The sequence below is a fragment of the Colius striatus genome, chromosome 9 (genome assembly GCF_028858725.1).
Source record: "Colius striatus isolate bColStr4 chromosome 9, bColStr4.1.hap1, whole genome shotgun sequence".
In the NCBI taxonomy this organism is placed as follows: Eukaryota; Metazoa; Chordata; class Aves; order Coliiformes; family Coliidae; genus Colius; species Colius striatus.
The window spans coordinates 32,153,963-32,730,678 of record NC_084767.1 but is presented as its reverse complement, the minus strand read 5'-3'; the positions used below and the strand labels follow the sequence as shown (position 1 = coordinate 32,730,678).

The following is a 576,716-nucleotide window of genomic DNA, read 5'->3' as shown; positions in this document are numbered from 1 at the left end:
GTTTATCAGCATGCCTGATGCTTTTGGTGAAGGAAATACCCATGATTTTTTTGCCACATATAATTTAGTTAAGCATAGCCTAATTTACTGCTTTTTTGCTTTGTTGTGTTTTGGTTTTGTTGATCTCCACGTGTAGACATTCCTTTGGTATGCCAGCTCCTCTGAGGGAATTAGTCAATAGTTATTTTTATTCTGTCCTTACCATCTACTAAGCTGGAATCTACACTGGCATTGCTCAATAAAGTGTTAAAATTTAACAGTAGCTCTTTTTTTTTCTTCATTTGTGTAAACTGAAAGAGAGGCTAAGATTGAAATTCTCCAATGATTTCAATTTCCGAAGGAAAGCAGAACAAAAATATATGAGAAAGTGATGTAGTGGTAGGACTCAATTTATTAAAAATTGGTTTAGCAAACTTACACAAATAGGTTACTTTGTAACATAATCTATATACTCAAAATGGTGTTTTCAAAATAGTGATTGTTAACAGCTTTAAAAACCTACTAGATGTGGCAAAATGAAGCACTTATCTGAAGTGGGTTAGAGATTCAGACAGTGCTGTATATTGTATGACTTTCTTTTCTCATTTTAGTCTCTTGAATGGGACAGTGTCTCATCACTATTTTATAGTGAGCTCAGCTTTGAGTCAAATCATCTATTTATTCTAGGCCTCCTTAGAGCTGTTAGGTTTTTTAATAGGGCATCTACTAGTGCAAAAATTCATTTGGGACCTTTTCCTGGCCCATTTCTGTAGTTGAGACCGGAAGTAAATGCTTATGATGTGTGAAAATACTTGCTCAAGACCATTCCAGTGTCTGAAGGAAGCTCTGATCCAAACTTCTATCCGAGCTGGGCTGAAATACAAGGGTCACTTGTAAGGCTTTTAGGAGCTGACCCTTAAAGTTAGCAGTGTTAGATTTTGGGTGCAAGCTGCCCTAAAATAATGTGAATATTACTCTGACACACACAAACTGTGATCTTTTTTTTCTCACATCCTAGTACAGGATCATGACTCTCTTGGGGTAAGACTACCTAACATGTAGCTTGTAATGGAAATTCTCATCCTCCTCTTACCACCTCTTAGATGATTCGTCACCTCCTTCCTCCACCCAAGATGTTTCAAAGTATTGAAGCTAATATTTTGAGGCAAACAGATCTGCAAGTAAATGCCACTACATTGCAGCATATCCTTCCTTTTATACCAGCCAGGCCATGATGACAGGAAGCAATGTTAAAACCTTCTGAAGAAATTACAAATCCTTGCTGTAGCACATCTAATTCTGTTTTGGGTCTGAAATGGCTGCCTGTGAAAAGTGATTCTGAAGAAGCAGTGGCAAAACATTTAGAAATGACAGTATCTTTCCTGTTGCTGTTTTCCAGTGTGATGAAGTGATGGAGCTGCTGCTGAACCTGGGTTTGAACGTGGGCATGTTTTGTTTATCTTGGATGTTTTCTTCTTGCAGCTGAAGCTTATTGAACAACTGAACTTCTGGAGACTCATATTTTCCTGGGGACTTGTTGCATGAATTCTTACCTGACATTAACATGTTGCTCTTTTGTGCATTTTTCTGCCTTTTCACAAAAGATTTCTGTTGTCCTACAACTCCTCCCTCTCTTATCACCTCAAAATCAACAGGAAGTTATCCTGTTTTTTAACAAGAAATTTTATTGTACTTTTAGTTTATTTAAAAGGCAATAAGTAAAACAGCTGTGTAACAAGGATCTGTATCAGTGATTTTATCTTTCTTTTGGAATTATATCCTAGCTAGTTGTTCCCGCACAAAACTCTGTAAACATAGATTTGTCCCTCACTTTTTCAAGTAATTTTGTACAGAAAGTAATAGCTTGGGGTTTTTTTAAAGAAAACAGATGAATAAATGAAGACACTTTGTGATACCCAGGGAGCCCTCATCATGACTTACACCGTTATTGTACCAGCTGACATTCAAATCCAAAACACTACAGGAGCTTCTCCCAGCAGGACATACTCCTTGCTCCCTGGAAAGGAGCCTGCTGTGGTGAAGGGCAGGCAGGGTAGTTACAGTGGTGGTAGCCCTTGCTCAGTTCTTGCCTTTAGAAGTGCCTTTATCCTCATGCTGGGTCCCTCTGGTTGCCTCAGGGGAAGATGGTGTAAACATATGTGGCAGCACTATTCCTCCACCAGGAGATTAGTTTAGGTGATTAGCTTGGATCCGGGCTGGTCTGTGTCCAAATCCAATGCCTCTTTTTGTCCCCTGTAGCCACAATCACATGCATGTGGTATGTCTGAAATCGCTTGCCTGTGCAATGGGAAATATTTTTCCTTTTCAGCTTTTTATGTGAAGAAAGCCTTGGTTCTTTCATTTGCTGTTTGGAAGTGTTGCTTGAAATAACCCTGGGTTGCACTGGCAGTGCTGTCTGCAGGTCCCACTGCTAATGATTGTCTCTGCTTTTACTCCTCCTGGGACAGTGCCCCATCCTTGCTTCTCTGTTTCCCTGCCTGCAAAAAGGACAAAGTGCACCCAGACCTTTGGTGTATACAAGGGCTGTATGGAATAGCAGTGCTACGATGTGATCTCCCCTTCTCCCCATCCGTTGTTTACGCTGAACCTTAGATAAGATGAGTATCTTTTGTTTTTCCTGTAGATAATAATAACAGCCTGTCTGCCAATTCATGATTAAGTTCTTTTTTCAGGAAGACGTGGGAAGAAAAATATGAATGTGGGTTTTGTAAAGTATGTATTACAGAAAAGGTTTGAGGGCAGGGAAACAGCAGGCCGCACTCTGGATGGGAACACAGAAGAGCTCAACTGAGCACTAGTCCCCTTGGAGAACCTCTCTGCCTCAGCTGCGTCAACCATGGCTTGCTCGCTGATTAGCCAGCAAGGTCTCCTCAATGTCAGTGCTTTCCCTTAATGAAAATACTGTCTTGCTGCTGCTCAGTGGCAAAAAGTAGTTGTCACAGAGCTGTGATCAACAGAAGTATAGGAGTTACTACACTAGTTGCTGTATGGGTTGGTGGGTTTCCATGACTCTTCTGGTCAATCTTTGTCCTCCTGTCACTTTTCAAAGAGTGATTCCTCGCTTATACCTGTTCAGATTTTTGTGCCTCTGTCGATATGGGGAAGCAATCTACTTCTGTTCTGATAGTGGTAGTAGCCTGTATTTAATTCCAAGTCTGAAAGTGGGAAGCTCCATTGATAACTTCTTGGCGAAAGCTCACGGGGCAAATTCTTTTTTTTTTTTTTTTGACACTGTGTTTATGGGAGTGTTCACATGTTAGTCTGTTGTTCTGGATATTCTTGGATATCTGTAGGAATGCAGATGGATGGATTCACAGATCATCACCTGAAAGGAATTTGAAATCCTTATACTTGTGTCTTAATTGTTGTGTAAGCTGGGATAGAGCCCTCTTGCCTTTTTCCTGCTGTATGCTGAAACATGGCTGCTGTAAAGTAATTGGGAGACATGTGCGGAGTTGAAAGTCCCCAGAGGAGAGAGTGGTAATTCTGCCGTTGTAGGGGAACTCATAGTTTGTTCTCTTTATGTTGTTCTTTTGTTTCACCTGTAGTGAATTCATTCACTAGCTTTAGGTAAATCGATCTGTAAATCTGACTTCATCAGCAAAGAATTCATAATTGGACTCTGTGCTGTTTTAAACAATACCTATCTGCAATATGTCTTTATTGTTTTAGGACTTCCCTATAATTTAGACTTCTGAGGCAGTGAGCATCCATTCTACCCCAATCTAACTGTGTCCATGATGTTTGGAAACAAGACTACAATTTTCTGGGGCCTCCTTTATCTCTTCTTGTTCCATCTGATGGAGATTTTTTTTTTTAATATTTGTATATAATGTGGCTGTCTTAATCACATGAAATGTGCTGACATTTAGCTGTAACCCACAGTTACTCATATGATTTATTCCCTCCTTGTCTTCAGAGTTTAGTCTCACTTTAAGTGGGACTTATTTGGATGGCAGCCTTTCACACTGCAACTCACAGAATCACAGAATGGTAGGGATTTGAAGGGTCCTTTAGAGATTATCTAGTCCAACCCTGTGCTAAAGCAGGTTCACCTAGAATAGGTCACACAGGAACATGTCCAGGTGGGTTTTGAATACCTCCAGAGAAGGAGACTCCACACCCTCCCTGGGCAGCCTGTGCCAGAACTCCCCCGCCCTCACAATAAAGAAGCTTTTTTTTGTGTTTAAATGGAACTTTTTGTGTTCCAACTTCTTTCCATTACCCTTTGTCCTGTCACTAGATACAACAGAAAAAAGTGATAACCCAACCTCCTGACATCCGCCATTTAGATATTTGTAAATACTAGTGAGATTCCCCCCTGCAATCTCCTCTTAGCCAGACTAAAAAGCCACAGTTCCTGCAGCCTTTTTTGATAAGGAAAATGTTCCAGTCCCCTGATCATCTTGGTTCCCTGCTTTGGACTCTCTCCAGAAGTTCTCTGTCTCTCTTGAGCTGGGGAGCCCAGAACTAGACAGAACTCCAGGGTAAAGTAGAGGGGAAGGAGAACCTCCCTCGACCTGCTGGACACACTCTTCTTGACGCATCTCAGGATGCCATTGGTCATGAGGGCACATTGCTGGCTCATGATTAGTTTGCTGTCCACCAGAACTTTCAGGTCTCTCTCTGCAGAGCTGCTCTCCAGCAGGTCAGTCCCCAGTCTCTATTGGTTCATGGGGTTGTTCGCCCAAGATGCAGGACTCCCCTCCAGAACATAGATTGCTAGGTCTTGTGCTTACCCATCAAAGCAGGGCTTTGAAGCAAGAGGGATGAATTGCCTCTTAGTCCTACATTCTGTCTTTTAGTATGGTTATATTCATTTAGCTTGTGGTTTTGGCTGCTTTCTGTGATTCTTGCTAGCAAAAACCTCCAAGATGTCATCTTTTGCAGTTCACCGTGCTGCTCTGGAGGAAGTGCGGCTCTGGAGGAAGTGCTGATCTGGGCTAGTGCATGTGTTGTCGTTAACTTGCCAATAATGTGCCAGGGAGAAACTAGGCCGGCACAGTGTGACACAGCACAAATTGTTCATAACAGCAACTGTAATTTACAGCTGTCTGTAGAAAATTCCTGCTGTAAATCAAAGCATTAATGTAAAAATCAAAGCATTAATGTTGTTGTCTTCTGAAAGAGTTACCTACATGAGTGGAAGGATGCTGATGACATTGCACTGAAAATTAAATTACTGATGATTTTGAGGTATAGTTTAAAAACCAGAATATATTTTTTCACAGAGGATTCATGAAACAGGACATGTGCCAGACTTATAAGCTGAGGTTTACCTTGCTATTTCTCCAGATACTGCATCTATCTGGAAGAGGTTGTTTCATATTCTCTCAAGACTCAATTATCTCAAGACAATTAAGCCTCTTTTGTGCCCTTATACTTTCTATTCTGGGTACATTTATTAATATTTTTGCACTCTGAGAATCTTTGTGAGTATTTTGCAAGGCACCAAGCGTGCAAGGCAGTAGAAACTGCTTGTTATCTGTACGACTTGTAAATGTATTTATCCTTCTGATCTGTACAGTTGAAGCCATTGTATTGCTGGGCCTATTGCTCAGCGGCACTTTTACATAGGGATGGAGTTTTCCAGACTCTGTAGAAGTTTCTGTTCAGGTCCTGATCCTACAAACAAGCATGTGCTAGTTATGCTGTTTATATTGAATGAAAGGTTATCTGGTGCATAGGATACTATAGTTAGCTGTATCAGACATCTGTCTTCAGTAATACACCATCCACTGTTCTCATTTTGTTCTAATGTCATATGAGACATTGTGATTCTGTGTTTGAAAGGCAGGATTGAAATAAAAAATCCCCTCTTAGGACCTTTCTTTTGGATAGACATAAGGAAAAGCTGTGGGAGACCTCATTGTTTTAACATTTAGATACCTAGTAGTTGACTGTGTCTTTAAGAAAAAAAAAAAAAAACCAACAGAACCAACCAGTATTTGTATCTGCTGTCTATCTGAAATTGTGTTTATCCTATAGTGTTTATTAAACCTGAGTTAAGTTTCCTCCTCTCATTCTATGGCTGCAGGAGCTTTACCAGTAATGCCGTATAATAACTGGTAGTCTAAGGCAATGTGGGCCATGTGCCAGATTCCTGTTCCTGCTCTGTGGGCTGCACAGGAGACTTGATGCCTGGCAGTGCCACGCTGCCCCTACCCACGCTGCCCCTACCCACACTACCCTGGAGCTGAGCTCTGGCTATGGCTGTCCCCGCTGCAGGAGCCCAAGCTGCCATGAAGAGAGACAGCCTTGCCTCTGAGTGCTCTTTTGTTGAAAAATAATAATTCTAAAGCCTTAATTATTCTCTGTCTCCCTCCTGTCCATTACTCTGAAGGGTTCTTGAAATAGAGTAATGAGCATCATACTGTCATGTGGAAATCTTGTGCTATTTTAAAAAAGATCTCTATGTCTGTTACCTTTTAATTTGTGTGATAACTGAGGATTATTTACTCCTTTTAGTCCTGGGATATTTTTGTCAGGACTCTCTTGGCCAAGGTGAGTGCTGTGAGTCACGCAGCTGTCAACATTGACTTTTCATCTAGTCATCCTCAAATACTTCCAGCCTGAAGCCCAGGGAACTGATGGACTTATTGTTGTGATGCTTTCAGAGACAGGATTTGCTCTTGGTTCAGGTGTGAAATCTTGCTTGGCTTAGATGTTTGTAAATGTAATTTTCAGAGAAACTTCTGTATCTGATATTTATGTCTTTGGCAAGTTTGCAAAAAGCTGTTGCAGTCTGAGCTGCCCACAGCATATGCAAATAGTAGAAAGGTGCTTGGTAAGTATGTTCAACTTTTTTAACAACACAGAGATACATGTATTGATGTAGTTTGTTTCTGTTGGGCATCTTTTGGTACCTTTCCATACTGCTGTGTTTCTGGGCACAGCCTCTTTGTCTCAGTTGAGTTTTCTGCCAGTTATCCCATGGATTCTCTTCCAGCTCTGAAAAGCATCCAGATGAAACACTGAAGACTTGAGGATCTGGTGAATATGGATGTTGTTCTTGCCTCAACAGTAAATCATGATCTGGACTGTGAAGCTTTTGAGGAGGAATGCCATGTTCCTGGAAAAGTGAAGATTTTTTTAGTAGGTTCATCCTACTCTCTTGGTGTTATTAGATCCTCTGTCTGGGCAGGGACTTCATGTATGGAATCATAGAATCATAGAATGGTAGGGGTTGGAAGGGACCTTTAGAGATCATCTAGTCCAATACCCCTGCAGAAGCAGGTTCACCTAGATCAGGTGGCATAGGAACATGACTTTTCCAGGGATGGAGGTGAGACTGACCAGCCTGTAGTTTCCTGGGTTGTTCTTCTTGCCCTTTTTGAAGACTGGCGTGACATTGGCCTTTCTCCAGTCCTCAGACACCTCTCCTGGCCTCCATGATTGTTAAAAAATGATGGAGAGAGGCTTAACAATCACATCAGCCAGCTCCCTCAGCACTCTTGGATGCATCCCATCAGGACCCATTGACTTATGAGCCTTAAGCTTGGCCAACAAGTCTTTAACCTCTTCCTCTTCCACCCAGGGCAAGTCCTCTGCTGTCCTGGCCATCCTGTTATCCTTGCTGGACTGGGCTTCCCGAGGGCTGGCCTTGGCCGTAAAGACTGAAGCAAAGAAGACATTCAGTACTTCGGCCTTCTCTGCATCCTCGGTCACCAGGGCACCCTCAGTGTATAGCAGCGGGCCTACATTCCCCCTAATCTTCCTTCTGCTGCTGATGTACTTGAAAAATGCCTTATTACTGTCCTTAACTTCCCTGACTGAATTTAATTCTAGAAAGGCTCTAGCCTTCCTAGTTGCACCTCTGCGTGCCCTGGCAATGTTCCTGTACTCTTCCCAAGAAGCCAGCCCCTGTTTCCACCTCTCATAGATGGCTGCTTTCTGCCTGAGTTGTCCCAGCAGATCTTTGTTCATCCATGGAGGCCTCCTAATTCCTTTTCCTCCTTTCTTGTGCATTGGGACACACTGATCCTGGGTTTGGAGGCCCAGCTCTCATGGGCACTTCTGTCTTCTAGAACAATATCCCATGAGATCCGTCCAAGTAGATCTTTAAAGAATGGCTTGCATGTATCCACATCTGTATATATCCACATCTGAATTACAATATTTATGTAATTTATGTAATATTTATGTAGTACTAGAAATTTCTGGTAGTATGTTTATGTTAACACAAGGCATGGGGGGATTTTCTGATTTCACAGAATCACTGAATCTTAAGGGTTGGAAGGCACCTTGAAAGTGCCAACCCCCTGCCAGAGCAGGACCACCTAGAGTAGGTCACACAGGAACTCATCCAGGTGAGTTTTGAATGTCCCCAGAGAAGGAGACTCAACAACCCATATGGGCAGCCCCTTCCAGTGCTCTGTCACTCTCACACTGAAGAAATTTTTTCTTGTAATTCTTTGGAACCTCTTGTGTTCCAGCTTATACCCGTTGCCCCTTCTTTTATCATTGGACGTCAGTGAGAACAGCCTGGCTCCATCCTCCTGACACCCACCCTTTATGTATTTGTAAACATTAATGAAGTTACCCCTCTGTCTCCAAGCTGAAGAGCCCCAGCTCCCTCAGCCTTTCATCATAAGGGAGATGCTCCATTCCATCATCTTTATAGCCTTGTGCTGAACTCTCTCCAGCAGCTCTTCTGTCACCAGGACACCCACCTCATGTAACAGTAGCCCTGTATTGCCTCTAGCATTACTTTTATCTGCAATGTATTTGAAAAAGCCCTTCTTGTTGTCCTTGACCTGCCTTGCAGGATACAACTCCAATGAAGCTTTCCTAATTGCCTCCCTACATCCTTTGACAACAGTCTTATCCCAAGTGGCCATCCCTTCCTTCCATGACCTGTAGACTCTCTTCTTCCACTTGAGTTTGCTCAACAGTTCCCTGTTTAACCTAGTGGGTCTCCTGGCTCCCTTTATTGATTTCTTACCTACTGGGATGCTCTGACCCTGAGTCTGGAAAAAGTGATCTTTAAATAGAGACCAACTATGTTGGGCCCCTTTATCCTCCAATATGCTGTCCCACAAGATATCCCTTAGTAATTGTTTGAAAAGTCCAAAGTTAGCCCTACTAAAGTCCAGGGTTGTGATTTTTAGGGTTTTTAAAGCCCCCCTTGAAGAGACAAGAGTCATACCAGTTGTATCAAATCATACCAGATTTAGTGCTATTGTGTTTTAGCTTGTTCAATGAACTGCATAGACTAAAATGAAAGGTAAAAAGCCACTATAAACATTTAAAATTCTTCAAAGCCTTCTAGTCTTCATTGGATGGTTTTAGTTATGCAGTCATATCAGAAAAACTAAATATGGGATATTATTTTCCTCCTTCCTCAGCTGGATGGTTCATACATAACACATTATTGTCTTAAATATCTTACAGCATTTTATTGCTCAGCAGAACATATGCTTAGAGTGTTTGTATGGGATAAGCAAATAAGAATCACCTTTCTTGTAGAGAAAAACGTTTCTTGTTCTAGTGCTCTGTTCTGTGCTGATTTATTTAGTTATTTCCAATTGAAAGAGTCTGGTTAAATTCAGTTACCACCTAAGACAACTGCACCAGAGCGTAGCAGTAATTGTGATTTCTTGAAAATGAGATTAGCGCTTGGGACCAATGCTAGCTATGTGGTCTTGGGCTGTAAAGTCACCTAAGCATAAGGTACTTGCATCTAGGCATGATTTGCACTGATGGTAGGCATGCAGAAACAGGGCTGTGGTTGTTTCTCATATTCCGCATTTTGCCTTTCTATGGAATTAAGCTCTGTTTTGGGTTGAATTTCTTTCTTTTTAGGAATATGAGTGCTGATCCAGATCACTGAGTAACCTTCATATGACACGCTTGTGTGTCATGGATATGAGCTGGATGAAAGCTGGTCTTCTGAAAGGGATACAATGCATTCAGTATCGTATTACACCTCTCTTGTGCCTTCACAGTTACTTAGGGAAAACAAATTTCCACCACTTACAAAAACACATTTTATTTGTTGTAGTGACTTTGTTTTTTTTTGTTTTTTTTGTCCAGACTCTACGCCTCTGTGAAGGAGAAGACATAAGCTGCTACTCAGGGCTGCTTGTAGCCTTTCATGCATTATATGCTGGGTTTTTTCCCTTTGGGGTTAAACTGTGAAACCTGTTGAAGCTAAAGTTCAGCAGATTGGGGCTTTTATTTTTGTGATATGAAAAACAGTGTTGTATCATTTGAAGGTTCTGCTGCTGTTCTTTCAGGATGCTTTCTTTTTTTTTGTATGTCTCTCCCCCAGCATCTTTCCCTTGGACTTTTTTAAAGATCTCAAGAAAAGTTAAGGGAGTTGCTGAAATTGAAGAAAAAACAATAATAACGGCAAAAGAGATGTTTGGGCCCTCAGTTCAGGGAGCTGCTGGAAAGAGTTCAATGCAGGGCCACAGAGAAGATAATGGAATGCAGCATGTCCCTTATGATGAAAGGCTGAGGGAGCTAGAACTCTTCAGCTTGGAAGATGAGACAGAGGGGTGACCTCATTAATGTTTACAAATATAAATAAATAAGTAATTTCTGAAGGTCTTATTTAGAATCCACATATTGTAATTGTGTTATATTACAGTTGCTTGGTCTTTGCAAAGGGAAAAAAAAAATCATCTGCATTTGAAATTCAAGCAGCACTGGTGCAGAAGAGTTGGTTATGGCACAGTTTGGCTTTCCTAGTCAGATTTCAAAAACAAAACAAACAAAACTCATCAAAGCATTATACTTTATAAACAAGATTGCTGAAGAGAAATTAGCCTGTGTCTCTCATAAATTCAGATGTTGGAGCTAGGAGGCAAACAGTGCATGGTTACATGAGAGGGAATAGGGCTGAACTAGGGCTTGGTTTGGAAGACCGCATTTGTCTGCCCTTCCCACATGTGTGTTCAGACTTCTTGGCACTCACTGTCACTGAATCAGGAACTGTGGTTCAACTTTCCTGTAGGACTAATTATAGTTCTTTAAAGAGATTAATCACCCCTCTTTTCCTACAAAGGGGCTTTATCAGTGAATCCTATGTCAGAAAGAGACTGCAGGTCAGGATTGCTTTCGGGGATCAGCAGTGGTGGTGCAAAGGTGCTTGCATCCAGAGTCTCGTGTTGGGGAGATATCTTTGTGTCCAAGCTATGTATGTGATGCAGTGCTTCTAGAATTAGAGTGAGCCTGGAAACATGGAAACACTACTGAATCCAGTGTATTTAAATATCTCTGTGAGATGTAGTTACAAAAAACAACCTATGGTTAAACATTTTTAGAACTTAACTTTAAAAAACATATATTTCTTGCTTTCTGCGTTATACTTCCCACAAAGTGCTTTTTGTCATATATATCTATAGCACAATAAAATTACCTACTGCTTTCCTTCCTTCCTTCCTTCCTTACGTGTGCTGTGGGCCTGAGAAATGCTGGTTATTTCTCTGATGTGATGCTGTCTGATTATGTGACGAGTTCTGTCCTCTGTGAGTATTGGGTAGCTGATAGTCATGGTAATTGGTACCTAAGTGATAGAACCTCTGAAGTATTGGTGTTGGGGATGCAGACCTTCTTGCTTTGATTTCTGAACCAGTCCCATGGAGAGAAGGGGGGGAAGGATAATTTCTCTCTAGCAGTAGATTAATTGCTGTGTCATCTGTGTGACCGAGGGCATTGGTGGGATTTTTAGTGTGACACAAGACATCAGTGTGCTGGAAAATAAACAATCATTAACTTGATTCCTTTCCTTGGACTGATTCATGGCTAACAACTGGCCACTTAGAAAGGAAGACAAGTCCCTGGGCCACTCAGCTCTCCCTCTGGGTTTTCAAAGCACAGGCCATTGTGGGAATGAGCAGTGGTGTCTAAGGAGTCCAGCTCAGGGTAATAGAAATAAAACGTTACTTTGGCAGTGGGAACTATGCGTGCAAAAAGATTCTCTAAAGCGATTCACCTTTACATTTACTTAGTGCCTGGATCATCTCTCCTGACTTTTCATTAGCCATGATTAACACAGCTGGATGCTCAAGTCCCACGAGTTCCTCTGATGTAACAGTGGAGGATGAGAGGCCTGAGCAACTCGGTGCGGTGTCCCTCATCAGCTCCACTGTGTCTACAGTGCCCGAGCTGTGAAACTCCCTTATGTTGGGCTCTGCCTCATTGATGTAAACCTGCTTTTCAGTCACCTGACGTGGTTTCACTCTGGAAATCTTTGTGCCAAGTTGGTGTCTGAGGATGGCCTTTAAGGAGGAATGTTTAAAGTATGTATGTATGCATCTTTGTTTTTGTAACCAGATTCAGAGCTAAGTGGCATTTTTCATAGCCTTGATTTAATTTTGTTGCACCTACCTTGTCTGGGGCTAACTCCTTACTTCTATAGGAAAAAGCAGACAGCTGTCAGTGAGAATGACCAGTCGTGACAGAGAGTAAGCATGAGCAAGGATTTTGAAATTGGGCTATATGAGTGGTGGGTATGTGGATGTGACCTCAGTGCTGTGGTGCTATACAGACTTATGAATGCCTGGTTCTCTGCTCACATAAGGCGTTTTTTGGGTGGAGCAGGATGAAGACGAGAGCACAACCCTTTTTCCTAGCTTCTTGTAATTCCATTTGTTCTGATGCCTGAGAGTCCATTTACAGATCTTACCACCAGTTATGAAATTTAATAACGCTGTCACTCAACAGAAAATACTGGAGAAATATTTTCAATACTTTGCAGATGTTGAAAGCATAAAACCTGAAAAAACTAGAAAGGCAAATTAGTCCTGTAACAATTTTAGCCGAGTTTCTCTGTGCTTGTTTCTTAGTCTGTGAAGCTGGGATCCACCCTTATGAAGTGCTTTGAGATTGTGGGGTAAAAAAATGTTGCTGTTTCCTACTGCAAAGTGTAGTGGCAGTGAGCCCCACTTTGGAAAAGGGAAATGTAGCAGTTCAAGTAGCTTCTGCTGAGATGTTGAAGTAGAAAAAAGGAGATTGTCAGTACGCAGCAAGTGTTCAAAACAGCCCACTAGTGCTGGCTACAACATCTGTGAATGACAGTCCCAGGGACAAAACCAGTCATCAGTTATTTTTGATGCTAGCATCATGTGTTTAGAGCACTTGGAAATTTGGCAGTGTTTTTTTGCCATGTTCAGTTCTGACAGTCTCCTGCAACCTGTCATGGAACTTTGTGAGCAAGCTAGAGCTTGCTTTGTTTAGTTTGGTGGCAATGGCACACACATTTACTGGCATTAATATGACTTTTGACACTTTTCAAAATGCTCATGGAAGTAAGTAATCTGTATCTGTGACTTGCTGAGCTAAGCCCTGGGGATGGACAGCTCGGGGGCAAGTACTTCCCGACTCCTTTGCTCAGCTGCTGTAGCAAACACTGAATGTACAATGTGGTCTGTCTGAGACACCTGCAATGGCCTTAGCAGAACAAAATGGCAAAAGTATTTGTCCATTTCTTCTGATTTATTGTTTTTATTTTAGTTGTCAATGTCACCATAGTGGAGGTTTGTGAATCAGAGTCATGGAATGGTAGGGGTTGGAAGGGGCCTTTAGAGATCATCTAGTCCAGCCCCTGCTAAAGCGAGTCTACCTAGATCAGGTCACACAGGAACCTGTCCAGGCAGGTTTTGAAAACCCAGAGGAGGAGACTCCACGCCCTCCCTGGGCAGCCTGTGTCAGGGCTCCCTCACCCTCACAGTGAAATAGTTTTTCCTTATATTTAAATGCACTATTTCATTTACTGGTCAATCAGTTTTAGGTAACACAATTCTGATTTTCTATAAACCAGGAAAGTTTATCTCCTTTTAGGCTTCAGGAACCTCCAGTGTGTTCAGTGTGGGTTTTATTCCCCTCTCATCAGTCAAATAGACTCGTCATTTGTTCATTTATCTAGAACTTCGTAATCACTCTTTGCACATATGATCGTGTTTGAGCAGCAATATCTGCAAGAAACGATTAGGAGAAATGAAAGTGAGAAGTGATTTTCTGACCATGAGAATAGAATTTCTTACTATCTTCTTGTAATAATAGCACAAATCAGAGACTCTAAACTGTGGGCAGAGATGTGCAAAGACATCACCATCATTGGGCAAGCTTCAGGCATTTCTTGAAGACTAATTCAGGGTGTAATTCTTGTCTTTAGTGCAGTACATGGTGGTTTGAACTGAAGTGATCATTCTGGGTGCAGGATATGTAGCTTTTGTAATTCTGTACTGGATAGCTCTAAAGGTTTGCTCTTGTTTGAAAGCTTTGTGATCTTTGACATACATTTCTTAATCACCTTTTCATTACAGTGTTTCTAAATTTCCAGTTGAGGTTTGTGGGGACAGTGCTGTGAATTTTACTCATGCTAGGAAAAGTGCACCACCTTCATGACAGGTCGTGTAACTTTTTTTTTAAGCTGAGGTGTGTGACAGTTCTTCATAAAAGCATGAAAGCTGAGTCATGTTTGATGATAATGACCAGAGAGTATCTTGCTGTCTGCCCTGAGTCACAGCACACTAGTGCTGGTGGCATGTGTAGCGCTAATAATTAATGGAGATGCATTCTGTAAGCAAGATAGGTCTGAGTTTGGTCTGTAAACGTGGTGAACTTTCCTTAGACTCTGCATGTCAGGACTTAGTTTTCAGTGGTAGCCCTACAGCTGGCTATTCTACTTTTGTCCTTTTTTAAAAAATGAACATAATTCTTCATATGTAATTAAAAACACCCTAACCGGTTGCAGTGGGCAGGTAGTCTGCCTGTTACGTCACTGGTTACTTTTGTGTTATCATATACAAAGGAGAAATCTTTTTCAAGTGATACGGCTCTGCAAACATGGAGTCCATATGTCTGAGATTTGTAGTTGGGAGGGAAGACACAGGTGGTGATCATCATCTGAGAACTTGTATGTTTGAGTATCCACAAGCTCCCATGTTTGTAGCAAATGAGGGAGAAGACAGTATTTACTGCTCTTTGCTTTCCAATATTTATCACAGATTTGTCTTTAGCAATCGTGATTCTTCCTTACAAAGTCATAGCTCCCCAGGCCACCTCCTTTCCTGTGCCATCTTAGCCTTCAGGAAGCTTAGCAGAAAGGATCAATTTGATGTATCATTGTCAGGAGAGAAAGATAAAGGAGCTGAAGTTCATCAATAAGAAAGACATAGCAGGTTGCAAACATGGAATGACAGGATTTGCACAGTAAAGGATATGTTGGCTTGGGATTGAAGGTAACTCCACATAACCAGCCTGAGTTGATTGTGGCTGGAGGCTACCTAGTGACATCCAGCTGTGATCTACTTCCCTCCTTATCTCGTTAAACACTTCTTAGGAAACTTGGAGTACATTGCTGCCAACTTTTACTCTCTCAATACAGCAAACTGAATGAAAGCTGTAGTCAGATAGCCTTCCAGTGAAAAAACACAAAAAGACTGGCATGTTATCAGTTGTTACTTCCTACAAGAGCAAGCTGTGTTGTGTGGTACTTCCATTATGTGAAACACAATGGGCTGGTGGGGTCAGGTGAAGCCATTTAAAAATGTGATTTGTGTTTTTCCTCTCAGAAGATTGCCTATGTATTTCCTGAGGCTTTTCTTAGAATCTATGTCAGTGCAGTAAGTTAGCTAGTGGCAGCTCTGTCTCAGAGAGGACAAATTTAGCATGGTGACACTGTAATATTTTTGTAAAATGACCCAGATTAGAAATGTCGTGTTCTTGGTTTGCAGAAATCAGTTCAAATATTTAATATGACTCAAAGCTGATTTTCTTTTCTTTTTTATTTCCCACTTGTAAAGACAGAAATAAAATTGAAGTGAGAAATAAAATATCTCTAGGACTCAAAGAGTTTCAGGGAACAACACAACTGGAGTTAAAATACATCAGAAATGTGCAGTCTGCCCTGTAGTCTACATACTGCTATGGCATGGAAAGGGATGAGAGATTTCCTGCAGGAGGGCAGGGTGCTGTGGGTGGCTTGTCCTCACTAAGAAGACTTTGCTACTTTCCCTCCCATCTCTCTGGTTACTGCCTCAAGATTCTGACTGTGTCTAAACACCCTGAAATGATCTGTAGAGCATTTCACTGAGATGGAGAAGGATACCTCTGCCTTTTTTTGCTAACTTCACCATATTCCCATTGCTTAAAGCTCTCTGCCAAGCATTGTACATTGGACTGAATTCCCCTTAGTTTCAGTAGTTTCAGAGACTTTGCAGATTGTATAGAGAAACTGTTGTCTGATTCATCTTACCCCAGAAAAGAAAGGGATCTGGAGCTTAAGTGAAGTGGCCTGCAAGCAGAAGAATCCTCTACTTTCCTGTGCAAAAGTCTCAGTGAAAGCAGTTCAGCAGATTTTGAGGAACAGGCTGCTTCCTTTTTTCTTTCTCTTAAAAGTCATTTAAACTCCTTACCATCATGGTGAATTAAGATGATGAGATAGCACAACCTTTCCTACCCCTCTGAAACCTTTCTTATCCCTCCAAAAGGTTGTGCAGCTTCTTATGTTGAGGGTGAGGTTTTTATAAGCACCAAGCATTGCTCTCAGTCTCTTGGTGTAGTTTGAAAGCGTTTCCATCAGCTAAAAGGAAAACAATATTAGGTGGCCCTTAAATGCATTTTGTTTGTCCTGTCCTGAAAATCTAAGGTCTGTGACACAGCAAGGCTGTACTTTCATGCATACTCTTCTGAAATGTTAGGCAGCCATTGAGTGGTGAGGTACGTAAGGTAAAGAAGACATTAGAGAGGGACACAAACAGGTCTTGAATTATGATCACTATAGAAAGCAGCTGAGAGCTTCACAAGGGTTGAGAGGAGCCTGTGAGAGACAGGGAGTTTTGCTTTATTTAGCAGATCATAGCCTCAGAGTGGCCTGAGAATGGACGAGACAAAAAAAAAAAAGCAGAACTGTGCTTTACCAAAACAATTTTGTGAAAATGAATTGAGCAAGTGAAGAAGTGAGCCTGGACCTAGCTTAGATCTCACTGGCTTCTGATGCTTTACATCTCCCATAGCATGATCCCCGCAAGGCATCTCCTTTTCAAAGGAAAAACTATTGGTGGGACAGATCCGTTCCTTGTGTTCTTCCTCAACCAACCTCTTCTCTGATAGGCAGAAAGACTTGAAGAGCACCTTGTTAAAAGGAAATGTTCAAATACCACGGGCATCCCCAGTGATGTGACCAGAGTGGATGGCCAAACAATTCACAAAATAATGGTCAAGTCAGACTGGATTGGGAAATTTGGTGTGTTTTGGTTTTATCATTTAGCTCTGTTGCTGTAATTCAGCTTTCCTGATCTCATTGGGCAGTTGTCAACAGCTCTTTTGCTGTTGTCATCAGAGTGGAGTTGAGAATAATGCTCTGCTTAACAGCACAGACTAGACTAACTGTAAAGCACATTGCTACTGCCTTGACAACAAGCAGTTACGTGTGTTAGCTGATTAAGTGGAGTGAGTTGCTTTTTGCTTTGTGGTAAGGTCCAGTGTTTACAAGACTAAGTTTGACAAGACTAATGCAGGAATATTTACAAATGAACTGGAGGAGAGATCATGATCTGTAGTCTTTAGAGACTCAAGATATGGATTTGTTAGCATTTTTAAATAAAACCTATTTTAAAAATCCCCTAATTTTATTTTTCAAACTTTATTTCTTTCTGCAAGCTTTCCTTTTGGCATCAGACTCATAATATATGACAAGATACAACAGTAAGTGGAAATGTTCACAAAAAAGAAATGAGGGGCTGAAATGTTAAGCTATGCAACTTTCATCTGACTTTCACTTTTAATATGTCCTCTAGCAAAGGAAAAAAAGGGATTTGGATGAAAAATGGCACCTGCAGTTTGCGGTTTAGAAAGGATTTTGTAGAAATGAAATTTTCCTCCCTTTCTGGCTTGTCTGAACACTTTGCATTGCAGAGGCATCTGAGTTTGCACTTTCTGTGTTCCCTATTGTTTGCTTGATTCTTTGCCCTCCTCTGTGTCAAGGAGGCTTTTATGAGATTGTTTGAAAATGACTGGGGCTTGTCATGACCTTACCAGGATGGTCACTCTGACTGAGCACCCCACACCAAGCCTTTGTGTTCAGAAAAGAAAGCTCTGGGCAGTGATTGTCCCAGGCTGGAGGGTATCAGTGTGCCTAGATGTGATATGGACAGAGAGACTGTCTCTAAAGTAGCTGGGCTGTGTATGACTGCAAACCTTACCACTTGCATGGCAGGAACTGGAAGTGATAGTGAAGAAAGAGCTGCTTGTACAAAACGAAGTTAGCTGTGCTGGGAGCTGGGGTGCTGAGCTGCTTTCTTGCCCCTCTTCTCAGGGCTAGAGGTTTCATCAAGAGCTTGTGACCCTGGCTGGAAGCTCCATGAAAAGTAGGACGAAGATTTGTATCCTACTTCTTCAACTGATGAGAATGCTTCAACTTCTGGCTCGTGTGCTCATTCAAGATTTTTTTTTTCTCACATATGGAAATGTATTTAATGTATAAGGTTGTGTGTCATTAAAGGAAGGGTCACACTGGCTCTCTTAACTGCAATAGTCTCAGAGACATCTTACAGGCTTTCCAGAGGGTATCCAGACCAAGGTGTTCGTGACTCGTGATGGTAAGTTGTTGGGAGAGAGAGTGTAATAGCTCATTACAGCTCTCAGGCTCATCTTTCAGTTTTATTTGGATCTGTACAAAGTCATTTTGAAGCTGCTGGATTTGTTACAGTCAGATGCATTATGCTTGGATGAACTGAACTTGTTTCTGAAGTGAAGCCAATTTTAAAACCTTTTCAAATTTCCATTTCATTTCGTTGACCTGTCTACCTGACATTGCATTCACCAGCAAAGCTTGATTTTCTTTTTTTTTTTCCCCTCCTATCTTTTCACTGTCAGCTTCAGTAGTTTGTTTGACAATGAGTGCAAGGATATTAGGAGGATATGTTGAATCAAGCTAACTTTGCTAATCTGTTGCAGATTCAAAATAGAGGTAAAACATCTGTTTTGATTGTTGAGCAGAGCTCTGTGCTAACTGTAGCATGCCTAATACAAAGAAAGAGATTAAATGCTGTATGGACCAAGCTGCATGTTCACACGTAGTTACGCTGCTATTAATGGAACTATCACTGTCATCAGCCTTGGTAGTTAAACACTTTTAAATCTGAATTTCATACTAGCTTGGCAGAAGACAAATGCCAGTGACTGAAATCTACAAAGCATTTTACTCTGAGAACAATGACTGACCATTGTGCTCTTGACTGCTCACCACTGTGAGACATGTGACTCTCCAAGAGAAAACGGGCAACATAAGCATTAGTGTTTAGTGTCTTTCAGAGTATATTTAATGCTGGCTATGTATGGAAAAAATAAGTTGGGAGATTTTCTGAGTTTTTCTGGATCTGGCAGGAGCTGTTCAAATGGCACTTGTTCACCACAGGAATGAGCTGTGTCACAGTGTTTTGGAGACAGGTGATGGTGAGGCTTTTGTGTGATGTCCAACACAAAAGGAAGTTACTTGAACCTGAGCAGGATCTACCTGTAATGGAAAGCTCAATGTTTCAGATTTGATGCAAATCACTAAAACAATCTTGTTCTTTCCTTATGTCACTTCCTTGACCCCAAAGGTTTGCTATTTTTGCTGTTGCCTGGGGCTTGGTTTAGACACCTGTGACAGCAGGAACTTCAAATGTCGCAGATCTCTGTGAAGAGAAAGATAAGATTCAGGAACATGTTAAATTGTGACTGCAAAATATATCTGTCCTTAACAGAAACTCAGCATGTGAATTAATGTGAAGATAACCATAGCTCTAATTATCTTGTGATGAGTGAAATAAACAGGATCTGAAAGGTCTGCTGTGGTCAGGCAACACATTAGTATGTTTCTGCCCAAAGGCACTAGTCTCCCCTTAAGCTTTTGGAAAGACAAATACTGCTTTCTGTAGAAATTTCTGTATCACCATGTGCTACATTATTTAAGTAATTGCCTCTTTTATGGTCTAATACCAAGCTGAAATGCTAGAAAATGCAAGTTCTTCACTTTTTACTGGAAGTGCAGTCTGCAGTAGTGTAGCCTTTTTCCTTTAAGCTTTGTATTTATTTAAGTGTGGTGTGAATTTTATTTGGGCTCTTTTGTTTTCATGTGTTCAATGTCTTGCCTACTGAAGCCTGCAGAAAAGATCTTCAGCTTTCACTGATCATCAGACTAGATCTGTTTTTGAAATTATGGTGTTCTGCAGTTCACTGTAACTCAGCTGAATTGATAACCAATGTCCTGGTTTGCATTGCCTTTAATGGAGCAGACATGCATCCTCCTTGCATGCAGCCATTCAAGCTCTGTATGTCTTTGATGTGGAAAATGGATGATTTCTTTCAGTAGCAACGTTTTAGGTATTGCAAATTGCTCTTATGTTTCCCCGTGTAGGCTTCTTCTGTGTAGACTGAATAGCTCTGATCTGCTTAGATTTTCCTTGTATGTCATGTTTTAGAGCTCTGTTTTGATCTTCAAGTCAAGTGGTGCCTCAAACCAATTGTCTCACTCCAGTCGCAGCATAAGCAATGCTGAGCAGTGTGGAAGGACTGCTGTGTGTTTTGCAAGCAGTGTTCCTATTTAAGATCTCATCCTCTTTCATAGCATTGTTTGGTTATGTTTGGTTAGTAAACTGCAGTTCAAATTCTTTCTATACAAAAGTGCCATGTAATAATTACAGATTTCACGCTAACAGGCATGCTGTGTTCTCCTCCATACTGAACAGTGTCGTCATCCTCCTCCAGCCCAGTTGTTTGTATAATTTGCCAAGGTGATTGTAAATTCTGATCCTGCACTCCAATGTCCTTGTAGTTGAGAAGTATCTGCAAATTTATTGGGGTACTCTCTTGTTTCTTAGCTGCCTTCTTTGTGTGTACATTAATATAAAATAGATCCCATTAACCAGCAGAAGTCCTAATCTTACTAAGATCTTACAGGATGAATTGCCACTTTATAGTTCTCTAAATCAGGATTAATCTTCTAAAACTGAAAGGATTTTTATTAAACTATATTATGAATATCAATGCATGCTTTGTATATTAGATATAGCACTGAATTATACCACAGATAGAGATTCACTGGACTATTGTTATGTACCATCGAGTCTCCAGGACACCAGATAAGGGCAAGTCTCTCTGTTGCTGCACTGAAGGAGGAATATGAAAAGGTTGCTTAAACCAGCTGCAGTGTCTGTAGAGGTCCTTGCTCACTATTACCTCAGCGAGGAGAAGAATAATAAGTCACAGTTTCATAACTGATAAACTGAAGGAAGATTAACTTGCAACATTTCTGTTTCTTTCCTTTTACATTTTTTTTTACATTATTTTCTGCTTTTTTGCCATTGCTGATGGTAGAGTTGGGTGAAGGCAGAATGCCAGTGGTCTCCAGAGGATATGATGCCACTAAGCAGAGGAGATGTGTCAGTTTAGATGGATAGCTGTAGCCAGCATAAACCTGTTAGGTCTCCAGGACATTCCCCTTGTGCACAGAATTGATTTTACTCATATTTTCTTTTTTTCCCTTGTGGAATTCAGCAGCTAGGCAATTAGTAAAAAACGTAAAAATTGCTGATGTTTTTGAAGACAAATGAGCGGAGATGAAGCTTTCAGTAGTAGGGTTGATGTCTTTCAAGTGAGCTTCTCCTCTAACTGCATTATTCTTAAGAATCTCGCAAGAAACAGACCTATCACCAGGGTTTGCTATTGCTCTGCCATGCTGCTGGTGGTTTTATTTCTCTTGAGGCTCATAACCTAATGCTACTTGGCCACCTCTGACCTGTGCTTCAGGTGGGGAGAAAGTGCAGGGCTCTTCTGAAAGCAAGTGGTGTAACGTGGCACAGTGCCTCTCACTTGGGGCTTCACCGAAAGTGAATTCCCAGATGGAATTTAGGCTCCCAGAGATTGTACTCTCTGCTATACTCTTGTTCAGAAACACTACCTTGGCTCCACACCTTCTTTCATGTTCCTGCCTAGATTATAGATGGATTATAAGGGAGGGGCTCTGGGAGTCAAAATATCAATGTGACAGGAAAGATTGAAATGGATTAATAGTGAAGCACTTGCTGCTGGGAATGTATGAGAAGAGTTGGATCTTTTTTTGATAGTGTCATTACAATCCTAAGACTATTATTTAATGATGTCATTGATATATCTGTTGTGAGATATTACACAACACACTTCATATAAAGACATAACTTTAAGGAACTGTAAATAGACAAATTCAAAAGGACAAGAAAAATTCAGGGTACCATTAAATTGATTATACTCAGCCTTTGTAGATATTCCAACAAATCTTATTATGCTATCTCTGACAGACCTGTCTCTACTAAAATGGGTAATAAATGCTGGTGAATATAACAAATGTTAAGTACTATGTTTATTTTCGTCTCGTTTAAAAAATGCTTTCTTATTTTAACTGGTCTGTAGCATGCTGAGTCTTTATCTCTCTTTGATTAATGTAGCTTTGAGATAGTATTTATTAACTAATTTCCTGATATAATCTGTAAGCACTTAAAAAACTTACCCCCTTCCAACTCAAATGCCAAAACCAAAACAAAATCCCATGGCTTAAATCAAGACCAGTAGACAGTAATGACAATGAAGGAAAAGACATTTTTATGTCTTTTCGTATGTTTAGCTCTTCCTTTTTAGAAGTGATCTAAATTTAACACACTGTGAATTATTTTGGTGCCTTTAACTGATAAGTTTAACAAAACGTAGGCCACTCACAGCATGTTTGGTATGTAGAGGAATTTGAGTATTCCAGGAACAGCAGGATGTAACCTTTGCTTCACCTGGAAACATAAGCAATTCTTGGGACAGCTGATAGGCTTCATAATGAAAAATGGGAGGCAGCCAAAATCTGGAGCCAAGTGAATAGCCAGAAATAGATCTGCCGAGAGGCTTGTTTTGCACCATCCGGAAGGGCATATCAGAAATTGGGTGAACAGAAATACTAGGCTTGGCCCAGCACTGCACAATTAGAGTTAATTCTGGCTATTTTCCCTTTTAAGTGTCATGAAAGCCTGACTAAATAAATGTAGCATTAAAGTTTCATCTGTCTTTAAATGTTGAAATGTTTTTCCTCAGTTTTAGTTTTGTGTAGTTTTCTTTCTCTCAGTTGCTGGAAATGCCAGCGTGTATTTGCAATTAAAGGTGTTCAGTGTACATCGCCAAAGTACTTCCCAGCAGCATGGAAATGGACAGTAGAGAGAGAGGTAAAAGTTAAATCTCTTGGAAAAGGCAAGTAGACGAGGTGAAAGGGATGGGCACAGGGAAAGGAGGTGCAGGGGGAGGCAAGGGTGTGAATCAGGTTTATTCTTGTTACTTCACAGGCTTATGAGAAAGTGAACTGGAGTATGTTTTGGTTTGCACATCACTTACTAAACGGTTGAGTGTTATTATGCTTAATTATAGAATCAGATCTATTGTCTTCTTGGTCTGGGCAAAGCGGCAGAGTTTTGCAGGTGAGGGTATAAGTGAAAGCTATCAGGGTCCTGCTGAATGGGAGCAGAGAGTCAGAAGTCTGTGGAAGCCCAGCCTGGATTACCAGTCCCAAACCTAGTTTGCTGTTACAAGGGCCTAACTACCATGGAGAGGAAATAGCTTAAAAGCTATTTCAGGATGTGTTGTGATGGCCCTGCTCCCTTTTCAGGGTTGAGATGTGCTTTCAGGTTGTCCTCCAAACACAATGTATGCAATGTTCAAAGCAAGAGCCCTAACAGAAGGTATTTTTCATCTAGTCCTTGGGCAGTCTTGTTCAAAGCCTCTTTACTACTACTTCAACATTTTGTCTGTGATGGTACTTTTTTTTCCCTTCCCCTTTTTTCCCTTCCCCTTCCCCTTTTTTTCCCTTCATTACAATAACTGTGATGAAGGAGACCTTGTAGTTTTGCAAAATATACTTGTTTACTTAAAGCTAATTCTTTGGGTTTTTTTTCCCTTCCTCAAGATGCAGAAAGATTTTTTTGTTAGGCCTGAATTTCCTGAATTAGGCCTCTAAGTCTGATCAGTACTGGATACCAGGCACTTGGCCGAATTTAGCTAGAGGTATGGGAGTACTCCCAGGACACAGGCCCTTCCCTGGTCTGCCTCAAGGCTTTGCAGCCTGCACAAGCTGCCTGGCTGCCCAGCAGAGATGGGAGTTGCTCTTTTTCTGTAACTGTCTGGTAGCTTATAATTAATTGTCACCCACCTAGCAATGTATACCAGTGATTAAACTCAGGTTTTATTAATGTTACCTACAATGGTAATACCTGATGATCATGTTAGAATCATCATACTCCAACTATTTCTGCACCAACTACTTCTGGAAATAAATCTTGATTTGTGAAGCCGCTATGGGAAAGTCTAGTGCATGCCTAAGTGGGAACTACCCATGATAACATACCATGAATTATTCAGACATTTGTGAACAATTACTGAAATTCTGGAAGCACTTATGCATTGCTGAGCGTCAATCTAGTTGTTGAAGAGATGCAGAAAGCACTGAATACAGAATTTGCATTGTTTGTAACACGCTGAATGTCTTTCCAGACATACTTGCCTGATGCCGTTGGTGCCTGTCCCTAAGGTTTAGATCATACTGGTAGCCATAGGCATGCACTGGGGTGCTTTTGCATTTGGTCAGACTATTTCTTTGCATTTTTATGAAGTTGTCATTCACTATTTGAACCCATAGATTGGAGGCAATAGCTCTTGGGCACTAAGGCAGTGGGCAGATTCAGGAGATCTTGGGGTGTCCACACAAAAGCAGAGAACCTCCTTTAGCTCATCTTTTAAAAAAAAATTAGATACAAAGTTTCTCTTGGTGCTAAATATATAGTAAACATAGTTACAGTTTATGTATACATTTTTTCCTCATCTCAGGAGAGAGTAGCAGCAAATGAAGCAGTGATCCATTCTCCACTGCTTCTGAAGTATATTCCCTGTGTACCTTGCTCCATTGACACTAAAGTCCTTTTTATGGTCTGAAGGATGAACAGAGCCTGAGATTTTGGAGTTAAATAGAAAGAGACAATTGAAAATGATGTGGAGAGAAATGGAGAGTCATTACAGAAAAACTAACAATTCTTTCAATGAAACTTAAATGCCCAGCACATCACTCTAAGCAACTTGGAGCAGAGCATGACAGCAAGTTACAAAGCCATTGGCCTGGGAAGAGTGTCTGAGCACAGTTCTTTTATGTCCTTTAAACAGTAGGTTGAAGATAACATGAATCTCTTGATGTTTTTAAGTGCCGTCTACCCAGAGTTTTTCTTTCAAGAGTGTTGATTTGTGTTTTGTTGAATACCTCTGTGTGTCGTAAGTTTATTGGTCCTTGCGCATGGAAACACAGTGGAACAAATTGGAATAAGTAGCGATGTATAGGCATAGACACTGTCCTTTCTGCAGTGGATTATATGCAGTCCTTATAAATAATTGGTCTAGTCTGCAAAAAATGGAAGGTCATAAGGAAATAGAATAAAATTAATTGAAGAAATTAATTCCTGCCGTGTTTGAAATACTGCAGTGTACAGGGTATTTACTCATCTGCTCAGTATAAATGTCCTAGGTAAGTATCTTTGCTCACTGAACAATGCCATGGTGCTTCCAGAGGACCAGTACAGCCTATTTACAGATATGATTCTCTGCACTAGCCTCTCAGTAGATTGGATAAGTATTCCTTAGGAGTCATTCAGTAAAAATCTGTAATTACTCTGAAATATGCCTTAGCAACCATCCAAGGACATTCTTCTCCAAATACCAGCTCTGTGAAAGTACTTTGCTGTCAGAAACTACTATATAGAAATTCCGATCACAGAAACACAATTTTTGGAATAACAAGTTGAGCGTAAACTTCTCTTTGTGTTTACCCAGCAATTAATTCTTAAAACACCGTGAAAGACTAACCCCTGATGCAAGTGAAATAGACTGCAAGCCTTGTTAAAAAATGATTGGTGTTGAATAATTTCCATATGTGGAACTGTGTCAATATTAAGCACTGGGGAAATGCACTCAAAGAATTGAGAGAAATCCAGTTAATGACATTCATTCTTACGGACTTATAAGTTAAAACAACATTCACATATTCATGTGTTGTATATTCAGAGGGAGAAAGTCCTCAATTAAAATTAGGAAGAGAAGTAGTCTGTGTTATGACCAGTGGAAGGAAATACACGTATGTGTTGTGACATTGCAGACAGCCTTTTAATCTTGATTAATGTGAGTACCTGCAGGAAAAAAAGGAGGTATTTGTCTAAACACTGACAAAATCAATGCCACTTTTAAATGATTGTCCTGCTACATTGTCTTTGTTTGTTAAGGAGAAATGAGTACATGGATATATCCAGGTGTTTAGTCCAGCAACTTCATGTAATGCAATTAGAACAAGTAAAGGATCAATATATAACTTCGTTTCACTCTCAAGACTAAATGATAGTGTGTTATATCTAATTGGCGTGGAAATGGATCATCTTTTCCTCACCTGCTTCCAGCTCCTATCAAATGAAAAACTGGCTTAAATAAGTCCATGTTAATGACTAGGAATATCTAAACTAAAGACAAAATATTGAATAGATGTCACAGTTAATCAGTGAAAATACTAACTGGTTTGCTAGAAGCTTCAGCCCGTCACTTTGAACATAGTAATTAAAATGATACTTGAAGTGGTACACTTAAATACTTCATCTCATATGTGATTCAGAGACCTCTTGGCAATAGTCTCAGTGTTCCTCTGCTGTCAGATCTCTGGAGGAGATTTCCCAATGCCACATTTCTTCTGCTGGTGTAGCTTGTTGGCTCCATGAACACCAGTTGAGCCACAGAACATTCTTCCATATGGATTTAAGCTTTCTGTTGCTGAGATAATCGTTACGTCTTCAGTTGAACATGCGAATTTCACCTGATGTATTGAAGTCTAGCTTGTGATTGCCCTCTATGCAGTAAAGGTAGGGATATGTTCCAACATTGGAAGAAGCCTGCAGAGAAAGTTTTATTTTTACCACAATGCTTGTTACAGCACAAGATAAAGAACATTCTAATAAAACTTGTTGATGAGCTTCATACTTACAATAATAACTCTGTAGAAGAAGTAGCGTGAAAAGGTTTTTGTTAGCTGCTGGTATATATTTTCAGGAAAAAGTGAACATTCCCAACTGAAACTCTCTTTAACAATTTGGAAGCTCTAGGGAGCTGATGAAACGGTTGTTCATCATTCCAAAGCCAGCATCCTTGGTTAATTCCAATAATAGTTCTACATAACTAACTCTGTACTTTCTTTTTGTTTTTGGTTTTTTCCTACTTCATTTTGAGTGTTTAATAGCTTCTGAATTTGAAGAGTTTTTGAGCAAAATATTTCTGTTCATGAAATTACCTGTTAATGATGTTGTTACAGATTTTAGAAACGATTTAAAAAAATATATGGTATCTTCCTTTGGTAAGTGTTTGATGACACTTTAAGCAAGTATTATTATCTACACCAGGAATTATATTTATTTTTTACAAAGTTATTTGAAGTTGCACATCCATGCATGAATGTGATTATCATTGAAGATCAAGAAAGTAATCTGTTTAGGTCATTAGACATCCATCATCAACGTGTATGTAACAGCACAAGCTCCATTTCGTCACTGTCAGCTGCTGAATGGAGCAATACTTTTTCCATTGTACTGATGAATGCAAATGTACATTCTCTGCTCTGACCTCAAATTGCAGTTAAAATGCTGCAACACACTTCTGACATATTTTTCGTGAACAAGTCATTATAACAGTGCATCTTACACAGTTAATGTGTCTTAATATACACTAAAAAATCCTTAACAATGAATTATCACTTCAAAACTAATATCTTTAAAAATTAAGTAAAATCATTAAATGCTAAATTAGAAATATGGCAAATTGGAGAAGGCTGCACGGCAGTGACTCAAGGTGGTTATTAACCTGTGCTTGTTTTATCTGTTTTTTCCAGTGTACAGGCTTTGATCATTCTCTATTATCTGTCTCTTGGTGCTACAATGGTAGACTCTATTGTACTTTATCAAAAGTAAATCTGATGGAAAAAAGGGCGGAAGACCGAGGCTTTTGCAAATGGGTACATGGCAGTGTCTCCTGTCAGCAAAGGTTATATATATCTTCAGTGTGAGACTCACAACCTGCTTCAGAGGCATAATCAATACTGGGGTTTGATACAAGGAGCTGAAAGTAAATATGACTGCAGTATACTGGATAAAAATTGAGACAAGGATCTTGTATGTGTTACAGGTCTAAACAGTACAATCTTATTCTCCATCTGATTTCCATGTTAAGTAGCTGATGTTAATCAAAAAGGTCAAGCATTTCCTGTAAAACCAGATGTCTGATTCAGATTTCTGGGAGAAGGAAGAAGGATCAAACTGTCTTATTAGAGACTTTCCTTTTTTTTTTTTTAATATAATGGTGTGCAGTACTTCCTGCAACAGCACTTGAACTTTTTGAAAAAAAAATCTAATAGATTTGAAGCTTATTTTTCTCATATCAATGATGTGAAGTCTTAGCTTACATGTCGTCAGAGCCTGGCTGATACCTTCTGTTGGTTGCTGAGTGTACCAGCAAGTGGGTTCAGAGACTCATCTGAGGCACTTTTGGACATTTGTTGCTTGGCCATTGAGTTGTGTTGCCATTCAGCTTGAAACTGAGTTCTCTGCTTTCCTGTTTGTTGTTCAAATATTATGATAAATGTAGAAGAAATAGAAATATTCTGATGTGAGCATTCTAATTTTGTAAGCGTTCACTGTTTCCTCATAGCTTTTAGGTTTGCACTAAGTCGAGGAAATGCTGTTTTTTATTAGCATGCTAGTGGGCATAAGATCAGATAATTGCTGTAAACAATTTTTTTGGTAGAGAAAAATGCAAAAATGAGACCGTCTTGCTCTTAGCAAAATTCTGATTTGTTAGAGTTTGGCAGATGAGGGGAAATAGATCAGACTCTGAGATGTGGTGTTTGCATCTTTCAGTGGGACATAGTGGCCGTTCTGACATGGGTGGGAAGGAAGTATGGTAAATTGTTCAAGTGAAGTGTAATTTTTTTTTCCTTATTTTTCAAACAGCCACTGCAGTATGTAAGACTGCAGATAGTTGTGATACAAGATGCTGCTTTAGTCCTTTTATCGTCAGAGGATTGGCAAGAATAGAATTCCAGCATGAGTGTTTCTCAAGGACAAAAGGGATTAATGTATCTTAAAATAGACTCCATCAGCTTAGAAATGTATTTTCCACATTTTAATATGATGAATTCTGCAGTGAAAAGATTGGGCATCTGGTATTTCCTCTTTTCTTCCATCTTGTTTGTGAATTTTGAGAGAACCTTTTTACAAGATAGACCTCCTTGGAGGTCTTCAAGACCTACCTGGATGTATTCCTGTGCGACCCAATCTAGGTGGGCCTGCTTCTGCAGGGGGTTGGGCTAGATCATCTCTAAAGGTCCGTTCCAACCCCCATTCTGTGATTCTGTGTGATTCTGTAAATTCTTCAGAGTCTTAAGAGCTGTTGCTGTTTTATGTGCTTCAGTAGCCATGCATGCTTCCGTTTTGCAGAGTTGTTTTAGTTTCTGATGATTGCATGGCACCACAAAATCTTTTTATCTGGTAGGAACATGAGGGAACTTGGAGCTGGGCAGTGAGCTTGTGAGAGCACACACTCCCTTTAGGAGGGATGACAGGGAAGTAGGGCCACCACACATTTCATCTACGTGCTTCATGGGGTAGGTACCTTTGTAGTTTGTCCCCTTCTTTTTCGGAGGCTCTGGCAGCAAGATTTTTGTTCTTTTAATTCTGTAAATTGTGTTCTGCCAGCTTGGTTAGTAAGCTGGATGTTTGCTGCTGGGAGTCCAGAGCAAACCCAGACAGAGGACTGAAATTGCCAGCTCTGGACATGTGACAGAGCAGCTGAATATATGCAACACACCTTCCCACTGACAGACAGTGACACCAGCATTGCCAGAGGAATGAGCGTGGCATATTGTTTTTCCTGTATGCCTGATTATTTATTTATGCATTCCCATTCATAATAGCATAATAACAGATTTGAAACAATAAGATAATTGTTTTGCTTCTTGGGTGGTTAAAATTAACCATACTCGTTGTGTGTTTATGCAGTAAAAAGAGACAAGATTTTTAGTAATTACCCAGAAATTCATTATCTGCATAATGTTCTGTTTCTAAATGTGTGTTGCACATCTGGTGTAATTAGTTTTCCCCTTACATGCCAAGGAGAACATCTGGGCTAATTGTGTGTTGTTGACAAAAGTTGCCATTCTAATGGGAGTCTCTGTGCACACACACGCTCATGATACATACCAACATATTCATGATTTCAATTTATTTTCAAGCAAACTGATAGTTCTTACAGATGAGATATGCTTGGCGATTTGTTACTGGGGTCAGACAACTTCTATGGGCTGCATTAATAAATGTTAGTAGGAATCATACGCTCTTCTTTTAAACAGAATATGAACAAACCTGTAATGCTGCTTCTATTTTACTTTTCCAGCCACCACTGGTCCAAGCGATTTTCAGTGGCGATCCAGAAGAAATACGAATGTTGATCTACAAAACTGAGGATGTCAACGCCTTGGTATGTGACTTGGCATGTTATATGCCTGTGATCTGCATGCACCGTTCTTATAAACTATTGCAATGAACAGTTAATCATGTCCTTAGTAATTAACATGTAGCAGAATGGAAGTTATTTGGAAGTTGGAGATACAGAGTTTCAGTGGAATCCTAATTAGTAGTCTGAAATATAAATATCTCCAGCAGGTGACTTTAAGTTTTGTATGTGTATGGTAATTACTCCAAATGTGCAGGTCAGTCAGGGACAGTTTTCTCTATTACTGAGAAAATGAATGAAAACAGCTGAAAGCTGCATATTTTTACTCTCAGTAGAGTTTCCTTTTGTGAAGAGTCTTTGCAGATCAGGAGCTGTTATTCAACATTTGACTGTACTTGAAATAAAGCCTCACTAAAGGTCTCGGCAGTGAGAGTACTAAAGCAGTAACTTGGCTGTCATTTGCCCACAAAGGAATCACTGTTCTGCAGATTAGCTTATTCTAGCCAGAGCAATGCTAAGCAGTTGTAAACAAGTAGTATTTGAGTGTTTTGGCAGTGAAAAAATAAAGTTTTTTAAAAAATCTTCATTTGAACTTGGTCTTTTTTGCAGAAGTTTTATGTCCTTTTTTCCTCTCTTTGATTTTAACAAATCTGTACTGTTAGAAATGAACCCTGCCAGTTCTACAATCTGCAGCTGAGGAAAGTGATGAGAATATAAAACAGAAGCAGAATGGCGATTTCCAGGTGTTTCCTGGGCTTTTTGAATCAACCTTCTTTTTTTCCATGTCTTTCTCTGATGTAAAGCCATCAGATTGTTCATAGCTACCTCTAGCAGTTTGTCTGGTGTAGCCTTAGCACTGCAGCTTTTGTAGGCAGTGGAGTCTAACCATCTGGTCAGAGCTGCAGAAAGGAACTAGAGAAGTGATCCTCCAGATTCAGTTAACTGGGACTCCACTCCCTTTGCTGTCCAGTGGAAGTTTCCTTGCTGCTATTTTAAATGAACAGTCTGATGAAAGAAGACCTTGATATTAGGCTTTCCTTGTGATTTTCAGTACCTGGTTGTTTCGTTGAAATAAGTTCCTAAAAATGCGTGCTTAAAGCATCATCTCCCTTGAATTTCCTCCTTATTTGTTTTCCCTGACAGGCTTAAAAAAACAAAGAAAAGGCATAAAACCAACCAACACCCTCTCCGCCCCCAGCAAACAACCTAGATGAACACAATCCTAAAATTTCCTCTGTATCTCATGTAATTTTTTTTCAAAATAGCATTTCCTGTACAAGATTTTTGTAGGGTTCTCAAGTGTTTTTGTATTCTTTGGCTGCAAGTGTGGTAGTGATGGTCACTAGGGAGATGCTCTCAACTGTCAGGTGTGATATTAAATGAATAATTAAATGAAGAATCATTTTGGTTGGAAAAGACCTTTAACATCATCGAGTCCAACCAGTAACCTCACACTGCCAAGCCCATCACAAAATATGTTTCTCAACACCTCATCTATGTGTTTTTAAGTATCTGCAGGGATGGTGACTCCACCACCTCCCTGGGCAGCTCCTTCCAATGCTTCTTAACTCTCTCTGTGGAAAAGTTCTTCCTGATCTCCAATCTAAACTTCCCCTGCTGCAACTTGAGCCCATTTTCTCCTGTCCTATTATTCATTACTGGAGAGAACAAACAGATTGATCTCCACCTCGCTACATCCCTCTTTGAGGTAATGAGTGATCATGTCTCCTTTCAGCCTTCTCCGGGCTAAATAATCCCAGCTCCCTCAGCTGCTCCTAATCAGACTTGTGCCCCAAACTCTTCACCAGCTTTGTCACCTGCCTCTGGACATGCTTCAGCACCTCAGTGTCCTTCTTGTAGTGAGGAGTCCAACACTAAACACAGTATTTGAGGTGCAGCTTCACCAGCACTGAATACAGGGAGACAATCACTTCTCTGGTCCTGCTGGTCACTGTTTCTGATCCAGGTCAGGATACCATTGGCCTTCTTGGCCACCTGGGCACTCTGCTGGCCCCTGTTCAGCTAAATGTCGACCAGCACCCTCAGGCCCCTTTCTGCTGGACAGCTTTCCAGCCACTTTTCCCCAAGCCTGTAGTGTTGCATGGGGTTGTTGTGGCCCAAGTGCAGGACCTGGCACTGGGCCTTGTTAAACCTCATACAATTGGCCTCAGCCCATTGCTTCAGCCTGTCCAGGTCCCTCCGAAGGGCCTTCTCGCCCTCAAGCACACCTATGCATCCTCCCAACTTGATGTCATCAGCAAACTTAGTGGCGGTGCACCTTATCCCCTCATCCAGATCATTGATAAAGATGTTAAGCAGAACAGGCCCCAACACCAAGCCCTTGAGGAGCACCACTTCCCCACCACTCTCTTGGACTTGCCATCCAGCCAGTTTTCCACCCAATACAGAATAGGTTCATCTAAGCCATGGGCAGCCAGTTTCTCCAGGAGGATGCTGTGGGAGACTGTGCCAAAGTCCAGGTAGGCCACATCTGCATCCTTTCCCTCATCCACTAAGTGGGTCCTTGTCATGGTTTGACATGACAGCCATTTCTGGTAATGGGGAAGGGGCTGTAAAGGTGGCTCCTGTAAGAAGTTGCTCGAAACTCTCCCCAGCTCTGAGCCAGACCCACTTCTGGGGCTGAGCCAACTAGGCACCTTCACGATCACTTTTTAAGAAAGAAGCTGGAAGAGGAGGGTTCTTCATTCTTCTGCCCCTTCTTCTTTTCCAGCTGGTGGTGGTGCAAGGAGTTGGGAGAGAGAGACAAGGGACTATGCAGACTCCAAGGTCAGTGAGGGAAGAGAGGAGGAGGTGTGCTAGTGCAGAGACTCCCCTGCATCTTGCAGAGAGGACTGGTGAAACAGTGATTTGTTTGCACGGGGCAATGACTCACTTCATTAAAGACCCCGTGCTTGGGGCAGTGACTATGGCCAGAGGAGGCCGTGTCCCATGGGAAGGACCCCATATTCACAGAAGCTGTAACTGTGGAGAAGAAGCCACGCCAAAGAAGTTTGTTAAAATTATGCCCAGAAGAGGACATATCCCAAGGGAGGGACCCTGTATCTGCAGAAGCTGCAACTGTTGGGAAGAACCCACACCAGAGAAGTTCGTTAACGACTGTCCGTATGAGGGTCCCTTTATCGGCAGAAGCTGTAGCTGCTGGGAAGAATCCACATCAGAGAAGTTCATTAAGGACTGTGTCCTGGGGGAGGGACCCTGTGTCAGAGCAGGGGGATAATGCCAGGAGTTGTCCTCATCTGAGAAGAGAGAAGCAGCAGAGCCCATCTATGAAGGACTGAACACATCCCCCATTCCCTGCCCCCCATAGCTGTTGAAGGAGGAGGAGGTAGAGATATCAGGAGCAGTGAGCTGGGCCTGGGAAGAAAGGAGGGATGGGAGAGGGAGATCTTAAAAGTACTGGTTGTAATTTTCTCATCATCCTACCCCCTTTTTGCTTCTCTTCTGTTTCTTGTAGGTAGTAGAATAAACTTTCCTACTTTCCTCTCTAAGTTGAGTACTGGATTCTGTTTTGCCCAGGACCGTAATTGACAGTGAGCCCTCCCTGCCCTTGTCTCAATCCACAACAACCTTGCTTATCTTTTTTCCTCCCATTTCACTGGGTCTCTGCCATCCCAAAGAGGGTGGGGGTAGATGGGGGACACCAAGCAAGAGACATATCATGGTGCTTCATTGCTGACTGGGCAAAACCACAACAGTCCCCTTGTCATAGAAGGAGATCAGGTTAGTCAGGCAGGACCTGCCTTTCACAAAAAAAGCCATGCTGACTGGACCTGAGCCCTTGGTTGTCCTGTATGTGTCTCACAGTGACATGCAGGATGATTTGTTCTAGAACCTTCCCCAGGCACCAAGATCAGGCTGACAGGCTTGTAGTTCCCAGGATTTTCCTTCCGGCCCTCTTTCAGACAAGTATCACATTTGCCACCCTCCAGCCCACTGGCACCTCTCCAGTAAGCCAGGGTTGCTGGCAGGTGGTGGAAAGTGGCTTGACAAGCACTTCTGCCAGCTCTCTCAGCACCCTCAGGTAGATCTCTTCCGGCTCTGTGGACTTGCATGAGTCAAGATGGAACAGCAGGTCACACTCCATTTCCCCTTGGACTAAGGGGACTTTGTTCTGTCCTCTGCCCCTGTCTTCCAGCTCAGGAAGACGGGCACTTAGAGAACACCTAGTTTTACTGTTGAAAACTGAGGCAAAGAAGGCATTAAGTACCTCAGCCTTTTTCCTCATCCTTGGTCACTAAGCTTCCTTCTGCATCTATTAAAAGGTGAAGATTTCCTTTAGCTCTCCTTTTGTTGCTGATAGATTTATAGAAACTTTTCTTACTGTCTTTTACAGCAGTGGCCAGCTTAAGTCTAATTGTGCCTTGGCCCTTCTAATTTTCTCCCTACATGACCTCACAACATCCTTGTAGTACTCTTGAGCTGCTTGGCCTTTCTTCCAAAGATCATAAATTCTCTTTTTCCTCCTGAGCTCCACAGAAGCTCCCTATTCAGCCAGGACAGTCTTCTGCCCCACTGGCTCATCTTCTTGCACATGGGGACAGCTTGATCCTACATCTTTTAAGATTTTCTTCTTGAAGAATATCCAGTCTTCCTGAACTCCTTTGCCCTTAAGGACTGCCTGCCAAGGGGCACTGGCAAACAACCTCCTAAACAGGTCAAAGTCTGGAAATCTAAAATAACAGTTCTACTGACCTCCCTTCTTGCTCCTCTGAAGATCACGAGCTCAGTCATCTCACATCGCTATGCCCAAGGCAGCCTCCAGCCATCACATCCCCCACAAGACCTTCGCTGTTTACAAACACCAGGTCCAGCAAGTTCCATCATTGGCTCTCTCACCAGCTGTGTGAAGAAGTGATCTTCCACATACTCCAGGAAACTCCTGAACTGTCTCCTCTCTGCTGTGCTGTATTCCCAGCAGACATCCAATAGGTTGAAGTCCCCCTTGAGAACAAGGGCCAGTGATCCTGAGAGTTTTCCCAACTGCCTAAAGAACATCTCATCTACCTCCTCATCCTGATTGGGCAATCTGTAGCAGACTCCTACCATGACATCCCCCTTGTTGTCCTTCCCACTGATTCTTACCCATAAACACTCAACCCTATCCTCCCCATTACTGACCTCTAAACAGTCAAGGTACTCCCTAACATAGAGGGCTACCCCTCCACCTCTCCTGCCCTGCCTGACCCTTCTGAAGAGTCTGTAGCCATCCAGTGTAATACTCCAGTCATGTGACTCATCCTTGCTGTAGTAGTGGTGATGTCACGCTTCCCTTGGTGCACAGTGGCTTCCAGCTCTTCCTATTTTTTGCCCACACTGTGTGCGTTGGTGTAGATGCACTTCAGATGGGTTACTGATCCAGGGAAGAAGTCCTGACCCTCACGTGACCATTTTCAAGGGTTTCTGTGGCCCCCAGCACATTAACACTTGTCTCCCTGCTTCCACAAAGATCTCCATCTCCTGCCTCCACTGAAGTGGCAGACCCAAGGGTGTTGGCAGCAGACCATCCCTCAGACACCAGCATGCTACACCCTCTGTCAAGCCTGGTTTTACCCCTTTCCCCCTTCAAATCTAGACCCACTAACTCTTGGCCCAGTATCCTTTTTCCTCTTTGTGACAGGTATAGCCTATCTCTTTGAAGTAGCCCTGGTGCCCTGTAAACTGCCCCATGATAAAAACCCCAAAATTTTGTCAGTAGCACCAGTCTTGGCGCAGGTATTAATGTTTTTTCCAGGTACCTCATCTTTCCCCATAACCAAAGGGATAGAGAAGAACACTACTTGTGCTCTTGATCTCTTTACCAGCCATCCCAAGTCCCCGAAATCTCCCTTGATAGCTTTTAAACTTCTGGTCACTACTTTATTGCTGTCCACATGAAAAATCAATAATGGATGATAGGTAATAATCCAATGGCTGTACTGGAGTTGGGAGTTTTCTCCTCACATCTTTTATCTGCACTCCAGGGAGGCAGCAGAGTTCCCTAAGAAGGTGGTTGAGTCTGCATATTGGCCTTTCTGTTTCCTTCAGAAGGGAGTCTCCTATGACGATTACTCATCTTTTTTTCTGCTTTATAGTTTTGATGTTGGGCACTGGCTCTCTGAATGTTGTTAACTCCTCCAGTCAGGGTGAACCCTCATCCTGATCACTGTTTCAACTCTATTTGCAGAGCCATATACCTGTTCTGTGAGGATAAGGACACCTGAGAAGGTGGAGTAGTTGCAGAAGATGCTCATTTGCTGTGCAGGCAGCAGCCTGTTGCCATGTCCCTTGAGTTGCTAGATTCATCTGGGCAAGGAGAGGAATGAGAATCCTCCTGTTAGGTTAGGTGTTGTATCACCCTGTTTGACCTGCTGCAGGAAGGGTAGGGTATGATCCCAGAAGTCTATCTCTCACTCATGTTCCCTGATGCTCCTCATGATAAGTACTATAGTCCTTAACAGAAAAAAGTAATTGAACACAATTTAAGATGCTAAAAGCCTGCTAAATGTAATGATGCTAAAATGTAAGAATGCTTTGTCTGAACAGCTGTTTTAAAAGGAATGAAACCCAAAGCTATGCTTTGTAATAATGAGAAAAATAGTGGTCAACACAAATTCTGTTCTGGATAGTGATTAGTGATTGCAGACAAGTGTCAAATACTTAAAATGTCGCCAAAGAAAGATCAGAAAATAGCATTTTTCCTCCCTGGGCTGTGAGCTGACTGTTTGCACCACATGCTTACATTTCTATTTTAAGAATGTTTTAATTACTTCCATGTTAGTGTTTCTCTAGTGCTTTGTTGTCATGTGAGAGGAAATTCTGACACTTTTTGGCAGCAATATGTACTTTGTTGATCGTTTTCATTAGCTGTGTTAATATTGGAATAATTGAAATATAGATAGGATAGGGAAGGAAAATAAAACTCAGTTTTTGCAGCAAGCTTTCCGGATTTCTGAAGTTCTAAAAATTGGGATTTTTTTGAATCTGCAGCAAGAGGGGTATTTGGAGGACAAAAGGAAAAAGCACATGGAGAATCTATGCAAAATTAGGGCTGTCTATGCATACTTACTATATGAAAATTAATCTCAGAGGAAAGAGTTTAAAGAAATGAGAAGTTCAGAATGTTACACTTTTTTTTATCTGGTAAAATAATTAGTATTTTTCCAAGCTGGGAAACCTATGCTGCTGTAATTGTCACTTTTTGCAACAAAGTGGAAGCTGAAACTATTTAGCTTAGAAGTGTGATATTAGTTTGTTCTGCCACTGTAATGGTCACTTTGGCCTCTCCAGTCCCTAGCTATGCTTTGGGAGAAGATGATGCTACTTTTGCACCTTGAGGACCTGGATAGAGTTATAGTTGTCTGGCAGTCAGCAATTCCCTACCACTGAGTACTGAACACACACTATCAGCAGGGGAAAAGTGGTCTGTCTGTGGGCAGTTTCACAAGACACTTGAGATGTTGGGATGGACCATACAGACCTACAGATTCATTTCAAGTAGACATCTTCTACACTTGTCTTTTGATACATTTAGAGATATCTGGGTGATCATGGTAAGTGAGTGTAGATGAGGAACTTGGGGGTGATTTTTTACTTTCTGAAGAGTGAGGAAGGACTCCCAAAATCTAGGGATTATTCTGGATCCAGTGGGATCTAATACATGCAGCTGAGCAGCACCCTACATATGCAGAGTCCAGTTCTTATGTGCTATGTTGTGATTTTCTAATCACTAAACCAAAAACTTTCCTATAAAATTTCTGGTTTGGTCTCAGTCTTCCATTTTAGCTTCCCTTTAAAAATTCCAGGGTCAAACAAAAAAGGCAAAAAAAAAATTTAGAAAAAAACCTTCTCCCCAATTGGATGAGAAGTTTGCAAGCCAAACCAGACATTTCTTTCCCTGTTTTTACTCTTTATCCTCTAATGCGACTTTTTTGTTGTTGTTTTCTTGGATAAAGCCCTGAAAAACAAAAGAGATGCAAAACTTTGATTTCCCCAGAATATCTTCTATTGCATTTGTATTTTTATAAAAGTAAAGAGTATACATATATTTCTCCCATGCCACCCTCCCGACAGTGGTACTGTTGAAGGCAACATCTGCCTTCCCAAAACTTAATTCCTTCTACTGGAGCATGGTTGCTCCATAGTGATCTTTGATGTACGACTCTTTTGATCTACGACTCTTTGCTCAATACTTTTCCAGATGAAGAAGCTCCTTCTTACTGCTCAGCGCTGCCAAGAGCTGCTTGGGCAAATGGTCCCCCACTCACACTAAAACAACATAGGTTAGGAGGAGGTAATAATTTAGAGGAATTTGTCTTATTTTAGTGAAAAGAGATCTGCAGAGCCATCAAATCTAGGTAGGCTGTAGTTATTCCTACGGGTTCAAGCCATGTCAAAGGGCTCTATATGTTTGGGGTAGGTAATGTGAAAAACTGCTTGTCATTCAGTTTGATTTGGGACTAAGAGAGACTGTAATATGTATTTCAGTAATCTTGGGAACCAGACCCTTGTCTCTGCATTCTTCCAAGGAATGATGATTTCCTTTTTGGGACTATGGAGACACACAGGAGAATAAAGCTGTCCTGGAAGTAAACATGCCTTTTCTAGATGTAGTTCTACTATGCTGAAACGTCTTCTGGAGGATTTATTCAAGAGCTTTGGAAGCCTTCTGCTTTGACAGAATATGACAGTTTGGTGCTGGCTAAATTTCAAGTGGTCATTTAGTGGTTTGATATGCTGTTGATTTAAGTGGGAAGTGCTGGAGAATATTTTTTTTTCCATAAGAAGGAAATTCTGAGCAATTGTCAGGAGTGTGAGGAAACTGAATACTAAAATGGATGTTTGTGATGCAACGCAACCAGCATGACTTCAGAAGAAATAATTTTTTCTTTCATAAAATAAGTATAATTCTTTGTATTTTATTAAGAAGATGTTTGAACTGTGAAGAAGATTCTGCTGGAGTTTTCTGAGTGTACTAAAGTATTGGGAGTTGCTTTGTAGAGCGTGCTAATATACCAATGGGTACTAAGGTTTTTTTAATACATAATGTGTGTGTGTGTGTATCTCTATATATCTGTCCGTGCTAGTGACTCATGTTATTGTTGCCCTCATAATGTTTGAGACAGTTAAGGTTATAAAGGCCATTAAGAGCTCATGACAGGGTTTGGCTGTAGCTGCTTCACATTCTCCAAAGGCAGCAATGTCAGCCTGAAATACCATGCTTTTCCCATCAATTTATGAGTGATGTATGCTCCCATGTCATCAACCTCCCAAAAAGCAATATTGCATTTATAAAAATGGAGTTATTTAGTTCTAGCTTTTGAGCCTTATGTTGGAAACTCACTGCTATAAAGATGAAAAATATTTCCATTAATTTGGGATAATAATTTCTATCAATCTAAGATTAGTATTTTTTTTTTAATGTAGTTGTATCATGAAATCTATTGTCAGCCTCATAGAAGGAAAATGTTAGATGGGGTGGGAGAGAGAAGATACTTTTTCTCATCTCTAGAAGATGAGTGCATTTGCCTCTTCTGCCTCAAGCGTACTTGACAAGTAAGGACTCAGTCCAGAGAGATCTTTGTTTCTGAAGGCAAACTGAAGACTGAGGGGATGAGAGATGCTGGAACCAGGATCTACAGTTTGAGATGGTAACTTCTGTGACTGGTAGTAGCGAAAGAAAGAACTCATGAGTTCTAATGAGTTATACAGGTTGACTTTCACCTCCCAGCTAGTGCTCACAGTTAAGCATTTAAATTTCCTTTGTGAATTACAGGCTCTGATAAAAGAACCTGTGAGAGAAAGGAAATCCTTGAAGCAGCAGAGATTTTCTTTGCACAGCATCAGCTTTTGGCTCTGAGTGGTTGTAAATAGCCCAAGAAGTAGCTGTTTATTTGCTTTTAGCCTCTTAAATAGTTCTTAACCAGTTCTTCATATTTAATTTTCCTGAAGTCAAGTTGTGTCTGAACATTTAAGTTATTTAATGGTACCAGCTACTTTGTGCTATAATGAGTAAGAATGTTTTTCTGGGTTTGGTTTGTTTAGACTTGTATTAATGAAAGTTGTAGCCATTCATGTGCCTCTAATACAGTTTAGTTTATTCTGTCCCTCAGGCAGATCCCTGCTCACTTGGAGGTGGTGAGAATCCAAACACTTCTTACTAGGCAAACTCAATTAAATTGATTTCTCTGCCACTTCCTTCTGTGCTGAGGTGTTCCTGTTTGGCTGCACAGGCAGTATGGTGACAAAAAGAGGATACAGGCATTTATTTTCTGTAGCAGTTTCACTTATATTTTAGTAGTAAATAACTGCCCAAGACATCTTCTGATCTGAACAGCTGCGGTTGATAAAAAAGTTCAAATTCATTTTGAGATGTAGGCTGTGTTGAGGAGAAGCTTTTGCCCTGTTTCTTAACGTTGCCCTTTTTCTGAGTATGTTACATAAGCTGATGTGATTCATCCAAGCCACCATGCTCCTAATCTTCACGTGCTCTGGGGCACTGATCCAATAAAGCACTTAAGGACTGGCCTTAACTTTAAGCCTGTGAAGAGCCTTATCAGTGTCACTGTGATCACTTGAACAGTTTAAGTGTGTGTTGAGTGTTTTTCTTCATGAGGCCTTCTGTCCTCAATGGCCTGTTTATAAATAATTAATAAGCTCAATCAAAAAAAGTACAAATAATGTTAAAATATACCATCATCTTTTTTGTGAAGTAATGTAAATCACTAACGCTATTTTTGAGAGAGAATGTTTCTCTCATTTCAGCATTATTCTCTAGTCATTGTTTAGCTTGTATTACTGTTTCTTACTGATTTTTCGTTCCTCTCAGAACTACACTTGAAGCAGGTCTGATCATTTGTCTTAGTGCTATTTATAATCCTGTTCTAATTTCTTCCCCCTGCCTCCTCTCCTTGCCTTGATGATATATGTTCACATTTGGGATATTGCCAGATCTTTCTGTGTTTATTGTCTTCAGTCTTTAGGTCAGTATTGATTTACTTATTTGTACCCCTTTTACTATGATTGTGCCACAGTGACATCTGTAGCTGAGTGTCCATAGCTTAAGATTCCGTGATTCTGTGGTTCTGTGAGTAGTCTTCAGGCCAGATGCAAAGCCATTGGGCTATTTAAATGTTCCTGAAGTGATATATGGCTTTGAGGAGGACTCGAGTGTAGTTGGACAGACATGCAGATGTCTCAGTTCCTCTATTTCTGTGTCAGCCTTGTGCGGAGTGTAAACAGGAACTTGAAGATGTTCCTTCATAGAGTTGCTCAACTGCACGCTCAGTTGCAGGCGTTGTGTGTGGACTTTTCCCTGCTAAAGTCCTGAAAATGCTGCCTGTAGGGCTCTTTCATGTGTTATTAATTTTCTATACCACACATTGCCTTTTGTCATCTGCTTGTTCATGAGGGTGAACTCTGATTTATGCTTGGTTGTGATAAATGGAGAAAGTTTAGATTGTTTACCTCTTGGAGTAATTAAGCTTTAATTCAGTTGAGTGACTAAACCCTTCTGTGTCTGAAGACTTGATTCTTACTTATTTTGGTAGGATTGTGCATTGATTTTAAAAAGTGAAAACTGAGAATATTTACAGAGTTATTCCTGTTACAGAAAGATAAAAGTTCTAGTTTTGTTTCATGTCTTTTCTTCCCTCAACTATCAATTTTCCATCAGATTTAAAATTTAGGGTAAAATATTGCTTATAATCAATAGAGCACTGAATAGCCTTTGTTCCTTGATACAGAAAATTGCTAAGTTTTGTGTCATTAGCATTCAACTTCAAACTACTTAGTTCTGTTGCCAAACTTGGCTGTGTTGCAAGAAGCTACCACAACATTTATCACTGACAGGTACAATAGCTATTACAATTACTATTCTGTGCTAAAGAGATTCATGCATTCAAATGAACAAGTTAAAAAAGCAAATAAACCTGACTATTTTTGTACAAATGTTTAATCAATCTTAGTATATTTTTTTGACCTGGATAGCCTTCAGGTAGGTAATACAAAGAAATATTTAAGAAAGGTCTCATAAGCACTCATATAGCCTGTAAAAGCTAACTTGTGGTGGATTATAGCGTAGGAACAGAGCATATGAGAGAATCCAGTTTATGATTTCAGTTCTTGAGCACACACTGGGGAACAGAAACTGCTTAATATGGCTTTAATTTGCCTAGTATGTAAGGAGGTGAAGTTCTGTAAAATATCTTTCCCTCTGAGCTGGGACAACCAAGGTGTCATGCAATCTGTCTTCTGAATTTTATATGTGCATACCCAGTATGTAAGCTCAAAATCCACTGCAGCAGAACTTGAGGAGTACATAGAGTATATATGATTGGAAAAAACATTCAAATATAAAAATTAAATACGGCTTATTCTCATGACGAATGGCTCTGTGTCTTGCAGTGCTGGAAATCATTTTTCGGCATTCACATGACAAATGGTTCTGCACTGATTTGTCCACATTTATAGCATACTTTGAATATAGTCCAAAATAGCTTGTGGTTGATGACCTCTTGGGTATGTTAGAAGTGGCACTTTACTTGACAGGCTCAGAGATATGTTTCAGGGAGAGTGTAAAATACCAGTAGGGGTTTTGTGTTGTTGTCATTTGCAGTAAGTGTTGAATGTGTTACTACCTTACAGTATTTAGCACTGGTAGATTGTAATTTGATGTTTGATTGATAAGTCTCTTAGAACTTTTCTTGTATTAGAGGTTAAGGAACCAAAATGAAATACGTTTAGGACTGGAAACAGAGGTCAAATAGCATCATTAGCAATGTTAGTGGTTCCAATGATTTTTATTGCCCATATGACAATGTTTAGCTTCTTTTAAAGGCCTGTTTTGGGGGATCATCTGAATAAAGCAGTAAAAGAAAATATATTTTTTTGTAAACACTGTATTTTAACTCCTTGAAGTCAGGAAAGAAAATCTTGAAAATATTACTTCTGAAGGCTGAAAATTAAATAGACAGAAGTAGTTCAGAAGTTGTATGATGATTATTAGTAATTTTTCTAAGCTTAAAAGCACACATCTGACTGGTAATATTTTCTTTGTGTTTAAAGATTGATCAAGGTGTACAGGCTCATTTTGGGCTCCTGTAGACAACCAGGGTAAATGATATGCAAGAATCTACAAATTGAGAAGACTGTGTCTTACCTTTTGTGTGGTCCCAAACCATTCTCCAGAGATATCCATCTGAAGGATCTGGTGTTACATGATTGATGGAAACCATATCACAAAATCTAATGTCCAGAAACATCTGAATTATGTCGCTGCAATACTTAAAGTGGAAAGTGTTTCCAAAAGAGACCTAAGGATGATGTCTTTCCTCATATTTTATTTGATCTAATCTTCCTGTAAACAGGATATCAGAGTAAAGACACTGTCTCTGCAAGGTCCGGTGGAACCAAGTGATAAAAAAATTGAGGGTGATTAGGAAGAAGTGTGTTGGTCACATCTTGAATTTTGTTCTTTCACTGGTTGAGATTGCATTTCTCATTATAAACAGAAATACACATAGAAAAATAAATACTGTATACAAATCCATTGCTCTTTAACACTTGTAGTTATTAACCATTTTTTATAACCGCACAATCTATGGTTTTGTAGGATGCTGAGAAAAGAACTCCTCTTCATGTTGCATCATTCCTGGGGGATGCAGATATCATTGAGCTTCTCATTTTGTCAGGTAAGGTAGTGTCCCTCACTGTTATGAATGAGTTGATTTTAAAGCTACAGGGAATATCCAGCCAAATATATACAAATGAGCTTTGGGCAGTGCCTGTTTCTGAGTTTTATATAGCTGGTTGCAGTTATTGCAAGGTTAGAAAATATATTTCAATTTGGGGATACAATTATAAAACATGCACTGTGACTGAGCAGAATTAATAAACAAAGCAAACTATTCTGTGGATTTTTAAAAACTTCTGAAGCACTCAAACTGACAATATTTATGGATTCAGAAACTTGCTGAAGTACGTATTTGAAATGTGGGCTCATGTCCTGCGATACAAGCCAAAAATTCCTGTTAAGCTAAAATTGTTATGGAATAGTAGCAAAAAAATTGAATGAGTTTAGATGCATTGTAAGTGGCATTTACATTAGAAATGTGTTTCTAAGAGTCATGAAGTTGATTTGGAGAATAGAAACTATGCAGTAAGATGTATCTAAACAAAAAATAAAACCAAATATATCCAAACTGTTGTAGTGACAAAAAACATGATCAAAATGTCAGAACAAAGCATAAAGCAGACATCTCACAAGAAGAACACATAATTAAAGACAAACTCTGGGATGTGCTTGGAGATTGCAAAGCCAGACTTTTGCTAAGCTGGAGAACTGTAAGGGTAAAGTTTATGTGGGTTTAAGAATGTGGAATTGAAAGGAACCTTATGGAACAAGTGTCTATATGATTTGTTTCATGAATTATTAAATTATTTCTTCAAATGAATTGCATGGGGTTTTTTAGAAAGTTATTTCAGGCTTTTGTTTGTGAGAAACTTTCTAATTTCCGGCCTTGAATTCCAGAATAATTCAGTGGAAGGGTTAACAAGTGGGAGGGATTTTTAGAAGTCACCTGATCCAGCCCCCTGCTTAGAGAATCAGCCAATTTAAAAGTTAGATCAGGCTGCTAATGGACCCCCAGCCTAACCACACGTGGAGAGGGCAGAAAACAAGAATGCAGTTTACTGTAGCTATGTATTTCCTCTGTACATTTTAAGGGGCTTTTTGAGTTGCCTAATTGCTTAATGAGGGTAACTAGTTGGACATAACATCATACATCGGATCTTTCTGCTCTTACTCTGATGCCATCAAAATGATTTAAATGAACATTCCTCTGCTGACAGTTTATGATTGGGTGAGTTTTCAATACGCTAAATGCAAACATGATTTTCTTCAGTGGGAGGCAGGAGTTAATGGACTTCATCTGTGCATGTGTTCTTGGAGTGTGTGTTTTAAGTCACATACATTTGTTCCATTGTGGTGTGAGAGAACTGCAGAAGCAACATCTTTTTTCAGGTTTTACAAGTGACAGCACAGGCAATATCTACATAAAGAGAAAGGTGAAGCTTTTCTGCCCATTTCTCCCCTGAATTCCAAAAATATCAAAAAATATATTGGTGAACATTTTTGTTTTCTTTCACATTCCTAATGATGGAAGGAAGACTTTGTAGTGTTCTTCTGGGACAATTAGTTCCAGCACCTCACTGCCAAAATGTCTTCCTCAGGCTATAGGGTTTGGCCAGTCAACACTATAAAATACAGGTGTCTGAGTCTACAGAGAAGGCCGAAGTACTGAATGCCTTCTTTGCTTCGGTCTTTACAGCCAAGGCTGCCCCTCAGGAAGCCCAGTCTGGCAAGGATAACAGGATGGCCAGGACAGCAGTGGTCTTGCCCTGGGTGGAAGAGGAAGAGGTTAAAGACATATTGGCCAAGCTTAATACTCATAAGTCAATGGGGCCTGATGGAATGCATCCTAGAGTGCTGAAAGAGCTGGCTGATGTAATTGCTAAGCCTCTCTCCATCATTTTTGAACAATCATGGAGGACAGGCGAGGTGCCTGAGGACTGGAGAAAGGCCAGTGTCACGCCAGTCTTCAAAAAGGGCAAGAAGAACGACCCAGGAAACTACAGGCCGGTCAATCTCACCTCCATCCCTGGAAAAGTGATGGAATAACTCATCCTGAATGTTATCACTGAACATATGAAGGATAAGATGTTTATCGGCGGAGTCAACATGGCTTCACCAAGGGGAAATCCTGTTTGACCAACCTGATAGCCTTCTATGGAAGGCTATGCATAACCAGCTGGCTGGATGAGGGGAGTGCAGCGGATGTCATCTACCTTGACTTCAGCAAGGCTTTTGACACTGTCTCCCACAACATCCTCATCAGAAAGCTCAAGCAGTGTGGCTTGGATGAGTGGACAGTGAGGTGGATTGAGAGCTGGCTGAATGACAGAGCCCAGAGGGTGGTGATCAATGGCACAAAATCGAGTTGGAGGCCTGTGGCCAGTGGAGTTCCACAGGGATCAGTTCTGGGGCCAGTCTTGTTTAACATCTTCATCAACGACCTGGATGAGGGGACAGAGTGTACCCTCAGCAAGTTCACTGATGACCCCAAACTGGGAGGACTGGCTGATTCCCCAGAAGGCTGTGGTGCCATTCAGTGGGATCTCAACTGGCTTGAGAGTTGGGCAGAGAGGAAACTCATGAGGTTCAACAAGGACAAGTGCAGAGTCCTGCATCTGGGAAGGAACAACCCCACAAACCAGTACAGCCTGGGGGTTGAACTGCTGAAGAGCAGCTCTGCAGATGGAGACCTAGGAGTCCCAGTTGATAATAAACTAAACATGAGCCAGAAGGCCAAGAAGGCCAATGGCATCCTGGGATGCATCCAGAAGAGTGTGACCAGCAGGTCAAGGGAGGTTCTCCCTCTCCACTCTGCCTTAGTGAGGCCTCATCTGGAGTCCTGTGTCCAAATCTGGGCTCCTCATCTCAAGAGGGACAGGGAAGTGCTGGGGAGAGTCTAGCGCAGGGCCACCGAGATGATCAGGGGACTGGAACATCTTCCTTATGAGGAAAGGTTGCGGGAACTGGGGCTGTTTAGTCTGCAGAAGAGGAGATTGAGGGGCGATCTTATTAACATTTATAAATATCTAAAGGGTGTCAGGAGGTTGGGACATCCCTTTTTTCTATAGTAGCTAGTAACAGGACAAGGGGTAATGGGATGAAGCTGGAACACAAAAAGTTCCACTTAAATATAAAAAAACCCTATTTCACTGTGAGGGTGATGGAGCAGTGGCACAGGCTGCCCAGAGGGGTTGTGGAGTCTCCTTCCTTGGAGGTCTTCAAGACCCACCTGGATATGTTCCTATGCGACCTGATCTAGGTGAACCTGCTTCTGCAGGGGGGTTGGACTAGATGATCTCTAAAGGTCCCTTCCAGCCCTACCATTCTGTGATTCTATGATTCCGTGCTTATGTGTTGGATTTTTTTATATATCAAGAAACCTCAAACGCCAAAATAAAACCTTTGTGTGACAAATCTATAATGTGGATTTTTAAAAATTAGACTTTGTGTGAGTGGGACTGAGCTGGGGTTCGGTATGCAGGAACTGTGTTGAACTTTATCAACTAACTCAGCATGATTCAAAATGATTCTTGTGTTGCATATTCTACCTACTCATTATCCTTTAATCTCTGAAGTATCATTACTCATGATGAGCATCAGTATTTATAACCAAGATCAGGTTTGGAGGTTAGTGAGATTTGGCAGAGCAGATTTATGAGTTGTTATAAACACATCTTTGTTATTGTGATTTCTCTGTGAACAGCAGCAGCATCTTGCCTTTGCTTCACCTGTTCATTCAGTGATCTGTGTTAGTAAAAGTGTATCCTCTGTTGACCATCCCTAATTTAAGAAGATTTAGACTGAAGAATCTAGATTTATTAGAGACCTGTGGTTTTGGCAGATATGCTGGGTGGAAAATTGTACTTCGGTTAGGATAGAGATGTTAACTTTATTCCTGAAAGCCAGCATTGGGTTGTTTATTTCAGATCTCAAAAGAACAGAGGCAATTTTAGATTTATTTCTTGTTTTGGCAGACAAATTGGAGAGTGAAAGATGACAAAGATTGCAGAACAGCCATATTAGAGTGGTTTACAGAAATTTCCTTTCTGATGATTATATTTGTAATGTTATATGTTATATGTCTGCATCAGGCTCAAAGAACAAATCCAACAGCCAAGTCTTTTCTTCAGGCACATGGATATGAGGCTTCCCAAGGGCAGAGTGCAGAAGATGAGGCTGAGAAAAGGCTTGTCTCTGAACCATTTGGTTTTGGGGGTTTTTACCCACCTGGATGAGTTCCCGTGTGATCTGCTCTAGGTGGCCCTGCTCTGGCAGAGGGGTTGGGCTAGATGATCTTTCAAGGTCCCTTCCAACCCTTAAGATTATGTGATTCTGTGATATATTTCATGGGGTGGACAGTCGTGGCTACCAGAAAAGATGTTAAGGGAAAGCAGCTTATCTTTTCAAGGAAGATTGTACTACAAAGGACACTATATGCATCAATTTGAGTGTATTATCAGCCTTTTTTGTCCTTATAAATACATTAATTCATTCATGTATTTATACATGAGTATTGTAGGAAGTACACTGAAACATAGTTAAGGTAGTTGGTCAAGAATGAAGAGAAGGGACACGGGGTAACTGGGTGATTTTGAGAAAGTGTTATCAGATGGACTTGAAAACTAAGCTTCTGATTTTTGGACAGAACTCATTTTAGGTGCCTTATTATGTTGTAGAGCACTTAATGTTTAGAGTTGGATTTCTGTGTTACTCAGTGCTTTCAAAGAGCTGTCCCGTATGCTCTTACAGGATTGACACTCAAGTTCGTGAAGTGTAGATGACACCTTTGAAAATATGAGCATTGCTCCTCAGGTACCTCTGCTGGGGAGCAATGGCAGATATTGTCTGTCTCTGAAGGAGTGCATCAGTGTTGGTGAAGTTTTTTCATTGTCATTAACTGTTTCCTGGAAGGAACTACTGGGAACCTAAATGCTGAATTTTGATGAATGAAATGGGCAGTACAGAGGGAAATAGTTTGAAAAGTCTCTTCAAAAAATGTGCACCTCAGTAAATGGACAACTGTGGCTCCTGTAACAGGCAAGAGCTGAATTTAACAACAGAATCTTTTAACAACAGAAATCACATTCAGCTGATGCATTGAATTAGATATGTAAAAGCAATTTCACTTTGTTACACAAAGAGTCCCAAAGCACAAAGAAGTAAAGGGATGTCGAAAACAGCTGAGGAAGAAAAGGCTGATAGCATGCTGTGTATTACTTTATTTATACTGATATTATTTTGCTTTTATTATTTTCTTTAGCTGTTTTCTTGGCAACTCTTTAAATTTCTCAAAGAGTAAATGAAAGGCAAGAGTAACTACTGATGTAGACACTTTACTTGGTTTTCTAATCATATTCATGGACACCAATATGCCTTGATACTCCACACATAAACCTTTCTGATTTGCAACTATCTGTAGGAGTTAGTAAATGGATAGAAATAAACCAGAAGAAACTTTAGTTAAGAACATGAGGCAAAAAACCCCAGTAAGATACAAAATAAATTTCTAAACCCCAAAAGAGGTATTTGGTGGAAATCAGTAGAAATTCATCTAGGCAATTTGCCACCACCAAGAAACCTATCAGATCAAATCAGTGCAAGGTAAGGTACCTTGGAGTCCTGTCTGTCAGCTCATAGATGGGAGAAGTTTGTTGCCTTGGATCTCTATAGAGCCCCAGGCAGTGTAGGCAAAGGTCCAGATATTAATGTGTATTAGCTATAATGACCTTCTCGTGGAGACAAGAATTTAACAGCTTCTTTGCTTAGACAGGTCCATTAGAAAACTCTTTGAAATTATTTTCTTTTCTAAAGAGTGTTTTTCCAGAGGACAGGTTGTATCACCAGATACCAGGTTTGAGGTGAGTTTGGAGGATTGCCTCTAGTCATTGAAATAGATATAAAAGTAGCTTTCTTTTTCTTGCAGACAAAAAATTATGTCCCAACTTGTGGAAATAGGAAAGAACTTGTTCCTTCTCTGATTATCTAGCACAATTCCCTGTATCCAGTGTGATTCAGAGGCAAGCATCTTAATGACCCTGAGAAATAGCTCCCAGAAAGTACTTCTGATTCAGAGTGTGATTTTTTAATTACAGATTTCTGTATGCACTGAGGTCAGGGTGCAAAATGAAGCTTAAAAATCCCTTTGTTCCTGAAGTTCAGAGGTTTGTGCATGCTATGTGCATGATGCTTGTGCTTCTCTACATTTTTTCTGAGTGTACTAGTACTGCTACTTGCAGACCTGAGAGATACAACATTTTCAGGTTAAGCCCTTTTGAAAATGAGTTTCTCTAGTCCTCCTCACTAGATTTCTTTTCTGGTTTATCACATCAATGAATTATTTCTTTCAAGCAACTGTTTTATCACACAAATATACAGGATCCTTTTTTTTTTTTCCCCCTGCAGTCAGCCAGCATCACTGTACTTGCTCAGTATTCTCCCTTTATTCTGGCAAGCCACTCCAAACCACTTAGGCAGCTCTCTTTGTTGGAGTGCACAGTAACACTGAACCACATGGAAGGCAAAAGGGTAGTTTCTTTCATCCATCTTATTTTCATGTTTGCTGAAAAACATCCACATTATTTAGGTAGTATGTGTCCAGTTTCCTTCTCAACCAGAGCATTTCCTTGTTTCTCGATCCCAGGAAGATTTGCGGTGCAGGAAAGCAGTTACATCTTTTAGTGCTCTGCCCCATGGAGCTGAAAACAAGAGATAGTTCAGGCTTGTTCCCTTCCTTGTGTTTTCAGACATCAGTAGTTCCCTGAGCAAAGGGTTACTTTTTTCCCCTAATTGTGCCACTTGATCTAAAAAAAATGCATAGACATACAGGTACATACATAGATATATGATCCCCTAAACCAAATCTTGCTTCTTTTGGTTCCTGTAAAAAAAGATAATTCTGACAATAGTCAGACCTATCCCCTTCCTTTCCTTTCAAATCAGGTTTCAGCTCCTGTCTATCACGGATCTGGAAATGCATTTCCAACGTGAACAGAGTGCCAGGAGAGCCATGGAGAACATTGAGAGTACTGCATACGGCTCGTGTTACTAGGAAACAGTTGGGCAAGGCTTTCAGTGTCGCACCCAAGGCATGGATGTAACCTCTACTATTTACTTGCAGGCGCTCGTGTTAATGCCAAGGACAATATGTGGCTGACTCCTCTCCATCGAGCAGTTGCTTCAAGAAGTGAAGTGAGTAAGATTTTATTACCCTGCTTTTGCATGCAAACTACATGCTGGGGGAAACGGCAAACTACTCAGAACCACAGTAGGTAGCTAACATCATGACACAAGCAGGGAAAGCATTTTCTGTGTGCAGGACCTATAGCATTGCAGCTGGAGGCCAGCTTTTACAAGTTAGTTATAGATGGTTTTGAGACTTCATGTGGCTGATTTTCCCCTTGCTGAATGCCTTATGTTACCATAGCAAGTCATATTGAGCAATCATCAGCTGGAGTGGGTGACGAGGGCTGAAGTGGGATAGAGTCCACAGTGGTCTACAGTGGCCACATCATCTTCAAGTCATAAAATAAAAAGGAAAAAATCCATATGGATGTGTGTGGTCTGTGCATGTGCCAGAAGTGAGTGAATGTGGTTGTGATCCAACGCGTATTACCACATAGTTTGTTTTATTTAATTGCATTTCAAGGCATCCATTAGGTTTTCTGTTAATGCATTTGATTCACACGTAAAGGAAGGTTAGTCCAATTTTCTTCTGCTTGACAACTAGAAATTTTCTGACATTGTGTTGTACTACTACTGTTGTTATCTCAAAAAGGAACAGCAATAACTACCAGGAATGCAGCTCAGGCATGACCGTGTTTTCAACTGCACCATTATTCTTGGCTTTCCATTTTGGACCTCCCTATATACTTTTATACTCCTAATACTTACAGTGAGCCCAACTGCAGACCAAATTGACTGCTGGGGATGAGGGGAGGGGTTGTAAAAGAGACAGAGAGTGGCTGTCTTCCAGAGATTGATGGACTTAAATCACCTCTGTAGTAGTCCCAGTGCTTGCCAAGCCTGGAGGCAGGAATTCTGGGCTTGCTTCTGAACTCGGACATTGTTTGGCTGCTGGCTGGGCTTTCCAGTTGCTGGCATCCACTGAAGCCCTCTGAAAGGAGTATCTGATAGAGTATGAATGCTGTAATGAGGCAAAATGCAAAAAGCCATGTTGGAAAACAAAGGTCAGGCTTAAGCCTTAAAACACAGCCACAATCTTTCTGATGAGGGAATTGCAGTGAGCTTGGTTTATTTTTATGGATATGTCAGAGTACATGATTGTTATTGTCAGTGACAGTCCTAACAGAAAATTTATGTCTTTCTGTGACTTTGTGTCTCATCTTTAAGTCTTTGTCAGCTGAAGGCCAATGGCACAGTGAGAAACTATCTTCCATTGTGCCAGCAGCTCTGGTACCTCAGAGTACCCAGGTGCAATAGTGAGGCAGCAGCAGAGGGCACCAGCCTTTGGTACCTTTTAGTGATCGGCTATGTATTTTATAAATACACTTATCTTTCTTCTCCTGCTTTTTTTTTTCTTTGTTATTGATACGATTATTGTTAGTTTTGGTAATAATTTTGAAACAAGATTCATCATTTTGAGGCTTTTTCAGTGCTGCTTTTACTTTATTGCACAACAATGTGCACCTTTGATGTAATAGGAGGAAACTGTTAGTGATAGTAGTAGACAGCAGTAGTAGACAGCAGTAGATAGCATTGCTCACATTGATAGTAGGAGATGAATTCATGATCCAGAAGTTGTGAGGTAGGACTTGGTGGAGGTTTTGAAGTTCCTGTGAACACATTTGCTTTTAGAATGATCACCTATGAGTTTTATTACCAATCTTTTACTATGAAGCTGTCATGGTTTAGCAAGGAGCTGTTTTTGCTTGGTAACAGGGGGAGCAGGTTGCGGTGAAGACCTGGTAAAGAGTTTTTGGACTCTCCCCCGGCTCCTGGGTTCAGACCCACCTCTGGCCCGACTGGGCCAATCTAGTGCCCCTGTGATCACTATTTAGGGATGGGAATTTGAAGTGCTTGGCAGGAGGTGTAAGAGTGATACAAGATGTACGTGACCACGTGGACCCTTCAGCCAGAGAAGGAGGAAGGAAGGAGGAGCTCCAGACCAGAAACCCCTCTGCAAGCCATGGTGAGAACGCAGGCTGTACCCCTGCAACCTATAGAGGGCAATGGCAGGACTGAGAGCCACCAGCAGCTCCGTGTCCAAATGGGCGAGAGACTGTGTGAGGAGGCGGCCATGGCCCAGGCCGTGTTGGAGAGCCTGCGTGCTGCAGAGCAGACCCACACCAGAGGCAGAGAGGAGCTGCAGCCTTTGGGATAAATGCGCGTCGGAGCAGCCCGTGCAGGGCTGCCGTGTGTGTGAGTTACCCCGCGGAGGTGCAGGGAGGACTGATGCGGAGCCCACCTGCCCTGAGGAGAGACAAACAGCAGAAGCTATCAGGAATAGATTGACTGAAACCCCCACTCCCTGCTCCCCTGGACTGTTCAAGGGAGGAGGAGGAGGTAAAAACACCAGGATCAGGACTCTGAGCCTGGGAAGAGGGGAAGAGTGGGGAGAAGGTGGTCTTAAAGGACGGGTCAGACTCTTCATTGTTGTACCACTCTGTGTTGTTTTATGTTGGTTATGTTTTGGGGTTTTATGGTTATGCTTTAGTTGGTATTGCATGAAATTATTTTTTGTTTTCTTCCCCAAGCCCAGTACCCTGGTCTGTTTTGTCCTGGACCTTAAGCAGCAATTAAGCTCTCCCTGCCCTTTGGCAATCTTCAGGTCTTTGGTACTTGAGGCTAATCCTGATCTTCTGTTCCCTGATGGGCCTAAACAGAAGCTTTCACAGGATTCGGAAGCTGTCTCCTTGCACCTTTTTACAGAATGATTAAAAACATGAACAGATTTTTACTTAAGTCTTCATGATTTTTCAAGTGGTCTTTAGAGATTTAAGTGTTAATTTACAAATCAACAACCCCCAGATATGTCTGTGCAGGATTGTTGATGGATGTATCAGCTTTCAGCTTTATATGGCTTGAAAAAGTAAAGAGATTTCATGCTGATAACTTGAAATAGCTAGAAACAGTGAATACAAAGGCTTATACCAGAGCTGCAGACTGTAGAAATTGTGTTAATAGAAAGGGATAGCTCATGCTCTCGATAGCAATAAAATTAAAACTTCTCTATAAGGATTTTCACAAATCTCATAGAGCAGCAGAGTAGCAGATGTAAAAAAGAAAGGTGCAAATTTTTTTTTAAAAAAGTCTAAATATTTTTTAGCTTAGACTTTTCAGTCCTTACTATTTACTTCTAAAAATCCTCCTTTAAGTTTTTCTTTCCTTCATTAAGAGTCAAAGTGCATGCATTTTCCTGCTGACTGAATTGTCCCAACTGGGTAGGTCTCCAGTGAATTACATTTAAATGACTTTTAAAATAGTAGGCATGTAATTTAAAAAACAAAATCCTGTTGAGACATCAACAGTGATATATCATTATTGATGCTGTAAGAGATTCAGTGTCACTAACTGAACAAGTCTGTTAGAGGAGAGTTTGTGAGATGGCTGTTGGAAAGGAAATTGCTGAGATCGGTTGAGGACAAAGTAGTGAAACTCATAATAGATGTACTGTTGATACAGACTGCAGTCACGCTCCTGGGCCATTTTAGATACAAAAGTGCTATTTAAACATACTGTACTTGTTTGTTATTCAGAAACAAAATTTTGGCTGGGCTTACCAGAAAACTTTTCATTTTATGGAAAAAGAATTAGGTACTATGTAGGACTAGGTACTCTACCACTTATCAGCTGTGCATTGTAAGTAGCAGAGAAGACTAACTGAATGCTACTGTGTCCCAGTGGCTTCTTCATATTTTGTCTGTTTGTGGGGGAAAAAAGGAAAAAGAAGCAAAATGTGATATTGAGAGAGACTTTTTCTTTTTTCATCTGACATGCTTAATGGCAGACACATGAGTAGAAGCAGGAAAGAACTAATTGTGAATTCTCCAGTGACAGTTTCTCAAAAGAGAATGATACATTTTCTCACTGGGAAATATTCACTTTAACCAACCAATCTTAAAAGATTTTATTTGGCATCAGACTAACAGAATGGATCTTGCAGTGAAGACCCTTGGCCTATGCTTGGCCCTTAGGGAGGGAAGGAATGCTAATGCTGACTTGGGGACATCAGCATCAACCTTTGCCTGTGATTCTCATGTTTTTGCAAAGCTGAAATTTTATTTTCACATATTCTGTTTTATTTTCTCTTTTTTCCTGTTTATAAAAAAACCCCTTACAGCAATTTGCTATGATTTTACTGTCCAAAACGATGTGCTTTTCACTTTGTAAATATTTTCTGTTACAGTGAGCTCATATAAGTACATTAATATCTTCCATGAGAGCACAGTTACAATGACCAGAGGTACTCCAGGATAATAACCAAACAAGTTGGGCTCTCTGCATAAACAGCTTTGTATGTCTTAAAATCAAACTGGAAAACTTTGATTGTTAGGACATTGATCTAAGTGATAGCAGAGGTGGTACATACTCCAGCAGTAGCCTGGGAGGTTGTTTTGATAGACGTTATTTGCTTTCTCTCCTCCTGGCCATGTCTGATGTATACAAGTAACATGCATAGGTAATGTAATTAAGCTGTCAAGAAGATGGGCCTTGTATTTATTTGAACTGGTTATGGATGTAACTGTTGCCATTGCAGGAAGCAGTGCAAGTATTGATTAAGCACTCGGCTGATGTCAATGCTCGGGACAAGAACTGGCAGACACCGTTGCACGTGGCGGCTGCGAACAAGGCAGTGAAGTGTGCAGAAGTCATCATCCCCATGCTGAGCAGCGTCAATGTCTCTGACCGAGGCGGACGGACAGCGTTGCACCACGCAGCTCTGAATGGCCACATCGAGGTGGGTTAGGAGCATAATTGATCATGGGTTGGTTCGTTGATTTTCTCAAACAGCTGACCTGTGGTGTCTAGGTCTAGACTGAGCCCCATATCCTTGACCTCCATGATTCCTGTCATTCATCTGCTTTCCAAACTGTGTGACATGTATCCTACCTGCAGAAACAAGACTGTGACTGCAGAGCTACCATGGAAGCACATGCATGTGCATAACTTGGAGACCTGGCTGTGCCACTTCTGTAAATACAGCCCCTATGTTAAGGGCTTTGCTAGTGTCTTTAGATCTGTGTGCAAGGAGTCTTGTTTACCTGTTCCACACCTAAATTTCTAGATATGGAATATAAACATTAGACTGGAACAGCAAGTTTCAGTCAATAAAAGCTGATTAGTTGTACTGTAATTAAAAGAAACAAGAGGAATGTTCCTGTAAAACGATGAGGATGGTTGGCCTTTAAAATACCACACTGTAGGAGAGAGATAGTAATGTTTAACCATCATAATCTAAAGCTCCTGAGCTTTTGGATACAGTACATCAGAAATGTTAAAGGAATATATGCTGTTATTAGCTGATCTCTATGTCCAAGCAGTTTACGAGAAGAAGACAGTTATCCAGCTCATAATTTATTATTTTAGACTGTTTGATGAAAAACACAGCTGTGGAATGTGTTTTCCATTCAGTTGCTTTCCTTTTTCCCCTGATTTTTTTTTATGCTTAATGTTGGATGATTGGCAATGGGGAAAGCAGCTTTTCACCTCCTAGTCATGCTGTCTAAAAGGCCAGCGTCGTATGCGAAGCAGCCTGGTGCTTATCTACACCACCATGGGCACATGGGAACTTACTGAAAATCACTGTGGTGTGGCAAGAAATAGACTCTCCTCATCGAAAGATCAAGCAGATTCTAGGATTTATAACATCCTGGTCTAGAGGAATCTTGTCCTATTCCACAAGAAGACCCCGTAAATTGTTCTTAACAATAAAAACTAAGAGCAATGTTTCTCTTCCAGGCCAGTTTCTCTCCCAGGTCGTTTGCAAAGCTGAATTTGAGGTACACCAGAATAGCCAGTGTCCTGTGTGCTATCAGCTCCGTCTATGGACACCAAACTTATTACATTTGGCTGTCACTAGTCCGTGTCATTAATGCACACACCTTTGAACAGTATTTGTGTAATTCACAAATTTAGTGTTAAAAAGGATTTGTGATCCCAATTTTATTGCTAGAATGATTTCTTATAAACTGTTGAGTGTGTAATCTACAGGGTCGGTTTACTTGCCGTTCTTCTTCTAGATGGTGAACTTGCTCTTAGCCAAGGGGGCAAACATAAATGCTTTTGACAAAAAGGACAGAAGAGCTCTTCACTGGGCAGCGTACATGGGTAAGGCTTGGACTGTTGTTCCTTCTTTTTACTTTCCTATTTGCAAACCAACAATATGTTTTAAAATGGACAAGAGCGGACCTGAACATGGAAAGTGAGTGTTGTATTTACCCTGATGAGGAACGGTACAGCTGATCTAAATACATACAGTCCATTTACGGTTTTGCAGCTGATGAGCACTTGGCTGGGATTTCCTTTTTAACACAGTTAATTGTGGGCTTTTTAGTGTTGCTTTTTTTCATTTTGCTATTTATCCTGACTATGATTCCAGCCTGAAGTATATTTGATCTTGAAAAAATACGGATTACATTTGTTTCAATTTTTGCTAAAATATACTTTTTATAAAATGCAGATAAATAGTCTTTCCTTCTGTTATGAGTAAATCACCATATTTTATTCCACAGTCGACAAGACCAACCAATTTGTCTATTCAAAACATCATAGTGTTACTCAATACTGCTTAATTAAATCAATTGACTTTATAAATCATTTCAAGTAAAAAGAAATTTTCTTATAGTGGGGCACTAAAATTTAAAAATACTAGAACAATATTGCCTATGATAGTGGTTACACTTGTTTAAGAACTTTTGTTGGTCAAGCAGTATATTCCTCATCATAAATTGTGAGGTGGTGTATGCCTTTGGCCAGGAACTCTTTCATCTGACCTGTCAATATCCTGATTTTAATCCTGGCACTTTGGAAAATGAGATAATAGGAGATTTCAAACTGAGAAAAGCATATTGTATGGTGTTCCTGATACATACAGAGACATGAAAAGACTCTTGCCAATGAATGTGATTTGGTTTTTGAGCTAGGGAGCTTTGAACTTCACTCTGTAGAGATGAAAGGCTTTTATGTTCTGCAGTCCAATTCCACTTCTCTTTGGCTCTTAATTATTTTCCAAAATTCATGATGTACTTTTCAAAATCTTTAGATAACATTTAAAGCCTAAATTAGCAATGAGATTTGGGAATCTGCAGTGTAATTTGAACAAAATTTAGATGAGACCTAAGCATCTTATCATATAAATCCTCACATAGTTTCTTGAATGTGTAAGTATCTTTGGGCACTTTAGACTTTGTTCATAAAGTTTCCTAGGTCCTGCACATGACCAGAGCTGCCTCTGTCATGAAAGTGCTGTATAACTCAGATGATACACAACTTTATGTGGTGTTTGACATAATAAATTTTTAATTCTAAGAAAGATAGATCTGCTTCAATGTGAAGCAATGAGAAGTGTTCCTCAGTTAGCTTTGATTTAATTTTGGTGGTTAGGGCACTATCTGGAAGCTAGGCCAGATGGTCCGAGGCTTTTAGGGAGAGGAGAAAACTGAGGATACAGATGGGTTATAAGTTGCATTTTAAGATGCTCAGCTCTTCCCCTGTATTCTGTAGGGAGATCCTAATTCAGAGGTAGGCATTCCAGTCCTGGTGACAGATGTCCTATCGATCTGGCAATCAGCTCTCAATCTGTGTGACCGCTGAGGCTACTGCAATTATTTTAGTTTACAGACTAAATATATGTGTATAGACTTACGTGTTCAGATTCATTTTTAGACCTATATTCATGATTCTTTTCATAGTTTGGTGTTAATGATACAGTTCTGGAGAGTAAAAAACTTGATCCAGAGATCAGTGACTTCAGTAGAAAATCTTGTGTTTGTATTGGTAGGCTTTAGATCAAATTCTTTGCTCACTTGAAATTTAGTTTTCTTCGCCCTTGGTGGTGCTGGGAGAGAGGATACCTTCATTTAATCATTTATTAAAGTTATTTGACATAGCTAACAAACTGGAAAACTAATTCAGTAAAGAGATATTTTGTACATGATGTAAAGGTGAATGCATGGATATCTTCACAAGGCCTGGAGCTAGGATTAAGAATGGTAATGAAAATGCTTTTGTTTTTCCCCTTGTAAAACTGTGGGAACATTGTGAAACAGCAATGAAAGGGTCAATGCCTTAGCAAGAAAGTAGTACTTTGATGGAAGTGATGCTGGAGGACAGTATATGCATTGATTACTATCTTTCATCTTTTGAAGGTCACCTGGAAGTTGTTGCCTTACTGATTAATCATGGTGCAGAAGTGACTTGTAAAGACAAGAAGGGTTACACCCCACTTCATGCAGCTGCATCCAATGGGCAGATTAACATTGTGAAACACCTCCTTAACCTGGGGGTAGAGGTGTGTGGTAATGTGCTCTTTGTGGCTTCCATGTTTCTCTGTACTTGGAGATATTATTTCCTTCTTTCTTATGGATACTACTGCAGACGTTGGCAAAGCTTCTAAGTGAAATAATTCCCGTTTTCTGTACCAACTCATACTTCATGTGGTTTAGTGGTTCAAGAGCCAAGAAACATTCTGGAATTAAAAATGTCCGATATGGAGAATAAATTTGAGGCAACCTTCCTGAAGAAATCAGGAAATATATGCTGTTCCTGCAGAGAAATACAGAATAGTGAAATTTCCTTCAGCTCAGCATTCCTTTTTGAGATGATGTGTAGTTGTTCTTAACATATACACTGCATGTGTTATTAAACAACAGTTCAGACTCTTTAATTTTAGGGACCTGTATTTCCTCTGTAGCTGACAAAAGGATGGAAAATAACCTTTTTTTTTGAGGGCACAGACTTCTCTTGGTGTAATATTGTCAATTCAGTGGTTCAAAGCAGCAGTGAGATGACCAGAGGAGCCTGCACTGGTTAAATAGATGTCAGATAAACCCATTGCATTTTCAGCTGACTTGACCTTCCAAAAACATGTCAGAAGTCTGTGTTCATAGGCTGTTTACTGTGAAGTTGAAGGAGAATAGGTGTTTCCTGCTATTAGCAGTACTATGATAGTAACTACCTTTAACTTCCATATTCTCCACCACTGGGGGGATATAATCTTTGAGATGCCTATGTTTTGTGGAAGTTTATTCACATCATCCCCAAGTCTTTTGTACCATCTGTCTTGTCTTGTTTTACAGAACAGCAGTTGAATACTAAGCGATCATCAAGAGGAAACATAATCTTAATTACATGTCTGTAGTACTGACCTACTGAAAGTGGTTTCTTAATGAAGTGTAAATGGTTGTGCAATTTCACTTTCCCTTCACTGAGCCACCTTCACTCCCTTCCCAAATGAAATCTGTTCTATTCACTAAAATTCAATAGTTGGTGGTTTACTTTTTCTCTCTCTTTTTTTTTTTTTTTTTTGTAAAAATTGTGAGCTTTTTATTTATCCTACTTTTCCACCTAAAAGTAAAAGCTTTCCAACTCGTTAGGACTTTTCTCATTGTCATTGCATAGTTCTGCTATCAGCTTTAAGTTTTATACTGGCTTTTAGAAATTGCCAGTAGGATAAAAAGTTAATAATGGTAAAGCAATTCCAATTTAACTTCTCTGGGAGTGTATTTTTGTCATTGAAATTTGCTGGTGAGAAATATACCCTATGACAGTTCAAGCATCCAGCTATTTCCGTTTGCAGTATGTGATGCAGTGTGTAAAGTGGTAAACTAATGTCTGTAATTTTAATTGTGTCTCCTTGTCTCATTTTAGATTGATGAGATGAACATCTATGGAAATACTGCACTTCACATTGCCTGTTACAATGGTCAGGATTCTGTTGTTAATGAGCTGATTGACTATGGTGCTAATGTAAATCAGCCTAATAATAATGGATTCACTCCCTTGCATTTTGCTGCTGCCTCCACTCATGGAGCACTGTGTCTTGAATTACTAGTGAATAACGGGGCAGATGTTAACATCCAGGTAAAACTTGCATTGCAGCTCTTTAGTGCTAGTTTATTTTATTTTGCATACCTCAGGATACTGGAAACTGTGGTAATGAGTACATCATGGCTTTAAATTCTTGATGGAGGTAGAGCGATGCTGAGAATGTTGGTCATTAAACTGTTTGAGGTTGCTTGCTAGCAAAGGAGCTGTCAATGCCTTGGTAAATATGGCAACAGCTTTAAACTCTAAGCCAGACACTCTTCTGAAGGCATGAACCACTACTAAAATATAGTTCCAGGAACTCTGTCAGAATGTTACCTCAGGAAGTGGTGGTCAGTCAAGGAACTATTCCTTTCTGGTGTTTTCCTTCCCCTTACAATGTGGATTGAATTGATTCTAAAAAGTTCCTTTTGATTTTCCCAAGAAAAAAGAACTGGAGATTGTTTGCTTACCTATTTTAGAGCCTGAGTTTAGACAACCTGATTCTCTTTAGGATAATTGAATACTTGAATTGAAATAATAACCACATGGTTACTTAAAAATAATATTCAAGAATAACATGTCACATATCTGTAGGTTTCTAGCAGGTATTGAGTACAGCCAGGCTGTAAGGACAGGCTCCACTCTAGCCTGTTTCCTGCTCATTCCTGAGGAACCGTTTTAGTTTCACACTTACATCTTCTACATTTACCATCGTATATAGATTCAGTCCTACAGACCTTTGAAGCCAGTGGAGGTTTTATCTGAAGAAAAGCTCTAGGATATTGAGCTGAGAGACTTCAAATTATTACCACTGTTTTCCATGCTAGATGGTTGGTCTTATGTCTTGTTTTTGTTAGAGTAAGGATGGGAAGAGCCCACTGCATATGACAGCTGTCCATGGGAGGTTCACACGGTCGCAGACCCTCATTCAAAATGGTGAGTTTCTGTTCCTGTTTAATGACTCTTCAAAAGATTAGGCATTTCCAAGGTTGTGATGTTTAGTTATTCTGACCCAGAGTGCTAGAGGACTGCTCTGAGTTTTTCTTATCTCTCCATCAACTTCTGGCTTTGAGCTGCACTTACAACTCTCATTCCAGTGTGTTATCACAAGCACAGATTTTGATTGTTAAAAAGTCCCATTCCACCGATTGATGGTGATCCAATTGATCTGTTGTGATTCTTAACCCGAAAGCAAGTGTTCAATGCTGGGTTTTTTTTGTGTGTGTTGATTTTTTTTTGAGGTTTTATTTTGTGGTTTTGTTTTGTTTTTTGACTTTTTCTGTTGCAATAAAATCTTTCTCAGATTATTTAAAAACCGAGAAAAAGTTTATAATTGTCCTCCTTTGGGAGTCCTAGTGTTCTTAGAGCTCAGACCATTATCTCTACCTTCCACTCAGCTGCTGTACTTCTCTTAAATCCTTTAGCTCCACCCCTTGCCACTGTCTTCATTAAATATTGAATAAATACTGAGGAGATTGGACCAGCACTTCCTTGTTTGTTCTGGCATAGCCAGGTTTCCTGATTAACAGTCATTTATCAGTCATTTATCTCCTTCGTCCAAGAATATTGTTAGAGATCTGGCAGAGGCCTGTGTCTGATTGACAGAGGCTGTTACTGATTGTTTACTTACGTTTCCTGGCTTTGGCAGCTATACTAGACAGGATGGTCTGGGGTTTGTTGGTTGGTTGGTTGAGGTTTTTTTTTTGTTTGTTTTCCAAAATCCCAAACTTCGAACTTAAGACATTGAAGATGGCCAAAGACTTACACTGTAAATGCAATTACACATTTACACAGATCATATTTTAAATGGACGTCTTCAGTACATCATGCGTCTTTCAGGTCTTCGTGCAAATTACTGTTAAATCTCTCTTTGGATAAATAAAATAGAACTAATAACAGGAGTTTGTTCAAATTGGCAGAAACTGCTGTAATCGGTTTTTGGTTGTTTAGTCAAATACATGGTCTCACTGTTCTACTGAAGCAGTTTGGTTGTTCCTTGGTGATTCACAGAGAAGGCACACAACACACTCATCACTTGCAGTGTGTTCCTGCTGGCATTTTGAATGAACTCTGTTTAACATTGTTGTCTGCCAGGTAAGGTTGAATGGCAGTGCCTTTATGAATAATGGCATCGTTTCAGCAGTTTATTATGTTAGTTTAATTCAAGGCATCCATTTGTATCTTTAGATGAGCAGAAAGTTTGAATTATGTACTTAACTGTTGTATGCCAACTGCTTCACCTATTTCTCACCATTTTTCTCCACCAATGCAGTTGAAGAGGGAGGTGCAAATGCTTCTTCCAGACCACATTCAGTACCAGTGACTGACAGCTGACAGTTTGCTGTGTGCTGGTTCTTGGTCTCTGAAATGAGTGTCTCTGTGGCTGAACTCGCTATGCTGCATTCACTAGAAAGAAATAAAAGTTGTAGTCACTGGTTCATACTTAGTCTTTCAGTGTTAAAACTGATTAAATTCTTTTTTTGCAGGAGGGGAAATTGACTGTGTTGATAAGGATGGTAACACTCCTCTGCATGTGGCTGCAAGATACGGACATGAGCTTTTGATTAACACCCTCATAACCAGTGGAGCTGATACTGCCAAGTAGGTGGCTGAAATGAAGCTGTTTGTAATGATCAAGTGTTATTTCTGATGCCTGGAACACAGTTAAGTCCTCAGATTCTGAAGTTTGAAGATATAGATGAATAAGTGTATTTGTATTTTACTTCATTGAGTGACATGAGGCTGAAATATGAACACTTGGGAAGTGTGGAGGGGAAGGAAGTTCCTGTTGTGACTTGCTACGCAGTTATAAGTAGTACGAATACTCTTTTTTCTTAAAGCATTGATGTGGCACAATGGTATATAATGTACATAAAGTACATACATGTACATAAAGTGCATTTTCATCACCATTATTCCATAAAGTCTAGAGCATTGAATTTGTATAAGAAATATAATTGAAAAAAATTCAGATACCTTCCAATGGAATTGTGTGCATATTCCTTATTATTGTACAGGAACATGTCCAGGTGGGTTTTGAGTCTCCTCTGGAGGTTTTCCATACTCGCCTGGACACGTTTCTGTGTGCGACCTGATCTAGGTGGACCTGCTTTAGCAGGGAGGTTGGACTAGATGATCTTTACAGTTCCCTTCCAACCCCTACCATTCTGTGATTCTGTAGTTCTGTGATCTAAATTAACCTAGTATTTAGTGGCCTGACATAAATAGCAATTGTTTTTCTATCTTATGTCTTTTGATAACATAGGGTAATCAACAGAAATGCAGTATTGCAAAGCAGATGTTACTATTTCTGATTTCAGTGTAACTATAGCCTGTCTTGATGTTGCATGATTCCTGATATTCAGGTGGCTGAAATAATAGGACTGATTTTATCTGATTTCTGGGTTCGCCAGTCTTATTTGAAGGACAAGGAGTTGAAATTAGACACATTTCTAAATTTCATTAGTGCTTTCTGCTTCCATTCAGGTTTTTGTTTTGTTCTTTTTCTTGCACAAGTGTCAAGACTGCACCCACAGCATTTGTCAATTTAAGGGTACTTTAGTATTGGTTAGTTGTGTTCAGATTCTTATGGTCTGTTAAATAAAATAGCAAACCTGAAGGTAAACAAAGGAGTATAAGATCAGAGTAATACAATGCCATGAGGAATATCTGTACCAGATGTTAAATAGCAGCATCTGATTTCATGAATGTAGGTTTTTGGTGATAACCTCCACATGTCTTGGTTATCAAATATGACTGTCACCATGCAGACCTAGAAGGTGGAACACATCTTCTGTTAGCATGGATGGTGAAATTCCACAGACTTCAGCTAATGTTCCTGGATTTTATTAACATAGCCAGCACGAAGATCTTGGCATTGAAAGATATGTGCATTTTTCCTAGCTCTTTCTCCAGGACAGTCTCAGACTGTCTCTTATCTTGAGGTTTAAAGGGAAAGTAAGATACAGTGAGATAGCCCACTACAGTGAGATTACTCATTGGAATCAGCGTAATCCAATTACAAATTTCTATTTCACATGTGGGTGTGAACTTTTTCCAGCAGCAGAAGGAAATGCAATAAGAAGCTGAATTGGAAACAGCACTCAGATTCAAATGATGCTACTGTCAGTGCTGAACAAGGAACATTGATGTGATGGGAATGAGCTTTCATGTGTGCTGCATGTAAATAATTCTATCTGAGCTCCCTGAGCTGGCTTTGAAAATAAAATTCTGCAGTGTTGTTAGCAACAGCTGCAGGGAGCTCAGTCAGTCTTCCAGGCAACTGCATTTAAAAAGGAAAATATCTAAGGGATGGGAGGAACAAGATGAGCAGCGCTATGGAAGCGTGGCACTGGTTAGCATTGATGCAGATAGTGTATTTTGATCGAAATTGGCCAAAACATGTGCTAAGGGCAAATCTTGACTTACAAGAAGGAAAATACTGCTTTAGATAACTAGGCAGAGGAGGAGACAAAGGGAAATGGGTATAGAAGTAAGCACAGCAATACAGAGTGTCCAATGTTAGCTTAAATAAATGAATCCACAGCTAAAATATGCCACCTGTTTATAAGATCCAACAGCTCGGTGAAGCTTGAGTGTTTTGTTCAAAGAATAGGCTGTCAGATCATCTTTTAATAGGTTTGCTCAAAGATGCAGATACTAGCGAAATTAAAATCTGTACAGCACCACAATTCACTCCTTAGTGTAGTGAAGCAGCAAGGAGGACACATTTAATGTGAAGACAGGAAGGATGGGATTGTGGATTCTGTAAAGAGTTAAGTTTTTTAAAAACAAACTAAATTAGTTGAATACATATATGTATAAAATGTTAGAGCAAGATAGCTTTAATAAATATCTACATTCACTTTTGTCTAGGGTTGTATAAGTAATTATGATTTGTGATGAGTCCTGCAGAAAGACAAGTTCCTTCATCTTTGGGTCCATATCTGAAATTCTGTTCCATGAAGTGATCATACTCTCCTATCCACCAATTGTCTTGAAGAAAGAAAGAGCAGATAGGAATCCATCTGATGTTATTGAAGAGTTTGTCATTTTTCAAAAATATATCTGCTGAAGCAGACAGTAGATAATAACCTTGTTGAGATACTTGGTTTCAGAGGTTCCATGTTAATAAGCACTTGGAGGATTGCCAGTAGGATAATATTTCTAGAATACCAAGATGCTTTTCACAAAGCAATGCTAAATGACAGAAGCCAACATGTCCAAACTCAGAAGTCTTAGAAGACAATAAACAGTGGCATGCTTTAGGGGTTGAACTGGGTTGATTTGCTGATATTAATAAAAAGTTGCTGAGTGCTCAGCTTGTTTAAAAACTATATTGTTGCTTGATACAGATTTAGCCTAATGATAGGTACCTACCCTTTTTTTTTTTCACCCAGAGTGGCTGTTTCGAGAAGTTTATAGTGTAATTGAAAAGAACAACCTTTGTTAAAGGGGGGAAATAGTGAAAGGGAGTGTGAAGAGAGTAGCTGGAGAGAACAGGAAAATTGGATGTGGGCAGAAAACTGTAGATGTTGTGGCAACCTAAAAGAAAGTGTGGAGAAGAGTTGTCAACTACCCCAGCTCCCGGGGAGGGAGAGAGGCAAGAAGGGGAAGCTGTGAAAACCTGCATGAGAGTTAACTACAGGAAAAATGGATTTCAGAAATAATATTGAGAAGATTTAGACATTTACTTTTACCTCATGCTGGCAGCTGCAATATGTGTAGCTGATGCAGAACTTTGTGCATCCCACACCGAGAAATTACTCCAGGCAATATCTGCTTTTCTTGTTTCCTCCCTTACCTTGGCTTTCACCTTGAATTTTTAGAAACCTTCTTGCCACATTCTGTTCAAAGAATAATGCCAAGATTTTACTGTACCAGAATGTTTTTAACTGCTGAGAAGGCTGATAAGGAAATAGAGAAAAAAATAACATGGCAGGAAGAATCTTCCTCAAAAAGGATAAAAAATGCTGCCTTTGTGAAAGGAACTCTTGATGTGTTTTGTCTGGATGCAACCTGCAACATGACGCTGTGTAATAAGGCTGTTGTGCCTTTTAGGTGTGGGATCCACAACATGTTCCCTTTACACTTAGCAGCACTGAATGCTCACTCAGACTGCTGCAGGAAATTGTTGTCATCGGGTAAGTAAATCCTGCAGTGTCTGTGGAACTTCAGTAATGCGTGTCTCTACTGCTTGCAGCCCCTTGTTCAATGGAAAGACTTCCTGTGCTGTTGTGTTTGGCTGTGTGGTGTAGTATAGAGGAGCGTGCGAGACTTTCCTAACAGCATGCTGGTACTTTCTCATATCCTATATTGTTCATGCCCAAAACTCTTTTCTCCTGGCAGGTTCAGACAGTTTGGATTAGGAGAAGGGAGGAAATTTAGGACCATTTTCCAAACTATAGGAATGTGAGATACTGTTTTGGTTTGGGGTTTTTTCTCACCAAATTAATAATTTAGGAAATAATCTCCTTGATGCCTGAACTGGTGCAGGTATTTACATCTTGCTGCTGCTGATGTATTTTAGATAAAGCTAAAGTGTGTTTCTAAATCCAGACAGAGTTAGGCAGCCCAAAGCTCTGTGGGCATGAGAGGGGAAATGAATTAAAGTGTAGTGTCGATACAAAAGTCTCAGGATCCTCACTAGAGCCCAAAGCAGAAGCAGTTTTCTGGAACAACTGTTTCAGAGGAAGCAGTAATCAGGCACCAAATCTCAAATTCTGTTTTTGCAGGAAAGAGTTCCTATGACTTAAAAAAGTCACAAGGCAGATCATATGCTTTTTCTAGAAAGTTGCTTCATTACTTAACATGTAAAATCTCCTACAACTATTTTTTCCCCTGAACTTGACTCCTGTACGGTATTAAAAAAGTGTGAAAAATGGCAATTACACACCCCATTACATTAAACCTTGGGGCACTTTGGCCTTGACTGCTAGATCTGGAAGGAAGAGAAAAAGCTCTGGGTGACCAGAGTTAATGCTACCAGGTTTATATCATTGGCTTTGTGCATCTTAATGAATATCCCTGCGTGCTCCTGGAAGCTGCTTTCCAACCTGAAAACCACATGTGATAAAAATGGCCCCATCTCGTGTTCAGGCTGACTCAGTGTTTTTTCCTTATTTTTTCATGTTTTCTGTCTTTGTGTCCTGCTGTCTTCTTGATAAGTATCTGCCTCATAAATGCCTGTCACATGGTTTTAAATAGGGTTGTGGTGCAGATGCGGAAATAGATGCTCGTCAGCTTTGCAGCTCTTTTTATAGAGCTGCCAAACTGGAGCAGCTGCTCGTCATTCCAGTGACAACCTCTTTCTGACTGTAGTTGCTTGTGTTCTGTTTTTTTCCAACTAACTGATTTTTCTGTCTCTGCAATGTTTCTTGTGGTTTAACTAGGACAAAAGTATAGCATAGTGTCCTTGTTTAGTAATGAGCACGTGCTGTCTGCAGGCTTTGAAATAGACACCCCTGATAGTTTCGGAAGAACGTGCCTCCACGCCGCTGCTGCAGGAGGGTGAGTAGCCGTGACTGTAGCTGTTGTAAGTTATTTTGTGGCTTCATTGCAGATTTGGTGCCAGCCACCTTGACTGTGCCATCCAGAGAGGAATTTCTTGTAGTAAAGAGAAGCAGTGGACTGATGTCAAATTTGGGTCGTTGGAGGCTGTCTTTTGGCACTGCCCTCCTGCAGGGATTGCTGGCAAAGTAAAAGAGATTATCTGATTCCCTCTACTGCAGAGCTGGGCTGTGGTTTGAAGCATGGGTTTCAGGCACAGGGTAAAACTTTATTTTCACTTCCCCTTTGAAATCTGCTTTGGGTTTGGGCGGAAGTACTGCATACTCATGCAGGTCTACAGGAAATCATCAGTTGCTAGGGCAAAGAAAGTAAAGATGTGAATGTGTAGCTGCTGAGATGCTCCTGGCAGGAGAGTTATTCCTGGTGTCCATGTTTGGACTGTGTGTTTCTCTGAAAATGCAACTACACAACAATGCAACCCTGGAGTCCAAATGCAGTTCATCTCCTCTTTTCTCATTTTACCAGTGCAATTTTAAAAGTTTCTAGAAGAACAAAAAACCAAAAACCCAAACCAACAACAACAACAAAACAATCTCAAACCAGATAAACAACCTCCACATTAGAAAGTCAAAAGACCGTCATTCTCTCATTTCTGTTAAGTGCTGGGAAGCCAGATATAGAAACAAATAAAAATTGAAATACATCAATTGAAGTTGTAAATGTAGCATCCAGTTTAAATATTTCCAAGTAATTGTCAGTGGAGTGCTGTGGAGTTAGCCTAGCAAACGGACAAAACATTTGGCAGGCATTGAGTTTTGACTCTTCTGTTGAGTACTTTGTGGCTCAGAGAACAGCTGAAATGGAGCTTTGGCTAGAACCCAACTTGGGTTCTCTGTGGTTATATCAAGCACAAATGGTCATCCACAGCAAATACTTGGCAGTCTTTCTGGAAGTATTTTCTTCTGGGTGGACTACAACATATATCACAAAGTTTTTGTCATCAGAAAAACTAATAAAATCGATCCAAATACTGTTTTTGTTCTTATTATGATATTACTCTTCTTGATACTTTTCTCACATTAGTAGAGGAGATATGACTGTTGCTTGGATGGATATTATGATGGAACACTTCAGGTGCTACTTTTTTGATAAGGCTGCATCCCAAAAGAATAGTAAAACCAACCTGGAAATCCGTAAAAGAGGGAGAGCCTTCATAAGAAACAGAAAAATCTCATGAAAATAAACCATTGTTTTTCCAGGGGTTTCCTGCAATTCTCATCACTAACAAGTGTTTTTAGTATGTTGTGATGTGTGTTCTGTAGCTATTTTATGCAATAGCAATATAGAGTAGGGATGAACAGAAGCCAACATATTGCATCTAGTCTGTCTTGTTTACCTGGAGCCAGAGCTATGTGAAAGGCATTTGGGTTTTTCCTGACATAGGCCTGTTACTCCCATTATGCTGATGGGAGTTACACAGGTGCTAGGAAGAGAACATAATTCAAAGGCCTGGTCATCTGATTGTAAACACAAGTGATTTATTGCCTCTGTAAATGATAAGGAGTTTTGGAAAGTGCTGTGTTTGTGTATGTCATTTTCTGTCTTGGAGTCATACATTTATTCACTCAGATTACAAAAGATGTGAGAATTCAGTTGTTTCATTTTCTATTTAAAATCACTTGCCTTTAAACAAGCTGAAGAAGCAGCCATGACGTGGTGAATCTTTCAGCAGATAGAAAGCAATGGAGTTCAACTCATGCCTTAAATGCATGTAAATGCAATATTGATATGACTATCATTTTAAATGACTATGCCTTTTATTCAGTGGAGCACTTAGAGATGGGCTTAAATCTATCAACAGTGAACAAATCATATCAGAATAAACCTAAAAGTAACTCTTGTGATTAAATCTCCCTAAGTAAACAGAATTTGAGCAAAGTAGGTACTGTTGAATGCTTTGCTGAATGGGGGTGGATTTCATTAAATGTCACCTCTTCATTATTAGACTGACATTTTATAAGCTAGCAACAACTTTATTTTGAAGTTCTCTTATAAAATACCAGTTCAGTGTGGGAGGCAATCAAGCATAGCTCTGATTGAAAATCTCCAAACACACTGAATTCAGATCACATTTATTGTGCTCTCTTGGGATTTTTTTTTTCTTCTGCACAGAGAAATTTGATATTTTCTAAAAAAAAAAAAAAAAAGAAATAGTTTTTTAAAGTTTTGTTTTCTGTTTGATTAAATTTCATGTTGTAGTTGGCTGTACCCTGGTTTTGCACAGCAAATAACAAAAAATAGTTACAATAACTTTATTCTTTTTGGGGGCAGGTGGCAACTGAGATATAATCTTCTGTTTTGTTCATGTTTTATTTTCTCCGCTTCTCTTTCCAGTAATGTTGAATGTATAAAACTCTTGCAAAGCAGTGGAGCAGATTTTAATAAGAAGGACAAGTGTGGGAGGTAGGTAAATTACGAAGCTCATTTAAAAAAAAAAAAAGGAAAATAAAAGGAAAAAAAATAATTGAGCAGCCAAGGAAGAAAGACTACGTCAGTCTAGAAATCATATATTCTATGAAAAATGACAGCAAAATAAAGTAGGAGTTTGGCCTTCCCTGCAGAACTCTTCCTGCTGCAATTATATGCCAGATAGACAGGTGCAGACTTCATTAAATACATAAAAGCCATCCCACTCCCTTGACTTTTCTATTTAAAAAATAACACAGGCTGGAGATTTTTTTCCTTTATTACCTCTCTTATTGTCTCAGTTCTTGTGCTTGTGTGCCCAAGACAAAACCTGGGTAATGATGGGAGGATTGCTGCCATTTGACATGTTTCCTAGAGGATTTTTTTGCCCACGTGAAGTGTTGCTAGGAGTGTTGCTATACCAGCAACTATAGGACACTGTGAGGGACACCGTCCTTTGCTCTGCCTCCCAACTGGAAGAAGGTAGCATGTATGCAGAGCAACAGCAGAGGCTGTCGTTGGGAACAGGTTGTTTGCAAGTCACAAATTGATGATCTGTATCCTATTAGGCTTCACAGGAGTGACAAAACTTCCTATTAACATGATATTTTACATTTAGATTTCCATAACTTTGCCTTTCATCACAGGAGCATAAGGTGATGATACTGACTGCTGGAAATGTGTAGGAATGCACAAACTAAGATTTCTTGTTATCCTCAGTGGTGCATATTGGAATATGAAGTAACAAATTGACGCTTATGTTCCAGGTCACCTTTGCACTATGCAGCTGCAAATTGTCATTTCCATTGTATTGAGACACTGGTAACAACAGGAGCCAATATTAACGAAGTGGATGACTGGGGACGCACCCCTTTGCACTATGCAGCTGCTTCTGACATGGACCGAAGGTAAGAAAGACTCTCTGTATTCCTAATTTAAATTGTTTTGCTAAATCAGTGTCATACTATTATCTTTGTGATGCTATGCCATTTGAGCCAAAAAAGAAGAGATCTCTCAAGCAGAGGAATTTCTCCACACTGAGAGGGATAACTCCACACTGAGTTGCTCTGACTGCAAAATCCTAGATGATGTGATATCCCAGCTCTACGGTTTGCCTTTGATATGATGCAGAGTTTTTCAGCCACCCTGACCTACTGAACTATTTTCACAACATTTTGTCTTCTGTTTTCCACTGTGTGTCTTCCTCACAGAAATAAGTTCCGAGATTTTTTTACATCTGCTTTGCAAGTCCGTCAGAATGGATGTAGCAAGAGGCAGCAGGAGAGATTTTCCTAGATTGGCTGAAGCAAGGACTGACATCTGACTATTCTGACAGACATTCTGGAAGAGATGGGATAGCTATACCATCAGTCTGTCTCAGCTGTCAAAGCTGATAAAATTGATGATAAAAACCTGTCCAAACAGGTTCCTTTTTTTGAGAGTTTAAAAGGAGTGAGACCTAAGGAATACCTTTTGGCTGAATGCAGTGCTGTTCTTGTGAGAAAGAGTAAAAAATAGCTGCAAACTTAGAAATCCTGTGATTAGTGACTGCAATTTCTAATTCAGAGTTGTGTATTTTGGTAATTGCTTCCGTGTAACATACCGTATAAAACAGTCTCAATTATCCTGTTAGTTCTTTTGTAAAACTCTTAGTGACCTGTATTTGTTTTAGACCATCCAATGTCTCTCTATCTTATTCCTCCAGACACTGGGGAACTGTTTTCTTGGTTTCTTGCATAGTGGGATCTCGTAAAAATACATCTGGATTATTCTCAGCAGAATACCACCTGAAAGCCATGGCAAGAAAGCTTTGGCTTAACTTTATAGTAGAGGTTACCAGAGCTTTGGTAGCTTCTTCATCATTTGCTGTGATAATACTAATATAAAAATGTCTTCCCTGTCACCCTCAAACCTGAACAGTGCTGGGAAGAAGGCAGAAAGATATTCAAGGGTCTGCCTGCATTACTGTCAGAGTAGGTTTGTAGGAAGGCTTTCACCACTGGCTGTTTCTCATTCTGTCTTGCTAGGGTGAGTGAGGTGTTACTCGGAGTGTAGAGAATGGTGATTTGGTGTGTGTTTTTCTTTTTTTGGCTCCTTGTAGGTGAAGTTCCTGCACTTGAGCAAACTCTTGGTTAACTTCACGATGTATCTACTTCCACTACTAATTAGAAAAACCCCCAAACAAACTAAGTGTAGTCACGTTAGCAGGAATATGTGGCCTTTATTTGCCCTTATAGTCCAGAACTAAATTGATTCTCATGTGATGATGATGTCTTCTCATTAAATTTTCCAGTTTGAGATGTTCTGGGGGAAGCCTTGTTACATAGACAAAAATGCTATTTGCAGTCCATGATTTTATAGGCCAGCATTTTTTTTTTTCCTGCTGAATGGCAAAAAATTGCCAAGATCAGGCCATCTCAGTCCAAAAAATATTCATCATTATTTAACTAGATGTTGGCAGTTAATGAGCAGGGAAGAAGTCCTGCTGCAGTGAGGTTGCACTACGGTTTCAGCTGCTCTGGTAACTTGTTGCTTGTGTTCTTCAGAAAGCACCCTTTCCACAATGGAAATGACAACAGCATTTTCATTAAATAGATGATTGCAATTTCTGAGTATGTACTATTTCTCCAGGTGATCATTTATTCTGTTCAGGGAATGTTCTGCTGGGTTCTTACTGATTTGTAGTAAATTGAAAGCAAATGCAGGTAGGACTTCAGTGTAGCACATGTGTACTGTCTTTAAGTTTGCAATGTTAATATTCAGGGGAGTTATTTTGTTAATAATTAAAACTTAAGTCATTGGATATCAGATAGACCCTGGGTTTGTAGAGCAACCCATTATTACTAATACTCACAGAAAGAATGTAAAGTCTTGATATTACAAATGCGAAATTGCATACTGAAGAAAGAATGTACTGATCTGCATTGTGCAGAATCCAGTCTGGAACTTGAATGTTATTTTGGAGTTGAAATTAGGAAACTTTCCTTCTACAGACCTTTCAATCTGCTAATCCACGATGACAGCAGTTTGAAAATGTATTCTGCATTAGCCTTGGTGGCCAAGAAAGGTCATAATCACAAGCTCATGATTGTAAGATCACGAATCTTAGTCTTATGTCTGACATCTATCCATCTGGAGAGCAAAGGTGCCTGAAATTATCCGAGTGTGCAGCAATAAGAAGACATGCCAAGCTCTTTGAAGAATTTAAAGAACCTGACCAGGAGGCCCAAATGGTGTTGACAAGATACTTCACAGAAAGTGAGCAGAGTCAGCAATCTGGCTAATGCAGATTAAAGATAATCACTGATACTAAATCAGTCTAAAATTTCTCAACATCCTAAATGGTAGAGAAGTGTTAGCATGTTACTGTTGGAAGAAGCAAGCTGTGGTAATCCCAAGTTCCTCTCTGCAAACAAAACAACATTACTGTGGGGGAAACAGAAGGATTCTTGAAAGTGATGATCAAACTATTTCTGATATAAACCAGATTTTGTTTTTTTTCTTTTGGCATTGAATTGCAGGACAGTAAATGACCATGTTGTCATTGTCGCCATAGCTTGCAAAACTGATTAGCTACAGACTCTTACAGTACCCTCATTTAACTTGTAGAATTCTTATTATTCATTGGAGGAGGTCAGCTCCTTGAAGAGGAGACTGGGGATGGGTGGCAGATTGCATCAAAATCACTGGTGTGATATTTTGAAAATAAGTTGCATTTTTCTGTCCTCTGTGCTAAGAAGAAAGAATATCTTAGGTAACTCCCATGAAAATGCTGAAGAACTTGAAGGAGCCAGTGAGATGAAGGAAAAAGAAGCTGCACTGTAAGTTTGATGTCAGTATAGCAGTTAGACCTCATTTCTGGACAACTGCTTAGGGCTGCTGTTTTACATTCTACTTTTGCTAATTCATTGCTCTGCTAAACACAGTGCTTGGTTTTGATGAGGGCTAACCTAAAGAAAATAGCTTTGGGCTCTTCCCTGTGCACATATCCCCTAATATTTCTGTTTCTGTGCTTGTTACTGTTTATTAATTGAAAATGTGCTGCTTCAGTAATGCTTCTTTAGTATCATGCACTGTCTTATTTTATGCTTTACACTTCATATATATGTTGCAAAAAGAAGTAGCCAGTGGCTTCCTCAGTGTATTTACTTGGATTGAAATTTTCATCTAACTGCGAAGTGATTTTTTTGTTTTAAAAATCTCCTTTTTCATGTATCAGCCGTATGTTCATTACAAATTACATGCTATGGAAGAAAGTACTAGTAACGAAATGATAAGAAAAAGTGGCAGGAGCTATAAAGCATATGATTTAAAAAATACCACTAAGCCAACAATGAAGAAAATATATTTATGTACATTCCTACTGGAAATTAACTCAGTTAAGTCTTCATTTTTCATCTTTCCATTAGTGCATGTTTGGAGGTCAATAGTTTGATCTAAGAATTTTTACGTGACTAGTAGCAGTTCTAGGATGTTTACATCATGGTACAGAGTTGCATAGTTTTCTTTCAGGCTTTGTAACAGGAAATAGTAACAAAAACCAGTGAATGTGAGGAGCTACTAGTAAAAAGAAAACCAATTGGAGGTGCTGCTAGAAATCCAGAATTAACTGATGTTTTCAGTGTCACTCCTAGTTGCAGTGAGGGACGAGTCTGTTAAATATTGTGAGCTTACATTTACACGAGTGAATTTTCCACAGGTGTCTAGAGTTCCTTCTACAGAACGATGCCAATCCATCCATCCAAGACAAAGAGGGGTACAACACTGTCCATTACGCTGCTGCGTATGGGCACCGACAGTGCTTGGAACTGGTGAGTGCTCAGACAGTTTTGGAAGTCTCTTATCTGCTAATATGTGTGTGTATATGCTAGCATTATGAAATGCCCTGACCATTACTATCTGTGTTCTTTGGATATTCAGAAATCTGTGAAAACATGCAATGTGGTGCAGTAAACTCAATATGCAACCAGATGTATTAAAAACACGTTTATCTTCATAATCCAGTGCTTATTCAACAAGCTGGTATTTAAATATTGTCTTTGAGTAGAGTATATGTATGCTTAAATTATTTTTAACTGTGATCAAAATATTCCCACTCCATATGTGTGTGCCAGTACTGAGCCACAGTAGCCAGTGCATGGTGGTGCCTATGCCTTATTTAGCTGACACATTATCTGACTTGCAAACTGAGAGAGGAAATAGCTTTTGTCAGCTGCATACCTGCAGTGCCTTTTTGCCTCTGGTGAAATAATAGCAGTATTGATAAAGTTACCATCATCAAGTTTAACTTTGTATGCAATGTAACTGTTTTGTTGTTGTTGCTGTTGTTTTTTAATATCCTGTATCTGAATTATTAGAAATTACATCTCATAAGAAGCCAAAAATTTTATCCCAAAGTTGGATTTGAGAGGAATATAGTATGGATCTATATGAGTTTGTGACTTGTAAAAATAAGTGTCATAAAGATGGGTATTAACTGAACTACTTGATACACAGAGTGATCCAAAATTACAGTTACACATAAATAGACTTTTAATTACTTAAAAAACCCTGTAAAACTCCAATTAGAAAATTGTATAGATATTCATGCTTTAGTAATAATACTGTGCCCTGTTCAGTGTTTTATGTTGTTTGGTTCTTTCTTTCTTTGTTGAAGAGTCAAAGTACTTAATTATTGACTTGGAGCTCTGTACAGCACATGCTGCTTTCACACCATGTTTACCAGCGCTGTCAGTTCCTACTACCACAGGGGAAATACTGCAGCTGCCCTTATGTCAGGGTCACAACAGCTTGGAAACCTTGACCTGTAATTACTCCAGAGTAGCCCTGGGTCAGAGTTTCAGGTGGGATGTTAAGCTTTTTTAGCTCCCACCAGCAAGTATGTATACTTAGGACACTTGAAATATCCCTGCTTCTTTGTTGCTTATGGTAGCAAGTTTGGCTGTTCCTTCTTTTAGAACCTTTTCCTATACCTGATCTTTTGTAACTCTGCTCATAGGGATGGAGAGGTCCTCTGCTGAGCCTGCCACTCATTTGGAACAAAACCAAGTATTCTTGGTATTTGAAGGGCGTATAGATATAGAGTAGCTTCCTCTTTGCTGTGTACAAGCCTACACTTGTGTGGACACAGCAATGTCTATTGCAACTTTACTCGTGTCTTATCACCAGATTGTTGCATGACTGGCACAAGCAGAGATCTCTGTAATGGCATCTTCACTGGGGAATTCTCTTTCAGCCTTTGCATCATCATCCCTGTGCACCACTGGCGTGAGGCAGGCATGGAGCAAGGTCTTATTTTACTGTTTTATTTCTTGGGTAAATAATTTTGGTTTACTATTGATAGCTCACAGAAGACAATATCTAGGAGTTACCGTCCCTAGAACAAGACTGGTCTGTATGGGCATAAAATTGTTAGAGGAAAGAGTACATATGAAATATTAAGCTTTCATTCTGATCAAAACTAAGGCATAATGCAATTTTATGGGCAGTAGTTACTAGTATTACTCTGCATGCACAATAATGAAAGTCATTTTTTTTTTTATAACAGGTGTCTAAAATAGCTTATTTCTAAATAAATGGTCAAAAAAAGAAGTCTGAAGAAAATGGATTTTCTTTTGCTGAGGGATATGATCTGTGCTTTAAGCACCATAGTTTCTCAGTATTGTAAAAGATTTACAGGTTTTAGTACAGTTTAGGAAAGACTGTGCTATCTGTGAAAACACATTTTCATTTTTTGACTTCAATTTTTACTGTGAGTTCCATACCTTGTCCAGAAATTAGCTAGATTCTTTTGTGGGGTGGGGAGGGGTATTAGGAGAAATAAGGATTAAGAGTGAAAAAGTCATATCCTTTGACCCAAACAAATAAAATTTCTGTTTATGTCTTCAACCACAGAACTCAATGACAGAAGTTTTTTTTTCCTAGAGGACCTTTAGATTGTTTAGGATATTAGTGACATAGTTACCCTGCAGTGAATGACGCGATGTGGCTAAAAAGAGAGGAGTGGAAGCAGGTCCTTCTTTCTCCACCTGTAACCATTTATAAAGGCTGAATGGTGGGGGTGTGTGCTCGCAAGCAACTGAAACTCCCATCTGCTTTCCTACTTCTAAAAATAATCTTATGTTTGTTTAGATGGAGACTGACTTTTTTGGTGTTTGGTAGTCAGGGATATCAGATATCACAATCTCTAGCTGGTATTTTAGAGGTGATTGCGTCACCAAAGTACTTCGAAAAAAGAAAATGCAGTGCATTTTTTCATTGAAATGCTCTCATATCACAAAATCCTTATTGGTGTGAAAAGAGTGAAATTTAAATTGTAATTCTATCTTTAAATTGTATCTATCTGGTGGAGAGCCAGTCAACCACTTTGTGCTGGTAAAAATAGGTTTCTGTGCAGTGTTAGGGCAAACAGAATTAAAAGCCTGTCTCCTATAGTGAAACCTCTTCTCTGACTATAAGAATTTATGGTTATTTTTTATTTTAATCTGATTTTCTCTTTATTTCATCCGAAAATGAAATTCCCTCTTTTGATAATTCATTTGAGGATGTGAAAAGAGCGTAGTTTAACCAAAAATTGTCCAAAAGAAAAGACAACTTGCAATCTGCCTGCCTGCCTGCAGCAAGGTGATATTCACAGCTGTGTGTGTCAGGGAAAAAGGGCAGAGGGAGATTTCCTGCTAGCAGGAGGCCATTTTGGCCATGGCATGAATGGATAGGCTGAGTTTAAAGAGAAAGAAAATGGTTTTTATTAGACCGTCAGTTAACTCTGGAATATAGTTAAGCTGTGCCTTTGAACACTTGTTTCCTTAACCTGTGGAGAAATTGAAATCACAGACCCCATAGGTTTTGATGTGGCTGCTACCAGTTATTAACAAGAATTTGTGCATTCATCATCTCAGAGCAGGACGCTGGTAATTAGCTTACTGTGAGTGAATCACAACTACGATTACTATAGGGTTAAAAAAGCCTTTTGCCACACGGAGATCTGTTGGGATGCCTGTCTATCTGCAGCCCCTAGGCCTGCTCCTGAGCCACATCTCTCTCTTCAGGGGATACATTCTGGGCTTTCTCCTTTGTAAATATCTATCCATTACCATGACCAACACCCTCTTTCATAAAGACAGCATCTTGTCTGAAAACAGCAGTGATAACGTTTTGTGGGGTTAAGGACTTGGTACCCACGTCTATGGGAGCTTTTCCCACATAAAAGTGCAATTTTTAGTGGAGAAGCACAAAGTTAACTGGAGTGGTTCTAAAAACTGAGGAACTTAGTGCTTGAAAATAGCTTTAGTAAACTTGTCTACCACTCATAGAACCCTCAAATCACGGTAGATTGATTTAGTTACTTAAGTTTTAACGTCAGCATTGGTGCCGTATGTACCCACTGGTTGAATGATCGATAGGGGCCTATATATGCTAAATATGCCAATATAAGCTAGTTTATAAGAGTGCATTCTGGCTTAGACTTTTATGTTTTGAAAACTAGATATTTTTTTATTTAAAAAAAATGTTTTCTAGGAAGCTAATGCTGCTTGTGAACTCAATGACTGCAGGAATTTACTATTTGCTCTGGCACCCTGCTGTCACGTTGGCTGCTAGGTTAGGACTATTCCCTAGCATCTCTGAGGTTTATTTTCCGACATATTTTGTCTTTTTTTTAGTTAAGATTTTTGTTTTCTTGGATGGAGAAACAAGGCATTTACGTCTGCTGTCTTCTGACAGAGACTAGTAAGGCCATTGCAGAACTGTAGGAGACTTTTTGCCTTCTGTTTGTAAAGAGGTCGTGGATTTCCACTGTTGCATAAAAGTACTTGTCTGTGTGTCTGGGTGTGTGGTGTTTAAATATAAGTGTGTGAAGAATATCTGACTGCCTCAAATCTTCTGAATCCAATGCAAAGGGCAATTAATCGTGCCATATGCCATTGCATCAGACCATATAGCTCAGAAGGAGCTATGGGTGCTGAGATTTTAGTGGTGTGATTTGGCTTATTTACACAAGACAAGATACTTGCCTACATGAGCATGCTTTCAGAGAAGGATTATCACTGGCTTGTTGGTATTTGTAGTCTTTCAAAACAGTCTCACTTTATGAGACAGTCTCCCACAGTGTGTGTATTTTTTGTCTGTGTATCTGTATTTTGTCAATTGAGTAAATTGATCATAAACATTCTCATTATTGTCCTCTTCCCCTATCTCACTTATGAAGTAATGCAACTGGTGTCTACTCACAATGGCTCTCTAACTGTAGACGATAGTCTCATTGCTTCAGGAATATTTCATCTGTAGGTGGGGAGTGTAGAGATGAATGCACACAGGATCAGGTCTTGGTTTTTTATTCTGTTCATGCACTACTTGCAATGCAGTTTATTCTACAGGAAAACCAAAACAGAACAAAAAAACCAAAACCCAGGAAACACTTGCAATTTACCATTATACGTGAATACTTATGTCTTTAATTATTCTAATTGACGTTTTTAATCAGATTGGAAGCAAAACTCCATTGGATATAGTGAGTAAATGACAAGTGACTGCATGCTGTGTATTTTCATTTTTTTTGTTGAAACTTATTCATATTTTGCTAATCTTTGTATTTGCTCTGATAAAACCTGAGGAGGAAGAATCACAACTCTTTCACTAGCATGCCATGTACAACAAGCAACTGCATGTATACTGCTTTCATTTCTGTTGGATTTCCTTCTTGCTGTTGCTTACAGGCTCAAGCTTTGCTAGCAAGTTTGTTGCTTTTCCTCAGTCAGTCACAGGAGCTGTGAGTCAAGTGCACGTACCTGATTAGCATGGCACTTTGCTGGATGTTAAAGTAATTTGGCATTTGGTAGTGTGAAATGGAACCAACACTGTTTGGTTTTGGAAGTTTGTGGCCAATTTTAAAGTGATTCTGAGAAAAAATGTAAATTACATGTCTTCAAGTGAGTCTGAATTTAAGAAGCACTTGTGTGTGTTTTGCAGTAGAGGCACAAATGAGAGGAGGTTGGTAAAAATACCATTGAAATTTACATTTTAAAAACTGATTGTCACTCTATTCCACCAGCACTTAAATTTTCTAACTAAGGAGGAAAATTTCTAAGCATAGTAACTTCTTTAAAGAAAAGCTTTCCTTTTACAAAAGTGCAAAACTTTACTGATTCAAGAGGATCTTTAAACCAAAGTACAAGGCTTTACAGAACCTCTAAGGTAGAATTTCTGGCCAGAAAGAAACATGATATACATGATTCAAGTGTGGAAGTTCCAGGTCAAATCTCTGTTCTGACTCACAAAGAAACTGGATTTCTACACCCCAGGAAGTGACAACCATGTTATGCTGGCTGGTGCTGGGTATGATCTCTCGCTCTCGTTTGGAGCTGTCCTGCTTCATATAAATACTCATTAAGAATCTACTGTATAACTCACCGAGTATGGCACTCACATGGCTTAATATGAAATGATTTTGCATGAAGTGGAAGAGTTTCAACAGAAGATTAGTATCTCATGTGACAACAGCTGGTGGCCTGGGGGTCTGTTTGAGTTTTAATATTTAAATATATTTAAAAACTTGAACATTATTCTCTTGCTTGCCAGGTAAGTGTCATGCTTTTGTAATGGTGACTGTTCTGGTAGGGTATTGTATATTTAAAGTTTGTACTGGAAGAGTCACATGGAACTATGAATATTTCTTCAGACTCAGTCCACCTAAGCTCTTGAAAAACTTCTTTTTGCATGTTATTTTAACTTCACCCATAGTCAACGAACATTAGTGAAATGAATGTAAATGCCTGTTTGCCTGATTTTAGGAGAACATATCAGACACTCTGTTAAGGATGTGCATTGGTTTTAACCTGATCACATGAAAATAATTTAATAATTTGTATTTGTGAATACAGATTACTTGTCACCCCTGAGGATATGTTTGTATCATTTCACCTTTGAATTATTCAACCAGGAATAACTCTGAGATTTAAAAATCTGCTTCCCTGGTATGAAGTAGTACAGAGGTTAATTCTATTACTCTATCTGAAACAACTGATGAGAGTCTTAAATCCATACCTGCTGGAAAAGCCTTTATTTAAAAGAAGCTGCTGCTGCCATGGTTTCCATCAGTAGACACAGTTGTCTATTGGAATTTATCAGGAAAGATGAGATTCAAAGTGACATCCTAGCTGACATTTTTATTCAGTTCTGAAAGGTACTAATTGCCACTTCTGAATGACCTTGTAAATGATAAGCTACATTGCTACATAATTATTACAGAACAACAATATTCAACTATTTCTTTTGTCTTAATTGTCTTTTGATCAGCTCTTCAAGTATGTGAAAATTTCTGGATGCAGTTTGCGTAGTAACCTTTCAGAGTAAAGGCCATTTATAGGTGATACATATGTAATCTAATATTTTGCCATTTTACATTTAGCATGAATAGCACCTGACTGAGGATGTTCATTAGTAGTGCTGGAAGTATGCATGTTGGAATGCAGAAGTTCTCTTAATCCCAAAAACGCTAGGACTCTCAAAGAAAAGTCCTTTTAACTTCAGTGGTAGTTACATCAAACCTTTGACATAACTACCAGTAGTGCACTGAAATGACTGTGCCTAGAGGCATGAGTAATGGGTATCCTTACCTTTCGAAAGGTTACAACCTAACTAAAGAGTGTCCACCAATTTCACTTCACAGAATCACAGAGTGGTAGGAGGTGGAAGGGACTTCTAGAGATCATCTAATCTAACGTATTGCTAAAGCAGGTCCACCTAGATCAGGTCACACAGGAACGTGTCCAGGTGGTTTTGAAAACCTCCAAGGAAGGAGACTCTACAACCCCTCTGGGCAGCCTGTGCCAGGGCTCCCTCACCCTCACAGGAAAGAAGATTTTCCTCATATTCAAGTAGAACTTCCTGTGTTGAAGAATCTCTGTACAATTCTGACACCGATGTAAAATCTGCAATGTATGTAGAAATGTAATCAACTAAGAGACATTATTTCAATGGCTCAAGAAATCAGAAACAAGATATATTGGGACATTCTTCAGTTAGCCATCAGCAATCATAAACTGTTAGCAATTCATGCTGCTTTGTCTGTCTTCAGTGAAATGCATTGCCCGGCAGGCAGGTATGTATTGCAGCACAGCAGACACACTTGGATTGCTCTGCAGGGTCTGTGGATTTAAGCTTTCATGGCTGTCAGGGCAAATGGTTTTGAGTGATAAGTTCACCTTTTTAAAAACAGGTGCAACTGTGGGTAGCTTCTTACAAGTGTACTTTAATATGGAAGCATTATGGAGCTAAAACCCCCCAAGGACACACTGTTTTCCCTCTTCTCATAACAAGTAATTTACTATAAGTGTATTCCTAGAACCACAGAAACACTGGAGAAACTGGAGAATTGCTTGGTAACTTGGACCTGGTACTTTTTGTCTCTGTGCATTGTGTTTATCCCTCAGGTGTTTTAGTTTTACTTGTTATAATCCAGTACTTGACAGAGCATACCAAAAACTTAATAGTGCTATGTTTTTTATCTTCCTCTTTTTGCTCTTCTTTGTGATTTCTCTTCATGGACTGTATGGCTGTGTATCTGAGAGCTACCACATTTACCATGCAATTCTTGTTTACGCTTGACTTTATGGTGGAGACGTTTAGCCTTATGATTAATAAACTCATTAAACCTAGTCTGCATCGGCCTAAGCTGCTTTACCTTTAAGCCATGGTGATGCCTTTTGTGAGGGCCTCTCCAATACTACAGTTTGTTCCTTTAGAGCCTTAATTTTGTCAGTTTTCACTGTGGGTTTTTTCATCTATTTGAAAGGCAGTTATCTGCTTTGTTCCAGAAGACTTTTGGAGCCTTCTGACAGGTTAAGGGAAGTATTTCTAGTTAAGATTTTTGATCCTGGGATTTCAATAGCTGATTAATGTAATTAAAAGTGACTGAATTAGTCTGCTGTGCTGGCCTTACAGACTGAGAATAAAGGGCAGTATTAGACAGACAGAGGAACTGGCTTGGTGCTTGGGTTTGGTGGGACTGTTTAGTTTGTTTACTCACTACAGAAAATTTCTTCATTCTAAATACATTCTCAGAATGTATCCAGAGCAGGTTTCTGCTTCATCCGGTTTATAGCTATCTTATATAAGAGAAAAAAGAGGATTTTAAACTGGAGGTGGCTCCACATGGTAGAGACCAAATGTGTTTCCTAACTCTGCCCTAAGCCTACTAAAAAACTGATGTGGGACTTCATTCTTTTTTTTTTTTTTCCTTTAGCTGCATGGAAGTGTGAAAATTCATATTACCTGCTAATACACACACCCACTTGCTTATGAATTGTATTTTGCATCAATACACATTTCTTTCCCAGTCCTGACATTTTACAAAGCAAAAATATACATATAAAATTAATTACTGCTTGATTTTCTAGCTTTTCCACAGGGTTTAGATTAGTGGCCTTATGTAATAAGAGATTTGTGATACCTTATGCCTTTTAATGTTAGCCTGTATTCCAGATAATTTTTTTAATAAATTTATTCTTGATATAGGTCTATTAAAGACTAATTTGTTACACCAAAAGTACAGGCATACCTCAGAGTTTAGAATATGTCATCATCTTGCAAGCCTACCATAAGCTTTCACTCATCTGTTTGGAGAATCTTCGATGTTGTCATACCCTAGAATAATTCCTTACTCTATCAAAAAAACCAAACCAACCAAAACAAACCAAAAAAACCTCAAAAGTGTGCAAAATTGACTTGTAACCTTAGAAAAATTACAAGTCAGTTGTAGTTACCTGTCACGCTTTTCCTTCCTTTTTATGGTTTCCTATTTCTAATTTGGTGTAAAATACTAATTTCTAGTCACAAACATATTTGGAGATTAACTCTTTGAGTAGTTATTAAGTAAAAGGCCCTGCGTATGAGCAATGCTACTCAACAAATGTCGAATTGGCAATATTGTTGTCAATACTGTGTATGATTTTCTTCACAGCCTTAATTGGATAAGTTGTCAATATTGATGTGCTATTGTGGACTGGTGTTAATCTGTCCTTGTAGATAGACAGAAATGCTCTGGGTTTTAAACCTTAAAATGCTTTGGGATCCCTTGAAATGAGTAGGATCACATAAAAGTACAATGCATGTTGCTAGATCTTTGTTAAGTGTTCCAATTATGTGTTGCTTTTCATTATAGGGGCAAGTTCTACTTTGATAAATTATAAAAATCACTGTGAATAACTCACAGCTCAGTTGTGATTATTCCTAGTGCTAATCATGTGTCAGAATTATCCAAAATGCTGTATTAGGCATGGCTTGCATATGCATTAGCCATGTATTCATGAAACTGCCCTTTTCTTTGCCCAAAACATATCTTTGCTGATTTATAACTTATCTTTTCTCATACAAAAATGGTTTAAGATTGTCTTTTTTTTTTTTTTCCTTTTCAGCTTCTGGAAAAAACAAACAATATGTTTGAGGAATCTGATTCTGCAGCTACAAAAAGTCCTTTGCACTTAGCTGTAAGTATGAGAAGTGTAAAGTGTTTGATCACTGTCTCCTAGAATCATTTTTTAATCTCTGTATTTGAAGCAAGTTTAATCATAGACTTCTTTTGAAAAAGCTGGGAAGGGATATAGATGTAACAAGAGCAGGTTCTGGGCTGGAATGGTTAATAAAGTTTTTGGCAGTTGAAGCTTTCAGTTCCTATTGACTCAAGTAAAAAGATGACACAGACACTGAAGTGAAATTAAATGCAAAGTTGCAACTTTTGTTTATAACTAGTTTATAAATTTTAGGCCAGAGCTTGAGCCTATGGCTTTGATCGCAAAATGATCTCTGAGAACTCTGGTGTTCTCCTGGAGATGTGTGGAGCGCAAAAAAACTGCACAGCAAGGTGTGGGAAAGCATGCTTAAACCCCAGCAGTGCCCTGGAGCCTGCCGCAGAAACTGTGCTATCAAAAAGTGATCCAACACATGTGGCCTCATAGATCACAATAGCATAAAAGCAGAGTCATAGCAGGTTTATCCAGGGCCATGTCTATCATACTTTGAATATCTCCAGGCCTGGAGAGTTCTTAGCCTCCAGGCAATCTATTCCAATGTCTGATCACCATCACAGTAAAAATATTTCTGGGTTTTTTGCATTAAATGGAACTTCATCGGATTGAATTTTAGCCCATTGCCTCTTGTCTTGCTACTGGGCACCCTTGAGAAGAGTCTGGCTCTGTCTTCTTTGCTCACTCATCAGGTGTTTATACACATTGGTAAGACAGTGCCTCTTTTTGAGGCTGAACAGTCACAGCTCTCTCAGCCTCTCCTCATAAGTCTTTCACAGACTGGCTCTTCATTGAATGTCCAGCCTCACTATGAAGCTGCCCTCCTCTTGAAAGGAAAGTAACTTACTTACTCAAAAATAGGATCAAGTTTGAGTTCTGAGTGATCATCTCTCTGTTTTCCGGTTAGCCAGTTGGGTTAAAAGACTGAACTCTTTTTCCTATCTCTTTTCTTCTGCAATTTGAAGACTGTGGGGAGAGGGTCACTCACAAGCCCACAGAGGAGTTACAACCTGCACCATCACCAGCGTGAATTCCTCTGCTGGGAAGGAACTTGTCCTGCAGCTGGCTAGACAGCAAACTTATTTCCTCTCTATTCTCTCTTGGGCAGAATCCTTGCAAGGACACTGACAGTGGCTGGTGGTTTAGCCCTGGCTGGGTGCCAGGTGCTCACCAAGTCGTTCTATCACTCCCCCTCCTAAACTGGACAAGGGAGAGAGAAACACAATGAAAGGTTTGTGGGTCAAGATAAGGACAGGGAGATCACTCAGCAACTAGTGTCACAGGCAAAACAGACTCAACTTGGGGATAAATAGTTTGATTTATTAATGAACGATCAAAACAGAGCAGGGAAAATGAGAAAAAACAAATCTTAAAACAGCTCCTCCTACTCCTCCTCATTCCCAGGACTCTCCCTCCTCTGCCCACAGCAGCACAGGGGATGGGGGTTGTGGTCAGTTCATTACAGATGGACTTTGCCGCTGCTTCTTCTCAGAGGGAGATGTCCTCATACTTGCCACTGCTACACTGTGGAGTCCTTCCCGTGGGAGACAGTCCTCCATGAACTTCTCTAATGTGGATCCTTCCCAATGACTACAGTTCTTCCTGAACTGCTCCAGCATGGGGCCTCCCATGGGGGCAGCTCCTCACACCCTGCCCCAACGTGGGTCATCCACAGGGAGAACAGTCCTGCAGGTACCGACTGCTCCAGCCTCAGTCTCTCACAGGATCACAAGTCCTGACAGCAAACCTGCTCTGGTATGGGCTCCTCTCTCCCCACAGTCTCCCAGATCCTGCCAGGAATTTGCTTCAGGGTGAGCTTCACACAGTCACAGCCTCCTTCAGGCATCCAGCTGATCCGGCATGGCATGGGGTCCTCCACAGGGTGTGAGTGCTCCCCTGTGGCCTCCATGGCCTGCAGGGGCAGGGCCTGCCTCACTGCGCCACAGGTCACAGAGGAGTCAAGGCCTAAGCACCCTCCTTCTCCACTGATCTTGGTGTCTATGAGATGTTTTCACATTCTCACTCCCTTCTGCTGCTGCCATTTAGCAGCTGTTCAGCAGCTTCTTTCCCTTCTCCAGTATGTTAGTCACAGAGACATTACCTCAGTCACTAATTGGCCAGGTCTTGGTCATCTGTGGGTCCATCTCAGAATTGACTGACACTGGCCCTATCAGCTACAGGGGAAGCTTCTAGCAGATCTGTTTGAAGAAGCCAACCTTGTAGCCCCTTGCTACCAAAACCTGGCCACAGAAAACACTACAATCTGTTGCTGGTTAACAGCAATTCATTCATCTGACACACCCCAAAACCACAAATAAATTCAAATTCTTACATAAACCATCATTATTTCATATTTCACTTGCAGCTCTCCAGGAGTGTTTCAAACCATGTTGGGGTGCCTGTGGCTATCTTTCCCCACGTCTAGCAGTATCCACATGAATCTCTGCACCTGTGGATCCAGAAAGCCAGCAACCTACATGACAACATGAAGTCCTGTTAAGTGGCTGATATGGTGCAGTGGCCAAAGCCTCTGCTCACAGAAATTTGACCCTAGAACAGAAAGAGGATTTAGAAGCAAGGGTTGGACTAGTGGCCAACAAAACACTGACCTGCCATTCCTGAGATTCTGGTCACGTTTGACTGCACAAGGAAAACCAACAGGAAGAAAAAAAATCCCTTTATTATCCTGTCAGGGTAGGGGTACACAGTCTGCAGAGAACCTTCAAGATAGATACCTCATATTGTGTCAAAGATCAGGTTGGTGCTTGTTGTTTTCTAGGTAAAATTGTCATGAAGAAAATACAACAACTGTGTTGGAGTGTTTTCTGATTTATGGGTTCCTTGTGCCCTAATATCCCTTTCCTTTTATTTTTCTGCCATTGCATTTCAGCTTTCCTTAAGTAGGTTTCTTGGTCTAACAGGAAAACAATGGTTCCCTGCACTGTCCTGTTTTGAACTTTTGACAATGGTCACTAGGAGTAAGCTATTGCTACCACTACTTAACCTTGAAATTCATTGTCTCTTTGGTTCCTTCATGTTTGCATTTCACTTCTGTTGTCCTTAATTGTGTCAACTCTGGTAATACTAACTCTGTGTTCTTATATAAATAAAAACAATGGTTTCTGTGAGAGACAGTAAGGAGAGGAGGGCAATCCCTACAAAGCTGAATTAAATGTTTCCAGTTTTTGTGGCTGTCTACTGGCTTTTTGCAATGTCACCTGTGTTTGTACTGTTGGCCCAAATGTGGCTGTAGGTCTGGGAATGCTCTACTCATCCACTGAAGTTCTACCAAATGATCCTACTGACAGTAATATTCCATCAAACATCAGCTATAAACAGCAGATCAAATTTGTTGTTAGTTGCACAAAAATCTGTTTTGAGAATGGCTTTCATGTAGTTGGAGACCAACAGATGTGTTGAATTTGGCACCCAGTTAGGTGATAATCCACTAACCTTTGACCAGCATCACTCCAGTAATCTATCTTTTGAAGCAAACATTTCCCTGAAAGATACTATAGAGTGGGAAGAATGAGTTGTTGAGTCATCTGTGCGCAACTGGCAAAATATTGCCTGAAATTCCTCACCTTGGGTTGGATTAGAAGGTTAGATTAAATTTAACAATCATAATTTCTGTCTCTAAACACTACAAAAATTTTCGTTTCTTGGCTGCAGTGTAATTTGGGACAATCCTTACAAGTTGAAGATAGAGTCATAAGGAATCAAGAAAACTCTGTGAATTCTGTTGTCTTTAGGAGGCTGTAACAATGATGGATTTTATTCACCCTTTACATTACATGTTTCACATTTATAGGCCTATAATGGTCATCATCAAGCCTTGGAGGTACTTCTCCAGTCTCTGGTAGATCTGGATATTAAGGATGAGAAGGGACGCACTGCTTTGGACTTGGCTGCATTTAAAGGACATGCAGAGTGTGTGGAAGCTCTCATCAGCCAGGGCGCTTCTGTCACTGTAAAAGACAATGTCACCAAAAGGACCCCCCTCCATGCTTCAGGTGAGTGTGTGCAGATGTTACACTTGTGCTATAAACATTGCAATATACAAGCACCACCTTTACTTACATACTATCCCTGTGTACATTTCTTCTAAATGGAAGGAGATTTTGTCAGGTACCAAGGACTGCTGCTTGTTTGCTTAGGTCCTAGAGTTAACCCTTTATCTTTCATTTCCTTGGCCTTTTATCCTCTGTCCCTGTGGTTCAGTCCTGCCTCACGTAGAACCCCATGTATTTCCAGACCACTACTGCTCTACTGTTACCTGCTTGTCCTAACTTTACCTTACCTCTGTATAACCACATACTCTTTTAAGATGTGTCATGTTTCCCCTATACCTTTTCTTAATGGTTCCTTGGCCAAAAAATCAGGGAAAGAGAACACTTGCCTCACTGCTCCACCTATGGAAGAAAGGTTGAAAATACATGTAGGCCCTAGCTGGTAATTAAATTGGCATGGTGTTCAAAACTTGTAACTTTTTGCAGAGGCAACACTACAGAACCCCCTTTTATACATTATCCTCCTCCTGAGCTAGTTTGTGAACTTGCTCTTGCTGAGAGTTTGCATAATTAATTGGAAAATGTAGGATTTGCCATTTATTAAGAGGTTATTATTTAATATGTATTTGTCAGATAAATAGGCAGAGGTTGACAGAGGTGCCAAAGGGAACATTGCTCCTGGCTGTTCATCGAGGGGCTCAGTGCAGCACAGCACGGACCTCTATTGGGAAGCGAAATGAATACCTTGTGGGATAATAGTCTCCTTAGGGCCAGACCCAATTGTCTGTTTATCTCTTGTTCCCCCTTAGATTAAAATGAATATATATCTTCTCATACCAGTTTATTCTCTGTGTGTGATCATGTAAATGCAACCTAGAAATGTTTAGGTCAGACTATGATAAATTTTGTTTGAAGACACATGGAATCAAACTTCACAGCATACTAAAAATGCTTTCTGCCTTCTTAAATTTTTCATCAGAACTAAGTACGTTGCTCCCTACAATAAATAATTGATATAGACATGTGCTGCTAGAGTTTACATATCAGAAGTTCTTCCTTGTGTTTCTTTGGAACCTCTTGTGTTCCAGTTTATACTTATTGACCCTTGTCCTACCATTGAGAAGAGCCTGTCTCCATCCTTCTGACATCCACCCTTTACATATTTGTAAACGTTAATGAGAACACCCCTCAGTTATGTGGAGTTCTGTGGAATTCAGCTCTGGAGTAAAGCTTCTATCTGCAACTATTACAAAAAGCAGCTTGCAATCTGATGGTTTTTATTATGCTGTTTTGTTACAATACGTTTTTGTCTATGAGTGTTTTAGCAAAGAATGATGCCACCTGCTGGAAACTCTGCGTGGTGCCACTGCAGTAGTCACCGGGTTTTATTTGCAGTGCAAGTGTAGAAGATAAATTGGCATTTTGAGAAATCAATGAGAACTCTTGCTGAATTAATCCCTTGAGTACCAGTGCGCATTTGCTCACATAAAAGTGAATACTTGCACGTGCAAAAGCCTGCATGGGAAACAAAGGAGAATGCATCTGCACCCATCCCCATAAATGTGTTTACCCTCATTCCTTTTAGTTGTACAAGCACAATCGCTGAACACAGCAGTTGAGGAGACCTGAAGTGGATTACAGGACAGCATTGTTCAGTAAAGGGACTTGTACCTTTATTACAGAAATCACTTAATGAAGTATTTCTTTTTTAATAGGCCCCCCCCCAAAAAAAAAAAACCAAACAAACAACAACCCAGACTTCCTCTGACCTTGTAATATGGAGAATTTGCTTAGCCTAGATGATATGTTCCCTGTATAATTTTATTATTACCAGCCTTTCCTCTGGGTAGCTTGGGGAATCCATTGCAAATGTTCCCCTGGTGTACCTCTGTTGACAAAACTTACATTCCCTGCAGAGTCTGTAATGCTTAGCAATTGCTGGGTCAGCTCCTAAGAGTTTCTAGTCTAAAACTTATTTACCAAAATCCTTTTCAGATGTTGGTGTGAGCAAGTTACGATTTCTCTTCCTCCTGCTGGGAGAAAGAACAGATCTTTTTTTTTTTTAACCCGTAAGCCAACGACTCATCAGCTCTGCAGAATTGTTTGCACATTATATACCACATCACTTAGTGGTAAATAACTAAAAATGTCTTTCATTTTTCTAGGTAGTGCAACCAGGATTATTTTTGGATGAGTGATTTAAATGTGATGATGTGCACCCCTTTCTCTGCCAGGGTGATGTCCAAGGGTTTTGCCTCAGCCCACAGGGTGTAGACAGTGTGAATGCATGACTTGCTGTAATAAGAACACAATCTCTATCTACTAAGTACAGGAAGTATTGTTTTTCAAAGAAGAAAATAGTGCTCTCTTCATCCCATGAAAAGCTGAAGCCTTTAAGCCAGCTGACACACAGCCTTGTCTGCTGCTGGGTCCGAAGGATTTTGAAATGTTGTCTGGTTTAGTAGAAAAATTCAGTAGAGAAAACTATGTCTTACGGAGGTCAGAGCAGAAGCAGCTCACCATTTCATCAGCACAAGTTGAATGAAAATTGGGAGAATATAAGCTTCTTATACTGTGAAATATTTCCCTTGTGTATAAGGAAATTTCTTATTCATAAGCATCCCAATAGAAAAATATCTGAAATTAAACATATTTTAATTAAACATACTTTTTTTCTTCATAGTCATTAATGGCCATACACCTTGTTTACGGTTGTTGCTAGAAGTTGCAGACAACCCTAACGTGACAGATGCCAAAGGACAGTAAGTTTTCTCTGGGATGGTTTTTTTTCAGCTCTGTGATTCAAATAGCATCTTGGATTTCTCACCAAAAAAACCCCAAAACCAAACCCAAAGTATTTATTTGAAATGCTGTATTTCCTGTACTTCTCCCTGTAGAAGTACATATTCAATTGATCTAAGCCATTTGGAATGGTTTGTTCATTAATCTTTAGTCTTCATACTTTAAACAATTTTTCATAGATGCTGAGGGCCAGATTCAGTCAAAACTAACATCCTTAGATGTTTCTATCAAGAGTCTTATTTCTAAAACGTTGCTATTTCAAGATTTACTTGGGTAAATCTTTACTTAGACTGGTGCAATGGGACAGAATGTTTATTTGAAGTGACACATGCATCTGAGATGTTCTTACAAAAAATATAATTCTCATTAAATGACAGTTCTAGATGGAGAAAAAAGTATATTTTTAAACTGAAAATGTGAACAGTTAAAAAAAAATTAATTGAAATGCCTGAAATATATTTGTCTGTACTTAGAATTTTATATGGTATTAGTCTGGTCTGAAAAATAGAAGAATAGATCTTTCATAAAAAAAAGAAGATATGTTAGTCTAAATTTTGTCTTAGTTTCCTCATGTCCCTTCATCCTCTTTAAGCAATTGCACAGTATTTTCACAAGAAATGCTTTGGGTCGTTGTCCACTCAGTAACTAGCAGGGACATTCATTCACAACACTTGGATATTTTAAAGCTCATGTGTTGCTGCAGGTGACAATTTTGAATGATGTGGTCTGTAAACTGCTTGCAAATTAGTTTGTTTCTATTTCAGTCATGGTAGTTGGTTGTTAAACATCTTAATAATTTCATACTAATGGTCTTCACATGGGTGTTATGAGTGTGGTGAAAGAAACAGAGTTATGCCTCATTTCTGTATTCCTGTAAGTTAGCAGTGGCTAGTATGTCGTTTTTATAGCTGTGACTGGTGTGTTTTTGTTTTTCCTAGAACTCCACTGATGCTTGCAGTGGCATATGGGCATATTGATGCTGTTTCTTTGTTACTTGAAAAAGAAGCATCTGTAGATGCAGCTGATCTCCTGGGATGCACAGCTTTACATCGAGGGGTGACTTAAATTTTATGATTGTTAATTATTTGTTTTACCATGACTACAACTCACTTATAAATACAAGGATATTGAATGTAGGAAATACTGTAAATGATTGGAAACATGACAAAGCACAGTCAGTGAAGTAAAAAGCAGGGCAGACCTGCTCTCAGCAATGCTCTGCTTTTGACTTTGTTTCATATTTACTGTAATTAATTATCTAAAATAATGATTAGACCATTTTTCCTTGGCTCTAGGCATTTTACAATGACCATTATTATTCTTATAACTGTGCACCTTATGAATTCTGAAAAGAATTTGTTTAAAAGAAGTGCCCGGTACTTATTTTCGTTTTTCATGGGGATGTTTTAAATAATTCTGTTTTCTAGAGACAGTTAAACTTGAGGCAGATCTCATCTTTTCTAGGAGTCAGAACCCAATGTGAAGTTGATGCAAGAGATGATATTTATACAGTGACAACTGTAGTGAGCATTTCATCTTAGGAGTGGAGCAGAAGTCTGTAATAGAAGCTACAGCATACAAATTCTGTTCTGTATTGATAGCAATACATGAATACACCTAAGATACCAAAGATGACCTATGTATGATGCAGAGGTCACTGATAGTAGCTGGCCAGCTGTTAAAGCAGATCTTCATATTTCTGATTATATTTTTGATCCTTTTTTTTAGCCCACTTCTTTTGCATTTATACGTAGTTTTGAGAAGCCAGACTCAAGTTCTATGAACTTCACCCTTTGTTCATCTGTTTCCTTATTTTTAAACTCATATTTGCTTTTGTGCCTCACTAGTAGAGTTTTTCCCACAGACTAGGAATCAATGCCTTTGAAAGACAGCACCAAATCCATTTCAGTGTATTAGTTATCACAGTTACACATGGGAGCAAAGGAGCTTTCATCTCTGGCTTCTGAATCCCATCCAGGTTGTTTCATGTTCACAGGCATCAACCATATTCTGTATTTCCTGAGCAAGAATCTGTATTATGTCAAGCTCTTTACCCATTTCTTTGTTATCAGATTATGACTGGTCACGAGGAGTGTGTTCAGATGCTGTTAGAGAAAGAAGTATCTATTTTATGCAAAGACACCAGAGGCAGAACACCTCTGCACTTTGCAGCAGCTCGGGGCCACGCCACTTGGCTGAGTGAATTACTGCAGATAGCACTTTCAGAGGAAGACTGCAGTTTCAAAGATAATCAAGGTTATACACCGCTGCACTGGGCTTGTTACAATGGTAAGTTTCTCCCTGTGAACTTTTAGCAAGATCAAATGTGGCCTCAGTTTTAGGGAAACACGATAACAAAGCAGCCTAACACTTTGAAAGCAAATTATCTCCTCTCCTTACTCTCTGTAGTTAGCATTTGCTATGTTCACTCTTTAGTTCAGAAGCCAGGGAAATTCCAGCAGTGACTCAGGGAAATTCCTCCCAGTGACTCTGCAACTCATTTGCTCCTAGCCATAGGAGACCAGGGTGAATTTCTGGTTTTACTGACATCAGTAAATCTCATTGATTTCTGTGGTGCCAGAAATGCTCCTTTGAGATGTCACCTTCTTAGTTATTGATGCAAGAGACCATGTAAATAGATGTCGATATTCTGAACTGTCTTGTTGCTTAATATAAGGATAAAGCTTCCAAATACCATCACTTAAGACCATCTTCAGAGATGTGTAAGGCAACATACATCATGTAAAAAGGAGACTTTATTTTTTTTTCAGTAAGTGCTAATATTAGCCTGGATCTATCTTGCTGCTACCATTTAAAAAAAAAGAAAGGTAAATGTGTTTATAATTCTGTCACACTATAAAATGTCTGATCTCCTATAGGTCATGAAAACTGCATTGAGGTACTATTGGAACAAAAATTTTTCCGCACCTTCTCTGGTAATACCTTCTCTCCATTGCACTGTGCTGTGTAAGTAGAATTTTATTGTAATTATTTGCAGAAGCATAAAATTGTGCTTGTGCTTCCACTGCAAGTGGCTGAATAATGGGCATTTTTACATAAATTTCATACATTTAGGCAATTCGATGAAATTCTGACTTGTAATCAAATAGCTGCATTTCTGCTCCCTTTCTGGTTCTTTTTCCCTTACTTACAGCTACAGACCTATGGTCTTCACACAGGCTGGAACTTCATAGCTCTTCCATTCTTAGGCCATGACCTGGGCTATAGTGTCTTGGTATGAGGTTCCTTTGAAAGTTAAGAAATTTGTCAAAATCAAGATTATTCGCTTTTAGTAATAGGAGGAAAGCATTAATGAAGAAAAGTTTTGAAACAACCACCTGTGTCATGCCAGAATGGTGTTCTGTGTAGGCCATATTTTTTCCAAGAGATTCTCAGATGATTGTTTTCCAGTCTGATTTCCTTCATGGTCTTTTTTCCTTCTGAGATAATCTCTATCTTGAAGGTTTGGTACTTCTTAACCAGGTCCTAGCCAAAGGGATTAATCAATTATAGAGGCAGACTGCATATCCAAAGTTCTCAGATTACTTACGAAAGGTGGTGCCTATTACAAGTTACTCTTCTTCCATGCATGTATTTTTATACATATTCCTAAATCAAGGAAAATAGAATGTTTTCATATGGGAAGGACTCTGATAGAGTAAACCCATAACATTTCATAACATAATTGCAAATGCATTTTTTTTAAATGGAATATTAGTTTGTAGGACCTAACATGTTTATTAAAACACATAAGCCATCAGTAATGAATTAAGCACTGAAAAACCAAGTGCAAATCTTATTAATTTCTGTCAACAATTCGAATGACGGTATTCTGTGTTCTATATGAAGGATGAATATCTCCCAGAAGTAATGATAGGAGTTACTGTTGTGTAGACTTCCCTTCTACAGTCCACATCACTGGAAAGTGGAAAAGTAATTTGTCATGTATCTGACTTCAAAATTATAAACCCTGCAATATATAAGACAAATAAAAGCACATATGAAACACTGTTTTTACTCTACTTAAAATAAAACTGTTTGTGGCTGAAACACAGGCTGAAATCTGAATTTCTAGTCATGAATTGGATAAATATTTTTCAATATCTATGTTCTTTTAAATGAGTATGTAATTTTCAAACCCATTAAAAATGTGTGCATTTTAAAAATGCATGCAAATTTAAAATGAAAACAGCTGTTAATCCAGCATGGATGTGTGTTAGTTATGCTATATGTTCAATACTGTTACTAAACACTGTTGATTTTCATTATGAAATGAGACAAATTAACAATAACCAGAAGGAGTGTTAATTGAGTACATATATCAAGGAGAAGTATTGAACGTGTGAGTTGGAAGAGATGTGGTCTTCAGTAGCTAAAACATTAGAATAAAGCTTTCTATACATAGGTATCTATGACTGAGTGCTTTCCAGATCCAGGTGTGTTTGACATTTAGACTAAAGGATTTTAAGGTATTAAGGTTTGAATCCTAGGTTTGTGCAGCACTTTCAGTTACCATTGTGCATACTGAATTGCAGGATCACCTTCGCTTTAGAGACTGAAACTCCTAGTAGCAGATACAGTTTGGTCAAATGGAGAGATGATGAATAATCATAAATGTGACTGAAAGTATTGTGGCAAAGGTGTATGTTAGGATACCTTCTTAATAACCAGTAAGAAATATTAATGGGAAATGAAGTTAATTAATACTGGGAAATGGGATTTTTTTTTTTATTTACCTTTTAAAAAATATCTTGTCTTTGGCAGAATCAATGATCATGAAAACTGTGCATCACTGCTCATCGGAGCCATCGATGCCAGCATTGTCAATTGCAAAGATGACAAAGGAAGGTAATAGTTTCTTTAAAAAATTGCATTTCATCTTAATGAATCCATCTAGTATTTTTCATCATCATTTCTGAACCTCTGGAACTAATCCTTATCTGATATGGTTCAGCTAAAACCTGTCATGCTGACTATTTCAGACAGTTTATATAGCAGTTTATACTGCAGCAAACGTAAATGGTGGCTCATTTGAAGCGTGAATACTATGAAGTATTCAGTATCATAGTACATATGAAAAGAAGTACAAAAGAAATCGTTATTTTGTTTGTTTAGAAGAGCTATGACTCTAGGCTGTTCCCTAAACATGTTTAAACATGTTTATCTTTGCTAAATGGAGTGATACTACATACACATAGAAAAATATTTCATTAAAATCTTTAATGTTTTGTTAGCATTCTCAAGCTACACAACTCAAAACATCTGTGCAGCAAAATAATACTGTTACAGCATGAGATATGCATTCAGCTAAATACTTAATTTGTCATGTTGACAATCTCCTCACTATGTGCATATATATTTAATTAAAATTGCTGAAATTCTACAAACATAATACTCATTGTTTAATTAAAGCAAATTCAAGACCTTCAGTAACAGTGATTACTTACTCCTATAAGGCCAAGACCACCTCACCCTTACTGGTAAAAAAAAAACCTGAAGGAACACTATGAGCTGAGTAGAGTACCAACTATCTTTCATCTCTGAGTCGCATTTCAGAACCCAAAATGCCATAGGGAGACAGCGAAGGAATTCTAGTGGAAACAGCTAACTCTCAAGGTGGATTGAATTCCTTCTGCCTTTTAGAGTAATGCTGTTATTTAGCTTTTTGCTGCAGCATCTCTCACTGTAACTTAAAATAATGGATCTGTTCTTTTCTGATAGTTCTCCCCACCTTAGCCTTGTTAAAAAAAAATAAAATCAGATGTATAAGAACAATGGATTGTACTGCTTCTCATATTACACAGTATGCTCTGTTAAAAGAAATATGCTGCTAATCTGAAATTCTCCACAGTGTCATACCCACCTTCCACTTGCCTTTTTAAAAAGTTTATGTTGCACCAGGACAGAGACTGTAAAAACTACTTACTTCAGATGCTGCTACTGTATTGCTTCCCTGGGGACAACTCAAAGTCTCAAAGGAAAAAAAAAATAATTAGAATTGTCTTGCATTCTCAAGTCCTTGGGAAGGTAAGTAAACAGGAATACTGTCACTTTTTAGCAACAGCTATGACCGTGTTCTTTTCCCTACAGAACACCGCTTCACGCGGCAGCCTTTGCAGATCACATGGAGTGCCTCCGGCTCCTCCTGAGCCACAGCGCACAAGTGAATGCTGTGGATCATGCAGGGAAAACACCTCTCATGATGGCAGCTCAAAACGGTCATGTAGGTGCTGTAGGTTAGTATGTCCTTGCCTCTGTTTGTCTTGAAAGGTGAATGCTCCTGCCAATACTAGTCCCAATAAGTAATTTTTTTTCATGCGAAAAGTAAGTAAGGAAAACAAACTAAGTGGATGTCTGTAAGAAGCTACCTTTACATCTGTAAAAAATGCCTTTTTCTTCTCAGTCATCGTTCCTCAGCAGTCTTTGTGTAAAATAAACTTGAATCTTACTTCCTTTTATGAGCACACTGTACAGAGCATGAGGCAAGCAGTAATTCTATTCTCCTGTTTGCTTCTTTCATTTTATGAAGCAGTAAAAGTCCATGTGTGACAAAGATTGTGTAACCTTTTTTTCCACTCTATTAAAGGAAGTCCTGTCTTGAAATGGCAGCCACCAGCAGCTGCCTTTCTCAGCCTAGACATACTATAGACATACAGATTAGGGTCATGTTGGCTTAGCAGTATTCCTTTTTCTCTAGCTTCAACAGCACAGACTGCACCCTAGTTTCTTTATATCCATTTAGTCCTCTGAGAGCAGGATCTGCAGTTGTTCTCAGTAGAAGGTGATTTGGGCAGAGCTTGCTGATCTGCAAATGGAGATGCTCATAAATTAAGATGAATATATATTTGATAGTTTGGGGCACAGGGAATGAGCTATTAGCTCTGCTTTTGCTTGCTGATTAATGGCACGAGATTAGTCTCATTTATTATTTTCACTTCATGTTCATAAAGCTTACATCACATAAAGGCTTCATTGATTAGCATGTATGCATACATTTATTGAAAAATAGTGATTTTTTTTCCCTCTTTTTACATGTTCGTCCACCCATTGACTTTGTTCCTTGATTTCTATTCTATACCTCAGACTTTTTGGTGAACATTGCCAAGGCTGACCTGACATTAAAAGATAAGGAGTTGAATACACCTTTGCACTTGGCTAGCAGTAAAGTAAGCTCAAGATCTCGTGTTTCTGTTCTTGTTACAGTCTGTCTGTATGTGTTTATGTTCCTAAGTTTTTTTCTGCAATGGAAATTAGGTGGTCAAACTTGTAGTAAGGAAAGGAACATTGTTCCAAGTCTCCAGTCAATTGTTTCAAGTCTCATTGTTCTATTTTTCCAAGTTTGTTTCAAAATTTTGTAATGGATGCCTCTTACAACAGCTGAAGTGTAAGGAGGTGACACCAAAAGAAGTAATGCAAAACCTTTTAAGATTTTACCAAATAATCTTACTGTAAATAGCTTAACATAGATTCAGTGGCAAAGGGAAAAAAAAATCATTTTTCCTACTCTCCAATTTCTGTTGAGGAACCCAAAATTTTTCCTTAACAGTCACGGTAAAACCCAAGAGTTTGGTTAGATTGGTGGTGTCTTTTTCCACCCTTTCTTCCACTTAATTCGAATTTCCACTGCTGTTTGTACAAGAAAAAATGTCCATGGTGTTCTCTGGCCTTGGCCTTTTCTTTTGTTCCTGTCCACAGATTGGATTCCAGTGGGTAGTGTTACTTCATTTTCTGCAGACACATGAGCCTCGCTGACCTCTAAGGTCCTTCAGGCAGCTGTTCACTTGCCAGGGCTATAGGCTCGCCACCTGTGGCTTGCTGTGTCAGAAATAAGGCCCAGATCTGTATTATTTCCAAAATTTCATTGTCAGAGCTGAGGGATTTTGTAGTAGCTTATACAGAAAAGATCCAGAAAGGATGCTATTCGTTTCTGAGATTAACCCATGTCTTTCAATGTTACTATGTAGTTCTAATAAATAATCCATTGAATGTTCCTCAAGAGAAACAGCAGTTTTCTCTGAAAGCTGCAGAGTTGAATTCATGCATGATGAAGGGAGAGTTGAAAGGCAGATGACGGTCTACATTTCTAAATGTGCTAAGCATCCTAGCAGTGGCAGTTTGAAAATTGTATTTTAAGGCTCCTACAGTTCACCTACTACACTCTGTGATAAACTAAGTAGTGGGTTTTTTGTATTTCTGCTTTTCTACATAACACTTCTTTTGCCTCAGTTTCGAACTGTTCAGCAAATTAATACAGTTTGGTTTTTTTTCCCCAACTACAGGGTCACGAAAAATGTGCCTTGTTAATTCTTGACAAGATACAAGAGCAGAGCCTTATTAACGCAAAAAATAATGCGTTGCAGACGTAAGTATAGGCTGATCCTCTCAAGTTCAGCTGATTTACCAGAAGATTCGAATTTAGCATTTCAAATTCACATCTCAGATCTTTATAGAACAGAAAACTTAATTTCTGATTTTTTGAGTGCTTGCCCTTGAAAAGACCAAATTTGTATTGTATTTTCACTTTTAATTTTGATTCCTTTGATGCCAATTCTATACATGGTGTGGTATAAAAAATCTGTTAGGTCATTTATCATAGATTCATAGAATTTTAGAACAGTAGGGGTTGGAAGGGACCTTTAGAGAGCATGTAGTCCAACCTCCCTGCTCAAGCAGGTCCACCTAGATCAGGTCGCATAGGAACATGCCCAGGCGTCTCTGGAAGACCTCCAAGGAAGGAGACTCCACACTCTCCCTGGGCTGCATATGCCAGGGCTCCGTCACCCTCACAGTGAAACAGTTTTTGTATGTTTAAATGGAACTTTTTGTGTTCCAGCTTAAGCTTTTACTCTTTGTCCTGTCACTAGATACAATAGAAAAAAGGAATGTCCCAACCTCCTGGTATCCACTTATTAATGAGATCCCTCTGCAATCACATCTAGATTAAACAGCCCCAGGTCCTGCAGCCTTTCCTCATAAGGAGGATGCTGCAGTCCCCTGATCATCTTGGTGGCCCTGCAGTGGACTCTCTCCAGAAGTTCCCTGTACCTCTTGAGCTGGGGAGCCCAGAACTGGACACAGGACTCCAGATGAGGTCTCAGCAGGGCAGAGTAGAGGGGAAGAAGAACCTCCCTTGACCTGCTGGCCATCCCAGGATGCCATTGGCCTTCATAGCCACACAGACACATTGCTGGCTCATGTATAGTTTACTGTCAGCCAAGACTCTGAGGTCCCTCTCAACAGTGCTACTCTCCAGCAGGTTAATCCTCAGCCATCACTGGTGCATGGGGTTGTTCCTTTCCAGATGCAGGACTCTGCACTTGTCCTTGTTGAACCTCATGAGGTTCCTCTCTGCCCAACTCTCAAGACGGTTGAGATTCCGCTGAATGGCACCACAGCCTTCTGGGGAATCAGCCAGTCCTCCCAGTTTGGTGTCATCAGTGAACTTGCTGAGGGTACGCTCTGTCCCCTCATCCAGGTCGTTGATGAAGATGTTGAACAAGACTGGCCCCAGAACTGATCCCTGTGGAACTCCACTGGCCACAGGCTTCCAACTCGATTCTGTGCCATTGATCACCACCTTCTGGGTTCTGTCATTCAGCCAGTTCTCAGTCCACCTCACCATCCACTCATCCAAGCCACACTGCTTGAGCTTTCTGATTAGGATGTTATGGGAAACAGTGTCAAAAGCCTTGCTGAAGTCAAGGTAGATGACATCCGCTGCTCTCCCCTCATCTAGCCAGCCGGTTATGCCTTCGTAGAAGGCTATCAGGTTGGCCAAACAGATTTCCCCTTGGTGAATCCATGTTGACTCCCACTGATAACCATCTTTTCCTTCATATGTTTAGTGACAACATTCAGGATGAGTTGTTCCATCACCTTTCCAGGGATGGAGGTGAGGCTGACCGGCCTGTAGTTTCCTGGGTTGTCCTTTGTGCCCTTTTTGAAGACTGGAGTGACACTGGCCTTTCTCCAGTCCTCAGGCACCTCACCTCTCCTCCATGAATGTTCAAAAATGATGGAGAGAGGCTTAACAATCACATCAGCCGGCTCTCTCAGCACTCTAGGATGCACCCCATCAGGCCCTATTGACTTATGAGCCTTAAGCTTGGCCAACAAGTCTTTAACCTCTTCCTCTTCCACCCAGGGCAAGACCTCTGCTGTCCTGGTCATCCTGTTATCCTTGCTGGACTGGGCTTCCTGAGGGGCAGCGTTGGCTGTAAAGACCGAAGCAAAGAAGACATTAAGTAGTTGAGCCTTCTCTGCATCCTCGGTCACCAGGGCACTCTCTGTGTTCAGAAGCGGGCCCACATTCCCTCTAATCTTCCTTTTGCTGCTGATGTACCTGAAAAACGCCTTATTACTTTCCTTAACTTTCCTGGCCAGGTTTAATTCTAGAAGGGATTTAGTCTTCCTGGTTGCACCCCTGCAAGCTCTGGCAAAGTTCCTATACTCTTCTAAGAAATCAGGCCTTGTTTCCACCTCTCATAGATGGCTGCTTTTTCCCTTAGTTGTCCCAGCAGATCCTTGCTCATCCATGGAGGCCTCCTGCCTCCTTTTCTTGCTTTCCTACATGTGGGGACACACTAGTCCTGGGCTTGAAGGAAGTGGTGCTTGAAGATTGACCAGCTCTCTTGGGCACTTCTACCCTCTGGGATCTTATCCCATGAGATCCGTCCAAACAGGTCTTTGAAGAGGCCAAAGTCAGCTCACCTGAAATCCAGAGTCACGGTCCTGCTTTGTGTCCTGCCTCTTCCACATAGGATCTTGAAGTCTATCATCTCATGATCGCTGCAACCAAAGTTGCTTCCCACCTTCACATCCCCAACCAGACCCTCCTTATTTGTCAGCACAGGTCCAGCAGCACACCCCTCCTCATTGGTTCCTCAGTCACCTGTGACAGGAAATTGTCATCAACAATCTGTAGGAACCTCCTGGACTGTGTGTGCTTGGCTGTGTGGCTATCCCAGCAAATATCAGGGTGGCTGAAGTCCCCCATGAGGACCAGGGATTGTGACTGTGAGACAACTCAGCTGTTTGTAGGTCTCATCCACTTCCTCCTCCTGATGAGGTGGCCTGTAGCAAATTCCTACAACAATATCACCCTTCCCATTAATTTTCACCCAAAGGACTCAACCTATCCCTCAACCCCACCCAGGCAGAGCTCAATACACATTAATTGCTCCCTCACATAGAGAGCAACTCCACCTCCTCACCTTGTCAGCCTGTCCTTCCTAAACAATCCATAGCCCTCTATAGCTGTGCTCCAGTCATGTAAGCTGTCCCACCATGTCTCTGTGACTGCAGTGAAGTCATAGCCCCGCATCTGTACTCACATCTTCAGTTCCTCCTGTTTATTCCCCAGGGTACATGCATCGGAGTAGAGGCAACAGAGGGGCTTACTCAAACACACAGGTTTCCCTGGACGGATGCACGTGGTTCCTCCCTGGTTTGGCTCTCCCTCAGAGTGGCCAATCTTCTGCATCACAATGTGGTGTGCAGATGAGGGGCAGGTTTCCTGCCCTGCCCTGTTTCCCTGATAGACGGGATGGCTTGTTCTATGTTACTTCTCCCCTCACCTTCCAAGTCCTTCAGTTTAAAGCCCTCTTTGTCAAGATGGCTAGCCTATTCCCAAATATTCCACTGCCCTTATGGGAAAGATGAATTCCATGCTGTCCTATCAAGTTATAGTCCCCAAAGAAGGATCCATTGTCATAAAATCCAAAACCTTCCTGCCAGCATCAACCTAGTAGCTAGGAGTTAACTTGCCTGATTTTTGCATGAGTGACTTCCCCTTTAACTCTGGTGGACAGGATGGAAGAGAAAATAACCTGTGCCCCCCCTACCCTTCACTTACTCCCCCAAGGTTTTAAAATCCTTTTTGATTCTGCAGCTATCATGTCTCTTTCCATCATTCATCTCCACATGGAAGAGGAGTAGGGGATAGTGGCCTGTGTCCCTGATGAGCCATGGCACTTTCTCAGCCAAATCACAGACCTTGGCTTCCAGCAGGCAGCACACCTCTCGCAATTCCTTATCCAATTCACAGATTGAAGACTATATACAAATGTCTATTAATCATGTGAATCTAGCATTTCTTAGCTTTTTGAGCTTCACCTTAAATCTAAATAATGTGTTTAGACTTATGGTGGTATTATGAGCAGCTCCATTCATACTATACATTATCAGCAGAGTTAGAACCATCTGTATTCTTACTCCAGCTGCAACTGTTATGGGGGAATCCCACAGTAGAAGATTCAACCATGAGTTGTTCAAGTGGCAGATCATCTCTTGCTTGCAGAAGAATTCATTCAATCTTAACCCACTTTTTCCCCTACCAATACAAAATTGTTTTTCCTGTCCCACTAGCTGCCCAGCAAACCAGTTGTTATATTTAATTTCTAGCTGCTGTGCAGTAACAGAGGTTAGCAATCGAGAGTTCTGGGATAAAAAGGCAATACCATTATTTTGAATGGACAGAATGAAGGATGGAACAAAGGCATGACTTCGGTATTAGATTTATTTTCCTTTTAAATGTCGATTGTGTGCTGCAAACAGTGGAAAAGTGAGAGCTTTCTGGAAAAAGCTTTTAGACTGGAAAGTATTAAGCAATCTTTGTGTATGTAAAGGTAATTATATCTGTCTTGCACATACGCTTCACATGTGCATATGTTTCCACAAGCTTCACATGGAAAATGACAATTAGTTTCATATAATTGTAGTATGTATTAGTATAATTTAGTGTCTATAATATAATTGTAATGCTCCAAAGAAGGAAATTGCTCTCCTTCAGTATGCTTTAAGGATCACCTAACTTTTAAAAAAAAGTCTTTTTGAAACTGAATTTGAATTCAGTTGTTATGTTTTTGTAGGCCTCTCCACATTGCTGCACGAAATGGCTTAAAGATGGTGGTTGAAGAGTTGCTAGCCAAAGGGGCATGTGTCCTAGCAGTAGATGAAAATGGTAAGTAAATGATACATTTTTACACTCTTCAGTAGGACCAAACAGGTAATTTTACAACAGATGCAAAGCAATAGACTTAAAAGCTGATGATAGACATCACTGATGCTTTTACCCTTCCAAGAACAGACAATGAGCTGTGTGAGTACCTATTAAAAAAGAAAAAAAATCTTTTTTTTTTTTAAATAAAAAAATGTATTCTAAACATCACAGCCGTCCCTTTTACTGTTCATTTTGCATGTACTGTCAACAGCTAGTCTTTTTAAATGCTTGAGTGCAGTGGTAACTTGAATTTCCTAAACATGCAAGTGGCACCGGATAATTCTGACGCCTTGCAGAAGGATTAAGGATTATGCATTCAATCAGCGCATGTTTGAATGGGTAGGAAGAGAACCATCCGCATATGTTTGATTGTGTCCTAGCTCATTCTGAGATCAAAGTTTGTGCTCAACAATTGTCTGACCTAATCTAAGATGGAAGTAAATTACTGCTACCTAGTAAAATACATGACGAGTTAAGAAATCTGATAATTCTGTTTCAGATCTCAATGAAGTCCTTTCCTAAATATTAAAAAGCCCATAGACAGCTGTGTTTCTCTAACTAGTGTTTTCAAAAATGTCTTCTTGAAATAAGCTGGTCTTTCTTACAATACTGACTTCTTGGCCTTAATGTAACAATTAGGTACCTTCATCTTCCTAGATCTGTAAAGTAGTAATAATACCCATAGCAAGACATTTGAGATCTAGAGAGGAAAAGAACTGAGTGGTATTTGTTATTAACCAAATGGTACCTAGATATATTTGCATGAATGAGTTCTACTGAAGTCATCTGGACTAATCTTACTTCAGAGATAGGAGATGGAAAAATGAATGACACTAGCTTCTAATTGCAGTTTTTATCATTAAAAATGTACATACAGATCCAACTAATTTGCATCTATGTAATGAATCAAAATTAAGTTTAATTTTTCCAGGAACAACTGCATATGCAGTTTAAGTACAATCTTAGTGCAAGTACAACTCTAAAGAATATTCATACTTGCAACTCAGTGGAAGAAGAAATTCTACTGAGGGTATGCATTCACAGCAGTAGGTGCTTAAATGCGGGTAGTTAGCTGCAGAACTGTACTCACGTTTGTCTACCAAACTCATCTCGGCTTACTTGGCAAAGCAGGACATCAGTGGTGCTCATTGCCTCAGATTACTACTGCTGGAGCACTTAAGATTTAGCCATTTGCAAAAGAATTGGTAAAGGAGAATTTGTTGGAAAGTGCTGGAGTACTACTGACATCTGTATAATATTAACTTAGTATTTAAAGTATGTGCCATGCTTTCTGAACACAGTCATTATTCTTCTAACATAATGTAAATTTGGGTAACTAGACATCCGCGTCGTCATGCCTGCTCTACATGTATCACATGCACCAGCATGATTCTTCTATTATTTAATTCCTAAATAAACTGCTTTCAGACCTGAGTAGATACCAACTGATTAGTCTTTAAAATCATCTGCTTATTACTTCAAAATATTTTTAAACTAATATCTTTTATGTTCTAATGAAAGCCCTTGTTCTCAGAATGAGACTTGTTCATACACACAGAAGCTGAAGCCAGTTTCTGTCCCTGTTGCTGTACTCCCCGCGTTCTGTATTCATTACACCGTCTGTGCTGTAGAACTGTGTTTAGCAAGTGCTTTTGATTCATATTGTGAAGTCTGTTTGCTGCCTGATTTTAAAAAAAAAATAGCGCTTTTTGTGGTCACAGTGATTTAAATGCTCCACAAAGCCTGTATTTTCCCAGCATGTCTAATTTACATAACATACCCCTGTTGCCTGGCATGTCTATAACTGAACATACATCTCCCGCTTCTGACGTCCTCTAGAGATGTATTTGAGGAACGCTCAGTGCCATTCTCAGTACCCTTCGTACTAACCATTGCCTTGTCTGCATTTGTGCCCAGGTCATACGCCAGCCCTGGCTTGTGCTCCTAACAAAGACGTGGCTGACTGCCTGGCACTCATTTTGGCTACCATGATGCCTTTTTCTCCTTCCAGTTCAATGACGGCTTTCAACTTCGTTTGTGTTAAAAAAGGCAATTTGGGCAGGACACATCTCTGCGATGGCTCCAGTATGGGTAGCATTAACTCTTACAATAAGCCCTTGAGTAATAACATAGGAACAGAGGATGGGTACAATGAAAATGATTCGGATTCGGAAACATTTTGACTTTGTGGTATTCAGAACCTCTTTTTTGTTATTATTTCATTTCAGAGTTAGTTTTGTCTTTTTAAACAGCTCAAAACCCATGGCTATATTCTTAACTATTATTCTTGACAATTAGGTATCAAAAGACTTGTAGTGTTGATGAGACTCAAGCCTTTAAATAAGTAAGTTAGAAGGATTTACTGGAACATATTCCCATTCATATTCTGCGGCTTTTCAGCTTCCTGATGTTTTCTTTAGGCTCTAAGTGCCCCTGTGGAAAGTCTCTACCTCTCATTTTAAGTAGAAAAAAAGAAAATGGCGTTTTTTCTTTTTGACAGTACAAATAAACAGGGAACTGTTCTTGTATGTTTTAGCTGTACCTTTAGTACACAAACATATTTCCAGTGTAGCCTTCATAGATTCAAGCATCACCTCTGTCTTATGTTTGTGTGTTTCCTGCTTCCAGGGGGTCTGTTAATTAGATAAACTGTTTTTACACAAACCAAAGGTGAAGTTGTAAATCTTAAAACTGCCTGTATTACTTTTTTACAGAGAATGAAACCTTTACATTCTGCATGTATTAAGCACTTAAACATACAGAAGGCACTTTTTACAGTTCTTAGTTGCAGCAAGCAATTAGAAAAATACAGTTACGAACTCTTCAGGCCAAATTCTACTTGTCTCACTATATTTTCCTGTGGAGAAAATGCCGTGAAACCATTTGTGTGAAACAAAAATCACCTGGCCCTTATTTTTTTTCCATTCAGCACAACCATGTTTGGTTTATTTGCACTACAGAATTAAGGTCATTAGATGTTTCTGTCACCTGAGCCATTAACCATAAATCTAATACCAGGAAAAAAAAAAGGAGGAAAAAAATCAGGTGTAGACAAAGGCATATTTAAAAGTTTATGAGTTGCCAGCCAACTCAAGTGGATTATTTCCTTTTCTTTGCTTAAATAACTTATTTTTACTGTAAACAGTATCAAATTTTAAAATACTTTTGCCAGAGTTTGGACTAACAGAGCAAAGGTAAAGCTACAAAAGCACAACACCAAAAGTTGAAATACCAAACACCAGACAACACAGCAGTATATGGTGCAGGGAATCAGAGATAGATGCTAAGAAAAGCCTACTGTCACCAGCTTTTAAAACAATGTCAACTTTGTGAATATGTTTACTCCTTCTGCCAAAGTTTCCAGGTCAAATGGACCACGACCCTCATCTGCAACAGATGTATAAAAGGAATAATGAGACTTTGTAAACAAAACCAAACAAAATAAAAAAGCTATGATGAACTAACCAGCAGTACCAAGAGGACCAAAATGCTTCAGTAATAAAATGGAAGACTTTATTACTTTTATTTTTTCTTCAAATGTGAGTGACATAATGAAGAAGTTTTTTAAAACCATAAAAATGGAAACTTTTGAGGTAATGAGTAGTCTTCAGTGAATTTTATATTTTATGACGCAGGTTTCACGTTGACATTTGTAAGTGATGATGTATTGACCACAGGTTGCTTTTTTTTCCTATATGTTCCTATACTTTTGTAAATGTGTTTACGTGTATTTGAAATGAAACAAATGCCCAGGAAAAATAACTGTGTCTTGTTCTCCTAGTTAGCATTTGTGCATAAAGTTTGGCATGATGCAAAATGAAATGTGAATCTAGGCAATACTGATGGCCTGAGTAGAAAAAGGAAGGGCTGATGCACTTTGGGAGACTGCTCATCTTCCTGTGTGGAATGCAAAGAGTAAGTCCACTGGCTTTTCTGGTAAAATGCAGAAAGCAAAACATCTGCCCTAATTCAAAAGCATAAGAAAGGAATCCAGTCTCACCTCATGAGCAGGTGGGAGAAGACTGTACAGCTACAGTAAAGAGGAGGAAAGGCAGTATAGCACAGAATCAACGTGTTAAAGCTTCTATGAGTCATGCTCAGGCTGTCGGCAGGCCCACATCTGTGCTGGGAGGGTAAGACGAGCTTCCTCGGTGCACGCTTTTGGCAGGGCAAATGAAAAGGATTTTTTGGTTTAGTTTCATTGTTAGCTATGTTCCACTGAATTGTTAAAAATCTATTGGCAGATTCAAGTTCTTTAATTAGGAAAAATATTTATATACTAAGCTTATTTTTCTGTGCTAAAATGAAATATTGTTTCCTTGAACAAATTTCCAGAGTTTCCAAAAAATATCACAAGGGATACCATCTCTAAAGGTGAACATTTCTTTTCCCTCAACTCTGTATTTTCTACAGTAGAATGACAGAGCACCTGAAACTCTGGTTTTCTCCTCAGAAATAGCACAGATTAACATTTTTAAGAATTATTTTTCTCAATGCTTTTGCTTTTAAAAGTTGCAGTATAGCAATAACCAGCTTACTTTAAGCACTGAAAATGAGAGGAGAGGTCAGTTGTTAGTTTTCAGTGGTGTCTGTTCAGAAATAAAAATCTCAAATTTTGCTTTTTTTTGAAATGTGGAATGATGACATGGAAAATAAACAAGCAAATGGGAAATGGCTGCCTCCTGTCTAACAGCAGGATCAGCCTTTTAATCTTAGTTTAACCAGAGATGTAGGTAGGCTTTTTGGCTGGATTAGTGCTAAGTCTCATCCTGAAATACGAGAAGTTACACTATCCTACATGAAGTTGCTTCATTAGGAGAAAACCAGTGCTCTTTACAAAGAGGATGTTATATTATTTTAAGCAGCTGTTTAAGAAAAAAAAAAAGAGCAGTATTTTTACTTTCTTCTATACAGAGTTACTGAAAATATTTCTGTCTATTTGCAATACCTCACAACTCTGGTAATTTTGTAGTGCAACAATTGCTGCCTCTTAGCAATGTAGACAATGTAGAAACATAGGTGGTTACTGAATTTATGTGGGTCCTTCTAGAAGCCAAATGGAAACTTTACCAATTAAACTTTTCTGTTAAACTAGCAACAATGTTAAGTATGTAGTATTCCAAAAATCACAGAAATGTATGACTTGTTAGCATCTTAAGGGCATTCTGAAAGTCATGTTTGGAGTATGTTGTATGTGGGAAGAAAACTGTCATGAGCAGAACACTTGGAAGTACTCAGTATTGGCCCATCCCACATCTCACATGACTTAACAGAATCCCTTTATTTTTGGTATGCTAGTGCATTGTTCTGTAATACAATTCATGACATGTAGAAATAAATTTGTAATTTAAGGCAGGTATTTAAGCATGGGAATAATTTTACTCTTGTAAATAATCACTTTGCCTTTCTGTGGACTTTTAACAAGAGCAGAGTTAATCATATGTAATTGTTGCACTTAACCCTGGATACTGCAGTTCACAGTACGTGGACAACTTGTGTGTCTGCACCAAGCGCAGGGGGTTTGGGGAGGGGTGGCTGTCTGCCTAGGTGTGTCAGCAGGATCAGTTCCTCCTGTATTTTAACCACAGCTGCAGGTGGAATCCACAGCAGGGTGGGCTCCTAAATCTGTGTCATAAAAACTGAGTTCCAGCCTCCGGACTGCCTGAAATTGCTGTGAAATAGCTCAGGGGATTTCTGTTTATCGCTACTAAAAGGGCACCATAATGTGTTTGGTACTTTTAAGCAGGAAACAACTGCCAGATTATTGAATTAGAACAAACACAAGAAATTAATTGTTTATCCATTGTACTGTTGAGAAGCTCGGTTGTGTATCTTGAGGATGATTTAAAAAAAAAAAATTGTGATTTTTATTCTTAGTCATGTAAGAAATATTAGAGTGCCTTTTTATATTTGTGTATTATGGAAACAGTTTGTGAAACTCATCTTTTTGTTTTCATTTGAGTGTTACAAAAGCAATACATTACCAGTAAATTTTCATTTCAGACCTTCTTTGAATGTAGAAAGTGGGGTTTTTTTCATGTGTTCTACCTGCATTGAAATGAAAATGAATATGCTAAATTTCTGTAGGAATAACGTATAATTTTTGCAGTGCTGAAAATGCTTTCTTATTACACAAAAAGTAAACCTTAGGTCAGTGTTATAGGAAAGGGCGTTTTAAACTAGTGACAATCTGAGTGTGTGTATAAAATGTAATTTTATGCGTTTCTTATGCAGTGATCTACATATTAAAGCAAATATCTTATGTTTTGCAGGTTTTGTCTTATATTTTATGCTTTAGCACGTGCAATATATCTTTACAAACCATGGTGATACAAATCTGGTTCCAGTGTTATATTTTGCATAACATTTGTAATAAACAATATATTGTTTGATGGTCTCAGTAGGGTTTTGTCGATATTGTTTGCTTTTGTAAATTGAAATTCAAGGATTTTGGTAAATGTATGAAATGAGGAAAAAGACTTAATGCCGTGAATGACTTGGAATTCAACCTGAGTCTTCTCAAGCACAGTTTAGTAACTTTTTGCTGTATTAATATAATGAAGAACCCTAACTGTAAACTACTATTGCAATGCATTCAGATGGTTATTTTTGCAAATAAAAATGGTACAAGTACTGTTGGAAAACTGTGAGTAATTTGTTTCTTTTGAAGGAGGGGCAAAGGCTTATGGATTTAACAGTGAAGATCAAGAGGCAACTTGTATTTTAACTTTGTACTTCCCTCATGTGTAACTATTCTTTGTCTTAGTAAGGTGGTGTCAGTTCTGCTTCCTCAATAGATTGGGGAAATAAGCTCCAAAACACAACAGTGACTTTTTTTTTGGCCAGTTATTAAACATTTTCCTGTTACATTTGCACTGATAACCAACACCAGCCACCATGGGTGTGTTGTGCATCACGGTGGGGCAGCAGCCTCACAAACTAAAATCCACTGGACGGTGTCCAAGTTGTTAAAAGTTAAAGCAAGCAAATAAACTCCACAAAACCCCCAACTCTTTCCCTCCCATCCCAAACGCAACCCAGAATCAAAACACCCCCAACCATCATTAACAACATATTTTACGTGTTGAGCACTTGAATCTTACAGATGTTTTGACTAAACCGCACGCAGGAACCTGCAAAGCACCCAACCTGTGGGGGTTGCAAGTTTATGTTAGGGAAGGGGATGGGCAAGGCGGCCCGTCCTCCTGCGGCGCGGCCCCGCCGACTGCCGGGTGACACTCTAGCCCGGCTCCCCTCGGTACTGCGCCCCGCACCCGACACCCGGGGGACACGGTGGGAGTCCACACACGCCGATGCTCTGGCGCCGCCTGAGTTCTGCCACCTGCTGAGTGGGGCGGCAAGCCGCTAAGCAGGCGCAGCGCGGCAGCAGCGCGATGACTTGACCTCCCTATCATGGCGGACATGCCTTCTCCGCGCAAGCGACGGCCGGGGGAAGCCCATAGGTAAGGTTCCTGAGCCATAGGTAAGGTTCCATAATGGCTCTCACGCCCGCGACACGGCGCACGGGCCCTTCTCCGCCTGGCGAAGCGGCGGCCAGCCAAGCGCCGGACCTCCCCAAGATGGCGGCCGGCCTCCCGCTGCCGGCAGCGGCCAGGTTGTGGCGCCCGCCCGCCCCGCCTCTCGGGCGGCGGCGCTCCCCGCCCCGCCGTGTTGTGCTTGTGTGCGCGGAGAGCAGAGGTCGCGGGGGAATGAGGGCTCTGCTGCGCTTCTCGGCGTGGCGGGGCGTGATGGGGCGGGCAGGCCGCGGGCTGCCTGCTTTGGCAGCCCTCTTCTATGCGGCTCTGGCAGCCCTGGTACTGCTGGGAGTGCGGGACGTTCTGTTCCTCTACGAGGAGAACCGGTGCAGCATGACCTACATGTACGAGTACCCCGAGTACCTGGTGAGTGCGGGCAGCGGGAGGCACTGAGGGAGCGCGTAACAGGTGGGAGCCCGCCGGTCGCGGGGCGCGCCGCTGGGCGGGGTGCGGCGGCGGCGGCCCTTGGGGCGGCGGCGGCCGCAGCGCCGCGGCCGAGAGCTTGAGGCGCAGCCCACGCGGGGCTACCCTCCCCAGGCTGCCCTCCCGCGGCTCACCTCTGCTTACCTGATACCGGGAAAGGAAGACAGCCCTGAGTGCGCTTAGCCGCGGAGCACCACAGCACAGGCGGCTCCTGACTGCTCCCGCAAGTTATGGCTTAGCCAGCTTACTGGGGTGGCCTCTGCAGAAAGGAGGCAAAAATAGTTTTGACCTCTTTGAGGAGTCAGTGTATGGGGCAAAAGGCTTTTGCGGTGCCTTTTAAGAGGCTGCATCATGTATCAGTACACCTTGGATAGCTAGAGAAAGGGAAAAGCCATCCACCTGTAAAAGTAACGAGGTGTTTTGCATTGACACCTGTACAAAAGAAAATTTTAAAAGTTCCGATTTTCTAATCTATAAATGTAGTCGTTTGTAGTCCTGGTAACACCTATCAAAAGTCCCCCCAAGCTTTTGCAAAGGAAGAGGCTGAGCCTGGTCCTCTGATAGCACTGTTAGTGCTTAGGAGGTGAGGTCTTGTACTTCTTGGTCTCTTTTGTGACTTTACAGAGTGTGAGGCAACTAACCTGTCAAAAAAGTGAGTAATTGAATTTCGAACACAAGTGTATTTCTCAAGCTAGTGAACAGTAGTACCAAGTCTCAGTGAGCACTTTGCAGGTGGCACATCCCACAGTGTATGGGAGAACTTGGAAATCTATCTGAAGTCCTTTGCTTTGCTAACAAAGCCCTTTGGAAACCTATTGGAAAACATTGGATCTGTGTGAGAGAGACAACTGCTGAGGGAGCTGTTGTTTTCTGGACATGGTATTATGCCTTAATAGTGGGAGGATGTACATATGGGAGTATACGTAGGCTTTGCTACTAATACTGCATGCAATTTTTAGAAAACAATGCTCTTTTTAATAGTAGTTCTTAATACAGGATTTGCTGTCCTATTAAAAGCCTCTCAAAGTTAAATTTGATGGCTCTTCATTTCATTTAGCAATATCTAGGATGTATCTAGATTCATATAGCAATATCTAGGATATAATTTATATTGGAAAAAAGGAGAAATGTTCTCAATAATATTCTGTTCTGAAGTAGATTGCAAACTGTCTTGTGTAGTAAAGATCTTAAGGCAAAACGTTAGTACCTAAATTGATAATGAAGCAGAGGAAGTTAATTTTTTTATCTATTAACTTTAATTTGCTGACCTTGAAATAGTTGTGTTAGCTTACAAAAGAGAAACAGTGTGATGTTTTTGATGGTTGCCTGAAATTCTCATCTACCATCACACATCTTTTGAATTTACTCATTCTGTCAGGGCTTAAATTCTAAGCATCTTCAGGTAAATGTGCTGGTGAGAGATTCAGGGCTTAAGGGTAAGTAGTAGTTTCATGAACGAGATGCCAGTCACAGCTAGCTGTATTGCCTCTCTGAGTTTCTATTCGCTAAATAATCACTTTTACTGTGTAGAAAACAGTACTTTTGTAGGGGGAAAAAATATAAATTTCTCTGAGTTTGCTGAGGTTTTGTACTTTGCAAATATCTCCTTGTCATGGGACAGCTTACTTGTTTAATTTTTAATGTGTTGTAATGCTGGTGTGGGTTGGAAACCAGAAGGTAGGAATTTCAAGTGAAATGTACCTGTCCTGCCTTCTGGATTGAGTATTACGTTACAAAACAAATAACTATCTGAGCAATTAAACGTAAGGGGTTTAGTTTCTTTTGTGTCTGCCAGTGTGGGCTAGCTTAAAGTCAAGATAATAGTAATGGAATCGCTTTTCTGCTTACCCATCTTTTTTTTACATGGTTGTAGAACTGCAGAATTTAACATAACTGTGTCCTGTTCATGTTAACAAGCTAAGCTTGGTAAGAGATTTGGAAGTTCGTAATGAAGACTTTTTCATATAAGCCCACCTACCTTCTTTGAGAACTACTGTGAAAAATTAAGTCTATGTTGACTTTAACCAATGTCTTGGGAATTCAAAATTGAAATTCACTACCGTGGAACACAGGTGTCTGTTTCCCTTTGGAGTTACACATTGCCATTTTGTCATAATATTTGAACACTGTGATTTACTGAAAACACCTGATATTTTGGTAGTACAATTTTCATAGATAGTGTAAGTTTTTTGCTTTTGACGTTGACCCAAAGAAGGGCAGCTCGTCAATTTTATGTTCTGTAAGACCTTCCGAAAAGATGGGAAGATACTATGGAGGAGCAGTTGATTTGATCTATCAGGAACGCATACCAACAAATCTTGATGCCGTTCCTAGTTTAGTAATGGAAACTGGTAGATTTTTTTTTCCCCAGAATTTTGAAAGCCTTTGAAAAAGGAGCAGTATAAAGGAATGAGAAAGGGACAGTTGGTTAGTGAAGTTGGAAAGGTGAAATAATGGACAAAAGGGAAAGTACATTGAAATAGTGATCTGAAGACATGAGCCTTGAACAAAGCTTAATCTTTTTTGTTCACAGTGAAGAAATTATATGTGCTCTTTCTCTAATATGTGTAATTTAAAAATAATATATTATAAAATACAATATATCTGTATGTCATAAGGAGAGGTTGCAAATAAGCAATATGGCAAACAATTTCCTTCTCCCTCAGCTTTCAACAGAGGAAGGAAAAGAGTGTGTGTGTGGTCAGGGAATTAAAGCTAAATCGCCTTTACTGTAGAAGCAGTTGAGATAAACAACTGAAATATCAGAAATAGAAATGCATCTATTTCGATAAAGTAATTGAGAGGCTTTAGTGAGGATTTTTAATGCAAAACTGAGTTTAGTTTTGACCTTAGTCTTTAAAATAAAGTGATTCCTTAAAATATAAATCACACCTTAATAAACGTATATTTTTTAATTACCTTTTTTATCTATGAATTGTCATAAGTAATCAAATGCTAGGACAAGTGTATTAACATTTGTAGAAATTTTTAAAATCCCTATCTTGGAAACTCAAGATTATAAACCAACTTCCATAAAGGAATTAATTAAATGCTTTCTTGCCCTCTGCTTATTTGTTTCAAAGCAGTGTCATATGGCTCTAAGAGTCGTAAATTACTGGTCTAAGACTTAATCACCACCTAGCCCTCAGATCAGAGAGATTTAGTTATTTTCTCTGGGAATCAGTAATCCTCTGAATACATTGTGATAGATTAGGTAGTTGATTGTTTGTTTCTTTGTTTTATTGGAAGAAATAAGACCTTCTTTAAGATGACAACTGTATAAATTGACTCTGCAGTTCTTACAAAACCAAGTGACATTGAGGTGGTTACTACTATTGTTTAAATTCCCATTGCAGGTTACACCTCTGTAAAAATCATCTAGGACAATTCATGCTGCATCTGTAATTTAGTCTGATGTAATTAGTTGTCGTCCAGCAGTGAACTTTGTAACTCTGTGCTGGACATGTGGCATTGGCATCTGATGCTGAGTGACCTTGGATTGTAAAGGATTCCAGAACCCTTCAGATGCATTATAGTTTCTATCACTCGTGTGCCTCAGTTCCTGGCTCAATTTTCCAGGTCTTGGTAGAAGTGATTGGGTTTTGACATGTCTTGTTTGTTTGTTTGTTTTCCTGGTTGCAGTATGAGGCTAGATTTCATAGAAACATAGACTCATAGAATGGTAAGGGTTTGTAGGGACCTCTAGAGATCACCTAGTCTAATCCCCCTGCAGAAATAGGTCAACCGAGATCAGGTCACACAGGAATGCGTCCTGGAGAGTTTTGAAAACTACCAGAGACAGAGACTCCACACCCTCCCTGGGCAGCGTGTGCCAGGGCTCCCTCACCCTTAACAGTAAAAAAGTTTTTTTCTGATGTTTAAGTGGAAATTTTATGTTCCAGCTTATGTCTGGTAACCCTTGTTCTGTCACTGGAGACAACAGAAAAGTACTTTTTAAGTACTTCTAAATGTTAATGAGATCCCCCATCAGTCTCCTCTTCTCTAGACTAAACAGCCCCAGTTCCCACAGCCTTTACTCATAGAGACGTTCCAGTTCCCTGATCATCTTGGTGGCCCTGTGCTAGACTCTCTCCAGAAGTTCCCTGTCCCTCTTGAGCTGAGGAGCCCAGAACTGGACACAGGACTCCAGATGAGGCCTCACCAGGGCAGAGTAGAAGGAGAGGAGAACCTCCCTCAACCTACTGGCCACACTCTTCTTGATGCATCCCAGAATGCCATTGGCCTTTTTGGCCACAAGGGCACATTGCTGACTCATGTTTAGTTTATTATCAATCAGGACTCCCAGGTCTCTCTCTGCAGAGCTGATCTCCAGCAGATCATTCCCAAGCCTGTACTCATGCATGGAGTTGTTCCTCTCCAGGTGCAGGCCTCTGCACTTGTCCTTGTTGAACCTCATGAGGTTCCTCTCTGCCCAACTCTCAAGCCAGTTGAGATGCAGCTGAATAGCAGTACAGCCTTCTGGGGAATCAGCCAGTCCTCCCAGTTTGTTGTCATCAGTGAACTTGCTGAGAGTACACTCTGTCCCCTCATCCAGGTCATTGATGAAGATGTTGAACAAGACTGGCCCCAGAACCAGTCCCTGTGGAACTCCACTGGCCACAGGCCTCCAACTCGATCCTGTGCCATTGATCACCACCTTCTGGGTTCTGTCATTCAGCCAGTTCTCGATGAACCTCCAACCCACAGTGCCTGAGCTTTCTGATGAGGATGTTATGGGAGACAGTGTCAAAAGCTTTGCTGAAGTAAAGGCAGATGATATCTGCTGCTCTCCCCTCATCTAGCCAGCCAGTTATACCCTCATAGAAGGCTATCAGGTTCTTGGCTTATGCAACTTCAAAAGATGCATACGTGCATTTATTTGCAGTTTGTTTCAAAGTCAGTTAATAGGGGTTTCAAGTAACTGGAGCCACTCGTTATACACACTAATACTTAAACAAAATACTCGATGCTTTGTTTTTTACTGTTGTCTTTAAAGCAAAACTCAGGTTTTTATTCTATATTCTTTATACTGTAAAAAAACCAATACATAAAAGCCAGATCATCTAAATGGCTGGAAAGCCACTGTATTTTCTTGTTTGCAACAGTATAAGCAAGATATTTGGTTTATTTTGCAACAGAAAATAAAATTACCCAGAAAAACAGCCAGACGATACCCAGTGTATGAGCTCTATCTCTATGGGGAAGGGAACTACGCTGAAGAAAACAAAAATCTCCTATTGACAGGAATTCCAGTTCTCTTTCTTCCTGGGAATGCTGGCAGTTACAAACAAGGTAAGCATTAGCTATGTTACAAAGAGCTCTCATTTATGCACTAGTTATCGACAAGGAGTTTTTTGTTTGAAATAACATTGAGTCATAATGATTGATCGTATTATGATATGGATACCCTTGCTAGTCTGTGTTTAGTTTCAAGCAGTCAAAATACATTATGTTTGTTTGAAATCAATTGAACAGTTGAGCTGTAATATTTTTCTGGAGTGAGACTTTGTCTTTTGAAAGCCAGAAACAGTACAGTTTAGCTTTGCTATGGCAGCACCACACCCTTGATGTAATTTGATTGAGAACATCTAGTTGGTTTTGATTTGAGCAAGGTTAATGCAGTTATGCCAAATGAAACAAGACCTGAATTTGATTAGAAGAAACTGAAGAAGCTACTGTCTGTGATGTGAAGTAATTGCACTCTATAGAAATAGGCAGCATCTTTTCTTGTAGCTTTATTATTTCCTATTTCTTTATGTAGTGGTGTTTTTTCCGTAGCATCACCTTTATACTTTACATGTAGCCTGCTTTTCTTTTCCAGGTTATTCCCTTAAATTCCAGGCTCCAAATGAAAAGAGTTAATAATGTTAAAGCATTTTTATTTTTCATTATGGGTATTGAAGTTAGTAGTTTGATGACATATTGTATTTGTTTATTTAAGTATCCTGTATTCCATTCTGACTGGGTTAGTCAGACCGTTATTTTTGTTCTCTAAAATGTGCTTTGAAACGTTAGTAACGTTCTTAATAATGTTAACAAAATTGACATGTATTATATGGGGAAAACAACCACAGTCTAAACCCTGTTGTCTTACTGTGGTATTTTTTCTTTATATCTGCACCAAACTTGATGATTAAATTATGTGATTTCAGAGAACCTTTGCAAAGTTATTTTCTTTGAGAACATACTCACTTAGTTTATAACAAGTAAAATATTTTACCAACTCGTACTTTCAGAAAACCCATACAGAAGCCTGTAGGCACAATAGCATCCAAAGCAAATTACAAACTTAATGATTATGAGAGATGCCATATGGACTTTTGTAATTGTGTATAGAGTATTGCAAATCTGTGTTTTTACAGACTACATTAATTCACAGGAGTACATCATTATGCAGGAAATAAAATAGTACTTTCAATACATGTTAGGAAATAAAAGGACGTATCCCAAAAAAACCCCTTTAAACTGCGTGAGTAGAAGTGCTACATGCTGTGGATATCATGTGCAACCTAGAATCAATAAACTTTTAAATATTTATTCTTTGAGAAATTGATTTAGGGAGATAGGCAATAAGTCATATATGCAGTTTTCAAAGTCTTTGTTAAAATAAACTATTTTTCCTTATTTCGTGGCTCACAATAGGTTTCGGTTTACTATGGAATTTATGAAAAATCATATTTTGTTCAGAATTTATTGTGAGAACACACTTTCATTCTGGCTGAGCAGAAAAGCTGTTGCTATCATTATTTTCATACTTGTTTAAAATATATTCATATTTGCTGAGCAATGAAGACAGAGGTGCTAATGCTGCCTTTGCTGTGCTTACTATTTTTTGTAGAATCATTTAGGTTGGAAAGGACCTTTAGGGTGATCAAGCCCAACCACTAACCTCACACTGCCAAGCCTACCACTAGACCACGTCCCTCAGTACCTCATCTTCATGTCTTTGAAATGCTTCTAGGGATGGTGACTTGACCACTTCCCTGAGGAGCCTGTTCCAATTCTTGACCCTTTCAGTGAAACTGTCTTTCCAAATATCCAATCTAATCCTCTCCTGGTACAACTTGAGGTCATTTCCTCTTGTTCTGTCGCTTATTTGGTAGGAGAGACTGACACCTGTCTCACTACAACCTCTTTGATGCTTCACAGGCACTTCTGAAACATTTTAGTTCATCATCTTCCATGTACACTAAATTGAACCTTTTAAAATGTGTGCAATTCAGACTTCGAGTAAAAGGTCCAGACTAAATGTTGAGGATGAACCTGAGATTGAGATCCTGATTTCTGTTTAGGAATCTGTCATATGCTTCCCTGTGATCTTTAGCAGTATCCTTGTTCCTTTTACCATGACCTTCAAGATAGAAAGTTGTGATAAGACACTTGATGTTTTAAATACTTTGTAGGTCTTCTCAAGTAATCTTAAAGATGTTCTTACTGCTTATTAGCTTTAAATAGAATTAGTGAAATGATTGACTGCAAATTAGCTTTGTAATTTCCATCACTCTGATAATAGCTGTTTGGGTATTGGAACATGTATGTTATAAGCATTACTTTCTCATTTCATGAGCTTTTCTGAAGTCTGATATATTCATTTCTATAGCAAATGTTTCTGAGAAGGAAAATTCTGCAGGCTGTAGATGTCTGAAACTGTTCCACTCTAAAACCTTGCTTCTGTGTGCTGGGTTTGGGCAGACTTTTCTGGCAATCATTTGTTATTTTATATATTTGCTTTTGGGACTTTCTCTTCTATGTTATTCTTTCCCTACAATGCGTTTTTATTTGCAGCCATTAATGTTCTGGACTCATGTATCTCCATGGAAACTCGGGAACAATTCTGCACACAGAACGATGTATTAAATAGCAGCCCTGGTTAGACAGAGAAGGCAGCTCAGGAACAAGACCTTGTAAACAGAATGTTTTCTCCCTCAAGGTTTTAGGTGGAAAAGTGACTTTTAAGGTGTGGTTTTCTAGTCTCCCATACAGATCTCATTGGTGTTTTGGAATGTTGTTCTAGAGTTCATAGAAACAGAATCATAGAATGGTAGGGATTGGAAGGAACCTTTAGAGATCATCTAGTCCAACCCCAAGTCCACCTAGATCAGATCACACAGGAACACATCCAGGCAGATTTTTAACACCTCTGGAGAAGGAGACTCCACACCCTCCCTGGGCTGCCTGTGCCAGAGCTCCCTCACCCTCACAGTAAAGTAATTTTCCTTATGTTTAAATGGAACTTTTTGTATTCCAACTTCTTTCCATTACTTTGTGTCCTGTTGCTAGATAGCGTAGACAAATGGGATGTCTCAACCTTGTGTCACCTACCATTTAGATATTTCTAAATATTAATGAGATCCCCCTCAGTCTCCTCTTCTCTAGACTACACTGCCCCAGTTCCTGCAACCTTTCCTGATAAGGAAGATGCTTCAGTCCTCTGATCATCTTGGTGGCCCTGTGCTGGACTACCTCCAGAAGTTCCCTGTCTGTCTTGAGCTGGGAAGCCCAGAGCTGGACATAGGACTCCAGATAAGGCCTCACTAGGGCAGAGGAGAGGGGGAGCAGAACCTCCCTTGAGTTGATGGTCTTCTGAGGAATTTTAGGAAAGCCTTGCATCAGCAATGCCTCTGGAGTTGAAGTCAAGAATGGTTGTTTTGCCTTCTTGCCCTGGTGGCAGTAAAAAGGTGCAAATCTGACGAGAAAAGCAGCCCTCAGGTAGAAGAACAAAATCCTTGATCTTGTACACATTTGTTTTAGACGTAAAATACCTCTGTAGTCAGCGGTAAGATGGATTGCATGATTAACTGCCATAGGCATACCATGCAGCTCTTTAATTCATCCCAAACTTTCCTTTCATCTAATCAGGTTTGTTGTTTTCCACATTCTTGTATAAGCTCTTCTTGCAACGTGTTTACTTTTTTTTTTATCAGATTGATTCTTATAAAAAGAGGAGATAATTATTTCTTTTCTCATTTAACAATTTGGTTGCGGTAGCAAATGGCTGGTGCTTTTGCTCTAATTATTTACATCTTGAAATCTGTGTAAAACAAGTATGATTGCATATTAGGAAGAAGACTATTTACTTTTGGTTGTCCTTTTCATCCTTTTTTCGCTTATAAATGTCTTAAGATGAAGAATGGATTTAAGATATCTATTAGGAAACAAATATTTATATATTCATGTGTTTGCCTACTAATGATGATGCTAAGCAGTGACTATTAGCCTGTTTTAATTTGTCATTTCTTTTCCTAGTACGTTCTCTTGGCTCCATTGCACTTAGAAAAGCAGAAGATGTTGACTTCAAGTATCATTTTAATTTCTTCAGTGTCAACTTTAACGAGGAGTTGGTCGCATTGTATGGTGGTAGTCTGCAAAGACAGACCAAGTTTGTTCATGAATGCATAAAAGCAATTCTGAAGTTGTACAAGGTAAGTAGTGACATATGCTGAATAATGTACATGTATTTGGGAATGGAAATCTGGGGTGCCTTTTCTGCTTCAAAACCAAAGAATAATGAATAAGGGAGGGAGACTTTATAATGTGTGGAGATAATAGAATGTGATAACTCTGCGGTAGAGAACTGCTGCTCCTTCCTTAATAGATTTTTTTTTTAACACTTGTGACAATCCCAGAGCTTTGGTTAGGTTCTGTATTGTGTTTTTTGTAGTAGAGACGTAAATTTTTTCTAGAGGGTTAAAATGTTAATATAGCATCACCTTGCACCTAGTTTTCTATTGGAAATGTCTCTGATATCCCCTGTCCTTAAGAGTCTCAGAAATTAAAAAAAGCTTAGCTTTCTTGTGCTTATACAGACTATGTAAGATTTCCTGTTGAACTGGAAACCTCACATTAAACACATTTTTTGAGATAGCAGCTAAATTTATATTCATTTTGTAAACTTGACAAGTTGATACTATTTAATATTATTCTTGAGAGGAGACATGAGTTAATTCTGGGGGAAAACTCTGCTACTGATGACCGTAGTTCAATGTCAAATCTGATGTGTTTACTCTTTGCTTAAGGATCAAGAATTTCCACCAACTAGTGTTGCAATAGTAGGTCATTCCATGGGTGGTCTTATTGCAAGAGCGTTGCTGACTCTGAAGAATTTTAAGCCTGAACTTATAAACCTCCTCATTACCCAAGCCACACCTCATGTTGCACCTGTAATGCCTTTAGACAAATATCTCACTGGTAAGTATTGCAGGTTATCCAATTACATCATCTTCCTTATGAGGAGAAGTGGGCACTAGGGCTGTTCAGTCTAGAGAAGAGGAGACTGAGGGAGGATCTCAATATTTACAAGTATCTGGATCTCAGGAGGTTGGGACATCCCTTTTTTCTATTGTATCTAGCAACAGGACAAGGGATAATGGGATGAAGCTGGAACACAAAAACTTCCATTTAAACATAGGGAAAAACTATTTTACTGTGAGAGTGAGGGAGCCCTGGCACAGGCAGCCCAGGGAGGGTGTGGAGTCTCCTTCCTTGAAGGTCTTCAAAACCCACCCGGACGTGTTCCTGTGTCACCTGATCTAGGTGGACCTGCAGGGGGGTTGGACTAGATGATCTCTAGAGGTCCCTTCCAACCCCTACCATTCTGTGATTCTATGATCAATTCTTTTTTTATTGATCCCCTCAAGCATTAATAGGTGGGATTCTTACAAATCAGCAGAATGTACTGTTTTGTTTACTGCAGTTAATCCATTCCTTTGTTATTCAGGTGGTTGATTGAAAGCAGTAGGATATTAAGAGAAAGTGTCACACAAAATACTTTATGTGGATTTGAGCTTCTGTGCCGGCCTGGAGCTCTTACTAATTTGAAATTTTAGTGAGTTGCAGAGAATGTTACTGAATTTGTAAGCTCTGCAAAGTGTGACCTCTTTTCTTTCTTTTTCTTTTTTTAAAACTTGACCTCTGTAATGGCTTTCTTTCTAAAATTAATTGCCTAAGTGTCGTTATTTCTATAGAAGTTGTTGAATTTCATGTTGATCATGCCCAAAGCTTGGAGATGTGAGAATAACAAACACAGATATAATTCTATTTTATATAATATATTTACACAAATATAGGTCATGTTTTCTGCTCACCTAAATAACTATGGCATAAAAAATATAATCATTATGCATGTACTGTACACTTTGTGAAAAGCTAGATTTGATAAATTACACTGGTTAAATATGTGCTGGGTGCTAATTGTGCTGCTATATGCAGACATTGAGGGAATTAGTGAAGGACAAGGAACCAAGATTTATTTTCATTATTCTCTGTGGCACCCGAGAGGAATGGATTATCTTTAGCTGCTAAATTTGATTTATTGTTCTTAATTCTTCCTCCTACAATTGATTGCAATACAGTGCTTCTTCCTTGCTGACTGTTTTTGGACTGTGACTGTCCTTCAAATAAATCTATGGTTAGGAAGTTTTTAACAGTATATGTGCTCAGCTGATACAGAAAATGTAAGTATGTCTGTCTTGTCCCAACTACTGCCTTCTTGGGGTTAAAACAATTTTCTTTCCTTATGTGAATTACAGGTAATAATCAGAGTTTGAATGCCTCTAAGAGGACTTACAGAAACTTGTACTAAAATGTTTCTATGGCTTTTTTTTATATCTTACAGAGAAATTGAGATTGATTTTAATATATTTTATAGATTTTTATACAGCTGTAAACAATCATTGGATTCTAAAGGCCCAAGATTTAAGAAATTTAACTACCTTTTCTGTGGCGGGAGGATTCAGAGATTACCAAGTTCGTTCAGGACTGGCTTTTCTACCAAGATTGAGTCAACATGACAGTGCCTTATCTGTTGTGGTAAAAAAGCAAACTACTTTTTTTTTTGCATGGAGTTGTGTTAGCTTTTTACGTAATGCATGTATCAGTATCTAATCGGAATATCTATGTGCAGCATAGCATAACTACATATGAAATTACTACATGTCAAAATACAAAGTAGATACTATACAGTTATAATCTTAAATAGTTGGTGCAGTGTAAATGAGTGCCCACTGGAAGAGTATGGGTTGGGGTTGATTTGAGTCATCTATCACTTGTAGCTGTTTCTTCTCATCACCTTCTTGCACATTTTCAGTTCCAGAACTCGGGTTTTATTTTCCTGCATTTTTGCATCCGCTGTATGTGTAGAGACTGACAGATGTGCAGTATGGAAGTAAACTACTTGTTTGATTATAAAAAGAGAGCTCTAGCTTGGAGTTTTCTTCTTATATTTACTATTTTTTTCAAAGAAATTAGGAATAGAAAGAATGTACTGGATCATCAGGTCCAGTTTTCTTTTTTTGCAGGGATCTTTCTTCTTCCAAATTAATCAATAGACATCGTAAAGTAGTTAGGTTCGGGTTCCCATTCCCCCACCATCAACCTGTTCCTTACATGGAAGAAGATGATAAATGCTCCCCAGTAGGGAGAAGAATAGTGATTTCCATTTACTACACAAACCAGTTTTTAAATGCATTTGCCCTGACATTGGCTTGAAACATTACCTGAAATAGTTGTCATTCCCTTGGTGTTTACCTCCCTGTCTGTTGTACAGAAAGCAATCTATAAGTAGTCTCAGCTCTCATTCCACTAGGCTAAGATTAACTCTGCATTCCCTTTGGCCTAGTAACTATTCTCTGCATCTGCTGTACTTTCTTTTGAGCGTTGGTGACCAGAATTTTGCATGAGATCTCATCTGTAGTAGCACTAGCTCGCTCTTGTGTGTTTTCAGTTTGTGGATTTTGGGGTCGTTATTTTGTTCTCAGGGTTGTTTTGTTATTTGTTTTGTTTGTTTACATTCCAACTGTAATGTAGTAGTTCATAGATTACTTGAATCAATTTGTACAGCGAAGTGGTGAGCTCCATTTATGGGAGGTGGTTTTGATATTATTAGTGCATGAAAAGCAATGCATGCAGTACATTTCTACAAAGGAACAACCTCAAACTGCCCAGTTCTTTCTGCGTGGTGTTCTGATGCTTCTTTTTCTTCAGGAAGTTCTTCATTGGCATACTTATATTCTTGTGTGCCAAGATCACTTACTAAAAGAGTAGAATAAGTCATAAAAGCAAGATTTGAAGTAATTTTTTGTAAGCGTCCTCCACACCATTATTATTATTTGCCCTTTAACCATTAGTCTCTGCTATAGATAACTTGGTCATTTTATTTTACAAGTCCTGCTTACAGGGACTGTTTACAGGGACTGAAGAATGCATTGTGTTGTCACCCAGTCCCTGCAACTCTTAACGCAAACATTGTTTCTTTTTAGTAATTGCAAATATGTTTAAGGAAGGGAAAGACTTGCTTAGAATTTTAACATGTTGGATACTAACAAAATCTTTATTTTTCTCCTTCCCCAAACAGAGCTCCGCTGTGCCTAGAGCTTGGGCCTCAACAGACCATCTCTCCATAGTGTGGTAAGCTAATGGAACAAAGATTAATTGACTGACTGTACATCCCTCTGTTCTCTACTGTTATCATATTATACAGTAATTTATCTTCAGCATAATATTACGATGCTGTCTCTTCTGACTGCTTTTATTCCGCTGGATATTTCCTTTCTAGATTTAATTTTTATTATTCTGTCTTCTAGGTGCAAAGAATTGGTCCTGGCTATCATTAGAGCTCTTTTTGATCTCATAGATGAGAACACAAGACAGGTTTGTATGTTTGATCTCCTGTATATTTCCCCATTGCGCTTTCTTCTTCCATCAGGAAGATGCTCAATCAGGACAAATATCCCCCTATTATGCAGGAATCTCCTTTTAGATTATTGTAAGTCATGCTAAGAAAATTGTTGCTGTTTTGTACCAGTCCCTGAAAAATCCTGTGGCTTTATAACATTTGACTCACGATTCAGAAATAACTGGATGCTATCTCAGTTGTTATTATTGGCTGCTTGTTGCTTTGTCACTGGGGTGTGGACTGAATTTTTTGTCCGTAATGCAGCAGGTTTAGTTGACCTTGCACTGGGATAAACAAATTTTGCTAGCTGTGTGGTTTTGAATGTGTTATGTTTTTGAGTCACTTTCTCTGATTGATATGCGAAGAGTGAAAAATTGTGATAGTTTAACTCAGACTTAATACTTTGAAACATCCCCATGGTGGCATCACAATGGCCAGTACATACTTGTAGTGCATTTTTGCAAATAGCACTTAAGAAATTCAGTGCAACCAGATTTGTGTACCTCCCACTACTGTTAGCTATTGCTTTTCTAAATAGGTATCCCACATCTTTTTAAAACCCATCAGAGAAATCTCCCACTGTACTTTGTTCTCTTTCTGAAATGCTAAGTAGCAATAAATATGAACTGAAGTTAAGGTCCAAGAGTTTGAAAATATGTAGGAGCAGAGCCCTGGACAAAGAAAAGGAAGACTTCCAGGTGTCCTTTTTAAGACTGTTTGGAATAGACTTCTGTTGTGGTTTGGCCCAGCTAGCACAGCAGCACCACGACAGTCTCTCCCTTGGTGCCCCCATTCACCCCCACCCTCGTTAGGATGGTGGAGGCCCCAGCAAAATGGGAGTAAAAAGATAAGTGAGATTGTTGTGGATTGAGACAAGGGCAGGGAGGGCTCGCTGCCAATTACAGTTCTGGGCAAAACAGACTTCGGTACTCAGAGAGGAAAGTAGGAAAGTTTATTCTACAAGAAACAGAACAGAATAAAAGCAAAAAGGGGGTAGGATGATGAGAAAATTACAACCAGCACTTTAAGATCTCCCTCCCCCATCCCTCCTTTCTTCCTGGTCCCAGCTCGCTGCTCCTGATATCTCTACCTCCTTCCACCTCAACGGCTCGGGGGGGCAGGGAATGGGGAATGTGGTCAGTCTCTCACAGATGGACTCCACCGCTTCTCTCTGCTCAGATGAAGATGACTCCTGGCATTCTTCCCCTGCTTCAACACGGGGTTCCTCCCCTGGGACACAGTCCTTAACGAACTTCTCTGGTGTGGCTTGTTCCCAACAGCTGTGGCTTCTGCTGATACAGGGTCCCTCACACAGGACGCAGCTTTTGGTGAATGTCTCTGGCATGGATTCTTTGCCACGGTTGCAGTTTCTGCAGTTACAGGGTCCCTCTCTCGGGACAAGGCCTCTTCTGGGCATAAGTTTAAAGGGTCCCTTCCTTCGGGACATGGCCTCTTCCGGCCATAGTTTTAAAGAAGAAAATTGGTGCCCCTGGCTTGGGGTAGGCAGTGAAGTGGTTGGGTCCTCCCCCATAGGACATGGCCTCCTCCAGCCATAGTCACTGTCCCTGGCTCGGGGCCTTTAATGAAGTGAATTGCAGTCCCTGGTGTGTGGCCGGCTTTAGCAACATGAGTCTCTGCCCCTGATACAGAGCCTTTAAAGAAATGAAAATAAATCTCAGCTTCACCAGTTCTCTCCACAGAATGCAGGGGAGTCTCTGCTCCAGCACGTTTCCTCCTCTCTTTCATCACTGACCTTGGAGTCCAAATGGTTGTTTCTCTCACTGTTCCTACTCCTTGCACCACCACCAGCCAGAAGAAGAAGAGGCAGAAGAAGCCTCTTCTGGCTTCTTCTTAAAAAGTGATCGTGGAGATGTCTAACTAGCTCAGCCCCAGAAGTGGGTCTGGCTCAGAGCTGGGGAGAGTTGTGAACAACTTCTTACAGGAGCCATCTTTACAGCCCCTTACCAAAAAAGGGTGTCATGTAAAACCATGACAACTTCTCTATTTTTTTTAGATATACTTATTTTAACATGTGATTTAGAGAGACAAAAAGAGGGTACAGTTGTTCTGGAGCTGACTGGCAGTATGCTGGAAGGAACAACTTTTCGGAAAACAGTTGTAATGGCCACAGTTTTGAAAAGCTGAATGAGCAAGAATAAGTCCTGGAAATCTGATTTGGAAAAAAGCCCCTACCAAAACAAAACAAAACATCTCCCAAAAACCCCAACTCGACTCAAAAGCAAATCTCAGCATAGCTCTGCAGCTATTTGGAAGTTTGAAACATAAAGACAAGATGTAGCAAACTGGATTTGTGAACTCAGACTAGTAAATATGAACATGAGAATTTTTCCCAAATGCTGTCATAAGTGTATTGTCTCAAGAAGAATGCATGCATGTTGACCGAGGAAGTGTAATACAATGTTTTCCTCTTGTAGACAAGGATATAAACCCAAAAGTTTTAGCTATGCTTTATAACATGTAGACTTTCTGTGTCACAGCAGTTGACTGTTGATGGCACTTTGACTATTCTAAATTCAACAGTCTGAACAAATAATGTACCATATCTTCTAACACCATATGTACCATATCTTCTTCCTGCCTCTCATCACCAAAACTGTATTACAAGCTACGATCGTGGGATGGTTGTAAATCATACGAGTTGATAAAATAAAGTTTGAGAATGTGCTCTTTTTTAGATAACCAAGGATCCAAATAAGAGAATGTCTGTATTGAATCACCACTTTGTAAGACACCCTGCAAAGATATTTGAGGAAAATCCTGAAGCTTTTACAGAACTCACAGGTATGCAGCAATTTTATTTTGAACAGGTTTCAGTGATACATCTTGTTTAATAGTTGTTTTTCTCGCTAATAAACTTCTGGAATACATTTTGTCCTTCTTCAGACATTGCTAAAATTATGTATGGGTTATCTGTCTATCAGCTTTCATGTGGTTTCAGCCCTAAATAGATTAAGAGGGTTAGTAGCAGAAATCTCTCATTTTTACGTGGCTTAGATTCAGGGGCATGAGCTGGAGTAGTATTCACACCGAGGTGTCCAGTAGACAATCTCAGAAACTGGGAAGAGCTGGATGTCAAAAATACAGTCTAATCTACATTTACATCCCATGCTTGCAAGGATAGTGTGGGTGTTGTAGAGCCCTTGTGTTAGTTTTGGGCTACTTGTGGAAATCTGAATATTCATAACCTGCTTCATCAGTGACTTCCTTTTTTTAATGACATGGCAGGATAAAGTGGACTGCACACAGGGTAAAATGGACTGCACACTAATGATTTCCTTGTAACTACTAAGAATGCATAGTTAAAGGTGAGAGATTTTGACTGCATGGAGTCTTGGGAACTAAACAGAACTTTTGCAGTGAACAGCTGTATTTCTGGCTTTGCTGAAGTGGGCTGAGCCGCTTTATGAAAACCCATTTTATTTCAAGAGTTTTCATAATGTAAGCCGTTGCAGAAGCACTGAGGTAGCTTGAACTTTGATGTCCAGTTTTGATCACCCTTGTATAAGAAGGTTTTTAGGCATTAAGAGATGCCCAAGTGGGTATGTAGCAGAGGCCTACCAAAATGTTTAGCTACTGGGACTCAGGGCATAGGGGAGTGAGGCTGAGTGAACTGGGATTTTTCACCCTGGAGAGGGTGCTAAGGGGGATCCTATTGCTGTCAGTTGAAGACAATGAAAGATTGGAGAGAAGGCGAAACTAGAGCTTTTCTCAGAAGTGCACAGTAGTAACACAATAGGCAGTAGGGTCCAGTTGCACCAGAAGAATTTCTGGTTAGATATTAGGAAAAAATTATTCAAGAGAGTGGTCCAAGACTGGAACAGGTGCTCAGAGAGGTTGTGGAATTGATTGATTGATTGTTTGCCTTTTTTCAGGGTCAGTTTTTAGCAATAAGGAGGAATATGTTTAACTTGGATTTTGTGTTTGCGTCTCACTATTTCTGGTCATCTCTTGACATTTAAGCTAAATTTCTGTGATGAACTTGTTACTACTCATGGTGATCTTGTTACAGTTACATAGAAAATAATAGCCTTCTTCCATGACAATTTACATTGTTTGTATCTCTGATCCCTTCATTATTCTGTCTTATTTTTCTCCAGACCTATCTTTGCTGCTACTGTTTTCCTGTACAGGTTATTCAGTTCATTATTGTCTTGCTTCTACACAAGTTTCAGGATTAGTTTTCCTAAATGGCTGACTGGAACAAAGATTGGGGCTCTTTCTAATGTTGACTCATTAGTAAGTCACCCTGTAATTACAACAATATCATTGTTTCAATATCATTTATTTCAAGACCTGTAGGGTTTTTACTTCACAGTTAATATGTACTAATTGGATCATAGGGTTTTGTCATTTCCTGTGTAACTGATGGTAACTTGCATGTAGTTATAAGGGTTGTTTAAAGGTTGTAAAGTTTACAGCTGTTTACAGGTAAGACCTTGGTAATGAGTAAAAGATAATACCTTGGAGGTTAGGAGAATAGTTCCTGCAGTGTGACATATAAAACATATTTATTTTTAGGAACTTTCATGTGGATTACAGTCAAAGCATCAAAATGGACTTATTCAGTTCACAATGTAAGTAACATTTGTTTCCTTCTTGTGTTTTTATGTTTCATTTTTTTAAACTAATGAGCTTTTTTTGTTTGTTTTAAGGATTCTGATGGAAAATATTTCACATTTCCTCTTTTAAGCCACAGAAAATCATACAGTCATGTTCACTGTGAAAAAAGCATGTTGGTAAGAAAATGCTTCTTTAATGTCTGGAGATTGTTTATAAAAGCTGTATTATTTTAATTTAAATTTGCTGCAGTTTTTAGATAGCTTAATGAACACTTGTGGAAATTACTGACACTCATTTAGATTGACGGCCTGTTACGTTGTGTTAAATATACTTCCTGTTTCAGCACGTTGCATGTAGTGTTCAAGGTATGAAACCTATGCCGCCTGAACCTCAGCTGTCTTATTTTTGGCCCTCTTATGGTTAGCTTCAGATTACTTTTTCCTTCAGTTTAATGGAGATGTGTATTGATGATTTTGAATGGAGAAGTTATTTTTAGTGCTGCCAGGATTCAGCCATACTTCCAATTTGGGAAAGCTGTTCATAGGTTTGTTTTCCCATAATAATGTTTAAGTGAGTCTGAAAGGTTACAGAGGTCTTCCACCAAGCAGTGGAAGTAAATGGAAGCCTGATGAGAAAACAGCACCTTCTCAGTTGTCTCCTCTATCGAGTTGGAGAGGTGATAATGTGCATTTCTTATTATTTTAGCTAAAATGTGGTTTAGATATTTTTTTAAAATATTTTTTAAAGGAATGAATGTAATTTCTTGGCAAACTGGAGATGGATAAATATGCTTTTCAGAATTATGTAGTTTACATAAGTAGCAAGGAAATGGATATATTTTTCTGTTCTATCCTGCTTGTCCCTGTGTCCTGAGTTCTGTGATACTTAGATCATGGTGTTACTGCTTCAGAACACTGAAATTCTCGAGATGGGGAGCAGTAGAATATTGAAAATGTAAAATATTCCTCGACTACTTGGCATAGTACCTTGGAATATTTCTTTTAGTTAGAAAATATTAAACTCTTAATAAAATTGAGTTTATGTAAGGGAAATGGTGAAGGTTTCTTTTTTTAACTTATTTGGTTTTTGAAAATGTATTGATTCATAACTAGAAAAGGTGGCATGGAAGTTATCTAAAATGGTTCCTAGAAGCCCACACCTTTCACTCATCTTTCCATCTGTGTAATTTTAGTTTCAAGATTATGATATCACATTTTTAACAGATGATACTGCTTGCTGTTAAGACAGAAGTCTGACGTCATTGTGAAATGAATAAAAAAAATGTTGGTGGATATCTTTCATTATAAATAATTGAGGAGATCTGAGACAGTTTTTGTCATCATCTGTGCTTTTACACTTTGGCATTTGACATCGTTGTGAGAGTTGGTCACTATAGCGATAGCTGCTACTGCTGACATGCTTAACAGAAAAGGTTGTTCCTCTTTTTAGTAAGTCAATTGCATGACAGTTCTGCTATCAGGGAATTTTTAGAACATTTGGTGACATCTAGTGTTCCAAAAGAGTTGGCATAAAGAAAGATTGGAGAAAATTATCAGCATTAACTCCTGCATTGTTTGGAGGAAAGAATTGCTGTTTCTAATGGATTTTTCAATACATGCACATGTAGGTAATGTACTATTTTTGTGGCATTGATATTACAGGACACAAGTAGCTGGATTTATGGCTGTGTGAACAGTAGTTCATCAATGTGGTGAGTGTAAATTGACTTGCGGAAACAGACTCTATAACTCAAAAGTTATAAAGCAGGGATGTTTATTCGGCGCCGGGCACACGGGGATCGCTCCACCTCAAACGTGCGCACCCGACTCGGCAACTCGCTTGACTTGTGTTTGTTACAAAATCATATGATGACATTATCCGCCTAGACAAAGACACAACCTGTCCCCGGTTTCGCATGTAAATTAGGTCTTTTCTTCCTTTCATTTGCGTGGTGTCTCCCGGTGATGGCCGGTGATGGTCTTTGGGGCCTTGGGAGATGAAGGCTGATAAGTCCTGAGGCTTTCTCACCCCTGATCTTCACGTATCACTTGGCCCCTCACCGAACTGCTTTCTACCTTCAAGGAAGTTGGAGGATCCCAGAGGTATTGTGTAGGGGGATAAGCACAACCTTTTTACAACTTGTAAGTAAATTTTGTCCCATCTGGAAAATAAGCTTTATACTATTGCAGTCAATTAGTATAAGGTTTATTAATACATGTCACTCTAAAGCTCCACATCAAAATGATTCCTTTTCTTTATTCAAATGGATCTTGTGAGGCTACATTTGAATTTAAAGCATATAAAGTGTCCTCCTCTTCAGGAAGGATGAGATTGGGAAGAAAAGTAAAATTCTTACTGTGAATAATTCATGCTTTCTGCATCACCAACAAAAAAGGAAATAATAGTTTTTCTCAAAATTACTGCATGAATGCAGAATAAAATAGGTGAAGTTCTTTTTAAGTTATGTTTTTGACATTCATAGCAGTAAAAAGTTGCTCCTGATGCTCTCTTGTGGATACTATATGGTGTAGTGGATTCCTAAATAGTGTATTGTAGCATCTCTTTAGAATCCAATATCAGAAGACATCAGCTGTCACTGAAAGCTACCAGAAGAGTGGACTGAATCATGTCTTTTATTTTGTTCTTATTCCAAAATTGCTATTGTCACATGAAAAATATTTGGAAATGTGGATGATTATCTAAATCATGTCATTACAAAATGGATTTAAAACAGTCTTAACTTATGTTTGCAAAGTAAGCTCAAACTCAGTTCAGTCTACAATTCAAATTAGGGAGAACTTTCAGGTGGAACTGAGTATTTATCTGTTATCTGTTATCTATTTATCTGGTTTAGGCCCATCAGGGAACAAAAGACTAGATTCGCCTCAAGTACCAAAGACCTGAGAATTGCCAAAGAGCAAGGAGGGCTTAATTGCCACTTATGGTCCAGGACAAAACAGACCAGGCTACTGGGCTTGGGGAAGAAAACAGAAAATAACTAAAACACAACCATAAACCCCCAAAAGATAACCAAAATAAAACAACACAGAATGGTACAACGATGAAGAATACAACTAGCCCTTTAAGACCACCTTCCCCCCACCCCTCCGCTCTTCCCAGACTCAGAGCCCTGTTCCTGGTGTCTTTACCTCCTCCCCGTTTGAACGGCTCAGGGGGGCAGGGAATGGGAATTTCAGTCAGTCTATTCCTAATGGCTTCTGCTGGGCAGATGGGCTCCGCACCGATCCTCCCTGCACCTCTGCAGGGTAGCTCACACACACAGCAGCCCTGCATGGGCTGCTCTGATATCTCTTCATCCCAAAGGCTGCAGCTCCTCTCTGCCTCTCATGTGGGTCTGCTCTGCAGCCTGCAGGCTCTCCAGCACGGCCTGCGCCATGGCCGCGTCTTCACACAATCTCTCGCCCGTCCAAGTGCACTCACACAGAGCTGCTTGTGGCTCTCAGTCCTGCCATTGCCCTGCATGGGTTGCAGGGGAACAGCCGGCATTCTTACCATGGGTTGCAGAGGGGTCCTTCCTCCTTGTCTGACTGTGGGGTCTACGTGATCACCTGCATCTTGTACCACTCTTACACCTCCTCTCAAGCACTTCAAATTCCTCTTCCTAAATAGTGATTGCAGAGGTGCCAGGTTGGCCCACCTGGGTCAGAGGTGGGTCTGAACCCAAGAGCTGGGCAAGAGTCCAAAAATTCTTTACCGGGTCTTCACTGCAACCCGCTCCCCCTGTTAGCAAGCAAAAGCGGCTCCTTGCTAAACCATGACATTATCTGTGCTGAGATGCGTAGCCACAGTCTTGCCTCCAGCTCATAGCCAGATGTCATTAATTACTTTTCCCTGATGCAAAGAGAAATTGACTGTTACTCCTTTGTTATAACCTTTTATCAGCATCAAGTGCTGGTTAGCCTAATTCAGGACTGCTGTTTAAACCTTTATCTAATAGTAGTGGTTTTGCTGTGGACTGTTGCTTCAGGTCATGTATTGCTATTTAGAGAAACGGAAATATCCTGGTATTCTAAAAGTCATAACTTAAAAGGACAATGTGTTGCACTTCAGTGTGTTACTATAAGTAGATGCCATTTTAGAACTTCTGCAGCAGCTAACAAAATTTTTGCTTGGTATGGTCATGTTTAGATGTTCCCATGGGGAAGTCGACACTTTTGATGTTTAAAGAATTGTAATAAAACTGCGTTAATTCAATGCCAGTGCTGTTTTAGCTCATTAAGAGTTTTATTGTGTATCTGAAGTTGTGTGGCTAATAACTGCTGAATGTTTTCTATATGACAAAGCTACAGCTTTGCTTAACTTGCTTTTGCAAAAGCAAGATTTGCAGTATCGGAGATTCTAATAATTCGATAAATTAGATAAATTACCATGGCAGCTAACTGCAGGAGACCTAAACTTGTTATCAGTTTTAAGTCATGTGAATCCATGTACAGAGAGATAAAAGCTGGTATGTTAATCCACTGTCCTATATAGTGCCTGTGTAATGAATATGTTCATCCTTTAATGTGCATGAATTTTTACAGCCCAGAAGCTACCGATTTATCCTGGAGAGCTGAGTTACTTCCAACCACCAAGGTAAGTATTGTACACAACTTGTAGGAGGGAGAGGTGCTTCGTGGGGTCGTTGCATGTTATGGGAGAAGAATCTGTTCTATTTACAGCATTGGAACATGCAGTTGTCTTCCAGAGGAAGGGGTACAAGAGGTGGATGTGTGGAAACTGGCACGGGGCAAGCTGAGGCATTTTTTCAGTAAGGGCTTTTCTTTCTTTTTTTCTTTAAGGTTGTAATACTGAAACTTCAGGACTATCCTTCTTTGTCTCACATTGTCATTCAGGTCCCACCCACAGCTGGCAATAAGGTAAACATTTTCATTTGATAAAATACCAAACTCAAGGCGTAAGTAGTACTTGAAACACAGAAAGCAACAGTTCTCAAACCCGTTATAACAGTTCTTGTTGGAGATTCTACTGTTGTTCTTCCTTGTTTTCCTTAATATTCTGATTGTGTTCCTGAATGTTTATTTCTTTGAACAGTTAGTTCTTTTATCCAGGGTAGCAGAGAATGCCATACATAGCTGAAGGTATCATGTACAGATTCTGGGGAATGTGATACACATACCTCTGCAAGCTCTGAGACCACAAATGATGTGGTAGACTGAGTTGTGCAGAATTTGATAGCTCTGAATCTTGCAGATGAGTCAGAGATCTTTGCATCAAAGCCTCTTGGGATCCCAGTAAGACTAACACTTGCAGTGAATCTAAGCAGACTTTATGAATTACCCAGCCTGGGTCTCGCAGACCTTTCTAGTTAGTCCTGAAAATGGCAGCCGATCTGACCTTCCCTTCTGCAACACAATAATAGAGTCTGTACACCTGTGGTATAATAATCCGTGATCCAAGAAACTATTCACAGCTGAAGTAAAGATAATGTTCATTGATAAGTATATCTTCAGATAGCTATGACAGAGACATCTTGCAGTTAAATTCAACGTGAATATTAAATATTCGACGTTCTGGATAAGCAAAAGTAGAAGAGAAACCATTTGTGAAATGTGCTGCTAAGTAGCAGTCCAGTGTTTAATCTTGGAAACTGCTTTTCAAAAGTAAACAAATACCAAGTTTACAATGGGATGGAAAATAGTTTTGAAACAAACTAAACGCTTATTAGAGATACCTGAGAAGTAAAGATGTGAACTGGATTCTAGTAATTCTCTGCTGTTTGGAAAGCCTTTTGAAGGCTGTTGCAAATGGATGACAGCTAGACTAACCCAAAGGTCATGCTTAAGCTACCCCAACTTGTACTGCTGCCGTCAGTGGAGTGTGAAGAGGTGTTTTTTTGGTATTTGTGCCCTGGCTTCTGCCTGAGCCTGTAAATAGAATTTATCAAGTGCAAAGGCTTTGTAGTCTTGTGCTCAGTTTAGATCTGTATTTAATATCGTTAATTGCAGTATACTTTGGACTGTGAATTTTTCCGAGAGGAGTCCAGAACAGTACAGCTTCCTGTAACACATCTCTTTTCATTTGGTAAGTACAGCATATTACTTTTGGAAAACTAATAATAATAATGTTTGGGTAATACATTTTCCTAAAAATTCCAGTGGTCAGGAGGGGTTTGAGGGTTTGTTTTATTGAAGTTGATACTGCTTTTGTTAGAGAAGAAATAAGAAATAAGAAGAAATAGATAAGAAATGTGAGGGGTCTGACTAACAGATATGGAAACATGTAAGTCTCCTGGAGAAAAATAAGCTGCAGATGTGGTGAGTGTTCAAGTAACTTTATTTAATATGTGAAAATAAAATATCCTTTACAGGGCTTTCTTCAAGCAAAATTCTATTAAATTCAACTGGGTTACTTTACAATGTACAGCTCCAGCACTTTAACCAAGTAAGACTACTATTTAAATTTTTAAACTAATGTAACCACTGTTTGGAGGATGTGATTTTTTTTTCCCCCTTTTTGTTTTTAATACATTCTAGATATATCAAGCTTTCAAAATTTATATAGAGAGCCACTGCCAGTCACTTGAAGGTAAATATAAGTCTTCTAAAGTATAAATTTATAAAACAAAGCTTGTTGAAAATTTTCAAGGCTGAAGCTGGTGGAAATAAAAGTCTTTTCATGCAATGGGGTTTAGATGGTACTGTTATCTGCTCAAATGTCTCTGCTAACATCTCTCACCTTTCACTTTTTAAGGGTAGCTCAAAGAAATGTGAAATTAGTGCTCACATGTTTGCTTTTCTTACTTCTAGCAAAGGGAAGTAGAACTTTAAGCAGAATTCTGCACTACACTGGAAGTGTTTCTCAAGAATAGCACATTTGTCTAGGTTTATATTTGCTAATTATGGGACTCAAGATTGGATGTGGAGCTATGTCAGCTTAAACAGAATGAGATGCTAAAGGATTTGGTTTAAAAAAAGAAGAAAAAGAAGTGATGGATTTGTTATCTTGAAGCTAAAGCTTTGTATTGAAAACTGACAGTTTCCTTTTAACTATTCTGCCTTCAGTCAGTGATATATCGCTGTTGTGTTCTGTAACAGCATGAGTGTTTAAAAATGTCATTTTTCTTCACTGCTAATTGCACTGATCTGCACTGCCATGGCTATTGCAAAGTAACTGCAAGCCCAGTATGTTTTGTAAATGCCACCTTGCTTTACTTGTGTTTTAGTTCTGGAGACGGGTGTCAGATCTTGTTCCTAATTAATTTTCATTTTTTAATTCTATTCCATTTCAGAAAGGAAACCTAGTGTTTACAGACTTCATATACCCTGGTCACATGAAGACTCAATAATTGCAGCAAAGTAAGGACTTTTAACAATTGCAACTTCTCGATATGTTTTTGAAGAATTTTAGCATTCTGTTGCAGAAATATGAGACAACATCTTCAGTTTTGAGTGTTGGGCTTCTGCATCTTTTCCTCATTTACCCTTTTGTCCTTGTTCACAAAGTTGACTTCCCACATACACATGTCTGCTAATTGTTTAATTGTTCTCACTAATTTTCTTGAAAAGAAAGTCAGATTTGCTGGTCTGAAATTCTCAGCATAATTTTTGACCCCTTCATGAGTGGGGGAAATAGTGGCTGCTCTGGATGCTGGTGTCTTCCAGTAACGCAGGGTTTGGATCATGCAGCAGCCCTAAGTTGCTTCAGCAGCACAGTCCTGGCAAAATCAAAACACAGCTTGAAATACATGTCACTCGTGATTCATGATTGAACTACCTGACTTTATTTTAGATGACTGGAAAACTGTTTCTTGTTTATTTTAGAGGTCTTACGGATACCTCCCTATTTCTCCCTTCCCCTGTATTTTCTAACAACATGGTACTTGCAGGAAGATTAATTATATTCTCAAGAATCTCTCCTTCCCATTCTTGTCACTCAGCATATTTACGTATTTTGTGAGACACTGTGTATGCTAAGCTCAACTTGTCTTTTTCATTAGTACCATGTCCCTTATTCAGAGGACAGTCAATTGAGAATGTGGTATAGTTCTTTGTGGTAGGAAAAAAAAAGTTAATTTTACCATTTTGCTCATAGCCTGTGGGACACTTGGTGTACTAGATCTGCTTTATGGACACCTGTCGAAGACTGAGGTGTGCTTGGCTTTTTTTGCTTATAAGGACAACATTTACCAATTAAATTGCTGTTTCAGAGTTCCATCTTTTACTGAGATTTCTGCAAAACTGCATATTGCTCAGCCTCAAAATGACAGCAGGGTTCCAGAGTTAAATATTTACTCTTCTTCAGACTGTCAATATGAAGTGAGTAATACAATTGTATTTTATAGCTAGTTTGCATTGCTGTGTAATTTTTGCGTAATTCACGCTTTTAAAACTTGGCTAATTAATCAAAAGAAATACTAAGCAAATCTGAAGGTGAGCTGTTTGGCCTTTTTTGTAAATGTAGTGCATGTTACTTGTAACAGCTGGAGTAATACTGAAAGTTGGGCTCTCATTTCTAAGAAAAACTTGAAAGCATTTTTTTAAAAAGCATGTTTTTAGAAAGCTGTTGTACACTTATGGGATTGCTGCTAATAATTAAGTTGGCTTCTTAAAAATAAGAATATTTTGTATTTATATTTACCATTATATAAAATAATAAATTATTTGGGTTTTTTTTTAAAGGTAATTCTGAAGACGTCACTTGTACAGATTCTTGGGCAAGTAAGAAAACCTTGTGGTACTAGGTTGGTTTTTATGTCAGTAGCAGCTATAGAAATTTTCCCATCCTCCCTCTCTACTATGACACATCAAATTCCTTCTTGATACCAAGAAGAATGCTATTCAATGGCCACTTAAAACCTTGTCACTTGGGAAGGCATCCCATCCAGGTAAATGTCAGGCTTTGCTTATCAGAGGAGCAGAAAAACACTCCAGCTCTAAACAGCTAATGTAGAATGTTGAGCATTTGACTTTGTGGTTAGGCAAATATCTGTAAAGGAATGACACTGTAGGCCACTTTCATTTTCTTGCCCAAAGAGTCAGTAGTTTTAAAATTTTAAAATACTTTGGGCATCAACTAAAAGTTAGGAAAAAAGTCCAAGTAGATCCATATGCTCCTTTTCAACAATTTTTCTTTGGTTATCAATGAAGAATAGATTTTGACACTGGTGTCAGTAAGACACCAGCTATCTGCAGTTATCACCAGCTATCTGACCAGCTATCTGCAGTTTTCTGTTTCTAAAAAGTAAGTAATTTAAAAGCATCTAAGTGTGGTATTGCTACATTACTGGCAACTAATGTATGCCTATATATCAAGGATTTTTTGTTATCAATTCAGGAGAATTTCTGTGCCATTTTTATATTAATCATGACTTGGGACAGTGGAAGCTGCTCAAAACACACATGAAATTACTTCCAAGTGTACTTTACCTTAAAGCATATATGCAGGTTTTGCTTGGAAAAAGGCCTTTTAATTTTTTAATTTATTTTACTGAAATACCATTAATGTGCTACCATTTCCTTTTAATATTTCTATGGATTGGGACAAAAAAAATCCTTTATAATTTGGTCATTTGTTGAAAAATGTTTCATTAGCCATTTATGAGAGATCAGAGTATTTTCCATATCTAACATTAATTGCTAATCATGGTTATCAAAGCATATGCATAAGCATCCAAATGAGAACTGTTTGAATATCTAATCATATTATCATGATGGCTTCATGACAATATTTTTAGGCATGTTTATTAAAAAGATATTTCTGTATGTGGAAGTTTTCTTTATACTCTCTTTCAGATGATACGATTCCATGCTAGCGCTCTTCCTGTCTATGTTGTTTCAAATATTCTTCTTACGTATGGAGGACAATTGAGCACATTGATATCAAAAGGTAGCTTTCTAGAAATTTTTTTTCCCTGTCACAAGTGTTTTTAGAAATACTACTTAACTAATATACTCTTGAACGACAAGCTAGCTGTTGTATTTTTAAGCTAAGTATCACTGAACTTGTGCAAGTACTGACAGTACTCTTTGGTTTTGATTTTTCCTTGTTGGTAGTTCTCCAAGGTTGTGTTGTTGCAGAGTATTTCCTTATTTTGTTCTGCAGTTGCTTCTTTGTGAATGATTGTACAATACTTTAGAATTAATAGAATTCTAACTAAAAATACATGCAAAAGTTTAAACTATATTGTTAGTATGTGCAAAACACTTGAGTGAAGGTGAGATTTAGAGACTTTTAGACCTTTCTTCAGACAAAATGCATTTTTATCTAAATTTGGATGGTGCTCATAACAAAGTCCATAATCTCTCTGGAAGCTCTTGTGACATTACCCAAATATGAGTGATCCAGGGAGTAAGGGTCTTGCTTAAAAAGTATGCTGACTTTGCTGTTATAAGACGTCGTTATCTTATTTTTAAGTAAAATTTCAAGCGTTTGTCTGTAGTTGGTTTTTGTTGTGGATCTTCTTTATTGAAGTTCATGACAAAATACTAACTAAAGTTGCTTTCTGGTTTTGATTCTAGGACAGTGTTCTGACTTTTCCCTTGAACTACTTAGGACAGCTAAACCTTACAAAGTTGAACCTCTTATAAGCATTGTTGTGTTTCTGCAGGGGTGAGTTTGTATAACTTATTTATTTAAAGCAATTTCCAAGCTGGAAGTTTGAGTACAACTATTGTCGGGGGGAATATTATTTTATCTGTGGTCATTGTGAACACCTGACTTAATTTTGTTTGAAAGTCTGTAGTCGGAGGAATAGTTGATAAATATCTTACTATGATGGCAACTGGAAGTGATAAATAATACTGCTTTCATGTTTTTGGCAGGTTTAACTGGTTTAGAGAGATATGGGAATCACTGTCACTACCAGAAGTGGATGCTGCTGTACTGAGTAGTCAGGATACGTGGTTCCCCCTTGTGTCCCTGATTTTGTTTCTTTTTGGGACAGGCATTGCCTACTGGAGTGGAGTAATTTTCTCTACATCTCTGAGACTCTTCTCTTCATTATGGTCAACTCTGATTAGGTAAAATAACATCATTTAATATTTATATATAAATATATATATACACAATTATGCTGTTTTAGATGTCTGTGACTGTGTCGGGTTTTTTTTTGTTCGCTTCAGTACTAATGAAGTATGAGTATTGCCTTAGATTCCTTATTCCACACCTCCAAAAGGCAACATAAATGTCTGTCTTGTTTCCTTTGCCAGCTGTAACAAAGTTTTTTCAGTTTGCTTTTGAGGAAAGCTTGTTGGGGAAAATAAAGCAACTGAACTCTTCCCGTTTCAGTAGCTCAATAAATGTATGTATTTAGAAAAGAGACTATAAGCATTGCAATCCATTCCTCATTGTTCTTATTGGATAAACTGTGTTAAAGAATGTAAACATGTTTATAAAAGAATTCTTGGGCATTAATTATACCCTACATGACTGACTAATTTTATAGATCTAAGAACACTGGAACATTTTTGCTTGTAGAGATGAAAATTCAAATATGAAAGAGTTTAAAAAAAAGGAAGATAAAATATTTTGAAAGAATAAATTAGTTAATTGGATAACATATTTAGCTGTTTTAATTGTTTTACTCTTCTCACACTGATAACAGACCTCAGCTGCATTTGAGCCAACTCTCTGTCTTGAGAAAGTTGATTGGAATGCTCTTTACTCCGAAAATGTTTGCTAAATGAGCACTTTATTTTTTCACCACCAGTGAATTCTACCAAATAATAAATGTTATGTCAGCTGTTTCTTCTCAGCCATCTTGTTTATAAATTACAGTGGATTCTCAGAAACTTCAGTACTAGTCTTGTGATGATGTGATAGACTCCTCCAAGTTCTGAAGCTACTCATACTAAATTCTTAAGGATTTTATCTCCATTCACACTTTTCTTTAAAGCTTTTTATTTTGTGTAAGCTCTGAGAATGTCTTGGGCAGAGGCAGGAAAATAAGGTTTTGTGTGCCAGCCTGTAAGTCAGCTGGTTCATTTTGAAGTTCTAGTACCTCTCACGGTCCTGCATTTCTTGGGGGTGAAAAAAAATAATCAGTAAATATTTCTAAAGTAGATAGTATGCACTGGACTTTTGCTCAGTGTTCTGGAATGGTCTGATAATGGCCCTCAGCAAAGAAAATTGTCAGTAACTGACTGTGGAGTTCTTTGTTCTTGTCAGCTATCCTTCTTTTTGTGCTTACTCCCCATTCTCCTTGTTGTCACAACTCAGCTCACCTTTGTCATGTCAGATTTACACTTGTCTCTTAGTTGCATCAACTGAAATCCAGAAAATTAAAATAAGCTTTTCTGTCTGGTCCAGGAAGAATATTTGACCCAGAATTAATCTCTTGGAGACTTATTGCTGTATGATGCTGTACTACCATTGAACACTCCAATGCAGTAACATTTGTAGTAGGACTCACTGTCATGATGCAACTGTGCAGTAATAGTAGTAAGATACTCATTCTCTTGGGCTGAACAGAACAACTTGGTAACTGATCCAGCTTTACAGTTAGCATTCTCTAATGCTTTATGTTCACCAATGTATCCTTTATGTTACCCAGATAAAGTAAAAATAATATACTAGTTACATTCTGGAAGGTGTAAGTTTGTTTTGCTAGTTCATTTGATAAGCATTTTTTTGCAAAGCATCTTATGTATCAGTTGGTATATATGTTAAAAAATTTCTAACTTCATTTTTCCAGTGTTTAATCAATATTTAGGAGCAATTTATTCTTTTTGGTCATTTACAAAACATAATTATTCTTCTGTTTTTATAGCTTTTATTTTACTAAAAGAGTGTAACAGCAATTTTGTCTTTTTTTAGGCCTACTGTACTTGAAAGAGATAGCAAGTTGATTACACCCAGAAGGCTCTGCGGGGTGTTGTCCCTTGCTTTGGTTAGCTGGACCACTTGCGGTGCATTTGCTGTATTCCTCATTTATCTTCAGTACTTGTTTAAGGTACTGAAAGGCTACAGATTTGTAATGTATAACTGAGTTAAAATTTTTGGAGGCTTTGAATTAATCCCGTGTTAAAAGCAAAACTACAGATTACCACTTTTCATATGTAAGAGAAATGTTATTATTTGCCTACTTGAAGTAGGTCTTTTTTGAACTTACGAGACTCCCACGATCATTTAATCTTTAGAATTCTTGTGTTCTTTTGATAATGCATTTTCCAAAGCAATGTCCAGTCCCACATGGCCACTGCAGTAACACATATAATTGTGTTACAAAATCAGAGACTAATAACTCCTTGAAGAAAAACTTTAGCAAAGGGAGGACTTGGAATTTTCTGTTGAATACTTTTTTTTATCTTTAAAGACTTTTCTTGAATCTGTATGGAGTAAAAGGAAGAAAGATGACTATACTGTAGAACTAGGATAGTCTTCATCTGTGTCTAACCTTATCTCTTTGCTAGTGTCACTCAGTTTCCATGGTCTTCCTTTCATCAGAGCATCTAACTTACCTGATTCACCCCATGGTTACAGAGCTGCTGAAGCAGCTACTATACTTAGCTACTAGGGAAGCATTGGAGCATGACTCTGGGAGTAGGGGCACAAAGCAAAACAGCTTACAGGTGGTCTGAAGTAGGTAGGTGGCAGCTGAAAGCACAGCCTGAGAGACAAGTCTGTCTCTCCATGTGACATAAGGTTACACTGTGAAGGATGTACCCATGCTGACATTACTCTCCCTTCTGCAGTAAGTCTCTGACACAGCAGTTTTCCTATGTGACCTGTTAATGGGTTTCTGCAGAAAGTGAAGTAAAAGTGAATTAAAAGGGGGGAAGTGAGGAATGCACAGATTTTCCATTCTATGTTCTCTGTCAAGCACATTAGAAGGAGAGGAAGCGGAGCAATGTAAGTTTTCTCCCTGAGCTTGGAAATTCTTCTTTAAGAGAGTACTTTGGCTGCTGCTGCTGATAAAGACTGAGGGAGTTCTTGCATGGCAGCTCCATTGGGACTCTAGAAACATTGAGCTATGTCAAACATAATTAGCACTTTTTTTTTCTATGTCTACTACAGCTTTTCTGTGAAGAAACATTGCTTAAATAAAGCTGAACTGTCTGTCTTACAGGTTATAAAACTACATGTGAATGTAAGAGCAGAACAAAACATGATTAATGGGGTAAGTCTGTCTCCTGTTTCTGTTCAAAACTGTGATAAAAAAAATGTTTGGCAAACCCGTGCATTGTGAATTGTTATTGTCTTGCTGCCTTGATAGTATTAAGTTGTGCTGTGATGACTGCATGGCTGTGGTTTGCTTACGTGGGTGCATGATGTGAGAGAAAAGCCAGGACATGAGTAGCATGTTCCATCACATTCTAACTGTTGCATTCACAGCTCAAGATCACCGCAGTGTGAAGTTGACTAAAGTTCATTTAAGAATAAAACATAGTCTCTGAATAGATATAGAACAATATTTTTGGTCTTAATGTTGGTATTATGTATGCCTTATCTAAAGAAAGAATTTAATTTCTAGATAATAGTCTATACTTCAGGCAAATATTTTTTTTCCAGATAAGTAGTTTGTGGCATTTAGGGGTTTTTTTTAATCGGGATATGACAAATATGATTTATTAGATGGATATGGACTGCAGTAAATTGGGAGCTGTTTAAAAAGCAGTGAAGAGGCAGCGGGCTTCATGTATTGAAAACTGTTTTTTCAGTGACTTCAAAGTATAGGATCCAAGATGTAAGCATGTGTGTGGATACAAGTATGTAATAACTACTTGTTCTTTTTTGAAAGCATAGTTAAAAAAGTAGTCTGCCTGGAAAAGTTATTGACAGTTTTCTTTGGATTTCTTTGAGTGGTTTTTGTTTAGTTAAATCCTCTCCTCTTCTTTCATCTCTGCATAATTTTCTTTTCTTTCATTTGTGGTTTGATGTTTTTTCTGTCATTGGAAGTTAGCATCTGTCAACTCCTAGTTTAGTTTTGTTATTTATTGCACAGCTGATATTTTACTCCCAGGTGTGTTTCTTCCTGTATCCTTTTCCATGAATGATCATCTGTGATTTTCACCCGCATGCTTTATTACTCCTTTTATTCTGTTCTTCCTCCTACCAGGAACTCCATTTCCTATCACTGCATTGGTGTCAGGGCATCTCCACTCTCCGTTCTTTTCTTCCAAAGACATATAAACTATTAGAGTAAGAGAAATTTCTGGCTAAATCTAGATGCTTTAATTTTACATTATTAAATGTTGCTCTTGATGGCTTTTTGAGGATAAATTGCAAATTTTCTTCTTTAAATCAGAGCTGGTATGATAGTGTTGTGGCAGCTTTTCCCTCCTCCCCCAACATGAGTCCTTACAAGCCTGTTTTTATGACTTGTGCCTTTTATTTTCAGAATTCAGACTGCTCTCGGAATTCCAGTATACATGCAGTCAAAAACCAGACTTTGATGGACAGTACCTCAAAAGCTACACAATCTCTTTCCAACAGTTCAACAATTGCTGAAGCCATTAATAGTCTTAAGATCCATGTTACAATTCTCTATTTGTTTACATGGATTGTGCTGCTCAACTTGCCATCTTTTATTTATTGGTTAAAAAATCTCAGGTAACTTTTTTAATTGCTCATGTAGAAGAGAACAATATGACCCTTTGAAGACAGTAAGATTTGTAAATGTTTGACTCTACATTATTATCTACCTTATAGTATCAAAGACTTCTGCTAATGATAATTGTTTTTTCTATGAAATCTGGTTTATAAGTAGATGTTAAGTAAATTAGTGATATGCTGACGGAAGTAATGATTCAGAAAGGATTTAAAGTCAGGCTGTGATGCCATATACATTTCATAGGGTTTTTGTTAGCAGCACATGCTCGTTCTCAAATTGGATTTTATTTGGTGGCTTATTTTAGAAGTAACATGCTTTTAAAACCATTTTTTGCAGGTACAATGTTAGACTTGATCCTGATCCATGTAGATCGACAGCTATTGTCCTTGTATGCATTTTAGAAGTTCTCATGAATTCAAGCACTTCTGAAGTGAAATCAAGGTACTGTACCAAATCCACTTGTTTTTTTCTTTTGTTGTTTCCTGCTTATTTCTCACTACTTCCATTTGTGTGGTAAAACTTAATTTATGCTGCACAAACATGTAATTTTTCAGCCTACCTCAATAATCATAAGCTTGTATGGTTAAATCCTAAAGACTGGGTAAAATGCATGCAAATTCAACTAAGTGTAGATAATCACTGGTATTTACCTCATGGACTTAGATGAAGTATTTGCTATCTAAGCAATCTGTTGTGTAAGGATTTCTTTAACAGTGACACGGCTCACAGTCCAGAATCCTTACAAATGTTACAGAATCTTAATATATTCAGCAATTACGGTCAAAAAGTTACGAGGAGGAATGAATTCTGAATCATTAAAGTTCTTATAACTTGCCTTTATGGGCATACTTGTTGAAATGTAATGTGCTTTCTGCCATATTAAAAAGTTTAGGGTACTTGGTTTTGCTGATGGGTAGAGCATTTCTTGTTCAGATATAAAATTAGTACCTCATGAAAGAAAGAATATTAACCAATGTAGTTTTGTCTTTTTGAACAGTGTCTGTTAACTCAAATGGTCTAAAACATTAAATCTTTATTTGTTACAGAGAACTTATTTCTAAATTAAAATATTTTAAAATTACGTTTTATTAGCCTTTGGGGATAATTGGTCTTGCCTGTGCATCAGCTGTTATTGCCCATTACACCCGTTTGTTCCATTTTAAAAGTGAACACATTCTTGAAATATATAAATTATTTTTCAAAGAAAGTGAATTATAATAATTGTGTACCTTCTGCACAGATGGCTAAAAAATGGCTTCTTTTTTTGTTTATATTGTTACAGTAAACTCTTGAAGATCGCAGCCAAAGCTCCACTCCCCTTGTCTGTTGCAATGCTGGCCTTTGGACGAATGCATTTATACAAAGTACCACACTTTGTAACGTTTTGTTTCCTTCTACACGCCCTGTGTTGTATTGTGTAACATTCATCCTACATCGGAATAACAGTGCAGCCCAGGAACTTAACGCTGGAGATGGGGCAAATTTCACCAAAGAAATGCCTAGATTAGTATCATCAGTAGTTTACACTACGTGGGAAAGAGGACAGAACTGTGACTACTTTATCAAAAGTTGGTGGTTCTGTTCATGTTGCTTAGAAAGTTTTTCACGGTGGTTTTTTTCCTGACTCTGAAAATTGAGTTAACTGTGTGTGTGTGCAAGCACATAAATCATATTAATGTAAAATCTCAATACTCTGTCTGCCTTGTAGACACTTTGATATTTCACTGTACTCCTTTGTTGAAACAGACTTTTTTTTACTCACTATGCCAACAGTGCATATGTTTTGAACTCGCATCTCTTGCAGGTCTAAATTATGTTGGTTAAAAGTCAACACATTTCAAGAACACTGTGACTATACCAAAAACTACACAGCCAAGAATACTTTTAATAATTTTATGCCATGCTTAAAAGCTGCCACAATTGTGTCCAGAAGAACTAGAATGTACTGCTTATATAGAACTGTTATTTCTATCAAATCATCTGTTCAGTCGGTGCAAGTTGAACATTTGTGAGATTATTGGAAATCTTACACATTTTACTTTTTGTGAGAGTGAGAAAACAACAATAATCTGTGTAGCTTTCTTTTCAGAAAGGATACCAGCAGATTCCAAAATAATTTGCTTTAATGTTTTAAAACATTGCCAATTTTCTCTGGAATTTTGTCGATTCTCTGATCACTCTTTGGACCTTGTCCACAGGTAGAAGGTAGCAAACACTGAGGTATGGTGTGAGTTTACAGTGCAGTAGACAAGGCAGGTTTTTTTCCTATTGCAAATGGAGAATCAGCTGTCTCATAATAAATGTCCATACGTGTAATTAATATGGAATAGTTACAGCACTAAATTAATGCCTTGCCATACAATGCTGACTTCCTCACATGGACAAACTCTTAGCAATAGTGTGAAATACTGACCATGATTATTAGCTCTGTATAAACTATTATCTTAGTGCCTAGATGCTACAGTGACTGCCATTTATAATAAAGCCTAAAAATAGCTATGTGTAAGGAGTTCTGTCCCCCGAGTATGTTTTGCCAACAGAAGAAATCCCAGTAGCCATTAGATTAAAATTATGTATTGATCTTGTGTAGAGAGGAACCTACAATTTGCTTCTGTGTTAACTATCTCTGCTCTGTCCAAGATACCCATTATCTTCATATGGAAATACTAAACCAGCTCAGTCCATAAATAAGAAATCTGCTACTCGTGCTCAATCAATTACATTCTTGATGTAGTAGTACAGCCAGCCTGACCCATTAATTTGATCTTATCTCATTAATCTTGCCTAAAGTGCCTCAGTTAGTCCTAGCATGTTGTGAGGGTCAATTCATTTGTGCTGACAGGAAAAACTTAATTCACACAGTGACTTTCCTAAAGGATGAATGTGAAACAGGCACCTGTTTTGTCTGCTTGTATTCAAGGCAGCAGGTCAAGCTATCAGTAAGTCATTAAAACTGCTTTAACTGAGCAGGATTATTGTAGATAACCAAACCACTGTCACTGTTATCAGTAATCTATGTGCTAGTATTCTAGTCTTAACCTTTTTTAAAAGAAAGTTAGATTATGCATAGTGTTTGTAAATCAGAAAAGTTATTTGAATAGATTTTATCTTGATAGTTTCTAACTGAACGTGTGCTACAGTATATGTATATAAGGTCATTTGTATGTCTAAATATACCTGTAGCTAAATCCACCAGTTGATTTAACCTAAAAATTGCTGTACAGGCATAGAAGAGTAGAGAAGCTTTTCTGCTTTCAAGTAACTGTGGCAGAACTGTATTGGGGTTTGTAAAAGGCTGTCTTTGAAATATGTAGGATCTGATTTCTGTAGAAGATAATTTTCCATGATCTTTGTGGTCCTTTTGGCTAGCTACTGTATTTTACTTCTGATTTTGTCTTGTTATCTTGGGCTCTTGATGTACAAACCTATTTGTTGGAGCTGTTAGTGGAATGAAATGATAATCAGGAGAGAAAACAGTCTTTGTATATAGTAGCTTTGATAGCTTCCAAAATCTGCCACAATATGAAACTTACGAGTTCTAGCAGCATAGAATAACACCAATTTTTAAATTATATCTTTAAAGCTTGGAACTTGTGTTGATAGTTGTTATCACTGTTCATGAAATGGGTTACAGAATCTTGCATTGATTCCTACTTGATTTACAAGATGGAGGTAGGAATAGATATAATCCCGAGTCTGAGATCTCAGATGACAGAATTTATCACATCTTCCTCACTGCTGCTTTTTTTTCAGACATGATTTACCATCCCTGTGGGAAGGAGGGAGAGTGTTACTGCTACTTTGCATTTATATGCATTCTGTGTCCCTTGCTAGATGAAAACTGTCCTCAGAGATGTGCATCTGGATTTTGCAGTGACTGGGAATTGCCTAACTTCAGCTGTTTGAGTGGTAAAGTGTCTAATCCCAACTAGGTTTTCTATACAATTGGTGGAAGTGAATAGGGTTTGAAAAAAGTCCAGAGAACAATTTATTCCATTCTAAGAGAGGATGAATGATCCTACTTGCCATTCTGAAAAGGACAAGATTTTATAACATTCTAAAATTGTTTTCCTGGTAAAATGCAATTATATTGTTTCTTGTTACTTTTGGAGAAGAGACTTCTGTAATGTGAATTTTCTCGTTCTGACACTAATCATAATTATAATTTCAGCAGCAAACCCACCCTAAAGATTTCTAATTGTATATATGAGGAGGTGTAAATATTACTGAAATATCCCTCTCTGTGAATAGGTTGCATTTATAAAACAGCTTTTGGCAAATATATTGTGACCATAGTACCTTTGACTAAATTAAAATTCCATCTTATTCTTCATATTTTAGATGATCTACTCTGTGTGAGACAAGATCAAGACACAAATGAGCTTGTAATAGATTAGACCTCTGCTCTAGAAGGGAGGATTTCTATTAACATGCAGACCTATAGTAACATACATACCTATATTCTGTTGTTCTCTCCTTTCTCAGAACTTGAGGTATTAATTTTGCAAAACTACTGTTGTTCGTCCATGTAGATATTCAACACGTTTAGATGGAGATTATGCCACGTAGTCAAGCATTTAGGTTGAGCAGCTAGAGTACCAAATGTCACTAATTTGAGGTACAGCATGTATGTATAGCAAAGTCTTTCTTGGTGACCTGGTTTAGCAAGGAGCAGGTTTTGCTTGGTACTAGGAGGAGAGAGCTGCAGTGAGGACCCAGTAACGAGTTTTTGGACTCTCCCCTGGTTCCTGGCCCAATCTGACGCCTCTGCCATCACTATTTAGGGACGGGAATTTAAAGAGCTGGTAGGAGGTGTAAGAGTGATACAAGATGGAGGTGACCATGCAGACCAGAGGAGGAAGAAAGGAGCAGCAAACCACAGACCCCTTTGCAAGCCATGGTGAGAACACAGGCTGTACCCCTGCAACCCAGGGAGGGCCATGGCAAGACTGAAAGCCACCAGCAGCTCTGTGTGAGTGTGAGGGACTGTGTGAGGAGGCAGCCATGGCGCAGGCCGTGCTGGAGAGCCTGCGTGCTGCAGAGCAGACCCACACCAGAGGCAGAAAGGAGCTGCAGCCTTTGGGATAAATGCACGTCGGAGCAGCCCGTGCAGGGCTGCCGTGTGCCCGTGGGTGTGTGTGTGGGTGTGGGTGGTACCCCACGAACTTGCAGGGAGGACTGGCGCAGAGCCCACCTGCCCTGAGGAAAAAAGGGCAGAAGCCATCAGGAATAGACTGACTGAAACCCCCACTCCCTGCCCCCTGGGCCGTTCAGGAGGGAGGACATAAAAACACCAGGATCAGGACTCTGAGCCTGGGAAGAGGGGAGGAGTGGGAAGAAGATCGTCTTAAAGGGCTGGTCGAACTCTTCATTGTTATACCACTCTGTGTTGTTTTATTTTGGTTATGTTTGGGGGTTTTATGGTTATGCTTTAGTTGGTGTTGCATTAAATTATTTTCTGTTTTCTTCCCCAAGCCCAGTAGCCTGGTCTGTTTTGTCCTGAACCTTAAGCGGAAATTAAGCTCTCCCTGCCCTTTGGCAATCTTCAGGTCTTTGGTACTTGAGGCTAATTATGGTCTTTTGTTCCCTGATGGGCCTAAACCATGAGGCTTGAACAGCAGTTCTTAGGGAAATCTCCTGAATTACTCTTGAAGTCTGTAATATTTTCTGGTTTATATGATCAAGTGTGTTCCTCAGTCTTATCATGCTGCAATCACAGTAGCTTCACCCATAACTAACAGTTCATAAAAGGTCTACCTTTGTCTGGTAAGTAAAAACCATTGCCTTTTAACTAGACATACCAAATGTACCTTGAAACCGAAGGAATGAATGTTGTCCTAAGGTGGTATTTGGTCCAAAGTTGGCTGTGATATGTTTCAGCATCCTGTTACAAGGAGGACTGGTTTTTGGGTTTTCGTTGAGGGCTTTTGTTTTTGTTTTGTTTTTTAAAAAAAGAAAAAAGCTATAACTGCAAGTTAAGTTAATATTATTTCTAATATTTAGAGTTCTTCTCGGCTTTTGGTTTTGAGTGAGCTAATACATGTAGCAATTAGCAGATTAGTACTTTGGAATTAAGTTTTAAAATAAAGGAATAAGAAACAAACCTCCTAAACATTTTAGTAGTAATACAGCACAAAAGACACAGAGCCTGCCTATATGTTTAGGTGATCTTTTCAACTGTAACCTAACTGGGCTTTCTTTAATGCCAGTGTTTAAAATAATGAGATGTATTGATACTTTAAAAACTTAGAAGGCATTGTTGCATACATCAGTGTGTGTTATGAAGTCTAATTTTTCACGAGTTTGCCAATAACAAGGTTATAAACTTGTTACTTGACTTTGTTCTGAAATCTGATACATTTGCTTTCAGGCTTTCACAAGATAAAGTCAATTATCTGCCTGTGAATAAATGTTAAACATTTGAGAAACTGATCAAGTTTATTCCAAACCAGTTTAGACAGTGGGTTTATTTTTTAACGCAGTGTTTACCTCTTTGTTTTATTTATACTGAGACACCCAGCCATTTACAGACCTTCAATACTTCAATACTTCAATTACTGAAAATGGTTTTGGAAGCGGTTATAATGTCTGTACAATAATCGTGCTGCTGTTTTAAGTCACTAAGCCACTAGAAATTTGTCAGCTGTAAAACAGGCGAAGTTCTTACTGCTTATTTTCCATTCGGTGATGAATGTTAGTCACTTAATTTGCAGTTTTTGACTTCTTATATCTCTTGTTTGTTTTCCCCAGGAGATAATCAAGGTAGCTTTTATGAGCACTAGGCACTGTACTTGTAAAGGTTTTAAAACTTTCATCACCTTTTCTTGGGGAAGCCATACTTTTGTCATCAAAGCTATGTGCTGGTCTTGTATAGCCCTGGAAGTGTGTGCCAATGAATGACAACTGAAAACAGATTCATTTTTATGTTGAAGTAAAACAGTTTTTCTAACTTTTTTTGGAGACAGAACTTTTAAGTTATTATTCATAATAGCATCCTTAAAATCCCTAAAAGTTTCTTTTTAAGCCTTTTACTAATACATCTACTGATGTATATTTGAATTTATGGTACCATGTATTTCAAGCTTTTAATCAGCTCATTTATCTTAAAGCTGAAATAAAATCTATAAAATTAACAGTACTGCTGTTAGAAAGAAATTTTAGGCATTTAAGGAGAAAATTCTATAGCTTTTATTGAAGCAGACCTGCCCAACACCTGAGTTTTTCAGGTGTCTAAGCATGTAACTGCCTCAAATATGTGCTTATTGCCTTATAGCATGAACATCTAAGTTTTTACCTCAATTTCAATTAAGACTTCGGGTCTCATTCTTAAATGCAGACAGATTTTACTACTCATTCTGTCATCTTGTAAGCTTGGGTGGTCTTGCTACAGTTATTGGCAGTTTGTGGTCTAGATTCTGTAGGAATCCGTGTGGTATCAGAGCTAATTTTGTGTTTCTAGAAGTCAGGAACGACAAACGGAAACTTGCCCTTTTGCAGCTGGCAATTGCAGTGGCTTCTCCCGCAGATAGCTGTTGGTGGCCGTGCTGCTGCCATACTAAATGGCCCTGCGGAGATACACAGCACCTGGCCTGGTTCTGCTCAACCGTGGCACGTTTGTTGAAATACCAGCAAAGACATTTCTTCCCTCCAACTTAAATAACTTCAGGGTATATACATTAAGAATCAAACGTGCGGATATGTTGATGTTTAGTTTTGTAAAATGCCGAGTGGACTATTTTGGGATCAATTCAGGCTTCGGTATTTTTCTCTTACACACTTTGAGTGTAAAAACGGTACTTGAGATTGCAGCACCCAACAACTGAAATATTTTACAGAAGTCTGTAAGTACTACAAATGACATATATGAGAGTGCCAGACAAAAACTGAAATGTGGAATTTCTCACTCTGACTTTAAACTTACTGCTTTCTAGAGCAAGAAAGATACTGTGCCTTAAACCAGTAAACGAATGCACTCTAACTGCAGCCTGTGGACTCCTGTAGCCTTATATTTGAATGTTGAAGTTGACCACAAATATTTGTGTGGATCATACTGAAACTTGATTTTGGGAAAATGCTTTGAATAAATTCTTTTTACTTCCTTTTTGCTAGGCTTACAGAAACGAAGATTTATTATAAGTACAGTGCATTTGTGGCCTGGAACCACACCAATCAAAGTCAGAAAGCTTAGGCTGACTTAATTTCTCAAGCCTTTCTTTTGTGACAAAAAATTAAAAATAAGGAATGATATCTAGTCTCAGATATCTGTTTCAGTTTCAAAGTCTATGTGTCAAATTCCTTAAAAAAAAAAAGTTGATTAGTTTATTTGAAATAAAAGAAGTCTTCTAATTGTAGTTGAAGCAAAATACTGTATTTTAACCATGGAGTATCAATACCTACACCAGCATGGGAAGAAAACTAGACAGGGAATCGAGTTGGTTGGTTGTGTTAAAGCTCCAGAAGTTTTGAATGATGAATGTTACTTTCTAAGAAAAGTATTTGTCTATAGAACCATGACAGGTTTTGTGGGGAGAAAAAAGAAATGTTTATACATTCTGTTGTTCTCAATTAATTAAAGAAAACTGTAGTCAAAATCTTAAAGTCTCAGTTTGATACAGTAAAAGGAGGTATATGTGTATCTTCTAACACGCTGAGCTAAGGAAAAGACAGCACTGGCTTTCCTTACGTCTCTACTGGATTCCTTGTAAGTTTTGAAGAACCTCCCCCCAAATTCTAAGTTCCTTCTCAGTACTATGTCACACAATCTTGAATAAAGATGTCATTTCAAAGCTTATCATTGGGCTGTGAATATTTAGATATGCATACTAAATGACTGCATGTCAACTGATCACTGTAATTGCTTGAAGCAATACAAATCTAAGTTATAAACCTTATTTTACTGAGAACTAACTTGAACCTGGCTGCCACAATGCTACTGATGCTGCGGCACAACAGATAACATGGAGTTTTTGTGTCTTCCCTGCCACTTCCTTCTGGATCTTAGTTTAGGACTTGTAAAGCTTATTCCAGTCACCTAGCTTTCTCTTCTTTCTTTTATGATGATGATGTTTCTGTAAAGCAAGCCACTGTTGATTTCCTAGCCTTGGGAATGTTCTAGTATTAAAATAATTTGAGAGTGCAGAACTACTTTTAGGGCCTTTGTGTATAATGATTAGTCTAGAAAAACTGCGTAACCTAGGCCTAGTGACTTAATCACCTACTTACCTTTTAATTGTTTTTCCAAGCAAAAAGACAGAATAATGTTGACCAAACTTTATTTTGGGTAATTGGAGGGGTGGGAGGGGACTGTAGTTTGCTGGACTTTAAGAGAGCTTAAAAGTTTGAAGAACCCATTTGTAATGTTAGGAAAAAGCAATCACTTCACAAGTAACTCATGGTTCTAACTCTGTTTTCAGTTCTCACAGAGCTAGTGTAAATCTGGTGATGTAGGTGGAGCTAACTCTTAGGGGTTACAGGTTTCTAGAGATGTGACAGGATCCTATCTATAAAAGCTTGAATAATGCTGTAATAAAGTATTATTCATATTAAATTGTTTCTAACTGAATTCTCGGATACAGATTACGCAATGCATGCTAAGCTTTGGCAAAGTCCTTGTCTTGTGAGATGCTGAGAAGACCTTGGAGAACAGGTATTTCCAGCTAATGTTGCTGAAAGCTGAAATCTCAGAATCTTTAAAAACTGTGCTTTTTTTTGTTGAAGCTGAGGACAACTTGAGTGGGAGCTACTTTGGGATGTTTGTATTTGGTTTAATGTTTTTTCTGACTGCAGTGTATACTTCATATGTTTTTATTTGTCGTTTTTTAACCTAAATGTGCATGACTTAGAGCATACTGTATAACATATGCTCTGCTAAATAAACACTTCTTTGTATTTTTGTATGGTGTTCTAACATGGTTGCATTAGTACAAATGGTTGTAACTCACATAAAGTGCCATTTACCAGTCATACTCTGTACAGTGTTGTGGATGTCACCTGTAGTTCTGTTGTACAAACATGCTAATCAGTGTCATGGTGAATGTTTGCCTTTAGTCTCCACTCAGGTACTCACTCACGTGGAGCAGTGCTTTGAATTGGTGCTTTTCCTTTCAACTTGTAATACTTGGGCTTCTAAGCAGAAAATAAAACCAGTGATGTGTGGAATAAAAACAGCATTGTGGTTAGAGCAGTACTTCACATAAAGGACCCTTTTTCACATCTCAAGAAGAGTACAATAAAGATTACATCTTGATGAAACTTGTCTCAATATCTTAACCCACATGCCTGAGGCTGTTTTACCTGCCTTGCACTCCTGGATGGAAAATGCAATAAAATAGATAGTATTTGTTGAGTAATTCAGATTATATAGGTCATTAGATGCATAGAATTTGTCCTCAGCTAAACTAATTTGTTTAAAATTTGCTTTTAGCTCTAGAACGAGATTTTTGTCTTTTTGAAGTAACATATATGAAAGTAAACAAGCATGATGGATATTATTTACTGTGCTCTAAAGGTTATATAATTAGTATAACCACTTTCCAAAGATCCCATTTACTGAAGATGTGTGACTATATACATTATTTGGCAAGAGAAACTATTGCGTAACTTTGGCTGCATTAAAAAGGCAACACTAGCTCCTGTTCTCAAAGGAGGATGCAATTTTGTCCAATCAGTGTACCTATACTAATTGTGTGTTAATATGAGTATGTTCACCTATGTTGTCAAATATAACTCCATTTCACTGAGGAGCTATAATGAAATTATCTTAAAAAACCAAAAAAACCTCACCACCCACCAAACTAGCAAAACACTAAAAATGCCACACAAAATTGACAACTCACTCCAAACAGACTTTTAGCTCAGTTTCTCAAACACTTTTAGATCAGGAAGAAACAAGTTTGTAAGGATTTTTTTTTTTTTAAGACAACTCATAGAAAATATATGTGAATTGAATCTCTTGTATATCTGCGAACATCGTCAGTCAACCAAACTGCCTCAGGCCACAGAATCACAGAATGGTAGGGGTTGGAACGGATTACTAGAGTTCATCTAGTCCAACCCCCCTGCTGAAGCAGGCCCACCTAGATCAGGTCACACAGGAATGCAGCCAGGCAGGTTTTGAAACCTTTGGAGAAGGAGACTACAACCTCCCTGGGCAGCCTGTGCCAGGGCTCCCTCATCCTCACAGTATATTTCAATGAGACTTTTTGTGTTCCAGCTCCATCCCATTGCCCATTGTCCTGTCATTAAATACAATAGAATAAAGTGATGCCCCAACCTCCTGACATCCACAATTCAGATATTTGTAAATATACCCCCTCAGTCTCTGCCCCCCCAGTCTCCTCCAGACTAAACAGCACCAGTTCCTGCAGCCTTTCCTCATAAGGAAGATGCTTCAGTCCTCTGCTCATCTTGGTGGCCCTGTGCTGGACTCTCTCCAGAAGTTCCCTGTCCCTCTTGAGCTGAGGAGCCCAGAACTGGACACAGGACTCCAGATGAGGCCTCACTAGGGCAGAGAAGAGGGGGAGCAGAACTTCCCTCGACCTGGTCGTCCCACTCTTCTTGATGCATCACGGAATGTCATTGGCCTTCTTGGCCCCAAGGGCACATAACTGACATGTATAGTTTACTGTCCACCAGGGACTTCCAGGACCTTCTCAGCAGAGCTGCTCTCCAGCAGGTCAGTCCCCAGCCGCTACTGGTGCATGAGGTTGTTCCTCATGAGGTGCAGGACTCTGCACTTGTCCTTGTTGAACCTCATGAGGTTCTTCATTGCCCAATGAATGGCAGCACAGTTTCTAGTCAGAAATAAATATCTAAAACTAGAGTAGATAATGGCCAAAATCTTTAGTTTGAACATGTCTGTTTAGTGATATATTTTATGTTCTACTAACTAAAATAACATCTAAATAGTGGAGAAAAGGTTTTAATGAAAATATAAGCAAAAAATTTGAGCAGCTTTGAGATGAAGAATGGTATCAAATAAGACTGAGGTAAATAGGCATAGTCCTCTTTGCAATCTTAGTTTCTAGACTGACAGGAGGATATTGACTGGTGATAGAGTAGGAAAGCAATGCTTCCATTAAAATGGTATTAAATAGATAAATAAAATGTGGTTTTGGCCCTTGAAACAGACCTTACTTTTCTTTCTCCAATGTCAAGTAAATGATCCATATTTCATCTTGCTTGAAAACCATACAACCAGCTGTAATTATCTGTTAGTCACCATTCTAGAGATATGGCTAATTACTTTTAATTAAAAGTAATATTTTGATACCACTCTGCTATCTCTGGGAAGCATTTTAAACTTACTACATGCTTACCACTAATTTTCTGCAGTACATCTTAGGGAGAAGGAATTTGCACTGCACCATTCGATAGCAACAGGTCTTAAAGAGTATTAAGGATGAATTTCTCAAGAGTCAGTCTGTCATGGATGGAAATGGAATCATTACTGTATTTTTGAATTCCTGCTAACGTCATTGACACCCACCTACAGTCCACTAGAAATATAAGTGCAGAGATCAATTTGTTCACAGATTACAAGGAGGCTAACCAAGAAGGGGCAAGCCAGAGCTAAATTCACTGGTAAGATTTATTTTAAAGAACGGGAAAAGGGGAATGATTTCCTATTTTTCTTTCCCTTGAATCAAGTTGTGACCAGATCTAGGTGAACCTGCTTCCGCAGGGGAGTTGGACTAGATGATCTCTAAATGTCCCTTCCAACCCCTACCATTCTATGATTCTATGAAATGAGTCTCTAGTATATTATACCATGCTGTATTGCACTTATTAATATATGTAGTAGTTTCATGAAATTTTAGAAATTTATCTGTCTGAGTAGTTTCATGAAATTTTAGAAATTTAGCTGTCTGGATCTCAATCTATAATTTTTCATGCTCTGTGGAGCACACATAGATCTGATGCTGTAACTCATCATCTGGCTTTATGTAATAACAAATGGAAATTTACAATTGTAAATATTTTGTGTTAAGTGTCATACTATAGTCCCTCTGAAAAAGAATCCAGTGTCTAGAAGTAGCTTTGGTATGGAAAACACTTCTTTAGAATAATTTGTTCTTCCTAGTACTAATGTACTAGGAAAACAGGTAAAAACTTGCTAGCATGCTGATGTAATCTGCAGTAGGCAGGTTTTCTGTGCCATGAAGAAATGATTCGCAGCACTCCACTGGATTGTCATGCTTTCTCTATTTGTTGCCAGTGACAGCTCTGTAGGACTTAAAGAGCCTGGTTCATTGTCCTTCATACAGAGAATCCGTTGATCTCTTCAACATGTGGAAAGTAGTGCTCCTGGGTCTATACGTGGTATTGGCTGTGCGAGGATTGGCAAAGGGTGCTCCTTTCCAACCAGAAGAAAAATGGAAGCCTCTAGATAACCCTAGAAACAGAGATCTGGTAAGGAAATGCTACAAGAAAGATAGCCTAAGTTTTGTGGGAGGTTTCTGTTTTTCATGAGTATTTTTATCCTCTAAATGTAAAGGTAAGAGGAGCTCTTTAAATGTAGTGTTAGTAACCATGCACTTCTAATAGTCAATAACCACAACTGGATGATCATTCTTCAGTCAAGATGTACCCTTTAACTGAAGAGGCATTCTTAGTGTGGGTAGTTCATAAGACTTCCTTATATCTCCATCCAGAAGCTTTAGTTTTCAAAAATGTATTTTGATTATACAGCCACTCATTTTATGAAACAGAATATGAACGGTTATTATGTTTCTCTCAAATGTGTACTCTGATGATTGTGTATTGTTTCATTTTCTGAAAGTACAAATTAGTTTGCATTTGACACACTGTTGGGAATAGTGGCTAAAGATCTGAAACTTAATTACATCAAAAATATAATTAAGAGAACATTTGCAAGACCATATAAGGAATTTGTGAAGGAAAAAAACCCCCAGATTCCCATGATTTTTTCCTCACTGTTTAAAGAAGCCCTAATTTCTACTTTTAAGTGATCTAAGGGGCTGGTTCAAATCAATTGCCTACTTTTGCTAACCCTTAGAGAACATTTTTCTTAGGGAAATATGTAAATGAACTGTACTGTTTGCTCTCAGCAAGAGATTTGCTGTGCCCATTTTATAAGAGATACAGTTTGAATCTTCCATGGTTCTGTGGGGAGCACAGATGATCAGTAGATAGTTGGGTGGTCTTTCAACACCACATAAGGTGTACAAGCCATGGACCAAGTGGCCATGTCTGACTTACATTGCCTGTATTGTACCAGTTTATGATCGAAATAGAGGATTTCATCCCACATAGGAGCAAATAGTACATGTGCTTTGTGTCAGCAGAAATAGTTAATCTCCGTTGGGCATGCTCTATTTTCACATATGCAATATGTTCAGTTTTTCAGAACGCTCCAGGCTTATTTTTCGGGCAGGGGTCTTGATCTGAGAAAGCTCCCAGCTACTTTCACTATGAACAACGATGGACCAAGGCCTGTGATGTTCTATTCAGACCCAATTGCTTCTGCATTTGCAGATTATGAAGAAAGGAAAAATTCTTTTCCAAATGTTTTCAAAGGCTGAAAGATTCTGCTGACCAAGGTAAAAGAGGATCCCTTTTCCTCTAACGTTGTTCCATATAACCAAGAGAAAGATTTGGATTCAAGGGGTTCCTGCTTCAGTCTGAAGTACAAAAACAGGTTTTTTTTCAGAAGAAATTAAAAATATAGTACCAGAACTCTTTTCTGAACTTGGTTTAAAATTGAGATGTAGAATTATGAGGTATTTACTACAACAAAATGACGCAAGGTGCTTGTGCAGACCTATATAGACCACGCTTTTTTTTTCCCCCCTTTCATCGTTTTCTCCCCTTTTTCATGTGTAGAGGAATTTTGAAAAGGTACAGATAACAGAGAATGCAGGTGCTCAGAAGGGGTATTTCTGACAATGTTACCAGGTGTTGGTTTAAACCATAGCCTGGCTGCATACAAATATTCCTGTATTGTCTCACATACTTTTTTTCTCCTCTGTTTTTCAGACCTTAACTTTTGAACTTTATGCGAAGTGGTAACCTTCACAGCAAAATATCACTGCTTTGACTTTTTAACTCTTGTCCTGACAATTTTAAAAGTTCCTCTTTAACAGTTTCAACCTGTGGAATCTGTTGTCATGCTGCAATTAGCATATTTACTAATTGTCTATTGACAAATGTGTTATGTTTGGCTACTCCAATTTGCCTAGCAGAATTCTGTTTTGTTTAAATGTGAATGAATGAGTTCAACATGCTTTTAACTACTGCTAAATGTCTTTGTTCGAAATTGGTAAATAAATTTTACCTTTTCAATTTATTAGAACTGGATATCATAAAGTGTTTGGCAGCATTTTTTCAGATGCTCTTTTACCAGAAATCTTCTAGTTTCTCGTGAGACAGAAGCAAATAGAAGTACCCACCTCGACAGCCTCCAGCCCTGGGGGCCTGATGGCTGCTTGTACCTTTCCCCTCCTCCCGGGCCCGTGTCTGACCGTGCCCCAGTCAATAAGTCGAGTGCACGATAACTGTAGGCGTAGATGAAGTTAAGAAATCCTTCTTGTGTAAAAATAACACCCCTTTCGGGGGTAAAACCCGATAATCTTAACACCTCCGGTGAGATCGGCCCCTCCGAGGCACGGCCGCGGTTCCCCGCAGCCCGTCGGCCTCAGAAGCGCCTCCAGACCGAGCCCCCTCAGGCTCAGCCCCACAAGCTGCCCGGTCCGAAGGGGCCCCAGTCCCCGCACCCCAAGGCAGCGGGACAGGGCTGTGCGGGGCGGAACTCGTGCGTGAGGGCGCGCTACGGAACGGGCGCCATAACGAAAGGGACCAGCATCCTGTCCCGGATAAGGTTCCCTGCTCCGGCTGCGGCGGCTTCCGCTGTCGTTACCGGTGCGATGTCGGGCTTCAGCCCCGAGCTGATCGAGTACTTGGAGGGGAAAATCTCCTTCGAGGAGTTTGAGCGGCGGCGAGAGGAGCGCAAGACCCGCGAGAAGGTGAGTGTACCCCTTAGGACCCCTCAGCACGTCCCGCTCCCGCCGTGAGGGTACCCGGCCGGGCACCGGCCGCTTCAGGAGCGGCGCAGCTTGCTCGCCCTTGTGTGGGGCTTATGTCAAGTGCTGCTGTGCTCAGCTGTTGACTGTGTCTATATAGGTGTTAATTTTTCTACAAAAATAATTTATAAGAGGTACTGGTAGAGCAAGTTGTGGAGGGGAGCGTAAGCCTTTCAGAAGTGCAAAACGCAGCGTTTCGGTTCGTGCCAGTGTGGCTCGTGTCCTGGATATGGCAAAAACTAGTGACAGGTGCCTTCGGGCCATAAGTAATTTCTTCTTTGGACAGGAGCAATGAGCAGAAGCAGGTCTCGATAGAAAATGGTCCAGCATATACCGCTACGACTCCCCCACCATCTACTGTGTGATAGTGGTCTAAAGAAGAGGTCCAGTTTGGCTCCCTTTAGTAGTCGTAGCTTCTTGGTAGCATTAAAAACAGGGGGACACAACTTTGTGTCTGAAAGTATGCAGGTGTAGGTATTATGAGAAATCCTGTATGTCTGACTGGAGTGCTGTAGTTCAAGTTAACTTTGCCCTCTTTATGTCAACATGCATCTCAATTTCTGTGTTTTCTGGTCTTTGGAGGGGAAATTCAGTAGAACTTGTCTGTCATGGAAGAACAAGTGATATTCTAGGGCAGCCTCATTGCTGGATTAACAAGTGCCATTTTTATATTTCATTTTGTGTTTTAAAATGCAGGCTTCTAAAATCGTTTGTCTCCCATTTGTAACTTTTTTAAAAAAGAGTCAACCATGTCTTCTTACCTCACTGTGATGCCAAATAAGCAACAGATCAATCTCTTCAAGCAAAAGTAATGCAAACAGTCACCATCTGAGTCACCCCCCATAGATAAATGTCTAAAAAGCAAGTAATGCTGGGGTTTGTTCATTTAGAAATATAGCACTTAGTCCACCTGTTTCAGTAGCAGAGCAAAAGCTGGAAACCCATGGCCTAAAACTCGTGTGTTTTTTTTTTTTTCTTATACTTAAGAAAAAGCTATTTGTAAATGCTAATTGTAAAAGAAGAGATAGGAATGAGTCATGTTATAAAGCTGATAACTAATACTGTTGGTGTGTGTAGGATGGCAAAAGCGCGTCTGCTGAGGAAAGCACCGAAGATGTAGAGGCTCCATCGTCATCCAAAAAAGCATCCAGGAAATCCCAAAGTCAGGATGAAGCTGATGGTAAATGTTAACATCAGAATTCCAGTGGAAAATGAATTTTAAAAGCATTTACTCCTCGATAGCTGACTTTTTATAAATACCTGACTGCTTCTTTTGAACCCGTGGGTGGTGATGCATGTTGGTAGAATGTGTAAATCTTTGTGAGATGTTCCAAGTTATAGGCAGGGTTTCAACTTTATTCAGCGTTTTTAAGGGGCTAGGTCTGGCTAATTTGCTATTTTCTGGGAAATCCTCAATTTTTTTCCTACTGATTTCTTAACCACATGGTCTCAATTATTTACTCTCTCTAAATTTACAAATGTTTAGAATGTCCACTTTTGTCTATCTGCTTATTTTCTGCTGGATGTTGCTAGCTACAGATTCCTTGTCTGGCTTGTTTTGTACAGTTAATGGGATGGTAATATCGACTGAAATGTCGAAGCAAAATCAGCTTAATTCCTTTGAGGTTCCTATATAATGAAAGAACTTACAGGAAGTGGTCTGAGCAGTACTTTTCTCTTTAATTTGTATCAATGCTAGTTGATCCCATGCCTTTCATTCTGGATTTGAGCCTGAGATTTAGAATGCTGCAGTCTGTTTCAGATGACTTCTCTTCAGAAGTCGTAGTCTCTGCTCCAGTCAGGACATATTCTTATGGGATCGACAAAGCTGGGAGATAGCGAAGTGCAATTTTTGATCTCTTCATGTTGATTCTTATACTGCTCTTTTTACTTTCACTGCAAATTCTCATAATCCTGTTTGGTTTGGGTTTTTTTTTTTCTTTTCTTTTTTAGATTTCAAAAATAGGCCTTCAGCTGTCTTGCCTAAATTGATCTTGAACGTACAGCCAGACCTCAGTCTAGAAGTACAGAAAATGAACATTGGAAGTGTGATTGGAGGCAGATATATGTGGTTCCTTATTAACTCCTTCTTTTCACTGATGTCTCAAATACATCTTTTCTTCTCAAATACATTTTTTTGCTCTGTATTTCTTTCATGTACGTCATTTTTATCTAAGAAAAAGCGTGTCCTGATAGCTTTTTGTGAGTGTGTCACTTCTGGTCTTACTACAGAGAACACAGAAGTCTCAAGAGCAGTCAGAATCAAAGACGCATTGACAACACTTATCACTATTTAAAGAGTTGCCGTTAGAGTCAGATTTAGAATATTCAGAAGGAAAATGTCAGAAAAGCTCAGTGTTAAAATCGTCTTTGATATACAGATTCTCAGTGCTGCAATCTTCAGGTGATTCCTGCAGACAAGGAAACTGAAATAAAAGCAAAAAGAAATTAGTAATTAGGGGTTTTGTCAGATGAATGGGAAAGGAAAATCTCGAATTTTAGATGCTTAATATCCATTTCAGAATAGAAATAACCAAATATATCCAAATCGGGAAAAAAAAGGAACTGAAAAAGTAACCATAAACTCAGGTTAGTACCCAGTTCTCTCTTGTATGTAATAGGCAATACAGGATGGATTTATTCTTCAATCTCAGTGTGATACTGTGGTTATGCTTTTATCAAGTCTTCAGGTACCCAGTCCCACAGCTGAACAATACCTTTGTACGCTATGTATTTTGATATTTTACATAGATACGGATTTGTGGGCAATTGCAACCCTGGGTTAACTTAGTAATGAAAAGTTAAAAACATGAACATTTTAAAAATCATATGACTTAAGCATATTTATCTTGGATATGTAGTATCAAATCCATATTATTTTAAAGAATTTAGTTATTTCTTTTTCTAGAGAAATGTGAGTAACCTGGATTTTTCATTTACACGCGTTAAAAGGTACTTATTGTCATGGATAGAATGGTAATAAGGTCTTCTTTGAAATCACTTAAAAAAATTGGTTGCTATGTTCAATATAATTTTCTGCTTACTTAACCACTTCAGCTGAAAAGCTTCATTCCATCCAAGCAGTCCAGTGCTTGGAAATTGCTTAATATGCTTCTCTTGTATGGATTGAGAAAAATGTTGGATAAACTGTTTCTTCATTCTGTGTGTTCCTCCATGGTTTCATTTCAACTATCCCAAAAATGTTAGAGGCTGGGATATACTAAGCACTGGTAATGAATAATGCAGGGTTTTAAAACCAAAGAGGAGGTTAATAGGCTTGTTGCATTTCTGCAGGCCTTTTTCTTATAGAATGGCTATTTCAAGTGGGCTACTAATTATGAAGAATTCCATTTTCTCTGCCCTTGCCCTGATGAGCAGTGTGTCCTCTTGATTATGTCTTGAACTTTTTTTTGCTTCTTTCTTAACCAGGAGAAACTTCAGATGGCGTCAGTAAATCTGTCCATCGAGTCTTTGCGTCCATGCTTGGGGAAAATGAAGAGGAAGAAGAAGAGGAAGAAGAGGAGGAGGAAGAAGAGGAAGAAGAAACCACTGAGAAACCTGCAGCTGGAGATGTTTTTGTGTTGGAGATGGTACTTAATCGAGAGACCAAGAAAATGATGAAAGCAAGTATTTAAACTTTCATGTAACTTCCCTCTGTCTCCTGAGGCACAGTTTGTACGTGCCAGTTAGTGTGATTCTGGCTACTGCCTGAGAAAGTTACCTGAAAACAAAACAGTCCTGTGATGGATACTTCTGCTTGTCTTGATGTCAACTTGTCCTTTTTATTTTTTTTTAAATTAGGTTAGTGTTTGAGAACTTTCAAAAATGAATTAAGTGAGTTTTTGCAGTCTCTGGATTGTGTTTGTATTAGATATCAGAGTTACTCTGTCAGTTATGAAAACTAGCCAATATTTTCATCAGTTATTTTAGTATGATCAGTTCCTAAATAACTTATTATTAGCTTGTCTTAAGCACATGTGTGACTGAATGTCTCCTGAATTCGGGCACAACTGACTAATATCCCTTCCCTGTTTAGGAGAAAAGACCACGCAGCAAACTTCCTCGTGCTTTGAGGGGTCTGATGGGAGAGGCCAATATCAGGTTTGCTCGAGGAGAACGTGAGGAGGCTATTCTAATGTGCATGGAAATCATTCGACAAGGTAGGTTAGAATGGTAAAACTCTCTAGCTTTAAGGAGGGATGAGATTGCCATGTGCATCAGGAAAATTCAGTGTGGCTTCACTGATGATGAAAACAATCAGTACAAGGAAAGTCTCTGTATAAGTAATGTGGAATTAAACATATGTACTACATTTCCTTAATTGTTTTGCTTATAAAAACAAAGTAGAAACTAGCACCTTAATTCTGCAGAGGCCTGGGCCTTTACTTAGCTTTACAATTTGCTTTTATTATCATTGTAGAACCAAGGTATAAACATCAGCTATGCATGGTTGTTGTTAGATTCAGTCAGACTGTTTAATAATTTATGAAAAGTAATTGGAAGATTATCTGCAAATCTTTTCTGAACTTAAACACAGGGATGTTGATGTTTCATGTAATTCTAATACCTGTTATTTGTAGAAAGGCAAATGATTTGTGTGCAAGGTGATTTTAAAACAGTAATTCTTAATCATTCTTTTTGTCTTTTCACAGCTCCTCTTGCTCATGAGCCATTTTCCACTCTTGCCATGATCTATGAAGACCAGGGTGACATGGAGAAGTCATTACAGTTTGAACTGATTGCAGCTCACTTAAATCCTAGTGATACTGAGGAATGGGTTAGACTAGCAGAAATGTCACTGGAACAGGACAATATTAAACAGGCTGTTTTTTGCTACACAAAAGGTAGCATACCAACTATTTTCATAGTTCTGTTAGGTGCTAATGTCAATCATTTTGTTTACTTCTGACTTCTAATTAAGTTTGCTGTAGCTTACTAAGATTCTGGTACCTCTGTCTGGACTTTGATAAAAAATTAGTGACTCTTTAATATAGGCTGTCCTTTTGTGACAACAACCTTGTGCATGTCTGTTAACTTTCACCTGGTCAGGGAAATTAATGTGAAATCCATTGTTGCTTTTTCCTGAATTAAGCTACTAATACGGTTTTTCTTGTAGCTCTGAAATATGACCCAACCAATGTGCGTTACCTCTGGGAAAGATCAAGCCTGTATGAACACCTGGGGGAGCACAAGATGGCTATGGATGGCTACCGGCGTATTTTGAACCTCCTGTCTCCCTCTGATGGAGAGCGCTTCATGCAGTTGGCTAGAGACATGGCAAAGTAAGTGGGATTTTGAATTACTGTGGTTTGATTTTTCTAGAGTTTCTCTGGTATTGATAAGCTCTACAGCCAATTCAAGCTGGGTATGTAGCTGAAGTCAAGGCATGTGGGTGCTTTTGCTGGGGGTTGACACCACTTCCCCCCCAGGCATGCACCCCCCAACTATTGTAACGTTTATACAGTGTATATCATTTCCTATCTGTGTTTTATAGGAGTTACTATGAAGCCAATGATGTGACCTCTGCTATCGAGATAATAGAAGAAGCCTTTACTAAGCACCAGAGCCTTGTGGCCGTGGAAGATGTGAACATTGCAGCTGAACTGTACATTTCTTCCAAACAGTACGACAAAGCACTGGCGGTACGGAGAGCTAAATGCAATTCTGTGGCACTGTCAGCACCTCTTGGCCAGGCAGGAGGGACAGTTTATGTTCCTGCAGCGCTGAAATATGGTCATGCTTCTGCAGCGAGAGAGCTGATCAGATACAGATTGCTTGCTATTATTTCTGTGGTTAAAGGCATGATTTAGCAAGTTGGGGGCTGATAGGCTTGTATGCCTTTGAAAGGTTTAAAATTTTGGCATCCTTCCTCTCCTTTTTAAAAATTGCCGTAATCTCAGTAGCCAAAGACTTGTGAGCTGGTTTTGTGAATACCACCAGCAAAGGGCATTCTTTGAGTTGAAGATTAAAAGTGGGATGCTGAATGGTCTGATGGTTCAAATGCAGACCATCTGCATACTTGTGTTACGACTCAATGTATGTATTAAGCATGAACCATATATTCCAGAAAGACAGTACGTCTCAAGTCTAAGGCATCAGGAATTGGAGAAGATAACGTAACTGTACCCAATTTGTTCCAGCGGTTTTTGGCCCTTTCTTTTGAGGCATGCTTCTGGGTTGATTTGATCTGGTTTTCAGAGGAAAGACTTTAGTGTCTGGCCATTGCTAAACTTTCTAAGATAGATTGAAAAGACACTGTTAGTTGACACTTTGTGAATGTTCTTATTTGCTCCTTTTTTTTAACCTCTTTAAGATTTTATTTATCTCTCTGCCTGTGCAAAGAATCCTGAGCCTGCAAACAGTTCCTCTGACCCTGCTCTGTACTTCTTCCCATTTTAAAAATCAAACATTCAGTTTTATGTACATAGTGTTTAACTGCCAGATTTATTAATACAGTACTCATTGCACAACTTTTCTCCTGTTGCTTGATGGTTATCTGCAGGTCTATTCCTGTGATGGTGCTGAAGCTGTATTTGAGCTGGTAAACAGCCTTTAAAAAGTAACTATCTTAATACAGTCATCTAGTATGTTCCTCTAAGGGCCATGTGCTCTGTGTCTGTCACTCTTATTTTGGCAACAGTAATGACTTAAATATTTTACTTTTCAATTTGTGAACAAAATAGTGAACTACATTGGGTCTTACGCCAATGATCCTTTACACTTGTGCATTTTCCCCCTTTGCAGCCCTTCGTTGGCAAATTAGTGTCTTGAATTATCTGTCTTTGATTTCTGTTTTTTAAAATGAGTTGTTCTGTTGAATTATACTAGATATATTGAGGTTATGATGTGTATAATCAGGGCTGTTGTAAAATGTCTGCATGTAACAATGAATTTGATTAATCTAATTCTTTTAACTGAGACAAACCATATGGTTTCCATGAAATGTGTTTAGGCTGAGGAGTCTTTGTAGCACTTTGGAAAGATCTGTGGAGAGCTTAGCTATTTACCTGGTGTTTTGCTTTCTTTTTCAATCTTCCAAAAGGCATCAAAATAAGATAAAAAGGTTAAAAAATTTCTAGTTGTGATGAAAGTAACTGTTACATTTGCTAAAGAGATGCCGATTGGATTATCTAAGCAGTCCAAGTATAGTAGACAAAGACATAAGGTGATCAAACTCAACACTTGTCAACTAACCCCATGTGAAATGAATGCAGCTTTTCTTCTGATAACTTTTGTGATGTCTAAAATAACTTCCACATGGGCTGGTTAGTCCATGTATCCTTTAAAATTTTAAACTTCTAATTGTCTGTTTTAGGTTATTACAGATTTTACAGGAATTGTGCTTGAAAAGAAAGTACCAGAAAAAAGTCCAACTGAGGAGAAAAAAGGCAAGTAGCTGACAAGCAGTTAGTCTGACCCCACTGTATGACATCCTTCTTTCCGTTACCTTTTCACCTCATGGGTATATTTTTGTGTGTGTTCACAGGCTTTTTTCTTTTGAAAATTTTCAGTGTTTTTAATGAGTTACATGGCATGACCTTAGCTTTCTATAAGGAATTACTCTGATGTCCAAGTAGCTCTGTTGACTCATTAAGGACAAGGACTGCTCTCCAGGCAACTGGAGGCCTTTTAAAGTAGTAAACCTAGCTCTGAGTGCTCCCATCAGACCATTTATTTCTGCCAGCTAAATAGCTTCTTAAAAAAAAAAGCAGCTTTGTGACATCTGTACTCAAGAATATCAACTTGAGACTGATATTCTGTGTAAACTATACTTTTGTGATTAAATGTTTAAATGTTTTGGTATATGCAAATCTAGGGGTATTGGCTTGCAATTGAATAAAGTAGGTTGGTTTTGACAAACCCGCTTTGTAAAAGTCTTTGCTTAAGTCTGAAAATGTTTGGGCTGTAGAATTGTCACATCACACCAACTCCATAAGCAGACAGCCTGTTTGTGATTAAAATGATTGGTTGTTTCATCAGTCTGGTCCAAACCAAGTGTAGGCATGAGATACTTCTTTTGGCTTTTTGTTTTAGGTAGAAATGCAGTTCAGCAATGAACAACTGTCCTGAAAGAGTTTTTTAACAGGTCATTTGTAAGAAGCAAATCTATAATGAATCTAGGAATTACAACACGGTGTTGCCAAGTTACCTGGGGTGTGCAACTTCTTAAGATAAAGCTTCTAAACTACCTAAGAGCTTTATTCCCTACCCTCTCTTGCTTTATAACTTTTTGACTGCTCCCTGCTCTGCTGTCCTTGAAGTGTCCACTGTTTAGAGTAAGCTGCCAATTGATTATGGATTCCTAAGCAAGTAACTTTTGGCTTAGCTCTTCTTCCTAGGGTAATCTGCTAATCTTTTAAAAAAGATACAGGGGCAGTGGTAGAAACTCAGGAAAGTCAGGAGGCGGTGACTGATGAGCAAAATCACCCAGCTGCTGAATCCAGTGCTGCAGGTAAATAATTTTGGTTTTCCTTTTTGTACAAGTCTACGAACTGAACATATGCTCAGTGACCAGGCTGCAGTCATATGAGTATTAGGAAAGATTTCTAACAGCAGAGTAGAGCTAAAAGATTTCTTGTGTACTGCCTTCCTTACTTGGTGTTTGCTTCTAACCCAACCAACTGCCAAAGCTGAGTGTTCTCCCAGGGCTTACCTGCTTGGAAAAGAAAATTTTTCATTTTGTGGGAACTTATCAGTAGGTGAATAGTTTACTCTCATGCTGAGCATGAAGATGTTCAGGGAACAATGAATTCATCTGCATGTTGTGATTTGCAGCAATTGGATGTCGATGTAGAAGGTAACAGGGAGGCCTTACATTAGAAATGACGGTTTTCTCAGGTGATAGTAATAAGACTTTGAATGCCTGGTGTAGAAATTAAGATGAAGGAGAATTTAAACAAATGACTGCACTTGAAGTAAGTATGATAATGGAGTCTTACTGTGTGACCTTCAATTTGCTACTCATTGTCAGGGGTAACTGTTCTGTCTCATGTTTGAGTTGTTGACAGATTATATGTGTTCTGTAAAGTTCTGCAGTTAACTGTACTTAGTATAACTGGCTAGATCCCTGGTAAACATGGCTTGGCTTAATAAGAACAAAAACCCTAGTATGACGTGTTTCCTTCAAAAAGCAAAGAGAAGAGGGTGCTGGTGTGTAAATTGCTAAAGGAAAACTTTATGAAACAATCATTTCTTAAGAGAGTGAAGGCTCTATGCACATCCTGTGGAATCCTACTATGGAAATTGATGCAGGCTGAAATAATTTGACACTTTACATGAAATTATTAGCATCAGAGACAGTAGGACATTGTTCCACTGCTGGGAAACATATAATAGAATCATAGAATGGTAGGGGTTGGAAGGGACCTTTAGAGATCATCTAGTCCAACTCCCCTGCTCAAGCAGGTCCACCTAGATCAGGTCACACAGGAACACATCCAGGTGGGTTTTGAAGACCTTCAAGGAAGGAGACTCCACACCCTCCCTGGGTGGCCTGTGCCAGGGCTCCCTCACTCTCACAGTAAAATAGTTTTTCCTTATGTTTAAATGGAAGTTTTTGTGTTCCAGCTTCATCCCATTATCCCTTGTCCTGTTGCTAGATACAATAGAAAAAAGGGATGTCCCAACCTCCTGAGATCCAGATACTTGTAAATATTGAGATCCTCCCTCAGTCTCCTCTTCTCTAGATTGAACAGCCCCAGTTCCCACTTTTCCTCATAAGGAAGATGAGATATAAAAGAAATGGTGAAGCCAGGCCTACACCAGCATTTGCTAGAGTCCATGAGAACATATTTTTCTTCAGTGGAGCTGAACATGGTCTAGAGAGGATGTGGAGCTTGTGAAGTGCTTGTTAAAGCCTGTGACTTCAGAAAGAAATTATCTTCCTACAGCTGGGGAGAAGGTCAGCTGCTGCATACCTGAGGGCGTTCCCATAGACATCACAGTCAAACTGATGGTGTGCTTGGTTCACTTGAACATCCTAGAGCCGCTTAATGTAAGTAAAATCCAAATCAGAAGTTGGAGGATGTTCTAATACATTACCAAAGCAAGTAATTTTTCCTACTTTTGTACGACTGAAGTCACAGAGTATACTGTAGAGGTTATTTTTGCTTCCCTCCCACTCCAAGAGATAAACCTAGCAAACCTGCAATAGCAGAAATACTATTTTTGTCCTTATAAATAATGCCTCCCAGGGAAATATTACTAAAGCACAGTAAATTACAGCCTATGTGCTGTGACGTGCCTAGGACCACACTGCAAAGATCTTAACGCTAAGGAATGCATCTTCATTTCAGTTTAAAGCCCTACAAAATCTGAGGACTGTTCCTTCATGAATAGCGCTCCTCACTGATTGGCACTTTCATTCATTATATGTGAAATGTAGTGATAGGAAATGTCTGGAATAGAAAATGTGTCTTTTTTTTTAAACTAACATTTAATTAAGGGAAGTGTAGGTCTGAATGCAAATAGAACAAAAATCATAGCATAGAAAGGTAAGCTTCCAATAACCATACCTTAGAGAAATGTTCTTGTTGGTTATTTGTGCTTTTCAGTGTTCTGTGTTGGTTTGTTTTTAAAGCCTCTCTTGACCACTCTGGTGGAACAAAATCCAGAAGAAATGGGTGACTTGTATTTGGACGTCGCAGAGGCATTTCTGGATGTTGGAGAATACAACTCAGCGCTGCCTCTCTTGAGTTCTCTTGTATGTTCAGAAAGATACAACTTGGCCGTTGTCTGGCTTCGGCATGCGGGTGAGAAGAAGCAGGTCTGCTGAGCATGTGATACTGAGATGACGATGCAGTGCTAAGCAACTCCAGGGACTAAGATCACAGGAATTGTGTATTCATATGTTGAATGATAATTGGTATTTGCAAGGCCAATATTTGGAGTTCATTATGACAGCCTCGTTCTTCATTTAGATTGAAATTTACTTCAGCTACAAGTATTTTTAGCGAAACAGCATCTACTCTGTGTCCTCTGTCAACTGATAATGTTTTAGGTGAAACTGTGGATGCATCAGTGCATATTTCTGAATATTTTCACTTTAATGATACCTGTGTGGTTTTGACTGGAAAAAAGAGTATCTGAAAAGTACATTAACTACTTTGCAAGCTTCAAAATCTCTTCCTGTCATTGAAGTGTATTGTGGTGTTTATGGTATTTCTAGAGTGCTTGAAGGCTTTGGGACACATGGAACGTGCCACAGAGAGCTATGCCAAAGTTGTTGATCTGGCTCCACTGCATCTGGATGCAAGAATTTCCCTTTCAACACTTCAGCAGCAGCTGGGCCGACCTGAAAAAGCTCTGGAGGCTCTGGAACCAATGTATGATCCAGATACACTGGCTCAGGATGCTAATGCCGCCCAGCAGGTGGGTAAAGTGCTTTGTGCTTCCAGTTTAGAATATATTATTCTGCTGAACTATGGTAGTGATCAAAGATGTCAACTATATAGGATCAGGGATTGAGACTTATTTATCTACAGTCTGGTGTGCCTTCGGAGCACAGCAAATGATTCCCTACAGAGTATCAGGGAGGAGTCTCTGTGGCTTTTTCTCCCTGACCGATTTCTCAGTGTTTCTCCTGTCTTGCCTGATCGCTTGTGTGTGATGTACAAACCCTTGGCCACTAAGAATCAGGCTTGACACCAGTCACTTTGCATCGAGTTGATCTGCAGTTGCTATACACAAGCTACCTGGTTTAGCCTCTTGATTGTAACTGATGATGTAGCAGAGGTTCTGTATTCTCTCTCCAGCAGCATCTTCACTACAGGTTAGATTTATGACCAATTTATCTGAAATTTGAGAATTTGAAACAGTAACTACTGCAGGCCAGTTTAGGGAGATCTTACCTGTTGCTGCTAAGATTCTTACAGCTTTCTAGAAGCTTTTACAATCCTATTATTACTGTATTGACTCAAAATCATTTGTTCTATAACTCGCTCTGTGTGCAACTGAATCACACTGAATAACAATATTTGATACTATCTAGGAATTAAAGCTACTCCTGCATCGTTCCACTCTCTTGTATTCCCAAGGCAAAATGTATGGTTACATAGACACCTTACTTACCATGCTGGCAATGCTGTTGAAGGTAAGCCAATCTTCCCAGCTACACTTAAATAAATTGGACAGCTATGACTTGGGTTAAGACAAGCAGCCAACAACCTCAGGAGGAGAGCAATTGTTTTGTATATGCAGATGGCTTCATAAGTTCATTAGATAATAATCATGCAGGGAGCCTTTAGTGCCAGTGTTCCTTCCTCTAGTGTTCAGGACAGAGGACCACTGGTGTGTGTGATTCTTAATACAATGACTTCAGCTTCCTGTTTCTCCATGCACATGGGACACACTGAATACTAGCCCAGCTTCTTAGCTTTCTCTTCTTTTGCAGTCAGCATAGCACTTTCTTGAAGTGCTGGTACTGGCTTTATTGTGACAGTTTTCTTCTGAATTTCTTAAATATTTAAATTTTTTTTTTGTGATAAAGAGAAGAATTTGCTTAGCCCGTAGACAGAGTGGTGGTGGTGATTTTGTGTTCATTGGTTTTGACCTCAGTTTTATCCGTCTGGTCAGAGCCATGCCACTGTACAATACTGGTTGAGTAGCTAACTAGCCACATATTTCTGAAGCCGATACAGAAGGGCATCACCATTGTTATGCCTCCGCTCAAATAGTTTTGATCTCAATGTATACAGAGATGTTTCAATCCCAAGAGAAGTCTTTTAAGTCATGTAAAGAGTTTCTTTCTTTTGTATACCCCTCTCTGCACTGGAGAATGAGACAATGCAGAGAAAATACTCCTCTTAAGAATGTTCTCTCTTGTGATCTTGCTCTATTGTGTCATTTCCAAGTTGCAGACTATTTTTGCATGGAATAGGAACAGGACGGATTGACCATAGAGCTACCTTTGTCATAAGGTGTATGAATGTAATCTAAAATACGCTTTAAATTTGTTTCTAGGTAGCAATGAGCAGAGCTCAGGTGTGTTTGATATCTAGTTCCAAATCTGGAGAGAGACACCTGTATCTTATTAAGGTATCAAGAGATAAAATTTCTGACAATGACGACCAAGAGACAGCAAATTGCGATGCAAAAGGTAACAAATGCTTATTAAAAAGAAAGCAACAAGATGAACTCCTCAGTTCTGAAAAATGAAATCAATGTTACTATTTTGCATGCTGAATCCATGCAGTTCATGTTAACTTTGGCTTATTTGTAGGACAAAGAAGGCAGTAGGAATGAAGACTATATAACTTAAGGGGACAATCCCCGTTCAGAGAAAGACAGTAAGATTGCAGAATAATTCAGGTTGAAAAGGATCTCTAGACATCATGTGGTCTCCTCAGTGCAAACGTAACACATGCCAATCTAGAACATAAGAGAAATACATGTTTTAAAAGTGGTGTGATTTTGGTTTTTTGTTTGTTTGGGGTTGGGTCTTTGGTTTTTTGTTTGTTTGTTTGTTTTAAATTGGCCTGGACTCAGCTGAGCCAAACTACACATTCTACTGTTTGGTAGATAAGGAAAAGTGACTTGACTGCATTCATGTAGCGTGTTTTACAACTTCAGCTGGGTGTTTTTCTTGCCATTTGTTCCCAAGTTTTCACTGTTTTTTTGCTGGTGTGCAGTTTGTAAATATTTTATCTGTTAATGCTGAAATGTTTTTGAAAAGATCATATGAAGCCTTCGAAAAAAATATATTGTCTCTCTCGATTTAATTTCTCAACTTACCAACTTCAATATTTCTAGCAATTTTTGCTGTTCTCACAAGTGTTTTGACAAAAGATGACTGGTGGAACCTCCTCCTGAAGGCTATATATTCCTTATGTGACCTGTCCCGCTACAAGGAGGCAGAGCTGCTAGTGGATTCTTCATTGGAATATTATTCATTTTATGATGACAGACAAAAGCGCAAGGAGCTGGAATACTTTGGGCTCTCTGCTGCAATTCTAGACAAAAACTTCAGAAAAGCATACAACTACATCAGGTGAGGTGCTGAGAAAGTAGAACAGTTCCTTCTGTCATTGCTTCCCCTGAGGCTGTAATCATACTGTTGAAAATACCGCTAAAGGAGGCAAGGAGAGGCTTTTCAGGTTTTGCTAAAACAGATCATGCTATTGAAACTAAAAGAGCTTTCTGATAGTCTTCGACTCCAGAAAATGGGTAATGCACTAGGTTGGTTGATTTGGCCAGAACTATTGGTTCTGTCACTCTCAACTTTGCCTGTCACTGACCCACTCTTTCAGTGTCTCTTCTTTCCTGTCTTACCTAAGCTGTAGAGGTTTTATTGCAGATACAGTATATACTATATAGCATTTACTAATTTCTTATGTGCTTTTCATTCTGTAGGATCATGGTAATGGAAAATGTCAATAAACCTCAGCTATGGAACATCTTCAACCAAGTCACTATGCAGTCCCAGGATGTCCGTCACCATCGCTTTTGTCTCCGCTTGATGCTGAAAAACCCTGATAATCATGCACTGTGTGTCCTGAATGGTCATAATGCCTTTGTATCTGGCAGTTTCAAGCATGCTCTTGGTAATTTCTTCTTCTAATATTAACAGATATACCAATTGAGTGGGTTTTTTTCCAGGGAAAGATTTATTAGTGTTTTTTTCACACATCAGAAAATGATAGGAGGCTTCACAGTGTTAGTCTGATGTTTTAATTGTATTGTACCCAAATGAAGGGATCACTAAAGAGCTTCACTAAGAAAAGCAGCACGTTTCAAGTTCAGCACACATTGCAAATATTACTAACCCGCAAAGATAATTGAAAGCTAATGATAACAAACTATAAGGGCAGAAAAAAGACCAGTGTAAACAAGTTGGACATTTTAAGCAGGCCTCTGAAGTAAATGTACTGCTTTTAGTCAAGCCTCCCAAATGTCAGACTTCAGATCTAAGTCCCTGCAAGTACCACGTTTGCCTTCTGTGCCTACTTGTTTTCCATTTAAATTTCTCCATCACAGTCTACATTCTTCCTTCAGAGTCTGAGAAGTGCTGAAAAGACAAAATTTTCTTTCACCTTTTTCCTGTGTATTTTGATGTAGGTATATTAAACAATTTTTTTCGTAGTTCACCCTTCTAATTTGAAGACTTTATGTTTTGCCCTTATATTGTTAAGGAATGCTTTTCACGACAAACAGCTTGACTCGGTTATTTACTTTTAGGACAGTATGTGCAAGCCTTTCGTGCAAACCCAGATGAACCTCTGTACAATCTTTGTATTGGCTTGACTTTCATCCACATGGCTTCTCAGAAATATGTGTTGAAAAGGCACGCTCTTCTAGTACAGGTAAGTCAGTGGGATTGTTTTTATCTATGCTGTTTCCTGGCTCCATATCTTCGTGTGTTGTACAGCTACAACACACTGTTTAAATAACTTTTCCTAATTAATATTGCATTTGCAATGAGGGAAGTGGTGAAACATGCACACAAATGAGTTTACTTTTGATAGTTACACCATCTGACTCTCCTCTCCTCTTAGTAGTTTGCACTGCTTTGTGTATACAATGATAGCTCACATAGATGTCAGCAACTGCCAGCTTGTTTGTGAAAATATTACGATGGCTGTAGTCTGGATTTTCTTTCAATTTTTTCTTCTTGCCCTGCCTTGCTCTGAAGAAGTGCTGTAGACTGCAATCTGTCATGTGCCCTCCACAGACATCTCATAAACTGCATTGTTGAAGCAAACTTTACAGACTCAAGAAGTGGGAATTTTTTTCTTAATCTTTCTTTTTTCTTCCCCCTTTTAGGTGCCTCTTATAGCTCGCTTTATAAAGATGTTGACAACTCCAGTTTAGGCTGCCCCCAATATTTCAGCTTCCTTATTCACAATTTTCCTTCATCTGCCACAATCCAGTTACAAACACTAGGTTGATGATTCCCGAACACAATCTTGATAGTAATTTCTTCTCCTCTCCACCGAGTGCCTTCATTTAACTTTTATTTCCTGAGACCACTGAGCTCAGAGTCAGCAGAATATGGTGTGGATCCTGAGCAATCACGACTTCTGAAATTGCTGAAAAAATGTAGCTCACACTGATTTTGACAAAAGCTGTAGGTCCTTAGCTACTCTAAAACAAGACCAATTATGTCAGTGTCTTAAGACGTTTTAAATTTGCAAACTTTGGCCTAATTTTAATATTCTTATACACTTCTTTCAATAATTGGCCTGCCTTTCTTGTATGAACTGCTATGTTCTCCTTTTACAATGTACTTAAACAATGTCCTATTTATGTTACCCTCCGGTGATAAAATTCCCTCCTTTCTCTCTTCTCATTTCTTGCTCCTATTGTAGTTGATAAATAATTCAACCAGTGACATAGAGGTGACCTAAATTATGATCATGAGCTGCTTGTGTCTGAACTGATTCCTCATATTGAAGGAGCTATCTTCTCTGATTACCAACATGGTCCCTAGAAAGGAAGTCTTCTGTTTACAACAGAATCATCACATTCCAAAGTGGTAATAAAATTAAATAATAGAATCACAGATTGCTAGGGCTTGGAAGTGATCTCTAGAGATAATGTAGTCCAAACCCCTGCTAAGGAAGGTTTACCTCAGTCAGGTCACACAGGAATGCATAAGAGAGCATGGAAAAAGTTGTGCTTGATTTCTCCCCTCTGAATTTACCTCTTCTGTCTCTCCCTCCTAAGTTTCCCCCAGAACTCCGTTATTGTCAGCTGAAATACTGCATTTTAATGTAAACCAATACTGTAGCCTCTTGGTCTTTCCTTGTGTTCTGTGTGGGAGGCAGCTCTGGTCTGACACCCTTCATCTCCACAACAGCATTCAAACCCCGAGTCAGGGGGAATGCATAATGCCCAAAACTGGCAGGCACTGATCATGCAGATGGGAAACAAATCCCTGCTCTCCCTTTGCAATATGTCAGTGTAGAATTGAGACAGGTTTGTTCCACCTCTGCCTGGAACTGCCACTGCTGCTCTCTGGTTTTACACCTTCTGAGACATCAGCACACAGATGGGTGCATAGCTCCTGTTGGGTCCTGCTCCTTGGTCTGAACCACAGCACGCTGCTGTGCAAGCGTGCAAGGTGGGGGCAGGTTCAGACTAAGGTTGGCAACAAAATGATGTACACCTCAAATTCTGCCAGCCAGTTTAAATATAGGAGCATATATTTTAAACTAAAAGCAAAAAAAGAAAGTATAACACTTTCAGAGTGGTTAAACATTAAATTTGTTAAAGCATAGCATGGGAATTGCTGGGTATGAGTTTCCTTTCAAATTCTGCCAGGGATTTGGCAGTATAATATCAACTGGCTTTACAAGGGATGTGAACTGTTGCCTACTGCTTAGGATGTATGGATTTTTCAGGCCCTTATTCAGTGATATTTGGTTTTGGCCATTTTATACAAATGATGTACTGGTGATTTCCCTGATAACTGATAATGGAGTAAAAGTTTATATAAAGTACAAGATCAAGAAGAGATTATGCTTGCATTCCAGAAATAAGGCTTTGATATGTACTCATGGAGTTCAGAATTTTGTATAATTCTGTAGAAAATTTGTAGAATTAAGCCATTTCTTGCTACTATCCAGGGCAAAGAAAGAGTGAAGGAAGGGGAATGAAAGGTTATGGTTTTTTGTTTCTCCTTAAAATAAAAAAATGGGGCAGGGTTATCTTTTGAAGATTTTTGTTTAAAGAAAAAGAGCATATCTTTGGGCTGCTAGGTTTTTAAGGTGGTCAGCTCCTCCAAAAATGACCCAATCTTATCTATTTGTATATTACATGACAGATATTTAGCAAGCTAGTGCCATAAGCCACTGCACCAAACAGCTGTGCATTCAATCTATCAGAAACCCATTGTAATCAATGTCAGGGAGACTGTCAGAGCACAGTTTTTATGGTCTCAGCAGTCATCTTATTTTTTGCCTTCAACTTGCATGTAGTTTTGTGGGGAACTTTATATCAAGCATTGAAACACCTGTTCTCCAGCATCTTGTACTGCCATGTTCTTCAAGGGACAATTCACAAATGTGCATCAAATGTCTACAGGGATTCTCCTTCCTTCATCGCTACTTGGACCTGCGTGGACCATGTCAAGAGTCTTTCTACAACCTTGGTCGTGGCCTTCACCAGCTGGGATTGCTGCACCTAGCAATCCACTATTACCAAAAAGTACTTGAACTTCCCCCACTCACCTTAGACGTATGTATCTTTGTGAGTTATGTTCAGAGAATAAAGGCAGGTCAATGTTAATTTCTGAGACATAGTTAAAATAGGTGGATAAAAACTGTGTAGTTGAGTTTCCTTTCATTCATATTGTAATTCCTTGTCATTGGAAACCCATATGCAGTTGTCACCTGGAAATGTAGGTGAGCCTATGTTGATTTCAATGCTTTACAGATTTTGAAGGATTTACTCTTAGTTGGGGGAGCAGCAAAAAAGGTTGCTAAATAACTTTACCTAAGTAACTGAATTTTATCCATATTACATGCAATAAATGACACATGGAAGTGCTATGTACTCACCTGTGCTCTAAAACAGCAGCTGGAGCAGTACGAACCGGTAGGAAGAATGCCTAAAAATCCATGTGAGCCAGATGATCCTAGTTGATCGGCCAGATGACTGAGACAGATTGTCTTAATTGATATATCATCCATTTACAAGTGTGGTCTGAGATAAAGCTTTTGCCTAGCTTTGGTATAGGTAGGTAGAAAACTTACAGGTGTATTTGGGAAATGGGAAGGGTTGGTAAAGTAAGAAATGTGCAGTAGTCAGTGCAGGGGATTGAAAGCAGCAGTCTTGTGACTGTAAAAGACAGGGCTAGTACTCACATTCTGATCACAGGAACAAACTCTTTAAGGCAAATTAAGATGGTGCTTTCCTGTTTTGTGAGCTGGATGGCTAATTCACAGCTAATGTTTTGTGTATGTAATTATATAACACTGTAGTGATTAACAACCTATGGAAACTCATTAAAGAGGGAGGGCACCAGGAGTACTTTCTGTAGAGCTGAAAGCTTATATAAACCAGGACTACAGGATTTGATTCCACTGTAATTGCAACTCCTATTTCAACTTTTATACTGCTTTGCCTATAGGTAACTTCTTTTACTCATTATTTCTACAGGGCATAGAAACTGATCAGACAGACTTGAGAAGAGACACTGCCTTTAACTTGTCACTTATTTATCAGAGCAGTGGAAATACCAGGTTGGCTCGGAAGATGTTGGGTACCTATGCAGTCGTGTGACAAGGTTTGTGGCACGTGGAATTGATACTTGCTGCATTAACCTTTGCATTATGTAGTGCTGGGGAAACTGGATTTATGTATGTTTTTTTCTATAGGTGTCGGAGACACGGCTTGTGCCAAGTACAGCTTGATGGACTTTTCATACTCATGACACGGGAACTTTTATCAGCTGTGGATGGAAGCTGTTCTGAGTACAACACCAATGTGCCTCAGTATGGCTGTCATTAGCTCTTCTCCATTGAAGATTGCTCTGTAAGCTGATTCTCAGTCTTGTACATAGAATCAAATGGTGACAACTGAAGGCCAGTGCTGTTCATTGGGGATTCTTTAGGGGAAAAAGTGCAATGTGCAATATTACAACTACTTCCCAGTGAGGTTGTTCAAGAAGCCACATTCACTGGGCATGAGGGGTTTTTAATGTGCAGCATTAAATTATGATAATAAAGAAGAAATGAGATCATACTAATCCCTAGAGGATGGAGAAGTCAGTGTTTCAAGATCTTTAAAGTATTTGGCATTTTCTAGGAGTTCATATTCCTACAAAAAAAAGATTTGCCTCATCCGTTCTTCTCTTTTCCAGGCTAAACAGCCCCAGTTCCTGCAGCCTTTTTTCCTAAGAGAGGTGTTCCAGTCCCCTCATCATCTTGGTAGCCCTGCGCTGGACTTTGTCCAGGACTTCCCCGTCCTTCTTGAGTTGAGGAGGCCAGAACTAGACACAGAACTCCAGATGTGGCCTCACCAGGGCAGAGTAGAGGAGGACAAGACCTTCTTTTGACCTGGCTACACTGTTCTTGATGCCATGGCCTTCCATGAGGACACGTTGCTGGCTCATGTTTAGTTTATTATCAACCAGCGCTCCCAGGTCTCTCTCTGTAGAGCTGATCTCCAGCAGGTCAATCCCCAGCCTGTACTGGTGCATGGGGTTGTTCCTCCCCAGGTGCAGGACTCTGCACTTGCCCTCGTTGAACCTCATGAGGTTCCTCTCTGCCCAATTCTCAAGCCAGTCAAGATCCTGCTGAATGGCAGCACAGCCTTCTGGGGAATCAACCAGTCCTCCCAGTTTGGTGTCTTCAGCCAACTTGCTGAGGGTACACTCAATGATCTCCATCTTCTGCCTCCAATGAGACAGCAGACTTAAAAGATCTCAGCAGCAGACCATTCCTGAAACATGAAGGTAGGATGACGTGGGGTATAACATCACACACCTCAGGAATTCCTTAGGTTCTCCTAAGATAGCTCAAGGTTTACGTTCTCCCCAGACGCAGCTGTCATCTGCCATTAAAAGCAGCCAGTCCTGCCAGTTCTTCCCTGCCCCAGTCATGTCAGCAGGCAGCCACAGACACATGACTCAGTCTTCAGTAATTATCTGAACCCTCTGCAAAGCAGTCTCAGATTTGTTTTGATAGCATCTGCCAGGCCTTAGTCTAAGGCTGGTAAAAGAAAAGCAATGAAAGCAAAGATGTAGCTTATCAAGAACACAGTTTATAATCATGCTAAATAAAAAGTAACTGCTTTGCTTTAAATAGTAGTTAATATCAGCCTCACAGTGAGGAACACCCGAGTCAAAAAGACAAAGTGAGAGGTATGAGTTAATTCTAAGAAGAATCATAGACTCATGGAATCATAGAATGGTAGGGTTGGAAGGGACCTTTAGAGATCATCTAGTCCAACCCCCCTGCAGAAGCAGGTTCACCTAGATCAGGTTGCATAGGAACATATCCAGATGGGTCTTCAGACCTCCAAGGAAGGAGCCTCCACAACCCCTCTGGGCAGCCTGTGCCAGGGCTCCCTCACTTGAACAGTGAAATAGTTTTATGTTTAAGTGGAACTTTTTGTGTTCCAGCTTCATCCCATTACCCCTTGTCCTGTTGCTAGCTACTATAGAAAAAAGGGTTGTCCCAACCTCCTGACACCCACCCTTCAGATATTTGTAAATGTTAATAAGATCTCTTGTCAGTCTCCTCTAGGCTAAAAAGCCCCAGTTCCCGCAGCCTTTCCTCGTATGAAAGATGTTCCAGTCCCCTGATCATCTTGGTGGCCCTGTGCTGGGCTCTCTCCAGAAGTTCTCTGTCCCTCTTGAGCTGAGGAGCCCAGAATTGGACACAGTACTCAGTACACAATACAGATGAGGCCTTACCAGGAGTATAGAGGGGAAGAAGAACCTCCCTTGACCTGCTGGCCACACTCTTCTTGATGCATCCCAGGATGCCATTATGAGAGTCTATGATTTAAACAAGCATTCCAAGGTGCTCTACATATGGATGCCCCATGAACACCTCTTACTTACAAGGGCTTCTCAGGGACACAGACCCAACAAACTATGTCAGATCACTTAGTGCTGCCTATTCTTCCAGCAGCTGGGTGTTAGCAGGGAGTCTGCAGGCAGCAGATGATGCTTCCCCTAGGCTGGGAATCACACAGTCAAGTGAGTAATTTCCTGCCCAGCTCACATGCACCTTCCTGACAGTGAGCTGGAAGCACTGCTGCATGCCCTGCTGTCCAGGGAGGTGGGAATGGGAAGCTCTTCTAGCATTTGCTCCTGGGAAAAGAGGCAATGTTTTATGAAGCTGCTGACTTGACTGGGAATCCTTGTCATTACTGAAGAAGAGAGTAAAATTTATAGCAGTTGAAGACGTATACGTGTCTAAAAAGATAACTACACAGCTCTATAAGAACTCTCAGTTATGGAGAAGGCTGATGAATCTACACAAATAAGGTAAGCACAGCTTTTGAAAGGTATCTATAAAAGGTGTGGAGGAGGGGGACAGAGAACCACTGAAACCAAGGTGAATGCAGAGAAGAAAATAGACTGTTAGTTTTCAGACAAGTATTTGGATCATGAAGTACATGCAGTAGAATTTTTCTGAGTACAGAAACAGTCCCTTAAAGCTTTCTTGGACCTATAATATTCTTTGCTGCTTGAATATGTCCTTTAGCAAAAGAGGAGGAGCCAAGCTAAACTTAAAGAGGGGTTTGTTCTTCACCCCTGCATAAGGATCTTCCAAAGAAAGTTTAAGAAACTGAAATCCTGACTGATGAAGAGCTACCAAATACTTTCCCCACCTCTTTTCTTTGCTTCTGCCTTTGAAATGAACTGCAGAGAGAACAGTTAATGCACACTGTGTTCTGGTCCTTGGGTTCTGTGCAGGATAGGGCAGAACAGGACACAACTCCAGTCTTTCTCCTTACATAGAGGTAGGAGCTCTGCACGATGCTCTTTGCCTTTGCTGTGAGAAGGATGGATCTGAGAGATCCTCACTACAAAGGTGCCCTTCTCTTAGGGGGTAAATCAAGTTAACACAGGTCTCCAACACAGCATGAAAGACAGAGGCGTTGGGAAGAAGACAAGAAAAAACGGATGCTGGATACCACAAACTGCAGAGAAAGAAGAAATACTAACTTGGCCTGAAGAGTGCTGTAGAAATACTCTTTTGCTGTTAAGGTCTCTTTCTAATTACAGAACAGTACTTGGACTGATAAGCAGCACATTAAGACCTCAGGATGGAGCACCTCTATTACTTTTTTTTTAATTTTACTTTGTGCTATTTAATACTCTATAAAACATCCGAAGCCTCAGATTTTCACCCCAAGCCCCTATAATAATCTGTGCAAACTATAATAACTTGGATATTGTGGTACAGTAGTGCAAAGATGAGGGGATAGTTGGGGTGGGGAGGGAAATGTGGTTGTGCATGTCACAAATAGAGTGACAGAAGAGGAGCTCAGAGAGGCAATTTACTTGGCCACAAGATTTCTGTTTGGTTAACACAGATGTCCCACGCCTGATAAAAACAACAGGTTGTGGGGAACAAGAGCTTTTCTGACAAGCTCCAATAAATTGAAGTTATTCACAGAAAAGCTAAAATCTTTAATTTAAAAAAAAAAGTATGATAAATGCTACTAAGTTGAAAAGGCCAATCAGAGATTGAAAGGTGTACTTGGCACATATGCTGCAATATCATCTTATTACTTTCAATGAATTATTATTCTACTGATAACCAGTCTCACCTGTTCTGACTCTATGCTGGCTGCCAGGACTCTATGCAGGCTTTTCTGCCTTCTCTTTATATTTCTCCTGATCTTTGACTGTTTCTTCCCAGTTGCTAGGCAGAAAAAGAAGTAACATTACTTTCTATTCAGTTTTTTCATGGCGCAGCTGAAAAATTGCAATATAATGGAGGGACTCTCCAATCTTGACTGTAAATACCTTAGAGTTCTATAATTTAAAAAAAAAGAAAAGTAATCCTCTCTCTCTGAAGTCAGCTATATAAGGAATGTATGTTAAGTTGCTCCTTGGGCTTTCTGGAACAGACATAGTAAGATTTATAGGAATGTCTGTTCACAGAATCATAGAATGGTAGGGGTTGGAAGGGACCTTTAGAGATCATCCAGTCCAATCCCACTGCTCAAGCACGTTCACTTACATCAGGTCACACAGGAACGTGTCCAGGTAGGTTTGAAAACCTCCAGAGAAGGAGACTCCACAACCTCACTGGGCAGCCTGTGCCAGTTTTGGTAAGAGTTCACAAGGTCTTTCTACTAGCTGCTTTACAACCCCATAGACTTTGCAATGGGCATCTCACCAGTCTTTCAAGCTGTTACCACTTTACCTGACATTTGTTTTCCAGCTGCTGCCTTTGCCTTCTCTCTACTTCCAGCTGGTTCTCCAGCTGCCTGCTCTGCACTTGCATGTCATATTTTTGACAGTGTTTGCATCTTGCTCTGCACACTTTTCAACTTTAACACAAATTTCTGGATGTCCTGTGACTTGAAGACTACACAGGAATGAAATTCCAGCAGTATTTTAGCAGATGAGTCTCTTCAGGCAAAGAAAGCTCAAGAAAGATCAAGAAAGCTCACTTGTTCATCTTTCTCCCTCTGAATCTACTCTTTCATTGCTTCCATCTTCCTCAGTTCAGATTCAGCCTCTTGAAAACTGTTGAGAGAAAAAAAATCTGGAGGATTTTTTAGGCTCTCTGGCTGTTACATGGGAACTAATTGTGCCCTCATCTGCACATTGTGTTCTTGTTTCTTACCCTGTGAAACTGAAGAGAGAACCATGCCTCACCCTCACCAAGGAAAGGGGAACAAGCAGGTGGCAGAGTTGCAAAGAAGTCTAGATGCTCCCTTAGGATCAGGTACCAGCTGATCTGCAGGTATAGAGCCCTAAAAGATGGAAAGAGACTAATCACTACACCAGCAATGTTTGGCCCCATCCATAATTCAGTAGACTGTATCCACAAAATTATAAAGAGGACAAGTGCTACTATTAAAGTCCAGTGGGGGGGGCTGGGGCTCTGTGGCATCGTATGTAATGTGGGGAGAGGGATGACAGGAGAAGTTGAACAATTATTGTGGCTACTGTAGATCTGTTTGTCTTCTATTGAGAATCTGAGTCTAGAATTAGCTGCATTTTCAGGGGGAGGTTTAGATTGGAGACTAGGAAAAACTTTTTAACCAACAGGGTTATTAAGCATTGGAATGAGTTGCCCAGGGAGGTGCTGGAATCACCATCCCTAGAGATATTCAAAAGACATGGATGAGGTGCTGATGAGTTTAGTGATGGGCCTGGCAGTGTGAGGTGGGTGGTTGGACTTGATGATCTTAAAGCTCTTTTCTAACCATAATGGTTCTATGACCCATCAGTTTTGGGTTTTTTAAATCTTATTTTCTCTCCTCCCTGCACTGCCGAAGAGGGGAGTGATAGAGCGGTTTGGTGGGCACCTGACATCAGCCCACCATACTTGAACTGCTTAGAATAGCAAACACAAGACAGAGTCCATATCACAGTCTTACACTTACAAACTTGGTTTCACTGCCCAGGATAACACACCTCTTCTCTGTACTTCTGTCTATTAAGACTGAGCAAAGAGACAGAAACAGAATAACCATCTGTCTCCCAGCAATCTAGCTAGGCAACTATTTGTTTGCTCACCAGGGAAAAATAATAAATCCTGAGGACTACCTTTACAGTCCTGTAAACTGTACCATTTCTAGCCTGAATATGTACCTTCAACTTGCATGAAGAACAGCTCTGCTTGGCTGAGCTTCCATAGTTCTCATGTTTGCTTTGACGAAGTCAGATTCTGTGTCCAGCTGCAGATGAGAATGCTACAGTTAATGTTAAACACATGTTATGCTCTTCAGGAAGAAAGTGTGTAGAATCTGATTTCTAATGGCAGTGTAAGCATTAGTTTGAACCCAATTCTGAGGCATAAGGAGGTCTCAAATTCTCATTCACCTGAGTGTATTTGATCTCTACACAACACACTTAGAAAGCTCACAATTACCTAATTGTGCATCTACAGCTCTTCCTCCAGCTTCTGTACTCCAGTCTTAAGAAAGGAGATGTGGCAAAATAGCTCAGTTTCCTCTTAGTGCCAAAATGGAAAAGCCCAATCTTATCCAGAATGCAAAAGCAGAGTGAGGTGACAGTGACCCTCTCTCCAGGACAAAGGTTAATGATCACAACTTGATCACAAATCCTAGAGATGCTACATTAACAGCATCTTGTCACCCAAGGGCAAGGTGAGCAGGATCAAAAGATGACTTTGATACAGAACTCTTAACATATGTGCTTGACACTACACAAATAAGTAGAGATGATAAATAAGCACTTCCCACCAAATTAAGTACTGAAGAGCTCGGGTTAAACAACCTCATCTTAGAGGGACATAAAAAGGAGTTTCACTTTTGAGCTGACAAATAGGATGCTTGGAGGTACCGTGAGTTTTCTTCTGTTACCAGTTGGTTTATTCTTGCCATGAGTCATCTCTGCCAGCGCCTGCAGCACCTGCTGCTGGGCATACTGAGGAAAAAAGAGCAGATATCACCATTCTGCAGGAAAACCAAGGCAATGAGCAACAAAAACGGTGCTCAGTGTCCTGTTTCTGCCTGAGTGTTTTGACTTTACTCTGTTGCTTCAGGTATAAATTTTCAATTAAGTGAAGCACTAAAACAGATTTAATCTAAAAATATCCAAATGGCATAAATTCCTTCAAGACTGCTTAATCTTTAAGAAGGGCTGATCAAATGGGTACAGCCTTCTACATATCCACAAGTCCACTGTCCTAGAAGCACGGGCAACGGAAACAGAGAGGTGAAAGAAACCTTTAACGGTGAATAGAGAAGCAAAAATAAGTAGGAGAATGAGAATCTTGCCTCCAATCAGCTTTTTTTCTCTATTTCAAATTTTTCAGAGAACTAAGCTTCCCTGGGAAGTTTTTCCATATTCCAACAGAGCTCACTGCTTACAGATATTGTTACATTTTCCATTCTTGTAATGATGTTTCTTTTAATTATAGCCATTTTACTGTTCTGATAATTTCAATTCTACTTAGATTTGTAGATAAATATGTTCTACAACTATTATTACTTAAAGGTTTACTGTGACCTATGTAAAATACTTTCCTTCTTCGTAGTTTTGTTGATCTTTCATGAATTCCTTTTACTGTTTTGTGATAGAACTTCACTTTGTTCAAGGTGAAGTCTGAGCTTCCAGCACCTCTGCAGTACTTGTCTTTAGAATTCTTTTCATCTCAGTTGCTTGCTTATGCTGAACATTTTGGTATAGAGGTAAATCAGAGAGCTAGGATAAATCAAATCTGCTAAATTGGATCAATTTGTCCATCCAAGTTAGCATTCTGCAAAGGAAGGTGCTTTGTAGGAGTAAGAGCCTCAACTATGTATTATCGCTGGTGTAAGTCTGCTTTCCTAAAGTCTTGCTTCAATTAGTTTGTCCCCTACTTCTACATTGCCCCTTTGTATTGCATTGGATACATGCTGTAGAAAGTGTTACCTGAAAGTTTCCTCTTCTGAAACCTTCATGATTTTTCTTTATCCTGTCTGGGATATTTTATCATTAATGAGATGCTAACTACTGAGTTTACCTGGCCCGTGCTCACAGACTCCAACATGATTTAGTTTAATTTTCATTCAAGCATATATGTGTTGGGGTGTTTTTTAATTCTCATCACTTGCACATTTAGAAGGGTATCAACATAAATGTGCTGAAAGGACTGTTCTTTAATCCATCCTTATAACTCTCCTACACTGTTACGTCTGCAAAACTTATTGAGAATGTAGGTTATCGGTATATTTCTACCACTATGGTGGTTTACTGGAAATAACTGTATTTTGAGCTGCCTGGTCTGTATGCACCCATCTGTTCTTTGTAGCAACCTGTTAGAGCGTTAAGAAAGCTGGAGAGACCAGCTTTAGAGTAGAGGGTCATGAAAAGATCATCCCTGGCTTAGTGTTATTAGCTGCTATAGAGTCTTACAGTAAGTATATTATTAGTTATATTACATAATAATATAGCATTATAAGTATTCTTTTTAACATATTTTTTCCTCCTTATGCTGCCAGCATTGAAAATCCTTATTTTGTATATCAGATAAAGAACAATGTTCTGGTTTATCTCTCTATGCTTACCTGCCTCTGATCTGCCATCCTTTTCTCATCCTCTCACTGTTTCTGGTGAGCTAACAAAGTATTTCTTAAGTTTGACAGCTTTGTCTTAGGAAAGGAGGGATAATAGTCAACAAAGCAGGCAGACAATAGCAGAATCTTTAGTTTTCCTACTGAAGTGTTAAATCAGTACCACTGACAGAAATTTATAAGAATGTTTATGCAAACCAGTGAACGTAAAGTTAACATTTCACTGAAGATGCTACTGTATTAAAATATTAATCAATAGAAGACCATTTTTGTTTTTTAGTTTCCTGCCTACTTTGTCATTTTTAAAGTAGTGTAAAAACAATATACAATGCCAATACTCTGATTTATAATTATGTCTATTCCTAATTATGTGATTATATATAGTGCAAAATGGAGCATGGATTAGACTTTCAGGTGCCTAGACATAGAAGTCTAGTCCCAGTTTAGATATTGCAGGCCACTGAAGATATTCTCACAGGGCTAATATATGTCATGCAAAATGTAAGGGGTTCCCAAGGCAAGAGAAGCTAGCTGGAATACTTCAGGTTGGCTGATATGACACTAGACACCTCTCTGTAAGCAGCCAAATTCCATTTCTGATGTCCAAGAGGTAATCTGCTTTATGTATCATAAAGACAATATATGGGTTAGGTGATTACCAGTCTTTCATTACTATTCCTTGAATAATTTTCTTGTGATTAAGATTATTTTTATGAAAACAGACTTCAGACTGGTATGATTAACTTAATTTTTTGTGGTTGTTTTTTCTTGTCTGAAGTAGTCTATAATACCAGTACCGTCTTTAGAATTACTTATTATGATGTCATACTGAAAATTGTGAGTTCAAGCACATAGACACTGTGACCTAAACTCATCAGATTTTGTATGAAGACTAATGTCTTTAATAAGAAACCTGCAAGGAGATGATTCTGTCTGTATATGTGTGTGTGTATGTATATATATGCAGAGAATACAGTAATAAATTTGTATCTGAGTTTATTTACTGTATCTAGGTGTCTTTAACTAAGTCTTCCAACTTTTTGATAGAATATACTGAGTTACTAGGTAATTTTCTTTTCCATCCTATTGCTTTCTTCTAGAATACTTGTGTGCGTGTCTGTGTGTGTGTGCGTGTGTCTGTGCCATTAAGCCCAGACTGAAAGCATTCAACAAGTCTTCAGCTTTGGATTTGTACAAATAGAGATCTCATTGATTCTCACTTGTGGTTTATCTTTTCAGTAAACCCCAGAACAGTACCAGAAACAGTTGAAATATAAATGCAAGTTCTGCAGCTATATTCTTGTCTTTATAGGCACATAAAAAGTCTGTAGTTAAAATGTTGCAAAAAATAAGACTCATGTTCCTCCTGCTCTGGTTTTTCTTTCACTGTCTTGCAATTTCATTAAGTAAAAAAGGATCATGCTATAGACATCATGTACAATGTTCTGGCTATAGAGGTTCATATTCTCTAAAAAAGAGAGGATGCAAAACTATTTGTCAGTCTTTTCTACACAACTTTGTGGACAAAATAACATTCTTCTCCAACTTCATCGTAGTGAATATTGCAACAGATTATACTAATATTTCTAGTGTGTACATGCATATATGAGAAGTGTAAAACGATTGGGAAAGAACTTGGCATTTTGTCTGTATACATGTATCATATATTGTATCTGTATTTCTTTGTATTCAGTGAATTAATATTCACTGAAGGAGGGTCAAATAAGATGGCAATTAAAATGCTATATTGGTTCTGAATCAGAACTCTTACTTCTGGAAGTGCTTTAGAGCACTATACAAAGAGACAATATCTGGAAAATGTGTCAATTCGCTGTCCAACGTCTCTCTGAGAAGTCAGCAAAATATGAGATAGTATCTACTCATTTAGAAGTATGTAAAAGTCCATGGCTTTAGATAAAAGTCAGTTTATGGCACTCAGGTTTACTTCAGCAAGTGGTCACAGTGCAATGTTTTATCATCTTTAACTTCTATGTAAAGTATTATGAAATTAGGAGGTTGAGACATGGCTACACTTAGAAATCATCCGTTGCATTCTGAGATATAGGAACAGAGACACAGGCTTCTATCTTAATTAGTTCATATTGGCTTATCAGACCAGCTTCATGTCTTCAGAGGTTTAGCATTAAAAACATGATGTGGCACTAGATATTCTTTTTGGTTTTACCTTTCAGAGACAAATACCCCCTTTTCAGGCACTGAACTAAAAAAATACAGAATTCAGGGGTAATCAAAGTGTCATTAGTTAATGCATAAAATTCAACAGATTTAAAGATATATGACAAATCTAAATGACATCTAAACAGTTACACAATAGTCTTGCAATGACAGAAATGTTTGTCGTTATTTAAATTGTCATTCTTTGTATCTCTTTCACTGAAATCAAACAAAATCATACCAGAACATTTGGTACACTGTGATTACAGAACAGTGTCCTATGCTCCTGCTGAGAAGCAATATTTCATGTAAGCAGAGTACAGTGAATTCTGCTAGGTGTTTGAATCCATTTGAAACAGATCTTGGTAGTACTCCTACAAACAGTAACATTCCTTATTTACATCTGTGTAATTCAACAAAGTGTGAAACACATCAATTTTGTGACAATTAAAATACCGTACTGTGTAGAGTTCTGTCTTTTCTCATGCTTTAGGAGCAGTGGAAATGCCGATTTTTAATCTAATTTGCATTTTAAGAATGCAAAAAGACTTAAAATAGCTTTTATTGTTTCCCATATTATGACTTTCTATACATTCTGGCTATCTGGCTGAAAATCTCCAATCCCAATACATAATATCAAAAGTTTCAGTTGTTAAATCAATAGCAATGCTCTTAGCAATATTTTTTCCTATTTTTAAATTAAAGAATTGAAAGCTGTAAATCCTATTTAAGTGCTTTTTATAAAACAGATTTAAATTCTGAGTAAGAGTTTGCCTCTTGCCTTAATTCTAGTGACACATAAGCTTAAGATATCTGCTGGCCTACTTTTGGAGTGCAAGAGTCTCTAAGGGTAAGGCTTTGACATGATAGAAGAAGTAAATGACTGTTGAGTTTTCAAATTGTTACTTGAAGAATGACTTCTTCAGAACAAGTAAACAACAATGCAGGAGAACCCCATCAGATGGGAAGATAATTATCCTCATAATATTTAAACCAGAAATGCACAAAAAATTAAGGCATCACCCAGTATATGTTACATTTTAATTAACATGTTATATATGAGTTTAGGAAATGTTTATGCAATCTACAAGGAATGTTTTCATTTCTAATATAATTAATAGTCTGCATAGATTTTGGGGCTAGATTTTGCCTTAGTATGTACTAAACTTGCATTGTGCACTCTTTGAAGTGCTGTACTATTTTTGGGTGAATAACAAGGGACTGCTGCGTAGCTTTGGTGAGAGTGGCCCAAATCCTGGGAGTTGTAGGCTAACACATACTGTAAAGCAGATGCATGCACAAAAGATGCCTTTTTTCAATTCAAATTATCATGTCCACTTTGTACTGAATTCAGTCATCAGTGGGAGGGAAAGTGTTATTTATCTGTTTGAAATTTATGGTGGACCTCTGGGGACTGAACCACAGGACTAGAAGATTTGAGCCTGGATTTATGCTAGCAGCAGGGAAAAAGGAAAGGAACATAACCTATACTGTTTGCATCCATTTTATACTGGGATCTTGGTGAGTCTAATGGAGTACACTGGAGTGCAGTGCAAAATACCAGTTCCATACCAGAAAATCTGTTCTGTTAGCTCTTAAAACAACTTGCATCAGTAACAGATATTAATGCAGCTAACATTTAATTATCTTGAGCAGCAGTTTTACATTGAAAACTTAATATATTCAGCAAAAGATATCACTCTGCTTATTGTTTGGAACATCCTGAAGTGAATTAATCTATCTAAGCAACATTCTAACATTGTTTTACTTTACTGCCTGTCATTTTTGTTGATGTACTTATGAAAAGAGGATGGTCTGATTAAAAGGCTTAACTGCATTTGCAAACAATGCAGGGTTTTCATTGCTTGCAGTGGTGCGGTATTTAATTATGTTAAAATGCAACTGCCCTAAATACTGCTTTATAAAATACCATTTCTCTCTTAAGACCTTGTTTCCTTAAATGCTCATAGATATTTTTTGTTCTTAACTCTATGTCAAACTGCAGACAACATCCTGATTCCTGCTCAAAAAAGGTGTTGATGAATAAAAATTATTTCTTTAAAGACAACATTAAACTTCTGGTAATATTGCCCTTCAGCAGTCTGCTCACATCATATGGAATTTGCTGGTTTTCTCCTGATTTTTTTGAAAAAAACACAGATAAGTATCTCTAGCCCTGAAGACTTTGTAAGTGACTTTTCCTGCCACTTACAAGATTTGTGTGATTATGGAAAGAATGCATAACTGCATTCAACGGGGCAGTTTTAGACCATTTAAAAAATATGACAGAGTTGGAGTATTTTTCAGTAACTGATAGGCTGGGGGATGCAATGAGCACAGATTCTTATCTGTATGGTCAAAATTACTGAATCATAGAAAATATAGACTGAACAAAGGGTTGGCTTTTGCTGAAGTCCATACTAGCTTATAGCTAGTTTACTAGCACTTACTAGCTGAGTTTATGAGGACAGATTTTTTTGTCCATTATGTTTTATAATCAGAATTCTTAACAATGTGCACCAAAAATGTGTAATATGCTGTAATCTCAATGTGCATGTTCAAGATAATCACTGTTCTTTGTGTGCAAAAAGTGTTCTGATCATTTGCTCTGACATCCTGCATAAATTATCTCAGAAATGGTTTAATTATAATTCATTCTGCCTTAGTGTAGAAGGATGGACTAGACCTATATGAGTAAATATGTGGTCCACAGACCCTGGTGGTATCCTAAGTGAGAGACTGTGGCCTCATCATCTGTAAAGAATTACGGTTACAAAAAGCAAAACAAAACCTTATACAGTTTTGTGTGAGTTAGCAGCTATGTGTCATTGACTTTGACACACAAAGTCACTAATTAGGCCATATTATAATAGTTTTTCTAATGAGTATTTAAAAAGAAGATGATACATATGGTAACATTTTGAGTTAGTACAACTTCTTTCACTTAAATGCTAGCTATTTATCACATGCCCTCCCACCAAAAACAGAATGCAGCATTTTCCATGGATTTTTTTTCCCCCCAAAGTACTATGTGGTCCTTTGACTTTAAAAAAGGTTTGGAAACAGTGTACTAGGTGACCTCTCTATATTCCTTCCCATCCTTTCCAGTCAATTGAAAAAAAAAATTAGGAAAGCTCTGAACAAACATAGTGCAAACAGATTGTAGAAAGAATGTAGCTCTGTGCCATGGAAAAGAAAAATAGAACTTGGTAGCCAGGAGCTCATAGAATGTCTCATATTTTATATCAGTGTATGCTAGTTGAGACTCTCATGTCAGAATTTTTGAGTTCCAGCTAGGGTGCTGTTTTGTGAACAACTCCAGCTACATTTAGTAGACATTTAGTATCTCCATTTGTCCCTTGATAGACAGATACCTAGATAAGAATGTGCCTAACAGCCTCCTACACTGTCTTATAAGTGTAGAAAGGCATATTTTGCCAAAGTAATTGAAGTTTCTGTATGGAAATATACTGTATATGTAAAATAATGATAAAAACACTTAATGCCAGAGCAGCAGCGGTCAAACAGTTTGCATTCATCTGTCAAATCAAGAAGGAGTATCTTCTCTGATCAAAGTTTAATGGAGCACATTGGGAAAGGTCATGGAAATAGAATAGCCAGTATTTGCTGGTAAACTACGTGAACACCTAAATGCTGTAAATATACTTCTTTTGTGTGTAGTGCTGCTAGTAAATTTACACTTGAAATCGATTTCAAGCAGTATTCTTCATCTCCTCATTCCACTTGCTTTGTTAGAAGTTATTTACTCTTCCATGAGGTTTCAGTAAACTGATGACAGAAAAACAGGACTACAGAAAGGTTTTATAATTTTATTTTTGTAGAAAAGTATTCTGACATTTATGAATTACAATAATAATGTGACATTCATGAAAAGGAAAAGCAAATAAAATCCTTCATATGAAACCAATTGAACCCTTTTAATAGTATTTTTTCCCCAGTATACAAAATCAATAGGGGATGTTTAATCCCTTTGTAGCAATAGTGACAGTGAAATCTGTTGCTACATTGAAATAGCGATTGCAAAGGAATTAAGCCTTGTAGATTAAAATATCAGAAACTATGCTTTCATTTTTTTTTAGTGAACGGAAGAGATGCACTCAAGTACATTTATAGTAACACGCAAAGAAAAAACCCTACTATCTGTCCTTAAATGCAGAGTTTAACTGTGGGGTCTTATATGGAATTCAAAATTAAGCTTTTACAATTTAATGTAAAAGCTTTATGTTTGACTGACTTTATTATTGTCAAATTTTTGTTTAGGATTTTTACTGTAAACAACTTTCTTGTTACATTTCTATTGCCTCAAATAGTCTAATGGGAAAAAATAATGACCTACTCCAGCCTAATACTATGTCTGTGTTTGGATTCATTATCAAATAAATGAAAGATACAGTATTGAATTAAAAAGTTAAATTTTTTCGTATGCATTCACAACATTTTATGTTCCAAATCTTGAAATCTTCTCCAATACTCAGTTGGATAAATTCCTATTGGATTCATTCTAAAGTTCTTATCTTTTGTTCTGCTCTTGGCACTTTTAGACTTGAAGTCATGGACTTGTCTGTTGTTTATGAATTTAATGCTGCACTTGAATGTGAAGTAAATGAACTTAAAAACATACAGCTAAAAGTAGAAGCAAACTGTCCAGGAAGTAGAAAACAGTTAATGTTTTGATTAGATTAAAAGTAAAAATAACAGCACTGTGCTTTCAAATAGAAGTTGTCTCACTCCCTTCTCCTTGGCCATCTCTTCCCAATCATGGGATTACCTGTCATATCAGGTCTTGTGCCACTCGAATTGCATGGTGCACCTTCTTGGTGGTGGTGAGCTCTTATCTTTTCTAAAGCTGTAACAAAACCCCCTGCCTTTTCGTAGCTTTTATAGGACTGATACATTTTCATTCTAAAATGTAGAAATGTGTACTCAGGAAAACAAACGTTCAAAGATTTGAAAGTGCATGGTACTTGTGCGAGTCAAAAGATGTGTATGCTCAGTTCTAGTCCTCTGCTTCAAAGATTTGAGAAAATAGCGAGCCCTGGACACATTCCAATCAGGGACTGACAAATCTTTGCTTAATTGGGCATCAGCCATATGGTGCAGTTCAAAGGTCTAAGCAAAAATGCACTGCTGCTGTTTAATTTTTAAGCTTTACATTAGTGTGCTTGCTGTGGGCGAAACAATCTTTCTTTTCCTGCCACTTTCTGTTCATGGATCAGCCTAGCACTCCTCGGAAAAAAACTGACCTGATACCTGAAAAAAATACTAGCTTCAGCAAGGTTCTCCAAATGATGAGTAATTTGAGGCAAATTAAGGGGATCACCAAATATACAGTTGTGATATTCTCCAAAATATACCATAGATAACAATTTAACAATATAACAATTTTAAAATAGTTGCATTACATGGAATATTTTGTTTTTCTCAAAGTGTCACACTTGCCTTTGTGGAAGTAGCATTATAACTTCGTATGAAAGTGGTAGCTTGATGTTTAAATAGCATTAATTATTCATAGGAATATTAGGTGGAGATTATGTTTTCTGCAGTAATCTATTCCAGCACTTTATTGAAGTTATTCAGACACTTGATAATAGTACAGCAAAGTACCATGAATTAGCCATCAAGGCTAAACTAAGTAACATTTATTCCCTTTTTTTTCCAGCTGCATTCAATTTTTTGCTAGGAAATTAATTCTGTTCATACTTAATAAGATGCAATAGCTTAGAATTGTGTGCTATTCAAATCTGATTAGAACAGACTTCTCAGAATTTAGCATCCTTTCCTATTCACTAGTGAAATACAGGTAAAGATATTCACCTTGCAGAATACTCAGCTTGCAGTAATCTGGTCATGTAATAACCAGATCACTTACATAGCCAAACTCAGTTGATAAAAAGTCTCCAGTATCTTTTGTCAAGTAATGGCATATTTATTCCCTGAACTACAGTCCTTAGGGTGAGTTAAATTTTTTCATGTGTAGACTGTAATCTGTCATTGCAGGATTATTCTTTGTAGAATAATGATAGCACATGATGCAGTCTTGCTTCAGAAATCTATCATTATGATCTGAACAACAAATTCAGACTTCACTAAAAATGGGAGGTAGTGTTTCATAAGAGATACTAGGCAATGGCGAGTAGCTCCTACAGATTGCAAGTGCATGACGCCATCAGTCCGCAAAACCTGAGTATGGAAACCTGGATACCTGTCTGTGTTACATTGGTACTTTCAGCCTGTCAGTGTGTAAATCCAGGTTCCATAGTACACAGTTCAGTACTTTGCTGAAAGACCAGAAAGTGGGTCTTTGTTACAAAGTTGGGATAAATGGAGTGTAAGTGAAGTCTCCAAAGTTGTCTTTTAAAACAGCTGTTGTAGTAAAGCACAAAATTAAGGCTTGCACTTATCAACCAAAACCAACAAGGGATGTTGATGTGGAAAAAATGATATGTCCAGTGAATTCTACTGTAGAAGATAGACATCATTTTAGGTTTTGTATAAAGCAAAGTAGGCAAGGCCACAAATGTAGAACAGTGCACTACCTACCTCAACTTAGTAATGTTGCTATAAAAACACTACCTCATTTGTCAGTGAGAGAAATGCTTGTATGTATTTTCAGTACTCCTGGAATAATTGCCATGTGGTAGTTGGGATTCCTGCTCCGAAGTCACATACCAGCCCAAAATCTTGCATGTGATTTAAATGGTTGCTTAATTTAATGATGTGAGTTTAACTGAAACATGACAGGTATTCCTGATCCAAATATGCCAGGATAAGAGTGACTTTGATCTGTTCGAACCGCACTACAGGTATCCTGGTTGTGTGTCATCTGCATATCAGAATATTTAAAACTGTAAATACTTTTAGAGATCCATTTTCTCTACGCTTCAGTTTTTAGAGAGTTTGTGTAGCCATACTCTGGACTGGTCTTACTTACCCTTTTTTTTTTTTTTTGCATTTTTAACATTCCCCTCGAGTTCCTGTTCTTGGCTCTGCTCTTCTGAAGCACCTTCAGGGCTTCAGATTTAGTCTCCAGTACGCAAATTCCATATTACATTACAGTCACTGTATATTCAGTAGTATACGGCAGTAAACACCACGACTCTTCTTTTCTACAGGTGACACAGGCAGATAGTGATTTGAATACAAGGCTCAGCAGATAGCTGTACTGTTGATCACTCTGGAGTTCATATTTGGGCCTTATTTTCTACACTCTATACTGCATTTTTATTTACTCTGGAAATGCAAATATTTGTTTGTTGCTCTTTGTTAGTGTATCTGTCATACACACTTTTCTCCCAAATAGTTTTAAAATTTTGAATGTGGTTGTTTTTCACAGATATATGTGACATTTTTGTCTGTTGATATTTGGCTTAAAGCACATGTTTAAATTTGTCCCTCTTCAGTTAAACAGTCAAGTTTGCATTTGAACTTAAGTGCATACTTAATGCACAGCATTTTGTGGCATGTTAATATGCCTCATTGTGGCTTTGGTTTGGAGCCCTTATTTTTATGTGTTGTTCAGCTGAGGTCTCCATTCTTGGTTGTACTGATTTGCTACACTATCATGTCACCTCATCTGGATATTCAGAATCCATAAGCCTCAACAATCTTAATTTTTTGTTTGGTTTGGGTTTTTTTTTTTTTGCATAGCATAAAACAGATGTTGAAATCTGAGTAAGAATTTTGAATTTAAAAATGCCAGGTGAAAATTAACATTGAATTTGTATCACGTTGCAGCAAGAACAAGGTAAAAATCAAAATTTAAGATCTTCCTTTTCCTTTGAGCCTGAACAGGGAGTGAGCTTATATTCATGGCTGTTAGGATTTTGTGGTTATCATTTTAACGGTGCTGGATATGACTATGGTGACACTTCTACACAGAAAACTGTCTGAACACTGGCTTTAAGGCCACAATCACCGGTATATAAAGGAGTCACTGAAAGAAAATCTTCTCTCCATGAATTTGGCAAAAGAGCTGGAGAAGGTAAAGCTCGAATGATTTTCACCATTCTGAACTGAATTCTTAGCCAAAGTAACAGTCTCAGTATCTGTGGATTCCTAAATATAAACTTACAATCTGTTCATAAATGGAAGAGGTTATAATAAGTAAGAAAGATATTGTGGATGGAAATCATGTCAAGTATTTATTTTGAATGGGAGTTTAAAGTTTAGCTGGATTAGGCACAGGCAAAAAGCTTCCTTGTTGATTCTTCAAGCTTTCAGATTGGCTTTATTTTTCCAGCATTGACGTTTATTTGTTCTGTGCAGGATAAATGTGGGTCAAGTATTTGACAGTTCTCTCTCAGTTCATGATAAATTGAGTTTCCATTGCTGATCATGCCTGATAGTAAAATGTATATTTGTGTTAGTCTTTTTGATAAAAAGCAGTGAAACACAAGTGTCTCCTTGAAGAGGGGCTTCTGCTGACAGTGAGAAGTATGTTATTTCTGTGTGAACTGCAGGGGCATTTTTCAGCTCTGCTAATTCCACATTCAATTCTACGTAGGATGCAGAAGGAATTTATGTCACTAGGGTAACCTGCTGCCTCATTGCCAAAGATGTTACTGCTTTCTTCAAATAATTTAAGGAAAATTCACTGGTAGTATAGCCTGCTCACTTAATAGCTGCTGTATTTGCTTACCAAATGCATCTACGTGGCAATTGTTTCTGTTGTGGGAAGCAGTAAGACTCCTGAAAAGATCATTTGAGGATTTTAGTCAAGTTATTGACCAAATGTGTAACTAAAATAACCATTGTTATTATCTGAAGCAGTGTAAACTAACATGAAGAGCTAGCTAAACACCAGTGAAATACTCTGGGATTTGAATCCTAGTGACACTATTGATGTGACTGTTTTATGCCACCTGCTTGAGCCTTTTCTGCTCTCCCTTCACTGGGGAAAACCTGGAATTGCTCCATTACTGTCAGTACAGAACTTTAAATTCTCCAGGGTTCTGATACAGATTTGTGATCCTCTTTTCAGTCTCACTAATGCCTTTATACTTTCACAATCTTTATATCATTTGTTGTTTCAGCATGAAGTTGGACTGTTTCCCCACAGACTCCTTTTACTTGCTTCAGCAAGAATATTCCAAAAGAATGACGTGTTTGTTTTCTTCAGACATCAAAGCTTACTGATTTTACAAAAGCACGATCCCTTGATACTGTAACTCAGCACAGCCTACATGTGGGGCAGGCTTTCTCTGTGGATTTGACTGACACGTTTATAAGTCAAAGATCAAGATTGTGAAAGTGTGTTTTACAAGTGACATTTCTGTGTGACCTGGGAGGCTACATGTATGGATCCTATATTACTTGGGATCCTATGCTGTGTGTATGGATCCTATATTACTTGGGATCCTATGCTGTGTGTATGGATCCTATATTACTTGCCTAAGGGTACAGTTCTAAAATTAATTCTCTGCAAATACCAACAGAAACTGACAATTGCTTTTATCGTCACAACTTTAACCCCAATTCAGTCATCTTTGTGCACATTTCAGTAATTATCTGGAAGCATTAGGAACTGCAGCAGATTTCACATATGTACCCAAGAACTGTTTCCATAATTTTATAAAATGGTGTGCATAGGAGATTGCTTTAAGAATTGCAATTAATATACTTCGTTTTAATAGTTTGCATTTTTCTAAGTCTAAACCTGGCCATGTGTTTGTTTTATGTGTTAATGTTGCTCTAGGTCCAAGACTAGGAGGCCAACTCAGGTAAGCACTCAGAAATGTCCGTAAGTTTTGCCAGATTAGGGTCTGAAGATCTGAGCTTTAACCAGATTAGCCCAGATGGCCCAGTGTAGTGGATCTCTTCTCTGTGCATCAAGAAGGGTGGAGAGCTGCTGAGAAGCTGCTTGACTCTCTGGCTAGACAAATGCTTGCAAATGCTTACCGTCACACCAGATGGCAACAGTTCCCAAGGGCCCAGGGATGAGCTGCAGGTGGCTGGAGCAACAAACCCCAGCACACTTTCCCTCACTGTGCCCTCAACTCTCTCTGCTCAGATTACAGGAGTATGTGGCCTCCCATGGGGTGGACAACTCCATGATCACTGAGAGACTCTTTTATATCACAAAAATCCCCAGCTGGAGAGCTGCAGATGGTTTTCATTCTCATTAAGTCTTTTGTGCAGCACAAAAGAGGCAGGACGGGCCAGAGAATGCATCCTCCAGATTTTGGCACCTAAGGTGATTCTTTCAATTAATATTTTCACATACTGCACAGTAATCTGTCCAAAAGTCTTGTGAAACATTGAATTTCCATCCCACAAGAATGTTCTTCCAGTTGATCCTTTTAGCCTTTTTATGTTTGGCTTTTTAGTGGTCATTAAATGGTAAAGAAACTCTTGAGTATTAATCAGGGCCCACCGTCTTGCAGAGAAGTGAATTGCTGTGAAAAGTTGAAATCTTCATATAATATGGAATAGGATTTCTTGCCTTTTGATGCTCCTAGCTGTTGTATAGGAAAGTTACCCTCTCAAACATCATTGTTTGTGATACACTCTACTGCTGATCAGGTGGGGATAGATGACCTTCAGCAATGACTCATCAAGTCCTTCTTTGTTTGCTCTAAAGGATAACCAAAAGGAGGAAGGAGATAGGAGCTACTGGAATATTGCTTTATTTTCTTTGTTTACCATGCTGAAAAGTTATATTTTGCTTTTTCTGTACTCATCTCTTGAATATTTTTGTGGGAATTATGTAATACTGTCAGGCAAAATGTATACTGCTTTTTAGTATTAATGTCTAGTGAATTATATTAACTCTATGTACTCTTTTGTTAAGTTGCCAGTGTTCAAAGTTAGAGCAGATGAAAATCTCTTTTAAAGAGAGTGCATCCTTATGTCAGTATGTCGTAGGTTGTCATCATATGCAGAACTTCAAAGACATTAATTAATTTTTTTTTATGATAAAAGATTTTTATAGCTCATAGCATTTTGCAGGTTTTTTTACTAAATAATTTCTGGAGATGACTGAAAATTGTTTTTTCTCCAGTGAAACCTTTTCCAAGAACATAACACAAACATTCTGTGGAAGTTTCAGTATTCTAGTACTACTTCAGCTGGTTTTAGGTCCTTTTCTCCAGATGAGAGTAATATATTTTTTTCAACTTTCAGTCACTAATAGCTTTGCCACAGATACATTGTATCTTTACTTTAGAAAGATATTTGTAAGTCTGGAAAGGTGCTGCCATGCGTTGTGCATTGAACATTTCTGTTATGGAATGCTACTGGAGCCCTACTGAAGATAGTGGGTGTTCCTTCTGGGGCAAAGCTGATTTTGTATGAGTTTCTGTCATGTTGGTTTCTTTTATATTAACTTTATGGCCAAGGAGAAATGAGATGGATCCAAGTATGTGTGTGGGGAACGTCATAGAGTTGTAAAGAGGAGAAAAGAGAGGTGTTTGCTTCAGAAAAGCAGGCTGGTTTTCTCTGGTTTTGAGTCTGTTGAAGGTTAATTATTCAGAGCATGTCTTTGAAAAGTTAGCCCACTCCTTACTAGCAGAGTGTCTGCAGGTGTGTAAGCAATTCCTCTATGAAATGTGTTTGTTTTCTAGTGTGCACCCAACTCTGTTCAGTTACAGCTGGAATTATGTCTGAAGAAAATAGCAAAGAATCCTAAATCATACCCAAGACACAGGAACTGTTAATAGAGAACTGTGCATGTGGCATCACATATAATGTGAATATATCCTAAGCATGAACATAGAAACTAACAGGTGGAAAGCAGTAGTACTGAATTTTTACATTTTACTATTATTGTGATTGTTTGAGTGGAAGTCCATAGGATTTAAAGGTTCACAGGAATTAATATTTTTACTCAGTTGAAATAGGATTTTTCTAGCTTGGGCATAAGAACATTCTCAAAATCCATTTTGAGGGAGAGAAAGATGAAAATCCAGTGTATGATTTATGTACCTTTTTTTAATTTGGCAGAAGTCTTAACTTAAAGGCAGTCTGCACTCATGTCACACCGTCAAAGGGCTTTTACAGCTTGCAAATCCACTGAGAATAATTCATTAGCTAACATTTTTCATCTTCTCAGTTTCCCATCTTCTCATCATAAAAATGTCAGCATAACCAAAACAAAGCACAAATAATTGTAAATGTTATGAATCTCTTGGCATTACACATCCTTTTTCCCCTGTTCATCTTGTTTCAGAAAGTAAAACAGGCATTATATTATCAATGCCAAGTTAAGGTACCACTGAAGAGACAAATATATCTAAGAACGCCCAAATCACTAGTAACCTATATTTAATCATCCAAATCTAAGTCTTTAACACAAATCCAAACATTTATTGCGATGATACAGCAAAGTAGTGCTCTCAAGTATAAGGAGTCGTGGAAAATTTGTGTAAAACTCATCAATTTTAGCCCTATCATTTGCACACCAAGCATGTTTAAACTACATTGTCAGTGCTGATATCTGCGCAATTCACATAAAAGCACCGCAACAAAGTTCTAAAGCTTCAGATAGGTGGAAGAGTGTCAGTGACTTTCATCGCTTGACCTACTTTGGAATACAGCCACATATGCTTGTATCTGGAGCAGTCTGTCTAGTATTATACAGAAGGGCTGAACAGCAAATTCCCTCCTTCCATTGAACCCAACACGAAAGTGCCTTGGGCTTCAAAACAGAAAGGATTTCAAGCCCAGGACTTTGAGGATATGCTACAAGCTATGCAAAATTGAATTAGTATTTTGATGTATATTAAATTAATATAGTTGCCAACTGGTTATTCTGAAGAAGCAGTGCCTACAGAAACCCATGTAGTTGCCCATATAGTGGTAGATCTATGTAATTTAGGAAGTAGATGTAGAATACAGAGTAGTTAAGACTGATGTGCTCCTCACTTGCAGGCTTTTATGTTCATGTGACTCAGAAAACAAAGCATGAGGTATTGTATAATAATAACATGTAAGATTAAATCTGATATGTCCATTTTTTCTCATGTCATTAGCATTGCTACGTATTTGTTGTGCTGTAATTCTACAGTGTTTCATTTACATCCCTGGCCCTCTGTTAATTACTGTATTTTTAAAGTTTTCATTTAATTTAGATTTTTGGAACCACATTTTTCTATTAAAACATTCCTGAATTCATTGTGGTGGACAAAGAAAAATTGCCGAAAAAGTAGGCAATGTAGAGCTGATTGTGCCTGCTTTCAAATAAACAGGATAATTGACACCGAGAAGATGGTTAAAGGCTGGTTCATATGAATGTTGATGTCACGGATAATTGTCAGTGCTAGTAAAAGCACGGGAATTAAGAGAAAAATTGGCATTTCTCAGCAGTATTGCAGCGGTGCCTTCTCCAAACCAGCGGTTGCGTTACCGCAGATGCAGGACGGTCTGTCCCCGGAGCCGCACGAGGAGGGCTCCTCTCAGCAGCGTGGCCGCATTCACCTATTTTGGGTGCGCGGGCCGGGGCTGGCTGGGCGACTGGCGGTGGGACTGGGGTTCCCCGCAGCTCGCTCTCGCGCGGGGCCCGGGTGGCTGCCAAGCCGTGGCCTGGCGCGGGGCGGGCGGCATCCCTCAGACCCCTTCGTCGGCGCGACAGCCGCATCTCCCTCCCTTGCTTTCGCTGAGAGTGTGGAAGGTTGACGGCTTTGTTAGCTGCTTCCCGCAGACCGCTGCAGGCTCTCGGCGCTGCCGGCTCTCGGCGCCGCCCAGGGCCGCGGGGCTGCGGCCGTGGCCTCGGCCCCGGCGCCCCCACCCCCGCCCTGCCGTGCTTGACGGTGGTAGAGGGGAAGATGCCAGCGCGGAGGCCGGCGCAGGGGCGGGGGGCCCAGCGCCGCGCCTGAGGGGGCAGGGAGGCGGCGCGAGCGCCCCTGCGCCGAGAGGCGCTCGCCCCGCCGTGGGCGCGGAGGGGCCGCCGCCGCCGCTGGCGGGAGCCGCCGCCTGCCGCAAGGACACGGTGACTCCAGCCACCGCCCGGCTCCGCAGCGGCACGGCGCTGGAGCCGCCCTCCCCCGGAGCCCGCCGCGGGGCGCGGAGCCGCAGTGCGCGCCTCTGCGAGGTGAGTGGGCGCGGCCGCGGGGCCGCGCGGTGCCGGCGGGAGCCGCCCGCAGGGGCGAGGGACGTGGCTGAGCTCGAGGGGCAGCTGAGGGGGCGGCGGTACCTTGGGCGGACCGGGCCGTGCGAGGCCGGCTCGGGGCTTTCTGCGAGCAGCGCCGGTGCCGCGGCAGGTGCAGGCCTCCCGGCCCCCGCTCGTGGTACTCCCGAGTCGGGCCCGGGGCCGTGCGGGCCGGGTCGCCCGCTGCCCTCACCCCAGCGCCCGCTTTGCTCGCCCTGTCATGCGGGAGGCTCGGGCGGCGAGCTGCCGCGGAGCCTCGCAGGGTTACCTTCGGCTTTATTTTAATCGCTTTTGGGCCGTTTAATTATAACTCATTTCCTGCCTGGGGAATGCATTCAGCACTTAATTTCCTCTGCTCTTTTTTCAAACCCCCTCGCCGTTTAGTGTATTTATTTATGTAAAAGTCTGTTCTCCAGATTTTATAAAGCAGTGTCCGCGGTGAGGGAATGAGATCACTGCAGATTTCAAGCATGTTGTTTTCAAAACAGTGAGGTTTAATGTGTGTTTCTGTTATTGTGTGCACTAAATACAGCGCAATGACAGTGTGTGTGTCGGGAGGGCAGCAGGGAAATTGGCGCTTATTCGTGTTCTCATCATTCAGTGGATTGTTTGATGATGCGGTGATCTCTTCCCCCCCCACCCCCCCCTTAGTACACTTTATTTTTTTCTCTTAACCTTTTCTGGGCACATCACTAGAAACCGTGAGGGTATTAAAAAATAATATTTTTTGTGCTATATGATGTAAAAATATGAGTATGATGTATGTAGACAGTAATAGTTACATAATTTATGATCTCTTACATTGTTGCTGCATATCTGTCAGGAGTATGGAGAGAGTATTTATAACATCTTTCTATTTTCCTATTCTTTTTTGGGATGCTGTGCGAGGGAGTCTTTGCACTATACCACATTGCCTTGAAATGTTTGTAGGAGATTCATCCCTGAAACTCTCCTATACCCAAAATCTCATCAGGGGCTTTACCTTGTGTCACTTCATAAACATCCAGGACTGCTTCCTGGATGCTTAAAAACTTCTTCTGTAGATCATTTTATCTTCTTCTCTCAAGAGTTTATATATATGTATATATGAGTCTATGATTTTATTTTACTTTTTAAAACAAGTACAACGATTATAAATATTTCAGTGGTAATTATTCACAATACTAAGGAACTGGCAGAAATCGTGAGTGGATTAAAAAAACTTCTGTGTACAAGTGAGCAGTTTCCCCCATTCTTAGACTTCATTGGAACAATTTCTGTTATAAGATGGTAGTGTATGCTTGCAGTATTGGACCGTAGGGTATGATGTCATTATTAGCATATGAAAGGAACAAACCGAATGGTGCCTTTCAGTCACTTCTGCTGTTCAGGCTCTAAATTTCAAAAAATCTGGTTGCTTTCATGTCAGCTAGAGATAACACAGTAAATGTTAGATGCTAGTCGGTGTCTGCGTATCCATCTTTCTATTCTTGTTTATACCTTGTGCTGGAATTTAAACATACTGTCTTAAAACAGGCTCTAAGATTGCATGGAGCTCCTATGATTGTCTGAAGACCATTTTTTAAAGTTCTGCTTCGTAGTAGTTTAACTTCACAAATTTGTAGTTGAAAAGTCTTCCTTCTGTTCATGTGTCTGCTATGGACTTGGTTTGGCTTGGAGTGTTTGCCAGTGTCTGTAAGGACCCTCTGCCTTCCTTGAAGACCTATTTACTGTCTTGCTATTTATTTTTAAAGTCAATTTAGCTAATAGGCATTTCTGTTTGTTTTACACCTCTGGTACTTTTTTCAAACCTAGTAGAACTCAGAATTCACAATGTTATGCCTTAAGAAACCCTGTGATAGTACAGTGACTGCCAGCCAGAAGCAATATGGTTTTGTCACGTTTCCTGTGAAGAAATGAAATAAATTTTTGTGGTGTGTTTCCCCATTTGAAAGATTATATAGTAATACTTAACTGAAGAAAAAAAGTAACTACCTTTTTTATATTTTCTTTTTATGTACCAACATTCTTTAAACTGCAGCTGAAGCTCTGGTATGCTGGAAAACGAGGGCGCTTTCTGCATATAGGACTCAATCTGCAGATTATATTCCTGAGTAATTAGGTGTAGTTCTTCATCATTTTTTTCTTTGTTAATACAACTTGGCATTTTGTCTTTAAAAAGCTCTTCTATAGCCAGGTAGAAACAGGATACTAAAAGCTACTGCATTTGCTCCATTGGCTAATGAGTACTGATACAAGAAATATAGTGACAAAACACCTATTTGGGTAATGCTACTAAGTCATTGAAAATGACGTGTAAATATGTGCTTAAAATTAAATAGCATGTTCAAAACCCCTGGTTTGAGACCATATCCAGCAATGCTGCCTTTCATAGTATGGGATGCTCTGAGTAGCTGAACCTAATTTTGTTCTTACAGTCATTATGCATGGCACAGTCATAGCCTTTGTCTTCACATTGTCTATCGCTGATTTTTTTGGTTACATTACCAAAAGGGAGAGGCTGGAGTGAAGTTACTCACTCACTGGTAGAAACAATATTAATTTCATTGCCCAACCTATGGAACTGCATTCAACATTTTACGTAGAAGTCCTCTGGCCTAAAAATAAAGATGTACTCGTGCAACCGTGTGAGCCTGTGTTTTGGCCCTTTGAAGCTACGATGGCATATGAGATGTTTAGCTATCAGGGCCTTTTGCAAGATGATAATGGAGTTAACTGTCACTGTTACAAATTATTTTCATATTTGAATTTAGTATCTAAGAAAAGCCCTGTATCATTTCCATTGAAATTGAAGGAAATTGTGCATGGCTTATATAGCCAGTGATACAGGGCCTCTGTGATGTTCCTCTGTGGCAGCTTGTTTGTAATCTGTTCAGTGATAGCAAAGAAAAGGTTGAAAATGTCTGTTTCTTTGGCAATAAATTTGACAATGGTGGTAAAGCTTTGTGTAGCGTGGACACATGTTATAAGAGCACCTCTTCGTGGGATGAGATCCCAAGTAGGATGTGGTCTTAATATGTAGTAGTACTCGTAGAAGAGTTCAAGTAACACTTTTTTAAAAAAAAATTTTTTTACAGGAATGTAGGCATCTGTGCTTGAAACCTGTGTCTGTCCTTAAAACTGATTTCATACTTGGTTAAAGTAGCACAGTAGTTTTATGCTGTCTTGTGAGCATCTTGGTGAATCTTTGGAGTAGTTGTGTTAAAAGACTGCAGTTAGATTGTGAATTCTCATTGAAAGTGCAAGCCCTGGACTGTTAGTTAGAGATATAGTCATGTTTCAGGTCTATGTGTTCCAATAATTCCAACACTTATGAATCCTATTGTGTGTTTTGATAATGTTTGCCTTAGGTTTCCAAGTTCTGCTGACAAGCTGGATGAAGTTAGATTTCGAGGCAAATGGCTAGTCACAGCCTTCGTGTATCTCTGATTCGTGGAGAGCTGTTCCTTCTTATGATACCCTGTAGTACTGGGGAGAAAATTAAAAGTGGCTGAGGCTAAATCTGGTTTGAATATAGCCAGTTACATCCACTTCCTTGACTGTGACATATTTGGCATTATGTTACACAGTTTTATGTTACAACTGTGTCGTTTTATGATTGGGGAGGACTGGTAGGCTGATATGAGTTGTTTAATGGACAATAATACTTGTATTTCATAATTTGTTTAATAAATTTGCCTTGAAGTATGCAGTTTTGAAAAAAAAAGATAATTACATTTGAAAGACAGTTTTGGAGGATGAAAAAATTTTGAAACAGGGTCTCTAAGGTGTAGTCATCAACCTTTCTTCGTCACACAAATGCAGCTTGTGTATGTTCTGGAGAAGCAATAGTAATTGGAATTAATTTGAACTTGAAATGTGAATCCATTGCTACTTGTCCAAAAGACCCAGTTAATACAGGCAATCCGAACTTAATTTGGAGTGGTGCAGTATTTGTCCTTCAGAACTAAAGAAGTACACAAAAGGGGATGATTGATGGATCATCTGAGCTGTTTGGTTTTGGAGGGGTTTAAGGAATCATTGTGATAGAATTAATAGTCTGGGATATTGTTCTTTGTATTAGCACTGGAGATGAAAAAAAATCATGAAAATAAAGAACAGGATGTTGAAATAAAAACCAACTAACCAAACTGTAATGTTTAACTGATGTTTCTTGTTGCTGGTGTGTGTACAGCAAATAATAAGATGAGCAGAAAAACTGGAGTATTGTTCAGATAGTCCATTGTCTCGGATTTCTTAAGGTGCATGCCTCTGTTTATTTGTGAAGCTGTATATACACAGATGTAATCTGGCTTGTGGAATTTTAATCATAAAAACTTTAGATTCCTATGTGACCTGATCTAGGTTGATCTGTTTCTGCAGGGGGATTGGACTAGATGATCTCTAAAGGTCCATTCCAACCTCTACCATTCTATGATTCTATGATTGTCGATATGTCTTTATGCTTTGTATTGACCACCAGAGATAGTTGGTAACAAAAATTAATGTTTCAATAATAAGGCCACCTAAATATTGCATGGAGGACAGTCAAATATGTTTTGTTAAGTGCTATAGTGGCCAGGATCCATTGGCTAGGATCCACTTGAAAAATCAGATTAAAAGTTTCTGTACTTGACAAATACAGTGTCATTAGTTTAAAAATCCCCTGAAGGATAGTATTGTAATTGGATGAGCCCAAAGCATGCAAGAGTAAAATTCATTTTCTTCTAGGAATGATCAGTAACATCGTATTAAAAAAACCCAGAACTGACTGATCCTTATCAGGTAGAGCAACCATAGTAAGGAAGAAGAGTTTGCCAGGAATGAATGTGACATCTGAAGCCACAGCACCTTACAGTAAGTGGAGTGGATCAGCTGCAGCCTAGTGGGAAGCTATGAGGTCTCTGAGGATCCTGCTGAAAGAATGCTCAAACGTGATCATTCACTGGGTACGCTATATCAAGGGTTTCATTAAATTGGGTGTTACAGATGCTGAGTATTGACAAAATAACAATAAAACGCCAACAACTCCTTTTGGATTCTGATTGTCACAAAAAGGCATATGCCTGTCTATTGTGATTGCTTTTCTTTCTTAACGTGTGACCTTCATAGTGCTGCATTGTGTTGTGGTTTAGGTCCAGCTGGGAACAAAGAACTGTGAGCAGCCACTCTCTCTTTCCTCTCCTCCTGACAGGATAAGCGAGAGAAAAGTAGCGAGGGCCTTTGGAAATCTCTAAGGATCGGGAGGACTTGCTTGCCACTTACAGTCCTGGGCAAAACAGACTACTCGACTTGGGGAAGTAAACAAAAATTAAACTGCCACTAACCAAAAATCGCAAACAGAAAACATACCTAACTGAAAGCCACACAGAGTAAGATGATCATGAAGGGTACAACCAGCCCTTTAAGATCTTCTTCCCCCCACCCCTCCTCTCTTCCTGGGCTCAGGCACCTGATTCTGATGTTTTACCATCCCTCCTGCAGGCGGCACAGGGGGGCAGGGAATGGGGATTTTAGTCAGTCCTTTCCCAATGTCTCCTGTTGCTTGTCTTTCCTCAAGGCAGATGGACTCCTCACTGATCCTCCCTGCTCCACTGCGGGGTCCCTCACACACTGAGCAGCCCTACACGGGCCGCTCCGACATATGTTCATCCTGAGGGCTGCAACTCCTCTCTGCCTTCTGTGGGGATCTGCTCTGCTGCACGCAGGCTCTCCAGCATGGCCTGTGCCATGGCCGCCTCTTCACACAGTCTCCTGCCCATCCGGTCCTGGCAGAGCTGCTAGTGACTGTCAGTCCTGCCTGCGCCCTCTGTGGGTCCAGGAGGACAACCTGCTGTCTTGCCATGGGCTGCAGAGGGGGTCTTTGGTCTGGTGCTCCTCCTACTTTCCTCCCTCAGTGACTGTGAGGTCCATGTGGCCACCTCCACCTTGTCCCACTCTTTCACCTCCTCCTGTGCACTGCCAGTTTCCCTTCTTAAATAGTGATGGCAGAGGTGCCAGATTGGCCTGACTTGGCTGGAAGTGGATCTAACTCAGAGTCGGGGGATGTTTCAAGAACTGCTTATGGGGGAAGCACTGCAGCCCCTTCCCACTGTTACCAAGCAAAAAGCAGCTCCACACAAACCCATCACAGGCTATGACATTCTAGCTTCAAAAGATGTGCTTGTTAACATATGTGTTTTCATTTTAAATGCATTTAAACACAGCTAATGCTTGGTTGGTCTTGTCCTGATGGTCTGACCTCGGTGTTGGGGATGGTTACAGAGTACGTCATCTTGAGTAGCATCATATGACATGTGCAGAACAACCAGGTGACTGGGCCCAGTCATCATGGGTTTATGACTAACCTGATCTCCTTCTGTCACAAGGTGATGTGCTTAGTGGATGAGATGTTATCTACCTGGACTTTAGTAAAGCCGTTGACACTGTTTCTCACGGCTTTCCTGGAGCAAATGACTACTCCTGGCTTGGACAGATGTACTCTTCGCTGGGTAAAAAAGCTGAATGTCTGAGCCCAGTGAGTGGTGGTGAATGGAGTTAAATCCAGTCAGTGGCTCATCAGAAGTGGTTTTCCCCAGGGCTTGGTGTTGGGACCTGTTCTGTTTGATTTATCAGTGATCTGGAGGAGAGGACTGAATGCACCCCCAGTAAGTTTGCAGATGATGTGAAGCTGAGCAGGAGTGTAGATCTACTTGAGGGCAGGAAAGCCCTCAAGGGACCTGGACAGGCTGGAGCAATGGGCCGAGGCTAATTGTATGAGATTCATCAAGGCCAAGTGCCAAGTTCTGCACTTGGGCCACAATAACCCCATGGAAACGCTACAGGCTTGGGGCAGAGTGACTGGAAAGCTGTCCAGGGGAAAAAGACCTGCGGGTGTTGGTCAACTGCTGACTGAACATGAGCATCTGGCTTGTATCAGCAATAGTGTGACCAACAGTACCAAGGAAGTGATTGTTCACCTGTACTCGGCACTGGTGAGGGCGCACCTTGAATGCTGTATTCAGTTCTGGGCCTCCTACTGTAAGAGACAGTTTAGTCTGGAGAAAAGGAGGCTGAGGGGAGACCTTATGACTCTACCACTACCTAAAAAGAGGTTGTGGTGAGGTTCGGGTCAGTGTCTTCTCTCAGGTAATGATGTTAGGACAAGACGAAATGGCCTCAAGTTGTGCCAGAGGAGGTTTAGGTTGAATGTTAGAAAAAAATTATTCACTGAAAGGGTTGTTAAGCCCTTGAACAGGCTGTCCAGGGAGATGGTGGAGTCACCATCCCTGGAGATATTTAAAAGACGTGTTGGTGTGACATTCTAGGGACATGGTTCAGTGGTGAACATCTCAGTGCTAGGTTAACAATTGGTCTTGATGATCTCAAAGGTCTTTTCCAACATGAACGATTCTGTGATGCTGTATTCTTATTATTCTTCTGCTGGATTACTGGTTTGAATCTGATTCAGTCTATTAGTTTAATAAAAGGTACTTCTTCAACTATAATCTATACTCTGTTATTTCTAAACTTATGTCTTTAAAATGTAGCCATAGTTACTTAAAAACTCATAATTGATGTTTCTTGAATCATTAATAAAAATACGTACATTGTCTTCATGAAAATAAATGTTGTCAAGGAAATAACTTCCTAAATATTTGTATTGCATAGGAAAACAGGAAAATGATGAATGTAACTGTAGTGGGCTCTCTGAGACAAAACTTTTGCTGGGGTCAGTAAGGCTCTAGGTGTATCTGCTGACTGAGTGGACTTAGAGGCTGAACTGGAATGCTATACCAGGGTTGTGGCACTGTTTGTTAGTGGGCTTCTTGGCATGCTTTTGGCCTGTGTTAGGAGCCCAAACGAGACACAGCTCAGGAAAAGCCATGGACCAGGGACCATCCCAAAATATATTATGGATAAAATAGCACCATTTTGTGAGAGAAGAACATTTAGCATGTGTACTGTATGGCATGGCGTCAGCATCTGTTTCTGCACATATAAGTGCAGACGTAGCCATAAAGATGCTGCCGCATGGTTTTGAATATGAAAAAGCTCCAATTGCATGCTGTTTACCTAGAGAAAAACAGGAAACCTCCGTCATTTATGAGAAGACAACACTTAAGAAAGTTTATTGCATACTGTTATTTCATATTTGTGTGTCTGTATAAGAAAATATATACACACACAAGTTATTTCATATAACAACTAGCTAGGTTTTGATTGATGCCCAGACCTTCCCAAAATGTTGTTAGGATCTTGTAAGCCTATGTGTAAAAGTCGCAGAACTGCAATAAATGTCAAAGTTCATGGTTGTCTTACATTATATTTTTCTCTGAAATATTCACCTAGCAATCTCTGTGTGTAGATATGACACTACTTCTTTATTTGATTGCCTTAAAGGTATGTTGACTATTTTAGAATGAAATAACTTCCAACAAAATATGACTTAGCTCAATGTTTATAAACACATTCTGTTAACTTTAGTGTGCATTATGAACTACTCTGAACTTAGATAAGTACGTGTTATGTTGGACTGTTAAGTGTGGCAGGTTTGTATTTTTCGTTATGAAACTATTGGTTAGAGAGCCACAGTAAACACTTGTGGTGCTGCTGCTCAACAGTTGTAGTGTCACACTTCTTAATGTTCTACAGAATTCCAACAATTTCCACTTCTTGCCTTATTTCGCAACACATGTTTAGTTAAACCGAACAATTTAAGTGTGTTTTTCTTCCTAATGCCAAAGATGTAGGCTTTTTTTTCCTTTTTAAGAGGAGGGGTTTTCTTCTCCTTAGACATCATGTGAAACATAATGAATATTGCATATTATGCTAGACTGATTTTTCTAGAGTTGATTTACATATATCTTTATAATAATGGCACACTTGACAATCTAAGAGGTAGACTAATCACTGTTATAACATTTTCTTATTTTTTTAAATTGAATTTGAGTATTTTTTTGTTTATTTACTGTATTGAGGTGGATGTTGTGTTAATTTTGCCTTGTAGTCTTGAAAATACTAATTTCCAATGAGATCCTGTGTTTTTTAAAAACTGACTCACGGTTTTGAAGGAATCTTTGCTTTTATGTTAAATTGTTTCCTTTCCTCTTGATGCTGATACTGACTGCCTGCAAAGATGTAGAAAAAGTAGTATCAGGTTTCTAGCTGAGGTGAGTTAATAGGTAAAAGACTTTGGCTGCAATACACTATAAAGAAGTCTGGTTTTGACTTTTGTTTAAATTGTTTGCCTTGTCATGATACATCACTAACTGAATGAACTGCCGAGGCTCAAAGAACATGAAGTAAGGAGATTTTAAACCATCCTTATGCAAGCCTCTTTGAAGTCTTGCTTGTGCTTATCTTGATTTGTAAAGAGTTTGAGGTACTACAGATAGAAGAAATACATTCAACACCTCATGGCATAAGCTTCATCAATTGTCAGCTGTATGGAGACAGCCCTTTATTGAGGGGGGAGGGGGAAAAGCTAACAAGTTTTGTTTCTTGCCTCAGTAGATAAATTTCTAAGAGACACAGTTTACTTTGAATCTGTTCATAGAAGAAAATGTAAGCCTCAGGTCATGTACATGTCACTGTATCTCCTTTCCAAGATTTGTGTTATTACTGTCACAATTTAGTGCTTTTCTTTCCAATGCTTTGATAAAAATCCACCCAAACAAATGGAAGACTGCTGCAGAGGAACAAAACACAAGCATTCACAAACAATCTTAAGTACTTAATCTGGAAAATTTTTCTTCTGTGTAGTTTCAGAGTTTTTGGTGAGGCTCTAATACACAGAAACTTCTCTGGTGGTTCGATGTGATTAAAAAAAAAGAATGACATCCCTTTATTAATGCATAACAGTGTTGGCTACGTGTATATTAAACAGGCTTTGTTAACTAAAATATGCATTGATTGACCACGTGAAACATTTTTAAACAGAAGAGAAACAGGCTTCCTAAGTATGGATAAGAAGGAGGTCAGTCTTCCAAACACCTCATAAATAAGAGAAGCCTGGGACAAGTCATATATATGAACTTCATTTCCAAAGGAAAAATATGTTGACTTAGAGTCTTAGCTGTGTGTTATTTAGGAAACAAAAAAGAGTATTGACAGAATAAAGGATATAGCTTTCTATTGAATATACTTTAAGACTTGTGATGTAAGCTCCAAGTCAGCTGCAAGTAAGCCTGATTTGTCAAATAATTATTTTTATCTTGGTTTGCAACCCTAATATAAATTGATTAATGTTTACTAATATAAATAGTCCCCCCAAAAAATCTATATTGTAATCATTCCTTGTTAGTATAAAAGTGATCGTGAAGTCCCTCCCTGCCCCTGAAGTTTGGACAGCAGCAAGGGCAGGATGATTAAGATGCATACAGTATCACAACAGATTCTGACTTTCATGGATGGCAATGAAATCATCTACTTTCAGACTGACAACCTAAGTCCAATACGGACTATTGGAAGCCTAGAAATTTTGTCTTCTGAGGGTCAGAAATTAAGGGAAGTTTCACATCTTACAGAGAAAAAAAGTGAGTCTTATCAACTGAGTTCTGTACTTAATGATTTGAATAAGGGAAGCTGATCTTTTGTGTAATACGGCTGTTAGTTTTTTAATGTTTTCAAACTTACTGAAGCTTACTGGAAAAGCAACACTTGTAGGACTGATTCCAGCTAATGTAAATGGGCATAACACTTAAGTGAGCTACTGTGATTTACACTTCTTAAATCAGGCCAAGTATTGTTTAAATTTTAAAGTAAATGGATTAACAGTGTAGTCTGCTTTCATTGCTGCATCTGATCAGTTTTTCCTTCAGTTTGTGCATGTACAAAGAAACTAGTTTAAAAATTCGAAGAAATGCAGTTTATAGAAACACAGCAGAAGACAAGGAATACAACAAGGAATACAACAAGGAATAATGGCTCCAGACTGAAAGAGAGCACGTTTAGAGAGTTCCTCATTGTGAGTGTGGTGAGGTACTAGGACAGATTGCCTCAGGGAGGCTGTGGATGCCCCATCTCTGGAAGTGTTCAAAGCTAGATTGGATGGGCCCCTGAGCAACCTGATCTAGTGGAAGGTGTCTGTGCCCATGGGAAGAGGGTTGGAACTAGATGATCTTTAAGGTCCCATCCAGCCCAACCCATTCTATGATTCTGTGAAGTATTGCATGATGCATTCACATTTCCTGCATATGGGGAAAATGTTTTCTTCTATGAATATTCTGCTTTCAAGGTTACTCACTGGATATCTGTATTACTGCAAATACTCTCTTACCTTTATAAAACCTTAGATAGTTCAGTCTAACTGAAGACATTTTGTCTCATTAAAATGTAAATGTAGGTAATGATACTTGGCATTTTTGTAGCGCTTATCTTAAAAGTTCAGTGCTCCTTGTTAGTTACCTGGAATTAAAAAATAGTCCATACATGATATCTAGATCATGAATATTCCAAACTGTATTTGGGTGCTATAGCCTCATTTCTTCTCCAGGTGGTATTTTACCTATCTATGGCTTGTATTAAATAGCGTGGCTAGAAATCTTACTGAGGTGAACAGAATATAATCTGTTTCACAGTTAGCAGGAACTGAATGTGCAATAGTGAAAACTGTCTGCTTTCTATTTGACTGAAATATAGAGTAGATTTAAATATTTATCCAAATTAAAAAGGACCCAAGGGATAAAGAGTTACAAGTGTTCATAGTACTGTTCCTCTCAAACCATGCAGGAAAAATGTATAGGTAGCTGTGGGGGAAAGACTGAATCAGACCATGAGCTGTCACAATAGGTGTACCATTCTGGCACAGTGCAGTTAGCAAAGCCCAGGATTAACGCTGAAAGAACTGGGCATAAAATCATCTTGATTGTAAAGATTCAGCTGTGGAACAGTCTTACAAATCAGATTTGTGAAATCCAGACCCCTACAAATGCTTCCAGTATTCTGTTTTTTGAGAAAGCCCTTTCATGACAAGTGATGTCTCACTGTGAAAAGCTTCCTCTTGTCACCCTCATCTTGCTTTCAACAAGAACGTAATAAAAAATGCTGCCTTAAACAGTGATTTCGTTTCTTAAGTGTGCCAACATCCATTAAATCTGTTAAGGACTTTGCTATTGTTTTTGATTTACAGACGGTATAATCTTGGTAGTGTAGTCTTGGTGGTGGTATAAAATGCAAAGGCTAGAGCACATATCCTCCTTTTTGCTGTTAAAACTTCAGCATAGGAATGTATTCCCAAAACAATATGAAGTGTCCTAAGTATCATACCTTCATAGAAATATGTTTTCTAAAGAGTTATGCCTGACTTACCCTCTGATTCTTGAATGATAGTTCAGCCATTATGGAATTGATTGTTTGAAACTCAAGTTGCTTATTTTAGAGTCCAAGTAATTTTACATAGTATTAAACTGTAAGAAAGAACTTATATAAAACAGTTTTCATTTGAGAAATGAAATAGTTTTTACAAACACCATGGGCATTCAGATTCTGGCTCTGATGCACTTTTCAGGAGAAAAATTGGCTTTAATTGAAGTATCCAGGGCTGCCCAATTTAACTTTGTTTTGTAAAGTGAAAGCAGTCTTAAATAGTTTTAAAATGTATTTCTCATATAATTTATCTTGAGACTTGAAAGAAGAACTGCTGATAAAAAGATGTTGGACACTGAGAGGGTATTGCACACTGAATTTTGAACTGTTAGCTCTCAGACTTTTCCCCTCACTTTCTTGCAACCAGTTCAGGACTGAGCTTCTGTTTGATAGTTTTGGTTTAAAAATATGTCATGTCCTTTATCAGCCTTTAAAAGGTAATTGCTTCTGTGGTAGAGATTTGCTTTCTGTGGTACTGAAAATTGATAGCATTGTGGCAAACTCTGGCCAGAAGGAAAGTAGATTTTGTCACTGTCCTGAAAAAAGTTGCCAAAGATTTGTGGGCCAAATTTGACACTAAGCAAGAAGTCTGACTGTGTTGTATAGTGGAGTGTATTTAAGACCTGAACTGTTTTGAAGATGAAATCCCAAATCATCCAATTATTGAAACTTTTTCAGACCACTTTGGAAGAATACTGAAGTATCTGCTTAATATCCACAGGTGCCTGTGGGAGAGCAGCAGTTGCAGATGTTGAGAGATTTAAGTCAGACTCCTTCCTCTTTGGAAAAATCGGTTCGTTTTTACAAAATAGAGTGCCTAGATTATCTTTTAAAAGCAGGATCCTGTAAGGATATTTTTTCCTTGGAGAAATGGTTTTAGATCCAAAGGGTTAGGGAATTTCCTGTTAGAATGGAGAAATTAGAGCTTATGGGTTAAATGAAATCTAGAGCTTCCCATATTTGAAATTATTTTTCAAGACAAACACAGATTATTCTTCTACATATTATTTTCATTTTCTGTAGATCACTGTATATTTAAACACTAATATTTTGTCCAGGTTAAGCTTTATTCATATTACATGCACCATTTCTGATTGACTAATGCCTTCTGTACAACTCTGAAGAATGTGAAATGCAGATGAATGTTCTTTTTTGTAATTTTGTAGCATTTGAGGTCTAATGAGATACATGGGGCTTTAGCTTGATCGCCTTCAAATCAGTCAATCAATGTCAATTTGGTTTTGGGCAGATACTTTTCTGACTACAGTGGCGTTAGTCTGAACACTTATGTGGTTAGAAACCAGGAGGAACAAGGTATTCAGTAATGCTCAGGGCCTATCTGTTAAGTGTGGTATCCTCAGAAAATTCATGTAACAGAAGAAAGCAAAATAATACTTTATTCAACTCCCTGCTTCCTAACCAAAACACATGCAAAAATGCTAAACAAAGATGTAACAGTCGAACTGGATGAAATAATCTGTTCCTACACCAAATCTGTCAATTTGCTTCACTTTAGTTAAGACATCTGTGATCTGGGAATGTTTGTCTAAGGAATGTGGTTTGGATATTAGCAGGTACCACTTTGTCTTTATAGGTTACAAAGAGCAAATGAGAGACAATATTTGTAGATCAAGAGATGCAGACCCCAGAAAGAAATGCTGTTCATTTTGGAACCTTGATATAAATTCTTCCAGAGGTATATTATAGTCTTCACTTTACAAATATACATGACAAAGATTCTGCCTGATTATAAGCCACGTGTTTTTGTCCTCTGTCTTTCCCAGTAAAGTGTTCCAAGGTTCAGTTGCAGTCACTGCTAGGAAATTGCAGGCTGTTTCAAGGTTGAATTGATCTAGCTGTAATTGTTAGCTGCTGGATCCAATTGCAGTATTATCAGCAAAGCTGAAAAGATCTTGCTACCAAATCTCCTTCTCAGTGAGTAAATGCTTATGTCTGGTAATCGAATGACTTCTCAGTCTTCATTTAGCTGATGTAAAAGGGGATTCCTAAGTCTTCAGAAATGGAAAAATTAGACCACGGAGGCAGATAAAAGATGAACGAAGATGAAGGTGTAGGTGGTAAAGCAGGTAAGATGACATTTACGAAATATCACCAACTTCAGGGGCAGAAAAATTGGCGGAGAAAATTTGAGTAGACCTTCAGGTTCTTTCCCACGTCCTCGAAGTCCTTCACAATACATTAAATGCTGCGTGGCATGACCAGTGATGCCAGCATGGATCTTGGCCAAGAACTGCGTTGCAATTATCAATGACTGCCTTTAAAGCAATTGCCATGAAGCAGGAAGGCATTAATACAAACTTACAGGCTGGCTGAGACACTGGGAAGGATGTTTCTTTGAACTAGTATTTAGTAAGTTAATCCACATGTTTCATTAAGAAAAACAGAGGAAATATCATATCCTGTATATGAAAATATTTAAACACTTTTTTTTCTTCCAATGTTATTGACTTTCCACTTACATCTATCCAATTCAATGTTCATTTAAGCTCTAGTTTTGAGACCACTTTTGTACAAATTTCCATTGCATTTGTTAAGGAAGTGCAGAGTCTGTTTGCACAAGAAGAGCTGCAACGTTGTAATCCCCTAAATTTAAGGACTTGTAAGGTAACAGAGGAAAGGGTAAGAATAACTCTAGGAAAATGGTGATTGAAGGTTGCTACTACCAGAACCATTCATCCAGCCTGCAGCTGTGCCAGAAAATATGCTGTGTGTGTAATTCTGGCAGTTGTGGCCTGTTCCCTATTTCTTGGCTCAACTTCAGAACGAGTCAGGAGGTGTGCATGTGCACATGCTCTCTGGCAAAATACTCTTTTCAGAAGCACTGGAGGAGAGCATTTAACCCAGTAATGTGTATGTACAGACTCTGATGCACATGCAGAAGTTTGAGAGAGGAGATGTAGGATTTGGTCTTCCATGGACACTGGAAGACTTCTGAATCTCTTGCCTGCCCAGAAAGACTGAATATACTGTTTTTTTCCTGCTGAGTACACGTCAGACCTTTTTCTAGTCTTGTTGGATGAGCACAGCATCTGGGAATGGGAGATGCAGGCATGGATGGGTGAATTCCCAAGCCTGTGCCATGCAGGGAGGCAGTTTAGATAGACTGAATTCTGTCCTCAGAAGCTAATGCAATTGCTCCATTTTCCAGGATCAGGACATGTATATGGCCTTTTTACAGTTCTGAAGTGTTGTCATTTGTCTTTCTCCCAAATGTTAAAATTTATTTACTGCACTCCTCTCTTTTCTTTGTTATCCATTCTACTAGCTTACTTTTCCTGTCCTTCTAGCATCTGCCAGTTATTAGCTGTGATTCCATTGGTGTAACTTTTTTTTATCATTTGAAAAAAAATGGAAATTGGCTGATGATGTCTGGAAGCAAGCCAGTAACAACTAAAAAAAAAAAAGTGGAAACAAAATCTGTGAAAGTTTCCTTGTCTTAGGTGAAACTGCCTGACTTGGATCCCATCAGATTGGGTTACTTTTTTTTTGAATGGAAGCTGGATTCTGAGTGTAAGGTAGTATTGGTGATGATGTCCACACAATAGCAAGACTCTTGGATACCTGTTTTTCTATGGTCTATGTGAATATTGGCACACCAGTTGATGCTGTTACTCTGCAGAATTACAGAATCATTTAGACTGTAAAAGACCCTTAAGATTGAGTCCAACCATTAACAAAACGCTACCAAGTCCACCAGTAAACTACGTTACTTAAGTGCCATGTGTACGCATCTTTTAAATACCTCCAGGGATGGGGGCCAACCACTTCTCTGAGCAGCCTGTTCCAATGTTTGACAACCCATTTGCTGAAGAATCTTTTTCTGATATCTTATCTAAACCTCTCCTAGCTCAACATTTCCTCTTCTCCTATCACATGTTACTTTGCAGAAGAGACTTGCTACATCCTCATTTCATGTAGCTGTAGAAAATTATAACTTCTTCTCTGAGCCTCCTTTTGTCCAGGCTAAACAACCCCAACAATTCCTTCAGCCTTTCCTCCTTAGGTTTGTTCTGTAGACCCTTCACCAGCTCCATCCCCCGTCTCTGGACACACTCCCATGCTGCAATGTCTTTCTTGGAGTGAGGGGCCCGAAACTGAAGACCATATTCAAGGTGTAGGCTCACTGGTGCCAAATACTAGAGCCCCGATGTTTAAATGAATTCAAACTGTCTTCAGTTGTGTTAGAGGTCTTGTGTTTGTGCTGTGTCACCCTAAGGAAACAAAAACGATACAATGCTGAAGGGAAGAAAAAGCTTTTCTGTTTTTCTCTCTGGTTTTGCTGTATAAGTAGTATAGCAGTGCAGCACTGCTGAAATTAAGAGTTCCTTGCTGATTAGTTAAATGCATCCTAAGATCATTTTAGTTCAAGTCAACAAATATGCATATGCTTGGTGTAGAGCTAGTTAATGAGCGAAAAGTGAGAGTGTTGGGAAGACAGGCTATGGAACTGGCAAGCTTCTCCCTTGCTCCAAGACACACCTCATCACAGGGTGAAGGCAGGCTCTCTGTTGGATATATATGCCTTAGAGACAGTACTGGAGCACTAGAATCAAACACTCTTAATGGTATTAACTTTGTATTTTATACTGTATTGTGTTTGTATATACTATGCAAAATACAAGCCTCGGTGTTTTTAGGAAATTCCAAGATTGTCAGGAAATATGATGCATGTGTAACTCAAGGAAGCTTGTTAGCTAAAAACAATGTTTTTTGTTGAATGAAGGAGTCCTCCCAAAAAACCTGTGTTTTTAAGTCTTGTGAATTTTCTGTTTTTCACTAACTGGATGTCAATAGGAAAAATAGATGTCCTTGAAAGTATTCTACCAGCTAATTCAATGCAGAGAAAGTCATCTTTGTCTCTTAACTGCTTTGTTTTCAGTGAAATAGGAACTGACTTTCAGGTTGAAGATAACACCATAGATACGTTGTAAATAGGATATATTTAATAAAGACTATGGATGTGTATTATTAAATAAATGTAAAGCTTTGGTTTAGGAGATATTTTAAATCAAACTGTATGTAAGCATTACAGTGAAATGCAGATGAATGTGAGATTTAACTCAGAGTTAAGCTTTAGAAGCATTTAACTAGGCTTAAAAATTCAGTGATTTTTAAGTTTAGGTGAAATGTGAATAGCTTTATATACAAATATACAAATGAGCTGTATAATCAGCATATCAGAGCTTCCTTTACTTTCTTCTGATGTAACTCCTCTGGTTTGTCAAGTTTCTTTTATTTTGTGGAGCAATTCAGGACCAATGTCATAAGGATTACCAGAAGTTTTGGATAATTCATTAGTCTGATAAAAAGGACATGCTGCAGGAATTTCTTCTTGAAATAACTATGATGGGAGATAGAAGACTAATGAATATTTTCAGTATCTGGGTAAAGATTAACTAAAACCGTGATTAGCTTTGAACTTTTGTATAGGAGCATATACTTGCATGAAGAAAAGGAAGGTGACCCATCCCTTTTAAAACTCCCTCTAAAACTGATTTTTGCTGCATAGTTGCCACTGGAGGATTCTGAATTTGGGATTAATGATCATTGACATGGTTTTAACTAAGTACTTGGGTCCTTTCAGGGCTGAAAACTGCAGAAAAGACCTGTGTGGTTTTTCTTTTTTTCTTTCTAGGTGAGGAATCCTGTTTAAATATGTGCTTCTGATAGTAGTCCATAGTAAATTAATGAGAGTTTCAGAATGACAAGACCAGACAGTGAATCAAAGACTTACTTGTGCTGGTTTGACTTTTGCTGCTGTCAGTGGGTTCTAATCCTTCAGAAAGGATAAGTTCTGCTCCTTTTATCACTGAGATACCAGATAATTGTTTCTGTCAGGAACTCTCTTCATTTTCTGTCTGCTTCCTTTCATTGAATGAAAATCTGTATTAACCCTCATGGCATTTTATGTTAATTTTCATTTGATATTGGTTTTTTTATTTTGTAGGTGTCTGCAATTCTGTGGCATTGCTCTGATTTCTCAGGGTTCTACTTCAGCATTTGTTGAGTCTAATGAATAATGGTAGTCTTGCAAGTACAGCTTCAGAGTCCATACAACATGTAGTGAGTTAGAGCTTGACCTAAAACAGTACCTGGAGAGAGGACTTAAATACTGATTTGCAGAGCTGAGAATACTGTATTTTGAATCCAGTTTGCTGACTTGTCTGCCGTTTTCTGCTTTCCTTCCAATCCAAATCTGAGCTTTAACAATATATCTTGAGTACCCACTGCTCACTGACCAACCTCCTTTTTCTGTATGTGGATGTGTCCTTGATCGTTTCCCTTTAGTTTTGGTTCCTGTTCCAAGCAGTGAAATTTTAAGTCCTAAATTTCCTTTCTGGAAGTCTGTGCATTCTCTCACTGTTGGCATAAACCCTTAACTGTACTGCATGTATCCTGCATCATGGCAATTTGTGGGACACCCTTGATAGCAACATAATCCCAGATTAATTTCTTGCTAGGATAAGAGACATTTATTTTGTGGAGTACTGGTTGTATAATGCTTATAGTATCATGGGTGCTTCTTGTGAAAGAGTGTATTTCTCTGCAATACTGAGTAAGCTTTTAAGAGTTATTATTAATTCTTAAGCAAAGATGAAGCTACAGGATTAACGATTTTGAAAATACAGGCCCTTATGGGCATGAGTTTCATCCTGCCTAACTAGTAAAAAATTACCTCTTCAAGTCCTTCCCGACTCGTACTGTGCTGTGGCTCTATTAAGCATGCAGAAAAATGAGCTACTAATGAAATTTAGAAAAGGCAAAAGGGGCTGGTATATTCAGTATATATGACTAGTCTAGCACTTCTGTCCTCAGGGTGGCCTTATTTGTGAATCTTCACATATCTTCTTTTCTGTAAATGGGCTTCACAACTGGTGTTTCACATTGCACGGATCATTTATTAAATAAGGAGACAGTACTTCAGCATATTATGTGTAATAGTTTTTGTTACAGGGAGAAAATGCAATAAGAGGATAGTCCTTCAATCTAGAGAAGCAGAAGAGTAGAAGGCAGGAGGGAGGAAGAGGATATGAATGGATTTTACAACTCATAACTTTATAAGGGTTTTACAAAAAATAAATGCATTTTCTTAGATTCTAAGATGGTCTTAGTCTTTTGTAAGCTTATTGAACACTAGTGAGATGCAAAGCAGTTAAGTCTGAAAAAATACGCAGTGTTAAAAGTTTCTGCAGCGGTAAGAGGATGAGGTTAGCCTTTCATTTGAGTTTTTAACTGAAAGTGTTAATTAAAAGCAGAACAGTTAGAGCCATTCTTCAGCCCTACTTAGTGCTCTGCTCTGACTGACCTGCAGAGAAAAGATTAATATATGTAAGTTCCCACCAAATTCTTGAGAGCTTAGTGCTTTCGAACATGCAGTATCTAAAAAATTGGACATTATTTTGAGACTTTGCTGTGCTGTTGACCTGCCATCTGCTTCTCATTTTGATATTTATTTTATCTCTCTTTAATTCTCTGTTGTTTTGCATTCTTCAGGGCAGGAATTGTTTCTTACTGTTTAGGCAGAGCACCCTGCTTGATCCCTGCTTAGGGGCCTTTCTCGGTGTCTTATCACATGAATACCCCACTCTCTGGGCAGTTGCTTGGAGGGTACTTGGAGCTTAATTCTGTTCCTGAAATGTCAAAATGACTTATTTTTTCAAGTCCAGTAAAGTGGATAGACTAATATAAATTGAGTGTAGCCTTCCATGAGAAAATTCAAATAGGAAGCTTCTCAAAGTTGATGCTCATGGATATCTCCAGTCAATAGTGATTTTGTTTGAAGGAGATTTTTTCTGTAGTGCAGACTGCCTCTTCCCAAGCATCCAAAACATCCTGGGCATCCAGGTTTTGACTTCTACCTGCTAGAGAACATGGTTGAGGGGTTTTTTTTTAATTTAAAAAAACTTTATCGCTCTTTTTTTTTTCCCTCCCAAGTTTCCTCTCAAGTTTCCTACCATTGCCCAGACATCGTACTTCTGTCAACTGTAAGAGATACTTTCTGTTTTTTCTGGCTCCAGGCTAAGTGCAGGCTTGTGTGCAATCCCACAGTTCTTTGATGATTATGCCACTTTCAGAATGTATGTGGGTTAGCAAATTTTGACGTATCTTTGCGATCAGAATAGAAGTTGATACTTGAGGTCTGAATTTTCATTTTTACCATGGCTTCAGCAACTGAAGCTTGAAACACACAAAGAGCAAAGTCCATCATGAGGATTCTGTATAAGTAAGTTTACCTTTGCAAACATGGAAAAATAAAAAGGATATGCTATAAAAACCTGAACTTCTGAAAGCTTGATGAATTTAATCAGTGCTGAAGAGGTCTGATCCACTTGCACAGTATATGTGTGAACTTTTAAATTTTTTAAAAAATTTGAGTCTAACTTGTTTTAGATTTCACAAATGATATTTCCATGTCAGTAATTTGAGTGCAGGTATACTGTGGACAGAATGTCATTGGAGAGCGGTAGTAGATTCTCAAACAAAACCTGACAGCTTCTATGTGACTCTCATAGTTTTGTGGGCTTCATGCTGAGCAGTTCTAGTTATGATTCCTAACCTGCAGTGGCATATCTGAGCAGTAGACAACAGGTCATTCTCATAGAGGTAAAAGGTTAAGTATCAGGTTCTTACAATGTATAAACTGGCATAGCTCCCTGGAAAATCAGTTAAGCTAACTGTATGTTATTATATATGTTAAGTATATATATGTTGTTTATCTACTTAGATCAGTCCTTAAAGTTTCTGGCCTTCTAGTTCACCAATAATCATGAATGTCACAGAAGTAACATCTTTTCATTTTCTTTCAGGATATGATACTATTGTATGCTATGACTTGGATGTATAGGACTCCTGTAAACCCAAGTTTTACAATATTAGAAATCTAATTTTAAATAATGAGTTATATTGTGTTGATATGCATGGTGTTGTTGAGTATAATATTTTGTCTTTATAGACTTGGATTTTTAATATGTGAAGGAAAAGAAACATCTAACAGTCATAGAATTGTAGTAATAATTTTTTAATTCTGTGTTTCATTGTGTTAGAGGACTTAGAAAAGTACTAGCAAAAGAGGTATAAAGAGAAAAGTGAAGGGGAAAATAAAGGAAATACAGGAAATAAAGTGGGAGATGAACTATAGAGTATAATATATTAACTAAAAAAACACTATGTGAAGTTAAGAGTTGTTGCAGTGGCATTAGCCAGTAGCTATTGTTAGCAGTTTTTCTTACTTGTCAGCAGAGATCCCCAGTTTCAATTTTTGATTTCAAATGTTCCAGTAATACATGTTAAAGATATGTCTGTAATTTTGATAGTCATCTTTTTTTTTTTTTCCACAATGATGATCTGTCCCATCATGTTACCCATCAGTTTCCACGAAGGGTGTTTGTGCATTGCCATTGTTTGTTATAAATGCCATGAGTGTAAATACTGTGATAACTTGCTGGTGATAAATGTCTCATCTATAAGGGTCTCTGGAATATTATAGTGTTTCAGGCTTTTGTGGTGGTTTGACCCTGGCTGGATGCCAGGTGCCTACCACACGGCTCTACCACCCCCGTCCTTAATCAAGCCATGGAGGGGAGAACATAAGATGGAAGCTTTGTGGGTTGAGATAAAAGCAGTTTAATACAGAAATAGCAAAGCCATGCATGTGAGAAGTGAAAGCAAAGCAGATAAAGATGTTACTCTCTACTTCCCATCAGCAGCAATGTCTGGCCACCTCTTGAGGGCTCTGGTGTGTATAACACTTGCTTTGGAAGGCAAATGTGAATCATGAATGCCTTCCCCTTCCTGCTCCTCTCCTGCTGAGTTGATATCACATGGTAGGGAATATCTCCTTGGTCAGCCTGGGTCAGCTGTCTGGGCCATGCCCCCTCCCAGGATCCTGCCCACCCACAGCTGCTGGTGAAGGTGGGGGAAGGAATGCTGGAGGGACAGACTTGATGCTGCATGAGCAGTAGCCAAAATATTGGTGTGCTATCAATACCTGTTTTTAGCTACCAACAGAAGGCACAGCACTACAAGTGCTGCTGTGGAAAATCACCACCACCTCAGACCCAATACAGCTTTATAAATAAACTGATCAGATAGATGTTGCAACATCTTCTTGTGGAGGTCTTCCACAAAATAATTCTTAGCATGTGATAAAAGTTGAAGTGCGCATGTTCTACAGAAATGAAGAGTGATAAAGAGTGTTTTAATGTAATTTACACTATGCCAGTAAAGCTTTCTAAAAAATAACTTTAGAGGAGTGAAGTAGCAGCTATCAAAAATATTTGTTAGTCACTCATTGAAAATGGTTTTCTATTTAATCCTAGAAAAATAGATAAGATATATCACATTTTATGAATGTATGGGTAATTTAGGGTGAAGGTATATCCCTCTTCAAATGGAACAAATGCTTTGTTGTCTACAAATGTATTCATGAACATTAAAAAATAGTGTTTTGAGGAAAGGTGTGTGGGAGAAATGACATAAAGTTATATGAGCAATTTTCCTAAACACTATTAAATAATTTTGGAGGCTCAGCTCTTAGAAATTGCTGTTTTGAGCACCTTTCTCCATCAGTGCACTAGTGAGTTTTATTAATATGAAATATCTAGGAGTATGTACCCATGTCCCACAGAATTTGAGCACTTGCCATGGTTTTTGTATGTGCTGCACAAGACATTGTATAATTTAATGTAAATGCATTAGTAAACATTAATCCATATCTTTTTGATAGATGAGCTTCACTGGAGCAAGGACTTTTACTTGCAAATACAAAACATCTTATTTCTTTCCTTAGTTAAGCTTTTGAATTTAAAATGTAAAAACATTTATAACTTCAACCCTGGTAATTTCCATTCATATATTTATATGTGTGTATAGATTTATATATATGTGTACTTACACACATTTTTTATGATTATATATAATATGTAAGCATGTTTGTGTGTGCCTACACAACACAGACATCATTTTTGTTTTACAGCAGAAAAACTGAAAATCCAGAACTGAGGCATAGTAGAATCAAGCTGGTAGCAATGCCTGTTGCCTTGGTTACAAGGTGGCTAAGTGTTTTCTGGGCAATTCACTTGGTGTATAGTATTTAAAAAGAAAAATGTATGAATATTTTCATAACAGTTTTACTCACACATTTTTATGGTTTATCAGAGGTCACTGTAGCTAATAATTCATTTCCAGTTCCCTAATGCTTAAACTTATGAATTATTTACTGTCTGCAGCAGCAAAAGCTGTATAATTTAAAAGCGGTGTTGAGTAAGGCTGGCTTTTTGCTCATTGCAGTAGATACTCTTGCATGAAACAACTTTAAGGTCATGATGATTCTTTTTTCTGTGCTCAGGAAATACCTTTTATATGTGTGAATATAAATAGGAGAGAGTTAAGGATGCCAGGGCCGAGTATTCCCTCCTGAGTGCTCCTGGTGCCACGTAGTTCAGCAGCCAAGGTTAGAAGAGGGAGAGGCCTCTTGGGGCCCCAGGGCACATGGCCTACTGCAGGAGAGAGGAGAAGTGGGGGCTAATATAGTGAAGTAGTAGACCCTGAAAGGAATTACCAAAACATTTTATGAGGAAAGAAAATTGGAATATGTAATTTCTATAGAGTTTAAACTCTGGGATATTACTATCTGTGCCACATCGTATCTGAAACATCTTGCAGCTTTGTTAAAGTAGCTTTAATCTTTCATTCTTTGGTTGCTACTGTACTTGTGAAATATTGATATCCTTGTGCTGGAAGTTTGGATTATTTTTTTTAAAAAATGCATTGTTCATTTTATCATTCTACTAACCTGTTACGAAAACCAATTCCATGGTAGACTTGTTATTATCTCAGTATGACCTGAGATACAGCCCTATGTGAAATTAATTCTAATTACAGACAGTATCCATACTTTGCAATCCAGCATGATTTGACTGGCTAGTGTGAGCATAAACAGCGTTTATTGAACTGCAAACCAGCATTTTGGTTTAAATTTTACAGACTATTCAATGTTTTGGTCTTAACTGTAAGAAATAATCAAATTTAGCTCTTTGAAGATAGGTTTTCAGGAAAGTGGCCTTTGTAATAGTACATATAAATGCAGACAGTGCGATATGCAGTAAATAAGATATTGTAATCCTCATTCTAAAATGTTTGTTGGAAAATAACTAATGAAGGTGTACCATACTAGTTAGCCCCAAACATGAAATGAAGAGGTTGATTATTGCAGTATCTCTGAAAAACATTACAGTGGAAACTGTAAAGCTTTTTGTGTCTCACTTAAGTTATAAATCAGTATCACTCTAGTACTGCAACAGTTTCCTAACATGAGGTGACTGACACTTGTTAGGCACAAGTACCAGGGCAGACTGGCCTGATGAGTTTCTAACATTGTGAAAAGTCTAGCTGGTGGCCCCTGTCATTCATATGGCATTGTGATTCATCAGTTCTATTTTTATCTGTGCTGCATGCTTGATTGCCAGGTATTGCTCACTTTCGGGTTTTGATATTCCAGTGCTGCGCAAGAGAAGGAGGCTTTTTATAATTCTTTTTTTTACACCATTCTCTGGTCCAGGATCTTCATTCCCTGTTGCAGATAGTTTCCTCCAGTAGCACCAGCATTATTTTGACAGAATTGTGGTGAATTTTGTGGCTGTCAGGAGGCTCTGGAAATGACTGGTAGCTACCAGAAACTCCGTGTGATTTTTGGTACTCCACCAGTGGATCATAGACCCATCAGAATGATATCTTTATGACCAAGAACTCTGACTGTATCTGAATTTTGGGAAACACCTGATAGACACTGTGACTGTCCAGAGGGACAACATAGGCAATAGCAAAACTGCTTTCATCCTAGCCTTTGTGTAGTCACATATAAAATGACTGTTTACCTGATACACCTATGGTCATATTCTGTTTGAAACTAATAGATATATGTTCTGACTGAATAATGGATGATGTTGTAAGTGACCTAAATAGCAGACCAACTCTGTTCATACACTTGATGGAAATACTGATTACCAATTTCAATCAATAATGAATTAATGAATAAGTGTTTTAATGACTTCCACTTTCTCCTGCCCTCCTTAACTACTTTTAAGAAACGAATGTTACTATAAAGTTAGATTAATTACTGAGAAATGACTAAGACAAAAAAAGACACTTGAGATAAAAGGCAAATGAATACATCTCTTTCACATCACACACATATGCCCTGATGCAGGATGAAATTATTGTTGATTTCTTCTTGCTGATCAGGTTCAGTTCTTCCTCAGGTTAGAGAGACTGAATTCATTAGATTATTGATTTATCAAAAGTAGAATGGAGTCCTCTTAAATCTCAGCTACAATATAGCAGTGTTTTAACAACATTGCAAAGATCTGTGGGAATTAACAGTAAATATTTTGAGGAGGCTATAAAAAGATGACTTATTTCTAAGAAGTAGTTTATCTGAGGTAAAAGAAAATTATTTACTCTGAGAATGCTGTGTCTGAATAATTTTCAGGTTTTGAAAAGGGGAAAAAGGGTGTTACAATAATTTAAGAGTGTTTTTGAAAGATAATCACACAGGTACGGTGAGTTGCGTAGTACAAGTAGCTGATGTGTGCGTTTTTATTTTTTTTCCCCTGGTTTAAGCCAGTATTTTCATCAAGGAATGTTTAGCATGAGACTAAATTCTGCAGGCTTCTACTAAAAAATAGAAGTTGTACTTTGCTATACTACCTGTTGGTTTTGTGCTTTCCTTAGTCAATTTCAATTAAATTATTAAGAAGTGTGCAGCTAATGTTTAGTAGGATGCCAAAATAAAGATTCTACAACAGTATTTCCCCCAAAGAATGCTTACATGTAACTTTGCTGTTCTGAAATTTTTGGCTTAGAAAGCAAAGAAAAGCTACCATAAACACTTAAAGTAGACTTTTACTAATTTTGCTTTCTTTAAAATTTATGAAAGGTCCTATATTTTTTTCTGCTTATTTCCTTCTGTTTACTGCTTCCAAAATAAAAAGTAATCTCAATTTGTCAGTATTGAGTCAGAAGAGACAGTTACTACCACTGCAAGTGGGAGCTGCAAAAGGGAGTTGCATTGTCTTCCTGCAGAGAGAAACAACATAAGGGTCCATAAGAGTTAGCAATAAAGTTAGGCTCTTAAGTGTGATACTAATTAAATCTAATTGCAGACCCCTAGCTCTGTGCTGTGGATGGATTGGGTCCTAGATAGCAGAATCACAAAATCAGAGAATCTCAAGGGCTGGAAGGGACCTTGAAAGATTATCTAGTCCAACCCTCCTGCCAGAGCAGGACCACCTAGAGTAGGTCACACAGGAACTCATCTAGGCTGGTTTTGAATGTCTCCAGAGAAGGAGACTCCACAACCCATCTGGGCAGCCCCTTCCAGTGCTCCGTCACCCTCATACTGAAGAAGTTTTTCCTTGTGTTTCTTTGAACCTCTTATGTTCCAGCTTGTACCCATTGCCCCTTGTCTTGTCATTGGACACCACTGAGAACAGCCTGGCTCTATCCTCCTGACACCTGCCCTCTATGTATTTGTAAACATTAATGAGGTCACCCCTCAGTCTCCTCCAAGCTAAAGAGCCCCAGCTCTCTCAGCCTTTCCTGATAAGGGAAATGTTCCACTCCATCATCTTGGTGGCCCTGTGCTGAACTCTCTCCAGCAGCTCCCTGTTCTTCTTGAGCTGAGGGGCCCAGAACTGGACAAAATATTCCAGATGTGATCTCATGAGGGCAGAATAGAGGGGGAGGAGAACCTATCTCGACCTACTGCCCACAGCCACCTAGGATGCCATTGGCCTTTGTCATGGTTTGGCCCAGATAGCAAAAATGCACCATGACAGTCTCTCGCTCGGTGCCTCCTATCTGCCCTGTCGTGGTTTAGCAAGGAGCAGCTTTTGCTTGGTAACAGGGGGAGGGGGTTGCAGTGAAGACCTGGTAAAGAGTTTTTCAACTCTCCCCAGGCTCCTGGGTTCAGACCCATCTCTGGCCTGGCTGGGCCAATCTGGCGCCTCTGCAATCATTATTTAAGGATGGGAATTTGAAGTGCTGGTAGGAGATGTAAGAGTGATACAAGATGGAGGCAACCATGCAGACCCCACAGTCAGAGAAGGAGGAAGGAAGGAGGAGCAGAAGCTATCAGGAATAGACTGACTGAAACCCCCACTCCCTGCCCCCCTGGGCCGTTCAAGGGGGGAGGAGGTAAAAACACCAGGATCAGGACTCTGAGCCCCGGAAGAGGGGAGGAGTGGGGAGAAGATCGTCTTAAAGGGCTGGTTGGACTCTTCATTGTTGTACCACTCTGTGTTGTTTTATTTTGGTTATGTTTTGGGGTTTTATGGTTACGCTTTAGTTGGTGTTGCATTAAATTATTTTCTGTTCTCTTCCCCAAGCCCAGTAGCCTGGTCTGTTTTGTCCTGAACCTTAAGGGGCAATTGAGCTCTCCCTGTTCTTTGTCAATCCTCTGCTCTTTGGTACTTCAGGCTAATTGTGGTCTTTTGTTCCCTGATGGGCCTAAATCACAACACACCCCCCACCCTTGTTAGGAAGGTGGAGGCCCCAGTGAAATGGGAGGAAAAAGATAACCAAGGTTGTTGTGAATTGAGACAAGGGCAGGGAGCGCTCGCTGGCCATTACAGTTCTGGGCAAAACAGACTCCACTACGCAACTTAGAGAGTTTATTCTACTACCTACAAGAAACAGAACAGAACAAAAAGCAAAAAGGGCATAGGAAGATTGAAAAAATTACAATCAGCACTTTAAGATCTCTAAAGGTCCCTTCCAACCCCTACCATTCTATGATTTTATGATGTCCCTCCCCCATCCCTCCTTTCTTCCTGGGCCCAGATCACTGCTCCTGATATCTCTACCTCCTTCCTCTTCAACGGCTTGGGGGAGTAGGGAATGGGGGATGTGTTCAGTCTCTCACAGATGGGCTCTGCCACTTCTGTCTTCTCAGATGAGGACAACTCCTTGCATTCTTCCCCTGCTCCGATATGGAGTCCCTCCCATGGGACACAGTCCTTAACAAACTTCTCTGGTGTGGGTTCTTCCCAGCAGCTATGGCTTCTGATGATACAGGGTCCCTCCCTGGGGACACAGTCCTTAGTGAACATCTCAGGTGTGGATTCTTCCCCATAGTTGCAGCTTCTGCAGATACAGAGTCCCCCCCTCAGGACACGGGCTCTTCTGGACATAATTTAATGAGCTTCTTTGGCGTTGATTCCTTCCCACAGTTACAGCTTCTGTGAATATGGGGTCTCTGCCACGGGACACAGCCTCCTCTGGCCATAGTCACTGCCCCTGGCATGGGGTCTTTAATGAAGAGCATCACTGCCCCTTGGTGTGGCATTTTAGTAAAATGAGTCTCTGTCCCTGATGCGAGGTCTTTAACGAAATGCAAACAAATCTCAGCTTCACCACTCCTCTCTGTAAGATGCAGAGAAGTCTCTGCTCCAGCACACCTCTTCTTCTCTTCCCTCAATGACCTTGGAGTCCACATAGTTGCTTCTCTCTCTCTTCCAACGCCTTGCATTACCACTAGCCGGAAAAGAAGAAAGGGACAGAAAAAGAGGGAACAGGAAGAACCCTCCTCTTCTGGCTTCTTAAAAAGTGATTGTTGAGGTGTCTAATTGTCTCAGCCTCAGAACTGGGGGAGCTGGGGATAGTTTTGAGCAACTTCTTACAGGAAACTTCTTTTAAACTTCTTGCAGCCCCTTGTCCTTTACCAGAAACATCTGTCATGTCAAACCATGACAGCCTTCTTGGCCACGAGGGCACATTGCTGGCTCATGGTCATCCTGCTGTCCACCAAGACCCTCAGATCCCTTTCCCCTACACGTACTCTCTAAGAGTTCATTCCCCAGTCTGTACTGGTACATGGGATTATTCCTTCTCAGATGCAAGACACTTAGCCCTTGTTGAATTTCATTCCCTGCTCAACTCTCCAGGTCTCGTTGAATGGCAGCACAGCCTTCTGGTAGAACTTCAGAGAAAGAGTAAGGCAATCTTTCTGGTGATGACTTTGCAGAATGTGTTTTCCTTCTGCCTGGAGCAGGTGGCCTGACATAATGGTCTTATGCCAGTCTTTCATGTGGAGAACATTATAGTCCAAGGTTTCTTCCTTGCATTAATTGAAAAATAAATCTATCTTTTTTTTTTCCCCCTTGTAGCTGCAAATTTGGTACGTAAGACCCTGAAAGTTTCTTTATTTATTTATTCTCATTTACAGAAAGATAGAACAGAATTATTAATCGAGAAAAGAAGGAAGGAACTGGTGGCATTTAGACAGTCTTTCAGATGAAGAGACTGATATATGTTCAGATTCAATCAGGAGTATTAATTTGGAATTGCCAGTTTAAGTATATTTTCTCCTTTTAAAAACATTTACTACATTCCTCTAGACTGGAAGCTCTTGATCTTTCTTCGTGGATATCTCTTTCGCCAATTTCCCATGCCACTATGGGAACGCTAAATGTGAATTATCACTGGAGATTTTGGGAGGAGAAAAACCTCGTGTCTAAGTGTTATGGTTTTAATTCTGAAAGGAAGAAGATTCCTGGGAAATTGTCCTACTGTTAATAAAAAACCATAAATAAAAGTCACTGGAGCTAACTGTAAACATTTAACCACAATCTTTCTTCTTAATTGCAGTGTAAGCATGGAAGAACACAGAAAAGCTTTTGTTTTCCGAGTGGTGGTGATAAGGTGCATTATTTGTACTTAAAATTCATACTCTAAATTCTGTTTCTTCAAATTACTCTGAAGTTATTATGAAAAAATTATAAAGTGGCTTTGTAAATTCAGGAATTCAGGGCTTTATGCATTTAGTAATATTTCAAGGTATTATGTTTGTGTTGAGCCCTGGCTTGTATTGGACAAGGGGTTTTTAACATTTGTGTTTAGACTGCTAGTTTTGCTTTGCTGATTTTTTTGTATTAGTCAGCCAAGTTGGGTTGTGTTAGCAGCTGTATTGGGAGAACCAAAGAAATATGCTTCAGTAACTCAGAGTGACAGTAGTAGATGAAGGTGGCAGAGACAGGCTGTAATATGAAGCGAAGCTACAAACAAAAAATTATGGCATAAGGATGTTGAAGCTTTCTTAAAAACATTAAAACCACTTCTACTGTTTAAAAATGTTTCACCTTGGCAGCAAAATGTTACTTTAGTTTGCTGCTTGGCACATTTAGTTGTCACCTTGTTGGTTTAACTGTAAGCCTCTGTTACAGTTCAGGTGTAGAACAGAAGAGCAATTTTCTGAAAGTGGTGCTCAGCTCTAAGGCAGCAGCAGTGAGATCCTTTCTTCAAAATGAGGCAGTCAGGTGAGGGTGGATCTGGTTGCATTTGATGGAAGGATTAAGAAAAAAACAACAAAAAAAGCAGAAGGGTACTGTAACCCTTCTCTGGGGAGCTGTCTGACAGCTGCTGCTGTAGGACCAAGGGCAGAGAAGGGTTCTCTGTCTGATGTCCATGTTGACAGAACACAATCTGCCTGAAAATGAAGGGAAAGAAAGGAAAGCAGAGGCATACTGGACAGGAGGCAGAGAGTACTAATACTCCACATGGGACTTGTTTTTTTGACATGTGTTTTACTATTTTTGTTTCTGTTCTTCAGTGTATGTGCTCAGAATGAGAGACTCTTTGCATATGCATCAATACAGTGCTTTACAAATATTCACTACAGCTTTAAAAAAAATAAATGTAGTTATTGTTTGGGAAAACCTGATAAATATTTTAATGCAAAAATAGAGAATATCAGCCACTTATTCTGGAGAGTTTGGCAGTCTTTCCAAGTTAGGCAATTTGGACAAGCTTTCCATTATTCTTGGACACCTTCACTGGCATTAAACTGGTCTATCAGAAACATCGCAAGTAATTTTGTCCAAGGGAAATCTTTGGGAGAAATAAGATGGTGCATTTTCCTTTGTATGGGAAAAGGTCATATATATGAGAGGCTGACCTATGATGAAGCAAGTCTTCCTTTTACTTATTTCACTTCTGTGAGACATATCTTTGAGTGCTGGAAGAGTTTTGTGATTAGCCTCCAGCTTACATAGTCTCTTTATAGGGCATCAAAGGACTTCAGCAACACGAACTTGATCACTGCAGTAACTTTTGGTAATTTGGGATATGTAAAAATAATGTTCCTACAGAGTATAGAAAAGGATTGAGACTGTTATTGTAAGAAGAAAATAAAGGGAATGCTAAAAGCCTGCCAAATTATGACTTTGTTTACTAGCTGTAGTTTTATATTCTAAACTCATAAATGCAATACAAGAATTTGGGTAAACTACTGATGCACTTGGGCTAGAACCAACTCCTTGTTGAACCCCTTTAGTTTAAGATTTTCTCACAAGAAGGGTTGGAGAAGAAAAGTTACTAATTGATAAGAAATAGTTTACAAGAAAGGATGAATTTCTCCTAATAAATAAATTGGTCTGTATCAAAAGCACCATGGTACTTGAGAGCCATGCAGTTTAAGTATTTAATTTAAATGTAACTTTGACATTAGAGAGTGATTACTGAAATAAACTTCAATCTCTCTTCAAATACTTATTTTCAGAGTATTGTACTTCCAATACTTTACAAGGCATGGATTAAAATTTTCAATGAGGCAAAAGAGAATGGTGATAGTAGGGGCAGGGAGCAAGGTTTGTGCTTTTTTCAGAGTGCATCTTGGTAATCAAAGCATGGGGATTTTCTTCTGTTACTGTTTCTAGTTGGCAGATGTGGAAGTAGATTGAGTACAATCTGCAAAGATTTCCAAGGATAAAAATTTCAATAAAACAAAAAGTAGTAGCACAAAGCTTGGTGAAGAATTTTTAACAAAGAGATCCCTTTATGATGTGCAGGAGAGCTTCCTCCTCTTTGATTTGTAAGATATGACTTACTTTATGACATGGCTACATTTTATTACTGAATAGTGGCCATGTTTTCCTGGTTGCCATATTCATTTCTCTTATTTGATTTTGTCCACTTGAAGAATATGTTACCCTGTTGTGCTTAGTAGCGTAAATAAACTACTTGTGCATATAGCTTTAAACTGTCATACTTGAAGTCTACTGGGTTTTTTTGTGTTTTTTTTGTTCCCTGACATGTTTCCTTTGTTAGACAATGAGTCATAAGCTGTCTCATCCTATTAATAGCTTGTTAATATTTAATTTCAAAGTCCAATTTTGTAAATGTATTGTATTTAGAGAAGCAGAATACTCCTAATGATTTAGTAAATATCTAATTGTGGGTTTCAAGGTAATTTTATCGGTTTAATTCATTGACTATGTACAAATTGTGTGGATTAGCAAACAGCTGCTAATAAAATTCTCTGCTTATTGGAGGATGACAGTTTTTCTCTTAAATAACACATGGCTCTAGATAACAGTTCCTGTCAGCATGGCTTGAGCAGAGGGTTTTGTCATTCAGTTAAATCTTAGATCCTGGAGGTATGTGTTAAAAATAAATAATTGGTAACAAGATGAACAATATGAATGCAGATAATACTCTTAAGTCTTTTTTTGTAAATATTTTGGAAGTAATTTTACATATTCTTTTAGTTAATGGCAATACAGTACTAACATCTATCAGGTACCAATTGGAGAAGCTGTCAGTGATGCTGTGAAGTGAGGAGAGCTTTATGTAACAATTCTCAGTTGAATGTGCTGGGAGGGTTTGAAACCTTTTCTTAGCATATTATACTTTGAAAAGTATTTCAGGGATGGTTAGGATGATGTTGACATGGTCTGATAAGGAATCTTAAAGCAAATGGAGGCGGAAGAACCTAACCCTCCGAAAGTTATAAAAAATCTGCTTTAAAAGTAATTTATTTCTATGTTTTTTGTATTTAAGAGAATAACGTTAAGACCAGAGATTTAGTCCCAAGGCTCTCATTATTTAAGAAATTTCAATTTGTGCATTCAGATTGCCTCTGACCAGTTCCTGCATCATCACCACTCCATTTTACTTGCTGTTCACTAGTGTAGATCTTAAAACTTGCCTGATAAGAATCTAAATTCTCTTAGAAAAACATATATATTATTCCTATATGGGATTGATGTTAGATGTAGATTTCAGTTAGATGTAGTATCTCACCTACTTCTATTTTCATTTTAATAAAAATAATGGCATTTTATGAAACCTAGAGTGTCTATACCACGACGTTGGTTCATTTGAAATAGTAATGCTTTAAAAAGAAAGAAAACAACACAAAAAACCCACCCCCAGCAATTGTTTAATGCCCATGAGATAGTTGATTGTGTAAAGCTGAATATTCCCTCGTCAGTCTATTAATGATAGAAGAGTTTAGTCATATTTGAACCAGGATTATGGATTAATAATCAGGTCATTATGAAGTCTAGGTAAGGAGAAATGTCTGCCTTAGCTATGGCTTTCATGCCTGTAATGATAGGTTAGGTTTGTGGTGCTTATAGGAAATAACATCTTCAAATCGTAAATCTGAAGTGAGTCAAATAATATTTACTATGTTAAGTGTATTTTTGAGCTTGTTTCATTTTATGATTAAGAAAAATTAGGTCTCAATTTTGTTACAGCTTTTCTTCATGAGAATGTTATTTTATTTAAAAGACCTAAGGCACATTGTATTTTAGGCTTTACCCTAGTGTTCTATCAGCCTTTCAGTCTGATCCTGATCCCAGGAACTTTGATGTGGCAGAGAGGCTCCCATTAAATTCATGGGGAATTGAGTTAGCCTTTACCTAGTCAGTGTGTATTTGTGTGTGTGCTTGGTGAGAAAATATGAACTGGCTGCAGTTGGAACTGCAGGAATGATGTTTCACTGGCCCCACTGTTACGGGATCATGTTAAATTGCATTTTATTGTGTGCCCCACCAAATACAACTGAAAGACATACTTGTGCCTTAACACAGAAAAGGTTCCTCAGTGTGTATGTAGGTTGCTAAGACAGCTATAAAAACTCAAGTTTGGATCTGTATGGTTGATGCTCATTAAATGTGGATAGGATCCAAAACTATACTTTTAAGCATTAAGGAGTCATGTATTTTTCAGGAATTGTTTTCTGGTCTCATATGCCTTTATTTCTATTGCCTGGCTTTATGACATGTTTGACATCTGTGGCATTCTGTACTCTCCAGGAATTTCAGTGCAATATCATGCGTTCTTAATTACATCATGCCAGTGACCTGTAGGTAGTAGAAGGTACTGTCCTGGTGGCTTAAAAGGATTTCCAGTAGTCTTGCCTGATTAAAAAAACCCAAACAGACAAACCCAGAACAAAACCCAAAGAAACCAACAAAAATCCCCGCCATACATTTCTTAATGTGTTTATAGCTGGATACTGATTAAAATGTGTGTATGATACACTCTGAGCTTTCGTAAGCTTTTCAGAGTATGTTGTTAGAGCATGAAACCCAAGTGCCTTTCAGGCACTGGGATCAGGAGATGGCCTGTATTCCTGGTGCACAGAGGAGAACAAGATTCTGGTTGACTCTGGGACACCAGTGACATGACATATAATGGGAGCAGTTTAATTTTCTTACCCGCTAGAAAGTTCTGTGATCGATCTGGGTGAATATTTTCTGATATTTTAATTCTTGTGCCTCTCCTCTGCAAAACAGTCTGTCCAGCTCCTTAATTTGCTATTGCTTTTATGTAACTTGTGCTCCCTGTGCACCTGCTCATCAGAGCTGAACACCAACAGATCAACACCAGCTTCCCCTCACATTGATGTCTGGTGCTCTGCAAGCAATGAGGATGATTCCAGACAGAGCACATATCATCTTGACATGCACAGACACGTGCAGCCTCTGATTGCTGCTGGATATAGTTCAGGACCTGAGGAGTAAAACTACATCACTGAAATACATGTTGAGGAAAACTTGAGTCTTTTGCAATCACACAATTCTTAAGTTTTGAAATCGTACAGTGTTACTTGTGCCAAACCTTTATCTTTAGTTATCATAAAATAAGTATTTTCCAGTTTCCTTTGAAGTTTGGCATGTTATCCTAGTATTTTTCCTTTCCATCACAAGAATGAGTTTGCATACCTTAACACTTGAATGACATAAGTGTGCTCTGTCACTCCTAAATATACCTTTCTAGGTCTTTTATTACCCCTTGTTAAAGGAGCTAGAGCTCTAAGGCAATGTATTAAGGAAGATGTACAATGACTGTGATGATGCAAATTTTTGCTTCCAATCCACTGCAGTACAGAATGGTTTAGTTAACCCAGCCCTTTTGGTGCTAATTTTCTAGAAAATGCTAGGAACCCAAGTAGTAAGTTTCAGAAAATTGTTTTCATGGAAAGCAGTTGGTATGAGTATATGTCATGTGTATGTCTACTCATGACATCTGGTCAACTGCTGGGAACGTTACTGAAAACCAGTTTGGAAGAGCCTCTCTTAACACTCAGTTTAATATTAGAAAGCAGGCATTCCTTTATTTGATGCTGGGTGCATGGAGGATCACTCCTCCTAACACCTGCACATAGAGAAACAAAAGAACACTCCTTATATACATTTCAGAAAATAAACTCCCTGCCTATTACCACGTTTGTGATACAAACGCAGTACAGGATGATGTTTAGCATGTTTTGGATGGAGAGTTGAGGAATGTAGTTATGTATGTAGCAGTGGATGTCATCTACCTTGACTTCACCAAGGCTTTTAACACTGTCTCTCATAACATCCTCGTCAGAAAGCTCAGGCAGTGTGGCTTGGATGAGTGGACAGTGAGGTGGATCAAGAGCTGGCTGAATGACAGAACTCAGAGGGTGGTGAACAATGGCACAGAATCAAGTTGGAGGCCTGTGGCCAGTGGAGTTCCACAGGGATCGGTTCTGGGGCCAGTCTTATTCAACATCTTCATCAGCGACCTGGATGAGGGGACAGAGTGTACCCTCAGCAAGTTGGCTGATGACACCAAACTGGGAGGACTGGCTGATTCCCCAGAAGGCTGTGCTGCCATTCAGCAGGATCTTGACCGGCTTGAGAGTTGGACAGAGAGGAACCTGATGAGATTTAACAAGGACAACTGCAGAGTCCTGGACCTGGGGAGGAACAACCCCACACACTGGTACAGGCTGGGGGTTGAACTGCTGAAGAGCAGCTCTACAGAGAGACCTGGGAATCCTGATTGATAATAAACTAACCGTGAGCCAGCAATGTGCCCTCGTGGCCAGGAAGGCCAGTGGCATCCTGGGATGCATCAAGAAGAGTGAGGGCAGCAGGTCGAGGGAGGTTCTACTCCCCTTCTTCTCTGCCCTAGTGAGGCCTCATCTGGAGTCCTGTGTGTAGTTCTGGGCTCCCCAGCTCCGGAGGTACAGGGAATTTCTGAAGAGAGTCCAGCATAGGGCCACCAAGATGATCAGGGGACTGGAGCATCTTTCTTAAGAGGAAAGGCTGCAGGAACGGACTGTTCTGCCTGGAGAAGACTGAGGGGGGATCTCATTAATAGTTACAAGTATGTAAGTGGTGGATGTCAGGAGGCTGGGCATAATTTTTTTTCTGTTTTATCTAGTGACAGGACAAGGGGTAATGGGATGAAGCTGGAACACAAAAAGTTCCACTGAAATATAAGAAAAAACTATTTTACTGTTCAGATGAGGGAGCCCTGGCACAGGCTGCCCAGGGAGATTGTGGAGTCTTCTTCCTTAGAGGTCTTCAAGATGTGCCTGGACACATTCCTGTGTGACCTGATCTAGGTGGAAGTCCTTCAGCAGAGGGATTGGACTAGATGATCTCTAAAGGTCCATTCCAAATCCCTATCATTCTATGATTTCATGATTCTTTCTGTTTAGCATGTACTCCTTTTAGCTCATTATCATACTTAGAGATGTCAAAGGAGTGTTAACTGCAATACTAATTTCTCAGTTAATGAAGCAAAGATCTCAGTCTGGGCACTATGGCGTTGCTGAAACTATTTTGAAATTGTTTATCTGCTCAGTTCCCTGATTTATAGCCCAAACATAACCATCTTCCTGCTGCTTCTCAGGCTTGAGGGTGTCTACACAACAGATAAGTAGGCACTGGCACTTTAGAAACTTTACAGTTTTTACTTGCAATTCTTTCACCATTCATCACTCAACTCAAAGTCCAAATCATGCTTGCATGAAATATGATAAGTCTGGTTCTTCAATGAGGAATAAAATAAAACATATGTGTTCTCTGTCCTGGTATCAGGGGAACTACTTTTGCCTCTGTTAGGTTGGATGCAATTCTAAAGCATTCTTTTATTTATTGATAAGAAAAAATATTATAGAAAAAGTATATATGAGAACAGTTTTTGTTTTATAATTGAAATTCTGTTTATGTTCTAGACATGATAGAGCATCTGAAAGGATGTCAGTAATGGAGGTGTATATGTTCCTCTGTGACCAATAAAAAATGGATTTGAAGTAATTACAATTGTGTTATTACTTCAAAATAGCCTGCTTTGTTTCCTGTAGTCAGTATTAGTGGAAATCTCTGAATTTCCAGTGAATTTCTTCTACCGATCACAAACTGGTGACTTGGTGTTATGAGACTTGGATTCAGAATTTTTGCCATGTCCAGGAGGGATAACTAGAAGTTAACTAATACAGTTTGTGTTATATTAATACCTGAGGCTTGCTGAGCCCTTGTCAGCACTTGCTGCTTTCTCACCTGCAGTTAGCATCACTAATGTCTGTTGGAGTCTTGCAGGGCATTACAAAGTCTTTCATTGAAGCTTTTTGAATGAGTGATCTGATTCCTCAGTCTATAAAGCTACGGCATTTCAGCAGCAGACCTGTGTTGACACTGGATGTGATTGTGGCTGCAAGAATAGCTAATTGCTGCTTCAGATTGTGATAGTGACTTTCTGAAGTGCTCAACTTCTTGGTTATAGCAGCATTATTTTTCTGTTGTATCACTGTGTTGTCTAATAACTTCTTTTGTAGTTCCGGCATCCTTCCCAAGTTTTTGATGTTGGCAGTTGTGTAAGATTTGTTTGTCTTTTAATCTAAGATTTGTATATACATTACATAGTGGGTAGGATTGTAGTGGAGTACCACATCTTCTGCTTGACTGGGCTGCTATTGCTTTTTAGGAAACACAGCTTAAACTTGCAGCTTTGAAACCTGATAAAAGAGTGGTTGTCTAAACCTAGCATTTTTTTATTATTGAGCTACTACATCATATAGAGAAAACAATTTAGTGTTAATAATTAGTAATTTGACTATAATCATAATGTGACATCATTTAGTAAACAAACAATTTAAAAAAAATCAAAGCAATCTCAAACTATATAGAAAACCACCAGCTGTGTTGATAATAGACCTAATTAATATATCTTAAAATAATGACGTTGTAGTTTTGAAAACTATAAAGTCCAGTCAGTATCCAGGTATTTGTTTCTAGTGCCTTCTCTTTAATTCTGCTTAGCAATAACCTAAAACAGAAGGTGGCTGTGACAATTTGGCACGAATGATGGCCTGACACAGAGGAAGTGGCATTACCTAACCCGAAAGCTGCATTGCATCCTACTTTTTGGGAAGGTTACCTTGTGAAGTTAACTTCCAAATGCGGGAAAATTCAGGGACATTTCCATTAACAGTGAAAAAAACCCAAACAACCAGGATCAAGTCCACCCCTGCTCATTTCTTCCTTTTTTTCTTTTATTTCTTTGATTTTTGATCGAGTTGTATATATCTATTTTCAATCGGTTTTTTTTCTGGGTTAAACCAAAGCTTTTCGTACTGTTCTTTTGATATTAAGAGGCAGCAGATTTGCACAGGCCATAGTGGATGATAATAAGCTGCTCTTTTCCCCCACTGTCCAGGCCCAATTTGAGTTGAGCATTTGTCTATCAATTTGTTTTTCTTCCTTTTTTTTTTTTTTGAGAGGAAGAGGGCACTCTTTCTCCAAATTCCTATTCATGCCTTAAAATAAGTGAACAAATAAAATTTATTAATGTATAATGGAAACTTCTGAGATGAATCTCTACCATTCTCTGGGGCCATGTACTGACCAAGATATGCAAAATGGTACCCAGGAAGGAGCGTTCCTTTTTTCCTCTGTTGTCACCATACTATAGCTGTCATCATTACGACCCAAATTAGAGCTAAAATCCATGTCCCTGATTAGAGTCTCTGATTTTCAGAAGTATATCTAGCTGTATCTTTTCTCTTTCATTTTTATGATGTAAGAAGATAAGAAATGCTGGAATACTTTTCAGAGTAGTAGAGCAATCTAATTATTTTTTTATTGATGCTGTTCTCAGTCACTGGTGGGAGGCAGACAGTGAAACTGGGAGTGCCCTATTGAGCATCAAGAATGCCGTCCCTGTATATGCCAAAGTTGTGAATTGTTATCTTAAATGGTATATCTAGACAGAACTTTTGATATCTTTCACCTTTTGAAAGTGAATGCCAGACTGCAAACTTTACCTTGAATCTATGATTGGTTGCCTTTCCTGCTGTTGTGGCCATCCCTGCAAGCTAGTGCCCAGAGCATAGGGATGGGAGGAATTCTTGTGCTTGGTGCTAGGTAATACAATCATATAAAACAATCATATTGTTAAAACTTGGTATTCAGAGGGTACATAGAGACAGAGAGATGGCTGCTGCAGGACAAACTGCATTTCTAAGGCTGAACTGTGTTAGAGAAAATAGGTTGTTGTTGGATCATGCTGCAACAGACTTCTTTTGAGGCACTCAGAACGGTTTAAGGGTGGTAGGAAGGTTAGGAGAGAGTCTTGTCCTTGTAATCAGATAACGAGAGTCAACATATTCTGAAGGACAGAAAAAAGAACAGATGTGCCTAATATATGCCTGATATTGTATCAGGTGAAAAATCCTAAACTTTGCAATTTTAAAAAACCCTCAAACCACAAACCCAGCAAAAAAACTGCCCTTGACCTCCCCCCAAACCTGGGATCTTGAATGGATGAGGATGTTTATTTGAATCCTTAACTTCACCTGTGAATAGTAAAGTCACAAAAAAATAACAAAAGATGTCAATGTTGTAGCTTTTTTTGGTTTTTGATTCTGTGTATTTCTGCAGATATGGTAAAAAAGTCTGAAAAAAATCCATATCTGATCACTGTGACTCTAATGCATCATAGGAAAAAAACCACACAGATCTGGAGTGTTTACTAGAATGAAGCTGGTGTGGTGGGGTGGTTGTGGAGACAAATGTGCTTGGCCCATGTTGTTCTGAGTGTCTAGAAACTCCTGTCAGCTTTACTCTGAATTAGTACTTCTATGTCTATGAAAACTTTAAATCTAGCTTCACAAAACCTAAGTCAGAGACATTCCAGTGAAAATCGTCATCATATTATAACACCTTTTGTACTGAACCCCAGAAAAAACAGTAGAAATTTTAATAGATGTTACAAGATTGGGGCATCCCTTTTTTCTATTGTATCTAGTGACAGGACAAGGGGTAATGGGATGAAGCTGGAACACAAAAAGTTCCATTTAAACATAAGAAAAATTTATTTTACTGTGAGGGTGACGGAGTAGTGGAGTCTCCTTCCTTGGAGGTCTTCAAGACCTGCCTGGACATGTACCTATGCGACCTGATCTAAATGTACCTGCTTCTGCAGGGGGGTCAGACTAGACAATCTCTAAAGGACCCTTCCAACCCCTAATGTTCTATGATGCTATGATTCTATGAAATACCTTTTGTTTTGGTGAACTCTTATTTAAAACTACTTGTGGTTTTGCTCAACCAGAAATGAAGCACCAAGACAGTCTCTCGCTCGATGTCCCCCATCCACCCCCACCCCTTTAGGATGGCAGAGGCCCCAGCGAAATGGAAGGAAAAAGATAACCAAGGTTGTTGTAAATTGAGACAAGAGCAGAGAGGGCTCTCTGCCAATTATGGTTCTAGGCAAAACAGACTCCACTGCTCGACTTACAGAGGAAAGTAGGAAAGTTTATTCTGCTACTTATAAGAAACAGAACAGAACAAAAAGCAAAAGGGAGTAGGATGATGAGAAAATTACAACCAGCACTTTAAGATCTCCCTTGTCCATTCCTCCTTTCTTCCTGGGCCCAGCTCACTGCTCCTGATATCTCTACCTCCTATCCCCTCAATGGCTTGTGAGGGGTAGGGAATGGGGAATGTGTTCAGTCCTCTCACAGATGGACTCTGCCGCTTCTCTCTTCTCAGGTGAGGATGACTCCTGGCATTCTTCCCCTGCTCCGATATGGAGTCCCTCCCATGGGACACAGTCCTTAACAAACTTCTCTGGTGTGGGTTCTTCCCAGCAGCTATGGGTTCTGCCGATACAGGGTCCCTCGCTGGGGACACAGTCCTTGGTGAATATCTCAGGTGTGGATTCTTCCCCATAGTTGCAGCTTCTGCAGATACAGAGTCCCTCCCTCGGGACACTACCTCTTCTGGACATAATTTTAACAAACTTCTTTGGTGTGGGTTTTTCCCCACAGTTACAGCTTCTGTGAGTATGGGGTCCTTCCCATAGGACACGGCATCCTCTGGCCATAGTCACTGCCCCTGGCATGGGGTCTTTAACAAAGAGAATCTTTAATGAAATGCAAACAAATCTCTGCTTCACCAGTCCTCTCCATATAATGCAGGGAAGTCTCTGCTCCAGCACACCTCCTCTTCTCTTCCCTCTCTGACTTTGGAGTCTGGATGTTTGCTTCTGTCTCTCTTCCCACTTTGTGCACCATCACCAGCCAGAAAAGAAGGGCAGAAGAAGAAGGAGCAGGAAAAACCCTTCTCTTCCAGCTTCTTCTTAAAAAGTGATCGTGGAGGCATCTAATTGACTCAGCCCCAGAAGTGGCTCTGGCTCCGAGCTGGGGATTGTTTTGAGCAACTTCTTACAGGAGCCATCTTTACAGCCCCTAACCAGAAATGGCTGTCATGTCAAACCATGACAGTCTGATATATTTATCCAGCTCTGTTGTTAGGAAGTAGTTTATTTTGTGGGTTTTGTGTTTTGGGTTTGTGGTGCATTTTTTTTTAGTTTAAATTACTTTTTGTTGTTATGCGTTGAGACATTTTTATAACACAACCAGGATTATTTTTGTAACACAGATTTCAGAGTGATCTCAGATGATATAGGAATGCAGTGTGGTAGGATTTCTTTGATTTTGTTTCCTTTTACCACACAGCATTAGCAACTGCTAAGTAAGTGCTTTGATTTTAAATATGCCAAAGTAATTTTAAAAGCATGAGTACACAAAACAAAATATCTTAAAAATAATTTAAAATTCTTCACCATAAATAAATGTGGGAAATTTAGGCATTTAGATGAGATTATCTTAGTTTTTGTTTGTATATTTGGTGGTATGTGTGCTGGGATTTCTTGGCTGTATTTATAAACACTGATTTCTATCTGTTTCCGTTTCCTGGTGCTGTAGCACCTACGCCCTTGTGTGCATTTATATAGAATTGTTCTGTGTTCCAGAATGCACCCATTCTTAGCCAGAATTAGTGCAGTCTTTATTAAAATCTTTGTTCATTTATATCTCTAAGATGATGTGATGTTAGAAATTAATGTTAAAATCCAAACAGAATATATGGATTTTTTGTGTTTGGCTTAATTTTGGACTTATTTCCGTGGTGGGATTATGATGAAGGCATGGGGAGAACATGTGATTTAAAAGTGAAGTGTTGAGATTAAAAAGTAGAGCTGTCAATAGTTATTTCAGATTTATTTAAGTGTACTGGTTATATCTTATACTGTTTGCCATCTGATGCAGGAGTCTTCTTCCAAATGGATTCTTTCTAAACACATAAATCGGAGAAAGGGACTAGGCTGCTGAGAGATGTGTACTTGTTGGTAGATGGGTCAGTGGACTATGCAAACCCACAGTTTGCTGAGGATTCCCTCAAACCTTATGGCAGAGGATGGAGAATCCTTCAAAATCCTTTTATGCCTGAATCCAGAGGTGCTTTTTTTTTTTTTTTTTTTTTTTTTTTGCAACAGTGATTTAGGGCCAATGACAGTGATGTAGAAGAACACAGTGAGAATCCTCTTAGCAATGGCCCATTTCTTTGCAGGATGATGATGAATGAAAATTGTACAGCCTGGGGAAATCCTGTGATACATGTCTATTTTTAGCAATAATTATTAAAAAGTCATGCATATTTAATAGTAAAAGTATTAATCTGTAATACTGGGCAGCAGTGGAATAGACTGCCCAGAGGGGTTGTGGAGTCTCCTTCCTTGGATGTCTTCAAGACCCGCCTGGACGTGTTCTTATGCGACCTGATATAGGTGAACCTGCTTCTGCAAAGGGGGTTGGACTAGATGATCTCTAAAGGTCCCTTCCAACCCTACCATTCTATGATTCTGTGATTTTTCAAGTTTATGACATCCCTCTTTTGCTTTTAAGTCAATCACAAATTCTCTGGGTCTAGAATGATCACTATTTTTACCTCCACAATATCTATCATTGGACTTGTTTGTATCATTTGGCTGCATAATTTATTATTTAAAACATGCAAACCTAAGGAGCACTCAGGCATTCTAAGTAGCAATATTGAACTGTTATGATTGTGTTTCAGCTGAAAAATCTCATCAGTTTTCTGCTTAATGTTGATGCTCAGAACTGTGCAGCTATGTAGTATAATGGTTATTATATATTTGAAATGCTAATCTTGATTAACAAGTGGAAAAATAATAAATATTCATTACATGATACAAGTTGTTTAATTAATGTACTGAAGAATCCTTAAGACTTAGGGTATAGCCATGGTCATGTAAGAGGCCTCATTACCCTCTACCTGGTAAATAGCAGAGAAAATAGAGATCCCAAATAGCTAATTTTTTAATGAATACCGAAGCAACATTTACATTCATCTTTATCTAGATGGATTAATAGGAAGCATCCAAATAGCTTAGTTTAACTCAAATCTTTTAAAATGTTAGCCAATGGAGAAAAATCCTAAAAATCAGACCACGAAATACCTTCTGAGAGAAAATGCATTGTGTGGATCACAGGAAACTTGAGTAGAAATTTTAGGAAATACTCCAGGAGGAATAACAAGAAAAGGATATCTGGGCAGACAGATGAAGCTTTTATCTTTTTTTTTTGTCTGCACAGAAAAGGATGCTTCATGTCAACTTTATCTGATTTTATATTTTTTTAAATTTTAATAGACCAAATCTGTGTCTCCAAATAGTTACAGAAATACTACAATGTAGGTCTGAAAGGAAATTTAAATAGCTGTTGAATTGATCTCTTTGTCTTAGATAATACCAGTTACTTATGATCTTGCTGGGTACGTAGCTGGTGAATTTTACTGGGAGAGGCTCCTCTGTCCTGCTGGCAGAAGAACACAGCAGCTCTAAAGGAACTTGGAAGCTCTAGTATTGAGAGCAGCCTAAATGGAGACTGGTTAAGCATATGAGTTGACTACATGATTAACCATCACTGCTTCTTAGACAGGTTTTGCAACTGACAGTGAATTCTGATTGTTCTGCGTCTGTCAGAGTTTCTAGCAAGCTTGAAAATAGTACATGGAGAGCTGGAAATGAACTGTAGTCATACCTTATTCCAGAAAACAGGCTAGTTTTGAGTTCTGTGGGGAGAAAAATATCCGAACTGAATTTATTTTGTGTTTTCTTTTCTCAGCCGCTTAGAGCTCAGAGCTTGTCAGTTTGAGCCCTTTATTTATAGCATTTGTAAATCTTTGTATAACAAGCAAAGATTGTCAAAGAACAAAGCAATGTTACACAGCATATAATTGGGAAACCAGCATGTTTTCTTTTCTTTGTATTCTTCATGTATACAATAATGTATATTCTGCCTGTATAATGATGTGGATTATCTATCTCAGCGTAGAGTGGCATTTGAGAGAGATACCAAATATCATCTGAATGAGTCCAAGGAAGAGCAGCAAAGCTGGTGATGTGTCTGAAGCACAAGTGCTATGAGAAGCAGCTGGGGGAGCTGGAGTTGTTTAGACTGTAGAAGTGGAGTTGTTTAGACTGTAGAAGAGGAGGCTAAGAGGAGACATGGTCGCTCTCTACAACTACCTGAAAGGAGACTGTAGCGAGGTCAGGATCAGTCTCCGAAATAAAAAGTTATAGGACAGGAGGAAATGACCTCAAGTTGCACCAGGTAAGGTTTAGGTTGGATTTTAGAAAAGCTTTGTTGAGTATTGGAACAGGCTGTCCAGGGAATTAGTTGAGTCCCCATCCCTGGAGATATTTAAAAGATATATATGTGTGGCTCTTAAGGAACATGGTTTATTGGTGGGCTTGGCAATGTTAGGGTTACGGTTGGACTTGATCTTAAAGGTCTTTTAGAACCTAAAGGATTCTATGAATGTTGGGAGAATTTGGGGGCCAGCTGTGCTGGACAGTTCTTCCAGCCCATCTGATGCACAGCACCAGAGACACTGAGGTGCAGAGTGTTGCCCAAGGGTCTCCCTGCTGAGTTTGGCCGCCTGCTGGCCAGACTGCCCGCCGCACTGCTCTTGCTGGTGATGCGAGGTTGCCGTACAGTCACGTGAAGCCAGTACCCCAGTTAAATATGTTAGTTGCTGCTTCCCTAACAGCAGCCTCAGCTGCCTGCTTCGAGTGCAAATATTGTCCAGTGGATGAGCAGTTGTGCTCTCAGGGCTAGCCCTATAGAGTTGGTTTACAGTAAATGTGGTGGGAAGAGGCTGTTAGCAGGACCTGTAAGCCACATCAAAGATCCCTAAATAAATAATAAATGAATCACTGTTTTGAGTAAGATAAACAGGACAGCATGTGAACTATGGTATGCTTTGCGTGGTGATGATGATTTTTTTGGTTATTCCTGTGCTGGAACTCCTGGAATTTCATTCATGTATTTTTTAAACTGTTGAATGTTTGCATGTCAAAGATTGTTTCTTTTCCATCTCCTTTAGTGAAGAAGGTTTGCCAAAGGGATTTTTCTTGCCTGTATTTTGTGTATTAAATGGAATTTTTTCCCGATTCTAGTTCCTCTGTGATTAGTAATTGAGGGGTATATTTAGATAGAAATAATCCTGAACTTGTGCCAATTAGAGATTAAGAAGAAATCAGTCCGATTTATCTCTAAGCTTCTTGTCAAGTATTGAAGAAAATGCCATGATACGGATAAGCAGCTTTGGTATAGGTTTCACTTTTCAATTAAAATACTTTGCTAAAGTTAGTTTCTGTTGATTTCTCAAATGCCTATATTTTCCCAGTGCTTTTGATTCAGTTTTGACATTTCAGCTTGTTTTCATGAAAAAATACGCCTTGCCAACCTGGTCTGATACTTAGTGAAATCACTGCTATGATCACATTCAGTCTGATTAGCCAAACCTTCATGGCAAGGCCAGTGCACACAGCTAATTGTGGGTGTTGTCTCTACATTATAGTCTGGATGAAAGTGTTGTTTCAATGGCACTTAGCAGGATTTGAAGGTGGAAGCATAATTCTTATTTTTAGTCTGTGGTAGGATGTATGTGTTAATGTACTGTTAGTTATGTAATTAATGGCAGACATCAAGGATTGTTAACCAAATGTCAGATAAGTAATTCCTTTTATAGACGAGAAGGCACTGTGTAAGGTTTTCATCTCATCTTCAGACTGGATATTCGGACTGCAAATAATTAAAGTAGTAGCCCTCTTTTCCCTTCCATCACTACTTATGGTTTGGGTTTTATGGCAATCACCTTTTCCTCTTTTACAATGTGAGTGTCATATTTCTCTCTTTACAAATCTCCTTAATTAACCTCCCAGCTTACTGCGAGATGCTACGTAGCAGAGTACTGTCTGATGCTAGGACTCCTATACAACCTATTTCACTGAATGTAGAAAATACTCTAAAAGTTTATAAAAGCTGAATTTTTTGTTATCTTTTACATAATAAGAGATCATTTACGTGCAAGTTTAACTTGTTTGTTGCAAATTGATTTCAATTGCTTTAAGTTATGTGATTAGTTGGGATCATTGTTTAAATTATTACTTAAAAAAACTTGGATTTGTGAATGGGATGCTAGAAGTTACGTAGCATTTAGATATGTGGTTTACTTTACTTTCAGAAAGTTTAATGATGATCAGGACTGACCAAAGTCGCAATCATTGGAACTTCAGAAAATGGACTATTGCGAAGAAATTAGTGTTTTTCTCTATCTGTTCTCATCTCTCAAACTGTGGGATACTCCTAGCTGGTACAAGTTCATTCTCATGTGTCCTTAAACATGGATGAGTTTGTCCATCTGCCACATATAAATTTTCAATATGTTCCAACAAATGTTAGTGCTGCCCCAAGCACAGTGTACTGCTTTGCTACTGAAGGAAGTTTTTTCATTGCTCCTATTAAAGCTTTAACTTCTAATCCTCCTGCATGAAGCTAACTTTGCAGTGATTTTACTACTGTAAACTCACTATATACATTAGTTCAAAAATTATGTGAATCTCTAGTTCTGAACAGAAGCTAATTAATGTAATAGTATGCTGTCAGTCTATTAATTAATCTCACCTGGTCTCCTAGTCCAGAGAACAGTGGTACCTAGGCAGGAGTATGTGCTTGCTGCAGCAGAGAGGCTCAGGTGAAATATGGGCTCTTCCTGGCTGGGGTTTCAACTCTTTCACTGTGACATTTAAGACATAACTGTTACCATGTGCTGTTGTCCAGATCACAAAGTAAAAAAGAAATGTGACAAAAATTTAAAAAAAAGAAGAGAGATTGTAGTGACTGTCTGATCCCTGCGTGTCTCTCTGGCTTGTAGGGAAGTTGCTCACTATTTCTTGTTTACCCTTCAGGTCTCAAAGTCATACAGGATTTTTTTGATCTAGTGAATGATACTCTGCTTAGAGAAACAAGGTACTGACTTCCCACACTCCCATTTTAAGAAGGCTCTTCATAACAAAGTTTCCTTTTCATTGCTGACAGTGAGAGGCAGAGCATGCTGGAAGGTGACAGAGAAGGAGTTAGTGAACCCTGCTGATGTCCAGCACCAAAATGTTTTGTATGTGCAGCCAAAACATTGCACATATCAGGAATGTCTGTGTTGCGTACTTTGTGAAGTAAATATGGTAATCTTCGTGTCACTTCTATATGTGTAGAATTATTTAAGTGAATTTTTTTTAAACAGTATTTGATGCTCCATCATGTAGAGCATGTGATGAATTGCAAACAACTGAACTAATTGAACTTTATTTTCCCCTTTGTTATTTCTTAATATTTCAAAACATCTCCAATTTAAGAAAAGCCAAAAAATAGCAGAATAGTTTGTGATGCACTGGGAGAGTATGTGTACTGAAATGTTATTGAGAAGTGAAGATGAGTGATAGGAAATAGAAATGAATGGAAGAGGCAGATTTTGGAGATTTATCATGTGGGAAAATAGGAATGAACAGGAAAAGAAAACTCTCAAAATATGAAAATGCCCTTTAAAAAAAAAACCAAAACAAAACAGATTTTTCTTAATCCCAGTCTTGGGATCTGTAAGTACTCTACTTGTTTTTTCTTTTTAATAATTAAATGTCTTTTGACCTTTAGAGTCAGAGATTTCAGTTTAATAAACCAGTTGTCAGGCATTTGATAGATAACGGTAGTGTACCGTAGGTCTAATTACAATTATAGTACTACAGAAGTGGCCAACCAATCCATTTTCTTCTTGTGGGCTCGACCTAATTCTGCATTACAGGCTTCCTTGCTTGGAACAAGGAACACTATAGCAGGTGACACTCAGCACTGTGTCATATTTTAAGAGAACAAATATATCTGCTTGTGATAGCTGAAGACTATGATATAAAGAAGAAAGCCCAAGAATAATATGCAGGTAGCTCTCTGCTTTTTTATTATGTATACGTGTGCACATTTGTCTTATATGTGGTTATTTGTATGTATAAAAATGAGATCCATCGATCACAGAAGACGCTATAGTGAAATAATTAATATTGTCACTGCTTAAGTAGCAATCTCATCAGAAATGTTGAAATACTATTTTCAAGTTTTCTGAGGAGTGTAAGGAGCCCAGGACACAATTTCTTCCCAGTGAGCTCTCAAGTTACTACTGATCGGGAGGACTGCTTTGATTTGGTTTGGCTTTGGAGGAAATACATGGTTCTTATTCCAGGTATATATAGAGAGTATGAAAGGTTGTTTTCACAGTTTTGACTGAAAAAAACATTAACAGAAAAACTAGTTTATTCTGAAAGCAAATGGTTATGCCAGATGAAGACTGTTCTATTTTCTCTGTAAAATAAAGAAATGATCAGTTCGTGTAAACTACAGCTTTTGAAAAAGGCAAACTGCTTTGGTCAAAGTCATGTCGCTTAAATAAGGAAATTTTCATATTCTTTTTAGGGCAAGAGGTTCCTCATTGCCGATTTTATCTATAAGCTATTCCCTCTGTTTTAATACTGTACTATTCATGTTTTTCGTTTCTGGTGATTTGTCTTAAGTTGTGAGTAATGTGAGGGCTTGTTTTCAAGTGGTGTTTCTTGCAAGTCATGCTTCTGAAGGTATAGTGTGATGACATTGAAATGACTGCACAGATAAACTGACATGGGCTAATTGAGTGTATCTGTGGTCTACAGAACTCCATGGCCTATGTATCTTTGTATGGTATAGAGGATCTCTGAAAATAGGCTTTGTATCTTAAAAAAATTAAATCCTTTATAGTAGCATAAAACTATGGCACCATACTTCTACTGAAAGATGTCCAGCCTTATTAATATCTTCAACACTTAGAGATTCTGAATGTACAGTGTATAGAGAATATTGTTGGAAAATGACATATCTAAGTGAAAGTACATCATATACTTCTGTGATTTCTGTGGTGGAAAGTAAGTTCATTATCTCTTCACTCTTTAGGCTACTGGTAGGCTTTGTTACTGTAACTCTAGTTTGATAGATGGTCTTGGATGTATTGCTTTCTGACTTATAAATGTTATTTCATGAAGTGTGGTTAAATTTGAATTTTGTTGCAAGTCACACCTCTTTTCTTGTTTTTTAAATTTGCAGACACTAAGTTGGCTGCAGTGGCAGAGCAATGAAGTAAAATATTTTACTTAGTCCATTTCGGGCTTTTGTAGGAACATTTTTGCACTAATGCCTCTCAGTTTAATATTTTACTGAGTAATTTGCTGTCTCACTTTAATACTTTGGCTTTTTTCTTCTTCATAGATCTCTGAACAACAACTTTTTCACATAAATTGACAAAAGTGGAGAAGAGATGGCCAGTTCAGCCCGAGAACATCTGCTTTTTGTGCGACGTCGCAACCCACAGCTACGATACACTCTGAGCCCAGAAAATTTACAGAGTTTATCATCTGAGGGCACTGTGCCTGAGAACATGAACTTGCAGCGTGCAAACAGTGACACTGATTTAGTGACTTCGGATAGTAGGTCTAGTTTGACAGCCAGTATGTATGAGTACACTTTGGGGCAATCTCAGAACCTCATCATTTTCTGGGATATTAAAGAAGAGGTAGACCCGACTGACTGGATAGGACTTTATCACATAGGTAAGTCCAAACCATGTTCTTGCTATTTTGCCACTTTCTGTTTCTTCTCTGATATCTGTTCTGGCACACTGCCAGAAAATAAAGTTGAGATAAGATTGCAGAGAAGTACCTTGAATTTCTCTTTGCTTTTCTTATTATAGTAGACTATGTGATAACCTGGTTCTAATTAATGTAGATCTGATTTGACAGTGACCTGCTAGAAGATGAAATGTGTTCTTTAAACAACAAAGATGCATATGGATTCTTGCTTTCAGCTTTTCTGGTATCTGGCTTACAGACTGGAAAATTCAGAGTACTGTATTCATCATGTAACTTGACATGCTTACTGATCAATGTTTATGCAGTTTTTTTGACAAGTAAATTCTTAACACTTGTGAGAAGGTATTTTGATTTGTAGAACTGAAATTGTATTAGTTCTGAAGGACTGAGAATTTCTGTTTATGAAGAATTACCACGAAAGGAAATCCTCAAAGAGATTATTTTATGTGCTGCTTTTGTGCTGTTGAGGAAATTCCATAGGAAGGAGCTGGAAAGAGCTCTAAGTTGCCATATGACGGCCCATAGGCCATTGCATTAGCAAACAGTGTGGCTCAAAAGGATCAGTAGGTCCAAGCAGTTGGTACTGAGACTCTAGCACTAGCAGCATAGTCGGGTTGGGATTTTTCTGTGTGTTAATGTTTAATCAGGTCCCTAGATCCAAACATCCCTGCTGAATGTGTGGTTTTGAGCTGTCCAAAAGACAGTCTTGGTGTCCCTACTAGCGTAGCTGGCAGGTACTTGTAGTAGCATGGTTTTTTTAGTTGTTTTCTCAAGAAATCCAGTTCACATGTGCTACAGTCACTCCCTGAATTTAACCATTGCTCAGTAAGTGAGAGTTACTGAGTAGGGATTGATGAATTTGCTTCAAAATTGCAGTCTCTAAACCTAGTTACTGGAGTTCTTAGAAAGGAGTTACCAGTTTAACCTGCCAAAAGCACATATAGCAGAAGCTGGTGGAAACAGATCTGATTACTGGAAATTTGTGCTAGGACTAAGCTTAGTGCAGTGGAATCAGCCTTAGTAGGATTTCAGAGAGATATTTGCTATGCCAGCTTTTTCCAAGAAGTTCCATCTCTGCATCACTTAATGTTACACCTACACATACTGTGTAGATGCTATTTCCAGTTCTCATTCTTTTTTTGGCTGTGTTGTAGTTTTGCCCAGCCAGCAATGAAGCGCCACGACAGTCTTTTGCTCAGTGCCTCCCATTCACCCCCACTCTTGTTAGGATGGCAGAGGCCCCAGTGGAATGGGGGGAAAAAAGATAACCAATATGCAGTAGGTTGAGACAACGGCAGGGAGGGCTCACTGCCAGTTACGGTTTGAGGCAAAACAGACTCTACTACTTGACTTAGAGAGGAAAGTAGGAAAGTTTATTCTTCTACCTACAAGAAACAGAACAGAACAAAATGCAAAAAGGAGTAGGATGATGAGAAAATTATAACCAGCACTTTAAGATCCCCTCCCCCATCCCTCCTTTCTTCCTGGGCCCAGCTCACTGCTCCTGGTATCTCTGCCTCCTCCCCCCTCAAAAGCTTGTGGGGGCAGGGAATGGGGGATGTGGTCAGTCCCTCACAGATGGTCTCTGCTGCTTCTCTCTTCTCAGAGGACAACTCCTGGCATTCTTCCCCTGCTCCAATATGGGGTCCCTCCCATGGGACACAGTCCTTAACAAACTTCTCTGGTGTGGGTTCTTCCCAACAGTTGCTGCTTCTGCCGATACAGGGTCCCTCCCACAGGACACGGGCCTCCTCTGGCCATAGTAAGCCCAGTCTGACCCCCTGGCATGCAGTCTTTAACAAAGTGCAGAAAAAAATCTCTGCTTCACCGCTCCTCTCCATGGGATACAGGGGAGTCTCTGCTCCAGCACACCTCCTCCTCTCTTCCCTTACTGACCTTGGGGTCTGCATGGTTGCTTCTCTCTCTCTTCCCACTCCTTGCACCACCAACAACTGGAAAAAAAAAAAAAAAGGACAGAACACAAAGGAACAGGAAGTAGCCTCCTCTTTCAGGTTCTGAAGAAGTGATCGTGGAGGTGCCTAATTGGCTCAGCCCCAGAAGTGGATCTGGCTCAGAGCTGGGGAGAGTTTTGAGCAACTTCTTACAGGAGCCACCTTTACAGCCCCTTCCCCATTACCAGAAGTGGCTCTGTGTCAAACCATAACAGTCTGATATTTTTTCCCAACACTATTGCAATTCCACAAACTGGACAGTATTGACTCATGCTGTTCCAGTTCTTACTTGGTTATAAAAGCTGTATTGGAGTTGCTGCATGAGCTCTCCAGCAGTCTGTCCTGGAGTGAATGGTGGATATATACTAACATTTAAGCCACTTAAATGAAGTGTCTCCATAATAAACAAGAATCAGTCCTCTCAACAGCTTTAATAACTGAAGTGTGATCTGTGCTGTAAAATGCATAGACTGCTAAATGGAGCTTAAACATTCTAATCTAAATATATTGGGAGCTGCATCTGAACAGAAGTTTCACACCTCTTCCCATTGTTTTTTTTTCCATGGTTCACAGGTCTTCAGGATTGATATTAAAGATACTAAAGAGCAGCATCTTTCTGTAAAATTCTCATTGGTAATCTTATTGTAGGCTATAAGTGATTTTTATCCTACTCCAATTATTACAAATATTTCTAGTTTGAGTCTGTTGAGCCTTTAAAGTAAAAAACAAAGTTAAGTTACCACAGGGTAAGACTCCTATTAGGAACTCCCACATCATACTACTGTGCAATACCAGAATGTTTGAGTATTTTAGGCTTCCTGTTTTCTTGTTAAGTGATGAAAAGTCTAGGAACTCATTCACATGGAGCTTTTGTCTCCACTGCAAATTCAAATCCATGAATGCTAGTAAGAGTTTTGTTACTGATTTAAAATAGATCTGAGCAGAGACTTTAAGACTTGTAGCTTCATAATTCTGAACAATGGACTTGCTAATTTTTTACAACAAAAGGGTAAGGATATATACAGCCTGATAAGCATGCTTGTCTATCTTTGATTTAGTTTTTTTAATAAACTCTTTCAAGTATTTATCGTCTTTTAAAAAGAAGCTATTTAAAAATTCTATGTAGTATGATCTAAAAAATTTAATTTGCCTAACTGTACAGGCATAGCTAAGGTAAATTGAATCCTATGGGGTATAAGCCAGGATTTTAAGTCCATTGTAATAGTTTCCATGAAGACAACATGGAAACTGCCAGCCTACTGCTGTACCTTTAGTGTTCCCCCACATTTTCTGGTAAAGCACCATTTTTCAAGGAGCTAGGTACAGAAAACGGCAATTGTTTTGCTCTTATTTAGAAAAACCCCACGCTATATAACTAAAAGCGCACATTGTGGGGTTTTTTTTTTTTGGTTCTTTTGGTGGTTTGTTGGTTTGTTTGGTTTTTTTTGATGCTGGTTGTAAAATTAACTGTAATTAAAGCTGGATCAGTGTTAAGGGGGTGGGGGAGAAAGTCGTTAATTCTGGAAATGGAGAGGATGTGAAATTCCAAAAATAAGCAACATTCTGAGCTCGGGCATTAGTAGAGAGATATGGCAAAGATCTGAAGCAATCCAGGTACATTTTCACCTCAAATTAATTTCATAGAATACATCTGTTATAATCGGAATTGAAAACAACACACTGGGAAACTGTCTTGTCTCTTCATTAATTTATTCAATTAGCATGCTCTCATTAGTTTTCTATCATGAGAAGACAGTTTTGTGCTTCAAACTGTATATTTACTTCATGGTTGAAAGTGCAGTGACTCACTGGAAGTCCCACTAAAATTACTAGATCCCTTTTTAAGACAGTGACTACAAACCCCTGTACAAATTCACCCAGACATCAGTGATTGTCACTAGTTAGAGTCACTGCCTTTAGTACCAGGTGGTTTGCAGCTGATGGGAGTACATGGAGCTTCTTTTCTTTTAATGGACTTCCATTTAAAACAAAAAAAGGGCAGAAATTATCAAATATTTTGTAGAAAAGACTGCATGTTCAACCTAACTGAAAAATTCTACGTAACTCTAAATAGCTAAATCATACTCGTTTTTTTTAGAATTTTGTTTTAAGGGATATTTTTAGATACATGTGCGAGTTTGTTTGTTTTAGTACCATAATCATAGCTTCCTGTTTGTCATCACTTGTCATACATCTTAAATGTAATCTATTCTCTTGTTGAAGGACTGCTTAGTACAGAGGATCTTACTCTTTTTCAGTGCATTTCTAAGGTTTGCCAGAAGAAAACTGTACGTGAGGGACACAGCCTATTCTGTGAAGGCAAACATCCTTTTTTCCTGACAATTTCTGATTTTTTACTGTTTGAACTTTTTAAAGTGTCAGTAGCACTTCTTGAACAGTCCCGTCTATCAAGTTTTGTTGAAGCAGCTTCCTAACTCCAGAGGTGGGATGTGTGGAGAATGTAATGTAATGTAGTGTAAAGTGTCCCAGTGAGACTACATGCAAAGGTGAAGTGTTATTTCTGAGTCTTAGCTTTTCAGATAAATCTGACAGTGTTGCATGAAATGTGGAATTGTCAAATCTGAAATACATGTTTATAATTTGAATTCATCTTTAAGCTTTGCCTAAAATAGGCTTCTCATTTCTTTTTCAGGACTGGTTAGGGGGATTGTTGCTTGAAAGTGCCAGGGTGTGATGAAATTCAGAGAGGGGTTTTTTTTAGTAGAGATATTATTGTACCTGTGCTTACTCAGAAGAGTAAAGGTAAATTTTCAGTCTTTCTATCCTAATGAGAAGGAGGGAAGAGATCCACTGTTTACATTTTTTAAACTTTAAAAAAAAAAGAACTAAAGTAGAATTTAGACTGAAAACCTTCTACATCTTTTCAAGTGGAGGAAGACTACAGAATGTAACAAATACTTCTTGCATTCTGTTAGATCTACAAAGTTTTCTTGTCCAGTACTGGCCCAGTATTTACTCTATACGTGCATGTTTTAAAAATATTTATTCTAAGCAATATTTAAGCTATAGAAGTTTTACAGACATTTTTTTCATCTAATTAAGAGGAACCTGTATCCTGCTATGACAAGAGTGATCAGGCTCCGGAGTTGTGAGTGAGTGAGTGAGGCTGCGCAAACTACTGGACCTAGTTGGAATCAGAGAAGAGAAATGAATGTTAGGTTTGAAGGGACTATGAGACATCTCAGTTTTCTTGCTGCTGTATTATCGTAACAACAGGGTACCAGAACTTCCTTGGGAAGTCAGAACTGTTCAAGATGAGCAGGTGGACTGTCCAGTGCTTGTGGAATGCTGAGGGAAGTTGAAACTTAATGAGTTGTATGGGTTGCCATGAAGTCTCTTACTTAAAGAAATCAGAAAGTACAAAATAAAGAATAAGAAGTCAGGGGAGAGAAGCAACCCTACTTTTGGTTTAAATAGATTAAGTCCCATGGCCAAATTGTCCCAGTTGGCCTATTTTTGTGCTAATTTATGGAGTCCTATTTATGAGATGCACGCCGTTATTCTTAGAGATCTTTAGCACATTAAAAATGCTGGCTATCAAAGGTCATTATATTTATTTCCATCATCTGCTTTTCCAAGGCTACTTGGCTTTTTGTTGTGCCTACAGCATGGCTACACAATAGCATTGTAAAAACAAGACAAAGATCAAAACAGAAAAACCCCTGATACAAAGTTATATAGGGCAATTGAGATTGGATCTGGGTTTATACTAAGCATCCTAGGGTAATAGAGTTTGGAACCATTCTGTTTCAGGTCAGACAAGATTAAAAAAAGGGCTTTCATTCAGCTGCCTTTAATACACTTAAAATAGTGAGTTTCATTAGACAGATTATAAGATGTTGAGATACTTTATTCCCAGAAGATTTTTCTAGTACCTATTTCTTATATTCCAGGAAAACCTGATTATTCACTTGATTTTTTTTTTCTTCCTGTTTTTTCAATACGAGTACTTTTCTATACTTTAAAATCTGAGCGGTACTGCTAATGTCTGTTGACTAGTTATTAGACATAAGGGTATTAATTTGTGGTTACTCCTCAATTTGGCTGCTGCTAATGTCTGCAAACCATGGGCTTGATTTTGCCTATTGAAGAGCTGGTCTTTACCCACCTGGTTTCATGGCAGAGTCTTTGGCTCAGGCTTCCACAAAGCTGATGTTGTGCTGTTTGTCATGAAAAATTGGGATATTTTTTATTTTATCATCTGAATATCTCCGGACTGTGGTGATTTTGTTCTCTTAAAAAAATTAAAAGGACTAGCTATGGCTCTGAAGCTCTACAAGAGCCATACCTGTGTTGAGGTTCATAGAAACTTCCACTGGAAATGTATGCTTAAATAATATGTAAAACAAGGCAAAATTCATAGTCAATAGTAAGTAGGATTACAGTAGAGAACTTGAATTCATTTTGGCCTGCATCTGGGGCTGGCACTAGTCTGTGTCTGTCTGATATTGGTATTTGTGATAACCAGAAGTGTGTGGAAAAAGCTGCCTTGAAATACTTTATTTGCTGGTGACCTACTAATATTCGGGAAAAGGCCTTCTCTTGGGAAGGATAATGAAAAGCGGAGGCAGTCTAATATAGATATTGTATCCTAAAATCGTAAGTGTTGAGGCTTACAGTAGTTTAAAAAAAACTGAAAACAAAGCAAGGATCTTCAGAAGCTTTATCTTCAGATACTGCATTTCAGTCTAAATTTCCTTTCTTCCTAGATCTTGACCCACATGCAAAGATACTTCTTCCCCAGCACAGAATTTGGTACTTTCTCTTCCTTGGTTGTGAGCCAGTAAATTTTGCTCAATATCAATGTATGGACAGCATAATATCATCTCTTTAATGCAGAAGTCAGAAGATATGAATAGAAGGTGCTTTCACTACGTATTTTTGTTGCATGCACCAGATCACAGAATTATAGAATGGTAGGACTGGAAGGGACCTTTAGAGCTCATCTAGTCCAACTCCCTTGCAGAAGCATGTCTGCCTAGATCAGGTCATATAGGAACATGTCCAAGCAGGTCTTGAAGACCTCCAAGGAGGTCTCCACAGCCTCCCTGGGCAGTCTGTTCCACTGCTCCCTCACCCTCACGGTAAAATAGTTTTTTCTTATGTTTAAATAGAACTTTTTGTGTCCCAGCTTCATCTCATTACCCCTTGTCCTGTTGCTAGATAAAGTAGGAAAAATGGGATGTCCCAATCTCCTGACATCCACCATTTATATACTTATAAATATTAATGAGATCCCACCTCAGTCTCCCCTTCTCTAGACTGAATAGCCCCAGTTCCCACAGCCATTCCTTGTAAGGAAGATGCTCCCTCCCGTTCCCTGATCATCTCGATGGCCCTGCACTGGACTCTCTCCAGAAGCTCCTTGTCCCTCTTGAGCTGAGGAGCCCAGAACTGGACACAGTACTCCAAGTGAGGCCTTATGAGGGCTGGAATAGAAGCAGAGCAGAACCTCCCTTTGCCTGCTGGCCACATTATTCTTGATGCATCCCAGAATGCCATTGGACTTCTTGGCTTCAATGTATGACCTCTGATATATTTTTATATAAGCCAAGCAATCTGGTGAAAAGAAATCATCCTGTAGGCACCAAAGAGATACCTTTAAAGATAAACTCACTACATTAAGATACACTCATGTTTGTTTTAAGAAGAAAATAATTACTTCCCTGCTAAAAAATAAAACCAAACCTAGACTCTTGTAGAATGATATTTATGTCTGGAAGAAGTTCAAGCTGTGGCAAAGAAAGTGTTACCAGAGCATCCAAACTTTTCAGTTAATTGTGGCTTTTAAGTTTTTGAGGTACCCCTGACCTGAAAACCAGACAAATGTTGCTGCAGGGAAGACAATTTCAGCTGTGTTGTCAGTATCTTTCCACTGCAAGAGGTTTTTTGGCCTAAGAACACTTAAAATCCTTTGAACAGAAAGCAGTATTTTCCCCCTGCCTTTTTGCTTTAAGTGGCCATTCCAGCAAATGAGAAGATGGCAAATACAAACACTGGATAATGGAAAACAATGTACTCTTCTGAAATGTTAATATTCCCTTTTACCATAAAACTACCTTGTCTTAGCTTGGGGATTTTTTTACTTGTTTGAAGGAGGTTGGCCTTGTTTTTTTTTTTTTTAAAGGCATTTACTGATAATCAACATGCCATTTGGGAAAAAACAGTTCTATATCACTGACCACTGGATGGAAGAAGTAGTTGCATTAATTTATCCATTCTTTTGTTTAAGGTAAGTAATAGATTATGGATTAATTTTGCATTATGCACAGTGTTAGAATCCCTTCTGTAAATGTTTTATGAAGTTCTTGGCTCTTTTCATCTGCACAGTTTCATCAGTGACTAAAAGAATCAAAATTAATGGTTCTATAAGCTTAGTATTAAATACACTGTGTTAAGGACATAACCAGTGTAGTTCAAACCAATATAACTTAAAAAGCAGAGAAACATGCATACTGGGACTGTGAAAGTAACGCCTGTGGATACGTTTAATATAGCCTTTTAATATATGCTGATACTGGTTACATAGATCCTTAAATAATGACTGGAGGAGGTTACTGAAGGTGCCAATATTAATCTTGATAAGCCTCCTTTTCTAGCAAAGCTCATCAAGATGTATCTTGCATTTTAGGCCATTTGAGGAGCAAAAAAGACCCAGAGAATGACCAGACCTGACCATCCTGGAGCTCCTCTGGTACATAAAAATTTTCAGCTGGGCCTGTGCAGTACCCAGCCCTTGTACAGTTTGCCAATTAGTTGTCAGAGACATACTGATGTGGGATGAAGAATCTACCAGAGTGTAGTTGTACCAACTATGTTTACGTGGTGTTTACTCCTTGGGAAAAACAAAACCTACAAACGTCTGCACCTACAGTGCTTCTTGTCCCTTTGCCCAGCAGAATCCAGAACTCTACTGCTCTCATTCTGTTGGACATACAATTCCCAGCAAACAAATCTTATGCTTCAGACCTTTATTTCAACGTGTGGTCAAACTCTCTTCATGCAATATGCCTCCTTTGTCTAGTAGTCATTCAGAGTTCATGTCAAACTGTTTAGTCTCTGGTTGTATTTTGAGTCACTAATCACTCATTCCATCACTGACATCAGTGGTCCTTGAAAGTTTATAAAAAATAGTAGATTCCTGCCCTGATCTTGGGAAAATATTAATCCTTCATATCGCAATGTGCAGTAATGCAATAAAATGAACTATGGTTTCCATAAAAATAGCAGTTATTTCCTATGTTTTTTAGTAAGGACTGAGAAAAAAATACAACAAAGATTTGTTACTTCACCTGGAAGAAACAAGATGAGTACTGTTAAGTGCTAAGTGAATAACTTGCATAGGTATGTGGATATATAATAAGATTTTAAGGGAAATGTACGAAGGATATTTTTTCTTAAAGGACATATTTAATAATTCGGTTTCAACTTCATCTCTTCTTGCATATCACTGTTAGTATCAAGCCCTCTTTGACTGTATAAAGAAGATGGCTTGATGGTACAGGTCACTGGTTTCTAGTTTTCTTAAAGAAAATGTGATTAGAAATTAAATTTCTGATTTTTCCAACAATAATTCTCCGATTGTTGCTATTCACTTGTCATTAGAAGTTTTCATTATTGGATATGATGTGAACTCTCGTGATCCATTAAATGCTTCCTTCCTTGAGAATTTAAATATCTGATGGTCATAAATGTGATTCATATGAGTGGAATTGCACTTAAGGATAATTTTTCACAGATTAAAACAAAAAGCTTAGACCTACTAGGTGTCAACTGTGAAAAGGACTAAGAATTGAAGGCATTCAGTGGGTGAGGGAGGACCTTAATCAATGTTTTATCTTTGCCCTCAAATGTGGAAGTATTTTCTCATATATGGAGCCAGTTAAGCTTAAGTGGATTTGGCTTTATAGGTGAAATATCCATAGAAAAACGTTATAGTGCAATAGCAGGCACGTGCCATCATCAGAGATAAATATCCAGTAATGACCTCATTAAAAAGAAAAAAAATTACATATTTCTATGTCCGTTGCTTTACTTTATATAGTTTAATGCATGACATAGCTCAGCAGATGGTAGCCTTGAGGGAGAGGGAAAATTCAGTTTTTAGACGTAGATACATATCTAGGTTTTAGTGGACTCACACACAGATAATTACTTTCAAGATACTGAATAAGGATTCAGCAATCCACCAAATTCAACAATGAATAAGATTTTTAGGAGTTATTGATGGTATAGTACTTAATGTACAGATAGCAGCACTTTCATTGATGTGTTCTTTAACTTAAGTATTTAAGCAATAGAATAAAAAGCACGTTGTCCAGTTTACTTAAAAAAAACCCCAAGCCCCAGCCATGATGTCTTTTGAACAAGTAAAAGGAAAGACAACCCACTTGACATCAGTGTGTCATTTCATCAAATGATGCAAATGGTTCTATGATTTTTGTTGTCTATTTGTCTAAATATGCCAAGAGATAAACACATAGACTTTGATTTTGCAAAGTGGTGCTAATTACACCACACTTAATTGAGTACACTCCTTCTCTCCTGGTTGTGAAATAAAAATTGCCACTTTTCAGATTAGTGTAGATTACTGTCTTTGGTCCTACTATCTTACTGCCCTTTCGCTGAGCAGTGCTAAGCTGGCAAAGCATTTATTCTCCCATGCAGATTTAACAAATGGAATGAGAAAGAGCATCAGAGTGTTAGCTGTGGGGGACCTGCAGGAGTGTGTAACCAGGAATGAGAAGGATTGTCTCTTTGGCAGTTGTTTGCCACTCGACCTGCTCAGCTGCAATGGGCAGCAGTGGCCCCAGCAGAGGGGGAGTGATGGGGTGTGATTTCTAGGCTGCTGTAATAGGAGTGCAAGTCTGATTGTGCTTTTTGTAATTACTTATTTATACTCTGGGTTTACTTGGATTGCTGGGACTAGCTGAGTTAGCGAGCCTTTGTTTCTAGTTGCATTTAATTCTAGATTCTGTTCTGTACTTGCAGAGTCTCAGGGAATTACTGGTCTTTAAAAACAGTTTTCTAGGAGCGTAAAAGTAATATTGTTATCTATGAGTACTTTCAGGACACTCGTACAAAATAATGAAGCTTCTCTGCCTTCATTTATCTACACAGTTTTGTAGTCCTTCTTTCCTGTTACATGTTAACACTGTAAGAGAGAAAGCTTTTTACTTTCTGAGGTTTCATGCTAAAAAGTTAAATAAGCAAGATATTTATTTCTTTTTTAGACTTTTAGTGATGATTTCAATAAAATTTGCTTTCATTTCGGTACTTGTACAATGACATTGGTTCTAAAGAATTTCAACTTAACCTTTATGTTTCTTTTAGATTTGATCTCATCCCGTTTAATCTTCAGAACTGTTTAATACTTGTCATAAGCAGTATTTGGCTTCATGTGCTTTAATCTTCATAACATGAGCTTAAAGATTTGAGACTAGAAGTAACTATATTGGTGTCTTTTTTTTTTTTGTTTACGAGGTGAATTTTAACCCTGGTGAAATAATGCATCTCATTACAAAACTAATAAAGCATATATGTAAGGTAGAAGATCTAGGCAATACTTGAGGGAAAAAGTAATTCCTGTTACTCTGATTATTATATGATGCTGCTGAAGAGGCTAGCAGTTTTTCTGGTTATTAGGGGAAGACTGTTGATACTGTCAGTGCCTTACTCCTGGATAAGTTAACTTATACAGGAAATGATTGGGCAATCTTCGAACCTCCTTTTTCACTCCTTTACATCAAGAATAGGTTAGTAAGATGCTATTGCTCAGATAGTGGCTTTTTACCTAGGACTGCTGTTAGATGTGATTAATCAAGACATTATGTTACATTTCCAATAGTCTTCCATTTAGGTAGGGCATAAACTGCCAATTACTTTGAGGTAGATTACATGGTATTCAAGAATACTTACTAATATCTTGGTAATCTTCTAGATACATGCAGACCAGAAACTCCAGTTATTGTGAACAAATTGAAGCCAAGTCCAGATAGCTGGACATCAAGTACATTAATCTAACTGCATTTGCTTAAAATTAGAGTGTTGTGATTCTTTGAAGATGAGATGGGCCTGTTAAAAGTTATTTCACTTCAAAATAGTGGAGCAAGACAAATTCATTCTTTAGAGGTCCCAGTTGCTCACTGTTCAGGGATATGAATTATCACTTAGCATTGCTCCAGTTCTCTTTTTGCTCAGATAAAGTTTGAGCAATTTCATTTAGAAAATGAACTTTCTGGTAATAGGCTACATAACATGGAAAAAGTATTTGTGATTTTTTTTGTTTGTTTGTTTTGGTTTTTTTTTTTTTTTCCCTGGGTTTTTTTTTGTGGTATTTTGAGGTTTTTTTATGGTGATACTGGCCTGCATGGACAGTAATTCCCTGCCCCCTCACCCCCCCCCCCCCCCCCCCCGCCTTCTCTCTCTTTTCTTTTTTCCTCTCTAAATCCCACTTCTTCTTCCACCCAGTTTATTTTCATGGAAGAATCTCTGGAAATATGTCCAAATTTAAGCTTATTACATTCTGGATACTATGAGCAAATGAACAAGAAAGATAATTTGAAGTAGGATGATGAAATGACCACCCTGTCCTCCCTTTTAATATTTGCTTCTGTTGATTTGGGGAGTCTGCATACAGATTCTCACTTGATCTGTTTTTGTGCCTCTGTACTTCTCCTTTTCGTATTTTTGTACTATGTTTCTGTGTTAAAGTGAGGGAGAGTCTGGGAAAAATCATTAAGATGATCAAGAACCTGAAACTCCCTACAAAACACCTGCCAACTTTCAGTTTAGTTTGGGTTGCATCTACTTTGTTTATAGTTTTCCTTTGAATACTTGCTAATCTGACTCTGTGCAGCCAATTGACCACTTTGTGTAGTGGAGCATGTTGAGAGGCAATGTAAGGCTGTTCCTCCACCAGCTGTCTGTTGCTCTGGTAGTTGTAACTATGAGCTGCAATGTGAAACCACATCATCAGAACTGCAGTTGGACCTTGGCTTTCCTGTATGAGATAAAATCTGCAAACTAAGGGTGCAGTTTCCCTCCCTTATGAGAGCCCTAGTTGATAATTTCTCCAAGAGTGTAGTGGCATTGATGAGATTGCCTCTCAGAAGAGACTGGTGATGCTAACATGTTCTAGGAGATACTGTGCTGTGTCTGGACCATGCTACATTTCCAAAAGTATCTGCATATGGAATGAACCTGTGAAGTGAAAGAAGAGGCTTAGCAGCTTTGCCAGGGCAGCATGTGCACTTCCATCGTCACTTGGAAAATGTCTAGCCAAAGGCTCTCAAACTCATGTCAACAGTGTCAAAAGTTTTAATGAAAAATTGCTTTTTCCTTACAATGACAAAGAATACTCAAAATACTTGAGTCTTGATGCTTCACAAGTATGTGAGAATCCAGAAAAAGGCAAAAGCAGTTTGTAAGAACATGTTACCTTCCTGATGAGCCATTTTATGTTGCTTTTTAAGTGGACATAAGGAGAGCTACCATGATGGGAAACAAGCACTATGTTTCACAGAAGATATTTCAGTTTCTTTTAGAACTTCCTCCTGCTCTTTTCTTTAGAAATCTAAGACTGACTTATCTTATTGTGTATGTATTGGATGAATTTATTCCAGGATGTGTTGGCTCATTTCCTTGAGTACTTCTAAATTTTCTCTCTCTTTTTTTTTTTTTTTTCACAACAGATAGCTGAAAAAGTTTTGAGGAAATGAGTCAATCTCCTGAAATAAATTGCTTACTGCACAAAGGATACTGTGTTTGAAGTCATATATGCCCTTGATAGTTCTGTGGATACTAATTTACAAATATTCTGTAGAAAGCTGGTGTATATACTCCATGTACCAAAAGGATTTGAGAGAAAATATCCCAAAAGAGCACCTGAGCTCTGCTGTTGGAAATGTGGGTGTGTTTTTGGGCACCCAGGTATCAGCATGAGAGATGTGGATTGGGAAATGACAGTCAGAATCTCTTAAGGCAAGAGTAAGGATGTCACTGAAATTGAGCATAAATTAAGATAAGTAATGTAAAGATGCTGAGTTGAGGTATACCAAGCTGAAGGCTGCATAGGTATGTTTATTCTATGAGAAAAGGCCCTGGACCCAGCCTTCCTCCCTTCAAGGCTGCAGGAGTACCAGCAGGGAGTTTCTCTGCATGGGCCTTTCCTGAGACACTGTGCTGACAACTGACTAGAATCCTTTAATAATAAGTAAGGACACCGTTTTAGTAATATGTGTCTTACACAGTAGGTAGGCAAGGCTTTGGGATTTTCTTTGCTTCCCAAGAGTTACACAGCAACTTAGAGACAGAGATGAGAAAGCCATCAAACATGATTTGAGGTTTTCTTTCTGATGAGACAAACTAAAGGTAAGACCAGATCATCCTGAATGTTTAGAAGTTTGACATCTGGATCTGAACTTTGAACCTGGATGCAGCAGTAATTAGCCAGCTTATCCTGCTTTAGTGTATTAGATGAAATCCTTAATGCAGCATCTCCAAACAGGTGACATACGTTGGTCAACTTTCTAGGCACTCCAGAAAAATCTGAATATATGCAGATCACAATAGAGCGAAGAAGTAGTAGAGTTACTGCAAAGAAGTGGATACTGTTGGTATGTAAACTGTCTCAAAACAGTGACAGTCAGATAAAGGCAGATTGGAAATAAAAATCTGATTGTGATGCTCTGTCTAAAAGTTCTTACTTCTGCATCCCACCTTGCAAAAGGGTGGGGAGGGAGAGAGTCACAAGGTGGTGTAGCTGTCTGTCTCTGGTTTTCTAGTTGTCAGTGTTTCTCCATGACTTGTAGTCATGAACAATTGATGTGCTACATTTTTCTTGTGAGAGCATAATGTTGGCCATGGTAGTTCAATACTTTGATTTTTAAGCTTTTTAACAATGTCTTTAGGAGTGAAGTACCAGTATATATTGGGAGTTGCAGCTGCAAGTTCCACACAGTGATTTTGACCAGGTGATCAGTGCAGCTGAATTTTTTTCCTGAAAGAGTAGTGCAGCTATTTCTTAGTTATTCAGAAGAGGGTGATATATGAGAGGGTAGTGGATCCAACCAGCAAAATAAACCTGAAAAATGTGGAAGCAGCTGTAAAGCAGTCCCAGTTCACAGTGTTGAGGATGTAGGATAGCGATGGCTTTTCTCCCTCCATTTGTGGGATCTTAAGAAGAGATTATCACATGATATATCTGTTAATACTTTCCCTCCAAGTCCTTATAAATTTTTCTAATTCTTTGTGCTTTCCTGGTATAAAATCTACCTACATAATTTTGTAGTGAATTTCTTACTTAATCATTCCTAGTGCTTGTGGAGGTGACAAGGTTATGTCTCTGTGACTGCATGGGGAGGGAATGGGTGCTGTATTCCTCTTAGCAAGGCCAAACAAAAGGGTAGAATAGTTTTGGTTTATTAAAAACACAATCAGCTAAACAAAGAGTGTTGCATTAGTATTAGTGTCTCTGTTGAAGAATGTAAAGAAATTATTGATTGCTATGTATTTGTTGGGAATATAGGAAAGAAAACAGTGCTTGACACAAGACAGACTTGCAGGTCAGCATGCGTACCTGCTTGCAGCTCCAGGCTGAGGCATAGGGGATGATACTCAGAAGTGTGTGGTGAAAATCAGCAAAAGTCAGTGGCTATGGTCACCATGACAAACTATCAGCAAGTTGTGACAAACTGGGTTTGGTCTCCTCAGCAAATAACTGAAAAAAACTTGTGAATTTTTCTCAAGCAAACAAGCCCCAGGCTACAGTCCCAGGGAACCTGAATCAGGTCAGGGACAATATGGAAATGCAAGCACTGAGACAGAAGTGAACAAGTTAGATTTCCTGTGCGTGTATACCTGGCAAAAATAGCATTTTTTAAAGTGTATGAGCAAAATTTAGAACTATTTCTGGGTTATCCTGTATTTGCTCAAATATTAATACAACATATAACAACTGTATCATTTGGTAGAAATGACGGAAAAAAACCCCATGCTGGGCTTTTGAAATATGATCTGGGTCAGATTTCAGCCATACACTCATCCAAAAAAATCCTTCTTCTGGTGTCTATCGTGTTTCCTTATTTGTGCTACTAAATTCTGCAATGCCAGCATGCTAATGCCAGATACGCAAATTGGGTAGTCTGTGTTTGCAAGTAATCAATGATACATAACGTTAAATTATAAAAAAAAAGTGAAATCACAGCTCAGCTGAAAATTATGGTCTAGGGACTCAGTTCATAAATTGTGTTAAAGTTTTCAGTGTCAGAGCTCACTGTATGAAATTGCACAGTTAGGTGTAACATAACCAATCTGAACAGGATTTTTTGTTTGTTTGAGAAAGCATGTTTATATACTTTTAAAGCTGTAGATGTATTTTCTGTTATTTTTATATATTAGTTGCCTGTTTCTTGGATATATATTAGTATGTTAAGTAGTGCTGCTTGTCATCTATGAGTAAGGGAATAATACATGCCTTTGGGAACATGTAAAATATTTCAGGTGCAAAAGGAGGAGGAAGAAGAGTAGTAGTAGTAGTGCTAGTAGTAAAAGCTTAGAGATGATGCTTCACTTACAGTTTTGCTGGGCTTCATGATGAATTCAGATTATCCTATATAATGTATGCATGTAAAATCTAAAGTGAATTCCTGAATCCTTACATCAAAAGCAGGATGTAGGTAAAAGGAGGACTCTGGTCAGACCTAGAAGTATGAAACAGTAAAGCATCATGGCACATTTGAAATCAAATAATAGCAATGGCCTCATTCACAATTTTGAAAATACTGTAATGTTTAGATCTACTTTTATTCCAGTTCAGAACAAAGTTTTTGAAATAAATTAATTTCAGGTAAAGAGACTGTAAAGAGCCTGGAAGAGATTTTCAGCGAGGAAAAATCTAGAAGATGAGGAATCTGCTGGTAAATCTTGCCATCATGAGGCACTGAGTGGGAGCTGGAAAGTGTAGCTCTCCAGGAAAAGAAATGGCAATAGTGACAATGCTAGTGAAGGGAAGCGATTCAGCATATTCCATTAACAACCTTCCTTAACACACCACTTTCTATGATTCTATGAGCTCTCATTATGCTGACCTAATATTTGTCTCTGTCTGTAGGTTTTCCACAGTATTACTTACCAGCCATTTGGGTGCCTTGCCAAGCATATATATATATGCTTGCTCGCTCGCTCTCGCTCGCTCGCTCTCTCTCTCTCTCTCTCTCTCTCTCTATATATATATATATATATATATATGTATGTAAATAAAATACCAGAATGTTACTATTTACTTAAGGCAGAGGTTATGCAGTTTGTAGAAAGAATGGAGAAAATTCTTATTCATAGATATCCACAATATTATAGTTAGTGGGTTCACTCTTTAAAACAGGTGTGAGAGGGAAGATTGATGCTTGTTTCTGCCTTGGGTTAGAACCTGTATTGTTGAGCTGTTTTCTCCTTTTGTTAAGTGGATTTAAAATTTGGTTTAGATTGAAAAGTTGAAGTATGGCAGAAGAATATTTTTAAAATATAACTAATTTTCTGTGTTACAAACCAGTAAGCTCTCTGACTTTCTAATAAATTCCCTAAGAAACCTGCTATTGTCAGATGACAATAGATTAGTTTGCATTCTTATTTAAATAGCTCATAATATTGAAGAAAAACTTAAATAACAGTTGCTAAGGGAATACTAAATCCCATAAGATCCTTAAGAGATGTGTGCTGCAGCTACATATTTTATTGACAACTTTTAGAAACTAGAAGGATTTCTAAAAGGCTGTGAGTAATTAGTTTGAACTGACAAGGAAAAAGAAAAAAATATTTTTAGAAGTGTTTCTGTGTTAGACATGGGAATGGACTTAAGCACTGAGATATTGTGACTATCTGAAGGCTGGAACAGATTGAGCAATATTGATCAGAAAATGTCAGAAACAGCAAGCAATAATCAAATGCAGTCATCTAGAAATATTTGTGCCATCACAATAGTTCCACGGTTCAAATCATCCACAACTTGAGAAAGCAAAACCCAAACTAAGCTCCTGGATTGCTAAGTGTCAACTGCTGTATGTAGGAAAACTCCTTTTTCTGGGCATTTTCTGTTTTGTGGGTATACCATATAGGTATACCAGAGGGCTTTGTACCTAACCATAAATAACATGTTCACACAGAACAGACTAAAAAAAAAACCCAACAAAAAAACTCCCCACCAAAAAAGGGCAAAAACAGGCTAACAGGGTATACATACCAATAAAACAAAAGCTGAAAATGAGGAAGTGATTGAGCTGTTAAATGAACTTCCACAGGACCCCTGAGGAGTTAGTCTAGCACTGACTTTGCCCTTTGCTGATTCATATCTGGAGAGAAAATGGAGCTTTAGAAAACCTGAAGGTGTGAATTATTATCAAATCAAAATAAACCCACTCAACTAGTGGGCCATAAAAGCAGCTGATGGATCATCTTGTGCAAAGGCTGGATCAGCTCTTTGGGTGGTGCCGTCTCTCTGTATCTTGGAGTGTTTTTTTGTGCTCCGAGTTTTACACTCTTGCTAATGATGAATTAATCCTTTTTTAAACAAAAATCTTGTGGAAAATGTATGGAAAATCTTTGATAATTCTGGTTGAAACTTTCACCTTCACAAAAACCCTCTTGTTTACTGGTGGAGGGTATGCATATGTGTGCAGTTAAAACACTGAAGTTATTTTTCTGGTTACATTCATTCTCCTCCGGTCAGCAGCAGAACATACCATCTGGCAAGGGAGTGCCTCATTCCCATTGCATGCTGAGAGCTCCCCACAAATGAGATTTCAGCTCACTGGAATAATTTATGCCCTTACAGAGATTTGAGACAGATTTTATTTCTTTTGAGTTGCATGTTATTTCTTCGGTTCTAGAAAGGACATCTGCTTACTGAACTTAGTCTTTTGTTTGCTTGTAATTTGCATACATACAATAAAATATTTTTCAGAATTATCATATCTACACCAAACATATACCTACTCGGGCCTGTGGCTCTTTTGTTAAAAGTTATGACACAGATTCAAGATTACAAGTGCAAGATCTTGCTGAATGATACAGCTTTTGTGCTGATGGACTCCTTTATTTTGATGAGGAAAGATCAGGAAGTTACTTTTCAGGTGTAGCTGCTTATGGTTGGTCAGTGTTTGCCTGTATCTCTAGGTGTTTACCGAGAAGGTCTTTTCGATCAAGATGTTGCACATGCAGTAGGTGACATTTCCTGATCTGAAGTGATTGAGCTCATCCTTTGTGCTATACAAATATTTTCTAACACTTGCTAAGATGTAAATATTTCTGCTAGAAGTATGAATATAAATGGAAAAAAAGCTCATCAATTGGACCATGCACCAGAGAATTCAGGTCAGCTTTTGTACAAAATAATTGCAGGAATTGTGGAATTGCGCAGAAAAGGGCTTTTAAAATTATTTCTGATTAATGTGATCAATAACTCGTTCTGGCTTTTGAGGAAACCTTGCTAATAAAAACCTTGCTAAGAAATTACAGTTTTTTATAATAAATCATCATCTCAGTTTTAGGACCAGAGGATGAAAAAAAGAAGTAAGCACAATACTTCTCAAAAAGCATTTGCAAATGTAAATTTTAAAGTATTTGCATATCATTATTAAGTTGTAGGGCATAGGAAATAGGGTGGCTGTTGATGATTAGGGCTGGGATGGCTCCTGTTTATTAGGCCAAGAAGGTTGATAGTTTATTATACAGGTAGTAACAGGATGGATACTTGCCTTAGATACTGCTTAGGATACCCCATCTTACCTTTGACGGGGTTTCTGACAATAATGTACCAGAACAACTGTAAATCACCTATAAAGTGGCGTAGTTTCTTCTACTGTATGAGTGATTGGAGGAAAAAGGAAAAGGAAGCAGAGGATGTAAAAAAAAAAAAGGATGAAAGAAACTAGAAAACATTATGTGCAAACCTGTAGATGGTAACAGCGATGAGAAATTTTACTCTTGCTTCATGGGTAGTTAACATGAAGCATATTGCAAAATGTGATCTGGAGAAAAAGGTGGGTACTTAATGTTTCAGTAAGTTTTGGTGGACAATTACCAAGTACTTCTTTGCTGGTATCTGATTAAAAAATTTCACAAACACAGCGAAAGATGCAACAGTCTTAAAATGCAGATTAAAAGTAATGAGTGTATACTTTCAAAATCTCTTCTAGGCTGCTGTGCATTTCACATGTGCATTTCAGTGATGTGCATGATGTTTAAGGGGCAGATGTACACTTCATAGTGATTCAAAATGGTTTTGTTTTTCGATTTGCAAACAAAAAAAATAAAAATAGCACAGTCATCTCGACTCTATTTTAAGGCCACTCAGTTATGGTGATTGTGTTTACTGACAGGTCCACAAGAAAAACCTTGTTTTGAAGATTAAGTCAATTACAGGAGAATTACATGTGGAATAAAGTGTACTTAAGGTTAGCTTATTAGCTAGTAATAGTTCTTAAATGAGCCTCAGTTTTACATAATTCAGTATGATTTCCTATCTATTTCAGGCCACTCAGGACTGTCCAGACTTTAACTATTCTGAATATTCCAGGTCTCAGAAAATGAAAATATGTACTGTTGTCAGAGAGCAGCTGCAGACCTAATTATAATAATGCTTTTGTTGCAGAGAAGGGATTGTTCCAAGTACATTTTGGGGCTATGAAGGAGGGAGAAGGATGGGGTTGCTGACCCCAGTGCTAGCCTCGACAGGGCAGCCATAACCATCCTGAAGTGATTTCCGTCATTTACATTTCAGAAATGTTTGACCAAAACAAAAAAAACCAAAAAAACCCCAAACCCAAACAAAAAGCAAAACCCTCAGTTTCCCTGTTGCCTTTCTGAGTTGAGTGTCTGCATGTATGACTAGATGCTGCTGGTCTATTAAAAACAGAAAGGATGAATGCGTGGGATAAACGACGCCTCAATTTTTCTGCTGACAGAGAGATTACATGTGATCTGTACCAAGACAGCTACTCCAGAGAAAGACCTCTCTGTAAGCACAGCTGCACTCACAAAATTATGCTTTTGTTGGTAATTTTTATTTACCAACAGAATTTATTTACGGGCAGGATAGGCTATGTTGACAAAACCACAGCTTTGCTAGTATTATGTCTTCCTCAGCAAGAATACTTTGTTATATTTTGTAGTTTTTCTGGCAAGACTTGTGATGGGAACATGGTTGCAGATAAAAGTGCATACCCTTTATTCTTGAGAAGCTGCAATCCTCTTCTGTGTGTGGGTCAAGCAGCTCATGTACTGGCAGCAAACAAATGCTTATCTACACCATATAAGGTTGCAGTTGAGAAGGAAAATGATGAAAAACATTCCACAATAAACTCAGAATGACAGGTTAAATATGACATAGAAACACTTAGATACAGATGTCTTTTTTTTCCTTTTTGTTTTTACATGTAGTTCTGACAGTGTTTACCTCCACAATTTCAAGAAAAATGGCTTGTGTTTTGAAATTTGCTAAACAATATTGTCCCAGAATAACAGAGAGTAACAGGCCTTCAAGGTATTTGTACACGCAGAGTTTCTTTTGTTTTTCTTGGACTTGCTACCATTAAAAGCAGGAGATAATCACCTTTAGGCTACAAGGATGTAGGAGTGTTGGGATGTTTTTGGGTTTATGGTGGGGAACTGAATATCACAGAGAGCTATGTACTGAGAAAGAACTATAGTTGTGAAGATGTTTTTTTATTGGAGTTTTAATGAAGTATGAGAAACAGTGAAGTGCTTAGAAACCAAAAAGATTTCTGAAGGTATCAAGGGTGATGCTATGTAAGAGAGTCTGGCTCCCTTTTTCTTTAATGTATTGCTTGCATCCTTTGTATTCTCCTTTTCTCTAATCTTTATAGTATGATAGCCCACTAGGTTAGTCTAGTACATTAGATTATAAATGTAGTTCAACTTGAGTAGCCATTAGTGACCTAAATCTTAATTTTCAAATTGTTCCCTGCCCAGTGGCCTTGCATTTGTCTTTTCCCCTGAGAAACTGGTCATCCCCATCTCCTGCAGATATCACATTCCCCAAAATATCAGCAGCTGAAACAACTGTGAGTTTACATGAGAGGTAGTGCAGCTCTTGCCTCAGCTGCCTGATACTTCCTTCAGGAGGAGGTGGTAGCATCCCCTGTGCTATATACGCCCTCATATACAGCCAGCTGGACTTCAGTAAACTAAACGGTAGGTTATTTCTAAGCATTTTGCAAAGATGTAGAGACTTTTCTCTGCAGTATGATAAAGTATTTTATGATCTTTGTGTCTAAAGGCATGCTGTACCATCTGTCACAGTTTATTCAGTGTTGCTCTCTAGCTTAATTTTTTGTCCAATATTATGCCTTTCTTGTCTTGTGTTGCATTGCAGAAACACCTAAGTGTTGTATACGTGTGTTGTGTAGGATCTGGCTTCCAGGTGAGCCTGGTCAGCTGGCTGGTGACCCACACTGCACAGAGCACTTGTGCTGTGGGGCTGGTACGTGTGTGAAACATGAAGTGTAGTTGGGAATGAAAAGCACATCATTTTATGGAGGAGGATTAGTAAGATTTTCAGGAAAGAGGTTAAGCTTGAGGTAATTTCCTTCCTGTTGTTAGGCTTTTGAATTTTTGCCAGTGAGGTGGGCCAAAAGATTTATTTTTGTCTTTGAATGCTTCGAATTTCAATGATGTCTTCACTTTGAATACAAAGAAGTGGAATTCCACTTTATTCCTGCCATTGTACTGCGTCACACTGTCTGAAAAAAATTACTTTTTTTCCTCCAGTGTCTTTGTCCAGCATTCTAGTCAACTAATCTTTTGAGCTGCTGCTGTGGCTTGAAATACCACATTGTGTGAAGGCACTTGGAGATGCTCTGATCCCCTCATTGAAGTGTCAGTGTGCATATAGATGGAAACAAAATGTAGTAGTAGAATTCTTGAAAAAGAAAGAAGTAGTGTATTTTATGGCCAGTGTCAGACTAAAGCCTGTGTATGAAAATGTGAGCAGGGTCTTGCCACTCTATTAAAATAAGCTTCAATAGCATGGGACATATGATATGTATTCTACCTTTGCCCTGGTTCTGAAGCTAAAGTAGGGGTGAAGTGTTAGTGAAATACAAGTTGTTCCTGACCATCTTGTTAGTCACAGGTAGAAAAATGAGTAATTGCTTTTTGCTGTGTAAAGTAATAGTGCAATAAATGTCAGCAACATAATATGTGGTATGTGAAGGGTCACAGAGGGCACCCAAGGGAATGTGAATGGAGTCTTTCTTCTTCTTCCCCACAGCAAAGGGACAGTAAGTGGAGGCATGTGAACCTTAATTTTGTTTTGCAAGGGGACAAATGTCTGCTGTGCAGTGAGAAACAAACACCTCCCTGCTTTTTTGACCCTGGGTCATGATATCAAATACCTGAATACAGATGATGATCGTTCACTGCTAATATAGCCGGACTGTGTCACCAGAAGACAGAATGTTGCCTTGCAGCCTCTGGCAGCGCACTGCCACCATCATGAAGAGCCCCAACACCTGCATCTCCTATGTGAGACTGTTAAAAACATCCGTTGTACCTTACTCTGCTTTTTGCTGTACCTTTCTCTGCCTTTTACTTTTCTGTCTTTGCTTTTCTCAGCTGAAGATGTGTTTTATATTTTCATTACCATTCAAGTTTTGCACAGTGTTATGAAGAGTAAAGAGATCTGTGATAGCATGTTGTAGGATCTAGTAACTGCTTAGGCAGCTTTTCATTAAGATTGTCTAAGAATTTTGGTGTTATCAGCATTTTGGGAGATTGCTTTTTTGGCATTCAAGGTACAACAGTTTCCACCCATCTAGTGCACAGTAGTGTTTTAAATTTCTACTGTAGTAGTCCAGTTGTGGTGTTCTTTCCCCTTCTGTCCATTGAAAAAACAATTCCAGAGGTGCTCATACAGGTGCTCATACAAACAAAAAGTAATATAGTAGCTTTCAGTTCTTCAGAGCCCATCATAATTTCTTTGACTGGAGGTCTTTTCTGGAGTCTTCAAGCTGAGTAAGAATAAATGTTCCCCTAGGAGTTTTTTTTTATTTCCTGTATTTTTGTTATTAGATTATTGCTAGGAAAACCAAGATTTGCTTTGAGAGCTTGAACCTAGTGCTTCATAAGTGTACAATTTCTTGAAAATGTGTGCTGCAAAGGACTTGGTCTGCAGGCGATGGAACAAAACGCAAAGACACCTTTAAGTACCGTTTTGTTTTTGTGGTACTGGGGCTGCTTTGGCATGGTTTAGGTCTGTGCTGTAAATTGAAGGAGTTGTAGGTCAACTGCCAGCATCCACCAGGAGACTTGTGAGCAGTCAGAGCATCTAGAAAAAAGGGAGCTTGTCAGAGCCTCTGTGCTGAGGCAGCATTTGCCTGCCAGAAAGAGGAGAAGTAGTAATAGCAGCTCCCTACCATCTACTTATTTTCCTGCTCAGGAGTGCCCAGTGCAGCGTTATTCTGGGTTAAATGCAGCTTCATCCCAGCCAAATGTCATGGAGCACTCTTGTCTTCTCTAAAATAACTGGATTTGTGGGGAAGTCACATAGGAGAGCAAAACACTGAGTAAACAAAAGCCGGCACTTCCAGTGAGCTCCCGCTGTGCTTGCTGCTGTGACTGCCTTTGTTGTCACTTCTAGGATTTAACAGTCCTCCTGTTTACATCAGCCTAACCCGTGCCACGAGGCTGTGGCCGTGCTTAGGAATCCTCCCATGGAGTCGAGGAAGGAAGTGGAGGGAGAACAGAGCTTGGGCATCCTGTACCCTTCAGATGGGAGTGGCCACAAATAGCTGAGCTTGAAGGATGTAATTCTTCATATGTTTAACTTGGGCTGTTTGAACTTAGATAAGCCCTTGATTAAAGGAGAAGAGGCAGACAATTGTGTGTAACTGCTCAAAACTGCTGGACAGTTTGAGAACAAGAGTTTCTAAAACTCTTTCCTTGAAATGACAAGAGGAAGGGAGCAGACAGATGCGCCTCATGGAGCTGAGATTATGCAGCAGTGCTAATACAGACATAAAGCCTCCAAACTTGAGCTGCACAGGCTGGGTAGAGAAGGCAATACTGTTTGTGTTTGGGTACAGTGGTGCTGTTCTCAGGATCGCAAAACGTTAATTTTTTTAATTCTCCAGTTTGTTGATTGGACTCAGATGAAGGAATGCAGTTTAGGATCCACAGGCATTCTTTGGAATGGCCAGGTAAGGCTAGAAGGTGCAATGGAGTGTTGATCTTTAATTTTAACAAAGTACTGCATAGGTTAGTTCTGTCTTCTGTGAGAAATGTTTTGCTTCCACATGAAAGCCTGCGCACTTTCACAGACTAGGATGAGTAAATCTGAAAATCACAGAACATAAGCTGTATGTGATGAGTTAATACTTTCTTTGTATGGTAGTAACTGATATGTAGTGTATTTTAAATGGGTTGACATGATGGGACTTATTATAGTAATTGCTTGAAATGGAAACTTGGCCTTGAAATTGTTAATATACTTACTGACTTTCCAGAAAAGGAGTGAGACTTCCGGTGATAGAATATTTCTTCTCCTTTAAATGTGTCTTGATTCAGTGTTCAATTGGTTTTAAGCATGTTCTGGAAATAAGGGAGGAATTGATTTTGTTCAATAATTCAGTAAAACATTGTACTCCTTCTTTAAGGATTACCCAAGGATTTTTAGATTTTTTTATTTAAGTATTTCTACAATTAAGAATATTAGAGGTTACCAGAGTGAAAGTATTGCACAAGATTTAGTGATACAAAGTTTCCCAATCATTTGTTCAAAATCCACAGTAAGCAGTCTTTGGAATGTTCTTACTAATCTTATATTTCGATGACAGTCTGTTTTATTGCTTGAAAGTCTGTGCTCACACAAAAAAGCCGAGTGCTTTTGCTGGCATTGGGACTGAGGTTTTGGAAGTCTTGCAGTAAAATGCATGTAAATCAGATTTCTGTTTTACATTGGATATGCCATCCTAGAGCAGTCCTTGATGGCTCAGAAATGAGTTCAGAAATATCCTCTGATGCAAATTAACTACAAACCTGTTAAAGACTGAGCTGAAATGTCAAATAGATTGCGGATGACCTTTCTCAACAGTATGTTTATGAGAGAAACCCGTGGCAGATCCATGAATCTCAGTTTGAGATAAAGCTTATGTGTAGCCTTGCTGTCTAACAGCCTCCCAGCTCCTCTTATACTTACTGTAAAATAACACTTGACAAGAGAAATAACAATTAGATTGATGCTTTAGAACCATCCCTGGGCTGAGTGCAAACACCTCTCTTAATAACTGGATGAATTGCACACGTCATCTTTAGTACCCAAGAATTTATTAAAATAAATTTAAAATGCTAAAAGTCAGCATTTTTATGATCTAAACAATTAAAAAATTTAAATTACAAATAAATAATACAAGCACTTCAGAAGATTTAGCATAAATCGTCTTCCAGAAAGGGATTAAAAAAACAGAGATTGCGATGTAAATCCCAAATGAGGACAACAGAATTATGATGGGATATGTGGTGTTACCAACATGATTGATCTTTTCTGAGCTAAGCTCTACAGGTTTTTCAGCTTCTCAAGAGAGTACCTGTCTATGGGAAGATGGAAATTGTAAATTCGTGTGTAATTAAAACTGTTCAGTTACATTCAATGTCTGTTAAGCATCACTTTCTCTCTGAGCTCTGCAGATAAACATCTTTATGTTAAGGAAAGAGATCAGTGTGCAAAAGTTTGAAGCTCTTGGATTGCTATAGGGAACTTGTAAATTTTTTCCTATACAGTAGTCAATCAATGATGTTTCCACACTACGAGTTTGTGACTTCTATGATGTTTTGGTATTTGAACAATAAAAAGCCTTTGTATTTGTGGAGACAAACCTTTTATAATTGTAATCTAACACTACTGACCACAGAAACTGGGATCGGAAGACGATCATTGATTTGCTCATGACCAGTAAGTGTGTTGGGACTACAAAGCTTCTTTCAGTTACTCAAAGGGAGCAGTTCTTGTTTTTAAACTACCTAATGAAAGACTTTATCTTATTTATTTTATTGATTTATGGATTTATTAATTTAAGCTATGCAAGATGACTCTCTAGGGTGATGGATTTCAGGGAGTTTATCCTTTTTCCTAAGACAGAAATAGTGAAAGAGGTAAGACAAAAAGAACAAAACGTGAACTCCATGAAAATGTCCTGACCCCTGATGTTGGATAGTGGCTTAGCAGGTTTTTGACAGCAGCTGATAAACCCGATGGTTGTGCTACCGTTCAGACAGGCTGGAAAAATGGGCAAACAGTAATGTCACAAAGTTCAAAGGGAAATGCCAAGTCCAGACCCTGGAGAGGAATAACCTCTGACACGGGGACAGGCTGGGGACTGACTGGAAAACAACTTTGCTGAAAAAGATCTGGAGGTCCTGGTGGACAAATAGAACAAGAGCAAACAATGTGTCCAGGCCACCTACTGGCATGCTGGGCTGCATTAGGAAGAGTATTGCCAGCAGCTTGAGGGAGGTGGTCATTCCCCTCCTCATCTGCGTGCTCTATCCACTTCTGGACTTCCAGCACAGAAAAGGCATGGGCATATTGGGGTTTCTTACAGCCCTTACTTAAATTATGGGTGTAATTTTATTGTGAGAACTAATTCTATAAAAACCTTCTTCTTTCATTACACTGTTCAGCCATTTATCCAGTGCTTTTATATTGCTTTTCACTTAAGACAGCTGTATCAAATTAATGCATGCTAGAAGGAGCTGCATCCCATTCCCTGTCATGTCAGGGCAGAACTGACAACGCAGGTGGAGAGTACAATGCTGACATGGAGAGCACAAGTGGTGGATGTTACAGATGCTGTTTGTATCTAACTTATCTTAAAGGGTATTGTAGTGATGGTGAAGCCTGAAAGTGGAAAAAATGAGTTCTGTTCAAAATACCATGTTTATCTGATTACTTAGCATTTAAATGAAGAAGACATTTTCTCAGAACACATTTTCTTTACAGTAGTTTCAGGGATTTTTCAGCTCTGAAAAATAAGTTACTTTTAATGAAGATAGATACCATGCATCTTGCATTATTTCTTTCAGAAGCATAGACTCACTGGACAAGATACCAATGCAGTAAGACAGCATTTTGATGCATATTTTATGTTCTGGGAAGGGATATTTATATCTACTCTTATGCCGAGATTCTGGAACAGCTGCCAGTTTCACAAACAGCCACAATTACGTGCTAAAAGGAGACTAGAACTTCTTAGAATTGAAGTTCCCTGTGGAATATAGATATATAATGCATGTGTGTATATAAACACATAGATGTGTATATATATATATATATATTTATATGTTTTGGGAAAGAGAAGAGATGAAGGCAATGGTAATTCTGATACTCCACTTTGTGTTCTCACTTTTTTTTTCACATCTGAATATTACTGACATTGTCACTGTATAACTTTTTTATTGCAGTGTTTGTAAATAAATTTCAGCACTGTTGTGTACTTTGATGTTTTCATGCTGTTTGAGTTTTTTCTCTGTTCAGATTTTTTTTTAAAAAACCATGAACTAATGTTTAAAGGGTTTTTTTCCCAGCTGCATTAGTGCTGTTATTTTATATTTTTATAAGGTTATTTTTTTCTTTTTGATGAATAACATCAGAAAAGTAGGAAAAAAATCTGTTTCAGAAGAAAATCAAAACTGTTCAAAAATTCTGTAATTTCAGTTGGCTGTTAACAGGCAGTGGTCTGTCAGTATGTTTCAAACCTCTGTCTCCACCACCTTCTGTTGCAATGGCAGCATGCCTGTGGGCAGAGTATCAATGATTTAGTCTTCTTTGCTGTAAAGGAGAAATGAAAGGGCTTCATGAAAGGGCTATAAATTCAGGCACTTTCTTCAATGTTGGATTTTATTAAATAAGGTGTAAGAAAATGTTCTGCCTTCTTGTAACTATGAGCTCACAATCTGAGACTCAGTTCATGTAGGGCTTTTCTGAACCTTACTAATGTCCCTTTGAAAATTACCATTGACTTTACTTAGTTTTTGTTTTAAAAAAAACAAAGAACAATTTCTTGTGCATAATGTTGAAAATCTCATTGTTGAAGGTGTATGTCATTGCTTCAGAGTTCTTTGATTTGTTAAACAAAATAAGAATTTTAAAAATCAAGTTTATGGTTATAATATACCAAGTATCTGCCTTTCTTCTTAGAATTATGAATAAACTCATCTCTGGTTGATTAAATACAGAAACTGAGAAACTCAGAAAAACTAGAGCATGTTAGAGGATGTGTTTTGTCATTCAATACATCTCTCTATTTACTGAGATGTAATGAGAACATTGAATAATTTAAAACTATGTGTGTTTCAGATTACTGTGGAATTTTAAAATAATCTACACTCTTGGTAGTGATGGTTTGGATAATTAGGCTTGTATGACAACCAACATAGGCATTGCTGTAGATTTGCTAGAAGTTACGGTATATGTCATGGCTTCCTAGAGCTCTGTGTGTAGAAGATAATAAAGGACCCTGGGTCAGGAAGGAACATAAAAAAAAAAAAAAAGGTAAATAAGTCAACAGTGTATTGTTTCAGTTAGAGTGTCTTTGCAAACCACATACAGAGGGAGTTTTTTTCTGAGGCCAGTGGAATGATCTGCGGGCTGTACTTCCAGAGTTCCTTTTTATATAGCTTTGAAAAGAATATACGTGGGTGAGGTACAGCCTTGTTTAGTCTGGAAGTTTTTTGCTGTAATGAAGAGTAAGTATTCCACATGAAAAGTTAAACCTGAGGGTATTACATATTTGAGGATCATAGGCATTAGGAGAACCCTCTTGTCCTCTCTCGTTGTCATTGAGATAATTATTGAAGTATTCTGGACTGATGATGATGTTGAGGTCTTCAGCTTTCTAAAAATTCTCAGAAGTCACCCATGCCTGGAGGTATAAAAGTGCCAGTAGCTTGCCCTTGCTGCCTGTTGAATCACCCAAGCTCTTCCAGGTTGTGGACAGGGAGTATAATTTAACTTGAGCTATCACAAAGCCCAGCATATGTCTGGTAATGCTCTCCATGACAGTTTGGTGGGATGTGAATGTATAGGCTGTGCTACTCACGATTCAGTAGTTATCATGCATGTACTGAGATGAGCAGTCAGAATTAAAAGGAGAAAGAAAAGCCTTTGTGTAAGTTGATATTTTTAAAAGTAACAAAGCTGCATTGTTTGCTATTCTTTCATAATTAGCATATAGATTTCTAAAATGTAGGTGATAATTCTGTAATCTTATTTATGTGGGAGTTCCTACCAAAGTACAAAGAAGATATAATTGAAAGACAAGGAACTTTATGAATAAAACCATAGTAGACTAAGTTCTTATTGAAGTCTTAAGATTGCAGAATGCACTTGAATGTATGTAATAGAGCAGGATATATTAAAAAAAAAAAAAGACTAAGGGATATCAAGTACCACTGGAAAGAATTAAGATGTATTTGAGGTTGCAAATATAATTGTCTAATTAAGAAACAGCTGCCTAAACACACTTGCAGAACATTCTGATGCATACTTCCAAACAATTCCTGTACAAAAGTTGTATTTATGTCGGCTTCCTCTGGATCATCATAACTAATCTTTGTGCGCTTTTAAACAACGTCTTGCTCTGGTTTTCTTTCATTCATACAGTGTTCTGGATGCATGAATACAGACTGGTAAATAAAGACCAATCCCTAAGATTTGTGTTAGCTATTAGGAGAAGAAGCTTAGTTCAAGTGAAAATACTGGTACTCTGTTATCTTTTGAATGTATTTTTTGGAATCTCTCATTTGTATCTCTGACTTACTAACTGGCAGTTCTGTGCTTTGAGCTTCCAACTCAACTTTGCTGATAGGGAAAAATGCTGTACTTTTCAAGAAACTGGAAAAGTCCAATTTTTTCACATACATATAAAAATATTCTGACTAGTCTAGAAAACAGCAATATATTAAAAACTGAGGTACATCTTGATACCTCTAGTTACAGTTCCATACTTCCTAGCTAGGGAATGAATGCTAGAGTTTCACGTCACAGAGGAGGATTGCTGTATGGAACGATGCAGTAACTCTGTGATGAAGTTTCAATCAGCTATATGCTCTCAGTAATGCCTCTGTTGAGTTAGGGAAGTTTTGGAATGCAATACTTTACCTTGACAGGTCACCTCTTACAGGAAACCGTATATTTACTTTGGCTCTATGTATGTCTGCTCACTGCATAAGTTGATGTAATTATCAACTGTAAAAGAGATGCCATGTGTCTTTTGCCAGTTAGTTTTTTTCTTTTTAACACAAGTATCTGTACCTCTTGGAACAGAAAACCAAGAAAACTGCTATTATAAATACTGCTTACCCTTTTTTTCCCTTCTTTTTCAGATGAGAACTCTCCAGCCAATTTCTGGGATTCCAAGAATCGGGGAGTGACTGGCACTCAAAAAGGACAAATTGTATGGCGAATTGAACCTGGTCCCTATTTTATGGAACGTGAGTACCTATTATCCAATGCATATCCAAAGACAAGCATGCCTTTGTGTCAAGGCAAATCAACAGAATGGCATTTGATAGCCATTTCATCAATCCCTCTGATAAACTAAAGCAATTGATCATATTGCTCTAAGGGGAAGCATTTTGCAGTGTGTTTGCTAAATGTTATAAAAATGGAGCTGAGCTTAGATTTGTATTGTAAAGATGTTCTTGGACAGCATGCTTCAGTTTAAGGGAAGATGGAATTGCCTTGTGCAATGTCCTGTAGGATATATGCATTGAAAGATTACGTAGCTTTTCAATAAGTTTAAAATTTCAGCAGGGCAAACTTTGATAGGAAATGCACATGAAGGAAAAGATAATGAGCAATCAGTGCTTAGTATGAAGGTTAGATTTGTCTCTAGGAAGTGCAAGCTTCCTGTCCAGTTGCGTCAGGATTTCTCAGGTGAAGTTTTGTTGCGCTGGGAAATGTACTAAACAGTTCTGAAATATTGAGTCTCTATGTGACTGGGAGAAAAAGTCTTCAGCTGAACTCTGTATTGGTATTGGTAGCCAAGCTTCAGACTGGAGAGCTGTGCCACTCCTTTTGGTGACCAGCATTTATAGGAAGCTGAGCCACTCTGCTCTGTGTTTTTTTAAACTTTTTTTTTTTTTTCTGATGAAAAAGCACTATCTTAACATCTAAAGTATATGATCCACTGAAGAAATTGATATTCTAACCTAGGATGCTGTGTCTGAGCTTGCTGAAAACTGATATGCCAAGCATCAAAGTGGCAATCAGTCCCAAAAGGGCTGTGAGCAGCTCTACCACCTATTTAGCCTCACAGCAATGAGTTGTCCTTCGTAAACTAAAAAAAAAAAAAGACAATTCCCACTCTATTACTTCACTTTTCACTGCAGTGCTACTCACTGTAGGTTTTGGCAGAAATTTTTCTTCTAATTAACTGATGTAACAGCAATACATATATTTCAAGAGGTGTTGTATATATATACCCTGTACTATAAATAATTACTAAAATTTATTTCTAAAACTCGTCATTGAATATTGCCAAGTTACCCTATGTGTTGCACAGTATTTTTCTTTAACAAAAGAAGTCCACCTTTAATTGGATCAAATGAAATTCATTTTCAGGAGTTCATTACAGGAAGAAATGATTGGACTAAAAACAAAGATGAAGAAAGTAATAAGATCAAGATAGTTAACTTTCCTACTGCCGAAGACAGTGGTATATTAAAGTGTTCATTGCCTCATCTTTCTTGTACATATATTCAATCAGTATTGTTGCCAATACAGGCACTTCCACTTAAGGATATTTGGCTGTATCTTTCAGCTGATCATGTGTTACTCCATAATGTGGAGATGAGGCTCCTGAACAACAGTTTTAGTTCATATGAGTAACCTAGGCTTATTCTTCAAGAGCTGGTAGCTTTAACTTAAAATCTGCTGCAACTGACTTTGTGCTTTGCAACTAACTGCGCTTTGCAACCAACTGATGGAGTGCAGGATATATATTCTTTGATTGTGGTTGTCTTTACTAATGAGCAGTTCTGCTGCCATACAGTGAACAAGAGACAAGCAATTATGCAGTAGGTGAGAACTGTAAAAAGGAATGTTTTTGAGCGTATGTTCCTATAGCACATAGTATGGCAGATTAATATGTCACCAGTGACACTTGTGTCTCTAGTGAGAGGCCAGAAATTGCACTGAGACACTTAATAGAATTTTGGATTTCACTTTTTAAACTAGAAAGCACAATAGATAAGTGACTATGTTTCCTCAGCAAGGCTTTTTGTTGTAGCTTATAGATGGTGAAGCAACTGTGATGCAAGTACAGGCAGTACTTGTAGTTTTTTCTTTTATTCTTCCTCAAATCACTAAATCACAGCTCGGGCAAATGCAGCATGTGGCTGCACAGTCCAGATACCACAGTGTTGCTGCCTCTGCCACTAGGCTGGCTGTGGGAAGAGCTGTGCTACCAGGCTTCTCGCCATGCTCTATAGACATTGTCACTGCCCAGCCTGTGCTAGCTGTAGGGCCGAACTTTGCTCCCCCGTTAGCCTCTGTCTCCTTCCATGGTGCTGATGTAATTTATACTTTTACTGTAGCGATGTGTGTGGTGCCACTGTCATAGCAAGGGAGCAAGAGGCAGAGACAAATGTGGAGGCTAACATCCCTAGGAAATAGATGCCTGCTTACTGCAGGCTTCCTGTTCTACCTGTACACAAGGAGAGGGGGAGGATATTTGCTGAAAGTCTGACAAATCTTAAACCAGTTTTGACAGTGAGGACTGATGATGCTTCTTTTCAGAGTTAAGCTAAATAACTACAATAATCTTGTAGGATTTACAGTCAAAACTAGCTTGAGGTCATCTTTTTGGCAAACAAAGTAACAGAACTTACTAATGTGGAATGATAAGGTGAGTCAGCATACACATTGTCCCAAAGACTTCAGTTGTGTTGTTTCCCTAGCAGTGTAAGAGCTTAGGGATGTATCTTTTCATCAATAATGTAACATCTCTGTAGGGTGAAGTGCAGGGGATGATAGCACTGCCAACAAGCCATATGCAAATAAATCTCATGCAGAAGGAATATTCACATTTTAATTGCATTACTGTTAATCAGGGAGTCAGCTGGACTGGGCTTCAGATTCCTACTACAATCCTCAGATTTCTGTCTTTTAAGAAGAGTGTCTTATGCCTTAATTTGGGAAGCTGTTTTTGCGTGGGCATATTGTAAACTTATTCATAGTTTCACTGAGGTTTGTGAAGTATATATGTAAAGGTAGGCCTTGGGTAACCATGTTTCTGTATTTTGCGTTACTGTGTATTTGCAGTCTTGTAACTCAGTTTTCCAGTCATTCAACTTATTCCTCTTAAAATCCTTTCCTATCGATTTGGCATCTCCTATTTCCTATGCAAAGACATAGTTTGCCATCCGCTCTATTCAGATGAAACAACCTGCAGGAAAAAGGGCAGGGAGAGTCTCATCATCTTCATTCTAAAGAGAGACAGTAATTCCCCCTAAAGTATCCAAAATTATCAAAATGAGGATGATAAAAAAACCCTCTTCCTTACTTAGGCAAAACTCAACACAAAAAATTCTGTAGACTCTGCCCTGAGAATGGAGATTCAAAAGAGCCAACAGTTTAATGAGAAATGAACTTAACTTATTCCAGAAATACAAGCAGCCTCACAGGGAGAGGGACGAATATGCAAAGGAGAAAGAAAATACTTTTAAGTTATGAAATCCAGATCACCATCACAAGAAGCTGGTGTCCTTAAGCTGTCACCTTGAGACAAAATGAGTGGCTGTGAACTGCAGACCCAACTAGTAGGGAGGCAGTTGTTCTTTCTTTTCCCTGGGAAAGTAAGAAAGTGCCATGTAAACATGAAAGGGAACTCAGTCATTTTAGAGATTTCAGAGGATGAATTTGAGCATTGATATGCCTTGAGATGCTGTTTCGTTACTCACTTAGAAGAGCTGTCTCTAAAATGTCTTGTTCAGAGGCTTCCTAAAATGTGGGGGAAGGAAAATAATGACTCACAGAGTCATTATTATGGTTGGAAAAGACCTTTAAGATCATCAAGTCCAACCACTAACCTCTCCCTGCTAGGCCCATCACTAAATGTCGTGGTTTTGCCCAGCTGGGAACAAAGAGCCACGAGGGTGCTCGCTCACTCCTCCCCTCCCGGTGGAGTGGGAAGGGGAACCAGAGAAAAAGGGGAAAACCCGCGTAGGTTGAAATAAGAGCGGTTTAATAGAACAACAATAAGAAGAAACAGGTTCAGGGGGAAAAAGGAACAGTTTTAACAGTAAACGAGGGGAATATACAAAAGGAATGGCGCGTGCCGCGGCTGCTCACCACCCGGGACCCGGCGCGACCCCCCCTGCGACCGGCAGCCCCGCCTGTGCTCCCCAAGCCTCGCCCCCGGCTAGCTCCCTGCCTCTAGGTACTGGGCATGATGTCAGTATGGTATCGAGTACCTGTTGGCCAGCCCAGGTCAGCTGCCCATGCTGTGCCCCTTCCTACTTCCTCATCAGAGTTAACTCTATCCTAGCCCAAACCAGGACACTAAACTAAACCATGTGCCTCAGCAGCTCATCTGTTCATCTTTGAATATCTCTAGGGATGGTGACTCTACCACCTCCCTGGGCAGCCTGTTCCAATGCTTCTTGGTGAAAAAGTTCTTTTCCCTCTTGGTGAAAAAAGTTTTTCTAAAATCCTATCTAAACCTTACCTGGTGCAACTTGAAGCCATGTCTTCTTGTCCTGTCATTCATTACTAAAGAGATCAACCCCCACCTCACTACAACTCCCCTTCAAGTAGTTGTAGAGAATGATCGTGAGTCCTCTCAGCCTCCTCCAGGCTAAACATCCACAGCTCCCTCAGCTGCTTCTTTTAAGACTTGTTCTCTAGACCCTTTACTAGCTTTGTCGCCTGTCTCTAGACGTGCTCCAACACCTCAATGTCCTTATTGTAGTGAGGGGCCCAAAACCAGGCGCGGTATTTTAGATGTGGCCTCACCAGTGACCAGTACAGGGAGACAATCACTTCCCTGGTGTGGCTGGTCACACTATTCCTGATCCAAGCCAGGATGCCATTGACCTACCTGACCACCTGGGCACACTGCCAGTGTACACACACTGTTCAGCCACTGTCAATTAACACCCCAGGCACTTTTCTGCTGGACAGCTTTCCAGCCACTCTGCCCCAGGCCTGTAGCATTGCATGGGTTTGTTGTGGCTCAAATGCAGGACCCAGCACTTGACCTTATTAAGCTTTATGTGATTGGCCTCGGCTAATCGCTCCAGCTTGTCCAGGTCTCTGTGAAGGGCCTTCCTGCTCTCAGTCTATACTCCTGCCCAGCTTGGTATCATCTGCAAATTTAATGAGGGTGCACTTGATCCCCTCATCAAGGTTATCGACAAAGATGTTAAACACAACAGGCCCCAACACTGAGCCCTGGGGAACACCTGGCTGCCAACTGGATTTGACTCCATTCCCCACCACTCTCTGTGGCTGGTCATCCAACCAGTTTTCCACCCATGTCAGAGTAGGTCCATCCAAGCCGTGGACAGCCAGTTCCTCTAGGAGGATGCTGTGGGAGACTGTGTCAAAGGCCTTACTGAAGTCCAGGAAGACCACATCCACAGCCTATACCTCATCAGCTAAGTGGGTCATCTTGTCATAGAATGAATTCAGATTGGTCAAACAGGACCCTCAAGTTGCTTGCTCTGTAAACTACACAGGATTGCTACAAGTGGCCATAGCTCTACAGACAGTTTTCATCCTTCTCCCATAAAAGGAAATAACTAGTATAATTAGTAAAGTAGTATTTATTCTGAACAGTTGGCAATAGTGTGAATATTGTGAATGCAACACAGGTTAATGCTTTTGCATTTGGTATAGTCAACTGGTATTTGGCATAGCATCAGACTGTTCAGGTCCTTGAGTATCTCAGGACCTTTAGTTTCTGATGCAAGACAAGGCTGTAAATGGCTCTAGGAGTGATTTTAGATGGCAGAGTGTTTCTCTGAATGTAGCAATCTGAGCTTGAGATAGGAGGGGCTCCCTTTGGGCCTCATGGTGGAACAGAAATAATGGTATTCCTAATGGAGAACAGAACTAGCAGAAGATGGAGGGCAGTAATCCACAGACAGGCTTGTGACAGAAAAAACATGTGAAAAGAAGCCTGAGTTTTATGAGGACAATTGATAAAAACTGCTACTCACATATAAACTATGGCTTCTAAGTCAATTTTCTGACATATGGGTAAGGACAGATCACATCAGAGGTGTCACCGGAGGGAGATTCACTATAGGCACTGTCATACAATGGGTACTTGTGCTTATGTACTTCCATATGCAAAATCCCCAGAAGTTAAAAGCTGTTCATATTCTAGTATGTAAAACAGACCAGAGGCTATTTTCTGCTGCCAGGAGCAAGTGACACAGTGTGACTTATGCTCGTACAGTTAGCCTTTCCTTGTGTAGGTATGCATGGTCACTGTTGAGCAGTATGGATGGTCATGTGCTTGCACTTGAGCCCTTACCATGGTCTTGCGTGGTTTATTAGTACAGGCATAGGCGACATAAAATCACAGAATCTTAAGGATTGGAAGGGACTTTGAAAGATCATCTAGTCCAACCACTCTGCCAGAGCAGGGCCACTTAGTGTAGGTCACACAAGAACTCCTCCAGGTGAGTTTTGAATGTCTCCAGAGGAGACTCAACAACTCATCTGGGCAGCCTGTTCCAGTGCTGTCACCCCCACAGTGAAGATATTCTTCCTTATATTTCTTGGGATCAAGCTTATACCCATTACTTTTTGTTCTATCATTAGACATCACTGAGAACAGCCTGGCTCCATCGTCCTGACACCCCCTCTTTATGTATTTGTAAACATTAATGAGATCACCCCTCAGTCTCCTCCAAGCTAAAGAGCCCCAGCTCCCTCAGCCTTTCATCATAAGGGAGATGCTCCGCTCCCTTCGTAATCTTCGTGGCCCTGCACTGAACTCTCTCCAGCAGTTCCCTGTCCTCCTTGAACTGAGTGGTACAGAACTGGACACAATATTCCAGATGTGGTCTCACAGGGCAGAGTAGAGGGGGAGGAGAACCTTTTTCGACCTATTGCCCACAGCCCTTCTAATACACCCCAGGATGCCATTGGCCTTCTTGGCAATGAGGGCACACTGAGACTGTAGTGGATTTGTATTTACATAGTTGTGGTCCCGTGAGTACTAATTACTGTATCCACAAGTAATATCTTCACCTACTTTTCCTGTAGTGTAATGTCTCTGTTGTTATTTATAACATTTGATGTTGTAGTCATTACTGCCAGTAGAATAGAAATATATTGATTTGCATATATTTTCTTTACCAGTGTTGTGGCTTTCTGTCTTGAAGCATAATCTATAGTGGCAGCTGTTGGGATTCATCCAGAGACTGCCAGTCTTGTCATATCATTCATTTCCAAATCACCCATGGTTAAATTGTCTCTGGTGCCACACTGCAGTACTCTGATGCAGTGGCTGCACAGATGCTGTCCATTTTGTACTAAAAATCTTGGGTTTGAGGCATGACTAGAGTGTGATATATTCAGCAAATGTGGTAATATTTATGTTTGCATTACACTAATATCATGTTACAAGTGAGATTTAGCAGGGAGTTCTCTGTATTCATCCTCTATTTCTATGAAATTAGAACTTTTTGCAAAAATGTTGTATTGAGACTGAAACTGCCATACTTTGTGGCTAGCAGAGTAGACTCCCAGCTCCCTTTTTTGTTGAAAAAGATAGTATATATTGAAGGAAAAAGAATAATTTTAATAATTGAACTTGACGTGCTTTTAGCTTTTAAGGGCTGCTGCAGCAGAGTTGTTGTTAGAGATATGAGCACAGTTTAGTGTTTTTGTGGCTGTGACAAAAATAGTGAATTTTACTGAATGGTCTGCCATTATAATTCATTACTTGTGTGCAGGCTTAATATTTTTTGACCATTTCAATGAAATTCTATAAAGGTCATGGTTTTCTCACATGGAGTTGTTCTGAGCCTGGAACACAGTGCCCTTTCAGAGTTCTGTCTGGGGACTCATGGTGGCTGCCCCTACCTTATTTATAAACACATTCCCTGAGTTAGAAATACTTTTATTATTCTTCTGCTATTTATATCTATTGTCTCTTAACATCTATTCTTGAGTATCAAAAATAAATGAAACAGAGTCAGGTCTTGTATTTTTACATTTGTGGCAAGCCTTGTCGATTTCCTTGAGCACATAATACTGCCAGTGTTTTGTTTTAAAGGTTAGATTAGAATTAAAAGCTTTGCCAAACTGGAATATAATAAGCAATGCTTGTGACTGTAAATAAGAATGTCCCTGAGTGACAGCAGTGATATATTATCTGAACAACCATTTGTCCAAGTAGTTTCCTTTGAGACAGGTTAGATGAAGAGAGAGAACTAGATACAAATATTTTACTTTATTCATCCTAGTTTATCTAAAAAACTTTCTCAAAGTCCACTCAAGTCATTTTCTAGTTGTTGGGGTTTGGTTTGTGCTTTGTTGGTTTTTGTGGTTTATTTTTTAATAATTTCTTTGGTAAAATAAATTCTTTTATGTACCTGCTGAGAGAGATGGCAAGTACTTGGAGGCAGCCAGCTTTTACACTTGTGTTCTGCTGCAGTGTTTGCTACACTGTCTCTTCCCAGTAGGAAGTAATTGGAAAAGTATGTGGTTAAAGTGATACAGAGAATGGAATGCTAAATGTCCAAACAAAAAGGTTGTGTTCACTGAGCTGTCATGCTAAGGAAAATAAATTAAACCGGCAGGATGTGCAGAGGACTTACAAATTCCTGCAGCTGTCTATGAAGTGTTTGGCTTCAGCTGTGAAAAATTGGAGTTTAACCCTTTTTCCTGTATTGTATCTCCCATTACATCTTTGCAAAGCCTGAATATGTGACTTAATTGTTCTAGTGACAAAGTTTTCTTAAATAAGTTTCACAGAACATGGTCTCACATTTTTCAGATGAACTTATCAACTGTCTTCTTACTGAATGTTGGAGGGTGTATGATATCTGCAGAGAGCCACAGATTCAGCCCAAGTTGCTTCTGGCATCTTTCTGTGGTGTCCAGGAAGTATTAGCTGCTGTGATGTTTCTGTAGAGTTAGCCCGGAACACTGTTTACCACCACAGACTGTTGTAACCCTACTAGGATTTGACTTGTCTTTTGGAGGTGTCTCTCCCCACCTCTTTTCAGTGGAATGTGGAGTGATTCCACCTTTAACATAAGCGTTTGATTTGATGAGGGTATACCTGGAGCAAACTGTTCTTAGAGTGAATATATTTGTTTTCCTGAATTACCAGTCCCCTGGAAAGGATACATTCTTCTAGAATTACGTGCATGTGTTTACGTATTCCAAGTTCATATATTCAGAGTATCTTTATTCAAAGAAATTTTTTGATGAGCAAAGTTTAACTATTAAAGGCATTACAAAGGTAGTTAAAGTGAGAGACTTTAGCGAGTTACAAAGTTCTCATACAAATGAAGCTAATTATCTTGTTAAAGGAAGGAGAAGTAGGAAAGAAAAAACAGAGTGCAAGCTTTCCTTTAAAGGAAACACCTGGAACCAAAGTGGCAGGAGAAATCAAAGAAACTAAGGTGACATGCCGTTGTTCAGTTCATAGTATAGAACAGTTCAGAGGAAGTTGATGTATTAGTATTGTATTGAACTCAACTCTCTACATATCAAAGTTCTGTTTGCAGATAATAGAACTTAATGTTTCTGAAGACATCTGTGTATTTACAGGGCCTTTTCTATCAGGAACAGTCACAGATATCTGTTTTCAGTATATCTGGTGTTCAAGAATGTATCAGTCATCAAGAAATAAGTATTCTAATCAACATTTTCTCTGATACCACAGTACAAGAAATGTCAAAAAGCTAGATCCTCAGCTATTTTGATCTGACAGGATTCCTCTGAGATTTCTTCTGCTATTATATTAACTGCAGTTTCTAGCACAGTTAGCAACAAAGAAAATTACTTAGCTGTCTCTGGCCCCATGAAAGGATTGCATTCTTGCTATATACAAGATCCAGTCTTGCAAATCCATATTTACTTTGACAGCACCTGCATGCATGTGATGGGTGGCCTATTTTTCAATTTCATACTGAATTTCAAGCACAGCCTCTCTTGTGTTAATCTCATCAACACAATACTAACAGCAGGCCTGCTGTTCCTATGTGTAGTGCTGTCTAAAGCTCAAACTAAATAAATTCTACTTCTCTTGGGAAGTGGGAAAAAAGTCTTCAGGTTGTAGGTGTTCTGCTTCTTTTCTAATAATTTCTTGCAATTAGTTCTGAAGATTAAAAATAAATGAATTAGTTTATATGGAAGGGACTGTCAGACCTATTTCTTGAATCAAATGGTTTTCTTCCATCATCAGCCACATACAGGTATTGAAAAGTACTATATGCTCATAGAAGTCTTTGAGAGAAATAAATCTGAGGATGCAAAGCTCATAGCATTGCATTTCAGTCTTTAGAGGAAAGTACATATAACAAACTTATGTCCATCACCTTATGGACTGTGTGTGGATAAAAGTAGCAGCTGATAACCTTTCCATTGTTTGGTTCTTTTCAGAAGTGTTGAATTGAGAGAACATACACAGTGACAACAGACTGAATAAACAGCAGCTCCAGAAACTCTGAAAAATTAAGTTTGGGTCACAATAAAGCTGAGCAATGTAGCTGGAAAGTAGAAGTCTTGGTAAAATATTTTATTGTCTTACTATGCTCTCATGTAGTCATAATATGTTCACAGTGTGATTAAGAGATGCTCAAGATGTGAGTCCTGGTTACTTAATATGTGAATTTTACAATTTGAAGATCTCTGACATTGGCATAGATCTTGCCAACTTCTGCAAGCACTGAAACTCCAATTTTATGTTGAGCTAGAAATTTTTATGTGTCCATTTGGTTATAAGCATTGTTGGTAGGTCTACAAAATTGATCAGTCATGACACATAATTTTTAGGTCTGCTAAAGCTTTGTAGATTATTAGAAAACCTGTCTGCGTTTTTAATTTTGCTATAAAGCTTGTGTAAATACAGCATATTTTGACTGTGTGTGAACTTGGCTGTGAAGAGAAGGAAGTAGGTTCAGCAGGCCCCCCCACCTCCCAAATCCCTGGAGGTGCTGTCAGTGAGACACTTTCCTTTGAAGGGTAGTTCTGAGATGCCTCCTCTTTGTTCTGGGAGGAAAATAGTAAATAAATGTTGACCTATAACTGAAGTAATTTTTAAAATAAATAAATAATCCTGTTTGGCTGACCAGGCTTACAGAATAGATTTCTGATCTTATTGAGTGGGAATAAGTGGATATTTTATCTTGCAGTAATGAAATACCTCAGCCCTCAAGGAATCATGAAGTATATGTCTCAAAACATTATACAAAATATTGCAGATGTCCTGTACTTTAGAACTACTGATATAGTGTTAAGTCAGAAGAATTGAACTGCTAAGACTTTCATGCACATCTTCTGGCTTGTCTGAATTGGCTGCTGTAATTTCTGCCTGCCTGTGACCATTTCTGTACCCAGAGGTAAACTCTTATCAACCTCGCACAGAAGAGTTATCCCAAAGGAGAAGAAAAACAGAGACAATGTTCCAGATAGGGAAAATTCAACATGATCAAGGGGAGCCATAATTATAGCTGTTTTGCAGGGCTGGAAGAATGCAGAGGAACAACAGTGGGGGTCAGATTTCGATTAAACAGAATATTCTTGTTTGCAGTAAATACAGTTTAGCAAAAAATCCTTTATTCAGTGGGACTAGAAACTTGGTGCAACATTTACCTTTCCTGTGTTCCAATACAAAGTGTTTCAAGCTTCCTTCAGATAATGTCATGCAACTTCTTTCAAAGTCTGACAAGAATCATCCTGGCAGCAAATGTCTCAGTAAGCCTTTTTCATAGCCATTATATTGAAATAGTAGCAGAAATACAAGCTGCAGAATTAGGTAAATTACTTTTTTTTTGCCTGTTAAATAACAGAAGGATTAGAGGAGAAGATTAGAGGAGATAACCAGCTGCAATGTTCTTAATTTCCTAGTGAACTGTTTCTGAAGACAGATGATGTATCCTGCTTGCATAGAATGAGCTTTCAGGAGTACACAGAACGCATGGTCAGCCATACTTTTAGCTCCACTCCCACTAGGATGTTAGAATATCTGAAGAACTAATGTTCAAACTTTAAGAGCTTGAGTTCTACAGTATTTTGTCTCATCTTCAGGTTTTGTCAGTTTATTCTCTTAATTTACCAGGATCAGGGTTATTTTTGGTTTGACATACTAAATGACAGTAAAGGCTTTGAAAGATCACACAAAAAGGGAAATCTTATAATTTGGGATCTGCAGGAGTTAATAAAAGATGCAGTATTTTGAAACATTGTTCTCTATTGTTTGAAATCTACCTATGTGTGTAAGGCTGTAGAGAGATGTCACCATTTTCATATGGTTTAATAATTTAAGAATAAAACATAAGTGTAATTATTTTGTCATTTACAGCTTGCAAATCTGCTGAAAAATAATAATTCACGTTAACCCTATGATGAAATGGACTTGTCTTCAGAGCTCAGTACTGATCCTAGTTCTGTCCCTCTGGACCCATACAAAACATACGAAAGTGGCTTTGTGTGGACTGTGGCCTATGAATACTTAGACCTTTCTAACCTAATAATTACATTGACATATCACAGCAACAACTGGGAAAAAATGAGCTCATTTTTTTTCACTTAGTGAAAATCTACTTAAAATAAAAATATTTTTTGAAAGTAAAAAAAGGCAAAAAAGCAGCAACATTTACCATCTCTCTAGCTAAAAACTCTATTCAGACTTTCTTTGAGACAAGTTCCCAGTTTTCTACCAGTTGAGAGAAAATATGCATCAGTTACTGTGTGTTTTTACAGCAAAGTCGTATCAACCAGCTGCCCAAACTTGGACTCTCTGAGCAGAAGTGAATGATGGGTCCCCATATGCATGCGTTCATTTCCTTGTCTCTCTTTTGCCTAGGGTCAGTCTCAAGGCATTTAGTGTGATTTTTGTTTCATTTTCAGCTGAAATAAAGATCTGTTTTAAATACTACCATGGTGTTAGTGGAGCCCTGCGAGCTACTACTCCATATATCACTGTGAAAAACCCTGCTGTGATGGTAAGTTTAGCCTATTTGTTCATTGCATTTGTGTAAGATACAGTAACTGTCGGCCAGACTAATTAGTATAAGTCTCCTAGTTGTCGACTGCCTGACAAAAACCACCCAAATTTGGAAATGCTTTTCATGGTTTTGTATTGTTTGTGGTAACAGTAAAAAGTCACTGTGCCTAAGTAAAACATGTCATGCTAGGAATTCGATTTTGCTTGCGTTTAGTTTTGAAGCTTACAGTTTGTTGTAATTTGACACCATATCAGAATTTTTTTCACACTGGTTATTTAGCTCAAACTGAATCCCTATCAGAAGTCTTCATTTCTTCTGATTTGTTAATAATAAAAATGAAATTGTTGCCAAGATAGTCATTGTTGTTGTAAAAATGAAACTGGACAAAACTCTGCTCTTGCAAAAGTTATCAATTTTTTTGTTCATATACTATTTAACCTTAGTAATTCCCTGACTATTGAGAGTTATTGATGTCATACCATGCTTTCATTAAGAGACTTGTTCTTTTGAAACACTGGAAGTTTAGAGGAGGGTTTTTTTTTTTTAGTTTTTATATAAGTTATGGAAGAAGAGCCTGCTAAGCTTGTGTCCAGGTACTTTTGATGAAAATAATTAATCTAATAGGTGAGCTCTTCAATTAACATGAAGTTTCACAGTGGATTTGATTCATTGATATGACCTGACAAACATTTAAGATCACATCCTGACAACTGCAATGTTGAAAATGCGGTAGAGCACAAGTTAATCATACTTTTATTCTGATTCTGCACAGTGCAGAATATTTCCAGTGGAGAGTTATTATATACAAGCACATGCTGATGGCTGTATGATACTACTTGTGCTGCACTAGACTTTATATCTCATTACACCAAATGTTTTTCCTTTCCCCTAGGAGATAATGTGATTTAGGTGATAGCGTCATTTAATTGTCAGATCTTTGCAGCAGAAATGTGAACACTTGGTGTTTTGCAGAAGAAAGTGGGTTACAGTTAACGAGCTTGAAAGCCACTGTCTTTAGTATCAATTTGTAAACTAAAGATGATAAGATTGCCTAATTTTGACCAAAGGAAAAAATGCATCTCAAAATAACCCTTAAAGTGGGTGATGAGGTGCACTATATTGTTACTGAGAAACAGAATTATTATATTGAATGGAGAAAATATTTCAATTTGTGTGTTTTCTTGACCTTGTCATGCTAGCCACCAGTATTTTGAGATTCATTACATAATAAGACGTCTGAACTTCTTTAAATATGCATTCATTTACTTGGTAGCTACTTGAAGGCCCATCTTTTGGAATCATTGGTCAATATGGAGATTACTTTCCTTTGAAAGGTAACACAGGGTCCTGGGTGTTGCACAGAATAGCACTTGCTAGCAGGTGTAACTATTTTTGTTTGTGCTTACAGTACAGACTTCCAGTAATAGTGAGCTATTAGTTTCCCTGAAGAGAATGTCATATGACAGCTCAGATGAGACATCCTAAAAATATTATATTGGGTTAGTTATAAGTAACTTTACTTACTGTTAAATGTTAATACCTCACATCGTTTTCATGATTTTGATGTTGAGCTTAAGCCCTCTGCAGTAGAGAATACTTTGGTTTTCTTGGCACTGTTTGTGTCTGTTACAGAACTGCCATTCCTGGAACCGGTAAGAGTCATGTAATGCCCACTCCTTATTTTTAAGCTGCAGCAGATTACCTGCTGGTTTGGATTATTCTGTCTTTTCACTTTACGTAGTTTGGTGAGAGACATGTTTCTGCTTTTCCACATACTGATGGCATATGACACCAGGCATTTCAGTCCATTGTATTTTTGGATAAGCAACTAACATTCTGTTCTGTTCATTTGAACTTGGGGAAGTACAATGCCTGATCTAGCATTCAGAAACACTGTTTTACACCAGGTGAAATAGCTGTTGTAGTGCCAAAGTTTAAGCCTGTTTGCTGGAATGAAGTTTCGTTGACATATAAAATTAAAATTGCTGTTCAGATCATAATGGAACAAGAAGTTATATAGCAAAAATATGGAAGTGCTAGGGAACATTGTTAAAATTCATTTTATTGTAGCTGAATTATGGGCAAATCCTGTTTTCTATAAAATGAAATAATGCTTAGCAATGTAAATAATACTATTCAGAGTCAGTGATGTAGCAGAAAAATACATGTGGAATTAGGAAGGCCTTTTTGTTGATGAACAACACTTTTAACAAGGAAACAATTAATGTTCTTAGAATAAGCCCAAAAGAGTAAACAGGAGTACATAGTATTCCTCTGGCCTTCCCTGGGCAGCATCACCATCCCAAGGGAATGTATACCTTGCTGCTTCCAGGGAATCTGTATGTAGATGAGGAGACGCTGATCCAGCTGGAATGAACCCATTGCTTTTGATGGCCTCTTAATTTTAAACGAGCTACCAGCACTTCTGTGTCCATATAAAGTCACTGGCAAAATGATGTCATCCTGGTTGGAAAAGGGATAGATTTGTGCACTCTGGTGAGAAACACCTTGCACTGAGAACCGGAATGCTTCATGAAGCAAGCAGTGAGGGAATGGAATAGGCTGGCTGGTGAGAGGGAGCTCTTGCTGGCATGGTGTGTTCCCTCATAAGACTGTTGTGGTTTAACTCCAACCAGCAACTGAGCACCATGCAGTCATCCAGTCCTCCCCTGTCCCAGTGGGATCAGGAGGAGAATCAGGAAAAGAAAAAAACAGAAGTAAAACTCATGGGTTGAGGTAAGAACAGTGCAATAAAGAAAATGAAATGAAATACAATATAACAACAACAATAAAATACATAATAATAATAGTAATGAAAAGGAGTATAGCAAAAAGAGAGAGATAAAAAACTAAAGGGAGAAAACAAATTAAAAAAAACCAAAAAACCACAAAAGTGATGCCCAATACAATTGATCACCATCTGCTTACTGATGCCTGAGCAGGGATGTCAGTGTGTTATCAACATTATCCTCACACTAAATCTAAAACACAGTGCTCTACCAGCTGCTAAGAAGAAAGTTAAATCTGTCCTAATTGAAACCAGGGCAGGCCGATGGGGATGTCAGGCATCAACATCATTGCTGTGTCTTCACTTTGACTGCTTGTTGTGAACAGAGTATTCGAGTTTTGCAGTGGAAGAATTTCTATGTGATCGCTAATTAACGATGAAATTCCAATGTGCTTGCTGATCATCATGGGAAGTATTTGAAAGCTAATGATATTGAATAGCTTAAAGCAATAAAAAAAGAAATGATTACATTTTCAGTTAATACAAAGTGGGTTTCTCATGGCTACCAGAGCTGCAGAATCATTTCTCAATCTGGTAACTTCACACAGCTGTTCAGCTGCTCAAAATGACTTCATCTACACACATAGGTATGTGAGATTTTATTCAGCTAGTTTTTTTAATCGTTCAGTAGATCAAATGACTTCTTGTTCTGTCAATAGTATTAATCTCCACTGCCATATTTGGCTGAAGCATTTTCACCAAACTCTGTCACCTCCTCTGCCTGGGAGTGAGTGCAGTGCCTAACTGGAGAACTGTTTAACTTCAAAGATAGCTCCATTGATGGCTTTATAATAGATTATTTATCTGGGTGCATACCTCTGTCTTGAAAGACAATTTCAGTAAAAAACAAACCTTAAACTATGAGGCATAAGCTTTTAGACTGCAGTCATATTTAGATATCTGATGCACTTTTCTGTTTTGAAGGAGCTTTTGTTCATAGATCTGAGGGCCTTTGTTAGTCTCTCTTTGATCTCTTACCTTTTTTGTTGCACAGTAAATTATCTATTTCTGGAAAGTGACACAAGTTACACATGCTGTCACTGGCCAGCTCAGTGCTTTGGTATGTATTACCAATCTATACTCTTGATTTTATTTTACAAAAGGATAACCTGTAGGAAAACATTCTTGTTTTCTCCAATTAATAGTGTCTGCATGTGCATTAGCCTATACATGTTCTGTTCTGTATGTGTGTATTAGCACTGTGTGGCATAAATAATAGATATTTTCCTAGAAACAAATGCGGTAGCTCTGCCTGTCCATGGTAATAGACTGTAGCTGGCCAGATTCTTTCCCTACAGTAGTATCTTACAATTGCATTATCATCCTCAAGCGTGTACAAAGCAGACAAAAAATTCTGTGGTATATTTCAATTTTTTCTTCTCTTCAGATGGGAGTAGAAGGCACAAATGAAGGTGCTTCTGGAGCCCAGCACTCTAGGAAGTTAGTCAGCTTTACCCTATCAGGTAAAAACCACTAGCACTCTATGTTCTACAAATTATTGTTTAAAAAAATAATTGCTGTTTTAAATAACATGGAAGATGGAATACCTTTCTTCATTAGCCTCTGTAGGAGCACACTCTAGTGCCTTGAAAGATGTCATTTCTTTAGAATTTCTGATTGTTGAAAAGCCAGAATCATTCATCTTTAGGAATGAAAGAAATGGATTTGATGAATCCCAGCATGAAAAACTTGGAGAAATTTCCAGGTTGCACAAGGGACAGTTCCTTTCAGATTGAAGAGTGGAAAACTTAGCTTCTACATAAAAAGCAAGCTGGCTCTAACAATATGAAGGAGTAAAACAGCAATGTCTGCAAGTGGCGTTTTAGAAAGGTTAAAAAAGCTTTACTTGTAACAGAGCTAAGCTATCACTACAGCAAAATAGCTGTAGGGATACAGTCTACCAGCTTCATTTGTTTTGTTTATCCTTTTATTCCATGGGAAGTCTATCTGAGGCTAAAACATATTCAGCTTGAGCAAAGATAGGAAAAATTGCTTCTGAATCTTAGAGAGCTGACAAAGAAAACATTTAGGGATTGCAGGAGTAGAGCAGAAAAAACCTCCTGCTTTTTGAAATGGTCTTTCAGCAGTTGTCAGAGATAGAACTGATAGGTTGCATAGACTCGCATAGAGTATTACAAAATAATTGTTTTGTGAATTCTGAAAAACCTGTTGTGTTCAATAGAAGGTTGTGACTCAGCTTGAGGAGTCTCCTAAATTAATTTTGAAAGAGAAATTGACTGATAGGTCTGTAATGTGTTTCCTGGAACATTTTTTGGTTGCTCATTTGCATGTGCAAAGTTGTTGCTTTTAAAGGCAATTACCCTTTATTTTATGGTATTTCTACTGTGTGACTTAATTTTGAACACTGGGTAGGATCATTTTACTTACTGAATACACAGATATGGCGTTTCATTTTAGTACAGTGAATTTTTTCTGCATGTATAAACTGCTCATCTAAGTATGTACATGCCAGTTGCATTAGAGTCAGAAAACTGCATGCAAAATATTGGAGTAGCAAATGGAGAAGATACAAGTATCCTATCCTTCAGCAAACTTAAACAGCAAAATAGTTTACAGTTAAGTTTAAAACTTAATGTTATAAAAACCAAAACCAAACCACCTTATTCTTTAGTTCTTATTGAAGCATGCTCTATCATTCAGGTCCTTGGGCATGAAAATATGCACCTGAAGAAATAATTATTTGTTGTTTCAAGTCACAAGAGCTACAGTACTGAGGTTTTCTTAGGAAGAAAGAGGCATTTTCAGAAAAGTGTGTCTCTTTTTATGTATGATAAGTTATCTTCTTCTATGTAGATAAAAAATGTGCATCATAGAACTGAGCAACCTTAATGGATATTTGAAGTTATGTTTATCAAAGTCTCAACTTTGGGAAAGTGTGAGTTCACCACATTACCTCCCATACAGTTTTTTATCTTAGCCCCTTCCTCTTTCCCATAAAAAGAGATGTGTGATGGTGGGCTTTTTTATTTTGTTTGTTCTTTTTAAGAGTGGAAATACCTTACATGCTGAGAAAAAAAAAAAGTAGATGAGCTACAAGTTCATGCTTTGTGTTGTACAAATGACTGGAGGCTAAAATGTAAATGAGGATGTTGATACCTTTCCTCTCTATGTTCTCTTGGGAAAACATTTGACTTCCTGCTTTGACTGCCTTTCTATACACTGTATCCACTTAATGTATGAGTAATTTGAAGTTACTTTATTTAGTAGTTTATGGTGAATTGATTTCCTGGGTAATAATTTAAGAATGCACCACTTTGTGAAGTAGCTTTAATTTACACAATTCCTTTTTCCTTCCTTCTTGTTTTTCTTTAAAGATATTAGAGCAGTTGGACTGAAAAAGGGCATGTTCTTCAACCCCGATCCTTATCTAAAGATGTCTATTCAGCCAGGCAAGAAAAATACCTTTCCTACATTTGCTCATCATGGCCAGGAAAGAAGGTCAACTATCATCAGTAACACAACTAATCCTGTTTGGCACAGAGAGGTAATGTATCCCTTTTGAGAACTGTTTGCCAGCTGATGCGGTGTACCAGGCTTGTATTTTCTCTTCATGAATTAGTCTTTACTCTCTGAAGGTTGTAAGCTTATCTAATAGCTAGTTATTTAAACTGACACAGAAATTGTAGTAATTTTAGGAACCCTGTAGTTGGAGAGAAACAGCTATCACCTGTGTATTTAAGCTGCACTACTGTGAGGTTTTAATTTCCTTCTCTGCTAACACGAGTTGAACTCATTCAGTTGTCCTGTAGATATCTTGAAATTTCAAAAATAAATTAATTAAAATGGTCTATACATTATGAGAAGACTCTTTAAGAAAAGGTACAATAAGTGGGCATGTATGCCGAATGGTTGTAACAGGTGTTCATATGGAAATGATATTCCCACTGTGCATAGCAGGCGGCAAGCTTTCAGTTTTGTCAGGCGGAGAGCATGGTCTTTGGTTTAGCACTGCTGGAGGAAGGAAAGGCCAAGGAAGCATTACTGCAACATACAGCAAGGGGCTTAAAAAAGGCAGTTTTTCAGAAGCCAGTTTTCAGGATGTGTTTATAGTGGGCAAAATGTGCAGGTTTCAGAGAAGGAACTCAGTCCCACAACTGCCTTTGAGCACAGAGCAGCCAGACTGTGCCTTTGAAGATAAAACATTTATGTGGGAAAAAAAGTGAAAATACTGATACAAATCCATAACACTTTCAGGACAAGTGAGCAGCATTCTTGGTCTGTGCCTGTTTTCTAATGAGCAGGTCATAGAATCATAGAATGGTAGGGGTTGGAAGGGACCTTTAGAGATGATCTAGTCCAACTCCCCTGCAGAAGCAGGTTCACCTAGATCAGGTCACATAGGAACATGTCCAGGTGGGTCTTGAAGACCTCCAAGGAGGGAGACTCCACAACCCGTCTGGGCAGCCTGTTCCACTGCTCTGTCGCCCTCATGGTGAAACAGTTTTTTCTTATATTTAAATGGAACTTTTTGTGTTCCAGCTTCATCCTATTACCCTTTGAACTGTCACTAGATACAATAGAAAAAAGGGATGTCCCAACCTCCTGACACCCACCATTTAGATATTTGTAAATATTAATAAGATCCCCCCTCAGTCTCCTCTTCTCCAGACTAAACAGCCCCAGTTCCCGCAGCCTTTCCTCATATGAAAGATGTTCCAGTCCCCTGATCATCTTGGTGGCCCTGCGCTGGACTGTCTCCAGAAGTTCTCTGTCCCTCTTGAGCTGAGGAGCCCAGAACTGGACACAGGACTCCAGATGAGGCCTCACCAGGGCAGAGTAGAGGGGAAGAAAAACCTCCCTTGACCTGTTGGCTATGCTCTTGATGCATCCCAGGATGCCATTGGCCTTCTTGTCATGAGGGCACATTGCTGGCTCATGGTTAGTTTACAATCAATCAGGACTCCCAGGTCTCTCTCTGCAGAGCTGCTCTCCCGCAGGTCAATCCCTAGCCTATACTGGTGTGTGGGGTTGTTCCTTCCCAGATGCAGGACTGCACTTGACCTTTTTGAACCTCATGAGGTTCCTCTCTGCCCAACTCTCAAGCTGGTCGAGATCCCGCTGAATGGCAGCACAGCCTTCTGGGGAGTCAGCCAGTCCTCCCAGTTTTGTGTCATTGGCGAACTTACTGAGGGTACACTGTCCCCTCATCCAGGTCATTGATGAAGATGTTGAACAATGCCACAGATGCCTATTCTGTGATGAATGTTAATGTGTTCTTTGGGAAGAATGAAAAGCTGTGTGGGCTTTGGAAAACGTTCCCAAGTATCATAATCAAACCAAACAAGTATAAGAGCAGAACAGAACAGGGCCAGCAGTAGCACTGTTCTGTTTTGCTGGATTATGGGAAAGATCATAGATGTGTAGAAGTCTTAAAATGAGAGTTTTAATTTCTAAATTGTTTCTTCATCTTTCTGTCTGCCTATCAGATGCCTGGGTAGCATCTATCCAGTAGTCAGAAGGAAAATCTCCTTTTCTCCTCCAGTTATCCTTTCTCCTTTTTTCTTCTCCAGTTATCCTTTGTTTTAAAGCTTATCAGAAAAGTAATGATATTCACTAGTACGTGTATTGTATCAGCTTGCTGTATTTTCCTGTAGCAATGCTCCATCAACAGCGGCTTATGCTCCCATTACATATGCTGTCCTAATTGTGCAGAATTGATACTGTTTTACATCTACCTCTTCCTGCAAAATATTTTGCAATTTTATAGCAAAACGAGAGTGATAAATTTTAAAGTTCTGTTTGTTGCAGGAACCCAGCTCCAACAATTGCCCAGTATGAGGAAGTATTTCTATTCCTGATTCAGTTTAATTGCTGTTTTTTAATCTGTTTAGCTGATGTCTACAGCTGAACTAAAGAGCTGGTCCTTCTTTTGTTCCATCTTTAGTTATCTAGCTAGATGCATATCAGGCATTGTACTCAGATTGTGATTTGCTCAGAAGTCTTGAAGATGCTAGATAGTAAAATTATAAGCAGATGACCTCAGCTTTTCTGAGTAGGTTTATGTCATACTTTAAAAAAAAAAAATCTTTCTATAGGAAAAATCAAAATGTTTAATTCCTAAGCTTATTACCACACTGTATCTGCCAACATGCATGTTCATATATTTGCCCTGTACCACTTCTCAATCTTTTGGCCATCTTCAGGCAGATCTGACAAAGCAGAACAGATCTCAGAAATGAAGTAATCCTAAACTGCATGAATATTGATGCTTGGCTCAAGAGAGTGAATGTGATAGTGTTCCCTCATAGGGAAAGGTGAAAAAATGATCTTACAGACACCAAGAAATCTTTCAGAAATTAACACCATGTTGTTTAAAGGCCCCAAGTGTGGAGAAAAGTTATGTTGGAGCTTGCTAGGAAAGTTTGTAAACTTTGGGGAAAAAAATCTATAGAAAATTCTCCTCCTTTAGTGACAGTGCCCCTGAAAATACTGTATATGCATTGCCCTTTTGGCTTCATGTCATGCATACAAAAAACTAATGCAAAGCATGTTGTTGGAAGAGAAGTTCACTCAGCATAGCCTAAAATGAGACACTTTCCTCCTTACACCTGCATTGACATTGCTACTCTCCTATAACCTGATAGAGTACAGCAAGCATGTACTTCTCTTTTTGCATTCTACTCTCCAAATTGAAGTAAGCACTAGGATACATTGCTTTCTTCTTTCTGATGTAGACCATGACATTGCTTTCATCCAGAGCAGTTTCTTACTGAGCAATTATTTTCAAGGAAAAGCACATGAGTTTCCTGAGAGGCTAGTTACATGTATAAAAATACATTGTTTGGCAGTATGGAAACTGCTGTCATCAGTCATTGCTTTTGGAGTTCATTGCACTCTAGTATTAATTATGTACATACTTTCTGAATGAAGGTGTATTGATATGGTGTCAAATATTTTTTTTCCTTCCAGAAATACTCTTTTGTTGCACTTCTAACAGATGTCCTGGAAATTGAGGTTAAAGACAAATTTGCCAAGAGTCGTCCAATCATCAAGCGCTTTCTTGGGAAGTTAACCATACCAGTTCAGAGACTATTGGAGAGACATGCAATTGGGTAAATTAATACATTCTTAATGCTAACTTGTTGATAGGGAGACTCAACATCTAGGGTACTGGCACAGACCAGCCTTTCTGGCTTACTGACACAGACCAGCACAACCTAGTTACCTGACTGGAAGATACAGTGTTTCTAACTCTGTTCTGAATGCATGTTTCCATGTTTGTGTGTATGTGTGTTTGTAGATTGTTTTCAGCTTAATTTCTATATACAAAAAATGCTACCCTCTGGCTAGCTAGTCAGAAAGCAAGGCTTTACCAGAGTACTACACAACTGTGTGCAAATTTTTTAGAAGAAGCAGATTTTATGGTTTCACTTCTTTTACAGTTCAAGTATTTTTAATTTTCAGTTTAATAATCAGAGATTTTCTATCTATTCAACTAAATGACCAGAACTGCAAGGCTCTGACTCCTTGTTTTTCAGTTTGCTGGTGGTACTATGCAATTAAAATTGCCTTTTGCCATGAGTAGCGCACTGATGGGACTCAAAATTAACATGTGCTATTTTTAAAGTGTTCATTTTTTGGATAGCTAACTGTTCTTATATAAAGATACAAGTCACTTAGAAACTTATAGAGGTGTTTCATACTTCATGGTGATTACTGGAGGGGACCATAGCATAGTCAAGTGGGTTAAGAGTAATCTGGTATAGATTCAACTGAATACAGAGTGGACATTATTCATGTTGTAGCTTTCTCTAATCTCAGATAGTCTAGAGTAATACAAACCTTATATGCAAACTGTGGAAACCTCAAATAGCAATCTTCTGATTGTATCCCCCAAGACTAGCTGAGGAATTGTAGTTGGAGTAGAGAGCAATGAATCTGTGACAGAACCTGAAGACACTACTGTAATAACTTGATGAACTGCAGCCTATAGTGCAATATGTGGAGGCTGCTTTGCCTTATGTTGTCCATTCAGGACTTTCTTTGCTACAAGTTAATGTTTGTATGTGAACTGCTGCTGTCACTGATGTTGCAGTAGGAGTACTCCCTGTAAAAGAGAGGTGTTTATACCAATATAAATTTATCTGCATAAATAACAGTAATTTCTACGGAGGTCTTCAGTAGCAACCTCCTCTCCCCTCACCTGTGCTGAGAGGGGCTGGAGCTCTGGTTGTTCCTAATGTGATCGTATAGCCTAGGATCTGATTCAAAGTCTCAACCTGATACAAGTTGTTAATCAAGTCTGAGTTCCGCTCAGAACGTATTTGAAGTTAAATCCAAGCATTAATAGCTTTTCTAAATAGGAATGCAGAAGTGCATTATTAAATGAGAGGCAAAATGTGAAGAGAAAGTATCTGGGCGTTTTGTCTGTACTAAAACCACAAGGGGGCAGAAGGGTTTAACAAATGAAAGGATTCGTTAATTATGAAACATTTTTGGATTGGGGGAAGGAGGAAGTTAGAGGAAAGGGATCCTTTGCAGATTGACTTCTTAAAGTCTTAAGAAGAGATTTAGGGCTGTATAAGAACTGCTGGGACACATCTCTCTTTGGATTGGATCAAAAGGAGTTTGTTAGGCTGTTTTACCTGTTAACAAAGGGTATTTTACACCTTTGTTGGTGTTAATGCTTTTCCATACAAGCCAGAGTACATGGCTGATTACAAGACTGCAATAGGAATTGCCTTCTATCCTGCTGCCTCTTATCTGACCAAAGCCTCTGATACAAAATACTGGAAAAAGAGGAACAGGGACAATTTTTAAACTCCCTAATGTCTTTGTTTTTGCAGAGACCAGATTCTCAGCTATAATCTTGGTAGAAGGCTCCCAGCTGATCATGTAAGTGGATATCTCCAATTCAAAGTGGAAATCACATCTTCTGTTCATGAAGGTGAGAATTTGTCCGTGATCTGAATCTCCAGATAACTGTATGGAGAGAGTTTCTGTGTATTTCTATTTCTAGGATTTTCTGTGATTATATACTTTCTCTTTTGCACACAGTGTCTCTATTGTAGATTTTTCTGTTGGGATTCAAAGTTGAGACATGTTAGGTATTGCTTTGGATGTATTTTGGAATTACCAAGACACTGTGTTGTTTTCCTATTCTGTCAAATAGCTTTTAAATGAGTCTACTTACGAGTTTCATTTTATAGATTTGGTAATCAAGTTCACTGTTTCTCTTCACTCTGTAAAACCTTCGGCTGAGACAAGCAGTTACAAGTAAGATTACACATGTGTTCTCCTCCTCTGATAGTGTACGTGCAGATCACTCTGTCCTGTCCCACTTTTGCAGGACTCTGTCCTGCTTAGAACCAAGAATATCTGTTATGGTTACAAGAATACATACTTCCATGAGGCAATTCTTTTATTTCCATTTTTTCCTCTTCTGAAGGCAACTAGTAGAACATGGCTGGTAGGGTTACAAGTTTATTACACCATAAGTGGCTATTTACATATTTATGATCTTAGATTATCCTTCAGTACACTTCTTATAGTCTCTTTGGTAGTGAGATATTGCTCTTTTAACATCTTAGAACCATGCATGTAGACATGTTGTTCTGTGTCTCATTAATATTTTTACTCTGCCACCGTAATAAAAAGGTTCAGTCCTGTTTCTTTCCAGGCACTCCAGTTCACTGTCAGGTTTCTTGCAGATGTGTACAGACACTTACAGCTGGATTATTCAGCTCCATGCCTGTTTAATTTCTATGTGGGTAGTTACTAAATTTGAGTTTCTCTCAAAAGAGATGACATATTTTCTTTTGCTATTTCATAGCATACCTAATGTCAAATGAACTTTACTTAAGTAGATTTCCATTCTTTGCAGTGGAAAGTCCTGTAAATTAACTAAAATGTGTGTATAGGATTTGATATGGGTACACAGTTTGTGGTTCCTCATGTGATTTCAGATTCTGGTTTACATCTTGCTAAGAGAGTAATGACAGCTGGTGTCACTGACTGTCTTTGTGTAAATCTTACTTTTGGATATGAGAGAGATACTGTACAAAACTGATTCCTTAGCTATGAGGCTGATTTTACTGACAATTTGGCAAGGTGCTTAACAGACTCTCTGGAAAGTAAAATCATAGTCCTTTGTGCTGGTTTTAGCCCTGGCTAGGTGTCAGATGCCCACCAAGCCATTCTATCATTCCGCCTGTTAAACTGGACAGGAGAGAGATAAATATGAGAAGTTTGTGAGTTGAGATAAGGACAGGGAGATCACTCAGCAATTACTGTCACTGGTAAAACTGACTCAACTTGAGGAGAAATGGTTTGGCTTATTAATGAACAATCCAAACAGAGCAGGAAGATGCAAAATAAAACTGTGTCTTAAAACACCTTCCCCCACCCCTCCATCTTCCCAGGACTCCCCTTCCTTCTCCCTAGTGGCACAGGGGATGGGGGATGGGGATTGCGGTCAGTTCATTACAGATGGACTTTGCCGCTGCTTCTTCTCAGGGGGAGACCTCATCACACTTCCCACTGCTACACTGTGGAGTCCCTCCAAAGGGAGACAGTCCCTCATGAACTCCAACATGGGTCCTTCCCATGGGCTACAGTTCCTCATGAACTGCTCCAGCATGGGGCCTCCCACGGGGGCAGCTCCTCACACTGCCCCAACGTGGGTTATCCAACGGGAGAACAGTCCTTCAGGTACTGATTGCTCCAACCTGAGTCCCTCACAGGATCACAGGTCCTGACAGAAAACCTGCTCTGGTGTGGGCTCTCTCCCCACAGGCTCCCAGGTTCTACCAGGAACTTACTCTAGGATGAGCTTCCCATGGAGTCACAGCTTCTCACAGTCACAGCCTCCTTCTGGCATCCACCCACTCTGGCATGGGGTCCTCCACGGGCTGTGAGTTGGTCTCTGCTCTTCTGTGCACTTCCATGGACTGCAGAGGGACAACCTGTGACACGATGGTTCACTACAGTTCACAGGGGACTTTTTCTTCTAGGGCCTGGGCACCTCCTCCCCCTCCTTCTCCACTGACCTCGGTGGCTTGTGGAGATGTTGTTCTCTCATTCTCACTGCCTTCTGCTGCTTCTGCTGTTCTGCAACTTCATAGCAACTTCTTCCTCTTCTCCAGTGTGTTACTCACAGAGGAATTATCTCAATCACTAATTGGCTTTGCCTCGGTCAGCTGTGGGTTCATCTTAAAATTGACTGGCAATGACCCTATCAGCTACAGGGGATTTTTCTGGATTTTTTTTGTTTAAAGAAGCCACCCCTGTAGCCTCCCCACTACCAAAACCTGGCCCAGACAAAACCACTACATCCTTTAAAGTCATACTTCACAGCTATTATTTTGTAATTTCTTGTAATTTTTAATTTTTTACCTTAGTGGTCTGATTGAAATAAGAAGATATATTGAAATATGTGTATTTTTGTAGCACTTCCACCATGGGGACAAAGTAGAATGAACTTGTCTGTTGCTGCATTGTGTTTCACATTCAGTGTTTGTGTCTCTGCAGATGCTTCACCAGAAACAGTTGGCACTTTGCTGGGAGTGAACTCTGTAAATGGAGACTTGGGGAGCCCCTCTGATGATGAGGACATGCCAACAGGACATCATGACACATCCACAGTGTGTTTCAATGGTCCCGTCCTCGAGGAATCTTCTGGAGAAGCAATCCTGAGACACCCTTTAAGGACTAGTACAACTCTGGAAACAGACCCGGATGAGTTGACCTCCAATGCTTCAAGATCATCACCTACCAGAGGTCGCCAGGACTCACTAAATGACTATCTGGACGCAATAGAACAAAATAATCATCCCAGACCTGGGACGTCTGCCTGTGGTCCACGTGGAGCCTCCCCAAAACTGAGGAGTAGTTTCCCTACTGACACAAGACTTAATGCTATGCTTCACATTGACTCAGATGAAGAGGAGCATGAGTTACATCAAGACTTGGGTTTTCCATCTTCCTTGGAAGACGATGGAGGTTTAGTAATGCTTAATGGTGCTACAAGAAATGTTGAAAGAAATGGTTTAAGTTACTCTTCAGATGAGATAATGCAAGGGCCTGCAGAGACTGAAACTGTTTCAGCCTCTGAAACTCCTTTGCCATCAACTGATGACCAGCAAGAGACTCTCCCAGACCTTCCCGCATCACAGTTAGCAGGTGCTGAAAGCCTGCAAGGTTCTCAAAGCGAAGTCCCAGCAGAGCAGGCTGGCAGTGAAGCGAGCACGACTCAGGAGGCAGAGCAGCCTCCCATCAGTGCAGACGCAGGAGCTGCTGATGCCCCTGCTGGGAGCAGAAAGGGCGTTAGTGAGACAGAATCTATTGATCAGGGATCTGAACCTTCCCAGCTGTCATCAGAAACTGAGCAGAGTGATCCTGCTCGCACAGAAAGCGTCAGTGAGGCGAGTACCAGGCCAGAAGGTGAGAGCGATGTGGAAGGGGCAGACAGCTCTTGCAATGAGAGCATGACTGTGCGACGTTCCTCAGTTGAAATGAGGTGTTCTTCTTTTGAAAGTGCTGGGTTTCTCGAGACTCCAGCCTTTTCTTCTCAGGAGGAGGAAGAGGGAGCTTGTGCCACTGATACAGCTAGAATTGAGCCAGGTGCTGAAACACAGGAATCTGCGGGTACTTCTGGTTCTCTACCTGCAGTACGGTTACCTCGCGAGGAAGTACAGGAGGCTGAGGCAGGTGAATTACAAGGTCAAGAGGAAGCAGAAGTCTGGCAAAGCAGGAGCAGCATGCAAGCAGCAGCTGCCAATAGCCAGTCTCAGGATGAAGAAACTGAAGGAGTGCAAGCAGCTTGTGAAGGTGCCACAGCACAGGTTGAAGGAGCTACTGGAGGTAACAACTGCAGGAGGCACTTTCTGAAGTGACCTTTCTGCAGCCAGTATAATTATTTTAAAATTAACATCTGAAAATAAAGATCTTAATTTCTCAATTTAAATTACTTTTTTTGTTCTTTTGAAATATGTTCCCATCTTCAAGAGACCTTGAGGTTTTTTGATTTAACAAAAGATAAAACTGGAAATATCCAAGAAATATTTATTTTGAAATTGTATATATTTTAAATCTTGAGAGAGTAGTGAGAAGGAGGATGAAGATGAATTCCATAGTATTGCCCTACTTTTTAATCAAAGTGATAATGAGGGGGTAGAAAAATCCTCAAACATGAAGTGCAAACTAGAAATTATATTTGAGTCTTTTCTTTCTAATATTTATATATACCATTAAAATATAAGGGTAATCAAAAGAAAAGAAAAGAAAAGAAGTGGTTTTTAGTCCCATTACAGGCCATTTATCTTCCCTTTCCCAATTCCTTATCTGTATAGACAGGTCCTAGCACAGCTGGAGCCCTGGGAGGAGAGGAAGGTGTTATTCAAATTAACACTCTAAAACTCTTATCAATTGTAAAATTGCTTTAACAGTTGAGAATTTTGTGTCTCACTAAAATCACTTAAAGTAGAAATGTGTCCCTAATAGATTGTTTCCAAGCACTTTTCACAATGGATTATGCATTTAACCTCTGGGATTGAAGTGGATCTGATAGAGTGGATTTCTGAATGTGTCTTTTTCATAACATTTCAAAAGTTTTTGGATCTATTAATGTCTTCTCTTCATAAACAGTCTTTGATTTGGAAAGAATTCTTTTAGTTTCACCTCCCACTCTTAGAGCAAGGTTTCTGTGAGGGTCAGGTGTAGCTTTGTCCTGGTTCCTTGCTAGGATATGGCTCAGGCACATGTTGTTCCTGTACCCTGGCCTCTGCTGGTCACAAGTGGATGCAGCACATCCCAAGAGGTGACATTTTCAAGACCAAGACTCCAGCGTGTCCCAGAGAAATCACTTACCTAGAACTGTAGACATAACTTCCTTTGCCCCCAAAAATGACTGTCAGATATATCCTTAAATATCATAGTCCTGCAGAAACTTTAGCGTATCTTGTTCACTTTAGAGGCAGCTCTAGGGCTTCCCAAGATGTGATTGAAAAAATAATTTGTGGGCATTTTGATTCCAGGTTCTCAAGCCAATGGCCATCAGCCCTTGAGGTCACTGCCTTCAGTACGTCAGGATGTTAGCCGGTATCAGAGAGTGGATGAGGCTCTACCACCAAGTGAGGTTCTTCATACTTTAACTGGGGGGTAGGCTGCCGGGATCTCGTTAATGAGACCTCGTTATATTTTTTTTTAAGTGTGAGAATTGAGAATGAACAGCTGAGAAGTTGTAAGTGAGGAGTGATGATGATGGAGTCTAGTGCTGTTTTGTAAAAGGCGTTGTGCTCAGGCTGCAAACTATCAGGATGTGTTATGATAACTATACCTGATGTACGCTGACTTGCCAAGTGACATCTGTGGAGAAGTAGGAAGGTGCAGTGCTGCCTTTTCAGTATGCAGTGCACTTCAGTAGGGAAGTGAGGTGATGTACCATATGAGGCACTTGGAGGAAAAATGTCAGACACTGAAATTTACAAATAAATATATAACATCTCTAATCTCTGCAGATTATGTGTAAAATGTATATGTTTTCCATGCATTTTTTTGCGACAATGTGAAGACTTTTTGCATTAAAATAAATCTGGACATTAAGCAGCAGTTAGATGAGCCTAAATTGTCAGGTAATTTCTCTAAGGCATATGAAAAATACATTGCCTCCGATTGTTGGACCGATTCTCATGCTTAAACTTGGGGCAGTGAAAATATATTCAGTGTTAGATATTTAAAGAAAGGGGAGAGGACCAAAAAAGGCCTACACAGCTAATAGACAAACATTACTTTAAAACGAAAAAAAAAGTTTAATTCAGACCAAATAAAGTCTGTGGCAAAGATCTGTTACTTAAAAGGTATCAGAAATTCAACTACTTAGTGTAAAAATTAATAGGTGATTATTTCACAGTATGGAATGGGACTGTATTTGCTCTGTAATTGGAGAGGGTAACTGGAAGGAGCCTGACAGCAGAACACAGATGTAACTGTCTATGGGAAAGCCAAGGTGATGATTTTGCTCCCTGCTGCTTCTGTTGTAATCAATGCATATAACAAATTAGTTCTGCATGCAGATTCCAAAGTTAATTAACTACCATCTCAATAAACCAGTGCTATTTTTTACAGAATTCAACCTGGAAGTGGTATATTTCAGCTGCATTTTTGTGTTTCAAAAGCAAACTATACACTACAATAACTACTTGGAAAAGCTGTTGGAATGTTCATGGCAAAGGTTGTCTGGGTGGTATTTTAATGTTTCTGACATTTGTTGGGATTTGACAGAGTCATACATGGGCCTGCATATGCATATCTCCCCTTTACAGTCAAATCCCAATGCAGTCTTTATGTAGATCACTCATTTGCTAATGTGAATAAAGTCTTAAATATTATTTCCTAGATTCAGTTTTTCTCCTCAAAGCTCTGCTTTTAGATATGTAACCATTTTAATGTTTTAATAGTGAAAATTAGAGAAAACATTTATAATATGATTTTGAGTTTTAAACTGCAATTTCGTCATCATCATCTTCAATCATTCTTCATCATAGGGTTGCATTGTGTTTGTTGTTTCACCAGAATCTGAAACTAAGAAAGAAAAACACATCTTTCTTTCAGTTGTGTGTAGGTTGAGTTAAAGAATTGAAATATTTAGCATTTATGTCTAAAACTTGCAACACTGTGCTCCAATTCCTACATTCCTAGGGAAAAATCAACAAGGAAACTTGACAACACGATTCTGATGAATTCCAGTTTTACAATTCAGCAAGCTGAGTTAGTTGTAACATATTTGACTAGAGGAAGATATTCTTGTCTATCACAACACGGATGCAAGGGCTTTACTTAAAAAACCTTTTCCAAGTGTTTAAATTTGTGTATTGAAAATTGAACACAAGCTAAAATGCTTTTCTTCTGCAAGACCACATTACAGAAATGGTGACAGTGTGTCTGAGTTGGACATATAATCACCACAAGAAAAATCTAAACAATTAGACAGGGTTTGACTTTTAAGCAGAATAATGAATTTGAAAATTTTAACTGGTTTATGTTGGGGTTTTTTCCCTCAATGAAGAATTCTGCCCTTCCAGGAATACTTTTCTGTTTTGCTAAAAATTGCAAGTATTTTTATTTCATCAGAAGATACTATGTTTTTGAAATGGGACCTTTGCACAGGGACATCTGTTTCAATCAATGTTTTTCTTCTAAAAATGGTAATGTTTTTCATAGAATGTTGAAATGTTTTGGTTTGTTTTTTTGAGATACGAAATTATTTTTAATAACTTTCAAATGTGTTATATTTTGAAAAGCAAATGTAGTGATTATGCCATAAGCTTTGCATTGAAGTTTATTATTAAACTTGTGTTTAAAATTTATTGCATAATAGAAATTTTTTGTTATTTTTTTCTCCTGGAATTGGTATTTGTTCCTCAAATGATTCTCTTTAGTCCTATCCTGTTGTTCTGCTGTTTCTTTTTTTCCTCTGAGTTTACTTTCCTATGTAGCACTTGTTCATGCTAGAAATGCTTTAAACACTAATAGACTGTTCTGATTGTGCATCATTAAGATAGAAGACAAATTTGCATTGTGGCCAGCTAAAAAACACAGCTGTCACGTGGAGATGAGACAATGAGTTTATCTCAAAACCTGCCTTTGCTTCTTCTTTGTGAGCCAGCTCAGGCCCTACAGTGTAATGCAGAGAGCCACTTGGCTGCCTCCAAGAGTTGACAGAAGTCATGGTACACGTATATAATAAAGCCTGATGTTTTAATGCTGTCAGGATTAAATATTTTAGTTTTCCATCTCTGCTGTCAGGATGTTTTATGCCCTGTTTCCTTGTGGAGTGATCCAGATCATATAAGATTGATTGCTTGCCAGTAGTTTTTGAAATGTTATTGCAGTGACTGGCATTTTTACTTAGAGTTGCAACATAGAAAGTCTGTTCTAGAAACCTTTTGAGCTCTCAAAGATTGTTTCTCGGCTGACATGTGAAAAGGTTTGCACATTTTATAAGCAGTTGCTAGTGTTCAAGAGCCAGACATATACCGTTTCTGCATGTAATTTTTTGTTATTATTATTACATGCCCCCTAGCCATGATCAGTGTCTTCATGTCTTGCTCATTTTATAAGCAATTATTAGGCAGACAGTGTTTCTGACCTAAAAAGCTTTTCATATATGAAGGAGTTTCATTGTCATAATTGTCAATGTTTTCTGGCAGATCTGTTTACCCTTAACATAGCTACGTGTAAACATAGGAAAAGCAATGGCATCTCTTTTATTACTGTTACTGTTAGCTGGGGAAAACCAATGACAGCTATCACATTTTCCAGAGTTTTTGGTGCCATTGTCCTTTTGCACTGGAATAAGCCTCGGAGATTGGATGTTGAACTACTTTCAGTCCAAGAGAATTAACTAACTATCCTAATTTTGGAATTTTGTTTTCTGGTGCAGTTACTGGTTGATGGGAAATAGAATAGAGAAAGGAATAGGATTTATTAGATACAGTATCTGCAGAACCATACCTACAGTGATTTGATTTATGGGATAAAACAGGGAAAAGACAAGTCCCTAACCCATCAGTAAGCAAGTTATGTGCTGAAGGCTTCCTGTAAAAGAGAAATAGAAACTTGAAACAATAGAAATAAACCCCAAGCCCTCCATAGTTCACAGTATTTTATTGCTACTTAGACTGGGAGGCTCGAATTGACAGCCATGGACGGATTTTTTATGTGGACCATGTAAACAGGACAACAACGTGGCAGCGACCCACAGCCCCCCCAGCCCCCCAGATTCTCCAGAGGTCGAATTCCATACAGCAAATGGAACAACTAAATCGCCGGTAAGAATTACCCTTGTTTATGACTTGTGTGTGCTTATAAAGCTGCATTCACCACTGTAAGAGTGAATATGAAGACAGGGTCACAGTTGCTACTGCAGCTGGCCATATTTAGTTATTTTTCTGTGACTGTCCCTTTTAATTAGCGTATGGGCTCTAGGGTTTTCGTATTCCACCTGTTTTCCTAAGCTATGTGGCTAGAAAGGATCTCATAATGGTTTTCAGAAATTCAGAAGGCCATTCATGCTGAAATTAAAGGTCAATGTATATTAGCATACATGGCAGAAAAGATAGGCAGTCTCCCTCAGAGCCAGAATTGGACTGTAGTCGCCATATACTATATATAAAGTTCAGTTTTCTAACTCTAGGTACCAGAGCATCCGAAGAACAATGACTAACGACAGGCCTGAAGAACATACTGTGGATGGAGCTGGAGATGAAACTGACTTTCACCATTCTAATGCAGGTTAAAAAAATTTAAAAAAAAATTGTTTTTTCCCTCGTCTCTAAAGGGAGCACTCATCTTGTAGAGTGACATAAGGCAGAACTTAACTTTTGCCCCTGAAAGTCTGGGTAACAATGAAGCCATTTGTTTTCATTGCTGTCTAGTTTTTGAAAATGATGGCTCAGCCTGTTCAATACACAGGAGAGATGAGTGTAAGATTCACAGCATTTTTCTGTCAATACCTGACTGGACAAAAATATAGGCAGGACATTTGCAGTGAAGAATATAAAATTGTGTGGTCTGGGTTACAAATATTTTGAATCTGCATTCCAAATTCTGAACATTAGATTATTGCAATTCAAATATTTTGAGTTCTGCATTTTGAAATGGTAGTATATAGGACTAGAAAGGATTTTCAGCAGTCATTTGCTTCATCTCCATGCTGAAGACAGATAGGATGTGCTCTATGTAAACCATATTTGGCAAACGCTCCCTTACGTGTTCTTATAACATGTTCTCCAATTGATGGACATTCTGTAACTTCTTATCTTTGTGCATGTGCATGTACATCTAGATGGTTTATTGTGGTGTAAACAAATCAGTTCAAAGCAAATTCAGACTAAACCCTAATCAGCAAGTTTATCTGAATAAGCTTGTCATCAATTAAATTCATAAGCCTCTAAACTGCAAGAATGGGTCACGGTGGACTCATTCTGGTTTCCAGATAACCCAGACTATAAAAGCAGACCTATCTGCAGTGTGTCACAGCAGCTTCCAGGGTCTCAGAAGCACCTGGAGTATACCCAGGTTTTGTACCAATGCAGAGCTGATATGCGACTGCAGTGCATGCCTGGAAGAATCTCCCAGCCCAGGTGTTCAGGTGTCCTTATGCTACACTGGTGTTGCTCCATAGATAAGCATCACGTGTGAGAGCTTGAGGTCTAGTGTTTAAGAAGTCTGTCTAAAAATCCTCTTGTTCATTTACTTTTGTTTTACTTATTACTCTTCTGTTTTCTGGTTTCCTCTAACATCTAGAATGAACATCTTTATTTTCCATATTCTATTTTTTCCCATAATGTTTCCCCATCCATGTTTAGAAATTTACTCTGTTTTTGTTAATTTCCTCCTCTTTTTTTGTTTCTTCTTACTTTTCCCTCAGTTTAGAGTCTCATTCACTGCCTCTGTATTCCTTTCTCTGCCTCTGGATTGTGTTCTTTTATATCCATGGTAACTGTCTTCTACACGATTAATGTTCATTTTAAGCGGAAGTGTGCAAATGCTGCAATATGTAGAAGAAGGAAGCTGAAATGTAGAAGAAGGCATACATTTTGGACTAAAATCACTGCAGACCCAATTTTGGATTTGCAACTTTTCATTTTACATTATGATATATATCCAAATATCTTGTGATTTTCAGAGAGAATTGGGGTGAGCAATTTTAACATCATAGCAAATACCACTCATAATATCTTAACTGTTCCTGGTACTGTAAAAAAATCAGTGCACCTCTGCAGTTGCTAGGAGAAGACCCAACTGTTTACTGAAAGTTAAAACCTGAAAGGTACTTCACTGACAACTTTTTTCTTACTTATATAAACTGCTTGAATACTTTATCAGGATTATGATGTGTTAATGGCAGAAATTTACTGGTTTTTGGAAGAATGAAACGTTTTAAAGTGTGCAATAACTTTTATCTCCATTAGTTAGCATTTAAAAAATAACTTACCTTCATACAGCTACAGTATAGCAATACAGGCTTGCCACAGGGACCTTGTTGCATCTTACCCAGAAGTACATGTTTGGTAACCCAAATAATTAGATGTGATTTTTTTTTTTAATGATCATTCACCAAAAGCAACAAGTAGAAGTTGCTAAACTAAAGTGGTATTTTCAGGTACTTACAGTGCTATGTTAAAACAAATCCAGGTACACTTACGTTGAGAATTTTTGATACATCTGAAATAGTTGTATACTTAGAGCTTTTCTTGCCTGTGTAATTCAAATCAATATAGTTGTTTGCAGTGATGATTTGGTAATGATTATTACTGGAAGTCTTTGTCATTCACTGTGCTATTAGATTTTCGAAGAGAGAATGTGCTGCCTCACTCTACCTCCAGATCCAGAATTACTTTATTGCTCCAGTCTCCCCCTGTGAAATTCCTTATCAGCCCAGAGTTCTTTACAGTGCTGCATTCTAACCCTGTGAGTATAGCGACTGCAGCTGAAAAACTTTCATTAATATATGGTTATAACTATAATTGCCTTGTGTAGAAAGATATTGTTCAGTGTTTGATGCTAAGAAACTGATTGTGCGTAGGGAAACTGTATAAATTCACTCATCATTATTCCTTGGAATTGGTGGGCTATCAGTCGTCCTAGTTGGCATTACAGCTTCTACCATTTTATTTTTCACTCGTGTTTATCTAAGTAATAACTTTCTTATCGTGCTTTGCAGAGGATGACAGACAATTCTGAGTATGAAAATTACGCTTATTTTTTAAAAGACCTCTTTGCTGCTTATGGGATGATTTCTTTCCACCAGATTGCTTGGCTTGTGCAAAAATATATCAGAGGTCATGCATTGAGGCCAAGAAGGCCAATGGCATCCTGGGATGCATCAAGAAGAGTGTGGCCAGCAGGTCAAGGGAGGTTCTGCTCCCCCTCTACTCTGCCTTGGTGAGGCCTCATCTGGAGTACTGTGTCCAGTTCTGGGCTCCTAAGCTCAAGAGGGACAGGGAACATCTGGAGAGACTCCCAACACAGTGACAAGATGATTAGGGAACTGAAGCCTTTTCCTTATGAGGAAAGGCTGCAGGAACTTGGACTGTTTAGTTTAGAGAAGACTGCGAAGGGACCTTATTAATATTCACAAATATCTAAATGGTGGATGTCAGGAGGATGGGGCATCGCTTTTTTCTGGTGTGTCTAGTGACAGAACAAGGGGTAATGGGAAGAAGCTGGAACAGGAAAAAAGTTCCACTTAAACATAACAAAAAATATTTTACTGTGAGGGTGAAAGAGCCCTGGCACAGGTTGCTCAGGGAGGGTGTCGAGTCTGCTTCCTTGGAAGTCTTCAAAAGCCATTTGGACACATTCCTATGCAACCTGATCTAGGTGGACCTGCTTCTGCAGAGGGGTTGGACTAGATGATCTCTAAAGGTCCCTTCCAACCCTTACCATTCTATGATTCTGTGATTGATCAAACACTTCCCCCCCATCTTAACATCTGTTTTCGTTTTCTGCTTTGCCTGTTCTTCATTGCTGCTTCTTACATAGTTTTTTTTCTTCAGTGTTTCTTTTCCTTAGTGTATGGCGATTTGTAGTCTAAACAGAAGTAATGGAATGAATAATTTATTGTCTGCAAGCACATTTGTTAGTAATCTTTGTGTTTTTAAAATTACTGGCCGGGGTTAATTGGGTTTTGATATATTTGTACACTTGCCTGTATCTGAATAATTCTACTTAACTTGCATAGCTTTATCTTTAACATACTAAAAATAGGACAGAGGTAGGTAAGACCTCTGGCCGGGAAATAAGAGGTATAGGAGCAGAGTGGTTTAGGTAGCAGCACACCACAGTAGGATGGTCTATGCCTTGGTACTTCTCTTTTGCTAACCTGGGACAAAGACCTGGTTTCTGATTGGCTGGGGTTGTTTAGAGGGAAGGGTGTTAACTGTTTATTTTACTGCTTTTATTTAAAGTTTTCCCAGTTCCTCAGTGATCTCGTTCTACTCTCTTCATTTATTAGATAATTCACACATGGACATGCAATGATAGGGTATGTCTGAAAAAATTAATACGTAGAAACAATATTTATGTAGATTTCCCTGAGTTCTGCAAGCCTATGCGTCTCTTCTGCAGAACATCGTGCCAGCTTTATTGCTGTATACTGTGGCTGCTTTTGACTCATTCCAGAAATTAAGAAATATCTATGCAATCTCTACTTTTAAAGCAGTTTTAATTCCTCACAGTTCCAGGGACAAGTGCGATAATTGGAATCTTTTTACACTTTGCTGAAGTGAGTCAGTTATGAAATTTTGTATAACTCAAGCGAAATAAGAAACATCAAACACTCCGAAACCTCAGAAAGGCGACCATTTTTTTCTTACTGTTATGGCTTAGTAGGAGATAATTTGTAATGTTTTATAGATGATTAGGTGATTTATTCACAGTGAAATGTTGTTTTTTGTAGCAAGAAGAGCATTTATCTTGTAACAGTCTTTCCTTTTGTTATTTATTTTCCAGAGTGCCTACCGCATGTTTACAAACAACACATGTTTGAAGCACATGATCACCAAAGTCCGGCGGGACACCCATCATTTTGAGCGCTACCAGCATAATCGTGATTTGGTGGGCTTCCTCAACATGTTTGCTAACAAACAGCTGGAGCTGCCAAGAGGTTGGGAAGTGAAACATGACCATCAGGGCAAGGTAACTGTAACGCACATGTGTCTCTGTTGAGCGCTTGATCTTGGATCTTGTGATGTTAGGACTCAGTTGCTCTTATCAAGAGCATAAGTGCATGTAGTTCTTCAGATGTAAAAGATGCAAATTCTTTTTTCCTGCTTTTGTCAAAAGAAGATCGGGACTTCTCGTCTGTGCTGACAAAGCATTATACAAAAGGAGAAGCAGACTACGTGGATATTCATCATTACAAGGAGAATTTCTAGAAAATCTGTAGCATTTTTACCCTAAGTTGCTTCAATTCCCTTGGATGCTTAAAATTTCTTTTCAAAAGAATTACCTACTGTCTAAATACAGGCAGCTCGGTGAACTTATTTGGAATTCACATGTGTACTTGTAACACAATTCAGCTTTTCAGAACAGGTATCGCTTTTCAATTTCTAACAAAATACTGCTAAGTGAAGGAACAATCATTTTTATAGTAGTAATTTTTATGTAACTTTGAACTAGTTTATCTAGAATATTATTTTCTTTGTGGAAGATAGGAAGGTTAAAAATAGATTGATCAGCATGTGAAGTGATAAGGCTATCAGTTCATGTGGGAAGTTGTAATTATGACTACAGGCATATTCAGCCTCTCAGTTCTTATGTTCATCAGTCTTGGTATGATTTGCAGTGAGTGTCTATATAAATAATGGCCTTGATGCATGAAAACATTACAGGCAGATTCTAAATTGAAGGGTAGAAAAAGTTCTTGAGGGTTGTTTTCTTCTTGGGTTTGTTAACTCTGGAAAACACTGTGTTTCTTCATTGGAAACCCAGTTAGGAATGTACAATTATACTGGCCTTGCTCTTTGCCTCTTTCACTCTTTTCTGGTTTTAGTCATGCTTTTTCTGTTCAGCTCTTCAGAGGCCAGTGTTCTCCTGAAGTAATTTTCAATTTACTTTAATAGCTGCTTCACAGATAAAATTAGACCTTTGAATTTCTGGTGTGGCATTTGGTAACACTGATGCTACCACAACATTAAGCAACAAGAGAAAGTACTGAATAAGTCCCCACTGTGATTTCTTCACTTTGAATTAGGTTCCGTAGTGTTAATTTTCATTATGTTGAATCACTTTCATCACAAATAGCACTTGTGGCCAGTTGAAAAGCCTATTCAGCACTCGAGAGAGATGATGGCTAGTTCCTGGTGAGACCACTGCTTGATGAGACCAAACTGAAACTGGACTTGGCTTTATTAAAGCATAGAGCAAGTAGAAATTAGCCAAGCCACAATATATATTTCCCTGCCTTGGCTACTCTATCCTGCTGAGACAGGGAAGATTTTCCTGTATTTTTGTAAGTATATCATAGTAAGAAGCTTTGATGCTCTTGCCTGCAAGGAACAATGATTGTTCTGACCCTAACGCAGTGCTGAGCAGTAGAGATTTTAGTCCCCAATATCCTCGTAGCTTGTCCTTTTTGCAGGCTGTTTTCCAAGGTCAGCTAGGGACTGCCTACCTCTGAAGGCACTGCTTACCTCTGAGCTCCCTTCAAAGCTGCCCAGGAAAGTCCCGTTGCCTGCTCTTTGATTACTCCATGTATGTCCTATTGAAAATAAAATTTCCTTGGCATGCAATTCTTCCTAAAAGGTCTGGCAAACTAGGAACTAGTTTGTGATTGGTGTTACAGATGAATTGTCATCAGCCACTGCCCGCAGAGAGGCACTGGATATTTTAGCAACCTTCATAGACTTTAACTGAAGAGGTAACTTGGGCAACTGTCTGTGTTTAATGGGCTAAATATAGTTTTGACACTACTCATTTTGTGTTAGTCTCTTCAAGCATTGTAGATGTATGGATTATAGTTAGACAGGAGTTACGAGAGGAATTTTTTTGAGAGGAGTGTGTGAGCCACACTGTATTTTGAGCTATGTGCCAGTGTCCAGATTAGCCCAAAGTCTTGAATCTGCAATGGTTATCTTCACTGAAGCTTCAAAGTAGTAATTTATGCTTTATTTTAAAATAGGCTGCTACTAGCTGGCCTGCAAGCATTCATATTTAATAAGAAATAATTGTGTTTAACTTAACATTTAAACCAAGTTGTTTATTTAAATGTCATACTAAAGAACACTACATGTAATATGAAATTGCTGCATTAAGTCAGAGAACTATGTAGCACAACACTAGGTAATACTTTCTCCTATACTGAATCAGTACCTTTTATTTTTCTAAGTGGCTTTACAGTATAATATGACTTAATGAAATGAACTCTTGTTTTTATGAAGTGCTTCACATCTTATCAATACATCAGACTAGATAAAATAGAGGGACATGGAAAAAACCCCAAAGCAACATATACCAACCACTTATTAATAAGTGAAATGAACATGTCAATTGGGAGCAAAGTTTTCAGAAAACCTGGGTATGTTCCAGAAACCTCTTCCAGTCATTTTCTAGGCCTCAAACTGAAATTTCAGTGGCTTTCATTCTGCTTTCCCACTGCTTTCATACTCTCTAATCTGTATACTTTTACTGCAAGTGACATCATTGTTTGTCAAGATGAACAAATCCTGTGTTAGGCTAAAACATTGCAATTAAAATTGCATTTATTGAACACACTTTGTAGATTCTGCACTGTGGAACAGTCAGTTTCATCTGCTTATCTGTAACTGTCAGATGATCAAAACAAGGGTTCTTCCTTACTGTTCAAATGATGTGATTCCTTGCTTGTAGGTGCAGGTTATGGGTACAGGCAATCGCTGTTAGGCCTACAGGATAGCTGTCCTCTTTTGGAGCATTTCTGGGGTTTCTCAACTTTGGAGTCCATATACTTCTCCTTCCTTGGGAAATGGAAGGAATGTTATATCCCACAATCCATTATGGTATTTAATTTAGTTGTATAACATGACACACTGTCTGAGATGTCTGTCTGCCTTCTTAGCACTCAAGAATTGTATTTTCTCTGGTCTGACTATACCAAGCAGTCTGAAACAATGATTTTGTGAGTACTACAAGCTGACATCCTTGTCAAAAAATGCCACTTCTGCTCTTCTGTTGTCCCTGGTGTGCTGATCTAGGTTAGAGAAACCAGCAGAGAGAGGGACAAAAAGTAATTTTAGCTTGGCCCAGCTCCCCAGCTGAGTTCATTGGGTGGCTACATAAATACTTGTGCCAGCACAAAGCAGGAAGGGCATGCAAGGGTTGAAACAAGTGGTCAGAATGGGGAAAGATGAGAATGTTTCTTTTGCAGACACCACAGGGTTGAATTGTTTATGAAAATATGGTTGAAGCACCTCACTGCTATTCAAACACAGAAATGGCTCCCACAGTCCCCGATCACCTCTCACCTGGTCCAGATTCTTTGATTCCTCAAACCGATGTCACTTTCCTGTAACTCTCTTGCTCAAAGCCAGGATATTTTTTTTTTTGCTACTTCCACATTGTTTCTAGCACTGTGACTGAAAAAAGCTAAGTGTGTTAAAATGGAAAAGTATTGGTTTCCAAGTGCAACATCAGCTCTGGAAAAAGTTTGAATTTCAAGGCTTGGAAGAAGTTTACATTTCAGGGCTTAGAAATGTTTTTGGTTCAAACTGGACAGAGTGTAGGATGTTTTCATTTTCTAGGATACATGCTCCTGTGACCTTGCTTTTGGCAAATGGCTGACCAGCCAATATGTGGTAGATCTCACTGGTTGCCTGATTTAAAAGTTTTTGTTGCCATCATCTTTGTATCCTTGACTGACCTATTTGGGGGGTTTTGTTCTGTTTTTTTTTTTTTTCCTAAAGGTTTGCAAACTTAGCCTTGTTATATCAGGAGGATGGCAAAAACGTTGGCCTGTAATCTTAGTCCATCACTGGATGCAGTCATATGCTTAACATGTATACACCCATATATGGTAAAAAGTTCACAAAAGGGAATGGTTTTGCCACTTAATGATGTCTTTTTTGACGTGTACAAGGAAATGAAAGGGAGAACACACCAAGATTACTTCTATGAAATATTTAAGTCATCTCTTCTTGACAGTCATAATGAAGCTTCCTACTTCTGATACTTATCATATGAGAATTTCAAAGGGCTTTAAAGACACGAATGAAGTAAGGCATCAAAAAATTAATCTCTTCAGTGAGATGGAAAGCTGTTATACCCTTTCTGCCGAAGGGAAATGCAAGCCAAAGTAATGTGAGGAAGATTTTGCAAAGCCTCACATCAGCAAATGAAGCCTAGATCCTAAATAGACATTAACCTCAGACATATTTTTAAAAGCATTGACTCTAAATTCTGTCTTCTTTCTCCTTCTCTAGGCTTTCTTTGTTGACCACAATTCCCGCACTACCACGTTCATTGACCCCCGGCTTCCATTGCAGAGTAGCAGGCCCACTAGTGCGTTAGTCCATCGGCAGCACTTAACTAGGCAACGCAGCCACAGCGCTGGTGAGGTAAGTTGGGTCTGCCCTTTCTGTTCGGAAACCACTGGATTTTTAGGATCATTCTCTTTCACATTGTTCCATTCACAACTTCGTGTTGTGACGGGTATGATTTTTCCATAAGCTTACATTACTAATCTGTAAAGATTTCTTATTTTATTTAGTAGCCATTACTGCTTTTGAAATGTGTGATTTCACGGGAAAATTATCAGGTGTTAGTTTCTCTTACTTTTAACTTGTGGTAGCCCCATTTAACCACAGGAGAGCATCTGATTACTGATCACCAGTATCTCTATCCTATCTTTCACTGTCAGAATATGTATTGCTGTCTAGCATCGTGTCTGCCAAGCATGTTGACAAAACTGAAGGGTGGAAAAAAAGTGCGCAAGTGTATATACATCTAGATCTACAAGTCTCCAAAGAAGTATAAAAAGTCTTACCACATATAGGCTTATCAGACTGTTATACGGACTAGCCTGTGTATTTGTGCTAAACAGAAATACATGGAAAATAGTGTTTTGTTGGTATGTCACTGTAGGCCATCTCTACCGGCAGCCTCCATATTGTTGTTGTAACTTCTTTTTACTAGTGACCAAGTGTATGTACAGTGACTTATACTTCAGTTGTACTTTATTTAACCTCCATACTATTGGCTGTAAGATGTAAAGGTATTCCATGCTAGGAATTAAAGATAATACAATTTAGAATGGCAAGAGAAATGTTCCAATTTCTCTTTTTCATAATTCAGTCTTGTGGCAGATGAGGTTCTGCCAGAGGTCTGTTTCAGAGTAAGCATGAATCTTCTCTACCACTTCTCTAACAAGGCTTCCACTGAGCTGCAGCGAATGCCGTACCACTGGCTGCACTTTGTGTCATATCCTTTGTGAATATAATCACCCACAATACTTTCCGCCTCCCATTCCCAATATAAGGTATATTTTAGATATGATTTTAAATAGAAGTTTCCACCATGTAGGGAATGATGTCTTACAGCAGGCAAGAAAATTAGAAGTGTCTTCATATAGCTGTTCAGGTCTTTAATGAGTAAAGCAAGTATCCGTGTTGTTATTGGTTTAATTGAGAGCAAAAATATTATTTTTCTTAATGTTACCAAAAAATGCACTGAAATTGTCTTTCTTTAAGCATCATACAGAAGCTCCAAACTTACAGAGGTTCATGTAAACCACTCTGCTGAAGTTGTCAATACTGGTAAAATAAGTGTTTATCCTACAGGAAGTCCCCAAATGTATTAGACCTGTCAAAATCATCACTTAATTAAAACTTTCCTTAAAATGTGTTTCTACATGTAATTTTAGAAATATTTCCTTGATATGTTACAGTTGTAATTTGACTTGAACTGTAATTCCAGATGGGAATCTGAAATACGGCAATTCAGCGCAGCATTTTTTCCTGTTTTTAAGCCATTGCCTGAAAGGACCGTACATTATTGAAAAAGATGAATACTTAATTAAAAAAACCCCTCAAATAGTTTATTTGGATTTGCCTTGCCACTAACTTTGATGTTTTGAAGCCACTGACCTAATTTTTACAGGGAGATGCTCTAAAGCAAGCATAAGCCAGTGTAAGGAATGCCTTTTTAGCTAAAGCTGAACTGCAGTGTGAAGCTGGAGCTAATAATAATGACATTCCTTTTCCAGCACAGTGCCTACAAGAAATAATTTTTCATTTTTCTGAGAGAGTATTATCAGAGAGCACAAAGATCTTGGGAGATATGTCAGGATTTTCACTTCTTCGTAGTTTCAGAAACCGGATTTAAAACCAACCTTCATAATTATTTTATTTTTTGCAGTTAGAAGTTTTAGAGGTCTTTGAAGGTTGGAAGCCTAGTTTGCATGCCAACCATCATATGTAGGCAGAGGAACTGAGAAGCAAATATAAAGGTCCATTAGAATGAAAAAAAGGTTAAACAAAATGTTTTATATAGACAAAATACAAAATATTGATACTGTAGCCTCAATGCAGAGAAAACTGAAGCCTCAATGCACAGAAAACTCCAGAAGTTGCCCGGACATCCCAGATGCTACCAGGAAGTTTTACATTGTGGTTCTACCCTAAAAAATGTTTATATGCAAACTTTTTTAATCCCAGGAGGTGAACAGAAAAAAAATTGAGCAATTTTACTGAATGATTATAGGAAACATATTTTTTTACCAGTTTTGGAGTAATTTGCCTTGCGTGAATTTCATCTGACCTCTTTATCTTCTTGCATCAGGCCAGATTTAGGGATACTCCATTCCATAATGGTGGTAATAGAGGTGCTAATGAAGGCGCAGAATTTGATTTTCAGAACCATTCGTATGGATAAAGATACCCGTGAAGTACAAAAGACCCTCTGAAGGAATTCCAGTTGGAAATTTTTAGTCCCATTTCAGAGTGAGACTATTATTTAAAAATGTCAATAAACTTTCCACCAGGTTTGATTCTTTCTCTTAACAGGCACGGTGTACTAAATAGTGTTTTACTAATAGCTGTCATACAGCACGGCTGATTCCTGCTGCAGTGGTTATGGGGGATAGTGAGCAAGCAAAGCATTTACGTACATGCATGGTTTTATACCACATGAGTTCTGTACATGTGGCAGCATAGAGATGCTCACTGTGGTTTCTTGCACGTTTTCAGGTCGGAGAGGACTCTCGTCATTCAGGTCCACCTGTTCTGCCGAGACCATCTAGCACATTTAATACAGTCAGCAGAGCTCAGTACCAGGATATGGTTCCAGTGGGTACGTCAGCATATGGCCTCTTTTTAGAGTTCTCATGGCTTTGTGTCGTGGTTTTGGCCCATCAGGGAACAAAAGACCACGATTAGCCTCAAGTACCAAAGACCTGAGGATTGTCAAAGGGCAGGGAGAGCTTAATTTCCGCTTAAGGTTCAGGACAAAACAGACCAGGCTACTGGGCTTGGGGAAGAAAACAGAAAATAATTTAATGAAACACCAACTAAAGCATAACCATAAAACCCCAAAACATAACAAACATAACACAACACAGAATGGTACAATGATGAAGAGTCTGACCAGCCCTTTAAGACCACCTTCTCCCCAGCCCTTCCCTCTTCCCGGGCTCAGAGCCCTGATCCTGGTGTTTTTACCTCCTCCCCCCGTTGAACGGCCCAGGGGGGCAGGGAGTGGGGTTTTCAGTCAGTCTGTTCCTGATAGCTTTTGCTGTTTGTCTCTCCTCAGTGCAGGTGTGCTCCACACCAGTCCTCCCTGCACATCTGTGGGGTAACTCACACACACGACAGCCCTGCATGGGCTGCTCTGGCGTGCATTTATCCCAAAGGCTGCAGCTCCTCTCTGCCTCTCGTGTGGGTCTGCTCTGCGGCGCACAGGCTCTCCAGCACGGCCTGCGCCATGGCTGCTTCCCCACACAGTCCCTCGCCCATCTGGGTGCACTCACACAGAGCTGCTGGTGGCTCTCAGTCCTGCCATGGCCCTGCATGGGTTGCAGGGGTACAGCTTACATTCTCGCCACGGCTTGCAGAGGGGTCTCTGGTCTAGTGCTCCTCCTTCCTTCCTCCTTCTCTGACTGTGGGGTCTGTGTGGTCGTCTCCATCTTGTATCACTCTTACACCTCCTACCAGCTCTTCAAATTCCCATCCCTAAATAGTGATCACAGAGGCACCAGATTGGCCCATCTGGGCAGGAGGTGGGTCTGAACCCAGGAGCTGAGGGAGAGTCCAAAAACTCTTTACCGAGTCTTCACTGCAACCCGCTCCCCCTGTTACCAGGCAAAAGCTGCTCCTTGCTAAACCATGACACTTTGTCATATGCAGTGCACTGCTGGGTCTTTCGTTTGGTTGGAAGTTGTCATTTGTTATGATTGCTTCTGTCCATCAGCTTTTTCCAGTTGTTCAGTTGCAACCTGCAGGAACAATACTGAAAAGTGTCTGTGGAGAACCAAATAAGGAATGTAAAACTTTCACCTTACTAGCTCACTTGCTCTACATGCTAACAGGAAGAGTTGAAGCCAGTGCGCCAAGTTATGTCCTAATTGGACTCCATGTATTCCCAGTGATTTTTGTACAACTTCTGAGCATCAGTTTTGGCCGGATTCCAGAAAGTGTTAATCGGCTTGGAATTAGTCATTAGCTTAACTTCTGTTTTCAGTTACATACACACCAAGTTACTGACTTCTGTACCACCAACAACAGAATTTAGCATATCGAATCTAACAGCTGTCAAATTTGTGCCAAATCAAGATAAAATAATCTGATTGACTATAACTGGCTTTTTGTACTATGGTATGTTTACTTGAAAAATCTGTGCTAATTTAAATCCTATTGTTTGCCATGGACATTGCATATGTGCACTGCAGGCTCAGCAATTCCTGAGGATTTGATATGAGTGTTTCCTATGTGCACTGAAAAACAAGGTCCCTGCATTTTTATTCTAGCATTGAATACTCTAGTTTGACCTTAGCTAACAGTGTGAATAAAATAAAATAGAAATTACTAACAGAATTAGAGCTGTTAACAGTGGGAAGGCCATGTCACAATGAGATTTGGTTCACAATGAAGAAGCACATTCCCTAAATAACAGCAGAATTGGTAGCTTTACATGAAAAAGTATCATCGCAGTACTGCTAAGCTTAAAACTCTGAAGATAAAGTCTGCTGTCATGTTCAAAACTCAGAAGGTATGCAGCCTTGTCTTTTAGTGTCTCCTGATTTCAGCAGGATATTTTTGTTGATGTTTTCAGCTTACAATGACAAGATTGTTGCATTTTTGCGGCAGCCCAATATCTTTGAAATTCTACAAGAGCGTCAACCAGATCTTACCAGGAATCAATCACTCAGGTAATAAAATTTGTGCTTTGCTATTCCTATTTCAATACAAAATGCTAGTTATAATTAGTTTATTTCACTAAAATTAGATATGTAAAAGATAGCAGACTTTTTGGCCTATTCAAATGTATTTGTAAAGCTGTGGGAAAGTTCTTCATTGTCTTTCTATTTAACTCCTGAAAGAAACTTTGGGAGAACAGAGATAATGTGTTCTTACCAAATAAAGGTACCTACAAGAAAATGTTTGGTGCAACCGACATAAGCATTTGCTTATGTCTTCACAGTATGCCAAGACAGCTGGATGAAATGGCAAATGTGCCCATTCATTTGAGTATGTGTACAACTGGGAGGTTGAGGCACAATGACATTTGTTGTTGTCTGTATCTTCCCAATGTGCATTTACAGACAGGCTGTCCTTACCTAATGACCTTGGAGGTAATCTTGTATCCATCAGATTTTTTTAATATTTCTCTAGAATGTAAAAAAATGAGTAGTCACAGTTTTTGCATAGTCCAATGGGATCTTTGATTGTTATATGGCTTTTAAAACTCCCTCATATGCTTAAGCTAGGAATGATAGGAAGTGGCAAGATCCCTCTTAAAGTGTGTCCTGGCTGAAGACACTTTATTTCATGTACCTGGATGTAAAAGATGAAATAACTACCGACTTGGTTATTAGTGACTAGGACTCACATGACTTCCTTGGACACTAAATTTGGAAAAGCTGGTTTGATGGTAGTGGTCCATCCTGTGCAGATAACTGCCAACGCAGCACTCTGTGTTCCAGATGCCTGTCCACACTCTGGCCTAGCAGCCAGCACTGATTTTCATTTTTCCCATTTTCATAGTGCTGTTTATTGATCCTTTTTCTCCATGTCCTGCAAGTTCCTGAAATACAGCTGTCCTGTTCTGCAGTTCCCCAAAACATCGTATTCTAACAAGTTTGGTGATGAGGCTTCTACGTTAATGATTTAGTTTACCCTCTAAATAAATCCTTTCTGAGAAACCTGAGAAGATGTACTAGCAGAATACACGTTCTCTCTAAAATACATAAATAAGGAGGAAAATGAAAATCTACAGTTCTCAGCCTGTCAAAATGGTTCCTATGTTGCACCTGTATCACTATGGGCAAGTTTGTCCCACTAGACTTTGTTTGAAATGTGAGCAAAATAATCTGTTGGGAAGTAGTATACAAACAATTTCTGTTTATTAGTAATTTTATTATTCTTTTTTCCTTTCCCCAGGGTGCTTGGTTTCCTTTACACTGATAGCAATTAGAGTGTCAGTTTCTTCCTGTGTTTTGTGTATTTTTCATAATTTAGTTCAAACTGTTCAAAAGACTTGTTGGCATTATCAAATTCTGCTTCTTGTAGAGTCTTGCTTCCTGATTATAGAATCGTAAGTTGCCACAAGCTGAGCCCTTCTCAAGAAAAGATAGTTTTCAGATTAAAAATGGAAGATCAAAGGATAAAAAATACTGGTTTCTGTAACTCCTCATTTCCTTGGGACTCTATATCTTTCTGTATGCTTACTTTGTAACTATCCTGAAGATATATGTCTAACTTACCCACTTTAGCAGAATTATTGAGAATTCTAATGAACATAGTTTTATTTTACATTAAGCAATATTGGCCAGAGATGCTATTCTTTTAAGTTAAATGGTTTTGCTTTAGTCTTCGAAGCTAGTATATTTGATTAAGGTAAAGCGTCTCCCATGACACTTTTCCTGTATTCTTCTGGAGCTGATACTTCAGTAACATTCATTACATTTTTATAAAGATTCCAGTTTCGTGTTTCCTAGTTAGTCCTTTAAGATGCTGATGTAGCAGGTGATTGGAATCCATGTCTATTTCACACATTGTGAGACTAAGCAACTCCACTGATGTTGCCGGAACACTTAATGAATTAAGGGCTAAGTGAAATCCCACTCTGAATCCTTTATGTCATTCTTTTTAGTGTAGTGATTTGTAAAAAAGGATGTAGTCTCTTTCTTTGAGGACCTCATCGCAACTGAAGTAGAACAGTGATGACATTAAATTTTATTATTACATTTATTACATAGGTGAGGAGGAAAATCTGTATTTGGTCAGGGGAAGAGGACAGAGATAATTGGAAAATCTCTTCCGGTTTCTGTCTAAAATAATTTCTTATTCCCAAAAAGAAAGATGTGACAAGAAATTGAGGGTCCACTAAAGTACACAGTGAAAGTATACTACAGGTGGGAAATTGTTTAAAGGTTTTATGGTGGAGTGAGAATGTTGTAGTTATACTCTTATTAAGTACGTGTCCAGGATCAAATCTCAGTGCACATCAGCACAGGTAGAACAGAGAGGCTGTTAAATAATGTAAAAGGCTGCAGGCAAAGGCACCTATTATACATTAAACATAACTTATTTCTTAACAGGAGGTAAAAGCCATATTTAGAAATCTGTCATTGAAATCACAGCTCTCATTGGTAACCCCAAGAAGTCATCGATTGCATTCATTTGGAGAGCTGCATACGTTAGTTGACCCAGAAAGTGTCCTTCTGGTTCCTGGTGTTGCTGCTAAGTAAATGTGAAGATATGTTTTATAATCCACCAATTGTTTCCTCAAACCTTGCCATTTGGGCACTGATGTAAATTGGAGCACTCCAGAAGTGTCCAGATGTCCCTGCCCTGGGCACTCTAAGACTATGGGGCTTCCGGGCTGAACATGGGTCTTCGCTGGCTGCAGCCGTATCACTGATGAAGCAAGTGCTTGACTTTGTTTAGTCTGCATAGATTCCACAAGAGTGACCAAACTGGGTCTAGGAGGAAGAGTATGTGCTCCTGTGAGACTGAGGGAGAGAAATAGTACAAGTCTTTCTGGAAGGTTTCTTAAATGTCGTGTGATATGAAAAACTTGCTTTTAAAATCACGAGTGTGCATTGTAATGTATGGCTTGCATTAGTACCAAGGTCCAAAACTGGGAAGTACCTCTTCAAATAGTTCATTTCCAGAATAGTAATGTCATCCCACAGGGCTCAGCCTCCTACTTTGAATTTAGTGACATAGCTAGAGTGAACTTGAAGGATTGATTTATAAAAAATGTTTTATGTAGTAGTTAGATGGCTGCACTACCTGAAGTAGCCTGAGCATCAAAGAGATGAGGGCAACAGCAACATCATCCCTGAGAACAAAACAGTTTTTTTGGTTGTAATATTTTGCTACTCACATGGACATGGTATGGCAGGGAAAGAAATGGGTTTTGAAATACAAAAGCATAACCCAGAGGTTTTTATGATACTTTTTCTTCTTTCTGTTGCGTACCTTGGTGCCTTATTTGCAACAGATATTTCGAAATTTTTTCTTGCTTGCACAGGGAGAAGATCCAGTTCATCCGGACAGAGGGAACATCTGGGTTGGTGCGTTTATCCAGTGATGCAGACCTTGTCATGTTACTCAGGTAGGCACTGCTGCTTTTGATGCAGATGTTGAATATGCTGTGGTAGCCCCCGAAGAGCCTTTCAGTGAGCAGCATATGCTGATTTAGTGACCTGATCATTTCCCCTTCAGTATGTGGACTTGGGAGAGCTGCAGCTCAGGAGTCAGGTTTTTTATTTTCATTATGTTCAGTTTCTATATGGTAGTTGGAAGTCGCATTTTTTCATAGAAATGATGAAATGGAATATTCTGTCTGAGGAAAGGTGAGTGTAAGAGTGCTATGCTTGGGATTTAGATGGGTTTGCCCAGACCACCTTTTATTGTCCTGTTCCAGCTCTGATGTTTAGATAGGTGGTACAGTTCAGATTTCTTTGTAAGGACATGCCTTCTACTGCTTTAAGAAAGCATTGGTTTACTTCTGTGGTTTAGGAAATCTGTGTTTGTGAAATTTCACACTTCAGATATGTTTTTATTACTTAATACCTTGCTGCCTCTTCACTTTGCTGTCAAGCATTGTCCCCTTTAATAAAGGAAATACAGAGTTCAAGAAATGGTAAGGTGCTTAATCAGGCAGATTTTTTGCTTGACATAAACCCTTTTCTCTAGATGTTATATTCTTATCTATTGGAAAAGTGCATCAAGAAATTTACGAGTAAATTTAAAAATTAATCTAGTGAAATAGGATTGACGTTAGTAGTAGAATTTTGAGGTCAAGTTGCATAATGATAATCCTTTCTTGTCCTTAAATCTCTGAATTAATTACAGCTATAAAAAAAGGTCTTATTTTAAAACCACGCTGAAGGATTTGTTAATACGTGAATACCATTTCTTAAAAAATCTTTTCATTTTACTATATAACACATGGAGAGTTACACATAGAAAACATATAACACATAGAAAAATCTGGCTTCAGCTATTTGTTTTTAAATAAAGATTGTTTGAATGACTTGATCATTGCTCTTTGACTGGGTTTTGTTCCCTTTACTATTTAATGAACAGCGAAGACAGAAAATCTTTCAGTGGAGATAATGCTAATTCACAATTTTGATTGGAAACTTTCTTTTGTGGAAAAGTAATTATCAGTATAACTAATTTTTAAGAGAAAAGTAGTAACCAATGCTTCCCTAAAATAATGGTATCTTATTCTTCAGATTTTACTTGTCCCAATCTACTTTTTTCCCCCAGAAAAATATCAGACTTGAAAAGCTTTGCTTGAGGATTTTCTTCCCGTTTTATTAATAATCTAATAGAACCGTTGGCCCAAGGACATACTGTTGATAAAAAGTTATCTATTCATCCATTACTTTCGGAAATTGTTGTTGATTAAACCTCAAGACTGGACTGAGTTATTCTGAGGTTATTGTGAGTGAAAACTGGTGTAAAATTGAAAGTGTGAATCACTAGTGAATCACTATTTCTGGTATCTTTATTGCTTGGGAACACTACATTTTTTCACATGCTTCAGTAAATATTAAGTTGCAGTTAACTAAAACCAAGGAAACAAATTCCTATATGTTTAGGAATTGAAGGAGGTACAAAGCATTGCGTTTTTTAAAATACTGTAAGAATTGCACTATACTATGCTTCAGATGTTAATATTAAGATATTTCTCAGCTTCTTCTAAAAACATTGTTTGATATACAACACAAATCATCATCTTAACCCTTAATTTAATCCAAGATTCAAATAGTAGTTTATATTTTAGCATATTTTGAGCATCAAAATGTAACTTGCAGGAAAACAATAGATGATCATGAATGCAAAAAGAACTGCCAGAAAATACACATTCAAAAAAAAAAAAAGCAAAAAATTTGTCTAGGTATTTGTTCAGTGAACAAACTTGGTAAGAAACACCTTTCATTTGAACATTGCTTTCATTGGTTGAGCTCCATAGTAAAAGATTGGCTTGTGATTCTTTCTGTACCTCAATTTTTGAAAATAGTTTTTACACGTTATCTCAACAGTTTAATCAGTGTAGACTATGATATTGGATCTCTTCTGATATTAGATATTAGATATGTGTGGCTTGGATGAGTGGACCGAGAGCTGGCTGAATGACAGAGCCCAGAGGGTGGTGATCAATGGCACAGAGTCAAGTTGGAGGCCTGTGGCCAGTGGAGTTCCACAGGGATCGGTTCTGGGGCCAGTCTTGTTCAACATCTTAATCAATGACCTGGATGAGGGGACAGAGTGTACCCTCAGCAAGTTCGCTGATGACACCAAACTGGGAGGACTGGCTGATTCCCCAGAAGCCTGTGCTGCCATTCAGTGGGATCTCAACTGGCTTGAGAGTTGGGCAGAGAGGAACCTCATGAGGTTCAACAAGGACAAGTGCAGTCCTGCATCTGGGAAGGAACAACCCCATGCACCAGTACAGGCTGGGGGTTGAACTGCTGAAGAGCAGCTCTACAGAGAGAGACCTGGGAGTCCTGATTGATAATAAACTGAACATGAGCCAGCAACGTGCCCTTGTGGCCAAGAAAGCCAATGACATCCTGGGAAGAAGAGTGCAACCAACAGGTCAAGGGAGGTTCTTCTTCCCCTCTACTCTGCCCTGGTGAGGCCTCATCTAGAGTCCTGTGTCCAGTTCTGGGCTCCTCAGCTCAAGAGGGACAGGGAAGTACCGGAGAGAGTCCAGCACAGGGCCACCAAGATGATCAGGGGCATGGAACATCTTTCATATGAGGAAAGGCTGCGGGAACTGGGGCTGTTTAGTCTGCAGAAGAAGAGACTGAGGGGGGATCTTATTAATATTTACAAATATCTAAATGGTGGGTATCAGGAGGTTGGGGCATCCCTTTTTTCTATTGTATCTAGTGACAGTTCAAAGGGTAATAGGATGAAGCTGGAACACAAAAAGTTCCATTTAAATATAAGAAAAAACTATTTCACCGTGAGAGTGAGGGAGCAGTGGAACAGGCTGCCCAGATGGGCTGAGGAGTCTCCTTCCTTGGAGGTCTTCAAGACCCGCCTGGGCATGTTCCTGTGTGACCTGATCTAGGTGAACATGCTTCTGCAGGGGAGTTGGACTAGATGATCTCTAAAGGTCCCTTCCAACCCCTACCCTTCTGTGATTCTATGATTCCATGATTCTATTCAGTCTCTTTTTGCATGTGTCAATTTTAGGAAAAGATTGAAAATTTAATATATACACAGACTCTATGTACACACTTTTTTATCTTAAAAGTTCTGTCATAATAATGGATCAGACATGAACAGACTAGATGTGATACTCATTTCAGCAACAGTGTTAGCATTAAGGATAAAATAATGAAATTACTTATGCCAACAAACTTACTTGCAATACACTCAACAAGTTTGGATGTGAATCTTAATCCTAAGACCTTAGAAGTTGTCTGTATTCCTGGGGTTACTGCAGTATTGTAAATCTTTTTCCAGGAAAGTGTGACTAAGGTTATTGACCTCTATGTAATGAGAACATAAATTAAAACCAAAAGAAAGTGTCTATGTGTGTGTGTGCAGACTCGCAAGACTGATTAACTATATTTTAACCTTGAAAACAAATACCACATTGTGTATAGCAATGCCACACTAAATTAGTAATTACTGTTTTCCAGTCCTTTAAAGATCTGATTGAGGGAGTGGCAACAAAATATTTCATAGCACTCTTAAGTGTGTGAGTAGGCAAGTGACTACCAAGGAAAGCAGGTTAATAATGTGAGATTTATTCCCAGGAAGTGAAAAATGCCATTCATTAAAATAAACATGGTTTTTTGTATTTGCTCCTTTTTATCAGCTTGTTTGAAGAGGAGATAATGTCATATGTGCCGCCACATGCCTTACTTCATCCTAGTTATTGTCAGTCCCCAAGAGGCTCACCGGTGTCTTCACCTCAGAACTCTCCAGGTAAGTTGCTCAGGCACAGCTTATGTGGGGGCTGTACAAAACCGTTTCTCATATTCACTAAGGGCCAGTTCCAGATCTGTAAAATCAGCAGCTCACTCTTACTGCCTTCCCAGAACTTGGAGAACAGAAAAAATAGAAAAATTGTTTGACTAAATTTTTTGTTTGTTTTCCAAATTGAAATTCACAGCAGCCTAAAGCTAAGAACCTACAAGTTAGAAATCATAACCTATTCCCCTTTGTGGTTCCCAACTTTTTGATGGGTAAAGTTACATGAGCTGAAGTACTGTCTGAGTGGTCAGTGTGCTTGTCACTGCAATACTTTCATTATGATGGTATCTGGATACTGCAGTAGAGTAAGTCCCATAATTCAGTTAACATTATGCTGCACATGACTTTTCACCTTCCTGAAGATGACAGTTCTGTTGCTCCAGCAACAATAAAGTCCTATTTTTGAGCAAAGTCAATGTTTTGTTACATTTGATTGTCAGACTTCAACCTTTGCCTTGGGCTCAAAAGATGTTTTGCCAGTAGAAACTGTTGATGTATTGCAACTTCAGAGGTGGTAATTTTGTTCTGACTTGTAAAACATGCAAATTGTTTTTCACTGATGGGAAACTACTAAGGGATTGCTCATGCCAGGATCCTGATGCCTAGAGAATTAAAAATAGGAGATCCAGTAGCTATACATTAAAATGCCAGTGTCAGTGGCGCTGTGGGGCAATGACTTAAAGTCTTCTGTGAAGCCAAGTTGTTGTCCTTCAACAAAAGTTCAAAAGATAGCATTTTGCAGCTGTCTGGAAATGCACATATCCAGAATAGAATGAAATTACTGTTTCATTTATTAACTAAGTTGCAGATTGGAACTAAGTTATTTCAAATATTACAAGTCTCATTTGACCTCTGTAAGCTAAGTACAGCAACTTGAAGTTTATAGATGCTGCTATTCTTAGTTTTTATAAGAAGATAATAGATAAACAAAATGCAATCAGTGCAGTAAATCAGTAGTGGCTTAGGGGATTTCTAGAAATCTGAGAACAAAAGTATAGATAAATAGAGAACATTTGGGATGTAAGCAACTCTAAGTAGTTCCAGATAATAAGAAAAAATTATCAGAAAAATTACAGTCATTTTTATGGGCATTTCCTAGTCCACAATCACAAAAAACATTGCTTTCTCAAGAAACCAGATTGAAACTATTCATAAACATGTCCTGAGTGGTATCTTTTCCTGCTGCTGGACGTAGGACGTCTGTAGGACCTATTAGAAGAATGTATCTCAAGACCTTAATGATTTTTTGTCATTCTGCAAAGCAGCAAAATATAATATTCACATGTATTGATATTTTCAATACATATGTGGTTTAGGTATAACTGTCTGCCTTCGCTGAAAAGAAAGGAAGAATTAAATCTGCATTATGCATCTTATTTAACTGCAAACCTGTCAGTCTTTTATGTGAGTAAAACCAGTTTTGGCTTTCAGAGTTACAGTTCTCTCGTTACTAGTACACGCACCATAGCGTGCTGGTCAGGGCTTCACTCCAACAAAGTGATGTCAAAATATATTCAGTCTTTAACATGGGAAGTTCTCATTTATTCCTTAATAGAAAAGGAGCACACTGTACAGGATGAACACTGATGGGTTTGGTCCTGTTCTTAAAATCGCAATCTTTATTCTATTTCACAAAAAAATATAGAGAGACCATTGAATCTCCCTGTCAGTGTGCAAGTATGCATGTTTGTGTTGGTGTACAAATGACCTTTTTGATGTGAAATGGTAAATAGCCCATTGTTTCTATGGAGGCTCTGTGGGATTTTTTTGTCAGCTAAACTGGCTATGCTGCACTGCACAAGATTGTATGTTAAGGATCCGTTGTTCAGATCAGTCACTATCAGTTGTACTTTTTCTTTTAGGAAAGATGAATAGTCATGAAGTTACTCTTTATATCTACTTTAGAATATAAACTCTTTGAAAATCAAATGCAATTATCAAATCACTGGTGTTTTTTAACTCTTCCATTAACATCTTTTGTTCCCAAGGAGGAAGTAAGCACTAGAATTGCCCAGGAATTTCTTTGCATATGCATCTGATTTACAATGACAACTTGTAATTTCCTGACAGAATAATACACTGCTGATTTCTGAACCATGAATTAATACATTACCAGATTTATTTTTCTGCAGTATCTCTCAGCACACTTCCTTCAGGGGTTAAGGTTAAAGGATGCTTTTGTTACTTTTTTCTTTTTTATGACTACATTTTTGTACCTACTTTGACCCAAAGCGAAATAAACAAAGTAAGGAGAAAAGGTCAGTAACTAAAAGGCTGTTTACACTTTCAAGTTTCTCTAAGATTTCCAGAGAATTCAGCTGAGTGTACCATTAGAAGCACTTGGTGCCCTGAATAAAAGATGATTACTACTATAATCAGTGACCGTGATTTGTTTTTCCAGAGGGGTCCTGCATGTTCCCATTGGAGTTCAATTCCCTGACACACACTTTCTATTCCTCCCACACATCACACTAAGCCTCGAATCACAGAGCAGCAAGTGTCTTTCTGGTCAGACAGGTCTTTCGAAGGCCTGTAAATGACATTCTTTGATAATACTGATCATGCTTGTTCTCTGATCTCTCCAGAGAGATCAACTCTACAGCTTGTTCCAGCAGCCACTTCCGCAGGATGTGCTTGTCGCATTTTCTGTCAGCCCCATATACTTTGTGGCAGAGCAAGCTGCGCTGTTTTCCCCTGATCTCTGCCCACAGGCTGAACAGATAGATACAGGTTCTCCTTCTCTCATAACCTCAAATGTTACATTCTCATGTCTTCACCCATAGTAGCAATAAATGTTTCTGTAATGTCTTAGTTTCATGCAGAGAGCCAAAACAGAACTTACATAAGGAACCAGTCTCACTGGAAAGAAGGAAGTCTACGTATATGTGCTTCTAAACAGTAATTTGTATTTCCTATGCATTGTGAGCCTAGTAGATGACCACCAGTTGCAGATAAGTAGTTAGCAACCAATGTATACTGTAGAGGATGATGTATTTTAAATGTCCTCTGAGATTTCTTTGTTGGGGATGTCTACACGGCCCTGTGGGGGAGGAATTTAATGTTATAAAAACTAGGAGTGAGAACGTGAGCTTAAAAGGGCAAGTGTGCCTCTGGCAGACTGCCTTGCAATCAAATCAATTGAAGTGATTTATCCAGGGAGGCAGTAGAAGTTCTAATGGTTGTAATATTCAGAATAGATCAAACTAAACTGTGAATTTGTAGATAGCAGCCTTGTTAATGCAGATGTGGGAGTCAGCCATTTTTTTTCACATACAGATCTCATCTCTCCCTGCTTTTAAGAAATTGACTCTCAAAAACAGTTTTTCAAAAAGAAATTTACTTAAATGACCGTCATGTGTGTTCCACAAACTTCAATTTGGTAGTTATTCTTCCAATATTTTTTCTTCCTTGTATTTCCCCAGGGACAAACTTCTACTAGGGAATTTCCACAATTTTTCCTCCTTCAGTTTGGTGTGTTCAGCAGGGGTACAACACAGCCTGTTTATGCTTCATTTCTGAGTTATTGTTTTTCCTGATAAGACTAAAACCAGAACAGAACAGAACATTTATTGCATGAGCTATTTTAAAGGTTAGGCATAAAGTGTACTTGACAAACAAAAGTTAATTCTTTCCAGTTGATTGCATTGTTTTTTCAATCCATCTTTTGCATTGACGTGGATTTGCTCTTTAAGACTTACTTTAGAAAGATGATACTGTTGGAGATGAGCAACCAAAAAGATTGGATGTAGAGCAGACTTGAAGATATGCAGCTTTTACGCTTTATAAAAGTGACTGAACCAAACACATACTTACTTACACATTTTGTTTTAAGGAGCCTTCACAGTAGAGGATGGGCCATGAATCATTCTTTGCTCCTTGCTTCCTGCAGGTACTCAGCGTGCCAATGCCCGAGCTCCAGCTCCTTACAAAAGAGATTTTGAAGCCAAGCTGAGGAACTTTTACAGGAAATTGGAGACTAAAGGATATGGACAAGGCCCAGGGAAACTGAAGTATGTTGAAGAATCTCATGAAATTGGATTTGTTTCTCAGGCATCTTGCCTTGCTTTGAAGGTCTACAAGTTTCTTCCTATTAGAAGGAATGCAAAGTTAGAGTTACATTTGCACTTCTGGATATATGAAACCTGTTATAAAAGACTTGAGTGCCAACATGTGATTCCTACCAGAAAATACAGCAAATTCAGACCACTTCTTTTTTGTGTTTCCTCCAACTATGTTTTCATACAAACAATATTGCCAACACAGTGCCAAAAAGTGCTTTGGGAAGAGGCATGCAGAAACAAGAAGCATCTGAATTCTTCCATTATAGCAATTGCTATGATATAAACAGCTATATTTTCTTATGTCTTTTTCCATTGAAAAATAAAATAGATAGGCTTCTCTTTAGTACATCATTGCCGGTATTGATATCACAATCCTCTTTATTAAAGAAGACTCATAAAATTAGTTGATGTTCTAAGGATCATCTTTAAAAAACTAGTAATATTTTTAGTTCAGCACTCCGAATGCTAGAGCACTTGGAATGAGGTGTTCCCTCCTTCATTTATTTGCTAATCACGAGATTATATACTGTTATATATACTGTTATATTAGGAATCATCATCATAAGATACTTTCATAATTTTGTAAATTACTGAGTCATGTGCCAGCTGTCAAACTGTTGTAGTTTGATACTCTCAGAGTAGCCACAAGGCAGTTGGGATTTTTTGGTTTTGTTTATTTTTTAATTTATTTTTGCTTCCCTCAGTCAGTCACTTCTCACATTTTGTAGGAATTTGTGCAGAGCTCAGACTTCATTTATGTGAGCTTATTAAAAGTTTGCTGCCACAGCTGAAATGGGATTAAAATGGCATCATTTAGACAAGCTTGAGAGACATTTAAAGCTTAGTCTTTGACAGGTTTGTCATGAATTAGGGAAATAGCTAGTAGAAGAGGATAGCATTTGCTACTTGTAAGATCCATTACATTTCTTGCATATTTTTTCTTGCATATTTTTTCTTGCATATTTTTTCTTGCATATTTTTTCCTGTCCTGTTTGCCATCATGGTGTTTTTTTAACTAGATCAACAGCTTGATTTTTGAACAGAAGTTTTCTCTGGATTCCTTTTCCAGATATACACTGACCTGCTCCCTTTTTAATTTCAAATCAGGACCCCAGCAGAACTTGCACACTGCTTAGATTCTATTGTTGCCCTGGTACCTGGTCAGCTCCTGGTCTTTCCACTTCTGTGTCCTCTGTGGGGTAGCACAGGCTGATCACTGATAGATCTCTGCAGAAATAGTGAGGCAAGCAAGGGCTTTACAAGAGACTGTATGGTGTAGTAAGCTGCCTCTGCAGGCAGCAGCGGCTCCCAGCTTCGGTCTGACTGACTGATCAAATGCACACGTAAGGCAGTATTTTAATATAAAGCAAGCTAAGTTTCAGGAAGCTAATTAAACACAGTGTTTTGGCAGAAGAAAAAATGTTTAAATGAGGATTCTTTCACTTAATATTTTAGATCTTTATGTTATTCACTTTCACAATTTTTCTTTTAGAAGGTATGTTGTGTTTTTACATGTGATACTTCAGCCCAGTTTTAGACAAAAAATTTCCTATTCCTTCTAGGCTTTTTTCCTGTCACAGGGGGATTATGTGTGATGTATGATTCTGGGGTTACCATTCAGTGACTTTCACATGGTTTTATAATTTTTTCACTTTCATTGATTTTTACATAGAAGGTTAGATTCTTGCTTACAGTAAGATTAATTTAGAGGGCCAGCCTTACAAAAATAGAAGCTTTTAATTTAATTCAAGGAAGAACTAGGGTAGAAAAAACCTCAACCCTACACTCATTTTACCAGAGATGTTTTATTGAAATGTAAAGCAGGTTCTTGAGAGAGGTAGACTGACAGAGAGAAGCTGTGTGATCTAGATCAAGTTATCCAGCAAACTGTAACTCTGTGAAGTTACCCTGTTACCTTGCAGTGTAAATAGATATTTCTAACTGTGGGTCGTGTTTGTGAGTTGCTGTTTCAAAATTATTTTGCTCTTCAGATTAATCATCAGGAGAGATCACTTGCTAGAAGATGCCTTTAACCAGATCATGGGTTACTCAAGAAAAGACCTACAGAGAAATAAACTCTATGTCACGTTCGTTGGGGAAGAAGGGTGAGTAGAACAGGGAAGTAAATGTGATCTCAAAGCTCACTGTGTCTTGCAGCTGTTGTTTCACCAAACTTCTTGTGGTCTTGGAGTGAAAAGAGGAAGGATTATAGTCAGGAAATGCCACATACAAAACCTTAGAACATACAGCTGTTCAAGATAACTTCTTAGGCCTTGTGAAATGCAATGTATCCTGCCTTTGCTGAAGTAATGCATGTGTTTGTGTGAATTTTCACAGTAGTTGGTGTGTGTTTTAGAATGTTGCTGGGAAAGCAAAGAAAAAACAAACAACTTCCTCATGTTATTCATAATTCTTTTCTGTCAGTGCTGACTTTATATCTCCAGTGCTTGTTAAAAGACAGCTGCTGTTTGTTAGAGAGGGTTTTTCAAGAGCAGGTTAGAGGTTCATTCCTCGATTCAACCCCAGTAGGAGGCAATGGGAGCTGAAAGCCCTGAGTGCTACAAGAGGTGCTCACTGCCTTCCCAGGGTCTGCATCACAAATAAAATCATCTAGGCTGTTGCTAGTTGTCAAATAACCACAAATATTCTTGACATTACAAAATCATTTCATAGAATGGTCAGTCTGTGCCTAACAAAAGTCTAACGTGTTGCAGGTTTGATGTGCATTGTAAAGCAAAATACAGTTAAATTTTCTTTGCAGTTAAAACTGAAACAATGTACTATTTCCCTCTTTTGTCTCTTGATTTCTGCCCCTTTTATCAGATCTTTAAGCCTACTGCCTTAGACACGAATATTCTTATTGATATATTTCATTAATGCATTTGATACTTAGGAAGCTGTGACTGTAGCGTGTGTTACTGCCATGTGATGTGTGGGTCTTTAAAATAGCTAAGTTGTAATAGAAACATCTCATACAAGAAAATTAATGTGTCTTTAAAAACCACTAAATCCTGTTGCTTGTTTAAAGTTCACCCTCAAGTGGTTAGTGTTAATACAGACTCACTGAAATCTTAACATTAAAAAAATGTTCACAGTTGAGAGCCAAGTGTGGACTTGTTCATATAAATAATATCACCATGCTGTCTGAGACAAAACTCAGAACTGGAATGACAAGGCTGGTGCAGGATGAGATTACACTATATTGACAGAGCAGGGTGGGGATGCAGAAACGAGGCTTATTTTACAAAGCAGTACCAGACTTTACTTTCACAGCTACAGCCTTGACTCAGACTTAAAAAGGAAAGAGAAAAATTAAAAATCACACCTGAAATAGATATTGATCCAGATAGACCGTCTCCTTTCATCAGACCTCTGGCTTTTTAATTTCGTCACCCAGAACAGCAAGATGAAGAGTGACCTGGAAATGGGGGTGACACATCCCCATTATATCCAGTTTTACACAAGACGTTCTTCTTAATGAAGAAGAATGAGTTAATTAAGAGCAAAGTCAAATTAAAATGATGTCAGTTGTCTATTTACAAGTCTGTGTTTTGAATGAAGAAAGGATGTGTGCAAACAGTATTGTTTCATCAGAGATGGTGCAAGGATATGTATCACATCCAACTATTCATTTGACTAGATGCAGATAGACAGGTCAGGGTGGGGGAAAGGAGAATGAGGAGGAGGAATTCTGAAAGTTAATTGTGTCCTATCTGCTCCCCCTTTTCCTTTTTTAAGTTTTTAAGTGGGAGTTTGCTCTCGCATTCATTTCCTCTTGGTAAAGAGGTGTAAGTCTTAAAGTAATGGATAATCAAATCTTCATAAATTAAAAAGTTTTAGCAACTACTGATTTATTACTGTATGAATTAGTAAGTAGGGCAACTCAGACATAATTGTTGCTGTTCATTTAATTTTGTTATCTTGTTTGAACCACTTCTACAGTCATGCAATTGTGATGCTAATTTAATGTTTTTACATTTTTACTTCATGTGCTGATAAATGAAGACAATTTTGATACAAAGAATATGGTTCCTTAAAATTACTTTCCCAAAGTTCTATTAACTATTAGCAGAAACTGCTTTGCATTTAAGCATGGTAAATCAAAAGTAGTAATGTTGTTTCCTAGGAGACAGAAGTCATGTTGCCAACAACGTATACTCTACTCCTGAATACCCAGTGCCCCACAGTTGCAGCTGTTGTGTGGCTGCATACCTCTTGTATGAAGTTTTCTCACCCTTGTGCCAAGCCTTTAATTGTGGGATAAATCTGACTGGCAGTTCAGGACTCTAATGACTGATTTATTTAAGATGACTCACGGTAACTCTGTGTACAAAAGGAGCTGTATGAAATGGCTGGTAGTCAAGGACACAATTTCTGTTCAATCTTAAGATTTCATAGTGAGTCTGATTATCCTGTAAGTTTGCAAGAATCTTGCAATGACCCTTTACTTGATCCTCATGTTTGTGCCTAATTAAGGTCCAACAGTTGTCCATGGTATCAAACATTTTGGGGTTTTTTTCTGCAATTTGAGGATGGAATCTGCTGTTTGTGCCAGGATAAGGATCTGTTTCAGTACGTTGCTTCTGAAGCTTAAACAGAAGCAAAGTGCTTCCAAATGACTGAAGAGAAAACGGTTTTCATTCAAGGAAAGAGGCTTTGTCCTCAACTTGGTAATGGTACCTAGCTTTACTTTCCTGACAACTTCACCCTCAGAAACAACTGTCCTCATATGTTTTTCTTCTGTAAAAGTTCATGAACCAATATGTTAATAGTAGAAGTCCAGTGTGAAAGCTGACCAGCTTCTGTGATACTTCTGTCAGTGCATTGTCTTAGTACTTAGACCTTCTTAAAAGTCAATTATGAAATCTTCAATCTGTAGAAGATACATCTCTCTATCTATTCCTTAGAATTACAAAAATGTCAGTTCCCCACAGAAAAATCCCTTGTTTTCTATTTCACAACTCTACCAGAGCATTAACTTCATACTTAACTCATTTCACTGGTGACCTGCAGCATAATGTCAAAATTCAGTCTCGGGACTTTGTCAGCAATGAGTTTGTTTACGATTCAGGAAGAAGGGGTTATTTAGATTCCTTGTTCATTAGTACTGGAATCTTGAAATAGCAAAAAAAGAAAAACCAAAGGAAATGCACTCTCCAAAAGACATTTAAATGCACTCGAGTTTGGAAGACAGACAAGAAAATCTAGACCAAGAAAGATAAATCACTGAAGTAATCTCAGCTCACATTGCTTGGGAAAACAGAACTATTATCCTTCAAATTGTCCTATTGCTGCAAGTCTGTAAAGACATAATTTGACCATTGTTCATTTTCAGTCTTAATTTGTCAGATGCAGATAGGTCTAATGTTGGCTCTTTTCATGTTTCTTCTCCCTGCTGACCCCAATTATTTGGTTATATTCCTGTGACAAAGAGGAGATAACAGCTGGAGCCAAATTTTTTTATGAGAGCAGCCCACTGCATTCCTATCTTCCAGGCCATTCCATTTCAGAATAGCCCTGTGAAGACTTCACATACCTTGGCATTAAGCAATCTACAGGAGAAGGATTCTGGTTAAAATCTTAAAAAAATTTAATTAAAATAAAGCATGAGGAATGTAGATTAAAAAAACGTGTTTCTTTGGACACAAACACTTCGTAGTAATGTCAAGTTTCTTTTTAAAGGTTGGACTACAGTGGACCTTCAAGAGAGTTTTTTTTCCTGGTGTCTAGAGAACTCTTCAATCCATATTATGGTTTGTTTGAATATTCAGCCAACGATACCTATACAGTACAAATAAGTCCCATGTCTGCTTTTGTAGACAATCACCATGAATGGTAAGAATTATTTTTCTTTTTGTTTTTCAGATATGTTTTCTGTTATTCCCACTTGTAGACAGCTTCTTATATCTGCCTCAGACATGTAACATGTAATCCAACCTTTTTAACCAGTAGCAAAATAACTGCATTTCTTTAGACTTTCCTGATTTTGTTTTCTCTTGTGGTTTTAAAGGATCCTATTTCTCACAAGGTCAGCAAAACTAGGATTTAGAATGTGTACCATGGTATTGTCTCACAACAGAACTCTCTGCATTTCTTGTATATTAGTAGTCATTTCATGAAGGTAATATTAGCGTCTTGTGCATTGAAAAAAAAAAGAATGAAGTGTTGGGTTTTTGTCTGCGAAGGAGATTTTAAACAAGTGTTACTGTATCTAATTTGTTTGAGTCTTTCATAAAGAATTGAGAGGTCTCCTCAGTGGAAAAAACCAACATGTCTATTGGAAGGAAATCTATGGAGGTATCTCAATTAGGGACAGGGGAGGGACTGATGATTACATAGCTCTTGAGCAAAGTCTGTACATACATATGTACTTCTAAAATAGTTATCAAGGATTTGTACATAATCCCATTTTCACAGGTATAAACCTCAGTTTATAAAGTTTAAATCCTCAGCTGATTTAAGCCATGTATTGTCATAAGTTTTGCTGTGAATATTAGCAGATAATTCTGCTGTGCAAGTGGTTTGATTACAGTGGAATGAAAACTACTTGTCTATGTAGGACAGATATGTATTGAGTTCTTATTCATTGTAAGCCAGTTATAAAGAATGGATATCAGAAAGGAATCTCATTACTAATTTTAAACATTAACAGAAAACTATATGGTTGGCTGCATCCAGTTCAGCTAATTGAAGCAACCTACCTATTGAAGTCCAGTACTGCGGCAATAAATGGTATAAGCAGTCTGGCAAAAAGGGGAGGAAACCCACTTCTGTGCTATGCAGCTTCTCCCAGCATTTTGTATTCATCTCTGTCTTCTGCAATCCTGAACTAAGGATGTCTTGGGTGAGGGAGACCTGACCCCTTCTCTTCCTGGGATTGCTGATGCTAGTGACAACACTGGCCTTGTACTGCCTCAGAAGGAGTTCAGAATATGAACTCCTTGTGACAAGCAGCTGTGCACGAAAGGAGAAGACTTAGCATGTCATATCCTCATCTTGCAAACCCTGTGTACAGGCAGGTAGAATAAAACCATAATCTTTCAAAGAAAAATGTTGTTGAGGATGCATAAACAGAAAGTTTAAGAAACATTATTTTCTTTGAAAAAGATCACGAGATTTAAATCTGATTCTGGAGATGTGAAGAACTTTTCACAGTGGATCTTTTTTCTCATGGGAGTATTTGCAAAGACCCTGCTACTTTAAGATTGCTGCCATCCAGTCTCAAATCTGTCACTCACTCCCCCCCACCCCCCCAGCTGTCCTTACACACTTGACAAAACGGTGATAAGAAAGAAAGAGAGATGAGATAGAAGGAGACAGTTTAGATCACATTGACATAGGGCTGGAGATCACTGTGGTACATAAAAAAGCTTCCAGACACTATTTGTAAAAATATACACAGAACGCCATAGTCACCAGTCAGAAGAGGGAGCAAGGAAGCACTCTAAGCAGAAAAGACAGACAGAGAGAACTGTCAGTCTAGCAAAGGGTAGAAAAAATCTTTGGCCTCTCAGTAACATGAAATAACTTGTGTTAATCCTGTATGGGGTATGTAAAAAAAAATAGTGACTATCATTTTGGAAGACAGGCTTTTATAAACAGGCTAGTCTGGCAGGTGTTGGTTGGGTTAATATGGATTTGACATTCTGGAGAAGTTGCAATTTAGGTATCTGAGGGATTTTCCACACCCTGCAGAATTGCATTTTTTTCCTGTGCCTTACTGAGAATGCAAAAGAAACACAAGAAAAATACAAAAATACCACAAGTTACACCACATAGCTATCTGATTTAAGAACGCTGTTTTGAAATACATGCAAGTTTTGATCACAGAGCAGAGTACCAACCACAACATTTCGATGTAACAATTGTAACTCTTTCTTCCAGGTTCAGGTTTAGTGGTCGAATTCTTGGCCTTGCTCTGATACATCAGTATTTACTAGATGCCTTTTTCACACGACCCTTTTATAAAGCCCTCCTCCGAATGTGAGTAGAATTGTTCTGTCTCCTTTTTTGTTTGGTTCCTTCCTCATGGACGATACCATTTTTTGTATGGATAAATTATGATTTATTGTCAAGGAAGATGGGCTGTTATAGTTCAATAACTTCATTTCAATACAAAACTTTTCTTAAAAGTTAACTTGGTTCTGCTTATGGTTATGATCCATTTACCTAATAATACCTCATGTTTTGTTTTAGCTACTTTACCAGCTTTCCTCCACAAAATCTTACATTTTAAGTTGTACAATGAAATGCTGTGGGTTTATTCCAAATATTAATAGACTTTCTTTCATTTGTGTTGTAATGACTCACCAGATAGGATATGAATCACTTTGTAACTTAGACTGCGAGGCCCATTCTCAGAGGCAGACTGATTGTTGGCAATCTCCATTTTGGGGAGCTTTTCTTGGATGTTTTTTAGATCTCATTTTCAGAACAACTACTACTGGCTGAAACAATAAGAGCTGCATTTGTTCAGCCTGTCTGGAATTTAAGACCTAATGAACTTAAGGTGCTTCACTTTTTGTCCTCCGTTTGAAAGCTAGTTTTGAGGAGTCTGGAAAGATATTTTTTATACAAGACATTACACATTCTAGTAGGTTGGAATAATGCATCCTTTCTTATTGTCATGTATATTTTAAAAGTGCCGAAATGCTAACAGGATCATTTTATTAAGAATGAGGACTTACCTGAGATGGACGTCAATGCTAATATTGTGTGACTGACAGATTTATTAACTTGGTGGTTCTCTAAGCATCCCAATTAAAAATGAGGAACAACCACCTTTGTACACAGCTTAATTCAACTTCCCCATCTAAGCCCTGGACCTTCGCCAGTTCTCTCAGAACTGATAAGCCATCTAGACTACCTCTGTAGATGGGATATTGTGTCCAGTCCATCCGCTTTGATGTAGGGGCTGTTACTGCAGGATGAGCGTCCAACTAAAAGTACAGGGCTTTCTTCTGTGCTTAGACAGACTCGAGAAGCAGACATGGAACCCTGCAGCTGAAAAGCACCTTTGTGAATAGCGCCAGTGTTGTATTTGACATAAAAGGGTTTAAGGAGTTAAGAAGAATGGCAGAAATTGTTGCCACAGTATTAAATACTTTTAGTGAATGACATATTCAAGGCTTGGAGTAGTAACTGTTAAATACAGCAAGGGGCAGTTAGCTTACAGGTTGGATTTGGAAAAGAAGGACCGGGAAAGGGCAAATATGGCAAAAGACAAAATGATATTTCTGTTGTAAGCAGAGTAGCTGAACAGACTTCTTTGCACAATGAAGAGATGAGAGAGGTGGCAGTGTAGTCAGATAAACAAAATGATGCTAGTTGCTTGTTATAAAAACTTCGCATTTCATTTATGATTTTATTTTTTTATCTCTCCAGTCTCTGTATTTTCATAATTCCAAAATATTTTTCACAGGAAATACGAGACAGACTCACCATAAGTTTAAAAAGCAATGTGTCTTCAAATTAATAAATTCTGGAGTTCTCTATATTAACAAAATTATCTTGTTATACAGTAACTGCTATTGCTAGGCAAATAGAGATTTGAAGTACTGTCTTCTTTACTGATTTTTGTGTTCGCTCCCATGTTCAGTGTTTTTCGGGACTGAGTGATATGAATTAAGTTACTGAGCACATGCTACTGCCATCATCTGTATTTTTCTTGTTTACATTAGACTCTGTGACCTGAGTGACCTGGAATATCTCGATGAGGAGTTTCACCAGAGTTTGCAGTGGATGAAAGACAATGATATACATGATATCCTAGATCTCACATTTACTGTAAATGAAGAAGTTTTTGGGCAGGTGTGTAAGAGTCTTAATTTCCTTTGTGTATTCTACCGGTAAGCATTTATTTGCATGTAGGAATGATTGTCATTCCAAACATTTAATTTGTTTTTATAAAACTTTGATTGATTAAAACAATTTTGAAATATAAGTAGGAATTATTATTTGTAAGTGGTCAAATGTGTCTTTCAAGTTTAGCAAAATTTTGGATTACCTCTGCTGGAGGTAGTTTAATTGCAGCAGATTTAGCATTCAAAGGTACTTCAACAACTTTGTTACGGCATTACTTAGAATAATTCACTACCTTAGTTGCTGTAAAGACTGTTTTTTCTTCTCAGCTTATTCATCATGCTAAATATGAAGATTTTTCTGACTAGATAGGACTTTAAGTACAATTTTGTTAAAAAAAATAAAATAAATTTTTGTTGTATGTTCTCTTATTTAACATATTCCAGTGTGCTAAAATCAATCTTGGATCAGTCTTGAGGAATTACTTGAATTTAAAAGATTAAATTATTACAGTTCTTTCTTTTGTCTTTATAATACCGTGTTATCACTTGGTCATTTTTTTCCTAAGATCACAGAACGGGAACTAAAGCCAGGAGGTGCCAATATCCCAGTCACTGAAAAGAACAAGAAGGAATATATAGAAAGAATGGTGAAATGGAGAATTGAGAGGGGAGTTGTACAACAAACAGAAAGTCTAGTTCGTGGTTTCTATGAGGTAAAAAACTCCAAAATGAAATTATTTTCTTCCTTTATCTTCCAAAAATATTTGTCTCCTCATATACATTTCCCACATACAGAGTCCCAAAAAGAAGATATGTATGTAATCAGAAGTGCCTTACAGATATTGGAGTGGGTAGCAATGAGGGTGTTGTGTGAATGTTAAAAATGTTTTTGTTGTTCGCTGACTTAAACACTGTGGTTATATATCACCTTCAAATGGGAAAATGCTATTGATCACTATTTGTACAACTAGCAGCGAATGCTTGCTAAAGTGACCCTTCATTAGGCCTTTGAGGTTTTTTGGTGCATGCTGTGTACTCAGTGTAACACAGTAGACTGAATATATTGCAAGGTATTTCTTTCTAACCTGTTTTAACGTGGACAATGAAATGGAATGCATTGAACTTAATTTGTCCTGAAGTAATTCAATATTATGTCCAATCACTATGATCCTCTAATGAAACAGAATGGAACTGCAGTGTGAGAAAAAGAAGTTAATTTATTTGCCTTCAAAAAGAAAAACACCTTAATTCTTTCCATTTGTGAGAGAAATGTTACCTGATAAATGTCTTAGTAGCAGACAAGCCTTTTCTAGGGGCGCAAAAATCTGTAAATGAAGAAGTGTTGTTATTTGTTTTGTTTCCTTTCATAGGTAGTTGATGCAAGACTCGTGTCTGTATTTGATGCCAGAGAACTGGAACTGGTTATAGCTGGAACAGCAGAAATTGATTTGAGTGACTGGAGAAATAATACAGAGTATAGAGGAGGTAACTTTAGTTTTTAAAATTGTTCACTGACAATGTTGGAGGGGGGAGCTGGAATTACCCAGTTTCTAAGACACCAAAGAACTATCTCATGAGATATGTCTTTAGTATCTTGCAAAATTCTGTGGCTAAGCTTGCATTAGAAGGTCACTCGTCCATTTTAGTTTGCTTCACTGCTTCCCTATGCAGCTCTTCCCTTCCTGTTCTTGTCTGAACAGTGTAAGAAAGCAGTCTTCTCCACCGAAAGTGGACACGTGCACACAAGCAGACTACCATCCAAACACTGGAGACAAATTGAAATGGTAACCATTAGTCTTTTCCACTCTCAAAGATGACAGAAAATTAGCAGTAATCCTAGTGACTGAAGACTGGCTGCTGACATAATTTGAGAACAACGGAAAATTTGGGATCTAATTTAAGAGATGGTTGCAGCATCATTTGTACCTTTAGATATATAAAAACCACAGCATTGGGTTATTTCAAGAATTAGCATTCCCATTAGTGATTGATTAATGGAAGAAATGCTTGCCAAGGGCATTTCACTCCTTTTTGTCATAGTAAATCTGAGCCTTGAAGATTTTATAAGCATTTTAGGACTATTCCTCTCTCACTTCTTGTCTCTTGCTGCAATTGGATAAGAAATATGACATTATTGTTACTAGGGCCCAACTTGGAAAAAACTTACTATTCTCTAAACCACTTGTGTAGCACCTCAAGGTATGAAGGTTGTTTTGTTTTAACAGGTTACCATGACAATCACATTGTAATCCGGTGGTTCTGGGCTGCTGTGGAAAGGTTCAACAATGAACAACGACTAAGACTTCTACAGGTAAGAAATCAGCTGATCTGTGTAAAAGTCGTATGCATCATAAAAATTAGATGTTAAACCAGTCTCATATAGGTTTCTGGAGGTATTTAAAAGGTGCATAGATGTGCTTATGTGCATGGTTTAGTGGTGGACTTGGCAGTGTTATGTTTACAGTTGGACTTGGTAATCTCAGACTTTTCTAACCTAAATGATTCTGTGATTCTCCAACACCCAAAAATGATGGTGATGCTGGCTAGTGGGAGTAACCTGACAATCCTCAGAGACCAACTATAATAATTTAAAGTGACTGAAGCTCACAGCTATTTTTATAGGTTTCTAAGTTAATAAATACATTTAAGATAAACTGTCTGACATAAATAATCCTCTATTATTGTTTGACTAAAAGTGCATTAAGACTAATAGAGATAGAAAATGAACACTTAGTAATTTATTATATCATTACGTAGAAATTTCAACAATATCTCATAGAATCATAGAGTCACAGAATGGTAGGAGTTGGACTAGGTCACCTGTAAAGGTCCCTTCCAACACCTACAATTCTGTGATTCTATGGTCAGGAAATGTCTATTTTCCCTTGTTCTCCATTTGAAGTAGCATTTATCACTTTTGCCTCACAAATTTCCTTACTTTGCAAATGCTTTTACATAAGAATTTGGAGTTCAGTGGAACACCGATATAAATAAATTTCTAACCTGCACTGTCTGTGTATCCAGTATCTGTGATGTTTTGTTTGTGTTGGCAGTTTGTTACAGGAACATCCAGTATACCTTATGAAGGATTTGCCTCTCTGCGGGGGAGCAACGGTCCAAGAAGGTTCTGTGTAGAGAAGTGGGGGAAGATCACCGCTCTTCCAAGGTACTGCTATATGTGTATTAATGCTAGAGATCCTTTAGAATATCAGTTACTAGGATAACAGATAAGCTCTTTGAGAAACATAAACAAGTTTTAACTGATTATGCAGGTATACAATGCTTTACATTAAAATTTCTTTCCTTGTTTTTCCAGTGTCTGATCCATACATTTTTCTTTGAATTCAGTTTTGTTCTTGAAAGATGGACAAGGCAGTGTAACTGTGGCTGACATCCATATTGTCATGCTTTTTTCATGGAAAAGTATATTAGAATGATAACTGCTTTCAAATCAGATTTTACTACATTTCATTAAATGTGCAGCATGCAGTTCATTACATAGGAGAAAAAAAATATGACTTAAATAGCACTTGTGACTGAGTGACAGCTAGTATCAGAAGTTTTGCATTAGACATAAGCAGCCTTTACAGTATACTTTACTGAAGCAATTTTTATATTCTTTCTGATGTTAAAAGTGCTAACAGACATGGAAGAGGCAAGTTATGAACTGCAGAAGAGGTATGTGTTTAGGAGGGGGTTATTTGGCTTAAGAGGCAGCACAGGGACAAAAGAAGGTGAAGATTTCAAAGTGAACAAGTGGAGTCAATTGAAATATGTGAAGAAGGTAAAGGAACAATGTCAGAGTCAAAGACCTGAAAGCAGGACTTGAGTTGTACAAGCCACTGCAGACAAGACAAGGGACAGTATTTAAATCGGCAAGTTTGGAGGAATAGGATGAGAAGATTAAAGAAAAATAAAGTTGCTTTTTCTAAATTTTCCATTTTGTAAAGTCAGGAGAAATGGTTATTTTCAAACGTCCATGGTAACAATACTAGGACTAGATTAATAACATGAGTGATGCAAGAAAGATCTTCTAGTATGGATGCATCATTGTCAAAAAAAGACGAGTTCTATTCTTTTATCGTGATCAGGCTGATATGTTTCTGGAAGATTTCCTTTCATCCAGTTCTATAAGTCTGGGTTAACTGTGTTTAGATAGATATTACTATGTGGAGTGTGGGTGAACTACGTGATTAAGTAATCAGATCTCAGTTTTAGTATGCTTTTTACAGCCTGTGATGGTAGCATTGCACTTAGCCAATCCATGGAGGAAATCCAACCCTAATTCTAGCCCATTCCTTGTAAACGCAATTCCTCAAGAATAAACTGCATTCAAGTCACTTTTTAGACATGAAGAGGCTGTCAGATGCACACACAGTTTCTCTGACCAATGTCAAGCGTAAAGTCAGAGGCAGTGTCTCTTGGATTGGCACCTGCTTGCTGGCTGCTGTTTCAACCGTACTGAGAAAATCAAAGATGCAGAAGAGGCACTGGAAAATGCTCAGGCAAAGCAATTGGCCTTTAAACCAAGCCATATTTCCAGTTTACAGTACAGATGAGAGCCAGGCAACTGAGGATAAAAAATAAGCAAATTCTGGAGATTGCTGTTTCAAAATCAATACTCTTAACAACTTTTCGGGGGCTGGTAATTACGCCTTGTAGCTCAGTAAGTGTAATTTGTTTGAGATTGACCTACGGACTAGTTTGATTCTATGTAAAAGGAAAAGTTTTGATTGCTTTAAAATTATTTCTGACTTCAAAATACAAGATTTTCTTGTGAGTTTAAGTAAAAAAGAGATTGTGGGAGGTTTTGCCTATATTCTCTAATACTGAAATTCCTGGTGCTAACAGGCTCCAGATGAAGCCTCACCAGGGCAGAGTAGAAAGGGAGAAGAACCTCCCTTGACCTGCTGGCCACACTCTTCTTGATGCATCCGAGGATACCATTGACCGCCTTGGCCACGAGGGCACATTGCTGGCTCATGGTTAGTTTACAATCAATCAGGACTCCCAAGTCTCTCTGCAGAGCTGCTCTTCAGCAGTTCAACCCCCAGCCTGTACTGGTGCATGGGGTTGTTCCTTCCCAGGTGCAGGACTCTGCACTTGTCCTTGTTGAACCTCATGAGGTTCCTCTCTGCCCAACTCTCAAGCCAGTCAAGATCCTGCTAAATGGCAGCACAGCCTTCTGGGGAATCAGCCAGTGCTCCCAGTTTGGTGTCATCAGCCAACTTGCTGAGGGTACGCTCTGTCCCCTCATCTGGGTCACTGATGAAGATGTTGAACAAGACTGGCCCTAGAACCGATCCCTGTGGAACTCCACTGGCCACAGGCCTCCAACTCGATTCTGTGCCATTGATCACCACCCTCTGGGTTCTGTCATTCTGCCAGCTCTCAATCCACCTCACTGTCCACTCATCCAAGCCACACTGCTTGAGCTTTCTGATGAGGATGTTGTGGGAGACAGTGTCAAAAGCCTTGCTGAAGTCAAGACATCTGCTTCTCTCTCCTCATCTAGCCGGTTATGCCCTCATAGAAGGCTATCAGGTTGGTCAAATACAATTTCCCCTTGGTGAATCCGTGTTGACTCCCCCTGATAACCATCTTTTCCTTCATATGTTTAGTGATAACATTCAGGATGAGTTGTTCCATCACCTTTCCAGGGATGGAGGTGAGGCTGACTGGACTGTAGTTTCCTGGGTCATCCTTCTTGCCCTTTTTGAAGACTGGAGTGACATTGGCCTTTCTCCAGTCCTCAGGCACTTTACCTGTCCTCCATGAGTGTTTGAAAATGATGGAGAGAGGCTTAGCAATGACATGAGCCAGCTCCCTCAGCACTCTAGGATGCATCCCATCAGGACCCATTGAGTGTTAAGCTTGGCCAGCAAGTCTTTAACCTCTTCCTCTTCCACCCAGGGCAAGTCCTCTGCTGTCCTGGTAATCCTACTATCCTTGCTGGACTGGGCTTCCCGGGGGCCGGCCTTAGCCCTAAAGACTGAAGCAAAGAAGGCATTCAGTAGTTGAGCCTTCTCTGCATCTTCTGTCACCAGGGCACACTCTGTGTTTAGCAGCGGGCCCACATTCCCCCTTGTCTTCCTTCTGCTGCTGATGTACTTGATAAATGCCTCATTACTGTCCTTAACTTCTCTAGCTAGATTTAATTCTAGAAGGGCTCTAGCCTTCCTAGTTGCACCCCTGCATGTCCTAGCAATGTTCCTGTTGTGCCCTTGAAGTTACATTTATTGATCCTCTTGATCAGAAAACATTTGATTTTTGTGTGTGGATAGTTTAAGAAACAAGTGTGAGAATTAAAATAAAACAATAACCCACTTGTTTTGTTGAAATAAAAACAATTGTGTCTGACAAACATCTACAGTTGTCATGAGCTGGCAATTCCTGGCATTTGTATGTGAGGAACCTTGATCTCATAAAAAATAAATAATCTTCCATGTTTATTCTTAAATGGGCTAATCCCTAAGCAGAAAGCCGTATTTGCATTTTTATGTATCGGATTCCTGCATGCAAGTGTAGCTTCAGTCTGTGTCCTATCAGCTTCAAAGGTTTACTGTGCAAACATCAAGTAGGACTGGCTTTAAGGTTAGACAAGATTAACAATGACCCCAAGTAGCAAACTTTCAAGAGATTTCCAGACCAGCCCTACATGTATAAATGTAGTGCTGGATCTGCTGAGAATGAATACCCTAGGACTCCGGTGACTCCTACTGATTCTGAGACAGCTAAAGCATTTATGTTACGGCACCATTGCTTACTTGTAGCAGTGTTATACTTTGAAAATTGCCCTTTTGATTTCATTAGGAGCGCTTGTGAAATTTGATAATGTATGGTGTGAGGGTGGCAAAAAAAAGGACTCAACAAGTCAATGGACTCATGAGGCCTCATCTAGAATATTGTGTCCAGTTCTGGGCAGTTCAGTTCAAGAAGGACAGGGAGCTGCTGGAGAGAGTTCAGTGCAGGGCCATGAAGATGATGGAGTGAAGCGTCTCCCTTCTGATGAAAGGCTGAGGGAGCTGGGGCTCTTTAGCTTGAAGAAGACAAGACTGAGGGGTGACCTCATTAATGTTTACGAATATGTAAAGGGTGGGTGTCAGGAAGATAGAGCCAGGCTCTTCTCAGTGATGTGCAATGATAGGACAAGGGACGACGGGTACAAGCTAGAGCATAAGAGGTTCCAAAGAAACATAAGGAAAAACGCCTTCACTGTGAGGGTGACACAGCACTGGAATAGGCTGCCCAGATGGGTTGTTGAGTCTCCTTCTCTGGAGATATTCAAAACCCACCTGGACGAGTTCCTGTGTGACCTACTCTAGGTGTCCCTGCTCTGGCAGTGGGATTGGACTAGATAATCTTTTGAGGTCCCTTCCAGCCCTTAAGATTCTGTGATTTTGTGTGACTCTGTTTCTTCCTGCTTCTACGAAAACTACTGCACTGTTGAAAACAAACAAAAAAAACCCATCCCCATTTCTCCTTCCTGATTTTGAGACATGGGAAGCAACTAATATAGTTATTTAGGTATGTGATTGCAGGCTAAGCAGTCATGAATATAAACACAAAAGTATTCACTAGACATTCACCTAGTTCTCACTTTCCTGACTGCTGTGTAATCAGTTCTGCTGAATCAAAATAGTGAGATTTCTGTGAGGTGCATGTCAGGATGCCAAGCTTGTATTGCTGTCTTTTATACAAATATGTCAGTAGCATGTAAAAGGCCCTGAAAAGATTGATTATTACAGATTTAGCCTAACTATTGTTATTCCCGATGCCAGTTCTATTTCTTTTGCACTGTGATGTAGATTACACTAAATTAACAGAGGGGCTGTTACTACCACAATTCACATAGATGCTGAGAAATTGGCTGCAGATTCATTGCTGTACATTATAGATACATGCATGTGTTGATTCACATGCAAATAGTATTTCTCTCTGATAGACGGATTTTAACCCTGAGTCACTCTATTGTACTACTTTAATCAAAATGAAGAGGAGATGAATTGGGCTTTAGGAACCAAGATGGTTTTTTATGTTGTCATAAAACAAGTGTAGAGGAAGATTAGCGCCTCTGTAGAGGAAGTTAGCGCCTCTGTGGTTTGAAATGTTGGAATGGGAAAATATTGTCCAGAGGGAAAAAAACCCTTTCTCCTTGTAGACTTTCGAAGTTGCCTGTTAGGGTGAGAAAAGCTTGCATTCCCTCAGAAGACAAGGGTCTTAAGGTTTTGTCTTTTTTTAATGACTTGGTTTCCGAAGTAAGTGATTGCATTTCCAAAATTGTCCTCAAAATTAAGATAAAAGTCAGTTCTCTTAGTAAATGTAAACAACGTGCTGGCTTGCTATTAAACCAGTTTGTTATGAATCCCTTGCTAATTACATCCTATGTCTTTTATAATTTGTGGGTTTACAGCCCACACAGCATGATCCATAGCGGTAATGAGTGGCTGTCAGCCCCATGGAGCAGAAGCATGTGGTTAGACTGTTTATTGTCTAAGACCTTTCCACACTATACACTGAACTCAAGGGATCAGTGCCCATTTCCTGCTGGGTCTAAATCAGTCTCTTTCTTGAAAAAGGAAATATTTTCTAAGTACTCTGTGGGAAATGCAATAATCAATATCACAGATGCTACTTTGTAAGGTTTTTGGAAAGGCAAGCAAGTAGTACAAAGAAAGCTTCCCTCCAGGAGCCTTAGAGGGATGATGGCCAAGTGAAGAAATTTTACCAGGATCCTGAAATACAGGGTGAGGAAACTCCCTGTCTGCTATATAGCAAGTACTAGCAGTATACTTCTCCGCATACTGTATTTGGGGAGGGTGTAAAATCCAGTACTTTTAAAAGTGATTCCATATTTGATGTTGTGACAGTGTTTATAATAATAGTGTGACCTTCTGTACTGTGTATACATTTCAGCCTGATATTTTTGATGCTATAAGGCTATAACTGAGTGTTTCAGCTTGAGTGAGGGTTTGTAATGGACTCTTATGTTTTTAACATACAAGATCAACCCACTTTACTTCCTTGGAGTCAGAAGCTGGAAGCCACTTAAAACAGCAATTAATGAATTTGCTCCCATGGAAGGCAGCATTTTCTGATGTAGAGAAAGCTCAGTACAGCTCTGTTGTAGACAGATTTCTAGGAGTGGTTAGGTTAAAGAAGGAGTTGCATTTGCTGTGAGGAGGAAACTTGTTGAGTCCTTCCATTGGCATTACGTTAACGTGTTTACACTTAATGTGGATTATACTGATGAAGGGCAGGTCACTGCAGGAAAAGTTTGGTTTTCCACTGGACTGTAGTTAAATAACTCTGTGATGTGCTTTATTGCAAAAGAATAAAGTATATGTAAACAGAACTGTCAAAATACAGACAGGTTTTCATCCTCTAAAAATTAGAAGGGAAAGGATGCCTTGTCTAGCTTCTGTTCACATCATTCCTTCCTCAATAACCCATTGCATTGTTATGTTATCTGTTTCACTAGAGCAAACTCATCTACTATTGTGTTTTAGAAAGTATTATTCTTAGCCTGCCCTGAAGTCACACAATGATAGCCATATATTCTAAGAGGAAACACCATTATTATATCTATTTTCATTCCCTGGAAGAGGTTTTGAGAGTCAGTTCCAAGTGTGTCAAAAAACTGAGGTAGATGGACTTTGGAAACGAAGAAATTAACCACATGGTTGTCCTCTTAAGAAAGCAGGATGGTATGCTACAGGTACATGCATAGTTTTGTGTAATTAGAAAAAGTATTGTTCTAAAGGTCATTGGTTTGTAGGGCCACATACATACACAATGTCACTCAGCACAAACATTAACTTCCCAAGAACACGATCTACATGCCAACAAAAAGTAGAAGGAAGAGCATCTGTCTGTTCTTTACTACTGTGGGATTGTTTCCAGTGTATGAAGAGTATTTATTAATACTTCATCAAATCTAATCCTTATGAATATTCAATGTACTGAAATACCCTGTGTATGATTACAGATACAGTATTAAAGTATCATCATTCAAAAATATTGCTTCTTGGACTTTGGAACAGATGATTTAAATTGTACCATGTGTATCATTCTTTTTTCATATACATTTAATGGATAAAATTTATCCCATGCCTTTTGGGCTGCCAGCGTTTTTATAAAGACTTTCGTAAATGCTTCTTACTGGCTGATTTTAAGTAGAAAAAAGTTCATTAATCCTCACTGCCTGGTCAATTGGAAAACATAATTTGATAGAACAAAGTCTTCTGAAAGAATATGATCTGCCCATCTCTAAGCAAGCACATATCAGTCTGTGTGTTCTCTTTTGCACTTTTTAAATAATGTACGTCTTCACCTTCTCTTTTCTTTCCCCCTCAGGGCTCACACTTGCTTCAATCGTCTGGACCTTCCCCCTTATCCATCATTCTCTATGCTATATGAAAAACTGTTGACAGCAGTTGAAGAGACAAGTACTTTTGGACTTGAGTGATACACAAACCACAGTGCTCAGCTCATTGGACTTTTGTGGATCTGTCTTCTCAAGGAATGAATGAACGTTTGTATTGGACTTCCTTGAGAAAAATTTGTTTCATGGTGCAATTCAGATAATGAGGTTCTCTGAAAGAGCTTATGAAGCAATCACAAAGCATTGTGGTAGTGGCAGAATTCTCTACAGTGAAACTAGAGTGTGCCTGATGTGCAGGGAAAATCTTGCACTCCATGGTTTTTCAGGTCAGCCAAACTTCTTAAGTTTATGTTCTGAGCAAACAAGAAACATGATCCCAGTTGTGATCAACCTGGCTACTGCAAAACTGACATTTACCTAAAAGCTGGATTTCATCAAAGTTAATGAATACAAAATTCAAGTCAAAATGTGAAATCATTCAGCCCCTTACCTACACAGTAAATTCTAAAAAAATCATAAACCAGACTTTTTTTTCTTCATATTCATGAAGGTACATTACTTTATGCCATATATTACAATAGCATATCCAGTACTTTCTCTACCTAAGACTACAAATGCCTGCATGGTGTGTACCACAGAACTCACGTTCCTGGAGCAGAAGTGAATTGGAAGGAAAGTCAGCAACAAAGCATGTAACAACAATGGCTTATGTTGTGGAAATGTACTTGCCAGTGGTGTGTGTGACAAAAGATGAGCTGTTATAATGAACTTAATAACTTAATAGGACTGATTTTATGCTTTATACTGCATGGAAACTATTTTAAGAAGAAACTAGCAATTTATCACAGCATATCAGGAAAAAAACCCTAACACAGTGACTTCTGTTTATTTTTATAGGTTCATTATATTATGTTTCTTAGAGTGTAAACAGGAAACAAGCAAACTAAAAGGCTATTTCTGGTTTCGTCACTTTCCATGCTTGAACAAACATTCTGCTAGAGTTTATTCTTTAAGCACTCTCAAGGGGAAAAAAAGCCTTTTATTTTTATAAGGGTAAAAAACTCCCAAAAATATTTTGCACTGAATGTACCAAAGTTGAAGGGACATTATGATCTGACTGAGAGCAAAATGCATCACTATCAAGTATCTATAAAAAAGCTTAGGAACCAGGCTTTCTTCACGGTGCCATGCCTGTAGATATCAGGACTGTGCACATAAGTAATAATTTTATAATACTATATGTGATATTGTAATATGCATTTATTTGAAATGCATCTGGGTCATTTTTCATGCATTGGATAACTTAATGCAGTGGAGTTTAATACAGAAATTTCATATACTCCCCACAGTTTTTTATATGTACAGTACCATAAAACACTATCTCATTTGGAAACTCATGTGTAACTAAGGTGAGCAACTAGTCATAATGCTACTGGCTCATATAGTGAACACCTACAATGTGTAAACTATCCATAGTGTCTAAGCTTGCATTTTCACTGATATATAGTTTTCTTATCAAATGTTATTTGAAGGTTTTTATGGCATATCAAACACTGCATGGACACCAATTTCTTTATGCTTGATTTTGCTGAAAAACATGAGGCTTGCTCGCATCTATTTCTGGTACTTTCCTCCAGATGGTCTTGTGGAACACTTGTGCAGCTACACACCATTTCTTGTGCAACTGCTGTCATGCAGCGCATCCACTACATTTTAAAATTCCAGGAAGTTGCACTTGGACATGGGATGACAAGAACATGATTCTAGCTTTGTGCTAGCCCTCTCGATAGCACAGAAACACAGCAAGCCCTGTTCTGTGGGAAAAGTAGCTTTTGAAGTAACGCTCTCACTTTGGAGACTCTTGAAAGATCTCAGGGAGGTATCCTGCATGTTCTTGTGGGAGTGTTTTTTCCAGTGGCGGTGAAAATCTGTGGAGTTGTCATCAGCAAAGACTGCCACTCCACTCTCCATGTCAGAAGGCAAGTGCAGGTGTGGTGGTGGCTGCAAAGGAAATGTTACCTGTGCAAAGGAAAAGCCAGTTGCAAAATCAGAGTGAAAACATTATTTTATTTCAGGAATAATCAAGCTTCTGCATGACATCGGGGACTCACTTAAGTAACATTGGTTTTCTCACACTACTTCTGGCTGGTAGGAAGTAGCAAAGAAAAAGCCAACTATGTCACTCTATTTTTACACATATATTTATCAGCCTTTGGTAAGATTGCATGTCACAGGTCCTAATGAACATCTTTTTTTCAGAACATGAATGAGCGGTAGGCAAACTGACTTTTCATCAGATCACAGCATGGCTCATTTTTCATGTTATCCATTCACTGAGTAGCTAAAACTTGGGCACTCAAAGCAGGATGCAACTTTTGATTAGATGAAGTACTGCAGAATTTTGATTTTACAATACTGTGTTGTCTGTGGTCCCGGGCGGAAACTGTATCTACAAGTTTTGAACCAGAAACTCTTTGGAATGAAAAGTTTAAATATTTGGAACAAAGTGAGTTTATACTAGTCTGCCTTTTAAGTTATGCTTTTGTACAGAACAAGAACAATAAATGCATCTTGTAAATTTTTATTTAACTATATCTACTGCACATATTTGTTCTGGATTTTTGCATGCAAAAAGAATTTAAATCAGTCATGATTTGGTATTCTGTAAATATCTGACAGGGTCACCAGTGGGGCAGCTGGCAGTTAAAAAAACAGAGATAAATTCAGAAATCTAGAGTCCTTCTAACATTAAGACCAAGAGAGACTGAGGAGAAACTGTTGCTTTCTCCTTTGCTGCCAACCTCATCTGGGGGACTGTAGAAAAATGCTGTTTGAAAGTGATGAGAGGAGTTAGCTGTGCAGATGTAGCTACCTGCAGCGCCTTGACCACTTGGCTGGCTCCTTGTGATGATAAACGTGATGCTGCTTCTTTGAAGACATTAGCAGGAAGAGAGTATAGGAAAGGAAGCCTGAGCTTTCTCAAATACCCACATCTCTGGGCTACTGCTTGGAATATTATCCCATGAATTTGGGAAGCTGCACCCGTTAGTGTCCCAGCTGAAAGCCAGCTTTCACATCATGCAGATGGCTGCAATAGGCGACCACAGTGCTTTTGCTTATGACATGCTGTGGCAGGCACAAGGGTCCAGATAGAACTGTTTCTGAAAGCTCTGTATCTCCTCAGATACAGAGCTTTTCCAGACAGTGCTAAGGAGCTTTGCATTTAGGAAAGAAAAAAAGCTAGGCGGCCTGAAGTGGACAAAAGATTCCATTCAGCTACAGTGTGATAACAGCTTATACTAACTTAATCTGCAACATCTCAATCAGATGAGTTTGGCTGGGGAGGTCCTCGCAAGAGTTTAAGTGAGGTGTCTGTGTTTCCTGCGCTGCCATGAAGTGAAGACCTGCCTTCCTAGTCAAAAAGGGAGCTAGCCAGTCCTTGCAGCCTGCCTGGCCAGCAGCACAGCACCTGCAAGTGGCCTCTGTCCTCTGCACCCCAGGGCCAGGCCCACCTCTTCCCAGGGCCCAGCATCCCAACCAAGCACTTGGTTGCTCACTTGGCATTGCTGGCAGTCAGGATAACCTTGATACTCATAAATACACCTGACAACCTTGTAATCAATGAAATTACCCAAAGTGGCACCTGCTGTAGCAAGTGGTTACCCATGCAAAACCTGCAAGCCAGCAGCAGTTAGGCTTAGCTGTGTTTTCACCCACAGCACGCAGGAGAGAGCCATCTGCTACCCATAGCACCATCAGCAGCACCTTTCAGGGTAACATGGGAAAGTCACCCCTCCATTCAAAATAAGGTACAATTTAACATACAATACTGCTGAGCAGAAGCAAACCTTTTCCTCCACCTTGTCTTATTCATAAATGCCTTTTTTGCTTTTAAACATCATTGTCATTACCTTTGTAGTGAACCTACCATAAAAGGATGTTAATATGGTTTAGAGAGCATCTATAGAGAAATGTGTCTATGTACACAGGCTGCTGGGCATCACATAAACTCCATATTGAAGCAGTTAACCTCAGGTCACACAAGGCATGCTGAATGTATGTAATCCTTGGGAAAGCTGAAAATCTAGGGAGCAGCATGCTGGCAGGGCATCAGACAAAGTTTCTGGCATGAGGTTAACTGGCAGACCGTCAGACTGGTAGTTTGCTCAGTTTAAGATTATAGAAAGGCAAGAGTTTTGTGGGGTTTTATATATTTTTATTTCTTTTGAAAGTGAAAAACCCAAACAAACAAAAAAAACCTTCCTTCTGAAGCATTTGTAATGGTATCATCCGATCCAATATTAATTGCAGATGTTTACTGAATTTCTGTGGTGATAGCTGCAGAGGTTTACGGAGATACTTGCAGGCACAGTCTCTTGACTGAAGAAATTGCTATTCACAATGGAGAAGTCTGTGTCAGCTGTGTTTGAATAGCCAGTAGGTTCATTTCCCTTAGCAGAAAGCAAGTTCTTTTCAGAGAGTGAAACTCATTTGTATTAAGTCATACTAGTAGTTATTTTTCTTGCAACTTTTTTATGTGAAGGGGTAACTTGTTCTTTTTAGCATGAATAGGAATTGAGTAAAAGTTTTGTCTCCAGCCATAAGATTACAGGTTTAGCTTTAATGTTAGCTTTAAAGTATTAGTACTCAGTCATCACTGCTGTTTCCCCTTTTCATCCTTTTCTCCCTGGGCAAACAAATTGAATACCAAGCAAAATTTCAGAAGTAAGGCTTCTTAAACTGTTTGCATTTTGGCTCAATTATGCAGTACAAAACACAACTGCACAAATGGTCACCAATTGCTGGTAAAAAATACAATTCTATTAATGCAACCACTGTTGCTGCAGTGGGCCTAATGTGACTTTTGCCTAAATATTTTACAGTAAAAAAGAGTTTAGGAAGTTAAATTTGAAATTGCTTGTTTACTGGAAAAATAAATATCCATTACGTAAATAGTAGGGGAAAATGAGAACTTTATTGTGAAATTAGTAAGGCTAAAAGCTTTTTTACAATCCATTATTATCAGTATGCAAAATTACTAAGCTGACCTTATAAACACCAGTTTTTCACAGTGTGTGTTGGTTTGGCTTGCATCACTTCCAGATAGACCATGATAGTACTTCAGTTTCAGACTGACTAGTTTCAGCATGAGACTACTACTATTTAGAATGTTCATCATTTTGAAAAGTTTTTTATTAAAACATTTCTAGGATTTTCTAAAATAATTTTACTGTAAAAAATTGTATTGTTCAGGTTGAAACTTTTTTAGAGCTCTGCTTCACAGAGTTTGCTTGGAGTCATGTTATGCCATAGGTATTTTAAGGTAAGCTCATGATTAATTTGAGAGTTCTATTTAATATCAGTGATTAGTGACCTTCTGGTCACTGCTTCAGAAGGCCCCTCTTGACTGTAGGTAAAGGATGACAGTCAAGGACTCCTCTGGAATGGTTACAATCCATTGTAGCATCTCTATGTATTCAAAGTGCAATTAAAATATCTCCTGAGGGCTATGTGAAATAATGACTCCACTCACTGATTAGCCCTCTTCTAAATCAATAATAGTAATGTTGAACTTGTTTCCTTTATGTATCAAGGGCAGTCAGATTACTTTGCACAATAATAATAAAAACTTAGCTGGAGAGGTATTCTGACAGATCTGTTAAAGTTACGGTGAGGAGATGAGCTATGCTGCTTTCAATCCTTCATAACTTTAAAAAAAGTTTTCAATAATGAAAACTGTATTTTGTTTTTTCAGTTGTTTCTTTTTTAGAACTTTCAAAAACTACTCACATAGCTGCTACTAGAAAAAAAACTCATCTACTTAGAGGGCTTTTGCTAAGCACTCAGCAGGTATGTTGTTCCACTAATTTAACATAGTTTTGTGCTGACATCAATGTAATCACCTTTTAAATGTATAGACCTACAAAACTCCTTTATTCTGGGCATCCTTCCAAAGGCCATCCGGATTGCACACAATCCTACAGTCGCTCAGAGACAATTGCTGACCAGCTATCCTGACTGTAGCTATAGTATCAGAGTAAGATTATGCATTTGTTTTTTTTTTTTCATCAAGAATTAAACTAGTCTTCTTTGCAACAAAAGTGGCTGTCTTCAATCCAGAGAGTCAATAGGATCAGTTGCTCTGACATCTAGATTGTGAGTGGCATAAGAAAGACGGTCATTAAAGTTTTTTGGAAAAGAGTTGGTTAGGTGTCCAAGGATAAACTGTTTTTTTTTATTTGGGGTTTGCAAAATTAATAATGAGGCAGGGGATTTTTCTTGCCATGTTTTCTATTGCCAAAATTTCTGAGCGCCTGTGGGTTGCTTCAGGCTGTTGGCTGAAAGGGTGAGTAGCTTTTGCAGCGTGGCAGGTGAGTACCGATCCAGAAATCATGCCAGCAGGTGATTTATCACCTCAGTGATGACTATGCCTTCCACAGATGGAGGATCTGTCATACAGCCCTGGAACTGGTTTCTTCCAAAAGCTCATTCATATCTGCATTGCCTGCTAATTGCAATACAAGCAGTTCCTGACATATTCACTGACTATTCAGCATCTCTCATTTTAAATGAGAATTAGAATTTTTATAGTTGGAAATACTCATCTAACAGTATAAAGCAAGTCAATGAAAGATTTTGCTAGACATCGTATTTCATTGCTGTGCTGATTGCAGACACTGAAGCTAGGTAATTTAAAGATATACAAATAAGCAAATACAACTCTAAAGCCTCATAAATAATGCCAAGGAAGGAATGTAATTGTAGGTGCTGTAATGACAAGATATGGCAGTTCCAGACATCAGACACAGCATGCAGAATACAACTGTAGAACTCTGCTTGTGAGGACATGACTGAAAGAGTCAGAAAAAGCATGACTCTATGCACTGAATACACAAAAGGGGATACTTTTTGCTTGAAAATTTGGCTATGATAATGTACCTAGGAAAAATTACTATTAATCCTGAAGTACATTATCATTACGGCAACTGCAAGACATATTTTACCTAGTTATTAGGTTTTGAAAATCTGAAGCACACAATCAGAAAACTTATTTCTATGGAGGTTTTTTTAATTATTATTTGAACAACTCTCAAGAAGATGAAAGCTTCTAAATAAAATAAGAATGGTATCTGGAAGTCCTCTTTACTCTTACTGTTTGCACAACTAATTATGTGTTTATTACTAGCCACATGTGGCAAGAGCATCTGATAAGTTAAATCATTACTACTGATGCTGACTTTCATTTTCATTGTCATGGGCCAAATCCTTAACATTTAGATGTGTGAAAATGTAGTTTGGGTTGGTTGGAGTTTTTTTCAGATCGTTCCTGTCTGTGTTATGGTTATGTAAGAACCATGAATTTCCATAAAGAGAGGAACTGATATAATGTTTCTAAAGCTTATTTAAGGCTATTAAAATAGTCTCAATGATCTAGTTAGCTTTGGCCAAGCTCGCGCAAGTCTTGGCTCCATTTACTCTCTAATGACATTACCAAAAAAATACTGTGTAAGTGGGTAGGAAGATTTCAGGATCTGATTCTCTACTTAAAAGCTGACCTGGCTCTTTACCTAAAAGCCAAGACTATTGGATGTCAGTATAAGAGTCAAAAGAAGAACACCTTACAAGTTTTCGTCTTCAACATTGTAACCGAGGTGGTAAGAGTTTTATATAAACTATGTGCGAAATGAGAAGACAACTAATACATTGGACCATAGTGGTTCAATAGTTCCATACAGCAGGACATTTTTCTGCAATGACTGCAACACTCAGGAGACTGCTGTTTATTATCAGCATTGCAGGGAGAAAGAAGAATTATACTACTATTAAGTACATCAGTCATCTTAGGATGTTTTTTCTTTGTACTCTGGTTTTTCCTTGGAATGACAGAGCCTTGAGGGCATCCATGAGGATTGCTTTTTTGTATAAGTAACTGAATATTTTTACTTCTAAGGGCTGGTACAGTATGGAAGGGGAAAACTAGAAAAAAGGTTATGAGGGATGTGGTGTGGAATACTGGTATGCCCAAGTCAGTTGATATTCTTGCCCTTGCTAGGCTACAGTTTATTCAGCATGTTTGAAGGTGCATATAGTTTCAGAACTTTCTGTAGTGGGGATGCAGGCATCCAGAATCTAACAGGTAAATAGGTGCATCTCCCTCATTTTTGACAATTAATTGCTAGAATTTTATAACAAGTTCTTTGTTTTTAAAGAATTTCAGGCACTGAGAATACAGAGTGCGTATTTATTTCTAAGCTTTAAGTAGAACACGCAGTGTATTTTTTAATCCTTTCCATACTTTTCAGTTAAGTGTTCATAAGACTGTATATCAAATACAATACTAAGTTTTTCTATCTTTCTACAAGCCAGTTTAAGTTTCATCTGGATTTGGTGTATGTCTTTCACAGAACACTAAATGGGGAATACGCACTTCACGCATTAAGACAGTGTATGTCCTTTTCTCCATTTACATTGCATTACATTTCACTTTTTTCTTTGAGGCAGCGACAGCAGACACAAAATGTGTTGAGTGTGTTACAGGGGCATACAATGTGTTCCGTTGTGCCTGGCTTCAAGGAATGTACTATAATGTTTGACCGCTCACAGATTTACATAATTATCTACTCAGCTGAATACAGGACTGTTGTGTTGTATTTCCTGATACTGAAAAACATTTGGGAAAAAGATTTTTCTGTGTATAATTTTATTTTCATACTGATCTCTATTTTGTTTAAGACCACATTTCATCATGAAATCACTTAATTAAAATAAATGTTCATACAAAAATCCATTTTGGACATCAACTCTTTTATTGTGCCTCTGAATATACTGTAACATTCTTTGCAGCATTTTAAGTCTTTAGAGAAATCACATACATTACCTTTTCTAAGTGACTTCTGGTGGTCTGTGGACTCTGGCACGTTACAAATTGTAACTTTGGAGGTGGAGAAAGTAAGGATTCTGCAGCCATATGCAACACAACTTGAACAAGAACTATGTGTGAAACAAAAACTATGACAAATTAAACAAAGCACCACATAATACAGTCACATTGGAGAGGCCTGGGCTTCATGGAAGAGCCTCTGCTTCTGAATGGGGCATTAAAACAGTCTGGGACGTACTTTACAACAGTGGCTGTAACACAGAAAAGCACTGTATTTTATCAGGGAAATATCTTCAGGGAAAACCACATTTTTTCTGTCTTATAATAACAGTGGCTCCCACCAAAGATTTGCTTCTAATTTTGTAACTGATAATACTATTTCCAGTAAGAGATCCTGGTCTTTATTCAGCACTTAGGCAAGTGTTCTCCCCACCGAAATACAGTCCAAAGAGACCTTTGCTTGAGGATGCTTAAATGGCAAGGTGGCACTTCTGTGTGTATCATAAACTCTTTGTAGAAACTAATCTTGAAGTGATATTTCTATTAGTTTTAAACTTTTCCTAGAAAGTAATTACTTTGTTATCTTGCCGCTACCAGAAATGAAATGCAAGCAAGCCTAAATCATTGAAGGGGAGCTGCTGTGGGAAGAGGTTTTGTGACTTGACCCTTTTCAGACTCTGCTTTTTGTTATCATTCTTGATGTTAGACTCATTAAACGGCATCCAGATTGCTGATAAATGTCACCACGTATTGAGCAATTGCTCATTTTCCCTGTCAGGATAAAGTCTTGAGTTTGTATAAATCCATATGACTTTTGAACTGTAAGACACAGCCATGCTCAGGTAAGGCCTTGTTTTGCATGTGTTGTTGCATTACTTGAGCATGTACTGACCTGCAGAACGGCTATGCCACAAAGAAGCTTAACAACTTGGTGAAGTTACTCTTTTTGCCTCATGTTTTTTGAGGCCTTTTTTGGTGCTACGGAGCAGGGTCTTGCCTTGTCAATGTCTTCTCAAAGAAGTTACCACTAATGGGTTGGAGATGGTGACTCAGTCATTCTCAGCTTCCATCTACGTGGCTTGTAATGTGTGCTTTTCCCCTACTCTAGTGATGGAGTTATCTTCTGAGCAGGGTAAGCTGCTTTCTATTAGTCCAAAGTACATCAATCCCATGACAGGTGTGAGCTGATATCAGCACGTCTTGAAGGAACTGAGCTTCATTCTGCAAGGTTAGCTTCCTGTAACACTTATGGCTCTGATCAACATGAGTTGTACATCACAGCTTTGGCAACTGAAGAACTGATCAAGAAGAAATAGTTATTTTCATTAAAGTTTCTAAAGCCAGCTTTGTCATGGATAGATAATTAAGGAAAGCGAGAGAAATTGCTAAGAATGGGAATTATGAGCTAACACCATTGAAGTAATTAAAAATAGCAGTTAACGACCAAAGGTATGCATTACTAATAAGCATGGTTCACAATCCTGCACTGTTGTGACCTTCAGCCTACCATTCTCCCTTCTCCACCCTTTGTTTGTCATTCTCAGTGGTGGTGTATCTAAGTAAAATTCCAAAGTCCTCAGGGTAGAGTCCTGTCAATTATACCCTTCTGTAAGTGCCATAGATGTTTCTATGGCATTATATAAATAGACAACCACGACTACCATAACATGCATGTCACAAAGCATTTTTAGTATTTATTTAGTTTTCAAAACTCAGAAGGAGAGCAGAGCAAGTCTTGGCCTTGAAAAGGATCAGTAAAGACACACAAGCAGCTAAGGAGATAAACATAAACACTGTCATTTACTTCTTGGCATCACGTGTTATAATAACCTAAAACATCTTAATTGTAGTCATCATTTAATTCTGTGGCTCATTTGGTATGTTCACATGTATTTGAAGTCACGTTATAATGACAAATGGGTATGGTCTGGAACTCCTCAAAGATGGTGGAATAACATGGAAGAGAGTAAAGATTTTGGTTAAAAATATTCACAGCTCAGAATGCTAAAAATCTAGATGGAAGGTCAAGCAAGCATGAATTACACTTGAAAAGTAGCTCTTGTTCTTAAGTATATCTTATCATGCCAGCAGCATGGTAGAGCATATTCCAAAGTCTTCAAGAATACTGTGTTTTCTCAAACTGCACATCTTGTCTTCCCTTGTACTATTTTAACTAATCTTTAAGCATTGCTGTGACAGCATGACTTAGGTACTGTACTCACCATGCACATAGCAATTACCCATTTCACTGGCAGTGCCATGGCATAAACAAAACTAACCCAGCAACTCTAATGGCGCATTGCTGAAATTAAGATTATAACTCTTGAATTCATATCCTACATTACTATTACAGCCTTTATGGCAGATGTTTGCAAATTTCTAGGGCAGCTGGTTGGATTGCTTTACAGAGGAAATCAATTTAACAAACAAATTGCAGCTATTTTAGAACTCTAATTCCAACTGATTTTTAAAGCATGCTTTAGGCTATTTTATATCCTCAAAAATGGTCTTTGAAACCACAAGTTCAAGTCTTTTAACTTTTGGGTTTTTTTTTTTTCCTCTGGGCATGAGGCTCAGAAGGCCCAGTTGCCACTTTTATGCATTAAAGAAGTTTGTCAAACAGGCTCTATGTGAGATGTGTAGTTTTACAAAAGTAGTAAAAAGCAAGTTCTGTTCCCGTTTGACGATGCATATGCAAATGTCAGTGAGAACTGGTATACCAGTTTCTGTTTTTAATTGGAGCTAGCCAGTAATATGGTTTCCTGAAACTTTGCAGACTGTGTCATAAACTTAGCATAAAAAGTACAACTGCATGCAGGCACTGCTGGTAAGCACACAGAGTTGCGTTATTGTGGTTGTGGGGTTGTCACATCCCCAGCCATGCTAGGCTAACAAAGAAGGAAAGCACTCCGCGGCTGCAGCGGTGCAGGTGGATGGTGCTATGCCTTGCGCTACCCCAGGGCCTCAGCCTTTGTTCTAGTACTTCTGGACACACCGTACACCCTGATAAATCGCACTGCCGTCTTCAGGTTAAGTATACCCTTTGCACTAGGAAATATTATCAGTTCATCTCGCCCAAATGGGTACCTTCCCTGCCTCGTGGTCCGTGAGGCGGCCAAACAAAACGGTTCTCCCGCAGCTGCCCCGGACGCGGGCGGCCCATCAGCCGCGGGCGGCCCATCAGCCGCCGGCGCGGAGCCCCGCACCCGTCCCCCTACTCCTCTGGCTCTCAACCCGCCGGCCCCGCTCGCCGGGCCCAGCACCCCTGGGGCGGGACAAGGTGGCCTGGAAAGCCAGAGCAGGACGGCTCTCAGCCCTCCGCTCGCACAGAACAGCTGCGATGGCGACGGGCCTCTCACCACCTGTCGCTCCCGCCCGCCTCAGTCGGCAGCAGCGCCGCGCCGCTCCCGCCCCACCCCACCCCGGCCGCCTTCGAGAGGCGAGGGCGGCTGGGCGGGAGCGCTTCTTGCTCGGAGAGCACCCCACGAATTGCCGAGCAGACAGCTCGCCCCGCTGGGCGCGGATTGGCTCTCTGCGGCCGAAATGGGCGGGCCGGGCGGGCATAGCTGTGGCAGCCACATCTACCGAACTGCGCTTTTCAAATGCTGTCTGCGGGGATCGTTGTGTCGACCGTTGGCCCGTGAGGGGCTTCCTGACAATCCGCCGGAGGGGTGAGCGTGTGCCCGAGTGGGGCTGCAGCTCCCGGTCATCGCTGCCGCGGGTGAGGGCCGGCGGATCCGGTGGGTCGTTGGGATCGCCGTACCGCCTACTTCACCCGATATCGGATCCGGTCGGTGAAGAGAGTCGGAGCGTACCGCGGACGCCCTGGGCCGGGGCCCGCCCTGGCGCCGGCGGCCCGTCTTGACCGGGTTTCAGCGTGCTTGGGAGCGGGCGGCCCCCGGTGAGTATTTTCCTCTGCCTTACTGTCGCTCGTGTGAATCTAATGTTTGAGCGTCGGCTGGGGAGCGGGGAGGGGGAGCGCGGAAAAGCTGTAGAGCGGCAGAAGCGAGGGAGCGAGCGGGGACCGGCGGGGAGCGGAGCGGACGCCGTGGGGCTGGCCACTTTGCTGGTCCTCGCCGCTACCTGGAGAGGTGTGGGACCCATAGTGTCGCGTAGTGCCCTGGTGCTGCTCGCCAGTGGCCCTTCTCCCCTGAACGTCCTTCGAGGCCAGAGCCAGGGAATTGACCTTTTTGAGAAGTAGACAAACGAAGGGACTTTTTTTCCCAATTAAGGATAGTTTAGTGATAGGTTCTCTCTGTGATGGGAAGCTTAGAAATGTTTGCGAGATCTACATTTCCAGTGTCTGTTATTAAGGGCTTTTTGTGCAATGTGTGACAACACAGATACCGCTTTTAATTTTAGAAATAGTTAATGCATTAGAACTTGTGCCTTTTTTTTTTCTTAGCAAATTGGATTTGAAACTTGATCTCTTTCTCCTGAGTAGATGATGTACCTGTTTGCATGTTTCTCCTATGAATTCATAAAACATGAATTCCTAAAACATGAATTCCTTTATTCTTCATGATACCAAGCTAAAAAGAGAACATCTTATGTCTTACCAGAGAAACAAAGTTAATTCAGCGTGAGACACAAAGTCTTCTTAGTAGTTTAAAAATAACTCTTTATGAGTAGTGATAGAAAAATCAAAGCTTACATAATATATTTGATAATAGTAAGCTCTTAATCAGTTAGGTCAACTGTTTAATACAAAGAAGTCTTTTTATGCTGAAATACAGCAGAAGCAAGATAACTTTAACAGTTAAACTGTATTTAGTGAGTACATCTCTAAAGAGAGTCAGGTAAAGTTTCTGACATCTGAATCAGTTCCTTAAATAATAAGCTACTGTATAATTGGGAGGGAAAAGGAATAAATGTTTCTTACAAACAAGGTGATTAAAAGACTTGTACATTATATTGTATTGTGACCCCTTGATAAGTTTTAAAGAAGATATTTGATGCTTATTAAATGCTACTTTGAAGATATTCTTAAGCTGTGTAGTATCTTTTTCTTGCTAAACCATGATTTGTGATTTAAAACCAAAGTATTTCCTATATGAATGTCCAAGACCTGGTAATTTGAATGTTTGGTGGTTACTGGATTGTGTATGAATCGTAACTAGTTTGAGTGCTCCCCCAGAAGTTTCTGATAGTACACTTCTCTCATTTGAAAACTAAAAGTGAATTTTTGTAAGTTTGTTAACTGTATCTGAACTCTAATTTGCCCTGTGATTTTTTTTTTTCTTCTTCACTAGTAACTTGAAATAAGCCATCAATTAAGACTTTTGTTATCCTTCAGTAACCTTTTTCTGCCTTGCTTTTGCATTTCCCCTGAAGACACGCTTCAGGCCTATAAATGTGAATGCTAAACTCCAGTATCTTTGCTGTTTGTTAGGGTTTTTTAACAGTAGTAGAAATAATGTAGGTGAATGTGTCTTCAAAATGTGCCATACGACTGGTTCATTAAGGTAACTTAATCAGGATTCATGCATCGTTTTGTTCCAAATTACCTACATTTTTAAAAAGGATGTTTACATTCATGCTGCTTTCTGACAATTAATCTATCATTAGCATGAAGCTTAGGTGAGCTATGAATTAGTTTAATAAGAAATGTGAATATTCCCACTGGAAAAACACTTTTATTTATTTTTTTCCCTTATGTGGTTAGCTATTTCTTCTGTGTTGCAGACAACAAACAGGAAGGACTTTTGGTTAAGTGCCCTAGGGATGCCAGTTTAAGTTATAAAAGGAATAGCTGGTACTTATCAGAATCCAAAGAATAGTTAAAGCTTATTTTCAGAGACCTAAAAATGTGAAAATATTCTATTAATAATTAGGTAGTTATTAGCATTTTTAGAAGAACTGAAGCTTATCCCTAGTGTCTTATGGGTATGCTCCAGGGAGCAAAACCCTCAACTTTATATCCTATTTTAAAGTTACTGAATTAAAAAAAGAGAAGGTTTTCAGTTAATTTCCTTAGCATGTCTTGATTAGTGTTCCTCACAGGTTTTGATCTTTGCAGTGTGTAAATGCATTGTTTTCAGGTCACTACTGAACAAACTGAAGGCTATTCAAGTCTGATAGACCTAAACTCTGATATTTGTGTGCTTTCTTCTGCTGTAATGATGGAATTTCCATAACTTTTAATTGTTGTTCTTCAGCAGGTGACTGGTAGAAGAGAGAGGTCTTTTCCTAACTATGGCGAGGAGAAAGTTTGATAATAAAAGCCTTTCTGGCTTGTTAGCCACATCTCTGCAGACACAAATCAAGATGGATAATTTCCACAATTTTTATATGCTTGAATCAAAAGAGCTGGGAAGGTAAGATTATTCCTACTTATTTTATTTTAGTAAGAGGAATTTTTGCATCAAGTATTCTTTGGCAGTGGGAGAGCTCTTCTGGCAAACTTTCATGGTAGTAGATGGGGAATGAAGTACACCTCTCTCCTTCCCACCCTTTTCTTTACGGTATCCAGTGGGTTCTCTAGAGGCCAGAAGAAGGTACAACGAGACATAAGTTGTCAGCCTTTTTCAAGTCAGAGAGATTTAGCTGGTTTTCATAGGGATTCATGGATCTGGGATTATGTTCCTTTTCTTCCATTTCCTCTGTCTAGTCACACATCACATTCCAGATACACAAACTAAAGAGATGACATAGGATAACACTGCAAGACAAAGAATGGGGATTTTGAATTGGTTTTTCTGTTGGTTTGGTTGAGTTTTTTGAAGCCTAAAAAAAAAGACTCTTTCTTTCTTTCCCTCTCTCACCATCAAGCCATCTAAGTTTCTACCAACCTGCTGTTTAAGAGTAGTTTTGCAGCTTGCTTCACTTGCTCATGTGGCAACAATAAAATAGGAAATAAGAAAAAGAAACACCTTAGTATTTATGATAGTCTTTCAGACATCTGAGTTAATGCTTTTTTGACGTCACTGGATTAATTCATACCTTGAAATTATTTAGTGAATTGGGTGTAAAGCCATGGAAACAAAATGCCGTGATCTTGTCTCCAAGAGAAGCGTGGGTCAGTCTCACAGTGTAGTTGCTGTGCTACAAAGCAGTCCTTTGCACCTGCAACTTGTTTTCTCAGCAGATACTCTTCTGTGATTGTGTAAGGTCTTTAGCCTTCATTGTTCTCTTAGAGTTTGTTAGGTGTTTTTTTTTTCCGTAGCATGTGCTACTTAGGCTTTTATAAAAGTGCACATTGCACCCCATAACTTTATTCTTTTCTTACCCTCTTTGTCAGCTCTGCTTTGAATTCTAGACTCTACAGAAGCAGTTTATGTGCACCATCCCCTAGAACTCCATTATTCTTAAAATGCAGGGTTTTCTGATTATATGTAGCTGTGAGAAGTGTAGATTTTGTGTGCATTCCAGAACAGTCTTTAATACTTTGAGTATATGCAAAACCATGCATAACGAGAAGTGCCAAAATGCAAAGAAACAGAAGCACAGTATGTTTTCCAAACATACTTTTTACTCTTGTATAGTTATATTTTTAATGTTTTAAGTGTTTATGACACTTTAAGTGATGTAAATTCACCTGTGTTTGTAGCTTCTCGAAAAGATTTAATATGCTTTTCTTTTTACCTTCAACTTTCTTCTTCCTCTTCAGGTTACTTAGTAAATGGTTCTTTTGTTCTTCTCTGCTTAAGCTTCCCAAGTCCTATTTCTTCCTCCCACACCCTTATCTTCTAGGTCCTTTGATATTAAAGCCACTGATTCATGAAGCAGGCAGGTTCTGTTTAGTGGGTTAAGTAGCTTTATCTTCAGTATGTGGATTGCTTGGTTTCTTTTGAAGTACTTGAATTTCTGTGCTTTATAACTTGGGATGTGAAAACAACTTGATGATCTTAAAGGTCTTTTCCAACCATAACAGTTCTATGAAGTTGTATTTATCTTATAAAATGGACTAGAACGTGTGATAGTTAGGCAATTGGTTTGCAGACAAGAAGTGAGAACCACTTGGCTTGCTTCAGTGCAACACTTCATATCTGACTTCTTTTTTTTCCCATTTCTGGGGAAATTTAACTTCTCTAAAGCGATTTGTTGTCTTAATTGGCACATCATAAATACAGTATAAACTGGTGGAAATTCTTACGTTGTCAGTCTGGAGACCCTTCAAAGATGTTACACGAGCAGCAATGAGAAGCAAGATGTGCAAAAGCTATCAGAGAATATCTTTCTGTTCTCATGAAACTCAACCAGTTCCTTTTTTTTTTTTTTTTTATTTTATTTTAGAGACTTTTGTGGTTGACAGAGTAATGGGATGTTAAAATGAGAACATAAGCTGTGGGGGAGTATTTTTAACTTTGGTATGTTATGAAATTCAGCTCAGTAACTTAAAATGCTCTGAAATAATAAGCTGCTTTAACAATGGAGAAAGGACTTGGCCATTTCAGGCTTGCAAATAATTGAAGAGTGAAGAGTGTTCATGTATCATATAACACAGTTTTATAACTGTAAATAACTTTGACCTCATAAATGATTTTTTTCTTTACTCTTAACTTTTAAAAATGTAGTGCTTTTAAAAAAAAAGGACCAAAAAATCCTGCAACTAATTGGTGTTGAAATGACAGAAGCTGTTTTATTGAATTTGTTTCTAAGTAAGTGATAGCAGTATAGTTTAAGGTCAGCTTCACATGTTTAATTTAGTTAGATTTGTACAAACTGTAGTTAACGTGATGATTTGCAAATGTAAATCTGATTTATCATTAGATGCTCATAGCATTTTTGATTAAATACCGAAGTCTGTGGATTGTTTTTTTAAAAAAAAAAAATATTTTTTTGAGATGTTCCTTTTAGGCATTGTTGGTTGGGTTCTGTTTGTATTTTTTTTCACCAGAAGAAATGCAAAGCCTGCAGGGCAACATAATCTTTTCTACTAAAGAAACTAATTTAGTTGCGAAAGCACAGCTGAGGAAGCTCTGACTGAACTTCTTCATTAAGTTTGTTCTTAATATACTGTGGTAACAAAAAATGCACATGAAAAACAGTGGTTTTTTGAAGACATAAGTGTAGATTCTTGTTCTTTGTACGCAGTTTTACAACTGTTTTTAGAACTTGACAGAACTTATTTTAGCTCTTCAAGCTGTTTTTCTTAAAGTCATGTTTTTTGTATCAAACACGTCACAAGTATGCAAGTAGGCATTACTGGGAATGCAAAACTTGTGATTATCAAACTTTGTTGTTTCAGGAGTTTATAATTTGGCTTTAAAAACTGCATTTTTTTTTCTCCTAATTTTTTAAAAGGTCAGCTTGGTATTTTAACTACAGTATGTGGTTTTCTTTTAAAAACATTTCTTTGCCAAAATACATTTTTGTTTCCATACCTAAACAGTCGGCCAGGAAATAAAGCAGCACATTTTGTCCAACTGTAATTGAAGAAGAGAATGCAAAGTAGTGGGTGTTTTTCAGTTAAGATGTTTTTAAACATTTTGCAGATACCTGGACTTTTTTTAGCAGTGCTATATGATTTGTGGAGGGAAATTCTCTTTATGACTGTAAAATTTTCTTCACTGAAGACCTTCTCCCCACTACCTCAGCAAAGAAATATGCTTTACTTTCTGTGTTTATTTTCCGTGTTTCACAGAGTATTTTGTTTATTACAGTCTCATGTAGGTGCTATAATGTGCTTGATTTTTATTTGTTTTTACTATAATATTACCAACATGAACAAAGGTCTGAGCAGCCTGCTAGCATATCATAGCCAACACTGCTTTAAGTGGAAGACTTTGCTAGAGGCTTCTAGGGGTCCCTTCAGACCTGAGTTACTTTGTGATCCTACAGTGAGAATGTCCATGTAACCTGATGCTCTGATTTAATGCTTAGCCAGTCTGTGTAAAGAGAATTGTATTGGGTCTCACCAAAGCTTCATCTAGCATAGCATCCTTTCACTTACGGTGTCTGAAAGTGAACATTCAGGCAATAGCATAAGAACAGGCTGTGCATGGCATTCCCCTGATACTTTTTCTTTTAGGTTCCATTTATTTGCCATGCCTTTTTATTTCTAATGGTGATATATGTACTTTTTATGTCTTAGGTCTTAATGTTTTACCTTTTCTTTTGTAGGGGAAGATGTGGTGTGGTTAGAAAATGTATAGCAAAATCCACAGGCCAAGAGTATGCAGCTAAATTTTTAAAGAAAAGAAGAAGAGGTCAAGACTGCAAAGCAGAGATTCTCCACGAAATTGCTGTACTTGAATTAATGAAATCTAATCCTCGCATAGTTAATCTCCATGAAGTCTATGAAACAGCAAATGAAATCATCTTAGTGTTGGAATAGTAAGTACGCTTTCATCACATGTTCCATGTTTGTAGTTAAAACAATATACTCATATTTTTGCATGAGTTCCCCAAACACCTAGAAGAATCACAAGAGTACATTATATACGTTATGCTAGTGTTTCATGATGATTTCCTTTGTAAACTCTAGGGACTTTTTCGATGTGATTTATTTTCCTGTGACTGCAAGAGTTGAATCAGTTTCTGTTAATACACGTACAAAACCAAACATTCAGCTTATTGCAACCACAGCTCATGAGTCATGTTAAGGAACACAGAATAAAGCATAAAACAAAATGCACCAAAACCTACAGTAGTTCTGTACCCAAAAGAAATGGACTGATTTTTTTTTTTGTCAAAACACACAGAGTTTCTTCTTTCCCTTCACTACATAACATAACTAAGTTTTGTAGGTAACTTCATTCAATTTAAAATTGAAATTTTTTTTTTTGTGCCTTTAAATACTGTGTCAGGAAGGTAATTTTTATTAAATCTTGCTTATTCAATTTGAGCAGATGATTTCTTCTGCTTGTTGGATTTTTGTAAAAAAGCTCCCATGAACTTTCAGCTCAGGCTAACGTAATGTAAAGCCTAAGTACAACTCTAGGGTATATTTTTTTCTTGTCCTTAAATAATCTTTCATGTAAGCTGACCAGAAAGAATGCTCTTGAATCTCTCAAAGTGCATAGTGCTTTGATATATCTTAAACCATACCAGAGAAAAAAAAAGTAGCCACTGATACCCAGTACCCAGATTTCAGAGAAGCCGAGTGTGTCTGTGTTACGTCAACCTCAGTTACTGCTTGATGTGTTTTGGTGAGTGAAAACTTGCAGTTCCGTTGCAGGTTCAGAGCTTTGAAATTTAATGTTTCTGTTATTTTAAATGTGTTTGGCTTTTGGAACCATTTCCTCCAAAATTCATGTATCTTTTTAGATGTCCCTGTGGCTTCTCCTTGTGTCTGAAAACAAGTCTAATTTGGGAATTCACTTTGCATTTGAATAGTCTGTCATCTTTGTACGTGTAAATTTTTGTTTGGAACGTAAGGAACTAAAATGCAGTTTGTGAAATTAATTCAGAACAACTCTCTCTAGTATTTGTGCATGTGCAAAGTATTACAAGAGCTTTTAATGGTGGTCTGCACACACTATGGTAACTTCCTTCAAATTTTTCAGAGAATGTAGCCAGATAATCTAGCTTTTCTTCCTGAAAGTAGATGGTCCTTAACATATTGTTTGTTAGTCTGAGAAGGCTAAAATATTAAATAATATAGAAGTAAAGACGAAATCCAGATGGCAAGTTTTGAACTTCCTGTCAAGAGCAAGTACAAGTTCACATAACAGCTCCACTGATCTTCCTGCTTCTGTTTCAGCTCAGCTAACTCTGTCTTGCTTTTTAAATGAAGCAACTTTCTTGAACTGTGTTGGTGTTAATGGTCTACTTTGTAGTAGCGTTCAAAAGTCCTGCAGTAATCTTTCCTAGTTTTATTGGGCTAAGCGGAGGGCTGAGCACACTTTTAAATTATGTCCTCCTGTAGCTGATCATACTGACTTTTTTTTTTTGGTTGTTTGTATCTCATTACCAGAACTCTGAAAAGCAGTGCTTTAAAAGAACTGCAAGAAAGAAATCTGTTACTCATGAAATAGTTTATAGACATTTTCCATTCAGCTCTGTTTTTCTTCCTACTTGGAATCCTTGCTGTTTTTTGATTGTATGGATGGATTTTTTTGGAAGATATAGTTGTAAGAATCAGTTTGTGTGCACGTTTTCTAAACAAAGGAGAGAAATGGATGCTAATTCTTAATAAGGCCAACTTTGTAGAGGGAATAATTGTGACTATATCTTCAAAAGCCCCACAGCAGAGGTTCTTACTCTTCAAATCTGAGGGTCAAAGGTAACTGGAGAAAAAGTTATTCAGGGAGAAACCTGACAGCTGTACTAATTAATTTTACAAATCTACCAGACAACTGTACTAATTTTAAAATCTCTCTAGTTCTGTTCACTGAAGAACTAAGAAAGGCCCTACAGAAGACAGTTCAGTGGTGTAATCTGCTGCCACTTCCAGCAGTGATCTGTAGAGAGATGCTGTCCAGGAAGAGTTAAGGAGAGTATGAGCCTGTCCAATTTTTCCTCTTTGCACTGTCCCAGCAACCAGAGGTATTTTACTGAGGATACTGCCTCTTCCTTTTAGAATCTGTTTATGGACCTGTAGTCTGTGAATCTATCACACTCTTTTTTTTTTTTTTTAAACCTGGTGATAGAGTGTCCCTCGGTGGTAATAAATTCCAGATCTTCATTACCTACCATGTGAGGAAATATTCTTTTATCCGTGTTTTAAGCTAATGAGCTAGTTTCATCAGATGCCTTGTAATTCTCATATTGTGGAATTTGGTCAGTGTTCTTTGGTCACTTCTACAGTAGCTTTAGTTTTTATGTAAATCTCGTTTGGAGACTCTCCCACAATCTTCTATGCAAACTGAGGTGTCAGTGTCTCTCTGGTTTCATCTTGTAAAGCTTTTGTCCTCTTAGGCACCCTTCTCCTTATCTTCAATAATCTTACGTACTTTTTGAAGATACAGAAACCAGAACTATGTGCTGACCATTGTTCTGTTGGGTTTTGCTCCCAGTAGCCCTCTTGATGATAGCCACATATGTTAGCTTTTGGTTTGTCTGCTCTACACTTTGGTCCAGTTATTTTAAAGAACTTATCAATCAAAATTTCTTGAGCTGTACCTGCCAGTTCAAAGTTTGGCATCATGTAGGATTCTGTGAGGTTGTTTTTCTGAAGATTTCTTACATTATATATGCCACATCTTGTACTTCCTCTCTCAGTTGATTCTTAACTTGCTTCTTAATGTTTCTTTGAACTGAGGAGCCAAAAACAGGATGTGGCATTCCAGCTGTGGTCGAGTGTTGCTGGGTAGAGTCACTTGCTTCAGGCTACAGGCTGTGCTCCTGTTACTACAGTCTGTGGTGCTGCTGACCTCCTTTGCTGCATTCTGCTTGCTGACAGTCAGGTCTCTCTCCTCCTTTTCTGTAGAGTTGTCCAGCTTTTTACCTGTCAGGGTGTCCACCCATCCAAATCACAATGTTGTAACTTGGATACAATAATACTGTAGGAGACAGCATTGAAAACCTTGTTAAAGTTGAAGTAAATGACATCCACTGCTCTTCCACCCCATCTACCTTTTGTCATAGAGGCAAATGGAGGAGGCATAACTGACACTTCACATAGCTCCAGCAGGTTAGGGACTGTTTATCCATGTTGTCCATCATTTAACTTTTTTTCTTTAGACTCTGTCATTTTGTTCGTGATAAAACTCAGGCTTACTGATCTGTAGCTTTGAGGTAGCCCTTTTATCCTGAAGAGAAAATTCAGGTAGAGTAGGCCGAATAAAGGCTTTAAACCCAGCCTGAAATGGAACAGCTGACACTGCAGCAAAAGTGTAAAACTAATAAACTGCATGCAACATGGTTATTTCCCTGCTTCCTCTACATTGTACTAATAGTAGGGTTTTCTGTAAGTAAACAAAAGCCTTTTCCTAAGGAAGATATTTTTGAGATGTTGTGTCAGACCATGAAGCTTGTCAATTGGATCTTTGTTGTTAGTGTGGAAATGGTAGATTTCAAAGTGGCAAAGCTAAGTCTTTCTATTTCTGAGTTATTGGTGTCTGCTAGAGTTACGGAAGATACTGCTCACTAACTGACTGGGCAACTATACATTTAATCATCAGCATGCTAGACTTTCTTCCTGGTACCTCTTCTGTCAGATTGGTAGGACCTAGTTGTTTCCCCTCGCTCATCAGCAACTGCAGCTGTTCATTGCATAGTTGTTCTTACATTTACATTGCAGATGCATCATGGAAAAAAAACTTCCAAACTCAGAAGAGGAAATACTGCTGGGCTTTCTTTGAGTTCTGTAAATAACTGGTGTAATGGGAGAAATTTTAGATTTGAGTTGAAAAGAAAGACTTCTTTTGTTACAGGATGTTCCTATGTGACCTGATCTAGGTGAACCTGCTTCTGCAGGGGGGTTGGACTAGATGATCTCTAAAGATTCTATGATGATAGAACTCGTCTTCCTGAAGGCACCATCACACTCTTTTATGGGAAAGTGTACTTGAGGGCACCAAAGCATTCTGAAGTTGTCAGCCATAAAATTCCATTTAGCTGTCTCAAGTGCTGTTGCAAGCTATGAGGAATGAAAAAGCATCATTGGATTTTTTTTTCCATTTATTAATGATTCTATGATACGTCTTGGCATAATTGTATGGGAGGGGGAAGGGGGAGGGAATGTAATAGTAACAATATTCTCAGCTTTTTTGAGAATATGAATGTTATATAAATATCTACTATATGCTTCTGCAGGGGGATTGGACTAGATGATCTCTAAAGGTCCCTTCCAACCCCTACCATTCTATGATTCTATGATATATAAAAATTTTCCTCACTTAAACTTGAAAATACAAATGTAATATGTGAGTGTTCCTGAATGTATTTCAGTGCTGCTGGAGGAGAAATATTTGACTTGTGTGTCCCAGATTTGGATGACAGAATTAGTGAAAGAGATATTGTAAGACTTATAAGACAAATACTTGAAGGACTTTGCTGCTTGCATGAAAACAACATTGTTCATCTTGATTTAAAGGTAAGGCTACAGCAGACTTTTTTTAAAGTAGACTTAGTATTTATTTGTTTTAGTGACTTTTTCATAATAATATTAAATTAATCAAAGTAATTTGTAAAATACATAATAAAGATGAGAAGGAAAAGGAGTGTATTAGAGTAAATACTTTCTAGAAGGAAAATGTAACGAAGTATTGTGTAATGGAAACCTAATGTACTAAATGACTTCTTTTTTCAGTTTGTATTTTAGTGATAATTAAATCTTTTCTATTCTAGCCTCAAAATATTTTGTTAAGCAGCGTCAGTCCTCTTGGTGATGTAAAAATTGTAGACTTTGGTATGTCTCGGAAGCTTGAGCATGCTAGTGAACTGCGACAGATCATGGGAACAACAGAGTATCTAGGTATGGAAGAGTTGCTTCACAATTTCTGACGTGTGGTTTTGAGGAAAGAGAAACAGTTCATGTAATGTGGTTATCAACTTACGAGTCATGACTGGAGAAAGGACAACAGGACAAGACAACATGTTTTGAGCTGTTTTGTTTTTCTTTTTTACAGTAGTCAACAAATATTTGCAACAAAAAAAATTCCCAAATTATGTCACTAAATGCACCTTTATTTCATCCTGAAGTATTTGCTGTGATGCAGACTGTTAAATCAACAGAAATTTTGGCTCTTGTATTATTTTTAGAGTTGAAGAAATGTTCCATAAATTCGGAATGCAGTCCACTATGATGATTTCATGAGGTTAAAATATTCCTTGGAAAGGGAGAGATTGTCATGAGCACTTGGCTTTCTCTGAGGGGCAGGTTTCTTTAATGATTTGCCTACAGTCAATTTTAAGAGCACATCAATCTGTAGTGAAAAACTTATTTTCTAGCATATGCAAACAGCCATAGATGGTAAAATTGTCTTGGACATCTGGCTTTGCAGTGCTAACATATTGAAGGCTTTGTGCGGTTGCCTTAAAGCTGTATACTTGAAAACCTCTTAGAAGAATATTTTCTGTGCATGCATCTGATTAGAAAATATCTTAGGAGTTGGGTAGAATAGACTTCAGGACATACAGTACCATTTTAATCTGAATCAATGAAACATCAGTGTCTAATCAGACAGAAATAACTTTTTTGTACCCTTGTGGCTTAAACAATAAACCTGATTATTGAAACAATATATTTAGTATCATAATAATAGTTGGCAAAAAACTGCCAGAAATGTAGTGTCTGATTTAAAACCACTTGATTAATACCTCTATTAATGTTTTTCTTATCTCTTCCTCTAGCTCCAGAAATCTTGAACTATGAACCTATTACCACAGCTACAGATATGTGGTAGGTTATATATGTTAATTAATTTTATTGAGGTAGATATGACAGCTTAACAATCTAGAGCCCAGATCCAGGTTCTGTAGTTTTTGTCTAGCTTCCACAAATACCATTCTGTTGTGAGCTGACCAAAATAAACAGCTGGAATGACTCCCTAAGGATATAACTCAGGACTCACAGGAATTACTGAATATGGGTCTGTTGCACACCTAGTAGGGAACGCAGGGGACTTCCTGAGCATGCAGGGTATATATATTTGATCTAAGGGAACAATAACAGTGATGGGAGAGCATACTTGAGTGTTAGTTGTACTTGGATGACATGCTTCTGGTATTAGCTACTCTTGGATGCCACTCCCTCCCACTTTTGTATCATTAAATAATTTTATTATGCAAATAATGTTAAGTATTTTATTTTTAGAGTAACATCTGCAGAATGAGTCATAAAAAAAAGATATCTTAGACTTCATAAAGTTGTGGATTAGTTTCCCTGTAGCCTATGAATTTCATGAGCTATGTTATTGTAAAAACTAGCTTTGAGAGGTTTCCTTAAAAATCAGAAAATTCTCATATGCTCTTTTTGAGCATCTAAATAATTAAAATTCAGTTATAAAAGTTGCTATCATTGAATTACTCCTTTGAAATTCTGAATTCACAATAGGAATTAAATCTGTTCTTGAATGTTTTTTGAACACTTAACTATTGGTCTGCCTTTGTGAGTAGGCATAAAAACAAACTGTTGGTGCACTGCTCAAAGACAAACACAGTAGCAGCATGTTTCCAGACTGCAATGAGTTTGTCAGATCACAAACCATTTTTATTATGCATCAGCAAATCATCTAAGATTTGTAATATATCATATGATGTGTGGTGGTCATCTTCTCAATTTTAGGGAAAAACATTTCAAGAGAATATTGTAAGACAACCTGATTGTCGATTGTATAGAAAGGTTGACTAGAACTCAAGTCTTGGCTAGAATTCATCCAGAATTGTAGTGGAAGATGGGCTTTATTTATATGCAAATTAGCCAATATTTCTGAAGTTCCATCATCCAGAATTGCCATATTTCCAAGAATGGGCTGTGTAAATGTGATAATTTTCCTTTTCCTAATAATCTAAATGGGAAGAAAAGGGTATACTGAACATTAGCAGTTTTTAAAGTTCCTTCATTGAGATAGAAACATCATGCAACATCTCAATTTTAGTTGATTTGGGCATATATGAACACGCACACAGAAGGAAAGCTAGATATCTGAGTGGCACACATCAGGAAGTTTAATCTGCAGCTCAATAAATATGGGTCTATATTGGTTAGGTATCCTAGTAATATTATATATTGTGTTCTTATCTCAGGAACATAGGTATAATTTCATACATGCTGCTAACACAAGAATCTCCATTTGTGGGAGCTGATAATCAAGAAACTTACCTTAATATATCTCAAGTTAATGTGGATTATTCAGAAGAAACATTTTCATCAGTTTCACAGCATGCCAAAGACTTTATTCAAAAACTTCTCATAAAAAATCCAGAGTAAGTAACAAACCCCTCCTTTGGAAATTATGAACAGAGTCTTGCTATGTTCTGTCTTCTAAAAAATGTTCTCAATCAAAAGCGAAAACTTCTTTTTGTTTGGAAGACACGCTTTCATAACTTTGCATTCTTTGAGTTCAGACTCTAATCAAGGCCTTTCAAAGCAACTGAACTTGGAGAAGATAGTCTTTGAGAGTGGGAGAGTTACAGATATTAACTGTGTCTGCAATTGCTGCAGAGCATTAAATCTGTTTATTTTTAAACTTGCACCAGGAAGTGCAGTTAAAAAAATACAGCAAAGCATACCACTCTAAAATATATGTATCGGCGAGTAATATTTGGTAAAGTCAGTCATGTCCTACTGTGTGATATCAACAATAGTGCTAGATCTTGTCATTTCTGGTGAGACAGTCTGTCTTCTTCAGTGAGCCTGCAGCAAGCTAGAGTGATCCTGTTATTTGAGAAGGTTCTTTGATAGGAGGGGACTATGGGAGATGTTAAGCATGAAGTTTCTACTTTGGTGAAATAAAGACTCCATATAAACTCACATTTGAACAGTTTTTTTTTATTTTGACATCTAACCAAGAGAGGTTGTCAATATCTGCAATGGTTGACAAAAACCACAGTATCATGAGGGAAGCAATTCTGAAAAACCTGCTTTGATCAGTGTTTGTATGTGTGTGGACCTGTAGGATGTTTTCCATTTTTGTCACAGTTACTACTTGCTATCTTGCTTCTCAGAGTCTTTATTATATCCTCAGTAACCTTTTTTAAATTATTTTCCATTCCAGTTCTTTGGGACTATGCCTTCTTGAATCTTAACGGGGGAAAAAATCTGTCCTCAAATAGTCACTTCTGTAAAGTTACAGTTCTCTGACCAAAAAGTATTCACGTATTCTGGGAAGGTTAATGACAAGTAGTGGGCTCTATTGCATTTCCAGCAAGTTCCATGGAACTTAACAATGCAGAGCATGATGAAACGTGTAGTAGCACTATACTAGGTTATCAAAAGCAACAATTGCATAAGTCTGTGGCTTGTTTGGAAGTAACTATGCTTTGGAAGGTTTTACACCAGATGAATTGCAAAATGTCAGCTAGAGTTGATGTGATCACTGTTTGGCCTTCCTTGAAAAAGCTAATGACTGAATATTCATTAGCCTCTTTATTTACAATGATCCGTATGAAACATAGGAATTCAAAAGCATAAGCGTGTGCACATATACATATATATGATGTAGCAGCTGTGGTACTGTGGAAAACCAGCAATGTTCATTTTTTTTAGTATCAGTTCTGCTTAAGATTTCTTAGTATGTATCAGAGCTACTTTAATTACATTTTTAGTATTTCTGAAATTAACTTAAGCAACTTCACCCTTTTCTCTTTCAAAGGGAAAGACCCACAGCAGAGGCCTGTCTTTCTCATTTGTGGCTGCAGCAAGGGGAGTTCATACTCTGGTGTAGTCCTGAAGAAACATCTTGCTCTTCTCTGATGCCAGGACATACAACAAAATGCTCAGAAGAGCAGAATGTAAAATCCAGTTGTAATGGTACCTGTAGCAACAAGGAAGATAAAGAAAACATTCCAGAGGACAGCAGTACAGTCTCCAAACGTTTCCGTTTTGATGATTCATTGCAGTATCCCCAAGACTTTACAACAGACTTTGTATGTTAATGTGTAATACAAACTTTTCTAAAATGAATTTTAGCATAATCTATTCCAGTGGTGAATATAAGATTATGGCTTGCCAATTCATGCAGAATTGGCATACTGGTAATGCACTTTGTTTCTTTTATGCTGGTGCTTCCTTTTCATATCCATTGCTGGCAATGGATGTAACTTCTGAGAAAATGGAGTTGTTGCACCAATAAAATGAATTTTTTTTTAAAGAAGATAGAATTAAATATTTTTGCACTTTTCAAGTTTCAGTCCAAAAATGATGCCAGAGTGAACTAACTAAAACCTGAAAATGAGTTTTTAAATATGCGAGCTTTGCCAAACAGTAGTTGAACACCTACACGCCTTTATGACTAGCTTTAACAAGAAATTGGTTTAAGGAGGGAAAATGAACCTAGCTTCCTACTGGGCTTGGTATGACCATTCCCATCACTTAAAATGAAAGCTAAAGGTGGTGTATTTTGGAAATACAAATCTGTTGGGGCCATCTGGAAAACTGTTTTCTCTCTAGGATCATGAGTTATGTAAATGTTTCCAATTTGTAGATCTGGTCTAGTTGCTTTCCTTCCTTGGAGGTCTTCAAGACCCACCTGGACATGTTCCTATGGGACCTGATCTAGGTGAACCTGCTTCCACAGAGGGATTGGACTAGATCATCTCTAAAGGTCCCTTCCAACCCCTATCATTCTGTGATTCTATGATCTCTGCAGTGCTTGAATGGAAAACGGGTATTCAGTCCTTGTGCCAGTGGTCCTTGGCTTCCTGTCAATAAGTTATATTTGAAGAGAATGAGGATCCCACACTGATGTGAATATTTGATAGACTTGTTAGTTTGCTCTCGTAAAACCACTGAAGTAGTATTGTCCTATTTCTCTTAAAAAAAAAAATCCCAAATCAGAAAAAAACCTCAAACAAGCAACCCCCTCACAAAAAAAATCTCAGAAAGTCTCTTTAGAATTAAAAGTAGTAATGGAATAAACTGAAAATAACTATTTTTTTTGCCAGTGAAGCTGCAATGTAAAGCTTTTCCTTACGCCCCTCATGTAGAAGTGCAGTGCATCATTATGTTAATTATTGTTATCCAAAATAACTTAGCTTTGTGCCTGCCCTGAGAAGTAGACTGCAGTGTTCCAGTATTGAAAGACAAACTACCTAATAATTGAAAAGCCTTTAAATACCATTTATATAGTAGGGGTTTTTTAAAGTATATCTCTTCCACTTCTGGGCTCTGTGAGGAATTTGCTCTGTGTTTTGACTTACAGCAAATACCAATCATACCTTAACAGCCTAAAACTAATACTGACAAGATAAAATCCTAATCCTAACACTGAGGCTGAAAGTCTTTGTGTGTGTAGGGAATGTATTAAAACTCTTAAAAATATTGTGAGAGTAAATAGCACTTTAAAATACTTTTGGGATTTTCCGCTCCTCTGAGCTTAGACTTAATTGTCTTTGATTTGTAGAATAAAATCACAATCTGATAACCTTTTCAGATATACCTGTAGATTTGTCAGTAGGTAGATTAAGGTTTTGGAATGGTGAAAGGTTGTATTTTATCTTTCACATGAAGAATGAACAGATTTTTTTTACAAACAGGCTTCATTGTAATGCATGGGGAAATTCAGGACTGTTGTCTTTACTTTGGGTGACAGTCATGTCAACAAGTGAGAAGTCTACTGAGGTGTAAGGCCTGTAAGACTTTCAACTTATGTTTTTCAGAAGAAGTAATGGTTTTCAAGACTTAAATTTAATGTGAAATGAAGTAATGAATATATTTAGCACAAATGAAGCTCAGATGCCAATGTATAAATGAAAGACACCAAGTTTCCTCTATGTATTAATTCTCACATAACTTCTTTCAGTGCTAGTGATTTTTTATATATATATATATATATATATATATATATATAATCGCTAATTAAAAGATCACTTTGCCAGAGGCAGTTGTTAGGTTGTGTTCAAGTACCTTATACCTTTACTTTTGAAAGTCCCTGTTTTTTCCCAGTTGGAGTCTTACCTAACCTTGTAGTTTTTCCACCAGCATGGATTAAATTTGAATTGGGTTATTAGAAATACAAACTTTTATACATACTCAAGTGTTAAAGTTCACTTACGACAAAGAAGAATGTTAAAATGCTGTAACAAGTAAAGGTAGAAAAGAATGTTTATAAAATTGTTACTTTTTAAAATCCTGTAAAAAGGTTACTGAACTGAAATTACAACTGGGAAACTTCTGAAAGTCTTCATACATTAGTATTCTGGTTTTAAAAGCTGGAAAATAAAGCTGAAAGTATATGCCAGCACTTTATGACAAAGTGATTATTCCTTAAGATTTTTATTATGGGATCTGTTGTTTACATTTCGTATTACTTTTGGAGCTAACTTATCTTTAAATTTAAATAAATGAAAATTGATCTTATCCAATACAGCTAAGTTTTGTAGACTTTATTTGTAAACTTAAAATATATCTTGAATCGGATTCTGTTTGGTTTTGGATTTGTTTTATTTTAAAATACTGTGCACACAACTTCAATTGAATGTAAAGATAGACACTGTAGACAGTTGTGAGCCTGTCTTGCTTCCTGCCATATTACTGGAAATTACCAAACATAAAAGAGTGATAATGTTTTAAGGTGACTGAAGTAATATTTCTATGCCAGGACCATGCCCAGATGGCTTTTTAGTATGTCTGATGAAGGAGAGCCCACCTGTGTGAGCAACCTGTTTCAGGGCTCAGTAATCCTCAGTTAAAAAAAAAAAAAAAAGAATTTTCTTCCATTCAGACAGAATGTCCCGTTTCGGTTTGTGCCCGTTTCCTCTTGTCCTGTCATCGACCACCACTGGCAAGAGCCTGGTACTGTCTTTTCACTCTCCCTTCAGATACAGTGATAAAATTTCCTCTGAGCCTCCTCTTCTCTAGGCTGAACAATCCCAGCTATCTCAGCCTTTCCTCACAGGAGGGATGCTCCAGTCCAGTGATCTTTGTGGCCCTTTGTTGGATTCTCAGGTATGTCTAGGTGTCATGCACAGAGAAGCCTAGAACTGAACACTGTACTCCTGTGCTTACTAGAAGACAAGGATCCCCTCCATCAACCTGCTGGTGCTCCTTTCCCTAATGCAGACCATGATACTGTTAGCCTTCTTTGTGACAAGGACATGCTGCTGGTTCATGTTCAACTTGGTGTGATCCTGAACTCTAGGTCCCTTTCAGCACAGGTGGCCCAGTGTATAGCAGTTCAGGAAATATTCCCCTACAGGTGCAGGGCTTTGTACTAGTTGAACTTCATGAGGTTCCTGTCAGCTCGTTTCTCCAGACTGTAGAGGTCTCTATGGATGGCAGCACAACCCTCTGGTGTAACAGCTGATCAGGGAGTTTGGTGTCATCTGTAGCCACGCTGAAGGTATGTCATCCAGATCATAAATGAAGATGTTAAACAAGATTGAACAGAAATAATCCTTGGAGAGCACTGCTAGTTACTGACCTCTAACTGGACTTTGTTCCACTGATCGCTACTCACCTGGGCATGGTGATTCAGTCACTTTTCAGTCCATTATCTCCTTATCCAGCCCGTACATCAACAGCTTATCTATAAGGATCTTAAAGGACACAGCGTCAAAGGCCTTGCTGAAGCTGAGGCAGGTGATGTCCACTGCTCTCCCTTCATGTACTGGCCTGTCACTTCCCCACAGAGGTTTATCAGGTTGATCAAGCATGACTTTCCCTTGGTGAATCTCTGCTGGCTGCTCCTTATAAACCTGAATTTAAAAGCTATATTCCTGGAACTGTTAGATGTGCCTGTTTATGTTCCTGCATGTAATGCCCTGCAGTATTTAATGAGGTGATACCTTTTACGTAAAATTCTAATGGTCCCTGCTAAATGATCATGTGAAGAAACTTAAACAGGATGCTTGCTGAACACACTGGCCTTCTGAGGCACTAATTGTACATGTGTTTCATTTTCTAGTAGATGGTTCATCTTAAATTTTTTTTTAACCTTTTCCTTTAGAAAAAGAATTAGACTCCAAAGAAGTGGTAACCTGCTGTGGCCTGGATAATGTGTCCTACGAAGGTGCATTTCATTGACAAAAAAGATTTCTCACTGTTAGAAATGTACAAATGAGCTTTCTTTGTAATGAAAGAAATAGTGTATTCATGTGCTTGGTTTAGTGTTGCTTGCAGCATTAAGTTCAGAAATTACATGAACATACACATTTACTGCATTGAAGATTCTTAATTGGGAGTGATGCCTAGTTTTTATTTTTTAAAACTTTTTTTTAAAGGCATCTAGGAAGGAAACTTTTCTGTTTAATGCTATTAGTGATATGAGACAGCTTGAGATTTCTGTGTGTTCAAAACGCTTTCTAAGGAAAGAGATGTTAGAAAAATGTATCATCTAGATAATAGCTGATCATCTTACTAGGACAGCTGTGCTTGTAGTCTTCTGAACTAAGATACATTTGGAAAAATACGTTGTAAAATTGGGGCAAGGTAAAAGCGTGCAATTCATGTATGTAACGTTTGTTTCAGAAACCACTCTGTGCAGCTGACAGGCTTGAAGATACTGCTTGGACCACTCAGCACTGGAGCAGTGAGTGAGATACGGAATGAATCAGTGTGTGGAGTCTACTAAATTAGTGGTAGCATAACAAAGCCGAATTGCCAGGTCAGCTACCAGTGCATGAGAGCATAGGAAATTTTTTAATTAAAAACAAGTATCTGAATTGTGACGTTAAAATGCTTATGTGTTTAGCCCATGTGGTGATAGCCCTAATAAATAAGGGCTAGGCTATTACATAAAGTATTCAAAGAATCGATCATTTCATGCGACGGTGCTAGTTTTTGTTGCTTTCAAAACACAACAGGAAGATAAAGGATGATTTTTGACCCAGTAAAACCTGTGACAAAACTGTTTCCACCTTTCAGTGAAACGACGACTTGACCAAGTAAGTCAGCAACTTACACTGACATCAGAGTATTCATATTTCCTTTAGTGGTATGATGGGTCCTGATGGTAAACAAAGACTTCTTTTTTAAACTGACACTGATAGGTGCTCAAGCTCTTTTGACTACTCTTTGAAAGTGGCTGTGAAGAGAAATACGCATGCTATTTAATGTTTTTCAATCTGTCATCTGAAACCTCTGGGGAAGAAAAAAAATCCTTCCTGAAATTATTTTTTAAGCAAAACCCAAATCTGACAATTTTAGTTTTTGTATACATGGGAGTTACTACACTTGTCCTTTCAAGCATTATTTATTTGCTCTGATGAAAACATAGAAAACATGCCAGTAAGTAGTTTGGTTAAAAATGAAAGGATCATATTACAAATAAAACATCTGGTCAGTGAAAAATTTCACTGGCTTAAGTTTTGCTAATTCCATTCGGTCAACCACATTGTTATCTACTGTTTTAATACTTTTGCCTCTGAAGGGAGAAAGAAGTGTATTTTTGATGACAGCACTCCAGAATTTAACTGAGGCATTAAGATGGAATAAAACCTCCATGTCATTGAGTCTTTCAGAAAATGAGAACTTAGTGATAAAAACATTACCTGTGCCCTTTTTTCCTTCCTGTACTTAATTTTACTGTGTCACTGATCCTTTTGCAATGATACTCCAATCTTTGCTAAACTTTTTATTACATCACAATGTATGAACTGTAACATACTGCATGCCTATGTTCTGTTGACTTTGGCTGGTAATGATGGATATTTTTAATAGTCTGCTCCATTTTTAAAAAAATGCTTTTAATACAGTTCTAAAACATGCTGAGGAGTACTCACCTTTTATTTGTGTGTACTCCCTTCTTTGCCATTTTATTAATTTGATCTTATTTTTATCTCTGAAATTAGTTTTAGACTGTTTTGTTAGCTCTGAGATTTCAGATTGAAGTGAGATGTTAACCAAACACAGGAATGCAAAAAAAAAAGAGGAATTTGAAATGTTTTTCTCTGTTGTGTCCTCCCATGACTTTGGAAAGGCTGATTAAAATCAGCTGGTATTGCATTTATGTAAAGAAGTTGTGTTTAACTAGTCACTGCAGGAAAAAAATGAAATGTGGGAAAAAAGGGAAAAAGAATAAACTGCAATATAGAAGTTCTTTTGACAATGAAAGGTACTGTATACAAAGAATTTATTTTTCTTGATAACATTCCTAATATTAGCAACCTGTGTGTGCCTTCCTCTGAAGAGTACAAGCAGGTATGGTATATTCCAGTTTCCTAATAATGATAATAACTAATTATCGCTTTCTAGCAAAAGGAATTGCACTGAACGTGCTACTGCCTTGTGTAGCTATCATTTCTAGTTGAATGAGCCAGTATTAAAGAAAATAGCAAGGACTTACCTTTGCATGTTTTCCAGCTAGACTGTTAAATTTAGCCTGCACAGCATACAGCTTGTTTGAATCCCCCTAAGATACGTTCATGAGGACATTTTTCATTTTCAAAAATCAAAACCAGACTTTGGTACTGTTTTAGAAACTACCCTGGGAATTCCAAGTGATGTCGATTTTTTTCTGCAGCTGGACAAAGCAAAAATACCCTACTTGTTCTTTGTGATCTGCACATACAGCATTATACAGAGTCTATATATCAAGTTTTAAACAGGAAAGCCCCTTTATATCACAAAGTTGGTTACAGGCCTAAACCAGAGCTCATTTATAGGGATTTTCCAGCAGGCTACTTCCAGTGTGAACTGTAATGCTATCTTTTCTGTATTGCTGTGAAAACATAACCTGACCTTTTGTTTACAATTCACAAACTATCTATCATGGCAACAGCTGTTTCAGATCCCATTGAAATCCAAACCTAGTCACAGAAAAGTGTTAGAAGTCATGCCGACCCTACCAATAGATTGGTCGAAGCATGAGATTCATTATGCAGGGAACACCCATTGACTGCCAATGAAATTTTAAGAGATTTTTTTTGTATTTTCCTGTATTCTTTAATTCACTGAGTGGGGAGGAAGGGTTGTTTAAATCCTATGTCTGTTGTGCACAACACGAGCGTGATGCATGATGTGACACCTGGTTGCTGTGGTGGTTTAGACACCCCTATCCAGCTGCTAGATCTTCCTAGGAATGATTGGGGCTCTTCTGCCAGTTTATTTGGAGCACATCTCAGTGCTTTGCCTGAAGACTAGCACCTCCATTTGCTTATTGATACACATCAATTAATTTAAAAGGTAAGAAAGAACACCTGCCTAAATAGCAGCGAATGGTACATTCTGCTCAAAACAATGTCTCCTCTTTTTTTCCCCCCCGAAACTGGCCGGCATCCAACGTGCATCAAGCATTTTATAGTCGAAAGCAGTCTCAGTGAAATAACACCAAAGCTGAAACGGAGCTTGCCGTACTGGCAAATACACTACAATAACTTAAACCCAAACGTGAGAGGTGTGATCTGTTCCTTGCTGTTTATCAGCTCGTAATTTGAGGAGGTAGCCTTGCTGAAGCTTCAGGGGCGACGCTCGCTCCTGCGGCGCAGAGCTCCGCGGCTGCCAGTACTGGACGTTCCGCTCTGGTTGCTACGTGCGCGGGCGGGGCCGCGGAGCGAAGGCGGCAGCGCCGAACGCGGAGCGGGGCGGCCGTTGGGAGGTGGCGCGCGCGCGGTGAGCGCCTGCCCTCGCGCTGCTGGGCAACGGCGGCGTCCCCGCGCGGCAGCGCTGCCTCGCTGGCGCGGCCATGGGCACCCACCAGGTACCGGCGGTTTAGGGGGCACAGCGGCGGCCGGGCACCCCCCGAGGACTTCACAGCTCTGCCCTCCCGCTCCGTCTCCTGGGGGTGGTGGGGGGCCGTGGGCAGGACAAGGGGCCGCGAGGCAGCGAGCTGGCTGAGGAGTGGTGCCTGGGCGTTCGTGGGGCGTAGAGCAGGACGCTCGCGCGCAACCTAGCTACCGGAGGGGGCTCGTTCTGACCTCAAAAGTGTTGTTTTTCTCTCAAAAGTTCAGTAACAACCTTCAGTTAAGCAGCCGAGATCGTGATTTTTATTCTTGACGATTAAATGCTCGCACTTTGTTAAGCAGAGACCTGATGGGGCAGCCTGTTTGTAGAGAAGGGCTTTAGTACACTTGTCCCATTAGTTGCAGGCTGGTTGTGACTGCTATCCTCTTGAAAAATTAAGCCGTGGTGTTTGTGCTATGAAGTCTTTATTTAAAGTTTTCAGAAGCGTCATAGTCCTTGCAGCTGCTCAGATTTCCTTTAATTAATCTAGCAGTGCAAATATAAACAGAAGATTTTTATTTCAGCTGCTGTTTGTGGAGTGTTTTCAGAGAGAGTAACTCCTAAAAGTATCCCATTAAAAACCACAGAAATGAATTTTGGTCTTTAGTGTGATACAAAATGTTATGTCATAAGCACTCTTTCAGGTTTTTTTTGTTTGCTTTATTTTTGTCATTTGCTTTTGGGTTTTTTTCAAGCATGAAGCATGAAAAGATTTTAATTCAGTTTCTTTCCACAACTGTAGGAAGCTTAAATGCTGAAGACAAATGCGAATAGAAGCTTTTAACAATGAATGTGGTTTTAAATCACTGGATATTAACCAATACCAATTTGTATTATTTGTCCCGTGGCCTGACTGGGTTGTAGTTGGTTAATGTAATTCTAAAGATGAGTTTACCCTCTTAAATCATATTGTTCTCCTGTTAGTAAGTCAGTCCTGTTCTCCTAGTCGTGTATGTTTTTATGTCCTTTTTCAGATTTGTTTTTCTCTAAAGTGTGAGATGCTTTAAATGAAAGTGCTCAGTAACTTCTTTCAGTTCACCAGTTTTTCTTGGGATGTGTTTTTGCTTGAGATGCATGTTACAGGGTGTGAGTTGACTGCTCATGATTATCTGAGTTAGTCCTCATTGTCCAGAGCTTTCTTTGTAGTACATCATAATGCTAGTAGTAAGTTTGCATTATGATGTTTTAAAATATTGTCACTGTCTTCACTGGAACTAATTTCAACACTGAGTTTATCGGTGCTGAATTAGGAGCTGTGGTGCTGAATTCTATGTTTTTCAACAAAAGAAATTAAAACCAAAACTCTGTCATATACGAGGAAAGGTATAGTGATAGACATTGTTGTAGCTCTGTTATTTGTAAAAAAACCTAGGTTTCTGTCATTTGATCCTAACTAGGAATCTAAGAATTAAGACTGTGAACCTTGTCACTGGGAGCAACAGGTAATACTTTTCCAGGAATTCAAAACCATTTTCTGATTTGGAAGATTCTCCTTCTGCACCCTGCCATTTCTTTCAGAGGGTAATAGATAGCATTCACTGTCTGCTGAAGAACCTGGACTAGAGAAACAATGAACTTTATATTTCAGTCCCATTATACAAGACAAAGGGAACAAAGAGCTTGTCTATACTTGAAGTTCAGAACCCACTGAGGTGACTTTGCCTAAGCCAACTTAGGTCCAGCAGCTGTGAAGCCATTGACAAACCAAAGTTCATCAGATCACCACCAAGATAATTTAGAAGTTGCAGGGATGAAACTTCTAACTAGGCACAAGGGTGACATTCTTCACAGTGAGGCAATTAGGCAGGACTCTGCCTTTTCCTTGTTGAACCTCATGAGGTTCCTCTCTGCCCAAGTCTCAAGCCGATCGACATCCCACTAAGTGGCAGCACAGCCTTCTGGGGAATCAGCCAGTCCTCCCAGTTTGGTATCATCAGCCAACTTGCTGAGGGTACACTCTGTCCCCTCATTCAGGTCATTGATGAAGATGTTGAACAAGACTGGCCCCAGAACCGATCCCTGTGGAACTCCACTGGCCACAGGCCTCCAACTCGATTCTGTGCCATTGATCACCACCCTCTGGGTTCTGTCATTCAGTCAGCTCTCGATCCACCTCACTGTCCACTCATCCAAGCCACACTTGTAATGCTTTGATGTATAACTTGGCAAAAATGTAACGTAAATGCTTCCCAACCTAAAAGTAATTGTTCAAAGCTGTGATTTTTTCCAAAGATATTTGAGAAAGTTGAATTTTATGTGGAAACAGTCTAAGAAGAAGAGGGGATAGTCATGAAATTTTATGTGCAAAAATTGCTATGTAAGAATGGAATTATAGTTTAAGCATTCCTGGAAATCTAATGTTGGTAGTAATTTCATTGTCTAGTTGTTTAATTTTGTTTTTCTTTTTTTTTTTTTTCCAAAGCCTGATCCAAGTAGCAAAGAGAAGTTGGCAAAGAGAACAGTGAACTTATTACCACAATTGTCACAGGTAGTTTTGTTGGTATTTTTTGGTCAACTTTCATTTTAAAATATATGACACAGCATGGTTCTGTAAAGAGCATAATTCTCATTCATATATATACTAATGTGTATATTCTTTGTCTGCGCCATGTATGTATATTACATATGTATATGTTGGATAGAGAGGAACCTCATGAGGTTCAACAAGGACAAATGCAGTCCTGCATCTGGGAAGGAACAACCCTATGCACTAGTACAGGCTGGGGATTGACCTCCTGGAGAGCAGCTCTGCAGAGAAACCTGGGAGTCCTTGTTGACAATAAACTAACCATGAGCCAGCAATGTGCCCTTGTGGCAAGAAGGCCAATGGAATCATGGGATGCATCAAGAAGAGTGTGGGCAGCAGTTTGAGGGAGGTTCTTCTCCCACCCCAATACTCTGCCCTGGTGAGGCCTCATCTGGAGTCCTATGCCCAGTTCTGGACTCCGCAGCTGAAGAGGGACCGAGAACTTATGGAGAGAGCCCAGTGCAGACCCACCAAGATGATCAGGGGACTGGAGCATCTTCCTTATGAGGAAAGGAACTGGGAAAGCAACTTCCTTATGTGGGAGCTGGGGCAGTTTAGAGAAGAGGAGACTGAGGGGAGATCTCATTAATATTTACAAATATTTAAATGGTGGATATTAGGAGGTTGGGACATACTTTTTTTCTATGATATCTAGCAACAGGACAAAGGGTAATGGGATGAAACTGGAAGACAAAAAGATCCATTTAAACATAAGAAAAAACTATTTTACTGTGAGGGTGAGGGAGTCCTGACACAAGCTGCCCATGGAGGGTGTGGAGTTTCCTTCCTTGGAGATCTTCAAGACCCTCCTGGACATGTTCCTATATGACCTGATCTAGGTGGACCTGCTTCTGCAGGGGCGTTGGACTAGATGATCTTTAAAGGTCCTTTCCAACCCTTACCATTCTATGATTCTATGATATTATATTTGTATGTGGAGCATTGTTTGTATTTCAATATTTGGAAAACATTGAAAGTGGAGTATTTGAACAAGTTTGAAAATATTTAAGTATAAAATTAGAGAGTGTACAAATGTCATGTATAAGTTTAACATGTTTGTCTCCAATTATCTGGGTATTTAGAATTGAGGGCAACATATAAGTAGTAGTTTATTGTATGATTTTTATACTGCCTTATTCCTGCTGTATATTGGGCTCCAGTTTCTTTGATTTATTACACTGAAGACTGAAGTGCATGTTAGTAGCACCTATAACAAGTGTAAAACTAAAATATAAAATATTTATTCCAGGCAAGATCTAAACCACTTTGGCAGCAGACCTGTCCTTCATTCCGTCTGGGCAAAGAACAGAAAGATGATGAGTCAGATGAGTTTACAGTAAAAAATGAGTATTCACCTGGTAAGGTTAACATTTTAAGTACTGCTGAAGAAAACCTTTCAAAACCATAAATGTACATATTATACATTTGAGCTTTTTTTTAAACTTAATTTCAAAATTTGTTTTCTGCAAGGAGAGTATTTGAAGGTGAGATGCAAGAGAGACAAGATACAGGATTCTAGAGATAATGAAGCAGGTGCTGGGCCATCAACTTCTATGTTGCAGAGCAGTAGTCACCTGAAGGAAAAATACAGAAGTTTGAGAAGTACTCTTGTTGACATATTGTGAGTTTCCTTGTGTTTGAATAACGTGTTTTTCCTTTTTGATAGATGAGCCAATTTTAAAAATAATTTAAAAATTTTTATTTGAAATTGAAAGTATGTATATGAGCATGGACTGTATCACCAATTTTAAGAGCTGAACCTTAGCAGGTAAAATACAGACATGGTCACATGCTTCAGCATTCTTTTTGAGTCAGAATCTGTTGTGCTTATTGTAAAGTTTTGCCAGTTCCCCCTTTTTTTTTTTAATTTCATTTGTTCACAACTAACTTGTAGAATTTACTTATGCCAATAAAATGTATCTGAAAAGTGTGATGCATAGTCTGTAATTTGCTTCAATTTTGTCAGGCAGCATGACCTTACTGAAGGACAGTTTCCATCCCTTGACGGAACCCAGCCTCCAAGAGCAGATTCTCCAACATCAACAGAGAAAGATATTGTGGTAGCTAAAGACTGTTTTCTGGGAGTATTCAATGAAATACAGTGCCAGTCATTTATTGTAAATATTGACAAGATGATTGACACAATAGGAGATGACTGACAGTGACACGTTCTATAATTTTCCAACGTGTCACACAATATACTATTTATAGTGTTACTGTTGAGAATGGAGCATTAGGAATGTATGGATGATTCAGAGAATTGCAGAATTAAATAGTGAAAAATTAAATGAAAACTGAAAATAGTGAAATGAAATGGAGGATAACCAACTTCAGGAAGTAATAATTGACTTATTTCTACACTTGCTGAAAGTGACAATAATAGCTTGCAAGAGAGAGTGCACTGCTTTGTTGGAGAAGAAAGGATCCATAATACAGTTCTCTTTGGGTTACCTTAATCTAAGGTCAGGGATGTTATTCTCATGTTTATTCTCATTCTGATTTAAATTACTTTATATGACACAATTGTATACACAGTTTGGAGTTTTATGTATATTTAAAATAGATTAAATTGATTTTGGGATCATTGAAATAGATTCATGTTACTCCTGATGCTGGTAATCTTCCAGTTGGTATTCCATTATGAATTTCTTCGAATTTGGGCTGATATGTTTCTTTATCTCTGTTTCCTTCAATGCTCTGAGATTTTGTTAATCAGGTTTCATATGCCTATTTAAATGCTGGTATACAAGCAGACATGCTTTTTGTGGTTATACATTCATATTCTGAGCAATGCATTAGTTGTACATTGCATATCCACACAAAACTCTGAAGAATTTGTGTCTGTATTTTTTAATATATAGTCCAGCCTCAGATCTACTGAGTAATAATAGCAGCATTGGAATGATCAGATAGATGAATCTACATTGAAAAGGTGTTTAAGGAAAAGATTGGTACTGGGACAGTACAAAGATGAGGCATCTCACCAGAATTGTGGAGTCATAAAAGCAAAACCAGAACAAAAAACAGATTTCTAGGAGTTATATCCATTCTTCAGTGAATTTTTTGTTATTTAGGTCTTATTAGAGCAATGGAACAAGGCTTATGCCACTGTACCCTGTTTTTCTATCTCAACATCTTTTTATTATTATTCTACCCATTAGTGTTTGGCAGACAGATGAAGGTATTTACATCCGATTTAGCAGTGTGCATGTAATTTACAACATAAATCAGTATTTAGTACTAATTACATTTATTTTTAGTAAACAAGCCTATATATCTGTCTAAATCTGTAGTAACAGTGACTGTCTAGTACTGGACTTAACCGATACATCTTGTTCTTTTATTTTGCAGAAATACTACCATTACATTCACCATGGAATTGATACAGCAAATGTGGCTTCGATGGCTGAATCATGGCTAGACCATATCTTAGCTTTAATTCCACAACATCTGAAAGTGTTTGATAAAAGTATACGTTCTCTGACTGATGAAATAGAGGAAGACTATAATCTGAGTGTAAAAGAGGCTATAGGTAGTTTTCTAGGAATTTACTTACATTTTCTCCTGGGCTGCTAATATGCAGAAGCATTTCGTGTTGAGTGCTGTTCACTGCTGAGAGCCACTATTGTGGAAGAGTTACGTAAAAGTGATCTCTTGGCCATTAGAAACAATTTTAATAAAAAGAACACTCAGATTTTATTATTCTTGTAATGACAAAATATCTTCTTATTTATTATTTTTAAAAATCATTATTTTATAAATCTTACACTAGAACATCTTTTTATGAGTTAAAACTGTGAGACTTGGAGCTGTTTAGCCTGGCTTGAGGGGGAATCTCATCAACACTTACAAGTACCTAAAGGGCGTACATCAAGACGATGGGGTGACACTTTTTTCTGTAGCGTCCAGTGACAGGACAAAGGGTAATAGACAAAAGCTGGAACACTAAAAGTTCCACAACGGAAAATTTTGAGAGTGAGGGAGCCCTGGCACAGGCTGCCCTGGAAGATTGTGAAGTCTCCTCTGGAGATTTTCAGAATCCACCTGGACACATTCCAGTGTGACCTGATCAAAGTGAAGCTTCATTACCAGAGGAGCTGGACTAGATGATGTCTAGATGATGATGTTCCAACCCTTACCATTCTATGATCTGTATTGGTAGAACAGTTTTCTTCTAAATCCCTTTGCCTGTGCATCTAGACAAGATTGTTCATATAAATGAGCTGTGCAATTAGACAATTTGGTTTAGACATTGAGGTACTGGGCCTTGTCCAAAGAAAAGCAATGAAGCTGGTGAAGGGTCTAGAGTGCAAGTCCTATAAGTGGCTGAGAAAACTAGGGCTGTTTAGCCTGGAGAGAAGGAGGTAGAGAGGAGATATGATCATGCTCTACAACTACTTGAAAGGAAGTTGTGGTGAGATGGGGGGCGGTCTGTTCTCCTAAGTAACAAATGGAAACATCCTCAAGTTGTGCCAGCAGAGGCTTAGATTAGATATTTGGAGTTTTTTTTCACTGAAGGGTTGTCAAGCATTGGAATAGGCTGCCCAGGGAAATGATGGAGTCACTATCCCTGGAGGTATTTAAAAGATTTGTTGTTGGGACATGATTTAGTGGTGGACTTGGCAGTGTTTGGCTAACAATTGGGCTTGATGATCTTGAGGATGTTTTCCAACCTAGATGATTTTATGATTGTATTCCTTTGCTAAGCTTATTTTCGTTTTTTTTTGTTTTTTTTTTTTAAATACCTTTTTCAGTGGACTTTGTTTTAAAGGATACCAGGGAAAAAGATGAAGGCAAGAAGAGTGGTTTTATTCCTCATTATGCAGAGTAAGAAAATATATTTATTCAAAAACACTTGACTAGAGAATAGTGGGGTACAATAGCATGTATAAAGAACAGCCATAAGTAAGTCTTAGTTATTAGTTATAAAATTTTAATGCTTACAGACCATCTTTGGAAGAACCAAGGAAAATACATGTCTGCCTTGAAAGATGGTTTGGAATTAGTTTTGTTTAGCTGTGCTTACCTGGTAAGAAGCCTCACAATTAATCACATGACATTTGATATAGCAGGCCAAATGGTTATTTATAAACCGTGTTGTAGTCAATGGAACAATGTCACGTCCTTCACAGATTTCACTGAAGCTCTTAAGGAAGAGCTTAATTTTTTTTTTTTTTTTCAGGATCTAATTTACAGATTGTGACAGTTTGACTCAATTCATACAGATTTAAGAATGTAATAAATGCAGACTCTTTTGTTCCTCAGGAGAACTCAGCAATATGTAGTATAAACAGTGATAGATGCCTAGCTTTTCTGTCTGCGTCTTCCAGTATGTAGCAACTTCCATACTGTAGTGGATAGATGTGGCCTTTCTTCAGAGTAATGGGCTTTATTCTGTTCCCACTTACCTTAAAAAGTCTGCAGTCTACTGAAGAAAGTATAGTGCTGCTCCCAGGATCATACAATCATACTCCATTGTGGAGCAGCCTGCTTAAGTATCAGCTTTCTTAGAACATACCTTGAGATGTGAAAGTGAAGGTATATAGTCATTCATAGGTATAGTCATTTGTAAGTATAGCGAAAAACTGTTAAAATTAGTTTGTCTTGTAGAGAAATGAAATCTTACAAAAGCTTCAGAAACAGAATGTTTTCACTGATATCAACCAGATACTGTATTAGGGGTAGCATTACTGAATGATTTCAAACACAGGAAGGTTTTGCTATCATTTCTGGCCTGTGGTTTGAGGTAATTGCTTTTAACTATCAAATGCATGCATTAGAATGTAATAGAAGGATTGGTTGTGACAGATGTTACTCAAGCAATTAGCATTTAAAAATAAGAAGTAATATATAAGGAATTTATGTTATTACATCCACTGGGTAAGAGAGCATCCTATATACGATTCTTTGTAGACCTTTCATGTCTCCTAGAAGCTGTTTAGGACATGACAGTAGTTTGTAGATAAGCTTATGTCACATGCTTACTTGCAAATCCAAAAGTATAGAACTCTACTAGTAGAATAATCATCGATAATACAGTTTTATTCCATTAACAATATTTGAAATAAGAAACTTTAGAATAAAGACATATATAAAATAGCTGTGGAAAAACTTGTCCTTTTTAAACTTACTGTAGCTATTTTTTTGTCTCCTACAGAATACAGATTCACTGAGAAATAGATAAAGGGTTTATTTTATATCAGATTTTTTTTTTTAAATAGAAGTTCATTATGAAAATGAGAACAGAAGTATGACAAATTTGACAAGGGTGTTTTTTTGCTTTTCACTTGCAACCTAAAGGTTGCAGTGTATACTTCTTAAGTTACAAAGCTTAAGTTTTTAATAGTTTTTAATAATCAGGCCACCTGTAGAAAACAACAGTTTTGAAGCATAAAAAGGCTATAAGTATATAAAACTCTACCAAAATAGCTTAATGTTTTCAAAAATTTGAAAGCAGACCAACTAAGATTTTGAAATTCCTCTAAATTTGTAAGTTTTTACAGATTTGATGGGATGAATATAGATACCACTTATTGTAGGAAATTGCATATTAATTCCTAAACACAGAAAATGATTTTATTGCATGCTAAACATAAAGGGCCATGAATAGGTTATAGATGTCTTAGTATTTGGATAATATTTCATTATTTCTTTTATACAGCTGTTAATGTTTGAAGACTTTTTTTGATATCTGAATGAGGAACAAAAAGCTAGATTTATCTCCTAAATTATGTGCTTTCTGGGATGCAAACCAATTATCTTAAAGCAAGTGTATGAACATTTTTGTTCATAGCACAACTACATTCATCCTACTGTTTCTTCTTGGTTTTGTGGTTTCTTTTTTAGAATAAATGTAGTGCCAAAACCTTGGAAGAAGTCTTTCTTGTCAGCATGTAGTTACATGAAAGAAAATTTCCATGCGATAAATCCTTCAATGCTTGCTGTTCTGAACTTATGGGAGACCTCATTTAAGTAAGTGTTATCTGTATCTCTTAGGTTTCAGCTGCCTAATGATTTCAGAATGTAATGGATGGTGCCATCTTAAGACTTCCAAGTTGCCCTATTGAATTTGAGACTGCTGTAATATATATATCTGATCATTGGTCATGGATATGATGGCTTTGTTCAAAAGCTATTGTCTGAAATAGATTTATCTTTGAACTGTTTCTGCTGACTGTACCTCTACAGAGGTCAATGGAGTGCTTTGACATCTTAATTTGCTTTGGTATCTAGGCAATTTTAAGCAAGAAGCTACACATGGAAGTTGAATAGTTGAGCCATTTTGTACTTAATTTTCCTTAGAGCTTAAAGCTTCGGTGAAATGCCATCTGAACCTGGTAACTTGTGATTTTTAGAAGTGTGGGGTATTTTTTCCTACAGTTTGTTCCACTGACACTTCAATTTGAGACACTATGTTCCTTGTACACAAAGACTTTGGACTGGAGCTGCTATGATTTTTTTTTTGTTGTTGTTCATTATCTTACAGACTCAGACAAGCTTTCTGCTTCTAATGTGTTTGAAAAAAATCTTGTTTTGGGATATTACTTCTGTTTTAAAAATAGTTTTTCTTGCTTTTAGTGTAGTCCTTAAGCTCCATTTAAATTTGACACTTTTTTGGGTCTTTCTCAGTTCAGGAATATTCAAAATGATCAGCCTGTCAAGAAGAGGGTGAGGTTTTATGGCAATGAATAAAACACAAGGGATAGTGAATACGGTTATAAAATATTAATATTGTATTCTGTTTCAGAAATTTCCGCCTTCTTGATACAGAGATATTTCACATTAAACAAGAAGCTGAGGATCTCTCTGCTTTCCAGAATAAAGTCATGAAAGAAATTGGAAAATCCAAAGCAATTCTATCTAAGAAGTATGGACTAGAATATCTGTGTTTTTTAAGTTACGTGGAAATCTTTTTCTGCAGTTGTTTTTGAAACTCTCAGCTTTCTGGAGAGAGAAGAAATTGACGCCTTTTAATAATACATATTAAAGAGATACAATAGGGTGAAATTCTTGAGGTGTTTAAACGAAAACTGCTGTGTAAATATTGAGCATATTACCATGCTTTGTGCAGTTTTCTTATTCTGAATTTTGTTATGATGTATTCTGTTCATTTCTATTATGACAAAAACTTTTGTGGACTCATTGCTGATGGATAAATGAGAAAATACAACTGTCAGTGATTTATGACACTTTAGAATATAAACTGTGACATAACTTGTTATATAATAAGGTTTACTCCTTCCTACACACAAAGGAATTATCTCATTGATACGAAAGTTAACCTAGTATCATTTCAATAACAGTATCTCTGTAGAACATTTCTTGATAATTTTTGAATTTCAGTTTGTATAGTCTCAGTTTTGTATCTACTTCTGAGAGCAAAGTCATCTGAAAAATGTTGCGTTAATGAGATATGTTGACTTCACAGATTATGACTAAAAAGTGTTTGCATATAATAATGTTAGTGTATTCAGTCTGAGATATTTTAAAATAAGACAGACAGTTTTTTTGGTAGTCCACTCGATGTGCTGCAGTTAAATTCTCAAATAAAACATCAAAATTACCAGATCTTTTTAAGATATTTGTTGCCAAACTGTATTCTTTGAATATGGCTGATCTTTCTTTAACCAATAATGCTTGATTTTTAACCAGTAATGATTTTACTTAATTTTTATTATTTCAGATTTTAAGTAAATAAAACCGTTGAGACCACTATAATCACAAATACATGCTTTTTCATGTTACTAACTTTGGAGGTTTTTATTTTCATACTTCTCTATGATTCTGCGTTTACCATTTTCAGATGTTTCCACCAGGCCCTGAAGATACTGCTCTTAGCTGAAGTCTGAACATTTCTGTGCTCTCTTCCTTCCTGTTTCAAACAATGCCAGAGGCAATTTAATTTTGGTTAAGGGCAACTGGGCAGAAATCCCTTGGGATTGCTTTCACATCTTAACATCTGCTGAGATTACAAGACTGCACACCTTGGGATTTAAGTGCTGCCTTTGAAGCCTTTCTGTCCTGAGAAATAGGAGACCGAAGCAAGATATAAAATTTGTCTGTTGTAATACCTTATATTTTAAATAAGGTTCCATAATAATAGATAACATTTTCAGAGCCACAATTCCTTAGTTTCCAAGTATTCCGCATCATCTTTTGATTGCATGTAATATAAGCGTTTATAGCAGTTAATTTAAAACCACAGCTTTATTAAAGCTTAATCACTTGAAAAACTTTAAAATATTGTGTTCTTTTAAGGTGGTTTCCAGAAGTGCAGAAGATCTTTTACCAAGGTAGTAAACGAAAACAAGTACCCAGCAATGCCAACTTCACTAAATTAGAGTCTTTCTTTGATTGTGCTGCCACTTTAATGACTCGTCAACTGCAACATTTACTTTTACATTCAATTCAAGACTTTACAGATCTAATTGTTCAACCTGCAGTAAGTAGTCCCTTCATGTGCATAACGGCAGCATTGTTTATCCATGTACATACACTTTGTTTCCTTTTAATTTTGCTTCTTTAAGAAAAAAGTTGAAAAGAAAGTATGTACTCTGGCAGATGCTTTCTGAAAAAAGGAATAATATTTTAGGAATGCATTGTATATTAAATAGAGTTTAAATAACTTTCATTTTTACCTTGCAAGAATATAATATTTTAAATCTGGTTTCCTCAAGTGCGCATTGCAATCAGACATACAGTGGAAATGGATTAATATAAAGGCCATCTGCATCTTGTACTAGTGTACACTCTCTGTAATATCTATCTGTGAAGAAGTCTTACCTTTTGTTTGCTATTGGTAGATGTGACATGCTTTGCAAGATAGTTCTCGGGGGGAAAAAAGTAAGAAAGAAGGAATTTCTTTAATTTCTTTTGCATTCATATAATGTCTATTGTGGAAGTAAACATTTCTTGTTAAGCTTTGATGTCTTGGAGTGCAACTGGATCATATTTCAGGTTTTAGTTAAAGCCTTGCCATATCCACAGAGCTCTTGCTCTAGGTAATATTGATGAAAAAACATTCAGGGAATGTAAAGACGAATCATGTTGTGGAACCAGAGTATATCTTTTAAATTTCTACTCCCCTGTAATTGCTTTGTATCTCTCTGAGTTAAGTGAACTTTGATGTCAACAGTAGTATTTTCTGTTATCATTGATAATTGATATGTATTTTTTAATCTTATTCTTCCTTATGGTGATAATATATAGTGATACCTAGAGTGATAAATGTGATTATACTTCCTAATCGTGTATTTAGAATATGTTAACAGATGTGAAGAGATGTCTGATCTAGATTAAAGAGACAATGAAAAATCAAATTATACCAGCAAGCTGGAAAAAAAAAAAAAATTCAAAATCTCATACTGGAATATATGGGAAATCTATACTGCAAATACAACCCTCATAATACTCAGTTTGGATTTTGTGGATCAGATTATTGTTTAGCAAGTAAAATTGGATGTAAAACTTTTTTTTTTTCCTTAGGCTAGGAGATTGTAATGGCTGCTCCAGATGATTTATACATGTACTGCTGTACACATGATTTATATATTGTGACATTTATGAGGGCTACTACTGTAAAGGTACTCTGCCTCAGTCTATGCAAAAAACTTTATAAAAGTTTTGGGCAGTGTATAGAAGATGCCTCTTGCAGCTACTGAAAAGGACATTGTATTTTAACTTAACAACAGTTTATGTGAGTTCTGTAAGATACATACTTTCTACTAGCACAAATATTTTTCTTGGGATTATGGCATATTATTTGAAATTCAAGTCCTGATAAATTAAAATGCACATACTGGAGTAATTCTGGATGACTTTTTGACTTTTACTGCACGTTTCTTTTTGTTTGTTTGTTTTAGAAATCAGTCCAAGCCTACAACCACCCAGGTTTAATCCTGAGGGTAATCCTCAAGGATGATGGTATTAAATTTGAACCTGACTTCAGTGACTATGAGGATATATTGCTGAATGTTTATGCTGTTATGATTCAAGCCGTCAGTGATATACCAAGAGTTGAGACAAAATTATTTTCTAAGTGGGTAAGAATTTACAATGCTCATGAGTTTTGTTTCAATATATTTTTGCTAAATTTAGTTCCAAGGTATTTTAATTGATTGCCTTATTGTCAGAACTCACTTAGTAAAATTCTAACACTCCTTCAGGATATTTAGAACAATTTGAAATCATCTTAATTTTATTGATAAATCACTGTTCTATAAGTAAATAAAAAAGCCAAGAATTGACTAGTTTCCTCTATGAGTAATTTTCTGCAGGAGCTACTATGAATGTGCTACAAACAAAGTTGATGCATTTACATATGAAATGTATTTCTGCAGTATCCTGGAAAATACCTTCTCTTTTGATACTAGGAAGGGTACTGTCTTAAATATAGACTCTGTTGAGCAGACTATTCTTTAAAAAAAAATTGGAACCCTAATTTTTAATCAGTTGATATTTTAGTAGATTTATGCATTCAACCAGATTAAAAACGTTTGATCAAACAGGAAACAATCCAAGTTAGTTAAAAAACATTTTGTGAAATAATTTAAAAACCCCAAATACCAAAAACCTACATGATTTAGGATTGCATGTTACTTTCAGTATTGCAGTCTTTTAAAATGGAGAGAGTGAAATTAATGCCTTGTCGTGCCTCTTGATTGTTTCCCAGAGAGCTGTGGGAGATGAACTTTTTTTTTCCTGAGGGAATGTCATTTGAACATTACATTGCCCTTTCTGTTCAGCACTAACTTGAATTTTAAATAAAGATACTAACCCTTACCCTTTTTGTTAGCATGCTTGAACATATGACCAAGCAGAAACTTGAGGAGTATGCTGTGCTTTATTAAAGCACTAATCAATAACCTTTGATAAGAAATTAAAAGAAGTACCTCAAGCCTCTCTAAATGTGCAAGAGCAAGGATTTAGATCTTCTAGGAGGCTGCAGGAAAGTGATTTCTTGATTTCTGAAGTTATACATTCATCAGTTGATAGCAAAGATGAAGTTGTGCCTGTGGTAAAATAAAATTCAGGTAGATTAAATTTAAAATGTTGATAGAATTGTTTTGAGTGGATAAATATATTGATTGCTGAGTTTCTAATGAAGCACCTTTGACTTCTTACTTTCTTGAGGCAAACATCCATAATCTAGGATTCAAAAAAAAATTTTGCAGCAGAGTGTAAATAAGTGTATCTACAAATTAACTTTGCAGTCTGACTGTAATTAGAGGGATTTAAAATTACATTTAGTTGCATTTTTGTTTTCCATGACATAACTGATCTATAGACTTAATTATAATTTGAAAATGTAACGGAGTTTTTCAGGGTTTTTTGGGTTTTTTTCAGCCAAAAGGTGAGTCCTTGGCAACTGTATTGAAGCCAGTTATCCTAGATGAGATCTTGGATGAACATAAAAAAAGGATCAGAGAAGAAATTACCAAAGAAAGTGCTGCACCTGTGGAACATCTCAAGCTGTATGATAAGTACAGCTTCCTGATAAACAAACAAGCCGAACAAGATGTTGATCGATTCCTGACAGAGGGACATACTTTTGAAGAAACAAAAAGTGAAATTATAAAGTACCAGCAACTCGCTAAGGAAATAAAATATACTTCTACGAAGGTAAATTATAATAATTTTTATAAAGAAATACAAATATAGTTTTCATGTTGATTTTCTACTGCGAGTATGAGTGAGGATAATTACTTTTTAGATAATTTGTCATGATTTAAGCCCATCCAAGAAAAAAGAACTGTGATCAGCCACTTGCTGACTCTTCCCCCTCCCCACAGAATGAGGAAGAGAAAAGTGGCAAGGGCCTTGGGAACTCCCTAAGGACAGAGAGGGCTCTCTTGCTACTTATGGTCCCAGGCAAAACAGACAAAACTACTCAACTTGTCGAAGAAAAAGAAACTTAATCTGCCACCAACCAAAATCATAATAAACAGAAAACACACCCAACCAAAAGCAATTCTGAGGAGGGCAATGATGAAGGGTATGACCAGCCCTTTAAGAGCACCTTCTCCTCCCCCACCGCCCCCTTCCCAGTCTCAGGCCTCTGATCTCAGTGTTTTACTTTCCCCCCACCTTGAGGGACATGGAGGGGTAGGGAATGAGGGTTTCAGTCAATCCTTTCCTGATGGCCCCTGCACAGGGCAGACGGACTCCTTGTTGGTCCTTCCTGCTCTAGTGCAGCATCCTTCATACACCAGGCAGCCCTGCACAGGCCGCTCCAATGTGTGGCATCTCATTTCCACCCCATGTGGCACAGGGTCTGGAACAATCACCCTCTTAGGCATGGAATATTACCAGAGCTGTGGGCAATTATCAGTCTTGTCTGTGCTCTCTGTGGGTTGCAAGAGGACAGCCTAAGTTCTTTCTGCAGACTCCAGAGGAGTCTCTGGCCCAGTGCTCCTCTTGCCTTCCTCCCTTGCTGACTGTAGGGTCTGTGTTGTTGCCTCCATCTTGTACCACTCCTCCACCTTGTATGCACTACAAATTGTATGGTCACCTCCATCTTGTACTACTTCTCCACCCCCTGTGTGCTACAAATTCCTCTTTTTAAATAGTGGCACCAGATTGGCCCAGCTAGGCTGGAGGTGGTTCCAACTTGGATTCAGAGGAATTTCTGGGAACTGTTTTACAGGAGCAGCACTGCAGCCCCCTCCTCTGTTACCAATAAAAAGCTCCACACAAACCCATCACATCACTAAAGTGAAATAAAATTATTTTTTTCAGAAAAAGTGCTTTTCAAAAGTTAACATTTCTGGGGTATATTTGCTGTACTTCACTCAGTTATTTTTTCTAGAAGTTTTGTGGCTTCTGAAGGCGTTAGAAGTATGCTTCTCTTAGATATTAGGAGAAAATGTGGTTCTGGCCACCTCCGAGTTCCTTCTGAGCATCTAAGGCAGACAGAGAATCCTTAACGTGAATGACCTTTTTTATTGTCCCTGTAAGGATGTTCTGTGGTAAGAATCGTTTGTCCATTCTGAAAAAGAACTCAGAAGGCTGAAGTGGATTTCCTTAAGCTGTATCTCTCCTAGCATTCAGTGCAAACCTCAGTTCTGGAGAAACTAATACTTACAGACCTGTCATGAGAGCTTCTGTGTGTGGAAATCAAGTTCTCTCTACCCTGTTTAATCCTAAAGAATGCTATATGTCTCTAAAGAAAGACTACCACATTTTAATGGTGTGTCACGCTCTGTAATTTCACCAGATAACATTGACTGCTACAGACACTAGATGCCTTTCTTTTTTGAGGAAATAGATGATTTGTCAAGGTAAAAGCGATAAAAGTAAGATTTATATGAAGCTTGTTGTGCAGATACAGAAGAACTGTTATTTGCAACTGTAACAGCTTCTTTCCCATCTTCATTTGAAAGTTTTAAAAGCATTTTATAGTTTAACTAAATTCCTAGGTGAGATTGCTGGTATTCTGCTTAGGACAGCAAGAGACAATAGGTAAAAACTATTCAATGTTCTGTTTTTGTATTGCAGTGTGTCCATCTAGGAATGTTTGAATTGCATTGTGATCAATTAATAAGTGCTTTGGTAAAGCGCACAGAAACTATTTGTGAAAAAGTTATTTCCAAAATGTTCAAAGATCATCAAGACCTAAATGTGAGGTAATTGAAAACTGAAGTGTGTATTGAAATGTACTTAATTTTGTTTCCACCATTGATTTTTCTAATCCTTAAATATTGATCTGGTTTTCTGCTTTTACAATAAACGTATGTGATTTGTCCAAGGATGATTAAAATAGAACACATGCTAAACTGGTTGTTTTTTGTGTATTTTTCAGACTATGCAGTGAGTTTGAAAGAATATCACAAAAAGCCCTTACTACTCCATCTAATACACAGGAGCTAATGGAACTTAAGGTACTCTCTTTTTTAATGAGTCCAAGAAAGAAATAGCTACCAATACTATAGTACTTATTTTTATCTAAAAAAAAAAGAGAAAAAAAATTAGCTTTACTAATATTTAATATACAAAATGTAACGATCCATGCTGAGAAGACTCTGGTCTTCTCTGGTGTGGGTTGTTACCAGCAGCTGCAGCGTCTGCCGATACAGAGTCCCTCACACGGGATGCAGTCCTTAGTGAATATCTCTGATGTAGGTTCTTCACCACGGTTGCAGTTTCTGCAGTTACAGGGTCCCTCTCTCGGGACAAGGCCTCTTCTGGGCATATGTTTAATGAGCTGCTTTGTCGTGGGTTCCTCCCCACAGTTACAGCTATGAACGTGGCATCTCTTCCATGGAACACGGCCTCCTCCAGCCATAGTGATACAAGGTCCCTCCTTCAGGACACAGCCTCTTGATCACTGTCCCTGGCTTGGGACCTTTAATGAAGTGAATCGCCGCCCCTGGTCTGGGGCCGGCTTTAGCAAAATGAGTCTCTGCCCCTGATATGGGCTCATTATCAAAATGAGTCTCTACCGCTGATGCGGGGTCTTTAAAGAAATGAAAACAAATCTCAGCTTCACCAGTCCTCTGTGTAGAATGCAGGGGAGTCTCTGCTCCAGCACACCTCCTCCTCCTCTCTTTCATTACTGACCTTGGAGTCTGCATGGTTGTTTCTCTCTCTTCCTACTCCTTGCACCGCCACCAGCCAGAAGAAAAAGAAGGGGCAGAAGAAGGAAAAAATAGGACGAAGAAGGAGGAAGAAATCTCCTCTTCCAGCTTCTTCTTAACAAGTGATTGTGGAGGCATCCAATTAGCTCAGCCCCAGCAGTGGGTCTGGCTCAGAGCTGGGGAGAGTTTTGAGCAACTACTTACAGGAGCCATCTTTGCAGCCCCTTCCCCCTTACTGGAAAAGGCTGTCATGTCAGACCATGACACCCCTATAAAAAGGTCTCATATCTGTACACTTGGAAATAGAATTTTCTCACTTATTTAAAAAATCTCACTAAATGTTTCAGTGCATTTTTAAAACATGTGAACTGCAAGACCTTTAGTTGATTTACAAAAACGAATGAGTAACATAAAGAAAATGGAATTTACTGGATACATTTCAACAAAAAAAAACTTTGTGAAATTGATGGGTGGGATCATAGGATCATAGAATGTTAGGGATTGGAAGGGACATTATAATGATTTATTAAGTGCAGCCACTTACACATTCTTCTATTTGGATCTACGTATCTTTGAGGGTACTTTTCATCTGTGACAGCTATTTAAACAAATTATTAAAATAAACTGAAGTTAGAACAAGACCTTTGAATCTCTGAAACCAAGATTAAACAAATCTATTTAATGACATTGTTTTCACTAAAAATAATGTTCTTAATATCAGTGAAAACAAAAATATTTCTGTTTAATAAATAAACATGGTTTAAAATATTATTTATTTAATGCTGTAATTATTTTTTAATTTCTATTTTATGTGCATGCTTTGTTGGGTACCTAATATATTACTAGAGTAACATGTGTGTATAATCTGTAAATAAATGTACATATATTGGAGATTCATGCTCAAAAATTTCTCACTGATAAGCATGTGTGATCAAGAAATTTTGGAGACTGCTGCTGTAGGGGAGCATGCTAGCAAGCAGTGTCTCTGTCTGGAATGCTAATTGAGCCTCTTAGTAATACAGCTACTTAATTGGTAATATAGTTACTACCTTAAAGTTTTTTCACTAATTTTCAGGAAGTAATGCATTAATATATAATGTCTTGAAATAAGTGTGTGGTTTTATTTCTTTCCTTATCTAGCTAGTGTAAGCAGATATCAAGTAATTTCTGCATTGTGAGCAACATGCCAGTGCAGTTTAATGTAGACTGCATGTTATTCAGGCTTCTGAAGAGATAGTATAGACAAAAAGTGAATATCTCTTAGTTCTCTTGAATTAAATTCAAGCAATCGAATTATATGTGGGAGATTCAATAGCTATTCCAAGTATCCTAAACTAGTCAAAGAGTTGAAACCTGACATGCGGGGAACTTTAAAATGCATTTAATTCTTCACAAAAAAAAAAACAAACCAACTTTAAAAGCACTCATTGGTAAGTTGTATGAAGTAATTTTGCCTTTGCATCCTTTGTTGAATAATTGTTTAAAATTTAGCAGATGTAAGGATGGCAGTTTAGCTGCATAATCCCTTCTATAGTCAAAACCCCTGCTGTTTCTTTCATGTATTCAGTCTCCAATTTAGTGAAATAAGTGTATACAAATTACATGTAATCATGGATAGCATGTGATATTACACCAGCATCAAACCCCTCCATCTCATTGCTTAAAAGATGTATCAGTCTTTGGGGTATTCTTTTAATAGTAAAATATCCTATAGATGCATAGCAATGAGTATATTCTGAAACACGGAAACCGCTATTAAAAGAGCAGAAGCATAGACTTGCAGCACAGTTCATCTGTACCTAAAAATGATTCCAATGATACCATGTTGTGTCATCATATTAAATATTTCTAAGTCTTTGGTTGTTGACTATAATACTAGTATACTATTGATCCATCTATTGAGCCAACATTTTTACTAATACAGCTCTTTTCTTGTTAAGAAGCTTTCAGACTGCTTCATTATGGATTATTGTTTAAACCAAGCTCCGTTGCTGTACTGTTAAGAGTACTATACAGAGTGCTATGTGTATTAATGCAGTTTACTGCCAACTCTTTAGATCTGAGAGAATAGGGTATTTTTATTTTAATTATGAAGAGTAGCACAGTGGCCGTATATATTCTTTATATTCTTACTGCTAGGAAAGACCCAATCTTTCATTGGGTCATCCAGTGCTTCCCTTTCTGAAGCATGTCCTCTTCTCTTGTAGTTATTTTACTGATTTTTCCTTGGTAGCACCCCATTTACATTTACAACAGGCTGTTTGGTTTGGCTTCTGTTAGTCTAAACCTTTGTGCAGTTGTATAAAAAAACTTATATACTGTAAAAATGACTAATGCCATACAATTTCAAATAAAAACCTTTTCAGGTCATATGTTTCTAATTTTATTTAATTTTCATTGTAAAAATTAAGCTTTTAAAGTTAAATATTAACTACTTCAGGCATTATTTTGGCATTAAATTATATTAAAAATATCTTCCCTTTTGATATTTCTACTCCCCAGGCGTGTATGCAGAAAGTAGAAACATGTGACATGCTTGAATTGGAGCAGAACTTAGCAGATGCTGTAAATTATTTTGCGTTTCTGGTAGAATGTGTCAGCTTTTCACCAGCAGATATTCGACTGAACAGTGATGTTTTTCAGTGGTATGCACGAATGCCAGCTATCTTTGAAGAGCACAGAAACATAATTGCAGAAAAAACAGATCAATTTCAAGATAGCCTTAAGGTTTGTAATGGCGCTATTCTAAAAATCCTTGAGCTACTAATTTTGAATGGTGTATAGGGCATGAAATAATGAATTGAATAACCTTTTCTATTTTCCCATATATTTTAAAAAGAAGTTAGAAGTAGATGGTTTTTATATTATTGTTGCTATGAAGTAATTTTTTCTTGCCTTCCACTTGTTTATTTTTCACACATCCACAAATACTGCAAGACAAGCCACATCTCACATTTTGCACTCTGAAAGCTCTTTGGTTACAGAACTCCCAGAGATGTTGATGAAAGTTGTCTGCATGTGAAATAGTAAAATTCAGATAGATCCTTTAAAAACATGTACATGGTTTGATTTATGCCCATGAGCAGTCCCTTTGGAGTGAATAGCAGTATATGAGATTTCTATGATAGCTCAAAAAAAAGCTCCATTAATTTGTAAATGTGATTCTGCTGTTAGGACAATGTAAAATAAGGTAGTTTTGTAACATAAGTGCATCTTGAATCAGATTTATTTGCTTTTATTTTTAATCTCTTATCCTTTACATGTATTTTATTTCTGTTACATTTTTTCATTGTATTTACTTAGCTTTTACAGTAGAGTTTATTATATTATCTAAGTGATGGAATCTTTCTACAAGAATTGATAATTACTAGTCTGCTCATTCATTACTGCCTGTATAGCTGTGTGCTGTGATTTTCTTGTGGTCCTTAGTCTCATCATCATTTTGGTTTAGATCATATGTAATTTGAGATAGTGACTTTCTGTGTTTATGCAGTATGTTTAAAGAAGTAGCTGGTATGTGTTATTGTGCTATAAATGTGCAGGATAGACTTCATTATCTTGAAACATGTTAATTACTTTGTATGGTTTGATACCTGGTTTCAGACACTGACCACGATTGATGCTCAGTGTGAAATTCATTAGGGAGTTCTATATATGAGGTAAAAGCTATCCATGAACTGTATGGCTTTAAGACAAGAGACATCTCTGTGTTATGAAACTGCTTAGCTTTATCTGTCATTTGATTAATCCTATTATTCTATTTTAATTTGATATATACTAGGCATTTGAGCATGTCTTTCTATTATTAGCCTGCTCACTGTGTCCACCACAGAAAACAGAAATTTTTATATCCAATTCTATCCTATGACATGGAACTCAAAGTTATGTCTGTCAGACCAATAAGTCACTGCAGGTAACACTAGGATTCAGGGCAAATCGTGTGATTTGGGTGCAATAGATTCTCATGCAAATATGCTGAATATCTTGGATTTTCTGCAAGGCTAAAGTGTACTACTATAACAGAACAGTTACTTCTTTCTACAGAATTTTATTGTGATTTTTTTTAAAAAAGAGTATATACTTGCTTGCTGTTTAATTAGATACGCTGTGAACAATTTGTTGAGGAACTGAAAAGCTACTCTAAGCAGGCTGAAGAACTTAGCACATTTGGAGATGTTTATGAAGTCAACAGATATTTGAAGAAAGCTCAAGCACTGAATACAAAATTGGATCTTGCTGCTGATAAGGTACAGGTTACAGTCTAAACTAATCCAGTAGTATAAGTGGTAAATCTTAATATTTGCATTATCAGAATCAACAGTTTGCTTAGTAGCGTAGTTAATGTGGCAAAATAATTCTCAATTCAACTATGAAATGTTTTTACATGATTTGTAGTTTAAATTGCGAATTTACTGAGCACAGTAATTTGTTACTATGTGGTCTTCAGTTTATAAGGAAGCACTTTGCAGAATGAAAGAGTAGATTAAGTTTATGTAGATTTGCGTAGATATTATGCTTGTATGTTCTTGGAAGTACAATTCCTGATGCTCATTATTGCCTCTTGTCTGCTAAAGCTTCCATGGTAATGCAAATTATAGAGGAATGCCCAGATACCATTTTAAACCTCTAATTATATTTCTCTATTGGCTAGTATAAATGCTGAGCTGCTAAAGATTGCTCTAAATTCAATATATGTCAGCAGTTACACAATAGACTAGTTTAGTAACTCAAAACTTAATTTGAAGCTTGTTGAAGTCACCAGAAAACCTCCCTAGTCCCTGTGGTGAGGACCTGGTATCACAAACAGCTTTTTATTTCAAACCACACATATTTCTCAACAGATTGATCAGCTTAATTTAGAAGAAGAGTCCTTTGGATGGCCAGTATCTCAGTACCCTCAGCATAAAAACATCCGGAATACTCTTGCTCCATATCTTCATCTCTATGATATGACTGTTGAATTCAACAGAAAACACAAAGACTGGACAGAGGGATCATTTACAGAAGTGAATCCAGACGAAGTAGAGGCGGATATAGGAAACTACTGGCATGGACTGTATAAACTAGAAAAAGCCCTCCACAATTCTGCAAATGCATTAGCAATAACAAGACAAGTTAAATCAAAAGTGGAGGAATTCAGATGCTACATTCCTCTAATCCAGGTGATTTGCAATCCTGGTTTGCAGGAAAGGCACTGGGAAGAGATGTCAAAAATTGCTGGTTTACCACTGTCTCCTTCTGAAGACTCAAATGTCTTGTCATATATTAACTTGAATCTTGAACCGTTCATGGAAAAGTTTGAGACTATCAGTCAAAGAGCCAGCAAAGAGCATTCATTTGAGAAGGCTTTAACAAAAATGATTTCTGAATGGGATCAAATGGAGTTTACTCTTCTTGCCTATAGAGAAACAGGAACCCATATTTTGTCATCTGTAGATGATATTCAGATGTTGTTGGAAGACCACATTGTCAAAACTCAGACTATGAGAGGATCTCCGTTTATTAAGCATCATGAAAAGAGAATAAGGTAATTTTTTTTCCAACAGAAAGTCAGCAAGTAATGCTACCGAATAAGAAATCTTTCCTGTTTAATCAAAAGCATTTTGAGACTTCAAATGCTTTTGTTTATCCTCCTTCAGCAGCGAATTAATCTCATTTTATAGGGCCAAAGCTCTTATCCCATGTCAACTACATGCTATTTAAACTGATTGTTACTTTAATTATATGGGAAGTGCTGATGCATTGGAGAGGTTGCAAAACATTTTTAATACGCTCTGGTACTTCAGTACCAGATGCATCATACTGTTACCTATGTTTTGCCAGATATAACATAACTTGTTAGGACAACTTATACATATTTTTGGTTTAGTAGTTTAGGTTAGTTTCATTTCTTTCTTTTGTCATCTCTGCGTCTCTGTCCTAGCAAACAGAAATAGTCTGGGCTTTGGTGTATGCCAGAAACCAGATTGTTTACTCAACCGACGTCAGTTTGTCCAGTTACTATTACATGCTAAAGTGTGTGCTCCATTTATTCACTGGTACTGTAAATCTATTTATTGAATAAACTTGGTTCAAGAAATGCTACAATCAACCTTACAGGTAATCCAGTTGCAGAAATTAATGTGGACTTTGTTATTCAGAAAATCAGACTAGATGAATATAACATTCTGATGAAATCTTAAAACTTGTACCTGTTGCACTCACTGCTGAATGTGCAAATTGCCAAAAACATCTTAGCACTCTGCTGAAAATATTTTACTGAAAGTATCAGTTTATGCATTTGGACTAATGCTGTTTTATAGGGAATGGGAAGGAAAGCTGTTGTTGGTACAGGATATCCTGGATGAATGGTTGAAGGTTCAGGCTACTTGGCTTTATTTGGAGCCAATTTTCAGTTCTCCTGACATCATGGCTCAGATGCCCGAGGAAGGTAGAAGATTCACTACTGTGGTTAAGACATGGAAAGACTTAATGAAATCAGTTTTTCAGGTAAGTACACTGTTTTAAGAATACAGAGTGAATTTGTAGTGTGTAAAAAAAAAAAAAAAAGAAAAAGTTTCTGATAACATTGTAATCAGTTTTCTGTTTCATCTTACTTAGTTTATTTTAAAAATTTGCAGAACTATTCCATATAGAATCATAGAAGCATTGATTGGGAGGGGACAATTGAGTTCAATTAGTCTAACTTCTTCCTAAAAGCAGAACTTTTGCCAATACTATATCAGGTTGACCACAGTTTTGTATAGTCTAAGTTCAGAAATCTCCGAGGACAGAGATTTAGTGCAGATTACCTCCAGAGACTTCAATGTTGCAGTACTTTTCTAGTGAATATTTTTTTCCTAATGTCCAAGGAGACTCTCCCAAGCAAAGTTTGTATTCGTTGCCCAACTGTCACTGCTGAGAAATTGGGTGTTTTTTTTTCACTTGCTCTCCAGGTTGTTCCTGGCTACAGTCTTAATTTCTACTTCATGAAATTGACCAAATCCAGATCTCCCAGCTTCTTCTCATAGGCAATGTGCCATTCTGCTGAGTAAAATTAAGCAGCATACAAAATGATGTAACATAGCAATGGTGGTCCTGACACTGTAGGTCAATTGATATGAATTAATTAAATTTTAAACAGATTGTTTATTGGTGAACCTGCTTCTGCAGGGGGGTTCGACTAGATGATCTCTAAAAGTCCCTTCCAACCCCTACCATTCTATGATTCTATGATTCTATGATATTGAATGTTAGAGATACTTCTAACTTTAAATTGTTTAGATATTTGACTTGCCTGAAAAGTAATGTTCTGATCTACTATATCTACTATAAATCAGTGCATAAGGCAGTTGTCAGACACTGTCACTGTACACATGAGGCAGTTCAAAATGTTACTGTATTGCCAATCTGATGCTTATTTAAAGCTTTCTGGAAATTACCACTGTTATTAGGATCAATTCATGAGATTATATTATTGCTCTTTGCTTCAGTAGTTTCTAGCAAAGAGGTGATACTCTTTGCTTCAGTAGTTTCTAGCAAAGAGGTGATACTACCAAAGGTAACAAGCCCAGCTGATTCTTCAGCAGTTACAGGATCAATGGTCTGAATGCCTGCTCTACAGATTCCCTCAGGGAATAACCAGTTATCTGGTCATTTATGTAATCCTATGGTATAATTCTAATAATGATTAGACAGAACTGCATTCATTCTGAAGAAGTTCTCTAATATAAAGGTAAGTTTTAGTGGGATGTTGCATTAAAATATTTTTTGAAATGGGCTTACTAAACTATTCAATAGACATGAGGAGATTTATGAGATCCATTAATTTCAAAGTTGCTACATAAAGTTGCCATTTGAAGGAAAAAAATACAAGCTTTTTTTTCATCCACCTCATGCCTTTGCAGAACTTTCAGAGATCCATTATGTCACTAGGACAAATGCTAAATCTTCACTCATTCTAAAAGGTTTTGGTCTGAGGACTTAATACACAAAATGTGTAGTATACAAACCCAAGTGGGTTTAGTTTTATTTTTTTATTATCTCTTTATTCTTTCTCCTTCCTTTTATCTTCCTCCATTTCTCCCCGTATCTCTCCCTTTTTCTCCCTCTGTCTTACACTCCGTCCTCCTTCTTTCTCTGTTTTTCTTCTGATGAAAAAGAAAAAAATGGATTTTATCCCATAGACCTGTGAAATCAATAGTATTCATTTTGGAGAAGAAATTATTTATTTTTTTAAAAAGCAAGAATTTCAGAATTACATTGAGTTATATTTCTGAACTTTGTATGCTGAACAACCTATTTGATAAAATATTCTAATTCAGATATTCAGTGCTAATCAAATATAAAGGTTTTTTTTTAATGTGATGTAAAGTATTGCTAGCAGAAAAAAAAAATCTTTTGTACAGGAGAGTGTAAATGCAAGAATAGAAATTTCAAAAATTATTTTGGCTAAACAAGTAGGTGTTTTTTCCAGAAGGTGGCAGTCTCCTTGCACAAATGGAATGTCTCAGTTTCATGACTTAAAAGAATGCTTTTCCAGGATCTAGATCAACACTCTCTCAAAAATCATAAAGCTAACTTGATATATAACTATATATATTTTGTCATCTATACAGTCTATAGATATAAGAAACTCAACATTTATCCAGTAGCGTACCTTAACAGGTATTATTACAAAAATAAATAAAACCCCAATTGTTTATATTCTTAAGGTTTGTTGGCAAAAATATTTCAATGTGTTTAGTAAATGTGTTAGGATCAGAGAATACTTTTTTAGATTATATTTTTAGTTCGTACTGAAGTATCAGTGTTGCCTAGGTACAATTTTGCTATCTCATTACTTACAGTCTCATGTATATATTTATTAATTTCATATAGAAGGAGAGAACATTTTTTTGCATTCAAACAGATGGTTATAATTTAAAATGTGTGACTGCATTGTTGTCATAAAAGTAGGCTTTTAAAAATCCTTTGTCTTGCTTAATTATGTAATCCTGTTGAATAACAAGAGTAAATTAATACTTGTCCAAATGATGGGAGTTGTGCTAGTTGATGAACTGATCTTGTTTTGAAAACTATTTAAAAAAAAAAAAATTCATGGTCATGTTTTAAAAAATTTAATACCATCTGCTTAACTACCTTTCCAGTGAACCCTGGCAATGAAGAATGTTAGTAAATTGTAAACCTGACAATGGTCTGAGTAAAGCAGAATTTGAAATGAAAGATTCATTTTGCTTAAGACTTCCTGCAGTGCTGTGTGCTGATTTAGTTGAGAAGGCATTAATATTTTTATCTGAAATAATTCTTTTTCCAGGACAAACATGTGCTCACGGTAGTAACAATAGACAAGATGCTGGAAAAACTGAGGAAGTGCAACGAATTCCTGGAGCAAATTCTCAAGGGACTTAATGAATACCTAGAGAAGAAGCGCCTATTTTTCCCCAGATTCTTTTTTTTATCTAATGATGAACTCCTTGAGATTCTTTCAGAGACCAAAGATCCTACTCGGTATGGTAATTTAATAGGTGTATTTATGACTCGTAGTGCATGCAGATAGTCTTGTCATACCGTTTCTCAGAGCCCAGAACTCTTTTTTCACACTGACAGTTACGGTATTAAGTATCGATATGGTCAGATTTTATGACAGGTGAGTGCAGAGTAATTTTTAATATGAGTGGTAATTAAATTCAGTTCTATTTCCTATGCTAGTAGCCCTTCTATACACTGGTTTTCAGAAGAATTGGAAATCCATATAGTAATTCATGGTGAAATTAACATCCTGATTTTTTGCAATAGAAAATTGTATATCAGAACCTGTATACCACTAGCTTCAGTTTTATCTTTTTAGGTACAGTCCTAATTAAAGTATTTTAGAAGTTTTTGGTGTGTTTGAACTCTCTCTGGGATTTCTACTCCCCAACCTCATTCTGGATTAAATCCTTATACTGAATGGAATTAACTCTATGAAGATTCCTGTAGAAGTGATCTTGTTAGGCAGTACAGCCTTTGCTATAAGTGGAAGAACTGGGCTTTGATTCCCAATGTGCAAATTTGATAGCATGCAGTGAATGCAGTGCAAGGTCATGCAAAAATAAGAATGAAAATGAAAAATAAAATGCAAACTCAGTCACAGAGAAATACTTATTCAGTGCAATGAACAGGGCATTTATCACAAAATATTGTGCTAAGGTTGTACTTTGTTGCTTTAGTCAAATTCCTTAATGTTTAATATAGTAGAAGGGAAGTTGTAAATAGTAGAATTTATGTGTTGTAGATGGATTAGCAGTTAGAAAGAATGCTTGTTTATCCTTACAAGTTTATACATTACAGAGACTATAATATTTTACATCTTTAAACCGATCTTAGAAAAATATTGCTGTAAGCATTTTGCAGAGGATAGTACACAAGAGTTATTGTTGAGGATAAACGTTTTTTAAAAAACTTTAATTTATCTTTAAAGTAAATTGTTCAGAAATAATTTTTTAATTTAAATTAGTTCTTCTTTGGTATGATTGCCAAGAAAAAAAATGTCAGAAGCTGTTTAATATTAGTTCTGTATTCTAGAGTACAACCTCACTTGAAAAAGTGTTTTGAAGGAATTGCAAGAGTCAAATTTACTGATGTATTAGATATTACACATATTAAAAGTAACGAAGGAGAGACTGTGGAGCTCATAGAGACAATCTCAACATCAGAAGCTAGAGGTCAAGTTGAAAAATGGCTGGTTGAACTGGAGGCAGCTATGCTGAAGTCTGTCCACAAGGTAACAAGTTCTAATCTTTTATTTTCTAGGCTGATGCCATACAGAATTGATTTCTTCAGTAAACATCAACACATACTGGATTTGCTTTTTATTCTTTGCTCTTAGCATGAATGTTAAAACATTTTATTAAATCTCTAGAGGTTGTATCTTTGTTTTTGGTTCTTGTGTCAATTTCTGGTTGTAAAATTTTTAAAAATTCTTTAAAATTGATAGAGTAAAAAATGCTTGTGCCAAGGATTCTTCTGCTATAGATTGTTCATATGTTTGATGTGGTATTAAGGGACAAGATTAAACTGAAAGATTGCAGACTCTTTTTTTTAATGTTCCTCTTATTTATGACTACCTTAATGAAGACTCTTAACTCTTCAGATTGTATCGTTCTAGTCTGTATAGTGTCCCATAATTGTCATATATTTAACCATTCTTGTGTTCCTTTTTAATGTCAAGTGAGGTGCATCCACCTGCCCTGACACTGTTTCATAGTAAAACAGTTTAAATATTGTAGTGGCATAGCAGTACAGAAAAGAGTGAATAACCTGATTTATTTGGTACATGTCAGATGTGGTCAAACAGAACAGCATGAATAAGAAATGGTTAAGCACCATTTGTCTGCATTTAGCCTTGATGACAGAACTTCTAATGATCTAGGCCAGATAATGTTTACATAGTTCTATAGCCAATACAGACACATTTTGCCCTCATAGGTGTATTTTTTTTTAATTGGTGGCTGTTGTGTATGTAGGTTATTAAAACAAAGAAGGCTTGGAATTGCAAAACAAATTGCAGATTTTCACTCAGGTAGTTTACAGTGCTTGTCTGAGAAGCTATTTAAACTTATTGAGTTTATTGATGGTTACACTTGATTCTTGTTGAGTTTTCTTAATGGCAGGAAAAGAACATGTTGGTATAGACTGGCAGTTTTTTTAAAGGGAAAGTTTTGAGTGACACTAGAATCAGGTTAATAATTCTAGTATTAGAAAATACACTTGAGGTTGGGTGTAAGTTTCAATAATATGATCTCAAAATTAAAAACTCTATGTTTTTTGATAAAATGAATAAATAAACCACCTTTCAATTTGGAATATTCTAACTAAATTGTATTTGTACTTGTTTTCTAGTTTCATTGTAGATGGAACTAGAAAATTTTAAGTACCTGATGGCAAGAATAATTTTTGAATGTGTTGTGAAATCAATTCTCAGAAATTTTGTGTGAATATTTTGTTCATCTTATGACATTTTGAGTTTTGTGAACTTTGCTGAGAGATTTGCTTGCAAAATGTCAGTGTGAGAGAGCTTGAGACTGAGTCTAGGCTTTGGTTTATTTTTTGCTCTGAGAAATACAATTTAATCAAAATTATTTCTAAAGCTGAATATTATCTGTTTCTTAATGTAGTTACAGTGTGCTTTTTCCCATCTAGGTCATTGGGGATGCACTTGAAGCTTATCCAAAAACTCCACGAGTTGACTGGGTAAGAGAGTGGCCTGGACAAACGGTCCTTTGTGTATCCCAAACATTCTGGACAATGCAAGTACAGATGTCCATTAGAAATGGCCAAAAGGTAAGAATATTTTAATTTTAAATTTATGTCAAATGGATACAATGCAGTAGTAAACCACACCTTTGTTGATAACCTTTTTGGATGAAGAGATGTTCAGTTTAATACTTAATCTTTTGAGTATCTTGTGATCCTTGAACACTTTTAACTTCACATTTGCTTTTGGAAATAGGCACCAATAGGCATTATGTAAGAGCACATTCCATTTGGTTCAATGTGTAGATTCCATGTTTCTATGAAAGCAGCCCAGTGGTGTATTCAGATGGTATGGACTAGCACAGCTTGCCTGCTTGTCTGGCTCAGAAGTCTAACCTTCATTAATGCTTTTTATGAAGATGGGCTAGGACTAGTATTAGAAAATATACACCATCCTCACCCTTGTCAAACAACGAATATGAATGCCTTGCTAGTACGGAATTTATAATCTGTTAACTAATGCTAGTGGGAATAAAGGTACTTAAGGCTGAGTGTCTTGGAAGAGGGAATTAAAAGAGGAAGACAATATTATCTGCTAATACAAGGAGTAAATCCTGCAACATATCTGAAGATTTGAAAAAGATTTGAAAATATTTTCTTTTCCCAGAAATAAAATAGATCCTCAGTTTCCTGGGGAACCAAATAAGGCTTCTACATATGGCACCATTTATCCTCAATTAGTAAAACACTTTAAGGAAGGAGAGACGGAAATTCTAATCTTAGATGTTATAGGTTTTTTAGTTTTTTTTTTTTTTAGAAGGCAACCTCCCTTTAATGACTCTGCAGAATTCTAAGCATAGACAAAAGCTCTTATGCTGATCTATATCAAGCCTTTTCTGTACATGGGCATGCAGGTAAACTTGTCCTACCTGTAGCTTTCTCTCAATTCTGTTGTAGTAGGAATTCTGCTCATCTGGTTTCAGACCAAGAATCTTTGTTCTCCTGTGGAAAGGGGCTTGTATGTAGTAAGCATACATAGTATGTAGTGGAGAGGCATTTGTGTCTCCTGACAATCTGTCACAAATGTGTGACAGGGAGAAGAACTCTTGGTCTTACAGCCTTCAATAATCTTTCTCTTTTCCACTATGATATTGTGTACTAAATAATAGGAAACATGACAGACAATAAATGACCATATGAGAGGCCAAAGGTACTGCATTCTGCCTGAAGGACTTCAGTGTTTTCTGGAACCAGATGCCAATATCATTAAGTATATGTTTTCATATGCATGCACATGCATACACACATCTACTTCCTTTCAAACATATTTTTAGGGAATTATTTCCAATAAATAACTGTGGTACACAAATCAAAAGCACAAATTTCTTATTAAAGACAACTAATGAACTAAAATGCTGTATAAAACCAGAGGTGTTTCGTAAATTTTGAGTGTATACTCTTGTGGACCATGTGAATTTACAGTGAATTACACAGTTATACAATCTGTAGGGTAGCACCAAGGAATGTTACTGATACGGGAGTTGCGGACATATTCTGTGCCTCAACTGATATCTCATGATTGCTGAGATTGGTGGTAAGCAAATGGATTCTTGTGTGTGACTTGAGATATCTCAGATTTTGTCGTGGTCAAAACTTCTAATGCAACACTGTAGAAATTTAACTGCTTTTGAACTCTGTTTACAGCTTTATTCTTATAAGTAAAAAGAAGTCATACTAAAGCAGATGATTATCCAATGTTTGAAAAATAACTGAGATATCTCAAAATCATTATCATAATCTATTGAGAATGTTTGGAGAGGAACAGCAGACTAAAGAGCTGAAAAATCTAAAACAGGCCTAGATAAGTTTTTCTTCAGAGAAATAGAAGCCATTCCTCTATAGAAATGTGCTTTGAAGTGAATGTTTTACTAAGGTTAATTTCATTTTTTTAATATAAATTAGGTAAGGCACTTAATCACATCTAAGTACAATCATGATACAGGGCTTTTCTTAATTGAGCCTTTCCTGTTCACCAGCAACATAGTTGCATGAAAGAAACTGTCAGTTACTGTGTAAATGAAATTATTAAGCTAACTGAACACAGACTATAACCAAATGTCAAAAAATGAACAATTGTGGAAAATATGTTCTTTCTTGTTAATTTTTTAAATTATAGATATGTTATTGTTTCTAGCTGTTGTGGAACATAAAGGTATATTTCCTAGTGTGACAGTGTCATGGTTTAGCAAGGAGCAGCTTTTGCTTGGTAACAGGGGGAGTGGGTTGCAGTGAAGACCTGGTAAAGAGTTTGCGGACTCTCCCCCGGCTCCTGGCCCCAGTCTGGAGCCTCTGCGATCACTATTTAGGGATGGGAATTTGAAGTACTGGTAGGAGGTGTAAGAGTGATACAGGATGGAGGCAACCATCAATCAGAGAAGGAGGAAGGAAGGAGGAGCATCAGACCAGAGACCCCTCTGCACGCCATGGTGAGAATGCAGGCTGTACCCCTGCAACCCAACAGCTCCGTGTGAGTGCACCTGGATGGGCGAGAGACTGTGTGGGGAGATGGCCATGGCACAGGCCATGCTGGAGAGCCTGCACGTCACAGAGCAGACCCACACCAGAGGCAGAAAGGAGTTGCAGCCTTTGGGATAAATGCACGTCGGAGCAGCCCGTGCAGGGCTTCCATGTGTGTGAGGTATCCCACAGACTTGCAGGGAGGACTGATGTGGAGCCCACCTGCCCTGAGGAGAGACAAACGGCAGAAGCTCTAAGGAGTAGACTGACTGAAACCCCCACTCCCTGCCCCCCTGGGCCGTTCAGGGGGGGAGGAGGTAAAAACACCAGGATCAGGATTCTGAGCCTGGGAAGATGGGAGAAGTGGGGAGAAGGTGGTCTTAAAGGGCTGGTTGGACTCTTCATCTTTGTACCACTCTGCGTTGTGTTTTACTTGTTATGTTTTTGTGTTTTATGGTTATGCTTTAGTTGGTATTGCATTGGTACTTGAGGTTAATCATGGCCTTTTGTTCCCTGATGGGCCTAAACCACCGACAGTGTTCCTTAACCATAGAAAATATGTTGTATACATATAAGTAGCTCTTTAAAATGTGTATGACATTTTCCTTTTCTTTATGTGAAATGTATAAAAAGATAATGACTATTTCCTGTGTTTCAGGAAGAAAATAGCGTATGCTGTTTTACTTCCAGATATGTATCATTGATGTTTTACTTATGGTTCTATAAGTACCTTAGACTAGCCATGCAAATTCTCAACTTTTAAAAAAATTTGCAGGCACTAGAGGATTTTCTGGAACAGAGTAATAGAGAGATTGAGGACATTGTCACCTTGGTGCGAGGAAAGCTGTCTAAGCAGAATCGAGTGACTCTAGGAGCCCTTGTTGTGCTTGATGTTCATGCCAGGGATGTTCTTGCGTCTCTAATAAGCAAGAAAGTCAAAGATGAGACTGACTTCGAATGGTTAAGTCAGCTTAGGTACTACTGGGAGGTAAGTAATACTTCTCAATCGTATTAGAAAGTTATTTCTGATCCTGGTTTTTCAGTTTCTGCTTGCTTGCTCACACAGAGAATTGTTGCACTACTGAGAAGTTCTGCTGATAATACCTATAACCAATAATTTTATGGATTGCTAACTAGAATGGCCTGTAGCCAGATGCAAACAATTTTTGATTAAAGTTACTTTTTATAACTGTTATGTCTCGGTAAATTTGCTGAATTTGAAGGGGAGGACGAGTTACAGACAAAATTTGTTCACTCAAAAACTATAGTTTGGTTTTCTGATTCTGCAGCCTAGAGACTGCTCTAGAGACCAGTTTATCTAAATGCTATATCCTTTTTCAGGATTTAAAGATTTTAATCTGATATATTGTCAATAATATTTAATTTGTGAATTCAATGTATTGGAAAAATAACAATGTTTATACTGGCTAGTATAACAGGACAAGATTTCCCATAATACAGAAGGCATTACATATGAAATGTAAAAAAAAAATCTCTATAGGGATCATATATTGCTGTATCAGTCATCAGACCATAACCACAGGTATTCGTCATGATTACTTCAGTTTACTTTTTAGAAAGTCTATTAGCATTCTAAGTAGCTACATGGTAGTTTTACTCTGCAATATGTTTATAGCATCTTTTTAAAGCTAAGTTAATGCAAAAAAATGGTCTTTTTGTTCATTACTTTAGTATCTAATAATTGATAATTTTTTTTTTTTTTCAATTTGAATCCCACTGAAACCAGTGTCTCAGAATGGTCAGATGTCTGCCTTGTGGCTTTTTTTGAGCAGCATCATGCCTGCTAAGAACTTGAGAAGTAGTGTTGAGTTGTGGGTGTGGATTTTAAAACAAATATTTGTTTAAGCTATAAAATTAATGTCTTGTTTTTTAGGAAGGGCACTTACAAACAAAGATGATCAATGCAGAACTGAGGTATGGATATGAGTATCTTGGCAATACCCCTAGGCTGGTTATTACTCCACTTACAGACAGATGCTACAGGTAAAACTGCAAGTTACTAAATGTGCTGTATTAGAATTTATTTACTTGAGATATTTTAGTAAGCCTTGAGATATTTTAATTGATCTTGAGAACAGATTATTTCAGAATTGTATTTTTCATATGTTCTAATAGATATAAGTAGAATAAGATACATTTTTTCTGGTGGAATAGAAGAAGTTCTGTGTAAATATTTTAGTTGAAAGTTGTGGTAAAATTAATCTTTTGTGACACTATAATTAGTAATAGATTACCAGAAGTAAACTTCATGCATTACTACCCATTCATAAACTACAGCTGGACAGAAGCAAGTAAACTGTACCATTAGAAGAAAATGCAGTCATGAAACCAATTTTTGAAACTTTTTTGGTTAAAGTTAGAGAAGTTAGAAAAATAGCATAAAAATGCATACCTTTTTTTTCCTATTATTTTATTTCCAGAACCCTGTTTGGTGCACTACACCTGCATCTTGGCGGTGCCCCTGAAGGTCCTGCTGGAACTGGAAAAACAGAGACTACAAAAGATTTGGCAAAGGCTGTAGCTAAACAGTGTGTGGTTTTCAATTGTTCTGATGGATTGGATTACCTTGCATTAGGAAAATTTTTTAAGGTTTGGATAAATCTTGAGGGTCATATTTTCAATTATATTAAAGACCTTTAATTACTATGACACTTGAGCAAGTCTTGAGGTATTGTAAATGTATCTTTCTCTCCTTCCAGGCTGCTATATAATACTAGTATTGTGCAAATAAGTCTTACTATAACTAAGAATACAACACAGTTGTAAAAATACTTTTACGTGCTTTGAAAACAAATTATACCATAATGATTTTATTTCCTCTGAATAACATCTGAACATAGATGCCATTTCAGTACATGCATTCTTAAAAGAAGATTGCAAGTTTTAGGTGACTTGAAATTTAATCCAAACTCTAAATAAACTGGTGAGAATCATCATATTGTGCAAATCAAGCATATATTCATTTGAATATTAGCCTGAGTAGACAGCTTCATGTTATGAAAATCTACCCTGAATGGACATTTGTGTCTTACAGTTCATTGTCCTAGTTTGGACTGGAATGATACAAAAATAGAGCAAATATGTTTTCCTTCCTGACATTTATTCTTAACTTCTGGGCCAGAGGTTCATTGAAATGATGTGATTTGTCTTCAAAAATCAACAAGTTGGAAGTTCACCAAAATAAGCTAAATTAAGAGGTTTTATTTAGAATGGTGAAAGTGAAATTCTGTGTTTTAAATGGGAATTTTAGAATTACTATTAACAGCATGAGATGTCATTGAAAGACTACCAGTGCTGCAGAGACCATCTAGTAGCATTTGGGGAGCATATCTCAGAAAAGACCTATGAGTTAACCAGAACTATAGGAAATGTGAATTATTTAGGTATGTCATAAGATACCATAACTAAACAGTTAATTTTAGTTGTGCAGAAGTCCTTACATTGTCTTTTGTCACTGTGAACCCTCTTAACATAGACATTAAAGAAGAGTAGGGTTTTTGGAGGCTTGTTAAGTGATGAAATCTTCCTGTGTACAGTTGCAAAATACTGCCTATAAAGGAAAAACACAAAAAATGATTTATTTGTACCTATTTGATAGGCATTTTGCATATGACAGAAGAATTGGGTTTTTTTTATTACTTTGTACAGCTTTTTTGTCTTAATTGTTTGGGTTTTTTAAAAACCACATTTTAAAAATTTCTGTGGTTCTTTTTGGAAAAAAAATATGTATCTGCAGTGTTTCTCTTTATAAATTAGTGCTCTGGATCAAGGATATAAGCCCTTTCTTTACAAATGAAACCTTTTCTTATTGCAGACCAAAGGTCAACATGTCCAAAATTACTTATTGATTAGCTATACATCTGTCTCTTCTAGGGTTTATTGTCTTGTGGGGCATGGGCTTGCTTTGATGAATTTAACAGGATTGATTTGGAAGTACTCTCCGTGGTTGCTCAACAAATTTTTACTATCCAAAGAGGTAGCTCATTATTTTAATTATATCTTTTGATTACATCCGACAAAGAATAAAGATGTAACAAAACCTGCCCAGCAATGACATTAGTTTTTATTTCACTGTAGGCATTAATTCAGGATCTAATTTAATACTATTTGAAGGAACTGAACTGAAACTGAACCCTACATGTGCTGTCTTCATTACCATGAATCCTGGTTATGCTGGGCGTTCAGAGCTTCCTGATAATCTTAAGGTATTATACCACTTTTCATTTTTTTACTTTCAATAGCTAATACCCAAAGTAAAGAAGAGAAATAATTTTTTATCAAATCACCTCTCAGAAGAAAAAGAATTTGAAAAGGATAATCAGACTGAAAAATAGATATAAACTGCATTTTAAAATGTCAGGAAGTGGTTACCTGATTCAAGTTCTGATAGCATGAAAAAAAAAAGTTTAAAATCCCCAAACTTCATGTGTGTTTCTTGGCTAAGCTCTTAAAAATAAAAAAAATTAAAAGGAACACTTTATAGTGTACAAGCAGTGAACAATGTCTTGATAAAATAATAACAATGCATTTTAAAATTAATTTTTATTTTTTCTAATATTTTAGTTTCATCTGGAGGAACTTGTGGTATTTTTAACATAAGAGATTTCCATTTTCAGAGATTTCAAATTATTATTGAGTGATTGTCAGAAGTGTTACGTCCTTTCTCATAAATAGAGAATAGATTTAAATAGATTTGTCCAACGTCCATAAAAAGAAAAGGATATCTGAGCAAATATCTCAATAAATCAATAAAGATGTAGAAAAGTAAATATTCATAAATATTCATAAATATTTCTGAGAACTGTTTGGAAATCGCACTCATGTGTAGTATTGAATACAAGATTCAAAAATACTGCTTGTATAGGTTAAAGAGGATGGTTTAAAAAACTTTCTAGTAGAATACGAAAACAAATAAAAGGTTTGTGTATATGAAAGTATTCTGATGCTTGTTTGATAGAACAGTGATAAACTTGAAGAATAAACTGAAACTAAACAATGCTAGGAAAAGGCTGACAGAACAAAGTTATTTGTGGAAGTTCTATTGCACTCCCCTGTACTAGAGCTTATGGCATGGTATATGTTTTTGTTGTTCATCTTCAATGAAGAAGACCTACAATAAAGAATTGTCACAATGGAAAAGAAAGTATTTCTCTTTATGGGAAACCATTAAATATATTGTAGTCCTAGTCGAGATAGTTAAATGTAATTGGATGTCACTGTATTAATGAAATAATGAAAAAAAAACCCTAATATTTTTTGTAATTGTATATTACAATTGTAATATACAGTTGTATATGGTATGGTAATATGATATAATTTGTGATTTTTGTGATGTATAATAATGTGATTTTTCATACATATGTTTAATAGGCTCTCTTCAGAACAGTAGCTATGATGGTTCCTGATTATGCCATGATTGCAGAGATTGTTCTGTATTCTTGTGGTTTTGTTACTGCTCGACCTCTGTCTGTAAAAATTGTAGCTACATATCGTCTGTGTTCAGAGCAGTTGTCTTCTCAGCACCATTATGATTATGGAATGAGAGCTGTAAAGTCAGTACTCACTGCTGCTGGCAACCTGAAGGTAAATGTTTTTCTTATTTTCTTGGTCATTCTGTAACTTTTGTGTCTCTTTTGTAACAGAAGGTATGCTGTTCTGTATAATGGCAAGCAGCTGTTTAAAGCTTCATCTCGTGATACCTGTGAAAATAAAGAGGAGATGTACTGGGGCCTAAACTGCAGAAAGTCAAGAAGAGATAAAATTACTGGACCGTTCACCATACTGTTTGTTTGTTGCTGAATAACATGCCTATTAAGTGTACTGATTATATTTCAAGAATTCTAGTTAAATGAACATTCTCTGAGTTGTTTGGTGTATTTGCCACTGCTTTGCTTTCTTATCAGATTCAGATGCCTTTGCTGTAGCATGTAAACACTTGGCAGTAACACACTGTCTAATATCTGCCACATATGACTTTTGTTAGTCTTTCATCTTTAAGAAAAGTGGTATAGGATGTAATATTTTGTTTTGGCTTTTATTGTGGCTGAATGCACACATTTCACTGAAAAACTAAGCTGCTGTTTTGTTAATTCAATTACTTTTATTTATTAAAATTAACTAGCATAATTTATACATCTCTTCCATTCATTTTTATTTTTGCTCCATAATCTACTAGTACAAAATAAAAAAACAACTTGCAAAACTTAAAATTAGGAACTAAGCTTTGAATTGTGGCAAAAGAGGCAGATTAGAAAAAAAAAAAAACCTCACGTGAGAGGTCTATAGGCGGATTTTAGAATTTCTGCTTTGGTGAAGGCAGAAGTTTTATGTCAAAGTAAGGAAAATTATGCCTTCGGGAAGAAAAGGAATACGTCTTTGAAAGAAAAAAAATCAATGGTTTGGGAAAAAACATCATATAAAATTTATAGTATTACTGGACGTAAACTAACGTGAACTTGGTGTAACTAGAGAAAACTATGGGAAACACCTTGATAGGAATGTACACATGTACACAACATATGTATGTCCACAACATATGTTGTTATCTGTGGACCTGAATCTGCCAACATAATTGCATAGATGCACAACAGGAAGGGTTTAGTAGAACAGGCAACTTTAACATCTGTGTTTTGAAACTATAAAAGTTAACTAACACTGTTTTTTATACTTTTTAGCTGAAATATCCATTGGAAGATGAAGAGGTTTTGCTCCTTAGATCCATTACAGATGTCAACCTGCCTAAATTCTTGTCTCATGATTTACCACTTTTTGAGGTAGAAAATACAGATTTTTAGTAATGTAAAGAGATTGGAAAAACTTATTTTAAAACAGTCTTAACTGTTCTTCCTAGCAAATATAGTGAAAGTTTTTATAGTTTATACTGATAGAAAGTTTTTGCTAAGTCTGCCACTTAAAATGGTACCATACTATTTTTATAGATTGTGTATTCAATATTTCAAAGTATCTTATAAGCATTCTTATGAAATAGGTGGGGACTAATAGTCTCCTCTTTATAAGAGAAAATTTGGATTTTGATTTAAAACATGTGCAAAACAGTAAATAGACTAAGTATCCCACATTTATTCTTGTCCTGAGTTGTTCTCTATATGGAGATGAGCTAGAGAAAATAATCTGTCTTGCTCCTCTAATTGACAGTACAATCAGTCTGTGTGCTAATATATGCCATTTGGACTGGATTCCTGATCTGTTAACACAGCCATGTCATGTTTAATAAACCTTTGATTAAATCAGACAGGCCGAACACAAATATGAGCTGTGAACTTCATTAGGAAAAGTTTGCAGTCATGTTTGGTAGCCGTGAGCTTTCTTTGCCATGTTAGGAAAAGAATAAAGGATTGGGGCTGATGTCTATGCCATTTGGGCTGGAAACAGAAAGCGTCGTCTTTGTGTAGCTTTTTAAACATTTGTGAAAATATCTTACTTGGAAAAAAAAAATTATTGTTACAGAGTCATTTGTGTGCAATTATACACTCACAACACCAAAAACTGTCATAAGTTGTTTTGAATAGTAATGGGTGTATTTTAGCAGTCATATTGGTTGCAATTATATTTTTGGTGCATAATGCTTATTTTGGTGTAATTTTATAATGGAATAAAGTGAGATAATTTCTATAAGAAAACATCTATGAAGGTCTGAAAGTAGTATGGAAACTCTTTCCTTTAGAATTTTTAAGAAAAAGCCATAGAAATCTGGAGAACGGAAAAGATAATTGTCTTGTCCAAAGATACATAAAAGCATAATGAATTAAAAGGTGAACATATGTCTCTGGACACTGGTACTCTTAATTCATATTCTACCTAAGTATCACAATTGTTCCTGAAAATGAATCATGACCATTAAAGGAGATTTCATCTTTTCATAAGTTTTGAAGATGAATTTAAATAAGTTGTCTGGGAAAACTGAAGCATCTTCACTGATTGTTTCTCTAAGTTTCAGTCTGTGAGAATAAGAAGAGCAATGTTAAGAATTTAACATGCAGAAGTTAACTCTTAAGGATATTTATGAAGTAATGCTGTATATTTTTCACTTTCATGGGATAACAAATGTATATAGAGATTAAATATCAGTGTGCAAGTAGTTTTGTTTGAAATTCTTCTGAGATACAGAAAGTATTATAAAAAGATTTCCATTCAGCAGTAAGAATGTGATTTAAAATTTTAAACATTATCTCAAAAATTATTTCTGTGTTTTCCATGAGAAATATTAATTTCTTCCCTCAATTTATATATCACACTTGAGAGAAGTGGGAAACCCCATGTAATTCTTCATTCATTTTCATTTTACTGCTGTTGCCTTTGTTGTGTAGTCAGATAAATCTGGCTTGAGATACACAGGAACTCTTTGGTGTTTAGGCAGGGATTTTAACTAATTTATGATTTGTCCAGATTTTTTAATCCTAGGTTTTTTTCAACACTTAAAGGTTTTCCTTTAATACCATTCTGTAGTATATTGCATTGGATCTATCATAAAGTCTTTTGGACCTATTAATACATTTGTTTAGAATGTCAATCTTGCTCTGTTGTGGAGTTGCTCAGCAGTATGACTTCTACTGTGATACCAAATGGTTTATTTTAATATGGTATTCCTCCATTTTTCCTATATTTATGTCATCCATTTTGTAAAGAAGAAACAATTATTTTTTCTCTCATTCACTTAGTTATACAGTCTAGTAGGCATAGCAAGACAGTGTTTTAGCACAAGTGTATAAATTTTTAATTCTTTAACAGAAAATGTACAGAATAAGTGCAGGGGATAAATGACCAATGGAAATTTTACATCAAAAATGTTTCAGACAAGAAAGCTGCTCACCTTGAACATAGATTGATGTTTCTACTTGGGAAATCTATTTTTTTTTTAATAGGAAAAACCCTGATTCTGTCATAGTCAATTATAAAATGTGCCCCTAGTGGCACAGAAAGTTAAGCATATCTTTTGATACAGTTTACTAAACCAAACATTGTAAAGTTAGTACGTAATATGTTCATAAACATGTTGACAGTAGACACTAACAGTGCTAAAAAAGAATACCACTGGGAGATTTTTTAAAAGGGAACAGAATAGAAGGAAGTCAACATACATAGTAACAGGAAAGATATCAAAATAGTTCAAGTTCAGTAGTAATTCCTGTTATTGACATTTCAAAGGAATATATTTTATTTAGATTTTTTTCAGTAATCTTTGTTTTCCAAGTTGATACTGCAGTTCTGTCTGATTGAAGTGATAGCCAAGAGATCCTTTTTCTTGTTTGTTATGTCTTCAGTTTATTCTGTAACTTTCTTAGTTTGTTGTAAGCAAAAGTGAAAGATCTTTACTTTTACATTTAGATTACAGTTAATTACTTTTCAGTTACTAAGGAAAAAAGGTAAACACTTCCACTTTCTAACTGCAAGTTTCATAAACTACTTTAATAAAAGCTAGTGGATATGCTTAGACAGCTAGTCACTTCTTTGTGTGCCAAAGTAAACATGAAAAAAATACATTAAATAAGTATCAATAATAAATTACAAAGTCAGAATTTTTGCTTGGACAAAGGTGACATGAAATTCATAATTGTTTTATTTTAAAATAGTTATTAGTCTGCCTAGTATCAAAAAAGGTTAATTGCATGAGTTTCAAACCATATTACTTAGAAAATAACTGTACTTTATGATGAATTGTTTGGATAGGGTATTACTTCTGATTTGTTTCCTGGTGTGAAGTTACCAAAACCAGACTACCATGACCTATTGGAAGCCATTAAAACAAACTGTGTTGCTATGAATTTGCAAATGACCGACATATTTACTATGAAGATCCTGCAAATATATGAGATGATGATTGTGCGTCATGGCTTTATGATAGTTGGAGAACCTTTTGGTGGAAAAACATGTGCATATCGAGTTTTGGCAGGAGCATTGGGAGACATGTGTGAGAAGGTATCTAAACTTTAAAAATATATTTCTAGTGCAAACTCTCTTCAAACAAAATCTATAAATGTATAAATGTATTTTGTATTTATACTGAATACATGATTTTCTTTAAGGCAAAGCTAAAGAAAACTATAAGGAAAAGCTAAAGAATTTGGTTGAGAAGCTATAACGTTTTATCTAAATTCTTTAATTGCATTGGACAAAGAAGGAATTAGCAACTTGAAATGTTACAGTAAACTTCTGAAGGCTTTATACCAGATTTTCAACTTAGTCACATGAGAGCTGAGCTTTCTTTTAACAGAGATTATTCATTTTAGAACCACACCAAATATTGGATCCGTTTCATAAAATTGTACAAAGTTTTGAAGATTTTCTAATAAGAATACAATAAACCTACATAAACCCAGAAAATAAATAATCTTCAAATTTTGATTATTTTTGTAATTTTTCAGACAAGTGTTGGATCTGAAACTAATACAAGGTCTTGTAAAAAATTTTTATCTGATGATTTCTTGCTTTTAGCTCAGCTTTCCAATCAACTTTTTAATTTTCTTTTTCCCCTGAAAGAACTGGTATCCAGCTAATCAACAAAATTTAATTTTGATTTTAATAACAATTGCACTTGTGGAGGATTTTTACAAGGTTGAAGAAAATCTTGTAATTGATCTGGACTGATTAGTGTTTAATTCTGGGAACTCTAGCAGCTGTACTGGAACTATATCTGAATTTTATAATTAGAGGGCATTGTAATGAGTAAGATGAGGAGAGATTTGTGATGAATCAGGTAAGAAGCTGCCAACAGAGATAATACAAAATGAAATTACGATGCACGTGCAAATCTTGAAGATCGAAAGTCTACATTTTTGTCTTTGCAGCAGTGTTTTGATTTTTTAGCTGGGCAACTGTGAGAAAGTTGCTGTACTCAGGCCTCTTTTTTAGATTGCATATTTGTCATACTTGTGTGTTTCTTGTTCTTGTAGCTTATAAATCTTTCCAAGAAGATGTTACCCATTTCCCCCTTTCATTAAATGTTACATTTCCAGAAAGAATGTTCACTTTGATGAAATAAGAAATTAGAATTAATTATATTTCAATACAAATAATCAGAAAAAGAAGCGGTAATCATACTTTTCTAATAAACATAGGTGCTTTTCCTTTTAATTAATATAATAAAAATTCCTTCATTTTATGTTTTGTGAAGGGAAAAAAAGAAAGATTATAGCAGTCAGAACAGGCACAAAATGATGCCCAACTCCTGATTTCTCAGTTCAAGTTTATAAACAATAGGGCTGCTTTTGGAAGGAAATAAGTTTATTCCTCTAATCAGGGATAGATATTTTTTATATTCTAAGGCTTTACTAAGTAGATATTCAAATGAGTGTTTGCAGTTTGTCACTTTTCCTTGGAATTCATTCCTGTAGAAAAGTGGTTTTCGGGCACCTGATTTTTGATGCATGAAATATTAAATGTCATATTTAGTCATAATGAGACAAGAATCAGTTGAAGTTTAATCAAAAACTAAAATTAGATATCTTTAAATGGCTTGAGTAAAACGACTTCAAACTCCAAACCAAACCAAAAACCCACAGCAACTTTTTAATTCAATTTTGAAATAAATCTCCGAAATTTACCAAGGCAGTCATATTTATTCTTTAAACGTGGGAAAACGGGAGAGACAAATGGGCTTGGCCTGTTGTAATCTCTGTAAGTTTAAGAATAGAACCTCAGTCTCTTGATTGACTGCCTAATGTCCAGTTCACTAACAATTAAAAAAAAAAATTCTATTTTTATTTATCAAGCCAATGTTAAGTATTAAAATCAGGCTTCCAACTACCTGTGATAAAGTTGGAGTATTGTCTTCAGATGTTTGGAAGTGATATTTCAAGTGTTATATATGTGATGTCTTTCCTGCTGTAAACAAGTAAAATTTTGATGAAGATTTAGTATTATATAACTAGAAAATTCAAAATAAAACGTAGCACAATTGCATGTTTGGTGTTAACAGCTATTATTACTTTTATTTCTTCAGGGGCTGATGGAAGAAAACAAAGTTCAGATCACTGTTTTAAATCCCAAATCTATAACAATGGGTCAACTATATGGACAGTTTGATCCGGTATCACATGAATGGTCAGATGGCATCCTAGCAGTGAGTTTCAGAGCATTTGCTTCTTCTGCAGTAAGTGTTTAACTGGCTTAGAGCATTTTTGGAAATGACTTTTCAATTTACACATTTTGGCTTTTAAATACATGTTGTTTGCACAACTGTAGAATTCATATGCTTGATCATTTGAATTCAGAGACTGCAGTTAGGCCTGATTGAGTATGGTCCATGCAAATTACAATGTGGATGCTGGTGAATTAAGATTTGTGTTTCAGAAGTCCTCATGTGAAGATAGAGAGTGTTTTGTTTGTTCATGTATGTTATAAACAAACACTTAATTTTTACCATATTGTCATTGTGTATTTTATCTAACTATGGCCCATATCTTTGCTGTTTATGTGTATGGGCATTTTGATGTTTGTTTTGGAAAAACTACTGACTGTGGCTTCTGACTGATCTTCACTAAAGTCCAGTGGCATATCTATGATGAGTATAATCAAAGATGTATCTACCTGATAGATACTTTACTTTTTGCTAGTTGTTGCAGTATGGGACTGTATGCCCCTATAAACTTAAATTAGTAGCATATTGAAGTTGATCAGTGTGAAATTCACAATCTCTACTAACATTTGCAGAATTTTACAACTGCTTTGTAGATTCCTGTAAGAGATATGATCAGTGCATTTGACTATTTGTTTCTATAGTAAAACCCCAGACATATTACATTGAGCTATTACTGTGTTCCTTTAGTCCTGTAAGTATGCAGTAGGTATTACTGATGAACAGAAACTTGTATTAGAGTCTCACTGTGTCCTTAATCAAAGTATTTGATTGTTTGAAGGAAGCAATATACTGTGTTGCAAGTATAGCTGAAAAAAACCTTCTATGGTTAACTACAATATATTTTAAAGTTGCAAAAACTAAATTGTGAATATAGATTGTGATTTCAGAAACTGCCTGTGAATACAACTCTATACTACTAGTATTTTCTTTTTTTAATTTTTGTGGAAAATAACTTGATAAAAAATATTCATTTTAGTGTAAACCTATTAAATCAAATAGCAAATATTTGATTAAAAATATTTTCTGGAATCTAGACTTCAGATCGAAAATGGCTGGTTTTTGATGGGCCAGTGGATGCAGTATGGATTGAGAATATGAATACTGTGCTTGATGATAATAAAAAGTTGTGCCTTATGAGTGGAGAGATAATCAAAATGTCACAGCAAATGAGCCTTATTTTTGAACCTATGGATTTAGAAGTTGCTTCTCCTGCTACTGTAAGTACTTGTCCTTGAAAGTGATATATATTCTATGTTTTAAAATATATACTTAATTGAGAATAGTAGCCATAAGTTTGTATTTCTTTCATATATTTTTAAAATAAAGAACACTGTAGCTTAGTTTTCTTATTTAATTTTTTTTATAGTCTTACAATGTGATGTGAAAAATCACATTTACACATGTAATGTAAATTGCATACACAGAAGACCTTAAAACTGTTCAGAATCCATCCCTTGCATGAGGCTGACAAGGAAAAGAAAATAATCCATACGCAAGTTTTTAATCTGTCAGCAAAATCAGGCAAAACCAACAATCACTGCATTTCTGGCACCTGTCTATATCTATCACACCTGTTTTTTCTGATGGCACATTGTGAAGTGCAAAAATTTTCTTTTGAATATGAATAGAGGTTCAGATAACAATGTAAGAGACTAAAATATCTGCACTGTTATACTGGGAAGAGATTTTTAATTAATTTTTAATAAAATTTTATATAATTTTTAAGTGTTAGGCAGATTAGTTAGTCACTTTATTATGTTTCATAACCTTAATGTTGGACATGAATTATATTTAAGAGGAAAATCTGTCTTGGACATTAGGTTTCCTGTGGCTGAAGAAATAAAGGTGAGTTTGAAACTCATCTGCCTTGGGGCTCACAGAACCCCACTTCCAGCTTCCAGCTTCTAATAATCCCAGAAGTTATACTGAATATTACTTTTAATTTTTTGGAAAAAAACTTTGGAGAATGCATGAAATAACAGCTGTTTATTTCATTATTTTTAGGTTTCAAGGTGTGGCATGGTCTATATGGAGCCCCATATGTTAGGCTGGAGACCATTAATGATGTCTTGGCTAAACACAATGCATTCAGGAATCAACTCTGTGCATAAGGAATTTATAATGGGCCTGTTTGACAGAATGGTTCCGCTCTGTCTTGAGTTTATTAGGAAATACACAAAGGTATGATAACTGAGAAACTAAGAGTGTATGAATTTTTTTCATTTCCAGCTGGCAAAGAAACACATTGTTTTATTTGGAGCATATTAATTTGGATTTATCAATGTTTTAAAGCGGCTTTTAAGATGAAGGCTATGAGTATTTCTTTCCATTCAGGAGTTATCCTCTACTTCAGATACAAACTTAATTCGATCACTAATGAATATGATGGATTGCATGATGGATGAATTTGCTGATGAAGCCAAAGTTAAAGCTATGAATGACCATGACATTTTCTCTTGGTTTGAGGTAGGCAGTTTATTTAACATACAGAATACAGAATTCCAGACCAATTTTTAGTGAAATGGGCTTAACAAGTAATAAAAATTGTATTTAATAATTAGAATACATACCTTGTAATGTCTGTTGAGCAAAATACTATTACCATCTTTATAATTGGTACATAGTTGAGTCTGACGTGTTTGATGTCTTGATATAAACTTAATTGCTTTTATACAAACCAGCCAAAATTGTGTGTGATTCTCTAGTTTCTGATATCTTGGTTTATTTCCTGTTAGATCAATGCTGTCTAAGGATTGCAATTTAAGGAAAGCCCTGTTAACAAACATAGCCATCATTGTATGAGATATGCCTTTGAATAACAGAGAGAGGATCTAAATTGTTTTGGCATAAAAAGCAGTCTATGCTTGAACTTTCTCAAAATAACAGCTCCGTGCTGAGCAGGTAATATGCAGATACTGAAGGTGCTTTTTTTTTTTTTCCCCACCTCTAGGGTATTTTTTTGTTTTCACTGATATGGTCTGTAGGAGCTAGCTGTAAAGAAGATGATCGTCTGAAATTTGACAAAATTGTGCGAGAAATGCTTAATGGACCCCTGAGTGAGGAGACAAGAAAAAGATACAAATTGTTGAGCAGTATTGACCAGCAGCCATCAAAAGCTTTCACAGTTCCATTTCCAATAGTAGGAACAATTTATGATTATCGGTTCATCAAAAAGGTGAGGATTGCAAAATATGTTGTAGACTTGCATTTTAAAACAATCTTTTATGTCTGTTACCATATTACATGCCATGTATGCATTGTTTTGTGAATTTATTTCAGCTGCCTGCTTCTTTTATCACTGAATAGGCCAGGCAGCCCTGTGCAAGCTAATGATATTCTAGTTTTCTGGCTTGGATTTACAGTACCAAAGCATGTCTTTGTGGCTACCAGAGTAATTGCCTGTTGTGGCAGAGCACATTTGCAGCATATCTCAGCTGCCTTTTTTTTTTATCCCGTTATTTTTAAATTCTTGATTATTTTATTTAGGAGTTCTCCTCTTTTCATAGGTTGAGGAAGCACTTGGTATTCTTTAGACTATAACTCTTTCATCACTGTAGTAGCTTGCTTCTCTGTCCCTTTTTCCTGGGTTTAAAATATGAATCCATGATGCAGCTCTCCCAGTGGAGAAGGCGGCTCCAGAGACATCAAGATTTTTTTTTTTTTTTTTAATCTGGGATTCGTGTGAAGATGTGAGGCAGTACAATGAGAATTATTTTTGTCTAGGTTTCAGCTCATGCATATTTCTCACATCTTGCCAAGGAAAGTGGTTGAGATTTCAATCAGCAGTAAAGGCTTTATGTCTTCTGATCATAAAGGGATTTTTATGTTCAGAGGTTAGGACCAAGAAGGACTTAAGAAGAGAGTAGGAATTTCATACAACTTCATACTAGGAATTTTGTACAACTGATATCTCAAGATATAATTTTTTGAGGATAGGATAGAACATAAAGTTGTTTCAGGGCTGTTTACCATTAAAAATATCTCCTTATATTAATTTACTGCTGATGAGTTTTGACATCTTTTAAGACTCCTCTAGTAGGCTGATCTAATAGAGAAAACTTTGCTACAGCACTAAAATTAATCTGCCCTCAAATTCCATTGTTTGGAGGTATTTAATATGAATGAGAGTTATGAAAAGGCTGACTGTGCATTTTTTTGCATTAGAGTTTAAATTTATAATTTCCTATTTTATTATATATTTATATACTCTATGTACTCTATGTAATGAATATCTACGATATATATATTTTTCCATTATATGACTATTATATGTATAGAGATATAAAATATAAGATAAAATCCTTGTCTTTCAAGCAGGCATAGATGTTATATTTCTTTTTAAGTATTCTCAAATGAAAGCACTGCATTTTTAAGCCTTTTAAAAATTGTTTGATAAGTCCATCTGTTAAGTCATAGAACTTTTATTTTGTCTACTTCCTATGGTGATTTTTTTCTCTTCATTACAAATACATGACTTTCATACAAAATAAATTAGGGAGCAGGAATTTGGGAACCCTGGGTGGAAACACTCAAATCAGCCCCTCCTATACGTCAAGATATGATGTTTAATGAAATAATTGTACCAACTCTGGATACTGTTCGATATATGGCATTGATGGAATTATTGACAGTTCATCAAAAACCTTCTATATTTGTGGGACCAACAGGAACTGGAAAAAGTACCTATATTACTGTAAGTACTTTTAATGGTGACATTAGATACAGTTATAAAAGGGGTAGGATGAGGAGTAATGTGATAACATTTTTTTTAAACAGGAAAGTAAGACGTGAATTTTGGTATATTATGAAATAGAATTGTAGGCAACTAAAAATTGCATAGAAAAAGGATGAGTCTGGGTTTGAGAGTTTGTTTCTTAATTCCCTTCACTTCCAGACAAAATTCTTAGGAAGCACTCAGATATCTACTAGAATATAAGCTGCTAATAGAGCTCAACAAGACTATTCTGTTTTGTTTCCGTGTTGATTTACTTCACATTGTGATCATAGATGCAGTTGGGATAGACCACATAGACATTCAGACAGGTTTGCTCAAAACAACAAGAAAAAAAAATCCTATAGTTAGAAGCAGCAAAAATGTGTGCTGATATTATTGTGGAAAACTTTAGTAGACAACCTTTTCTAGTCAGGCAATTCCATGTATCAAAAAACAGGGAAAAATAAAAATTTTGTCAGAGAAATAAATATAAAGGAAAAAAAATATTAGCAGTGTTACCAAAGAATTCTTTATAGTAAAAGGTTATAGTGGGAAGGGGAATTGGTAGTTCGGATCTTCCCAGGCAGTTTTCTTCAGATAACCATATATCTATATCTAGTCATTACAATGAAAACCAGCTGCCTACTTCAAAATAAATAAATTTTATTTATTTTAGTTTTATGCCCTGTTTTATAGAATGCCAAATATCCTTTACCTGTTTTCTCCTTATCTTTGAGAGAAAATTTTATTTCAGCTTTAGCAGTACAGTTTCTGTTATTTCTGAAACAATATTTTCTTGACCTAGTTTTAGGATTTTTAATCTTGATAAAATCTTCCTATAGAAGGGACAAAAAACACAGGTAATTTCACTACGTTAACAGTTACTTATTTCAACACGAGCCTTTTGTTTTCTAGGCTTTAGCAGTGTCAAGAATTGTCTACTATTTAAAGATTTTGTTATACCTTGGTATCTCATAGCAGCCACTTATCTAGACTAATATTGTCTATTTCTATAAATGATGCACACGATACATTACAAAGACCATTAAGGTAGTAAAATAGTTCAGAAGCTAGTAAATTCTATCTTATATAATAATTTCACATCTTTTGTGTATTCATTATGATAAACTTTTTAATTACATAATCATACATTTCTCCTTCCCCTCCACCCCCAGGATCTCAGTTTAATTGCTCAGTATATTACTCTATTTACATTAAAAAAAAAAAGAAAAAGAAAAAGAAAGAAGACAAAAGACTATTTTATATAGAACCTCTGATACACTTGCAGAGCTTAAAAAACTTGCAATAAATTCAGGAAAACAGCAGCTCTGGGAGATGGATTCAAACAGTAGACAAGTTACCTAGGTCAAACTTTCAGAAGCAATTATTGTGTTACTCATTTTTGGAGGGCTGATTTAAATTAATGAGTTCTGATTTGCAGAAGATTTCTTTAAAAAATCAAGTTGATGTTATTGGAAGTTAGATGTCTAACTGGATAATATTTTGCCCATTATCTTCCTATATTGTAGTATAGCCAAATGAAATGTATTTCTTAGCTCGTGAAATTCTAATAAAAAGACATAACAATTCTGTAAAAAGAACTGTAGCTTGAAGTAGTAGAATAAAAAATCAAGATAAATGGGGTTTTTTTCCCCTGTGTTTACAAATCTTACATTTTCCTTTTAAAAGGGTAAGTCAGACTATATAATTGAAGTAAGATCTTATTGTCTTAAAATAATTGAGTCATTGCCAGTTTGGGATAATTTCTTGTTTGTTATCTTCAGTCATCAAATTATGTTTTGTTCATTTTTATTTTATCATGTAGTTATTAAAATATGAGTAATGTAGAAAATTATATCTATCTTTACTTGTTTGTGCTAGGACCTTCAAATATTCCTAGAAACTCTTCAGAGCTAGACATAAATATTTGGACCTGTGGATACTTCTAAAAATTTGGATGTAGATTAGTACAGGCATTATGTATCAAATCTCATTAGTACTATCAAATATTGTGTGTGCAAAATATTATCATATTGAGTTTATATAATACACTAGATCTTTTTTTAAGAAAATGTGAAAATGTCTATATTGGAGGTAGAAATTTTTCTCTAAAATATTAGTATTATTATATTCAATAATTTGATTCAAGAATATGGTTTATCTGATGAAATATTATTATTATAGTTCTCTTAAGGATAAATTACTACTTTATCATTTTAAATGAAATAAAAATGGTATAAAAATGTGTTTGATTGCTATTTGCTGAAGTACTATAAAATGTATTTATGATTATAGTTTAACCGTATTCTCCTCACAATCTTTCTAGAATTTTCTTCTAAATAATTTGAATAAAGATGTCTACAAGGCACTGCTCATTAACTTCTCAGCCCAAACTACAGCAGCTCAGACTCAGAATATTATAATGTCCAAACTGGATAAAAGGAGAAGAGGAATTTTTGGACCTCCTCCTGGGAAAAAAATGGTAACTGATACATTTCTCTAGGTAGACAAGTGTTTAAATGCAAAGAAATATGTAAATGCATTATTTTCTCAACTAATCACAGATGATATCAGTAAAGAGTGCTCAATTTGAAAAAGAAAGTCAGTTCTAATTCTTCTAATTTAGTTTCTCGTGTTTCTCCCTCCTCCCAGTAATATGCATCCTGTTTGAATCAATAGAAGAAAGTCTAATGTATGATATGAGTCACTGTGAACAGCATTGTCATACTTTCTCCTCCATATTTTGTGATAGTGTCCTTGAGATAAGAATTCTGTATGGATAAGCTTGTTGCTGGTATGAAATCCGTGTTGAGAAATCATCACTGAGTGTGAGGTTGGACTACATAAACCCCGAAGTTCCTTTGAACCTTGATAGTTCAATGATTCTGGAAGTGTTAGAGAAGATTTGAATGTTTTTACCACTGATACCCACTAAACCCTTCAAAATCAATGGAACTCTGAGTATGCCACTGGATCTTGTACTCATGAGCAAGCAGGATCTGGTTGAAGTGGTAAGGGTCGAGAGCTGCCTTGGCTGCAGTGACCATAAGATGGTAGCATTCAGGATCTTGTGCAGTAGGAACAGAATACCAAGCAGGATCGCAAACCTGAACTTCAACAGGGCCAACTTTACTCTTTTCAAGCAATTGGTAGGGGACATCTCGTGGGACAGGGTATTAGAGGATAAAGGGGCCCAAGACAGTTGGTCACTGTTCAAAGATACTTTTCCAGGCTCAGGATCAGAGCATCCCAGCAGGTAAGAAATCAATAAAGGAAGTCAGGAGATCTGCATGGTTAAACAGGGAACTGTTGGGCAAACTCAAGAGGAAAAAGAGTCTATAGATCATGGAAGGAACAGATGGCCACTTGGGATGAATATAAGGCTGTTGTCAGAGGATGTAGGGAGGCAACTAGGAAAACTAAAGCCTCATTGGAGTTGTGCCTTGCAAGGGAGGTCAAGAACAACAAAAAGGGCTTCTTCAAATACATTGCAGATAAAACTAATGCTAGAAGCAATGCTATTGAATGAGGTGAGTGCCCTAGTGATAGAGGATATGGAGAAAGCAGACTTAGTGAATGCCTTCTTTGTCTATACTGCTGGAGACTGTCCTTGGGAGCCCCAGACTCCAGAGGAAGTCAGGTTAAAGGAGCAATTTTATTTGGTTGATGAGGACTGGGTTAAGGATCAGTTGAGCAGTCTGAATGTACATAAATCCATGGGCCCTGATGGGATGCACCCATGGATGCTGAGGGGGCTGGAAGAAGTCATTGCTAGACCGCTCTCCATCATCTCTAATAAGTCGTGGAGAACAGGAGAGGTGCCTGAGGACTAGAGGAAAGCAAATATCACTCCAGTCTTCAAAAATGGCAAGAAGGAGGAGCCAGGTAACTACAGATCAGTCAATCTCACCTCCATCCCCAGAAAGATGATGGAACAACTTACCCTAAGTAAGGCATTTAAAGGACAAGAGGGTCATTAGGAGCAGTCAACATGGCTTGACCAAAGCAAAGTCATGTTTGACCAACCTGATAGTCTTTTATGTAGATGTAACCAGATGGATAGATCATAGCAGTGCAGTGGATGTGGTTTATCTTTATTTCAATAAAGCATTTGACACCGTCTCCCACAGCATCCTGGCAGCAAAACTGAGAAAGCGTGGTCTGGATGATCAGGTAGTGAGGTGGGTTGTTAACTAGTTGAAGAGAAGAAGGCAGAGAGTTGTGATCAGTGGGACAGGGTCTAGTTGGAGGCCTGTATCTAGTGGAGTCTCTCAGGTCGGTGCTGGGACTGTTAGTGTTCAATATATTCATGAATGACCTTGATGAGGGCACAGGGGGCACTGTCAGCAAGTTTGCTGATGATACTAAACTGAGGGGAGTGGCTGGCACACCAGAAGGCTGTGCTGCCATTCAACAAGACCTGGACATGCTGGAGGGTTGGGCAGGGAGAAATCTAATGAAATTCAACAAGGACAAGTGTAGAGTCTTGCATCTGGGAAAGAATGACCCCACGTACCAGTACAGGCTGGGCAATGAACTGTTAGAGAGTAGTGTAGGGGAAAGGAACCTGGGGGGTCTTGGTGGACAGCAGGATGACCATGAGCCACCAATGTGCTCTCATGGCCAAGAAGGCCATGGCATCCTGGGGTGTATTAGAAGGGCTGTGGACAGTAGGTCAAGAGAGGTTCTTCTCCCTCTATTCTCTGCCCTCGTGAGACCACATCTGGATTATCGTATCCAGTTCTGGGCCCCTCAGTTCAAGAAGGACATGGAGCTCCTGAAGAGTTCAGCACAGGGCCACAAAGATGTGGAGCATCTCCCTTGTGATGAAAGACTAAGGGAGCTGGGGCTCTTTAGCTGGGAGGAGACCGAAGTATGACCTCATTAATGTTTAGAAATACATAAAGGGTGGGAGTCGGGAGGATGGAGCCAAGCTCTTCTCAGTGATGTCCAATAATAGGACAAGGGGCAATGGGTATAAGCTGGAACATAAGAGGGTCCAAAGAAATACAAAGAAGAATTTCTTCAGTGTGACGATGACAGAGCACTGGAACAGGCTGTCCAGATGGGTGGTGGAGTCGCCTTCTCTGGGGACATTCAAAACCCACCTGGATGAGTTCCTGTGTGACCTACACTAGGTGGTCCAGTTCTAGCGGGGAGGTTCGACTAGATGATCTTTTGAGGTCCCTTCCAACCCTTAAGATTCTGTGATTCTGTGAAGCATATTAGAGTAGACTTTTTTTTATGCAGTGAGCAATCCTTTTCTCCCCTGTCTAGAAGAGTAGCAGTCAGTTGCAACATTTTCCTTCTTTTTAATCCAGATTAAGAAAAATTCATTTTGTAAGAAAAAAAAGAAAATTATTTTGGTTAAAATGCAGTTATAGATGTGTATGGTTTTAAATACTGGTGCTTTTAGGATACCTATAAGCTTTTTGTATTTTCAGCCTTTTTCTTTGTCTCGTTTCAGCAGTTCCTATCTATTATTTAATAGATGCTTATCATCAAGAGCAAAATGTGTTAATGTTAGAAGTTTCTCAAAGAGATACTGTTTAAAGTGGTTTAAGATCTTCCCCTCCCTCCCCCTCCAAGATATTCTTGTAAGGTGTATTTTAGCACAGTCTTAAAAATGCTAAGACTCTTTGAAGGGACATCTTTTGCTGTGATCTGTGGTAAAGAACAATTCAAACCATTTCAGTATGTTGCCCAAATTACAATGCTAAAAAAGATACAAGCCCCATGATTTAAACTGTTTCTTTTGACCAAATTTCTACTTTGAGTCAGAGAATGAGAGAGAGTGGGTTGTGTATGTGTGTGTGTGTGTGTGATAAAATGAATAAATATGTTTCTAGAAGTTGCATCAATTGCATTAGGTTAGTAGTGCAAAGACTTTTTCAGATCAGCTGTGGCCTATACTTCAGGAACAGCAGTGCCAACACAAATGTAATGTTTAATAGATTTAAAACTGTAACCCTAATCTCAATGAAGTTGGAGATTTTTGTGGATTTTCTTGACTCCCATCTTTTTTTCCAAGAAAAGCCATGTATGTAGCACAGTAAGGTTTCAATATAAATATTAGTTTATCATCTTTCATTAAATACACTCAGAAATAAGAGTAGCACAGGTTTAATTTTGTTTTTTTCCTTTATAGGAGATAAAATGGCTATAGAGTGACACAGTTCTTAAGTTCGATTATTTTTTAAAATAATTAATTCAGCAGCAATTCTATTATAACTTAGGGACACTTTTCAGAGACATTTATGTATGTGTATTGCTCCCATTAATTTTATTGGGAGTGAATTGATGTGCAGTGTTTCCAGAATCAAACAAAATGGTGGCATATATTCAGTAAAATAAATAAATGCAAAATCATTTATGTTTTTCTTTTCAGGTTGTATTTGTAGATGATGTTAATATGCCAGCACGAGAGGTGTATGGTGCTCAACCACCTGTTGAATTACTACGGCAGTGGTTAGATCATTGGAATTGGTATGACCTTAAAGACTGCTCAATGATTAAACTTGTAGATGTTCAGATGGTGTGTGCAATGGGACCACCAGGTAAGAGATGCCTTATGTGCTTTTTTCTGTTTCTTTGGTTTCCAAAGGCTAAACGCTTATTGATGCCTAGTTTTACAATTTGAGTCTGTATGGCTAGGGATCTGACCTCCTTCCTTTCAGGAAGCATGACCAGCAGTTGTAGTAGAGTGGTTGAGAAGCAGCAAAGATAGTACATGAGCCTGTCAGGAAGAAATCTGCTTTTCAAGGAACAGAAATGTATCTACAAAGTATTTATTAAATCCCTTTGATCTGATGAGACCCTCCATTGGCCTTCAGTCAATGTCTTCTTCAAAACTTTCCTAAATAGCACCTAGTGATGTTCTTGAGCAGATAAACCTTACTTGGTTTGGAAAAAAAAAAAAACAAAACACACGACGCCATAATATTTCTGATGGCCTGCATAAACATTGACTATATGAGCTGTTTAGTTAAAAAAAGTCCAGCATATTTTATCAGTTAAAATGAGGAATGAATGTTTCTTTGATGCCGTTGTGTTTGCTTTTAAAGAATCTATACAATCTGTCTTCTTCACTACAGCATGAGTCACATTTGTTCACAGCTCTGTCTCATGTTAACATACTACCTAAAAAGTTTGTCATAACTGAGCACGTTTACAGTGTTTTATCCAGCTATAATTGATGCTTTCCTCCTCTGATCTGCTTCAGCCTCCTTGGGCTTTCCTCCTTTCTTTTGTAGAGGTGTTTAAAAATCAGTCTTTATATCCCAACAGCTCATGTATTTTTACCATCAGTACACATGTGAACTTCGAGAAGCATCGTAAACGGCTGTATCTGAGAGATTATTTGGGCAGTAGGAAGTAGGATGAATAACTGACCTATTTAGCATAAAATACCGAGATTCTTCAGCAGATGCTAGTAATGCATACACAGTTAAATAAAGACAATCACTAGTTCTCCTTGTATTCTCAGGTGGCTGAATGTGAGATGGCTCCAAACCAGGAATCTTTTACTTTCTCATTAGTGCAGGGTCATGCTGAGCTACAAAGTTTTAAAAGAATGTACTATGCAAATTTGGTTGCACTTAGCTATGCTTCTGATGTTAGATGTGGTAGATTGCCCACTTCTCTGCTACTTTTTTTGATTTGCTGCTATAAGATGGTTGAATGCCCTGTCCAGCAGCTTCAAAACAGAAGGCGTAGATATCCAAAAAATTTCTAGTTTCCATCCTCTATTTGCCAGACTTCGTTATCCAAGTCATAACCTACTAATAAAAAGTGCTGATTCTAGAAATGGGGTAAAATTTACACTGAACGAAATATGCAGCTTTATTTATAGAGGTTTATTTCTTTGGGATGCTCTGAAAATCAAGAACATTGGTTTGGAGTTTATAATAAAAAGCTTTCTTTTAAACAGGAATATAGCTAAAATAGTGATGATTTTATTCCATATTTTACAGACCATTAGTTACAGAAGAACAGACTAACACCAAATGTCATGTTGCTTTCATTAGGTTTATGAGAAGGTGTGGTACTTTTCAAAATGAACCTGCTAGCTAAATCAAAGATGAATACTAGGAAGAAAGAAAGAAAAAAAGCTATGCTTTAACTTGTTTATTTAAACTTTTTCTGTTATAGTATTAATGCTTTCTAATGTTTAGGTGGTGGTCGAAACCCAGTAACACCACGATTCTTGCGACACTTCAATACAATTACTATTAATGAGTTTGATGATGAATCCATGTACACAATTTTTTCTAGAATCTTAGGCTGGCATCTAGAAGTATGGTAAGTGATTTTTATGTTTTGGTAAAAATCAAAGTCAATATTTAAATTAGATACTAGGAAGTCTTCATGATATGTTTGTAGGACACTGCTCTTGAAAAGAAATTAGTCTTTTATACCTGTGCATTTTAGTTATTTATTACTCCACAGAAACAGGGCACATCTTAAAGTGCTCCAATGGTAAAGTTCTTGTTTTGAAGCCTTGTCGTGTTTTTGGCCCAGCTAGCACAGCAGCACCATGACAGTCTCTTGCTTGGTGCCCCCATTCACCCTCACCCTTGTTAGGATGGCAGAGGCCCCAGCGAAATGGGAGTAAAAAGATAAGCCAGGTTGTTGTGGATTGAGACAAGGGCAGGGAGGGCTCACTGCCAATTACAGTTCTGGGCAAAACAGACTCCAGTACTCAACTTAGAGAGGAAAGTAGGAAAGTTTATTCTACAAGAAACAGAACGGAATAAAAGAAAAAGGGAGTAGGATGATCAGAAAAATTACAACCAGCACTTTAAGATCTCCCTCCCCCATCCCTCCTTTCTTCCCTTTCTTCTGCCTCCTCCCCCTTAACAACTCAGGGGGGCAGGGAATGGGGGGTGTGTTCAGTCTCTTACAGATGGGCTCTGCTGCTTTTCTGAGGTTAGGACAACTCCTTGATTCTTTCCCTGCTCCGATACAGGGTCTCTCTCCTGGTTGTTCCCAGCAGCTGCAGCTTCTGCCAATACAGGGTCCCTCACACGGGACACAGTCCTTAGTGAATATCTCTGGTGTGGATTCTTTGCCACTGTTGCAGTTTCTGCAGTTACAGGGTCCCTCTCTCGGGACAAGGCCTCTTCTGGGCATAAGTTTAATGAGCTGCTTTGTCGTGGGTTCCTCCCCACAGTTACAGCTGTGAATATGAGATCCCTCCTGGCCATAATTTTAATGAAGAAAATCACTGCCCCTGGCTCAGGGTCTGCAGTGAAGTGATTGGGTCCCTCCCACAGGACACGGCCTCGTCTGGCCGTAGTCTATGTCCCTGGCTTGGGGCCTTTAATGAAGTGATTCGCTGCCCCTGGTCTGGGGTCAGCTTTAGCAAAATGAGTATCTTGCCCCTGATACAAGGTTATTATCAAAATGAATCTCTACCACTGATGTGGGGTCTTTAAAGAAATGGAAATAAATCTCAGCTTCACCAGTCCTCTCTATAGAATGCAGGGGAGTCGCTGCTCCAGCACACCTCCTCCTCTCCTTCATCTTGGGGTCCGCATGGTTGTTGCTATTCCTTGCAAAAGCACCAGACAGAAAAAGAAGGAGGAAGAAACAGGACAAAGAAGGAGGAAGAAGCCTCCTCTTCCAGCTTCTTCTTAAAAAGTGATCATGGAGGCATCTAATTGGCTCAGCCCCAGAAGTGGGTCTGGCTCAGAGCTGGGGAGAATTTCAAGCAACTACTTATAGGAGCCATCTTTACAGCCCCTTCCCCCTTACCAGAAAAGGCTATCACGTCAAACCATGACAAGCCTCTAACAGAGGCTTAGGTTATATGAGGCTAATCCAGTTTTAGTTGAGATATTTCTGTAATACAGTATTAGATGTATCATAAATAAGAATAGAATTTAGTTTGTTGTCTTTTGGAAAACAGAACCAGAAACTGCTGTTTAGTGTCGTTTGAGAAAGCTTACTCTTTGTTTGGCCTTTAAATTCCGTTATTAGGAATGGACTTCAACATTCATTGTGTATTCATTCTGACAGCTAAGCCCCAAAAGATGCTTATATCCTTCCAGACGTGTTCGTGATTTGACAGCTTCTGACCCTTTAAGGGAGAGGTATCTTAGAAAACAGGAAGGACTATTAATCTGACTTCCCTGTTGCTGTTGTTAGTCAAAAAAATAAGAGGGGAAAATAGTATAATTAGCTGTATAATAGTCAAATTTGTCAGCATCTTCCACAATTACTAGATTTGATTTGCAGAGTAATCTATTAGTCCAGTGAGACAACTGACATTTGTAAAATTTCTTTGAGGAAATTTAATTGTAGAAATTAAAAATTGGCATGAACTTATAAGTAAATCAGTGTACATATACAATATTATTTATTAATTAATGTGCTAGTATGATGGAATTATGAGAATCATTCTGTTCTTACCACCTTGTATAATTTACCAGTTATAGCTTTCCATCACAATATGTAGAACTGACTCCACAAATCATTAATGGAACCATGCGCATACATAAAGAAGCTATGAAGAATCTGCTTCCTACCCCAGCCAAATCTCACTATCTGTTCAATCTTCGTGACTTTTCACGTGTTATTCAAGGTGTTTGCCTATCAAGGCCTGAAACAACAGAATCTGCAGCAATGATAAAACGTCTCTGGGTTCATGAGGTAAATCATTTTATACTAAGAAATTATGTTTGTTGTGAATAAAAAAATATGTCGATTTCTGTATTAATATTAATCTTTTGGTAATGCCATCTCCTATTGGTTAATAGATGTAAATTAGAATCACACCAAGAGAAAGTATTTTGTATACTGTATAGGCAGAGAGAATCAGACTTTTTAAAATTATGAATCATATCTTAGTAAGCAAGTTGATTGTTGATTACTTCACTTTCATGTTATCATGTTGTCTCTGTTTGCTGCTTTGAATGCTTGTACAGGCATTTCTGTTTATCTCATTCCTCCAAAAACCCCACAAATAAACAGCAAGAAGAATAGCGAGTAGTCCTGGGTTGCTGGAAAATTTGAGATACTTTAAGTTTGGTCTCTTTTTGGTTTTGAGATTTTTTTTTTTGGGGGGGGGATGGAGTGGGCTTTTTGTTGATTGGTTGGTTGGTTTTTTTGTTTGGCTTTTTTTCCTAATTTCTGAGCTGTCTTTAGAAGAAATGTTTGACGTTACCCATCTTCAGCAAATGCATCCTGTTGTCCAATTGTAGTAGGATACACAGTGAAGGAGCTCATGTGAAACATCCCAATTAAAAACAAGAGGACAAATCCTAATATGGGTTATATGTGATCTTTGTTTTTTTTGTCCTGGATGACAAGAAAGAAAGGTCATTGATAACTGTTGCTTTTAAAACATTTAGTTGTCGTTTGTAGAATCAAATCAGTATAAAGTGACCATAGAAAGGATCTTTGGTAGTCATCTAGTCCATCGTTCTTCTTCAAAGCAGGATCAGATAAGGAAAGGAACAATAGGAACTTTTGATGTGTTTTTTTTCTAAAAAATTCTTATACTTCTCTAAGGATGAAGGATGTTCAGACTTCCAGGCAATCTGTTCATGTTCCTCACTATCTTTTTAATTTAAAATATTTTCCAATATCCATCTGTGGTCTTTGTTCTTGAAATACAAACCCATAATTTGTGCTATCTATCTGTAGTAAAAAGACCAACATGTTCCCTTCCTCTTTGCAGCAGCCTTTTGTGCATTTCTATAAAAACATTGATAAATAATATATATATATGTATGTGTATATATGCATTTCTGTATGAATTTTCACTTTATGCCAAAATATTACTGAGCTCAATTGTTGAAATTAATTCTACATACCTAACCTTTTTCTGTGTAGTAAAGTTTAAGGTAGTTTATGTATTGAAGCCTTTTTTAGAATTCTACTTGTTTTATCATGTTTAAAGGGATACAAATTCAGGAGTGGAAACATCTTTTAAAAGAATTGCCCTTTTATTTTGCAGGTCCTTAGAGTATATTACGATCGCTTGGTGGATAATCCTGACCGGGCTTGGCTTGTTGGATTTATCCAAGAAGTTGTGAAAAATGACTTCCGTGAAGACTTTCATGAACTTTTCCAGAATCTGGACTTCAATAATGATGGCAGAGTGGAAGAAGATGATTTACGTAGCTTAATGTTTTGTGACTTTTATGACCCTAAGAGAGAGGACACTAAATACAGGGAGATTAGTGATGTGAATCAATTGAGATTAGTTGTAGAAAGTCACCTTGAAGATTTTAATAACATGAGCAAGAAGCCAATGCAACTTGTCTTGTTCCAATTTGCTATAGAACATATCTGTAGAATTTCCCGTATTCTGAAACAGCCTCGCAGCCATGCCCTCCTTGTTGGCGTTGGAGGTAGTGGTCGGCAATCTCTGACTCGATTAGCAGCCCATATGTCTGAATACAACCTTTTTCAGGTTGAAATAAGTAAAAGTTATGGTATCAATGAGTGGCATAAAGACTTAAAAGTCATACTAAGAAAATCTACCGAAGGGGAAAGGCAAGGAGTGTTTTTGTTCACAGATACACAGATTAAAAAGGAATCGTTCTTAGAAGACATTAACAACTTACTAAATGCAGGTGAAGTGCCAAACCTCTTTGCAGTAGATGAAAAGCAAGAAATTTGTGAACAAATGCGTAAAGTAGATTGTCAGCGGGACAGGTCAAAACAGACAGATGGCAGTCCTATAGCTCTTTTTAACATGTTTGTTGAGCGCTGTCGAGATCAGCTTCACATAATACTGGCAATGAGTCCCATTGGAGATGCTTTCCGTAATCGTCTTCGGAAATTTCCAGCTCTTGTCAACTGCTGCACACTCGACTGGTTTCAGGTAAACCCAAAACTTTTATTTGGCTTGGTATTCTAATGAAAATTTAATAGAAACATGACTTCAGCTCTTTTTGTAGCAAGTAATTCTCTTTGGTCAAGTTAGCAGTGAAAAATACTGTGAATTTTCTTAGCATCATCTTTTAAATTATTTACACCATTAGAACTGTTCTGACTGTAATAAAGGCCAGTCATGAATTAACTGATTGTGGTATAAGAGTACAATGGAATGAACATGGCACTGTAGACATTACAGATATAAATATATAGTGTTTTCTTCTGTTACCAGGACTACTAGAATCTGGGATGCCATCAAAGTTTGAATTATTTGTCAAAAATACAGACACGTTTTGATGCAGAACACCAGATTTTTCCTCACTACTCTGCAAGAAAATGTATTCTATCTTACTGTAATGTTCAAAAGACCTTTGAATATTTAACATGTAGAATTTAATAATATAAAAAATCTGAGGAATTTACATTTCATCAAGTTTTAAAATGTATTACTGTATCTTTAAAGTTTGTTATGAAGAGGAAGAGCAGAGACGGTTACACACACATATGGACATAATGAAATGCTATTTTTTCCTGTTAGTAATGGTATTTCTATTGGATGAAATAAGTCAGTAGGCTTGAACTGAATCCATAAGGAGTTCAGTACTTTCCAGTTGTTATTGTCCTACTTAATGATCTTTTCAACATGAAGTAATTTCTCTGTGTCTCAGTAACTTTATGAAATAGAGTAAAGATACTTCTTTGAAAAATGTTTTCAGATTGATCTGTGCAGAGTACTGAATAAAAGAAAGGTGTTTATTCATTTGGTTTAGACATGGCCTGAAGATGCTTTAGAAGCTGTTGCCTCTCGCTTCTTGGAAGATGTTGAAATGTCAGAAGAAACTCGAAGAGGGTGTATTGATATGTGTAAAAGCTTTCATACGTGTACCATTGTTTTATCTGACTTATACCGTGCACAGCTTCAAAGACACAACTATGTTACACCTACTTCATACTTGGAATTGATTTCCACTTTTAAAAGTCTACTTGGAAAGAAACGCAGGTAAGGATTTATAATGTGACCTTTTCTAGAGGAACTCAAGCTTACCAACAGTATTATTTTCTGTCTCTTCTAGCTAATCTGAACAAAACAAGCAAATTGGTTTGAGTTAATTTAAATTTATGGAATAGTGTACTCTTAGGACACACACTTCCTGATTATTCAAAAGCTCTGACTTCATGATCTCAAAGTATACCTCTTAACATCCCTGGTGATACCACTGTATGTTGATTATGCATATTATGCTACCAGAGTAATTAATATAGCCTGCTTACTCTGAGGTTTTCTGGAAACTAGCTTCCAAGTTGCTAGGTGTCATTGGCTGGCTAGCAGGGTTCAACTGTGCCATGCCTGTCCAGAAAGGACCTCAGTGTGCATGTGCACAGCTGTTCTATTCCCTTGGCTGGTGAGGAAAAGTTGCTTTTTCTTTCCTCCCCTTCTCATTGATAAGATGTTACCATAACAGTTACATTGTTTCATTTGATCATCAGGCTCAGATGTCTGGAATTTGATTCTGATGCTGTTGGCTGTCCCCAGAGACATTCACATTCTGCTGCTAAAAATATTTTCCCAATTAATATTATTGCAACCTTACCTAATCTACTAATCTTCATGAGTGTATCCCCAACTCCTCCTCCTCCTTTTCTTGTCTGTTACTACTGTGCCATCTTGACTTTGTACCTCATGCCAACAAAGAGGCAGAAGCTTAACAATCACTTTTCATAGGATCATAGAATGGTAGGGGTTGGAAGGCACCTTTAGAGATCATCTAGTCCAACACCCCTGCAGACCTATAAATGGTCATTTATTTATCTCTATCCCAGTCTCTGAATATACATAACTCAATAATTCAAGACTATGGTTCAAGTAATCCCTTCTATATTTACCATTTTTTCAGTGAATCAAACAAGACTGGCAGAGCATTTGATTATTCAGAACAGTGAGAAGTCTGAGGAATGAATGAATCCTAATGAATGAAATGATCAAGTACTGATAAAATATCTCTATAATACAGTAGTGTTTCTTTTCAGTAAGGTAATGAAAATGAAAAGAAGATATGAAGTTGGCCTGGAGAAATTGGACTCTGCTGCATCTCAAGTGGCCTCAATGCAGTCAGAGCTGGAAGCACTGCAACCGCAGTTACGGGAAGCCAGCAAGCAGGTTGATGAGATGATGGCCGTTATTAAAAAAGAATCTGTGGAGGTAGCCAAAACTGAAAAAGTTGTGAAAGCTGATGAAGCAGTGGCAAATGAGCAGGCTATGGCTGCAAAAGCCATCAAAGATGAATGTGATGCTGACTTAGCACAAGCCATGCCTTGTTTAGAAAGTGCTCTAGCAGCCCTCGACACTCTCACAATGCAGGTATGGTTAAAATGCTTATTTACACACTGGAGAGGTATTAAGATGTACAAAAGCATGGAATTATCTGCCTTTTCAGATTTTACATTATACTTACATAGTTTTATAATTTAGATTTTTTTTTAAGTATTTCAGTTTTATAAAGCAAAATGATACTTTATAATGAAAACCACAAAATTTTTATGGACTACAACATCAAATACTGTTCTAGACATTTCAAAATTAAGTTATGAAAATATTTTGACTCAACAATTGAGAAGTTAGAAAACATATACTTTTTGGTTTCAGTACCTGCCAGTCTGTCATCTTATATTTTTGTATCCAGACTGTCAGAGCCTAGAAATTGAGGTTGAAACTGTATCTTCCCCTGTTAAAGGACCACTGAGCATGACAGTGGAGGTAGCCACCTTTGGTTTCATGGATAATCAGATTTTCCTTACCTGGATAATGTTTTGCTCATGGTGGGATGAGAGAAAGTCTCACAGATTGTAAGATTGAGAATGGACTAAATGCTACAGCTATTGTTGAGAACAAATTCTTCAAAAACTTGCAAGAAGTCTTAGATAGAAAGCAGGTGGTTTGTTGTGTACAGCTATTCATTGGTACTAAGATTTTTAGATTCTGTCATTGTCGAATCATTGGTGTGCTCCTTGAAAAGAGTAGATGGCTACTTAGTCATTTCAAGGCAATTGCATTATACTTGAGATTAACAAGATGAGAATGAGGGTTTGAAGGGCAATAAAGTAATATTTCAGCATCTATCAATGCTTAATGTCTCCAAGAAGGGAGTATTATAATACAAGAGCAAAAAAAAAATGTAGTAGGAGATTCAAAACATAGTTAAATAGCATGATGAACACACAAAACATCTGTATGTAGGAGAGCTTAGAGCATGTATTGGGACTCTTGGTTTTGATTCACCCTTCACCCTGGCCACCAGTGATGGAAAGCAGAGCAGGGCACATGTTGCAAATTGTGCCCATATATCCATATACATAAATGTGCAGATTGTGTTTTGCTTGGAGAAATAGATCTATACATAATTAAGTACATCTGAAATTATTATCTGAAGTCCAAAGAAACTGTGTACCTCATGTGGCTTGTTGTTTAGCAAGAATTAGAAAAAGTATAATAAAAGTATGGTAATCTTAAGTGTTATTTTGTTGTTCACATCTGAGTTTTTGTAGTGATACACATACAAAGACACTTAAATTTGGAACTAGGAACGGTCCTCTGGTGTTTTACTGCTAATCTTATTCATTACAACTTAACCTTGTTTTCTGTCCTGCTCGCTGTGGACATGGTTCTTTATCTTTTATTCAGCTAAAGAAGGTACTCACTGTTCTTATGTTCTTTTCTGTAAGATAAGTAATCACTGTTCTTACAGTATTTTCTCATAAATCTAGTTATCTTTCCTGGTTATTCTTTCTGAACCTTCTCCATACATTGTCTTAAGGTGCATTGCCTGAAGTTGCATACAGTAGTTCAGCTATAGTTTCGCTGAATGCTGTGTAGAATAGAGAATTATTGACACACAGAGTTTGTCATTCATGCTAATACTGGTATAATTTCCCAAAAATCATTATTACATAAACATTGCTTTCCTTTTTTATTCTTTTACTAGTTCTACTATACTTTTCCATTTCTGCAATTTATCAAAATATTTTTTTCCTGTTCTCTGCTTCAATGGATTTGCATTTACTCTGAACTTTCTAACAGCAGGATGTTTAATAAACATATTATCTTTTCCATTATTAATTTTAGTAGTGAAAATTTGGCATAGCTATGGACCTGTGCAACCTTGGTCAAATCTTTGCTGAGTTTCAACAGTGTTTTCAGTTGTGCTAGTCACCTACTCATGGTTAATGTTTGAGAGACATCAGATGCAAAGAGCATTAACATTTTGACTCAATATATCATTTACTCATGTCTCACCCTTTTCACTAGCCAGCACTTTTCGTGCTTTTTTTACTCTTATTGTATAATTTTGTTTCTTGTTGTACTTCATATTGCTTTTAATTGCAGCTGAGTTTCAGTTTAGCCCTTAAAAGGGACTCCTGCTTAGAAACCTTGGCTCTATTAGATTAATTTATTCTTCAGTTTCTTTTTCCTTGAATGGGTGGCTAAATTTGATTGTACTTCCTCTCAAAGGACTTCCTTCCCTGGAGACCCCATCAACTAGTTTTCTGACTACCTCATTGAAATTCCCTGACTTTATTTACCTGCTCTTGTTTCCTGCTCCTGAGCACTTCTGTGGTTGCAGGTTTTGCTTATTTGGTGTTTTTTTTTTCGTTGGTTGGCTTGCCTTTAAAAAAGCTTGTAGTTGCGGGAAACGTAGTTCATAGTTTCAAGGAATTAATTGGTTTTGTTTTTTTTTTTAAATCCAGTCTTAAAAATTCTGGTTTTTGTGTGATAAATGAAAATTCCAAGAACTCAAAAGATACCTCTTTCTATCCAAATTGTAAAGTTTTTAGACTTCAAAGAAACAACAGGCTCTCAAAATCTAATACTAATTGGCAAAATTATGAGAATCTAGAAGTCCTTTAATTTCTTGGATGTAAGAGAGATTATTCTCCATAAATCTTTCATTTACAACCCTCTTAATTAGTTGTACAAATAAGTGTAGAAGTGTTTCATTCTTTTACATTATTTTTCCGTCTTTACAGTTCAAACTTTGCTTAGTTATTTTCTGCCGTTTCTTATAATGTTAGTACTTCTCACACTATAGTTTTCTTTCTTTTTGCAGCCTTGTCAATCATTCAGCTAACTCTAGTAGTTTAATGACTGAGCAGAATACTAATTGGTTTATCTTCTATGTTTTGAGAGTATAGAACTTTAATTATGGGTTGAAAGCAGCTTTTCTCTTGTTTTCGTAAATGTACTACTCCACTGCTGATGTGATCCTGTAGCTTGGAAGTATTGGGTTAGAGCCTGAACTGAAGGGTAGAGCACATTGCTGCAATATACGTTCTCCATAGCTGAGGTGGAAATGCCCAATCCTGAATTAAGAGCAGAAAAAGTACAATTAAAAATGAATTACACCTAGAACTTTTTTGTCTCCTCTAAATTGATTGTTGACTGGGTTACAGATTTTTTTTTTATATAGATGTCAGTGTTAGTCTAACCCGCACAGTACCTTAAAGGACTAGAAAGAATGTTAAAAAAAGAAATAAAAAAAATAGCAAAAAGAAAATGAGATATATATGTATGGATTATGCAGGCTTGTGCTATGAACTTGAGATCATAGTGTATTTAAAATTATCAAGTATGAGGATAGCAAACAAAGGACAAATATTATCTTGCTATAAAAAGGGTTATTATTTCTGTTGTAATACAAGGATGAATCCACCTGTGTTCAGATGATGATGATGATGTTTATTATTATTATTTTAAGGATATTACAGTGGTTAAGTCCATGAAGAGTCCTCCTGCCGGTGTCAAGCTTGTAATGGAAGCTATATGCATCCTTAAAGGCATCAAAGCAGATAAGATTCCAGATCCAACGGGTTCTGGAAAAAAAATTGAGGATTTCTGGGGTCCTGCTAAGAGGCTTCTGGGTGACATAAGATTTCTTCAGTCTCTTCATGAATATGACAAGGATAACATTCCCCCAGCTTACATGGCTATCATAAGAAAACAGTATCTTACAAATCCTGAGTTTGTACCAGACAAGATTCGAAATGCTTCCATGGCAGCAGAGGGTCTGTGCAAATGGGTCATAGCCATGGAGTTTTATGACACGTAAGTATGTATAAAAATTTTAAAAATAAAATAACTTTGATAGATTAGTTTATTTAAACACCAAAAGAGATGTGAAATTATTTCTTCCTACTGGGAAACTTGTGCAAGCTAACAGTCTTAAAGATTAATTTGTGTAAGATACCTGATGTTAAGGTGTAGAGCCTTATTTTCAGTTCTGAATTTTTCTAAGGCATGGGAACAACCATCTATTTAGTTATGAAATAGTTAGCTTCCTTTCAGAGTGTTGCACAAAATAGAGGCATTATTGAAGTAATTTGGAAATTTCTGGTAGTCAAGCCCAAAGGATATTTTTTGTATTTGATGCACTGAAAAGTTATGCTTATTTTTTATATTTCCCAATTTGAAACATCTGGAACTCACATTTACTAGTAAATCAGCACTGGATGACTAAGGTCAACTTAGTAGAGTCATGGTAGGTAGTGAGTGTCATCATCTGAGAGGATATTTTATTTCTTGACTAAAAGATTAGTAAATGCATACTTGGTAGTTTTTTATTTGAGAAGAACTATTAACATTACAAGTACCAATTGTTAGAGAGACAAGTCACTAAAAAGGTGGACTTCAAAGCAGATCTGCAGCTTACACCAATACAAGAGGGAATTCATTAATTATGAGGCTAATACTGCTTCAGATGAGCATATTTTCTTGCTGCTTGTGTTTGGAAAGATAAACTATGTTTTCGGTTATATGTTACTTCCAATATTCTTCTCACAAATATATTTGTGCAAAAGATTGAAATGTTCAAAACTGGAATATAAATTCTTCAATGTGAAAAGTTGTTTTTTCTTCTGTTTTGTGTATACATTTAATATATAATGATGATTTTGTGTTTCTAATGGCACAAATCCATAATGGATTCTAAATTGAGATCAAATGGGACACAGTTTGAAAGCATAACCATTTTTGCTTTTAATCGTTACTTTTCATTGCAGAAATATTAGCAGAACTATTTGCAGAAACTGCATATATCAGTATCAGCACAGAAACAAGTGATTAAGTAACACCCGTTGTCTTCAACTATCATCAAATTATGAAATAGATTATTGCATGAGCTGTTGAGCTGCTGAGGTTTCCCTTCATTGTTCCTATGTTCATTTGTTAATAGTAACCCTGGAGTGAGTGTGTCTTTTAGATGTTTAATTTATTCTTTGACTTTAGAGTGACAAAAAATGTCGCACCCAAAAAGTTGAAGTTGGAACAAGCTGAAGGAAAACTAAAGGTTGCTATGGATGATCTGAGAAAGAAACAAACAGACCTAAGGGAGGTTCAAAGGAAGTTGGCTGTACTCCAGCAGACACTAGAATCCAAGAAACAGGAGAAGGCTGACTTAGAAAATCAGGTATATTGTGCAAAAGTTGAACTATTTTTCTACTCATAGCCAGAAAATTTACTCTTTTTTTTGTCAAATGGTATTTTTTCCTTTTAACTGCCAATATGTTTAACAAGCTTTACATTTAGAGAACCATCTTTTTTTTTGGTGTAATGTTCTTGAAGTTATAAAGAAAAGCATGAGGAATAAATGCTTTAAAGTAAGAAAAGAATATAGATATTATGAGTTTACCAATTGATATCGCTGACTCAGTGATATACTCATTCTCTGCTTTCTTGTGAGGAAATAAATTTTAAATGATTGTACCAAGACTTTGATTCATTGATTAAGTTGCAGGTTAGTACATTCAAAGTTTTATGCATTCTGTGCTAATGCAATTTTGAGAGCAGTTTTTGGTAAACTCTGTTCCTGACTGCTAAATAGCTGTTATGTGTGCAGAAATAGGCAACATTTAGAGGACAGTATTTTTAATTTTTTTTTAAAAAAATTGCAGCATATTGTCTTGAGCTTTTTTTTTTTTTCCAAAAAATAGTATCAGAATTTGAAATTGAGTCTGAATTCTTGTCTGTAGTTAAAGTCAGCTCTTTGTGTGTTTCTTCTGCATTCTGATATGGTTTAGAAGTAGAATAGCGGGATAAACTACACAAGCAGTGTGTTAGTGTGGTGTAAATTTGCTGCTATAGTTACTGGAAGAGAGAATTGGAACAGCAGCAAGAGCTGGCATCATTTTCCTCTTATCCTATGGCTGACATTTCTCTACTAGATACTAAAGAATTCTAACAGAGCTGGATTAAATTCCTGTTAAATCATATTTTCTGTTATATTACAAACATAGCTGGAAAGATGGCTTAATTAAAAAACAACAGAAATGCAGATTATGTATTCATAAGATTATGTATTCATAAGACAGTGACCTTTTAAGGTGATTTTGTTTCTCTTATGACATGTAGGTAATTTCCTTGACTGTTATAGACTTACCTTGAGTGTTCCTGACTCACTGTTACATATTGCCATATGGCATACAGACCTATTTTTAATTGCATGTTTTATACTGTTTTTCTTCATTTATCTGGATGAAAATGTAACTGAATAGACTTTACTGTGCTGGTATGGAGATTGGTTTTCTTCTTTAAATGTTTCCATCATAAAAAGAAGGTGTATTCTTTGATGATATTTCTTAAGAAGACTTCTGCACAGGAAAATAATTGTTGAATGGTCTCAATATTTGTAAGTGCATTTAAAGTGGTTATGTAATATAATAATTTGATTTGTCTTCTGAGGTTGACTTATGCAGCAAAAAACTACAGCGAGCAGAACAATTGATTGGTGGTCTTGGGGGTGAGAAAACTCGCTGGCATGAGACTGCTTTGGAGCTGGGAAGACAGTACATCAATTTGACTGGAGATATACTTATTTCATCAGGAATTATAGCTTACCTAGGAGCCTTTACATCCAGCTTCAGACAAGTAATTCTGTGTTTTGCAATAATCTAAACCAATAAATAAATAAATAATAAGGTTTCTATTTTAAAGTTACTTTTTAATAGAATTCATATCTGAAACTGAAACTATATTGTAGGACTTTGAGTTTTATTTATAAGAGTCTTCTGGGAAAGTTTTCATTTGTTTTACTTTAAAGTGTTTTACTGTGTAAAGTGTGAAGTCTTTGGATTGCTTTTCTTTAAAGCAATTGCCAGTAACTTTGCACCTCATGACTCTGGTTATTCCTGTTCCGTTCAATGGTTAAATTCTTAAGAAGATGGGACTAGTTTCTATTCCAGCAGCAGGACAATTAAACAAGTTCTGAAAAGTAGAGTGATTTTGTACAAAAAGAGACAAAAGATACAGTAGCTCAATAACATAGCAGATTTGTGTCTGTAACAGAAATTTTGGATAAAAAACAGTTTTGACATGACAACTGATCTTATATATAACAAATTTTGGATGTCAAAATTACCCTGACATTGAAAGTTTTTGAAGACCAAAGCCTGCTACTGAATTCAGCTGAAAAAAACCAATGTCTATTTTTTTTGAAAATCAGATCCAGGTTTCAAAACATGCTAAAAATTAAGAGAGAAAAAAAAATCAATCTAACTCATTTGAAATAGTATTTGCATATAAACCTTATTTCCAGTTTTTCTGTAATATATTTTCTTTGTCCATTTTTTTGTAGAAAATTTTGTACTACTCTTTCAAACAATTATTTTCTTCATAAGGCCCATGATGTGATGTTACTATTTTAGAACTTCTTAGAGTGAGAGTTTATGGTATATTTATAGTGTGAATATATAGCATTTTTTACAGTTCCAAATTACATGATTTTGAGAGTAATCTCTTTTGTGCTGATGACCTGCATAGTGTATAACATTGTGTTGGGATGCTGAACTGTATTCCAGGCAAGTGTAGATAGAAGTGCAGATGATATTCATAAAAGGCAGAGACATCTGCATGATTCATTGTTCTTATAATCATGATTGTGCAGACACATATTAGTTCTCTCTCTGATAAACTGAATAATGTTGGATAATATAATCACTTTTGAGCAGTTTTGCATTTTATCTACTATGTTGGGCTTTTTTTCCCCTACAGTTTTCATAAGATAAAAAGTTACAATATCTTTTGGAATATCAACTTTGTTTTTGGCAAATTGATTAATCCTTCATTCACCATCTCTGTGACTATATCTAGCCCTTAGTCCATTTCCTTCAACATTGCGTTTCTGAGTTCTGTTGCTTGAGAGATGATTTTTAGAATACCACAGCATATTTATCTGGCCTTATGTGTAGCTTTCATACAAGACTCTTCCTTTCATATTAACATACTATTTCTATACATCTTCCTTCTTTAGAAGCATTCTTCCTAATGGAATGTGCTTTTAGGTTTCAAGATTTAAAGATGTGTGTCTTCATTATTTTTAGGCACTATACAAACACATATAGTTTACACAACTGTAATGAGTTAAATAATACAGAGAATAGTGAAAAGCCACTGTAAATGACTAGTAAGTTTGCTTAAGTCTTTGCAAGTATTCTTCTGTGTGTCCTGAGAGTTAAATAATGAAGATGTTAATATTTTGAGGGTTTTTTTTAGTTAGGATGTGTACATTTGTTCTACACTCGTAGTATAGAAGACTACTGCTGAAATAGTAAATAAAGTTATACCAAGGCTCAGTAAGCTTACATTTCATATATAGAAGTCACAAAGGAATTTTCAGAAACACTTTTAGATATTTTATACGGAAGGATAAATTTCTTTCTATCTAGGATATAGTGATATTGTATGTAGCAGCTCTTATGGAAGTGACTTGAAAAATATATTTTTCCTTAATACTTTGAAAATTCTGTGAATGGATAGAATTTCAGTTAATATTTGTTTTCTTTTTATCTAGATGCAAACTAAAGAGTGGTCATTGCTATGTAGAACAAAAGACATTCCTTGTTCTGATGATTTTTCCTTAACAAATACCCTGGGAGAACCGGTGGAGATCAGAGCTTGGAATATTGCAGGACTACCTTCTGACATGTTTTCTATTGATAACGGCATCATTATCTCGTAAGTAGAAAAAAAAATAATAAAATACCTTCTAAGAACATGCTTTCCAATTATTACCTTATAGAAGGTTTCTACTATGTATGCAGTTTAACAACTAGCAATATAAAATTACAGTAATATCTAAATTTATAAGAAATATTAGTTATACTTTTTAACTCTGTAATATAAAGTTTAAAAATCTGAGTTAATTCCCCTCCTTTTTAACTCCTGTGGATTGCTATAAAGATACTTCCCTCCCTTCCCCCCCTCCTTATTTTTAAAACGTGGCACACTAGATTAAGTTTGAGACATCCTAAAATACTTCAGTAAGAGAATTTTGAATGCTATTCTTGTAGTATGATTGGTAGATATGGAAGTAATTCTACTTAAAAAAGCTAAAGCTCTTTAATTTTAAAGAAATATGCTGTCATCAGTTTCTACTACGAAGTGTTTCTGTAGGTAATTTGTTAATCTTTCTATAAGGGTCACATACTTCTTCCCTAAGATGGCATTGGAAATAATATAAATAATGTTGCCAACTGGTAGGAGATTTTAACAGCCAGGATGCCTTGTAATGTATTTAGTGTGATATTTTTGAAGTATTAGTTTGTACACAGATAAACTGAATCTTTATTTTGCTAGGGCACAGTAACAAAATGACAAAAATGCCTAGGCATATCTTGCATTGAAGGGGATTTGCAAAAAGTTAGAATGCAGAGAAAGCTTTCATAGGGGATGATCCTAACCATGCACTCTTTCCAGATTTTTCCTCTATTTTTTTCCTTTTACTCTATGTGCTTCTGAACTGCTTCAGCAAGAAAAGGTGAGGCAGGTCCTTCCTGCAATAACTTCTTATTTCAGAAAGGTGTGCTTTCGTACTACTTCAAGCAGTCAGGAGTTATGGGTCTTCCTCATTCATTTAATAGTTTTAGATATTTGATATAAGGTGAGAAGGTGTTATTTGTTCTGAGACTTTAGAGTCTATGTTCTTTGCATCATTAGCTTCCTATCTGTACTTCGTACAGACTAGTCATTCCTAGGATCTCTGCTGGAACAGAACAACCCCGTAGTCCAAGACAAAAACTAAAAGAGCTTTGGTGGTTTTTTTAGGCTTCTTTTTGAGACTTCTTTAATAGGTAATATGAATGAGGTACCACAAAGTTGTCTTTGTACCTGGTCCAATCTTCAAAGAATGTTAAAAAAACCCAAACAAACACATAAATCCATAGTTAATTCCAGCACTCCAAAGATGTAATTGGGTTTCCACTAAGTACTATTTACAGTTAAAAGCTTGGCAGCTGCAACTGTACTTTCTGATTATAATGTAGTTAGTATTACGATAGTCTTAATGTAAGTTGAAGAAAGTTCTGATAAGGAAAGAAAGATTTATTTTCTGTTTTGATATGCCCTTTCTATTTTTAATTTTTCCTTCTTGTAATTATCTCAAGATACAGCCAAATAAAATACTTTGATTTTACCTAGCGATACATTGTTTGACAGAAAATATTTTTTAAATTCTGCAGATTTAAAGATATTGTTATTTGGAAAGTTAAACAAATTATTAAATCCAAAATTCCTCACAGAAAGAAAATGTGATCTCATGAACTCTAAATCTAGTACCATTGCCTTTTGCTTTTAAGACAATTCTACATTTTTATGTAGTGTCCTAATACACACACACGTCTATTTCTCACATCAGTCACTAGAAACACTTTTCTAGTTCATCTGATATATACCAATGTAACAATCATAGGGAACATCAGTGATCTGTATACCAATGTATAGCATGGGAACTGACCATGTTAATGTTTTAATGTCTAGAAATATTTATAAATCTAAAACTAATCGCGAGTGAGCTATGTGCAATAGAATACTATAAGAAAGATGTGGAAATATTAGGTACATGTTAGAGACTTGACAACCATTAACCTGGCTATGGAGAAGAATTGTAAGAATTGTTTATTCATTACACAGAAAAGAAAACCAACAGACCTGAAGTAAATGGGTAGCAAAACCACACAGAAATGCAGTTAAAGCAACATTATTCCATGGTCAATTCAGCTGCAGCTGTGATACAAACAAAACCTAAAAGCTAAATACATACTGTTGGTTTTGGCCAACGTTTTGTCATGTCTTAGATTCCTGTTTTAAAATAAGATAAAGCAAACTAATTATGATAAAATTAAAGCAATATTGCCTGTTCTAGAATGTGTTTAACATGTGTTTACTGTATTAAGTTTGAGTTTGAAATTGCTGTATCACCTTGTATCATCTTCCTCTTAAAATCATCTGGCTCTATATCCTTCAGGTCTCCCTTTAGGTTCTCATAAGCAACTGATCCACCTAGCAATTCAGGAGCTTGCAATTCTTTCATTATACTTTGGATCTAGTGGTGAACACTACCTACTATGAGACTGTCTTCTAATGCTGCTGATGCTACTGCCTCATCTGACAGATCTTCTGATTTCATATGCTGTTTCTACACAGACCTACTGTGTTACCAAGTTTGCCCTTATCTGTGTTTATCAGATTATTCAAAAGACTTATAACTTTACAAAGCTCCCATTTTAACTTAATTAATGATTGCTTAGATCGCACAATGTCTTGGTGGATTACAAATGCATTTCCTGCATCTCAGTGCATTTATAGCATGCTCCACATTCATGGGTAGGCTGGACAGGGTGCTTATTTCCTAAATCATTCTACGAAGTGGGAAGAAAGCCATCTTCCTTCAGCCACTGAATGGTCATGTTCGAGTACAATTTGTGATCCATAACAGACGGAAGCTCTTTAGCATCTCAGGCTACTGCCACACATGGTGCATTTCTCTTCCAAAACTTTTGCTTCTTAACTTCTGTTGTATCCTTTCCACAATTTCCATTTTCAGTCCAAAGAGCTAAAGCCACTTTTGTTTCCTACCTCCATATCTATTCCTTCTTTTAAGGGATCACATTTACTTGGGCACATTTTACTGTGCAGAAATTCTGCAAGCAGAATCAGTCATGATTTCTGAGTAAAAAATTATTTTTCACTAGTTAGGACTAATAGTACCAAGCTAAACATCGTTTTGCTCATAACTGCATCAAGAACACATTTTTCATTTGTGCTAGCCAGAAGGCTGACACTAAGGTGGGGAAATGTTGGCCTCTGTTGTGTCTTGGAAAAGACTGGTTCTTCATCATGCTAAGCTGCCCGATCTGACATCAGTTGCCAAAAAAAACCCCAACCCAGTCTCTGCTTTTGTCTTCAGTTCCGTAACTTCTTGTAAGTCACTATTCCTTAGCAACCATCTTACCATTCAGCTTTGTTTTCACTTTCTTTATCTTATATAGCACTGCTTATCTAGTCTCTCACATCTTAAAAACCCCCATCTTTTCAGTACCGATGATCAAGAGTTACAGAACTGCAGCTGAGTTGCAGACAGCTGAAACCTTGTATTAAAGCTTACATGCATATTATTGCATGTTGTTATGTTTACACATGTATGTATAGGCCTTACAACTACACCTAAGTCTTTAATAAGAAGTTTGTGGAATAGAAGATTGTAACAGAGGATGTAAAGGATTTTTCTCTCTTAAACTATGCTTTACAGTATTTTAAAATTACTCTCTTGAGTAATCTTGCCTGCCAGCAATTTTGAAACTAATAAGCCTTCCAGATCCTGCTTCTGCAGGGGGGTTGGACTAGATGATCTCTAAAGGTCCCTTCCAACCCCTACCATTCTGTGATTCCGTGATTGTCTGATTATTGTCGTTTATAACATACACAACTACTTGCTCTGTACCTTTTCCCAATTCAATGTTTATCACTTTCTGTTGACAAATTATGGAAACCTTTCATAAAACATGACTCTTTCTAACAAGAGGTTTATTTGAAGCTCAGACAAAAGTGAGATTGCATTTTGCTGAATTTCATGCATTTTGTCTTAGTTCTTTTTAGGAAAATAAGAATACAGATGCAGGCATTGCAAGTTTTATTTATTAAACTTTTTGTTAAGAGATGGGTTCAATTTAAAAAAAAGTATTATTGATAAATAATTTGCCAGTGTTGTTGTGCGTAAACCAATTTGTAATAACGCTTGAGGCAACAGAAGTAGTCTGACAGATTTATGCTGAATCTGGAAAAAAAGAGAATTTCTGGGTTCTTTTCCTTCTAGTAATTAGACTGTGTCATGTCTCCTAACCAACTGGGGTCGGACCGAGTCATTTGATTTAGATTTTTAGGACTACATTTGATTTGCTATTATCACTTCTGCTTGCTTAGATGGTTTCTAATTTAGGTGATTATTGCTGTAATTGTAATTAAGCATTAAAAAGTTTCACTGGTCTTTAGACGTCTTGGTAATGTAACTACATGTAGTACTGTAAAAAATCTGGGAAGTAGTTACTGAATCTGTCAAAAATAAAATCCAGAAAGTCTTTGTGTCCATTGCTGCTTAAGAATTAGGTATTAAAAGTTGGAGACCTTTGAATTTGGCTATATATAATTCGCTTTTTATTAACTCAGATGTCTTTTTAGTGGCGAGTTCCATTTGTTTTCACTTGAAAATGCTGACTTATGTCTATGACTGTTTCAAAGCTGTTCAAATTTTCAAAACTTTTTTTGATCTTTTTATTTTAGAAGTGTTAAAAATTAATTTCTAGGAAGTAAGAAGTCTTATTCTAAGCACTTTCTTGGAAAGAGGAAAATTATTTTTTGTAAACAGAGGACTTTAAGATTCATCTGTCTCCTCTTAAAATCATCAAGGCACTTGAGTATGTGCCTACTATAATTTCATACTGACACACTTTTGGTTTAATGACAAAAGTGAATAAATTCCTTTATTTGGGACAGTTGAAAAGCTTATATTTCAGTTTTGAATGTTTGTATTTTTCCCTTTAGTAATGCAAGAAGATGGCCTCTGATGATAGACCCTCAGGGTCAAGCAAATAAATGGATAAAGAACATGGAAAAAGTCAACAGTTTGCATATAATTAAACTCACTGACCCTCAATTTGTAACAACACTGGAAAATTGTATTCAGTTTGGCAGTCCTGGTAAGTTAATGGCTAATGAAAGTGTAAATTACAGAAGAACCCGGAGGGGGCACAATTAGCTAAAAAATGGAACTCCAGTGAGTATCAAATGTTCTCATATTTAAGGAAAACAGATGTTTTTTGGTTGTTTTGTTTCAAATTAGTAATACGGTAATTGAATTCCTCACCCTAGGTTATAAGATACTTCTTAGCACAATATAATACTCAGTTAATTTGTATCTTTTAATTGCTTTATGAGAGTTCCCATGTATTTGTTTTAATGTTACAATAATTTTGTATCTAAAAAGTAATTATTTTATTTGACTGTTCAAGACTATAAATACCAGATTACTAGGCCGTGATCATTAATGACACTTGTATTCTCTGCAGTATCTTTATTGCAAGTAGTCTTATTAGCTTGTTACCCTTATCAAACTATTAGAAATGAGAAACATAGTTATAGCATCAGCTATATTTCAATGACTATTTGGACTACGAGTAAAGAAATTATTTATTCTCTCTGTTATTATTTCTGTGTTGATTTTGACAATCTCATGTTCTTCAGTGAAAACTGAAACAGACTTAGTTACCCAAAATGATTTCTATAATATGTGGCGTTTAATTTGTTATTTCCCCTTTTAAAATTGGTAGCTTTAAGCTACTGTTCTAAGCTGTTGGCAGCAGTAACAGTGATGTTAGTTGCTTTTATTATTGACATAATATTAGGAAAAGAAAATTAAAGGCACATTTCTTTGATTCATTTTTCTATCATCTGACTAACAGTAACCTTATTTCTAGGTATTGCTCAATTAGTACTTTTACTGTTTCCACACTGTAAATGTGCATTATACATATGTACTGTAAAGAACATGCAATGAGTATATAAATGCCAAGAAAGTCCTACTAATTCTTACATTATATTGAAGTGCTACTGGAGAATATTGGAGAAGAACTTGATCCTATCCTAGAGCCACTTTTGCTCAAACAGACATTTAAGCAGTCGGGGAGTATATGCATTTGCCTTGGAGACTCCACTATTGAGTATGCTCCTGAATTCCGTTTTTATATTACAACTAAGCTGAGAAATCCACATTATCTTCCTGAAACCTCTGTTAAGGTGAGAATTTTGAAAATGTGCAACTCTGATTTAGTTTTAAAATGATTCCTTGGCTATAATGAAGAAATAATCTGGCATTTGTTTATTCCTCCTCCCTGCCAACATTAGCTTTTTTAACAGTGCTGGTATCATCTTAGAAATGTTGACATTTCTCATATATAATATTTCATCTTGCAATACTGTCATTCTTTCATACCATCAGGAATTTATTTATTTTTATCACTTTTCCTAGTCTTAATCTCCTCGTGCTATTTAATCACCTTTTATTATGAAAATATTTCCAAGAACTAGTCACTTCACATGCAAACTCTACATTAGGCTCTGGTATTCACCATTTTTATCTGTAGTATAGTTGGGGACGGGAGTCTCAGCAAATCCTGGCATTGTGCCTTGTTTATATCAGACAGAAAATATATTTATAGATTTATATATTTGACAACTCTATCTTTTCTTATTTTTCTATGTTAGAAAAATAAAAGACGGTTTCCTTCTTTAAAGAATAAAATTGGTGGTTTAGTCATTTTGAAGTTGCTTGGGATACATGTTCTCTCTTTGAACTCTTACTATTTTTGAAGAATTGTTTATAGAAAAGAAGTCCAAACTTACACTGTAGTTGAAGATAGACTACTGAAGCACAAAATCTTGAAATCAAAACTTTAAAAACAATTATGATACTCAGTAAAATGGAACATTAAGTTATTCTGAGGAACTACTGATGCAGGAAAAATGGATAAAAATTAATGAAAGGGAATAACACTTGTTCACTTCCTTTCACATCAAGTCATATAGACACTGTTTTTTTATCAAAAAAGGTAATTAGATGCATGTTCAGAAAAAAAGGATGAAACATGTAAGGAAGAGAACATCCAAAATAATTACTCCAAGAGTAAATATATATTTAAAAGTTATATGAAATTTGTTTCCTATGAAAAGATTGTTTCCTACAAAGACAAAATCTCTTAGTTTCCAATCAACACTCAATACGGTGTACTTTTATTTTTCCCCAGAATAAAATATTTCTAAAGATGAGTCTTCTCTAGTTGTTTCCATGCAGTCAGACATAAGCTGTTAATTGCTCTAACAAGGAGCAGTTGCTTCATGAGACTGTTGGTGTCATGGTTTAACCCCAGCAGCAACTAAGTATTACACAGATGCTTGCTCACTTCACCACTCTGTCTGCAGTGGGATGGGGAGGAGAATTGGGGGAAGAAAGAATAAAACTTGCAGGTAGAGATAAGAAGAGTTCAATAACTAAAAAGAAAAGAGAGAGAACTAAAAAGAAAAAGAAAACCACTGCTTAGCAACAACCAAAACATTTCTGTGTTATCAGTAGTCATTTCAGCATAAACCCAAAATGTAGCCCTGTAGCAGCTACTAGGAAGAAAATTAACTCTATCCCAGCTGAAACCAAGCCAGCTGGGTGTACTCGCAGCTACACCACACATTGTTGAACTGGCTGACTAAGGTGGCTTATGTACAGGAAGCAGGAGCCAGGAAAAATGATTATTGGTGTGGTTATCATATTTCACAGAAAAAAGATAGTGCTGAGTTCTGGTGTGACTTACATAGTGAAGCCTGCAAAGAGACATAGGTCATGGATTTACACTATGAGATATATATTTCCAGTTATTAGCCATTTGGAGTAGCTTTTTGCTGTTTCTAACATTAATAATTAAATGTAGCAAAACCTACTAAAAAATCTGATAATTTTCAGCGCTGCTAATGGAAAAGAAACTTATTCATGTCCATAAAAAAATACATAGACACATATCATTGTGTGTCTGAGGGCACAAGAAGAAATGTAGAATGTAGGCAGCAGTTTGTACTTTGACCTCAGAGATTTGGATATCTGAACAAGCCAACTTTTCAGAGCATGGGCAGCTCTGAAAGCTAAATCATGATGCCTTTTGTAACTAGCCTTTCACTTTAAAGGCAAATAGAGCCTATGAAAGACTCTTGAAGTTGTGAAACCTTAGGTCCCTCTTAGATTTTCCATTACTAAAATTGTTAAATAAGGTGAGGAAGAAATAGATCATGATGCTTGTAAAGATCTTACTGATTCTTACTGTCATATAGAACTGAACCTCCTCTCAAAATTCCTGTTTAAGAACAGTGTGATATTCTGTCTGTGCTTCTAAACGTTTTTAAGTTGAAGCTTACAGTAACAAAAAACTGTTAGTGATGTATTTTAAGAAAGTTAAGATACTACCCCTCCAAAATTTACAAAGAAAACTCATGAAAAAGACCCTAAAATATTCAAACAACTTTCAGACATTGCTCTTGGCGGTAGCAGATCAAGACAAATGATCTTCACGAGTATTCTATATTATAACTGATCACTATGTTCAAGGCAAATATTTTTTTGAAACATTTGACAATGGTATCTGTAGCCACCAAAAAAGCCTGAAGAGGAACTATAGTCACTTAGTCAATTAATTAAAATCAATATTTTCATCAGCCTTGATAATGGATAAATAGTTATTTTCTTGAGTTTGAACTATATGCATCAAAATATTTTATAGCTCTCTGCTGGTAATGTACCTCTCTTTCTCATGTAAGATATTGTACATTTTTTGCCACTTCTTCCGAAAGAGCATCGGGGGTTTTTTTCTGGATCCATTATAAATATGTCATGGGATGAGAATTCTTTTAAACAGGTTGTTTTCCAGTCACTTATTTTCTCATGAAAAAGAGAAAATTCTGCTACGCTATTTCTAGTATAGAAATATTCCTGTAATAATAATGCAAAAAATTGCATCTGAACACTGCCATTGAAGAGAAAAAATGTTTGTGTCAGGGGCAATAAGAGTTTGAAGTACAACTCCAGTATGTATGTTACTACTTCATGAAAATAAGTAAAAATTTTATGAGTAAAAAGTTTCTAACCACCATAAAATGTGACCTATCTGGTCTTTACCTTAATTTTTGACAAATACTATACCAGTATCCTATTTCACGGGGATGTTCAGATGGAAGATGAAGATGTTCAGATGTTGTTGAAAACAACACCAAATTTATTTACAAAATATGTATGTAAATTCAGTCTTCCATTAATGGAAATGTTTTGTTCCTTTCTCTGTGAAGGCTGCTTGATGCATACAGGTATCCCTCTTGCATGGAAAAATGTTCATTCATGTTATGTGGGCCAATCCCTAGAAGCACCGGTATTCAATTTTTAAGTGTAGTTTTGAGGAACAGAATGAAATTCTATACATTCTTATCTCAGCCCTTTTATCATTAACTTTGTGTGTTAATCTTGGTGTTGCCTTTTCCAACACATAATTTTGAACTCTCAGCTGCAATTTATTTACTCTCAAATTTTGGTTCAGGATATGATGATATACAAACCTCATCTTGTAAATGAAGATGTATCTGGCCATAAATGTGCTATTTAAAAAAAAAAATATTTCTTCTAACAGGTGACATTATTGAACTTTATGATTACCTCAGAAGGAATGCAGGATCAGCTTCTCGGAATTGTGGTTGCAAGAGAAAGACCAGATCTGGAGGAAGAAAAACAAGCCCTCATTCTTCAAGGGGCTGAGAATAAAAGGTATCACGATAACTTCCCTTGGTAGGGATAGAAGCAGGTTGCAGTTTAAGGAAATACAATCATGGGAAACATATTCCAGAAACTATTATTCTTGTTTGATTTAACAGAAAATCCAGGACTGCTATTTTTGAGTGCCCAAACTTAGGCTTCTGTTTTGTCATTTAGGCTGATTTGAATTTACTCATATTCCTACTGGTTTTGCCATTCTTGTTCTGATATGGTTTCCTATTTCTGGGATTATTAAAAAAAAAGGTTAAAGACCTGAATTGAGGGTTGTGTAATTGCAAAATGTACCTGTTGATCCTGTCCTGTTTTTTTTTTTTTATGCATTCCTTCCATGATACTGACATATGATTTGATGTCCTCACAAATTTTCCTTAGATATTAATGATTGTGTTTTAGAAGTGTTCTCAATGTGCAAGATTTGCACTTATTTTACATGGGAAAGAGCATCTTTCCCCATGGGTCAAAGCATGAAAGCATGCAGTATTAAAACTAATTTGTCACTTCTTGTCTTTGCCGTCCAATTTTTTAGCCGAAAAGTGGATAAATTTCAGACATTTTAGAAATTTAAGAGATCGTTTAATAAGAAAAAAAGGTTTTACTAAGCTGCATGCCATGAATAGAATCCATGTGTTGTCTTATTTAATAGAAATTTACAAAAAAAGCTGCAATTTTCATGAGCGAAAATTCTTGTATATTATTTTAGGCAGCTAAAAGAAATAGAAGACAAGATTTTAGAAGTTCTTTCAGCCTCAGAAGGAAACATTTTGGAGGATGAAACTGCTATCCAGATACTGTCATCTTCCAAAGTTCTGGCTAATGAGATTTCTGAAAAGCAAGCTGTAGCTGAAGAAACAGAAAAGAAGATTGATGCTACTCGTATGGGCTATCGTCCTATTGCTATCCATTCATCAGTCTTGTTTTTCTCTATTGCTGATCTAGCTAACATTGAGCCAATGTACCAGTATTCACTCATGTGGTTTATTAACCTTTTCATCATATCTATAGATAATTCAGAGCAATCGGCAGTTTTACAAACAAGGTAAGAGTGATAATTCACTATTTGTAATTGGTAATATAGTTAACTCCAGAAATATAATTTCTCCAAAGTGTATTGTCTCAGACAGTGTCTGTCTTCAGGAAACAGACAAGAAACCGTTTCACACACCTGGTGAGAGAGAATGCTGTGACTGGCACTCTTGGCTGTAAAGTGTACAAAGCAGCAATTACTAACCCAACTATTTTTTTAAATCAGTTTGTTTATTGTTTTATACTTAAGGTGCCCCTCCCTCCCTCTTCCAGTTTGCTCATGAGACTGTGAAAAATTGTGAATTTATTTTGCATATGATGGACCTCACTAATTGTGATCACGTGAGGATTATCCACAATATACCCTTGAAGTGAATTATCTATACAGAGATTGTTTAAAGAAAGTTTTTCTATGTTCTATCTTATCAGATACTAAATTCTATTTAGTGGCTTAATTTGATCTTCAAATCACAGAGCATTGCTTCTGTTGCATATCTATTTGCCTGTTCATCAAATGAACAAAGAAGGGGAAAGGGAAGCTACTCTCATAATTTGTATATAGACTTTTTTTTTTAGTTACAGTATGTAGTTTACTTGCTTTTTCACTAGAATTTAGTCAAGGTCTGGGCAACCCAAGGCTAATGTAACTCTTTTGTCAAATATATTGCTAATAATCATTTAAGTTAGAAATTATATTTTGGAAGAATATTTGAAATTTGGTAGCCTTTTACCAGTAAGGCAATCTGTGTTGTATAAACCTAGCTCTTTGGTTTTAAGACTGTATTAGATTTGCATGGAAAGGTTTAGGTATTGGGAGGACTACTTGGGTGGCTTCTTGGAGAAGCTGATAAAAGCTGTGTCCGACAGAGCCAGCGCTGGCATCTCCAAGATGAACCTGCTGCTGGCCAAGGCAGAGCCCATCAGTGATGATGGTAGGGCCTCTGAGATAACGTATTTAAGAACATTGAGAAGTCCTCCCCTTGCAGATGAAGGAGCACAGAAACAATATGATGAACTGACCACACTCCCCCTTCACTGTCCACCTGTGCTGCTGGTAGGGAGGGAAGTTGAGAAAATTGGCAGTAAAGTTCTGTCCAGGTAGAAGGGAGGGGTAGGTAGAAAGTATTTTTAAGATTTGGTTTTATTTCTCATTATCCTACTCTTTGATTTGGGGAAAATTTAATTTAATTTATTACCAGTTTATTCTGTCTTACCCGTGATGGTAATCAACGAGTAATCTCTCCATGTCTCCTTATCTCAACCCATGAGCCATTCATTATACTTTTGCCAGCTGAGGAAGAGGAGAGATAGACTGGTGGGCAGCTGACATCCAGCCAGGGTCAACCCACCAGAAAATCTTACTCTTTTGCATCTCAAAATCCCCATGTGCCTAAATTAAACCAAGCAATTGATAAAATAATCTAATTTTGATTCAGAAACTTTTTGTCAGCAGATATATAAAGATATATAAAGATATAGGACCTGAATCCCAGCTGACTATACATCCCCAGAGAATGATTTGTGTAAGCCTGTTTTGGTAATTTTTGGTAATTTTGCTTGGTGAAGGTGGACTCACAGAAATTTCTCTGTGAATCAATAATTTACATAAGACTTCATATTGGGCTCTTATCACTAATGGGACATTTTTTACTACAGGCTCTGTTCTGAGGCTATATATATATATATATATGTATTTTAATCATTCTTTTCTCATGCAAACCATGTTACTTCTGTAACTTGCAACTGGCTAATTTTGTGTCAGTATTTTGTGTATAAACTGTCTGTATATTCATTTAACTCATGAGGAATCGGTAATTTTAAAAGGACTTAAAATAATAATAGAAACCCAGCGGCATTTATATACTATAGTAATATTATCTAAAATGGTCTCTTTCTTGTTAACTGAATGGAAGAAAAGAAAAATAGATTGAAACACAAGAATAAGATGTGTCAGAAGGCACAGATCAAACAACATAGCTTGCTCTCAATCTTGATCTGTCAAAAGCTTTCCACTTTTTACTTATAATAGATTACACAGGCTTCTGAAAGATCTCTCTGTCTGAACTGCACAAGTAGACCCCTGCCAAGTAACTGGTGACCTAGGTAGCTGGAAAAAAAGCCATAGCACCTTCTCCACATCTTTGTTACTAACCTGAAATAAGTATTTGAAGGCATTGTGCAAGTTCAGATACTGCATTTTCAACCACCTGAACGGACTTTTCCTTATTCTGACTAGATATTCAAGGTATTAAACCTTTATGAAACAATAGATGGCCTCCTTGCTTTGTATTTAAACAAAAATACTGATAAAGAATCACAGAGTTTAAAATATATTTCTATTACACTGTATTAAGGAAAATACTCTTTCTTAAGGTAAACATTTCAGATAACCTTTAAAAATGTACCGTTTTGATTTTGTCCCTGGTGTTTATCACAGAATCACAGAATGGTAGGGGTTGGAAGGAACCTTTAGAGATTGTCTAGTCCAACCCTCCTGCCAAAGCAGGTCTACCTAGATCTGGTCACTTTTGAAAACCTCCAGAGAAGGATAATCCGCAACCTCCTAGGGAAGCCTGTGCCAGGGCCCTCTCATCCTCATGATTTATGTTCATCATGAATTTAAAATGCTGCTGGTTTTCTGCCCCTTCCAGAAGGAACCTCTCTCTTCCTCTGAAAATCATGTCTTCCTAAGATGTAATTGCACTTAAATGGTTTTTATGTTACTTTGTTCACAAAATGGTACATGCATTTAATGATTGCTTTGGGGTAATTGGCCAGAGAGTTTATTAGAAAAAATGGAATCTAAATGGTTTATAATAGGTTTCCAGAGTGCACATTCTTCAGAGTGATAATAATGGAAGATTATTATTTTTCCAACACCTGTAGGTTGAAGATTCTCAAGGATCATTTTACGTACTCACTTTATGTCAATGTCTGTCGCTCCCTCTTTGAAAAAGACAAGCTGCTCTTCTCTTTTTGTCTAACTGTCAATCTCCTGAAATATGAAGGAATGGTCAGTAATTAAAAATAATTTTGTTTCATATTATATACATATATTAAAACTGCATATACACACTCAGTAATACGAACATATGAGATAAGAATAGGAGAAAAAGTTTTAATGTATTACTTAAGCCTCGATTTTGTGGCATTCTATTTTCATTTTGATAAGCAATTATAAACATTGAAAAGGATTCTCTAGAATAAAGTAAATATTTAGCAAACAGGTATGGCAAAAGTGATAACAATTTTTCTAAACATCACTTGAACCAAAGCCCAGCCTGTGTTATTCTTACAGTGAACACTTTGCAAAATTTTACTGTAAAGTATTCTGAGTTCCAGGAGCATATAAAATGAATGGTAAAAATTGATTTAAGAAACTACTCATCTTTTTCACTTAAGGTGCTAAATATGTTTATTTTTGCATAGAATTCATCAAAATGAAACACTTATACCAACTGAATTCTTTTAATTTCTAATAAGCCTTTAAAAAAATTCTTTACATGATTTAAAAAATTCATCCTGAAATACATGCATTTTAAACGTGTTATCTGCAGAACAGTACTTAGGGTTGCTTGGAGGTGTTTCAGTATAATATGAAAATACTTGAATTGTTTTCATTGGAGAATACATAGAAGTGAATTCTTTCAAGAGCTATTCAAGAGTAATAAACATGGGACACCGATCTCCTATTCACAGGGATTTCCATTTATAAATTAAAGCCATCAAAGAAATTTTGACATAAAGGAGTATTGAGAAAGGAAGGAGATGTGTGATAAGCTGGCACTTCTGTTTCACATTTAGACTTGCATTATGGGAAAAGATTGCAAAATGCATTGTTCCTTGAAACATGCTTGGTATATTTTTTTTCCTTCAATATTTTGGTGTTTAAAGAATGGGTCTAAAAATCTAATCAGTTAACATTGTTCGTTCTCCAAGTTAAGACGGTAGATGAATCTTTTAATTGGCTCATATCTTAGGTTTTTTGATTCTTAAATTCATGTTTAAGTGAAAAGCAAACACTGAATACTTCAGAAATAAGTTTTTAGTAGATGTATACAAGATTTTTCACCTACAGCAAGATTTCAGATAAGTATATTGTTTTCTTACATAATGTACTAAAAGCATTAGATTATATTTATTTAGTCTTGAGAGCAGTGTTTTTCATTGCAGATTGATGAGAATGAGTGGAAATTTCTGTTGACTGGAGGCATAGGTTTGGACAATCCCTTTTCTAATCCATGTACTTGGCTTCCTCCAAAATCATGGGATGAAATTTGTCGACTAGAAGAGTTGCCATGCTTCACAAACATTTGTAAGGATTTTACACAACTGGAGGATGGATGGAAATTAATATACGACAGCATGGTATGTTAACATTACTGATTGCTTGCATTCATAAACTAATTAACACAGTGAAAATATTCAGCAAAAAGAAAGTGCTGTCATTTTACATGGTATGTTCTTATGTATACTGATGAAAATATTTAAGCAAATGGTGAGTAGTAGTAGATTATTGCCAATTTTTCAGGTGGCTTCTGAATAGCAAGTCATGATTTGAATTCAATTTGGATAGAAATAGCCAACAAAATGTGGAGTGGTAAGGTAATAGTGAAATTTGCTCAACTTAAGGCAACCACTGTCCCTTGTCAGTCAATATGTTTGTTTACTGTGCTGTGCAGATACCTTTTCTTGCTATTATGTAGCAGGCTACTTTCCTGGATGAGTGTAAAAACCACAATTATTGCCATGTAGAGAAACTAGAATGAAAGACCTGGAATTTGCTGTTCTCACAGTGACTTGATATATATATGTATTAATTTTTTTGTCCTTATCTAATTTCATCACTGTTTCCTTAAAACCTGTTCTCTTTAGATGAATTATACTCCACCTTTGTGCACTTACTTCATCTTTAACCTTACCATTAACTCATCTTTTATCATACTCCACCCCTTCTGCTTCTTGATATGCGAATTGCTTATTATACACACATCACCTGAACAAATGATTAAAAAAGGTATCCTTTCCTATTTGCGCTATATCTGACCATAGCCACTTACATGTCCAGCTAACACTATCCATTTGTGCTTAGTCCATTGAACCACTTTTCCTCACAGTTAACTTCAATAATGAAAAATTGTCACCAATATTCAGTCAAAAGACCTAGGACTTTACACCCATTTCAAGAAGATTTAATGGTGTGTTTTATTCATCGTAAATGCCATGGATTTAGAAATCCTTTCTATTTAAAAAAATGGGCTTAAAGTATGCAGAGAGGAAAAGAATGGATTTTTGTTTGGAAATGCTCACAAGTGTACAATGAGACACATTAAAGAAACTGAGCAGCTGCAGCTCCTCCAGTTGTCCAGATCACAGGAAACAGAAGAATAGCAGAGATAAGCTTTCCTTGGCTATTCTTTTGGAAATAGTCACTTGGAAAACCAACAGAGAAATGATGGCATTTGAAAAAGAGATAAAGGAAAGGGGCTACTTCATTACACACTTTGGGATTATGTTTTTTTAAATGACTAATAGAAATGAAAGTTGCAGACTTTCAGAAGTAAAAATTCAAGGTGTGGGTGATGCCTACGTGTGCATTCATGCAGCCAAATTGAATTAAATATAAATTCAAGTGGCATTCACTAAAGTGATATCTATAGAATCAGGCTATCAGTTAACAGATGAAGACTCTAAATAAACAATTACATTGAAGCCAGGAGCATTCAGTTACTGAATTCTGAGTGCTAGATGAAAAGGACTGGCACTATCTATCACTGTTCTGATACAGAAAAGTTGCTATGCCTCTTACTTGTTATGTAAAACTTGTTCATTACTTATCTAGCTTTACAGAGTCACAGAATCTTAAGGGTTGGAAGGGACCTCAAAAGATCATCTAGTCCAACCCCCTGCCAGAGCAGGACCACCTAGAGTGAGTCACACAGGAACTCGTCCAGGCTGGTTTTAAATGTCTCCAGAGCCCATTCCAGTGCTCTGTCATGCTCACAGTTAAGATATTTTTCCTTGTGTTTCGTTGGAACCCATTGCCCCTTGTCCTGTCATTGGACATCACTGAGAACAGCCTGGCTCCTGATACCCACCCTTTACATGTTTGTAAACATTAATGAAGTCACCCCTCAGTCTCCTCTACTCAAAGCTGAATCTCTGGCTCCCTCAGCCTTTCATCAGAAGTGAGATGCTCCACTCCATCATCTTGGTGGCCCTGCACTGAACTCTCCAGCAGCTCCCTGTCCTTCTTGAACTGAGGGGCCCAGAACTGGACACGATATTCCAGATACGATCTCACAAGACCAAAGCAGGGGCAGAGAAGAACCTCTCTCGACCTAGTAACACCTTTAATACTAGTACTTTCACGTGACTACACTAGAATTTTTAAAAATGGTAGTTACTGGATCTTGGGTAAGATTCCTTTTTGAAAACTTTTTTTTTTTACCACTAGTATAGTTCACCCCTAGTAATAGGCAACTATCTCTTTTCCCTTGTATTGTTAATGATACACAGATTTAAACACAGGGCAGTTCATACATGTGTGCTAAAGAGTACAAAATCAGCATTGCCACTTTAGCCACAAGGAATCTGAATGTTTTTAAAGGAGTTGGAGATGTAATTTTTTCATCTTACTTTGGAAGATCAGTTTGCTTCCAAAAGTAGAGGAGACCTAACTTCAACTCTCTAGTTCAAGGAGTCCATGTATCTTATCTAAATTTGTCATACATATCTCAGAGTAGGGAAACTCAGTTTTCTAGGTGGCTGACAATCTCAAAGCTATAGATCCATCTCTTCTTATGGAAACGTGAAGTGTTTTTGACATAGAGGCAGAGCTCAGAGGAGTCTTCAGTGTAACCTTGCTCCTCAGTGTTTCCCAATTCACATAGCTTTCTTATAAAGCATGCACATTTTTAGCTGAACTCTTCAACAGCTGTTATAGATGTCACTCTGAGGTACCTATTTTCCCTATTTATCAATATAAAAATAATGCAGCATTCTAAATTCCAATCTGGAACTAAGTGCCTAGAAATTGGGGAGGGAGAGATCCAGGCTGCAGCTCCTTAGCAAAACATGAGCTCCATCATGATTTTATTTACTAAATCAAAGTTGCTCAGAATGTAGTTTTTACAGCTCTGTCTGCGTACTCTGTGCCCAGCCCTTTACAGGCAAGCTTAAGAGGCATACCAGCAGAGCTGTAACACCAGTTTCCAGAAAGGTATAGCTAGCTGTCATGTAACTTCAGTCTAATAAGAAGTTAACATGTCCCACAACACTGACTTTTCCCAATCTGATACTTTAATAACAATAACAGCTGGTTTATTCATAGGCCATTTACAGACTAAATTCTCTGATGTATTTACTTAATTCTCCAATTCTTGTTCTTCTGTACTAATTTTCTTCATTTGAATCCAACCTAACTCATAGTTCTGTAGATACTGTAATGTGATTCTCATTTATTATATAGAGATCATTATACTATTGAAGACTGCCACCTTGAGTTCTAACAAAGAGTGAGGTAAAGCACATTTTCAGGTTTTCTCCATCTCCTTCCTTCTCCACTTTCTAGAGGAGAACTTTGGATTATTATCTTTTAAACAATTACTAACACTTGTCTGCTATAAGAGAACCTTCTTAGATAAACATATATTTAAAGGTCTGTTTTTTTTTTTAAGCTTCAAGCATGTCAACCCCCTTGTCAATTAAGAAAAGACACATCATGGATTGATGAGTCAAGTTAAAAGATATTTATTCCTACTATAAGTAAATTCACAAATGCTTTTAAAAAAAATGTGAAAATATGTTTTTAGGATCCCCAGCATGAGGATTTTCCAGCAGAGTGGCAAAAAAAGTTGGGGGAGTTTCAAAGGATGCTTGTCATTCGCTGCCTGAGACCTGACAAAGTATGTATAAAACTTTCATTTTATTCAAAAAAGCTTGTCCATGTTAGAGACCCAAAGTATTTGCAAGTATGCATTTCAACTGTGTTGGCTACAGCCATTCTACAGTAGTCTATGATAAAACTAAAATACTAATTGAGATTCAAAAAACACAAGCAAATTTGAAATAATAATAAAACTTTAGAACATAAGGATAGGCCTTTAATTTTTTTACATTTCAATATACACACTAAAAATCCCTAGAGGTCTTCTGCTTGAGATTGTCTTACCTTGTGACTTTCCTTTTTCAGTAAACCTATTTTTGCTTATGTAACTTTTTTGAATGGATTTCACTCTCTCTGGTAAATTTTGTCTGATCTGTGAAGATAATTTAATGGTTAGCAAGAGTGTAGATCAAGTAGGTACTTAAAATGCAGAAATTATTGCAGAAACAGATCCATTTTTGGTCCATGGAAAGTATTTGAAGCAGAAGTGTTCTGATTTGAGTCTGTCTAGCTGTAAGGCTTGAATGTTTGCCTAGATCACAAGAGGTTCTCACAGTTGTGAAACTTTATTCCAAGAATGCAACCTACTAAAAACCAGAATACAAGTATTTACTTAGACAAGTTTCTTATATTGACAGATTAGTGGTACTACTGTTACTCTACTCCTAGCCATAATAACAAAACACATGGTGAAAGAATAGGAGACTGTGAAATGAATTCTCTATGCTTCCTTAAACAGTGATGTGGCTTTATATTAGTACTCAGATTAAAATACTAATGTTTGTACCATATAAAGATGAAAAACTTTTAGAGTGAGGCTTTACACTTCACTTCTGGATTTTTTTTGACTGGCAGTATGAGCTTTCAGAATGTTGGACGGATGGATCAACGTGGAGAGGTACTGCCAGTGGTGGTGTGCACTGATGCTTGGAGACAAAGTTATCCACAAGACGTTGCCTAGTTGCGGTGACTTCTTCTTCAAAAGAGTTGATTACGCTTCTGCCAGTTTTCAACTTAAAGCAAAAGATTGAGACTTTTAGTTGAGGAATTTAACTGTCTAGTTCAACTACATTCAAAACTTCAATCCTTAAAACCTCACTAACTCTAGTTTAGAAGATAGCTATGGCCAGCTATACTGATGTCTATTCAGACAGAGCAGTTTGGCAGCAATTTCATATTCATACCCCCATTTGATTCAGAAACTCCTCCACCAGCCTTGCTGGTAGTGCTCAGTTCAATGACTACTTTTCTTTTAAATTAGATTACAAACCTAATCTAGCTGTATTTTACATCACATCATGAAGGGAGACTTCTATTTAAATTTCTTCTGTGTGAAAGGCGTGATCTTACTTCTCAGAATGCATTAGGATATTGCTGCTTGACAGCATGACAGCCCTAGTGCATAGCCTTCTAAGCTATTTGTGAGGCAAAGTGTCCCCACTTCAAGCTACTGCTCCAAATTTTCTATATGCTGTATTTAGAGATAAAATAATACTATGGCTGAATACTACTCTTGTGCCTTGAAACACTGCTGTAAATCTATTACTATTCAGGTTAGATAACATCATCTCACTCTGCCAACCCACCAGGAAGTAACATGCAGAAACTTTACTGTGTTTCATCAAGGAGCTTGGATAACTTGATTGTTATTGTCCATAGTCATATATCAAAGATCAGCTGATCTTGGTCAACTAGTTGAAGCAGCTTGGTTTTGTGTGCTTTTTTTAATATGTCAACTATGGCATGTATGAAATCCCAGAAGTGTGAAGGAATAAAACTGGGTAACTGTAACACACTTGAAAATGGTCTTTAGTTTGAAAACTTAGACTGATTTACATGTGGAACTGGACACGTGAAATAATAATCTGGTCAAATTTTATCTTTTCACAAGTAGAATTTCCTGAATTGATTGATTATTGCACTGAAGATTTTTTTTCAGCTGCAGTGGGTTGCTGGAAAAATATTTCTAGAGGAAACAAGTATTCCTTCAAAAGCTAGATAATAGGCTACACAGAGAAGTGTTTAGGTGCAGATTTTCTTAGCCAACAGTGCATATAAATCATAAGTTCAGAGTAAGTAATGTTCTAAGCTTACGCAATCCTTGCTGATGCTTGGAAATCTTAGAAGTTCTTGATTACATTCAATCTTTGAATCTTATACTATTGAATCTGTGAATCTTATACTATTTAGCTAACACTTACAAGGAAGGTTCTCAGCCTTGTCATCTCCAGCATGTAGTACTCCTCCATTGTCAGGTCATCAAAGTGCTTACTAAGGGATAAAAAGCCACAGCTGTGACGTTTACGGTGTTCCTCCCTGTAATTTAAACCCAGAATAAGAACAGAGAATAAACCTATGAAAGTTACATTTCAAGAATTGAAGAAATATGAACATACAGATCTCTTCAGTAATTCTAGTCTATCACTAGAGAAAGTATCATACAGAAAACATATGAAACATTTTCTCAGATAAAAGGTAGTTTAAATATTTCAAGGTTTACTGGGTAAGGCGAACTTCAGTAGGCTTCACCGTTATAAAATGTTACAGGGAAACTGCGATTTTATGATCAGTAAGGGTATGTTGTCAAAGAAGCTTGGAGAAATACTTCAGCAACATTATTACATCTGTGCTTACCACGGGTCATCATTTGGTTCCCAGCCCTCCAATTCTATCAAGCAAAAGAAACATTTTGCCACATCTGGTTCATTTGCATTTGGACAGTGGACGAAGCCAGCCTTTGCCATCTGCAGGTGACAGTTTAGAAGTTCAGAGCTTTGTCCAACACACCGTTCACATCAGCAAACGGTTTGAGAGGTTACAAATAATGCCTTTCCCCACAGTGTCTATCAGCACAGATCAGGCTGAAAAATAAGTTTTAAGTATTAGGACTGCCAGGAGGTAAATAAGCAATTAGTAAAGGAACATGGAATAGGCTACAAGTATTGAATGGATTTCTGTATAGCTGTGGTATCTGCAGGCTACCAGAGTAGCTTTGTTCTACTAGATAACATCTAGTAGTTGCCACGTTCCACAGGCATTTTAGTAGCAGTGCATGAGATCTGCCATAGCTGGGACTTGAAAGAATATTTTCAGAGAAAAAAACATAGTGTAAGACTGTGGACATAGAGGACTTTTAAATACAAATTACGAGAATAAAATGCTAGATCTTTACGTTCTCTGTTTTCCTGTCATTTTACACTCACATCTGTCCATAGTGCTAAAAATTAAGTTTGTCAGTTATCAAACTTCACACCTTCTCAGATAAAGCTTACAGTATGATTCATCTGGGATTCAGCCTGGAAGTTTCATGTGTGTATCAAAATAGAATTCAGGTGGATTAAAAAAAAAAATCAAAGCCTCTAGGGACACAAATATTAAGTTTTCTAACATTTGAGTAATTTTAATTTCTGAATTTCAAGTAGTGATCATTCTTGCTCTTCTATTCTTCCTGCTGGGTGTATGATTGTCCCTTCTAATGTAGACTCTTTTTTTATGAATTTGCAAACACAAAGACTATGTAATACAAGAAAAAAACTTTTAAACAACAAGAACAAAAAGGAAAAAAAAGAAAACAGGAAAAATAACTATATTCTGTTCTGCAGCTAGACTAGCTAACTGAACATGCAAAAGCCAGTTATCCTACTACAGCATTTCTAAGCAGGTAACGGACAAAACTTAGAATATTCAACTTTTCATCAACTTTTGGCTTAATGTAAGCTCATGAGTCTTCTTGAACATGTATACACTTAACAATGACTTCACATTCAGGCATAGCATATGGAAAATAACAAAAATATCCATTTTCACACTTACATTCTCTGGAGTACACTTGCAGTTCTCTATAAAAGGCCAATTTGTGAAGGTTTTTAAACGATTCTCATACTCATACATCTCCTTAAAATCACTCAGGAGCTTGGAAGCTAAACCAAGCTCTTTCAAGAGCCTCTCCATCCTTTAAGCTTGCAATTAGTGTGGCCTAGAGCCATCTTCCTGCTCTTAAATTTAAGGCATTTTACTAATTGGTGACACATTGCACCTGTAAAGCAGGGTAAGTTTTAAAGCAAGTAAAAACATAGGTGGATTTATGATCAAGACAATTGAGAAATGAAGCTACTGGAAATTTTTCTCATGTCACAGTCTGTGTGCTCAGTCACATTATGTATTTATTAACTGAAAGCACCTATGGTAATGCAATAGGAAAACTGATGATTTTATAATTGGAATTTCAAAAATGCAAGTTAAAAAATCTAGTTATGAATACAGCAATTCTACAAATAAAATGTTAAAAAACATGATAGTGATAGTGACCAAAGTTGTTGAATTAATGTTGATGTTTGAAACCCTTAGCATTTCTTTAATTTTTTTGTTCAGCGATTAAATCTTAGTATCGTGTTTTCAAATACTGTTGCATTTCTTTAAAGGGGAGGTACTTACTAGAAATATTCTAGAGGCTGTCCAGAAACAGATTGAATGGTGATAATTAAAAGAATTCTATTTGTAAAGGTTTACAGGATCAAAGCATTAAGCTGTCATTTAATAAATTTTCTGTCATTTTGGTGCAGAGCACAGTACCTACTTCAGAGGGAAGTTTAAAAACGAGTGTGCACAGGACTGCTTTACACAGCAGTTTTCTAAGCCAAGATCTTAACACCTTTGAAAGGTGTTGGATTCTGAGCCTTCAAAATTGCAATGCTCTCCATAATGCAGATGGAGTAAGTGTAGGATAAAATCTGACTTTCTAAACCAGCACATTAGTCTGTCCAGACATGGTGACAGAAATGAGATTAAGGATCATTTGCATATACGACTCCCAGTTTCAAATTTGTCAGAGCATCTTTTTTCCAAGTTTTACACATGCTAAATCATTTATTCTTCTGGGACTGTACCTGTGTCTGATTTTATATGCAGGAATACTGTCCTTGACATTAATATTAAAATGTTCAGGATAATATGTGCTAAATGTTACACAAAAAGAGGACATTTTGTTTTTCCTTTTAATTTAGATAATACCAATGATGCAGGAATTTATCATTCACAACCTGGGCCGTCCGTTTATTGAGCCACCTCCATTTGATTTGTCAAAAGCATTTTCTGATAGTCATTCTTGTACACCACTGATATTTATACTTTCTCCTGGTGCCGACCCCATGGCAGCCCTTCTGAAGTTCGCTGATGATCAGGTATTTCACTGTCTCCAGACTTTTAAAATATAGGTGATGCTTGTGTGTGTCTGTCTTTGCATGTTTGGATGAAGCAAGGAACTTTAAGTAAAAGTTGAAATGCCTAGATGTGCACAAAAATTTGTTTTTAACTGCCCAAAATCATGTTAAAGTAGATCTTGTGGTTCTCTTTAACACAAAGCACTAATAATGCAAGTGGATTGTTTTTAGGAATGAAACATTTGTCTGTTGTTTAGAAGAAATTCTATATGAATATTTGGGGCATATTTTATAATGTTGTGATATCGTGATCTATTTAACTAATCAGGTTGTGTAATGTCAGATAGAAAAATGGAACAAAATCATAATGATTTAAACATTCATTGTAAGGAATCTTATATGAAAATGTTGCTTGTGGTTTTTTCTTTTTTCCTTTTTCTAATAAGCATTATGTGTAATATCTTAATTAAAAATCCATAGTAGTAATATAGGACCTTTGGATCTTTTACTGTTATTTTTATGGCATTTAAAACAAATATTCCCCCCAAATCTTAAATCAGTTCTTAATGTTGAAGAGTAACAATATTAGAAAGTTGCTCTTTTCTGCTAAGGTGTATTTCTTGCATTCCTTGACTATTATTTCTGTGCTGTTGAAAATGGCAGACATACTTAAAGTGTCCAACCACCAAGCTGCAAATGTGTCCTGCATTTTATAGTAGGTCATCTACATCTTTAAAGAGCATACTGTTTTCAGAAGTATTTTGAAACTCAGAATTTTACCGTTCAGGATTAAATGCATATGTAGTTGGAGTTTTCACTGGAAGATACATAAGACTTTAAAGTCAACTGGAATTATGTGGAAAAAAAAATGAAACTATATGTTAAAATAGACTGTACATTAAATATTTCAAGAATATATAGTGATCTGAATACTCATACCAGAAGGTTTTGTTGCTGGGAAAGTGCCAGTCAGGGCTCAATAGCCAATGTGACTATCAAGCAGATGTTCTTTATTGCAGCTCTGGGTGCAGAGGGGATCGCTCCACCAAGTCTGTGCACTGTTTAAAGTAAAACTTTCTACATTTATACAGACTAGATATGCATATTCATTTAATTTCTTAGAAAAGTCAGGGTTATGCTAATTACTTCCAAGAACTCATTATCATCAGTTCCACCCGTTGTCTCGCCTTAGTTCACCCAGGTTACAACCGCTGTCATGCCTCCTTTCCGTGGTCATTGGGGAAGATCTGAGTCTTCCTCACAGTGTATTTTTCACCTTTGGCTTCCCAGTGTTTGTCCAAACCACAGGACAAGATCGAACCAGTCTTTCTTCAGGCTTGAGCAGTTGCTTATTCATTTGTCTCACTCTGATTGGTCCAAGATAAGTTCTGTAAGCTTGCTGGGTGACAATAGGAGTTAGATGTTCTGCAGTGAAGGCTTCTTGCCACTCTACAAGATTAGCAAGTTCATAAAGCTAGTACTTCTACAATGTTAGCAATTTCGTAAAGGGAATATTTTAAATACCTAAGAGTTACAAATGTATTCTTGCAGTTTTCTAGCTAATACTTTATGCCCTGTATGATGCTTCTATAAATTCTTTAATTCCATTTAGTGAATTTATCCAATATTATTCTTAATTAAAATATGCTTTCTATGTGCAGGGATTTGGTGGTGCAAGGCTTAGTTCTCTCTCACTTGGTCAAGGTCAAGGCCCAATAGCCATGAAAATGATAGAGAAGGCTGTGAAGGAAGGAACATGGATAGTTCTGCAAAATTGCCATCTGTCAAGTTCATGGATGCCAACCCTGGAAAAAGTCTGTGAGGTAAAAATAAACATTTTCATCTTATTGTAAATACTTTTGAAGACATATCTGATCCATAAAGTCAACTGAAAAGCTAGCTTAGCATACTTCATGATAATTCCTGTTAAATAAGGGCAATCATCACACATTGGTTCTTTTTCTCCTTCTGTCTCCTGGAACAGCTCACAAACATGGTGTGTCTGGCCCATTCCTTAAATGGTGAATCACTACAACAGTGTCTTGAGGCCAAGAGCTTTCATCATAGATCTGTTGCTGCAGAAAAGCAGTATGCTAAGGAATTTTACTCCTAAGCAAACACAGGTTTCCAAAGAGGCATCAATGTACATCTCTTTCCCTGCCTTAATAAACTTAATGCATTTCCAATGTATGCATATTAGAACTATGGCCCTTCCCAGAGCAGCTCTGACAGTAAGTGCAGTAAATGGCCAAAGTGAGCATACCACTGCTCTTTTGGTACAGAGCCTGCACCTGACTTTGCTCATATGCATAGAGAGCACATTTTTGTTCAAAATACTGAAGTCCTAAATAAAAATACACCAGCTCTAGGAAGGAAGTTGTCATTTAAAACTCAGTTTTTCACTATAATCACATATAAGCATCCAGGAAATTAAAAGTTTGGATTGGCATATTTTTCCACTTTAAAAAAAAAAGCCTTAATAATAACATTTGAGGTGTGTATTAATCTATTGTGTCTTCCAATTGCCTGTTTTCATATGTGTTTATTGTAGGAGCAAAACCCTGATACAACACATCCAGATTTCCGAATGTGGCTCACCAGTTACCCATCTGCCGCATTCCCTGTGTCTGTACTTCAGAACGGAGTGAAGATGACTAATGAAGCACCAAAAGGTTTACGGGCCAATATAATTCGTTCATACCTGATGGATCCAATATCCGATCCTGACTTTTTCAACAGCTGCAGCAAACCTGTTAGTAATGTATTGTAACTTTGTTAAATTAATTAAGGAAGATCCTGATGACTGTTTATGTATGTTGTGGGGGAAAAAAATCCTCCCAAATTAAATAGCTGTCATCAACTGCAGTGAAGGTGGTTTTGATTATTGGCAATAGCAAAGTAAATTTAATTTTATTGCTCATCTTCAACTGAGCTTTTGTGGTATGGCATTAATCATAAAGCCCTCTAGTTAAAAAAACAAAGTTAAGACTGGGAAAAATCTTAACCGCTGTTTTCTTAATTGCATGTTTGTTTACAAGTATATTTTACATTTTTTCTATAATTAATGTAGTTCTTAATGAGGTCATATACTTTGCTAAATAGTCTCAATTGAAAAACAAAACTTCATACCTGAAGTTTTTCTTTAAAGGCCTGAAGTCTATCTTGATGAGAAAAAAATGCAGAAATGTTGTGTGAATGTTTTACAATACAGTGCTTTAAGCACAAAACCAAAGATGCATGGTGTCATACGCATACTTGTATGTCATATATATTAGTTACATGTACCTGGATATATTACTTTAAATTGCTTTGAGGGTTCACACTGCTTAAGAGAATATTTAGAACTGATGCTTATGACAATTTGATGACTGCTGCTAAAGCCTGCTGAAGGCCTTTGTTTGTCAAGAAAAAGCTATCCCCAACTTACACTGTGCTACCAGAACAAAAGATGTTGGGCTTTTACTGACTCTATATACAGTAGTGCCATGCAGGACATGAGGAAAAAATGAAATGACTTAAGCCAGCCATGAATTAACAACAGTGTTGCATTTACTTTTAAGGCTGAGTTCAAGACATTGCTGTATGGCCTCTGCTTCTTCCATGCACTGGTACAAGAAAGGCGGAATTTCGGCCCGCTAGGTTGGAACATTCCGTACGAGTTCAATGAGACCGACCTGCGCATCAGTGTGCAGCAGCTGCATATCCTCCTCGACCAGTACCAGGTACAGCAACCTGTCTCACAGTGGTCACTGCTCCTTGCATGCATTTTCTAGGGCAGTTGCTGTGTGTACCAATGCAGGCAGAATGTTGCCATGGGTTGCAAACAGTTTAGCAGGGCAGTGAATCAGAAGCAAAGGTCTACTTCCAATGGCACTAACCATGTTCATTTTAGGTGGTTGGTGTACCGTGATCAGTATATAACTAATGTGGAAAGCTTTCAAATTACAATTTAGAAGTTCTGCCATGCAAAGTAGAGCAGTGTTTGTTTGTTCCATATAGTTGCCTTATCTGTTGGAATCTTGCCTAGGGACCTAGGCAAGAGCTGTGGATTCAGCTCTTAGTGATGTTACGGCAAGCTGGAAGATGCTGTACTAGAAAACTTGACTTTTGTGATTTACTCAATGATTAGATTGTTACCAATTAATAACAACTTTGATGTATTTGTGTAAATTTGTCAGATGTCTCCTTCCCTCTTTGCAGAGCTAAGTCAGGTTTCATAGAAGGCTCCCTGGCACTTGCTAGCACTACACAACACTCCTTATGTTCCAGCTTCCTAGCAACCCACAGTAGCCAGAATCTGTTAAAGTTATGGCTAGAGGCAGGAAGGAGGTGTTAGTTTTAAACCACCGTCAGTCTGGAGTGGTTTTGGTTATCAGTGTGGTTAATCGGTACACTGTGATTCAGCATGAGAAAGTAACTTCATGAAGATATGTCTGTTTTTTTTTCCTGTGGGAGAGAGGGAGGGGGGGCATCTGAAGGGGTTGACCTCCCATTATACTACCAAAACTTAGGAGCAAATGTAGTGCCTAGCAAGGAGGGAAACATTTTTCCTAGCAACTTGTATGTAGTAAACAGATTTCTTGGTACTTTTTTTCAACTGATTTGCTTTATCCCAGTTCTCATTGTATCACCCACTCTTGCCCTGACTTCCTGTAAATAATTTATCATCTCCTATCATTCATAATTTGTTCCTTTTATAAGCACTTAAGTCCAGCTTCTCCTAACCTCAAGACAAAAAGCGTGTTTGATTTTCTAAAATAGAAATAAAATGTATGAGTACAGGTATGTCCCAGTGACAGCAGACATTTATTTCAGAAGCATGTATAGCAAAACCAAGTAGACATAATTTTGGAAAAATTCATAGAAGACTTGTAGGCAGGGAGTTCCAACTGCATTACCATGGAAATTTCTGGTGCTGTTATTCTTCAAAAGCAGCAATGCTGGGTGATGTGATGGAAAATTGCTAAACTATTCGAAGATCGGGAGATGAGTGGTACAAGCACGAGGGCGTAGACATAAATACAGCTTTTAAACTTCTGAGTGAGAATTCTGGATGACTTGCAAATAATTTCCAGTGATACCAAGATGGCCATTCAGAGAAGGGTGAGGCTCTGGTTCAGATCATTGTCTTGCTTTTGTTCAGGAGGTGCCTTATGATGCTCTTCGCTACATGACTGGAGAATGTAATTATGGTGGCAGAGTCACTGATGACTGGGATCGGCGCACGCTCCGCAGCATTCTAAACATGTTCTTTTCCTCAGAAATTATTACAAATGTAGATTATAAATTTGATCCAAGTGGCCTTTATTTTGCTCCACCTGAAGGAGATGTAAGTATCCCAGAAGAACAGAATTACTAACAGCTTGTTTTTAAAAGACCCAGATCTATGTTTCCTCCCATTGATCTGTACCTCAGAGCTTACTGCTGTCACTACTTGCTTTTGTGGCTTAAACTTGCATTCTGTTGGGACTTGTTTTAGTGGCTTCTATGAAACAGAAATTATGTAAAAATAGCACCCCAACTACTATCAATTAAACTGTCTTTGGTCTGTGAGTCAGCACACTTAGGGGACATTAATGGAGAAACAGCTTACTGAAGCAGCATAAAGTAGGCACGAGAGAATTGATTGATCCTGCATCTTAAAGGTAGAAAGGACATAGTAATCAGCTTATCAAGCAGGAGAGTTTTGTTACATATCAGCACAATGACTCTAGATAAACAGTGGGCCCAAAAAGGGGCTGCAAGTATCATACTTTGTAAGAGAATTTCCAAAAGGTGTCAGAATTTTTGTCTGAAATTATTTAAGCAAAGTCAATCCAAATTTCAGGATGAGAGGATGGACGAAAGGAGTTTGTGGGGTGCAGCGAGGCCTTGTATTTCCTTTTGTATCTTTGTTTACACAGAGTATGGATTACACTAGGAGCATTTATGGTGGTTTTGAGATACAGCTTGCAGCCTGCTATAGGTTGTTTGGATTTGGCTGTTTCTGTGTCTCCTTTTAAGTCTATTTTTATTTTTTTTACCTTTCTTAGTACCAAAGCTATATTGAATATACAAAGACACTTCCACTGAATCCTTCCCCAGAGGTATTTGGAATGAATGCAAATGCTGATATTACCAAGGATCAGTCAGAAACACAGCTGTTATTTGACAACATTCTTCTTACCCAGGTATGTAAAGAGCAGAAGTCACACACTGTCTTACCACAACTTTCTACTTTATCACCACATTAGTATGTTCAGATATTTTTCAGGTTTTACTGTACCTTAGTGATGTATCTCCATTAGGGTGAAATTACGGTTCCACTTAGGAATCTTTTAAGGCTTTTGGAGCTTTGTATTATTCCTGTCTTCCTAAGGAAACACACTTTCTGTGATAGTGCAATCAGCTTGCACATCTTCTACTCCTGTCCAGCTTTTAACAGTATTTAACTTCTTGGCCAATTTCAATCATTTGTAAGCCAGGTACAATCTAGAGATACTATAGTTCCTATAGCTCCATGAGGAAAATGTAAGAGCTGAATATAGAGAGCAAGAGAGACACAGAGGGACAGCGAGACAGTATATATGATACTGCTCTGTGATGATGAGAGGAGAGGGGAGAAAGACTGGTTCATAGTGGAAGCAGGCTTTCAGAAAAAAAAAAAAAAGTTGACACAAACCTGCAGGAAACTACATTTTGATGCTTCTAAGCTAATAACTTATTGCAATAATGTAGTAAATTCTGAAAGGGAATCACAGGAGAGGAGTGTTGGAATGGTAACAGTCTTTTAAACAATGCTTTTTATAAGAGCTCTGCTTTCCTGTCTTTTAACTACTCACTCTTCTAAGTTCTCTCTCTTTTTCTCAAAATATTTCCAAATTTTTGTCTCTCTCTAGACTCAAGCATCTGGTGGTGGTGCAAAATTCACTGATGAAGTTGTTCATGAAGTCACAGGTGACATCCTGAGCAAACTTCCTCCAAATTTTGACATTGAAGCAGCAATGAGAAGATATCCAACCACTTACAGTCAAAGCATGAATACTGTGCTTGTCCAAGAGATGGGGCGCTTCAACAAGTTACTGCAGACTATACGGGACTCCTGTGTTAACATCCAGAAGGCAATAAAGGTGAGCTGAAGATGACCTTTAAAGGCATATACCTAAAACCTACTCAATCTCTGAGCTATCAGTGCAAATACCTTAGAGAACTGACCATGAAGTCTGATTCAGGTTGGTGAGCCAAACATTTAAAGACTCTACATTCCAAACTGTTTTATCAATCTGTCTCTATCTCAAAACTGACAGGAGTACAATCGAATATAAAAGTGCTATTGTGCCTACTACCAAAGCAGAACATTTCTAACTACAGATCTGCTGACAAAGAAGTAATAACTAGGTTCACATCTGTTTTTCTGCTGCACTGGCATGAAAGACTGCACACAACTTACACATGAAAAGAGATCTCCTCAATTCAGTAGTAGCAAATTATTGTCAGTGAGGATTCCAGTTAAGATACCACAATCTAAAGCTAGTAGTTTTTTTCAATAGAAATAAAAAGCTACAGCTGTGCAGAATACAGAAAAACATCAGTTAAAAAAAAGCAGGTTAGCTAATTTTTATTTATCATATTTTAGGTTAAGGCTGATGAGGCATTTAAAAAAATGACCCACCCCCCCCAACCCCAAAAACCAAACAAACCAACCCACCCCTAAAAAGCACCACTAACAGGGACAGAAGCTGTGTTCAAGTCAAACTAAAAAATGAAGTCTGCCACTGCAGAATCAGGGACTTGTAGCAATGTCACAATTTTGAGGAAACTTTGAATAATAATAAGAGAGAGCAATTACAGCTCAGAAGTGCTCTGGGAAGACCATGTTTCTGAGGAAGGACGGTAAGGAAGTGTCTTCCAGTATGGGCAATTTTCTCTAAAAGAGGCCTTTTCCCCAACCAAATCTAGTGAGTAACTTCCAGATCAGACCAAAGACAGCAGTAACTTTTTAGAAAATCTATTCCGTTGTTCTTGTTTTCAGTGTTGCTCCTGTCTGACACAGCTGGAACTTCCTAACAGCTGTTGAACAGAGCGCTGATGAGTTTTGATCATTAAAAGAGGCTTGTTGGGTATTTTCACATCTTCCTTTCCAAAATTTCTTTTAGGGGCTAGTAGTGATGTCTGTTGAACTGGAAGAAGTGGTAAACAGCATCCTGAAAGGCAAAATTCCAGGTCTATGGATGAGTAAGTCTTACCCAAGCCTCAAGCCTCTGGGCAGCTATGTGACTGACTTCCTTAACAGACTGAAGTTCTTACAGGTGAGCACACCCTATTTACAGAGATTTGTTCAATGTCACTAATTATTTTTGTCTCTTGATGTCAGGTGAAATCTCCACAAGTGAACACACATGCCTTGCTTCCAGTGAATAACTGATAGGGAAAGTTCAGTTCATTTGTACATCTATTTCATACAGCACTTTGCTCATCACAGCGTCTAATGAAACACTATATTTTACCACATACCTTAGGCCTCACGAAGAGAGCTGCAGTACATTAGCCATACTGTATGACAGAACTGGCTTTCTTATTTCACTGTGGGCCTCTTAAACTGCATACAGATTTGGTAGTGGTAATGAAGTTAATTAAAACAAAACTTGGAAAATACTCCTGAGTTTCTTTTTCAAGTGAGCAAAATTCAATTACTGAAACATTTTAGCACAAAATCTTGTGTCAAATGCCAAGCTTTCAGTATCATGCTGGAGAAGAAAGCTTGATCAGCTAGGGAGAATCAGTGAGGTTCTTTCACCTGTAAGAATTCAGATTCTCCAAACTGACTTTAAATGATTATCTACAGTCTCAGCACCATTCTGTGGCTAAGCGATCCAACCAAATGAAGAAAACCAATGTCGTAGCAGGTTGCCTACTCCATACCTGTTGTAAGATGTCCAGATCTAGACAAAAAGTTTACGAACAAAGTAAGTAGATTTAAAAAAAAAAAAAAAGTGTTTGGACACACATCATTAAGTCATCACATGGCAGTAACTTCCACTTGCATCTGAGGCAAGCCTGACAGCAGTATATGTGAAGAATAAAAACGCCATTTCTTGAACAGAATCCAGAAGAGAAATTAAACCTGTGCAAACACAAAACTGCCCACAGCTATAAGGATGTTTTCTTTATTTCTTGGGAGGAAAACTACTTACTAGTAGAGACAAATAGTTTCGTTGTCTTCATTGTAGTTCTCTGCAGTAGATAATTGTAGCAACATTTTTTTCAGACATTCTTAAAAACTGTTGGTTGCAGCAATCAGAAAAAAGATCTTCCTGAATGCAGTAAATACTCACTACTGCAACAGATCTCACATATATTACAACCAAATCAAAGGATTCTGCATTTTTAAAAAATAATTTTTATACAGAGGCCTCCATGGTGTAAGTCATTCAAACCAAACTGAAACCCAACCAACCAAAAAATGTCCATACAAAAACAAAACCCGTCCAACCCCCAAATCATAACAAGTTTAATTAGGACACATATCCTCCTCAGGAGGAAATCATCCCTCCTCATCTTCCTGTATACACTTAGATCATGTTTAACAGACTTACTCTAAGTTGTTCACATGAGCTAAGCAGTTCTAGGCAACAGTGGTTTGGGGTTTTTTTGTATGTGTGTGTTTGAAGGTGTTTCTGTGTTTCATCGGGTTTTTTTTTTGGTTGGTTTTATTTTTAAAACAGAAGCTAGTGCTATTTTAAAAAGACATGGCCAACATCCAAAGTTCTGCTATTTTCAGAAAAGAAAAAAAACAATCTAAGATTCACAAATGGAGAAATTACTTCTGCTGTTATTTTAGAAGGTATTTGCTTTCCTAAATACTGTAAAACACAAAAGGCAGTTCTTTTCTTTTCTCCTCTTTTGCTGCAGCTGTGGTACGAAAATGGAACTCCACCAGTCTTCTGGATTTCAGGATTCTTCTTCACTCAAGCATTCTTAACAGGTGCCCAGCAGAACTATGCTAGAAAATACACTATTCCAATAGACCTACTGGAATTTGACTATGAAGTGTTGGAAGATAAGGAATATGAAATTGCTCCTGAAGATGGTAAGTAAATGCATGACAATTATCTGCCTTTACTGATATATTCAGAAGATAACATTAATTTCACACAGAATCCCAGAATGGTAGGGGTTGGAAGAGATCACTAAAGATCATCTAGTCCAACCCCCCTGCTCAAGCTCAAGCAGGTTCACCTTGATCAGGTCACACAGTAACGTGTCCAGGCACGTGTTTTGAAGACTTCCAAGGAAGGAGACCTTCCAGCCTATTCCAGAGCTCCATCACCCTCAATAGTAAAGAAATTTTTCCTTAAGTGGAACTTTTTGTGTTCCAGCTTTTGTCCATTACCCCTAATTCTATCACTGGAAACTACAGAAAAAAAAAACAAGTGTTGCCTCATCATCTTGACATACATCTTTCAAATACTTTTAAGTATTAATGAGATCCCCCCTGAGCCTCCTCTAGACTAAACATCCCCAGTTCCTCCAGCCCTTCCTCAAGAGATTTTAGAGTCTCCTGATCATCTTGGTGGCCCTGCGCTGGACTCTCTCCAGAAATTCTCTGTATCTCTTGAGTTGGGGAGCCCAGCACTGGGCACAGGACTCCAGATGAGGCCTCACCAAGGCAGAGCAGAGAGAGAAGAGAACCTCCCTTGACCTGCTGGTCACACTCTTAATTTGTAGGCTGAAGAGTTACACAGTTAATAAATTAATCTGGAAAACATGCACACTGCACCATGAGATGCACAAAAAGTGAAGGGTTGAAATACTATTTAAGTCCTTAAGAACTGCTGACATTAGTTCACCTCATTTCATCCCTCTGCATGCAAGTATGAATAACACCAACATAGGGGACACTTTACCCCACAACAGATCAAACTTTGATTTAAATATTGAGCTTGCCCATTTATTTATTTATTTTTCTCACTCCATTAGCACGTACTTCTGAAGATTCCCTAATTCCCTAAGCCAAGGACATTTAGTAGAGAAGATAGGTATGCTACTTTATCCCTACAAAAATATCTTATGGACATGATCACACTGTGCAATAGGGCACTGATATAAAGGGGGAAAACCCCTATTTTTTGTTAAACTACTTTATTACATGCTACTTACCTGTGAATATGTTAGCTTACCCCTCCTCAGAAAATGTTAAACTGAACTCTTCTTAGTAGTTTTCTGAGGATCATTTTGATTTGAAGTTATGTAAAAAAGAAGGGCTTGCACATTGCATAGGAGAGCCATGTCCAGTCAGTTTCAAGTAATTTTCTGTTGGGGCATGTTTATTTTTTGTTTCAGAAGTTACAGTTTTTAGTCTACAGAGCAAGAAAGTACAAGTTTGATAAAAAAAACAAGCGTTGCTCTTAGCTTTTTCTTCTTGAAAACTGACAGAATGACACATAAAAATATATTTATGTTTTTTAAACAATTAAAAGACTTTTGCCCTCCTTCTTTAATGAAGTGCTTTAGAAAGGTATAAGCAAGTGGCAATCTGAAACATAAGCAATGAAAAAATGTGAAGACTTGCTATAAACAGTCTTTGACTAGTTAATAAACTAAACATGGACCAGCAATGTGCCCTTGTGCCCAAGGCGGCCAATGGCATTTTGGTTTTTTTTGGATGCATTGAGTATGGCCAGCAGGTCAAGGGATGTTCTCTGCCCCCTGTGCTCTGGAGCACCTTCCTTATGAGGAAAGGCTGCGGGATCTGGGGCTGTTTAGAGAAGAGGAGACTGCACAGGGGATTTCATTAATATTTACAAATAGCTAAATGTTGGATGTCAGGAGATGGGGCATCCCTTTTTTATTGTATCTAGTGACAGGACAAAGGGTAATGGGATGAAGCTGGTACACAAAAAAATCCCCTACTTTACTGTGAGGGTGAGAGAGTCCTGGCACAGGCTGTCCAGGGGAGGGTGTGGAGTCTCCTTCCTTGGAGGTCTTCAAAACCCGCCTGGATGTGTTCCTGTGTGACCTGATCTAGGTGAACCTGCTTCAACGAGGGGGTTGGATTGGATGATCTCCAAAGGTCTCTTCCAACCCCTACCATTCTGTGATTCTATGAATATCTTCCACTTTGGAAACATTGAAACAAAATATGTAGTAGAACATACAGAAAACTTTACCATAATGACAACTGTAAAAATAGTGTCCTGTGTGACTCATAGTGACTAATCTTTAATCTCTGTCACTCAACATTCAGAAAAAGCTGGATACACTGATATCACTGGACATTTTAACTTTACAGAATTGGAACCATAATAAGTGTAAGAAAGTTGACAAACAGTCCCCCACACTCAGTGACCTCAGAATCACAAAGTGCGCTGCACTTTGAGAGCTGCTACTCTCAGCTGGAAGGCATCTTTGGTTTTTATGTAATATCTATTTTTTCCAATTGATTCAGGGGTCTACATTCAGGGATTGTTCTTGGATGGAGCACGCTGGAACAGGCAAACTAAGAAGCTAGGAGAATCTCATCCAAAAGTCCTCTATGATGCAGTACCTGTGGTCAGTATCTTTCATTTGGTGACATTTTATAGCATATATCAGAAAATACTGTACAGAATTAATTCTCTTAAGTTCCAGTCTTGAAGGAAGTAAATGTTTTGCGTTGAAATAGCAATTCAGAGGAGATGAGCACCCTCTGCTAGTAATGATAGTGACAGGAACTTTGGTATGTCATATTTTGGGAGTGGAAACAAGAACTAGGCTTACAGGGCTATCTGTTCAAAAGCAAACACCACAAAAAGCCCAACAATGTCAAAACATTTTGGCCAAGTTGAGACCATTTCCCTATTTTTTTTTAACTGAGATGAGAACAATTATTTTATTTTTTACTGCAGATATGGCTAAAGCCATGTAAGAGAGAAGACCTCCCACAGCGACCGAGTTACCTGGCCCCTGTGTACAAGACAAGCGAGAGAAGAGGGATCCTGTCAACCACAGGCCATTCCACCAACTTTGTCATCGCAATAACTCTCCCTTCAGACAAACCACAAGGGCACTGGATCAGACGGGGAGTGGCATTACTGTGTCAGCTCAACTCATAAGCCAGTCACGGAGGTAGGTGCATTTTCCAGATCACTTACAAAGGATGCGTGTCAGGCCAGAAATGCCATGTAAAGAGAGATATCAGAATGACATTGTTTACAACGCTGCATTTGTGCTTTCCCTGAGATTTGAAACAAAATACTAAAACTCGTTGTGTGCAATAAAACCTTATAAAAGCCAACAAAAATATCTGCTCCTTGTTTAATTTTATTTCCTGAAGGCTCCTTATTTATAAGGAACATACATAAAATTAACACAACACCGTTGACAATGACCTAAACAGCATTTGATCATTTCCAGCTTTAGAAAATTTTAAAAAATGATTTAGTGATAACAAAAAGACTGATAGCTCAGCAACTTATCTTATAGGACCATAATCACATTATAAATCACATTTTAAACCATAGACTCAATTGTTAATGGGGAGGGGAAAGGAAAATAAAAATTTAAAAAAAAATTCACACCGCATCTAGCAACTACGATATTTTCTAAGCATAATCACAGCGGGCTGAGTGCAATGTGATCTACATCAAAACTCATACGGGATGTCACACAGTGACAGCATTGTAATATACAAGTAACATTTATGCCCTCTAACAAATACAAGTTAAATGAGACTCTGGATTCAAACAGAATGGAATGTTGAAGCCAAGTAGAAATGTAGTGGAATTCAGATTGTCTGTAACATGACTCAAAAGCATACGTTGGAATCATTTGGAATTCAATACTGGTGGAAACATACAGAAGTCACAGCTGTTACACTGCTCTTCATAACTTGTAATAAATAGTAGAAAATAAAAGAAAACTACTCATATGTAATGAAAAATACAGTACCTACCTTCCAGGACCATGTTATTCCCTTGTTTGAGGATGGTCTTGGAAGGAAGTTAACTACTCTCCTACAGAGGCAGTGTGTTAAGCTATAGCCATATTCCAACTAATAGAAAAGTAAATCTACTACACAAAATCTTCATTTGAAACGAAATAAAGGAAATAAACTTTTAGAAATGATTTGTCAAAATATGAGTTCAGCCACATTATGTGACCCCCCTTAGACTTGAACAGAATTAACAGAAGAGGAAAATTAAGACTCAGTTTAATACAGAAGAAACATAGGTTCTTTAACCTTAGATCCTCAGAAGGTATCCAGTTAGTTCAATCTCTTTGAAAATGGTACTTGGTGACCTAACATTGGCACTATGCAAAAATGTCACCCAGGATCTTTACACTGCAGAAATTCAGCAATCTCAAGCTAACAACAGTGTGTTTGCTAATTAGAGTCCAGTGGTAAATGTGTTTAAAAGAAGAAAAAAAGAAAATTGGAGTCCAAAACATCAAATGTCTACGTACTTGAACTCTGGGCTTTTGGCTTCTTCAATTAAAGAAATTGCACCCTTCCTTGAAATGGACCCTTAATACTGTTTCTTGATACTGCATTAGGAAGAAATACTGGCAAGAACCAACTGCTATCTTGAAAATATGTGAGCTGCTCTCAGTAAAATCCAAATTGATCAATGAAGCTTTCAAAAGTAAAGGGCCACAGGAAACACAGGTTACCTTGAAATGTAATGAAGATACCAACTGGCTCTCATTAAAGGCATTAGGATCGGTTTTTGTAGCAGCTACACTGGCACCAAGCAGACCAAAACAAAACTTACAGCACATAGTCAAAATACAGCTTTTACGTGGTATACACATAAAAGACAACTGGTACTACAGAATCAACTTGCAATCCTCACAAACTCACATATTTTTTTAAGGAAATGGGTACAAGAAGAACTAACTCATGTCTGGCAATATAAGCATATCAGCACAACCTGATCTAGGACAGCTGATCTCACCAAGTTAAGGCCCAAATTTTCAGTCTATCCTTCCAAATTACACATACCACAGATCTATCACATCTGCTTTTTGATCATCTAATTTAAATACTAAAACTGTAAAAAAATATTATAGAAATGAACTCCTTTACACTGGAAATAGAAATCTTCTTACATACTCTACTGCGAGAAATGGCTGGTGCTACAATGTCTGATATCGAGGCATTGTAGAAACAGATTTTGGTCTGATATTACAGCATTATAAATAACCTACCAGTACTACATACACAGAGCATAAATTGACCTTTGTGCTCAGGTTCAGTAACTAGCATCTTGCACTTTGGATTGGAAAAAACAGTCCAAAATAAGTGGTTTTTTTTAAAAAAAAAAACACAACACAAAAGGAGAAATTCCCATACGGATTCCCTGGTAAGAGTTTGCGCAAATTCACAGCCACAATTCTTCAGTAGTTTATGCTGCAAGTGGCACACAATACACGTTTAGCATCTGTAAAAAAGAACCGGAAATAGCTCAATAACTCCCAACATCAGAGATTTCCCCAAGCTAACACTACTTCTACCGCATTTTCCTACCAATGTCAAGGAATAAACATCAAATAAATCTTAGTCAGGAAAAACATTGTCAAACTGATCCTCAACAGAAGACAGCACTTTGCAGTGTATATTGCAACAGTGTGCCTCCTTACACATGAAGTTTATAATGATGGTGATACAGCTTAATGCATAATTGAAAAATTTAAACACCGTTTAGTTTTTGGGTTTCTGATAAAAAAATTAAACCAGCACAGTGGCTTACAGTCATGTGCTGTTGTTAGATTTCATGCTTCATACATTTCATACACTATGCAGAAGAATTAGCACAGAATTAATAGATTTACACACAGACACACGTGCATATATATATATATATATATACACACATATATATACATGCGTAGCTGTATGTATCTATATCTATACACAGATATCGAGACACATGTATGTGTTACTTAATACTCAGGTTCCTTGCAGAGGTGCAAATTTCAGCCATAATATTTTCTGAGTTCTGTTCAACTGTACTGACAAAATGGTACTTTCCCAAAAAAGGAGATGATTCACTGTATTTTTTTTTCCTTAAGCAAGCAGTGCTCCCTATATAGTACACTGAACTTGGCATTTATTTATCATATTTAGTCTTTCCTAATTGTCAATTACTTAGAGTTTAGAAGATCCTTTGGGAAATGTCATCTGACTTGAATTAGAAAAAATGCAGAAGTTAGTTGACACAGAAATGAATATGCTGTACTTCTGTAAGCAGTGCAAGCCACTGCTTCTCCTCTGAGCAACGTGCATACAATGAAACAGTGCAGACTCAAAGCCATATAGTAACGTTATTGGAACCACAGTGATTACCAGAATTAGGTCAAAACTGGATGTCAAGCACAATTTTATCTTCATAGAGGGCAATCACCAGCATGATGGCAAATCCAAGAAGCAGGCCTAGATTCTGAAGTATGAACTGCCCCACTGGACAATAACCATGCTCTTCATTATCTCCATCTCCATGAAGCATTTCTGGAAGCTGAAAGGAAAAACAGTTTAGAAAAGATATTTCACCTCTATTCCCTTTATACATGGGCAAGTTTACAAGATGATATTGTCAAGAATAAACACTTCAGAATTCAGTTATAAAAGAATACAGTAAGACATAGCTTAAACTCTACCTAACCACTATATTTGGTAAAAGGATGATTGCATCATGTGTTTACAAAACAAACTAAAAATGCCTTTCCTTTCCTTTGGACTTTTTTTTCTTTACTGGATCACTCATCTACTTGGACTTTAAGTTCCTCAAGATAAGGACCACTCAGCATTCTTTGAGTTGTGCTCTTTGAAGTTCTTTTACTGAACTTTAATTAAGTCATGCTCAAATAAACATAATAAAGTGCTTTGACCACTTCTACAGTAATTGCATTACTATAAATATACCCTTTATAATGACTTGGCTGATTAACTTAGGCATTCATTTGTCATGTTACATACACAAATTCACATACCTTTCCCCTTTAAATACAGGAATAACAACTACAAGTAATTCAAAAGAAATTCCATATAAAGTTATAAAAAGTTCTCAAAGATACAGATATTCCTTATATCCCTCACCAATGAAGGAAAGTCAAATATTACTGACAAAAGCAACAAATAAATAATAGCTGACTTGAAAGATGCAAAAATAGATTTTATGAAGTGTCTAACAAAGCCACCCATACAGAAGAGAAAGAATATGTTTTACAAAGAAATTAATTAAAGAAATCATGAGGTGAACAAAGAAATTCCTTCAAGACACATTTAGCACATAAAAAGATAATACAGAATAAAATGGAAAAAACTTGAGGTAGTACACAGCTCAAGTCTCTATTTATTGCTCTTCATTAGATAGGAGAGAATAGTTTTGGTTATTCTGAGCACCTGAATACAGCAAAACAGAGAATGACAAATTATTAGAGCATCAAATCTGCTAAAAACCCAAATATGTTAATCATCTGGCATTACTGTATCTCAAAAAGATACATAAAGTTTACAAGTACTTTGACTCACTGACTACTGAAATATAAAAAAACCCAAAAACCAGAACTGGTATGAAAACTGTTTATCATCTACACAATAGACCAGGCAGCCTAACAGCAAGCACCACACCAAATGTAAGAGTACCCTTAAGTCATTAAAAGAAGCAATCGTAGACTTTACAGTGCTGAATATTGCCATATAGCTCTCCTGTTGGCAGGCAACACTTGTTGCAGAATTATTTCTTTCTTTTTAATAAATCAGAGTTGTGGTCACCAAGTAATACGAAACCTAACTAGAGCATTGTGCTAGAATTGCTGCTGCCAAGTCTCACCTTCGTGTTTCTTGAATAAAAGATCTACATGTAATTCAAGTTTTGTAGCCAGCATCTAGAGAAACATAATATTCCTGTTCCAAATCTAAAGATGCTCTTAATAGTGAAAGAATATTCTGGCATCAGTTTCAAAACCTAGGAAGAGCACAGTACTCCATTACGTCCAAGGTTTCTGGTCATGGACATGAAAAAGGAGAGTATGATGAATAGAAGTGCAAGTCTTAGCTACAAATAGTGACAGCTGGCATTCCCAAAACTGTGGAACAAAGACCAACTACAGAGGTAAATTTGCCACAGGTCAGAACAGCCGAGACAACTTCTGCTGATACCAGTAAATACAGCAGAAACTGAACTCGTGCTTTCAGCAGTCTTCATTAATGCTTCAGTGATACCACTGAGGCTGAGAAACCACAGACTGAGCAGCCACAGCCAGGAACTGGCAATTACTGACCATACCATGGCAGCAAAGGGGAGAGGGATCTTAGTAACATCAGCTGCTTTGGTTGGCACTGGGGAAATAATCCCACACCAGCGCAGACATCTGACAGCCTCATAGACAGGGATCTGACAAAGCTGTGATGCTGCTTCAATGAGAATCACTGAAACTAGATGTCTGTCTGTGGCTTCATGTAACTGACAGATGCCTGACTGCTTCAACAAGTCAGCCAGTCAGAGTCAAACAGCACATGTTTCACTCCTGCACCAATTAACTTTTGAGGAAGTTGCTAAAAATGTGGTTTGAAAACAGGATGGTCAGCAAAAATGCATGTAGGAGAGCAGAACTGGCTAATACAACTAAGGCAACAAAATCTCTAAAGAAATTTGGAAAACTGAAAACGCATGGTCTATAATACTTCAGAACAGTAAAATATTCTATTATAAGCACAACTGAAACAGGCTGGTCCTCATTCCAAAACACTCTCTACAGAAATGCCATGAGGTTAAACAAAGTCTCTATTGGAACATCACTCAAAGCAGTGTTAAAATCAGTCAAAATACAGGTTTTTTATATAAGCAGGATGTAGCCATACCAGGTGATCCTAGTAGCAATGTACTGATAGTAAGTAGATGGCTGCTTAGTCTATTTAGGGAGAAAAAGAACAGCTGTTGAGGAAGCTTGCCTCTGCTTTAGATTTCTGTACTAAGAGTAGTTTGTGAATGAAGCAATGGAAACCTAGGGAGTCACTGCACAAAAAGCTGTCTGAACCCTTATCAATTAAAGCTTTAACTAGGTTGGAACGTCTAGTCTTTTTGGTTAATAATTTAAATCAATAGGAGATGTGTTTTTAAAATTCAGGGAAGTGACACATCTTTTTCTCTGAATATTAAAAGCAGGAAGAGCCTTACAAAATGCCCCCCAAATAAAGCCCAATCTCATCATTATCAGGCTTGAGAAAGACAAGAAGTGAGAAAATGGATTTACTTAATACATTTCTGAAGCAGCTTAGTAGAGAAACCAGGATTGAATACGGACTGACACCATGTGCACAATGGCATTGCTGCCTGAAGTATCTGGATATATCTACGCTGTACACACACTAAATTTAGCGCACCTAGAGCTTCTTCCAGCAGCAGCATTTTTCCACCAGCTAGTTTTAAAACATGCTAATCACCACAAGAGCTCCTCATCCTAAAGGTTCAGACTAAGCTTTCCAGAATCAAGTATGTGACAAATTTTGGTGAAGAACAATTCTAAATACTGGATTGAACTCCAATATCTGGTTCCCCATCCACAAAATGAGAGAATCATCCTATTTTTATTAGTGGGAAGTTGTTAGTTTATCACTGGGAAGTGTGTCTTTCCCAACTCGCTGCAGTTCCTATATTTTAAGAAGAGTAACTGGCAGACCTCAAGTAGCAGTAACCCAAATGGGTAAGCAACTGTAAAACTCCACTATATCTCTCAAAAGTATATGCAACATTTTTCAAAAGCCATAGAACTGAAACAACCGTCTACTGTCTACAGATATTTGTTATAACAAAAATGTTCAGTTGTAGGTGCCATTTCATGTCCTAGGATTCCTGCATGGAATAGAAAAATGACAGAATCACAACAATCTTACCATGTCAACCAGTGCCACGTAGAGGAACATGCCTGCAGTGACGGCAAAGATCCACAGGGTGATGTTGTTGGTGTACTGTCCCACCGCAGTGCCAATCAGCATCCCCACGTATGCCATCATGGCTGACAGCAGGTTGTACACAATAGCTTGCTTCACTGTCATACCTGCTTTAAGCAGCACAGCAAAGTCACCTACAATGGGGACAGAACACAGGGCTTTAGTATCAATGCTTTTTGGGAGAGCAAGCAGATGAATTAGTCTATATATACATCTCACCAATCCAAGACGTTCCCAAAATAAAATGCTGCTACAGAGGCTGAAAGGAAGACTGGGCATCAGGATATGACAGCTCTTTAAGAATTGTGTTTATATGCAGCAATCTCTTGATTGAAATATATTTTAATATAGTTATAATATATTTGTCATGCTGTCAGAAAGGTAAGAGTGATTAATGGTTAAAGGTAAATGGAAGAATCGAGATCTGGTCCTCCCACAGAGAATACATGTGTTCTTACAGACTCGCCCTCAGAGTTCTTCATGCCACATAAAACCAGAGGTTAGTTTTGACCAATACCCATGAAAATTCCTCTGAGCTATATATGCTTCATTCTACAAATTCAAGGGGATGATAACAAGGCGTTAGTCCGTACGGAACGTGCCCAAGGATTTGAGAGATCCGACACTGGGAAATGGAAGACTTATATCTGGAAAGAATGACTTCACATCCATGCCGAATCAACTTCCTGGTTTAAAGACCTGCCAGGTTAACTTTGGTTGTATTCAGGACAGCCTTGCTAAAATTTCTGATAAATGTGTATGATCTATAAAGATCTATACTAGCTAGAAAGATTTTACTCCCTTCAAACTGAACTCTTGTGAATACAAGTGATAAGCACACTAATTTATATTGCAATCCTTTATATCCTGCAGCAGCTTCACTCGATCAACATTGTCAAACCACAAACATCTATTCTGTTATTTCCCATCTGTGCCCATTACTTACGTTATACGTAGTATCTGCCTATATAAAATACTTTCAACTCATCACCTCTAAGGGTTTTTTAAGTACTTGCTTTACCTTACTTTTGGTCATTCAGACCTAGCAGCTAATCAAACAAACAAGCTAGCTGTGAAGACATATATAGTTTAATCTAACACAATTTCTCTTTACTGGCAAAAAAAAGACTTCTTTCTCTGGCTGCTGTTTAAGTCCTGGGGTACACTAAAACTTAATGCAATGTGCCTTATGGTTCACAGGATAACAACAGGTTTCATCATCGTTAGCTAACCCCAAGAAGAAACGCTTCCATTAGAGGGGAAGAATGGATGGTACTGGCAACAATGCCTACAGGCTTTATCCTAAAGAGGCATCCACACTTGCTAGACTCAGAACAATTGGTATAAAGCATCTTCTGAAGATCTCCACAATGGATTTTACTTACATAAACTTGTGTTTACTTATGTACCTGTACTTAACTTTGTCTAAGACAATGCTGAACAGTGTCAAACTCTGTATAAAAATGCAGAGATAGAACACGAAAATGTAAAACATGGGGGAATAAGGGGGAGTTGGGGGGGGAAGGTTAAAATGGCAAATTACCAAAATGTAAAAAAGATGTAACACATTTGCTCCTAAGGACATTTTTTAAAATGTCTTCAAAATGCTTCACTGAACTTCTGCAACTAGATATCTGCCAACATAATCTTGTTTTAATCTTCTTATGTACTCTGAAGCAGTATTGCTCCATTACTCTCTGAAGTTCTGGTAACCTTTGCAGCATCTGCGTTACGTTATGCTTATCAGGATGAGTATCACAACAAGGTTCAGATAATTTTTTTTACAGATTAGGAGACTGCAAACATCAAGTTTCTAGAATTAGTTACCTAATTCATGGGGAAGCTCATGACAAAAGACTGCTATAGATGTACTAATGCCTCCTGTCAGTCCAGCACTAAAAGCTGCTCCTAGAAGACAAAAAGAATTTCAAATGATATTTTATTATTTTCAAGTCAGAAAATTTAATCATCAGACTTTCTAGAGATTACAACCTTCTGTTAGAATGTACATTCTATTTTTTTTTTTCACTTTGTTTATGTCCTGTGTATATATAAACTGAAAACAATGGAAGTATCCTGGATGTGCATTGCCACTCCATACTTTACTACTCAGTTTATCTGAAAGACAAATTCTGAGAGAATACAACTGAGCAAGAGAGACACAAAGTCAACAAGCTAATAAATCACAGTACTTTTCTTATGAATTCTCAAGTACATCAGCACATAAGAATGCACATAAGCAACAGTCTAGCTGTCTCCAAATTTATCTTTCCAGGTTGGAAATCCAAACTAATATTTAACCCATAATCCCTTTATTTTCCTTTATGTTCATCTGTTTATTTATTAATGTTTATGTAACATTAATAAGCTAATATAATTCAATCAAGTTTAAGCTCATACCTTAATTAATTATCAGATCAAAAAAACAGTACTAAACTTTTATACTGTAGCAGAGGAAAGCACAAGAGCCTGCAGTGAAAACAGGCAAAATAAAGTAGAAATCACAATCTGAAAGCAGAGGGGAAATTTAACTTTCTTCTGGATTCCTCGTAACTTGATATATTAAAAAGATGAACATGCTTTTCTAAAGTCTACATTTTACCAAAAGAGATATATCTGTTTGGGCTTGACATAGGAATATTTACAAATGGAGTTTCAATAGAGTAAAGTTCTCATCAGATAGCATAATGATCCTTTTTGTCTGAGAAGACATGTGTCTAAATGTCTTACCTGTTTAATGCGAAAATAAAGCAAAAAAAAAGTTTATGGAGTTTAGTTTTTTTAGAATTTTTGTTTTACAAAGTGGAGAAACTGTACTGGATTCCATTGTTAGCTCCAGACCCTAATAAGTAGCATATTCCCCATCCTTCTGCTAGTAGATCAGAACCCTGTGTACTCTTAGCAGCTACTTTAGTTAAAAAGTATGCATCTCAATAATCTCACCATCACTTTGACTTGTATGACATATATTGAAGTTACTGTGTTTTACAGTTCAAATTGCATAAAGAGATTTATGTGAATCAAAATTCATTTAATAGATTTAATAAAATCTGTTTGGTACCTCAGTTTCTTCTATATTTGGCTAGAAATAACTCTGAACAGAAATACTGACCATAAGCCATAACAATACTTTGCTAAAATGAAAATTGAATCATCCAAAGAAGTACTTTAAAAAAATTATTTCAGCCACTGTAGTACATTTAGTTCTTACAATTACTGTATAATTCTATGTATTAAAAATAATAAATTGTATTATTATTACTAATATAAGACTGAAATAACTTATTTATTATTCAACCATGAAGATCCAAATAACAAATGTGTATTACATGTGCTTCATATATCATGAGGAAGTTTATCTGTAGCTCTTAATTTGGCAGCGATTGCTACTGTCATTTCTACCAATACAGTAATCTTTGTGGAAATAGTCAAAGAATATTAACTAAGAGTAGACTATTACAATTGATAGCCTTCTAATTTCTGCTCTGAAGGAAATGAAACAATACTAGTAACCAGAGAGGCTAACTGGAAGCCTTACCTGTAATCACTGATAAGTAAAATGTTACCAAAGTTACTAAAGATAGGAAGAAACTGTTGAGAAATACTCTGCTTTTACTTACCGATTGCTAAGCCATCACTAAAGTTGTGAATGCCATCTCCCATAATTACCATCCAAGCAATATTAGCTATCCCAGTGTCTTTCAGATCTTTTCCAGAATGACAGTGGCCATGGGAATGATGGGAATGTTTGTGATGCCAGTGGTGACTGTGTTTTCTAGCTATCATTTTATCTTCTCCATGGCTGTCATACTCTGAATCATGAAGATCCTGCTCTTGAGCAGCATGTGAGACGTCATTGTTGGAATGGTGCACATTATTGTCCTCTTCTACAGACAAGAAATTTTTGGGAGGGGATTCCAGCTGGCCATCTAAATCAGTTAGTTCAGTTTCATTGAGTCGATCTTCAGATAAAACTGAGTCATCTGCTCCTACATTAAAGCCAGAGGGGAGAGACACCACATTAATTCTTATTTAAATTATCACCAGCAACTACTGCATCATTGAGCTAAGAATTTCACCACTTTGTGAAAAGTAGTATTTTACCACATCCCAATCTAGTAACTTCGTTCTAGTAACTTTGTTCATTCATCCAAAAACCCAATCTCTTGATGCTCCATTTTCTGACTAATTTGCATGTACAGCATATAGAAGTCTACACCAGAAGGCACCAGCACTATATACATAGCACACAAAAGTTTTAGCCCCAACCAGGCTTGTATCTGTAATTTTGCTACTAACAAAGTTTATGGATCAACATTAGAAAAGGATAGCTGCCATCATGTACTCCATGTTATTAGAAGCAAAATTCTTCTGATTAAAAGAAGATGAAGACATTTCAAATAAACATATAACAGAAAACAGTCTTTCTGTGTTCTATGCCAAAGTCCTAAATTCCTGTTTCACTTGTTCCAGTGGAGAAGGCTACAGTCCTAACTCTTCCTCTACAAATCATACACATTAACACAATTATAAATTTGTATAAATACAGCCTGGGAATTCTTCATCAACAAATTAATTCAGCAGCCACACAAGCAACAGGAAGGGAAGGTTATGAAGCACCTCCCTACCTTTACCCTTTCAAGAAAGGTGCTATGGCACTCCTGGTTACACACTGTGTGAGCAATCAGACTGTCTGTCACAAAGGAACAGCATGTGAAAGTTGCTTTGGATACTTCAGAAATATTCGGGATACTTGGTTGTATTTACGAAAATAAATTAATTTCATTTAGCCTTCTCAGCCAAACTATAATGGGTCAGAAGCTGAAATCTTCAAAGTGAAAGAGATCTCCCTTTTCAGGTTGTGTATGTTTGTTTTTTAGCTGATTTTAGCCAGGTCTGAGCTAGTCAAGCAAAGCTTAACCAAAACACACCCCCAAAACAAACAAAAAACCCAAACTACAAAGAACCACAACCACCCAAAACCCGACTGCTTCAGAAGTCTGAGAACTATTTGTATGGCACATTATTGAGTGCTCTCAGATCTGAGGAAAATAAAATTAAAAAAGATTTAATAGGGAAAGCCTATTAAGTCTTATTAACAATGATTTGCATAATAGCAGCAAAACTGTACATGAGGTTACATGCTACTGCCATAGATTACATGCTATTACTTCGAATCTCATGATCAGAGAAAATTCTCAAGATAAATACCTACCTGCAAGGGGTCTGAGCTGAAGCCAGTCAGCATCTGGTCTATTATTTAATTTGTGATCAGAGAGTTTCCTTCCAATTGGTGATTCTTCAGTCTGTTTTTTCTTGCACCATTTCTGCTTACTCTGCAATATCTGGTTTGTAAAAGGACATCGATGAAAATAAAGAAGCTGAAATGTCCAAAAATGTCTTCAAAATAGACTAAGTTAATCTCTCTTAATATGTCTAACAGAAGTATGCAACTAAAGAATATTAATCTTTTTAAGGCTCAGCAATGATATCCATCCTAGTGGAAACTCTTAGCTACCTACCACACAATCTCACTCCCAAATAATATTTCACTTTGCTCTAACAGCCCAGAAACACATGTATGCAGTTACTAAATTGCTTACTTTGTTCAAGAAAGCAAGCATGCAAGAACAGCTCCTCTGATTTTGTCAACTTTAATGTTTCTTTATACTCCTATAACTTCCTTGTTTTGTCCTTAAGAAAAAAAGCTTGTAACTTTCCTATCTGCAGCCTATATAACAGAAGATCACAGACTTGCCAAAGCAATGTAAGTGAATTCATTTATATAATTAATCTCAAAGAAGATATGCCCTATGTGACAGCTTTAATTTCTTTATCAGATCTACAAAATGCTGCCTCCGACACAGAGAATCCACTGCTGTCTACCCAGCTGAGGCAGCAAGTCTGACATGGAAACAGGGAAATTAAACAAATTTCCATATTCATTTTCCATGATGCAGTTAGGTTTCACCAAAATTATCTTCTCCTGAAAGCTGAATGATGGAGGTCTAAGTTAAGAGTGTGTGTGTGTATATATATCTACACACATAGACTCCTGAAAGAATATGGCTCATTGGTATCTTGAATTTCTACCCACTCTCATACTCCCAGTAAGGTATTCACTCTCTTTTTACACTATGATCATGAATACACATGCTCCCTGCCTAAAAATTCAAATTTGATGGGCAGTTTATAGAAAGCAGGAGGTCTGCAAATATTAGTGTTTTCTCATGTGGAAAAACTGAACACCTCTGTTACACTGGCATCGTTAGCTAAGCGTGCAGTTAGATTTCTTGTAAACTGTCTTAAAATTTTCTGGCTCTATTAACAGTTCTTTTTACATATTGCCTTTCATATTTTTGCAAAAAACCCACAGTGCCTTAGAGCTTTCATCTCTTTTACTTAATCTACCTCCAAATACATCTGTCTGAAAAGATGCAGCCCCTCCCATCAGATTTCTGCTCTTCCCAAAGAGTAGAACTATCTTTCTGATCTTCCCAAATCACCTTGGTAGGAAAAGCAGTATCTTTTAGAGAAGGGTTTCCTCACATAAACTCAAACAGAATGCAGATTAGCAGCACTTGTTGATGTTCACAGAATAATGAAACAACATCACGTGGACAATTTCTCAACACTCAGATAACAACTTCAGGTAATATATTTTAAAACAGCATACAATTCTAGTGTGTACCTTTTGTTTATTGTAATGCTTGTACATTCTTATACAATGCTCAATGATGAACAAAACATAAATGCCTCCAAGTGCCACAAGACCTTTCAGCACTGGATCATTTTCTTCCAGAAAGTCTTCAGTCCGTACTCCATGTCCGTGGGCATGTCGATGAGACCGCTTGTGTTCATGAACATGACCTTGGCCATGGTGGTGATTGTGGTTGTGGCCTCCATGTGACTATCAGGAGAGAAAATGACAACACAGCATGACCTGATCTGGTGCCACCAAGACTGAAATGGCTCTGAGCTCAGAATAGTAGTTTCAGGATGTTGCTCATAGTCAAGTCAATCTGTTATCTACATCAGTGAACATTTATTTGTTGATATGCATCAAGCAGTTCTTTGTAAATTCTATATTCAGTTACAATTAATTAATAGCAACAGGTATGGAAATAATACTTACATGTGGCAACAGATGGAGCAGTGCATCTCCACTCATTGTTCCTACAGCCAGAGCTACCAAGAAAGTTAGAAGAAATTTGAAGCACCATTGGTTAATGATGGGAACCAAGATCACACCTAGCAAGGAAAGCAGGCTAATGACGGTGATAGAGATAATACCACAAAACCAGGCTGTGGGAAGAAAAGAATACAAAAAGGTTATCAGAACACCTTTTAAGATTGATGAATGACTTTCAACTGTCTCTTAAGAAGATGAGTTTCCCTTAACCTAAGCTGTGTGACTGTTCATTCAAAAGGTGCTGAAAAATTTGAAGGCTGTACTAAAGTCCACAGCAAAAAATCCACAGGCTTATTCATGGTACAGTATGATACAGTGAAACACAGAAGAAAAAAATCAGCTAAAGGGATTTAGCTGCAATCCTTCCTGATTTTAAGTTCCAGGCTTAGCTCTGTATCCCTTAATGAAACACAAAAAGCAGAACATTTCCTGTTGGAACAAAACCATTTCTGCTACTTAACTTTCTAGGGCTCTATAAGCACTAATTAATATTTAACATTTGCTTTTAAGCACAATTCTGATGCAAAATTTAACTGGAATCAATATTTCTCCTCCTTTGTTAGGAGTGCTTTGAAACATATATGTTTATTTATGGAAGTAAGTAAGACTGAACCTTTGACAGAGGAACTTTAAAATCAAATACTGTAACAGTTTGAAAAGCAACTTTCAATCAACAAAAAATAGTATATATTTTTTTCTGGGAACTTCTACTGTTGTCATTAGAAGACAAAGTGATAGTGCGATATGGTACACAACATAATCCTGTTAATTAGGGAAAAGGTACAAATTTCTATATGATATGGAAAAGAACGAATTACACAAAACCCAGATACTGTAAGCAAAGAAACATGTCCCTTGCAGTCAGTATTTTACCCAATGAAAAAGTAGAAGGAAAATAATTTTAAGTCATTAGTAAGGCTAAGAACCGCTCAGTTTTGGTTTTTTCTCACTGCTTCTCTACCACTTCTCTTGTTTTTTCCCCCAGTCATAAAATGTCAAAGAACAGTAAGTAAAAACTGTTTAATTCCAACAACATCATTCAAAAGGTTCACAGTCCCAAAGCCAGGAATAGTTGGTGCTCCTGTTTTACAAAGATCAACATCTTCCATGAACATGATTTCCACAATCTGAACTTTTTTTTTATCGTATTTTAAATTTTAGCTTAAATGCTTCTATTTTTTTTCCATTTTTTCCTACTTTTATTAATCAAATATGTCTACACAGTTGGCCAACTTTAATGAAAGTTAACAGCTTCTGATTTAAAATCCTTGGCGCTTCCATATTTTGCTGACTTTTCTTACATCTATGAAAGTCCACCCATTTTTGACCAAGTGGGAGAAAGCATCCTGGGAAATGGGAGGGGTAGAGGGAAGAGAAGTGGAATAAATATGTTGTAGCTGCTTAACAAATTTTGTAATTTAGCAAATCAAATGTTCCAAGCATTCCATCTATACCAAAAGTACTACAGAGGAGATTTGGTAAGGTTTCTAGAACTCTAGCTGCTGCAGGCCTGGTCTGGCTCAAACCCAAAACCTACAATATATGCTGTTTAAAAAATTTATTTTGGGATACTCATAAAGTCCATAGTTGTCATTACACAACAGTGCAGTAAAGGAAGTAGTCCAACTCAAATGCAAAGGGTAAAAGAGCACATCCACTAAGAGAAACTGATTGGAAAAAGCTTTAGAAAGTATGCTGCATACACTGAAATACACATCAATACTGAGAGGAAAAGAGAAAGGTGGTGAAGAGGCAAAGACTGACATCAGGTGAGGAACTAAAAACTGCAGGCTGGAAAATGGCAATACAAAAGTAAGTCTAGAGGATCCTGCTGACCAAAATGCTGCCACTACGCAGCCTTGATTCATCCACAGAGCACTTTGATCATGGACTCTGGATTAACAGGCTCTGCTGAAAGAAAAGGCATACATGGACTTGTAATTCAACACTGAATCATGCATGGACACACAAGTTCTCCAAATAAAAATTACACAGCCATTTGGCAGGATATTGTATCTCCAATCTGGACACAGCCATTGCAACGTTAAGTGCCAGGTTAGATGACTTACATGGAGAAAAATGGAAACAAGGTTATTCAAACTGGCTTAAGTTTCATAAATCATAGCACAGATTTGGCAAAGTCATCTCTGAAGGGTTTACATTCTCTTATGAATGATACAGCATCTAAACTCAGCACCATGATTAAGATCAGGCACATGAGAATAAAATGGAGACTGTGCATTTCCAGATCATGGCTGTCACCTTCTGTGTGTGTTTAAGCCCTTAAAAAATGACCTGGAGTCAAAATTATCAGCAAAAGGTTGCTGTCAAGTCAAAGATTAAAAAAAATACACTCAAGTTATGCATGACTCCACGGTTACATACATGTATGAACGCTCCCCAAAGACTACTAAGACAGACTAATGAAAAAAATTCTGACACAAAACACTAAAATATTACAGAAGTGGAACTAATATGCAATATTGTGAACACTGCAAAAGCACTTAAGTTACAAACTAACTTGGTGTATAACTCCCCTAGTAATACTGTATAAAGCATGGTCACTGAGGTGAAGTTGTTATGCACTGGCTTTTAAAATATCTCTGTGGAAAAAAACATGAGAGCTGATGATTTCTTCAGTAAGGGATCTCTGTTCAAACAGCAGGTAGCAAACAAAAGACAGCTGCTCGGAGTTGGAGAGACATCTGTAACTTAAAACAGACTCACAGGGTAGTAAGGTAGACTCCTTGGAAGACTGACAACAGTTAGCTATCTGCGAGCTTTAACAAGAAAACAAGCTAACAGGAAGGCTCCACTAAAGAAAGGCCTTCTTGGGTTCAAGTAACGGTAAGCTCTAGGGAATTGTGATGTCTGCACAGGTAGATTTATAATATATATCTGATCTGAAAAATCTTTAATCAACAACTCTAACTGATGTCCATCTTTAAAAAAAATGCTCTGTTTACTAGTACCACTTTTACTAGCTTGATTCAAAGTAAAGCATATGTTTCCTTTTAAGTGGTTTAGGAGCCCTCAATGATAACAACGCCATCTCTTTCCATAGTTAGAGGATGTTACAGAACTGTGTAAATTACAGGAAGAAAACGCTACATCAGTTAATTGAATTACTTTGCTTTAGAAAACTGCACTTTCAGAACTAATGGAAACCTTACAGGTTAGTATCAATGAATAGAGGCAGCATTGGTCTATTAAGGGATTTTTGCAAGCTTTTAATTAAATTAAGGAAAATCAAAGAAAGCTGGTGTTTAGAAATGTCTGCATCCTCCTAACTTTGGCAAACATTTCTATCTAAAAATGCTTATGTTAGCTCGGGTAAGCACACATTTTCAGTTTACTAGATTCCTACAAACAGCAAGTTAAGTTTCTCTATAACTGACATCTTGGAAGGAACAATCCCCTGCACCAGTACAGACTGGGGACTGACCAATGGCATCCTGGGACGCATCAAGAAGAGTATGGCCAGCAGGTCAAAGTAGGTTCTTGTCCCCTTCTACTCTGCCCTGGTGAGGCCTCATCTGGAGTACTGTGTCCAGTTCTGGGCTCCTCAGCTCAAGAAGGACAGGGAAGTGCTGGAGAGAGTCCAGCGCAGGGCCACCAAAGATGATCAGGGGAATGGAACATCTTTCATATGAGGAAAGGCTGCGTGAACTGGGGCTGCTTAGTCTGGAGAAGAGGAGACTGAGGGGAGATCTTATTAACATTTACTAATATCTAAAGGGTGGGTATCAGGAGGTTGGGACATCCCTTTTTTCTATAGTAGATAGCAACAGGACAAGGGGTAATGGGATGAAGCTGGAACACAGAACGTTCCACTTAAACATAAGAAAAAAACTATTTTACTGTGAGAGTGACGGAGCAGTGGCACAGGCTGCCCGGAGGGGTTGTGGAGTCTCCTTCCTTGGAGGTCTTGAAGAGCTGCCTGGACATGTTCCTATGCGACCTGATTTAGGTGAACCTGCTTCTGGCAGGGGGGGTGGACTAGATGATCTCTAAAGGTCCCTTCCAACCCCTTCCACTCTATGATTCTATGATTTGCCACAATCCCCATGTTTCAGTTAAGATTTGTTTGTGATTCACTTCCTTACTTAAGGGAAAAATATTATTAGAAACCTCACCATAGTTAATACAACAATACATATAACAGTATACAGGAAATTGTTCAGAGTGAGTTATCTAGTCAAGCTGACCTGTTTTACAGATTACTGTTTGTTTTCGAAGCCAAATCAGTATCTTAAAACCTCGGTTTTTAAAATTACCTGGCAAATGTGTTATATTCAAGATATGAGATGTCATAAAACAGGTTAAATATTCACAATAAGCTTTACTAACTGTCCAAAATGTCTCTTCAAGCTGAGTTATTCACCAACTCCCTTACTCATCACAGAGGAAGAAACTGCATTCTTTCAAAAAGAAGCACTTGTCTTTATAAACTTTCTAATTAAACTAGTTCAAAGCATGTGCGACATGTCAGTTTTTTGCATGGTTTTAAAAGTTTTAATTGGTAGAAAATCCTCTTGGTAATAAGACAGGGTCAGCTGTTACTACAATGAGACTAGTCAACATATCAATCTGCTGTCCTATAAAACCCAGAGTAGATTCAATTTACAGCAGTCTTTGAACACTTAACAAGATAGTTGCTGTCACTACAGGAGATTTCTGTATAAGTTAATTATTTTAATAATGAAATTATTAATTTCATTATTTCATTGATGAAATTATGAAAGACAATGCATTCTTTCCAATGGTAATATCTATGAGAATGTAGTATTCTGTGATACTTCAAGCTTTATTTCCAAAGATGCTAATAAGCACCTATGTACTAATCAAAATTCACAATTAGCAATTACTTTATTTTCAAAACAAGATTTTTTAGTATTTTGCCACTGTTAAACCTCTGTCAACAGTTCCACTGCAATTCATAGCAGTAGAAAATATGTATTTTAAAAATACATTGAGATATGAAATCACAACAATGGAAGCTGCCCTTAGAATATTTGCTTTCATAAAAGTAAACATATTTTTCTCTTAGAACTACGGTTAAAAAGACAAAAAAAAGTCTACAGATTTTTATTCAAGGCACACCCTCCTCCTCCTCCCCCCAAAAAAACCCAAAACCCTTCCAACACAGGATTTTGACTGAATACTTCTGATAGGAGTATTCTGGAATAACTGACATTTTAAGTCAAAAAAGTGTTGTCAGACATGGTAATTTAAATGCTCTTGTATCTTGCTTAAGTCTTTATATTTCGTAAGTTTACCAAAAATTCTGGACGTCAATTCTACAAATTTGCATCACTGTTAATAAAACTGGGAACACTCGAACTCGTATTTTCCAGTGAATGAACTGTTATGTAGATGCTGTTCTCTATTCCTGAATTAATAGATCCAGGTCAAAGTTATTAAGAAAAATTGTGACAATGTAACACTGCAACTTTTCAACTTTGAGATATAGATAAGGACTGGTTCGATCACACTAAATGAAAACAACGTAACATATTTTATATGATGAAAATAATCTGTTTAGATTATTTGGGCAGACTTACTCATCCCTAGATGTCCTTCTGTCTCCAAAGATTCTGTACCTTGCCTATGTTCTTGCTACAAAAGAGTCCACTGTCTAAAAGTATGTGGGAAGAATCCAGACCAAATGCCTGGGCCATAGGCCCAATGATAGAAGATAAAAAAAAAGAAATAAAAATAAGCAAATATAACATAAAAAGTGAAAATAATGAAAAAAGATGAAAAGGTACAAGAAAGGTACACCACCATGAGCCATGGTTACTTAGGAGAAGTTACTATACCACCAAACTATCCTATGTCTTCTGACTTGGGAGTGTGCTTTCTCAAACTTTTTCTAATAAATATTAAATTTCAACCATTCCTTTACTGTAAACACTGAGTTGTATAACATTTCAAACTTTGAACTTAATATTTACAATGGAAAATTATTTTGAAGGCTTTAGATATTACACACCTACCTGATGCACCTGTTTTATCTTTATTCTCAGTTGATGCATTTTTACTTTTCATAAAATCTTCAAGCTCATCATAATGTACAATACAAAGCCTTCTCTCAATCTGGTATAGCAAAGCGGGACAGATGTATATGAACAATTCAGGAGATATTGGAGTGCTGGTTTCCAGGCCATAGTACCGTAGGAGCTGGGTAACATTTAAGCACTGCAAACAAATTGTACAAAAAATTAAATATGAAAGCAAATATTTTATTAAAAACAAAAGTTACAGAAAATTTGCATTGATTTGAGAACATAAAGTACAAACTCTGGTCCGCAACAACACACCAGTGCAAAAACATCTCTAAGCTGATCTAAATGGCTTATGAGGGGAAAGAAACAGTAAAAACATCTGCACTACAAACTTAAGTCTCCAAATACCTATGTAATTTGGGTAAATGTAAATGAAAATGAGTTTCTGTATTCTTTACCATTACGCAGTACAAGCAATGAAGAAAGACAAACAGGAAAGGAAGGAGTGGAAGAACATAAATCCAAAACAGGTTTTCTAACACTTTACCTAACAACCTTCTGTGTTTGGATTTTCACTTTTAAATTCAGTTTAAAACCTCAAACTCAGCACTCGCTCCTTCTTTGACTATCCTGACTTCTAGTTTAAAACCATGATGTCAAAATGTTCTGCTTCTGTAGTTAAATGTTGAGGCAGAAGAGAAAGCGTATTTATGGCCGTGGCAAAAATAATGGATGTTAAATGGAAATGCTCACACCTAGCACAGTGCTATAGAAGCTACAACTACATTCCTTCACAATCTCTTAGAAGTGTAATGAAAAGATGCAGTGTTTCTTTTAGGAAAGAGTTTCTGTGTAGTTTCAAAAAATGTTAACGATCTTAGATCCAGAAAGACGTCCAAAAAGGGGGTGCACGTGGGAAGAATTCAAGGATACTGGAAGGAAAAAAATCCCACCTGTGAGCAGGGCATCTCAGAAAGCTTTAAGGATGTCTTTTATACAGACAAATAGTCAAGAAGCTAGACCTCTGAAAAAAAGATGGGCGATGAGCAGACAGAAATGAAACCCAAAAAGCAAACTCAAAACTGTGGCAGTGCCCTCTGTGTTTTCACTTTGTTACCTGTATTACACAACAGTCGCAAAGATGGTTCTGTGTTATTTGTGGGTAAGCACCTTGAATTGCTATGTAAAAAAAATGTAAACAGTGAAAGTCAACTTATTAGTTCTCCACTTCACACTCACCTCTTCACGATCACGATCCTCTTCATTATGATCCTTATGACTGTGTGTTGAAAAAAGGGCATGTTTTCTTACACTAATCTGCTTATGGTGGTGTCCGTCCTCATTACCTAAATTGGAATCTTGGTGTCCATGTGCATGACTAGTAGAACGATCACTACGGTGTTCATGATGGTGTACATGCAAGTGAGATGCATCATGTACTTGATCGTGTTTATGAACACGATTGTGCTCGTACTGATTGCCTGGATCATGATCTGGGGCATAATCCCGTGTGGCATCTCCTGAAGTTTCACTGATCTTCTTCTGTTTCTTCCTCTGTTTCCTTTGTTTTCTTTCTGGCTGATCCTGAGTTGTGTTTGTCTCTGTTGAAGGTTCATGGTTCTGTTCTCCATGTTCACTACGACTAAGCGAATCATTATGAGAATGATGTGTAGTATTACGGTCATGATGATGTAGACGAGGGTGGTGATGATGGTGATGGCGACTCTGGTCATGAATGTGTTTGCCATCCTCTTTTACTGATGGCACTACTATGTCTCTCTCAGGGTCACATTTATGATTTCTCTTTGCAGCCACACCAATCACGGTTTGGTTTTCTGGATCTGCGTGGCTATCAGGATGGTTCCGAGAGTGAGAATGCTTTCCTTCCTGTACTTCTAAAGCATATAAGTGAGACACATGATCATGGCCAATATCATCATGATTTATCATCACTATTTTTACCTCTCCTAAACCGAGGCTTATTAACAGTTTTTCCAGGCCAAAAAAAGACAATCTTCCATTTTCACCATAACGATCAAAGATCTTTTCAATGTAGTATTTCTGTTCATTTTCAGCTTCCAACATTGAAAATTTACTTGGCATAGATTCTGTTCCTCCATTCTGTAAGTAGGATGCATTTGAGATCTGATAGTCACTATGGTTGTGTACATGTTTCTCTTTAGGACCATGGTCGTGCCCATCTTCATGACAATGATTGCACTGATGAAAGATAAATGTCAGCAAACAAATGATGCAAAATTTTGTGTGCATGTGTACCTTCATCTCTGTTTCCTACAAGAAACACAAGGGGAAGCACTTAGGTGTAAAAGCAATCTCAACATTTGTACTATCTGAGCATCAGTCTGCCAGCTATTTCTATCAACCGAATGGCCAACAATGTTTTTATATATTGGCATTAAGAGAATAACAACTGCAGTATCTTTACTGCAGAAATTGTATTAATATACTTTTCTTACCCAACACCAAGGTAGGCTCTGTGTATTTTAGGCAGTCCTATATACCATACAACGGCCAGTTACAAGGAAAATATCAGCATTTACAGTCAGTCATAATAGAATATTTTTGGGTATATTTATTTGTATATTATCTATGCTTATAATAACCTGTAATACTGAAAATCTTGTTAAAACAAAAGTTGCAAAAGAAGAAAAATAATTTAAACCCAACAATATCGTATTTTTCTTTTTCTGGGGATGACAGGTAGATAACATAGTTGAAAACCCACAAATTGTTTGTCCTCTTATGTGCTGCTAAAGTACCTCCACACACTGCATAATTCCCTATTTTCATTGGTAATTATAAGTTGTCATTAATCAATTTCAATGTATTGCTTCAATGTTTGTATTTTTAATACCTTTTACTCAGATGAGTTTATGTCGAAGATTTTACTTAGATGTTCATGTCAAAGATGTATGTGGCTCTTAATTTAAAAATAAGGTTATACAGAAAAATGTCTATACAACAAAAAAAATACTGTTAATGCTGACACAGTCTAGCTCAAAGTAGACGATATAATTTCAGAAAATCGGTACTATCTAGAAAATGTGGGTTTCAATTTAGTAGTAAATGTAATAAACTTACTATTCAACATTAGGTAATGAGGACACTGCAGAAGTCTATCTTGTGTTCAGAGTTGAAAACAATTCACTATTTTACAAAATAGAACATCATTATTTTGTTTATATCTGCTAGCAAAACTACATAAAAAACCAGAATAATTATTATAAGAGAAACCTTTAAGAAGAAAAAAATTACAAAATGGTATCAAACTAGAAAGCTAAATATAAGCCAAGAACTGTACTTTATGACTTCTATTTTCTAGAAACTTTGAGTAGAATTTTGAGTAGAGAATAACCTCTAAAATGCATGTTTGTTTTGTTTGGTTTTTTTCTTTAAATCAGTAAAACACTGTAAGTATTTTCCTGAAAGACTTAATTTGTTCTGCTTGGTACTAAACCAAATAAAATGTGTAACATTTACAACAGTTCGATAGATACTAAGTAATTACTTATCAAGCACGCCTATCAGCAAACGAGCAGGCAACAAAACAAAACAAAAAAAACCCCACAAAAAACACAAAAAAAGCACAATTGACATTTGAACAGTTTAACAGAATTGACTAAAATATACAAAGGAAACAAGTACAGAACTAGATTTAGAATATGACTGAGAAGTAAATGAGAGCTGAGAGAAAGTGTAAGGACAGAGCTCCACCCACTCTGCTTTCTGCATTCTCAGATGCTACCAAAATGTTGCAGCAAATGCAAGGATATAAAGTAACAGGAAAACAAGTTGAGTATGCTTTCATCTTTCCTTACACTGAAAAGTCTTTTTGTTCCTTATGTTCATCTTGACTAGAACTGCAACTGACCCTATATTCACAAAGCTGCAAGTCAGCTGGTCAATACATCCTAAAATGCTACTGACTTCAAATAAAAAATGGCAAATTTATTTATCTTTCTCAAGCCCACCCCAGGTGCTAACTAAAACATGCTTCACAAAATCATTCAGAAAAGTGCTTTGCAGCAAATCACAATCATTTATATCTATTTTAGTTTCCTAAAATATTATTTTGATGCACTTAAGCACTTGAAAAGTGCTACCTTTTAATGACTTTCTGTAGCAAATAAACAAGTTAACACAGAATACTGGGGAAAACCTTTTTCTTGTTAAAAGCATCTCAAAACACCTTCCATAAGCTTCTTCCAGTCTTCACTGTGGAAACAGGTAAGTTAAGAGCTGTTCCAGGTGGAGCTGAAATAAACAGGTTGCAAATCTTTATCAAAGAGTCACTGGACTGAGTCAACCCTCAGACTATGATTGCCTGAAAACTCATTCCATAACCTTAAATAAAGAACATTTACTCCTTCTCACACTGGCTGAGAATATGGGTTCTGTAACTTACATCATTTCAGGAAGTAGAAACATTCTGGCAGTTAAGTAAAGGTACTGGATCAGGACTATGGCTGGTGACAGATCAGCAGAGCTCTACATTTCTATAGGAATATGCTGACTTTCATCAACTGAGGATTTACAATTTTGAATGTTACTTAATGTGAAGAGAAGGTTCAGGATCTGGAATAAGCAGTTAAGGTACGTGCAAGACAAATGAAAGTCCTAGGAAAAGTTGAACTTACATATGCTTGCATGGAAGACAGCAGGAACATGTAAGCACATGCAGTAATTGTAATGCTCTAGCAAATTGTTCAGTGTCTTTAACTTCATTTTCTCTGTACTGAAAAAAGCAGCTCAAGTTTAAGTAAAATTCAGTTAACTTAAAGGATACTGCTTTTGTAGGCAAGACACTTTTTCACCCTCCTTTTTGCCACATAACAGACTAGAATATCTTTACCAGGAAATTCGTGACTAAAGCATGATCGTAATCCTTTTCACAACCTCATGATCTTTTTCATGTGACTATCTCATACAATACTATTAATACATTACTTTGAAACTTTAATCATGCATCCCTAATTGTGGTGTTTAGCTTTGAATGGTACCTTTTCTCCATTGAGTGGTTGAAATAATTTATATCCTATGATCATGATCCACTGATTAAATGTAAGAGCTGAGCATTATCAGACCAATTTGAAAATGTATTAGATGTCTCACTATTTTCAATTAAAGCAGTAATACCCCAGCACAATATTTTACATCTTCTATAATAATATTCTGTATCTTGTCACAGAACAAAGATGCTTACAAAACAGATGTAGCTAATAAAAAGTCTCAACAAAAAAAACTATTAAAAATTATCTATTTGTTGCTTTTCAAACAAGCTTCATTAATCTCTAAGTGATTGTAAATAGCTATTATCTTTAATACTGTCAGGCAGTATTTGTATGTGTAGAATATTGTAAAGCTCAAGTCCAAATTCTACACATTTCAGCATCACAGAATTATGTAGAGCTCATCTCAATCTAGGATGCTCAAATACCTTCAAAAGAATACACAAGGACATCTTGAAGACAAGGCTACATCCAAGTCGAAAAAGATTCTGTCAGCCTATTATAGCTGTCAGCTTTTGCCTTATTTTACTCACTCATTTGATTCCCTGCTGCCTTCCCTCCATAGCTCAGTGACAGTCGGGCACTGAACAGGCAGAGACAGGAGGGAAAACATCTTGCTCCGTGTTGGGTAAGAAACTATAGCACCTCTAGGTCAGAGCTGGAGATAACAGCACCTACTACATTTTGTTGAAGTGCAAAGAACAAGATGAGTCTCTCAGGATAGACTCTGGCATTGAGACAAACTCACTCTAAGTCAAGCTGCAAAGTTAGATCAAACATGTAAGTTTAGAGCAGATAAGACAAACAGTTCCGTCACATCAACCAACATTGCAGAAATTGCACACAGTGCTGCCAAATGTACCTCCTCTCCATTCCCCAATGCAAGCAAATAATTTCTACTCAATGCAGTACTGATTGCATATCCATATACAAAGTTTTTTAATCAGATGCTTGAGGTCAAAGAACCTGAGCAGTACGCAAGCAATGAGTTATTGTTTCTGCAGGGAAAACTCACAGTATGTCTATGCTAATCTTATACTGTCTGCCTACGGTGTTTCACCTATTAAACTAAATGCATCTCTGATGAAAGTTGGTAGTTTTTTACAGCCTTTTAAATTAAATTTCCCTTGGATTCCTGAAACTTCTCCACAGTGTATACTATTTAAACTATTCTTCTTCTATAGCACTTTATCTTTGGGAAGACTTCCATTTAAAACCTGGAATATGAACATGTTCTGGGGGGCCATTTTTGTTTATTTATAAACAATTACGTCACTGAAACTAGAAAACTAGTTGGACAGTTTACTTAGGACAACAAACTTTGACTTAAACGATGTGGTCTTCCAAAATTCAAAATCAATTGGAAGTCACATCTATTCTTTTAGTATTTGCACCCCACCTGCTACACATTTTTTGTTGACATATAAAACCAACTAGAATAATTCAAGCATCCAACTTTCTCCCCACCCACATCCTTTTTCTTGTCTGCTCCCAACAATTTTAATAACCTGAAATACTTTTAACATAAACACACTGAATTTCTTCCCTTCCCATGCTCCTTTTCAAAATATTTTAGCTTCTATTCCTTTTTGTTCAACTTTTTTTTTTTTCTCTGAAGAACATTCTGCCCATTTTTCTACTTGTACAACAGATCTTCGAAAAATATCTTTGTCTCCTCTAAGTAACTACTCAGCTTGAATGCCACAAAGGGTAAAGTGCCTTAGCAAGACTTCATAGGCAACCAGAAGTTTCACACCAAGCAAAAATACCAAACACACGTTTCAGCTAAGAGAGAACTGAAAAAACAAAAGGTGTTCAAAAGACAAAGCAATATTCTTGCCCAACACAGACACTCTCTCTGTTCAGCACTGAGAAGTTAAGCTATGTCATTCGTTTAAGAACTGCTCAGAGTAACAGTCCTATGGTAAATGTCTTTCTTTTTTAAGAAGAGAAATATTTCTGGAAATAAAACTAATGACTGCATAAAGACAGTTCTTCTAATAATTCCTGAAAATTTAAATTCTTTCTTATATTGCAGATACTTACTCCACTGTATGTGCAGAGGACATGTCTGTGGCCCTCCACCACTCCCACTCCAGCAACTATGCAACATTTCATACTAATATTCATTTTTTAAAAAGACTGCAATCTGAAAATCTAATGAACTTACTCTTTATTTCCTAAATTTAAAGTTTTTAACAAATGTCAGAATATGAAGTCGTATTACTCAGGCACAGAGTTTTAAGATTTTTTTCTCCCTATATTGTTAATTTACTATATTGCTGTTACTGAAAAACAGTTTAGGAAAGCCATAAAAACATTTAATTAAATAATCATCTCTTTTTATCAGTCTTAAGCTGATATTAGCTTCTGGATATATAAACACAAAAATATGCTACAGATGCAAAAATTTACAAATGACAATTTCTAACTTTAGTTTTCACCCATCTCCTGTATTTTCTTCCCTCCTCCATTTCAGTGAAAACAGGTTTCTGGACTTAAGTAAAACTCATTCATTTGAAAATCTACAGGCCAGTAGTATGAGCACCTTGTAAGAACAGATCATTAACCAACTGATCCAAGTCATATTTGCTAAGTTAATACCAGATAAGACTTAAATACTACAGAAAGTGTTTATGCAGAACTGAACACGCCATGAAAACTTTTTAAAAATTTTAAATGTGAAGTATTTGAAATGCCAAATGCCAAGCATACTGTAAAATGATCCTAAACTAATACAGTAGCAATCTATTAGCTCAGTTATCCAGAAGGGGACATTTATTTTATTTTGAATGGAAAAATAAAATTGTATAGTTTTCTTCAAAAGGGCAGTTATTTGTAAGAAATTGCTGAGTACAGCATCCTTCTTCGAGCTCAAAAGAATATAAAAACATCAAAACAGTTGTAAGTTTTGTAAGTAATAGTTCTGCTTACTAATAACTAATTTTCAGTTTTTCATACATCAACTGTATGAAGTCCATAAAACATCTATCAATGTACAAAATGTATAACTGTGCTGGTTTGATTTTATGCCAATATTCTACGGTTCAATTAGGTGCTAGTAAGATACCAGTGCTTATAAAAATGAAACATCTGCATCAGTTATACCTGCATTTTAGTATTTTTCTACTGAGAGTAATAAAAATTTTTTTTGGAACTAAGGCTGAAGTTCAACAAATATTTTAAAACAATGTTGCACTTAAAGCAGTGATTCTGCCCTCCCCTACTGCTTCATTCATTCCCATTGTATACCAGCACATTTGTTTGCTGATCTGTTCACTGTGCAGCTGTACAGCTAGATTCTGATGAAAATCAGCCTAGAATAAGAAAAAAAGAGATTATTTTCAAGACAGATTACTTTTCCTATCCGGTTCACTGTGCAGCTGCACAAACACCACAGCCCCCACACACACACAAAAAAGAGCAACCCTGCTTTTGGTGGCAACACCAGCTTCCAAGTTTGGGTGGTGTGCAGCCTAACAGAATATTTTGGCTGTAGTACAAATAAAGCAAATTGGCCACCTAAAAGCTATTCAAATAACATTGAAAAACAGCAATGGAAAACTTTCCTATTTAAAGGCATTTGAGAGTGACTTCTGCAACTTTCCCTTCAACACAATATAATAATGTTTGCAATAAAGTGTTAAAACCAGTTGCAGCACTTTTATTCTTCCTATGACTTAAACCACTATACCTATTTCATCCTTGTGCTATGTTGAAATGCTTGCAGTAACTTAAAAGGCATTAAAAGCATGTCTTTGATACATGTTTAATTTCTACACTAATAAAAAACCCTCTATCACAGCTACAATCCAAAAGGAATTACATATGCCTAATAGTAAGATGCCAACTTCTTTCACCTAAAAAAAAAAAAATAAAAAAATTACAGAAGTTATCAAGTACAAAAGTCCATTGAAAAATGAGACTAAGGCATGTTACTTTTACATGTGCTACATCAAATTACTGCCTGGTGAATTATGATTATTAAAGTCCATTTCTAGAATTTAGAGGTTGCAAATTTTTCACTTGACAATATATACCATTGACTAAAATCTATTTTTTTAAAATAAGAGATTTCATTAATGAACCACCATCACAAACTTTATTAAGGCTCCCCGTCAACATGCCATTCAAGTTATTCTTATCAAATGTATTCTGTCGAAGTACAATCCAAAACAACTACTAATCATCCTAGGCAAGGATACAGCTTGCTTTCCTGTGGGTATAAAGGAAATTTGGAAGACAACAGGGAGCTACTGGAACCACTACCCTCTTGTGTTACTGGGCCTCCAAAGCTGTCATTGTTCAATAATTGTGGGAGACAAAAAGGGGTTGCAAAAACATCTTAGCGGATTCAGAAGTAATACCTAAGCAGTCTGACATTTGACATAAAAGAATCACCAAGAAAATGTCCAGCTAAACCAAAATGTGTAATTTCCATCACATCCCAAGTAAGACTCAATAGAAGTCTTACTTCTGTAAGTATCACAGTAATAACTTGCTCAACAGAAGTCTTACTTCTTACTTCAAAAGACAGATTGTCTATCTCTCATTTATTTTAGCCAAGATTACTGTTGAAGATCTACATGGCTACCCATCCCAGGTTCGCATTCAAACTGATACAAACACTGACTGGCTTAAAAAGAAAAAAAAGAAAGAAAATCACTTGCCATGAACTATTAACCTTTCTTAACAAGTATTAAAGCAACTTTGAAGGAACACAACTTTGAGGTGAATGAATGAAAATGGAATATTTAACATTTCTTACTGCAAGAATAAGAGACGGAAAAGGGGAAGAATAATCTAAAACCTATAAAATGCAAGCTGAAATGTCTTGGCCGATCATATTAAAAATACTGATAGGCTAAAGATGAAACCTTAAAAATACCCCTGTGCACATATATTTCCTTGTGTCTGTCACCTTGCAAGTGCAGGTATGTTCTAACAGCAACACAGACAAGCAAGGACAGGTGCTATGGAAAATGAGCCTGCACTACCAGCTTTTCAAAAGCTGCATTACAGTAAGATATATCTAACCTGGATTACTCTGTGTAGCATTGTAATTTGATCCAGTATCAGTTCCTGGCTTTTACACTAATCATAATTTGGTACATTCTTCTTCTAGTACCTCTCCTGAAATACAGATGCTCCCCTATTATTTTCACCGAGTGTCATCATGTCTTCTTCCTTTCATTATAATTTTAAGGATTTTCTGGACAAACTGCTGATTCGGTTCAATACTGTTGTGGTTACCATCCTTCACAGTGAGATCACTAGGACATTAATATTCCCTGTGTCACTCCTGGATCATCGACATCTTTTATCTCTGTTGATCACCTTTTTCCCTTGCCATTGGGGCGTTCTTCATTTTGGATTATTCTATAACTTCTAAAGGCTCTAAGCAATTTCTAGAACCCATTTCTGTAAAGAAAGAACCACTTCCTATCAGGAAGTGCTAGAGAACCAACTTCTTGTGATTTTTCCAGTATTAAAATTTAAAATTGTTTCTATTGTCATACTATGGTACAATTTTTTTTTTTTTAAAGAGCTACTTGCTGTTTAACACAAGTGATTGGGAAGTGCATCTTGACATAAATTCAGTATTTTGGAAGAACAAGATCATCCTGACTAATCAAAAGGCACTTTCTGCAACAGGTGATGTACGATATTTTTTTTCTATTTTGATGAACAAAAATGGCTTGGCAGCCTACCACTAAAATTACAAGTTATCAAATTTATCTGAGAAATATGTTTTATGCTCTAGCTGAAATCAAAAGAAAACTGGACTCTACTTTTAAAATCAAAGGCTCAATAGTCAGTTGCGACCATCACATTACAGGTTGGACTTAAAAATATGTAAGATTCAGAATGTAAACATTAGTTCATGTAATAAATGCTTTATTATCCCATGGAAAGTGGAGTTGATATTTTCTGTTAAAAATATCCTCTCTCCTTCTGTACTATTTTGACACCACATCACTCCCTTCCAGATTCTGCTGAGTACATCACGGTCATACTACAAAATACTTGACTGTGATTGTATTAAAGCTATCCCAAGTAAATGCACTAAGTAATCAGGGTTGCACAGCTTTTCTACAAAATCAAGTCAATTAAAACTGCTGTATTTAATATTTAACTAATTAACAGACTACAAACAGACTTAAGGTAGAAGATGGCTTAAAACATCAAGGCAAACAAACAGATATCTATCAGACTGATACACATCAGCAAAATTAAAATCTACTGGAAGAACCAGCTAAGAATTAAGACATTTACAGTACATCTCCAGTTCCATACTTGTTTTTTTTAAATAGCTCAGTTTAACATAAAATTTAACAGAAACAGTATGAGAGTTTAACCCTGAGAAAAGGCAAACTTTTGATTCCTGTTAACTGCAGCTGAAGATATTCAAATGGCTGTGTGCCATTAAAAGAGCCTGAGGTTTCACTTTTTTGTAGATGCACAAATTTATTGTGAAACCTCTGATTTTCTTCACAGTCGCTATAATAACACGCTGTTTCCTAACAGGCCATCTCATTGCCAGGTTAAGGTGCCAAAACACTGGCTATTTGGATCTCAAACCTAGATTTGGTATCCGTATCCAGCTAATACTATACCACAGTCCCTCATCAGAAAAGTTTTCAAAATAATGGGAGATCTCATAACCTGATGCCTGAATAATAAAGGCTGAAACATCTCCTTTCAGAAATTTGGAAAGGCTAACAATGTACCTTATCTTTGGTCAACACAACTGTATTGTCAAAGAAAATAATAACAAATACGCAAAAATACTAAAAAGTATTTTCCTGACTATAAGCCAAGTTCACTATTTCTAAATTTCTGATTAAACTACATGCACTTTCTGGTATTCAGCTTTCACTTTTATAATATAAATGTAATGTTTAAGTAGTATATTACTGATACTAAGACTGTGAAGTGGAAACATTCATGATCTTGCTTTGCTTATTGTCAAGAAATGTAAACCCAAAGCAAATCACAACTGTATGTACATAAAATAGCTGAGCATAAATAAGGTATTGTTTCAGTATTTCACTATTATCCAATCACTGCTTGGAACTAATGTACGTCATATTTGATTACATATAGGTAAAAATTCAGGAAAAAAAAAAGAGTATTTTTTCGTAGTTCAAATACATTCATTTGAAGAACAACATACTCCTCTGAGTGTTACACTTTGAGAGAATTTTCTTTATATCCTTTGGCTTTCAAGTCTACAGTCTGAATTTACTGGTAACAATTTAGCTACAGCAATGAGAAAATTCCAGTAAATGAATTTATTTGTAGAAACTCTTAGAATTTTCCCTACAGAAGTGACAGTTTGCCTTTTTCAATTTTATTACTATTTTAAGAACTCAACGATATGTGGTCTTATTTCAAAACACTATTTTGATTTGTCTCTAGTCCAATTATCAAAAATACATCATTCAAATATTCAATACATACATTCTTAAGAGGTTCTTGGCTTAAAACTATCCTGCAATTAAAATATGAGAGGTGTTCCTATTCAAGGGCCAAAAGGTTCCACAATACATACAAGCTTTCATTAGATAAATGTAGCCACTTAGTGCTGATGAAACAGTAGTTTCTATGAGGAATACAAGAAAGAATATAGCCCTCAAGGACAGAGGAAGTATTTTTACACTGCAATTAATTTGAACCACAAAGTCTCACAGAGAGAAAACAGAATAATAATCTGCTTTAGTTGCTGCATTCTTGTTAAAGCATCTCATGTTAATCCATTTTTTCGTCAGCAGAAGACTCTCATACTCCCCTCTCTACTATTGAACATATATAGTTGACAAAAGCCAGCATCAACAATTTTTGCTCAAAGCCACTGAAAAGCCAGCTTCTGCTGGGACTCTGTACCTTACCCTGCAAGATGCAGAGGCATAAATTTATAAGAGTACTCACATCACAGAACTCAACCTCTTACCTGTAGTACAAAGACAGTAACTATGTTAAAAATAAGAGATTTAGCATGGGATGAAATTTAGATTGTTTTTCCTCGCTAACAAGTAAATAAAATAAAAGTCTAGAGTATATTACAAGCATTAAGAGATTAGCTATGGCATATTACAACAGAAAGTTAAATCTCATATATACATCCTGCTGAAACTACTATATAATAAACACATGGTACAGGTCTTGAGAGAAACTGGACCGTTCAAGCACTGTTAATGTAACACAATGCTAGATAATTGCTTCAATGTGCAGTTCACAACAGGAATGATGGAAAATCTATCCTGCTTGTGTGTCGTCAGACATCAAATAATGGGATTTTTTAATTTTTAGCATAAAAATGTAGCAATGCAAGATTACCACGTTACTTGGACTGCAACCAAACAGTGTATTTCTTAAATTTTAATGTAAACTGGTACAATTCATAATTGTACTTTTAGGCTGAGATACTGTTTGTTACAGACAGACCTTCAGGTCGGCCATAAGTAAAATGTTCAATTTTTCTGCAAACAACACAATAAATATGGCCTAAATTGTATGGCTTGCATTTCATGAACTGAGAGTACTTATTGAGGTAGTGGAGTCCTGATGAAAGGGGGTCTTTCTTTACAGGAATGGATTACAGAAATTGCATAGTACCTTGAGAAGTAATATCACCGTCAGTTCAAACACAGAGTATGATATTCCACTTGACAGTAAAGAAGCTCTTCTGGACTGCTCTGTATAGGATATGAATAAAGTAGTGCTTACAGTGGCAAAAGAAGACTTATTTACCTGTTCACTATTTCCCCTTATAGGAAACACTCAGTTGTGGTGGTATTAGTTATTTTGCTAGGTGAGCTAAACTCAACTTTCAGTTGTACAAATGACAGATGGTTACTATCATGAACAACTATGAATCAGTAACCCTGGGATACAGTGCTACTCAGTCATGCAAATCAATATTAATGAAGATATAACTAAAAAAAAAAAAACCATATCAAGAATTACAGGGAGCAATGCCAACTTGAGGAGGCTATCTTAGAGACTACTTATATTTTTCCTTTGATACTCCAACTTAAGCATGGCTACATACTATTGTCAGCAATTACCTTGGTTAAAAGAGGAGTTATTTATAAATATCCAGTCCCTAGTTGTAAATCTATTATTATTCATAGTTATCCTTCAGAATTCAAGGTATTATTTTGGTCCATTAATACTCATCACACACTGCAGTAATAAATAAATAAAAATGCACAAAGATCAGTTTATGAATGTGTTACAGATCAGGTAATCTTGAGATCTCTAATTTGCATCTAAATCGTATGACAGCACCAATCTGGAATTCACATATACCAGTTTTTACTAGGAGCTGCGATTGGAAACTGTTTCTAAAGTGTTTATAATCTACATGCAGAAACACTGCACAAAGTCTGGTGAGTGTATTTACAATTTTATGCAAGTCCTGCAATTTTCACACGAAACTTTCTTCATTCTTAATTTGAAATACATTTTCTCTGCCAAAAAGATTAACCACAGGAATACTTTTACAGGACTTAATTTGATTAATGAGTTTCAAACATGATCATAGTTATTAACTTCAAGTATTATACAGTTTTTATCTCAATTCTAGATGTATTTAGCTACCTAGTATCAGTGACTTCAAAAGTCTCTTTGTCACTTAAGCACGAAATCGAATGCTTACAGAATACAATTTTATGCATCTCATAACAGTTCAGAAGCTACAGAGCTCTTAACTCCTCTTGTTAATATTCCACATTTTGCATATATTCAATACTTTGTTGAATACTGAGATGATATGACTGTCAACACAAAATAAAAAGAGGGGTAGGCTTCTATAGCAAAGTTTATCCTAAAACTATGGATAGATACCTCAATAAGTAAAAATAAGATTTCTCTTAGGACTGCTCCTAAAAAAAAAAAAAAAAAAACCCTCTTAACAGTCAAACACTGAAAACACAAAAAAATCAAAACAAAAAAATCCCAAACCTGGAGATTAATTTTATTCATTTCATGGTCAAAAACTTTTAACAAACACAAGCAAACTGATACATAGCTTGCTAAAGTTCTTTTTGCTGATGTTCAAGTTCTGTTTACAAATATTTCTTACTCTGTTCATGTTTTTCACAGAGCAGCAGTAACAGACTAATATTCCTACATTCAAGCTCTCCATTAACAGACAAAGCAGTATAAAATCTGTAAGAGATGTGTTTATTTTAGTAGCAGTCTAGTTTTGCATTAGTAGAACCAGCAGATTTTCTTCACTCACATCCTACTGCTTTGGAAAGCTGTAAGTTACAGAAAATATGACAGTCAGGTGAGAATGAAGGTCCTGAGTCATCAAAAACTGTGAGAGAAAAAGCAGCAGCTGAGTCATTCCCTCTGCAGCAACAATGAAGTCAGAAAACGGAAAACAGAAGATGTGGCAGCTCAATGAGACACCTAGAAGACGCAACATTTGCACTGTGACCACCAGCATGAGTAAAACACTACATACAATTTTCATGTCCCTTTTTCTCATAAGCTTTTGAGACCAAAATCAGGACACTGTCATCTTCCCAGTCTTTCATCCTGGCCTTCCAGCTTTTTGGGTATTAAAACCTACAAAGGGTTTGGATTATCAAAAAGGTAACAAAACACGAGGGACTTCAAACTATTTTTTAACTTCTTTACTCTTTGCATTTCTATTGCCTCAAAAAACCTGATGAAATGGCACTAATGCAATATCATATATAATATTACAATTAGGTGGACTGATGTAGCACATAACTTTCCTTTATATTACAATGTAGGCAGGACATGGTTTCCAACATTTCAATCAGTGTCTGAAACTTAAAAAAAACCCATTGATTTTTATTAGCTTTGCTTATTAGTACACATTTACTTACCAGACTTTATTAGGTGTATTTCAAATAATATATCATCTGCAACTTAAGAATGACCTAAAAACAATCTAAATTTTTTTTCTGTATCAAGTGTGCCTAAAGGAGGCCTTTTATTAGCAAACTAAAATTACTAGTTCTTATTTAAGAGAAATTAAAAATTTTAGCCCCCCCCCCAGATGAATAGTTTTCATATGATAAAATTTAGAGAACAATTATTTAGAACAGGTTGAATTCCCAGAGAAGTTACGCTGATTTTCTTCACTTTAAAACAGAAATTGCTTCCCGAAAGGCATAATTTCTTAGTATTAACAGAACACTCCTTGCACCTAAAGCTCAATTCAATGAAAAGCATACCCACATACAAGGAACAGAACCACTACAATTCAGCTCTCTTTCTCTGAAACATCTATTAACATTTTTAAATGTGCTTAAAAGTCAGGATATGTTCATTTGGCAATTCTGAAAAGGTGCTATAAAATAACATGCTTGAAACTACTCAATATTCTGACAGTTGATAGTCAAACTATGAAGAAAATTGAATGATGGCAGAACAAGAAAGTCTCATTGTTGCAGTTCCACCTGTCCATTACCAATTCTGTAGAATAGTTTGTGAAGATGTGACTATCTTTCCACTACTTTTCACCACAGTCCTTAATGGACTGGATCTTAATTTACAGGAAAACTGTCACGGAGCTTATCTTGCAAGCAGCTTGTATAATTTTAATTGAGTAATTTCATCTGATGCAAACACATTAACTGTTTCCAAATCCAGACTGATTTACCTTATCCCTGATTTATCAAGAGCCCCTCGTATGTTCAAAATAAACTTCCACTTCTGTAAAAATTGTGATAGAGATAACAGTCATCACAATAGGCACAATCAGAATCAAACAATGTTAAAACTGGACAACCAAAGGAAACAAGTCTAAAAATACTTCCTTTGAGACTATATAAACCTAAGCTTCAAGTCCATGGCATCTGGCAACTATTTAAGTTTCTTCCAATTTTAATCAGCCATTGCCTTGCAGGAAATGTATTATGAACAGGATTATCTAAATTACAGCTGCTTGACTGACTTAGTGAAGACCACAAAGAAAGCCTATGTCAGGTTGGATATATTATCTTTTCCACGTGTATACATTTACCTTACTTGTGTAAATCAAACTACACAAGTACATGCATGCTTTCCTTTTTGAATATTCAAAAGGAATGGTTTAACATGAAAAGCTCAAGTACCATACGCACTCAATAATCTCTTATTGACTTTTCATGATATTAATTCTAGAAGATGGATATTGTTACAAAGTCACATAAACCCCCATCTGAGATCACTTATTAAAAGAGTATTTCCAAGCACTAGATGAAGGTCAGAACCAGCATCTCTGCTTTTTCATGTAAATGCAACATTCTGGCACACACCTAAATTACCCTGATGATCCAGTTTCACTTTTTTTTTGTAATGGGAAAAACAAATATTACAACAGTTGATTTTAAACCACTACTTTTTTTGTAGTTGCAAATTTTATGACTGGACACATACTCCAAATTTAGTACCTGGTTTTACTTAAGCCAAGCTGGAAGGCATAAAGGCCTACATGAAGGCAAGGAATATGAATTAAAACAAACCTCATTGTTTTGGAGAATTTGTTCTTCCGTAGGTGGACTCTCCTTTCATGCTGGCTACTCCAGGCAGGCAATCACGTACAATTCTTCCACATCTATGTTCCACAAACACTAAGGTACCTCTCCATTTGCAACTACCATCATTAATCTCATAAAAGGACATGATTTAAAGTCTACATACAGGCCCTGCTCTTTCAGAAACATTGCATGGCTGCATATTTTTTCCTCAAAAGCATGGAAGTGTTGAAAATTTTAAAAAGAAATGCTGCATTTAACAGATGATTTAACTGATTTAATAGATTTGACACCAATTCTATCTTAAATAGTTATTTTAGAACCACCCAATATCTAGTTAGGAAAGTTAGTAGTCATGCTGTTCTCAATGTTCTTAAGAACCATAGAATTTTATTCACTTTATTTTCTTATGTTATCAGATCAGATACTTCTTATTAGCCCAAGAACTAACCTAGTAATTTAACCAAGTAGTTCTTGGAGTCAAGCCTTACCAGTCCACACATATTACCCTATGTATTTGGTGGCGAGCACATTCTTGAAAGGAAATTCAAGTGCATTCTCTGTTTAAGCAGAATTCTTAAAACCCATTTTGTACAGAAAGTTTTCTATTTTTATGTCATTAGTTACTAATACCCAAAGGGTATTAGTGACCAGCTAGAACAGCTCAAGAACTACTTCAGTTCACTAAGACAGCAACAACTGCTTCCACATTTCTGATAAATACCCAGATCTTCAGTGTGCACCTCTCAATGCTGTATCAAGCTTCACATATCACAGGTTCCCTCGGTATTATGGTACAATTCATGTTAATAAAAACTCACTGTAATTACTACTTAAGACATACAGTGTTTATAGAATGCTACAGATCAGAATTATTTCTAACTCAGGCAACTCTTGCTCAGAGGCAAAATTTTAAGAGCTATTAGGTATAAACACTTCTGCCTAAGCCTCCCCCCGAAAAAAAGACAAAGATAAGTGAAGATTTCCACAGAACAATTTTATTCCAAAGTTTCAACGTTTACCTTTCCATGTTTTATGCATGTTTCCAAAAGGTGCGGCATAAGCAGTAAAGATAGCTGAAAACAGTAAATCACTTCCTTTCGCTCATGATTTTGGTGTAAAGTATAAAGCCAGTGACAAGATCTCCTAACCTTTGCCTAAGGTTAAGTGCAGGTTACAGAACTTCAAGAGAAGCAACACTGAACCGCTTGGCTTGCTCGTTATCCTTATTGCTCCCTAACACACACGGCAGAATACTACGACAGTCTTTCCGACAGGCAGCCCAGGGACGCTCAGCCCCTCCCGAACCGCCCCCCTGGATGCGATTCCCTCCTTGCAGCACTCTGTGCGAACTAGGAAGGGACAGCACCCTCTCTTGACTCCCGGGGCCTCCACGTGGCCGCGCAGAGCTGGCTCCGCGGGGATGGGAACTCCCAAACCGCATTCCCCACAGGAAGGGTGCGAGGTTGAAACGGCAGTGAACGGGAAGGCGCGCTGCACGCAGCCGGGACCCGCCAGGCGACCGGCGCTTGCTCGTGCAGAGCCCAGCCCGCAGTGGGACGGGATGGGACGGGACAGTGTCCGCCGGCGGGTCGCTGCGGGAGCCCGCGGCGCCCTCCGCCAACCGTCTGCATCCTGTCGCCCCCTTCTATTATCAGCGGAGGCAGTTACAGCCCCGGAGCCGCCGCCGCGTCCCACACCCCTCACGAAAGGAGGGGGCAGCAGGGACGATTTACCTGCCGCATGGTCGACTGACGCCCAGGAGAAGAAAGGGGCTGGGGGATGCGCCAGGGCACCTCGTACTCCGCTACCTCAAAGGGGGAAGGCGTGCACGGCCCCCCCGGGCCTCCGCCGCCTCCCTCACCCACCCGCGCAGCCCCAGGCCCGGTGGCGGGTCTCGCCGCCGCCACGTGATGAGGCGGCCGAACCGCCGTATCCCCTCCCGCATGCCGCTCCGCATCCCGGGGAAGGTGGTGTCCGTTACTGCCCATCGTCACCGTCTCTCTCCTTGTCCGCGACTCCTGCCCCCCACCCCTCCCCTCCCCGCCGCCAGCCCGGGGCCTGCCGCCACCCTCACCGCAGCGCCGGCCGCTTGTGGGGGAGGGAATGTAAACAAATGGGGTTTTATAGCTACCTCACTCGAGTGCCGTGTGCATCTCCCTCTCCGCTCGGTACCAAACCGCCGCGGCGCCTCCTCCTCCTCCAGCTCCTGCCGCCTCCGCCGATACGCTATTCACCAACCACAGCTACGCCAAGCTCCGCCGCGCTCTCTACACTCACCCCTACGCACCGTGCGGACCGGACTCCACAGGCGTCCCCACATCTCGCTTTACCCAATGCGGAGCCATTTCCTTCCCTGCCCCCCTTCGCTTTCCCCCTCCCCTGCCCCACCACGGACTACGAAAATGGCGTAGCGCGTGTCTGTCCCGTCGTACCCCCCCCATCTCTCCACCCCCCACACACCCTACCCCCTCCCTGCGGCGGCTTGCGCTCATCACTCAAGCGACCAGAGCGGCGAGGCGGCTGCGCGGCAGGGGTGGAAACAGGCCACAGCCCCAAGGCCGGGAGCGGCGGACCCCGGCTTCTGGGCAGCGGCGGCGAAGGCTGTGACGCCTGCGCTTTCTGCTCTGGCGAGAAGTCGCGGACAATGGCCGCGGGGCCCGGACGAGCCCTCGGCCGAGTAGCCCTCGGCCCCGCGGCAAACGGAGCCGCCGCCCTTGCGTCGGCAGAGGACAGGCGTGTGGAGCGCGGCCTGGGCCGCGTAGCCGGCCTCTCGGCAGGGGAGCGGGGCCCGCCGCTGCAGGGGAGCCGGGCCCTCGCTGCAGCCCCTGCGGCCGCGGACCTGTCAGGGCTCTCGATGGCTTGGGGAGGAGTGTTTCAGGAATAGCGATTCAAATATAGCTTGCCTTTCGTATCGATACACATTTCACTTTGCGAAGGTATTTCCTTCCTCTGCCTTGTTTAACTCTAGAAAATCTTGTCAGACTTAGCCATGAAATAAATAAAATCAAAACCTATTTAGATGGTAAACACCCCTGTTTTTCGAGCTGGAGCCCCTCGGTGTGATACGTTTGTTTCCTAATTAGACAACAGCTACAGAATAAAGCAAAATGAAAAACCAATATGTGAATTAAACCCCTTATAAGAAAAACATTGAGGATCAGAAGAGATCTTGCTTATAACATGAGGTCCGCAATAGCCAGAAATTCATATTAAATACTGTTTTAAAAAAAAACCAGCTTATTTTGTAACAGCTGTTTATAGAAAGTATCTTCAAAGGCTGAAGTGCAGGTCATTTCAAATAAGTTGTAGACTCATTTTTCTTCCTGAGAAATTCGAATACAATGTTCACCATATTTTCTTTGAAAAATAACTGATGTTTCCATAGAAAGCTTCAATCTACAAGCAAATTACCCTCCCCTCTTATTTAATAAGGAGGCATGCATTTTTTTCTTTTGAACTCTGATATTACTGAATTGAGCTAACTCACCTAATCCTTTCTGAACTCCTACCTTTATTAAAGCAGATGATTCATACCAGTACTACCCTAAGTAAGTCTGGCCCAGCAGAGACAGAATCCAATCCTATCCACAGTCTTATCTCACTCCAAGCCTTACTCCAGGCTTACTCAGCTTGATAACTTCCCAAAGTCAGTATGTGGATTTTTGCTTGGTGACATATCTGTAGAGAACAAGAGTTTAAAATACTAAAAATTTAAAGGATTAATAGTGTTTCTTTAGAAACAAAAAGAAAGTTAATATCTTTAAGACTCAAAAAACATGTACATGTAAAACAAGTCATTATGCAAAAGAAAAATAGAGTAAACTTATCTAGATAAGGTGAATATTCATTATAATGCAGATAATGTAACAAATACAGCAAATTACATGTACATCTATGGAACAGTTCCGGACCTAGACCTGATACAGCTTTGTGTGTTATGCTACACTAGTCTTTTGGCATGTAATACTGAATAATAACTAACCTTCCCAATTACATATCCCTCCCCTGCTCCGCTTTCCTTTTTTCTATATTTTCCCTGCCATTTTCATGTTTCAGTGACAGACTTTCAATTTTAGAATCTCCTCCACATCTTTTTCTCTCTTAATATTTATTTTGAGAGGCAAAATAACACCTACATTCCCTCCTCATTTTTTTCCCAAATCAATCAAATATGTTACCAAATCAATCACTAGAATACAAACTGTACTAGTAAAAAATTTGACAGCTTCTGCTCAGGTCAAGTTTTAGGGACTGTTAAAGTGATACTGAGGTTCTGTGGCCAAACTGTTGCACCAGATCATTTGTATGTTGATTTGAATGAGTTCTGGCTCAAGGCAAGTCCTTTATCTCTCATGGTTTTTTATATAGCAAATAAAATACAGGCCTGATTCTGTCATTGGTCGTTAGACACCTACCACAATAGCCACTGTTGATCACTAGACAGGACTGATATGTGCTGCTGTTTAGTCTTGAAAGAAATCTGCTAAGTGCAAAGAATGTGGAAAATGTAAGGCTTTATATCTTCTTCCTTTAGAGTTTATTCTGAGTGAATTGTACACATTAATACAATAAAAATATGGAGTTTGTTAGCTTTTCTGAGTAAAATTCAAATCATGTAAAAATCTCATTAAAAAAAAAAAAAAACAAACCCATAATTGAGATTCCTGTAAAAGCGCTACAATGGATCAACTGAAATTAAGATGCTTAATACAGAAAGGTCCTCCTCTCCAGCTATTACATGCTCTAACATGTACCTATGTATTTTAAATCCAGAAGGGACTGCCTGCCAGCACTTTCCTGTTAAAAAAGGAGAGTGTCATTTGTATTTTGAGTTAGACTATAACCTTCCCAATGAGTCTGCTGATGGCTTTCTCTTGATACATTGAAAACCTTTTTTTTGGATCTAGAATATTTTCAGGATAGTTGTACATTGTATCTTGTAGATAGTTTACTTCTCTGTAGTCGTAGAACTGCCTGCACATAAATACTTAAACATTTAAGTACAAGTTTCTATACCTCAGTTTCAGAAAGCCAGAACAAAAATTATTACATCAGGTATTACTATGAAAGGCATGCAGCTGAGAAGTGGGCTTCTGTGTAAGGCACATGGAACAGCTATGATGCTGGTATAACAGAAGAGAGTAGAGACCACTGCAAGAGTGCCAATAGCTTGAGATAACAAATGTAACAAATTCAGATTGACTTTTCAAGCTTCAAACAGGAAAATATGTTACTATACTTCTAGAACAGAAGTATATCTCTCCCTCCTCCCCCCCTCTCACCCCCTTTCCAAACCAGCACTTCATCTACATGTCTTTTAGCTGTCTCCAGGGAAGGTGACTTCACCACCTCCCAGGGCAGCCTGTTTCAGTGTTTAAGAATTCTCTTGGTGAAAAAATTCTTCCTGATCTTCAATGTAAACCTCCCCCTGTGCAATTTGACCCTATTTCCTCTTGTCCTGTCATTCATTACTTTGGAGACTAACCCCCACCTCATTATGACCTCCTTTCAGGTATATTGTAAAGAGTGATCATGTCTCCCCTCAGCAATCAACAGTTTAGATCAGCTAGCTGTGTTAGCACAGAAGACAATAAAGGAAGAGATAGGATATAGTGTCATGCTTCAGTTGTACAGGCCTAAAGAGAAGATGTGTGAGATAGAACAGAGTTTGATATATTAAGATCTGTGCTGATTATAATCAATATAATAAATAAAGTAATAAATATAATGGATCTAATCTCATGAATCTAATAAATATGCTGATTTTTCTTCCTGTTCTCTCTTGTAACAATCCAATTGCAACAACCTGGATGAGGAGACAGAGCCTACCTTCAGCAAGTTTGCTGATGACACCAAACTGGGAGGACTAACAGATTCCTCAGAAGGCTGTGCTGCCATTCAGTGAGCTCATGACTGGCTTGAGAGTTGGGCAAGAGAGGAACCTCATGAGGTTCAACAAGGACAAGTGCAGAGTCCTGCATCTGGGCAGGAACAACCCCATGCACCAGTACAGGCTGGGGATTGACCCGCTGGAGAGCAGCTCTGGGGGAAGAGACAGTGACAGGACAAGGGATAATGGAGAAAAGCTGGAACGGAAAAAGTTCCACTTAAACACAAGGAAAATCTTTACTGTGAGGGTGAGGGAGCCCTGGCACAGCCTGCTCAGGGAAGTTGGGGAGTTCTTCTCTGGAGGTTTTCAAAACCTGCCTGGATGCATTCCTTTGTCACCTGACACACAGGTGGACCTGCTTGAGCAGGAGGATTGGACTAGATGATCTCTAGAGGTCCCTTCCAACCCCTACCATTCTGTGATTTTGTGATAACTTGTACTTTCACTATTTGTCATTTTGGTATGCCTTATTCCCAGGCGATATAAGAGAGCACTGACTGAGATTGGGTGCTAAAGCAGCAAAAACTTTTGCTTTTGGCAAGGCCATAAGGGAAGGTATTTAAGCACCAGTGTCAGCTTATGTAGAACTGCAACCAAGTAGTGAATCTATGATTAAAGCTCATGCTTGGGAATAGGCAATGATGTCCTCTGGGGGATTTCACTACCTGAGGACTACTTAGCTTGTTTGCGGTGAATTTCAAGCCCAAGTTTATTTAATTCCAGGACCATATATGAAAATAGTACTTTCAGTAGAGACTATGTATGGTTTTTGGGGTTTTTTTTCACATCCTTGCTAAACTGGGTGATCTTGTTTAAGCCTTTGTTTGGCAGAATTGTTTATTTAGTTCTAATTGGTTTCAATTTTATAAATCCCAATGATAATTCCAAGTAGATATGACAAGTTTTGCACCAAATAGGGAGTATAATTTGCATACCCATAAGACAGGACAAAAAGAAAATAAATATGAGATTTTTGTTCCATTTGTTTTTTAAAACAATTCTTACCCTTCTCTTACAACATCATGTACATACTCCCCTGTTAGACAGTATATTAACATGTATGGTGTATGAGTAGGTTTTGAAGCAAAAAAATATTGATGTCAGTGACATTCTGTATAGTATTAAATATGGTACTATTGTAAATACTGACAGGAAATTAGTTCAAACTTTTTTTTTTTTTTTTTTTTGGCATGCCAAAATAAGATACAGGTTTTAAAGATCTTTGTTTTAGAAGTTTTGAGTCTATGTCTTTGTGGGAAAGGGCTAGGGTTTTTGGTTTTGTTTTTAAGCACAAGCTGACTTTTTAGCAAAAAGAACCCTCTCAACCAACTTTTTTTATTGGCTCTGGATTTAAGGTTACATAAACATCAAAGAACATAAGCACAAGGGTGTGATGCTACAGCAGTAGCTGAAGTATTTGCTCCACACAAAGCTTTTTTCTGCAGTATGGCAAAAAGCCAGTATGTCTCAGACTTTTGGTTAACTTTGCAAAGCTAGCAAATGCTAGTATAGCTTATTCACAGGAAAACTCTTGCTGGGTAAACTTTATTAAATGACTCTGTTTTTGTTTTGTTATTATTTGTTTTAAACAGAACTTGCCAGTCCTACTCTTTAAAGCAGCCAAAAGCTCTTTCATTGGATTTGAGATCCATGGGATTTACTAGTTGTAGGGCTGGGATAAGATTCAAAATGGAAGATATTAGAAAGCAAGGACAGTGTGTCACAGCCTTCTTCCTGTCTTGTAGACTACGGTTTATTTATTTTCCTCCCTTCCTTCCTTCCTTCATGCCTGTCTGTTGCAAACACCTGTTTATTTGTGGCATCTTGTCTGTACACACTCGCAGAAGATCCCATCTTCATAATGAAAGATACATTGGTAGGGAAAGGCCAGTCAGCTGCTTCCTTCTGCACATGACTGGGGTCAGATTGCTGGGCACAAAGAATTTATGGTCATATCTGTAGAAAAGCTCTGTGTCATTGAATACAGGATATTCTCTGCTGGAGTCAGGCAGGGTTCAAAACATTAAACAAAGCTATGGTAGCTGGCTGGGTGGAGTAAACTGAAAATTCCTCTAAAGGCTTGTGATTATGAGAGCAAACTGGATCAATTCCAAAAAAGACCCACCTGATCAAAGAGGAAATATTGACATGTAATCTCTTTACATGCTGAGGTATTTGTTTTACGCCCTTTTCCAAACAGAATGGAAAAAAATAATGAGACTGTCACTGACATTATTTGAAAGAGCCAATGAGCACATTAATGTAAGAAAATGAAGGTTGGTATCTTTTGTTTCAGTCCCTGGCAGTTTTTAACCACTAATTTGGTGACTGGTAGTCTTAGACATGACCTAGACTTAGCCAGTAATTCAAGTATAGCTCTCCTAAAGCTGAATTTTTAGTAGGTAGCTCAAGTGAAGTTCCCCACTGCTTTCGCCTCTCTTACACACGGAAATGACAAATTTTAAACTCTTGCAGTTCCTCCATTACCAGCAGACAGAATCAGGAAGCCAGGACATGCTTAAATTACTCCCTACCTCTTTTGAATACCTGAGGAAGGACTAATTATCTGTGACATTTCAGCAACAGAAAGGAGAGCCAATAAGAGCTACTGTGGACATGGTTCACTATCTTCAGCTTGAATTAATGGGTAAGGATGCTGTACAACCTTATCCCTTCCTTATCATGATCCTAAGCCTCAAAGAGACACCTAGAGATAAAACAGGAGACAAGAACGTGCACTGGCAGGGAAAATAGAGATAGATATTGTTTGCAGAAATAAAGCAAATTACTAAATGGACATTTTGTTTGCTTCCTTTAAAACAACTGCACCAGTAGCAAACATCTAAAATCAACAATCAAAATAAAAATTATTAATGACAGTCCCACAGTTTAGAGAAAGAGCTAGTAGTGTTTATCCTTCCAGGCCTGATAATTACATAAATGGCAATTGGAGGGAGCAGGAGGATGCTTTCAGGATGTCATTGAATTAAAAGTACATGATCTTGGCTTTGAAATGCTGGCACGCATCGAAGTTGCTGGATTTTTTTCCCCTATAATTTATATTTATATGTTCCCTGATTTCCACAATGTAAAACCATGTTAAATCCCCCATTTCTACAGAAAATAAATAAGATGGCACCAGGAAGAGTATGAATGACATTAAGAAACACCCTGATTTCCACTTTAACTACAACCATTTGGCAGTACTACTACCGCAGTTTTATTTTCTATGCTGCTGCCCCAAAATGTTTTACACAGCAGGATGATAGTTACTTTTTAATGACACAAGTAGGAGTGTGAATTTAAGCATAAACAGTGATGAAGAATAGAGCAAACTTTAGCTGATATACAAAGAGATGAAGCATAGGGACACGTAGAATATGTTGTAAATGACAAGAAATGTGAAAGTCAGTGATAAATACCATTGAAATTACATGGAGAGACAGGCCATGTGAATATTGCACATCTAGAAGTAGTGAACAAAGCAGAGAAATAGGGAGACCTTTTTGCACTGCTAGTTTTCAGCAGCATGACTTAGCAATTTCACAGGGTGCCTGTTGCTGTAAACCAGTAGTAAGTCTACTGAAGGCAAGATAGAGCATCAGAAGGACGGGATAATAATATGGTGGTGAATAAATCTCATTATCCTTTAAAAAAGGAAGCGAGGTTTTGAAGCATTCCTGAAGCAAGCATGGGACTAGTAAGACTACTTGTGAAAGAGAAGCTGTGGTTATGTCTTTTTGCTGACACTTCAAGTGATGTATTTGTTATGTATTAGAGCACAGAGAGCTCTGAGAAGAGTCAACGGTGGGAAAGCCAGTAAACAAGTAGAGAGAAAACAAAGCCATTTCTGCAATGGCTGGCTTGGACTAACATTGCTGAGATAGCCAATTGACTGTCAAACTCAAAGAAGTATGAGACAAACTTAATGCCAGTTTTGTCAACACTGAAATTGGGAAGAAAGAAAAGTTATGTTTGAAAATATACCTTTATGGTAGCTCTAATGAAATTATTGTGACCTTCTCCAAGAAAAACATACGAGTTTGAGGTCATGCCTATTGTTGGTAAAGCAGAGCATTCCAAGAACATTTAAAATAAAATGTTGAACAACAAAAGCTATTCTTTATAACAGCTTTATGTTATTGAATGTATACCAAAATGCTCCACAAGCATGCAGTGATGTAATTTAAGACTGAACAATAATTGAAAAGGAAAAGAAATACTGCTTCCTTTTGGACAGGTAGGAGCAAAATTTAAGGTCTTGGGAGTGAACTGATATGTAGTTTTTCATTTAATTATGATGAGATCTCTCAATAAATACATCTGCTTCTGGAGCTGCTCCCAACAGATGACTTTATCTAAATATGTGAAGAGTGTATCCATACAACTTCTGAACAGTTTTTCATTAGAAGTTACTGCTGAGATTTTTTTTTTTCTGCTAAGAAATAGCTAAGAAAAGTCTCAGGAAGATGCTTCACCCTGTTGATATATCAAAGCGAGTGACTAGTGGTCTTCACCGAAAACATTCTAAACAGTAGATTTTTGGCTAACAAACCACCTAATGTAGTTACCTAAACTTAATACCTTAACACAGTTGTTTGAACTATGGCCTTACTTTGAACAGTATTTACTTCAGAGAGTAATCTTTCTCTATTTTTTTGCAGGTAGTTTAGTATAAGTCTTTGTAGCTGGGTAAACACTATAATTTCATTCATGTTTTTAGAATTACTTTTCTATCCTTAAAATGTTACATATGAGAAGCAAATGCACTGGATTATTTGCAAATGACATCTAAAACTGTAGTTATCAAACTTCCAGTTTCCTGAAATTCTGAGGATAAGTTTCTCAAGCACAGGATAATCTACTTTGGCAAATGAATATATATACCAAAAAGAAGGAACTTGTACACAGGAGTTTCAAGACATTGTTTCTTAAAACAGAAACTAAAACTAAAATCAGTTCCTACTAATAATATGCAAGGAAGCTTGGAATAAGAATATTTTAGGTAAATCACTTACTTGAGAAGAGACTGCTTGAGGCTTTCTAGCTCATGTATAACTGGGCTTGGAAGGCTCATTGCCAAATTCCCATGTGAAATCAAGGCCAGACTCTGGGAAATTCACAACTCCATACCAGCTCATGGAGTTTTACTTAGGTTTATCTCAGATGACTGCAAAGTTTGGACAGTGTGATTCTAGGATAAACTTTATTTATATAACTGGCTTTGTCAAATTCGTAGCATAAGAAGGGCAAAAATTCATTACTGTTTTCCCAAGGGGGCTTCAATTTTAACATAATCTGTGCTTCTTACCCTAAAAGAAATATACACATTTTAGGCCTATTATCTCAGAAAATACTAACAGTATCACAGCATCACTAATTCCACAAAAATAGACTTTGTTATGCAGCTTCTAAACAGCAGTGAATGAAAAAATGAACTGCCAGCTGTGACACGCCTGAAACTATGGCACACACGCCCTTCTTGAGAGCTGCACGCACACATTACAGAATGGATCAGTTCACTTACATGATTTTGTGTGCCAGCTTCATCATTCAGGACAGAACTGTCATTTCTCTTCTTGTCATTTTTCTTTTTCTCCTCTTCTTCATTTACACGAGTGAGAGACTGAATGGCCTTTAGTCACTTCCCTCAACAGAAAGAATTTACTCTGTAAAGTTTCTTTTAAAAAATGACTGTATTTTTAAGGAGCTGTTTGAACAGGGTTGGGTTTTATTTATTTGTTTATTATTATATTGAAATTGAACCTTGAGCTAGTAAAAACAATATTATGGCAGTACTTTAGTTCTAAAACCAGAGCTTCTGTTTTCACAAGAGAATACTTCAAACTGCTGAACAAAACTTTTAACTGCTGAGCACTGATGTGTGCAGTGTACAAGCCCCAGTTACTGTGCACAGCAAAGCAGCAGTAGCCTGTTTTTCAGAGGTTATTGTTGATAATTTTAGTTGCAATCCAAAAATTAATGCAAAGTAATTTTTACAGATGAGTGTGGATGAAAATGATGGCTTTTTTTTTTTTTTAATGTCAGTTGTGTTTCCTTGCAAAACAGTACAGAAACAGCATTAATTTCTAAAGTCAATAATCTCATGAGGGCAAAAGACAGAAAGGCAATCTTTGTGCTAATAGATTCTGATCAGCAATTGTTCAAAAAGCTGAGCGAAGAGGACTTTGAGTGACAAGAGTTCGAGAATTTAGCAGGGGATGGTGGAATTGGCCCAAAATGTTCCTTGCACCCAAAGCAGTTCTGTCTTACTCAGGTATCCCAGAGCTGTCTGTCTTACTATGTCTCACATTCAGCCCCTCTGTCTAGAACCATCACTGAGTTCACCCATCCGTTTTGGGTTATAAAGCTATCTAAATAAAGACAGCATACAAATCTCCTCACTTGTCCTTAGAAAATCTGCCTGACAGATATAGTGAAAAGAACTAGTCCATATAAACATTTTCATAGATGATTCAGTCTTTGTAAAGCAGTAGTTTTTATTTTCAAGAATCTCAGCAAAAAGACTCTCCCTTCTTTATCTCGACGTGACTTAAATTTATGGTCTCATCTGTGCAGAGTCTCCAAAAGACAGACATTCTGATTTCCAGTTGTAGGAAACTAGGCCAGCAATTCTGTTCTTTCTGAGAACAGCATTGCCATATCCTTTTCTGACAGGGCATACTTCAACAGAGCCTAACTTTTTGAACTCCCAGCCGTTGAAGCAACTGAAAAATGTTTGCCAAAGTAACTAACAATGTGTCTGTCCTTTAGGTAGAGCAAAGAAGAGCAGCATACCACTTCTGTATTCAATAATTTGTGCTGAGGTGAGACTTACAGTGAAGTTGCTTTTTGGTTTTTTTTATAGTCTGTGATACCAAAATGCACTGCAAAGCACCCAGAAACTGCCAGCTAGGAATGGTTACTGAAGTGCTTATAAAAGAGTCAAGCCATATGGGAGTAATACAATTTTCTTCTTTACCCACACACCCAGAACAGATACACTATCTTTGGCAGAAAGACACTTTCCATCTGACAAATCTGTAAGTCATTGGAAAAATTTACACTGATGTTCAGTAGGAAGCCGTGAGTGCTGTGGAGACAATGGGATGTAAGACTTTCCTCTCTCCTGACTGATGGAGTTCCAAGAGAATGTAGGGAAAAAAGATTATGTGGTTTCTAGTACCCCGAAGTAGTCATTTCCAGTAGTCACCTAGCAAACCTAAAGAAAGCCTGCTTGTTTGTTTCCCCCCGCCCCCCCCCCCCCCCGAAAATGATGAAAAAACAAGTTTATAAAGCAATACAGCAATACACGCTTTATCAGCCTCCAATTCAGGAGTTTTATTGCTGGCTTTATACCAGCAAGTATTTACCTCAGGTCAGTTGCTTAGTAGCTCTTTTCAAATCAATGGAAATGCAAATGTGCACGAGGCACATGATTTAAGGTCCCGCTGAATCACGTCCTTTGCATGACACAGTCATTACTGAAAAATGTGGTGTTACCTTGCATCAAATTAGGACAAGAGCATTTGTTATGGAAGGTAGAAGCTTGTGTGTGCATGTGAATTAGGAGGGATGTTACACGGAACGTTTCCTGCTTTGAGACTATCAAGCATTTAGATCTTTTCCAGATTATGCCATTTCTGGAGAAATTCTCGGTGCTTGCATTTTGAAAGTCATGGTTTTTTTTGTTTTCTACATAGACATTAAAAAAAAATATCTCGATTTCTGCCAGGTATGTGACAGCATAACAATCACCGTAACAGCAAAACAAATCTGCTTTTTTAAATGAAATGCTTCATACACACTGAATTCAGTATGAACCTTGATGATGTGATTTGACATCACATGCTGACATAGTAACATCTAGGTGTCTCTGGTATGCAGGGAAGTATTTGTATCCTAGTCTCATATATTACGTGGCTCTTGAGAGAGATGCAGTGTATCAAATGACTGATGCATTAATTAACATGCTTAATTCAGTAAACTCTGTATTTAACTTCAAAGTTAACTTTCTTACTCAAGTTTCAGTTTTCAGAGAGATTTTTTTTTATGACAATGGAAGTGGAAAATATAAAAGATAAAACCAACATCTACAATTAAACAGTAGTGCACAGCTATCATTAAATGGGATGGCTTACATTCTTTCCCACAGAGATCTTTACATATGAAGAAAGGATCCCTTCCTTCTCACCACTTCAAGAAAACTTTTAGCTTTCAGTTTCTTTGAGCCATCATAGAAGATTTATATTTCACTGTAAGCAGCAAGGTCTTTCATTGCTTTCAGCTGCCAAAAGCTGCTGCAGAAAACAGATGCTGCTTCAGCATAGATGTGATTTCAAGAAAATCTATCTTAATACATTATCTCTTTGCTTTGCCTTAATTTCTTCATGTTCATATTATTGGCCTTTAATTGTTCCAGTTTACTTCACACACTTTACTGTGTGGAGAAAAATATTTCTATTTCTTTGCTCAGGGGATTTAGTTAAAACATTATACTTAAGAGCAAGTATTTCTTGTTTTGCTACTTTGTAGAAATTCTTCCATTGCTGTTTTGGAGCCCACTGCTGTAGATCAACTGTCAGAAAAGTGTAACAAATCATCAAGGACAGCAGGTGAATGAAGCTGCTACCATACATGTCAAGTAGCCAGAGACTCAGGCTCCAAACACATTGAGCCTCATGTACTAGTCTCTTCTCTACAAATAGATTAAGCACAGGCCCATTCCTCTAAAAGTTGAAAGTAAAATGACCAAACAACGTGCCATTATAAATTAAAGGATACATAAAAGAGAATAAACCATATGAACTAAGTACAGAAGGAGATTGTGCGATGTCTAAAAACGAGTTACTGTATTTTTGCAGAAGTTTAAACAATTTTCTTATCATCACTCTATGTTTATGTTAACACAATTTGCTAAATTTCAAATCCACCAAAATCTCTTCATTGTTGATTTCTAGGAAGCAAAACCTACATTTAAAGCTACTGGCTGGCATTGTACAAATTTATGACAAACTGTATTTGTAACACATGTAATTTCAGTCCCAGTTCTGTAAGTCTTGGAATTACAATAATGCCCATTATCAGAAAAGCATTTTGTTTTACAAACAAAAGACTACTTAGAAACTCAAGAATAATACTTTATTTCATTTTCCCCAGGACACACAAAGCCTGAACCTGCAATGAGTTCTCCAAGGTTTCATGAGAATATACTGAAAAGAACAGCAGCACTCCAGTCATTCATCTTTGCAAGATTAAATACAGCATTATTTAGCCAGTTCTTTTGGACATCTTTCCCTTGTAATTTTGAAGATTAAAAATATTAGGTAACTATTTGGTTCTCAGCTGATCATCTTTCTTGCTTGAACTAGCAGTGCAGCATACTAAACAGAAATCATTGATACTGCTTTAATGGACTTCCTAAGCCATGACAGTAAGGTTGGACTGCAAAATATTTTAAGCTGCCTCACATTTAACTGACTATGCCATTTCAGTCTGACCACTGCAGGTTTTTATGGTAATCTTTAAAATGTGTTTTAAATCAATTTATGCAGCATAGAAAGTGAAATCATAACATTTACAGAAGACCAAGACACCCAGACCGATATCCAAAGACCACTGACATCAGGAATCAAGCCCAGTAACACTTTACTAGCAACAATGCATGATGTTATGATGTTATCTAAATCCAAAACCTGATGTTCCCTTGACTTTGGGTATAAACAGAACTGGGTCTGTTACAATTCTGTGCCTTATGTCTTCAAGACAGTTTAGAATAATTCTGATAGGAAAAACAATGAATCTGGACAAACACCCATTCTGTATCTAAATCATTACTACTCCATCAATGTCTGAAGACTTACAAGAAAAACTTATTAGTTTTAGCTCAAACTAACACAACTTGTTTTCCAGGGGTTGGATCTCTCAATTAACAGTCCAAATGAATTGTGATTCTGTTTTGCTAATGCATAGATATGCCCAAATCTAAAAATGTTTAATGCAGAGATGGAATATGGATAAATGGTCTTACAGAAAAATGGAGCAAGCATGTTGTAATTAAGTAAATAAAACATTTTTATTAATTCAGAGGTGGAAGTTTACTAGATTAAGGCATCATAGCAGGAATAGAAAATTAGCTCTGCCCTGAGGATGGATTTGTAGCTAAGGCATAGAAAGTCATGTTCAGAGAGCAGTTGGCTCAGCCAAGTCTTATTAGGTACACAGCATTCAGATAGACAGACTCTATCTCTGTTGATTAACACTTCTCATATGATCAGTTTTTTTATTAGTAGGTTGGGGTTTTACTAGACAGATTAATGATCGATTAAAGCCTCTCAGTCTATCTGCTATAAAACTGAAAAATACATTAACTTTGTATTATCAAGCATAAATTATCACGCTCTTTTCAGAATGGGATATCTGTTGTGGGAGTATCTGGTTTAACCTCTCAATGATTTCATAGTAACTACAATTAACGGTGGCGTTTTCTTCAATTTCCTTACTTAGACATTTATTCATAGATTCAACTCTAAGATACACAGCAGAGACGTTGCAAATTTAAAATTGGACTGTTATAAAAAAAATCCATCCTGTAAGTATTTATAGTTACTTTAAGAAAAAAGAACACTGCCTACAGCCTGCCCCAAGACATACAAATGTACACTACAACAATAATTACTGCCTTTTTTCCTGCTGCAAACATAGTGATTTGGATTAATAATAACTTATCTAACCCTTCAAGAACAGACAGAAGAAAAAGTAATTTTATTTATTTGGCCTTGAAAAAGGGGCACAAAATTTGCATTTATTATGGGCATAACAACAGGTTGTTAAATATCTGAGTTTTTCTGGTGAGTTTTTGGGCACAGAATGAGATAGAGAAAAAAATTAAAAAAAAAAAAAAGAGGAAACCTTTTTAAGGCAGTAAAGACAGATTTTTAATTCCAGCGGTGGTTTGTCTTTCTTTATTCAAGAGAAGACACTGGGTGTTATATTTTTAGATGACCTTAATTCCACTATCTGCATGAGGTTTCTTTTTACAGTAACAGGGGTAGTGTTTCACTGTAGAGGATTGCCACCCCATCTTTGCAAAGCCATAGTGTTTTCTTCTTTTGTGAGAGAGAGAATGGTCTAAGGTTAAGCCAGTAACTATGCCAAAGAGATATGGCTTGAGTAGCATTATATCTGACATTCCCCTACAGTAGGTTAGGACATCATTGCAGTGAATACCTGCAATGTCTTTCATCTGAGGAGTTAGTCACAGATTTGCCTTGCTTGAACTACAATTTTTACCTTCTTTTCTTCCTTCTGGCTACTGAGGACTTTTATTGAGGTGTAGATTTATTGAAGATGGTGTGTGAAAGTGGGCTAATTTAAGTCTCCCATTAGTCCTGCCTCTTTGTTGTTTTCTTCCAGAGCCAGCAATCAGTGACAAGAAAGTGGAAAAGTGTATAGGGATGCACACCAACAGAGGAAACAGTGAACAAATTGTTGAGATTGTAGGCACCCTTTATCCAGATGGAATTATAATAATGATTCCTCTTGGCCAAGACAAGACATATACAGTCATAAAAAGCCCTGAGTTTTGAAACTCTGCTAATTTTTATTCTTGTGAATCCAATTCAGTTTTACCTACCAACAGGTTTAAAGTTAAAAACCTTAATAGAAGAATGACACAGAATGAGCAAATCATGCTATTAACTAGATGCACTCTCTTGCCCTCACTTCCTTCCTAGATAGCTGAAAAGGTAACAGTCTACTAGCTATTCTACACCTGAACTGGAGTAGGGTTCTTATTAGCTAGAGATACTACTCTGTAGAAAGAATTTGACAGGGAATGAGGAACTGAGCGTTAACTACAAATCTGTTTCAGGGTACAGTTCAAATATATCAGAAGACTGGACAGCAAGAATTCCTCAATTTGAAAAATGTAATAAAAATGTACAGCATGGTCTTGCTTCACGAAGAGCTGTTACATATAGTTTAAGACTGTCACAGGGGAATTTAAAAACAAAAGGTCAGAATCAGCTTCAGACAAAATGACAGAAGGGAAAAATGCACCTGATCTTAAGTTCACTGCTTTAATAGAAGAAAATAAAAAAGTTTTGCCTGAAGAGAGGCAAAATGGAAACTAATCTGGAACAGAGAGTGTCACTTGAATCAGGTGCCTGAAGGAGTTGGCTGCGTTGAAAAGCTTTTTGCTCATACTTCTCCCTTTGGAAAGCTTAATGGCAGATACACTGAAGCAGTATTTCAGGGAAAATTCAGAAGGTATTAGTGAGCTGGAGGAAGACCTGAAACAAACTGTATAAGAACATTAAAGCAGCTCATTTGACATATTTAACAAATTTTTCAAGTGACACAGGTTAGGAGAGATCCTTTTTATCTTCAGCTTTGGCAATTTTCATACTGTACAAGAATGTCACTGAAGCTTCTGGAAAGCAGTTCTAGCTGTTTGATGTTTATACATTCCTCTTCCCAATATTCAGATTCTGACTAGAGTAAGCTTCCTGCTTCTAGATTTCTCTCAGTTTTATCTCTGGGAAAAAGTTTAAAAAATTGCTTTAGCAATAGAGAACTACCTCAGCAACAGCAAATACTCTAATACTTTTAATATTCAAACACTACATACATGGAGATCCCCTGGAAGATCTACTGGTATGAGAGGATCAGACCAATGATGCTTTTGTGTTTCCAGGTTTCTTCTCCTAGATAAAATGTTGTTTGAGAGAACAAATAGCTTTGATATATTGATTCCATTCTCAGTGAAAGACTTCAGGGCTCCTTCTGTTTAGTTATTGTAGATACATGTAACAGCAAAAAGCTTTTCCACTCATGCTTGGCGTTTATCTGGAAATCTGGGGCATCTATTGAGCAGGCGTCCTACTGCAGCTTACATGCAGGAAGTCTGATGTTCCCTTTATGTGCCACAGCAAAGGGTCCCCTTGCAAAACGATCCTCCCAGGCCTCCTATACTAACAGACAGTAACCCTGAAGTATGACAGATTTCCGTATAGGCCACTTCTCCTCAGACAAAAAGAGGAAGATACAGTGATTCCAATCTTCCTCTTCAAGCCAGCTGTAGGCAGAGAGGTCCTTCAACCTACATAAAATCTCAGAGATGTTATCTTTTCACTCTAATTGGAATTGAACACTCAGCCTTAACTAATAGGAACATAAAATTCTAGAGCTGTCTCCCACTAGTGTCAAGGTATTCTTCTAGGCAATGAACATCAAATTGACATTTGAATTTAATATTAATAATGTCACTGCAACCCTATGCTGAGGCAATAAAAGTGACTTAAAACCCATGATAATACAAAAAAACCCCAACCAACTTTGATTTTCAGTAGATTTCCTTTGTTCTAAAAGCAAGCTTAGTGCTTCCAAGTTACATATACTGAATTACCACTATAATTTCTACTGATCTGAAGAACAAGACTTGTAAACAATGCAAATAATTCAAGTACATTAGTGAAAATTGTGACCATCATTGTAATACCTAAGCTTGAATGTTGAAATCAGAAACACAAGAAAATCACAGTAAGTTACATACCAGGACAGATTCTCAATTGGAAATGCAAGACAGAATTTCTGACAGTAGGTTTCACTCTGTCTTCTTGTCAATAAAGCCTGATTTTCTTTAGAAGAAAGGAGCATAACTTATGATTATTACTTTAAAGTAATTTAATGGCCAGTATTTCAAGACAACTGTACCTGGAATGACATACTATTGTCAAAATGGAAGATTAATAGAGTGAATTAGAGAGAATAATGATGAGAATAGATCAAATTATGGAGAAGATAATCATTGTAAATTATCATAAAAATTCAGGTTCTTTAAGAACAAGTAGCAAGACTTTTAGTACAAAATGTAAAACAGAGAACAGAATTACATACAAAGCATTTACAGACAGAGGTGAGAAATGAGAACAAACCATACAAAATCTACTCATCACAAGATCAGAAGTTTCTTCTACTTGCTTTGGGAATTTTTTTTTTCCCCCTACTACCAACACCTTTCTTATGGAGCTATTAAGATTCCTTCTCATTCCACTCTGCTGAGAAGAATTTCTTAGTATTTATTCAGTTCCAAGTACCTTCAGAATTCCTCCTTCCTTGCCACTGAACATCCCTCTATGCTTTAAAAAATGTTAATTTCCCTTAGGTCTATCCAGGAGCAATTATCAACTGCCTAGATAGTAAACAGATTATGCTAATGGTGCTCCAGAATCCTAAATAAAGTTTTAATATTCTTTCAAGTAATTCAAGACCCACACTGATGATTTTTTGCACACAGCTTATCATACAATCCGATATTTTATGTGCATATATAACCTGCCAGTCTGATGTAATATAATTGTATAACTGTTTATGTTCAGTTTAACAAAGACCAGACCTTATCTGAAATCAAACACTTCAGCATTTTGTAAAGATGGGTTTGGGAAGACTGCCCCTAGTACTCTCCAAACCTTTTCCCCCCAGAAAACATTTTTTGGGGACACCATGGTCTTGCCACCCCTAGATCCAATATCTGACTTAAGTGGCACCCCTAATCCTCCCTTAACTCTAGCTATTGATGATCCATCATGGGCAAATTACATTTTCAGTTCTATGACACATTTCTTCATCTAAAAAAGAGACTCTTAAAAACACTATATAACATTCATTGCCTGATAAGAATGTAATAAATTTACCATAACCCTTTTTAAATGCAGGTATTTGGTAAATCTGTTTGTACAGTTGAGTTACCTTCTGCTCTATCAATTTGATATTACTATTTGTCTGTTTAATGTCTAACACAACTCTAAAGAACAGTTCAAGAGGAAATGATGTAATTTGTTTCTTTTTGAGCTTCTGAGTATATACAATTAGCACTCTATACATGAATGCTGGAAAAATAGTTATGATGACAGGTGATGAATGCACTAACAGCATGTTTCTCCCATTCATTGCTGCATAACACACCTGATTCAGCTATTTGCTTCACTCATTCCATATATATCTACTCTTTTTTTCCCTGATCGTCTATCAGGTCTATTTTACAAACTAAACGATACATACTGCTAGCCCAACTGCACACTATTTATCAAGCTGCTGGGTGCATTTAGTGTGCAATGGGCTTCATACAGCCTTCACTGATTTAGAACTTTAACACTCAACCTCTTTGAAGTGAAGAAGTTACAAAACTTGCAACACTTGTGAATTAATACAAGAGATGGTCCAACATGTCATTATTATGTCTGGTACCATGTGAACCAACTTCCTGGAAGAGTATTTTATGCCTACAACAAACTTTAATCTAAAAATATAAAACTAAATTTCTAAGTTTCCTGTTTCTGTTCACAAGCTGAAGGAATACTTCTCTCTGCTCCCTCTGATGTTTCATAAACAGCCTACAGGACAGGAAAAGCTAACTGACTTCCTGCAACTCAGGATTTAATATTGTAACCAAATTTTGTGCTTGGGTTTACCTACAGGCTTAGAGTTAGGGAGATTGGAGCAGACTCAGACATCTCTGCATCTGCAGCTTTCTTAAGAATTCTGTAGAAGTTTATTATATTTCACCAGTTCATTGTCTGGTAACATAATGTCAGTTAGGAAACTGACATTAGTTAGGAAGTCAGAAGGAAGTGAAATAACATGTTATACTTACTATCTGTCCTGGAAATGACTGGACTCTGTCTTCACAGGGGGAGAAAAGAGACTGGAGATTTTACTCCAATAGAAGTGAAACATTATCCTAAGCCTCTTATCCAAAGCAGTGGCCCAGAAGACTACTGCGGTAACATTTTGTGGACAAACAGGTCCAAAACATGTGGAGGATGTTTATCAAATGAGACCAGGAAGTGACCATGAAAGACAGTACTTTTGGGAAAAATCTTGTCCTGAAAACTACGTAAAATTCCTGTCTTTGACTACCAGTAGTGGCTTTGTGCATTCCCTTGAGACGATTTACAAAGAAAAGGCACCAAAGTGTGCAAAGGACATGGTTATGTAATTCTGAAGCTGTTTCTGTGCTACAGAATTAAGATTACGGTAGAAGCAAATTATTTCCTTTCTCCTCCCAGCTCCCTGCTTTAGACAATAGAACATCAAACATCAAAGAATTAAGAGAGAGTTAACTTGTTTCCTGTAGCTTTTACGTCGGTTTTGACAGGAAGTAATTACAGGTAGTTTGTTCAGGCATGATACTAATATTGTTTGTGTTTCTGCTGGAAATCCTGCACCTTCAAGCTGATAAACTTCAGTTATCAGCTGTATGTATCTAAGATACCAAATATATGTCAAATATCTAAGTTGCTTCAACATTACAACCTAAGTTTAGACATGTGTTTTGCTGTGTTAAATATGCACATTATTCAAACCAAGGCAACTGATCTGTAGGTTTGAGTATTTGCTCATGTAACTGTAACAAATGAAACTCCTCTCATTACAAAACCATATTTAAATGCTAGATATTTATTTATTTAACTAGGATAGAGCTATGCACTTGAAAAATGACATGGCTGGAAACCAAAGTCAGGCTGTTCTGTGCCACATTTTTAAGTCTGTTTTCAGATGCTCCTAATACATTTTTAAGTTGTTTTCACTCCTAAATTTGCATTACCCCCAGAAGCTGTTACTAGTCAAGCACCAAACAGCACTTTCTTCACACCACAAATAAATAAGCCTCCCCATCTCTACACCTGTAAAAATAGCTGCAGCTGGTAGAAAGTGATGCAGCCACTGGGCAACATGTTGGTCTAGAGGAACAGTAGCTGCAGCTGGCAAAAGGGGACAGATTCTTTTAGAAAAGAGGCATGTAGGAAAGGATGTTCCTCTGTCCAGGAAAGTCTCATTACTATGTGTGAGAGACCTGCTTATCCAAGTCATTCTAGGAGCATCAGAGGGCTTTGGAGTTGCACAATCGTATGATAAAGAGTCAAATAATAGTAGCTTTTTATTCCTCTAGGAGGATAAAATAATAGAAATCTGATACAATTGTTTTGGGAAGGCATATTATGTACCTACTAGGCAAAGATTATGTATCAACATTAATTATCAAGACTTAATTTAGGTAATCAAATTTACTTCTCATTTTTGCATTAGTGCATTCTCAGTATAATTTAACATGGACATCTTATGTTACTAGAAGAAATTATATCTTATATGGTGAAATTTTAAAGTTAGATGAAAAATTAATGTGAGCATACCTACATACATACCATTTTGGTAATGAGAAGTAGAAGTAGTGGGTCTGGAATGCTAGTGATTTTCCACAGCAGGTCTGGCAGTGCTGTGCTTACTGTTGATATCAATATTATGACTACTGCTTGCACAGCATCAGGGCTGTCCCTCCAGCATTCCTTCCCCCACCTTCACCAATAGCTGTGGGTGGGCATGATCTTGGGAGGGACCATGACCAGGACAGCTGACCCAGGAGATATTCCATACCATATGACATCAGCTCGGTAATATAAACTGGGGGAGAAGAGCAGGTAAGATTCATTTTTGGCCTTCCAAAAACAATCATTACACATGACATCTCTGCTGATGGGAAGCAGAGGGTAACATCTTTATTTGCTCTTGCTTTGCTTCCTGTGTGTGTGGCTTTGCCGCTTCTTTATTAAACTGCTTTTATCTCAACCCACGAGACTCTCATCTTATTTTCTCCCCTTCCCTGGCTTGCTGAGGAGGTGGGTGATAAAGCAGTGTGGTGGGCACCTGGCATCCAGACAGGGTCAAACTACCACAGTCTTTTTGTCACCCAACATGAGGCAAGATAATGGCAATTTTACATTAAATGCATTATAATTATAGTAAGCTAATGAGTGCAAAGCTCCTGTGCTGGTAACAGTCTTGCTGTTATACAGCTTATCTTTCAATTTGTAATGTTTGGAAACATTCTGCTACTAACAAGGACTCTGTCCTGTGCTATAATATTGATAGCTTTGCTAAGTTGGCTGTATGATTTTGTGAAAAGGATGAAAGGGCCTGGGAACATGATGGCCCAAAATAATAGCTGTGAGTCTCATTCTCTTACTGATGGATTTACTGTGCTGTGGGAGCTATCTTGTGGAGGTCATGGGGCACACACCTCCTTCCCCTCAGCTTGGACTGATGTAGACAATTTTGTTATACAGACTTCCCAGGTCCTTAGTCACCCTTATATGAGAGTTTTAATATTACTAATTAACATGGCTGGTATATTACATATTTTGTGGAATCTGGACTTATCTGGGTATCAGAGAGTACAAATTTGCGATGGAAACATGTTAAAATGCCTCCTGAAGCGGCCAGTCCCTGGGTGGCAGGGTGTGTGGATGAATTTGGGCAAATTCCTAGGATGGTTATCACCTCCTGTAACCTGCGATTTTACACCTGAATAGATAAAAAACCCTGCTTTACTGGCACGCTACCTGATAGAAGGGTGTCTTACCTACCCTAATGAGGCCCATCAGGTTCAGGCACTATACTGGGGCCTAGTCTCTGCCTACTGAGCTGCACTCCAGTCCTCTCAGAGAACTATGGTTGAGATGGAAACTCAAACCGTGTCTGAGACCACCA

At 38.0% G+C, this 576,716-nt stretch overlaps 9 protein-coding genes across 24 annotated transcripts in view; 7 read left to right on the top strand and 2 right to left on the bottom strand.

Annotated features, from left to right (window-relative positions):
- The window catches only part of ANKRD44 (ankyrin repeat domain 44), a 145,173-nt gene extending 33,103 nt beyond the window's left edge, over positions 1-112,070 (top strand). Inside the window, exons 2-28 of one of the 9 annotated variants that reach the window (XM_062002233.1) lie at positions 30,463-30,546; positions 44,132-44,210; positions 51,270-51,340; positions 55,869-56,069; positions 57,352-57,439; positions 59,479-59,621; positions 60,980-61,192; positions 61,996-62,074; positions 63,625-63,739; positions 67,199-67,281; positions 68,584-68,647; positions 71,042-71,110; positions 71,881-72,021; positions 74,854-74,934; positions 75,813-75,924; positions 85,525-85,596; positions 89,444-89,645; positions 92,326-92,404; positions 93,383-93,500; positions 94,517-94,733; positions 95,324-95,411; positions 97,209-97,292; positions 98,535-98,680; positions 99,528-99,610; positions 100,724-100,806; positions 105,314-105,405; positions 108,802-112,070. In XM_062002233.1, the coding sequence (XP_061858217.1) occupies positions 30,463-30,546; positions 44,132-44,210; positions 51,270-51,340; positions 55,869-56,069; positions 57,352-57,439; positions 59,479-59,621; positions 60,980-61,192; positions 61,996-62,074; positions 63,625-63,739; positions 67,199-67,281; positions 68,584-68,647; positions 71,042-71,110; positions 71,881-72,021; positions 74,854-74,934; positions 75,813-75,924; positions 85,525-85,596; positions 89,444-89,645; positions 92,326-92,404; positions 93,383-93,500; positions 94,517-94,733; positions 95,324-95,411; positions 97,209-97,292; positions 98,535-98,680; positions 99,528-99,610; positions 100,724-100,806; positions 105,314-105,405; positions 108,802-108,848 (2,934 nt within the window). In that variant the 3' untranslated portion in view covers positions 108,849-112,070. The other 8 variants (XM_062002232.1, XM_062002230.1, XM_062002229.1 and 5 more) reach the window with 8 other exon arrangements.
- A 1,034-nt stretch (positions 112,071-113,104) lies between these two features.
- PGAP1 (post-GPI attachment to proteins inositol deacylase 1) lies at positions 113,105-154,229 on the top strand. The gene is made up of 27 exons (XM_062002098.1): positions 113,105-113,345; positions 118,541-118,694; positions 122,649-122,824; positions 123,419-123,590; positions 125,050-125,210; positions 126,754-126,806; positions 126,983-127,049; positions 129,771-129,876; positions 131,614-131,669; positions 131,748-131,831; positions 133,317-133,366; positions 136,200-136,251; positions 136,458-136,535; positions 137,625-137,700; positions 137,987-138,060; positions 138,153-138,204; positions 138,908-138,974; positions 139,826-139,934; positions 140,298-140,336; positions 141,411-141,504; positions 142,137-142,227; positions 142,440-142,637; positions 144,433-144,568; positions 145,685-145,735; positions 146,957-147,168; positions 147,506-147,610; positions 148,452-154,229. Exons 1-27 carry the CDS (start codon positions 113,154-113,156, stop codon positions 148,588-148,590), a joined length of 2,844 nt encoding a protein of 947 aa, XP_061858082.1. The 5' UTR covers positions 113,105-113,153; the 3' UTR covers positions 148,591-154,229.
- A 6,105-nt stretch (positions 154,230-160,334) lies between these two features.
- On the top strand, positions 160,335-161,712 carry C9H2orf66 (chromosome 9 C2orf66 homolog). The gene is given in 4 exon segments (XM_010200346.2): positions 160,335-160,373; positions 160,375-160,437; positions 160,439-160,579; positions 161,530-161,712. Coding segments are annotated over 4 exon segments (426 nt in total).
- A 1,333-nt stretch (positions 161,713-163,045) lies between these two features.
- GTF3C3 (general transcription factor IIIC subunit 3) lies at positions 163,046-182,880 on the top strand. The gene is made up of 20 exons (XM_062002494.1): positions 163,046-163,152; positions 164,287-164,389; positions 166,639-166,832; positions 167,246-167,369; positions 167,862-168,053; positions 168,326-168,491; positions 168,704-168,851; positions 170,525-170,597; positions 171,575-171,661; positions 173,100-173,203; positions 173,789-173,960; positions 174,377-174,579; positions 175,199-175,300; positions 176,170-176,305; positions 176,959-177,196; positions 177,559-177,749; positions 178,384-178,508; positions 181,231-181,383; positions 182,308-182,434; positions 182,526-182,880. Exons 1-19 carry the CDS (start codon positions 163,054-163,056, stop codon positions 182,428-182,430), a joined length of 2,733 nt encoding a protein of 910 aa, XP_061858478.1. The 5' UTR covers positions 163,046-163,053; the 3' UTR covers positions 182,431-182,434; positions 182,526-182,880.
- Positions 182,881-206,931: 24,051 nt separating this feature from the next.
- On the top strand, positions 206,932-370,894 carry HECW2 (HECT, C2 and WW domain containing E3 ubiquitin protein ligase 2). Of its 4 annotated transcripts, XM_062003046.1 has the most exons (29): positions 206,932-207,091; positions 257,532-257,872; positions 289,279-289,386; positions 302,000-302,094; positions 306,273-306,348; positions 308,221-308,390; positions 311,816-311,958; positions 313,693-313,793; positions 316,376-317,707; positions 318,880-318,975; positions 322,524-322,674; positions 323,040-323,137; positions 325,194-325,318; positions 327,362-327,547; positions 331,807-331,941; positions 334,570-334,672; positions 336,650-336,746; positions 340,076-340,159; positions 343,895-344,004; positions 347,942-348,062; positions 350,105-350,218; positions 353,796-353,948; positions 355,998-356,096; positions 357,794-357,923; positions 358,483-358,629; positions 359,287-359,401; positions 360,142-360,227; positions 360,970-361,082; positions 368,273-370,894. In XM_062003046.1, exons 2-29 carry the CDS (start codon positions 257,581-257,583, stop codon positions 368,382-368,384), a joined length of 4,692 nt encoding a protein of 1,563 aa, XP_061859030.1. In that variant the 5' UTR covers positions 206,932-207,091; positions 257,532-257,580; the 3' UTR covers positions 368,385-370,894. The 4 variants fall into 4 exon arrangements, with proteins under 4 accessions (XP_061859030.1, XP_061859031.1, XP_061859032.1 ...); XM_062003047.1 differs by lacking the exons at positions 206,932-207,091; positions 257,532-257,872 and adding an exon at positions 282,739-283,097; XM_062003048.1 differs by lacking the exons at positions 206,932-207,091; positions 257,532-257,872 and adding an exon at positions 299,531-299,656 and having other exon boundaries at positions 289,319-289,386.
- A 9,828-nt stretch (positions 370,895-380,722) lies between these two features.
- On the top strand, positions 380,723-398,985 carry STK17B (serine/threonine kinase 17b). 3 transcript variants are annotated; one of them, XM_062002344.1, is made up of 8 exons: positions 380,723-381,082; positions 383,343-383,498; positions 387,247-387,459; positions 391,960-392,104; positions 392,359-392,485; positions 393,364-393,412; positions 394,759-394,938; positions 396,327-398,985. In XM_062002344.1, exons 2-8 carry the CDS (start codon positions 383,377-383,379, stop codon positions 396,607-396,609), a joined length of 1,119 nt encoding a protein of 372 aa, XP_061858328.1. In that variant the 5' UTR covers positions 380,723-381,082; positions 383,343-383,376; the 3' UTR covers positions 396,610-398,985. The 3 variants fall into 3 exon arrangements, with proteins under 3 accessions (XP_061858328.1, XP_061858327.1, XP_061858329.1); XM_062002343.1 differs by having other exon boundaries at positions 383,340-383,498; XM_062002345.1 differs by lacking the exon at positions 394,759-394,938 and having other exon boundaries at positions 383,340-383,498.
- Positions 398,986-404,251: 5,266 nt separating this feature from the next.
- DNAH7 (dynein axonemal heavy chain 7) lies at positions 404,252-514,710 on the top strand. Its single transcript, XM_062002026.1, has 65 exons — positions 404,252-404,309; positions 406,755-406,820; positions 408,109-408,217; positions 408,330-408,480; positions 408,826-408,919; positions 410,211-410,391; positions 411,614-411,686; positions 413,706-413,831; positions 414,607-414,726; positions 416,118-416,301; positions 417,722-417,901; positions 418,807-418,810; positions 419,212-419,480; positions 421,356-421,483; positions 421,660-421,738; positions 424,937-425,161; positions 426,535-426,681; positions 427,276-427,961; positions 428,737-428,923; positions 431,730-431,923; positions 432,980-433,178; positions 434,597-434,737; positions 437,943-438,155; positions 439,062-439,171; positions 439,609-439,777; positions 441,062-441,164; positions 441,266-441,393; positions 442,559-442,771; positions 443,863-443,961; positions 446,876-447,124; positions 449,148-449,297; positions 450,320-450,502; positions 451,290-451,466; positions 451,620-451,751; positions 452,236-452,460; positions 453,781-453,978; positions 456,326-456,481; positions 460,388-460,556; positions 462,174-462,300; positions 464,433-464,652; positions 465,962-466,834; positions 467,658-467,887; positions 468,916-469,246; positions 472,638-472,984; positions 474,164-474,344; positions 475,616-475,801; positions 477,723-477,886; positions 482,747-482,901; positions 483,807-483,997; positions 487,417-487,550; positions 488,260-488,595; positions 491,469-491,595; positions 492,756-492,950; positions 496,397-496,489; positions 501,474-501,650; positions 503,291-503,452; positions 504,181-504,381; positions 505,190-505,351; positions 506,773-506,958; positions 507,662-507,799; positions 508,508-508,738; positions 509,765-509,917; positions 511,521-511,698; positions 514,057-514,160; positions 514,496-514,710. The coding sequence occupies exons 1-65, from the start codon at positions 404,295-404,297 to the stop codon at positions 514,700-514,702; spliced, it is 12,021 nt and encodes a 4,006-aa protein (XP_061858010.1). The 5' UTR covers positions 404,252-404,294; the 3' UTR covers positions 514,703-514,710.
- Positions 497,298-500,421, bottom strand: LOC133626025 (baculoviral IAP repeat-containing protein 5.1-like). Its single transcript, XM_062002031.1, has 4 exons — positions 500,284-500,421; positions 499,105-499,214; positions 498,672-498,786; positions 497,298-497,483 (listed from the first exon to the last, which is right to left on the bottom strand). Exons 1-4 carry the CDS (start codon positions 500,419-500,421, stop codon positions 497,298-497,300), a joined length of 549 nt encoding a protein of 182 aa, XP_061858015.1.
- A 184-nt stretch (positions 514,711-514,894) lies between the features above and the next one.
- On the bottom strand, positions 514,895-575,434 carry SLC39A10 (solute carrier family 39 member 10). 3 transcript variants are annotated; one of them, XM_062002027.1, is made up of 11 exons: positions 575,375-575,434; positions 535,981-537,033; positions 534,733-534,934; positions 528,677-528,846; positions 528,233-528,451; positions 526,757-526,886; positions 525,162-525,530; positions 523,369-523,449; positions 521,485-521,675; positions 517,936-518,104; positions 514,895-517,030 (listed from the first exon to the last, which is right to left on the bottom strand). In XM_062002027.1, exons 1-10 carry the CDS (start codon positions 575,375-575,377, stop codon positions 517,946-517,948), a joined length of 2,577 nt encoding a protein of 858 aa, XP_061858011.1. In that variant the 5' UTR covers positions 575,378-575,434; the 3' UTR covers positions 514,895-517,030; positions 517,936-517,945. The 3 variants fall into 3 exon arrangements, with proteins under 3 accessions (XP_061858011.1, XP_061858014.1, XP_061858013.1); XM_062002030.1 differs by lacking the exon at positions 575,375-575,434 and adding an exon at positions 573,823-573,846; XM_062002029.1 differs by lacking the exon at positions 575,375-575,434 and adding an exon at positions 554,409-554,599.
- Between the last annotated feature and the right edge of the window lie 1,282 nt (positions 575,435-576,716).

What these genes read in the sequence shown, in the direction of transcription:
- PGAP1 (XM_062002098.1), top strand. Translation starts at nt 113,154, where the DNA reads ATGAGGGCTCTGCTGCGCTTCTCGGCGTGGCGGGGCGTGATGGGGCGG. An exon ending in TATTGGTTAAAAAATCTCAG is followed by an intron (nt 147,169 to 147,505) that starts GTAACTTTTTTA and finishes CATTTTTTGCAG; the next exon opens with GTACAATGTTAGACTTGATC. An exon ending in ACTTCTGAAGTGAAATCAAG is followed by an intron (nt 147,611 to 148,451) that starts GTACTGTACCAA and finishes ATATTGTTACAG; the next exon opens with TAAACTCTTGAAGATCGCAG.
- GTF3C3 (XM_062002494.1), top strand. Translation starts at nt 163,054, where the DNA reads ATGTCGGGCTTCAGCCCCGAGCTGATCGAGTACTTGGAGGGGAAAATC. An exon ending in TTGGCTAGAGACATGGCAAA is followed by an intron (nt 168,492 to 168,703) that starts GTAAGTGGGATT and finishes TGTGTTTTATAG; the next exon opens with GAGTTACTATGAAGCCAATG. An exon ending in TGTCTGGCTTCGGCATGCGG is followed by an intron (nt 173,961 to 174,376) that starts GTGAGAAGAAGC and finishes TGGTATTTCTAG; the next exon opens with AGTGCTTGAAGGCTTTGGGA.
- HECW2 (XM_062003046.1), top strand. Translation starts at nt 257,581, where the DNA reads ATGGCCAGTTCAGCCCGAGAACATCTGCTTTTTGTGCGACGTCGCAAC. An exon ending in TTGGAGAGACATGCAATTGG is followed by an intron (nt 311,959 to 313,692) that starts GTAAATTAATAC and finishes TTGTTTTTGCAG; the next exon opens with AGACCAGATTCTCAGCTATA. An exon ending in GCAGCCACAGCGCTGGTGAG is followed by an intron (nt 331,942 to 334,569) that starts GTAAGTTGGGTC and finishes GCACGTTTTCAG; the next exon opens with GTCGGAGAGGACTCTCGTCA.
- STK17B (XM_062002344.1), top strand. Translation starts at nt 383,377, where the DNA reads ATGGCGAGGAGAAAGTTTGATAATAAAAGCCTTTCTGGCTTGTTAGCC. An exon ending in TTGTTCATCTTGATTTAAAG is followed by an intron (nt 392,105 to 392,358) that starts GTAAGGCTACAG and finishes TTTCTATTCTAG; the next exon opens with CCTCAAAATATTTTGTTAAG. An exon ending in CTTCTCATAAAAAATCCAGA is followed by an intron (nt 394,939 to 396,326) that starts GTAAGTAACAAA and finishes TCTCTTTCAAAG; the next exon opens with GGAAAGACCCACAGCAGAGG.
- DNAH7 (XM_062002026.1), top strand. An exon ending in CTTACAGACAGATGCTACAG is followed by an intron (nt 439,172 to 439,608) that starts GTAAAACTGCAA and finishes TTTTATTTCCAG; the next exon opens with AACCCTGTTTGGTGCACTAC. An exon ending in TATTCAGTTTGGCAGTCCTG is followed by an intron (nt 482,902 to 483,806) that starts GTAAGTTAATGG and finishes ATTATATTGAAG; the next exon opens with TGCTACTGGAGAATATTGGA.
- LOC133626025 (XM_062002031.1), bottom strand. Translation starts at nt 500,421, where the DNA reads ATGGAGAGGCTCTTGAAAGAGCTTGGTTTAGCTTCCAAGCTCCTGAGT. An exon ending in GAACCAAATGATGACCCGTG is followed by an intron (nt 498,787 to 499,104) that starts GTAAGCACAGAT and finishes TTTAAATTACAG; the next exon opens with GGAGGAACACCGTAAACGTC. An exon ending in CAAGGCTGAGAACCTTCCTT is followed by an intron (nt 497,484 to 498,671) that starts GTAAGTGTTAGC and finishes TTTTGCTTTAAG; the next exon opens with TTGAAAACTGGCAGAAGCGT.
- SLC39A10 (XM_062002027.1), bottom strand. An exon ending in AGCATTACAATAAACAAAAG is followed by an intron (nt 526,887 to 528,232) that starts GTACACACTAGA and finishes TTTACAAACCAG; the next exon opens with ATATTGCAGAGTAAGCAGAA. An exon ending in TCAGCTCAGACCCCTTGCAG is followed by an intron (nt 525,531 to 526,756) that starts GTAGGTATTTAT and finishes GCTTTAATGTAG; the next exon opens with GAGCAGATGACTCAGTTTTA.